Raw genomic sequence first — 576,716 nt, forward strand, 5'->3', positions numbered from 1 at the left:
GTCCTGCTGTGGGGCCAGGGACTGTGTCTTATTCTGAGGGATAGGCAGGGTTTCCCAAATTCTCTGGCTCCTAAGAATCACCTGGAATACTTAATTAAACATACAAATTCCAAGGCCCCTTCTCAGACCCACTGAATCAGAATCTCCAGGGGAGGAGCTTGGGATTCTCCTGTCTGGGCAAGTGTGAGGACAGCTAGAACCTCTACGCAGAGAACAGCTTCCTTATTAAAGGGACAGGGAGAGCAGACCCCCCTGGGAGAGACTCTGCCCTAGTCAGCTATCCATCAATCACACCTGCCCTATGGCAGCAGGGAAAATGGGAGGCAAGAGGAAAAGGGTGGAAGCTTCTAGAGCAGGGTCCCCAACCTCTGGCATCTAATGCCTGATGATCTGAAGAGGAGCTGATATAATAATGATGGAAATAAAGTGCACAATAAGTGTAATGAGCTTGAATCATCCCCAAACTATCTCCCAGCCCCCTCCGTGGAAAAATTGTCTTCCACGAAACCCGTCCCTAGTACCAAAAAGGTTGGGAACCGCTGTTAAAGAGTAGAATGCGGAGATGGAGGGAGAGGGTTCCTCCTGTGCCCCTGATGTCTTTCTCTAATCAGAAGACAGTACTTTCCTTCTAAACCTCTGCTTTTTCCTCTTCTGTTAGTTGCTTCTTTCAGTAGCTGCTGGCTTAATTCATATGCAATATTTGGAGTTAATTAGTATCCCAGGGAACAGATTCCCTGAGCAGTGCTTCAGCCTTGGCTTCAGCTCATAAACTGCCTCAGATGCAGTCTTGCAGAAACATTTTCTTCAAGTACCTATATCTCTTAAACGGGTCAAAAATGGGAAATTTTTTAAAGCACAGTTTTAGAACACACTGAAATTAGTTTTAACATGGTCAATCAAAGATGGTTCTTTTTTTTTTTCAGACTTGAAAGTGAACATTTATTTAAAATGAAAATTCCCAAATTTTATAAAATTAACATTCCACAAATGTACAGGAAAATTATATTTTTATTGATTAACCTCATGGTATACCTCTCATACTTTTTTTTTCCCTGACTTTTTTGGCTGCACGTCTCAAAGCTGGTTCTTTATTTCATCATTATTTTTTTTAAAAAACTGCTAAAACTTAGAAGTCAAAATGTCATAGAGGTATGCCTTGTGCTTTTCTCTCTGTGAAGGTATCTTCTTCACATGGAGTCCAAACAAAGCCCCTTAGTGGGATTCACATCCACAACTTGGGGGAGATGCATCAGATCATCCACAGGCGTTGTAATTTCTGTGGGTATTAATAATCAGCGTTTCTACCAGATGCCACAGAGTAGCTTTTGGGAACAAGATACATTACTTGGCACAAGGTTGTAGCTGCATGACCTTTTGGCAAGATAGTCTTTGTTTTGAATACAAGGAAATCTGAAAAGGCAGGATTACAACTGAAGAAAAAAAAAAGCTCTGCTTTTAAGGGCATGTGAAGGTACCGTTACAAGGGAAAACTATGGGTAGAAAATGGAAAAAAAATCATAATACTAAGTAGATGTCAAAAGGGCACAAGACATTAGTGTGTGCTAGAGAAGGCTTAAGTTCTGATGCTTGGAAAAATGATAAAGATAAGTGAGGAGAAGAATGCAAATGAAGTAGACCGTTAGGGGAAGAGGCCATAAATCTACACCAATCTCTAGGTCTCCATCCTCTCCATCCAAGAAAATTACCATGTACTAGGTAGAGCAGACCTGGGTGGGATCTCATTGAAATCCGAGATCAACAAGATGAAAGGAGCTTGGTTACTGTAAATAAGCTTAAACTCAGTTAAGTTTCTTAACTATGAAAGTTGAAATAATTGAATATAAGTTTTTAGGAAGGAAATAATTTGAAAACAAAATAATACTACTGACTTACTGATGTGGCTGCTGCTAAGTCACTTCATTCGTGTCCGACTCTGTGCCCCATAGACGGCAGCCCACCAGGCTCCCCCATTCCTGGGATTCTCCAGGCAAGAATACTGGAGTGGGTTGCCATTTCCTTCTCCAATGCAAGAAAGTGAAAAATGAAAGTGAAGTCACTCAGTTGTGTCCGACTCTTGGCGACTCCATGGACTGCAGCCCACCAGGCTCCTCTGTCCATGGGATTTTCCAAGCAAGAGTACTGGAGTGGGGTGCCATTGCCTTCTCCTACTGACTTACTAAAAGCCCCTTATTTGTACATTTAGTACCTCTCATTAGACACACACTTCCTTTTGGAAGGAAGCCATTAGACTGATAAGCTTGGGATGGACTAAGGAGAGACATCTAGTTATTTACTTTGATAATTATCAACTTTGGCAGTCAGCATAGCTGTAAACATAATTCTGTGGCTTAAGTTCTACATGCAGAAAGAATCATCAGCATTCATTTTGTAAGCCACTGTTAGCTGTATAAATGCATTGGCCTTATCCTATTTGGGACATCTAACTCCCTATTAATTAGCTCAAATTTCTATTGTGTGTATATAGGAAAGTGAGGAAGGAAGAAAGAAGAAAGGAAGGAAGAAAGAAATTTCCCCCAGTCAATAGCAAAAAAGCCAGAGACCAATCACATATTGTTCTACTTTGTTTAAAAACATACACAAAATATTGGGGTTAAAACCTCTCAAGTAGTTCACTTAGTAAAGCGAAGATATTAACTTTCCCTCCTCAAAAAGCAGCAGCATCAATAAACACATTATCACTGTTAATCATTTGTATTATAGTGTATAAATTATCACCCTCAGATTACAGTTTCCAGATTCAAGGTTCAAGACTGATGATGCTCATAAGTGAACCTTTTGTGGGATAAGGATGGAGGAATTGAAAAGGAGTGGAAACAGAAGAATTAACTGCAGGGGGAGAAATCCTCTTATTTTCCTTCTCAAGGTTCACAGGTGAGGGAACAGAGAGCAAGCAGAGTGGAAGGCCAATGTAGTGCTCACTTGAGTGATTTTATTGCAGTTGAGGCAGGCGGAGAGATCTGTTGCTCTGGTCCTAAAAATATGAACCTGGTAAGAGGTCAGACGCTTACTCCTTGGAAGGGAAGTTATGACCAACCTAGACAGCATATTGCAAAGCAGAAACATTACTTTGCCAACAAAGGTCCATCTAGTCAAAGCTATGGTTTTTCCAGTAGTCATGTATGGATGTGAGAGTTGGACCATAAAGAAAGCTGAGCGCCGAAGAATTGATGCTTTTGAACTGTGGTGTTGGAGAAGACTCTTGAGAGTCCCCTGGACTGCAAGGAGTTCCAACCAGTCCATCCTAAAGGAGATCAGTCCTGGGTGTTCATTGGAAGGACTGATGTTGAAGCTGAAACTCCAGTACTTTGGCCACCTGATGTAAAGAGCTGACTCATTTGAAAAGACCCGGATGCTGGGAAAGATTGAGGGCAGGAGGAGAAGGGGACAACAGAGGATGAGTTGGTTGGATGGCATCACTGACTCAATGGACATGGGTTTGGGTGGACCCTGGGAGTTGGTGATGGACAGGGAGGCCTGGTGTGCTGCGGTTCATGGGATCGCAAAGAGTTGGACACGACTGAACTGAACTGAACTGAAGAGGTCAGAAAACGGGTTTTATTAAGCAGCATCCTGTGCATGTCAGTATTGTCTTCTAATTCACAGTGAACTGAAGGAACCAATTGCGTTAGAGACGTTTCTCCAATTTTATGCGTCACAGCATGGCTATAGAGTTTGTGTACTTTCAGACTTTTCATGACTAGACAGACCAAAATATACATTCAAGAAAGTGAAAGCACAGTCTTCCAAAACAGAGTGGTGTTTGGATACCAGATGATTCCAGACTTTTCCAAAAAGTGATTTTAATACAAAACTTACAATGATCAGTTTCCCTCTTTGCTTCCTTTGTGTTAAGAGATGAAAGAAAGGAGAAGAAATCTGGAATGGTTCTGCAATTGAACTGAACAAATTCTGAACGTCTGTGTCAAGGGGAGTGAGGATGGTTAGAGAGTCTTATCTTCGGTAAACCAAGAGCAGTGTGATGCTATTGCTTCTTATGGAATCAGTATTTATTAAATATCTGTTTTGTGTCTGGCAGTGTGTTAAGAGCTGGGGGGACAAGAATAGTGCATGAGAAGTCCAGGAAGAGTTACTGACTGGTGAGGGAGAAGGTAAATGGGCCAGTTCATCACAGGGACACAATAGAATCCAGAAAAGCAGCATCTAACCCTGCCAAGATTGGAGATGTTTCTCTAGGACTGGAAGCATCAAACGTGAGGCTAGAGGGTTGAGTAGGAGTTAGTCAGGAAAGGGGAGAATGGAGTGAAATCTTCAGCCAGAGGAACCATGTGCAAAAGCCAGCGGTGAAAGGGAGTAATTAAGTATGTCTGGAGCACTGGGGATGCTAGGGAAGTGAGGGTGGGAGTAGGGGATGTGAGCACATACACTGTAAAATATGAGGTTGATCCTGAAGGGTCTGCTAGATGATGCCAAGGAACTAGGACTTTTTTTTTTTTTTAAGGCATTTAGAAAGTCGTGAAAGGGTATTTTGCTGAGAAGTGATACGATCAGGACTGAGTTTCTGGGAAGGCTGGACTGGTAAGATCAGGGTCACGGGCTGGTGTACCACTGCAGGTGAGAGGTGACCGTGGCCTGGACCAAGGCTGCAGGAGTGAATGTGGAAGAGGAGGATGGGTTCCACAAGTGTTCAGGGTGGGGAAGCAGTGGGACTTAGGCAGTGGTTAGAATTTGGGGGATGAGGGAAAAGACAAAGGCTGAAGCTGAGCAGGGTCCTGGTATTTCTGAGACCCTGCAGATATCAGGGAATCCAGTATGCTACATTCCAGAGAGACGGACTGTGTGTTATCTCAGCAGATAACAGTCTGAGAAAAATAACCCACTGCAGGAAGAGTGTAGGCAGCTTTGACTTCCTAAAAAAATGTGTGTATGTATATGGTCATTCTTTGTACATTTTAATAGTAAGCTCCAAAGAAAGAACTTTGAATTTGATAAAACATTTGAGAAGACTCTCAGAATACCTTTAGGTGATTATGTTCCTTTGAGTGTGCCCCAAGTATGGTTATATCTGGGATCTGACTGACTCCCTTGCTTTGTAAAGACTAATATGAGAGCTTCTTATTCTTTGACATGAGAACCAAAACTCAGGATTTTGTTTTTCTCTTTTTTTTTTCAGGAAATGAAATCAATTATTATGCTTAAGAACTGATTTTATACATTTATGGAACTGCTATCTAATCTTTTTTCCTGTTTTATTGAGCTATAGTTGACATGTAGCTCTGTGTAAGTTTGAATTGTACCTAATGTACATATACTGCAAAATGATTACCACAAGTTTAGTTAACATCTGTCTCTTCATATAATTATAAAAAGTTTTTTCCCTTGTAATGAGAACTTTCAGGATCTACTCTTAGCAACTTTCACACAACAGCGTTAACTGTAGTTAAATTGTACAATACTATAGTTAAATTGTAAAATACATCCCAGTACTTGTTGATCTCATAACTGAAAATTTGTATCTTTTGACCACCTATATCCAATTCCCCCACCCCTGCTTCCCCTGGGAAAGATTGAGGGCAGTAGAAGGGGACGACAGAAGACGAGATGGTTGGATGGCATCACCGACTCAATGGACATGAGTTTGAGCAAACTCCGGGAGATAGTGAAGGACAGGGAAGCCTGGCGTGCTGCAGTCCATGGGGTCACAAAGAGTCAGACATGACTCAGCAACTGAACAACAACTGCACCCCCAGGATCTTGTTTTTCTTGAAAACAAATCCAGGAAGCTTCTCTCAAGGCTGGACCATGTGAGAATGCTACTGGGATTTTGATATGCGCCCTGGAGAATCTCATGAGCAATGTAGGTTCCATGTTCCATGCTGAGTGTTTCTGTGGCCTTTTGACAGTTGCCACAGAAAATCATCAAGTAGTTTACCTTCTTTAGCATATGAAAAATAAGTTTTTCATGGTTGCCATGTCAACACAAGGCTGGATTCTGGAGGGCTCAAGGCAACAATGTAGAATTGAGGAAATGCAGAGAAGCATAAGAAGAAAATAATTACCACCTCAGTGTCACCCCAAGATAACCATTTGTTAACGTTTTAGTCCATATTTTTCTAATCTTTTTTCTGTGTACTTAGGTTATATAGATATACTGTTATTTTTACAAATATTTTACAAAATCAGGATTATAATTTACATGCTATCTTATTGCCTCCCTGTGGCTACATATCTCATGGTTATTTTAAAAGGACTAAAGAGAAAAAAAATAGCTTGTGAAAATCCTGAAGCTGGATTTGAAGGAGTAAGCTGTTTTTTCTTTTTTTATTAAGATTTAGTTGGTATTTGATTTTCCAAGACTGCCCACTTACGTCCAGTCACTTACATATGATAGAAATGAAAACATAGTTGAAAGAAGACAAATTTCCATAAACAAATGCCAGTGGGCAAAAGTCAAATCCTAAGGGATTAGAGAAGGCTTTTCTCTCTTTGCCCTTGCTACTGAGGCAGGATTGTAAGCTTTGTAATTAGACAGTAAGACCGAATAACCATGAGTGTAGATAACATGTGAAAGTGAAAGTTGCGCAGTCGTGTCCAACTCTTTGCGACCCCATGGACTATACAGTCCATGTAATTCTCCAGGTCAGAATACTGGAGTGGGTAGCCTTTCCCTTCTCCAGGGTATCTTCCCAACCCAGGGGTTGAACCCAGGTCTCCTGCATTATGGGCGGATTCTTTACCAGCTGAGCCACAAGGGAAGCCCAAGAATACTGGAGTGGTTAGCCTATCCCTTCTGCATCGGCACTTCCCAACCCAGGAATCAAACTGAGCTATCCTGCATTACAGGTGGATTCTTTACCAACTGAACTATCAGGGAAGCCCATAGATAACATTTTGTATTGTGAGAAATACTAGGGAAAAACACATGCTTATTGTGTCATCTAAATTGAAGGCTCAGCTCAAGTCTTTTGAGTTTAATTAATATCTTTTTGCATCAATTACTATCAGAGTGGAACTTGTTTCCTTGGGTTTTTCAGTGTGTGTGAGGGAGAGAGAGAGAGAGGGAGGGAAGGAGGAGGGAGGAAATGCTAAGTGAGCATATACTTAGGTCTAAACTGGGACACATATGAGACTGAAAGAGAACATCCCTAAGAATTAGGATGGGACAACAGACATAACCTGGAATGGTCCCGGGCAAACTGGGACCACAGGTATCAGACACGTGTGGTACCACTCTAAATCCCAGCTCTTATTCTAGCCACTGCAGTAGCATCAGTTCTGCAGAGATGTCCCCCAGTGTGGGCAGGTGCAACCTGCCAGCTCCTCAGGCTTGCTCTGATGTCATGGCATGGGTTCCTCTGGGGCCTTGCTTGGCACTCACACATGTACAGCCTAGAAACGCAGGAGGGCTAACCTGCTAGGTCCTAACCAATGGGGATGGAAGCCGATGGACACACACTCCTACCATTTCCTGGTAACATGGCCAGTTCTCAGGTTCGTTTCATGAGATTCCTCAGAATGTTCCTTAGGAGGGCACACTGGTTGTCCATTGCAGTGCACCTTGAAAACGCATCCTTGCATTGGCTTTCTTCCTTTCCTGTTTCACTTAATGGCACGCAATACTTTGTCTCAGGTTCTGCTTTCAGGGAACCCAAGATGCCAGAGTTGGGACTGGAATTCTGAAGTGGGCTCAGCTGTCAGAGGTAGTAAGGACCCCGTTATTGGTGGTAGGTGGAGAGGTGATATGTGGCCAGCGGTGTCTCAAATATTAATACCCATGGTGGACTGGGATGGGGTAAGGGCAGAGGCTAAGTATTGGGTTGTGGTAGCTGTGGTCCTGAAGCAGTATGGGAGCTCTGGTATTTTAAAGATTGAGGTGGCTGGGATTTTAGACTGCTTTGGGATATTTAGAAAAAGAAAATAAAATGACAGGCTCAGGTCAGTGAATTATCAACATAGGAACTGTTGTCAAAGATTAAGAGATTCCTGTATGAGAGTATTTCACCTCTCACCTGTATATTGTGCTGAAATTCTGATACTCAAGGTCACTCTCCAAGCAAACAACCTAGACCCAGCGAGATGCTGGCCAAGGGGGAGAGAAGCCTGAATAGGTGATGGAGGAGAAAGACGAAGATAAGTATGCTCTTGGGATCAGACACTCTTGGGATCAGATGCAACAGCAGCAACTGTTTTTGCAGAGATTATGTCTGGCTGCCAACTTGCAGGGGACTGTCTATGTTAGAGGGAATATAAAGCGGAGGGGTCACAACCAAGTGCAAGAAATGGGTGGTGTTACGTACCTCCTGGGCAACACTCCAAATCCTCTTTCTCTTGTCACTACTGTGGTCACCAGTTCTGTGCAGGCTTCGAGCAGCTTTGGGTGGGTGCCACCTGACAGATACCAGCCTTGAGCTATGACCCTTTCATTTATCTCTTACTGGAGTATCCTGACCCAGATCAATGCTCAGACATGGGTAACTCACAAGTATTAATAGGAGGGAATTAACATGTGCAGGGCCACCCTTGGCCAGTGGGGAGAGGGATTGATGGAAAAATGCTTTCCCTTTCCTCTCTGGTTTGGAGTTGCAATTTATAAGGTCCTTCAGAAACCCTTGTGGCTCAGTTGATAAAGAATCCGCCTGCAATGCAGGAGACCCTGGGTCAATTCCTGAGTTGGGAAGATCTGCTAGAGAAGGTATAGGCTACCCACTCCAGTATTCTTGGGCTTCCCTAGTGGCCTCAGATGGTGAAGAATCTGCCCACAATGTGGGAGATCTTGGTTCAATCCCTGAGTTGGGAAGATACCCTGGAGAAGAGAACGGCTACCCACTCCAGTATTCTTGCCTGGAGAATTTCATGGGCAGAGGGGCCTGGCGGGCCTCCATGCAGTCCATGGGGTCACAAAGAGTTGGACATGACTGAGCTGACTCACTTCTCTTCAGAAACCTGGTTAGAGTGGGAGCTAGTCATCCATAACAGTAGTCAATCTGATGATGCCTCCTGGTTATTTCTTTCCCTCCTTCACTCTTCTCTCTTCCATCTGTATTCCTGTTCCCTGAGATCACTTTTTCAAACAAACTACTTCATTTAGGCCTTTGTCTCAGTTTCTGGTATTGGGAGAACCCAGACAAAGACAGGGAGGGAGAAAGTATTGATAGATGAGTGGGGGTATAAAGCAAGGGAAGAAGCTGTAATCTGGTATAAACTGCAGTATTTCAGGACATCAGAGCCTAATGTAGTAGTCTGATATCTCTAATAATGAAGATGACACATTTAGGCCACACACTTCCTTGTCAGAAAACTCTGTAACCAGAGGATGTAGTAGTTTTAGAGCTAGAAAAGTTCTGGAATCTCATTTTTAGCTTAACTCTTTTATTTTAAAGAAAAGGGAAGTTTAGGCTGTGGATTATTCCAGGATATCTGATAAAGGGGATTTTCCAGCCAAACCATCCAGTACTAACCAAAATAATGATGAATATTCCCCAAAGTGTAAAATTATGTACCTGAGTCTTGAAGATAAAGGAGCAACCTAAGAATCTTGAAGACAAGGAACAGGAAAAACAGGGTCAGGTTTGTTGAGGGCTATGTTCAGAAAGTACAGAAGGTACGGATGCTTGACAGAGAGAAGAAAACCTTGCCAGTAAAGAGAGAGTTCTCTTGGACTTGTTAAATTTTTGGCTGTGAAAGCAGGGAACAAATACATTCTGCATGCCAAGTAATTGACATATTCAGCCGTGTGAGGTAGACATTATTATCTCCATCATACAGAGCAGGAAGTTGAGGCTCAGAGAGGTTAAGTGACTTTCTACAATGAATTATAATCCAAATACTTTCAGAAATTAATTACATTTTTGGTTGTGCTGAGTTTTTGTTGCTGTACGAAGGCTTTCCCTAGTTGCGGCAACTGGAAGCTACTCTTCATTGTGGTTCACGGGCTTATTGCAGTGACTTCTCGTTGCGGAGCACAGGCTCTAGGCAGTGTGGGCTTCAGTAGCTGCAGCTCATAGGCTCTTGAGTACAGTCTCAGTAGTTGTGATGCACAGACTTAGTTGTCCTAGGCATGCGGACTCTTCAGGGACCAGGGGTCAAACCCATGTCGCCTGCTTTGGCAGGCAGGTTCTTATCCACTGTACCACCGGGGAAGTCCCCCAAATACTTTTCCATTCACATCACTCTATCTCCTCTGGCAGAGGGGAGATCCAGTTTCCTCTGTCCTTAGCAGTTCTAGAGTTTCCAGGCAGCCTGGACAGGGCTTTAAGCAGAATTCATCAGAGGTAGGAAGAGACCACTGATTATTCCTTGTGGTCCCTTCACCCCAAAGCCTCTATGAAAGGAATTAATTCAATTTCACATTCAAGGCCAATATAATAGGCCTAGTTTCTACCCTTTGATTCCCACTCCCAGCTAAAAGGTTTTACTAGATTGCTGGTGATAACCTGAAAATAATTTCACTGAAATGGAAAAGACAGTTCCTACCTAGAGTAAAAAACACATTTTTGGCAGGCAAGGTAGTTGTATGAGTCAAAGTTGATAAATACATTTTTACAAATAGTGGTGAACTTAAAAAATAACCTTCTTAGTGCTTTTGATAAGAAATTCATTCATCCAGTTAATACATTTTCTTTTTTGCGTGCCTAGAACTTATAGTGTTTTCTATGTTGGGAAGTTGCCACATGTGGCTATTTGTTTAAATTAATTAAAATTAAATTAATAAGAAAACTCAGTTTCTCAGTCAGACTACCTTTGTTCAAGTGCCCAAATAGCCACATGTGTCTGGCAGCTAGTGTATTGGCCAGAGAGGATGTGGAACATTTTCATCATCACAGAATGTTCTAGTGGACAGTTCTGGCCATGCTGGGCACAGCAAGGTAAGTTCTGGGGATACAGCAAATCAAATAGGTATAGTCCGTAATTCGTGAGCTCCCACTTTAGCAAGGAGACAAAAATATGCAAATAAAATAATAATATATGATAATTAATGCTCTTATTTTACAAAGTGCCATCACCTGAGAGATGTGAACAAGCCACTGGCAGCGGGAACAGGTTCAAACTTCTTAAGAACTTCCCATGTTTCAGGGAAGGGGAATAAAGAGGGTGCGAGGGACATCTGGGGAGGAAGCTGGTCATCAAATGATACCATACAATGGTGTTTGTGAGAGAACAGCATCATAACAATATTTGAGAACAGAAGTCCTTTTGTTATTTGAAAAATTTTATTTTTTATTGATGTATGGGGCCTTCCCAGGTGACACAGTGGTAAAGAATCCACCTGCCAATACAAGGAGATGCAAGAGACGCAGTTTCAATCCACGTGTCGGGAAGATCTCCTAGAGTAGGAAATGGAAACCCACTTCAGTATTTTGCCTGAAAAATTCCATGGACAGGGGAGCCTGGTGGGAGACAGTCCATGGGTTTGCAAGGAGTCAGACACATCTGAGTGACTGCGCACATAGCACATTAAAACATAGCTGACTTACAATATTATGTTAATTACTGCTATATAGCAAAGTGATTCAGTTTTACATATATATATTTATGTTATATGTATGCGATGGGGCTTCCCTGGTGGTGCAGATGGTAAAGAATCTGTTTACAATACAGGAGATACAAGTTCGGTCTCTGGGTTTGGAAGATGCCCTGGAGAAGGGAATGGATACCCACTCTGGTATTCTTGCCTGGAGAATTCCATGGACAGAGGAGCCTGGCAGGCTACAGTCTGTGGGGTCTCAAAGAGTCAGACACGACTGAGCGACCAACACACACACTCAGACGCACATGTTATATATATAAATATATATACACATTCTTCTTTTGACATTCTTTCCCATAATGATTTATCATAGGATATGGACATGAGTTTGAGTAAACTCCGGGAGTTGGTGATGGACAGGGAGGCCTGGCGTGTAGCAGTCCATGGGGTCGCAAAGAGTTGGACCCAACTGAGTGACTAAACTGATTGAATGTAGTTCTCTGCTATACAGTAGGACCTTGTTTATCCATTCTTATAAGAGCTTACACCTGCTAACTCCAATCTCCAACTCCATCCCTCCCTCAACCCTCTCCTTCTTGGCAACCACCTGTGGAGAACAAGAGTTTTTAAATTTGGGAGCTGCTTGAGAATCACCTGAGGGCTTTTAAAAACAGAGACAGCTGAGCCTCACCCCCTGATTTTCTGATTCAGTGGGTCTGGGGCGGGGTCTGAGAGTCTGCACTTATAACAAGTTCCCAGGTGATACGAATGCTGTTGGTCTGGTGACTGCATTTTGAGAATGATTCTCAAAATGGATGAGACATGATGAAGATGTGAAAGCTCAGCAAGATGGCATGGAGCCTGAGTCTTGCAGCCAGTGAGTGATGAGACAGAAAAGGTAGAGAAGGTAAAAGAGAAGAGGGTGGGAGAGGGGAAGGTTTGAGATAGTTTTAAAAAGCATGTCTTGGTTGCCTGCACTGGGAAGGGACAGACAGAAGCTGAACTAAACATTTTTGGGGGCCACAAGGCTTGCGGGATTTTAGTTCCCCCACCAGGGTTTGAACCTGGGCCACAGCAGTGAAAGTGCGGAGTACTCACCACTAGCCTGCCAAGGAATTCCCTGAAGTAAGCATTTTTGACATGGTTCTAATGGCAGGCAAGCAGGAGCTCACCTTGGCGTGATTTATAAGGATATTCGTTTGTTTCAATATGACTCATTTCAGAGGAGCTTCTTTTCCTCCAGATTTATTTTTTTATTTTTAAAATTTATTTTAATTGAAGGATAATTGCTTTACAGTATCACATTCAGTTCAGTTGCTCAGTCGTGTCCGACTCTTTGTGACCCCGTGGACTGCAGCATGCCAGGCCTCCCTGTCCATCACCAAATCCAGAGTTTACTCAAACTCATGTCCATTGTGTCGGTGTTGCCACCCAACCATCTCATCCTCCGTCGTCCCCTTCTCCTCCGGCCCTCAATCTTTCTCAGCATCAGGGTCTTTTCAACTGAGTCAGCTCTTCGCATCAGGTGGCCGAAGTATTGGAGTTTCAACTTCAATATCAGTCCTTCCAATGAACACCCAGGACTGATCTCCTTTAGGATGGAGTGGTTGGATCTCCTTGCAGTCCAAGGGACTCTCAAGAGTATTCTCCAACACCACAGTTCAAAAGCATCAATTCTTTGACACTCAGCTTCCTTTATAGTCCAACTCTCACATCCATACATGACTATTGGAAAAACCATAGCTTTGACTAGACAGACCTTTGTTGGCAAAGTAATGTCTCTGCTTTTTAATATGCTGTCTAGGTTGGTCATAACTTTTCTTCCAAGGAGTAAGTGTCTTGTAGTTCCATGGCTGCAGTCACCATCTGCAGTGATTTTGGAGCCCAAAAAAATAAAGTCTGCCATTGTTTCCACTGTTTCTCTATCTATTTGCCATGAAGTGATGGGACCAGATGCCATGATCTTAGTTTTCTGAATGTTGAGTTTTAAGCCAACTTCTTCATTCTCCTCTTTCACTTTGTCATCAAGAGGCTCTTTAGTTCTTCACTTTCTGCCATAAGGGTGGTGTCATCTGCATGTCTGAGGTTATTGATATTTTTCCCAGCAATCTTGATTCTAGCTTGTGCTTCATCCAGCCCAGCATTTCTCATGATGTACTCTGCATATAAGTTAAATAAGCAGGGTGACAATATACAGCCTTGATGTACTCCTTTTCCTATTTGGAACCAGGCTGTTGTTTCATGTCCAGTTCTAACTGTTGCTTCCTGACCTGCATACAGATTTCTCAAGAGGCAGGTCAGGTAATCTAATATTCCCATCTATTTCAGAATTTTCCACAGTTTGTTGTTATCCACACAGTCAAAGGCTTTGGCATATTCCATAAGGCAGAAATATATGTTTTTCTGGAACTCTCTTGCTTTTTCAGTGATCCAGTGGATGTTGGCAATTTGATCTCTGGTTCCTCTTCCTTTTCTAAAAACCATCTTGAACATCTGGAAGTTCACAGTTCACGTATTGTTGAAGCCTGGATTGGAGAATTTTGAGCATTACTTTGCTAGTGTGTGAGATGAGTGCAATTGTGCAGTAGTTTGAGCATTCTTTGATATTGCCTTTCTTTGGGATTGGAATGAAAACTGACCTTTTCCAGTCCCGTGGTCGCTGCTGAGTTTTCCAAATTTGCTGACATATTGAGTGCAGCACTTTCACAGCATCATCTTTTAGGATTTGAAATAGCTCAACTGGAATTCCATCACCTCCACTAGTTTTGTTTGTAGTGATGCCTTCTAAGGCCCACTTGACTTCACATTCCAGGATGTCTGGCTCTAGGTGAGTGATCACGCCATCGTGATTATCTGGGTCATGAAGATCTTTTTTGTACAGTTCTTCTGTGTATTCTTGCCACCTCTTCTTAATATCTTCTGCTTCTGTTAGGTTCATACCATTTCTGTCCTTTGTTGTGCCCATCTTTGCATGAAATGTTCCCTTGATATCTCTAAGTTTCTTGAAGAGGTCTCTAGTGTTTCCCACTCTATTGTTTTCCTCGATTTCTTTGCATTGATCACTGAGGACGGCTTTCTTATCTCTCCTTGCTATTCTTTGTAACTCTGCATTCAAATGGGTATATCTTTTCTTTTCTCCTTTGCTTCTCTTCTTTTCATAGCTATTTGTAAGGTCTCCTCAGACAGCCATTTTGCTTTTTTGCACTTTCTTGGGGATGGTCTTGATCCCTGTCTCCTGTACAGTGTTATGAACCTACTTCCATAGTTCATCAGGCACTCTGTCTATCAGATCTATTCCCTTAAATCTATTTCTCACTTCCACTGTATAGTATAAGGGATTTGATTTAGGTCACACCTGAATGGTCTAGTGATTTTCCCTACTTTCTTCAACTTAAGTCTGAATTTGGCAATAAGGAGTTCATGATCTGAGCCACAGTCAACTCCCAGTCTTGTTTTTGCTGACTGTATAGAGCTTCTCCATCTTTGACTGCAAAGAATATAATCAAACTGATTTCAGTGTTGACCATCTGGTGATGTCCATGTGTAAAGTCTTCTCTTGTGTTGTTGGAAGAGGGTGTTTGTTAGGACCAGTGTGTTCTCTTGGCCTTTGCCCTGCTTCATTCCATACTCCAAGGCCAAATTTGCCTTTTACTCCAGGTGTTTCTTGACTTCCTACTTTTGCATTCCAGTCCCCTGTAATGAGAAGGACATCTTTTTGGGGTGTTAATTCTTGAAAGTCTTGTAGATCTTCATAGAACTGTTCAACTTCAGCTTCTTCAGCATTACTGGTCGGGGCATAGACTTGGATTACCATGTTATTGAATGGTTTGCCTTGGAAATGAACAGAGATCATTCTGTCGTTTTTGAGATTGCATCCAAGTACTGCATTTCAGACTCTCTTGCCGACTATGATGGCTACTCCATTTCTTCTAAGGGATTCTTGCTCACAGTAGTAGATATAATGCTCATCTGAGTTAAATTACCCATCCAGTCCATTTTAGTTTGGTGATTCCTAAAATATAGACATTCACTCTTGCCATCTCCTGTTTGGTCACTTCCAATTTGCCTTGATTCATGGACCTAACATTCCAGGTTCCTATGCAATATTGCTCTTTACAGCATCGGACCTTGCATCTATCACCAGTCACATCCACAACTGGGTGTTGTTTTTGCTTTGGCTCCGTCTCTTCATTCTTTCTAGAGTTAGTTCTCCACTGATCTCCAAGAGTATATTGGGTACCCACTGACCTGGGGAGTTCATCTTTCCGTGTCCTATTTTTTGCCTTTTCATACTGTTCATGGGGTTCTCAAGGCAGGAATACCGAAGTGGTTTGCCATTCCCTTCTCCAGTGGACCACATTCTGTCAGAACTCTCCACTACTTATCTATTTCACACATAGTATCAATCATGTATATGTGTGTGAGTATCTGAATTTCCCACAGGTTTCCAGGTGATGCTGCTGGTCTAGGAACACATTCTGAGAACTACTTATTAAATAGATTATCAAATTTCATAGGAATGAAAGATGACATGAGTGGTCTGATTGCACCCCGTTAGGAAAAAAGAGAGATCCCAAAGTTCTTCAGGCTGAATCCTGGGCTGTTTACCAGGTTCTACCAGGCTCTGCTGTGCTTTGCACCTTTCCTTTAGACGCTTCACAATTCACTCTTTTTGCTGAAAGTGAAAACGTATTCCTCTTTTCCCCAGACTTCTAGCCTGCACAGTGCAGGTGAAGCAGGTTCGAGTTGCATTATGGAGGTGAACATTTACCTTGGTGTTCATTTACCTCATGACATGGTGACTACCAATTCAGCAGCTATCCCCAGAACTTTTGTTTTGGAGGGAGATGGAGCTTTGTTAAAGGAAACGCATTGAAAACCTATTCTGCCGAAGAGGGTGCAGGAGCCAAAATGACAAAAAAAGACAAACTGCCCTGCTTTTTATTCTTGGAAAGAGGAGGAAAACGCATCGAGAGGAGGGCAAGACCGTGCACAGTTGGGTTCTGTGTGGGAGAAGCAGTGAGGGACAATTCGCGGTTGAAGAGTGTCCAGAGGTCTTTTAAAGACAGAGATGTTTAATGCTCAATTGAAGTTGTTTGTGTTACTTTAGTGGACAGTCTACTAAATATACACATGTCCTGTGAAAAGTGTTTGTGAAAATCAGAGGACCAAGTTTGCTACCGAAATCTTAGACTCTGTACTTCAGCACCAAATTGAAATAATGGAAACACAGTTTTGGGTGAAAAAGAGAAGAGCAGCTTTATTGCTTTGCCAGGCAAAGGAGGCCGCAGCAGGCTAGTACCTTCAAGACTGTGTCCTCCCTGAAAGGATTCAGGGAGTAAAATTTACAGTGTTAGCTCAAAACAGGGTTTTAGATAAGGGCCAGGCCAGGTGAAGGCTCTGCGTTCTCTGATCATGAAACATTTCAAAACCCATCTAAGCTGGCTTCAGGATGTCCAGAGATGGGCTCTGGTGGTCTCCGGGGTTGTAGTACTATGACCTCTCTGAAATGAAGAATGCTTGCAAAGAAAAGGAGTGTTAGGGAGTGTTTCAAAGGGGAAAAACACCAGGTGCCTGATAAGGCTTTAACTAACAAGTGATTTACTTTAAGCAATTAGGTATAAAGGAATCATTAGCAAAAGCAAAAAAAAACATGCAGAAAGAAGACATCAGGTGAAGAGTAAGGTGATGGACACCTAGGTGGTCCAGACAGTTTTACCTATAACAAGCTTCATGTTCGGGTTAGCATGACCCAGAGCACCAACCAGGCTATGGGATGAAGAGTGGAGGCATAAAGTGAGTTATTTCAGATGGAGGCAGAATTCAGAGCTAGGGAGAGAATGGGACTCACTAGAGCCTTGGGGGCAATTTGGATTTGACTTTCTCAGGGTGTGGAAGATCGGGGAGGACCTGATGTGTGGTAAATCACCTGATCCTTCAGGGGATCCTGTTTGGCTAGGGCTGGGTGGCAAGTGGGAGAAGCGGCCTGGATAGGATAAAGCTTCGCCAGTTAGGTTCTTGGACCTCTGATAGGTCATTCTCACAGTGGCCTTACCTGCTCTGGGAAAACTGGGGTGACCTTGACTGTGTGGGGAGAAAGTGAGGTCCAGTACCTAGCTCTGACAATGAATCATATTCGCCTAAACAGCAGCATCTAGCAAAGGATAGGTTTGAAATCAGGATCTGGACTCTCTTTTTCCTGTCATTGGTGGCTTTATGTGGGGCTTTAACCAATGTATCCATAGATAGTGGGTTCTGGAATCAGACTGTCAGAACTCCTAATCCCAGCTTTTACCATATTGAGCTGGGCTAACATGAGCAAGGAAATCAGTTCTGCCTCAGCTGGAAGGAGGTGGTACCCTCAAAGAATTGAACAGGAGAGTTTAACAAAGAGATCCCCCCCCACTCCCTGCCCCACCAACCCCAGGCTGGGAAAAGTTAAGGTAACCAGTGAAGGATGGTGAAGCCCCCAGGGCCTAACAGCAGGGGGAGTGGTCACCTTTCTGCCAAAATGGAGAAGAGGAAGGGACAGAGTTACCTGAACCTGGGGGGTGGGTATAGTAGGGTGGGGCCTGGGCTGCTGGACCAGGGTTATGGTCCAGGAACCACTGCCAAAGCTGGCCCAGCAGGCAGGAGTAGGGGGGTAAATGCCCATTCCTCCCTTCTCCTAGTTTCCTGCCTCAATTCAGTGCCTCCCATTATTCTGACTCAACTGGAACCACAGGGGAAAAGGCCTTGTTGATGCAGTCACACAGGCCAGAGAATCAGTGCAGAGTATGGAGCAGAACAGGTATGGAGGGTCAAACAGTATTACCGGTCCAGCTTCAATAAACCTTGATGTTCTAATCTGTAGAATGGGGATGCTAGCAGTAAGGGATGTTACCTTACAGAGTCATTGTAAATATTAAAATAGATGGTGCATGTACAACTCATGCTGCACAACACAAGTTCATGTGCCTGATGCATGTGAAGCCAAATGATACTGAAACATCAGAGTCTGGAGCAGAGAAAGATTTATTGCAGGGCCGTGCTAGGAGAACAAGTGGCTCATGCTTCATCAAACCCCAAAACCTTTGAACATTTTAAAGGCCAGGTGAGGGAGGGAGATCACAGGGTATGTGATCAACATGTGCACAATTCTTTTTTAAAAAATTTATTTTTAGTTGAAGGATAATTGCTTTACAATATTGTGTGGGTTTCTGCCATACATCAACATGAATCAGCCATAGGTATACATATATCCCCTCCCTCTTAAACTTCCCTTCCCACGTGCACAATTCTTGTTTGGTTGATGTTGAGATAATAGGGTGTTAACGTTATCAATCCTTAGGCCCCAGAAGGTCCTGGGGGCTATGTGCTCTTCATCATCAAGTAGTTAATTTCTTCCATTTGGCAGTAGTTTTTAGTGTCTGGAAAACTCAGGAAATGTGCACCAGATACTCTTATCTAGGTATTAACACTTCAGAGAGGAGCTACAGCAGAGGATAGGGGGTTGGGGTCTGTCCGGGGAAGGTCCCACAGCGTCCTGCTCGGTTACACACGGGGCACCATGTCTGACCCGCAGCACATGCTACTTGTTATTATCACATTAAAGGTAACCACTTGGGCTGCAGGAAGGGACACTGTTCTTGGAGACTGATTCCGGGAGACTCCATCCTCTAGGTCAAGAAGGCATCTGCTTGCAAAATAAACTAGGTAGTCTTCCTTAGAGGGTAGAGAAAGCCTCTTAGTCACCGCTGGTGAGTAATGCGCTGAGTCAGAAGAGTGGCAGCAGCTCTCTCTTCTTCCTAACTCTTCTTTCAGCCTTGCTGACATTTGGTACATCGAGCTAGATGAAGGCTTAGCCTGTCTGGTGGAGGTGACCAGCTTTATTTATAGACTCCAGCTCTCTGGGGCGAATCGTCCCAGAGGAGGGGATAGATAATCACTTTCCTTCCCCAAGGAAGGACGAATTGGCGTGTTCACGGAGAATCTGGAACCGACGAAAACCGCAGATTCAGGCAGCTATGATTTGGGGCTGGGGGCACGTTTGTCCATAAGGGAATCTCCCTCCACTCCTACCACCCCAAGATTCAGAACCTGGCCCAGCCAATCATAATAGCTTGTTGTTTAGATCTGGAACTGACCAGGGACCCAGAGATGACTCTCTCCACTATAAAGAAAGGAGATGTACAACAGTCATCTCTTGGTTCCTTTCAGATCTAAAATAAACAGCCAAAAAAGAAAACTTCAAACAGGCTGGTGATTGACAGCAGATCATTTACATCCCTCGATATATATTAGTATGTTGGTTAGGCGTGCAGGTTTTGGAGCCTGGTTTCCAATCTTAAGTGGGACCCTGGCTAAATTTCTTAATGTAAGCTTCTCTTTCCTCATCTACAGAGTGGGGATGATCATTGTACATTCCCCCCAGAGCTCCTCAATTGGTAGTTGTGCAGGAGTTGGAGAGGATGGAGTGGGCAGGGCATGACATCCCAGGGAGAGAGGAAACAAGATCATGTGAGGGATCGCTTAGCATGGTCCCCGGTACATGGTAAACACTTAAAATTTTAGCTGTTACTTAGTATCTTTACTTTTGAAGAACCTAAAGTACATAGATGTCTATAAAGTGCACAAAGCCTTTCCCAACCTGCAAATTCTACTTGGGCTTACATGGAAAAGATCACCAAAATTTCAGCTACTATCTTCACCCCCAAAATAAAATCAAGGCCAGTGTTTGGATGGTGAGTAGAGTTTGACTCAAGATGTAGCGTCAATCAAGAAATAGATTCATCCAGGTCAGTATGATTCAGCCAGAGAAGGCTGAATATTAGTCGTGTCTTCTAATATAAGATGAAGTCCCTCTGGCTTTGCCTGGGTCCTAGAAGGAAATAGGTCACTGAGGGCTCAGTCCTTCCTGGCTGGGTGATGGCCTGAGAAAGACAGGAAGCTGGTTTGACTCTGGTGGGCAGGATTGGGTGGGTGTGCATCTGGTCATGTGCTAGGGATGCTCTGGCTGTGTTCCTATCACATTGCCAGGATGCCTCCCCAAGACCCGACCCTACCCCCTGTCTCTCGCTTGGATGAGAAAGACGTTCCCACAGCTGAGCTGCAACCCAAGGGGAGCCACAAGGATCTGCTGTAAGCCCTCTAACTGTAGCATGAATGGGATTCTTTTCTTTTAGGAGTGCCTAGTGTTAAAGACTACTTCATTCAGTTGAATTATTCTTAATCTTATAGCTGCTATAATAAGAAGAAAGGAAATAGAGAAAGCTATCTTCACCATCCTCACACTCCTATAATCTGAATATTTTATTTTTTCTTGTTCCCTTCTGGTTAGTGCTCATAAGACTAGATGGTTTTTTTATAGCTGAAACCATGGCAGAAATTCCATTTTGCATTTTTGCTTCATTAAGTTTTAGAAATAGCACTTGTAGACTTTTAATTCTCCATGTCAAGAAAAATGTATAAATCCTGCTAGACACCACCCCCTCTCCACCACCACACTCATTCACCTCCATTATGAGAAAAATTGAAAAGAAACCTGTGTATTTTTGGGGCAGGTACTTCACTGATTGGCATTTCTATAATTTTAGAAATTACTATAGTATTTTGCTTCACGTATAACGTTTAATTTTACTCTCTTCTCCTCAGTCTTCTTGCTCTTTGCCTTTCCCACAAATAGGGCCCAGAAGCTTCTGATCTAAATATCAGATCCTTGTATAAGCAACATGGGCCTACTGTATAACACAGGGTGCTATATTCAATATCCTGTGATAAAACGCAGAGGAAAAGAATATGAAAACGCAGTATATATGTATTAATATAACTGAATCACTTTGCTATGGAGCAGAAATGAATACATTGCAAATCAACGATACTTCAGTGGAGTAAATGGAAAATAATCAGATCCTGTCAGCTCTGTAAAACATGATGTACTCCTGGAAATGCATTCTTTCACACTGTGTCTCCCAGCCTGCCTTGCCCACTAGGAGTGACAAATTCTGTGGACACCTTCTGGATTTGGGAATCAGGGCCACCCTGCAGCCGGGGCAGTGGTTCTAGCAGTAGGAATAGTGTCCACAAGTGATTACCTGCCTGGGGGATGCTGGGCCTCCTGAGAAGGGAGAGGGGGTCCTGGGGTGACAGGCCCCCAGGCAGAGAGAGATTCTTGGACAAAGGCCGAAAGATGAAGGCCCTGGGAGAGAGGGAGACAGTTCAGGAAGGTAGGGAATCGCCCTGCCACCTGGCTGAACCTCACTAAGCTTCTGGGCTCAGAGTGAAACTCTCGAAAGTGGTCCAAGTGTGCACAAGGTCACCCCACAAGTTGTTCCTACTAGCTCATGACAAGCTTGCTTCCCCACAGAGGTAGTTATAAACCTCACATTTCGAAGTGGCTTTTTTGGGAAATGATAAATGTTTGTTGGTTTGCCTGAGACAGTCGCAGTTTTTGCCTGTTGCTCTGGCATACTAATTATGTCCCCTCACTCTCAAAAGCATAAATAATTTGGTATAATTAGTTGTTGATATATATATAAATATGACAATATTTATCATATATAATCACATAATTTACATATAATTATATATATATATATATATAAATACTTGGACTTCCCTGGTGGCTCAGCTGGTAAAGAATCTGCCTGCAATGTAGGGGACCCTGGTTCAATTCCTGGGTTGGGAAGATCCCCTGGAGAAAGGATAGGCTACCCACTCCAGTATTCTTGGGCTTCCCTGGTGGCTCAGACAGTGAAGAATCCGCCTGCAATGTGGGAGACCTGGGTTCGAACAGATCCCCTGGAGAAGAGAACAGCTACCCACTCCAGTATTCTGGCCTGGAGAATTCCATGGACTGTATAATCCATGAGGTCGCAAAGAGTTGGACACAACTGAGCTACTTTCAGTTTCACAACTAGTTCTTGAGAACTCCAGTCAGATCCTAGGACATATGAAATTGACTGAGAGCATTGTCACATTTGGTGGGAGAGGTCTGTTTGGGGGAGAAGCATTACTGACTCTGAAGATCAGAGGTGATAGCAAAGAGGGGGTGGCCACAGTAATGTCCAGAAACAGGAGGACTTCTGGGCCTCCCCTCCCACTCCTGCGGGCAGGACTTGAGCAGCTGGGCCACGGCAATGCAGGAAATAGTCTTGCTGAATATAGCTGGGATGAAAGTTGGCACCCATCTATATTTCCAAATGCATAGAGAGAGAAGGGGCTGGTTGGGTTAGGATCTCAAAAAGACTTGAAGGGGCAAGGACCACACATCGCTAGGGGTGGTACCTACCCACTGCTTTGACTTTGCCAGTAATGACCATGTCCTCCAGAAACAAAGGAATTTTTCAAAAAAGAAAGCAGACTGCAGACTGCGTGGTCCTAGCACCATGCCCTTCCCGCTACAAACAGCTCTCATGATTTGGCTAGCCCCACCTGCCCTCTGCTTCTCTTTGCCTTGCTCCTCTCGGCTCTCATTGGCTTTTCTGAATCAGAGGCAACGTGAAACAGTCTTTGCCCAAAACAAAAATGCTGGTTCATCAGGGAAGCTGGGAGGCTGAGCAGCTGTGGACACAGCTGGTGCCTGGAAGCCCTTTCAGCAGTGTCCAACTCTGTTTTTGCTGATTATCAACTTTCCAGGAGGCAACACCTATAATTTTTTTACCCCCACAAAATCATCAGAACAACGTTTAGTGGCTGCTGACTGGAGTAGGGCTTTGGAAGCCATTTTCTCAGGCACAGCAAGTTTCTACCACCCTGCTTCTGATGACTCAGCATGCCCAAAGCACATTCCACATCCTCCCACCCCCACCCAACCCACACTTTAAAAATCTGCCCTTTAAAGTATTTCCCAACAAGTAGCAAGCTTTTCTTTTGACCGTGTCTGCTGACATGGTTTTTGATTTGGGAAAGAGGGCGAGAAGCTTGTTGGACGCATCACTCTCTGGGATGTCAGAGTCTCCTTGGAAGAGCCCTAATTAAGGACTTAGAATGATTGACAGGTGGTGGAAGCTCATGAAAAGAGCATTTGACATACAACAGAAGTCAAAGTCTGAGTTGCAAAAAAAAAAAAAAAAAGTTGGCAATTGGAGACTTTGAAAAACCTTTGCAGGTAATACTATAATTTTGTTTCTTAGTTATACGTTTATAAAAACGCTCTGAATGGCTGCCAAATGAACTTATGACATGCCTTGACTCTTGTAAATAGGGTATAAGATAACTTGGTAGCAAATTATGATTTCAAATTCAATGGAATTTTCTATACTGTACAGTTTTGCTGCAGTATAGTCTTTGTATGTATTCATTTGAGGATAGGAATCTGTGAATAGGGAAGACTGATTTACTGCTGAGGATAATACAATTTTAATGAGAAAGACCAGCAAACAACAAAGGGATGGAGAAAGAAAATTTACACATGCAGCACCTCTCCTGTGTTCTGTGTTTGTACATGCTATATCCAACTGTACAATTTTGGGATAAAAATGATGTCACATTCCTTTTAATATTCAAATTACACGACTAGGAAACCCAATCTATTAGCACAAAGCAGCCTTTTCCCCAGTCCCATCGCTAATGACCTCAGATTAAACAGTCGCCCTGAGCATCATCAGCTACCTTATCTTTAAAATGGGGATCATACCGATAGCATTCACCTAGCAAGGTTCTTGGTCTGATTAGATGAGAAGATCCTTGGCATGCTCACCACTCATGGGAAGCGATAATGCACGCTATAATCTCTCTCAGGCACAGTGGGGTTGGCTCTGGTTCCATGTGTTCAGAGGACAGAAAACCAGAAACTCAATTCAGGTCTCTAAGGAGAGGGGATCTTTTAACGGTTGTTGATTTTGTTGCCACAAGGTGTCGCTGGTGGTCCCGGGGGCCAGAGTGGCTCTTCCTGACTGATGGGAGGCGTGAACGTGAAAGTCGCTCAGTCGCGTCCGACTCTTTGCGAGTATGGACTGTAGTCCATGAATTCTCCAGGCCAGAACACTGGAGTGGGTAGCCTTTCCCTTCTCCAGGGGATCTTCCCAAGCCAGGGATTGAACCTAAGTCTCTCGCATTGCGGGTGGATTCCTTACCAGCTGAACCACAAGGGAAGCCCGAGAATACTGCAGTGAGTGGGTAGCCTATTCCTTCTCGAGAGGATCTTCCTGACCCGGGAATCGAACCGCAGCCTCCTGCATTGCAGGCGGATTCTTTACCAACTGAGCTACCAGAGAAGCTCTGGTGGGAGGAGGGAGGTTCATTAACTGCGTTCTAGATGCAAGTTAGGGAGGAGAGCTCTCTTTCCCATTGATGCGTTCAGCTATGCTTGTTCCCCAACAATCTAGACCTGGGTTCCAAACGCTGCAGCGCTTTTACAGCACTGTACCAAAGAACGTTCTGTGATGATGGAAGCATTCTGTATCTGTGTGGTTCACGATGGTAGACTAGCCATGTGTGGTTGTTGAGCACTTGATTACTTTTTCTCTCCAGCTTTGAGAGATAATTGATGTACAACATTGTGTGAATTTAAGGTGTACAATGTTAAGATCTGATACACATAGATATTTCAAAATGATGGCTACTAGGTATAATAAAATTTGTTAACATATCCTTCAACCCACATCATCCTATTTCACTATTTTGATTATTTGCTGTCACTTCTGTAATTACTTCCTATTGAGCTGTTAAAATGTGGCTAGTTGACTATGGTACTGAATTTAACATTTTATTTAATTTTAATTAAATTTAAATTGTCAATGTGACTGGTTAGCATTTTGGACAATGCAACTTCAGGGATACAGCTTACTCAGCCTAAAAACACAGGTATGTACATGTACGCATCTAGCCATTTTCCTGATGCATATGCCTACAAAACAAACGGGGGCAAAAATCAGAAGGGGTTTCAGTCAGTACATGGTATACTTGAAAATTAGCTTTCTATCAGGACCAAAGAATCAGCGCAGCTTCTTTGTGCTTCTCCTTGGTGGGGCTGGAGTTCAGGCTTCAGAGTACTTAACAGAGGAGCCAGAAGGATGCAACAGTCTAACAGCCCAGAGATGCTGCAAACCCAACCTTTCTCAATAGGACACCCCCAGAACATTTGTCTTTCAACCTCTCCAAGTCACCCTGTCCAGGCACCAGACTGGAAGAAACCCTTCTTGATTCCATCCTAACATCTGTTTCCTGCCTCAGTCTGCCCAGCAGCTGAATTTCCAAGTATTTTTTGTCTCACAGCCCTTAAGAGACAATAAGTAAAACCATCTAAGGTGGGCACATTTTTCTAGGGTTAGGCTGTTCATTCTTGGCCATCTTCATATTATTGCAATACAATTCCATTTAAACGTAACAACACTATGAGGTACATACTTGTCTTAGCCGAGACTTGTGAAAGCAGAGCCTGATGCAAAGGCTCACGTGCAAGTAGATTATTTGGTAATGGAATTGGAGGAAGCAGATGCAGAGGGAGTGAAGAAGGACAGAGAGAAAGCATTTGTGTGTTGATAAACATTTATCAGGCAACTCTCTGGAAAAACAACTACAACCCTGCTTGTGACACTGTTTTCATCTTTTTTTCTATTTTATTTTTTCTGTTTTTTAAAAAATTTATTCTAAATTGAAAGGTAATTTTTAAACTTTATTTATTCTTAATTTAAGGATAGTTGCTTTACAATATTGTTTTGATTTCTGCCATACATCAACAAGCATCAGCCATAAGTATACACATATCCCCTCCCTCTTGAAACTTCCTCCCACCTCCCACCCCATCCCACTCCTCTAGGTTGTTTTTAAATTGAAGTGTAGTTGATTTACAAGGTTGTGCTAGTTTCAGATGTACAGCACAGTGATTCAGTTATAATCTATTTTTTCAGATTCTTCTCTCTTATAAATTATTATAAAATATTGAGTATAGCTCCCTGTGATATACAGTAGGTCCTTGTTGATTGTCTATTTTATATATTGTAGTGTATATATGTTAATCCCAGACTCCTAATTTATCCTTCCTGTCCTTTTCTCTTTGGTAAACATAAGTTTGTTTTCTATGTCTGTGGGTCTATTTCTGTTTTGTAAATAAGTTCATTAGTATTTTTTTTTTGGTATAAGTTACTTACCTAGTAGGATAACCTAGACATTCATTCCTGAGGAAGTGAGCTCTCATCTGACTTACCCTTGTCCAGACAGTTTTTGCAATTGTCCAGTCACAACATCATAGTTAATAAAAACTACAGGAGATTCCCCAGTGAATCCTCTAGATTCCAGACCTATTCCTATATGCTCCCCTCAGGTGGTAGAAACATTTGCTCTTTGTGGTAGTCAGGATTAATTATCTACATCGGTACAGTATTCCTTTCTTTGCCTATTAATCTACAGGCAGGAGGAGACTAAAATGATCAAGAGTTAGCCTCAGGTTCAAAGTCAGTGGAATTTGTGTCTTCTAAGTTCTAACACAGGCAATCAGGATGTACATTTTGGAAGTGCCTAGGTTTACAGGGTGAGGAAATACAATTTATGAAATACAATTTTTATAAATGGGTCACTGTGAATATATTGCTAAAACTTGGCCTCTGTTCACCAGTGCTGAATAGAAACACAGAGACAGAGTTTTGGGTGAAGTAGAAAAGGATAGTTTTATTGCTTTGCTAGATGAAGAGGGACACAGTGGACTAATGCCTCAAAATTGTGGGTCACACTCTGGAGCAAGTAGTGAGGATCTTACAGTGTTTGAGGAGCAGGGCGTGATCTGCTCGTGGACATTTTTCTGATTGGTTGGAGGGAGGCAAGTAGGAGTCAGTATTATCAACCTTCTGGTTGCAACCGGTTGGGGTGCTTGTGGGCAGCATATCGCTAACATCTTCCACCTGGTAGGGATTTCATTATCTGCAAAACAGCTCAAAGGACACGGCTCAGAATATCATCTATAGTCATGGAGGAAGAACTAAATGTCCTTGACTTTGTTTAATGGCTGGTGGTTTAGACGCTAAGTTGTGTCCGACTCTTGTGACCCCATGGACTGTAGCCTGCCAGGCTCCTCTGATCATGGAATTCTCCAGGCAAGAGTCCTGGAATGGGTTGCCGTTTTCTTCTCCAGAGGATCTTCCCAAGCCAGGGATTGAACCCAGGTCTCCTGAATTGGCAGGCGGATTCTTTGTCTTGCTTGACTGTTTCCCTTTCTTCATTTTTTTACTTCTCTGATTAATTTTGTGTTTTTTTTGACTGAAGTTTTTCTATAGATAAAAGGCAGGCAGAGGACATGGGTGGGAATCTATTCTGGGAAGGCCTCATATGATTCTGTTCAGTTACAAATATGGTTAAAGAGGCCAAAACGATTTATATTTCTTAATTCCTCTACCTGTGTATTCTAGTTGTTATTGGCAACCATTGGCTTGGCACATAAGCAGCATTTTGGACAGCCTTGCTCCAACCTCACAGGAGAGTGTCCCTGAGCTGGGGCCTTAGCTTGACTCAAACAATCATTATAGCGTTCTAACAGATGGTGGGGAGACCAGAAGATCCCATGGCCATGTACACATTAGTCTGGCTTCTTCTTTTTTTTTTTTTTTTTAATAATTTTATTTATTGATTTTGGCTGTGCTGGGTCTTCACTGCAGCGTGGTATTTTCTCTGGTTGCAGAGAGCAGGGGCTGCTCTCTAGTTGCGGTGCGTGAGCTTCTCATTGAGTTGGCTTCTCTTATTGTGGAACGCGGGCTCTCGGGTGTGGTAGTTGTGGTACCAGCTCTTGCACTCTAGTGCACAGGCTCAATAGCTGTGTCACACGGGCTTAAGTTGCTCCACTGCATGAGAGAGTTTCCTGAATTAGGGGTCAAACCCATGTCTCCTGCATTGGCAGGTGGGTTCTTTACCACTAGCCACCAAGGAAGCTCCTAGCCTGACTTCTTTACTATGAATTTAGGGCTCTTGATCTGAGACAGTGTTGTGCTGGATACCTACAGATCAATCAGACATCCTGTAAATATTTGGATGGTGGGGTTAGCAAAGGCACTGTGGATAGGAAGACATACCCATATCCAGATATGTGTCATTTTCTACTATGGTAAATTGTAGCCACCTTTAGGGGGTAGAAGTGATCCCGTGCAAACAAGTGACTGCTAAGTCGCCTAAGTGGATGATGCTTTATAGAGGGCTCTGTGATAGGCTATTTTGCCTGGCAGGTCAGATTCTAATGATGAATAACAGATTAGCCTTGGTGAGGGGAGCCATCTTGACTCCACAGAGAGCTCATCCCTGCCATCGTGAAGCATGTTTCTCCAGAAATCGTGCTCTCTGATGGGCGTTAATGAGAAATAAAAGTACACTTCCATAGGTTTATCCTCATGCATTTTCCTCTGGACTTCCTTGTCTCTAATCTTTCATTCTCACTCCTCCCTAGTTTTTGAACAACTGACCAAGCTATTTGCCACTGTTCAAAAGTACACATCTATCAAGTACCTCCATACTTCGAATTACTTACTCCTCCACACATAGGGAACCACCAAGGGCTGGATTCCCAATTCTGCCAATCGAGAGGATTTCCTTTCACCACTGTCCTTCAGGGCCACTCCTCAGGGATGGGGCAGTTAGGGCAGAAGTAGCCCATTTATGCAACTGGTCCCCATCTACTGAGCAGACCCATCTGTGAATGAGACCTGAGAATCGTCCTCTTCTATTGATGTGAGTTAGTGAGAGATGTCAATGAAACAAACGTTAGGTGCCTTGAGAGTCTGGGTCAACTGTAATGTAATTTACTTTTGCCTTCAGAATCTATGGTCCTGAATTTATTGTCTCTATAGCAGTGGATTATGGCTGTGCTACTGGCTTAAAGTTCAACATTCAGAAAACTAAGATCATGGCATCTGGTCCCATCACTTCATGGGAAATAGATGCGGAAACAGTGGAAACAGTGTCAGACTTTATTTTTTTGGGCTCCAAAATCACTGCAGATGGTGATTGCAGCCATGAAATTAAAAGACGCTTACTCCTTGGAAGAAAAGTTATGACCAACCTGGATAGCATATTAAAAAGCAGAGACATTACTTTGCCAACAAAGGTCTGTCTAGTCAAGGCTATGGTTTTTCCAGTAGTCATGTGTGGATGTGAGAGTGGACTGTGAAGAAAGCTGAGTGCCGAAGAAATGATGCTTTTGAACTGTGGTGTTGGAGAAGACTCTTGAGAGTCCCTTGGACTGCAAGAAGATCCATCCAGTCCATCCTAAAGGAGAGCAGTCCTAGGTGTTCATTAGAAGGACTGATGTTGAAGCTGGAACTCCAATACTTTGGCCACCTCATGCAAAGAGTTGACTCATTGGAAAAGACTCTAATGCTGGGAAAGATTGAGGGCAGGAGGAGAAGGGGACAACAGAGGATGAGATGGCTGGATGGCAGATGGCATCACCGACTTGATGGACATGGGTTTGAGTAAACTCCGGGAGTTGGTGATGGACAGGGAGGCCTGGTGTGCTGCAATTCATGGGGTCACAAAGAGTTGGACACGACTGAGTGACTGAACTGAACTGAACTGGCCATATGCTTTGATGGATCTATTCATATCCTGTTCATGATATGGGCCACTCTGGCCACATACTCACTCAATTTCTTTCAGTGCCCAGCAGCTCTCCAGGAGTTGTTGTTGTCATTGCTGTTTTTTTTTTTTTCCTTGAAAGGCAAATATTTCTCTGTCACAGAAGGAACAGCATTGCTCCAGAACCCTGGATTCTCCTACTGGGTCTTGTCAGACTCCAGACACCCATCCTTATCTTCTGTGGATATCCCTAGTCCATTGTACCCATTTGGTCAAATGGCCCAAGTGGCAGGACAGCTTACATCACACTCTTGATTTGCTTCAGAGTTTCCTTTCACTCTGGATAGCACTCAAAATTGGCAGATTTTTAATTACTTGATATATGAGTTGGAACATTATTTTTAAGAGCAATAGTGCCCCTAAAATCCAAAGAAATTTTTCTTTTTCTTAGTGGTGGAGGTTACAAGGCATTACAATTGTTCCTTACCTTGAGGAGGATTTGCCAACATATCCTAGATCAAGGGTACCCAACCTCTAGGATCTATAATGCCTGATGATCTGAGCTGGAGCTGATGTAATAATAATAGAAATAATGATGATTTAGTCTCTAAGTCATGTCTGACTCTTGCGATCCCATGGACTGTAGCCTGCCAGGCTCCTCTGGCGAGAATACTGGAGTGGGTTGTCATTTTCTTCTCCAGGGGATCTTCCTGACCCAGGAATTGAACCTGGGTCTCCTGCAAGGCAGGCAGATTCTTTCACCAATTGAGCTATGGGGGAAGACCTAATAGAAATAGAGCACACAATAAATGTAATGTGCTTGAATCATCCCTAAGCCACCCCCACACCTCACCCACTACTCCAGTTCTTGGAAAAATTGTCTTCCATGAAACCAATCCTTGGTTCCAAAAAGTTTGGGGACTGCTGTGATCATCGCATCTCTAAAAATTTCATCAGTGTGGCAGGTTCCTTAACTTTGTGGAATTTTTCTCCTACTTCCTGGCAAATATGCCTCTTACTAGGGCATCTAGTTTACGTCTTGCTCCCTAGGTATAATTGGTAGATATTAGCAATATGGCGGGCAAATGTGGTGTCTGCATGATATCAAGACCATTGAAGACTCTGCAGAAGGGAGCTCTAAGAGATAAGAAACAGCAAATGCCTCCTGCTCCTCCTCCTTATGTTAAAAAGTGAACCTTATTTGATCCTCCTTCCTCATAAAGATTGAGAAGAACACACTTGCCAGAGCAACAGCCATATACCAAGTGCTGGAGGCTATGTTGATCTGTTAGAGTGAAGATACTATATCAGACACAGGAGCTAGAATTTGAGTTATCACCTAGTTAAGTTTGTCATGGTCTGCTGTCCTCTGTCCCATCTAGTTTTTGCTAGGGACCTTCAGGTGACTTCCTAGAGAAGGAAATGGCAACCCACTCCAGTACTCTTGCCTAGAAAATCCCATGGACGGAGAAGACTGGTGTCCATGGGGTCGCAAAGAGTCGGACACGACTGAGTGACTTCACTTCAGGTGACTTGATGGGGACTGCCACTCATACATGCTTGAAGTCTTTGATGATGGTTCTAAGTTCTGTTCTTCTACTTGAGATGTGACATTGCTTCTGGTTTATTATCTTGATTAGGTGTAGGAAGAGTGTCATAACACCCATAGAACTCTTCCTGTTATTCTAGCTCTTACTCCAAAAGGTCAGGGAATCATTGTGAAGGTGCTGCCAGTTATTAGGAATATCTGTCCCAATTATGCATTATATATAAAATTCCATCTATTATTTGGCCCCCATATACCCCTATCCCTGCTCTATCTGTAGGAATGTGGTTGCATTTCAGATAGCACAGATCTAGACATACCTCTTTCCCCAGTATGTAGTTAATCTAGCAACTGGACACATGTACCTCTGAGGGAAGGTTTGGGGGAATATTTATTGTACATAGAGTGTTGCTGTAGATTCTTTCCCCAACCAGACCTAGATTTCCCTTAAATTAATGGATCCTGAGCCTTTATACTGACTTAGATTTAGAATAGGTGAGGGACTGTGCATGCATGTGTGCTCAGTTGCTCAGTCATGTCTCTTTGTGACCCCATGGACTGTAGATCCCCAGGCTTCTCTGTCCATGGGATTTTGCAGGCAAGAATACTGGAGTGGGTTGCCATTTCCTCCTTCAGGGGGTCTCCCTGATGCAGGGATCAAACCCACGTCTCGTGCACTGCAGGCGGGTTCTTTATCACTGAGCCACCAGGGAAGCCCTGAAGGACCATAGTTCCCCCTTATTGCAGCTTACACAGATTTCTGTTCTTCCTGTCTTTTGTTTTATTGGTTATGAAGGTTAAGTAGTACTCGGTCTGCTCCCCGTTTATCATCACTCCTTGTAACACTATGATTGCTATAGTTACCTGGTATTCAAGGAAGCCTGATTGCTACTCCAAATCTTGCTGACCAGTATAATAATTATTACATTCATCTTGCCTCTGACAATTAATTGCCACTGCCATTTGCCATTTCATAATCCTCTTAGTTCTACGTTATGGACCAGCTCAATGGCAGATTCTCTCATTTTTAATAATGACCTTTAAAGGATGGCTAACAAGCTTTTTGGATATTTCAGGGTCCCTCTCAGGAATTCATTATTTATTGTCTTAACAAAGGGAGTATCTCTGGGCTGTCCTGGATTACAGTCAATTGGTGGGTTTTCATGTCTCATGTAATATATTGTTTCTACTGTTTCCCACCTTCCCGAGCCTTTTGATCCTGTCAACATTCTGCCAAGGCAGTTTGTCATTCCTTACTCTGTCCAAACTTTAAGGAACCATTCCAATAATGTATCAGAACCAGCTCCAGGTGTCCTGCCAAATCAGTGTATTCTGAGTTATAAAAAAGTATTACACAAGCTTTTCCACACTGGTGGTCTTTTTTTCTAGAAGGGAAGATTGATGCCAAGGCACCTGGGAGTTTGTGAAGCCTTGAAAACCTAAAGATGGAGCCCAGTAAATTCACTTTCTTCGAAACAGAAACTTCATCTCAACAAAGGAGATAGATAAGGTTTGACACCAGTCCAGCCCTAGCAGTTGACGGCTGATAAAGGGAAAGCCCGGACTCAGGGAGTTGCAAGAGAAGGGGTCAGTGTCACAAGATGGTCACCTCCATCACCAATATTTTCTGCAATATGGTCATTTCTGTGATTCATGTGGGGACAGGATCTAAGAGCTTCATAATGGTATTGTTGTTTTTTATTAGATAACACATTAAAATAAAGTATTTACTTTGAGAATCCTGACTGAATGACCATTGCTAATTTGCGTGCAAACGGAGTCACAGTGCTATAAGCCATTTTTCATTCACCTCCTTTGCTTTCCATTATAATCCTGCAAAAGCAGCTTCTGGGGAGTTAAATTTTGATGTCTAGCTAAGGTAGGGGTTCCCAGGAGTCTCAGTGGTAAAGAATCTGTCTGCCAATGCAGGAGACGTGGGTTCAATCCCTGGCTTGGGAAGATCCCCTGGAAGAGAAAAAGGCAACCCATTTCAGTATTCCTGCCTAGAAAATTTCATGGACAGATGAGCCTGGCAGGCTACAGTCCATGGGGTTGCAAAAAGTCATATACAACTGAAGCGACTGAGCATACATGCATGGCCAAGGTTAAGCATCAAAATAAGGCCCATCAAGCATGATGATGATGAAGCATTTTCAAAGGGAGTCTACTATGTGTCAGGTACTGTGCTAAGTACGTTGCACATATAAAATCTATTTGGTCTTCACAACTCTAAGAAAGTAGGTATACTATTCTTACCTTTCCTTTACATATAACCCTTTCTTCATCATTTCTTGGAGCTACTGATCACTGGTGAAATGAGCAGGGGACCAGGTGTCCCACCTGAGCCCCCTAGAGGAGAAGACACATCATTCATATCCTTTGACTCCCCTAAACCATTTGATCAGATGTTTGTTTCCATTTCTCATTCATCTTTCCTCTTGAATCTAAGCAAGCAGTCAGTATTTAAGTATTGCTTGTCTAGCAACCTGTCTGTGGGAGATTAAAAAGGGCCACAAATTATTTAACAACCCTATTGAGAGGTGGAGTCTATTAATAATTTGCCTTTTTTTTTTTCACTTTTATTTTCATTTATTTTCTGCAGCATTTATTCCCAGGCCATAAGTTTTTGTTTCTTCAGTTTCTTCTGGGATATCTTTTCCTTCTGTGCAAGCTCCTCTTCTGGTTTAGGAACAATCTGTTCTTTTTCAGTAAGGATCATCTCAATGTGGCAGGGAGAGCTCATGTAGGGGTTGATCCTACCGTGAGCTCTGTAAGTCCTTCGCCGCATCTTGGGGGCTTTGTTCATTTGGATGTGTGCTCAATGACCAGAGAATCTACATCTAAGCCCTTAAGTTCAGCATTACTCTCTGCATTTTTGAGCATGTGTAGTAAAAATTTAGCACTCTTTTTGGGCCACCGACCCTGTATCCAGTCCCACTGTTTGGCCTGTGCACACCTACCAACTCCACCGTTGTAATGACGGAATGGTACACATTGCTTCTTTAAAGTGACATCCTTCAGATACTTGGTGGCTTTTCGGATATGCATACCCTTTATGGCCTGGGCAGTTTCACGAGTGTTCTTAAAGTGAACACGAAGATTTGAACCTCTTGATTTGCATAATTTTGTGGGGTTTTCTGGGTCAAGTGAATAGCGCACCATTTTTAGGGATCAGCTCAGGCCGCTTACCGGAAAAGAATAATTTGCTTTTCCTTAAATTTGAACTGGCTTCAGTGACTTGTTTCAGTATACAATGTGGTAGAAATGTTGTTCTGAGACTTCTGAGACTGAATCAGAAGAAGCCTTAGAGCTTTTACCTGTGTTTCTGGGGAACCCTGAGCTGCCATGTAAGAAATTTGACTACCCCAAGGACTGATGCTGAAGCTTCAGTACTTTGGCCACTTGATGTGAAGAGCCAACTCATTGGAAAAGACTCTGATGCTGGGAAAGATTGAGGGCAGGAGGAGAAGGGGGTGACAGAGGAAGAGATGGTTTGGATGGCATCACTGACTCAATGGACATGAGTATGAGCGAACTTTGGGAGACGGTGAAAGACAGGGAAGACTGGCGTGCTGCAGTTCATGGGGTTGCAAAGAATCGGACTTGACTTAGCAACTGAAGAAGAAAGTTGCCATACAGGAGAGGCCGTGGGTAGGTGCTCAGCTGACAGTCCAAGCAAGGCACCAGACCCGTGAATGGGGCTGTCTCTGGCCCTTACACAAGCTCACCTGCTGGTTGGCTGCCACCTAGTGAGCTTCACTGAAACCATGGGGAAAGGAAGAATTATTCATCTCAGTCCTGCCTGAACTCTCAATCCATGGAATCATGAAATATAATAAGATGATTGACATTTTACTCCACTAACTTTTGCGAGTCGGCAACCAGAACACTCTCTAGTCTTGAAGAATGGCAGAGGTGGTAGTGGGGGATGGTGAGAGGAGAGAGAGGGTGTGGGGAGGAAGAGTGGGTGTTGGAGAAGTTTGTATGCACATATGGTGAAGATTCGCTGTTACATTTGTAACTATGTTAATACCCCAATCTCCTTTTCCGCTTTTGGCAATTTGAAGTTGACTCCCATTATACATAATCAAAAGAGACTGAATTCATACTCTGTAAGGTCCCTTCCAGCCCCCATGTCCTATGACTCTGAGGGCTCTGGCTAGACCATGACACTGATTCCCCAGGAAATGACATCTGTTTTCCACTGCTGATGAGAAACCTCCAGCAGGAAAAAAGAACCATAGGATGTCTGCCCTTTTATCCATAATCTTTTGCTAGAAAATTGCTCTTAAAATTTTGGGAAGAAGCTAAGGTGTGTAAACCCTATTGAAGCAGTGATTTGTGGTTGAAATCCATAATTATTCCTGGAGAGAATGAAGCCTAGTGATTACAAGCATCCTCCTGGGTTCTCTGGCTGCCTGAGAGTTATGTCTTTCATATCCTGCAAGGCAGTGCTTACATAAAGACTAATTATTCTCATATAACCACCCACAGGAAACTTCCTGGCTTGTAGCTAAAAAGGAAAACATCACCACTATACAACAGGTAATGTGAGAAAAACAGAACAGATGCTGTGGGAGCAACAAGGAACCTGAACTCTCCCCAGCTCAGGGCTGGATGTGGGGGCTGAACAACCTGAGGGACGCTTAGGGAACAGCCCATTTAGTTTATTTGTGCCTCATTTTACAGATATGGGAATAAGTGCAATAATCATGTCCATCTGAAAGTGTGGCTGTGATGATTAAATGAGCTGGTATGTGCAAAACCTTAAGATAAAGGAACTAAAGCTGGTCATCACCATCATCATTGCATCCCATGTCCATTTCTAAGACTGAGTGACCTGATTTTGTCTCTGGTGGTGGGCAGGGAACAATTAGGCTTCCCCATGACCAGAACATTCAGAGGTATATGAGGATGGAGGGGAAGATACAGACCATGAATGAGACACCCTGCTCTGAGTCTCCTGACTAGAGCCCTGAGGGTGCTTTGGCTGCTCTGGGAGAAGGGAAGGAAATGAGACCACTAGGCTGAAGGGCTCACTGTTCACTTTCATGCATTGGAGAAGGAAATGGCAGCCCACTCCAGTGTTCTTGCCTGGAGAATCCCAGGGACAGTGGAGCCTGGTTGGGCTGCCATCTATGGGGTTGCACAGAGTCGGACACGACTGAAGCGACAGCAGCAGCAGCAGCAGGCTGAAGGGCATGACATTATGATTGGGTCCTGGATCTGCTATTTTTAAAACCTATTTATTGTATATTGGAGTATAGCTGATTAATAATGTTGTGATAGTTCCAGGTAGACAGCAAAGGGACTCAGCCATACAAATACATGTATCCATCCTCCCCTCAAACTCCCCTCCCATCCAGGCTGCCACATAACACTGAGCGGAGTACTCCGTGCTATACTGTTTGGCTCTGTATTAGGTCAGCAAAGGACCTCCTTTTCTATAAAATAAGAAGGTACAATACTTTGAGATGATTGTCTCTTTCGTTGCCACAATTTAAAGCTTCAGCTCAAGTCAGTAAAGAATCTGCCTACTATGCAGGAGATGCAGGTTCAATCTCTGGATGTGGAAGATCCTCTGGAGAAGGATGTGGCAACCCATTCCAATATTCTTGCCAGGAAAATCCCATGGACAGAGGAACCTGGTGGGTTATAGCCCATGGGGTTGCAAGAGTTAGATACAACTTAGCAACTAAACCACCAGCAGGAGCAGCAATTAAACAAACACCCTCAATATCTTTTCTTTATATTAAAAATAAAATAAAAATTCCTTCCATGATCTACAAACTGCTACATGATCTGGCTTCTGCTTGTATCACTACATCTGATGCCACGAACTCCCTCTTTCACTGTGATCGAGCTGGGGCCTAAAGCCCGTTTCTGGAGCCCTTCAAGCTCTTTTCCACCTTATGCTGTTCCCTTTGCCTGAAGTGTTCCTTGCTGCCCTTCATAGCATTATTCCTTCTTAACTTTATGTTCTCAGTTTAACTTCCAGGTTCTCAGCCAGGGCTTCCCTAACCATCATAGCTAAAACAGATTCTCTCAGAACAGATTCTATCCAAGCCTTGTTTGTTTTTTTCTTAGCACTTAACCACAATTTCACTTCCTTTATTTCCTTACTTATTTTTCAATTTGTTTCTATCACTAGAATGTAGGCTCCACAAACAGGCTCTTGTTCACCATTTTATTACCAGCACCTAACCCAGGGTCTGATTCACAGAAAGTACATAAAATATATTTGTTGAAAAATAAATGATGAACTTCACTCTGCAGATAAATTCATTCAGAGTACATGACTGTTAGCCTGAACCTAAACCCTCACTGATTCTGGAAGTTTCTTTCTGAGGGAGGCCTCAACTTGGTCTAGGTTAGCATTTCAATTTGTATCACCTGTTGGCTATTTGGAGTCCCAGCTTTTGACAGCCAGCTGGACCATTTCCTGGCCTTGCAGCCTGTGAGAACTGCCAGAACACGCTCATGATCCCTAATGAGAGACTTCTACATTTAGGCCTCCTCTAATTTAGGATTCTTTGGATTGCAGATAATATAAACCAACTTGTAGCTATTTTAAAAAGAAATGACCTGACCCCAGAAGCTGACAACCATCCTGTCACTGATGGCAATTCCATGGCTTCCAGTTAAACTTGAACATTTTCTTCTTCCTCTCTCTTTTTTTCTTTTTTTTTGGTTGAGGTATAGTTGATTTACAGTGTTGTGTTAGTTTCTGGTGTAGAGCAAAGTGATTCATATATATATATATGAATATATATGTGTATGTATGTATATGTATAACATTCTTTTCCATTATAGGTATTACAGTGAATATAGTTTGAATATAGTTCCCTGTGCTATACAGTAGTTCCTTACTGTTTACCTATTTTATATATAGTAGTGTGTATCTGTTAATCCAAAACTCCTAATTTATCCCTCCTCTATTTCCACTTTGATAACCATAACCATAACTTTGTTTTATATGTCTGTGAGCCTGTTTCTGTTTTGTATATAAGTTCATCTGTATCCTATTTTAGATTCTATATCTAAGTGAATGCAATCTCAAAAATGACAGAATGATCTCTGGTTCTAAGGCAAACCATTCAATATCACGGTGATCCAAGTCCCCGACCAGTAACACTGAAGAAGCTGAAGTTGAACGGTTCTATGAAGACCTACAAGACTTTCTAGAACTAACACCCCAAAAAGATGTCCTTTTATTATAGGGGACTGGGATGCAAGAGGAGGAAGTAAAAAAACACCTGGAGTAACAGGCAAATTTGGCCTTGGAGTACAGAATAAAGCAGGGGAAAGGCTAGTAGAGTTTTGCCAAGAGAATGCACTGGTCCTAGCAAACACCCTCTTCCAACAACACAAGAGAAGACTCTACAAATGGACATCACCAGATGGTCAATACTGAAATCAGACTGATTATATGCTTTGCAGCCAAAGATGGAGAAGCTCTATACAGTCAGCAAAAACAAGACTGGGAACTGGCTGTGGCTCAGATCATGAACTCCTTATTGCCAAATTCAGACTTAAGTTGAAGAAAGTAGGGAAAACCACTAGACCATTCAGGTATGACCTAAATCAAATCCCTTATGATTATATAGTGGAAGTAAGAAACAGATTCAAGGGATTAGATCTGATAGAGTGCCTGAAGAGCTATGGATGGAGGTTTGTGACATTGTAAAGGAGGCAGTGATCAAGACCATCTCCAAAAAAAAAAAAAAAAAGAAATGCAAAAAGGCAAAGGCAAAGTGGTTTCCTGAGGAGGCCTTACAAATAGCTGAGAAAAGAAGAGAAACAAAAGGCAAAGGAGAAAAGGAAAGATATACCCATCGGAATGCAGAGTTCCAAAGAATAGAAAGGAGAGATGAGAAAGCCGTCCTCAGTGATCAACGCAAAGAAATCGAGGAAAACAATGGGAATGGGAAACACTAGAGATCTCTTCAAGAAAACTAGAGATACCAAGGGAACATTTCATGAAAAGAAGCAATGGTATGGATCTAACAGAAGCAGAAGATATTAAGAAGAGGCGGCAAGAATACACAGAAGAACTGTACAAAACAGATCTTCACAACCCAGATAATCACGATGCTGTGATCATTCACCTAGAGCCAGACATCCTGGAATGTGAAGTCAAGTGGGCCTTAGGAAGCATCACTACGAACAAAGTTAGTGGAGGTGATGGAATTCCAGTTGAGATATTTCAAATCCTAAAAGATGATGCTGTGAAAGTGCTGCACTCAATATGTCAGCAAATTTGGAAAACTCAGCAGTGGCCACAGGACTGGAAAAGATCAGTTTTCATTCCAATCCCAAAGAAAGGCAATATCAAAGAATGCTCAAACTACTGCATAACTGCACTCATCTCGCACGGCTAGCAGAGTAATGCTCAAAATTCTCCCAGCCAGGCTTCAACAATACGTGAACTGTGAACTTCCAGGTGTTCAAGCTGGGTTTAGAAAAGGCAGAGGAACCAGGGATCAAATTACCAACATCTGTTGGATCATTGAAAAGGCAAGAGAGTTCCAGAAAAACATCTATTTCTGCTTTATTGATTATGCCAAAGCCTTTGACTGTGTGGATCACAACAAACTGTGGAAAATTCTGAAATAGATGGGAATACCAGACCACCTGACCTGCCTCTTGAGAAATCTGTATGCAGATCAGGAAGCAACAGTTAGAACTGGACATGGAACAACAGCCTGGTTCCAAATTGGGAAAGGAGTACATCAAGGCTGTATATTGTCACCCTGCTTATTTAACTGATATGCAGAGTACCTCATGAGAAATGCTGGACTGAATGAAGCACCAACTGGAATCAAGATTGCAGGGATAAATATCAATAACCTCAGACATGCAGATGACACCACCCTTATGGCAGAAAGTGAAGAGGAACTAAAGAGCCTCTTGATGAAAGTGAGAGAGGAGAGCGAAAAAGTTGGCTTAAAGCTCAGCATTCAGAAAACTAAGATCATGGCATCTGGTCCCATCACTTCATGGCAAATATGGGGAAAGATGGCAAAGATGGTGACTGCAGTGCTTGCTTCTTCTATAAGAAAAGTTATGACCAACCTAGACAGCATATTAAAAAGCAGAGAGACATTACCTTGCCAACAAAGGTCTGTCTAGTCCAAGCTATGTTTTTTCCAGTAGTCATGTATGGCTGTGAGATTTGGGCTATAAAGAAAGCTGAGTGCCAAAGAATTGATGCTTTTGAACTGTGTTGTTGGAGAAGACTCTTGAGAGTCCCTTGGACTGCAAGGAGATCCAACCAGTCCATCCTAAAGGACATCAGTTCTGAATATTCACTGGAAGGACTGATGCTGAAGCTGAAACTCCAATACTTTGGCCACCTGATGGGAAGAACTGACTCATTTGAAAAGACCCTGATGCTGGAAAAGATTGAAGGCAGGAGGAGAAGGGGATGACAGAGGATGAGATGGTTGGATGGCATCACCGACTCAATGAACATGAGTTTGAGTAAACTCCTGGAGTTGGTGATGGGCAGGTAGGCCTGGCGTGCTGCAGGCCATCGGTCGCTAAGAGTCAGACACAACTGACTGAACTGAACTGAACATGTAAGTGATATCATATGATATTTGTCTTTTTCTGTCTGACTTACTTCACTTAGTATGATAATCTCTAGGTCGTCTCTGTTGCTGCAAATGCTGTTATTTCATTCTTCCTTTATGGCTGAGTAGTATTCCATTGTGTATATGTATGTGTGTGTATATATATACACACACACACCACATAGTTTTTATCCATTCATTTGTTGATGAACATTTAGGTTTCTTTCATGTCTTGGCTGTTGTAAGTAGTGCTGCTATGAACATTGAGGAGCATGTGTCTTTTCGAATTAGTGTTTTCTCCAAAACAGGTGCCAAGGAGTGGGATTGCTAGATCATATGGTAACTCTGTTTTTAGTTTTTTAGGGAACTTCCATACTATTCTCCACAGTGGCTGCACCAATTTACATTCTTAACAACAGTATAAGAGGTTCTCTTTTCTACATGCCCTCTTCAGAGTTTGTTATTGGTAGACTCTTTGATGATGGTCATTCTACCTCTTTGTAGCTTTGATTTGCATTTCTCTGATAATTAGCAATGTTGAGCATCTTTTCCTGTGCCTGTTGGCCATCTGATGTTTTCTTTTTTGAAAGGTTTTATTTATTTATGTATTTATTTTTGATTTGTACACACTGCTGTATTTTATTTATTTTTGTCTGTGCTGGGCCTTTGCTGCTGCACATGGGCTTTTTCTAGTTGCATAGAGTGGGGTTACTCCCTACTTGTGGTGCATGGGCTTCTCGTTGTGGTGACTTCTCTGGTTGTGGAGCACAGCCTCTAGGCATGTGATCTTCAGTAGCTGCAGCATGCAGGCTTAGTAGTTGTGACTTGCTGGCTCTAGGACATGTGGGCTTCAGTAGTTGCAGAACAGGGGCTCATTAGTTGTGGCTTGTGGGCCCTAGAGCAGGCAGGCTTTGTAGTTGTGGCATTTAGGCTTCTCATTGTTGTGGCTTCTTTGGTTGCAGAGCACGGTCTCCAGGGTGAGTGGGCTTCTTTAGTTGTGGCATGCAGGCTCAGTAGTTGCGGGATATGGGCTCAGTTGCTCTGCAGGATGTGGAATCTTCCTGGACCAGGGATTAAACATGTGTCCCCTGCATTAGCAGATGGATTCTTATCCAATACCACCAGCCATCTGGATGTTCTCTTTGGAGAAATTAGACTAAAACTTCTTAAAAGTGATCAGGCTGCACTGCAATTAAGTAAGAGTATTTATTCACCAATCTCATCTCATTTCTATTTACATTCCTTCTTCAAGTAGGCAAATATGTCTCCTCCCAGTTAGCAGGTGGAAAAATTGAGAAACGAAGGTTTTCCAAGACTAATGAATTAAATTTCATACTAGCTTATAAGCTCTTGAAGTCAGGCATTGTATATCCATTTTATATTTTCTCAAGGTACTGAGATGGATTCTTGGAATTGAACTCCAGTTAAATGTAAATAACTGAGAGTGTGAATCCAGGTTACTGTTTGAGGTTAATTTAAATGTTTTAATAATTGTAATTTTCCTTTTTTGGAGTCTGTTTTTTTCTAGTCTAAAATTGTAATATTACTTGGAATTTTAGTCTGAAAGTTTCTTTTAGTTTAAAAGAAACCAGGCTTCAGATAAGGAAAATTATGAATATTAGCCCATTAAAATTAGACCCATAACATTAACCCGATTTAATTCACTCCCTCTACCCCAACACCTCCCTGGAATGAGTACTTGGTGTGAAATTTTTTTAAGGTTCCAGTGAAAATTCTGCTGAATCATTGAGGAGTGGGTTTGGTATTTCAGGTCAAGAACCATAAATAGATCCATGGTCAAAACTCCACAGTCTGCTCTTTGAAATCTAGCCAAAGGAAATAATTCAAAAGAAGAAAGAAAAATATAAGAACTTCATTGTAGCATTGCTTACAATATAAAGTAAATATGAAACCATTCACAGATACAAAAACATGTCCAGGTGAATTATGGCATATCTTATAGGCCATTGGACAGTTATAAATCAAGTATGAATATTATTTAGTAACATTGAAATATGGAAGAATATTTTAAGTTTTTACCAAATATTTTAAGATTAAAAATGTGCAGAACACTTGTGTTCCCTTTATCACAATTTGATGAAAATAAATGTATGTATATAGGAAATAGCACATCGACTTAAAGAAAGTATATTAGAGATGTAGGTACATTTTAGAATTTTCCTTTCATGTTACAATATCACATCAATAAACATTATTTCATTTTGATTAAAAATGTCAAAGTTATAAGACAATGAGAAAATCATTGAGGAGGCTTGTGTTTAACTTTATTGGTATACATTTTGGGTAATGTAATATCTTCCTTACATTGGAATCATTTGGTTTTGGCATCATTCTTCTAGAATAAACACCCAGGTTTTATTCTTTTCTAAATTATTTTCAGGATAATACTTGAAGTAAGCTTTCCTTAGTTTGTCATAAAATCTTCCTTGAGGAATGTCTTTGATCAAAGCATAATACTTGGTGATGCAACATCTGGTGTGCCTGTCTAGGACCAAGGTCCAAAGCTCTCACCATCACTATGCTTCTAACCAGTCCAGTGAACTTGGAAAAGGTGTTTAATTTCTCTGGGGTTGGTCCCTTCATGTGTCAGATGACCTTCTCAGACAATGATCTTTCAAGATTTCTTTATCATTGAATATAAATTTTAATTTCCAATTTACTTTTCTTAATTTCATGCTTTGTTAGATAACCTATTTGAGTTCTGAAATTAGTCTTGATTTTTTTTTTTAGACAAGTTTAATAGAGTCCTAAGTCTGGGAAGAGATTCCTGAAAAATCAGATTAAAATCCTAATGTTTTTGACATTTCATCTTTACTTTTGCTTCTTTGGAGTGGTTTGATTTTTGGATTCAAATAAGGGGTTTCCTGTGTCCCAACCATTGTGCTATCTGTATCTCTAGTGAGATGATTCCCAATTTTGAGCATACATCAAAATCTCCTGGAGGGCTTATTAAAACACAGATTGCCAGGCTTCAGCCCCAGAGTTTCTGGTTTAGAAAACATGGGGATCAGACCTGAGTCTGCAGTTCTAATAAATTCCAGCTGATGGCAATTACACTGGTCTGGGGACCACACTTGGAGGATGACTGCTCTCAAGAAATACTTGTAAAAAAAAAAAAAGAAATACTTGTATAGCAGCACAAGGAGGCATGCAGAAGAATGGGCATGCTGTTATGAATTGCAAAGTGTTAGAAACCACTTCAGTGACTAACAGGTGAATGGTCAAATGAACTGTGGTTATATTCATTCTGTGCTATTTTATATAGCAGTTAAAAAGAGTGAGGTAGATATCACTGTGCCATTGTATAGCGGTTAGGAGTGTTAGCTCTGGAGTCAGGTTGTCTGTGTTTGGAAATAGCTCTTCAACATTGAAGACAATGAAAACTCTGCATTATGATTTTAATTTAATATGTTGGAGTCACTTTATTTTATTCATAAAATAATTTTTAAAGGGAATGATGCCTTTAGCTATGCTCCTAATTTGGAGTGGATCTGCACTTCTTGAGGTCAGAGTTGTGGGCAAATAATCACGAGATCAGGGGTGACAGTTTCTACAAAAAATATTCTGACAAATGTGTGTTTTTAATTCTAACAAGCATTCATGATCTCAAGGTTATAAGTCAAAGTCCTGGGTTTTATTAAAGTTCTCTGCCTTTCATAACAAACAGATTAACAATTTAAAATGCATACTGTCAAGATTCAAAATAATTACAGATTTATTTGACCTTTATAATTACTAGAATTTAAATACTTACCTTCCCTCTTACCTATCAAAAAAGAGGCTAATTTTTAATTCATTGCTTCGGAAAGCACTTTACCCTAAAGGTTTCTGGTATTGAAGCTGAAGTCTTCTTTCTAGAATTTTTTATTTTATGTTGGAATATAGTTGATTTACAATGCTGTGTTAGTTTCAGGTGTACAACAAACTGATTTAGCTATACATGTTCGTATATCTGTTCTTTTTCAGATTCTTTTCCCATTATAGGTTATTACATCCTATTGAGTACAGTTCCCTGTGCTATACAGTAGTCCTTGTTGATCATCTATTTTATATATAATAGTGTGTATATGTTAATCCCCATCTTTTAATTTATCCTGCCTACCTTTTCCCTTGTGCCTGTGTGTGTGTGCTAAGTCGTTTCAGTAGTGTGACTATTTGTGACCCCATGGACTGTAGCCTGCCAGGCTCCTCTGTCCATGGGATTCTCCAGGCAAGAATATTGTAATGGATTACCATGCCCTTCTCCAAGGGATCTTCCTGATCCAGGGATCAAACCCACATCTCTTGTTGTCTCCTGCGTCGGCAGGTGGGTTTTTTACCATTAGCCCCACCTGGGAAGCCCACTTTTCCTTTGGTAACCATAAATTTGTTTTCTAAGTCTGTGAGTCTATTTCTGTTTTGTAAATAAGTTCATTTGTATCATTTTTTAGATTCCATACATAAGTGATATCACATGATATTTGTATTTCTCTTGTCTGACTTATTTTACTTAGTATGATAATCTCCAAGTCAATCCATGTTGATGCAAATGGCATTATTTCATTCTTTTTAAATATTATATATATGAGTAATATTATATATATATGTACCACATCGTCTTTATCCATTAATCTGTTGGTGGTTTTTAGGTTGCCTCTATGTCTTGGCTATTGTAAATAGAGCTTCAGGGAACACTGGGGTGCATATGTCTTTTTGTTTATGGTTTTCTCTGGATATATGCCCAGGAGTAGGATTGCTGGATCATATAGTAGCTCTAGTTGTAGTTTTTTAAGGAACCTCCAAACTATTCTTCATAGTGGTTGCACCAAGTTACATTTCATCCAACAGTGCAGTAGGGTTCTCTTCTTCATATCCTTTCCCTCATTTGTTGCTTGCAGATTTTTTAATGATGGCCATTCGAAATGGTGTGAGGTGATACTTCATTGAAGTTCTGATTTGCCTTTCTCTGATAATTAACAATGTTGAGAAGCTGATGTCTTCTTGTCTCAAGTTAATTTTGATCAAGAGTAATGTTAAATATTTGGGGCTATGATTTTTAATTCTACTTTGGCTACAAGCTTTGTGACTGTGGAAGCTCATTTCTTCCCTCTGTGCTTCAGTTTCTTCACCTGTGAGATGATGCTACCAGTACCATTCTCAAGGGGTTGCTATGAGGATTAAATTAGAGTATATGTTCCCAGGTGGCAGAGTGGTAAAGAATCCACTTGCCAATGCAAGATATGCAGGAGACACAGACTCGATCCCTGGGTCAGGAAGATCCCCTGGAGTAGAAAATGTCAACCCACTCCAGTATTCTTGCCAGGAAAACTCCATGGGCGGAGGAGCCTGGCAGGCTACAGTCCATGGAGTCGCAAAGAATTGGACATGACTGAGTGACAGGGCACACATCAGTATTCAGAACAATATTTAACTCAAAGCTGGTATTATTAAACATGGAAAGAGTGCTTTACGGCATAGTGGGTGTGAAAAATCAAGTTGGATAAGAATGTATCCAGTATGATACTGTTTATATAAAAATGCTCAAAACAATTCTGAATGCTTTTCATGGGTCAATGTACATGCATGTAAACACAAAAAAGATCTGGAAAAATAGTTTGGAAATTGATGTCAGCACTCACCTCTGGAGAGGGAAGGGAGGAACTGGATTACCTGGAAATATGGGCAAGGGGACTTTAGCTTTTTTGGTAATGTTATTTTAATTTTTACATGATAGATTTATTTGATAATATTTATGCAGTTAAAAATTACTAAGACAACCTATTTGTCTCAGAGAAAGCTACCTAATGGGTTTATTAAGGATTACAAAAGTAATTCATAATTTGAATTCAAACTGAAGAAATGATTGTTACATATGGAAATATCATCTTAATAAAACTGAAATTTTTGTTTTTTTTAAATTTTGGGTAATAATTCAGACCTACTTAACATTTATTTATTTAATTTGCTAATGAAAACAGTCTGAAATTTGTTTTCAGACTTTTTTCCCCCCTTAAAATGTTTTAAAATTTTTTCAATTTTGAAGAGCTGCATTTTTAATTCCCCAAGTAAGTTGTTTGCTATTAGTAGTTTTGGCAGAAGTGATACAATAATTTTCTTTTGTACTGTATTTATTCACAGCCAGGATCAATTGGCATAAATCAACACTGTCTCTTTTACAATTTTTAATAGTTTATGTCAATTTGTTAAATTATGAAAGGCATTTTGGTCTACTAGCTCCACTAATGAATTATGCATCAAACAGTTTTCATCTTGGTTAATATTTAAGATATAGTGGCAAATTCTCAGTTATGGACCATATACCTGCACTGAAATATTATGCTCTCTCTAGTTTTCTCTCCAGGTAGGAGAGGAAACTGATAAAAATGTATGTCTGAGAATCACAGTAGGGATGGAGCATTGATTAAGCAAATAATTTATGGTTGCTGTTAAGAGCCAGGAGAGGCTACAGATTGATTGGGGAACTTTTAAAATAGTGGCTGTCAAGCTTCAGTTTGTATCAGAATCTCCAAAGATCTCTTTAAAATGCAGATTCCTGGATCCTATTCCCAGAGAGAACAACAGAGGATTCTGATGCAGGCAGATTATGGGCTGTAAATTGAGAAGCATTGCTGGAGCCCCACTGTTAGTTACTGCTGCTGCTCCCACATGCTAGTTTCAAGGGCTGCCCTGGTCCAAAATATAACCTGTTTCTTCTTCAGCTGCCCAGAGATTAGGAAAAAAAGGATACCACACTGGTGGAGAGGAAATCAGGCTGTCAAAGTTCTGAGAGCCATTGGAATAGGTGGCTCATGTGTCTCCAGGTTAAGAGTCTTCATGCATCCTTGAAAAATGAAATAAAGAACAGAGCAAGTAGGTCTATAGATTGAATTTTTATTCCTCATATCCTCACACTACACATAGGGTCCCCATTAGAACTTGCAGTCCTTTATGTGCTCAATGAGATGCCCTTTTTCATAAAAAAAAAAAAAAAAATTTATCTTCAGGAGCTCAAGTTCATGCATTCTGCTGGGGACTGTTAATTTATTTTGTAATTTAATTTATGATTAGGCAACAAATCTGCATGCTAAGTGTGTTGTTGTTTTCAGTTGCTCAGTTGTGTCGAACTCTTTGGGACTGCATGGATTGTAGCACGCCAGGCTTCCCAGCCCTTCACAATCCCCCGGAGTTTGCTCAAACTCATGTCAATTGAATCAGTGATGCCATCCAATCCTCTGTCATCCCCTTCTTCACCTGCCCTCAATCTTTCCCACCTGCCCTCAATCTTTCCCAGCATCAGGGTCTTTTCCAATGAATCAACTGTTTGTGTCAGGTGGCCAAAATATTGGAGCTTTAGCATCAGTCCTTCCAATGAATATTCAGGGCTGATTTCTTTTTGGATTGACTGGTTTGATCTCCTTGCTGTCCAAGGGAGTCTCAAAGTCTTCTCCAGCCCCACAGTTCGAAAGCATCGATTCTTGGGTGCTCAGTCTTTTTTATGGTCCAACTCTCACATCTATACATGACTTACATCTATACATAGTTTTGACTATACAGACCTTTGTCAGCAAATTGATGTCTCTGTTTTTTTAAAGTGCTGTCTAGGTTTGTCATAGCTTTTCTTCCAAGGAGCAAGCATCTTTTAATTAACCCTTCTTCAAGACACCCATGTCTCAATAATCTCTAGAACCTGTAAACATGTTACATTTCATGGCAAATGGGAATTAAGGTTGCAGATGAAATTAAGGTTGCTAATCAACCAACCTTAAAATAGGGAGATTATCCTGGATTTATCTCCATGTGGCCCCTGTGTAAACTCAAGGGTCCTTAAAAGTAGAAGAGGGAGGTAGGAGAGGAGAAGAAAATGATGCAATGTAAGAAGGACTCTAGCTGCAATTTCTGGCTTTGAAGATGGAGGGGAGGGGACCACTAGCCAAGGGGTGAGGGTAGTAGCTTCTAGAAGCTGGAAAAACAAAGAAATGAATTCACTCCTGGCACCTCCAGATGGAAATGCAGCCTTGCTGACCTCTTGATTTTAATCCAGTGAGATCCTTGTCAAATTCCTGGCATACAGAACTATAAAATAATACATTTGTATTGGTTTAAGCCACTGGGTTTGTGGTTATTTGTTACAGTGGCACTAGGAAATAATTGCATTAGACAAGGCCTCTTGGGGTCATAGTCCCTTAGTCTAAAACAGTAATCTTTTTCCTATGGGAACATTAGCCATGATGGAAGACAAGTTTGGGAGATACCTGGAGGTACATGGAAGTCTGGTGACTTCCTCCAATCCCAACATACATGCTAAGTACATTCATACAGAGACCCCACTTCAACAACAATGACCCTGACCTGCTCCTGGGGCTGTAATTTCACTTCTGTGGTTGCCTGTAATTCTGGGTCCCTTGCCTTCCCCACCCAGCAGCCTTCTACACACATCCAGTTGTTTCCTGCACCATTATGAGGAATTCTGTACAAGTCCTTCCTCCAGAGAGGATAAATATTTCTTTCCATTAAGAGACTGGTATATTAGGTTCAGTGAGATCAGACATAGGAAGAAAAGAACTTGAAAATCACCTTTCTAACCTTCTTGACTCACGGCAAACTTCCAAATTTGGTGTTTGCTTAATAACTAGGCAACTTAGAAAGCTTGTTTCACATTTGTGGAAGTATTGGTTCTAGTTTTTCTGCAAGAGATGTGTCCATCCTAAAGGAGATCAATCCTGAGTGTTCATTGGAAGGACTGATGTTGAAGCTGAAACTCCCAATACTTTGGCCACCTGATGTGAAGAGCTGACTCATTTGAAAAGACCCTGATGCTGGGAAGGATTGAGGGCAGAAGGAGAAGGGGATGACAGAGGATGAGATGGTTGGATGGCATCATTGACTCAATGGACATGGGTTTGGGTGGACTCTGGGAGTTGGTGATGGACAGGGAGGCCTGGCGTGCTGCAGTCCATGGGGTCGCAAAGAGTCAGACATGACTGAGTGACTGAACTGAACTGAATTAGCCTGAGGTAGGTTCTGGACATTAAGTTTTAAAAATTTCTCAGCTGATTCTAATATTCAGCCAAATTTGAGAACCGTTGTCTTCAATCCAGATGTATGTATGTATGTGTGTGTGTGTTTAAATTTTATTTTTTGGCTGTGGTGGGTCTTTGTTGCTGCACAAAGGCTTTCTTTAATTGTGGTAAGTGGGGTCTACTCTTCTTGCAGTGTGTGGGCTTACTGTTGTGACTTCTCTTGTTGCAGAGGACAGGCTTTAGGTGCATGGCCCATTTTCCCTAGTCATCAAAATAAATTATATACTGAACAAATAAAACAAGTTTCAACAACAACAAGAAAAAATTAATAAGTTGTTAATGCATTTATTTATTCACTTATTTTAAAAAAGTTAATACCGTTGTGATCAAATACCTAATATTTAAGCTCTTTATCACAATATACATTCCATCTGACCAACATGATAGCTTTGAAACAGTCTAAAATTGTCTGACTTGTTAATGGTCAGTGATAGAACTAATTACAAGAAAGCATCATCTGTTAAATATAAAGAATACATTTGACTAGATGGAATGACAGGTGCTCAACTTATGAGAAACACATTCAACTCCTTTGCTGTGCTTTTAGCAGTAACTCAATTTTCCTTTACTGGGGTTTTGCCCTTTCATCGCCATTTTTGATGAATACGTGTCTACAAAGTATTATTCTTGTAGTTTGTTTTCTACTTCATTTTTCTTTGATTTTTCAAAAGTTCTAGAATCTCTTTTCCTGGGGAAAGATTCAGGCCACAGTCAAAGTGCATCTTTTGCCTCCCTCTGTTCTCCCCCTTCTCCTCCTTACTTCTGCAGAGAAGCTGGACACTCTGGTGGCTGTGGGAGGTTAGTGGATTATTAAAACTGGGGCCCATCCCCCCAGGACCCCTTCACTTGCCAGCCAAGCCAACTACCTTTCTCCTCCCATGGCTGTATCTCCCGAAATTGTTGAGATCACATTTACATGTACCAGGAAAGTGATTTATCCCTCCTAAGTGAAAACAGATCTTCCCCCAAATCTGCCTGTCCTAGTAAATGCTCAAGTACAATAATCAACACAGCAATTCTGTTTATTAGAGAGGAACTAGAATGAAAATTCAGAGGGTTCAGTGGACGGCAGCCCACTACCCTCAGGGTGGGCCTGTGGGCTGCCTATGTTTTTCCAGATGCCCAGGGGTTGTGTGAGCCCTCTGTGAATGCTGACTACTGACTTGCTTGGCAGAAGTCAGATGGCATATTTCTGTTTGGTGACAGCTTATCTTTTCTACCTTTTAGGAAACAGTGCTAAGGGCCCAGCTACTGAGCTTGTGTCCCTTCATTCTCTTTCTCCATTAAGTCTCCAGCCTCGGGCTGCTGTGAAGATGCTCCTGGACCACTGAGCTGACGAGCTATATGCGAGGGGCTCAGGAGGAGGGCACGCCCCCGGCTCTGCACCAGCACTGGGGCTTTGTCAGTGCTCCATTTGTGCCGACCAGTCTCAGCCTAGGTAATCAGTTCGGGGGCCAGAAAGCCATGTCTGGGGAGCATGAGAAGAACTGAGCTCCCATCCAGTGGTAGGCTTGTCCAGCAGCCATAGGGAGGGACTGGAAGAGTCCATGTGGCCCAAAGCAAACGAACCTAGGGGTTTATCCTGAGTTTTAACTTGAGAAGACAATAGACCTTCTATAGATCAGTCACCCAAGAGAGAAGGTCCAGAGGAAGGAGTGGACTCAGAGCGATTCCCTTCTGCTCTTCTTTGGGATTCGTGCAACTTGTATCACCCAGCAGCATCCAGCGGTCCCCACAACTGAGCAGTGTTAAGTCTTCTTTCCCTTTTTCTTCCTACCTAGTGGGCAAAAAGACGGCCCCGTGTGTTTCTGTTCCCTCAGCCTCTGCCTGTAGCCTGCTTCAGGACTGATGCACATAAACAGGAATAGAAGAGCGGAAGAGCTTGAGGTTTTACGCAGCGGGCAGTAGCAGCAAGAGAGTAACCAGGGAGGAGTGGATCCAGGAGAGGTGGGAGGTGCACTTTCTAAAATTTCTCCTGGGAGACAGACCAGCACAGAAGGTTTCTTTTTACAAAGAAGCACTGCCGGGAGATTCCCATGTTTCTTCATGGTTTTAATCAACAATTGATCTGATGGCTCTGTAGTCCACTGAGGTTGCTACTTATGGCTGTGAACACTTTGCTTCAGGGGATGCCCAGCACAGCACAGGCGTCCAGTGGTCAGAGAGGGTTAGACAGTTTAGATGGGTGTCCGGAATGGGCAGACCGGCTCCAGAGCCGGGCCATCCTCCCCTGACTCCAGTTAGTGCCTGAAGAGCACCTGGTCAGATCTGGCTTTTCCCAGTTGCTCCCAGTAGGAATCTCTAAGGTTCTCTTCCAAGATGGAGCCTTAGGCCAGCTCATTTTCCAAGCCTGGCTTATAGAGGAATGTCCATAGCTTCCATTTAAGAGCCTAGAACAGTCTTATTAATATTAGTAACAATAACAACTGTAAGTAACATTTATGGAGCACTTTGTATATACCAGGCATTTTATAAACTCTTAATAAAAATCCTCATAGCTGTAAAAAGTGCGGCAACAAACATTGGGATACATGTATCTCTTTCAGTTACAGTTTTCTTAGGGTATATGCCCAGTAGTGGGATTCTTGGGTCATATGGTAGTTCTATTGCCTAGTTTTTTAAGGAGTCTTCATACTGTCTTCCATAGTGGCTGTATCAATTTACATTCCCACCAGCAGTGCCAGAGGGTTCCCTTTTCTTCTGATCCTCTCCAGCATTTATTGTTTGTAGATGTTTTAAAAGATGGTCATTCTGACCGGTGTGAGGGGATACCTCATTGTAGTTTTGATTTGCATTTCTCTAATAAACAGTGTGGTTGAGCAACTTTTCGTGTGTTTGTTGGCCATCTGTATGTCTTCTTTGGGGAAATGTCTGTTTAGGTCTTCTGCCCAGTATTTGATTGGGTTGTTTGTTTTTCTGGTATTGAGCTGCATGAGCTGTTTGTATATTTTGGAGATTAATCCTTTGTCAGTTGTTTTGTTTGCATTTTCTCCCATTCTAAGGGTTGTTTTTTAATCTTGTTTATTGTTTCCTTTCCTGTGCAAAAGGTTTTAAGTCTCATTTGTTTACTTTTGTTTTTATCTCCATTACTCTAGGAGCTGGGTCAAAGAGGATCTTGCTGTGATGTATGTCAAAGAGTGTACTGACTATGTTTTCCTCTAAGAGCTTTAAATTTTCTGGCATTACATGTAAATCTTTAATCCATTTTGAGTTTATTTTTGTGTGTGGTGTTAGAAAGTGTTCTAGTTTCATTCTTTAACATGTACTTGTCCAGTTTTCTGAGTATAACTTATTGAAGAGACTATGCTTTCTCCATTGTATGTTTTCGCCTCCTTTGTCAAAGACAAGGTGCCCATAGGTGAGTGGGCATAGAAGTAACCTAGATATCCATCAACAGATGAATGGATGCAGATTTTGTGGTACATATACACAATAGAATATTTCTCAGCTATAAGAAAGACTCATTTGAGTCAGTCCTAATCAGGTGAATGAACTTAGAGCCTATTATACAAAGTGAAGTAAGTCAGAATGAGAAAGACAAATACTGTATATTAATTCATGTGTATGGAATCTAGAAAGATGGTACTGATAAACCTATTTTCAGGGCAGCAATGAAGACACAGACATAGAGAACAGACTTGTGGACCCAGAGGGAGAAGGAGAGGGTGGGAAAGAATAGCATGGAAACATATACATTACCTTATGTAAAATAGCAAGTGGAAGTTTGCTGTGAGACACAGGGAGCTCAGCCTGGTGTTCTGTGACAACCTAGAGGAGTGGGATGGGGAGGGAGATGGGATGGGGATTCAGGAGGGAGGAGACATAGGTATACCTGTGGCTGATTCATGTTGATGTATGGCAGAAACCAATACAATATTGTAAAGCAATTATCCTCCAATAAAAACAAAATCCTCATTACTGATGCACAAGAAAGGCATTAGCAAACCCACTTTCAGATGAGGGAAACATAGCTTAGGGAATGTAAGTTACCCACCCAAGGTCATGGGGCTGGTGGGTGATAATGTGTGACTCTGTTAGTGTGTTGACTCATCATGCAATGCAGCTCATGGCTTTCTTTTTAATACCACAAAGATGGTCACACCTGTCAGGACTGGGGGAGGTCTTGGGTGGTGGGATCACCTGACTGGGCCATTTGTTTTATAGTCAAGACAGACCTGCTGTTACACTCTAACTCTATCAGTAGTTGTGTGACAAGTGTTACTTAACCTCTTGGAACCTCAGTTTCCTCTTCTGTAACCCAGGTCTAATTATACCTACCTCATGCTGGTTGATTTTGAGATCAAAAAAGATAATGCTGGGTTTCCTAAATTTCATGCCTTTATGGTTTTTGCCAATTATTTAAAATTTGCCATAGGTTGACTTAAAGAAAAACAAGTAATTGAAGAAAGAAACCATATTACCACCATGAATGAAAAGCCATAAATGGAATATAACTAAGAATCCATAATTTTTTTAGGTAGAATTCAATTTTTTTTATCTTTAAAATGACCCATGATTATAACCAGAAGCACATATGCCATAGAAAATATCGAAATGCTGTTTATAAAGTGCCTAGATCAGAGCTCAGCCCAGAGTAGGTGATCAGTAAATGGTAGCCATTCTCCTCCTGCCCATCTCCTTTCTTCTTGTCCCTATTTTGTTGCCCATTCTCATCCTTGTCCCTGCCACATTGCCTCAGTCTGTGTAGCTGCACCTCTGCCTTTGTTTCCTCTCAGAACATTCTGCAACTGGCACTATGCCATTCTCCTTGGCCTGTTTGGAAAAGGTTCTATGTCTACCTTTTGTATACCTCTCTATGCAGGGAGGGAGACCCTCCAGGAAGGGCTGCTGTGAGGAGGTAGCCTTGGCCCCTTGATGATGTGGCATGTGGGACACTGAGCATGAACTATGGCCTGGCTGCTTGCTGCTGCTCTGGCCCTTAAAATTCATCCTGACTCTTTGTACACCAAAGTTCACAGCTACCCTTAAGAGACTAGCCTAAGTCACTACTTTTCCAAAAATCAGTTTAAAAAGGAAGAAATGATCTATGAAGTGATTATGAAGTTGGATTTTTCTTTAGTAAGTTTTAAAAAATTTATTTTAATTCACGTACAATAAAATCCACAGTTTGATGTATAGTTATCTGAGATTTGATAGAGTCCTATAGTCATCACCACAATCAAGATACAGAATAGTTTGATCATTCACAGTGCCCCCCCCAAATTCCCTCAAGTTACCCCTTGGTAGTTATATCCTGCCCCCATCTTCAACCTTTGGCAATTGCTGATTGTTTTTATGCCTTTAGTTTTGCCTTTTCCAGAATTTCATATAAACGAAATCATACAATACATAGTTTTTCTTGAATATTCCTTGTTTCACTTAGCATGATGCATTTGAGATTCATCCGTGTCATTACTTCTATCAGTAGTCTGTTTTGTTGTTGAATCATATTCCATTGTTATGCTATACCACAACTTTTAAAATTGAACTGTAGTTGATATATTGTGTTAGTTTCAGGTGTATTCCATTAAAGGTAATTGCAAGATACTGAATATAGTCCTCTGTGCCATATAGCAAATCCTTGTTGCTTATCTACTTTATATGTAGTAGTGTGTATCTGTTAATCTCATATTCCTAGTTCATTCCTTCCCCCAACTTTCCCCTTTGGTAACCATGTTTGTTTTCTATGTCTGTGAGTCTGTTTCTGTTTTGCATATAGATTCATTTGTATTATTAGATTCCACATATAAGCGGTATCATATAATGTTTGTCTTTATCCTACTTACTTCACTCAATGTGATTGTCTCTAGATCCATCCATGTCGCTGCAAATGGCAGGCATGATTTCATTCTTTTTCATGGCTGAATGGCTGAGTAATATTCCATTGTGTGTATATGTATGTGTGTGTATACACACACACACATATATATCACCTCTTCCTTATCCATTCACCTGTTGATGGACACTTAAGTTGCTTCTGTGTCTTATCAGTATCAGTTCAGTCACTCAGCTGTGTCTGGCTTGTGACCCCATGAACCGCAGCACGCCAGGCCTCCCTGTCCATCACCAACTCCCAGAGTCCACCAAACCCAGTCCATTCAGTCAGTGATGCCATCCAACCATCTCAGCCTCTGTTGTCCCCTTCTCCTCCTGCCTTCAATCTTTCCCAGGATCAGGGTCTTTTCAAATGAGTCAACTCTTCACATCAGGTGGCCAAAGTATTGGAGTTTCAGCTTCAGCATTAGCCCTTCCAATGAATATTCAGGACTGATCTCCTTTAGGATGGACTGGTTGGATCTGCCTGCAGTCCAAGGGACTCTCAAGAGTCTTCTCCAACACCACAGTTCAAAAAGCATCGGTTCGAATCCGCCGCTGGCTCCGACCCGGCGCCCGCCTAGGGCCGGTCACGTGGGGCCTAGAACGGCCGCGCCCAGGCGACTCGAGCGGAGCGTGGCGTGAGCCCTCGGGGCCAGAGGAGACCCGCCGAGGCCGCGGCTGCATGCAGGCGCGCGTAAGGCTCAAGATGACAAATAATGAACCAGATGGTACTATCATCAAGGAGAACTTAATTGATATCATAGCCAGAAAAATTAACCAGCTCCCAGAAGCAGAAAGGAATCTGCTTGAAAATGGATCAACATATGTTGGACTTAAGGCTCTCTGTGGCCTAATAGCAAATAGTCTTTTTCGACGCATCTTACATATGACACAGGCTCATACAGCTGCTGGCTTACTAATGGCAGTGAACCCATTTTTGACAGCAGATGTATCTTATAAAGGTTTTTTAAGTTTACCTTTGAATACAGGTGATCTGCATTGTGAAACCTGCACCATAACACGAGGTGGATTGGTTGGTCTTGTTTTCGGTGGCCTGTATACCCTGTTTTTTTTGGCTATCCCTGTGAATGGTGGCCTAGCAGCTAGGTATAATTCAGCCCTGCTACCAGAGAAAGGAAACATCTTAAATGACTGGATTAGGATTTCTAAGCCTTACTTTAGAAAGATGTTATTTCCCATTTTGCTCCAGACTGGGGATTTGCTGCATACCTTGGGTCTAGACAATATAAACTACTTATAAAGGCTCCTCAGTTACCAGAACCTGGCCTAGAAATTGAGTGATTGTTAAGCAAATCTGTACACAAAAATAAAACTATTAAAAAGCATCAATTCTTCAGCACTCAGCTTTCTTTGTAGTCCAACTCTCACATCCATACATGACTACTGGAAAAACCATAGCTTTGACTAGACGGACCTTTGTTGGCAAAGTAATGTCTCTGCTTTTTAATATGCTGTCTAGGTTGGTCATAACTTTCCTTTCAAGGAGTAAGCGTCTTTTAATTTCATGGCTGCAGTCACCATCTGCAGTGATTTGGGAGCCCCCCCCCCAAATAAAGTCTGTCACTGTTTTCATTGTTTCCCCATCTATTTGTCATGAAGTGATGAGACCAGATGCCATGATCTTAGTTTTCTGAATGTTGAGCTTTAAGCCAGCTTTTTCACTCTCCTCTTTCACTTTCATCAAGGGGCTGTTTAGTTCTTCTTTGCTTTCTGCCATAAAGGTGGTGTCATCTGCATATCTGAGGTTATTGATATGTCGGCTCATGGAAGACATATGAGGTTATATTCCATGTCTTAACTGTTATAAATAGTGCTGCTATGAACATTGAGGTGAATGTATCTTTTTGAATTAGAGTTTTCATCCTTTCCTGATATATGCCCAGGAGTGGGATTGCCGGATCATACTGTAGCTCTACTTTTAGTTTTATAAGGAAACTTCATACTGTTTTCTATAATGGCTTCACCAATTTACATTCCTACCAACAGTGTAGGTGAGTTCCCTTTTCTTCACACTCTTTCCAGGGTCTATTATTTGTAGATATTTTTTTATGATAGCCACTCTGACTGGTATGAAGTGTTACTTCATTGTCATTGTGATTCGCATTTCTCTAATAACTAGTAGTGTCGAAGATCTTTTTATGAGCCTGTTGTTCATCTATATAACTTCTTTGGAGAAGTAACGTATTAATACTTAGCTTTTTGCCCATTTTTTGGCTGGGTTTGAGGTGGGTTTTTAAGTTGTTTGAGCTGTTTGTATTTTTTGGAAATTAATCCATTGTCAGTTTCATCATTTGTAAATATCTTCTCCCATTCTGTAGCTTATCTTTTCATTTTGTTTATGGCTTCCTTTGCTGTGCAAAACCTTATAAATTTGATTAGGTCCCATTTGTTTACTTTTACTTTTAGTTCTTTCACTTCAGGATGCGGATCTAAAAAAGGTTTGTTACAATTTATATCAGAATGTTTTGCCTACATTCTTTTCTAGAAGCTTTATGGTATCATGTCTAACAGTTAAGTCTTTAGGTCATTTTGACTATATTTTTGTATGTGGTGTGAGGGAGTGTTCTAACTTCATTGATTTATGGCTGTCCAGCTGTCCCAGCACCACTTGCTGAAGAGATTGTCTTTTCTCCATTGTATATTCTTGCTTCCTTTGTTGAAGATTAATTGACTGTAAGTGCATGAGTTTGTCTCTGGGCTCTCTATTCCATTCCATTGATCTATATGTCTGTTTTTGTGCCAACACCACACTGTATTGATTACTGTAGCTTTGCATCATTGTCTGAAGTCTGGGAGAGTTATGCCTTCAGCTCTGTTATTTTTCCTCAGGATTGCTTTGGCAGTCCTGGGTCTTTTGTGATTTCATATAAATTTTTGTATTATTTGTTCTAGCTCTGTATGCCACAATTTTTAAATGCATTTCCCAGTTGAGGGACATTTGGAATGTTTCCAGATTATGGTGATTACAAATAAAACTGCCATAAACATTCACATACAGGTTTTTGTGTGAACACAGCTTTTAATTTCACTTTGATAAACCTAGGAGTGAGACTGCTGACTTATATGTTAGGTGTATGTCTAACTTTTTGGAAAAGTACCAATTTTCCAGTTGTTGTACCATTTAACATTTCACCAGCAGTGTATTAGAGTTCTAATTTTTCCACATCCTTGTCAACACTTGGCATGATCATGTTTTTTTTTGTTGTTGTTGTTTTTGTTAGATTTTAGGTATTATAACAGGTATGTAGAAAAATACCATTGTTTCTAAAATTGAAATACAATTCACATACCATAAAGCACCTTTTTAAAGTACAGAATTCAATGGTTTTCATCCAAAAGTAAGAAACCATCACCACTAATTCTATAACATTTTCATCATTCCAAAAAGAAACCCCATACCTTTTGGCAATCACTTCCACTCCCCTCTACCTAAGGCTCTAGAAACCATTAATCTTCTTTATGTTTCCATGGATTTGCCTGTTTGGAACATTTCATATAAGTGGACCTGTATATACCTTTCACAGCTGGTTCTTTTTACTGAACATAATGTTTTCAAGTTTCATCCACATTGTAACATATGAGTCATTCCTTTTTGTGGTTAATACAGTTAGTTTTCCTTATTCACAGTAGTTCTAGTCTATGAAGTCATTGTAAATGATGAATTAGCAGATATTGAACCCTTGGTTCTAGGAGAAATATATACATATATATTACATAGATTATAATCTTAAATCTGAAAAGTAACTCATTCTGGTAGATTCTAATTTCTTTCTTTCCTTTCTCTCTCTTTTTTCTTTCTCCTTCTCTCTCCCTGGGATAGGAGATTCAGAAGTGTTAAGTAACTTCTTGATGCTGCCTCACTAACTGGTACCAGGCCAGGTAGGAATACAAATCCTGTCAAGCTGGCTCCAGAGCCAGAGCTTCCTGCTGTCCACTGTGCTACCCCTAACTGGCTTGTCCCTTGGGCACTTCTGCATGAGGCTGAAAAGAGCATGCAGAGTCAGCTTTCCTGTCTCAGCTGGACATGAGCACTGCAGGAGGCTCAAGATTTTTGCTGCTCTGCACTGGTTGGTCAGTTCTAAACCTTGACGAAAGTCACAAAGGAAACCAAACTACCAGAGGCAAGTTTGTTGGTAAAGCTGCAATTGGGGAAAGACAACTTGGTTGTAATGACAGGTTGGTGCCATGGTTATGCAAGCACTCAGAGGGTTGAGGTCCAGCTCTGCCATTTGTCAACTGTGAATGTCTGGGCAATGCACTTCACTTACCTGAACCCCAGTTTTTTCACCTACTAAAGAGCAATGATGACAAGAGCTAGCTTTTCATCATCTTGTATCACAGTAGGATTCATTTCCAGTCAGACAGCAACTTCTTTTTCTGCTTTGCTGAAGACAGAAATAGTAGCTTTATGGGCTCTGAGCTCTGTTCTTTCTGGAAATTCATGGACTCATAGCCTATTTTGTAGATGTACAACTTCTAGCAAGTGGCTACCTTAGTTGTATGGTGTGTCATAAAAGCCTCATGAAGCATAATTTTGAAGAGTTAGTAATGAACATGAGCTGAGAAGGTAAGTAGCCCTGATTGAGAAGAGAGGGATGAGGGAAATGCACCCAGTGAGGGTGAAGGAAAGTTTGGATACTTTTTATTAGGAAAGATGAAATATATGTAAAAGCTCATTTCTCAAGTGTGGGAGAGCTTGGTAGGACTATTCAGGAGGAAAAGCTATGTTTTTGACATAGGAGAAATTATTGAGCTCTTTCACATATGTGTATGGGAAAGGTCACTCATAAGAAATTTTGTTTGTGGTTATGGATATCTGGGAATATTTGTGTTTATGTTTTCTTGGTAGAAATAGAATACTTGGACCAGTAGAGTTAGGAGAACCTGTGTTGGTCAGCATGATATTTGGCGATGTGGTGATGAGTCAGGAGGAGCAAGGAGAGTGTTCAGAAAGAGAAAAACAAATATCTAATATCAACGCATATACATGGAATCTAGAAAGATGGTACTGATGAACCTGTGTGCAGAGCAGCAGTGGAGAGGCAGATGTAGAGAACAGACTTAGGAACATGGCAAGGGGCAGGAAGGAGAGGGTGAGAGGAATGGAGAGAGTAGCATGGGAGAATATATACTACCACATATAAAATAGAGAGCCAGTGGAAATTTGCTGTATCACTCAAGGAACTCATACTGGTTCTCTGTAACAACTTCGAGGGGTGGGAAAGGTTGGGAAGTAGGAGAGAGCACTTCAAGAAGGAGGGGACATATGTACACCCTATGGCTAACTCATATTGATGTATGGCAGAAATGAAATCAATATTGTAAGGCAATTATCCTTCAATTATAAATTAAAAAAAAAAAAGAACAGTGTTGATGTTCTAGCAACCACAAGAGTGAGACAGAAACTAGTGTGGAACTTGGGGGATGTTTGCACAGAGGACAATATACCTTATCTGTTCATCTGGGAAGGGGGACGAGTAGTGCACAGAAGGAGATGTTCTGAGGCAGTGTGCTAGAGTCATCATGAGCATGGTAGCTGCCTGTTGTCTCTCCCATACCTGGCCCAAAAGAGTAAAAAGAATAGAAAGAACCCAAGTGTTTGTGAATCTGCCATCAGTTTCCTCCCAGAAGGGAAGGAAGACCCAGAGGGAAGGAAGGAGGGACTTGTTACCAAGGACTCCATGACAGGAAGAACCCCTGGGGATATTCACATCCCCAATAACTTTTAGCAAACCTGGTACTCTCACAAGATTTAGAATCAAAACAAGCATTGGTAGTTAACAACATCAAATAATGTTAGGGAAGAAATTCAGCTGGGTTTGTCCATGGTCCATAAAGGCATGGGCTGGGACATCCGCCTCTGGGATGTGCAGAAGCAGTGGGGGAAGATGAGGAGCCAGGGAAGCAGCAGGATGGGGATGAGTCCTGTGGCGTCACAGCACTGCAGTAACTCAGGGGAGGGTGAGCAGGACCCAGAGGAAGCTCGGCGGGACAGGCTCTGCTCTTTGCTAGGCTAAAGCACCAAGCAGAGCTAGTATTAACTACAGGAGAGAAGGAAAAAATCCAGGAGCCAGAAAAATCACAGCTATCACAACACATGACATTAGGCCTCTCTCCTTTTGAAAAGGGAACATATTTGTACATGGGAGGAAGGCACTTAAATGAAAGAAGATTGGGGAATAGCAGGAAGTTAAAAATCACACCAGAAATAGGGTGAGGATCCCACTGCTCTTTGCTGAAGTCTTCAGTAAACAGCAGCTGGGTAGAAGATAGATGAAGAAGGCACTCAACTCCCACCCATGGTGGCTTTAGTATAGTCAGTGGTAGACAGAAACGGATGGGGGCTGCAGCAGGAACTGAAGGCATAGTAAGTCCTTCTGCAAGGCAAAAGGAGGCAATCTAGACAAGAGTGCCTCAGCAAAAATCTCTAATTATTTTGGTGGTTTGCAATTGTTCTTGGGGAACAAAGATTAGAAGCATCAGTATAGAAGTGAGAGGCTTCTAAAGACCTGGATTTAAGGTCTCCATCTGTGACCTTGAGCCAGTTCCTAAAATTCTTAAGTCTCATTTTCTGAATATTAAAATAGAAGTAACAATAACTGTCTCACTCATCTCATTGGCAGTGGTAAAGATCAAATTAAATAAGGTATGTGAAATTGCTTGTTAAACTGAAACAATCTGCATTTTAATTTTTTTAGTTATATCATGGCTTTTAAGCATTTTTATTATAAAAGCAATAACTTCAGTTGACTTGGGTGCCATATTATCAAGGCCAAGTGTAAGCAGTACCTTCCAAGAGCATAGTTACAGTTAGTTCTTAATTATATTTATCATTAACACTCTTCTTCCAGGGGCATATCTGGCTTTGGGAAACAGATTCGTATTCATTGGTATTGATAAACTTGTATTGGAATTCTGAAAATGCCACATCACTTAGACAAAAAGAAAAAGCTCCATTGGAGCCTGTTTCTTCCTATATTTAACTTGGGGAAGAGGATCACGATTATTGTAAATTATGTAAACCTTAAAAATGTTTTTATGTTATCTCACCTGGAGTCAAATTAGGCAATAAAGTAATGGTGTCTTGAAAGAGACTTTAGGACTTGAGATACTGAATGAGCGACAAAATAAATTCAATCCAGAATCAGGGCCTGGGAATAAGATTCAACTTATTTCAGGAAATTCAACTCTGTTTCATGTTTAAAACGATTAGTCACCTTGCACTACAACAGAGTTATCCCTCCCTTGCAATTAGTTACAACCCTGCATTTTAAGGGGCTTAACATTAAACTCAATATGTCAGCAAATTTGGAAAACTCAGCAGTGACAACAGGACTGGAAAAGGTCAGTTTTCTTTCCAACCCCAAAGAAAAGCAATGCCAAAGAATGCTCAAACTACTGCACAATTGCACTCATCACACACGCTAGTAAAGTAATGCTCAAAATTCTCCAAGCCAGGCTTCAGCAATACGTGAACTGTGAACTTCCAGATGTTTAAGCTGGTTTTAGAAAATGCAGAGGAACCAGAGGTCAAATTGCCAACATCTGCTGGATCATCAAAAAAGCAAGAGAGTTCCAGAAAAACATCTATTTCTGCTTTATTGACTGTGACAAATCTTTTGACTGTGTGGATCACAATAAACTGTGGAAAATTCTGAAAGAGATGGGAATACCAGACCACCTGACCTGCCTCTTGAGAAACCTATATGCAGGTCAGGAAGCAACAGTTAGAACTGGACATGGAATAACAGACTGGTTCCAAATAGGAAAAGGAGTATGTCAAGGCTGCATATTGTCACCCTGCTTATTTAACTCATATGCAGAGTACATCATGAGAAATGCTGGGCTGGAAGAAGCACAAGTTGAAATCAAGATTGCTGGGAGAAATATCAATAACCTTAGACATGCAGATGACACCACCATTATGGCAGAAAGTGAAGAACTAAAGAGCCTCTTGATGAAAGTGAAAGAGGAGAGTGAAGAAGTTGGCTTAAAGTTCAACATTCACAAAACTAAGATCATGGCATCTGGTCCCATCAATTCATGGGAAATAGATGGGGAAACAGTGGAAACAGTAACTGACTTTATTTTTTTGGGCTCCAAAATCACTGCAGATGGTGACTGCAGCCATGAAATTAAAAGACGCTTACTCCTTGAAAGTTAAGACCAACCTAGATAGCATATTAAAAAGCAGAGACATTGCTTTGTCAACAAAGGTCCATCTAGTCAAGGCTATGGTTTTTCCAGTAGTCATGTATGGATGTGAAAGTTGGACTATAAAGAAAGCTGAGTGCCAAAGAATTGATGCTTTTGAAGTGTCTTGTTGGAGAAGACTCTTGAGAGTCCCTTGGACTGCAAGGAGATCCAACCAGTCCATCCTAAAAGAAATCAGTCCTGGGTGTTCACTGGAAGGACTGATGTTGAAGCTGAAGCTCCAATATTTTGACCACCTAATGCGAAGAGCTGACTCATTGGAAAAGACCCTGATGCTGGGCAAGATTGAGGGCAGGAGGAGAAGGGGATGACAGAGGATGAGATGGTTGGATAGCATCACTGACTCAATGGACATGAGTTTGGGTAAACTCTGGGAGTTGGTGATGGACAGGGAGGCCTGGCGTGCTGCAGTTCATGGGGTCGCAAAGAGCCAGACATGACTGAGTGACTGAACTGAACTGAACATTAAACTGGAACATTCTCTGTAAGAACATGAAAGCTTTGTAAGAAGAAAAATTTTGATAATGAGATGCTGACATCACACATTCTTGGGGCAAGATATTTCAGTCAGGGTCATCTCTCTAACCAGGATAGCAAAGTGTACAATTTTTTGTTGAGGAAAAGAATGATACAAATTTCTTACTAAGTCTGAAAATATTAGGACACAGGAAAGGATTTTCCAGTCCAAAACACTTTTCAACTTATGGATGAAATCGTCATCTGATGAGATGCAGAACTGGCAGTTACAAAATGCGTAATGCTGGAAATGGATTCATTCATTCATTCATCCTACGGATTTATAAAGTATCTATATCCCTAGCACTTTGGTAGCCTCTATAGGGGATATAAATTATCATGAGATATAACCTCTATGCTCAAGATGTTTATAGGTTGTGCATTCTTGCTCCAGGTTGCATTTTCATGGTCTTAAGCACATGTAAGGATTTTTTGACAAATTGAGGTGAAATTTACCTAACATAAAATGAACCATTATAAAGTGAACAATCCAGTACTATTTAGTACATAGACACTATTGTATAACCATCATCTCTATCTAGTTCCAAAACACTTTAATCACTCTAAAGTAAAACCTCATCTTAATAAATAGTTACTTCCTACCTCCTTTTCTCCCATCCTCCCTTCTACTCTGTCTGTCTTTTTGTATTTACGTATTCTGAGTACTTCATATGAATGGAATCAAACAATACGTGAGTTTTCATGTCTGGCTTCTTTGACTTAATGTAATGTTTTCAAGGTTCATCCACATTGCTGATGCCTGTTCCAGTATTTTGCTTTTTTTTTTCTTAACAGCTGAACAGTTTTCTATTATATGGATATAACACAATTTATCGTCTCATTTGTTGGTGGGTATTTGGGTGTTTCCACCTTTCAGTTATTGTGAATAGTGATACAATGAATATTTGTGTGTACATACTTGTTTGAGTACAAGTATTCAAGTCTTTAGGGTATATATCTAGGAGTGGAATTGCTGAGTCATACAGTAATTCTATAGTTATATTTTTGAGGAGCTGCCAACCTGTCTTCCACAGTAGCTGCATCATTTTATATTTCTACAGCAATGCACAAGGGTTACAATATCCATACCCTAGTTAAACTTGCTATCCTTGTTATTTTTGATATTTTTGATTATAGCCATCCTTGTGGGCATGAAGTGGTATCTCACTATGGTTTTGATTTGTGTTTTTCTGATGAATAATCTAGCTCAGCTGATAAGAATCCACCTGCAATGCGGGAGACCCCGGTTCTATTCCTGGGTTGGTAAGATCCACTGGAGAAGGGATAGGCTTCCCACTCCAGTATTCTTTGGCTTGCCTGGTGGCTCAGCTGGTAAAGAATCCGCCTGCAATGTGGGAGACCTGGGTTTGATCCCTGTGTTGGGAAGATCCCCTGGAGAATGGAAGGGTATTCTGGCCTGGAAAATTCCATGGACTGTATAGTCCATGGGGTCTCAAGGAGTCAGACATCGCTGAGAAACTTTGACTTTCAATGAATAATCATGCTAGCATCTTTTCATGTGACATTAAGTATTTTTACTAATATTAGATAACCAAGCTGAGTAATGATGCCAGGTCATCTGAAAGGTATAATCAACTTTGTCCCTAGAAGAGAGTGGGGCATGAGATCATAGATCAAAGGAGTGGTAAATTTTGAGAGGAGGAGGAGTGGAGAAGAGAAGGCCAGGCCTGGTCTTAGCTTGAGTTTGGGGGAGGTGTATTTACACAGCGGAGTATCAGGAGTGTGGATATAGACGTCACCCAGTCCTACTGAACCAGAATCTGTACTGGAGCAAAATCTTCAGTTGTATAACAGCATTTGAGAGAGGAGATACCTAGGCAGTAAGGGGATGGACTGAAGGCTTTGTGTATTGGTAAGGTTGGATTAATGGCAAGATAGGTCGAGTAATCCCAGGGAGATAAATGTGATGGTAGGACCAGCCTTCTTATCTCACAGTTTCTCTAAGAGTGACTGCTATGCTGATGAATAAATGACCTACAGTGTCCAGGAAGAAGAAGCAGAACTATGGACTGGTCATCAGAAAACCACTATGGCTGGGATCACAGGTGAAAGCAGCCTTTATCTGAGATAAGAAAGGTGAGAGCACCTTGAGAAAATCAAAATTCTTACCAGATTGGGGCGTAGTGAAAGCCTTGTCTTTAAAACCAAAATTTTGGGGTAAGTAGAATGAACTAATCTTTTAAGGATTATATTTATTTATTTATTTAATTGGAGTGTGCTTGCTTTACAGTGTTACGTTAGATTCTGCTGTACCGCACAATGAATCAGTCACATGTATAAGTATGTCCCCTCTTCCTTGGATTTCCTTTCCATTCATGTCACCACAGAGGATTGGATAGAGTTCGCTGAGCTATGCAGCCTGTTCTCATTAGTTATCTAATTTATGCATGGTAGTGTCAACCCCAGTCTCTCAATCCATCCCACCCCCTCAGCCCCCTTGGTATCCGTACGTTTGTTCTCTATATCTGTGTCTCTGTATGCTTTGCAAATAAGTTCATCTATACCATTTTTTAAAAATGAAGAATTCTTGGCTGTTGCTTTGGAATACATAATTTTTTTTTCATGTTTATCTGCCATCTCACTCAAAAAAAAAAATCCATTCTCATCCATAAAATTGCTTTGGAGCCAATTTCTGGAAATAGAATTTAAACTCCCTAAAGGGATATTTCTGCTCAGTGAATGATAATCCTGAGCCTTGACCTGGAAAGTTGACTCAGTTCATACCTCTCCCAGTCTCTATGCAAAATGAGAGCTGTGCTGAGTGTTGTAGGATGTTGGCTGTAATGACTCTCACGATCAGACTGAGCATTCTCTGTGGCTCCTTTCCATCCTCATCATTTGCTGAAACTGCTCTCCCAGAAGGGAATGATAGCTTCTTAATTGCCGGATCCAGTGGCCTTTTCTTAGTTCTTACTTCACCTATTTAGCCTAGTTACCATTTATCGATCACTTTCTATATAGCAAGGACATTGCTAAGTACTTTCTGTGTTTGTAGCATGGTGGTAAACTTAATTCACTGCATAACTTGGGTATTTAGAGGAAAATGTAATATCTTTATTTTATCTCTAAGAGGTTTAGTCTTCTTTTCAAGCCTCAACTCACCAAGGAAAATGATTTAGCTATTCAAATCCATCTCAAACTTAGTCCAGTTAAATAGTTCCCTTAGGTAGCATGGAGAATTTATTGGATTAAAATGCTCAGTTTCTTCAAGAACCTCCCCCCCTCTCTTGTTTCTTTTCTGAAGTGTTGTTTAGGGATTTGCAGGGAGCGGGCAACTTTCCATAGCTGTAGGGTAACACGGAAGAACTGATGCCCTTAGGGAAGATGTCCTTTTCTCTTGTGGTCTCCTGGTCAATGTCCCTTGCGCACTTGGTGCTGTTGGCTCTGCTGACAGGCGGCTGACGTCTGTGGCTGTGCTCCCTTGCTCTGGGCATGCTGTGGTCCTGCTCCTGGCTAACTTGGTCTCCTTCCACTCTAGCTGATTGAGAGACTCCTCTGAGATCTGCTGAATCTCCTTTTGGCCCCGGCTCAGGAAGTCTGCTTTGGAGAACTTCACCACCACCAGGGAGCTAATCCCTGAATAGTTTCCAAGGCAGAATCTCAGCTGTCGGAGAAACCTACCGAAGTGTGAAAGTGCTAGTTGCTCAGTTGTGTCCAACTCTTGTGACCCCATGGGCTGTAGCCCAGCGGGATCCTCTGTCCGTGAAATTCCGCAGGCAAGATTACTGGAGTGGGTAGCCAATCCCTTCTCCAGGGCATCTTCCTGACCCACAGATTGAACCCAGATCTCCTGCATTGCAGGCAGATTCTTTCCTGTCTGAGCTACCAAAGCAACATGGAATTCCAGGGCAGTTTGGGAAAGCTGAATCTTTTCCTCAATACTAACCTCATTCATCAGATGCATCTCTCCCTCTCTGGCCAAAGGCCCAGAATGAGGCGACCTGAAGCATGCATCTCTCCATTTTGGTCAGCTTCTCCCCTCCAGCTTCTTCTTCCCACAGTCCTCTGGGGCTGGAATGAAGTTGGTCACCTCCTCTTCCCCTTCTGATCTGGACACCATTTACATAAAATGAGGGTCTAGTCTTGAACTTCCTTCTGTGTCTACGGTCTTATTGCAGAATCCTAGTTTTGCACGTCAGGAGTTGAATATTACCTCAGTCTTTTGTATCCCTTCTGTCACAAACCCTCAGCTGCAACAAATCCCATCAGTTGAATGTGTTGGGGGTCTCTGCAGTCTTGCCTCTAAAGCGTGGTCTACACAGCGGAGTATCAGGAGTGTGGATATAGACGTCACCCAGTCCTACTGAACCAGAATCTGTACTGGAGCAAAATCTTCAGGTGATAAGTGTGCACGTCAAAATTTGAGATGCAGTTGACTAGGACAAATGTATATTGTCAAAAAGAATCAATCCTTGGTTGTGTCCGACTCTTTGTGACCCCATGGACTGTAGCCTGCTAGGATGTTATCAAAGACAAAAGAAAAAAACTCTTTAATAAATTTGAAACATTTTTCTGTTGCATATATATCATTTATTAATAATTTTATTTAGTCACATCTCATCAACCATCTCATGTAACCACAACAGTCCTGGTAGATGGCTATAATTCACTTCATCTTACGGTGTGGTGAACAGGCTCAGGAAAGTTTAGTGATGTGCTGGTGACCTCACGCAAGTGGGTCAGGGCGCCAGCTCTGAGTCTGGCCTGTCTGACTTCTCAGCTCATGTTCTCAAGCAGGCTACACCATCCCACTACACTCCTCTTAACATCTCCCCGCCCCCCCCCCCCCATATTTATCACTAAACATGATCTCCTCTTTTACTCCCCTTTTAAAATATTTACTTTATTTATTTGGCTATGCTGAGTCTTAGTTGTGGCATGCAGGCTCTTCGATCTTCACTGAGGCACGTGGGATGTTTAGTTGTGGCATTTGAACTCTTAGTTGCAGAACGTGGGATCTAGTTCTCTGACCAGGGATGGAACCCAGGCCCCCTGCCTTGGGAGCATGCAGTCTTAGCCACTGGACCACCAGGGAAGTCCCTCACACACCTTTGTTTTCCCCATTGCCTGCTTGAGAGCTCCCTGACTGTTCTCTTTGCTGTCTGGAATTTCTTAGTATTGAATTGTTTGGCTGCTGGGTTTCTGACCCCTGCCTACTCTATAGTGTTCTAGGCTGTATCTCTCATTTGTAAATATTCATTTCTCCTTAGCTCATGTCTGTTTGTACCATGCAAGAATGAATATCGGGTGTTCTTCTGGATTCTTGCTCTGTGGTGACAAGGAGAACATAAATAAGGAAGATGTGTCTTCAGCTGGCCTCCAAGGTGAGTCTTATTGGGAAGTGGAGAGAGAGTAGAGAGTCTTTCAGATGAGAATTTAAAGGGAAAAGGTTCAGAAGTAAGAATATGCATATGATGTTGGGGAGAGGATAATTTCTTGCTGTCTGCCTAGCTAGGATCTGATGTCATGATGGATTTCTCTGACTCAGGTGAACTTCTTTATCCTTTATCACCTGTCTGGTTGTTGACTCACCTCCTACCCAGACCTTTGGCTTCAATATATTCTTTGTTCTTCAAGTCTCAGCTTCCTACCTTCGAATTCCTTCATTTACCATCATCCCAAGACTCTCAGAGGAACAGCCCAATCTTTCATTCTTTGTGATATCTTAATTTTTTCCTGGTCCTTTTCTTTCCATTCTGATCATCAGTTCTATAATTTAGGCTCATATATTTGGTTATTTATGATAACCTAGTAAGTGGCCTTTCTGTCTTCTGCCTTTTCATCTTGAAACTGGACTACAGGTTATGAAATTCCTGGGCCTGGTTCAGGGCAGTTACATTTCAAAAGTGGGTAAAATATCTATTCATTTCTTGCTCTAAAGTTGCCAATTTTGCACCACTAAATAAAAGTGTAGAGCTCAATTCCTTAATGTTACATGCTTAAGGTCTTCCCAAATCCAGCTTCACTGTGTCACGTCTTATCATGTCCCAGTGTGGGCTCTCCATTTAAGATACACTGCCTTGAACAGTGTTCCTTCAGCATTTCAAGCATGTGCCTACTTTTCTTCACTGAAATTTCCTCCAATCATGCTCATCTTTTTAATTAAAAATTTTAATTTTTATTAGAATATGGTTGCATTACAAAGTTGTGTTAGTTTCTGCTGTATAATGGTGTAAATCAGCTATATGTATACATATATTCCCCTCCCTCTTGGCCCTCCCTCTCACTACCTCTCCCCCCAACCCCAATGCCATCCGTCCAGGTGGCCACGGAGCCCTGAGCTGAGCACCCTCTGCTATTCGGCAGGTTCCCACTAGCTCTCTTTCCCACGTGGCAGTGCACATAGGTCAGTCCCAATCTCCCAAGTCATCCTGCTCCTCACCTCTTGTCCACATGTCTGTTCCCTATGTCAGCGACTCTATTCCTGACCTGTGAATAGGTTCCTTTGTACCACTTTTCTAGGTTCCACATACATGTGTTAATATATGATATTTATTTTTCTCTTTCTGACTTACTTCACTCAGTTTGACAGACTCTAGGTCCATCTATGTCTCCACAAATGACCCAGTTTGGTTCCTTTCTATGCCCAGCTTTTTAAGGTCAACAGAAGACTTCTCTCTCCCATGAATCTCCCCATAGTCATCCCACAGCAGAGATACAGAAGATTGTGCAATATTAAGGGTCTGATGCAGAGTTTCCAATCATGGCATTATTGACTTCTTGGGAAAGATAATTCTTTGTTGTAGGGAGTTTTGCATCGTAGGATGCTTAGCTGTGTCTCTGGTCTCTACCCCAGATGCCAACAACACACCTTTCCTTTTTTCTAACAACCAAAAATATCCCAGACTTTACCAAGTGTCCCCTGGTGAAGGAGAGACTCAAAATCATCCCCCAAATAAGAGACACTGGTCTCATATAATGAAAGAAGATCTGAACCAATGGAGTGATCAGTATTTGCAAAAGAGTTAGAGATGGGAGCTATTTTCTGGGACACAGAAGTCATGTCACAGGATGTCTTCTAATTGATTTAGAATATTGAGTTGGAGGACACCATTATAAATATGCTTTTATTCTGTATGAGCTGCAAACTCTGTAGTCTCATTCCCTTTGTATGACTACAACAGCCTTTAGAAAGAAAAATATATCTTGTCCAGGCCTACTTCTACCTTGTAGTATCTTTGTTACATTTTTTTAAGCTTAAAATTGGTCCTTCTTTTTGCATTTGAAATGACTAAAAGAGAAGTTACAATGAATATGCTGAGCATTCCTTGGAGAATATCTATTTGGTATAGAATCTTAACTAAGAAAAATGAGAATGCTTAAATGGAAGGCTGAATTCAGCATGTCTGTAATTCAGAGATACAGTAAAGAACAAAACTGAAACTTAATATATAGATCTTTGCAGAGACGCTTTCATAACTCCCTACATTTTTTCCAAGTACACATATGGCTGATTCAATCCAAACTTCTTTCTAAATCAATTTTTGATATTAAGAATTGGCTTTAATACCATTACTTTCAAAATCAAAATCCTAATTTTAAATTGGATTTTTAAAAAATTCCTGAAATAGTGCAGAGCTTTTGGATTATAGGAATGAATTAGTAATTATTGTGATTGTACAAAATTGGTCCAGTTGGTTTATATACCTGGAAGAAATAGGATGTATGGACATAGCAAAGTATTAGTAGTAACAATAAATGGAACACCAACTGAACTGTAGGGACATGGACCCTAGAACTGATTGGATAGATAACCACTCTACCAACACCATACCTATTTTTGGTCTTTGTTTTCTAGACTCTAAGGAAGATAAGACTAGTTAGTGGCCATTTTGTAAATGATAAAAGTAGGGTCCAGAAGATTTGATAACTTGTTATCTTTTGCCTAATCCTAAAGGAGAACTCAGTTTAATGGCTTGGGGTCCCATAAGCCTCTTCCTACAGTCTCCAAGACCCCCTCAGTGTGTGTATTCAGTGCTTTGACTGCTTTTTTTAAGCCATCAAGGCCCCTTTCAACAAAGACAGATAATACAATACTGCTTTTTTATACCTGGTACTTCCAGTTGAACAAATGGATAGGTAGTTGAGCTGTAGAAATGATTTCAAAGAACTTCTTATTGTTGGGAAAAGTCCTATCCTCTAATTTTCACGTTTCTAGTCATTCATTCTTCAGTGGATATTTACTGAGATCTAGGGACTTGGGACTCAGCAGTGAATAAAATAGAGAAATCTTTGGGGTGATTACATTCTATTTCAAGAAGCAATATCTGACTCCAAGAAAGAAAAATAATGGGAAGGTAACTTCTACCCTTCCCTCTATCACTCTCACTCAGTCTCCCCCCACCTCCCCAGTCCTATCTGGTCCTTGAGACTGGGAAATTGGGTGTGACTCATGATCAAGTCTCCCTTCTCTCTCTGAAGCATGTTTTGCTGCTCCTTCTAGTAGAGTGCTCCCCTTGGAGCCCATGTATCTGTGCTTTGGGGTGGGTAATTTAATGCTCAGGTAAAGTAGGCAAAGCCCAGCTGTGACTGTAGACCCAAGTTGTCTCATCCATATCAGTAATCAAGCTGGTCAGGAATCAGACTGACTTGTTGATCCTCCATTATTTTATTGTCTTTTTCTTTTTCTCAGAAGTCAGAGAAGATAAAGAGGTGATTACTTATCAGCCTCAAACTTTCTGTACCCACCCTCTCAGTCAGTATCATGAATATTATTAAGCATAAGCAACAGCTCTGCTATTGGTTACCCATGAGGGAGCTTTTAGGGAAGCTCTAGCCCCATTAGGGGACAACAACCCTTTTACTGCTGTGTTTAAACAGGTGACAAGTTCTTAGAACGCTTCATCCCATGGGGTTCTTCTGGCCAGGAGTTCATATCATGTACTCACTGTAAAAAAGTCATCCTATCACCTCCTCTGGGCCCCAGGCTGTTGTGTAGCATGTCAGAGCATGTCATCCTGATGCATTCATTTATTTAACAAAAATTTGTTGAGCATCCTCCATGTTCTAGACACTGGCTTCTCCCCTGGGGGTGGGCAGTGAACAAGAAAGATCGATCTTTGCTCTCAAGGGGATGTTATTCTAATTGGGAAGACAGACAGTAAGTAAATATGTTTATAAACAAGATAATCTTGGATAGTGGTAAGGGCACTTAAAAAAACAAAGCGAGGATGCACATTTGAGAATGGTGGGGTTGGAGGGTGAGTGCGTGCTATTGGTGCACTTGCTGTGTGCTGGTGCCCTGTGTGTCTGGCATTTGCCCTCCCACAGCCCACACCTGGGACTCTTCAAAGGTCTGCCTTTGTGTTGCTGGAGCCACTGCCTGGGCAGGCGAGAGAGCTAGGAGTGCTGGGAGCTTCTGTTCACATTACCGTCCTCCAGCCAGCTTTGCCCAATGACTGACTGGCCGGTACGGGAGTGAGCAATCCCAGCTCCCTTGCAACTCGTCCAGGCAAACTCTCAGGCCTAACTGACCCCAGAGCTCCCATGGGGTCAGGCTGAGGCTGGGTTTCTGCCTCAATTCACTGCCTCACCTGGCTTGTTCTAACGTTTGATCCTGTGTCCTTGTGCCTCCCTCCCTCACTGGTTTCCCCAGACGGTGCATCCTTAATAAACCACCTGCACATGAGTCCACAGCTCAGGGTTTGCTTCTGGGATACTTAACCCAGGAAGTGGAGAAGCAATCCTGTTTAGAGGGTGAGCAGGGAAGGCCTCTCTAAGGGATGCCGTCTGAGCCCAGAGCCAAGTAATCAGAACAGGTCCATCATGAGACAGTCTGGGTATGAGCATTGGGTGTTTGAGGAACAGAAAAGAAGCCAGTGTGATTTCAGAATGAGTGAGGAAGAGAGTGGCAGGAGAGGTACCCCCACCCCTCACCTGCCTCGGGAGCTGGAGATTGGCCTGCAGCTGATACAACTATCCTCCTCACCGCCTAGCAGTGGCAGGCGTTAGGGGAGGTGTAGCAACCTTTTCTCTTCCAATACGCCCAAACAATCTACGGAATGAGGCCTAAAATTGGGAAAACCCACCTGAAAGCTATTGACCCTAAGGTGAATTGAGGCCAGCTTGTGTCTTGCTAACGCGGTGCTTGGACAGCATCTTCACTGTGTGAGAGGTGCTTGCAGCGATCCAACAACTAGATCCAACAACTAGAGGGCGACGGAGATCCTGGAAGCATCTAGCTCAGTTTCTGGACTTGGTCCTTAAGGCATCACTGCAGTGTCTGGTAAGAGATTGATATGATAACAATTTCCATGTCTTGGATCTCCTTTTCATTTTAAATGTAACTGTGTATCAAGATGCTTCACGAAGTGTATGTGTGTAACTCTTGCCAGGGCAGTGAAAGCAGATGAGTGTGGATATCCCGTTAGGAAAACCTTGCCCAGGTGATGTTTGCCTTCTGGCAAATGGACCAGCCTGCAAAGTTGGGGTCAAGACAACTGTTCTGTGTGTCTTGGATGAGAAAGAGAAAATGCATTTCTAAGGGAAAAGCAGGAAGGAAGTAGGCTCTTTTTGTATGCTTGAGCCTCACTGGAAATTGGTTGATAAGGATGCTTCAAAGCCCTAAAACAAGGAGCCCAGCTCACTTAGGACTTGGCCATGAAGGCCCCCACACTTTAAATTTTCTTTGTTGATGTTTTGTCAGAATGAATCAATAACCTGCACCTTTCATGTAATTGGACTTTGACTGAAATTTATAGAAATAAAAAAAATAATATAGATGGAGACTGAGGGCAAACCCCTGGTGACTGGGGCAAAATGTCATGTTCTTTAAACAGACCTATTCTGCTCAAACTGTTAAGGTATTTTAATTATATTTCCATGCCAAGACTTTATTTCTTGCTTCAGGAACACTCAATGAGAGATAATTGCTGTAATTTCTTCTTGATTCATGTTATGCTTTGTCCTTAATGCAATTTTAAGAGGAAGGTTTTAGCTGACTATTGATTATGTAGGTCTAAAATCCCCAAGTTTTTTTCCCATTTGGTTCTATTTCATTTTGTCAATATTTGTGTTAAGCAATCTACATTGATTTCAATGAAGAGATGTATTCCAGCTACCTTTTCAAATAAATGGCGATGTGCCAGAGCAGAAAGAAATCTTCTGCCAAACACTTCTTGGCTGACTTAACCACTCATCTGAATGGCAACAGTGGTGTTCTCTTGTTTTCAATAAGAGAAGAAACAGCATATAATAAAAGGGAAAAGTACCTTACTGATTAAACAAGGAGACCCAAGTAACTGGCTTTATTCACCCCACAGCCTAAGGGCTCTGCGCTGTAGGGAACCCAACAATTTGTAGGGTCTTTGAATGAGATACCAAACTTATTGCACTACACTCCAAAAGTAATAGGAGAGAACTTTGCTTCATTGACCTTCTGAGGTTGATACCAGTAGGGAAATAGAGGGATGTTATTTTCCCTTGGTTGCTGTTGTTCAGTTGCTAAGTCCTGTCCAACTCTTTGCGAACCAATGGACTGCAGTGTACCAGGCTTCCCTGTCCTTCACTACCTCCCAGAGTTTGTTCAGATTCATGTTTGTTGAGTTGGTTATGCTATCTAACCATCTCATCCTCTGCTACCCTCTTCTTTTGTCTTCAGTCTTTCCCAGCATCAGGGTCTCTTCTGATGAGTCAGCTCTTTGCATCAGGTGACCAAATGATTGGAGCTTCAGCTTTAGCATCAGTCCTTCCAATGAATATTCAGGGTTGATTTCCTTTAGGGTTAACAGGTTTGATCTCCTTGCAGTCCAAGGGACTCTCAAGAGTCTTCTCTAGCAACACAATTTGAAAGTATCAGTTCTTTGGTGTTCGACCTTTATGGTCCAACACTCACGTCCATACATGACTACTGTAAAAACCATAGCTTTGACTCTATGTACCTTTGCTTGCAAAGCAATGTCTTTACTTTTTAATATGCTGTCTAGTTTTGTCATATCATTCCTTCCAAGGAGCAATTGTCTTTTAATTTCATGACTGCAGCCACCATACACAGTGATTTGGAGCCCAAGAAAATAAAGTCTGTCACAGTTTCCATTGCTTCTCCATCTGTTTGCCATGAAATGATTGAACTGGATGCCATAATCCTAGATTTGTTTTAATGTTGAGTTTTAAGCCAGCTTTTTCACTCTTATCAAGAGGCTTATTAGTTCCTCTTCACTTTATTCTATTAAAGTGGTATCATCTGCATATCTGAGATTGTTGATATTTCTCCTGTCTTGATTCCAGCTTGTGATTCATCCAGCCTGGCTTTTCACATGATGTACTCTGCAAATAAGTTAAATAAGCAGGGTGGTGATATACAGCCATGTTGTACTCCTTTCCCAACTTTGAACCAGTCAGTTGTTCTGTGTCTGGTGCTAACTGTTGCTTTTTTGACCCACACACAGTTTTCTCAGGAGACAGGTCAGGTCGTCTGGTATTCCCATTTCTTTAAGAATTTCCCACAGTTTGTTGTGATCCACACAGTCAAAGGCTTTAGTGTAGTCAGTGAAGCAGGTGTTTTTCTGGAATTCCCTTGTTTTTTCTGTGATCCAACAAATGTTGGCAATTTGATCTCTGGTTCCTCTGCTTTTTCTAAACCCTGCTTGTCCTTGGTTCACTTACTGCTGAAGCCTAGCTTGAAGGATTTTGAGCATAAATTTACTAGCATGCTAAATGAGTGCAATTGTAGGATAGTTTGTACATTCTTTGGCACTACCCTTCTTTGGGATTGGAATGAAAACCGACCTTTTCCAGTCCTATGAACACTGCTGAATTTTCCAAATTTGCTGACATACTGAGTACAACACTTTAACAGCATCATCTTTTAGGATTTGAAATAGCTCAGCTGGAATTCCATCACTTGCACTAGCCTTGTTTGTAGTAATGCTTCTTAAGGGCCACTTGACTTTAGACTCCAGGATGTCTGACTCTAGGTAACCATTGTGGTTATCTGGGTTATTAAGATCTTTTTTGTATAGTTCTTCTGTATATTCTTGCCACCTCTTTTTAATCTCTTCTGCTTCTGTTAGGTCTTTACCGTTTATGTCCTTTATGGGGCGTGTCCTTGCATGAAATGTTCCCTTGATATCTCCAACTTTCTTGAAGAGATCTTTAGTCTTTCCCATTTTATTGTTTTCCTCTACTTCTTTGCACTGTTCATTTACAAAGGCCTTCTTATCTCTTCTGCTATTCTCTGAAACTCTGCATTCAGTGGGTATATCTTTCCCTTTCTCCCTTGCTCTTTGCTTCTCTTCTTTCTTCAGCTGTGCGTAAAGCCTCCTCAGACAACCACTTTGCCTTCTTGCATTTCTTTTTGTTTTGTATGGTTTTGGTCACTGACTCCTATACATCTCCATCCATAGTTCTCAGGAACTCTGTCTACCAGATCTGATCTTTTGAATCAATTCATCACCTCCAGTGTATAATCATAAGGGATTTGATTTAGATCATACTTGAATTGCCTAATGGCTTTCCCTACTTTCTTCCATTTAAGCCTGAATTTTGTAATAAGGAGCTGATGATCTGAGCCACAGTCAGCTCCAGGTCTTGTTTTTGCTGAGTGTATAGAGCTTCTCCATCTTTGGCTGCAAAGAATATAATCAATCTGATTTCAGTATTGACCTCTGATGATGTCCATGTGTAGAGTGATGTCTTGTGTTGTTGGAAAAGTGTGTTTGCTATGAGCAGTGTGTTCTCTTGACAATAGTCTGTTAGTCTTTGACCTTCATTCTGTACTGCAAAGCCAAACTTGCCTGGTTCTCCAGCTATCTCTTGACTGCCTACTTTTGCATTCCAATCTCCTGTGATGAAAAGGACATCTTTTTTTTAGTGTTACTTCTAGGTTTTGTAAGTCTAGAGGATGAAATCCATATTGCATCAGAAGGGCAGAGCTCTTCTTTAATCTACATCCATGGTCTATTCAGCTGGGAGTGTTACACATTGTATTATGTGCTGTCCATAACTGTAGCCAGAGAAAAGTCAGGATGCATGTGTGCCTTGAGGGGAGAAGTAGCCAGGAAGGGAGAGAGACGTGAAGGCTAGTCATGAGATGCTTGACAGGAATCCCATCCCAGGTCGGTTCAAGTCCATCATGTCACCATTCTTTAGGTTTACCAGTGAATTTTATTATTCTTCCTTTATGTACCTAATTGTTCTCTGTCACCCACATAAGGCTGGGGGGCTTGCCTGGTGGCTCAGTGGTAAAGAATCTGCCTGCAATGCAGGAGACACAGGAGACACAACTTCGATTCCTGGGGTAGGAAGATGCCCTGGAGAAGGAAATGGCAATATACTGCAATATTCTTGCCTGGAAAATCGCATGGACAGAGGAGTCTGGTGGGCTACTGCCCATGGGATTGCATGAGTTGTACACGGTTGAGCAACTGAGTGTGTGCGCATATACACACACATAAGAGGAGAGAAAAAGGACAGAACATGGGGGTTGGGTGGGGCAGAGGTCATTCTCTATCATATTTCATGGTACTGACCGCTGCTACACTCTATTTGGTTTACCATTTGGGGCAGGTAAATAAGCTGATAAAATACTAACCTTGGTGATTAAATATTTGCATTACAGAAATTCTAAACCTTCAGTCCCATAGATCATTCTTTTATTATTATAAAATAAATACCTGTTAATTTTAAGAAATCAAATAGATTGACATGAAAGAAACTCTTCACCATCTCCCACTCTCAATTCTTATTTCTTCAAGGTATTCATTGCAGAGTCTTTCATCACTTTTATACACATGTAATTTTTTTTGGCAATGAGCTCCTTCAACTTTTTTAAGATTAATTTTTACTGGAGTTTAGTTCCTTACAGTGTCGTGTTAGTGTGTGCTGTCCACAGCAAAGTGAATCACCTGTACATATACATATATGCACATGGCTGTACACATATGTCACACAGATTTGAATTTGTTTTTTCACATAAATGGGATTATACTTTACACTCTATTAGGTGACTTTATTTTTTTCCCAACATAGTTTTGACATCTTCATATTCATGTATATAAATATATATGAGGATGACTGTATACTTCATCCAGAGACACTTGTCGAGTAACTGGGAGTGCTATATTCACACAATGGGACAACAGGAATGAACTGGAAATATTCTGGGTGTTTGGTCCCACTGTCTATAGATCATGGTTTGAAGTCAGTCTCTGTTAGTTTGCCTGAAAAGTGCGATGTTTTGAGAAGGGATAAAGAGAAGGAGGAATCCATCAGCAAACAAGAACTAGAGATACTCTCATCATAAAAACTGTGGAAAGTTTTGGCTAAACAAACAAACAACTAACGCTGCCAACTCTAGCAAGTTGACGTTACAATTTTTGTCCTCTAGTTATATGAATGGAAAACAGGGAGAAGGTGTTAAGGAGGACACATTCCTCGTAATAGATTTGAATATTTTAACCATGTCAGCGAAGCAGTGAGATGGATAAGAAAAAGAATGAAGATCTCCTTGAAGGACACAGGGAACTGGCAAGAATAAATTAGGGCTTCTGTTGATCGTACTCCTATAGAACTTGCAGTCTACCCCACAGATGGTAGTTTACTTCTCATCCTTCACATACAAAATTTTGCACATGTTTGGGGGTTGGGGAGGGGATTGGGAAGATTGATACTGGCTTTGTTATCCCAAACTCAGACAATTTTCTTAGGGCATTTTTGATTCTCTATCGGGCTTTGAGCTTCATTTCATATAAAGTCAGTGTGGGGCTCGGGGTGTTTTCTTTGATAGAGAAGCAGCTGTGAGATAATTGGTGACCAGGGAGTGGAGGAGCCACAAATCCCGAGCAATTGGAGCTCTCACAGTCAGACGAAACAATATAATGTTCAAAGGGGAGGATGGGGTGTCTGTTTGATGCAGTAGATTGTTGTTTTCCCCTTAGCTATGTGGAAAGGACTAATTTCATTTTTATGTGACTTGTACTTATAGCTTCTCATTTCTCACAGACTATTTTCTAAATTCACATCACCAAGCCAGCTGGCTGGCACGTCTGCACATGACTTGTAGAGAATCTACTTAGTCCTATGTCTTTCTTTTTAGTTTGATATTTGTCAGACAGTTTTGTGAACATTGATTATAAGCCCTCTTTTAACTCTAGAAAGGGATAAAGTGAAATATGACAAATTCAAAATTCAAGTATGATAATGTAAGAAGTATGGACAAAAGCATTGGAAAGTTATTTTTCTCATCTCTGGGTATCTAGTCTATGAATCTGGACACCACCAATGAGGTGTACTAGAAGAAGTGCTGGACTGGCAATCAGATCTGAGTTCTGATCATGGTTCTGACACTGATTCACTCTGTAGTCTTGGGCAAGATTCTGGGCTTCAGTTTCCTTCTTTGTACAGAGGGGTAAAACAATTTGAATTTGTTGATTGAAAAAAAGCACAATCTAAAAGTTGAGAATTATGTTTTATTTGTGGATATACTGAGGACTTAAGACTGGGAGACAGCCTCCCAGCTCTGATAGACTGTTCAGAAGAGGTAAGGGAGAAGCAAGAACATATAGGAGTTTTTGCAACAAAAATCAGATATTCAGAAGATTACTGTGATTTAAAGAAAAATCAGACATCTCAGGTTAATGAATTTAGTACTTTTCTATGTATGAGAAGATGCAAGAGTCTGGGTTCATTGAAATCATTCCTTTGATAGGCATCTTAACTATCTAGGGCTAGTATCCTAGCTTTTTTCCAGCCCGAATCCCCTTAGGGTACACGATCAGGGGACTCTGCAGTATGGCAGGTGACATTCTTCATCCACAATTTCTATGGTTCCCTTCAGGTCTAATGTTGTCTCTGATTTTGCTACTTTGTTTTCTTACAAAGTGAAAAATCACAAAAAATATTTTTCTTGACTTTACATTCATTTCTAATTTTTTTCTTACCACTTCAGAGCTTCCCTGGAGGAGGCATCCTTCTGGTTCTGCTCCTCTTCCTTTCTTTATGGTCTTGGCAGGCACTGTTAGACTTGAGGTGTGGGCAGATCACAAGACTGCCTTTTAAACATTGTTGGTTGGGGGTGACCTGCAAGGATTTCTCACATTGGCCTGCCTCTGACATCTGAAATTTCATCCTCAGGAGTTTGTTTCCTGCCTATAAGTCACCTGCACTTTTTAATATACATCTGGCCTGGGAGAAGCAACACCTTAAGCTTGTTTTAGCTTAATTGGAATGCATAATATCTGGGTTTTCCCATTGAGCTGGTTAACTGACCACAGCACCTCTGAGCAGGAGAGAAACAATGGTAACATTTTTATAGGTCATAGGAGTGAGGGATACATAAAAAATCTGGACAATGCCTGGTGTTGCTGCCTGGTGGGAATCACAGTCAGAGACAATGAGGAACTTGGGAGGGAGGTGAAGGAGAGAGTCCTGGAACACTGGATGGGGAAACTTGAAGGCAGCTGCAAAGAAGGAAGTCAGCAGACATCAATCCCCACCCCCAAAACAAATTTGCTGCACAATTTTCCTTAGCTTGGGCCTGTCCATGTTACTCTGTATGAAACTAGTGCGGTTCTCAATGAGCACTTGAGAGCCAAAAGGCAGGGAAGGGAATCACATTGTATTAACTTGTGACACTTTCTCATGGCTCCTCCAGAGTCTCTTTGTCTGCATTTTGCCTGAATTTCAGACCTATAATTAGAGTTGAGAAGAAAATGTTCTGCACTCAGAGTTTTGCTAACACCACCATTTTTTTAGAGAGGAAGTTTTTTTAAAGGTGAAGAATACAGTAAATCTTCCCCCATCTCTTTACAAAACACACTCTCTGTTAAGAATCTAGGATCGGTAGCTTGCTGCAGTTTCTTTCTCAGAGAACTTGCTTCTGTTAAGAGAGAAAAGAATACCTAGTCTCCTAGCTTTCCAGTGCCGCCCTGCAGCTTTAGTGAGAGTGCAGGGTTGGGGGTGCATGCTGGGAGACTCACTTTTTTCTGGGGCTGTGCTGGTGGAGGGGAGGTTTCATTTATTTGATGTGTCTTTGTTTCATGCTGTTCTGACATTTTGTAAAAGGTGGCTTTCTTCTGGTGCAAGTTGATTACACAGTGTCTTTTCTCTCTTTAATAATTCATGTGTTTAACCTTACAAGCAACTCTGGATGTTATAGCGATGGAGTGGTGAAGGAAGTTTGGTGGACAGTGTTATGCATCAAATTTGTGTGTTTCCTAAAGGACTGGTAGCTGCTAGAGGATTTTTGAAAAGAATGGATATGCAAAAGTAAGGAACACTCCTCAACAGTTACAGACCTTAGCGTCAGTATCTCCTGAATGCCAATGATTCCTTCCTTCTTGGTGAAATTGATCCCACCAAACAAAGATGCCATGTTAAAGGTGAAAAGTATTCTATTTTTATTCTGCTTTACTTTGTTTATTCACTTTTGCTTAATTTGTTCATTTAGTCCACTGGACTAGGAGACGATAAGAAACTAGACAACCAATGAGGAGGACATAGCTAATGAAGCAGTAGAAGTGTATTTCCTAGACCTCTAGTTACCATGGAGAAGGAAGTGGCAACCCACTCCAGTATTCTTGCCTGGGAAATCCCATGGATAGAGGAGGACAGGGAAATCCCAGAACAGAGGGATTTCTGCAAACAAATCCCAGGACAGTCCATGGGATTGCAGAAGAGTTGGACACAACTTAGTGACTAAACACCAACAAACAACTAGTTACCATGTATACCCCAGTTCAGGTCCACTGCCCTTACAGAGGTAACACAATCTCTTACACCTCAAAACAACTTAAATTTCAGTACTTTTTCCTGTGCAGATTGAGATCAGTTTATTTTTTTCAGTCTATTCTCTGCCTATTCTTTATTTTAAATTTTTAAAAATTTATTTATACCTGGAGGATAATTGCTCTGCAATGTTGTGTTTGTTTCTGCCATACAGCAAACTGAATCCGCCATAAGGATACATGCACCCCCTCCCTCGTGAGCCTCCCTCCCACCCGTCCCCATTCCACCCCCTAGGTCATCAAAGAGCACCGAGCTGAGCTCCCTGTGTTACACGGCAGCATCCCGCTAGCTCTCTATTTTATACACAGCAGTGTATATATGTCAGTGCTACTCTCTACTGCCTATTGTTTAGATCTGTTCTTATTGTTCTATCTTCCACTTCACTGATTCTTTCCTCTGTGTCCTCCACTCCCCTGTTGAACCCATCCACTAAGCATTTATCTTCAGTTCAGTTCAGTTCAGTTCAGTCGGTCAGTCGTGTCCGACTCTTTGCACCCCCATGAATTGCAGCACGTCAGGCCTCCCTGTCTATCACCAACTCCCGGAGTCTACCCAAACCCATGCCCATCGAGTCGGTGATGCCATCCAGCCATCTCATCCTCTGTCGTCCCCTTCTCCTCCTGCCCCCAATCCCTCCCAGCAGACACCACCCTTATGGCAGAAAGTAAAGAGGAACTAAAAAGCCTCTTGATGAAAGTGAAAGATGAGAGTGAAAAAGTTGGTTTAAAGCTTAACATTCAGAAAACTAAGATCATGGCATCTGGTCCCATCACTTCATGGGAAATAGATGGGGAGACAGTGGAAACAGTGTTAGACTTTATTTTTTGGGGCTCCAAAATCACTGCAGATGGCGACTGCAGCCATGAAATTAAAAGATGCTTACTCCTTGAAAGGAAAGTTATGACCAACCTAGACAGCATATTAAAAAGCAGAGACATTACTTTGCCAACAAAGGTCCATCTGGTCAAGGCTATGGTTTTTCCAGTGGTCATGTATGGATGTGAGAGTTGGACTATAAAGAAAATTGAGTGCCGAGGAGTTGATGCTTTTGAACTGTGGTGTTGGAGAAGACTCTTGAGAGTCCCTTGAACTGCAAGGAGATCCAACCAGTCCATCCTGAAGGAGATCAGTCATGGATGTTCATTGGAAGGACTGGTGCTGAAGCATTTATCTTAGTTGTTTTCAATTATTCATTAACTGACTCGAAGAGACCAGAGGGAAAAAATCAGTGACTTGCAAGGTAGAAGAATAGAAATTTTCAGTTGTAAACTTCCATTTAGCTCTTCTATTTCTTTGCTGAGGTTTTCCTTTTTTTTTTCATTTAAGAGTATTCATAATTGCTTGTTGAAGTATTATGATCATAGCTGCTTCAAAAATTTTGTCAGGTAATTCTAACATCTCTATCATTTTGGTGTTGGCATATTTTAATTGCTTTCATCCAGTTCGAGATCTTCCTGGTTCTTGATATGACAATAGATTTTTCAATTGAAATGATGAGGCTTTTTAGATTATACTATGAGATGCTGACTCTTACTTAAGCCTTCTATTTTAACTGACTTTATCTGACACCACTCTGGCAGGGAAGGGAGGCTCACTGCTTCATTACTGCCAGACGGAGGTGGATGAGTGGGTTTCCCACTCAGCTTCAGTTGATACCAGAGGGAGAGGGCTCCTCATTACTGTTGGATGGGAGGTTCAGCTCCCAAAGTGGTCTCCACTGACACTGCCGTGGTGGTGACCTTGTTACCAATGGGTGATGGTGAAAGTCTTGACTGTTTACTAGGCCACCTCCTCCTAGTGAGGAGGAGGAGGGACGCCTTCTTTCTGGTGAAGGTAGAAGTATAGGTCTCCACTCGGTCCCCACTAACAGAGTGAGAGGTTAGTAGGGGAGAAGAGAGGAGGCTTGTTACTGACAAGGAAAAAAAGACTGGCTTCCTACTTGGCCTTCTCTGATACCACCCTGGCCGGGGTTTTGGTATGCCTCATTAGAGCCTGCTGAGGATGGAGATCTGGGCTGTCCACTTAGCTTTTGCTGGATTGAATGAGGGGGATCCACAGTTTTTTCTCTGGTGTTATGTTGGAGTAGAGTTACTATCTGAAAGTTTTTGTCATAGATCACAGATTTAAATGTAAAACCTAACATTTAGAAAGCTTTTAGAAAAAATATAGGAGAATATATTGGATGCTTAGGGCTAGACAAATAGTTCTTAGACTTGACACTAAAAGAATGAACTAAATAGGAAAAATTGATACATTGGACTTCATCAAATTTAAAAACTTTTGTTCTATGATTATGTTAAGATGATGAAGAGATAAGCTATAGATACAAAGAAAATAATTGCAAACCACATATTCACCAATGGAATAATATCTAGACTACATAGGGATATATGTATACCTACGGCTAATTCGTGTTGAGGTTTGGCAGAAAACAGCAAAATTCTGTAAAGAAATTATCCTTCAATAAAAAAATAAATTAATTAAAAAACTCTCAAAGTTCAACAGTAAAAAAAAAACAATTCAAAATAAACAAAAGACATGGAGAGACATTTTACTAAAGAAGATATATACAGCTTTTATAATGATGGGGAAAAGTCACATGCGGTATCTGCTTGTAAATTTTCTTAATGAAGGTAAGCATCAAAGTTCCTTTCTAAAGACACAATGGAAATATCCTGAGTTGACAGCCAGAGCATTACAAAGCAAGCATTTTGGGTCATGTGTCAAACACTGGAAAGGTCTGAGGTTGGTGACAGAGGCCCTGGCACAAGGGCTTTATGGTGTGTTAGTGAAAATGGTAGCTGGCCTGTTTGGAGCATCTGCTGTGGGCCAGGCAGGCCGTTGGCAGCATTGCCAAGTGCTTTCAGCCACTCTGCAAGGGAGTGAGAAGCAATCCTGTGTCACACACATGGAAACGGAGAGTCAAAAATGTGAAAGAGCTTGCTTATGCGCAGAGAACAAGTCAATGTTGGTGTTCAGGTACGAACCAGATACGCACATGCCATACTATCTCTAAACAGGAAAGAAAACGCAATCAGAAATGGGCAGGTTCCACCAGCCCTCCATATCTGTGGGGTCTGGAATTCAATCTGTAACTGGTTGAATCAACAGATGTAGAACCTGCAGATAAGGAGAGCCCATTGTATTAGGCCACTTGATATAAGGGACCTGAGCATCCATGGATTTTGGTGTCCTCGGGGGTCCTGGCACCAGTCCCCCACAGATACTAAGGGAGACAATTAATCTAAATGTTCAGGAAGTGGCAGATAATAGAGACAGTGATGGGGGAGAGATGGTTATACCAAGAATAAGCACATTATAAATATGAATTGTGAACTCACTTTCATGTCTAGGCTAGAGGATATTTTCCGATGGCTCAGCAGTAAAGAATTCCCCTGCAATGAAAGAGATGCCAGAGATGTGGGTTCGGTCCCTGGGTTGGGAAAATTGTTTGGAGGAGGAAATGGCTACCCACTACAGTATTCTGGCTGGGAAAATCCCATGGACAAAGGAGCCTGGTGGACTACAGTCCATGGGCATCTCAAAGAAACAAACACAACTGAGCTCAGATGGGACTGAGCACCCACCCATACAGGGGGTCTGTTCAGTATTGTTTTAATTGGCCATGTGTGCTGCAACAGTGAGCCAACACAAGCATGTCTGTTTACTTTGTAACGTGACACACATTATCCTGTTGACAAAGCATTAATAAACGCTATCCTTCCATTTACATGAAAAGGAACATTTCCTTCAAACTTGACTCAGAACTTTCCACTTAAAAGGAGAGTTTCTCTATTTTATTTTATTCTAGGTCCTTCCTGCCTATCTCTTTCCTTCCTTCCCATTTCCTCAGAGGATCTGTTCTTGCCAAATCTTGAGTTTTGTAGTCAACTGTCCACCAAATGTAGAAAATACAGAGTGAACCCTAAAATAAACTACTACCAGTACATGATTATTCAAAGAAGCTCTTCATCCTTTGGGACTCCACATAGGCAATGGAGAATATATGTGAAAAGCAAACAACAAACCATCCTGATGTCTGTGTGACAGGGCAGAAATGATTAGCATGGGAATGTTCAAAGAACTTGCCTCCTTCCTGCTCTCTGACAAGCCTCCCCCAATAAGGAGCTCAGTTCCCCACCTCCTCACCCAACTAAAGAGGGCTGATCCTTTCTTACTTTTGGAGAAACTACATCAATCCACAGGATGACGGGATGGGAGCAGGGGAAAGAAGAGAAAAAGATTAAAAGCATCAGGATGCAGTCTTTGGAGCAGATGTGGAATGGGGAAGCCATGTTGTTGGGTGGAATTATGTATTTGGATCTTTACATACTTCAATTAATTTGAGGCAGTGTTTTGAGTAATTTCCTGGTTACTTTAGGTTGTTGGTGGATAGAGTTTATGCATTTCCAGGAACCAGAGCCACATCTGGAGGCCCTGCCAAACTTACAGCATTCTATGACTTCAGTTTTCAGTTCAGTCGTTCAGTCTTGTCTGACTCTTCATGACCCCATTGAGCACAGCACACCAGGCCTCCCTGTCCATCACCAACTCCTGGAGTTTACCTAAACTCATGTCCATTGAGTCAGTGATGGCATCCAACCATCTCATCCTCTGTCATCCTTTTCTCCTCCCACCTTCAATCTTTCCCAGCATCAGGGTCTGTTCCAATGAGTCAGTTCTTCATATCAGGTGGCCAAAGTATTGGAGTTTCAGCTTCAACATCAGTCCTTCCAATGAACACTCAGGACTGATCTCCTTTAGGAGGGACTGGTTGGGTCTCCTTGCAGTCCAAGGGACTTGCAAGAGTCTTCTCCAACAACACAGTTCAAAAGCATTAATTCTTCAGCACTCAGCTTTCTTTATAGTCCAACTCTCACATCCATACATGACTACTCTAAAAACCAATGCCTTGATGAGACAGACTTTTGTTGGCAAAGTAATGTCTCTGCTTTTTAATATGCTGTCTAGGTTGGTCATAACTTTCCTTCCAAGGAGTAAGCGTCTTTTAATTTCATGGCTGCAGTCACCATCTGCAGTGATTTTGGAGCCCAAAAAAATAAAGTCAGCCACTGTTTCCACTGTTTCCCCAATGGAAATTTGCCATGAGTGATGGGACCGGATGCCATGATCTTAGTTTTCTGAATGTTGAACTTTAAGCCAACTTATTCACTCTCCTCTTTCACTTTCATCAAGAGGCTCTTTAGTTCTTCACTTTCTGCCATAACAGTGGTGTCATCTGCCTATCTAAGGTTATTGATATTTCTCCCAGCAATCTTGATTCCAGCTTGTGCTTCTTCCAGCCCAGCATTTCTCATGATGTACTCTGCATATGAGTTAAATAAGCAGGGTGACAATATACAGCCTTGATGTACTCCTTTTCCTATTTGGAACCAGTCTGTTGTTCCATGTCCAGTTCTAACTGTTTTCACAATAAACTGTGGAAAATTCTGAAAGAGATGGGAATACCAGACCACCTGATCTGCCTCTTGAGAAATCTGTATGCAGGTTAGGAAGCAACCATTAAAACTGGACATGGAACAACAGACTGGTTCCATTCTATGACTTAGAGACCAGCAAGGATCAGCTCCCCTGGCTTTCTGGGTAGCTGGAAAGAGGTGAGCCAACTCAATCAACTTGAGAACAACCAATGTTGGATGGATCACCTGTGAGTGAGCTATTAGGTTAAACTTTTCAAGCTGCCATTTTTTCCCATTTATTTTTATTAGTTGGAGGCTAATCACTTTATAATACTGTAGTGGTTTTTGCCATACATTGACATGAATCAGCCACGGATTTACATGTGTTCCCCATTCTGAGCCCCCCTCCCACCTCTGGGTCCCATCCCTCTGGGTCATCCCAGTGCACCAGCCTCGAGCACTTGTCTCATGCATCCAACCTGGGCAGGTGGTCTGTTTCATACTTGATAATATACATGTTTCGATGCGGTTCTCTCAGATCATCCCACCCTTGCCTTCTCCCGTAGAGTCCAAAAGTCTGTTCTATACATCTGTGTCTCTTTTTCTGTCTTGCACATAAGGTTATCATTACCATCTTTCTAAATTCCATATATATGCATTAGTATACTGTATTGCTATTTATCTTTCTGGCTTACTTCACTCTGTATAATGGGCTCCAGTTTTATCCATCTCATTAGAACTGATTCAAATGTATTCTTTTTAATGGCTGAGTAATATTCCATTGTGTATATGTACCATAGCTTCCTTATCCATTCATCTGCTGACGGGCATCTAGGTTGCTTCCATGTCTTGGCTATTATAAACAGTGCTGCAATGAACATTGGGGTACATATGTCTCTTTCAGATCTGGTTTCCTCGGTGTGTATGCCCAGGAGTGGGATTGCTGGGTCATATGGCAGTTCTATTTCCAGTTTTTAAAGGAATCTCCACACTGTTCTCCATAGTGGCTAGTACTAGTTTGCATTCCCACCAACAGGGTAAGAGGGCTGGCTCCCTTTTCTCCACACCCTCTCCAGCATTTATTGCTTGTAGACTTTTGGATAGCAGCCATCCTGACTGGCGTGTAATGGTACCTCATTGTGGTTTTGATTTGCATTTCTCTGATAATGAGTGATGCTGAGCATCTTTTCATGTGTTTGTTAGCCATCTGTATGTCTTCTTTGGAGAAATGCCTGTTTCGTTCTTTGGCCCATTTTTTGATTGGGTCATTTATTTTTCTGGAATTGAGCTTCAGGAGTTGCTTGTATATTTTTGAGATTAATCCTTTGTCTGTTTCTTCATTTGCTATTATTTTCTCCCAATCTGAAGGCTGTCTTTTCACCTTGCTTGTAGTTTCATTTGTTGTACAAAAGCTTTTAAGTTTCATTAGGTCCCATTTGTTTATTTTTGCTTTTATTTCCAATATTCTGGGAGGTGGGTCATAGAGGATCTTGCTGTGATTTATGTCGGAGAGTGTTTTGCCTATGTTCTCCTCTAGGAGTTTTATAGTTTCTGGTCTTACATTTAGATCTTTAATCCATTTTGAGTTTATTTTTGTGTATGGTGTTAGAAAGTGTTCTAGCTTCATTCTTTTACAAGTGGTTGACCGGTTTTCCCAGCACCACTTGTTAAAGAGGTTGTCTTTTTTCCATTGTATATCCTTGCCTCCTTTGTCAAAGATAAGGTGTCCATGGGTACGTGGATTTATCTCTGGGCTTTCTATTCTGTTCCATTGATCTATATTTCTGTCTTTGTGCCAGTAACATGCTGTCTTGATGACTGTGGCTTTGTAGTAGAGTCTGAAGTCAGGCAGGTTGATTCCTCCAGTTCCATTCTTCTTTCTCAAGATTGCTTTGGCTATTCGAGGTTTTTTGTGTTTCCATACAAATTGGGAAATTATTTGTTCTAGTTCTGTGAAGAATACCATTGGTAGCTTGATAGGGATTACATTGAATATATAGATTGTTTTGGGTAATATAGTCATTTTCACAATATTGATTCTTCCAATCCATAAACACGGTATATTTCTCCATCTGTTTGTGTCCTCTTTGATTTATTTCATCAGTGTTTTATAGTTTTCTATGTATAGGTCTTTTGTTTCTTTAGGTAGATATTCTCCTAAGTATTTTATTCTTTTTGTTGCAATGGTGAAAGGCATTGTTTACTTAATTTCTCTTCAAGCTGCCATTTTTAGCAGAAATATTGTTGAATGATTAGAAATGTTAAAAAATGTCTATTATTGAATATTTAAAAGGGACATTGAAACTGAATATGTGGGAAGGAATGGACTTTGATGTCAAAAAATATTTGAATTCTGGACTTTTTTTCTTAGTAGATGTATGGATGTGTACAAGTTAGTGCAACTGCTCTCAGTCTCAGTTTTCTCATCTGAAAAATAGATATAACAACACCTCATAGGGATGGAGTGAGAGATGATAAGGCATGTAGAGCTTTCAGCACATTGTAGGCACTCAAAGTTTAATCTACTGAACCCACTTCATTGAGGTCTTTAGCTTTGATTTGCTAGAAATGTTGAACAGTAGTTCATTTCCCTGGACTTTTGTGGTGATGAACAGGGAAGCCTGGCGTGCTGCAGTCCACGGGGTTGCAAAGAGTCGGGCACAACTGAGCAACTGAACTGAACTGAGGACTCAGAATCAATTGCATAAGAGGAAGAAGGGATCTGCCAGCTCATCTAGCCTAAGGCTACACTTTACATATGTAGAAATCCAAGCCAGGGGACATTTCCCTAGGTCACAAAACTAAACCAGTGTCAAAATCCTTGCTGCCAGGTCCAAGCTGCCAGTTCTAGAGGGTCAACTGAGTTGCATAAGAGAGTTGGGCTGATCTTGCATTTCACATCCATCCAGCAGAAACCCAGGGTGGGGAGAAGAGGGACAATGAGAACATGAATGTGCCCCAAGGTCAACTTTCCTTTCAGTCACAAATAATAAAGGCTCTATGTGGCTCCTTCACCCCAGGAGACCCAGAGCTGCCCTAAGGTTTAGGTAGAAAAGGTAAATTGATTTCATCTCACCATCAATTCATTTGGAGTTGTCTGGGGAGTTGTTGAGTAGTATTCTGTGACCATTTCCAGATTCAACAAGACAGGGTTCTATGATGGATGAACTCTGCTTTGGGTGTGGGGGAAGTAGCAGCATGAATTCCTGGACCCTATCTTCAGTGGATGCTGCTGAATCAGAACCTCCAGGGATGTAGCTCAGGAATCTGCATTTTAAATAAGCTCCCTGGGTGTATGAAGTTTGAGAACCACTTACCTAGTGGACAAAGTAAAAATCCCTCTGAGTGTGCCATAGGTCCCCTAGGACCTAGCCCAGAAGGTTCCACCCTGCAGTTAATGAGATGTGTGATTTAGGAGGAAAGATCTCACCCAGCAGTGGAGGCTGAGCAGATGCCAGTTTGTCCAGAATCCTCCTCAGTCTACCATCAGTCAGCTGAGCTGTCCTTCAGGTCTGAGATAGCTCTCAAAGGCACTGGGATAGTCACAAGAAAACAGCGGGTAACATGTTTTGCAAACTGATTGTCATCGTTTGAATTGCCTTCCTCCCAAAATTCATATGGTGATGTTCTAACCCCTAGTACCTCAAAATGTGACCTTGCTTGGAAAATAGGTTTGCAGCAGATGTAATTAGTTAAGATGAGGTCATACTGGAATAGAATGGGCCCCCTAACCCAATATGACTGCTGTCCTCACTAAAGGGGAAATTTGATACAGAAGTAGACCTATGCAGAGGGAAGACAGAGTGAAGAGATACAGAGAGAAGATGGCCATCTGCAGGTCAGGGAGAGAGGCCTCTAGTCAGAGATCTCAGAAGGAACCAATATTGCCAACACTTTGATTTTAGACTTGTAACCTTCTAACAGTTTCAGAACTGTGTGACAGTAAATGTTCTGTTGTTTAAGCTATCCAGTTTGTGGTTATTTGTTAAGGCAGCCCTCATGAATTAACACCCAGGTCTAAGGACCTTAGGGATGAATGGCCATGGGATAGAGAGGTCATACAGCTACCAAGTGGTGAGGTGAGGCTGAATCTCAGATTTAGCCCTTCTCTTGTCGTGGAGTTACCTTTCATGAAAGCAGTTACCAACTTCTTAATCCTGAACCTGCCTCACACTTTCCTGCCTTCCTGGCCCCTGCAGAGTGTGCTCTGTTGACTTGGGTTCCTACAGCCAATAACCAGCCCAGCTCTGGGTTTTGCCTCATTTCTGTGCCACCCTGTCACCACCCTGAGTGATCATGAGCTTACGTCTCCCTGAGCTTCCACCATGTTGTCAAGCGTCCTGATTCAACAAGATGAATAATTTCCTGAAATAAACATCATAGTAACTGAAGCCATAAAAGTACAGAGTACGCTAGGAAGATTGTTCTTTTGTTGTTCAGTCACCGTCATATCCAACTCTTTGCGACTCCATGGGCTGCAGCATGCCAAGCTTCCCTGTCCTTCACTATCTCCTGGAGTTTGCTCAAATTCATGTCCATTGGGTCTGTAATGCTATCTAACCATCTCATCCTCTGTCACTGCCTTCTCCTCTTGCCCTCAATCTTTCTCAGCATCAGGGTCTTTTCAAATGAGTCAGCTCTTCATATCAGTTGGCCAAAGTATTGGAGCTTCAGCTTCAGCATCAGTGCTTCCAGTGAATATTCAGGGTTGATTTCCTTTAGGATTGACTGGTTTAATCTCCTTACTGTCCAAGGGACTCTCAAGAGTCTTCTCCAGCACCATAGTTTGAAAGCATCAATTCTTCGGCATTCCACTTTCTTTATAGAATGATGGTCTGTGTCTAAAATATTAGGACATGTGAAAATGGAATCATTAATTTTTCTTTTTTTCAGTGGGGAGTGAGGTTTATATCTGTGATATCATTGTTTATATTCCTATAAAAAAAGCTTTGTAATGTGTTCATCTGTTTCCAGAGGCCTCAGCTATTTTTTCTTCTCAAGCTTCTTGATACTGAAAGAATCCTTCAAAAAGATTCAAGTCAATGTATGGCAAAAAACACTACAATATTGTAAAGTAATTAGCCTCCAACTAATAAAAATAAATGGGAAAAAAAAATAAAAAGACTTACTCCCTCTTGAAGAGACTTTCATCACACACACACACAAAAATTCAAGGCCATTGGACTAGAAACCCCACAATGGGTTATAGCCTTGATTATAATACATTGCTAATTCATTCTATCAACCCATGAATTTTGCCATTGTTATTATGTGACCTAAGAGCCAAAACTGCTCCTTGGGGTGGGCAAATGGTGACTAGATTTAACTGGACAGAGTTTCTGAAGGCTTCCAATCCTATGTGAAGTAGTTGCTCTGATTTTTATATATGTTCATTAATATTTTATATCTGGTTCAGGAAATACAGAACCAGAGGAATTTATAGCCAAAGGCAAACGTAGACTAAGCCTGTTGGTAGTAATTCATTTGAGCCAGCATGGTTAAATAAATATAATCGACTTTTTGAAGGCATATGTTTTATACAGTAAGGAATGTGAGTTTTTAGTTGAAAGATAAGGAAAAATTGTGTAAGCATTATGTCTATATCACAGATTTTACAGGACAGGTTGAACAGGGAAATTCACCTCCCAGGGTTGTGAGCAAACATGTGAAGAGGTAGGGCTTGAGGAAGTGATCCAAAATATGGTGGAGTGATTTATAGAGGCAAAGCATGATGGTATCCAAAAGAATCACCATTTTTTCACTGGTCCTTTTCCCATATGAAAGTCCTTGTCAAAATCATAGTCCATCCTTGGGTTGACTCTCCAATGCCCTCCTGTCAACCTTCCATGCCCTCCCAGGGGCTGTGACATCCTCCCCTGGAGTCCCCACTGGTCATCAATGGACATCTAGACTGGCACCTTACTCTGCTCTGCCTGCTGTTGTGGTTATTTGGGACCATCCTTCCTCGCCCCTAGGGTCTACAAATGAAAACTCCTTGATCTGGGGGCCTTGGTTACTGGCCCACCTCGGGGATGTAAAGCCCCTGTGCCTCAGATGAGCTTGTCTACGGAAGATCCAGCATTCTCTTCCCTGCTTCCTGACCACTCCCTGCCTGAGAAGTCAAGGATGATGGGAAACCAGAGAAACAGAGAACAGACTATTTACCTTGAGACACTGAGCTCCCTGACATGTGTTAGTTCAGTTCAGTTCAGTTCAGTCATTCAGTTGTGTCCAATTCCTTGGGACCCCATGAATCGCAGCATGCCAGGCCTCCCTGTCCATCACCAACTCCCAGAGTTTACTCAAACTCATGTCCATCCAGTCAGTGATGCCATCCAGCCATCTCATCCTCTGCTGTCCCCTTCTCCTCCTGCCCCCAATCCCTCCCAGCATCAGGGTCTTTTTCCAATGAGTCAACTCTTTGCATGAGGTGGCCAAAGTATTGGAGTTTCAGCTTCAACATCAGTCCTTCCAATGAACACCCAGGACTGATCTCCTTTAGGATGGACTGGTTGGATCTCCTTGCAGTCCAAGGGATTCTCAAGAGTCTTCTCCAACACCATAGTTCAAAGGCATCAATTCTTGTGCTAACTGCTTGTCAAAAACCCTTTCCCCTGCTACTTTTTCCTTTTATGTGTTATGAATTAGAAAACTTACAAATGCTTTTTTCCTTATGGGCAGAAGGAAGGGAGTAGAAGATTGCCTTTTATTCCATATGTTTGGTTCTCTCTCTGTTAGAGTAAAACTATCTGCTATAGTAAATAAACCTCAAACTTTAAAAAAATTGAAGCATAGTTGATTTGCAATGGTGTCTTAGTTTTTAGGGTAAGCAAAGTGATTCAATAATACATATATACTTTCTTTTTTATATTCTTTTCAATTATAAGTTATTACAAGATATTAAATATAGTTCCCTGTGTTAAACAGGAGCTTTTCATTAATCTATTTTACTAGAGCAGTTTGTATCTGCTAATCTCAAGCTCCTAATTTATCCCTTCCTCCTTTTCCCTTTGGGAACCATAAGTTTGTTTTGTATGTCTATGAGTCTATTTCTGTTTTGTAAATAAGCTCATTTGTATCACTGTTTTAGATTCCACATATAAGTGACATCATATGGCATTTGTCTTGCTCTGTCTGGCTTCAGTTAGTGTGATAATCTCTAGGTCCATCCATGTTGCTGCAAATGACATCATTTCATTTTTTGGTTTTTATGGCTGAGTGGTATTTTGTGCATATACACACCACATTTTCTTTATCCATTCATCTGTCCATGGACATTTAAGTTGCTTTCATGTCTTGACTATTGTAAATAGAGCTGTTATGAATATAGGGGTGCATGTATCTTTTCAAATTAGAGTTTTGTCCAGATATATGCCCAGGAGTGGGATTGCTGGATCATGTGGTAGCTCTGTATTTAGTTTTGTGAGGAATCTCCAGACTGTTTTCCATATTGGCCTCACCAATTTACATTCTCACCAACATTGTAGAGAAACCTCGAACTTTTAGTGGCTTAACACAAGGTAAGTTTATTTCCCTATCATGTAACAGTCTGATGTATATAATTTTACTGAGGAAGAACTTTCTTACGGTAATTCAGACACCCAGGTTCCTTCCATCTTGTGGATCTTATCTTCTGCTTCTTGTTAATGGAAAATTCTAAAAATGGCACATGTCGCTTCTGATCACATTTCCTTGGTGAGAACAAGCCATATGGCCACACCAGGATACAAGGGATAATGGGAAATAAATCTCTGGCTGGACAGTAATATCCAAGCAATGAATTCATACTGCAGAAGGGGGAACATACATTTTGGGGGGTTAGCCAGCAGTCTGTCACACTGTCTTAGTGTGGGTGAGAACCGCGATGTTAATATATTTACCCCCAGCTTAACTGCCTCATTCCACTCTAGCCAGCAGAGATTCCAAAGCTGGCCTTTATTTGGATTGGACCCCGCACTGTTCAGTTTCCACCATCAGATGTAAGCCAAGCCTTTGCAAGCATTGGCAGTGTATGGCAGGGGCTATCGTGGAAAGGGTAGCAGCAAGTTGTGGGTCAGGGTCCCCACCAACTGTCTGCATCAGCCCTTTCCTGCTCTGCAACTGTAGATAATTATAAGTTTGGAAAAGGATATGCTTATTTTTTCATATCCTTTTTCAATCCTCTGTTGGCATTGCTAAAATAAATATATTTTTTAAAAAGCATGTCCTGGTTATGCTTGCTTCTCTTGTAGTATCATGACTGTTTCCACATCTGCCCCAACAGAGTGCCTTGCTCAGACAGGTGTGTTGAATGAATAGGCAAGCTAACATTAATGGCTGAATAATGTCCAAGGGAAGCTGCATATTAGGGTCTTAGACATTTTATACACCAACTAACCCATGCCTCCAAAATAAGGAGAACGGGGCTTATTCATGAAAACATGAGACCACCCAATGCAAAGCAGGCACCCCAACCCAAGTTCTTTGACGTTAGTGCTCATGAAATAATGCTTTTGATGGTCTTTTCCAGTCACTGTTTGCTAAGAATAGTGGATTGTTACTTAGGACTGTAATGAATATATTGGTTTTCCAGGTTGAGCTGGGCTGGTGTAAATCACTCTACTGGGATCTTAGTTATTCTGACCATGAGCACCTGGCCAGCCAGGCCCCTATCACAGAACTCAGCACATCAAAGCCTAGTAGTTCTCTCACCGCTTAAGTTGGAGGCAGGGAGATCATGGTTGTCAGCCTGGGGGCTGTGGGGCTGGATTTGAAGGGAGGGAAAGATGAAGTGATAGAATTCTTAAAGGAAAGACAAATGGATATTGAGTAGGTGCTTTAATGCCTATCTAGAAGTCACTGAACAAAATTTATGGCCAGATAGAGAAATCAGAAAGACAGAAGTACAGAAAGTTTTTTGAGAAGAAAATAATATCGTGAAAACATTGCCAATATCCCACAGATTGGCCTAAATGAAATGGTCAGCTATTTGATTCCTCCTCAGTTGTTAGGGAAGCAGACTACGTTATTTCTTTCAAACCTGGAAGGCATCTGGGAGGTGGTTTGCAATGAAGTCCCTGGGGGAGGTTGAATGCACTTAGATGCAGGTTCTCTAAAGATTCAGGAAGTGGGTGGGAGGAGGCTTCTGTCTAGCTGTGCCCCGTGCCTGCTGGGAAGCCTGGCAAATGAAGTGGATGTGGGGGTCAATGGAGGGCAGGGAAAGGAGAAGGCTGGCTGCTAGGAACCATTTTAGAGATCTACAAGGAAACTGAAATATTTCATAGTAGATGCCAATCTACTGATTGGGGCCACAAACCTATGCTCCCAGACACATCTAAGAGTGAACAGCAGTACCTTCTATTCATTGACAGGAAGCAGTTTCAAGGCAACTCTGAGATTGTTTTTTAGTGACTTTCATCTCCCCTGTATTTGTTTAAGTCCCCTTTAACATTGTCATCAGAAATAATACCATTTTTAAATTAATCTCTCTGAACTCAATTCTAAGATGCAAATATTCCTGAAAAGAGTCACAAACGTTGTCTATACACACTAATATGATCCTGGCTTATTAGATGCTTTCTGTCAACAGGAAGAAATCCTGAAGCATGTTGGGGATTGGGAGGTGGAAGGAAAGTCAAGGAGACTCTGTGGCTTCTGGACTGGAGCCATATAATATCTGGGCAGTCTTTAATGTACACCTCGAATCTGTGGAAACATGTACATAAATGCTTAGGTAAGTATAATGCCTTGTTCATTTGATGTATTTTACAATATGAATATGATGACTCTTTCCAAATATGTGGAGTTTTCACCGTAGCACACTAGACTTAGAGCTATTTGACAATAACTTATTTACACTATGAATAAGTTTAGAGTTGAGTTTGCTTAGAAGTTAAGTTAATGATAAACATCTAATGTAAAATACATGCATGCAAATTGGTATACAACCTTTTGGGAAGACAATATCTATTAAAAATTTGCATAAGTATACTCTTTGATCTGGCAATCCTACTTCTGGGAATTTTTCCACTGAAATATTCCCACAGTGATGCTAGAATATTGCATAGGATGTTTCCTTAAGCATTGCTTATAGTGCTGAATAATCAAAAATAATTCAAGTGTCTTTTTAAAGGAGATTTGTTAAATAAATCATGCAACAGCTGTATAGAAGAATACCAAAAAACTTAAGAAGGGTGAGGCATTCACATATCAGTTCAGTTTAGTTGCTCAGTCATGTCCAACTCGTGGTGAGCCCATGGACTGCAGCATGCCAGGCTTCCCTGTCCATCACCAACTCCTGGAGCTTGCTCAAACGCATGTCCATCAAGTCGGTGAAACTATCCAACCATCTCATCCTCTGTTATCCCCTTCTCTTGCCTTCAATCTTTCCCAGCATCAGGGTCTTTTCCAATGAGTCAGTTCTTCACATCGGGTGGCCAAAGTATTGCAGTTTTAGCTTCAGGATCAGTCCTTCCAATGAATATTCAGGACTGATTTTGAACTGGTTTGATCTCCATGCAGTCCTAGGGACTCTCTAGAGTCTTCTCCAATACCACAGTTCAAAAGCATCAATTCTTCAGTGCTCAGCTTTCTTTATAGTCCAACTCTCACATCCACACATGACTACTGGAAAAACCATAGCTTTAACTAGATGGACCTTTGTTGGCAAAGTAATGTCTCTGCTTTTTAATATGCTGTCTGGGTTGGTCATAGCTTTTCTTCCAAGTAGCAAGTGTCTTTTAATTTCATGGCTGCAGTCACCATCTGCAGTGATTTTGGAGCCCCAAAATCACTGAGACATATACCACAGGACATATACCAGATTGTAAGTGGAAGTTATCTTAAGGGGATGAGGGTCTTCTACTTTCTGTTTTCATTATTCCTGTGCTGTTTGAATTTTCACCAATATCCATTACTTCTGCAATAAAGTTATTGTCAAAACTATATCCCACCAAGGTGTGGCTCAGTTTTGGTCACAAGCCCTCCTCACCAGGGGGCTGCTCTTTCTTCTCATGCCTGCAGTGCTGTGTGTGTGTCCCAGTCCCATTTCTACATACTCTTTCCGATCTCCTGCCCTCTACTGTGTCCAGAGACAGGGTTTCCTTCTTATCAACTCAAGGACAGTGCCTGGATCTTTTGGAATTTGATGTCTCGCTTCAAATCCTTTTAGCCGTACTTTCCCTTCCTCACACACCCTTTCCTTGTTCTTTCTGTTTTCATCAGACTCCTTACCCTTCTGTGGTTTTTCTCCATGCTCTGCTCTCTGCTGTCTTTTTCAAGTGGACTTTCTTTCTCTCTGAAGGATCCCATTCTCTAAAAACTGTCTTTCTCTAACTGCTGTTGTTTAGTGCCTCCCACTTCAAAGAGGGTAGAAAGTTCTTCACCTACTGTAACTGCAAGTCTGCACTCACCTGCTTTCAGAGGCTGGCATTCATGCCACTAGCTAAAGATACTCTGAGGTTCAGTAGATTCACAGTAATTTCTTGACTTTCTAACTCTGCATGGCCAGAGGGGCAACTGAAACATTGTCATGGGGAGCGTGTAAGCTGGAATAGAGGAATAAATAGCAAGAGGGGCTGAAGTGATCAGCCTCCAAGTTGGCCCCTGGAATCCTTACCTCCTGATGTCACACCCTCTGTGGTCCTCCCTGGACCTGTGTGACCAGTAGAACAATGTGGAAGTCACAGCAGAGCTGTATACTAAGAATGACATATATATATATATGTATATAGGGATACTTATATGAAAAGTTATGACCAAGCTAGACAGCATATTAAAAAGCAGAGACATTACTTTGCCAACAAAGGTCCATGTAGTCAAAGCTATGGCTTTTCCAGTTGTCATGTATAGATGCAAGTGTTGGATTATAAAGAAAGCTGAGCACGTCAGAATTGATGCTTTTGAACTGCAGTGTTGGAGAAGACTCTTGAGAGTCCCTTGGACTGCAAGGAGATCCAACCAGTCCATCCTAAAGGAAATCAGTCCTGAATACTCATTGGAAGGACTGATGCTAAAGCTGAAACTCCAATACTTTGGCCACCTGATGTGAAGAACTGACTCATTGGAAAAGACCCTGATGCTGAGAAAGATTGAAGGCAGGAGGAGAAGGGGACGACAGAGGATGAGATGGCTGGATGGCATCACCGACTCAATGGACATGAGTTTGAGTAAACTCTGGGAGCTGGCGATGGACAGAGAGGCCTGGCGTGCTGTAGTCCGTGGGGTCGCAAAGAGTCAGATATGACTGAGAAACTGAACTGAACTGAACTAATATGTATATTTAAAAGTACCCCAGATCCTGACACAGGGTCAATGTTTAGTAAATGTCATCTTTTTTTAGATTAAAAAAATTTTTAAACTTATTTTTGGCTATGCTAGTTCTTTGCTGCTTCACTCTTCATTGTTGTGTGTGGGCTTCTCATTGCAGAGGCTTCTCTTGTTGCAGAGGACAGGCTCTAGGTGCCCAAGCTTCAGTAGTTCTGACACCGGAGCTTAGTTGCACCCCGGCATGTGGGATCTTCCCCCACCAGGGATTTAACCCATGTCTCCTGTACTGGGAGGCAGATTCTTTACTTCTGGACCACTAAGGAAGCCCAGTAATTGTCATCTTAAAAGAAGACAAAGTTCCAGCAGCAAAAGCAGAAAATGCCTCTCCATGTTTCTCTCTTTACTTCTTTTCTGGCTATGTGTGTGTATATGTATGTATATGTATATATATGTATATATACATATATATATAAAGTTAACAACAATTTGAATTCAGTTCAGTTTTGTTTTGCTTCTAAATTCATTACTAATTCACCATCTTGCTTTTGTGTGAATGGAATTATTCTAACCTTAGAATGGGATGCAGGAGTCAATGAGAATGCTTTGACTGGTCCGTTAAATCAATAGGAATATGAGACCAGTGTTTGCCTTCCATTATGGATAGAGCCACACTGTTCATATTTTCATTATGAAAATAGGCACTTTCTCAATGGACTTAGCATTTTCTCTGAGTCAGAGCATGAGAGACATGGTCGTCTTTGCTTCTTCTATTACTATAAATGCACATTAGTGAAGCCTTACTACCAACAGATACACCTTCCAGAGATGCTGTACAGTTTTATGGTGGAATGAATAATTCAGAGCTTGCGTAGGCCCCAAATTCCTGGATTAAATTGTTAATGATTTTATCAGTGTGACAGATTGATGCAGAGTTGCATCAGAATATAAAACTACTAAATATTTATAGTGTTTTATTTATTCAGTTACTGAGTGATTCCACTTTCCCAAGCTAGTAACTTGATCTGTAAGGGTAGAACTTTCTTTGTTTTGCAAGAATATTCTTCAATCTCACAACCAGTTAATTAAGTTGTTTAGGGAAATAACTTGTAAGATTTATGTCAAATGGCAGAATCAAAAGATTTATTGATGATATGCTGAGGAAAATCTATTGCTGGATCAAAAGAAATCTATGAAAATTAGTTTTAAATAGTCCATTAGGATAGATAACCAGCATTACTGATAAGCATTAACTTTATTCAAAGTAAATAATTTGAGAAATTTTTGCATAATTATTTTTCTTATCAGGGTTTTCTGTTACTGTACTTTTAAATAGTTGTGTATAAACCTTGTTTTAGGGGAGTAGACTAATACTTAAAATAAGCATTAATTACATTATATTAGGCTTTCATAATGTGCATGTTTTTAATGTTGTTTTTTTTTTTTCAAATAAATTTGACCCAATTTTGACCTAAAGTAGACTTTTGCCACAAGCCAGTCCTCCACGCAGATCTACTTTGTATTGATTAGGGTTCAAGTAGAGAAATAGAACTATCAGGAGGCTTGTGTGTGTGTATGTGTATATTCATGATTTGAGTATGTGTATATTCATGATTTGTGTGTATATATATATGTATACATATATACACATATTTGTATATGTATGTATAGGATTTTACAAATAGAAATTTCCTCTTAAACAATTGTAGAAGCTGGCTAGACTGTCTCCTGCGAGGCTCTCATCTCATATTTGATGGTGGATCCTGAAGTCTGCATGCAGAGCAGACAGTTTGGAAGGGAAGGTGGATAGAAAGTCGGGGAAAACAAGGACCAGCTGGAATCCACCAGCATGAACTTGATCCTGTGTCAGTTCTCACTGCCTTGTGCCTTGATGTCAGGGTGTCCTAAAGGAGAAGCTGCGTCCTTCATCATGGAGCTGAACAAACACCCGATGTAGGAGAGAGACAGGATGTGGGAGGAGCTAGAGCAAGCAGGGTCCCCTTGACATTCTCTTACCCGAGGGTAAGTTATAGGCCACCATCCCCCATCAGCCAGGTGGGCCTGCAGATAATCAGCAACATAGGTGAGTTACAAAAAATGCCTGGCTCCACCTTCTGAGCATAAAAAATGAAGTGCCACTTGGGCTGAGTAACATCCCACTGTGTATATGTACCACATCTCCTTTATTTGTTTGTGGCTGTGCTGGGTCGTCCTCGCTGCCCTCAGCCTTTCTCTGTTTGCAGCGAGTGGGGGCCACTTTTTGTTGCAGTGCAGGGGCTTCTCATTGCAGTGGCTTCTCTCGTTGTGGAGCACAGGCTTCAGGCACGTGGGCTCAGTAGTTGGAACATAGGCTCTAAGCCACCCAGGCTTTAGTAGTTGCAGCATGCAGGCTCAGTATTTGTGGCTTGAGGGCTTGGTTACTCTGAGGCCAGTGGAATCCTCCCAGATCAGGGATCTAACCCATGTCTCCTGCTTTGGCAGGCAGATGTTCATCCACTGCCCCACCAAGGGAGTCCTGTATCACATTTTCCTTATCCATTCCCTTGTTGATGGACATTTAGAACATTTAGGTTGCACTGTTGTGGTTATTGTAAATAGTGCTGCAGTGAACACGGGGCTTCATGTGTCTTTTTGAATTATGGTTTTTGCCAGGATATACACCCAGCAGTAAGATTGCTGGGTCATGCGGTAGTTCTGTCTTTAAGGTTTTAAGGAGCCTCCATGCTGTTCTCCATGGTGGCTGAATAGCACAGGCAGCTCAGCTCAGTGCTCTGTGATGATCTGGATGGATGGGAAGGGGGATGGGCAGGGGGAAGGTCCAAAGGGGAGGGAATATATGTATACATATAGCTGGTTCATTTCGTTGTGCAGCAGAAACTAGCAAAACATTGTAAAGCAATGATATCCCATTTTTAAAAAAAGATGAGGAAAAATAAAGTGCCACTGCTCCACTTTTCACCCTCCAAATCTTGCACAAAGTGTATTTTTGGCACTCCCTAGTGGAAGGGGATTCTGAGAGATGAAGTTCAGTCTAACCACATTGCCATATTACAAAGCTTCCACAGCCATGAATCCATTAAACCATTTTTTTGACGCCGACTCTCTCTACCTGCTTCAGCGTGCTTTATGCTCTCAACCAGCACCTGTGGCTCTTCTTTCAGAAGGATAAGCTCAGGCTACTGGAATGGCTTTCCCTGGAGATGCCTGGAAGTTTCCTTCCCTTCAGGCAGCCCTTGACCTATAACTAACAAGTGGGTCAGTCCTCCATGTATCCCAGTAACTGGAATCTAAGTTTCTCATTAATAAAATTCTTCTCTGATGTCTCATATGGCCCAGTGGCTGAAAATTTTTTTCCAGAATGTTATTTTTCTATGACAAGATCCCTGAGAGAAGCTGTGATTCTCTGGAATTGATAAACTGTCTTTGTGATAACCTGACCTCTACTTCATTTGATAGACACCCTAGATCCTAGATCCCCCATTCTTTTCTGTGAGCTGATGATCCAGGTCTGGACTCACCGTAAGATTTACCTCTCACATACCCTTCCCAAAACTGTCAACTTTGGCTTGTGCTTAAAGGTTCAGATCTTTGCCCTTTGAGCAACCAGCATACTTTCTGGATCTGCTTGTTAGAGCCTTCCCCAGACTGATCCATCTGGTTTCTGCCGAGCCCTGTTTCTGACAAAAAAAAGAAGGAGGTGGCAGGTAACAATTTTTGATAAGTGAAGAAATATGGAGGTCAAAGTTTGAAGAATAAGAGTAAAGACAGGAAAAAAGTATATTCAACAGTGTTTCAGATATTGTTCTAGATGTTGGACAACTTGCAGTGAACTAACCAAAGTCCTTGCCCCCATGGAACTCATCTTTTTTTTTTTTTTTTTGAAACTTGTCATAGTAAGTTATCTTTATTTTTTATTTTATTTTTTTTGACAAAAACCACTACAATACTGTAAAGTAATTAGCCTCCAACTAATAAAAGTAAATGAAGAAAAAAAAAATAAAAAGGAACTCATGTTCTATAGGGAAGAGGACAACAGCAAAACCCAAATATATGAGGTAGAAATAAGAGCTAAAGAAAATAAAGCACAGTAAAGAGGTAGAAAAAGGACAGTGAGCATGTGCTATTTAGAGAGGGTGGTTTGGAAAGCTCTCTGGTGGGGTCCCATTTGGGCAGAGACTGAAAGGAAAGGGCTGAGTCAGAGAGATCTGAGGGAGGAAACTTCCATGCAGATGGAGCACGAACTTGAAGGCCCATTAGCATTCAAGACTAAGCAGGGAATTACTGCAGCTTACATTAATTGATCACAAGGCATCCTGCTAAGCACTTACATATATTATCTCTCTGAATTCTGAAATGTTAACATTATGATTAATGTTGCTATGAGCATCTTTATACACATGAATTTTTCTCCATTTATTTCAATCATTTTCTTAGGGTGAATTCCCAGCAGTAGAATTTTAAGTCAGAGAGTATGAATATTTTTATAACTCTCAATGCTTTATTGCCAAATTGCCTTTCCAAAGGACTAGGCTGACAATTTATGTTGCCATCAGGAATGTCCAATTTAGTAAGGAAGTAAGTATTGGAATGGCTTGTTTTGCTGTGAATGTTCACACACAAAGGGACAGTTTAATATTTTCTTAGGTTAAGGGCAAAAAGATGAAGTTTTGTGCTTAGCAATGCCTTCTTTAAGGAAAAGCTGCCACCAGGGAACATTTGATCAAAAGTTACAGTATAAACCGATACCAGCTTGTCAGAGTCCTGAACTGGGATCAGAAGAGGTTCAGTTTCTGGCTTTGCCTCTTATTAATAGCTGGATAGCTTTGGGTAAATCTCTCAACTGTGCTGAGACTCAGGGTGCTTATCTGTGAAATGGTGATTTGTATTTGGTTAGGATATAAAGAGAATAGAATTATGTAGTGTATATGGAAGCACTTTCTAACTCTGGAGCATGTTGCTCCTTATTTACTAGGCATTCACTGTAATTCTTCTGTAAGCAGATTTGAAGCACAGCATTTATTATGAAAATATTTTAGTGACTCCTTTTCTGGTGGTTTCCTGTCCTAGGAAAAGAGCTTCAGTGTCCTTTGGGTACGAACACTCTTCACCTCTCACTTCCTCAGGCCAGGCAGTATGTGGGAAGCTGACTTTGCAGTAGACTCTTGAGTTGAGCACATGACCTAGACTTAAACCAATCTGTACATCACTCCCCTTCCTGACCCCAGTGATGGGTCCAGGGATGGGCATGTGACATAATGAGAAGTAATCCTGGAATATTTGCTGTAGCATCCAGGAGAGCATCTTCCTTTTCCTTCCCTGAGAGCAGGTTGAGTGTCTTGCCACTATGGAAGAAGAGCCTGAATAACCATGCAGCCAAAGCAGGAGAAAGGAGAGCCAAAAGATGCAAAGAGAAAGCCCTGACACCATTGTCTGAGCCCCCTAGTCCAGCCCTGTTTGCCCTGGACTTGCCAGTTTCATGTTTCCCTCGTGGCTCAGCTGGCAAAGAATCTGCCTGCAATGTGGGAGACCTTAGTTCAATCCCTGGGTTGGGAAGATCCCCTGGAGAAGGGAACGGCTACCCACTCCAGTATTCTGGCCTCAAGAATTCCATGGAATGTATAGTCCATGAAGTAATAGTTGGACACGACTGAGCGACTTTTACTTTTACTTTCCAGTTATATGTATCAGTGCATTCTTATTGCATAATGCAGTTTCAGAAGGATGACCTGTGATTTGATGCCCAAAGATTTCAGAGTTACAGAAAGCCTGTAGATTTGCATAGCACTTCTTGGTTCCCAAACTGTTTCACATATTATGTTAACTGTTGGTTTCTTCTAGTATCCTTGAGAGATAAGCATGCTAAGTGCTATCATACAATTTTAAAGGTGAAATACCTGGAGCAGTATGTGTGGTCATTCTGAGCCAGGTCAACATTCAGGTTAGACCTGTTACTTCTTACTTTTCAACCCTTTCCCAAAGTGGCTTTAAATCATGAATTCTAACTTACAGAAATATTGAAGGATATTTCTAGAGAGCCTATTAAGAAAACTCATAGCAAAGATTAGCTGAATCTATAAGGCAACATGCAGGAACGTATCAAATAACGATATCTGTTTCCAGATTGAATAAGTTGGCAAAAAACAGCAGGGGTCCTGCTGAATTTGCTGATCTCACTTCTTTCTCTTTTAATATAATGGAAATGTTGACATGCAAATTGTGTAGTGGAACAACTGCCAGATATTTTAAGTGCTTGTTGCCTCACTTGAAATGGATGAATAATTGCATCATATGCCTATATATTAGGAAGGACAGAAGGTATTTTCATGGGTCTGTTTCTTGTGCCTCTGTTTCCTTCTGTTTTTTGCCCAAGAAACTCACTATGGTGTATTTAATGATCTGCTTGTAGCACCCATGTATCCAACTGGTTAACATAGTTATTAACTTTCCATTCCCCAGGCAATAAAATACCCTAATCCCATGTGTCTTAAGCCCAGAAGGAAAATCATTTTATATCTTGAACTGAAGACATGAAATGAACCATGTTTAACTTGCAGAATTAAAGTATTTCAGTGTGGTGATAGAGCATATACACAGAAAATGCAGAAGATGCAACCTTACTAGGAACCTGTTTTGCCCAGTTTTATTAGTGAGATCATTGCATTTTCACTATGACACTACTAATATTCTTGTTTTCCAAGTTTTGGTTAAAGTGTCAGGAAAACCCACGATGCTATAAATGCTAATTGTTATTCAGTGTTTATAATGTTTCTCTTTAGAAACATCAGTCTCTAGGGATACTTCTGAAACGTGATATGCATGGAGATTATTCATGATTTTGCTGTCAGTAGTTCCTATGCTACCTGGAGAAGGTATATTCAAAGCTATTTAAATTTCTTAGCACTTCAGTAGTCATTTATTAGCATCCATAGAGTCAATATTCCTTCTTTTTAATATTGCTTTTAATATCAGCATTATTTCTGGAGATTATAAATGAGACTCCTTGGAACTCATTCCAAAACCCAAATATTCAGAAACTGGTTGCCTATGCTCTGTTTACAGAATATGTCATTGGTGGGGGCTAAATTTAGAAGCAGGGCAGTGATGCACTGGGTGACTGCTCTTTTGAGATAATTTGCAGTTGAAGAGCAGTAACCAAATTATTTTTCATTTCAGAGATGTTAATTTATTTATTTATCTATTTTTGTAAGCAAAAGCAATGCATGGAGTAACTAGCTATCTAAATGCCATCTCCTTGCACAAAGTGGACGAAGTGTGTTTTGAGTGAGTCCCAGGAGATCCGGTTGGACGCAGAGATGGATCTGCTGGAGCCTGCATCACGGATCTGTGACTGCACATCAGGGCTGGATGTGGGAGGACTGATGGTCTGACTCCCTCCTGCATGGATCCAGGAGTTACAGTTCAGCTTCTTCGTTCCCTCCTTGCAAGTGAAAATTTTATTAGAAAGGATGGTTTGTGTACTTGCCCTAAATCCTTTTGGTTCTTCTTGTTTTATGACCACAGTGTTTCGCCGTAGATTTTCTCCTGTTCCAGAGCCTTCTCTTTGTCATTTATCATGCTGACAGTTTAACAGAATCCCAGGCCTGGCAGATGGAGCTGGGATGTCCTTTCCCACACATTGCTAAGGAGCTTTAACCCTATCAGGGAGTCTCTTGACACACTATTGCGAGAAATGGTGCTAACAATCCTGACAAAGCAGCAACCAGAAGGGGAGTACGAAGCTACATGCATCAACTTCATGTGGTTTTATCATCAGTGCTTCTGGCAAAGTTTATGAAGAGGGATTCTTTAGGATCCCTTGCGGGCCAATATGTAAGCAATTAGAGTGATCCACTTGGTTAGGTTAATAAAAGTCGTAGGAGGGAATGAAGTGAATTTTCTGGAAATACCATATCACGGCGCAGGTTGTCTTCCAGATAATAGCAAGAAGATCAGGGTCTAGCAAGGCAAAATGAGTGTGAAAAGAGGTTACAGCCTACTCAGTTCAAAGTAAAAGTTACCACTCGCTGAGAATTTGCTATATTCCAGAAGAATTCTAAATACTTTGCATACATTGTTTAATCTACTTGCCAACCTTTTCATGGACTTATTGTCATAACACAACTTTTCTGAGCTTTACCATATGCCACTGTGCTAAGCACTGTCATAGGCATTAGCTCAGTTTTTCTTCTCAGTGGCTTTGGCTATCAAATCTCTCTCCAGTATCTATCTACTTTTGTTAGACTCTACTGCCCCCACCGTACGCTAGGCCGCCAAGAAGATTTGAAAACTTTTTAGCATAAAATAAAGAGCTTACAGAAAAGGACACGATACAATAAAGTGCCCACATTTTAAGTGCATATACATATACATCCTTAAAGGGACTGCCTTGATCAAGATAGGGACCATATCGAGTGGTCTAGAGGGTTCCCTCATGCCCCTCCCACTGGACACACTCTCAAAGGAAACGGTTATTCTGACCCCTGTCATACACTGGTCTTGCCTGTTCTAGAACTTCAATATAAATGGACTCATACTATATATGTCTAGTGTCTGGCTTCTTTCATGTAACATTATTTCTGTGAGATTCATTCAAGTTGTTGCATAGATCAATAGTTTGCTTTTTTTCTCTATTGTGTTGTGTCCCCTCATGTGAATATACAACAATTGTTTGTTCTTCCACAATTGTTTCTTGCTTAAATTACCAATTAGCCCCTTGGCTAACTGGTCTACGAGTATCTCCAATTGCCTTCTGATCTTTTCTCCACTTCATAGCCAGAATGGTTTACTCAGAATGGTCCTTTTACAGAGTGGCCCTTTCTAAGGGAGATACGCACACTGAATCTAGCAACCACTAGTATTCTGACCAGTCTGGGTTGAATTTGGGGGTGAAGAGTACAACTGGAAAATTTCAATGCAGTGTACACTTCTTTGTACAGCCAAGACATGGCTTCTGCTCTTTAAGAATGTACAGGAAGCTCATAGGAAGACAGGGCATAAATTAACAAATTCTGTTCAGTGTGGTTGGTTGTACTCAATACCAGCTTCAGGGAGATCACAAAGAGGACAAAACCCTCTTCAAGATTTCTTTCCTTGGCTTTGAGTCCACCCTCACTGAGAAACCATCTCATAACTGATTGGCCTCCAGGATATCAGTATATCTGGAAGTGGGTCCTAAATAGGAGGTGGAGGCAGATAAGTCAAGAACCTCATCGTTAAAAAGATACATTGGGCTTCTGGATTCACAGAAGGGTTTGTTTTGTTGTCATGTCCTGGGTGTGGGTAGTATGATCCCATCTTTGAGATATTGTGCGTATACGGAGAGGAGTGTGTTTCTGCTCTGAGATGCTGAGAATCAGACTCTACAAATGTGCTGCCAAGTGGCATCATTTGGGTACCAGGAAGCCTCCTTTTCTGACATCTGTTGTTCTATAGCTTCCAACTGTATTCAGTTCAGGATACTTAACAGATTAGTCACCCAATGCATAATTTTCAACTTGACCTGACAGTGAAGTATAATAAAAAGCTTATCTGCTTATTTAAAATAGGTGTTGACAAGAAGACAAATGATCAGCTCCTTAGTTATATTAAGATAGTCTTCTTTAGTTGATGATGCCAGGAAAGTCTGTCAAGCCTGAAATTCTCAAATAACTTCTCACTTTTTCCAGTCCTGTCAAAGTGAGGCCCTCCTTTATGACCTGATTAAGTTTAACAAGTGAAACCATGTGAAAAATTGAAATCACTGGTTGGTTTTAATTGTCATTAGTTTTTGGTGAGTGGTAAGTTTTCTTTTTCATGACTATAAATAGTTTTTCTCTGAGTATGGTATAAATTCAGCAATAGATTTTAGAAGTTTGTTTACTGAAATATGTATAGGAAAGTACACAAATGATATTCAGTTCAACAAATCATCTTAAGGAAAATGATGCCAGTGTGAAGTTGAGCAACTGTACATATTTTATACAGCTTTTTGTTATTGCTTTTGTTCTTTTTTTTCACTGACTGTTGTTTTATATATCTAGGCACTAATAGATCTAACTAACTCTCTCAAAGGTTATCATGTTTATATACCTGTGGAGCCATTTCTTCTCTTGTTGGGCACTTGAGTTTTCATCCTTTTGCTGTTTAAATAGTACTGCAAGGATACTATTTGTATGATTGCCTTTTTCCTTTCTCTTGAGCTTGGAATGTTAAATTATCAGTTTCTTGGAACTTGAAATTACCAGTTCAAAACTCATAAATTATTTCAAGGCTCTTTTTCCACAGTTACAGATTGCTCATTATAATAGCAATGAATAGTACCTTGAATAATACTTACATATCAGTTCAGTTCAGTTCAGTCGCTCACCCGCGTCAGACTCTGCGACGCCAGGAATCGCAGCACGCCAGGCCTCCCTGTCCATCACCGACTCCAGGAGTTTACCCAAACCCATGCCCATCAAGTCGGTGATGCCATTCAGCCATCTCATCTTCCGTCCCCTTCTCTTCCTGCCCCCAATCCCTCCCAGCATCAGGGTCTTTTCCAATGAGTCAACTCTTCGCATGAGGTGGCCGAAGTATTGGAGTTTCAGCTTCAGCATCAGTCCTTCCAGTGAACACCCAGGACTGATCTCCTTTAGGATGGACTGGTTGGATCTCCTTGCCGTCCAAGGGACTCTCAAGAGTCTTCTCCAACACCACACTTCAAAAGCATCAATTCTTCAGTGCTCAGCATTCTTCACAGTCCAACTCTCACATCCACACATGACCACTGGAAAAACCATAGCCTTGACTAGACGTATTTCTGCACACTAAAGCTAAACATTGTCTTTTATAATTTTTTAGTTTATTTTACCATGTTTTAGTATAATTGTATAAGGGATTTGATGTGGTCTATCTCCATTTATTATCTTTTTATGAGCTGGTTAAAAAAATTTTGATGCATAGGTGTATCTCCTAACTATATGTAAGGTTGTGGGTATATGATATAGTTAGTAGTCAGTTATCTGAATTTAAAATTAAACCAACATACTTTTGAATTTTCATGGAGGATAAAAAGAATCCCAGTGATTATTTTGATTTGGGAAGGGGTTTGAACTGTCATATACTTTAATTGAAATTTACTCAGCACCTACTTTGAGGGGTTGGTTTGTTTTGTTGACATGAAAAAGAGGATCCCATAAGCCTGAGAGCTCTGTTTATTTTTTATTTATCATTTTTATTGAGATGTAATTGACATATAACAGATTCAGGGGTACAATACAATGATTTGATATGTGTATATATTACAAAATGATCACCATAGTAAGTTTAGTTAACATCCATCACCACATAATTACAAATTTTTGTTCTTGTGTTTAGAACTTCTAATATCTGTTCTCTTAGCAATTTTCAAATATACTATGTGGTATTATTAGCTATAGTCACTGTGCTGTACATTACATTCCCAGGACTTATTTATTTTACAGCTGGAAGTTTGTGCCTTTGGACAACCTTCACCCATCCCTCACTCTATTTAGCTCTTTAAAGAGGAGAGGGTAACAGGGCACCAACAAAGCAAGTTTGCTGGGACTGAGACCTTAAAGCTTGGCCTCCTTCTCTTGTTGATTGGCTGTTAGTGTCCTGTGGTCCAGGAAAGAGCATGTGTGTATATGCTGACTAAGAACAACATAGCCTAGTTCTTTTTGAAGGAAAAAGCTGTCAAGAGCTGGGGCTTCCAATAAATAATGGCAAATGGATTGTGTTATGAGTTAGGCATTTAGACACAAACAGCTTGAATTGAGTTACCCACAAGTTATTACAGCTTATAAAGGAGATCAAGCTTCTGGAATATGATAAATGAATTCTTGGGAGGCAATGAGGTATAATTGTGTGCTAGAGAATGTGTGCTTTGGAGACAAATAGAGCTGGATTTGAATCCTGCTTTTTCCTTTACTAGTTAGGTAAATTTGGAGAAGATTTTTAGGCTTTCTAAGCCTTACTTTCACAGTTTGAAAAATGGGAATCAAATCTATCTCAAAGAGTAACTGTCAAGTTGAAGCAAGATAATACATATGTAACAAGTGACACATAACATCTGTTCAGTGTAGGTTAGGCATTGGTCTTTTTCTGTGGGTGAATGTGGAGACTTTAAGCTTCATAAAGATGGTGATGGCAGCACAAAGGGGGCACTAGAAGAGAACTGGTTGCTTCTCAACCTTGTGAAGATGGCTTTAGGAAAGGAAAAGAGCTGAAGTTTCCGTAAGCAGGTGGCAGAGATTTCCAGAAGCAGCTGGGATTCTCAACTGATAAAGTATTTAGAGCCCTGACTATTTTTCCCTATCTTCAAAAAGGTCCAATTCTATCCCTTAAGTGCTTTTCTCTCTTTTAAGCAAGAAACAGGGTAATATAAGCTAAATATGTGCTGTTCTGTGCTTAGTTGCTCAGTCACATCTGACGCTGTGACTCCGTGGACTATAGTCCATCAGGCTCCTCTGTCCATGGGGATTCTCTAGGCAAGAATATTGGAGTGAGTTGCCATGCCTGCCTTGAGGGGAATCTTCCTGACCCAGGGATCGAACCCAGGTCTCCCGCATTGTGAACTGATTCGTTACCATCTGAGTCAGCAGGGAAGTTCAAGAATACCAGAGTGGGTAGCCTACCACTTTTCCAGGGGAATGTCCTGACCCAGGAATCAAACCAGGGTCTCCTGCATTGCAGGCAAATTCTTTACCAGCTGAGCTACCAGGGAAACCCAAGCTAAATATAACCTGTAATAAAAACTATTCATTGATTTTTTTTTAACAAGACAAATTTTAGAAAGACACGTTGTCTGCACGGGTTTGCAGGCTACTAAAACCTTGCAGGAGTATACAGGGAGAACATTTATTATTTTTGGAGAAAGGAAGATGCCCTGGAGTTCAACTCTCTACAAGACTGTATTCACTGCATGAGTATGACTCCTTTTGTGAAAAATACCAACCGTGGAGTGGATACTACCTCTAACACCAAGGTGCTAATCCGAGTCATTTTTGTCTCCTACGCAAAACAAACAAACAAAAAATTGTAATCCACACTTCATCCCTCAGGAGAGAAGGAGTATTGGGTATTGAAAACCGTAATCAGCTTTGAAACTTCAAATGAATTGTTTCTGTCACATCTGCTAGCAGGTTCCTCTCCTGCGGAGTAGTTCTGGGAGCTGTGGATCCAGGAGTGGAATTATTTTTGGCTCACTTTATAGCTGCCTGAGATGTGCTAATGGTCTTGGTGATGGGTAGCCACACCCTCTGCCCACTGAATGCCCCTCCTGGAGGCCAGTGCGGGAAGGGTGTGAGGAAGTTCTTTTCTTGAGACCAAAAGTATCCTCTGACTAATGTGTCTAGACATAGCTTTTCAAAAACGGAAAGCCTAGTGATCATGCTTGATCTCAGACCCTCCCTCCAATATGGCATTGTGGTATTACCACAAACTCTTCAAGCCACATGTTCTGGATCTCTTTCCTCGCTGATTAAAAGTGAAGAGATGAGGGAAAACGCACTTAGACAAGGACATGAGAAATACCTCCCAAACTAACTTTAACTTGAAATTTTATTTTATTTCATTTTTTTATAATGCATATTCAGCTTTATTCATTAGGACTTATAAAAATTTACAATGTAGTATTAGTTTCTGATTACCTAAAGTGATTCAGTTACAATATATATTTATTCTTTTCCATTATAATTTATTATAAGATATTGAATATAGTTTCATGTGCTAGCAGTAGGACCTTGTTGCTTATCTATTTTATATCATGAGGACTTTATTTTTTGGAGCAGTTTTAGGTTCACAGCAAAATTGAAGGGAAGATGCAGAGATTTCCCATAGAATCCCTGTTAGAATTTTAGAATTTCATGAATAATACATGAGCACAGGGATTTTGGAAAATGATTTCTGTACTTGTATTCTCATTTTAGCAAAACTCTGGGAGTTCTTTGTCTATGTGTTATAAAACTATATAGGCCTTTTCTATAGTAATCTAAGAATTATAAACCCAGAAAGAGTCTTAAGATGTTAGTCCATTTACTGTATTCTTATTATTTCTACTCTAAGTTACCATACTGGTGATAGAATATAAACTCCAGGAGGGCAGGTCACTTGGCTTAGTTTACCACGGTATTAAAACTACATCAAAACATGACAAACAGAATAGATGTTTAGTGAAAATTTGTTGAATGAATGAATTAATATCTATTTTTTTAAATAAAAGATACCATTTTAGTGAGGCATTTCAAAGGCAACTTACACTTTCCCATTAGATCCACTGGGTTTAAAAAAATTTTTTTTTAATGCTTTTGAAGTCAACAAAAAGGTCTTTGTTTTTGTTTGTTTGTTTGCTTGTTTTTACCCATAAAAGAGATCCACCATCTGCAAATACTGGGAAAACAGCAATTTGATACATTCCTCTGACTGATCAGGTCCCAGCATCCCTTGTTTTTCCTCATGTTAAGCAAGTTTACAAGAGGAGATGTTCAGCCTTCCCTAGACACTTGTTTCAGCTGTTATTTTTTTCTCCTGCATCTAAACTTAAACTATCAGGCTCCAAAGAGCTTGCTTAGTTTTATTTGCCCCTCTGCAGAAAAGAAGAAAGAGTTTGTCAATATATATTAACATTCATATTTTGGGGAAAACTGTTAACTTGTCCTCTAGTTTTTCTCCTCTAACATCAATCAAACTATTTATGAAGTTTCTGCTGGGAGCCCAGCACTCTACCTTCCCATTGCTTCATGCCTTATTTTCAAGACTTTCAATAACATCTTTTTCATTCTTCTCTAAATCTTCTCCATTTTGTCCACAGCTTGTTTAAAATATGAATCCATAAAATTTGGCATACAGTGGTTAAGTACGTTAGGAAAATCAGGTTGGGCACAGGTTTTCCAGTGAGACTTAGACTCCCTTTTATTCATATTCAGAAAAAGAGGTATTGATGAATGAAACCCCACACAGCTGTGGCATGGGGAGAGGGGGTTACAAGCATGAAGACAGAGTAAGAAACTTGATGTCTTCCAAAATGTCTCCTGTAGTATATAATTTTTCTTTCATAGAAAATAAATAGCACATTATAATCAAACTTTCAAAATGCTGGAAATTTTCTTGCTTTATCTGGCTCTGTATTAGAGTGTTATTGTCACAATTATGTTGTGTAACAAACCACCCGCAAACTCAGAAGCTTACAAAAACAAAACAAGGGGAAGAGGATGAAGGCCCTCCACACCCAGCTGCTGAAACCGTAGAACATGCCAAGAACCACCTGAACTGTCCCTTCCTGGAGACAAAAAGAGCTTTTAAAGTGTTGGGTTAAACAAAACAACCCCAAAAGAACTGATGTGTGTTAAAATTCCAGTGAAGAGTAATTGGTGATTTTTGGCAGAAACTAAATAATCCTTAATAAATAACTATTTTATAATAAGAAAGAGTTTACTGTAGTCTGCCTGAAATAGGGACAAAACTGAACAAACAAGATGAGTTAGATTCTCTGGAAAGTGTGAAAGCTGTCAGTGAACTCCATTCTCCTCTATCAGGAGAAGTTAATGACACTGAGATTAATGACATTTGTGCGGAAAATTCAGGACTTGTTAATAATCTTGATAGGAAGATGGTTGACTAATCAAGATGAAACTGAGCTACCCTTCAGAACTAGATGAACTAATGAGTGAGGAAGCACATGAGAAACACATAAAACCTACTGAGGAGTGAAAATGGAACCCCTCAAAAAACTAGTTGGAAACAAATTGTAACTCATGCTGAGGGGTCAGCTGACTCAGCTGAGCTAGGCTGGCACCAGCCAGGCAGCTTTGCTTTAGGCTGTTGGTCACCTGGGCTTGTCTCCAGGGTGTGGGTAGATTCCTGTCTGCCCCACCTGTCCCCCATCTTCCTGGGGCCAGCGGCTGCACGAAGCATGTTCCTATGAAGAAGGGCAGGAGCACAAGAGGCTAGCATGTGGAAGGCCACTGTTTATGCTTTGTCTGTCAACATTCTCTTGGTTAAAACAAGTCACACGTTCATGTGCAACATCATGGGGGACATGGGAGGATACTGTAGCCACAGTGGGAAGAGGCAGGGATAGAATATTTATTAAACAGTGATTGAAATGGTCACCCAACTCACTGGACTGCAAACTTTACAAAAGCAGGACTTTTGTTTGTTTTGCTCGACAATGTATCCCCAGGGCCCTGCAAATGTTGTGGCTCAATGAACATTTGTCAAATGAATGGATGAGGAAGCCAATAATATAGACCCAGCAAGAGCAGATGAAGAAGAATACTAATGGCAACAGAGCAGGATATTTTCCTTATAGCAAAAGCTTTCATTTTTAAAAAATGAAATTCTTTAGTGATACTTTAAAATTAAATGGATTTTGATTCAATAAGTTCTATGGTTAGAGCAGTAACTTGCACACAGTAATCACTGTATTGTTACTATTTAGTTGCTAAGCCATTTCTGACTCTTCACAACCCCATGAATTGTAGTCTGCCAGGCTCTTCTGTCCATGGGATTTTCCAGTTAAGAATACTGGAGTGGGTTGCCATTTCCTTCTCTGAGCACTATATAGTACTTGACTAAATTGCAAACAAAGATGAAGTTACTTTATTGTTTATATTTTTTCCAAGTTGGAACAAAGTACAAATATTCTAACTTCTCTATCATGGCTCCTTGTTCTCCCAGTATCTGCCATCAAACAGATCATATCGCTTAAAGTGATGATGTTAATGAAGATGATAATAATAACACCTAGTATTGATGGAGCCTTTACTATGCACCAGGCAATGTGCTAAGTGGTAAGCATGCATTATTTCATTTAATTCTTAAAACAAATGTATTAGGTGGAGCATATTATTAGTATCTTTTTGCAAAGGTAGTCTTTCTGATTCCAAAGTCTGTGTTTTTTATTGCTGTCTTTCCAACATTGAAGGAGGCTGCAGGTGGAAGCCCTCTTGACTCTCCTGTTGAAGTCATGTTGACATCAAGTACTCATTGAAAGCAGTACACAAGTTCTATAAAGTGCCTCTGAGAACACATCTTCTCTGTCTTGAGGGAGGTAATTGAGATCTGAGGCTTTTAACCTGTTTCTTAACAGTTTAGCCTGATATTTAGGAAGAACCCAAATCTCCTTTCCTCTGAGGTCCTTCTGGGCTCAGACTTGGTTCATGAGTAAGTATGAAAGGAGATGTTACAGTGAAGTTAATTAAGCAGAGTGGGTCTTCTATAACCAAGAATTCCATGGAGGACTTTTAATTTATTTTTTAAAAATAATATTTATATATTTGCTGTGGTGGATGATCTTTGTCGTGGCATACAGGATCCTCAATCTTCATTGCAGCCTGCTTGATCTTTAGTTGTGACATGTGGGATCTAGTTCCCTGACCAGGGATTGAACCCTTGTCCCTTGCTTTGGGAGCACAGAGCCTTAGCCCCTGGACCACCAGAGAAGTCACCATGGAGGACTTTCTAGAGTTTAACAGAGACACCAGAGGCTACTTTGTCTCTTGGTCAAGGAATCTGCACCATCAGCATTTTCATGGTGCAGGAGAAGTCGTTTGCCATGGTTTATTGCAGGGAAATTATCTTGAGCAGACCTGTGTGTGTGCACATCTGTGTGTGTGTTGCTGTCAGCTGATACCCAAGAAGCAGGCAACTACAAACTTCGCCTACTTAGCTGTGACTTTGAATCACTCTAGCGAAGGTGATGTGTTGAGTTTCCCCCTTGAGAATAATGCCCAGAGGAGGCTGTGCACAGGCTGAGGGTAGCTCTGCTAATCTTTACCTTGCCTTTGACACTTTCCTGGATGGATTCTTTTGCTGGAGCTCTGTAAGCAATGGTTCCCTTGACAGCAGGAGAGAAACAGGGCCCTAGCTTGCAGCTCTCTGATCACATGTAACTCTCCACTGAGGTGAGGAGATGCACATCCTTCAAAGTGACACCCAAGAAAGCTGCGTTTGTCACTCACAGAGAGGCTGCCCAGTCAGCGGCGCAGCAGTGAGGGGTGTTGGATTTCAGTTTTCAGTCTTAGCAGACAGCACCATTCCCAAGGAATGATAGCAGCCCATTTATCAGGTTCTGCAGGACAGTTGGCAAGAAGAGTCTGTATTACCTGTCTAACAGTTCACCTGCCATGACTTTAACATACAAAGTGTGGGGAAAGCATCAGAGTCCGACTGTGGTCCAATACTGCCTCTCTCTCATCAGGGGTCACTTGCCTCTCCTGTATTTAGGTTGGCAATTCCACCAGGTTATTACCTGGCCTTCAACCATTTTTCCAGCACTGCCCTTGTTTCTGCTCAGAATGGCAGGACTGTGGGCCTCCCTCCATGTAAACCTGCTCTGCAGTGCTGGTTCCATAGGGAAATTACAATTTTCTTTACTGCTTTGTCCGTAAATTATTCAGAGTCCCTTGCTGAAGGCTACTGTGTAGAGACTTTTAGCTAGGTTTTTCAGGTACCAGAGGGAAAGTATAGCACAGCAGGAAACAGGTAACATTAAAAATGGAAAAACATTTTAACTTAAGGATAGTAAAGTACTTAAGGACATGGTATTCTTAAATGTCTTGACCATTTACCACAGGGAATTTTTTTCCCCTGGGTTCCCCACCTTGTTAGGAATCCTTTCTCTTTCCCTCTCCTCACTTTCTAGATGAGCCTGCAACACCCAATTCACCCTTCCTTTATTATGCCTAGTAATTTAGCTTTTCATACTCCTTTCTTCACTCCACCCTGACCTGCTGTTGTATGATCAAAAACTTAATCAGGAGTTTGGCTAAAAGACAAAGTCTTACACACGTGGCTATACCTTGAACTGTACAGAGGCAGCAGGAACTTGGAAATCACATTTTTTCCTTAATATGGTAAGAGTCAAGTTCTTAGAACTACCTAACCAGTTTTTGGTCAGTGGAACGAAGATGGTAGAAAAATATATTAATTTCCTCTTTCTTCCTACTTCCTTCCTCTTTCTAGAAGGACCAAAATGTTATCCCCTACCTCTGACTTACATTAAGATGTTGATTTTGAAAAATCCCTACCTTATGCTTGGGGCAGAGATATATCTTATTCAGGATGTTATCTACTCTAATTCTGGAAAAGAATTCTGTCAGCAACCTGAGTGTTCTTGAAAACAGACTCTTCCCCATTTGAGCCTCCAAATGAGATCACAGCCCAGCCACCACCTTGACCATACCCTGTGAGACCCTGGACAGAGGACTCAGCTAAGCTGTGACTACACCTTGGACCACGGAATCTGTGAGGTGGTAAATCATGTTGTTCTAAGCCACTATGTTTGTGGTAAGTATTGTGCAGCCATGTGTAATGAATAAAAGCACCTGCCTCGTGGAGTTGTTAGAATTAAATGAGCTAAAACATGTAATGTGTTCAAAATAGTGCTTGGTGCACAGTAAGCAGATGTTAGCTATGAAGTAATAGCACCTTTTATAAATTTCCTCTCATAATCACTCTGTTGACAAATATTTATTGGGTGCTTACCATGTGCCTGTGTACTCCCCCTTTTTTAAGCTCCTTATAGCCTAGTGGGAAAATAATTCATTAACATTGTTTATAGTTATAAAGAGTAATATAGGGAAGAGTACCATAAAGGGAAAATTCAGTGGACTATGGAAGGATATAGAAGGACCCAGCATTGACTTAAAGAAAGAGAAGGATTGGTTGAGGTGATGTTTAAGCAGCAAAATGAAGGCTGAGTAGGAGGGAGGGATAAACAGTGGGAGAAAGATGAGTCTTGATCAGCGCTGTCCAGTGGAACTTTCTGAGTTGATAGAAATGTCAGTTCTGTCCAGTCTAGTAGCCACTAGCCATTTATGACAACTAATTGCTTTAAGCATGGCCAGTGCAACTGATGAACTGACTTTTAAATTTTATTTCATTTTAATTCAACTGCATTAAAACATTCCCACAGTATTGGACAGTGTAGTGAAGAGGGAAAAAACATGTGAAAGGATTCTAAGGCTGGAGAAAATATATTTTATTTAAACCACTGAGAGAAGTACAGTTTGACTGAAGCTAAGACTGAGCATTTTGTAATTCTGTTATTCAGTCAAACATCAGCAATACCAATGAACACTTATACAGCACTTATTCTGTACCAGGCACTGTTCTAAGTGTCTTTCCTATGCAAGCTTATTTATACCTGACAACAACCCCATGAGCAAGAGCTTTCATTACCTGCATTACAAAGGTGCTGCTGCTGCTAAGTCGCTTCAGTCGTGTCTGACTCTGTGCGACCCCATAGACAGCAGCCCACCAGGCTCTGCCATCCCTGAGATTCTCCATGCAAGAACACTGGAATGGGTTGCCATTTCCTTCTCCAATGCAGGAAAGTGAAAAGTGAAAGTGAAGTCGCTCAGCCATGTCCGACTCTTCACAGCCCCATGGACTGCAGCCTACCAGGCTCCTCCATCCATGGGATTTTCCAGGCAAGAGTACTGGAGTGGGGTGCCATTGACTTCTCCATACAAAGGTGCAGTAGGGTTCAATTTACTTGTCCCTGGGGATGTATCAAGTGATTAGCTGAGCTGGGCAGGCTGGGTCCAGAGTCTGTGATTTGTCTACTGTGCAGTGTTGACTTTCACAGGCACAGAAAAGAATGGTAAGGCAAGTTAAGAGCAGAGCGCTCTTTAGTTCCCTACTTAGATCACTGTACCTGTGTATATTACAGAAATGAAATATCTTCTGGTGGAAAAGAAACATTTCCAAATAACAAAATATGTGTATCTAGTGAACTCTTCTTGAATTATATCTTTTGGAAAAGCTTTGGTATTCCTACTGTTTATTATATATCCTTATGGAAGTATAGAGAGAAGAGAGTTTTTCAACAAGGGAGTTCATAACCTTCTCCGTTTTACTCTAACTTGATCATTTAGTAACTGTTTCCATGAACTTGGGGAGTCAGTGCTATGGGCATAGTTATTATTTTTGTTTTATACTAGTCACAACAACAAAGCTTGTATAAAATCTTAGAACTTTAAGAAATGTATTTCTGATTTGCAGAGGTACATAATGGAGGCTTAGCCTCATTCTAGAGAGGGTCTCTCTGTATGTGTTGGCATAATGGATGTAAGACATCAGAGACTATGAAAAGAAATGGCTGCTTTTTAAATTAATTTATTTAAGGCTGTGCTGGCTCTCTCTGGTTGTGTCAAGATGGGGATACTCTCTAATTGCAATGCACGGGCTTCTCATTGCAGTGGCTTCTCTTGTTGCCGAGTATGGGCTCTAGGTGCACAGGCTTCAGTAGCTATGGCGGGTGGCCTCAGTAGCTGGGGTTCCCAGGCTCTAGAGCACAGGCTCAATAGTTGTGTGTGGGCTTCATTGCTCTGTGGCATGTGGGATCTTCCTGGACCAGGAATCAAACCTGTGTCTCTTGCATTGGCAGGCAGATTCCTTACCACTGAGCCCCCAGGGGAGCCTGTGGCTGCTTTTTCTGCCATTCATTTTTATGACGCTTGTAAGACTAAAATATCCCTCTTGGAGGGATGGCTTAGTGTCAGTATCTCCTGGGTGAAAAGGGGACTAAATGTAAAAGAGTTCCTAATCCATCTTGAACATTTTAACCAAGTTGCAAACCCAGTGGGTATTTGGAGATTATACCACCAGAGGGAGTGGGATTGCATTTTTTAAACTTTTAATCCCATCTCTGAACATCCTCTACTGGCTGCTTTAGTGTTACAAATAAAGGTGATTTCATATATGATTAAAAGTCGAAATATCTTGAAGAACAGATGCTCAGTTACTATTGACTTTGTTTAATTGGATTCCTGAAAATAAGAAGTACCTATAAGAATTGATCATGCTTTGACAGAAAAGGCTTCAGCATTTGGCAATATTCTCAAAATTCCAGAGAAGGGTTCTAATGGTTGCTAAATTAGAACATTTAGAAAAGTATCTTAAATAGTAAAAGAACCTGGAGATAAAATTTGTAAGTTATTTTTATCCTTTATATTTTTAGCTCTATCACCTGACCTTTTAGTTGGAAAAGGCTCCTTTCTCCTTGTGTTTGTGATTTTAAAGTCAGAAACTAGTTGGAGTTTGTAAATAACACAGACAACCAAATAATAATTCTTCCTAAAAATCTAGAGGGGAGAATTGGTTTAGAAAATAAATGAGCCTAGAGAGACTGAAAGGTAAATACCTAAAGAAGAGTTAATTGCTCATTCAGGTCTGACTCTTTGCCACTCCATGGACTGTAGCCTGCCAGGCTCCTCTGTCTGTGTAATGCTTCAGACAAGAATACTGGAGTAGGTAGCCATTCCCTTCTCCAGGGGATCTTTCTGACCCAGGGATTGAACCTGGGTCTCTTGTATTGCAGGCAGATTCTTTACCATCTGAGCCACCAGGGAAGTGAAACCATATTAGCACATTCCATGGGATTCAGGAAAGAAAAGGCCAAGTTAATACAAACTTGATCTTCATTTTTGCCACCTCAACCCTGACTGTGCATTGGAATCACCAGAGGAAAACTAAAACATACCAATGATGAGGCCCCACTCCAGAAAAATTAAATCAGAATTCCAGAGGATGGGGATGCAGTCAAAACAGAGATAGCCTATTAACAGTTTCATCTACATTGTTAAATCTCCTTGTTTGTGCCTGTGTGTGAATGAGTTACTTTATCTCTTTCTCTCTTTTTTTTTTCTTTCATTTTAAGACTGCAAGTCATCCTTCTTCACCTAAATTAGAAAGTCCTTGCCAATTCCAGAGGTTAAAATCCTAAAATGATGATGTGTTTTATTTGTAGAAGTTAAATGCTAAAATGACAATGCCATTCAAAGAAACATTCATTCTGGTGCTATTGCTTTTGAGTGAACAGCCTATGGAAGAGTGACTACCCCAGGGATCTTCTCACCCCAAGACCGTGAGAATGTGACAGAAATGATATTTTATAAATATTAAATGGACATCGTCGAATTTCCATCTTGAATCAGTTGGTTCTTTCCACAATCATGCTGTGTGATGAACAAGTCTCAGGCACACAACTATAAGCATTTATTTGTCATGTGTCTGCAGTCACCTGGGGGGTTGGTGCATATGTACTGGGCTCTGCTGGCTGAGAGCCAGGGCTGACTGTGAAAGGCTTGGTACTTACACTAGAAAACTCACCTTCCTCTTGTAGATGATGGAGAAACAGTAAAGGTTATTTTTGAACAAGGATGGTGATGGGATGACATTTGTGTTTTGGAACTATCCTACATGGTGTGGCAGGCAGGTTGGAAGGAGACGAGACTGGAGGTGAGGAACCTTCTGAGGATACTGGCCATTGGTCCAAGTGAGAGATAGGGAGGCCCAGATCACACCAGGTCTCAGTGGGGATGCCAAGGAGAGTGATTCTCCTCTCCTAACACTTCTGCAGGCTGCCCACCATCTCAGATGCCCCTGAACACCATCCGTCTCTCAGAGCTCTGACATGAGGCCTGGGAGGATTTAGTTCTGGTTCTAGTTCTGTCTTCACACAGTTGTTTGCCTCTGCCACATCACCAAAATTATCTGGACTTCAGTGTCCTTATTTGAAAGATGTTAAACACACCACCCAGGTGGTGCTAGTGGTAAAGAACCCATTTGTCAATGTAGGAGGCTTAAGAAACATGGGTTTGATCCTTGGGTGGGGAAGATCCCCTGGAGGAGGGCATGGCAACCCACTCCAGTATTCTTGCTGGGAGAATCCCATGGACAGAGGAGCCTGGCGGGCTACAGTTCATAGGGTCACCAAGAGTCAAACACGACTGAAGTGACTTAGCATGCAAACACACTAGATGACTTCCAAATTCTCTGCCCCAGACTGTGCAGTAGATAATTGAGCAGAAAATAAAGACCCATGAGTCTACAGATTCATGTTATTCTTAGTTGTAGAATATTTTCTTCAAATAAAATATTATGCAGAAACTTGATATATCAAAAGATTAAAGTTGACAACATCTGGCTGATGTGGAGGCGAGAACAGAGAACCTGTCTTGCTTGGTATGGCCACTCCTGGTTGGGGGGTGAGGGTGGGTCCCAGGGCTCAAATTTGATGGTTCAAACCCTGGGCAGAGCCAGGCTTGGGGGAAGCATTAAGTTGTCCAGCTCCAGGGCAAGGAGTGCACCAGATCCTGACCCTCATGGTCATGTAGTTAGTGACAAAGTCAGAAAAACCTAGTTCTCCTGATTCTTTCTCCAATACAAGTACTAACCAGCCTAACCTTGGTTAGGTTCCAAGATCAGATGAGATGGGGTTCACTCAGTGTGGTATGGCTGTAGACCTGAATCTTTCTATTGTTTCCTGATGAGACCCGATCTTCAAACTAGTATTAGCTTGGAAAGTGCCGTGTCAAATACCTTGCAAAACCCCTTAGACTTTGAGATTTGACAACACTTGATTTTAAGGTTTTCCCACACCAAGGTTATGATAATGTTCTAAGGATGTAAAAGGTTGGGGCCTCAATTACCCACACATCCTTGTTTAGAAGAAGACCAGGATTTGTTTCCCAAGGAAAATTTTGACCCTGCCTGGATGAAATGCCAGAGATGCTTCGCTCTCCAGTGTAGGCATGAGTCAATACATTAGACAATATCAAACATATCTTTTGATTTGTTGCTTGTTAAAGAGGCACATGGATCTTCCTTTAAGGAGTAATGCAGAATATTTGGCTCCAAGGATTTGTCTGTAATAACCAATATTAAGTGAATCCGTGAAGTATGCAATTATCTATTAAACACTTTCTCTGTGCTTGGCACTGTGCTAGGTGTTGGGAATAGAATGATGAGCAAAAGCGAGCTAGGAGCTGCCTTGAGGAGCACACGGTCTAGGGGTGAAGACACATAGGTAAAGAGGGCTTCCCTGAAGAAGCAGCCTCTAGCTTAAGACATGATGGAAAATTTCCAGACAAAGGCAGGGACCAAAGGATTGAGGGAGACAGTGTTCAAGATATAGGGAACAGCCCATTTAAGGATCTGGAGTGGGGAGAGAATATGACTTTTTCAGTAAACTTCAAGAAGTTCATCCCGATCGCTAGGATGAAGTTAATAGAGAGTTGAGATTGGAGATGTAGTTGGAGGCCTGTCTGTATTCAACCATCGAGGGTGTGGAATTGATGCTAGGGGACTCATAGAGCCATTCAGCCATTCATTTTTTCCTTTTTAAATTATTATTATTATTGTTTGGTTGGTTTATTTACTTTTAATTGAATCATAATTGCTTTACTATATTGTGTTGGTTTCTGCCAAATAATTATTATATTTAATTGAAGTATAGTTGATGTATATCATATAAATTACAGGTGTACAATATAGTGATTCCCAATTTTTAAAAGTTATACTTCATTTATAGTCATTAAAATATTGACTATTTTTGTGAAACATTTTTTGTACAGTATTTTGTACAGCATTTCCTTGTAGCTTATTTTATACCTAACAGTTTGTACTTTTTAATCCTCTGTCCCTATATTGCCCCCCACCACCCCTTACATTCAGGTGTTTCAAGTGGAGCTTTGTTTTAGAGAAAGCAGACTGGCTGTGGTTTGGGGGATGGATTAAAATAGGGCAAACAAATGAGAAGGCTGGGTGGTAAATCCAGGCTAAAATGAGGGTCACCTGACCTCAGGGAGGGACATTTCAAAAAGAGATTTAGTGATATTTACCAGTGTCTCACTTGAGAGAATCCCTATTTACAGAGACTTCCCTGAAAGTTAGTAGCCTGTGAGTCTCCAACCTTTGGTTTTGGATTAGTTAGGAATGATAAGAAGATGTTGTAACGGAAGTGCTTTATCAGGGTGATTTTACTCAAGGGTGCTTTAAAATGGGTCCATCAGGTTATATGTTTGCTTATCTTCCTATGGATGGTTCTTCAGTCTGCTGTTTAGAATATTACCTCAGATCCTCTTTAGGAACATGCCAGGCAAAATTTACTTTCAGGGACCACACCAGTGATGGGCTGTGTTTCTCCTGACTGTGTTTTGAGCTCTGACTGGGATGAGTGGTGTTAGTGACCACAAATTCCATTTTGGTTGGTGTCTAGGAAGCCCCAAGCCAAATTATTGCTTCTTCTAGCAAAGTGTATTAGTCCTTGTGGCATTTACTGACCTCATTCTGGCTTCATTTTCTGGTTTCTATTTTTAATTTTACTTTCTTCCCAGTTCCCTACTTGTTTATTTAAATCTTGTTTATCTCAAATCTTGCAATATAGTATCTTCATAAGTCACTTCAATTCCTGAGACTGAGTATAAATAATTATAATAATATGAAAAGAACTTCCTGGATCTTTGTGCCACAGGACACTTAGGAAGTTAATATTGGATATATACACCTAGGGAGAAGGCAATGGCACCCCACTCCAGTACTCTTGCCTGGAAAATCCCATGGACAGAGGAGCCTGGTAGGCTGCAGTCCATGGGGTCGCGAAGAGTCGGACACAACTGAGCGACTTCACTTTCACTTTTCACTTTCCTGCATTGGAGAAGGAAATGGCAACCCACTCCAGTGTTCTTGCCTGGAGAATCCCAGGGACGGGGGAGCCTGGGGGGCTGCCGTCTATGGGGTCGCACAGAGTCGGACACGACTGAAGGGACTTAGCAGCAGCAGCAGCATATACACTTAAGTGTTTAATTGTGAGTTAAAAATTTAGACTCAAGTTTTTGAAAATCTAAGAGTTTCTCTTCACTTATACTGCTTAACTGTATTTCTTGGTCTTTTCTCCTTCAGATTATAATTCGAGTACCACCAACTTTTCCCTTCTGATTTAAGCGGAAAAGTAGTGCTTTCTGTTTTTGTAAGGGGTAACTTATCTTTACCAGTAATTCTAGAATTTTTCATATGGGAGAATCTTTGAGTGTTTGCACAGACTCATTTAAAAATATAAATCTGGTTATGTTGGGTTAGTTTTTATTCTGAGTCACAGAAATAAATCTCTTCCTCTCTCTTTTCCTTCAACCGTCAGGCTCTGTCTATATACTAGAAATATGGATTTAAAGATTTATTTGTATCCCAAAGAAACTAGAAATCTACTGGAGGTGGGAAGTCAATCAGATTTTCACTGTGTAGTGTGATAAATGCCCCCACAGGAGGTGAGCACAGTGAAAGCCTTAACTTCCCAGAGCCCTACTTTTTGTTGTGGTTGTGGGAACAGCCCTGCTGAGTCAAACTCACTGCATTTCTTTGTTCTGTGTCTGATTGTACCAACGTTGTACAGACCCAGCCTGTGTAAGTGTCCGACTTCTTGCTCCCTGTTTGGAAGTCAGAGGGTTTGGAATTACATGTTATGCAAATAGCTGCAGCTTCTATTCAGGCAAAATCTCATGATCGCAGGTAACATTATAATGCCAGAGTTTCCTTAATAAAGTTACTTTTCTGTTAATGAGTGATTGGAAGATTGCTTTGCCGATCTGGAACCAAAGAATTCTTTTAAAGGAGACAAGGACATTTTTATTAAGTCTCCAGTTAAGAAAGGACATACTTATTAAGTGCCTGATCAATCTGCAACACTGGCATTGGTTTACACTGGCGGCTGTGGTAGAGTCTAACAATGGACAGGTTCATTGGCAACAATCCTATCAAGAGGCTGAATCTATTTCTCCAACTGTTGAATCTGGGCTAGCTTGGAGCTTGCGTTGATTAATAGAAATAGCAGAAGCAATGTAGTGCAAATTCTGAGTCTGGTCCTCAAGAGGCCTTGCAAGCTTGACTTTATTCTTGGAATTTTTCTGTTATCTTGAATAAGCCTGGGCTCACCTGCTGGATGATGAGATGTGTGGCCCAGTGATCTCTGTCTCTCCATCCACTAGATATGTGAGAGAGGTTATCCTAGACTATTCAGTCCCCAGCTGATCCACCTGTTGGGCACAAATGCATAAGTGGCCAGGATCAGCCAAGCATGGGCAAATCAGTAGGCCCACTCAGCTTATAAGAAGTAATAAATGGTTTTTATTTTAAGCCACTAGGGTTTGGGGTTGTTTGATGTGCAGTTGAGGCTAGACAGTAGCAGTGCAGTTTTGACATCCCTGCAGTGGATATTCAGGTAACGGTAGACTTCAGAGAAGAGTAGAAGGAAGGAAAGAAGGAAGGAGGGGAGTTAATGAAAAAGGAAGAGGAGTAACATGCACTCCTCAAAAGCTAATGTTGCTTTTGGTCCGTGCTGGGTCTTCACTGCTGCAGGTGAGCTTTTCTCTAGTTGTGGTGAACAGGGGCTACCCTTCAGTCCTGTACGTGGGCTTCTCACTGCGGTGACCTCTCCCTCTGCAGAGCACAAGCTCTGGGTGTACAGGCTTCAGTAGCTGCAGCACATGGGCTTAGTTGCCCCGCCGCAAGTGGGATCATCCCAGACCAGGGATAGAACCCGCATCCCCTGCATTGGCAGGTAGATTCTTAACCACTGGACCACCAGGGAAATCCTAGATGATGATATTTTAAAATCTAAATTAATGAAGAAATAAAGAAACTGTCTTATGAACATTTTAATAGATTATACCTAAAGGAGGAGAGTCAAGCCTCCTAATTAATTATGATTCCAAAAAGATTTGTCAAAACAAGCCAGTGATATTTACGGCAGTGAATTTTGACAATAATCAAGCCTATAATGAGAAAGTATATAATTTTGCTCATTTACCCATATCTATAGGCAACACTAACCTTTATTTACCCCTATCCCCACCACCCAAAAGATGAGGGCTGAGAGTTTATTTATTTATCCCCACTCCTACAACTCAAAAGATACGGGGTAGCAGTTCAATTCAACTGACTGCCAAATTGGATAAATAACCAGATACTGATTATACCAGAAACGGAATTCAAACAGATTCCAGATAATAGACATCTTCTTGGGTTTAAATTTCATTTAACAGAGCCCTTGAGGGTTTCCCTGGTGGCTCGGGTGGTAAGGAATCTGCCTGCAATTCAGTAGACCTGGGTTTGATCCCTGGGTCAGGAAGATCCCCTAGAGGAGGGAATGGCAACCCACTCTAGCATTCTCGCCTGGAAAATATCCCATGGAGCCTGCCGGGCTACAGTCCATGGGGTCACAAAGAGTCAGACACAACTGAATGACTAATACTTTCATTTTACTTGATGGACAGATATCTCTACTATCTGCTGAGCCCAGAGCTCAACTAGGGGAAGGTAAAAGACGAAAAAGAAACGAGCGTGACTCACCTGGGAGGGTGGAGGAGTGAAAGGCGCTGATGGGTCATCAGAAAGCAATGTAGGAGAAGGTGGCACCGAGCAGCATTGGGGAGAGTATTATGTGCTGGGAGTGGGGAGGACTGCCACCAACTTGCTGAGGAGCCTTTGAACCATTGATTTGGGCTCTCCAGTCTGTTTCCTCATTTATAAACTTTGCACTGAGCAAGTTGTTACATTTCTGGTCTCGAGACAAATTGTGTGTGTGTGTGTCTGTGTATCTGTGTGTCTCTGTGTGTGTGCAGACTCAGTCGTGTCTGACTCTTTGCAACCCCATGGACTGTAGCCCGCCAGGCTTCTCTGTTCTTGGAATTTTCCAGGCAAGAATATTAGAGTGGGTTGCCATTTCCTACTCCAGGGAATCTTCCCAACCCAGGGATCAAACCCAGGTCTCTTGCGTCTCCAGCATTGACAGGCATATTCTTTATGACTAGTGCCACCAAGAGAAGTTAGTCTTATATGCCTGAGAGTATGCACCCTATGCCTTCAAGGAGGTGATCCTGATGACAGAGTTTCTTTATTATAATGATCCTTTTAGTCCTCAATGTGTTCTGATTATCTGGTGCGTTCACACAGTCATGAACAAAACTCAGTCCCTGCCTTTGAGGAACACAAGTGTACAGTGGAGAGGACCACACAGCACAGGAAGAGCTGAACCCTTCAGGAAGCCCAGAAGAGAAACTCTTTAAAAAATAGTTGAAGGATGAGTAGCACTAGTTAGGTGAAGTGACATTTGTCACAGCTATTCATGCATGAATGGTCTTATCACTTAGTTCTGCAACAAAGCTATGTATGCCCAGGAAACTGTACCGAGGGTACTTTATTAGCTTAGGAATTTGAAGATTTCAGGACTACCTTGAGATGTTTCAAAACTTTTTATGTACTCGTTGTCATGGAGCCTTGGAGCCTTGTTTTATTATTTATGAGAACATGGAGAGCCAGCAGACTTAGAGACCTTTAGTCAGTCTTCATCACATCCACTGCAAAGGAGATACTTGCAATTACTGCAGAGATTAATGTGCAGGCAGGCAGCCTTCTCCACCGTACTGCACAGAAATGCCCAGTCTCTCTGGAGAACAATGAGCCAAAATAGGTTTTAGGGTTTGTTTTGTGTGTGTGTGTGTGTGTGCGTGCGCGCGCATTCATTTTAAGACAAGCAAAACCATTTTTGAGAAAATTTGGAAAGTGACAGACTTCTCCTAATCCTGTGTCTCTAATGGTCACTTTTTTGCATTTTGAATATCCTGACAATGCTTTTCATAACAATACTAAGGCATGTTACTGAACTGATCATCCTTCGGCTCAAGATTGAGTGCTCGGACTGATTGGTCTATTCGGGGGCAAGAGGCTGGGAAGCAACAGCTTCTCAGTGCAGTCCCTAGCGTGTTAGGATGGCCAAGGCATCTAAGGCGCCAGACTCAATTCAGTCCCTTTTGAGTAGAATGGAGAAGCATTTATAACCCAGCTCCAATCTACCACACTCACAGGTTTGCTCCGTGTTGCATCTGAACCCTGCACTTACAGGTTGTACATGCTTGATTTAAGCAGATGCACTTTCATGTGTCAACATCAAGGAAGAAGCCCTGGGGCAGGAGGCTAGAGGTGCCTGGCTCTGGCAGGAGGTGAGAAGCCGTCAGGCTGTGTCTGTGTGAAGCTGATATGAATCCACACAGAGCTGGTCACTGCCAAGGTGAAGCAAGAGGAAGTGAATTGGAGTTTAAAGGGTATTTGATTCAATCTTTTTGCTTTTTCTTGCTGGTAAGTTAAGAGTGTCCTCCAATATCATCTGGGTAACTGGAGGAAAAAAGATGAATGTCAGTACTGATGATCTATGTTATATCAGGGTATTTGAAGAGCAAATTTTATTGATGAGTATCACTGACAATGAAAATAATGATGAAATCAAACCTTATAAACATATTCCTTGTAAATTAATATTTATTGAGGCTAAAAGCAAAGTTATTCCTGGTATTGCTTTTGAATATTTAAGATGTGGATGTATTGAACTGTGGGGATGTGTTCTGGGCTGTCTTTGTCTTATTTATGCTTTCTAAAGAGTTTTAAATTTTCTGTTCTCTCTGATTTTCTATATGACTCATCATGCTTCTTTCCAATAATTTACGATGTCTTTGGTATTGTTTACTGATAAATTGCTTCAGGAACCGGTGAAACTTAAAACATGCATAGTATGCCCTTAGAAAACAAAAGATACAGAGAATAAGATTTAGAAATTAAATGTAGTGTTTATGGAAGGATTCAAAATCCTCTTGACTTAAAGCTTTTAGTAACTTCACTTTTTGTGTGTCAGCATCATCTTGAGTGTTGATATGGTCCTCATGCCAGAGAAAAGAGGTAAATCCCAGTGCCTTGTATTACCTTTGGCTGATCATTCCAAACTAGAGTCAGCCACATAGCTCCCATACAACCACAAGGGGGCAGGAAGTGCCATCCTGTGGAATGCCTAAAATGGGGGAGAAACATGAGTATTTGGCAAACAGTACCAATGACTACCACAGCAATTTGGCATTTTTAACAATGTTATAAAAGCTTTGTGTGATAGATAATGTACAGTAGGTTGGAGGCTGTTTTGTGTGATAAATAATATGCAGTAGGTTGGAAGTTGCAGCATGCATGGCATTTCTACATGTTTGAATTACAGAAAGTCTTACATGTAAAAAAGCAGGTTTGAATGTGTAACCACTAAAACAGCTGTTTAAAAATGTTGTAACAGTTTTTATTAGCTTCAAATTACTGTAAAGTTTACTCTGAGTGCCCATTCTCCATAAGAATAGTGGAAAATGCATTTTCAGTATTACTGGGGCTCCCTGCTGCAGGATTATATGGTCACGGGAGATCTTTGGCTAAGCTGACTATCACCAACTATGAGGGAGTTGGTCTTCAGCCTTCTGGTCACTTTTGAGTTGTAGGCTATCAAGCCCATATTCCATCCTTCTCGGGACGATGGCTCTACTGCTCCTGGACTGAGCTTGGAGGCACCAGAATCTCTGCTGAGGCTAGGAAGTCCGGAGTTAATGGCCCAGCGTCCTACTCTAGGACCTCTTTAAGGTTACTCCACTTTCCTGGGGCACTGTCATCAAGCAGGACTCTGATACTTGGGGACCACCAGCTTTGTCCCTGTCTCACTCTGAAGCAAGCTCTCTGTGTCCTCTGGCCTTCTCAGAGGACAGGAAGAACTGCTAACCTTGAGCCTTTCTCTTTCTTCAAAGCACTGAAGTTCTGTAGCCCACCTCTCCACTGGTTCACAAGATCTGCCTCTTGTGATTATCATCATGGTTGGAAGGTTTGAAGGATAGTTGTAAAAACATGCAAAAACATGAACCCAGAGATTATCATACTAAGTGAACAGACAAAGACTAACATCATATGATATCACTTAGGTAGGTTCAATCCCTGGGTTGAGAAGATTTTCTGGAGAAGGCAATGGCAACCCACTCCAGTATTCTTACCTGGAGAATTCCATGGATGGAGGAGCCTGGCAGGGTACAGTCCGTGGGGTCACAAAGAGTCAGACATGACTGAGCAACTAACACTATCACTTAGATGTGGAATCTAAAAAAAGATACAAATGAACTTATTTATAAAACAGAAAGAGGCTCACAGACATAGAAAACAAACTTATAGTTATCCAAACTGTTTCCTTCTCCAGGGGATCTTCCCAACCCAGGGATCGAACCCGGGTCACCTGCATTGCAGGCAGACACTTTACCGTCTGAGCCACGAGGGAAGCCCTGTAGATAACCAATGAGGACCAATTGTATAGCACAGAAACTAGACTCAATATTTTGTGATAACCTATGTGCTGTGCTTAGTCACTCGGTTATATATATATACTGAGTTATATATATATGTATATATACACACACACACATACATGTATATACACACACATATATACATATATATATGTATATCTATACATATATACACTGCTCTACACCTGAAACTAAAATGATATTATAAATCAACCATAGTTCAATTAAGAAAAAAAGCAACTGCCACAGAGAAGTTCTTATTATTGTGAGTGAACTGTGAATGAATTAACTTTGATAATAAATAATGGACAGAGCAGGGGAGGTGTTGGGAGAAGGAAATATGTCTTTACTGTTCACCTATTATGTGCCAGAACTTGATTAGATATTTTTATATGTTATCTGACTTAATCATCACAGCAACTACTAAGTAGAGAGTACGAGCCCATTTTACAGAGAAAACTGAAGCTCAGACAGTTCTGTGTATGTATTCAACAAAACAATAATGTTAACTGGCATTTATTATCCTTATTGGGCTTCCCTGGTAGTTCAGCTGGTAAAAAATCCGCTGGAAGTGCAGGAGACCCCAGTTCGATTCCTGAGTCGGGAAGATCCCCTGGAGAAGGCATAGGCTATCCACTCTAGTATTCTTGGGCTTTCCTGGTGGCTCAGATGGTAAAGAATTCACCTGCAATGTGGGAGATCTGGGTTTGACCCATGGGTTGGGAAGATACCCTGGAGGAGGACATGGCAACCCATCCCACTTTTCTTGCCTGGAGAATCCCCATGGACAGAGGACCTGGCGGGATATAGTCCATGGGGTCACAGAGTCAGACACGACTGAATGACCAAGCACAGTGCAGCATGATGCTTTTTAGATGCCAGCCACTGTTATCAACTCTTTATGGATGTGAACTCATATATTCTTCACAATAGTTCTATGAGGCAGGTACAGTATTCTTACCTTGTTGATGAGAATATTGAGTCATAGAGTTTAAGAGACTAACCCAAAATCACTAGAAAATGATGAGGTCAGATTCGACCCCTGACAGTCTGGCTCTACAGACCATGCTCTAAAGCACTGTACTATATGTCTGAGAGGGAGGGAGGGAAGGAAAAAGGGAAGGAGGGGAGGATGGAGGGAGAAAGAGACAGAGTCAGAGACAGATAGACATAAACATCACCGCCCCCCTCCCCCCACCACAGGTCATAGACAAATTCTAAAATTTGAGTGCATTGTTAAAATTTCTTAGGACATCTTCCAAAAGATTTCAGTGTATTTCCAAAAACAGTCCTGTGGGTGAAGCCTGGTACCAGAGGTCAATGATGAGTGGACCTTGCCCTGACTTCTTAGACAAATGCTGAGGGTTGGGCCCCCAAACCCTTTCAGTCCCACCATCAGCTGAAAGGTCAATTAACAGTGCTGACCATTGCCTAAGAATGAATAGAAAGGCAGAGTCAGCATTGCAAGTGTGGGTCAGTTGATGATTTGCTGGTTAAATACTCAGAACTACTTTTCAGAAAATGGAATATGAAAACCACACTTTTTCTTCCCAGATGGGACTGCTGTCACCTGGTTGCCTAGACACCAGATTTTTCCTTTAATTGAAGTATACACCAGATGCTTTTACACACATACACCACGCAAACTGTAGGGTCAACTCTTTGTAAATAGCGCTGATGCCTGTACACGGCAACAGGGCCCTTGGGTATTAAAGCTTAAACACTCTTGGCTCTCCAAGCAGCCAAGTTACTCTTAGCTCAAAGAGGTAGGTACATTATATTAGTTTCTCAGAGGGAGAAAAATGACTGCTTTGCTTTCTTTCAGCATGTTTTATTGGTAACTCTGAATAATATATGGTCAAAAAGATTGACTGGTTCCTGCCATGAAAAGAGGGCCCCTGACTGTTAATCAGGGTAAGGGAAACTAGATTCCATGGATTTTATTTTACAAATCCTTCCAAAGTATAAAGGCTGATGTGGTAGTTTAACAATTTTATGATAGACCATTTATCTTGAATAGAATTTATGCCCAGTGATCATATTTAGTTTTTAATGTTATTGTTTGGTATAGTTATTTTAGTGTCAGACACAAAGATCTTAACTATCATATGAATTACCTTACATATGATTTTTTATAGCATACATAGCCAAGTTATGTATATTCAGTTAATATAAATATCTAATCTAACTTGATCAGATCATCAAAATAAATATGGTCCAGATATCAAAATTCACTGGGAACAAATGCCCTGCACTTAGTGCCCTAGAAATATTTTTGAAAAGGCAGAAATATTTTTGAAAAGGTGCAGAGAAATCAAATTTTTGATGAGTTGTAAGTTGAGTTGTATGTAGTAAGGCTGAGTTGTAAGTTACTCAGAAAATTGACTTACTAGGGAAACTGGTTATGTGAAACTGGCTACTATGAGGAAATATTTTGTGAATCAAGGGTCTTCAGCATTTATTTGTTTAATTATGTCTTTCCTAAGCTTTTCAGAATAGATTTGTGGTATGCTGATAGTTCACATTTTGTAAATTTGAATTTGTGTATTGGGTTTGTGGAAATCAGCAGGCAAACAAATGAAAATACTTTAAAAAATTCTCCTGTCAAAATAACTTCTATACATTTGAAAGGTTAAATCATTTTTTATGTACCAAAGAGTGCTTATCACTAGCATAAATTTACTTTTTTTGTTGATCAATTTATAGTTGTAGGATTTTAATTCCATTTTAAAAAATGTGTCTGAGATTATAGCACCTGCTTGCATTTACTGTTTTAGTCACCCTATTACAGATGATTATGGAGACATTTGTAAATGCTCTGCTGTTTTATTTTATTACACTTTCTTATTTTTTAAATTTTATTTATTTATTTATGGCTATGCTGGGTCTTTGTTGCTGCATGTGGGCTTTCTCTAGTTGTGGAGAATGGAAGGCTACTCTGTTGCAGTGTGTGGGCTTCTCTTTGGAGTGGCTTCTCTTGTTGGGGAGCACAGGCTCTAGGCACATGGGCTTCCATAGCTGTAGCACTTGAGCTCAGTAGTTGTGGTCTGTGGGCTTAGTTGCTCTGTGGCCTGTGGAATCTTTCTGGACCAGGGATTGAACCCATATCCTCTGAATTGACAGGTGGATTCTTAACCACTATGCCACTGGGAAAGTCTGCTCTGCTATTTTAAAATTAATTTCCAGGTCAACCGGAGAGTTTTTATAATTTCTTTAAGGAAACATGGACTCTTGTGGGTCTAATATTTACATTATTTAAATTTATGCTGAATTTGTTGTTTATATGAATGATGAGGTCTGGTTAAATACATTTCTACTTCTCTGGAAATTTCTGAAAACAAAGCAAAACTAAGAAGAAGGCAACAACTACACAATAAATGTAATTTAGAATTTAAATACATTAATTATGATAAATTATAACCATGAATAGGACAAAACCATTTGTCTTTAAAGTCTATGCATATTCATATTCCTATTACATTAGGAGCTTTTTGCTTCAATTTCTTAATTTCTCTCTTGTTGAATTTATGTATCAATATGCTAAGTATTATGATGTTATTAAATGCATATTAGAAGTAATATAGGGCTTCCCTGATAGCTCAGTTGGTTAAGAATCCACCTGCAAAGCAGGAGACCCCAGTTCAACTCCTGGGTCAGAGGCAAATTTATTTTATAGAAACTTCAAACCAGAGGAGTGTCTTACATTAAAGTGGTCAACCCACTTACCATGTGCAGTGCACACATTTTATATAAGGTGTGCCACAGAAATAAACATATTTCATTGGCCACATATAAAAGTAACAGAAGTGTGTTGAAAATTGCTTTGGGGTGGGGCAGGTGGTAGAGTGTAAAGGCTCAGACTTTCATTTCTGCTTTAAATAGTCAGCTCCCACTATTGCAGTAGAGTTGCTTTTTCCTTGAAGTTCATTTTGACCTTTTAGTTCTTTCTACCCTTCCATTGTTCCTGGCCCAAGAAAGCAGGTGTGGGAGGAAATTGGTTTCTTTATGAACTCTCCTCCCAGCCACAATCATCTCAGATTTACTCCACTCTCAAGATCCTGTGATAGGCTTTGTGTCCACATGAAAACCCTTAACAATTGTGAGATTTAATTCTGTATTTTCACATGCTTCAAACTAATTCACCTTAAAAAAAAAAGTTTGCCTATTTCTTCCCCCTTAAGGACCCACACACAGTGTGGGAAACGCTTGAAGGCAAAATGATGTGATAGGTTCCTTGGCGGTTTCTGAGGGGGCACTGAAATCAACTTGCTTTTGTCCTTTTTTTCCTCTAAGCTCTAGAAGTGTGAAGTCTGGCAGAGGTGTCTTAAACTGGCTCTGGATGGCAGGTGGACATAATGACCTCTAAGCTGATTAGCTCACACCCCAGCCTCACTCCAAGGCACCCTTTAGTTTCTGAGATGAAACTTTCAGGGTTATTTTTTAGGAGTCTGTGACCACCAGCTGTGAATAGAAGAATCATCCTACTGCTCACGGACTCTAACCTGGTGGCTGTCTAGCCAAAGCAGAAAAGTCACACCTGAGGGGAGGGGTTCATTCTGAACACACAGCTTCAAGGACATTCTACACCCAAGTGGAAGGTCTCTGGATTGTAGCTAAAACTTTCACCCGCCCAGAGATATTTACGGTTTGAAGGGCTTACCCCTGATGTTTTGGCAATAAGAAGAAAATCATTTCTCCTCGGGGCATTTGGAATGGGCAAAATAAACATGCTGTGCACAGCTGCGGCTTCCAAGCCTTTGATGATTTCCCTGGGAGGCTGAAGGGTCCGGCCGGGTACCGACTGTTAGACTTGGAAGCTTCAGCTCTTACAGTCTTTGTGTCCAAGTTACCTGAATAATCACTCCAAGCATCACCTGCTGGGGCCTCATTTTTTTATTTCTTAAAAAAAAAAAAAAAAAAAAAAAAAAGGCTTTCCGTCGTCTAGGCAATCGGAGGAAACTGATTAACGCCCGGGGAAGCTTGCAGATCAGCAGACCCCTGGTGGTGCAGACGCCCAGCTCAGGCGAAGCCCCGGGGGCGTCCCCAAGGTGTCATCTCCCCGAGCGCCAGTGCACACCTCTCACATTAACAGCCCTTGGTTCCTCTCGGGTCTCTCCCACCCCCGGCCCTCCTCCCCGAGCCCTTGCCACCATCTCACCTTCTCCTCTCCTCCCACGCCCTGGACCAAGCATCCCTTCTGTCAGGTGGGGTTGGGGGATGTTTACTCTTCCCGGAAGGGGGCAAAAGGGTTAATGATGAGAGTCCGCGCAGGTGGGGCCGCCCCCGGCCGCGGTGGGCGTCGGAGGTGAGGGGGCGCTGTTCAGGCGGGAGAGCCGCTAGGCTGACGGAGAGGCCGGGCTGAGTGGGGGCCGCTCCGCCGCCGCCGCCGCCGCCGCCGCTGTGATGCGAAGCCGGTGTTGCGCCGGGCGGTGGAGTCAGAGCCCGGGCGCGGGAGCACGAGCTGCAACATCAACACCCGCGGCGGCGGCGACACCTGCACCAGCTCTCGGGCCCCGCGCTGCGCTCTCCGCCCCGCCGCGCCCGGGGCCGCCGCCCCGTACTCTCTATGGATGTCAAGGCGGCCCCCAACGGGGTGGCCACCATCGAGGACCGCATCCTGCGGATCACCGGCTACTATGGCTATTACCCGGGTTACTCCAGTCAGAAAAGTAAGACGCCGCGGGCGCTGCCTGGCTCCAGACGCCGGAGGGGGTAGGATGCGGGAGGGCGCGCCGTCCGGACACCTGCAGCCCTGCTGGCGTGGCTACCGCGGATCTCCGGGCGGTGGGGCCACCCTGGCTGAAAGTATGTCCGCTGTCCTCGGTGCTGAACCGTGAGCGAGAACGGTGTCCGGACTGTTGGCGCCTAGGAGTTTGGAAATAGTGGCAGCCTTGGGGGCAGAAGCGCAGAGGCAACCCGGTGAGCGCTCCTGACAGCCGTCTGCCGGCTCAGCCCCGGCGTACTTACAGCCGAGGAGGCTAATATGGCTGTTTACTTAGCGAAAGTCAGCCCTTGGGGCTGCACTCCCCCAAAGTCCCTACTGGGTACAGGCTGCGGGCTGGGCGCTGGGGCTGCCGGCTGGATAGGCTCGGGGGTGGGGCTGGCGGAGAAGGCCGACCCAGACGTGGGTCCCGACGCCGATGGGTCAGGCTGTTCACTCCGGGCTGTTGAAACGTTGCCAGCGCGGGAATTACTCCTGTTAAGATGTCTTTTGGGAGGTTCTCCACTTTGGGTAGAGAAAGAACCTCTTCAGGTCTCCGAGTTTGTGATCTTGGAGCCAGAGACCCGTGAAAAGACTGGGGGCTGGGGTGGATGAGAGGGGGATGCGCGATCGGGCCCCCGGCCAGCCCCGAATGCCCGCCGCACGTCGCGGCTGCCTCTGAGCAGCGGCAGATTGCTCCATGGCTTCTGGCTTTCTTCCGGCTAAGCGAGGTCCTGTGGTGCGGATGCTTTCACGTTTCTGGAGCAGTTTTGCAGGGAGGGCGCTGAGGTGCGCTCTCTGTTCTGTCCCTCTCCCCCAACACACAAACCCACTGGCTGTATTTGCTGGGATTGGTTCTGCCAGTGACCCAAGTGAACCTCGTTTTTTTCTCTGAATTGAGGGAGTAGCTGTGGCTTAATTCCCATGCAGGTGGGATTTCACTTTTTTCTTTATCAACGCATTTCTGTCGCAATAGATGGAGCATAACTGATGCTTTTGCTGTTATGTTTAACCAGAAGCCTTGGAAGCTCATAGATGCGTTTCTGATTGGTATATTTCTGAGACACTTGAGGTACAATCAGCGTTACAGTTTCTCTGAAGGGAGTAGACCCTATCACATAGAGGGAAAATCAACTTTTTCCTGGCAACTCCCCCCGCCCGGCCCCCCCTCACTATGCTCCATCTCTCTTGAGCTTTCCTGCATGGACTGTCCTTACACAGATATTTTCTAGTTTAATATTTCATTTGGTTTCAGGAAAGGCCTATCTGATTTGTATGGTCGCTATCTAGCTGTTTTTAGCATTAGAGGCTTACATTATTCATTTCCCATACAAAAGTAATTATTTAGTGTTAGAATTTTCTAGAAGGAAAATAACATGCTGTGGAATGCAGTTTGAAGTCTTTGTACTATAGACTCAGAACTTTTTTTCCCCCATTGGCAAAGGCTTTCTTTTTTAACCCTATAAACTTAAGCAAAAGCACTAGTATACCACATGGAGATTACTTAGATTTCACCTTTGAATATTTTAATTAGGAACCATGGGATTTTGGTTGCTTAGAGAATGTAGAAGCCCTCTGTGAGATTACAAGACTCAGGGTAGTATATTATTATAGCTTTTACAACAACGGAACTGTGGTTAATAAAGAACAAGCTAAAAAGAATACTGGAAAAATGATATTTTAAACAGAGATATGTTCATATTATCTTTTTGTACTTGCTGAAATAGCTACACGTTTCATTTGCCATACAAGAACCGGACAAAAAGAGGGAAGAGCATTGGTTAAGACAATAACTGAGGCTAAAAGGGATAAAGATGCATTTGGTATAGTTATTTGTGATGGGCTAACTTCAGGCCAGCATTCAAACAGTGAAGACAGAGAATCTCACAAGGACAGAGAATTATATGACTGTCAAATAACTTTCAGAATGTTTAAGCTTTCAGAGGTAGAAGGAGATTGCCATTTTGCAGAGTGAAAGGCTAGGAGAAGAGAGAGCTGGAAGAGGGCCAGGCAGCTGAGCACCATGAAATAAATAATCGTGCCCTTAATGCAGGCTTCAACTAGTAAACAAACACATTGAGGCAAACCAGTACAAGATGGGCAACTGATTTAGCTGTTACCAGGAATGGGCAATAACTTAGGAGAAGTCTGGAAAGATATAGTTAAGAAAGGCCTGTGGTGAGGAATATGTAACACGTGAAGGCGAGGTGACTTTCTCATTTTTTTATGATCTTGTCTGAGGCCTTAAGGATGGAATGGTCTCTTAATATTAGTGCCATTTCCTTTTCTAGAGGTAGGTAGAGACTCATCTCTGACAACATGCATGAATGACCAACCTCATGGTAGTGTATCCTCCTGCCGTTCCTGTCAACCAGGAAGATGAGAAACTTGTTGTTGTTCAGCCACTAAGTCGTGTCCTCTTTGTGACCACATGGACTGCAGCACGCCAGACTTCCCTGTCCTTCACCAGCTCCCAGAGCTTGCTCAAATTCACGTTCACCCAGTCGGTGATGCCATCCATCCTCTGTCGTCCCCTTCTCCTCCTGCCTTCAATCTTTTCCAGCATCAGGGTCTTTTCCAATGAGTCAGTTCTTCACATCAGGTGGCCAAAGTATTGGAGCTTCAGCTTCAGCATCAGTCCTTTCAGTGAATATTCAGGGTTGATTTCTTTTAAGATTGATTTGTTGGATCTCCTTGCAGTCCAAGGGACTCTCAGTCTTCTCTTGTACCACAGTTCAAAAGCATTAATTCTTTGGTGCTCAGCCTTCTTTGTGGTCCAACTCTCACATCTATACATGACTACTGGAAAAACCATAGGTTTGCCTACACAGACCTTTGTTGGCAAAGTAATGTCTCTGCTTTTTAATGTGCTGTCTAGGTTTGTCATAACTTTTCTTCCAAGGAGCAAGCATATTTTAATTTCATGTGTCTGCAGTCACCATCCACAGTAATTTTTGAGCCCAGGAAAATAAAATCTGTCATTGCTTCCACTTTTTCCCTTTCTTTTTGCCATGAGGTGATGGGATTGGATGCCATGATCTTAGTTTTTTTAATGTTGAGTTTAAGCAAGCTTTTTCACTCTCACCTTTCACCTTCCTCAAGAGGCTCTTTTAGTTCTTCTTTGCTTTCAGCCATTAGAGTGGTGTCATCTGCATATCTGAGTTTATTGATATTTCTCCCAGCAATATCAATTTTCATTCCAGCTTGATAACCCGGTTCAGAACAAATTCTAGTAGTCAGGCTGATACAAAAAAGAAAGAAATGTATGTGTACATAATTATGTATTTAAAAGATATATATAATATGCATAAGATATATATAAATATTATGTATAAAAGATATACATGCATTGTGTATTAAATATATATATAATCATCTCTGTATCTGTAAATTTAGATAGTTAGATGGGTACATAGGTGATTAAAGCATTTGTCTAACCTCAAGTTATGGTCTGGTAGGCGAAATAGATGCACTCATTCAACAGGTGCTAATTGAGCACCTCCTATGTTCCAGGAATACACCCATGAACAGAACAGAGAAACGTATTTCCCTTTTTAAAGCTTAAGTTCTAATGGGAAGAAACAGACAATAATAAACAAACATATACATACATAAATAAAGTTCTATATTGCAAGGTGATAGCTGCTTTAACAAAATTATCAGAAGAGTTAAAAGGATAAAAGATTGTGGAAGTTTTAAATAGATCGGGCAGGTGAGACCTCACTGAGAAGGTCCCTGTTGAGAAAAGAGCTGAAAGATGTGAAGGAGTTTGCTGTGTAGACATTGGGAGGAGTCTGCTCAGGCAAAAGGAACAGCCTGTGCAAAGCTCTGAGGCAGAGCCTGCTGAGCCTGCTAGAGAAGGAGTGAGGAGGTCTCCTGCATGACTGGAGTGGGATAAAGAATTGGGCAAGTGGTTGGAGATGAGGTCACTGTGGATACAGGGACTCATAGAAAGTAGCGTCTTACAGGCCATTGTAAGTCCTTTGGCTTATTTTCTGAATGAAATTGGGAGCCTTTGTAGGAGTTTTAATGGTTTTAACAGAGGAGGGATGAGACTCGACTTACATTTCAAAAGGATCAAGTTGACTGCTCTACTGGAGCAGAGGTGGAAGCAGAGAGGCTAGCTGGTATATATCACTGTAATAACAAAGGTGGGAGATGATAGTGGCTTGAACAAGAGGGTTAGCAGTAGCAGTGGTGAGAGGTGGTCAGATTCTCTTTATGTTTGAAGTTAGATTGTCTATATTTAAATGCTCTATTTGAATAGGGTTTCCTGATGGTTGGATATGGTATCTACATGAAAGAAAGGAGTAAAAACTGATCCCATCTTTTCTAGTTTGACCAAGTTTGAGTTGCCAATGGCTGAAGTGTGGCAAGCTTCAAGGTAGAGAAGTTTAGGGGTTCAAGGGATAAGGATAACATTTTGGAAAGGAAATGTAATTGGAGTTGTAAAATAATCCTGGAGTTCAGCGGAGTTGTCTGACTAGATATGTAAATTAGAGATTTTCCAGTATTTGGGTGTTATTCATAGTCTAACACTAAAGAGATCTTCAAGAAGTCAACATATATAGAGAAGAGGAGCAAGGACTGAACTCTGGGGCACTGAGACATTAAGAGGGTGAGGAGAAGGGCATGTGATACCCTGGAAAGCAGAGAAGAGTTTCAGAGGGAAGAGATTCGCTGAATCCAGTGCTGCTGAAAGGCCAGGTAAAATGAAAACTGGTCACTGACCATGAATTTGGTGACCGGTCATCATTAGCTACCTTGACAGGAACAGATAAGATAGCATAAGATGGATTAGAATGTGCTTAAGCAAGAATCAGGCTTCCAGCAGTTAAGAATCTGCCTGTCAATGCAGGAAAAGAGTTTGATCCCTGGGTTGGGAAGATCCCCTGGAGGAGGACATGGCAACCCACTCCAGTATACTTTCTGGAAAGTCACATGGACAGAAGAGCCTGGAGGGCTACAGTCCATAGGGTCACAAAAATGTTGGGCCTGACTGAACAACAGCAAACAAGAATTGGAGGAATTGGAAACGTGAGTATAGACAATTCTTCAGTAATTTTTGTTCAAAGGGGAGCAGAGGAAATGGGAGTAGTGGTGGGGTTATGAAAGTTTCTTTTTATTTTAAAGATGGCTGGCAGTAGCAGCATGTTTGCAAGCCCCTGAGAATGATTCAATAGAGAAAGAAATATCAGTGATATTGGAGAGATAGGGTACCAAATCTAGTGTACAAAGGAAGGAATATTGCTTTAGACAGGAACATGGATATAGGGCAAGGGTATGGATAAACGGTCTGGAAGGTGGATAACTGAGATGGTGGGAGTCTGCTGAGGTTCTCTTCTGATTGCTTTCATTTTCTCCAAATAGAAAGCAAGGTCATCAACTGAGAGTGAGGATAGAGGAGGAGGTGGTAGATGTTGGTTTGGAGGAGAGAGAATGTATAAATAGTTTGAGAGGGAGAGTGAACAGTCTGAGTAAGTACAGTAAGGTTGTCTGGCTGCCTTAAAGGGCACATTTAGTTTCTGGTCACATATTTAAAGTGAGATCAGTCAGTAGATTGTTATGATCATTGACACAGTGGAGGCATGGAGCAAGTGAAGAGAAGGATTTAACAGGAGTTGCAGATTATCCAGTGGGTGTAATAAAATAATAGTAGCAAGGGAGTTTTGAATGTATACAAGAAAGGAATTATAATGAATGGCCATAGCATTTAAAGCTGGTGAGTACAGAAGAGAGAAATTTGAGATGACTAGGGAGAGTGGAAAGTTGGTAGGATCAATGGATTGGAAATCTCAGTGGGATCAGAGGCTAGTGGATGTTATCTGGCAGATAAGAGGTGGTAATCAGAGAGGCTTGTATGGCTGTAAGAAGTCATTCATTCCATAAGTCAAGTCAAAGGATAAATTAATTTATTTTACTGTATCCTATTATTGATATCTTTGAGCTGAGTCTTCTTTATGTGTTGGTATAAGGAGGCAGTGTGTTGATGTGCAGTGAATTAAACTCTAGGGGTTTGGAAATTTATTCTTGTTAAACTTGCCAGTAACTAGGCCTTGAGACCTGGGTATCTCTTTGTGGCCAACAGTTTCCTTTCCTGTTAAAAAAAAAAAAAAGAAATAGGGGAGGGGATAGAAGTCACTTTTTTTAAAGAAACTTTTAATTTTATATTGGAATATAGCTGGAATATAGTTAATTGTCACAACAATTAACAAGTTGTGACAGTTTCAGGTGGATAGTAAAGGCACTCAGCCATAAATATACATGTATCTGTTCTCCCCGAAATTCCCCTCCCATCCAGGCTGCCACATAACGTTGAGCAGAGTTCCCTGTGCTATACAGTAGGTCCTTGTTGGTTATCCATTTTAAATATAGCAATGTGTACACGTCCACCTCACATTCCCTAACTATGTCTTCCCTTCATCCTTCCTCCCTGATAACCATAAGTTCGTTTGCTAACTCTGTGAGTGTTTCTGTTTTATAAATAAGTTCATTTGTTTTATTTTTGTTTTTGTTGAAGGTTCTGCATATAAAGGATGTCCTATAGTATTTTTTCTTCTCTGTCTGAGAAGTCACTGCCTTAGAGCAGCCATGCAGTAGGTTGGCTTTGACAGCTTTCAGAAAAGCCCCAACTTCCATGAAGGACTCTATCTCAGTAAATTCTAGTTTGTTTACTTTGCCTCTCCACACTCCATTTTCCATTTCAGATGGTGGCCAGTGGCCTCTTTTTGCCTTTTGTACTTGCCAGCTTTCTGTTATTTCCTATCAGTAGCAGCAAATTTATAGTAAAACTTCTTGTCCTTGCTCTGATGCCAGCCCTGACCATCCCATTTCCAAAAAGAACTCTACTAACTTCTGGCTCTTCTGGCTCTCTGAATTCTCCAACTTGTGCTATGACTTAGCATTTTCCAAGGTGCCAGCCTCAGCTCTCTCCTCCTCACTTTACCTTCACGGAGCAAGCTTATTCAGTTTCATGGCTTCACTATCTTCTATGTGTCTCTCTTTCTAGGTACACTTTTTCTAAGCCTAGCCCCATATTTCAACTTTCTACTAGAATTCTTACCTGAATGTCCTCCAGGCATGTCACACATAAAACTAAATTCATCATTCTGTCCTTAAAATGTACCTTTTGCTTATTATGCTTTTTAAGCTTCCAATATCTGTATCTAACCAATTGCCCAGAAACCTGGAGTTATGCTCAAACTCTGCCCTTCCCCCTCTCCTTATATTCAGTTAACAAGTTCTATTTATTTTACCCCAAATACGTGTTTCCATCCCTGTTATCACCTGCCTTAATTCTACCTGTCATATCTTTCACCCAGTCTCAAATCCTTTTAGTCCAGTATGCGCACCTTAACAACATTGAATTCTGTAAAGATGCAAATCTTCCTCTCATGTCCCTGATCAAATGCCTGAAATAAACCTCCATTTTCTGTAGGACAGTGTCCAAATTCTTTAGCATGCCACAATCTGAGTCCAGCTTACACTGTTCTATTTTAGCACACATTTCCCCCTCTAATTGCCAAAGTAATGCAGACTTAATGCAGAAAATCTGGAAGGCAGAGAAACAAAGAGAGATTAAAACAAAATTACTCATCATTCCACCACCCAGAGGTGATGAGTGCTAACATTTTGGCTAACACTATCCTTAGAGTCTCTTTTATATCCATAGACAGGTGCAAATGCTGTTTATTTTGTACTGAGCATTTCTGTCACTGGTTTATAGGTTTTAATAACTGAAATTTAATGTATGCATAGTCTTCAATGTATTTAAACACCTTAATCTACTTACATTGTTGAATTTTTTGTCCAATTTTTCTTTTTTAATTTCATATCTCACTTGTCCTCCACAAACTTGCTAATAGTCTCATCAAGCAGCTCATTGTTTTAATAACATTCTAGTCCTCATGTTCTTCCGGTCCTCAGTGTCTTTTTATACTATGGCATGAATGGCTTTCTCATGTCTCCTTCTTCACTCTCTGAAAAGCTCCTATTTATCTTTCGAGGCTGAGTTTAAAAGCCCTGTCCTCTGTGTAGCTCCCTGATTGCCCCAGGCTGGGTTGATCCTCCTCTGGGCTCTTGTAATACTGTGTACTCACCTCTGCTCCAGCGTTTAGCACACTATTTTGGGCTGTTTACTTTTCATAAGACTGTCTCACCACAGAGCTTGGGGAAGGCAGGGACTTATCTTTCTTTATTTTTATCTTAGACAACATGAAAGTGTACTAGAGTACATTCTGGGTGCTCAATAAAGTTTATTGTAGTAATGAATGAATGATTATAGTTTCTGTTGAAGAAATTGGAGAGTTAATTCTTTTCACATAGAAAAGAAAGAGTACATGGTGGTAGTGATTGAAGAGAAAGAAAAAACTCACCAGCTATGAATGAATTAAACAGATGTGCCTACTCAGAGAGTGAGTACACCAAATGGTATTTTGTGATCACTTAACCTTGCGTCCTTACTGCCTTTATAATGTTCTCTGTACTTGAATGGGGAGAATGCAATCTTTAAATACAAAATAGTATAAGTTATTACAACTATAGGAAATAAAATGTGGTCCATCCCCCCTTGTGAAGTGATTACTGTTAGTCTTTGTAGTATGATGTTTTAAATCACAAACCAGATTTTTTAATTATGAAAGTAGTAGTAATAACTTAGCACTTCAGCACTCTAACTGGCATAAGTTATAAAATTGTCTCTTACTGGTGAAGTGAATGCAATAATTATTTCTCCCAGTTCAGAGTCTGTTTATACCTCAATAATAAGCGTTATGTTTCTTTGTATATGATAGGGTAGTGTTTTTGTGAAAAGTTACATTGATATGAAGAAAGAAGTCTATAGTTTTAAACTATAACTTATAAAGGCTGTGTTGATACTGAATACCACAGTATATGTCATTGTTGTATAATGTAATTTCTGCAATGTTTATTCTGATATGTATTTTTCATTTAAAATATAAATTTACATATAAACTCTATTTGTATTATAAAATACTACTGTTATTAATAGCTAACACGTGGGTTTGACATTAAGTGTCAGATATACTTTCTTTAGAAAGCCCACCTAAGACCTGTTTGAAGCCAAAAAATCTAATGCAAAGATCACATTGACCGTTCTCTTCTACTTGTTAGACTTTTAAACTTGCATAAGTAACTTCTCAAATCAACAGCTTGCTCCTGTAAAATGGAAATAATAATAATTGTTTCATAGGTCATTGGGAAGGTTATGTAAGATAACATATATAAAAGCCTTGCACAAAGCCTAGTTCAATATAAAGAAGCTGTTATGATCATGGAGGAAACCAGTAGAATCGACTTCATGATTTCAAAAAGTCTTGCTCACTTTTTTCTTGTAAATAAATGCTTCACCACTCACATTTTCCTCCTATCCAATGTTGTAGTTTGAATTGTTAATGAAAATTGTGTTACAGCAGTGTTAAGGATAATTTAAAAATTATCCAAGTTTGCAATGCAATGTGTTTTAGTTTTGGAGATTGCCTTCTGTTTATTTACCTGGATCACCCCTGGGAATAGTTTAAAATGGGTCGGAGCCTTTTGTGATGAGGTTCTTTCCAAGGGGCCAATCCGAAATAGATGAGAAAAATCTAGGGTTTACAGGTGACAGGATGGGTCTGCATGTCTGGAGATGCAGACACTCAAACATCAAAGTAGAGAGGAGTGTAGGAATTGGGGATGGGAAGTGGAAGAGTGGTGGGGGAGACTGGCAGAGAGGAAGGATGAAATCTCAGCTAAAAATGAGTAGCATGGGATGAAGTGGGATTATGTAGGATTAGGCTGGCAGATAGGTGGAGAAGAAGTGAAAATGTGTAGTGTTAGTCACTCAGTTGTGTCCGACTCTTTGGACCCCATCAGGCTCCTCTGTCCATGGGATTCTCCAGGCAAGAATACTGGGGTTGGTTGCCATTCTCTTCTCCAGGGGATTTTCCCCACCCAGAGATCAAACCCCAGTGTCCTGCATTGTAGAAAGATGCTTTGCCATCTGTGCCACCAAGAAAGCCTGGAGAAAAGAAGCCTGAGGATTACTGGGGACTAGTCTGTTGGAAATTTCATTGTTGTTTTTACATGTGGAGTCTTAAAGGGACAGTTGCTTTTTGGTCTATTTATATAGTGGCGAACATTACAAATAGAGTCTTTCAAGTTCCACTTTTTAAAAGACACCATTATGTTATAAACACAGTTACATAGTCTTTGAAGTTACAATTCTGTTCTGAAGTATTTAACTACTTAAAGACACAGAAGAATATAGAGAAAAAGGAAAATAATCCTGTCACCCTAACATGACTACTGTTATTTTGGTTAACTTTCTTCCCATCTTCAAAATGCATATAGGGCTTCAAATCTTGATTTATTGACAAATATAAACTATAGTAAAGTCATAATTCTGATATATACAGTTTTGTGTCCTGCTTCTTTCTTACTTGACATTTTAGGATAAGCATTTTTCATTTCATTGCATGTGCCTGCTTGGAGAGGCTGGAATTAGATTCCCTTTCAGAGATTTTGGCTTAAAAAATTTGGGCAAGCTGATTCTCAGATCTTTGAGACTAGATGAAATGGAGAAACTTGGAGTGTTAGAGAGGGCTTGTGTGACTTCTCATCACAGGATTCCACTTGAACTGGCTTAGGCAAAAATGGAAGTGATTGAAATGATACTGGGAGTCTTCCATGGATTTTAAGGGCTGGGGTAAGGTGGGATAAGGGCTTCCTGGTGACTCAGTGGTAAAGAATCTGCCTACAGTGCAGGAGACCCAGATTTGATCCCTGGGTTGGGAAGATCTCCTGGAGGAGGGCATGGCAACCCACTCCAGTACTCTCGTCTGGAGAATTCCATGGACGGAGGAGCCTGGCGGGCTACAGTCCACAGAGTTGGACACGACTGAAGCAGCTAAACAGCAGCAGCAAGGTGGGATAAACGTCAGGTCCCTGAGTGTTGTTGTAGGGAAAATAGGAAGCCCTCCTTCTCTGCCTTTCATTTCTTTGCTTTTTTTTCCTTTTCCTGGCACATGTTCTCCATGCTTGTCTCTTGCTGCAGGCTGGCTTTCTCTATTCCTTGTCCAAATGGTTGAAAATAGCCTCTGCAAGCAGTTCCAGTGTTTATATGTCCTCTATTCAAGAGAGAAGACAGACTGAGCAAGAATCTCTGACTTCTAAAACCAGATTCCCAGGGACAGGGACTCTTTGGCCTAATTTGTGTCAGGTGTGCACTCTTGATTGTCTTGACTGTGGTCATCCGGGGCAGGGTCAATCTCTGCTGTCCTGACTGCCAGAGGCTTTCTGTTGTAATCCTACTGACTAGGGCAAGAGGTAGTTTCCAGAGAAAAGAAGTGTTTGTCTGGAGAGTCAGCTTAATAGCATTTTGGTTCACAGAGCTTTGCATAGAGAAGTTTTTCATTTTAAATCATAGGCTTCAATCAAGATCCAATCTTTTCTATTTTCTAGTTTTGATAGTCCTTAGAATGTGCCTATGTAATACTTAGTGAGGTTATAGATAGTGTATTCCTACAAACTGAGAAAATCCAAGTGTTTGTTTAGAGTATAAGTCCCTAAGGGGTTATGTTTAAAAGTACTCAACCAGCACTGCTGACTGCTTATTAAGTTTTATTGAAGTGCTGCTGGTTATATCAAATTTGGAAGATGTTTTTCTTTTTCTCGGTCAGATAGGGCAAAACACCAGTTCCTTCAGACTTAAGGTATGGTAACTGAAGGTGACATTTAACATTGTATATTTTAAGGAATGAAAATTACACTATTCTGCAGTCTGGGAATTTCTATATTTAGTTCTGCGTTAATGCCAAGATGGCACTGCTGCTGCTGCTGCTGGTAAGTCACTTCAGTCGTGTCCAACTCTGTGCGACCCCATAGACGGCAGCCCACCAGGCTCCTCGGTCCATGGGATTCTCCAGGCAAGAGTACTGGAGTGGGTTGCCATTGCCTTCTCCGCAAGATTGCACTAGTGGAGGTCAATAATGGTTTTATGGTCCTGGAAACTGGACGTACAAGAATTCTTTATCTCTTGTGAAGCTTAGGTTCTAAGGGCGTTAGAGTTTGCATGTTTTTGCTGCTGATGCCTTGCTCCAAGTCATGCATATGTATCTTGCATTTTTGATTCACACCCACGTTTAATATAGGCATCCTAGAGGAAAGATCCAGGTCGAGTGAGCTGGGAACCATTTGGAGCACCATCTCTCCTGGAGCTATGGTGGCAGATGAAGAAATGAATTATTATTTCCCAGAGACAGTCTAGAACAAATACATTTAATATTTAGAAGCTATGAATTTTTAATTTCCCTGAAATTAAAAAAAAAAAGGGAGGGCCTCAAATGTAGCCTCTTGCTTTCTCCTTTCTTGTCCACATCCACAAACCAGTCATTGTGATCTTTTAGAAGCTTTGATTTGATCATGCCATTCCTCTGGTTAAAGTCTGCCATGGCTTCTCATATTTCTTTGGAAAACTATAAAAGCCTAAACCGGGCCTCCAGGGTCCTCACGTGGTTGGGTTCTTCCAACGGCACCACTTTCCATGTACTGTTGATGGTTTGGTCATACTGGCATGCTCTCCAGGTCCTTTCCTTCCTCCAGACTGATGCACAAGCACATCCCTCTTCCTAGTGCGGTTACCTGTCTGGCTCCTCATCATCATTCAGGTCTGTCATAAGTGCTCCTGTCTCAGGGAGGCCTTTGCAGCTCTGCACCTTTCTCATCTCATGTACTTTTCCTTTACCGCACTTACTGCAAACTGTGCTTACAGTTCATGTTGAGTCTTGTGACTGTTCAGTTTCTTTCCTGCCCGCTCACTCTCTTAGCTCCACAAAGGAAGGGCTGAATCTGTTTAGATCAGCACTAGGTACTCATCATAGAAGACCTGGATATTTCATAAATATTTGCTGAGTGATTAATTCTTGTTAAAAATTTGGAGCGGACTTCAGTTCAGTTCAGTCGCTCAGTCGTGTCCGACTCTTTGCGACCCCATGAACCACAGCACGCCAGGCTTCCCTGTCCATCACCAACACACGGAGCCTACTCCAACTCATGTCCATTGCATTGGTGATACCATCCAACCATCTCATCCTCTGTCATCCCCTTCTCCTCCCACCTTCAATCTTTCCCAGCATCAGGGTCTGTTCCAATGAGTCAGTTCTTCACATCAGGTGGCCAAAGTATTGGAGTTTCATCTTCAACATCAGTCCTTCCAATGAACAGCCAGGACTGATTTCCTTTAGGATGGACTGGTTGGATCTCCTTGCAGTCCAAGGGACTCTCAAGAGTCTTTTCCAACACCACAGTTCAAAAACATCAATTCTTTGGCATTCAGCCTTCTTTATGGTCCAACTCTCACATCCATACATGACTATTGGAAAAACCATAGCCTTGACTAGACGGACCTTTGTTGGCAAAGTAATGTCTCTGCTTTTTAATATGCTGTCTAGGTTGGTCATACTTGTCTTCCAAGGAGCAATCATCTTTTAATTTCATGGCTGCAATTACCATCTGCAGTGATTATGGAGCCCAAGAAAATAAAGTCTCTCACTGTTTCCACTGTTTCCCCATCTATTTGTCATGAAGTGATGGGACTGGATGCCACAATCTTAGTTGTCTGAATGTTGAGCTTTAAGCCAACATTTTCACTCTCCTCTTTCACTTTCATCAAGAGACTTTAGTTCTTCTTTGCTTTCTGCCATAAGGGTGGTGTCATCTGCATATCAGGTTATTGATATTTCTCCTGGGAATCTTGATTCCAGTTTGTGAGTCATCCAGCCTGGCATTTTGCATGATATACTCTGCATATAAGTTAAATAAGCAGGGTGACAATATACAGCCTTGACCTATTCCTTTCCCTATTTGGAACCAGTCTGTTGTTACATGTCCAGTTCTAACTGTTGCTTCATGACCTGCATACGGATTTCTCAGGAGATGGGTCAGGTGATCTGGTGTTCCCATCTCTTTAAAAATTTTCCACAGTTTGTTGTGATCCACACAAAGGCTTATGCATAATCAATGAAGCAAAAGGAGCAGGCTTAAAAACATTACTTTGGAATAATTTTAGACTTACAGAAAAGTTGTAAAGATAATTCACAATGTTCCTGTGTACCCCTCACCCAGTTTCCCCTGTTATTATCATTTTATATTACTAATGTGTATTTGTCAGAACTCAAAAACCAGTACTGGTACATTACCATTAATTAAACTCTAGGTTCTATTTGGATTTCACCAGTTTTCCCATTAAGGGCTCTCCTTCTGTTCCAGGATCCAAACCAAAGTACTGCATTGCATTTAATTGTCATGTCTCTTAAGTAGGCTTTTAATGCAATGAACTTGAAAAGATAATTTCAATTTTATAGAAACTTCCTGACCATTCTTTTAGGGCTTGGATCAGATCACATCTGAAAATTTAATTACTAGTTTTTAAGGTGACATTGAATTAAATTCATGTTAGAAATGACCTGTGAAATCACATGGTAATTACATACTATTTTAGAGGACTGTTCTATAGTGTAGAATAGTAGGTTTTATTGTTTCTGCTTTTTAACATTTTGGGGGAAACTAGGTATTTTTGAAAATCTAAATAAAACTATAAATTACCCTGCCCCATGTATATATACACCAAATGTTTTCATGCAGTTCACTTTATTACACTGGAAATTTATTACTTCATAGGAACAGGCTGTAAAAGTGATAAGTCCAATGAGTCATATCTATTTTTCTGTTTTATGGGAATGTGTACAAAATTTAATGGTAATGTCTAGAAAAACTGAAATAATTAAAGTTTGTTAAGTAAAATGAAAGTAAATTTCAGTTTTATTCCATTTTCAAAAGTGAATTTTAGTGAGAAAGTTCTCATAGTTTGGATTGAATAAGAAGCTGAAGTTCTGGAATGTCCTTAGGCATGAGAATACGCAGCTCATCTTTGATATTCAGTTTACTGCAACTGAAGAAAATATTATTGTTGATGTTCAATCACTCAGTCGTGTCCAACTCTTTGTGACCCCGTGCTGCTGCAGCATGCCAGGCCTCCCTGTCCCTCACCAACTCCTGGATCTTGCACAAACTCATGTCCATGGAGTCAGTGATGCCACCCAACCATCTCACCCTCTGTTGCCCCCTCTACTCCTGCCTTCAGTCTTTCCCAGGATCAAGGTCTTATCAAAAAAGTCAGGTCTTCACATAAGGTGGCCAAAGTATTGGAGCTTCAACTTCAGCATCAATTTTTTCAATGAATATTCAGCATCAATTCTTTGGTGCTCTGCCTTCATTATGGTCCAGTTTTTCCAGTAGTCATGTATAGATGTGAGAGTTGGACCATAGACAAAGCTGATGGCCGAAGCATTGATGCTTTCAAGCTGTGGTGCTGGAGAAGACTCCTGAGAGTCCTTGGACTACAAGGTGATCAAACTAGTCAATCCTAAAGGAAATCAGTCCTGAATATTCATTGGAAGGACTGATGCTGAAGTTGAAACTCCAAGGCTTTGGCCATCTGATGTGAAGAGCTGACTTGTTTGAAAAGATTCTGATGCTGGGAAAGAATGAAGGCAGGAGGAGAAGGAGGAGACAGAAGACAAGATGGTTGGATGGCATCACCCACTCGATGGACATGAGTTTGAGCAAGCTCTGGGAGTTGGTGGTAGACAGGGAAGCCTGGTGTGCTGCATTCCATGGGGTCACAAAGAGTCAGACATTACTGAGTGACTGAATAACAACATCAACTGGAAAAACCATAGCTTTGACTATATGGACTTTTGTCGGCAAGGTGATGGCTCTGGTTTTTAATATGCTGTCTAGGTTTGTCATAGCTTTTCTCCCAAGGAGCAAGCATCTGCAGTGATTTTGGAGCCCAAGAAAATAACATCTGTCACTATCATTTTTTCCCCCATCTATTTACTATGAAGTGATGGGACTGGATACCATGATCTTAGTTTTCTGAATGTTGAGTTTTAAGCCAGATTTTTTACTCGCTTTCACCTTCATCAAGAGGCACTTTAGTTCCTCTTCTCTGTCTGCCATTAGGGTGGTGTCATCTGCATATCTGAGGTTATTGATATTTCTCCCAGGAATCTTGATTCCAGTTTGTGAGTCATCCAGCCTGGCATTTCACATGATATATTCTGCATATAAGTTAAATAAGCAGGGTGACAATATACAGCCTTGTCATACTCCTTTCCCAATTTGGAACCAGTCCGCTGCTCCATGTCTGGTTCTAACTGTTGCTTCTTGACCTGGATGTAGGTGCCTCAGGAGGTATGAAGGTGGTCTGGTATTCCCATTTCTAAGAATTTTCCACAGTTTGTGTGAGCCACACAGTCAAAGACTTTAGCATAGTCAATGAAGCAGATATAGATGATTTTTGGAATTCCGTTGCTTTTTCTATGATCCAATGAATGTTGGCAGTTTAATCTCTGGTTCTTCTGCCTTTTCTAAATCCAACTTGTACATCTGGAATTTTCTCAGTTCATATACTGTTGAAGCCTATCTTAAAGGGTTTTGAGCATTACCTTGCTAGTATGTGAAATGAGTACAATTGTGCGGTAGTTTGAACATTCTTTGGCACTGCCTTTCTTTGGGATTGGAATGAAAACTGACCTCCTCCAGTCCTGTGGCTACTGCTGAGTTTTCCAAATTTGCTGGCATATTGAGTGCAGCACTTTCACAGCATCATCTTTTAGAATTTCAAATAGCTCAAGTGGAAAACCATCACCTCCAGTAGCTTTGCTCATAGTGATGCTTCCTAAGGCCCACTTGATTTCACACTCCAGGATGTCTGTCTCTAGGTGAGTGATCACACCACTGTGGTTATCTGAGTCATTAAGACCTTTTTTGTACAGTTCTGTGTATTCTTGCTACCTCTTCTTAATATCTTCTGTTTCTGTTAAGTCCATACCATTTTTGTCCTTTATTGTGCCCATCTTCACATGAAATATTCCCTTGGTATCTCTAATTTTCTTGATTAAAATATTAATATTTTCTAAAAACTGTGACTTGCAAGGATATGAGGTAACAAATGAAATTAGAGATCCCATAGATTATTTGTCTGGCAGAAGTAGATTTGTATCAAGAAACACCAGACTTCTTGAAGACTCTGAAAGGTGAATTAATGTCACATCATTTCATTTGTACTCAAGTCACTGAGGTCTTTTTTGAGGCAAGATCAGCATCATCCATGCTGTCTTCATCAGCAAAGAAAGAATGATGAATCCTTATTTCAATTTTAAGATTGTTTAAGCAGAACTAGCCTCCAAATATATCTTGCAGTATATCTAGATACTTCCAGGTTTTTGTCTGCACATGACATTTTATGACATGTCACTCTGGGTCCTTATTTTCCTGAGGAGCTCTGTTTCCCAAAGAACTTGTTTTCAGCTGCATTATAGTAATTACTTTAAGGTTTGCAATGAAAAATTGTATCATGTTCATATCCATAAAGTAAGCAAAGTGAAGAATGAAAACTTCTCCTACTGAGCAACTAAGGATGTGCTTCACTATTTTCTCGAAGGTAATAAAAATGTTCTATAAAAAAATAAAGATTTCAAGTAAGGATTTCTGAAAAGACATTAACTTCCAAGTAGTCAAATAGAACTCCACGTTCTCTTCACTGGCTGTGATGGAATTGACTTTCAAGGCAATAGAAAAGGTTTCTTCTTGGATCATTGGCAATATTTCAGATGTACGACATGCAATAAGTTACACAAACATGCAAAGCTACTCTCATCACCAAAGCAGCACAACCTGCTTTCCATGTGCAACTTGTTCGACATTGCAAACTTTCACACTTCCTAAAAAGTTCACAGAACAGTGTTCTCCTTAGATGACATTCATACATACATAATAGAAAATCAGGAGTTGGGAATATTATGAGATATGCAGTTATTTGCTAAAGGGAAATAGAATAGCTGCTAGTATCTCCAATGTTTACGTCAAAATTATGGCAAAAGAGCAAGTTCTGAGAGAGGACTTTATTTGATAAAGGCACGCTTCCATTTTTATTCCCTGATGTACACCACAAGCTAGTTTATTCTTTTCCAAGTCACACTAGTTCCCAAGGTCTTCCTAGGATTAATTTAGCAGCAAGGAAAGAAAACTCAGTTTATATTGGCTTAAGCAATGAGGAAATTTACTCTTTCCAAACAGGAAGTTGAGAGGTGGGGTGCCTGAATTAACAGTTTATGCTTGAATGAAGTATGCAGATTATAATCTTTTTTGGTTTTCATCTCTATGTGTGTGCTGAACTTTATAGGATATTTTCTTTGCTTTATTATCAAGTTATTCTATTAAGTTTTTCACTTAAAGTTAAGTTATAGTAGTTATTTTATTTTCCTAGTATTTAAAAAAAATATATAGCATCTTATTCTTCCAGTGATTCTGATCTTCAGAAATAGGCTCGTTAGAAGCTACATCATCTGTTTTCAAACTGTGTGGAGAAAAAGCAAAATCTAGCACTTGTCTAGAGATGTTTATTGTTGTAGTGAGGGATATGCTGGGTCATGCTGTGGATGTAGTAAAAGACATTGAATTGAAGACTTTAAAATGGCAAATTTTATGTTATCTGAATTTCACTACAAAAATAGTTAATATTCTAAAAAATATTATCTTATTCTTGTTTTATGGATATAATAGCTTCTCTTATTATTCCCTGAGGATATTACTAACACTTTTTGGGGAAAATTTTCTCCTCTTGAATGGGCCATTTCCTCTAAGTTGCTTTTTTGAAATTTCTTATTATTGTTAGCCAAAATTCTTGGATGTTTTGTGATTTTTGTGTCTGTGTATATTCAAGAATGGAGGGCTCCAGAACTATTTGGGAGCTGTGAGAATGATTGAGGACGTCAGGAACTATGAAGGGTCTTACCCCACATTCAAGCTAACAAGTTAGTCTGCTGTGTTTTCATGGATGCTTCCAAAAGATAGGAAATTCCTGGGTCAGATACAAAGGACATTACTACTCACAGTTTAGCAAGCAGCATGAGCTTTGTGCACATGGTGGTTCCCCTTGCTCTGAAAGTTTCACAGGAACAATACAGAGCAAGCAAAGTGGGCCCTCATTATAGTAGGTTTATGTTATACCTGAGAACTCCTGAGTTCAAGAAATTCCAGTCATTTATAATGGTCTACATGGGCTTCCCTGTTGGGTCAGATGGTGAAGAATCCACCTGCAATGCAGGACCCCGAGTTCAATTCCTGAGTCAGGAAGATCTGGAAAAGGGAATGGCTACCCACTCCAGTATTCTTGCCTGGGAAATCCCATAAACAGAGGAGCCTGGTGAACTACATTCCGTGGAGTTGTAAAGAGTGAGACACGACTGAGTGACTAATACTTTCACTTTCATAATGGTCTACGAGCAAAGCTACCCAATCTTTGCCCCAGAGGGAGACATTAGCAAACAAACCTGCCTGGTATTCTAGAGGGAGACAAACTTCACTATACAGGGTCTTGAAAAGCTAGTCTAAGACAAAAAATTGTCAAATCCTGCACAAGATGTTCAGAAATGGAAGAAAGACCCATGGAGAATTGTCAACAAGGGCTTGTCTATTGTGACTTTACTATCAAATAGCTGGGCTGTTTCCTTGAGAACCTTCAATTTCATTTTTTGTGAGATCTGTTCCTTTGGATCATAGAAAGTCTTTTCCAACCTCCTGACTGGCTGCTACCTTTCTGTGAACCAAGTAGCAAGGTGGCCTGGGCATTTCAGTGAGCAGTATGCATCAGTTCAGTTCAGTTGCTCAGTCATGTCCTACTCTTTGAGACCCCATGAATCGCAGCATGCCAGGCTTCCCTGTCCATCACCAACTCCCAGAGTTTACTCAAACTCATGTCCATCGAGTCGGTGATGCCATCCAGCCATCTTATCCTCTGCTGTCCCCTTCTCCTCCTACCCCCAATCCCTCCCAGCATCAGGGTCTTTTCCAATGAGTCAACACTTCACATGAGGTGGCCAAAGTACTGGAGTTTCAGCTTCAGCATCAGTCCTTCCAATGAACACTCAGGACTGATCTCCTTTAGGAGGGACTGGTTAGATCTCCTTGCCATCCAAGGGACTCTCAAGAGTCTTCTCCAACACCATAGTTCAAAAGCATCAATTTTCCGGCGCTCAGCAGTATGCATAGGTTCAGCTAATTCATCTGTGACATTGGTAGGGTACTCCAGTCTTCAACCATACTTGGTGTCACTGTAGACTTCTGTTTGGTCAGAGAGTAAAGCTCTGGCCTTTGCCAAAGTGAAGGGAGGCATATGCTGTACAGAATAAGGGTGGAGATTGTGAGAGTTGTTCAGTTGTGTCTGACTCTTTGTGACCCCATGGACTGTAGCCCACCAGGCTCCTCTGTCCATGGGATTCTCCAGGCAAGAATACTGGAGTAGTCTCTTCTCCAGGAAGTCTTCCCAACCCACAGATTGAACCCAGGTCTCCAGCATTGTAGGCAGATTCTTTATTATCTCAGTCACCAGGGAAGCCTGAGGGTTGGGATTAGGACTTCTTAAACCAAATGAAGAGGGATGACAATGAGACTACAATCAGTAGTTTGTTTAAGTCTATTTGAGGATGGGGCTTAGGACTTCTCAAATAGACTTAACCAAGGATACTGACTGAATCCTCATTGTCATCCCTCTTAATTTGGTAACTGGTAAGTTTGGAAAATTCTGTTTTATAAATTGGACTGTTATCTAATTTTTCTACCCTCAACTTAGGTTTTAGTTTCCTCAAACCTGACAAGTCATTTATCACTTTCTAGCTTCTTAAATTTTTGTTTTGTTTTGCTTTTCATTCATGATTCTTATGGATTTATGCCTTTAAATAAGACACACTTATTGTCATTGTAGTGGAATTTCCTGAATGAAATTAGGAAATTAGATATGTATGTATTTCAATTTGGCATCTTTACCAGGAAGAATCATTGTACTTTCTATTCCTATTTTTTGAAATCTTTTAGCTTAAACTAGATCTACCAAGATAAATATCATATTCATAGTGGCAGAGTACATTGTCTTTATTTCCTCTCAGCGGGAAACTATTTTAAGATGTCATAACACCAGGGCAAATAGTATTATGCATCATCTATTTCTTTGTCTGAATGTTAGTTTCACAGGCGTGTTTACTTTATGAAAATACCAAGCTGTGCACTTAAGGCTTATGTACTTTTTTGTATGCACGTTATATTGCTATCAAAGGTTTATATTAAAATTGTACAAAATATGACTGTATCAAAGCATTCAGCCCATTTTACTGTTTTTGTTTATTTATTTATTTTTAGCTGTGTTGGGTCTTGGTTCTGCACATGGACTTTCTCTAGTTGCCGTGAGTAGGGGACTACTCTCTAGTTGTGGTGTGTGGGCTTCTCATTGTGGTGCCTTCCCTTATTGAGAGCACAGGCTCTAGAGCTCAAGAGCTCAATAGTTGTGGCTGCCAGGCTCTAGAGCGCAGGCTCAATAGTTGTGGCACATGGGATTAGTGGCCCCCTGGCATATAGGATCTTCCCAGAGCAGGGACCAAACCCATGTCTCCTGCATTGTCAGGAGGATTTTTAACCACTGGAAAGAAAGTGAAAGTTGCTCGGTCGTTTCTGACTCTTTGTGGCCCCATGAACTATTCAGTCCATGGAATTCTCCAGGTCAGAATACTGGAGTGGGTAGCCTTTCCCTTCTCCAGGGGACCTTCCCAACCCAGGGGTCAAACCCAGGTCTCCCACGCTGCAGGCAGATTCTTTACCAGCTAAGCCACAAGGAAACCCTAACCCTAACCACTGGACCATCAGGGAAATCCCATCTATAAAGTATTTTAATAAGGACATTATTGTTCTCTTTATTCATGTTAACCTCAATTAGGTTAAGTTCTTATTTTCAACTATAAACCAGCCAATTCATTGATTGTTCTCCTGATAGATCCTTTCAGAATAATCATGGATGATAACCAGGTACAAGGTATAGTCTAGGCTACTATCTTGGTATAGTCTAGCTACTGTTGTGTTTTAATAAAACATTGAATTATAACTTAAAAATATTTTTCAAGGTAACATAAAATAAACAGTTACTTTTGTGTTTTCCCTGTTCACTCACCCCTAAGCGCATCCCCCAATTTCTTAACTATATGAGGAAGATGATTCTTAAATACTTTGTGCATATTAGAAACACCTGGGAGTTCTAAAAAATCCCACTTCAAGGCTGCATGCCATCCTAATTAAAACAGAGTCTCCGGGATGGAGACCCAGGCATCAGTACTTTTTAAAGCTCCCCAGGAGAGTTCAGTGAACAGTCAGGGCTGTGGACATAGGTCTAGGATGGTGCTTCTCAGGCTATCTGTGGTGAAGAACTAGTTTGTGTTTTTGATAGTACCAACTCATCACAGATCAAAATTCTTGCAAAATCAATAAAAATGGACTAATAGAAAAGTAATCATGTGCTGGACTATCAAAGCAATGTCAACTTGCTATCAAGTTTTCTCAATGCTTATTCTTGATATCTATATTTATCTTGCCACAGACTGATGTCAGTTCATGATCAGTGACAGTCCACAGAGCACAGTTGGGTAGCACTGACTTAAAACACTGGAATACTCTTTCCCTTTCCTAGCACAAGCCCAGTATCCATATCCTCTCCTCTCTGTGCAAAGAATCTTTTTTGAGACAGGGGACTTTCCCCCAGGGCCTGTCACTTGTGCTCCCCCTCCTTTCTCCATAGCCCCACCGACACATTGCATCCACTCAGACACATTTCTGGGCTCTGAAAGCATGAGGTGAATAACCCATAGGTTGTTTGAGATTTTCTAAGTATTGTTTCCCTTCAGCTATATTAATTAAAAAAAAAAAACTCCTGACTATTAAAATCTTAGAATGTGGTCTCATATATTCCACTACAAAGATACATGAGATCACATTCTAAGATTTTAGTAGTCAAGAGCTGTTCTTCTTCTTTTTTTTTTAATTAGTTGAAGGGAAACAATACTTTAGGAAGCAATAGGATGAACAAAGCTAGTGGAGGTGACAGAATTCTAGCTGAGCTATTTCAAATTGTAAAAGATGATGCTATTAAAGTGCTGCACCCAGTATATCACCAAATTTGGAAAACTCAGCAGTAGCCACAGGACTGGAAAAATCAATTTTCATTCCAATCCCAAAGAAGGGCAATGCCAAAGAATGTTCAAACTATCATACAATTGAGCTCATTTCATATGCTAGTAAGGTTATGCTCAAAAGCTTTCAAGCTAGGCTTCAGTATATGAAATGAGAAATTCCAGATGTACAAGCTGGATTTCAAAGAGACAGAGGAACCAGAGATCAAATTGCCAACAGTTGTTAGATCATGGAAAAAGCAAGGGAATTTCAGACAAACATCTACTTCTGCTTCATTGACTATTCTAAAGTCTTTGACAGTGTAGAGCATAACAAACTATGGAAAATTCTTAAAGAGGTGGGAGTACCAGACAATTTATCTGTCCCTTGAGAAATCTGTATGTGAATCAAGAAGCAGCAGTTAGAACTGGACATGGAACAATGGACTGGTTCAAAATTGAGAAAGGAGTACGTCAAGACTGTGTATTGTTGCCCTGCTTATCTCACTTTTGTGCAGAGTCCATCATGTGAAATACCAGGCTGGGTGAATCACAAGCTGGAGTCAAGATTGCTGTGAGAAATGTCAATAACCTTAGATATGCAGGTAATGTCACTTTAATGGCAGAAAGTGAAGAGGAACAAAAGAGCCTATTGATGAAGGTGAAAGAGGAGAATGAAACAGCTGGCTTAAAACTCAATATTAAAAAACTAAGGTCATGGCATCTGGTCCCATCACTTCATGGCAAAAGAAAGGGAAAAAGTGACAGATTTTACTTTCTTGGGCTTCAAAATCACTGCGGACAGTGACTGCAGCCTTGAAATTAAAAGACGCTTGCTCCCTGGAAGGAAAGTTATAATAAACAAGAGAATGTATTAAAAAGCAGGGACATCTTTTTGACACCTTGTTAACAAAGGTCCACATAGTCAAAGCTATGGTTTTTCCAGTAGTCATGTATGAATGTGAGAGTTGGGCTATAAAGAAGACTGGGCACCAAACAATTGATGCTTTCTCATGTGTGGATGTGAGAGTTGGACCGTGAAGAAAGCTGAGCGCCAAAGAATTGATGCTTTTGAACTGTGGTGTTGGAGAAGACTCTTGAGAGTTCCTTGGACTGCAGGGAGATTCACCCAATCCATCCTAAAGGAGATCAGTCCTGGGTGTTCATTGGAAGGACTGATGCTGAAGCTGAAACTCCAGTACTTTGGCCACCTCATGTGAAGAGTTGACTCATTGGAAAAGACCCTGATGCTGGTAGGGATTGGGGGCAGGAGGAGAAGGGGCCAACAGAGGATGAGATGGCTGGATGGCATCACTGACTCGATGGACATGAGTTTGAGTAAACTCCGGGAGTTGATGATGGACAGGGAGGCCTTGCATGCTGCGATTCATGGGGTCGCAAAGAGTCAGACACGACTGAGAGACTGAACTGAACTGTACTGAATTGTGTGCTGGAGAAGACTCTCGAGAGTCCCTTGGACTGCAAGGAATTCAACCCAGTCAATCCTAAAGGAAATCAACCCTGAACATTCATTGGAAGGACTGATACTGAAGTTGAAGCTCCAATACTTTGGCCACTTAATGTGAGGGGCCGACTGATTGGAAAAGACCCCGATGCTGGGAAAGATTGACTGCAAAAGGAGAAGAGGGTGGCAGAGGATGGGATAGTTAGATAGCATCACCAACTCAGTGGACATGAATTTCAGCAAATTCTGCCAGATAGTGGAGGACAAAGGAGCCTGGCATGCTACAGTTCATGGGGTTGCAAAGAATTGTACATGACTTAGTACCTAAACAAGAACAACAATCTGTAAGTTGTGTGTGCAAGTGAGTTTCAGGGAAAAATTCACTGAAGACTCTCAGGAACAAAAATTCTCTTTATTCTTAGTAATTTTGCACTTTGGCTAGAATGCAGTGAAAACTCTCCTGTTACTTGGGCTGGAATATCTAAAGAACAAGCAGAGTTTCACCCACAGGAAGCTGCTTGTTGCATTCGTAGGAGTGAATGAGAGTGGGCTGCCATAATCTGCTATGCTGGACACTTGTCCCAGGAGTCTGGCAGCATGGACATTTGCCCATGTGGATGGAATCCCATTAGGTTTATGAAGCATGGAATAGAGAACAAGGTTTGGGATTGTAGGGAACTTCATCTGAGGGAGAAGTTCAGAATGATTCAGATGAATCTTCTGGTGAGGACCTCTTAGCCCCTTCCCTTTGGGCGATTATTCTGATGGGAATGCAATTGATTTCTGGTTGAAGCAGGTTATCTGATTCCCATGGTCCAAGACATCTCTAATTTTTTTTTATTTCTAAATCTTGGCTCATCTGTTTCAGAAAAGATGGCACAATTATGCTGGTTAGAGAACCAAAGGCCACATCTGAAATTATTAATTCTATTCTCAGTCTCTTGTGTAGTTTTTAGTGAAGTTGTCTTCAATGCCCTTATTATGCATCTAGATCTCTGTTACATTCTGATTATATTTGCTGGGTACATAGAATTTTACTCCTCCAGAAAGGAAGCAGAAAGGAAATGGGGAACATGCTCTGGGACTTTGGACTTGGGGACCCTTCCCAACTCAAATTTGGTTACTTGATAAGAGATGGAAAATAGAGGTAAAATGTCTAACATACTTGTATATAGAGATCTATCTTCTTTAAAGTTTTATACTCTATTAAAAGCTCATGCATGTAAAACTGCTAGCACATGTAACATCTGGCACATGAGAACTTATTAGGGAAGAAAACCAGAATGGAAATCTCAGTCTAAGCCATAACTTAAGAAAGAGCTTATTATTTTGTGACTTTTAAAAGAAAATTATACTGAAATATGTACTGAGTACAGTCTTGGTGAGACTGTAACTAGTGAAAGGCAGAACTGTGTGCAGAGTAATCTTTGAAGACTGAGTATAGATGAAATATTTAGGAGACTTAAAACACTCTGAAAGAGCTATCAGGAGCCTTAACTTAGCATAGCACCCAAAGGATTCAGGCTGTCAATTCTGAATCATGATACTATTGCTCTGAGACAGCTTGATCATGGTTTTTTACTCTATAAGGCAATGGCACAGTATGATTTCATAAAAACTCCCAGCCCCTCTGTGAAGTGTGTATAAGTATCACTATGTTACAGGTGAGGAAATTGAGGCCCAGAGAGGCTACCTTGCCCAAGGGCCCAGCTCCCGGGTGTCAGGCTTAGGGTTTGAACCCAGAGTTGTCTGCTTCTTAAATCCATACCCTACCCCAGGGACAGTAGCAAGAAGTCAAAATTGTAAATTTCAGATCCTCCTGTGGCCCAGCTCCTTCACCTCCTCCTGAAATTATGGGAGAAGATGGTAAACTTCACTTCATTTTTAGCAATGCTCTTAACTTGCAAAACATGGCTCTGGTAAAGGGCTTAACTTCAGGACCTAAGCAAGGCTTCTCCCTTTCCCCTAAATCTGAATTTTACCTTGAATGTATACTGTGCTTGAAGGCTCTTTCTGGAAAGAGAAAGAGAGATTGAATAAGATGACCTTGATAATTAGGCTGGGGTGTGTGTGTGTGTGAGAAAGAGGAAAAGAGAGAGATAGAGGGTTAGACATGTCTACTAAGATGCAATTGGTATTTAGAATCGTACCTTTTTCTAGGGAAGGGAGAAGGGCAGTGGAGAGACAGGAGGAGATGCCACCCCCTGACCCGCTTTGACTGGATATTTCAAGCTCCTGGCTTTCTCCAGATTTTACCTGGATATTTGAGGAGCTGTCTTCCTGGTCACACTGAGGAAATCATGCTTCCTATTTCCTGCATCCACAAGTTAAAAAGAAATAAACCTATTAAGGGAATGGAGGATGAGGATGTTCTTTATTTCTGTGGCAGAGTACAGATATCTGTAGTTTTGAGTCATGGTACCTGCGGATAGAGTAGCATGGCATGCTGCATGCAGTCCATGGGGTCACAGAGAGTTGGACATGACTGAAAAACTGGACTGAACCGAATTGATGGTACCTGACAATAGTATTTGGGGAATTTTAATCAGACATCTTCCATGGCTGTCAATACTTGCTCTAATATCTAATAAAATCTCTCTAGTTTTAAGTCATTGGAGTGTTGCTACTGGTATTGCTATTGTCTTTTGCAGAAAATGGAGTCCAATATTGCTCTAATATTGGTTCTTTGAGTCTTAACTGTCTCACTTACCTTCTATTGTTTTATTCACATTACCGAGGCTTTTACAGGATTCACTGCAGACCTCTCCCAGTGGCCTTGGAAATGCATGTGTGGTTGTAGTGATGCCTCATTACAGGTGGGATTTGAACACCATTAGATTCACCCCTGTTGTAGCTAAACCATGCTTGTTTCCAACATTTCTGTGTGAATGTCTTTAGATAGACGAGTGTCAGAGTGCCTGTGCTGTGGCATTAATAAGATCAGTAGGTTTTTAAAAATGTTAAATCAATTGTATTTATGCTTAATGAGTAACCATTTACACATTAAGATGATATTCCTCTGGCCTGCTCCTATCTTAAATGAAGTCTGTGAATTCTTGATGGAAACCAAAACAAAAGCTGAATTTAAGAGAAGTTACCAGGAGGTTATAACATCCTGCACAGCTACTGAAATTGCTATGCAGTTTTGAGTTTGTTGCAGAAATATTATATTCTACTTCTTTTGATAATATGACAAGTGAAGAGTATAAATTCAATTTTTAAATTTTTTTGTTATGTAATTGTGAGAGATGTACCAAGTACATTAGGAAAAAACCCAAATGGGGAGAAACTGTGCTTCCAACTCCTTCTACTCCAGCCTTTTAGCCCTTTCTCTTGGGTACCCTGTTCTGGGGAGTTGCTGGTGGCTTATTTTATGAATAAGTGATTTTGTTCCCCTCACAGTACTCAGAAACTGAAATCTCTAAACTTATTGAGCAAATTTAGGGGAGGGCATCTGCTCTCACAATGATTGGCCAAGTAGAAAGAGGAGACCCTTTTTTCTTGCATCCAGGACTGAAATGTTTGGATACTAACTCAAACAGCTCTGCCAGTGGAGTTACGTGACTTTCCCCACTGCGACTGCTGGAGCGGTGACTATGGAATGATGATATTTAGTCCAGGTTCTGGCAGGAAACAGACACACACTCATATTGGTTGGCAGGGTGTAGATAAAACAAAAGAATTTGGTTTCTCCTTAGGGCTGGGAGACTGGGCTGAGAGGAGGGAGCAGTTCCTGAAACATGGAAAAGAGGGATGGCTGTGTGCAGAGGGCTGCCTGGCAGGACTTGCGTTGAACGGAGGGACCGTGCAACCTGTGACCCCCTTCAGGGACAGAGCTGGGGTACAGATATCTTGGCGTCATTTTCCTCTCTGCTTCCCACCTTTCGCAGGTGGGGGCTCTCTGTTGGCTGAACAACATGAAAGTCAAGGGGCAAAGGGTCCCACAGTTGCAGAACACATAGCATCAGCCTTCAGGCCACAAAGCAGAGTGGAGAGACATAGGGAGTATCTTCAGGACTCCAGCAAGGAGGGTCTCCTTTTATCCTTCCCCTTTCAAAAGGTTTAGCTGGCTTGACTCTCTGCCCCGTTTTAGAATGCTCTTCTAGAGGAGAAATGAGAAATTTCTCCATTTAACAGCTCTGACTCCATATATCGAATGGATATGTGAAAATGTGATGGGAACAAATGATCTGTGATTTTTCTAATGGCCTAGACAGACCATAAGCCATCTTAGGTGTTTATCATGTTTAGCTTGGTTATTTTTCTACCCTTTTCCACAATCTCAGAATAAGCAGTCCATAGCCCAGCATTTCTCTTAGAAAGGAACGAGGGAAATATGGCAGTACATAGAATTACCTGTGGTGAAGGATTTGCTCCCACCACAAAAATAGATCATTATTTCTGCCAACATCTGACAGAGCCGCAATAGTTACTTGGTATTCCAAATATCTCCTTTATGTAATTTCTGAATATCAAGGTGTCTGACATTCAGTTCACAAAAATTTTGAAGCATTTTGCTGTTTTTTATTCTAGTTTTCCATCCTTTTTGTTTCAGTAGAAATACATACCACAATTTCAAGATAATTGATATTTTGTCAAACCTGGTTACTACTCATAATGATTTTTTTAGCTCTTAGTCTCTATAGATTGACAACCTCCACAGCTGGATTTAACCATTTGGCCTCACCTGTAGATTTGCCCTTTGCCATGGTCCCTGGTACCAGAGCTTTGTCTTTTGGTGACTGGAGACTGGATGGAACTGAGAAGCGGTACACCAGTGGCTCCCAGCTTCGGTCAGTGCCCCGTGAGTCTTCTGATCTTGTGCCCATTTGAAGTGTGGTGCCTTGCCTGTTTCCATTTAACCAAGCCCCTACCATAACCCAGTGTCAGTGAATGAGTCTGGGTCTCTGAGACCTCATTGTCTCACTTCCTATTTTGGTTTCTTGCCTTGTATTCTGGAGACTGGTGCTTTGCTTTAAAACTTGACCTATGTTTTCTTAGGGATTGTAGATCTGTCAATGAACCCAACCCCTTTGCCTGGTCCCTACTACCTGTTGACAGATTTCCCAAACTACAAACTGCTCACTTTCTTGGGTAATATCCCGTTATCTGGAGTCAGACTTTCCTTGATCTCGCACTCAGCTCTGCATTCTAACTGGTACCAGGGTATTAGTCATACCTGGACAGCTAATCATACCTGGTTTATGTGCTTCTGTTAATTGATAATCTGGTTCCATATGTAATTTCTTCTTCAAAAGCTGGTAATAAATAAGATTGCTAGAATATAAGTGAGTTCCTCTGGAACAAGGAATCTGTCTCTCTCTTTTTATCAAGGAATTCCCAGCCCCTGAAATAGCACTTAATTTTTAAAATTAAGTACAGAACTTACAGATGGAATAGCTGTTTAGATGAGAGATTCTTAATGTAAACATATGTGCATGAACATGTGTATGTTTCTATGAAAATCTTCATAAAATTCTTCAGATTCTCAGCAGCACTCCTGGCCCTCAAAAGATTGAAATAACCACCAACTTAAAATGTACAGGAGAGAAAGGAATACGTGACTTCCCCTTTTGAAAAGATTCATTCTTTTAGGGCATTTGGATATTGTGTAGCAATGTATTGGAAAATAGCAATACCACTTGATGATTAGGTAAGCTTAAGTAATGAGTACAGGGTTTCTCTTTGGGAATTAATGATACAGTGATCTGATGGTTAACCTTTAGTTTTTGGAAATGAGTGAGAATGAGCAGAACTCAGATTTGATGGTCCTTTGACCCATGGGAATTGAACTCCACTTCCTTAAAGTTTTGTTGATGTGTTCCTATAACTATAGATTATATATTTACTTCCTCCCCAAGAAAATGTAATTTTCTGATGGTAAAGCCTTTATCTTGTTAAGTTTCTGAGTAGCAAAGTTTGTTGTTTATTCTATTTTCAGCTTATTTGGTATAGTCTCTGTGGCAAATTTTATCCCTTGAAGTTTGAGTAAATATATTGTTACTTTGGAGTGTGTGAGTACTGATACATACCATATGTGACTGAGGACACTGTAGCTGTATAGACAGTGCTTAATCAGATATTCAGTGAATAAATGAATATTATTAGTTTTGGGAGCAGTGTAGTGGAGTGGCTAAAAAGAGAGTTTATTTTGGATCAATGCATTCTTTGGTGTAAATTCTAGTTTTTCTAATTTATGACTTTGGAAATTGGAATATTAAAATGCTTTCCTCTTTGGATTATGTGAGAATTAGATCAAATAATATGGGTTAAAAAATTACAGTGCCTGGGGGCAGAGTAGGCACTCAATAAAAGGTAGCTATTAAAGTTATTATTATCATTAGCATCATTATTAGATCACTTGTCTGGATTGCCTATAAAAGAGTAGAATAAAGTGTGTGTGTGTGTGTGTGTGTGTGTGTATTTCATTCAGATTTTAGGTAATAAGTTGGAGCATGCTTTGGACTATTGAGTATCTATCAAGTTCTTAACTCTGGCTATATATCAAGATCGTCTGTGGAATATTTTTAAAAAATGCAGAGACTTGGCTCCAATTCAGGACTTCAGGGCTGTGTCAAGGGCATGTGTATTTTTAAAAAGCCCAACAGGTTTAATGATGTACAGACTGGTTCAAGAATTATTGCCATAGGTATTATATAAAGAGTGACTTCAAAATGTGAGGTGAAGAGGGAGTGACCCAACCTTTGACCTAGTTGGGTCTTAGATAGAAACAGAGGGATACTGGAGTCCCTTGGGCTTGGGAGTCCAGGATATGAATTCAGTCCATCCACTTATGAGCTCTGTGGACAAGAGACTGTAACCCTTGGAGGTGAGGAGCCATATCAGTCTTGTGCATCTGAATGTTCCTAATAGAGTGACCTTGAACTAACTGCGTAACCTCTCTAATTCCCCTGTGTTCTTATCTGAGAATTAATTTAGATAACTTATGGGTACCTATGTAATTTATGAGTAATAGATGCTCAGTGAGTAGTTCCTGCTCTTTGTGTGTGTGTGTGGACATGCTGCATTCTCAGAAGTGACCCCCTTGCTGGAGGAGGTCATCAAGAAGATGTGACTGCTAGTGGATTCACAAACTAAATCAAGGCAACTGGAGATTCCTGACCCCCTACCCCTCCCCTGGCCACAGAATGCATTCTTCCCACCATTGCTGCAGCAAGAGCCATTTTCAAGGACATGGCTTTGTGATAGTGATGTGTTGTTGAGACCATCTGGACTGAACACCTGAGTGAACCCAGTCAAACTCTCTCCGTAAACCAAATGGGGCCTAGGTCTGTTTATCTTATGATTGCAATTCAAACATCCTAGGGAAGTTCCTTGCTGATTAAACCTACAACCTACCACTCTGGAGTCGTCTGTCTCTATCTTAGGTCTCTCTTTGCCCTCCTTGTCCAGGGACTAGTTTCATATTTCACCCAGGAAGCTCCTGAGCTTGTAGACTAATACTCTCCCTATTTTTCTAGGTTTTTAATTCATGCTGTTCTGCCACTCAAATTCTTTCTTCCAACCAAATAGATTTATTTACCAGCCCTTGAACTTGTCCTGTATTTTTCTACTTTTCATTTAGCACTTGTCTCTATATGTATATATCTCCATAAAGTTCTCCCCGACTCACATAATATGAAGTGATCATTCTTTAAAAGAAATGGCTGTGTTAATTTTGTCACTTGATCCTGTGCTATATGTGTCTTTTTTCTATTATTAGACTGAACTGTCAAGTCTTTTATTGTTGTTTAACTCTCCGTGAATTTATATACATAGCTCCTCAGCTAGATTGCTTTTAGACAGGCATTGGACCTTGCTGGTAAGGACAGTTTTAAGTGCATTTCACACAGCAAGAATTCAGTGAAGATGCATTGATTTAGAAAAAAAATTGTTTCACACTATTTTCTTTTGATTCCTTCATTTTCTCTTATGGGCTTTTGATCAAGGTTTTTTTTTGTTGTTGAAATTCTTAGACATACACATTGCTGGCCCTGGCTAGAAGATAAATTGAGCACAAAGAATGTTTGGGTCATATTCTCAATTTGGGTGTATATACTAAGGGTGTAAGAAGGAAAAGACATCATCTCTCTTCTTTGTTTGCCTGTCTTGTGAATTCCCACCTGCTCTTTAAGCCTCATTTCTGCTCTCCCCACCTTCCCAGAACCTCCCAGGGAATGTGAGTTCTTCCACCTGAGTTTATACCCTCCATTATGGAACATTGCTTTGTACTCTGTTTATCCATTTATTTCTTCCACTGACCTGTGTCTTGCTGAGGATGTAGGTTTTTGACTTAGTCATCTTGGTATCACTGGTATTAAGCACAGTGATTTACCCATAGGAAAACTCATTAACTCCTGAGCTAATGTGAGAACACAGGGACTCAAACTCAAGTTGCAGAGGTAGGATATGGCAAAAAAACAGTAGCAATAACATAGAAAAGCCTGTATTAAGGTTCCAATGAGTGGTATAAACAATAGGCCAGTGACTTTGAAAAGAATATTCGAGGAAACATAAGGAAGAAACCTTGGATGAGGGAGAACTTGATGGAGGGGTCAGATGGGGCCATGCGTAGAGGATGGAGGAGGTGATTTCTAGTGGAGGAAATGAGCCATGTTGGGGAACAGGGGCAGGACATCAGTAAGGGTTTTGGTTGCACATGATGGAATCAACTCTAGCTGGTTTAAGTAAAAAAGGAATTTATTAAAGGATTTAGAGAGCTCACACAATCTCTTCATCTGAGAATAATACTTAGATGCTAAGGAGCATTCCCATACTCTAATATCCATAATATGAAAGAGTCTGTGGACTTGTAAACTTTCTGACTTATACCTTTGGAAGGTAGGACAAGTGATGAGTGAAATAATCAGTGAAATAATCAGAATGCCGGGTAGTATTAAACTATGTATTAAACTATAAAGCAGCATTTTATATCTATATATATACATATATATATAAGTAGTGAAATCATTCAGTCATGTCCAACTCTTTGCGACCCCATGGACTGCAGCCCACCAGGCTCCTCCATCCATGGGATTTTCCAGGCAAGAGTACTGGAGTGGGTTGCCATTTCCTTCTCCTATATATATAAACTATATTATATATATAAACTATATATATATTATATATAAACTATATTATATATATATTAGAAACTGTATTATATATTATATTAGAAACTATACTATATATAAACTATATTATATAAAACTATATTCTCCTATATATAAACTATATTATATATATTATAATATATATTATATAAACTATATTATATATATTATATACTATAATATATATTATATATAAACTTTGTAATATATGTATATATATTTTATATAAACTGTATTATATATATATATATTAAACTATAAATTAACTATAGATGACTTTGTGCCTGGGCATATTTGAATGATAGCAGCTATATCAAGTAACCTAAAGCAAAGACCTCTGGAAAAATATTAGGAAATAAAGTTGGGAGGATAAGAAAAAGTGAGATCTAGAAGATCCTTGAAGAGTACTACAAAGATATGAATTTTTCTCTGGATGAAAGGGGAGCATGGAAGATAGTCGAGAGTATGTATGTGGGGGTAGGGTGAGAAATATTCTGGAAAATGTCATATTTTGTCATTTCTTGAAGGCTTGGTGATTTAGTTGCAAGAGAAAGTGCTCATAAAGAAGGAGAGCCTCAGGCCTGGCTCTAAAGCACCTTCTGGGGAAGACTGGCTTTGGAGAGGTGGGGGTAGCTTAGATAACAGTGAAGGTTCAAGAAATGAGGAGGAGGGATATGGGGCCATGTGCCTGTGACAGCAGTCACCGCATTGATTCAACTGATTAGACTGGCTACATAGTACCTCTTTCTCTCTCCATTTTCATATGGATCCCCTACCCCTGAAGCTGTGAGATCAGTCAAAGAAAACCTTCCCCAATAGAGGTTGATCTCTTCTTCCATCAAGGGTGTATGAGTGCATGTGTTCCTTTACTAGAGCATTAGATGAATTCTTCTACAAGAACCAAACAAGCTCTTAAGAAGTAAATGGGGTGACTCAAGAAGTTAGGGGGGGGCTCTTCCTTCAACTCTTCTTCCCTCCTTCATAATTCCCTTCTGTTCTTGCTGCTACTAGAACAATTTCTCCAAATTATGAATTCCATCAAGCCCAGAATTCTCAGATGCTTTCCTGTTCCCTATAGCAGTGTGTGCCAAAGTGTGGGACAAATATTCCTGGTGAAATGTAAGATGATTTAGGTGGTCCATAAGCACGGCATTAAATCATCTTAAGTTGCATACTGAGAAATTTATTCCTTTTAAAATTCTCTTGGAGTCCTGCTTTTGACAATGAGGGAGTGTAAGACTAGTCTCTCTAACATTTCTAATCTCCACTTTTAATAAGGAGAAAGGGTCTTAAGGTAAGTGCTCCAAATGCAAGCATATCATGCCATAATTTTAAGGATATTATTTCTTTAAAAAATTTATGGCAAATTATTTCAATTTTTCATATATGGAAGTGATATAAAATCTTAATGTCCTGGATACTTAGGCATTATTATTATTTTCTTGATGTGATAATTATGTTTTTAAAAAGTCCTTTAAATAATGATTGAGAATCCCACAAATTAATGTTGGACACCAGACTACAGATCCTGGCAGCTCAGAAAACACCGAGAGTGAACTTTTAAGGTAAACTAGACTCTGGGTGATTATGATATATCAATGGAGGATTGTCCTTGGTAGAAAATGTACCATTTTGGTGAGTGATAATGGGGGAAGTTTTGTAGGTATGCAGGCAGAAGGCATTTAGGAAATTTCTGTATTGTCCCCTCAATTTTCTTGTAAACCTAAAACTACTATAAATATTCTTCAAAAAATTTATGTATCTACATAACCAGGGAAGCCCTATGTATGCATGTATATGTGTGTGTGTATATAACACTAGACAACACCACCACTCACACATGTATACACACACACGTGAGTGGTGGTGTTGTTTAGTGCTAAGTCATATATATGACTCTTTTTGTGATGTCATGAACTATAGTCTGCCAGGCTCCTCTGTCCATGAGATTTCACAAGCAAGAATACTGGAGTGGGTTACCATTTCCTTCTCCAGCGGATCTTCCTGACGCAGGGATAGAACCCATGTCTTCCATATTGGCTGGGGGCTTTTTTACCACTGAGCCACCTGCTGGTAATAGTAAAGGGCCTGCATGCTGAGTCGCTTAGTCGTGTCTGTGAACTATAGCCCGCCAGACTTCTCTGTCCATGGAATTTTCCGAGCAAGAAAACTGAAGTGGTTTGCCATTTCCTACTCCAGGGCATCTTCCTGACCCAAGGATCAAACCCATATCTCTTGCATCTCCTGCATTGGCAGGTGGATTCTTTACCACTGTGCCACACGAGAAGCCCCCCCCCCCCCACGCACACACACACACACATGCACACACATGCACACACACACACACAATGAAATGACGTAATATCTGTGATCTGCTTATCACAGATCACTTAATTCACCCATGTGTGCCGGTGGAAGTGGTGTGGAAGGGGAATATAGAATGAAATGAGGTTAGACATGGGTTGCTATCTGTTGTGCTGGGTTCATGTAGATTTGTTTTACTGTTACCTCTACTTTTGTATGTATTTGAAAATTTCTATAAGATGTTTAAAAGCTAAAGGAAAATTTCAATGTTAAAAATCGATTAACGTAGAAAAATAAGTAATTTATAGAAAAACCAAATCAAATAATATAGATGGTGTATGGATAAAGCATTAGTCAAATTACTTGCAGTCTGCAGCACACTGGTCTACTGGAAAAAGTTTCAGGGTTCACATTGCGGGACCTCAGGTCCTTTCTGTCAGAGCTTTTGCATCTCCTTCCTTGCCTCTCCAGATGCAACAAAATCAGACTACCAGGAGTTTCCTGGTGTGTCAGTCTCTCACATACCTATGTCTTGATGCATACTCTTCTGTTTCTCAGAATGCCATCCACTCACATTTGCTTGGAGAATTCCTGCTCGTTCTTTTTTTAATTTTTTAAATAGTTTTTAATCGGAGGATTGTTGCTTTACAGTGTTGTGTTCATTTCAGCTCTACAACAACGTGAATCAGCCATATGTATGCGTACACCTCCTCTCTCCTGAGCCCCCCTCCCCATCCCACCGCTCTAGGTCATCACAGGGCACTGAGCTGAGCGCCCTTGTTACAGAGCAGCTTTCCAGTAGCCCATTCATTAGCTCTCAGCCTAAAGAATGGAAAGGAAGGAATATTCTTAGAGGCCCTGAAGGAAAAGCTGAAATCACTCAGGACTAGCTGGGACTACCAGGAAAAGGGGCCAAGTGTAACTCCGAGGTTTCCAGAGTGGAATGATGACAAGTTTGACTGGGGAAGCTGCAAAGGGGAGGTCTCCCTGAATCATCATTGGCAAGTGAGGCTCTAGGCATGTTGAATTTGGAATATCCTCCAGGGGTTTAGGAAGGTGATAGCAGAAAGCTGGCGGCGGTCATTTCTCTTCAACCAGCTCTTGAGAATTCTGTGGATAATTACATGGCAGAAATATGGACGAGTCTGCTCTTTCCCTCTCCCTTTCCTGTCAGGCATCTTTTGAGTAGTAGTATCTGACAGACAGTGACGCAGAACAAAAAAAGAGCGAGAGTGAAACGCAAATCATTTGCTGCTTTTTAGAGGTGTGGACAAAGGCTTGGGGGATGGGACAGCTGGAAACTATTAGTTGTGACTGAATTCTTCATTTTATTTTTAATTGGAGGATAATTGCTTTACGATGTTGTCTTATTTTCTACCATACAGCAACATAAATCAGCCCTAAGTATACAGATGTCCCCCTCCCTCTTGACCCTCCCTTCCACCCACCACCCCAGCCCAGCCTTTTAGGTTGTCACAGAGCCCCCGGCTTTGCTGCCTGCGTTATCTAGCGATTTCCCACTAGCTATCTATTGTACATGCAGTAAATGTACATGTTTCAATGCTACTCTCTCATTTCGTATGTTACTGAGTTCTAATCTGACTTCAGATTGTTGAGAGGCAGCTGGAGTTAACATGGCTTCACCTTGGCTTGTATACTGCAGGGGCTATTGGAGACATCTTACAAGACTCATCTAGACTCTGTGATCTTTTAAACAACTTGTTCTTTAGTGAGGAGCAATAATATCAATATAGAATCTAAGGGAAATGGGGTGGGTCCTTCACCCCAACCCTGGATCATCCATGGGGAGAGCAAATTACACTGGTTCTGTTTTCAAGTTTCTGCTGCAAAGAGCAGCTTTGCTACTGGTGTGTTAATACTTTCACTATTCTGTTATTTTGAGAAACAGCTCACTATACTGACATGCTAGGGAGAAAGATTTTATCTAATTTTAGTTGGAATAAATACGGTGCTGCTCCTCCATTGTATTTGCAGTTTCCATTAATAGAATGGTGGTTTAATTATGCCACTGTCCTAACACCCATCTTATTATCTCCCCTTCCTTCATCAGCAGCAGGAAACAGAGATAAGTTCTACTGAGATGTTTTTGCAATTCCCATCACTTTGTTTTATAGGCAAGAAGCATGTTTTTCTATGCATTTAAAACTGAGAAATACATGATTACCATTTTGGGTCTCCTTGTGAGCACAGGGTTTGACACTATTTGCATGCTATAATTATGACATTTTTGTAGCTCACTGTTAGGACTTACACAAAATAGAATGAATCTGTAGAGGAAAAAGAAAATAAGAAAAGTGAATACATCAATGTACTGCATTATTCAGTGCTGTGCAAAATCTTGAAGTAGCTTGTTTTGTCTGAAACAGATTTTACTTCTCGGGACTGATTTGTTAATTTTTCTTAATTTTTACCAGTTTAGTCTTCTTGGTATTCACATTTTGTATTCTAAAGTTTAAGATGTCATGTTTGGAGACTTGTTTTCTGGTAAAGTGTTTCTTAAAATGTTAGATTGCTCTTGTCTTAGTTGGATTTTAGAGTCTGCCTCTGATATTATTTTAAGTTATAAACTTCTAATGATGTGTGGTATTTCTTTTCTATTTCACTTAATTCAGCACAAGATTTTGTGAATAAAGTCAGATTTATTGTAACACATGAAAAGAGAGGGAACAAAAAGATTCTTGTAGTAAAATTAAACCCTTTTTCAAACTGAGGCTGTTGCTTGGTTTGTGTTCTTGTTTAATGTGCATTTTTATTGTTTGGTATGAAGCTAGTGTTCATAAAGGTGATTTGTGAATATATGAAAAAATAATAAGAGACGCATCAGAATTGTGCATGCAATCTCCATGGTATATTTAAATACACTCTATAGCTTCCCTAAGGAGAAAATTAAGCACTTATCCAAATTGGAAAGCCAATGAGAGGTGAGCTGTGGGCATGGCTGAAGTCTGTACTAGAATATTCATTTAACATAGATTGTTGATCCATTGTATTCCCCTGGATGGTGTGGATGCCTGTCAACTAGAGAGCAATTCTCAGTTTTTGGTATGCATCCGAGTCAACTTAAGGGAGCTTCTTCACAGTACAGATCCCCCAGGCCTTGAACCCTGGAGATTCTGAGTCGGTTGTTCTGGGACAGAGCCCAGGCATCTGTGTTTTGATTCATCAGAATCACCTGGGGAGCTTCCAGAACACACTGGTACCTGGGCTCCATCTAGAACACTGACTCACATCCTCTGGAGGTACGAGCTCTGGGAAGTCTGTGCTGATGGTCACAGAAGAATGAAAAAATCTGACTTATCTAGCAGGGTTGGTCCTTGGCAAATATTATTTAACATCCCAGAACATGCAGAGCTAGGAATAAGATTGAGGTCTCTCATGGCCATGAGAGGTGATGAAAGATGAGAATTCTGTCTATCTCCAGGGAGATTGCCCTGAGACTAGATGATATGATGATGGTGTTGATCTTGATGATGATGATAACAAAGTAGCTATAAACTTTCTGTCAGTCTTACTTCTATTAGCTCTAAGTAGAGGACTTTTGTGCCTGTTCTTCTTTATGCATATGTGACTTTTGTCTGTTTAATTAACATCATTCAATGGATACCAGCTCTCATATTCTTAAAATATTTATCATTAACTGAACAAATTCTCCAACAATTATGAGGAGTTTGGGAGAATAATAATATACTGGGTCTTTATTGGCAGTGTTCACAGAAACCAACATCTGATATATTTCATATATTCTCAGAAAGGTACATTTGCTATGTGAAATTTGAAATTTCTAATATGAAATGTGAAATTTCTTTATCAGTAAGTGAAACTTTATAGATTAATTTCAGTTTCAGCAGGCTATTTTCAGTGGCCATAGCAGCATGTTTATTGTTGCCAGAGATTATGGAGAATCTGAGATCCCTTTTCTCTTACCCCATATGTAGACATGCCAAAACTGGAGTTAGTAAAACACGAGGTTAGAAAGATCAGGACTTGAGTTCTAGTATTTTCTATTTCCTTTGTAACCTTGGACAAGCCGCTTGAATTCTCAGGGTCTCATCTTCCTCATTTATAAAATTATAATAATGTGTTTGAAAGCAGGGGACTAGACCTGTTAAACTCTTGAAGCACATTTCACCTGCCAGTTCCTGTACTGGGTCTGCAGAGGAGAGAGGAGTGTCTAAGGCCAGGTCAAGTCCAGTCGAGTGGGCAGGGAGGAAGTGGGCTTCTGAGCTCAGGAAGGCTGTATACCCCTCCAAGTATTGTTCTTTAAACCCTGGCCGCCTCTTCAGTTCTGTCCCTGGTTGCTATGGTTTTCCATGTCTCCTGGTTTGTAGATACATGGATTTATTAAATAATGTGTGATAAAGCCTCAGTGGGACTCCTGAGTCATTTGCAAGGGATTAAAGACAATTTTACAGAGTTGTTTGCTGACTTGAAGAGTTGCAGTGCTGAAAATATGAACTTGTTAAGGTATGGATATACATTTATGATTAGGAAGAATTTTAATGAAACATTCATGACTATTTCTTACATTTCTCTGGAAAAACAAATTCAATCACAGTAGGATTTTTTTTTGTCTTTTGTTTCTCACTTAGTTGCTTATTAGAACACATTCCCCTGCCTGGGTAGTATGAAGATACAATTAATGTTTCTCCTATTTTGCAAAGATATTATTGGACCCACAAATATACTCTGGCCTCTTGAGAAGAAAAAAGCTGTAAGATTTTCACTGTTCAAATTACAGAAGTAAAGGGAAATGATTACATTGTAATATCCCCACTGGCTGCTTGAGATTTCCCCAGAAAACAGTAACACAGGGTGGATTATTTACTGTAGTGGTTTGTGAATCGTGACTGCTGCCGTACTGCAAACCTGGCTTGTCTCCTACCTGTTGTCTGCTCTGGAAGAGTGGAATTTTCCCCTCCTCCCTTCACTCTTTACCCCCTCCACCCTTCTCTGATACCTGGGAGGCTGAGCTATGAGACTGAATCCACCAATGTCTTAGTCTGCTGGGACTTGCTCTTGCTCAGTCACTCAGATGTATCCGAATCTTTGAGACCCCATGGACTGCAGTACGCCAGGCTTCCCTGTCCTTCACCATCTCCTGGAGTTTGCTGAAACTCATGTCCATTGGGTCGGTGATGCCATCCAACCATCTCATCCTCTGTTGTCCCCTTCTACTGCTGCCTTCAATCTTTCCCAGCATCAAGGTCTTTTCCAATGAGTTGGCTCTTTGCATCAGGTGGCCAAAGTATTGGAGCTTCAGCTTCAGCATCAGTCCTTCCAGTGAACATTCAGGGTTAATTTCTTTTAGGACTGACTGGTTTGATCTTGCAGTCCAAGGGACTCTCAAGAGTCTTCTCCAGCACCACAGGTGAAAGGCATCAATTCTTCAGCACTCAACCTTTTTTATTGTCCAGCTCTCACACCCATACATGACTACTGGAAAAACCATAGCTCTGGCTAGACGGACCTTTGTTGACAAAGTAATGTCTCTGCTTTTTAATATGCTGTCTAGGTTGGTTATAGCTTTTCTTCCAAGAAGCAAGTGTCTTTTAATTTCATGGCTGCAGTCACCATCCACAGTGATTTTGGAGCCCAAGAAAATAAAGTCTGTCACTCTTTCCATTGTTTCCCCATCTATTTGCCATGAAGTGCATTTATTTCTCACTGTCTTGGAGGCTGGGAAGCCCAAGATCAATGTGCCAGTCAGCTTCGTTTCTGGTGAGGGCTATTCCTGGCCTGCAGATGGCTGTCTGCTTGCTGTATCTTACAGAGCAGAGAGATATAGGGCCCTGGTCTCCTCCTCTTCTTATAAGGGCACTAATCTCATAAGGTGCTCCCCAGGTGGCACTAGTGGTAAAGAATCCGCCTGCCAATGTAGGTTTGATCCCTGGGTCAGGAAGATCCCCTGGAGAAGGAAATGGCACCCCACTCCAGTATTCCTGCCTGGAGAATCCTGTGTATAGAGGAGCCTGGCAGGCTACAGTCCACAGGGTCCCAGAAAGTCAGACATGACTGAGTGAGTGGGTACACACAGTCTTATAAAGGAGGCCCCACCCTCAGGACCACCTCTAGCCTTAAGTATCTCCTGAAGGCCCACATCCTGGGCTTAGTCACTCAGTCTTGTCCGACTCTGTGTGACCCCATAGACCATGGCCCATCAGGCTCCTCTGTCCATGGAATTCTCCAGGCAAGTACTGGAGTGAGTTGCCATGCCCTCCTCGAGGGGATCTTTCCAACCCAGGGATGGAACCCAGGTTTCCCGCATTGTAGGCAGTTTCTTTACTGTCTGAGCCACCAGCAAAGCCTTCCTAAGGCCCACATCCTACCACTGTCTTACTGGGGTTAGGGCTTCAACATGTGAATTGAGGGGTGGGGGTGGGGGGACCCAGCGCATAGTAACCAGGCTCTCTTGCCTTGCCTTTTGGAATCAAGCTGAACTTGTTTAATGGAAGACCCTGGTAGAAAATCAGAAAGAAAAACTACACATTGAAAAATCTTGCGGTTATCCTTTGGCAGAGAGATTATGAATGACTGATTTTTCCTCTTGTGATTTTCCATATTCTCCAGATATATATTCCTTTAAAGTAAACATTACTTTTCTATATTTAAGCACACATATTACTCTAAATGAAAAATTATTTTCAACATGAAACCTTCAGTAAAACAAGGGTTATTTGTAAATAGTATAGCATGGTCTTGATGTTATTGAGTAATATTCTGTTGCAAAACTGAGGAGCAGAGAGTTGGCATCCAGGGCCCAGCCCTAACCCTGTTTCTCTCTGCAGAGGGGGACAGCTTGGGTGACTGCCTTTACTAACTTTATTTCTCTCCTTGCCAGATAAACCTGGTTATATACTGCATTTCCTACTTAGTTTTAAAGAGAGAAATTTGGTCTGCCCTTATATCTACCTAACGTGTTGGTTTTATTTCTGGGTCTCTTTTGGGAATCTAGTTCTTTTTTTTTCCTCATGCCACACCTTTTTTCCTTGCCAGGTGTGGACTTCTAAACTATCCTTTCAGATCAGGTTATGGGAAATTGATTTTCTTTTTGTTCATTCTCCCTCATAATTATGCAAAACCTGATCCAACCTCCTAGTTTTCTGTGTCCTACAGACTTTCAGACATGGAGTTATAGTGATGTATTTATAGGAAGCAAGGCCATCGTTATGGTTTTACACACAGTTTGTGTGCCTGTGGGGTTCCTGTTGAGATGAAGATAGCTCAGGTAGGGGTGGGAGTGGGGGAGAGGAAGGCACTATACAATGTTAGCAGTCAGTACCTTAGTGGTCTGTCAGATAATTAGCTGTTGCTTTGCAAAGCAGACGCAGGTCCAGAAGGAATGAGGCACAGTTGAAGTTGAGATGGAAAGGGAGAAAGGAGACAATAAGGAACCTTGGGAATACTAGCCCAAGCCTCACTTGATATGAATTTTCAGCCTAGGAGGAGAATTCTGAGGAGGAAGCACTGGGAAAGGGCAGTGGTAAGATGTCAAAGATGAATTTTGCCTCTCTCTCTCTCTCTCTTTTTAAATTAACCTATTTTTCATACTTCCTGGCACCAGAAATCATGACAGTGAGCTACTAGAATTGGGTGTGGTCTGCTGCAGTGAAAATGGCACAAAAATGGTAATTTTTGTTGTTCAGTTGCCAAGTCGTGTCCGACTCTTCGCAATCCCATGCACTGCAGCACGCCAGGCGTCCCTGTCCCTCACCATCTCCCAGAGCTTGCCCGAATTCATGTCCATTGAATTGGTGATGCCATCCAAGCATCTCTTCCTCTGTAGCCCTCTTCTCCTTCTGCCTTCATCATAATTTCATCATCATAACTTCTATTTATTGAGCATTTGCTATGTGCCAGGCTGTGCTGAGCACTTATATACCTTATACCTTTTTATCCTCTCAACAATGCTACAGAGTAGATTTTAAAACGCCTACTTGTGGGTGAGGAAACTAACCCTCAGTGAAATGAAGGAACTCATCTGAACCATAGTTGATTGCCAGGGTCCAGCCCCAGCAGGATCCAGGGGAACCCTCAGGATGAACGGCATCGGCAAATGAGAGAGAGAGTGAGACAAAGCTCGGGGCTAAGTCTGAAGTTTATTTTTGCACGGCCCCTTTATAACCTTAACAACATCTTTGGGGCGAAGTGCATATCGCTTACACACAGGGCATCTCAAAACATTATAGCAACTTGACCTTCAACAGAAACAGGATGTCATCCACATACTTTTTCGTTCACAAGAGTCTTTCTTATCATTTGGCCTTCAGGCCTGCTAACATTTTATGGCTTACACCTGGTGTGACTTAAGCAACTTCAGTAGCTGACCCTGTTTTTCTTATAATTAATCTATTTTCTTTCTAATAAGTGTCATCTCTATGGGAACTAGATAGGATTACATTTTTACAGAACAGAAATGCGAAGGACTGCAGAAACAGCAGATATGGCACAAAATAGGCTCTTAGTCTAAAAGTTAACTACCTGCAAGAAGTCGCCAGCTAATCTCTATCTAAAGTATTTTCTATTAGGCACATTTGTGGCTATCATATTTGTGGAGCTTTTCTCACCCCGTGGAGGGGCCTATGCTTAATAGTTTCTTTTGTTAGCATACTGTGCTTAGGATGTTTAGAACAATCAAGAGCATTTTGTGCAATGAGATCACACATTTATCAAACAAGCCAGAATGCCAGCAAAATGTTTGAATGGAAGCATTTCCTTCATCTCTGGCCCCTTCATAGGGCAGCAGCATCCAGGAGATTTATTAATTAGGGTTTTAAGTTGGTCCTCATTCAGTGAAAGAGGAGCAGGAGAGCTCTCGGCAGGCAACAGAAGAATCTGCAACAGGGCAAACAAGAACAACAGCAGAAAAGGGGGGAGGATACAGGGTGGGGTAGAGGCCGAGACCAACCTGGAGGGTCCCTTATCCTAGACGGCCTTGCCTGTCAGGTTTTTTCCTCGTGACCTCGTCATGGATGGGGTCCCAGATGGCCTTGCCTGCCCGGTATTTTCTTCATGACCTCGTCATGGGCGGGACCCCCCATAACGGCTCCCGGCAGTTGATAAATGATCCAGTTGTGTTTTGATCCCATATGCTGTGTTGTTACTAAATACAAAGTGGACGTCCCTCATAGTGGAGGTCCTGGATTTGTGTCCCAGCTCTGATCATAGCAGTGAGCTTTCACCAGCACTAACATCTCCAGTGATCAGATTCCTGTGCTAGAACTCACAGCTTACACATAACTGACATCACGTCAGATGCATTCGAGTTTGCAAAGTGCTTTCTAACAAATCCTTTAATTTTATCCTCCCAGCAGTTCTGAGACATATCAAACATAATACCTGTTCTACAAACCTGCTTTATCATTATACTATAAAATGGATTTGGAGAAACCTTGCCAATCTTTCTACACTCACAGAACAGTTGCTTTGTTAACAAGACTTGTAGCTCATCCTGTTCAGTTCACTTACTCACAAGCCAGGACCCAGAGGAAAATGAAGAATTAAAGATTCTTAGGCAGACTCTCTTTAAGGTGGAGCTTCAGGATCCTTCACTGGCATGGACCCCTTCCAAGGCCCTGGGAGTGGCCCCAAAATGAGTTTGTCCCCTCTCAATGTTGCTTGTCATTCATTGCAAGTGGTGTGGCAGTGATTGTTGGAAGTTTTGGGATCCAGTTAAGGGGAGGTTGAGTTGGGGATACAATAAGCCCCCTACGTATGAACCTTCAAGTTGTGAACTTTCAAAGATGCAAACGTGTGTCTGCATTTCCAAGCAAGTACGTTAGTTCATGTGTCCGGCACACGTTGTCATGTGTGTGCGTCGTCTACACATGGCTGTACAGCTTGCCCTCCGTCTCCTATTGCTGGTGATCCTTCAGCTCTACCATCTCCCACCGTCTTCCTCCTCCAGTCGGTAACCCTTCCCACCTGTTTACCCGATGCCAGCCCCTGTATGTCAGCTGTTGTGCAATCCTACTGTACTTTTCAAGGAACTGTACTGTAAGATTGAAAATGTTTTCTTTATTTTTTGTGTTTGGTTTTTATGTATTATTTGTATGAAAAGTATTATAAACCTATTACAGTACAGTACTAGATAGCCAATTATGTTAGTTAGGTACCTAGGCTGACTTTGCTGGACTGAAGAACAAATTGGACTTAGAACTCGCTCTTGGAACAGAACTCGTTCATAGGCAGGTGACTTACTGTACGTTTTGTGTGGATTTAACTACTTATTAACTTCTTTTTGTATGTTTCAATTTCTTTGTTTTTCCTAAACTATTTCTTTCCCCATCATGCCCTTTTCCTAACCCTTTATGTCAAAATTCTCATTGATAATCTTGGTTCCTGTCAAATGCATGTCCCTCAAAAAGGCTTCCCTGGTTATCCTACATGGATGACCTCCTCCCTCTCCTTCCTTCCCACAGGGCTCTATTGATCTCTCTCCTTTTACTCATAGCACTAATTTGCTGCCTACTGATGTGTTTTTTTCTCTTATCCCCAACAGACTGTAAATGCCTTCAACTTCCTCTCACTTCCCCCCCTTAACTCTCTTTACTCTGTGGTTATAGTTTCTAATATCATCTCTCTATTCAGACCATAAATGCATTGAGAGCAGGCATCCAACCCTCTTCAGCTTTTTGTCCTCCTCCAATACCTCAATGAGTGCCTTGCACATAGATATCTTTCAGTAAATCTCTGTCAGATGAATAAATATTTCTAGCTTTAACTATCAAAGAAAAATAGAGATGGGGAAACACTGTTATTTATTATAATATCAAATCATTTTTCAAAAAATTCTGTGCTCAGCAAAGGTGACTGTATTATTTCTCTATTGCTATGTAACAAATTATTCCAAAATTCAGGGTCTTAAGACAACACCATTAATTATCTCACAGTTGCTTTGGGTCAGAAATACAGGTGATACTTAACTGAGCCTTCTCTCTCTGGATCTCTCACATTGCTGTCATCACCTCAAGGCTCACCTGGGAAGGATCTCCTTCCTAGCTTACCTGCACGGTTGTTGGCAGGGTCATTTCCAAGTAAGCTATTGGACTGAGACCTCAGGTCCTCATGAGTTGCTGACTTGAGGCTTCCTTTGGTCCCTTGCCATATGGCTCTCTCCACAGAACATCTCAAAACATGGCTGTTTGTTTTATTGGATCAAACAAGTGACAGGGCAAAAGAGAAAGAACAAGTGGGAATCGGACTCTTTTATAAACCAGCCTTGAAAGTGAATTACACACATTTGCTGAATTCTATTTATTAAAAGCAAGTTACTAGGTCAGCTCAAAGGGGAAGGAACTACACAAAAGACGCGACTATTGGGAGGCTGGGATCACTGGGCCATTTTAAAAGGCTGTGTATTGGATACGTAACTGTTTATGTGTGTGTTGTAACACTTTACAACATACAGTTATTGCTAGCTCTCCTATGAGGAATGGCTTCTATTAATACAATTGAGAATACAGCAAAACAGTTGAAGAAAAGATAAGAAAAGTAGTTTCAAGATCATCTGGATCTTGAATATCAAGTTAAAAATGCAGATCTTACCATAGAGGCAATGGGAATTACAAATATATAGTAAGTCCCCTATATATGAATGAGTTCCAGTCCGAGAGCATGTCTGTAAGTCCAATTTGTTTGTAAGTCCAACAAAGTTAGCCTAGGTACCCAACCAACACAATTGGCTATTTATTAGTAGTACCATACTATAATAGGTTTATAATACCTTTCACAGAAATAATACATAAATACATAAAAAACTAAACATTTTAAATCTTCTAGTACAGTACCTTGAACAGTACAGTAGTGCAGTACAGCTTTGAGCTAATGAAACCAGTCGTGGCTGGCATTAAGAGATGTGTCCCCTGGTTCTTTGCTGTGTTTCTTCTTCAAGTCTTCATAAAGACTTTTAGCTTTCTCTTGAATCATCGTTAAGCTGAGTGGCACTTGACACTGATGCTGATCCTGTACCCATACACTGAGAAGTTTCTCCAGCTCCTCCATCACTTTTCCAAGCTTCTTCAATGTTATTAATATTACTGACATCATTGGCACAGTAGACTTCACATGTCCCATTATCTTATTCTTTAGAATCATGAAAATGGTTGAATGATTCATATGATAAGAACAAGCTTAGATTGTCTAATATATTCAGGACACTGGAAAAAAAAAAAAGAACTAGCTAATTCTACACTCCATGATCTTAATTATTTTCTCTTTTATTCCCATCACTATTACTTGGCACTTCTGAGCAGTACTGGCTATATCGCTGCTGCCTTTATGTTTGCTTCCGGGCCTCCTGGGCTTGAAATAAAGATACTGTACTACTGTACTCTATATGGTTATTGTTGTTTAGTCACTAAGGTGTGTTTGACTCTTTTTCTACCAGTTGGACTGTAGCCCGCCAGGCTCCTCTATCCATGGGATTTCCCAAGCAAGAATACTGGAGTAGGTTACCATTTCCTTCTCAAAGGGATCTTCCTGAACCAGGGATTGAATCTGTATCACCTGAATTGGCAGGTGGATTCTTTACCACTGAGCCAGAAGGGAAGCCCACTCTGTACAGTACTATACAATTAAGTACTCAGCAGTAAGGAATCCACCTGCAGTGCAGGAGATGCAGACTCAATCCCTGGGTCGGGAACATCCCCTGGAGGAGGGCATGGCAACCCACTCCAGTATTCTTGCCTGGAGAATCCCATGGACAGAGGATCCTGGTGGGCTATATAGTCCATAGGATTGCACAGAGTCGAACATGACTGAAATGATTTAGCACAATCATGAGCCCTGATGACCAGGGCCATGGGTTTTATTTTGTATCCACAGCACCTCACACACTGCTTTTGTGCATAACGGGTGCCCAGAAATCCAAATCGGAGGGTGTTTTTAACCTATTGAAGATTGTACAGAGACATTTCTCTCTATGAGGCATTACTAGGAGGGCTGTTTAAAAACAGCCAGTTGTGTAAAACAGCTAAGAAGTGTCCTGTGGGTGAGCCTTGGGCTATGGGGAAATTATTATTGTTGTTGCATAATATTGTTTCCTTTTCAAGATACCCTTGTGGAGCTCTGCTGTCCTTGGTTTCCCAAGTGGAACTGCTGACTTCCACCCCATGGCCACCCAGGGAACTTTGCTGTGTTTTGGAAGAATAGTTCTCTATCTGTGTGCCACCCCACCCCCCTGCCCCAGTTCTCTGGATCACCAGCAACCTGTGGAAGGAGCTGGCTGCTGAGAGGAGGAGCAACGTTCTATGATGCAATGGATTTCTTGTGGTATTTAAGAATCTGGTGAGGAGCACAGACTGCTAGTATGCGATTTTTAAAAAATTGGTTTGAAAGCACTCTGCAGGTCATGCATAGAGGTCACTACTGCGGTAGATGTGTAGTCTTTTTAAAGTTTAAATATCCCCATTGCCTGAATTTTCTAATTCTCATTAATTTCCCTATCACCTGAGTATTTGGCCCAGTGTGTCTATTGGATTGCCAAGTATTATTATTTAGAATATACTATTTCTGTAGGTGTTGAAATTCCCTACAAAATATTCCGTGCTCATAACCTTTTCTAGGGTGGTGGTTTCAGCCCTGAATATATATTATAACGTGTAGGGAATTTTTAAAAAACCCTTCACACTTTCCTAGACCAATGAAAGGAAAATCTCTGGCATTGAGTTTGGGGCATGGGTATATATATATATATATTTTGACAAACTCTTAGCAAGATTCAAATGTGCATGTAAGGTTTTCACAAGATTCAGACGTACATCTCAGGTTGAGAAGCTCTGATCCAACAGCTACCTGAGATCTCAGCTGGAGCTCTTGGGGAAGTGCCTGCCTGTGGTGAGTGACTGTACTGATTTTTTTACCTGACTTGGTGATTACTTCTGTATTTCCTTTTTATAGAAATTATATGAGAAGAGACTGAGGAGAAGACATCATTAGCAGGGTTTGGGGATTCATCAAAGTACCCCTTCCTGACCAAAACAAATGTAGATGTAGGTTACTAGCTGAAAGCCTAATAATGTCTTAGGATGAGTATTATGTTTATAAAAGTCCTCCCTGCATTTAAAAAGATAACTATGTCCATGTGCCTGTTTAAAAAGTTGTCTATTTGCTATGTTCGCAAGAAAGGAAGGGGTGAGGGAGAGACTGCCTTATAACTGTATATGAGACAAGGGGTGTGTGTGTGTGTGTGTGTGTGTGTGTGTGTGTGTTAGTGGCTCAGTCATGTCCTACTCTTTGTGACCCCATGGACTGTAGCCCACCAGGCTCCTCTGTCCATGGAATTCTCCAGGCAAGAATACTGGAGTGGGGTGCCATTCCCTTCTCCAGGATATCTTCCCAACCCAGGGATTGAATGCAGGTTTCCCACATTGCAGGAAGATTCTTTACCATCTGAGCCACCAGGGAAGATGAGACAAAGTAGTTAACAAAAGAAATCACTAAAGTGTGGGCTTCTATAGAGCCCCATTTGGGGGAATCTCACACAGGACTGTTAATTTTTCTCTCAAATACTGTTAGTAGACAACTGGATACTACTTACTGCAGAATTCTGTGTTCTTCTGCCTTTCATATGGACATCTAGAGAAATATTTGAAGAAGATAGAAAATAACTGTCTCATAAGAAAAGTCAGTAATTACTTTCTTGTTAGTGTTCTAAAGCTTATAGAATTGTATTTTTATGCTTGGTGAATTGATGCTTATTGAGAAGTTTTTCTACACAGGTATGTAGGCAGTATCGAATCCCTCTGACTGCTGCTTAAAGACTCTTTGTTTTGGGGGCTCTTTCAGAAGAAACACATCCAGTATCAGAACAGACCCAGTTTATTCTCTTAACTGTGCCCATGCTCAGTCGCTCAGTTGTGTCTAACTCTTTGTAATCCTATGGACTGTTGCCTGCCAGGCTCCTCTGTCCATGGGATTTTTTTCTAAGCAAGAATACTGGAATGGGTTGCCATTTCCTCCTCCAGGGGATCATCTTGACACAGGGATCAAATGTGCATCTCCTGGCAGACAGATTCTTTACCACTTCCCCTGCTTGCCACCTAGGAAGCCACTCTATTAATTGCGCTCAGTCACTCAAGTTGTATCTGACTCTTTGTGACCCCGTGGACTGTAGCCCGCCAGGCTCCTCTGTCCATGGGATTCTCCAGGCAAGAATACTGGAGTGGGTTGCCATTTCCTCTTCCAGGTCTATTAATTGTAGTAGTATTTAAAAGCCTACTTATCTTCATTTATTATGCACTCTGCTACCTATTTTCTCCCCTTTAACATAGTCAAGCAATTATTTCCCATACATTTTAAAATCTTAAACTTTTTTTCCCTTGAATGTCCTAATATTCCCTGGTATTTGCTTCTCCCATGGTCTTTCGCTTCTGTGTAGTTGAGAACTCCATTCTTTCTAGTTGCTCAGACTGAGACTTTGGGGTGATCAAGATTTCACCTACAAGTCCTCCACAAAGATTTTTAACTGTACCTTCAAAATATATTTTGTTACCTTTCTTGCCCTGTTCCACCTAGTCCAAGTCATCCCTTCTCTTTCCTGGTATATTGCTGAACTCTCTTGACTACTCTTTCTCCTTCTGCCCTTCACTCAGCTACTTCTAGCACAGTAACCAGAGGAATCCTTTTACATATTAAGTAAGATGATATCATTCTTAAGTCCTAAGTCTTCTAATAGCTTTCTGTTTCATTCACTGTAACAGCCACAGCCTTTATAAAAGTTTCTGTGGTTCTGATTAATGTGCTACTTCTGTGGCCGTATTTTCTACTACTTTCTTCCTTGGTCACTCAGCTCTAGCCACACTGACTTTAGGCTCTTTCTAGAACAAACCTGACTCTCTACCTCAGAGCCTTTTCAGTGGATGTTTCCTCTGTCTGGAACACTCTTCCTCAAGATCTCTCTCCGCTGGACTTCCTCTCCTGTTTCAGATCTGTTATTTAACTTCACAAGTCCAATGACAAATTAAAATCACAACTTCTTCATCATTCTTCACAAAGAATTGAACACGACTGAGCAACTAAACTGAACTGATAGCACACCAAATGATACCGGAATCTAAAGCTGTCTCTTTTAGCAAACAGTGATTACAATCTAGTCTAGAAATTGACTTTCCGGCTCAGTGTACCATGAGGCAAAAGCAAATTTTTAAAAACCAATAGGTTCCTAAGGGTAAGATTAAGGGTGTGTTCATGCACCATAATAACTACAACAGCAGGTAACAAGGGCATTTTGCAAAACTAAAGCAAGCCATTAAGGGGCCTGGAGAAACAAACTCAGCAGGGAAGTTCACTTAATAACTTGTCCCATCAAGTAAATGTTATCTGTGGACAAATATGACCACCTCAGGTACAGTGAATGCTTTTTCTTCCACCGTAGTGGGGAAGGCTGCTCAAGTCAAATATTCTGGTCAACTATAGTACTAGAAAAATTAATTTGCTTCTGCAAATGGACTTCCAGAAAACCTAAAGCCTGGTTCTGCTCTCAATATTCAGAGATGCCTGGGAAATTGACCTCAATTTCACCTGCTGCTGAAGCTATCACTCAGAAATATGAATCTGGTGTGGGGGTGGCATACAGGAAATCTAAAACAGTTGGGAGAGGCTGGGAGCAGACACTGGACTTGGGTGAGGTGAGTATGATGCCTTGGTGGAAAATTTAAGGAGGCACTCCCATACTCAGGCACTGATCCTACACTTGCACAACCCTGTGACTGCCTTCTTAAAAACCGTGCCCTGGCCACTTCACTCCCCTCTTTCTGGTCCTAGCCCTGGCCAAGGGACACAAACAAATAAATTGGCAAACAAAACCTGAGAATGAACCCAGTGACATCCTCAGGCCATGTCGATGCTTCTTTGGAGTCCCCAGGGGAAACCTGGGAATCTGGAAGGCCTAAGCCTGTGCCTGGGAGCATAGTGAGCAGTTTGATTCTCGTGGTTACCTGCTTAGAGGTAAATTTCTGTATCTTTAGCAATAAAATAAGTTTTCCATCTTTTAACTGTGTTTCTTGGCACTTTTCCATCAATTACATCATTGTCCTGTGGTATCACCCATGCAACACTTGACACTAAAATAAGATACAGAAAATCAAGGTCAGCATAATGAACATCAGTGGTTGCGCTGCAGGTGTAAGGAGTTAGACAATAGCAGACCTATGGCAAGAAGGTAAACTAGGTTATTCTTCACATTCACTTAAAAATTCTGTTTATTAACTGACAGTTTCTTCAATAAGTTTTTCTCTTTTATTGCCTCTTATATGCTAAAAAAAGATTTGACTGAAAAAAAAAAGATTTGACTGGCACCAAATAAAAAGATAATTCAAATAGCAACAAAGAGACAATATTGCTCTTGTGCAAAGGACAGTGGGTCTTCTGCTTAAGGAAAACCTACCTAAATGCCCAAAGGGCCTTCTAGGGCTCTTCTTATCTATTGCTACATAACAATCTACCCTAAAATTTCATGGATCAAAACAACAAGAATGTTTTAATATATCTTTTGACTTTGTGGGTTAGGAATTCTACCCCATAATCATCAATCATTCGATTGTATTCAGCAAATAGGTGGGCTGATCTGAAAGACACAAGACAGTTTCATTCACATGCCTAGAAGGCTGGGCTCAGTAGGCCCTTCTTATCCTCCTGGTAATCTTAGCGGCTGTCCATGTTGTGTCTCCAGCAGGGAAGTCAGACTCCTTGCATGGCATCCCAGGGCTCCAAATGCAAGTGTTTCCAGAGACAGGGTGTAGAAGGTACCAGTATCTTAAGGCCAGGTATGGAAACTGGCTCAATATCACTTTTACACTTCTGCCCTATTCTGTCAAGGCAGCTATAAAGCCCCCAGTTTCAGGAGAAGGGTAACAGACCCCACACCTCAGTGAGATGAGTATCAAAGAGTTTTGGCCATCTTTATACTTCTATCCTCAGTATCTTCCATATAGAAGTTATAATGCACTGGAGTAGTACCAGAGATATGCAGCCCCCATGGAGCATGTTATGTTCTCTCTTTGGATTGTGTTCAAGATTAATCCTCAACTTCCTCAAAGCAGAGAGGGAGGGGCAGACCAGATATTCAGGGAACCTGAGAAGTTACACACCTGGGATACCTGAGTGGACTCAACAAAGCACCTGAAACTCAGGTAAGCCCTAGGCTGTATAGGATGAAGCTAAGATGAAGTATCCAGGTGGCCTGAATTGGTTTGTCAATCACTTCACTGAGATCCTGACCAAAGTACCAAGTTTGATGACCACATTATCATACTTGACTTCTGAGTAGGGTCGGACATAGCTTAGCAATCCCACATCTGGTAAATGGTATTATCTCTTGGTTTTTCCAGTAGTCATGTATGAATGTGAGAGTAGGACCATAAAGAAGGCTGAGCACTGAAGAACCGATGCTTTTAAACTGTGGTGTTGGAGAAGACTCTTGAGAGTCCCTTGGACTGCAAGGAGATCCAACCAGAAGCTAAGAAAAGAGGGGATATATGCATGTGCATAACTGATGCACTCTGCTAGGCACCTGAAACTAACACAACATTGTAAATCAACTACATTCCAATAAAAATTTTAAAAAATAAATAAATGTTTTAAATGACAAAAAAAGAAATAGGAAAAATAGTGGAATAGGACTAACAACTGATAGTTAATCAAGCTGCAAAAATTAGGGCACATTAGAGAATCAGGTGTTCTAGTAACTTTATGGCATAGCAAGCTTTCCCTTTTTTCAAACACACATCTGCAAGGCATTAGCTATATGATTAGAAATCTTGGTCCATTCTCTACTTTAGATTTACATCTTTGTCAGATATTCTTATTACTTCAATCAGTTTACATTTGTGAGACTGATGATCCTTATAGAAGTAGGGCCTTGTGTTGAGATCTGATGCTAAAAATACCAGTCTCAGGGGCTTACTCTTTTCTACTCTAAAACTCAAGGTTTGTGTCACCAAAAAGGAAGTTTTCTTTCCTTTCTATTCATACTCATTTGATAAATACTTTCATAAGGGAAGAATATATAAAGTAATTTGGGCTTATTTACTATAGATACTCTGAAGAGACAATTAATGAAGTTCAGAACAAGATGTTAATTACTGAGATGTCTGTCAGTCGAGTCACCTCTGATGAGAAACATACCTTGCATTGGCTTTTAATTTGCCTCCCCTATTGGCTTGCTTTATGTGCTATAAAGAATTCCAACTGTAATTACATATAGTATAGCATTTTGTCTTACTCACCTAGTATCACATTTTGCCCTCAACTGCTGCCTTAAAAGCTCTTCATTCTACTCTTGATTATGTTAATTTATTTAGAAAATGGCACAGATAATGTGTAGATGCATGCAATTGATTAATAATAATAAGCCTATTCTGAAAGTTGTATATATCATAAGTTTAATACTATGCTGGTCTTTTTTCTTTTATTATTTCTTATTTTTGAGCTATAATTGACATAGAGCATTACACTAGTTTTAGATGTACAACATAATGATTTGATATTTGTATGACTTGCAGAATGATCACCACAATAGATCTAGTTAACACCCATCAGCATGCATGGTTACAAAAAAATTTTTTCTTACGATGAAGACTTTTAAGATTAACTCTCTTAGCAACTTTCAAATATGCAATGCAGTGATTATAACTGTAGTCACCATGCTATGGACTACATTCCCATGACTTATTTTATGATTTCTCAGGGTGTGTATTTTTTTTCCAGAAATCTTTTCTTAGCAAAAGGTCATAAAAATTCTCTATTGTCTTCTAAAATTTTAAAGTTTTGTTTTTCATATATATGTCTTTAATATACTCAAAATTAGTTTTTGTTTATGATGTGTGTGTGTGTGTGTGTGTGCTCAGTTGTGTCTGACTCATGATGTGTGTGTGTGTGTGTGTGTGTGTATGTGCTCAGTTGTGTCTGACTCATTGCAGTCCCAAGCCTTCCAGTCTCCTCTGTCTGTGGAATTTTCCAGGCAAGAATACTTTCTTGAGTTCATTCACACCAGACAGCGTTTAAACAGGTCTAAGTTGCTTTCCTGGTCAATGATCTAGATCTTCATTCCTTAAGATCTGAGACTTTGTCTATAATTTTTATCTTTATTTTTAAAGATAAAAATGGCCCACACCTGTGGACCATAGTTGCTGAGATTTCCCATTTAGTATGATCACAAGGCACAGAAATAGCCCAGGGAATTCTCTAGTTTATGGACACCCTGGTTTCTGCTCCAATTGTATAGTATCAGTCATAGATCTTTATCATAGTCAGGGGCAATAAACATCCACTTTGACAGTGATCCTTTCTTTGGCTACTGGCCTGCTGGAATGAGGAGCCGATATGACTGACTAGATGTTACAGCTTTTTGTTTGCACTGCATCCTCTGCTGTAAGTTTCCCCTCCCCTGTGAACCAGGGTTCACAAGCTGATGCTCAGGTTGTGGAGAGAGGGAGCAAGTGGGTCACTGAGAAGAACGGTGACAGGGCCCAATCGTACTTGTTGGTTTCAGATCCATGCGTTCTAGTTATTAGAGATGAAGCCCCCTGATGGCCACTCCAACCTCGATGCCACAAGGGTAATTATTTCTACATTGTCTCAGATGATTAAGCATCACCATTTGGCCCCTGCCATCCCCAAATCCCATCAACACCACAGAAATAGTGATGTTAGAGTCAGGGCCACTGGTCCATGCAGTACGTCCTTTGACTTTAATCTACAGAGGACCACCACTGCCCAACTTCTCATGAGTCTGATATGACTCTTGCCTGTGCATTCTCCCTTTGGCCATTGCTGGAGAGCACACTCAGGTGTTGAGTTCTCTGCTGCTGCTGCTGCTGCTAAGTCATGTCAGTCATGTCCGACTCTGTGCGACCCCACAGACAGCAGCCCACCAGGCTCCCCCATCCCTGGAATTCTCCAGGCAAGAACACTGGAGTGGGTTGCCATTGCCTTCTCCATTGAGCTCTCTGCTGCGGCTGCTAAGTCGCTTCAGTTGTGTCCGACTCTCTGCAACCCCATGGACTGCAGCCCATCAGGCTCCTCCATCCACGGGATTTCCCAGGCAAGAGTACTGGAGTGGGTTGCCATTGCCGTCTCCATTGAGTTCTCTAGCTTCACTTAAATCCATTCTAATATACTCACCTCTCAGGGCCCTCTGACTCCTCCCTTAATACTCTGCTAGGACAACTCCACATCTCTACCTCCTGTAGAGGTAGAGTAGGCCAATGTACTGTAGGCCATTATTATGTTCAGTCTCCCAAGAGGCCACACCAGGCACATTTTTAGGCCAGTCTCAGGTGATTTTCCCAGGATATTAAGCTCCTAAATCACAGGGAAAAACTCTTATATCAGTACATTCCTTTCTATTATAGCTATATTTTTGTCTTCTAATTCAGAACCTCAAAGATCCGTTGTCAAATGTATTCTCCATTCTCCAGGTACCTACTGGTGCCCACGGGCAGGTCCTGCAATTCTAAGAACATGTTTGCTTGTTCTTACCACAGTGGGGGCTTTATTTCTTTCCTTGTGTTGTGCTGCAAAGTAGTATGAAGGCAGTAAGGCAAGATGGGTTAGTTCTTGAGGTAGACAAGCTTGATCATGTGGTGTACCTGCCTCAGGTGATGTTTTTCCACATCTCCAGGTGAGAGGGAGCTATATTCTAGAAAGAGGGAAGATGCTACTTCTTCCAGTGTGGAGAAATTCAAAAGATTCAAGGGATGCAAAGTTCTCAAGTCTTTCTACATCTAGGTCTCAAGGGCTCACTCTTATCCTGTCAAGTCTCTGCTTTAGACATAGGAATTATATCACAGACCTCTTGTAGTTCTGTGTCTTTAACAGTAAATCCTGAACCTAATTTGCAACACAGTCTGTTCTGTGGTTGCATTTAAAGCCAGTCTATCCCACTATCCTTATTATTCCTCTCCCCATACTGTGTTCAAGTGCAGAAACCAATGGTTCACCTTTCACCTTACCTCATTTCCATCTGCTAAGGTGAAGTCATATGATGGTGATGCTGGATCATTGGTGAGTCATTAATGCCAGAGCCCCATCCGGAGGGCCTGCTTCCTAAAGTGAATCCTGACACCAATTCTCTTAGGGTAATTTCTTTCCAGAAAGCAGAGCATGGGATACAGGCTTGCATTTAGGAAGTGGTGGTTGAGAGGTAATTCCATGCTGCTGATGTGAGTTTCTAAAGAGTGAAATGGAGGCAGAGGGAAAGGCAAACATAAAGGTTTATTATTAAGGGGCCACTGCCGTGAACAACCAGAACATATTATACAGCTCTTCTGTTTAGTTAATAGAGCCAACTCACATTGTGTACTGAGGCATGGAAGGGTGGAGCATTTTCCCATAAACTCCCATCACCCATGGCTCAGAGGTGACTGACTGTACTTACATAACCCTGATAGTGGGTGCCTCCTTACCATTTGTTCTCTAGGCCCCTTGTGTGCCTCATCCATGTCCCAGCCCTGTCTACCAGTCTGTTACCGTAGTGAGTTAAGTGTCTATAAAACAGATAATACCGTAATTTTATTCATAGTATGTCAATGAATTTAGTGCAAGAAATTAATACCTACTAAATATTTTTTTTAGGTCTGTCACTACTGTCTTTTTCTTTCTTTCTTTTTTTAATTGAAGTATTAGTTTTCCTGGTGGCTCAGCAGTAAAGAATCTACCTGCAATGCAAGGGACTTGAATTTGACCCCTGGGTTGGCAAGATTCCCTGGAGTAGGAAATGGCAAGCCTTTCCAGTATTCTTGCCTGGAGAATCCCATGGATAGAGGAGCCTGGATGGCTGTAGTCCATGGGGTCGCAAAGAGTCAGATATGACTTAGAAACTAAACAACAAATAGTTGATTTTCAATGTTGTGTTAGTTTCAGGTATATAGCAAAATGATTCAGATCTATATCTATATGCATGCTAAGTTGCTTCAGTCGTATCTGACTAAAAAAAAACAATATATATATATATATATATATATATGTGTGTGTGTGTGTGTGTGTGTACAGGGCTTCCCAGGTGGTGCTAGTGGTAAGGAACCTGCCTGCCAATGCTGGAAACATAGAGTCACAGGTTTGATCCCTGGATGGGGAAGATGCCCTGGAGGAGGACATGGCGACCCACTCTGGTAATCTTGCCTGGAGAATCCCCATGGACAGAGGGTGGGCTACAGTCCATGGGTCATAAAGAGTTGGACATGACTGAAGTGATTTAGCACAGCACAGCTTATAAATATATATATATATATATATATATATATATATATATATATATATATATATACACACACACACACATTCTTTTTTGTATTCTTTTAAAACCTTTTTGAAAATTAATTTATTTTTAACTGAAGTATAATTGCTTTACAACATTTGTTGGTTTCTGCCAACATCAACATGAATCAGCCATAGGTGTATTCTTTTCCATCATGATTTATCATAGGATACTGAATACAGTTCTCTGTGCTATACAGTAGGACTTCATTGTTCATCCGTTCCATATAGAATTCCTTACCTCTGCTAACCCCAACCTCCCACTTCATCCCTCTCCCTACCCCCTCCCCCTTGGCACCCACAGGTTTGTCCTCTGTCGGTGAGTCTGTTTCCGTTTTGTATTTAAGTTCATTTGTGTCATATTTTAGACTTCACATAGAAGTGATATCACATGATATTTGTTGTTCTCAACACCTACTAAATGTTAAAAGCCTTTACATCTTTCCCGGTTTTGAGGTGGTACACAGATACTTTGTTCAGAGGCTGGAGAGATGAGTCCCAAATCAGGCAGGCCTTGAGCTAGGCTTCTGAATAGTAGGAATGTGGAACATGGGGAGATTCATTTTCTGCATGACTGGGAGGGCTGAGAGAGTTGAGGCTGGGGTAGATCTTGAGCTGTTATTTGTGTTTCGGTACTTGATTTGATTTTGCTCAATAACTATCTGCAGACAGAAGCCTCTACTGCAGTGTAGCCATTCGGAACCATTTAATGAGAAGTAAAGCAAAGACATTACAGTGTGCTAGGAGGTTTGTGAGAATGGGATTCTACATGCATGGGGCTTAATAACTATTGAGACAGAAACCATCATTGTGATTCATTCTGCATGGCAGGGTTGTGAAATGTGACATCTGTGCATTCCCTCTGAGAAAATGTGAGATGTGCCCTGGAAGAGCAAGGTTAGTGGGCAAGACTCAAATGTCCTGCTTAGACCTTACTTCTTCTGACTCTGTGATTCTTTATTGCTTCTTTATTGACAGGTTGGGGTAGTTCTGCCCTTCTCTTTCCCTTTTCCCTATAATCTTTTCCTTTACTCTGGGTTGACTTCTTACCACTATTTTTTTTTTTTTACTTCTTAAATATTGCTCTTTTTGTACTTTTCCTTTGTTTATGCTGGTGCAGTGTACAAAAAAGCAAGTTATTGCTGGAAAGAGAGGTAATACCGCTGTTCTCGGCTAGTTAAGCATCCTGAGAGATGCAGTCATGTTTAGAAGGAATGTGGGGTGAGGGAAGAAAAAGATGCAATGAGTAGGGAGGAGGGGGCTCCTGTAGGGACATCATTAAGCAAATACTGCGTGGCTAGGGAGCAAGATAACAAGGCTACAGCTAGAAAAGCATCAAAGGTAGAAATAAGAAAGGTGATATCTTAGGAATTGGGGGATAAATTTTTCAATTAAATTTTTTATACATTTTAATGTTTTAGAGTTTGTCCCAACCCTTGAGGTTAAGGGACAGGTCAAATACTGATATATGGAAAGAAATGCAATAGGAACCACAAATCTGATTTCCTGCACAGGAGGAAGATGTCAATTGCCAACATCAAGGGCAAGATCCATACTTTATGTAAGGCAAAGCATGTGCTCCTTTAACAAACACCAAAATTCAAGAAATAAACTATATATATAGTTTAAAACACTTAATGACCCTAGTAAATCCAAGTATGTTAGGAGGTTAGGCTGTGGATTGGTGAAAGAATTTTGGTAGCATTGTAAATTGTCACAGAAATATTAACATCTGTGACTTTTGGTATTATTCTATCTCAGGAGTTGGCAAACTTTTTCTCCAGAGCACCAGATGGTAAATATGTTGGGCTTTGCAGACCGTTGTGTCTCTTTTGAGACTAATCAACTCTGCACTTAGAGTGTGGTGAAGGCAGCCATAGACAATATATAAATGAATGGGTGTGGCTATGTTTAATGAAGTTTTACTTATGAAAATAAAAGGTAGGCTGGATTTGGCTGACAAGCTGTAGTATGTCAACCTGTGTTCTAAATTGTCATTGAGACGCTGGTATCTGGCAAATCACCACTAAATTACATTTGTTTTGTAGAAGAGGAATTTTCAGTTTACATGATTAGAATCACTGGGGGTTGCATGAAGGAAAGTGCAGTCTCATTTAATTCATGTTCACTCCCTTACCTCCTGGCCCTATTCCACCCTCGCAACAGTGGTCCAGATGTTGGCACTTGACAACCAATGATCCAAACTGACCTAAAACCACCTTTATACACTGGGAAACCATTGACTTAAAGTGTTTTGGTACAAACTGCAGCAATTGTTGTTCCCTCAGTCATATAAAACAACTCATTTCATCAATACCATATGGTTTAAAACACTCAGAGTTGGTAATAAGTTAACAAAAATAATAATGATGATGATAGTGATGATAATAAAAAATGATGATAATAGTGAAAATTGCTGTTAGCCATGGATTCTTTCACTTAAGGAAAGCAACAAGAATGAGTATGCAAACAGCAGCTTCTGGTTTTGGTACACATTTCTTTATGTAGGAAAGCCTCTGCCTTAGTATTTTTTTTTTTCATTTATTTTTATTAGTTGGAGGCTAATTACTTTACAATATTGTAGTGATTTTTGTCATACATTGACATGAATCAGCCATGGATTTACATGTATTCCCCATCCTGATCCCCCCTTCCACCTCCCTCTCTACCCGATCCCTCTGGGTCTTCCCAGTGCACCAGGCCCGAGCACTTGTCTCATGCATCCAACCTGGGCTGGTGATCTGTTTCACCCTAGATAATATACATGTTTCTATGCTGTTCTCTCAAAACATCCCACCCTTGCCTTTTCCCACAGAGTTCAAAAGTCTGTTCTGTACTTCTGTGTCTCTTTTTCTGTCTTGCATATAGGGTTATCATTACAATCTTTCTAAATTCCATATATATGTGTTAGTATGCTGTAATGGTCTTTATCTTTCTGGCTTACTTCACGCTGCATAATGGGCTCCAGTTTCATCCATCTCATTAGAACTGATTCAAATGAATTCTTTTTAATGGCTGAGTAATATTCCATGGTGTATATGTACCACAGCTTCCTTATCCATTCGTCTGCTGATGGGCATCTAGGTTGCTTCCATGCCCTGGCTATTATAAACAGTGCTGCGATGAACATTGGGGTGCACACGTCTCTTTCAGATCTGGTTTCCTTGGTGTGTATGCCCAGAAGTGGGATTGCTGGGTCATATGGCAGTTCTATTTCCAGTTTTTTAAGAAATCTCCACACTGTTTTCCATAGTGGCTGTACTAGTTTGCATTCCCACCAACAGTGTAAGAGGGTTCCCTTTTCTCCACACCCTCTCCAGCATTTATTGCTTGTAGACTTTTGGATAGCAGCCATCCTGACTGGCATGTAATGGTAGTATTTAAAGGAATCTTCCCCAGAGCTGGTGTGCAATAAGTGTGTTCAGAGTTTTGTTTAAGTCTTAAGTTTTGCCACTGTGAGTTTTCCTATTCTTACTTCCACCTTAGAGCAGAAATCAGTGTATGTCATGGTTGCTGCCAAAGAAAACTTTGAAGTTAGAAGTAACTGTTTTAAGGGCTAGCCATAAATCTGTATTAAACATACTTGATTCACCTAAACACACTTATTGATGGCCTACTATGTAAAAAAGGCCACTGATGACAGCTAAGGGCTATCAAAATGTGATAGATACACACTCTGCCTTTTAGGAATTTCTAGTCTCTAATCAGCAATGAAGGTTTGAAGTTCAGCAGGTGCTCCCTGCTTGCATTTACCGGGCCAGGTCAGTTTAGGGGTAACTGTACCTATAACTAACACCTAGAGTTAGAAACATGATGGCTCTAACTCCCATCACTAATGCTAGCCCCATTCACAGTGTCCCCCCCATGGCTTATTAGACAGTGCTACAACCCCAAAGCACTCACCACCATGGAGAAATGACTGTGTCCATCCTCCTTCCTCACCTCCCTGTGGTGTGGCTGCTGCCGTGACTGTCTCTCTGTGATTCCTGTCCCACCCATTATGTCATTACGCCCTGCCCTGGGGCTGTTGTGCTCTGTTAAATCACCAATCCTGCAGATCTTGTTGGGGCATCTGCACATTTGATTGAGTGGATCTTTATAAAATACTAATGATGCTGTGTGCTGGGCATAGTGAGAGAGGCTGTATTTTAGAGTTCCTTCTGCAAGGAAGTGGGGATGCCATGTCTGAGTTGGAGTTGGGTCATGACATTGAAAGTCTGTATTGCATAATGGCAGAAAGCAATGGTTCTGAATCTAACTGCCTGGGCAGCACCTGGCCCTGATGATCACAGGCTGTGTAATCTCGGGCAAGTTACTTAGCCTCTCTGTGCCTTGGTTTCCTTGTTTGTGAAATAATAAAAATGGTAACACTCATTTTATAGGTTTGCTGTGACAATCATTAAATGAGTTAATGTAGAGCACTTAGAATAGCCACCCAGGTAGTACTCAGTTCGGTTCAGTCGCTCAGTCGTGTCCAACTCTTTGTGACCCCATGGACTGCAGCACGCTGGGCTTCCCTGTCCATCACCAACTCCAGAGCTTCCTCAGCTCATGTCCATCAAGTTGGTGATGTCATCCAACTGTCTCATCATCTGTCGTTCCCTTCTCCTGTCTTCAATCTTTCCCAGCATCAGGATCTTTTCTGATGAGTCAGTTCTCTGCATAACATGGCCAAAGTATTGGAGCTTCAGCTTCAGCATCAGGCCTTCCAGTGTATATTCAGGACTGATTTCCTTTAGGATGGACTGGTTGGATCTCCTTACAGTCCAAGGGACTCTCAAGAGTCTTCTCCAATACCACAGTTCAAAAGCATCAATTCTTCGGCCCTCAGCTTTCTTTATGGTCCAACTCTCACATCCATATATGACTAGACAGATTCTATTTGCTATCACTGTTGTTATTCCTTCAGCCCTCAGGGAGTGTAGACAGAATCTGGGACTGAGGACCTCTAGTGTTGCTACCTCTAGGATTAAGCAGTTTCATTATGTCACAGGACTATAATGTACGTGTCATTTTCTGTAACTCCTGTGATTTGAGAAAAGTTGATAGGCCCAGCTTTTACACAAGTCTCTTTTAAACCTTAGAAAGACTCTAAGAGATGTTTCTATGTTTGTCTGCATTTTGTAGATAATGAAACTCGGGTTAACAAACTTACCCCAACTCATACGGTTAGAAAATGACAGAACTTGGATTCAAACCCAGATTTACTGGGTCCAGGACACTTGGCCATTAGGTGAAGTGCCACACAATTTCCTCCAGGGATGTGGGGATAACTCCCTTTCTCTATTCTTTATCCCACTTTGTCATATGTTCCCCAAGTTCTGCTTCCTATTGTGTCCCACATCTCTCAAATATCTGTGAATATATTTTATGACTGTCTCCCCAGCTGCCCTTTTTTAGGAACTTGGTCAAAGCCCAGAGGGGTGATGCTGGAGGGCCAGGCTAGAGCAGGACTGATGCTCTCTTCCGTTAGCCTGACTTCTGTTTTGGAAGATGCTTAGTGTTCTATGCTTGCATATTCCTAAAGGAGGAGTGGAGAAGGAAATGGCAACCCAGTCCAACCTTCTTGCCTGGAGAATCCCATGGACAGAGGAGCCTGGCAGTCTACGGGGTTGCAAGAGTCAGACATGACTGAGCGACTAACACACACACAAAGGAAGGAGCGGAGGGGAGGGTAGAGTTTGGGCTTCAGCAGGGCCCTAATTCTATCTGTATTGCAGATTTGTCCTTGCTTTGAATCTTGATGTGAAAGGGTCCAGCAAACATTACACCACAGAGGCTATATTTAGGCAGTTTTAATAGGGTGCATGGCTCCACTGTATCCCCTAGGGCCCCACCAGGGAATACACATCAGTGATTAGCAAGGCCAAGTGCTCCACTGTTGTCTCACTTGCCGACGATTGGAATAGCAAGACTTTCTTCTCAAAAATTAATTTCTGGGTCAAAATCAAAGCAAACTCAGTTATTTGACTTATTATCATTTTAATTGGAGAGCATTTGCTGCAGACTTCACCGGCTGTCATTTGACCTTCACCTGCCTTGTGAGAGCCTCTGCCGCCTGCATCAAATGCCACATCTTTCCATCTGATGGAAATATGTAGGCTCTAGATTTTGTTTTGCGGTATCTTGTGTTTCTTCTATAGTTGCCTCTTTTCGTATTTCTTTTCTTCACATCTTCCTTTCTTCCCAAACTAAGTAAGAAAACAGCTGTGAAGGTACTTGGGAAGTTAAAGTACTTTACAAACCTTTGGTGCTCACAGAATACCGAGTGTCTTCCACTTCCCTGTTGTCCTTGAAGGGGGAGAGGTTTATGTGGTCAGTACCTGTTAAAGGCCAGGCCTTGAATGAGGCCTCTTGGTATAAATTTTATTTAACTCTCATGATGCCCTTGCAAGACTTCTATTCTTATCCTTAATTTCAAGATGAGGCATTTCAGGTTCAGAAAGACTGTTAACTTGCTCCAAGCCACACAGCAAATAAGTGGAGAATCTGGAAGTACACTCTGAAGTCTTTGCTCTTTTCACCCAGCTTTCCCTCACCTTTATGAGCTCTAGTGCTTACTTATGGTGGGAAATAAGGAAGTATTACTGAATTCAATAATAAGTAACACAAACTGGAATTTGGAGAAGCTGTAGTTTCAGCTGTAATCCCAGATCCCCAAACTTCACCCAGCCCTCTCTCCAGCTCAGTTCTGCCAGGGCCTCTGCTTCCAACTCAGGCAGTTTCTGGGAAATAGCTGTTTTATGTGAGGCTGTCACGGCTAACGCCATGGCAGGCAGCCTAGATTAGGAGTAGGCCTGGTTTCCCAGGGTAACATAATAATCAGGCCTCCTAGAGCCAGCCAATCAACATATGCCTAGCCAGAGAAAAGGGAACCTATCAGGGGAAAGCTGAAAGCCTCACGTTGGGCCAACAAAAATTACCTTGCAACTGTGTAACCTATCAGCTTGCGCCAACTACCCACTGTGTAACCAATCCGATTGCGCCAACTACCTGCTGCTTATTTTGACCTAATAAATACCCGAGAGAACTGGGGCTCGGGGCCTTTCATCCTCACACACCTGGTGAGGGCGGGAGGCCCTGGCTCGAGTCAGTAATAAACTCCCCTATTGCGAGTTGCATTGTTTCGAGGAGTCTTCTTTCCCGACCGGGGACTCGGACTACGGGCAGAACATTTTATTGTCTCCCAAACTGGAATTTGGGATAGAAATTTCTCTGAAGGAGTCAGTTTACCACTTTACAGTATAAGAATTGATAATATCATGCAACTTTATGCAAAGTATCTATCTGCCTTAGAGGAGATTTAAAATAAGATGGGGCCACACCGTCCAGGTAAGTTGTCTGAATAGTCACTTTTACTTCCATGTGGGAAAGGATGAGCCCTTTTCTTTGATCTTTACTGAAACTTGTGCAGTTCTGAGTCCTTGACCTCATACTTAGTTCTGGCCTTATTGTACAGCATTTTCTGACATACTGCCTAGATCATGAACAAGTTCTGACCAAGGTCAAAGACCGAGCTATCATTTTTCAATTGGAAAAACTGCTACTATGGACAGTCTTAGAGCTGTCAGACATTTGGAGACTTTGTTGCAGGAAGGATGGGTTCACATGAACCCAGGCAAAGACATCAGCTGTTGATGCTAAGAAAGGTGAGAGCCGAGGTCAAAATTGGGGGTAGTCAGTGATGGTGGCAAAGAACAATTTTGGGAGGTTCTCTGCCCTGTAATCTCCATCAACCCCTCTAAACTATTGCAAACAACAAAATTAACAAGCAAAAGGTGAAGATCATTCAACAACTATTTTTCGCCTCGCTACTCAGTGCAATTGTTTGTAGACCATTGGCATCACCTGGGAGCTTGTTAGAAAAGCAGCTCCCAGGATCCACCCCAGGCCTCCTGGGTCAGAATCACGCTCACGTGATTCTGCACACTGGCCCCAAGCGGAAGTGTTCGGGCAGCCATTTTGAACCAGGAACTCTGGTCTTAAGGGCTGGTTGCGAGGCCTCTGCGTGCAACACCTTATGAGCAAGTGAAACTGGAAGAAACACCAAGGAAAAGGTTAGACTTAATTTTATTACCCAGGTTTTATTTTTATTTCCCAGGAATTGTTAATGGGCTTTGCTGGTGACTCTGGGGAGAACTGTGTTGCAATTTTACCTAAACTGAGCAAGAGGAAGGAGTTGGGAGGTGCACAATGCCCTCATCTCACATGTGAGGAGCAGATACCTCACTAACCAGAGAGCTTAAAATGTGACGCTTGTCAGTAGAAGCGCTGGTAACCCGCTGTCGCCTAACCCCTCTGGGAAATCAAAGGGGAGAAGGGATGGTGAATCCTCTGGCAGAGGAGCAAAGCTGCTGTGTCTGGTTCGTCACACTGCCCTCGGGCAGAATGTGGATCCCAGTGACAAGATGGGGAGCCAGTGGCTGGGAATAATTTTTTTTTCCCATTTATTTTTATTAGTTGGAGGCTAATTACTTTACAATATTGTAGTGGTTTTTGCCATATAGCTGGGAATAATTTTAACAGGATTCACCCAAGGTGAGGAGACCATGGCCAAAAGGCTGTGAGGTGACATTGGTGGTGGGGGGTGGGGTGCAAAATAGGAAACAGAGGGTGTTGGTGAAGAAGGAATTCATAGGGCCTGGACTCCATCTCAGGCCTGTCTGTGCTGATCATGCGCGGCCACCTCTCCAGTGGACTCTGAACTCTGTGCTTAGCGCCTGTGGGAATGACAATGGAAGGATAAGACCCCCCTCTGGGCAGGGGAATCTTGAAGAACAGACACTAATCACCCCTGCCTCCGGACACTAGCTATCAGAATGTAAGCACAGGCTTATCAGTTATTAACTATTTGTTATGTAACTGCGGGCTTATTGATTATTAACTGTTTGAACACATAACACGTGAATGATGGGGTTATTGTAGTTGTATTTACCCTTCCTTTGTTTATGTAAGTCTCAAGGGAATTGGGGTAGTGGGTTTGGACGCGTACACATGGGGTATAAAAGATTTTCACAAATGCTGGTCGGGGTCCTTGGCTAAGAGGAGACTCTGCCTTGGGCCCGCCGGCGTAATAAACTGCACTCCACTATCTGCACTGTCCTTCTGAGTGAGTCTGTTTCCCGGAAAGCGTGGCTATAACATTGGAAATGGGCAGCCAAGCGAGAGGCAGATAGATACATAAAGGGGGTTGCAGTCGGAGGGACTTCAAAGGAAGTCTCTAGATCATCTTTAAGGATACCCACCATATAAATGTCAGCTCTAAATATCCTCTAACTCCAGAAAGAACAGCACTATCTTACTATATAGAACTTGTTAAGTAGGAATTCTCCTGCCTGTTTACTTCAACTCTTTGAAGCTTCAGCTCTGGTTGAGACATAGGTCAGAAATAGCAGGTAAGTTCTGGGAGAAAGAGTTTAAACCAAAGTGTTAAGCAGACCTTCCTCCCCTGAGGCAGTGTGGTAGGGGGAGGGGAGGTGTCTTGCTGCTGGTCCAGGATGGGCAGGGGCATGTGGGAGGGAGATGTTTGAATAGTGACTGATCTGTTAATTACTGTATCTGACTAGATATTTTTAAATACTGAATTGGGGTTGCAGTTGAAATTTAATATGGTAATAGATTGTCTTTCTAACTTAAGCATGACTATAAATGTCAAGGTTAACGGAAGCACCTGACTGGGTTTAAAGAGACAAGTGGAAAAAAACAAGTTTTTGTGATTAAACCCCTGACTCCCGCTTATTCAATTACAGTTAACTCCCTACAGTTACAGTGAAGGATTAGTAGGAAGAGAAACACCTGTAAGTTCAGAGGCGTGCTAGCTAGATGACTTGGTATGAGTTCAGTCAGTGTCTGGAAACACATTTTCCTGTGGAGACCAAACTGTGTATATGTGCGCAGTGCCTTTTACTTCAGCATTTATCAAAGAGTGGTCATTTTAAGGGATACAAAGAAGTAATTTTCCATTTGTTTTATTTTTTTTTCATTTGTTTTTATTAGTTGGAGGCTAATTACTTTACAATATTGTAGTGGTTTTTGTCATACATTGACATGAATCAGCCATGGATTAAACAGAACAAACTAAGTGCTGTCATAAACTTTCTCAAAGTGAGTTGAGAGTAAAAGTTTATTTTTCACTTCACATCATAGTCCAGTGTGGGCTCTTGTGGGAGTGGGTCCTCTCTCCCACAGTCTTACAAGGGCTCAGAGTTCTTCTATTTGTGGGCTTTAGGTTCCTCTGACCCTTGAGTCGGCTTCCTCCAGCCATAGGCAGATAAAGAGGGGACTTGCAGGATCACGGGAGGTGCCAGGAATCACTTGTATGCACTGTCCACTGGTCAGAGCCTGTCACATGAAATGTCATGGGAAATGTCTAAGACCTGTGTGACCAGGAGGCAAAGGAAATGGGGCAGAAGCTCCCACTGTCTCTCTTCATGGACACTTTATGAGAAGTGCAGCCCATCAAATCCCTAATTTCACAGACACAGTATTATTGCTTAGATTAAAACTAAAGTGGTAGTGCCACGAACAGTAATTCACTTCCTGCTGACCACATGGATCACTCGAAGGCAGGTTCCTGTGGAGAAAGAGGTGTGGCGGGGAGTAAACATCACTACAGGCAAGGATGAAGAAGAATGTGGTGGGGCAAAATGCCATTGTGAAAACCCAGAGTGACTGAGGTTTATTCAGGTCTGTAGCTTTCTGCTTAGGGCATAGCAAAAAAGGAGCAACAATGAATTAAAACACTTTCCCTTGAGGGCATTTTACTCTAATTGACCTTAAAATAAGGCTATTTAAAATGAAGCTTTTATGATTGACGTATCAATAGTTATTTCTTGCAAGAGAAAAATAGAATTTTCCGGAGTGGATTTTTACAAATCAATTGGCTGTTCTTTGTATTTCATTTTTAAATTTAAAATTTTATTATTGAGTGATTTTAAGTTATTTCTTGCACAAGAAAAATTGTATTTTTAGGGGTGCATTTTTGCTAAATGATTATTCTTTGCATTTTATTTTTATACAGTGAAAGTATTTATTTTTTTCACTGACTTTGTCTATACGGACACCTGGGCCAGAGCTCAGTTTGCCCCTTGCTAGCTGCCTGACTTTGAGCAAATTTTCTGATCTCTCGATGCCTCAGTTCTCTCACCTGTAAAATGATAGCAGTAACAGTACCTACCTCACAGGATTGTGCTGAGAATTCAGTGAGTTAATATTTATAAAGCCTGGCATAGACTAAGTGCTGTGTATATTTTTGGTGTTAATCTTTGACAAGTGATACTCATTTTCCTTTTGCAATAGTTTCCATTTGGGTATTACTTTAAAGTAAAAAACAATGAGCCTTTTAAAAGAGAAATGTTAATAAATAACAGCACAAGTTGTTGTAGAGTGCTATGGCCAGAACGGTGATGTTGGTAAACAGATAACTCAAATGTGGACTCAGTGTCTCGTGTGATGATCAATGGCTTCCTTATGAATCAGGCAGTAGATTTGACTTGGAGGTTTTACAAATCAATCGGCAATGAATGAAAGCCCTTTTCTGAGAGTAAGTATCAGTTCAGTTGCTCAGTCATGTCTGACTCTTTGTGACATCATGGACTGCAGCACACCAGGCTTCCCTGTCCATCACCAACTCCTGAAGCCCTCTCAAACTCATGTCCATTGCGTCCGTGACGCCATCCAACCATCTCATCCTCTATTGTCCCTTTCTCCTCCTGCGTTCAATCTTTCCCAGGATCAGGGTCTTTCCCAGTGGGTTCTTTGCATCAGGTGACCAAAATACTGGAGAGTAAGTATAGTGATTTGCTATACTTGAAATTTGTTGTTCAGTCTCTTAAGTCGTGTCCAACTCTTTGTGACCCCATGGGCTGCAGCACTTCAGGCTTCCCTGCCCTTCACCATTTCCTGGAGTTTGCTCAAATTCATGTCCATTGAATCGGTAATGTCATCCAACCATCTCATTCTCTGTCACCCACTTCTCCTCCTGCCCTCGATCTTTCCCAGCATCAGGGTCTTTTCCAAAGAGTCGGCTCTTTGCATCAGGTGGCCAGTATAGTGGAGTGTCAGCATCGGTCCTACCAATGAATATTCAAGGCTGATTTTCTTTAGGATTGATTGGCTTGATCTCCTTGCAGTTCAAGGGATTCTCAAGAGCCTAAAACTGATACTTGAAGAGGCTTGGTTTCTGAAGAAGCTGAGGTGTAGAACAGTGCAAAGACAAGGACCATTTATCTCCTGTTTACCGTCAGAAGCCAGGAGCAAGGCAACGGCTTTAGTATACTGGCCTCCTGGGCTGCCAACAGCTGTGACCCTTGAGTTACACAAAAGTGTCCTCCTGCCCCAGGTCCTGTAGGCTAAGGCAGAAATCCCCAGAGGAGGAAAGACATACTCAAGGGAGGCTCTGGGCAGAGGAGGAGAGAGAACTTGTGCTTGGTGTGAGCAGGCACACTCTCTCTCTCTTTTTTTTTTTTTTTAATTAGTTGGAGGCTAATTACAATATTGTAGTGATTTTTGTCATACATTGACATGAATCAGCCATGGATCCACATGCATTCCCCATCCCGATCCCCCCTCCCACCTCCCTCTCCACCCGATTCCTCTGGGTCTTCCCAGTGCACCAGGCCCGAGCACTTGTCTCATGCATCCAACCTGGGCTGGTGATCTGTTTCACCATAGATAATATACATGCTGTTCTTTTGAAACATCCCACCCTCACCTTCTCCCACAGTGTTCAAAAGTCTGTTCTGTACTTCTGTGTCTTTTTTCTGTTTTGCATATAGGGTTATCATTACCATCTTTCTAAATTCCATATATATGTGTTAGTATGCTGTAATGGTCTTTATCTTTCTGGCTTACTTCACGCTGCATAATGGGCTCCAGTTTCATCCATCTCATTAGAACTGATTCAAATGAATTCTTTTTAACGGCTGAGTAATATTCCATGGTGTATATGTACCACAGCTTCCTTATCCATTCGTCTGCTGATGGGCATCTAGGTTGCTTCCATGCCCTGGCTATTATAAACAGTGCTGTGATGAACATTGGGGTGCACATGTCTCTTTCAGATCTGGTTTCCTCAGTGTGTATGCCCAGAAGTGGGATTGCTGGGTCATATGGCAGTTCTATTTCCAGTTTTTTAAGAAATCTCCACACTGTTTTCCATAGCGGCTGTACTAGTTTGCATTCCCACCAACAGTGTAAGAGGGTTCCCTTTTCTCCACACCCTCTTCCGCATTTATTGCTTGTAGACTTTTGGATAGCAGCCATCCTGACTGGCGTGTAATGGTACCTCATTGTGGTTTTGATTTGCATTTCTCTGATAATGAGTGATATTGAGCATCTTTTCATGTGTTTGTTAGCCATGTGTATGTCTTCCTTGGAGAAATGTCTGTGTAGTTCTTTGGCCCATTTTTTGATTGGGTCATTTATTTTTCTGGAATTGAGCTGCTGGAGTTGCTTGTATATTTTTGAGATTAATCCTTTGTCTGTTTCTTCATTTGCTATTATTTTCTCCCAATCTGAGGGCTGTCTTTTCACCTTACTTATAGTTTCCTTTGTAGTGCAAAAGCTTTTAAGTTTCATTAGGTCCCATTTGTTTATTTTTGCTTTTATTCCCAATATTCTGGGAGGTGGGTCATAGAGGATCTTGCTGTGATTTATGTCAGAGAGTGTTTTGCCTATGTTCTCCTCTAGGAGTTTTATAGTTTCTGGTCTTACATTTAGATCTTTAATCCATTTTGAGTTTATTTTTGTGTATGGTGTTAGAAAGTGTTCTAGTTTCATTCTTTTACAAGTGGTTGACCAGTTTTCCCAGCACCACTTGTTAAAGAGGTTGTCTTTTTTCCATTGTATATCCTTGCCTCCTTTGTCAAAGATAAGGTGTCCATAGGTTCGTGGATTTATCTCTGGGCTTTCTATTCTGTTCCATTGATCTATATTTCTGTCTTTGTGCCAGTACCATACTGTCTTGATGATTGTGGCTTTGTAGTAGAGTCTGAAGTCAGGCAGGTTGATTCCTCCAGTTCCATTCTTCTTTCTCAAGATTACTTTGGCTATTCGAGGTCTTCGAAAGGAGGTAGGCACACTCTCAAGAGATAGGAACTAGAACATGGAGCAGGGCTTGTCTTTTCCATTTGCCCCAAATTTAACAATCCTCACTGGTGATCCCTCTTCCTCAGGGGCAAAGAATGTACTTAGGAAAAATTCTTTTTCATGAAGGAAAAACTTTCTCTCTGCAAAAAGGCCCAAACTATTAGGGTGCTCTATTGTTTGGTCTTCTTTGTGATAGTCTGATTTACTCTCTGTTAGCATTAGCGTGCGGGAGCTTTAGAGCACACGGCTCAGTAGTTGCATTTCCAGGGCTCTCCAGTTGCCACACACAGACTTAGTGGCCCTGAGGCATGTGGGATCCTAGTTCCCAGACTTGGGATCAAACCCATTTCCCCTGTGTTGGAAGGCAGATTCCTTCCAGATTCTCTTTCTAGTATTCTCTAGAATTAATGTTATTTATCAACATTTCTAGTATTAACTATATATAACATCATTCACTGGAGTCTCCTACATGAGTTTGTCCTTCTTCCTGGGGAGACTTCTACTCTATCCACAGACAACTGGGGGCAAGTTAAGGTATTTTCTCTTTATAAGGAAGAAAAGATATTGAGTACCTGCTTTAAGAAAAATCAATTCATGAGTGACCTTAATTGATAATGGTATAACCGGTGTTTGTATGTTGGAATAAATAGGAGGTACTTTTGCTGATTTTTGGCACTTTAAGATTATAAGAGAATTTATGCATTAAGCAAATTCCCCGAGTTGTTCCTGAGCCTGCCTAGAAATTTAGGTAAATCTTTGAAGTGGGACATAATAATCTTTCATTGTTTGTTTTACAAAATGCCAATAATCTATCTTCCATATCTTTTAAAGATATGCTTGTATTAGGACATGACTTACTTTTTTTACCTTTGAAAGTATTTAATGACAAGAAATGACAAATGTCTTGAAGAATTTCAGAAGTGATATATCAATGTAAATGCATGTACATTAAGACTATTAATTTTTAATGAATGTAGATTTTAAGCACACAAAATTATCAACTAATAATAGTATGTGTATTTCTGAAGCTGAAAAACATTAGCACAGTTATTTGTTTATGCTTTGTTCTGATAAGCTTATCATCACCAGACAATGAAATAGCATGTCGTATTTTTACAAACCATTAATAATAGTTATTAGCAACAATCCCTCACAAGACCAGGTGGGAAGTAGTTTTATTTTTTTCAGCGTTTACTTTGGAAATGAAAAGGCTATTGCTTTATACAAGATTACTTTTGGGGATTTTGATTAAAAAGGAGACATTGTTTCTGTATAGTCTAGTGGTAACATTTTTAAGATTCTATTGACACACTCAGGAAACATTAATAAATCAGTAATTATCTAGCACAATCATGTTTTACTCTGTGTGACTGTAGGAAAATGATTTCACATTTCTATTTCCTACTTGTCTTTGAAGAAATAGAGATCATGGTAATCTGTTAACATCTTTGAAGTCTCTGGGATAAAGAATATGCTAATTATTCTTTTGAGATTATAATATCTATAATTTACTTAAATATAAATTGAGTGAGACCAGTCTTTTCTACTGAAATAATGACAAATTTGGAGATATGATTGGTATATCTTTGGGACACAGTATTTCTATGTCTTGTGTAATCTCAAAATTTCCTTGGTGTTGCAGTAAGATGGCAGCTTCATTTTTAATGGCCATACTGTAAGGCACTGTCAACTCTTTTAAAAAATGTTTTAAATTTATTTTTAGCTGTGTTGGGTCTTTGTTGCTTCAGGGGTTTTTTCCTCTAGTTGCAGAGATCAGGGACTACTCTTTGTTGCAGTGTGCAGGCTTCTCATTGCAATGGCTTCTCTTGTTGTAAAGCATGACTCTAGGGCACATGGGCTCAGTAGTTGTGGTTTCCAGGCTCTAGAGCACAGGCTCAGTAGTTGTGGCATACAGGCTTAAGTGGCTCCTCGGCTTATGAGATCTTGCTTGATCAGGGATCAAACCTGTGTCTCCTGAATTGGCAGGTGGATTCTCACCACTGAGCCACCAGGGAAGTCCAGAACTCTGTTTTAGAGATTATATAATTTCATTGTTCTGGTTAACATTAGGCTTTTTGTGGCTGTAATTTTACCTATGTGGCCAAATATTTGTGTTGATAATTAACAAAACTATTGAAGATCAGATATAAATATATAAATTCCACTGCAGTATTAGTTTGCATCTCCCCTTTTTCTGGTAAGGATGTGGAAGAAGACAGAACAAAGTATACCGAAATGAGAAACAATAGTTAGAGTAGTTTGAAAAGAAAGTTGTAATTTAGGAATGGTAATTTCAAAAGATAATTTATTTGAGTAATGCATATTCAGTATGAAAAATATGGATAATGCAGAGAAAAAGAAATTAATCACTCAAATGTCCTATTATTTAAAGGCAGTGTGTTAACAATTCTGAGAAAATTTCAAATCTGGTTTCCTAGTGTACTTTCTTTTATACATTGGTATGATTTTACTATAGATACTACTTATATGCTGTTTTTTATTTTAATATTACAGCAAAAACAATTCTAAAATGTCACAAACTTTGTTTTCATTGGCAACATAATCTATTATCAAATGGTATAAAATAACAGATTACTCATTCTTATTAGTGTAATTGGTGCTCTGATATTTACTCAGTGTTGGGAGTTTATCCACTCTGCCTCATTTTTTTCTCCCCTCCTCTTCATAGTCTGCTAAACAAAACTACAAAACTAAGACTTTAATGCACTTGCTATGAAAGTTCTAAAATTGCCTCAGCAGGTCTTCTGGCTCCAATAGACAGAGCAGCATAAAACTCAGAGGCAACATGGTAATTACATTATTCAATTATGAGACAAATATGTGCACATTTCTCTGTAAAGTTGCTTTGTTCAGACTCAGCTTCTGGATCCTGGGAGAAATTGAAACTATCTCTAGAGAAGGTGTATGCTCAGGCAACAAACAATGAAAATCAATAAATGAGACTACATTAAACTAAGTACAGCAAGGTAAACAATCAACAAATAGAAAGGGCAACCTACAACATGGGAAAAATATTCACAAATCATATATATAATAGGAGATTAATGCATATAAATAACTCATACAACTCAATAGCCAAAAAGCAAATAATTCAACTTAAAGGTGGGTAAAGGACTAAATAGACATTTTTCCAAAGAATGCATATAAATGGCCAACAGGTATATGAAAAGATGTTCAACATTAGTAATCAGGGAAATGAAAATCAAAACCACAATGAGATACTACCTCACACCTCTTAGAATGGCTATTATCAAAAAAACAAGAAATAAGTTTTGGAGAAAAAGGAACACTTGTGTACTATTGGTGGGAATATAAACTGGTATAGTCCACTATGGAAAACGGTATGGCAGTTCCTAAAAAAATTGCAAATAGAACTACCGGTGACCCAGCAATCCTAATGTAGGTGCGTGCAAGGAGGAATTGGGGGAATTCCCTGGCTGTCCAGTGGTTAGGACTCTGTGCTGTCACTGCTGAGGGCCTGGTTCAGTCCTTGATCAGGGAACTGAGATTCTACAAGCTGCCAGGAGAGGCCAAAAAAAAAAAAAAAAAAAGAACTGAAATTAGTATTTCAAAGAGATATCCACACATCCATGTTCATTGCAGCGTTATTCACAATAGCCAAGCTAAGGAAACAACCCAAGTGTCTGTTAATGGTTAAATAGATTAAGAAGATGTAGTATATACATAAAATAGAATATTGTTCAGCTTTGAGAAAGAAGGCAATCTCGCCACTTGTGACAATGTGTTTGAACCTTGAGGACATTATGCTAAGTGAGATAAATTCAACAAAGAAAGACAAATACTGTTAAGATCTCAAAGGTGCAATCTAAAAATGTCAGACTCATAAAAACAGAGAGCAGAACAGTAGTTACCAGAGGCTGAGGGGTGGAAGAATTGGGGAGATTTTGTTTAAGATGGTGTTTACAGTTAATAGATAAATAAGCATACGGAATAATAGCAATAATGCTGTATTATTTCAAAGTTGCCAAGAGACTAGCTCTTAATTGTTCTCATCAGAAAAAAATAAATGCTAATTATGTTACATGGTAGAGGTATTAGCTGCCCTCTTGGGTAGTAATTATACTGAGATATATAAATGTATCAAACCTACCCGTATTTAAACTTACACAATGTTGCATGTCAATTATATCTCAATTTTAAGAAAGAATAAAAGTCCATTTGCAAATTAAAAATAAAGGTATGTGCTTGACAGTCCCATGGCTTATAGTGACAGACATCTCAAACATCTGCAGCATCCCCAGGCTGAGTATGATGTAGAAGAGAGTATGTGGTAGTTTGTGAAAACCAATTCATCTAAATGAAGTTTCAGGGATTTTTAGATTTTTCTACAATTTTACCTTTTTCCAAAAAAAAGTTTAAATTTTTTCTTTCTTTTTTTTTTAATCAAGCCAACCACTTAGGGTCATTAATTAGGATCATTTAAAATTGAGTTTGGAAAATCCTGTTGAAATTTGTGTGCAGTTCTCAAACTGACATGACCATGTCACACTTGTGACCATGTTGAGTACACTTGGCTCCAGTTCTGTGATTCCTATACAGATGATTAGGTGTTATTTTCTCTTGTTCCCTTCATTCTCCTTATATTATTTCCTTTACAAGGTCTGTCAGTCAGCCTTTTTCATAATGATGATATGTAACGACCTCAAAATCTCAGACTTACACCAAAGGACTTTTTACCTTGCTCGTGGGTCTGTGGTGTTCCCTTGGACACAGGTATTAATAGCTTCAGGCTATATTCAGGGCTGCTCTGTGGATCTCTTCTGGGATTCATGCTGAATGCACATTGACTGCTTGTATATATTTCCTTGTGGCAATGGCCGAAGTACAGGAGAGCACCAACCCATTTTAAGTGTGTACTTGTATTACTGACTGAAGGCAGGAGGAGAAGGGGACGGCAGAGGATGATGTGGTTGGCTGGCATCACCGACTCAATGAACATGAGCTTGGGTAAACTCCGGGAGTTGGTGATGGACTGGGAGGCCTGGTGTGCTGCAGTCCATGGGGTCGCAAAGAGTCAGACATGACTGAGCAACTGAACTGTATTACTCTTAGTGATATCCCATTGAAAAAGTGCTTCACAGGGCCAAATCTGAGGTTAAGGGATTGTTGTAGTGAAAAGGAACAACAAGGAATGAGTTTTTCTCTTTCCTTTCCCTGAGAACAAAGAAGATAAAGAGAAGAGGGGCAGGCCTGAACGTTCCTAGTTTTTTACTTCAACTACTCCTCACTCTGCATGTCTGTAACTAACTTTACTTTTCTGCTTCCTCACTCTGAATGTCTGTAACTGAGTTTGCTTTTCTGCCCCCTAACTCTGCAGGAGCTACAATTCACATTTTTTTCCTTTGACTCTACGCTGAATATATCCCCTATCTGGTGTTTACCCTTACAACACCCTTCCGCTTGTAGTTATATATCAGAAAGAAGGCCTCAGAGCCACTAACTGTCAGACTGAATTACTGGGTTACTGACGCCAGTTTAAGACTTTTTGAAACAATGCAAGAGGAAGAAATCAAGATCCTGTCACCTTTTTCCTCATCAATGACTGCTGACTACCAGCCCTTGCCTTATGTAATCTCCTAGATTCCTCATGGAGAGGGGGACACAGTTCTTGAGGCATGAGAATACTGTGTTCCCCTTTCTGCCAGCTGAGTGTTAACGCCACCTTTCTATTTCTTCCAAACTCTGTCTCTGTGTTTTTTCATTTGGCTTCAGTGGGCAGAGAAGACCAAGATTTTGGCCAGCAACAGGATGAGGCAGTACCTTCCACTCACTACTGGGATACGGCAGGGATGCATGGTACTACTGCAGGAGAGTGACAAATCGAGACTGCTGTTTACTGCATAGACTTAAATTGCATGTTGTATTTGGGGCTTAGCCAATTTTTTTTTCCTCTTTTGGTTTCCATTTTTATAAGGCAACTGGTCTTTTCTGTGTCTTTTAAAATGCCTTTTTCATTGGAGACTTTTCCTCCCAGATAGCTCTGCATAAGTTTTATGGGCATGGGAAACTTTGCTGTTACTCCTCATAGAATGTTGGGTTGGCAAGTGCCTTTAGAGGTTCAGGTCTGTCACTTTGCAGGTCAGAAAACTGAAGTCCAAAGAGGTTAGGCAAATAGCATAAGGAGACAGAGCTCGCTAATGCCAGTATGTTTTCCTGTGAAAACTGAGAAGCAGGATGTTTTAAAGTTCCTCTTTCCTTTCAGCCCTTATGTCCTATCTCTTTCTATGCCAGTTCTGAGTGCCACTTCCCTGGGAGGAGTCCAGCTGGCCTGCCTGTGTTGGAAACTCTAAACACAGAGTAAGAGTTGGCCAGGGCAGAGGGAGCATGAATGAGCTCTGCTTCCCCCGCTGCTGTGAGCTGGCCAGCGGGCAGTGTCTGTCCTCCCCAACAGATGTGGCAGAGCCCCGAGTGATGAGCTCTGGGGAAGAGTCACAGGTCTTCTGAAGGTCAGGTTGACAACCTCTCACTGAGGATGCCTTTTAAAATGGTTCCATGAATCCTCAAGGTTGCTGGGAGATGATAGCAAGGTACTTTGTGTGGACACTTGGGCATGATTTTAAAAGGCCTTCGGTGTGAGAAAGAGTCATGAAATGAGTTTTGAGATGATTTGTATATGTACAAGTGCAAATTAATGTGTTTCCATATTTTAATGGAGCAGCAAGAGCACATCCACCTTGTAGGTGTGTATAGAATTGTTAATAGTTTCATCTGTGTCACCTATCAGCTAAGATTCCCAGTGAAATTCCCAGTACCTCATCATCAGATAATATTTATGAACTCTGTGTGTGTGTGTCTCTGTAAACCCCTCAGCTTGAGGCTTAACTGCTTCATTGGTTTCCTTCCATCTGCTATGGCCAGGAGCCAGCTGTGCCTACTTGTTTCATTCTGCACATATGGTGCTTTAGAATGGAACTATTTACATGAAAATTAAAAAAAAAAAAAAACCATTGTTTGGAGGAAAAACCAAAATTCAGTTGATTGTTTTGCTATCTGAGAAATTCCTTTCCTTACCTATCCATTCTTTTTTTTTTTAACTTACCTATTCCCTTGTGGCTCAGTGGTAAAGTGTGCGCCTACAATGCAGGAGACCTGGGTTCGATCCCTGGGTTGGGAAGATCCCCTGGAGAAGGAAAAGGCTACCCACTCCAGTATTCTGGCCTAGAGAATTCCATAGACTATACAGGGTCGCAAAGAGTCAGACTTGACTGAGCAACTTTCACTTCACTTTCTTAGTGTTTTGTTTATATGATTTTGATCTGATATGTTACATTGATGTCAATTTGAAACAAGTTGCATAAATAGGATGATAATACTTTAATCGTCTATAACTTTGAAAAAAGTTATATAAAAATGAAAATTCACAGATCAGAATTAGCAGTTTATTTTGCAGTTGGTGATCAAACAAAGGCTAATCTGTTGACAATAAGAAATGATTATCAGAAATGAAACCTGCAGTACAAGGGTGAAGCCTTTCACTCTGTAGAAATAAAAAGTTAAATATTTTTACTGTTACTTTTATAATTATTCACAAGTTCACTGTAGAAGTATTTTATACTGTAATTTATACATCACTTTAAATAACTTACTTAGAAATTGATGTCTTATTTCTTTATATTCCTTTTTCAAAGGTGTGAGATTGGATCTTTTCCATCGAGTTGCTTCTAGTCCAATTGATTGCTGAGTCACTTTTCGGCAGGTGATATTTCCGACAGAATCTATAGTGCTGTGTCATGAATGATTTGGAATTTTTTTTATTGTGCTGAACCACCACATGGCCAGATTGGTTAAATGAATGTGTAAAGGTGGCCAGAAATTCTGATGACTTCACTGTGGTGAGTTGGATCATTTGAAGTTAACATGGTGCAAACTCTTGAATCTTGTTTTCCTTTTTTTCTTTATATACACTGGGGCCTCAGTGAATGCTTCCTAAATGAATGAAGTCTTTGAGCTTTTTTTAGTTTACCTAAGAGTAATTTGAGGGCTGAGAACAATCATGAAAGCTATAGACACAAAACATGAAAGTTTGCATGCCAAGACTTCTATTTTCCCCTTGATCCAAATCTGGCAGGTATTTGAAGTTGTAGCCATATATACAACCAGACTAGGGAAGACTATGGCTACGTTTAATGGAAATGTTAGCAACTAATTTATAAAATGCCAATATGTGTGATTAAGCATACAATCTCTTTTAAATCCTGTTAGAACCCTTTGAGGCAAGGAGCTCATTAAATCTCTTTTAATGGGTGAGGAAATTTGGTTTCCAGAAATAATGTAACTTGTTTGAAGTTAGTTCAATTCAGTTTAGTTGCTCAGTTGTGTCCGACTCTTTGCGACCCCATGAATCGCAGCACGCCAGGCCTCCCTGTCCATCACCAACTCCCGGAGTTGACTCAAACTCATGCCCATCGAGTCGGTGATGCCATCCAGCCATCCCATCCTCTGTCATCCCCTTCTCCTCCTGTCCCCAATCCCTCCCAGCATCAGGGTCTTTTCCAGTGAGTCAACTCTTCGCATCAGGTGGCCAAAGTACTGGAGTTTCAGCTTCAGCATCAGTCCTTCCAATGAACACCCAGGACTCATCTCCTTTAGGATGGACTGGTTGGATCTCCTTGCAGTCCAAGGGACTCTCAAGAGTCTTCTCCAACACCACAGTTCAAAAGCATCAATTTTTCGGCGCTCAACTTTCTTCACAGTCCAACTCTTACATACATACATGACCGCTGGAAAAACCATAGCCTTGACCAGACGGACCTTTGTTGGCAAAGTGATGTCTCTGCTTTTTAATATGCTATCTAGGTTGGTCATAACTTTCCTTCCAAGGAGTAAGCGCCTTTTAATTTCATGGCTGCAATCACCATCTGCAGTGATTTTGGAGCCCCCCAAAAATAAAGTCTGACACTGTTTCCACTGTCTCCCCATCTATTTCCCATGAAGTGATGGGACCAGATGTCATGATCTGAGTTTTCTGAATGTTGAGCTTTAAGCCAACTTTTTCACTCTCCTCTTTCACTTTCATCAAGAGGCTTTTTAGTTCCTCTTAACTCTCTGCCATAAGGGTGGTGTCATCTGCATATCTGAGGTTATTGATATTTCTCCCGGCAATCTTGATTCCAGCTTGTGCTTCTTCCAGCCCAGCGTTTCTCATGATGTACTCTGTTCGAAGTTATGGAGCTAGTAAATGGTAGAACAGATATCCTCTGAATTTCACCAACATCTTCAAGATTTCTGGTCTTTTCATTGATGAAAAGATGGTATGGTATCATACCATACCAGTATGGTATGATAGTTGAATCCTTAGAAGTTCATTTTTTTTGGGGTAGGGGGAAGTGTGTTTTATCTGTGCATCTGAAGCACGTAATCTTGTAGTTTTATTCATATATTATTTGAAGGGTATTATAGTCATAACATTTTCAGAACATACCCAGAGAGGCCTTTTTGTCCTAGGTCCAGTGGCCAGAATGATAAATGAAATGGGAAATCTTTTTCTTTTTTAATTAATTTATTTTTTATTGAAGGATAATTGCTTTACAGAATTTTGCTGTTTTCTGTCAAACCTCAACATGAATCAGCCATAGGTATACATATATCCCCTCCCTTTAGAAACTCCCTCCCATCTCCCTTCCCATCCCATTCCTCTAGGCTGATACAGAGCCCCTCTTTGAGTTTCCCGACCCCTACAGCAAATTCCTGTTGGCTATCTGTTTTACATATGTAAGTTTCTATGTTATTATCTTAATGAAGCCCAAGCCAAAGGGTGAGTTAAAATGAGCCACATGAACTCACAGTTGTGGTGATGTGTTCACAGCTGCTGTGAAAAAGAAAGTTGGAAAAGACCATTTGAGAAATGAACATAGAAAAGGAGAAACAATATGATTTTTCTCAGGTATACGCCTTTCATCGTGAATTGAATGGTACTCCATTTATCAGAGGTCCCAAAACACATTTTTGGGATTTGGGAAGTTATGTAGTAGTTGAAATGTTTAGAGAATTCCCTTTCCTGCTTTTCAGATACAAGTTTCTATAAAAAAAAAAAAAATTCATACACCTTGATTTTGTTGGGTGCTTAAAAAAAAAGCAATTTCTCAACTGTGGCCTCATTTTATTTTTGGGGAAAGCAGGCAGAGAAGTTCTCATTAAAGTGTCTGGGTCATCCAGCAACCAGAGAGAATGACCCCAGGCTAGAAATTGGGGGTGCTACCACTGTTGCCATCTAGGTTCAGTTGTAATGTCTGGCATCATCCCAGAGATAGTTCATGTCGTATAATACTCAGGTAACTGAACCCTACGGTTTCCCAGGTGGCTCAGTGGTAACAAATCTGCCTGGAAATTCTTGGAAAGATGGGAAATCTATTTATTGGTGGTGTGATCTGAATACATGGTTTCTGTGACTAATACATAACTGGCTTCTGAGAAACTCCATTTGAGCTGCTGAGGACAACATGGCACTGAGTGTATGAAATCTGCTTTCACAAAGTAATTGGTAATTGTCACACTTAAGGACCTGTCCATTAGTTTCACATTTCAGGTCATGTTAAAGGGATTGTCTCTAGAGCCTCTTTTGCCACAATTTCTATTAAAAAGACTATTCTTTTTTTTGTTGTTTTGATATTTTTAAATTTTATTTTTAATTGAAGGATAATTGCTTTACTGTATTATGTTTGTTTCTGCCAAACATCAACATTAATCAGCCATAGGTATAGCTATGTTGCCTTCCATTTGAACACCTTTCCCCCCTCCCTCCCCATCCCACCCCTCTTGGTTGTTAGAGTCCCTGGTTTTGAGTTTCCTGAGTCATACAGGAAATCCCCATTGGCTGTCGATTTTGCATATGGTAGTGTATGTTACTCTCTCCACACATCCTGCGCTCGCCTTTCTCTCCCTAACCCGTGTCCATAAGTCTGTTCTCTATGTCTGTCTCCATTGCTGCCCTGCAAATAGGTTAATCAGTACTATCTTTCTAGATTCCATATATGTGTTAGTATACAATACTTGTCTTTCTCTTTCTGACTTCACTCTGTATAATAGGCTCTGGGTTCACCTACCTCATTCAGTTCAGTTCAGTCGCTCAGTCGTGTCCGACTCTTTGTGACCCCATGAATTGCAGCATGCCAGGCCTCCCTGTCCATCACCAACTCCCGGAGTTGACTCAAACTCATGCCCATCGAGTCGGTGACGCCATCCAGCCATCTCTTCCTCTGTCGTCCCCTCCTCTTCCTGCCCCCAATCCCTCCCAGCATCAGGGTCTTTTCCAGTGAGTCACCTCTTTGCGTGAGGTGGCCAAAGTATTGGAGTTTCAGCTTCAGCATCAGTCTTTCCAATGAACACCCAGGACTGATCTCCTTCAGGATGGACTGGTTGGATCTCCTTGCAGTCCAAGGGACTCTCAAGAGTCTTCTCCAACACCACAGTTCAAAAGCATCAATTTTTCAGTGCTCAGCTTTCTTCACAGTCCAACTCTCACATCCACCTCATTAGGACTGACTAAAATGCATTCCTTTTTATGGCTGAATAATATTCCATTGCCTCTTTCTCCATTCATCTGTCCAGGTTGCTTCTATGTCCTAGCTATTGTAAATAGTGCTGCAAAGAACACTGGGGTACATGTGTCTTTTTCAATTTTAATTTCTTCAGGGTATATGCCTGGTAGTGTTATTACTGGGTCATATATTACTTTGTCAACAAGGGTCCGTCTAGTCAAGGCTATGGTTTTTCCAGTGGTCATGTATGGATGTGAGAGGTGGACTATAAAGAAAGCTGAGTGCCAAAGAATTGATGCTTCTGAACTGTGGTGTTGGAGAAGACTCTTGAGAGTCCCTTGGACTGCAAGGAGATCCAACCAGTCCATCCTAAAGGAGATGAGTCCTGGGTGTTCACTGGAAGGACTGATGTTGAAGCTGAAACTCCAGTACTTTGGCCACCTGATGTGAAGAGCTGACTCATTTGAAAAGACCCTGATGCTGGGAAAGATTGAGGGCAGGAAGAGAAGGGGACAGCAGAGGATGAGGTGGTTGGATGGCATCACGGACTCAATGGACATGGGTTTGGGTGAACTCCGGGAGTTTGTGATAGACAGGGAGGCCTGGTGTGCTGCAATTCATGGGGTCACAAAGAGTCAGACACAACTGAGTGAGTGAACTGAACTGAATGGTGGTTTTATTCCTAGTTTTTAAAGAAATTTCCATACTGTCTTCCATAGTGGCTATATCAATTTACATTCCCACCAACAGTGCAAGAGGGTTCTCTTTTCTTCACACCCTCTCCAGCGTTTATTGATGGTAGACTTTTTGACGATGGCCATTCTGACTGGTGTGAGGTGATATCTCATTGTAGTTTTGATTTGCATTTCTCTAATAATAAGAAGTGTTGAACATCTTTTCTTGTGTTTATTAGGCATCTATATGTCGTCTTTGGAGAAATGTCTGTTTAGGTCTAAAAAGCCTATTTACACAGCTGTTTTTTCAAGTTGAGTAACTAAAATCTGTGATGGAAAAGTTATAGCTAAATACACTGGTCTGGCTTTCCTGATAAAAAAAATGACCCTTAACTGTGGCAGAGAAAAAAAGCACAAGCCTTAATGACAGGGGTATGAATTCTGGCTTTGTCTCATACTAACGGCAAGGCTTTTTGTTTCCCGGCTTTGTCCTATACTGGGCTTCCCTTGTGGCTCAGCTGGTAAAGAATCTGCTTGCAGTGTGGGAGACCTGGGTTCAGTCTCTGGATTGAGAATATCCCCTGGAGAAGGGAAAGGCTACCCACTCCAGTATTCTGACCTGGAGAATCCCTTGGACTGTATAGTCTGTGGGGTCGGCAAAGGGTCAGACATGACTGAGTGACTTTGACTTCACTTCACTTTGTCCTATACTAACTTAAGTCCTTAACAGGCTGTTGCTTGCTGCCTCACCTGTTGCATTGATCCAAGGATAATTTCCTTGTGAGGTTGGTGGATTGTTTATGGTGTATGTACCTAATGCATATTTCTTGAGCATAGTAAGTGCTCAGTAAAAACTAGCTGATACTATTTAACGTACGTCAAGGAAGACTGTTGTCTTCAGGGAAGTGGCAAATAGTCTGGTTTCCCTCTATTTTTTATTCCAGAATTTATTTTCCTGAAATTTGGCCTTGAACACTACATTTACTTCTGTGATCTGGAAGAAAAGATTTGAAAAAAGTGTTCCCCCTCCTGCTTATTTACTCTTCATGGCCTGTTCCTTCCTAATGAAAAAGTGAAAAAGTGACTAACAGTCAGTGTAGTACAGCATATTATATAAGCCTTGAGTGTATTTCTCTGGTGTTGCATCACAGATAGGTTTTTCTATTTCTATGCATCATCACAGGGATAGATAGGGATTGGAAAAGGGACAATAGAGCCAAAGACAATGCATGCTATACAAGGTGAAATTAATTATGAGAACATACTGTGAAACACAGATGCACCTAGAAAAACCCAATTATACAGTTTAAAAAATACTGGACAATTTTAGAAAGTTACAGCCTATATCTTCAGAGAACCAGTGGGGAGCAGGATTTATGTATATGAAATTTACCTTTCACCTTTCATTCTATGTTGATAGGAAATATCCCCCTACCAGTTCCTCCACATATGTTACTGCAGTATTTGTGCAGTTTCATTACAGCTTCATAGCACCTTTGGTTGAAAGGGACTCGTAGGCTGGGGAGCATACCTTCAGCCCCACTCCTGGAAGGCAGAGGAATTTGAGACTGCATGTTAGAAATTAGTTTCTAAAGTTATTGAATGGAACTGTGGGATGTGGACACAAATGGAAGTGAAACGGGTGAGGTGAGATTTTCAATCAGTTTAATTCCCATGTAACAAGTGCAGAGTGAGGGGGAAAATCTGACTTAATGGCCTTGGAGGAACTAGAATAGGAGCAAAGTCATTAGAACCATATGAGGTAAAATTATACTCTCTGAAATACTCCATTGATGCTATAAAAGCAGTTGGAGGCCCTGAAATAACACTGGAATTGTTTATGAAATGAGGAGGAACCTGTGAGGAATCCATGGGGGGAAAGCCTGATTTGAAATTTGAAATTGGCTGGTGAAGTTTTGAGTGTGATAAATACTACTGCCTCTGTTTTTCACACCAAGAAATTTGAAGTGTGGAAATCCTATCCCCTTGAGTGTGCCAGACAAAATAGTTTTGGGTATTAGTCCCTCCCATGTTCTTTTTAAAAAAAATATTTTATTTGGCTGTGCTGGGTCTTAGCTGTAACACGTGGGGTCTTCGATCTTCTGTTACAGCGTGTGGGATCTTTAGCTGCAGCATGCAGGATCTAATTTCCTGACCAGCGATTGAACCTAGGCCTCCTGCAGCGGGAGCTCAGAGTCTTAGTCACTGGACTGCCAGGGGAGTCCTTTCTCATTGTTTTTAGACACACTGAGGTAGACACCCAACCAGATTTTACTCTTCTGTACTGTGACATACTGGATAATAAGTTGACCTAAGATTTCTAAGCATGTACTAGATTACTAAACATACCAAGATCCATATTCATTTTCTGGTCCTGGAGAAAGGCACCTAGGAGATTTGACAAGATAGTTCTTGCAAATCACGTTTATGCAAACTCTCCTCCTGTTAACGCAACCTGCTGACAGATTCTCCTGCTGCACAGCTTGGAGGGCTCACAAGGAAAAGAGAGGACACAGAGGTGGAAAAATAACCCAGGAGGTTAAACTGCCTTCGCCTTTTCCCCTACCCCTCAGAATGCTTGGTTTTTATACCTTATTTTTCTGGGAACTTTGATCATCAATTATGAGATGGCCTTTAGCTTAATGATAAAAACTAAGGGGCTTCTCTGTTGGTGCTAGTGGTAAAGAACCTGCCTGCCATTGCAGGAGACGTAAGAGATGCATGTTCGATCGCTGGGTTGGCAAGATTCCCTGGAAGAGGGCACAACAACTCACTCCAGTATTTTTGCCTGGAGAATCCCATGGACAGAGGAGCCTGGTGGAGTCGCAAAGAGCTGGACATGACTGAAGCAGGTTAGCACTTCGCACACACAAGTAGGGAATACAATACTTCTGGCTTCTACTAAGAAGTGAAACATGCCAGTTCTGACGCCCCCCAATCTCACCCCCACCACCCCTGCAGAACAACTAAACATGCTAGACATTGGCCAGTGACCACACTGCATAATAATCAGACAGATGTCCCATCATTTGGGCCTTGCATTGCCACCACTTCATCAGATGGGAAGAGCCTTGTGACCCCCATGTTCTTACCTTTTAATTGCCCTCTGAAGTGTGCCACTGCTGAGAGGTATTTACCAGACTGTCCCCTCACTAGTGCGACTTCGATCTCACTGTTCCAAATGGATAGCCTAGGACCCGCGTCTACCGTCTACAGAACTAATCACTGGATTAGTGCTTTTATAGGTGTGTTGTTTTCTGTGAGGTTTTTTTTTTTTTTTTTGGCTGCTGCTGTTGTACTTTGTCTTCTACATTCAGAACTGGGATCCTTGGCAAAGGAGGCAGATGGTGTTTTTAAATGATTAATGGGAAGCATTAGTGAAATATTGAAAATATGGCTGCTCTTTTTCAAAAAAGGATCACCCGCAGGCTATGGGAAATTGTGGTCAAAATCCACTTAAAAGTTATAGTACATCAGATCTTACAAAGAGAGAAGCAAAAACTCATGTTCATTTCTTTCAAAGCCCCCACTTAAAGCACTGTTACAGAATCTCTGAGCACCTCGGCACCACTGTGCCAGGTACCCTTTATCCACGTTTCTGTACTTTTCACAGGGGCCTTGTGGTAAGTGATGGGATGGCTCGGCCAGCACTGACTTAGTCTTTCTGGTTGAATGCCTGCTTGCCTTTGTGGTTCTGTGCAGCCTTTGTTCAGAGATTTCTTACTAGAAGCCACATTCGCCTTCCAAAATGAAAAGGGCAGGTTCCATTCACTAAATGTTAAATAGGTAAAAAGTTGAATGTGTGACACTGAATTTAATGGAATTATTTTATGAATTTTTAGCTGATTGCATCTGCAGAGATTCAGAGCCCAATCTTGCATCTCTATGGAAGAATGTTGAATAGTCTGGCATGTACTCCTCTGAGAATAAATTTACCTGGCTTGCATAGAGGCACTTTCAAGGAAAACATGCGCACCTGGTCTTGTGGCTGAGCTGAATGAAAGAAATGTTATGAAGATGAGGGTCCTGTGGGTAAGTTGGGGCCATGACTGCTCTTGCCGAGCTAGGTGGCTGGGGTTTATTAACACAGTACTGAGGCAGAGCAGCAGAATGGCTTAGTAGGGTTTTTTTTTTTTTAAATGGACCAGTGGCTTAGTAGGATTTTCTTTTTTTAAGGACCAGCTCTTTGTTTCATGGATCTTCTCTATATATCTGTTTTCAATTTCATTTATTTATGCTATTATCTTTATTATTAACATCCTTTGGGTTTATTTTCTTTTCCTTTTTCTAGTTTCCTGATCCTTTCAAGACCTTTCTGCATTTCTAATGTAAGTTTTTTAGAACAATAAATTGCCCTCTCAGCACTGCTTTAGGTGCGTTCTACATATTTTGATATGTTGTTTTTTTTAAAATTTCAGTTCTAAGCATTTTTAAAATTTCCTGTGAGACTTTCTCTTTGACCCAGAGTTATATAAAAGCGTGTTGTTTAATTTTCACACATTTAGAGATTGGTCTTGTTTTCTTTGTTACTGATTTGTGGTTTTATTCCATTATGATAGAATACATGGTAGAGTCAGATTTCAATTCTTTTAAATTTGTTAGGTTTGTCTTATTGTCACGGATATGGACTATCTTAGTGAACGTTCCATGAATGAGTTTTTTAAATGTGTTCTGCCGTTGTTCACTGTAGTGCTCTATGTGCGGCAATTAGATCACACCAGTTGATTGTATTTTGCAGATCTTCTATGTTCTTACTGATTTTCTGTCTCCTAGTTAAATCAGTTGGTTAGAGGGGAGTATCAGAGTTCCAAGATATAACTGTGGATTAGTCTATTTCTCCTTTCAACTCTGTTTTTGTTTCATGTTTATTAAGGCTGTGTTGTTTAGAGTTAGACAAGATTTAGCAACTAAACAGCAACAAAGCTGTGTTGTTTGGTGATCAACATTCAGGATCCACTTTCAGGATCATTGTCTTCTGGGTGGATGGATCCTTCAGTCCTTATTAGTGCCCTTCTTTGTCTCTAGTAATTTTCATTTAAGTCTGCCATATTAGATATTAATATAGTCCCTTCTCTTCAAAATTAATATTTGCATGGTATGTCTTTCCCCAGCATTTTACTTTTGACCTAAATATTGTTGAATTTGAAGTAAATTTCTTACAAATGGCATATAGATGAAGTATGTTTTACTCTTCCACTCTGCCAACCCCTCTTTTGATTGGTGTTCAGTTCAGTTGCTCACTTGTGTCCAACTCTTTGCGACCCCATGGACTGCATCACACCAGGCTTCCCTGTCCATCACCAACTCCTGGAGCCTACCCCAAATTCATGTCCATCGAGTCGGTAATGCCATCCAACCATCTCATACCCTGTCATTCCCTTCTCCTGCCTTCAGTCTTTCCCAGCATCAGGGTCTTTTCCAATGAGTCAGCTCTTTGCATCAGGTGGCCAAAGTATTGGAGTTTCAGCTTCAGCATCAGTCCTTCCAATGAACACCCAGGACTGATTTCCTTTAGGATTGACTGGTGTGATCTCCTTGCAGTCCAGGGGAGTCTCAAGAGTGTTCTCCAACACCACAGTTCAAAAACATCAATTCTTTGGTGCTCAGCTTTCTTTATAGTCCAACTCTCACATCCATGCTTGACTACTGGAAAAACCATAGCCTTGACTAGACAAACCTTTGTTGGCAAAGTAATATCTCTGCTTTTTAATATGCTGTTTAGGTTGGTCATAGCTTTTCTTCCAAGGAACAAGCGTCTTTTAATTTCATGGCTGTAGTCATCCCCTACAGTGATTTTGGAGCCCAAGAAAATAAAGTCTGTCACTGTTTCCATTGTTTCCCCATCTGTTTGCCATGAAGTGATGGGACCAGATGCCCTGATCTTAGTTTTCTGAATGTTGAGCTTTAAGCCAACTTTTTCACTCTCCTCTTTCACTTTCATCAAGAGGCTCTTTAGTTCTTCTTCACTTTCTGCCATAAGGGTGGTGTCATCTGCATATCTGAGGTTATTGATATTTCTCCCGGCAGTCTTGATTCCAGCTTGTGCTTCATCCAGCCTGGCATTTCACATGATGTACTCTGCATATAAGTTAAATAAGCTGGGTGACAATATACAGCCTTGAGAGATTAGATCTAATAGAGATAGGGATTAGCACTGATAGAGTGCCTGAAGAAGTATGGACGGAGGTTCGTGACTTTGATTGGTATATTTAATTTTAAATTATTTGGTCTATTTGTTTTTAAAGTAATTATTAGTGTGCTATAACTTGAGTTGGGAGAGCAGCTTTTTATTTTCCGTCTAACATTCTCTTATTCTGTCTCAATTGTTTGTTAGACTAGAGACTACATGAAGGAAAGAAGTGATTAGCCTAGTACCTTGGCTTCACTTACCTGTGACTTCACTAACCTGTGACTACGGAATAAATCTGGATTTCATTTTAAGTACCCAGTCATCTGGTTATCACATGCGTGCTCATATAGGTCCCCAGTTATTTCTAAGGACTCTGTGTGTTGTCTCGTGCTCAGGAATAGGTCTCCGAGCTCTTGGGTTCTTGCCTAACCTGCCTTGCCTGTCAGTGACTCTCACCACATCCCCACATTACTGCACCCAACTATCTCTGGTTACCTATACTGAGCTAAGAGAAGGGACCCCTCCTGCTCTTCTTTTTGTCCTAAGTTCTTCCCGTCAGTTTCCTAAGGCAAAACAGTGACCAGACCAAGAACATTTGGTTAAGGGGTCAGTACTATGGGAGGGAAGGAGAGCCATAGAATAGCCAACAGTTCCTACACAAACTCAGACACTTTCACAGCATGGCTGTCCTGAGTGCATGTGCATGCTGTGTCCTGAATAGGAGATATAGGATTGAATAGGAGGTACAGCATCTAGCCCAGGAGATACATAGAGGATGAAATCTAGTTTGCTCCAGATCATCATGCTCTGTGCTTTGACTGGGGCTACAACTACTTGAAAGGGTAACCTTTTCCTAAATTACACAGAGAGTTAGTGTATGGGTTTAAAGCAACCCTAGTGGACCTTTTGCTAATACCCCTCATTGTCCAGAGGATATTAGGGAACCAGAGCTTTGTTCAGCACTTAAGTCATTTGTCGCCTGTTAAATTCTCAAACTTTTCAAGACTATACTTCTTATCAAACACATTGACATAAACTTACATCCCACATTAATTTAATATTACTTGAAAGGATTTTTGTCAGTTTCCTCTGGAAATTATTTGCAACTCATTTATGATTGGCAATACTTGGCAATTGTACACTTTCAAGAATTTTTACAAAAAGAGATTATCTGACCAATTGCTTCCAAGTGTAATGACAATTTAATGAATACCAGTGTAACAATTAGTGCTGTTGACACAATGTTACATTTTGTAGGCATTTAATTAAGCGTCTATTAATATTATTTAGCAATTTTCTTTTGGAGTCAGTAATCCTCCCCCTCCAATTCTAAAACATTTGTGTAGACTATTAAAATGCTTGTGTCTGTGGTTCCTACTGTAGAATGGGTTTTGTGGGCAACTGCTGCCTAGTCCAGATCTAACTGCCGAGAACCTGAAGAGAAATTATCTTCACCTCATCTGTAAGGCCTGCTTTCTGAGTCCCTATTTCCCCACCACTGGTTTGACCCTTTTCCAGGACAACTGACGGCATGAACATCAATTCCTTTACAGGGCAATTCCATCTCCATCCACGCATGTGCCTTGCCCTTTTGCCTTCCAAAAACATCAGATTATAGTGGTGTAGCTATATACATTTCCCTAGATTTGGACTCTTCTGTCTTGAATAATATCATGTATAGGAAATAAGTGATCTAGTCCACTTATAATCATAGTTTCATCGTTTATCAGCTCCTTGAGCTCAAGGACATAGTCTAGCACATAGTAGGCATGCAATACATATTTGTAAATATTTAAATATTTTTAATAAAAATAATTTAAAACCGTGCTGAGGATTTCTAATCAATTTTTTCTTTTAAAAATGGCTTCAAGGTTGAGAATCTCTGCTTTAAAGATAGTGTTCTACAAAGCTATCACTCTGCCCACCCATGAGACAAAAGTTTGCATTGTTGGATGGAACGCTCAGCTCCTTGGAATAGCAGCCTCAAAACCTCCCTGTTTTTAGAAAGGAGTGTTCGCAATATTTTTGTCTAACTGGATGTCCATTAGCTTTCCTTGCCTTGAACCAAAGGTTCATCTGCCACAAAGGATAATCAAATGCTTACACTTTCTTAAAGTGGCATAAAACTGCTTGCAGCTTTTAAATGGTACGTTTTTCAGTTTTCCTCCATGTAGGGTTTTAAAAAATCCTAGAACTCAGTAGCAGTCACTTTGATAAGAAGGCAATTTATTAGAATTCCCCTTCTTGAAAGAAGGGAAAAGCTTAAGCTGGGAAGTACTTCAAAACTTTTTATTAATTTCAAGTATTTATGCTGAAAATTACTAATCCATAAATGAGCTGTGAACTTGTAGACTCTAGATCATGGCCAAGAGAATTGATGGTTTGAAACAGCTGGAATTTTAGTTTATTTTTCTTATGCATAATAATTTAGGTAGATTAACTTGTAGATAAAGATGGTCTTGTTCTTAGATGGTCTTGTTCTCACATGGCAGGGAGTCCAAAAAGATGTGTGTTTTAGTCATCCATTGCTCTGTGACAAACTATCTCAAAGCTTAGTGATTTAAAAATTAGTTATTATCTCTTATGTTATGTGGGCTTCCCTGGTGCTCAGACAGTAAAGAATCCGCCTGCAATGTGGGAGACCTAGGTTTGATCCCTGGTTTCAGAAGATCCTCTGGAGAAGGGAATGGCTACCCACTCCAGTATTCTGGCCTGGAGAATTCCATGGACTGTGTAGTCCATGGGGTCTGAAAGAGTTGGACACGACTAAGCCACTTTCTCTTCACTTCTTATGGTTATGTGGGCTGACTGATTTTGGCTAGGAGATTCTATCTTGGGGTATTTTATGCAGCTTTAGTCAAATAGCAGTGAAGTCCCAATTAAGTGAACACCCAAAATGACTCAGTTATCTAGTTGGCAGTTGGTTGGGAACTCAACTAAGGCAATTGACTAAAGTGCCTACATGTAGTCTTTCCATGTGGTTTGTTGCTTCATGGGGCATGGTGACTGGATTCCAGAAAGAAGCATCCCAATAGTAATTGTTCCAAGACTTGCTATGCCCTAATCCTCAGAAATCACAGAATGTCAATTTTTCTGTATTCTACTGGTCAAGCAAGTCACTAAGACAAGCTTAGATTCAATGAATGTATAATTAGATATTATCTCTTGATAAGAGTGTGCCAAGGTTGCATTCTGAAGTAGTAAATAAGATTAGAAATAGTACTGTGTCTATTGGAATGTTTCCTTTAGAAAATACAAGTTACAATGTAATGGTAGATACAGTGTTTGGAAAGTGGTCGCATTGACTGTTAAAGGATTATAAATCTATACCTTGCAAACCTGAAGCACAGACAATAATATTAATGATACTTACTAATAATATATAGTATAATTAATTAGTATATTTGCATAACATTTTCTGCGCTTCAGGCACTAATCTAAGATTTTTGTAAGTGTTAAGTCATTTAGTCCTGATAATAACTTAGTAGATATTATTATGATAAATTTATAGAAGATGAAACTGATGCAAAGAAAGATTGTGTCACTTGCCTGGTGTTATAATGCCAGTAAATAGCAACTATTCTGGTTCTAAAATTTGCAGTCTCAATCATGGTGCCATCCTGTCTCCAAATATTTGATTTTCTTTTCACCTTAGATTTTTTAAAAATTGAAACTGTTCTTTAGTGTGCCTTGTTAATTGTATTAAGGAGAATAGATGTCTTTCCTTAATACTTTGTCTATAAATTAGCTAGAGAAAGTAGGTTTGGCAAGGTATCTCTTGTTGCTGCTGCTAAATCGCTTCAGTCGTGTCTGACTCTGTGCGACCCCATACACGGCAGCCCACCAGGCTCCCCTGTCCCTGGGATTCTCCAGGCAGGAACACTGGGGTGGGTTGCCATTTCCTTCTCAAATGCATAAAAGTGAAAAGTGAAAGTGAAGTCAAAAGTGAAAAGTGAAAGTGAAGTTGCTCAGTCTTGTCTAACTCTTAGCGACCCCATGGATTGCAGCCTACCAGGCTCCTCTGTCCATGGGACTTTCCAGGCAAGAGTACTGGAGTGGGGTGCCATTGCCTCTCCGAGGTATCTCTTGAAGCTGGTTATTTTGATACTGGCAGAAAACATTATCAAAGTATAAATTCCAAATAGTTAAAAGCATGACATATAAAATGAACACTTTTCAAAAACTTATTTAGCACATTAATGATAGGAAAGTTGGTCGAAAGAGAGCTGGAGAAACACTGATTTGTTATATTAACAGAAAGAAAGGATGTTTGAATAAGATTGATAATTTAGATTTAAAAAGTGATTAATGATCTACAAGCCAATAAAACTACAACTTTGAGGTCCTCTTTTCTTTTAGGTAGAAATCATTGGTATCATTGGAATAATTCATTTGCATTGTTATGGGACTGAACTGAACTGACATCACTATTTGCTGAAATTAATTCCTACCTTTACAGAATTGTTAGCTGTCCTAGTCAATAGCATTTTGTAAGAGGAATAAAGGTACAAATCCATAGAAAATCAGATAATACTTGAAAGTGAAGGGAAAATGTTAGTTGCTCAGTTGTGCCCTACTCTTTGTGACCCTACGGATGGTAGCCCGCCAGGCTCCTTGGTCCATGGAATTCTCCAGGCAATAATACTGGAATGGGTTGATGTTTCCAAGGGATCTTCCCAACCCATGGATTGAATCTGGGTCTCCTGTATCGCAGGCAGATTCTTTACCATCTGAGACACTAGAGTAACCCTTGGGCAGTGCTAAATAACACCCAGCACGACCCAGAAAGGCGTCTCAGTAATCCCTTTATCCCATGGCCAAGTCTTAGACCATTTTTCCTTGTCTAAGCATAATAGAATAAAAGTAAAAGTTCCCCAAAGACAGATACAGTGAACGTTAGTTGCTTTATTTGCTATCCAGCATCAGAACTTATTCTCTTTGTCTAGGAAAGCCACCGCTGTGTGAGTCTTGGAGAGAAGCAGGGTTTCATGCCCTCTTTGAATCTGGATAGAAGGATACAGGCTTATAAATTAGATTTGCCCAACTAGACACTCTTGCCTGAGACTTTGAAACCTGAATGAGTGATACAAAGAAGTAACGCTGGGTTGAATTTATTTCACCGGTAGTAAGAGTTTTGCCAGCTGTGTCAGGGAAGATCCTGTCCCCGTCCCTCCCTGCCCCACCGTGCACTCAGGCTGTTCTTACGGCATGGCTGAGCAGTGGGTCTAACCTCCCAAATATCTTGCTTTCAGCCTCCTTTCCTAGCTAGATACTACAACTTTCACATCAGTTCTGTGAGCTTCCTTCATTTCTTCGTAAGTAGTAGGAAGTGGTGTCTGTGGCTTATAATCCAAAAGACTAAAATATCTATAGCTTTAAAGATATATAGTTTTTTTTATATATTTTAAGAATAAAATACCTGCACTTGCCAGGCTTAACCAACATTTGTGCAGTTGTCCTCTCCTGATGAATTAGCTGTCTTTGCAAAACCTTTTATGCTTATCACAGATGAAATTTTGTGTTTTATTTAAGGGAAAATTCCCTTAGTCTCTGGTTAAAAATATGGGCTGATAGGCATTTTCTGATTTTAAAAAATCTGCCTTATTGACTCAATGTCTCTGTGAGAATTAGTTATGTGAAGATGAAAGTATAAAAGTCTGTACAAAACAGATATTTTAATGTACAAAGGAGAACTTTAATATTTCATAAATCAGTGTACATTAAGGATTATTGATAATAATAAAGAAGCAATAATTTACTCTTCTTGAAAGTTAACTTTCTAAACAAGGTCTTCATTAACTTTCTAAATAAAGTCTACATTATCCAGATTTTTCCAATGACCTTTTTAAGTTTTCCTGGTTATAGCTATCATCAGTCTTTAACTATCCTTGAGTCATTTCGAATCTTTTTTTTTTTTATTAGTTGGAGGCTAATTACTTCACAACATTTCAGTGGGTTTTGTCATACATTGATATGAATCAGCCATAGAGTTACACGTATTCCCCATCCCGATCCCCCCTCCCACCTCCCTCTCCACCCGATTCCTCTGGGTCTTCCCAGTGCACCAGGCCCGAGCACTTGTCTCATGCATCCAACCTGGGCTGGTGATCTGTTTCACCATAGATAATATACATGCTGTTCTTTCAAAACATCCCACCCTCACCTTCTCCCACAGAGTTCAAAAGTCTGTTCTGTACTTCTGTGTCTCTTTTTCTGTTTTGCATATATGGTTATCATTACCATCTTTCTAAATTCCATATATATGTGTTAGTATGCTGTAATGTTCTTTATCTTTCTGGCTTACTTCACTCTGTATAATGGGCTCCAGTTTCATCCATCTCATTAGAACTGATTCAAATGAATTCTTTTTAACGGCTGAGTAATATTCCATGGTGTATTTGTACCACAGCTTCCTTATCCATTCGTCTGCTGATGGGCATCTAGGTTGCTTCCATGTCCTGGCTATTATAAACAGTGCTGCGATGAACATTGGGGTGCACATGTCTCTTTCAGATCTGGTTTCCTCAGTGTGTATGCCCAGAAGTGGGATTGCTGGGTCATATGGCAGTTCTGTTTCCAGTTTTTAAGGAATCTCCACACTGTTTTCCATAGCGGCTGTATTAGTTTGCATTCCCACCAACAGTGTAAGAGGGTTCCCTTTTCTCCACACCCTCTTCAGCATTTATTGCTTGTAGGCTTTTGGATAGCAGCCATCCTGACTGGCGTGTAATGGTACCTCATTGTGGTTTTGATTTGCATTTCTCTGATAATGAGTGATGTTGAGCATTTTTTCATGTGTTTGTTAGCCATGTGTATGTCTTCCTTGGAGAAATGTCTGTTTAGTTCTCTGGCCCATTTTTTGATTGGGTCATTTATTTTTCTGGAATTGAGCTTCAGGAGTTGCTTGTATATTTTTGAGATTAATCCTTTGTCTGTTTCTTCATTTGCTATTATTTTCTCCCAATCTGAGGGCTGTCTTTTCACCTTACTTATAGTTTCCCTTGTAGTGCAAAAGCTTTTAAGTTTCATTAGGTCCCATTTGTTTAGTTTTGCTTTTATTTCCAATATTCTGGGAGGTGGGTCATAGAGGATCCTGCTGTGATTTATGTCAGAGAGTGTTTTGCCTATGTTCTCCTCTAGGAGTTTTATAGTTTCTGGTCTTACATTTAGATCTTTAATCCATTTTGAGTTTATTTTTGTGTATGGTGTTAGAAAGTGTTCTAGTTTCATTCTTTTACAAGTGGTTGACCAGTTTTCCCAGCACCACTTGTTAAAGAGGTTGTCTTTTTTCCATTGTATATCCTTGCCTCCTTTGTCAAAGATAAGGTGTCCATAGGTTCGTGGATTTATCTCTGGGCTTTCTATTCTGTTCCATTGATCTATATTTCTGTCTTTGTGCCAGTACCATACTGTCTTGATGATTGTGGCTTTGTAGTAGAGCCTGAAGTCAGGCAGGTTGATTCCTCCAGTTCCATTCTTCTTTCTCAAGATTACTTAAGATAATGAAATAACATTAGAATATTCTACAGAATGAATGGGCTTCCTTTATGGCTCAGGGGGTAAAGAATCCACCAGCAATTTAGGAGACAGGTTTGATCCCTGGGTCTGAATGAGAAAATGGCAACCCACTCCAGTGTAAGAGGGTTTCTCCTGTCAGGAGAAACTGAACATGTTTATGTTAGGAATGGAAGAATGTCTGGTTCTGGTCAGTATGCAGTAACAAGGACCAGATTTATCTTTATTTCTGAAATGATTAAAAATTGGATAAAGTATGTGCAGCCACTCTTTTCAGGATACTGGATTTCAGGCGGTGAAGGACAGTGACCCCTCAAAGATGGAAAACAAATGGGTCAGGTCCCACAGTCACCTCCACCTTGTTGCCTGGGGTGAATTTCTTATCTGTGCTGCAAAAAGAGGGAACCACAGAGTCTAAAAGATTTCCTGAGTTTAGATGAGTTAAGAATCTAGAGAATTGGGACAAAACAATTTGGCTAGATTTCAAAGGGCAGAGTGCCAGAGAGCAGAGACCCATAATAGAACTCAAGAGATCTGTAGAGGATTCACTTTGAGTTTTCAACTAATTACATCCCTGTGAGGAAAATACCCAGGGCCAGGGAAATAGTCTTCCAAAAGGGTTACAAATGTTGGAGGCTTCTATAAGATTGAGAATAGTACCTATTCACACCAGCCAGATAGGAGAGCTTCCTAATTGATGGAACAATGGGAGAGTATTCAGTAGGTTTTTGTCTCAGTAGTAGGAAATAATTAATCCTAGGCTAAATACTGGTATGGTCTTGCCTAACAGATCTTAAAAGTAAGACCACCCTGCCTAAAATAAAATGGTTTACCAGTACCTGAACCACATCCCAGAAAAAAACTCAAGTATTTGCAAGAATACAAAAATAAAATGTATATCATCCAATATAAATAGAAAAAAATTATAAAATTCATCTGGAACCACAAGAGACCTCAAATAGTCAAAGAATCTTGAGAAAGAAGAATAAAGCTTGAGGCATAGCACTTTCTGGTTTCAAATTATATGACAAAGCTACAGTGATTAAAAGTATGCTACTTTAAATCTATTGATAAAAATATGTTAAAAGTAAAAGTATGGAAAGCCATATATTATATATATATTAAAAGTCAAACTTATAGAAACATAACAGAATGGTAGAATTGAAAAGAGAAAACTCAAGTGGCTGGCTATATTAATATCAAACAAAGATTTCAGAGCAAAGAACAAGACCAGGGATAAAGAAGGTCATTTTGTAATGATAATATCAATTAGATAAGAAAAGATAACAATTCTAAATATTTACTCTATCTAACATCAGAACTTCAAAATACATAAAGCAAAATATAGATAAATAAAAAATTACAATTATAGTCAAATATGTCTATATCCATTTCTAAATAATTAATAGAATAAGTAGACAAAAATTTAATATTTCAGTATTTACTCTAAATAATTGATAGAACAAGTGGATAAAAATCAGTAAGGACATACATAAGAGAACTCAAACAGCACTATTAAGTTAATAGAGTTATGGTCAAATTATGACTTAAATGATACTTATAAAACATAATATCCCCAAACAGTAGTATGAACGGAGACTATTTACCAAGATAGACCATGTTCTGGCTATAAAAACAAGTCTAAAAAGGTTTGTCATACATAATATGTTTTCTGTTTTCAGTAGAATTAAGTTGGAAATCAATAACAGGTCTGGAAAATCCTCAAATGTTTGGAAACTAAATAGCACACTTCTAAGAATGGGTCAAAGATTTATTCTTAGAAATTTTAGCTGAATGAAACATGATAATGAAACAAAATGCTTCACATCAAAATGTGTGGGATGCTGCTGGAGCAGTACTTGGAGGAAAATTTTAGTACTAAAATGCTAATAGTATAAAAGAGGACAAATTTCAAAGGCCTCAACTTTCATCTTAAGAGACTAGCAACAAGGAGAAAATGAAATGAAAACAGACAGGAAAATAAGAAAGAGCAGAAAACAGTGAAGTAGAAAACAGAGCAGCTGCTCAGAAAGTTGCCACCTTGAAGGGAAGTGGATTAATGAAGAAAGAAAACACCCACTACAGTCATCACATTTTAGCAGTCTGATTATATAGGTTTGAGCAGGCATGAATGGTGTGGTTAGAAAGAGCATTGCCTGTGGAGTCTGGCCTGGCTTCTGGGCCTGGTACTGGCTCTAATGGCCCTATGATCTTGGACAAGTCAGTTAGCAACCCCAAGTCCCCTGCCGAATGTGGACAATGGTATCTTTTCCTACTTGCCTTGCAGGGTTGTGGGGAGGGGAAATAAGATGATGCATGTGCATGTAATTTACATAAAACCACTGAAAACATATGAAGGGTAGATTTGATAAAGAGAAATTTGGAATTACTAGATAAACTGAAGCTTCGTGGTTGTATGTGTAGGTACGAGTCATCTTTGTGTTTTCAGTGGGTATTGACATTTTTAATAAGACACCTGGGACAACAGAAAATGTAGGGTTATGAGCTTACTGACGCAGAAGAAATACAATTCCATTGTTTTTGTTTATAATTAACCTAGTCTTCCTTAGAAACTCCCACCTGCAAGGGGATAGGAAAGAAGTCAACCTCACATTAAACTGATTGGGCTATCATTTAAAATAGACACTTTAGAATGAAAAATGAAAAAAAAAAAGCTAAATATAAGTTGAATGTCCATTGTTAGGAGAATGGTTGAAATAAATTATGGTACAGTGACAGTTCAGTCACTCAGTTGTGTCCAACTCTTTGCGACCCCATGGACTGCAGCATGCCAGGCTTCCCTATCCATCATCAACTCACAGAGCCTACTCAAACTCATGTCCACCAAGTCGGTGATGCCATCCAACCATCTCATTCTCTGTCATCCCCTTCTCCTCCCGCCTTCAATCTTTCCCAGCATGAGAGTCTTTTCCAATGAGTCAGTTCTTCGCATCAGGTGGCCAAAGTATTGGAGTTTCCGCTTCAGCGTCAGTCCTTCCAATGACTATTCAGGACTGATTTCCTTTAGGATGGACTGGTTCGATCTCCTTGCAGTCCAAGGGACTCTCAAGAGTCTTCTCCAACACCACAGTTTATTTATTTATTTATTTTAGCTTTCATTCATTTATTTATCCATTTGTATTTATTTACTTGGTTGCTCCAGGGCTTAGCTGTGACACTAGGGATCTTTAATTTTCACTGCAGCATTCAGGATCTTTAGTTGTGGTGTTTTTTTTTCCCCCCATTTATTTTTATTAGTTGGAAGCTAATTACTTTACAATATTGTAGTGGTTTTTGCCATACATTGACATGAATCAGCCATGGATTTGCATGTGTTCCCCATCCCGATCCCCCCTCCCGCCTCCCTCTCCATCCCATCCCTCTGGGTCTTCCCAGTGCACCAGCCCTGAGCACTTGTCTCATGCATCCAACCTGGGCTGGTGATCTGTTTCTCCCTTGATAGTATACTTGTTTCAATTCTGTTCTCTCTGAACATCCCACCCTCGCTTTCTCCCATAGAGTCCAAAAGTCTGGTCTGTACTTCTGTGTCTCTTTTTCTGTCTTGCATATAGGGTTATCGTTACCATCTTTCTAAATTCCATATATATGCGTTAGTATACTGTATTGGTCTTTATCTTTCTGGCTTACTTCACTCTGTATAACGGGCTCCAGTTTCATCCATCTCATTAGAACTGATTCAAATGAATTCTTTTTAATGGCTGAGTAATATTCCATGGTGTATATGTACCACAGCTTCCTTATCCATTCATCTACTGATGGGCATCTAGGTTGCTTCCATGTCTTGGCTATTATAAACAGTGCTGCAATGAACATTGGTGTACACGTGTCTCTTTCAGATCTGATTTCCTCGGTGTGTATGCCTAGGAGTGGGATTGCTGGGTCATGTGGCAGTTCTATTTCCAGTTTTTTAAGGAATCTCCACACTGTTCTCCATAGCAGCTGTACTAGTTTGCATTCCCACCAACAGTGTAAGAGGGTTCCCTTTTCTCCACACCCTCTTCAGCATTTATTGCTTGTAGACTTTTGGATAGCAGCCATCCTGACTCTCATGTAATGGTACCTCATTGAGGTTTTGATTTGCATTTCTCTGATAATGAGTGATGTTGAGCATCTTTTCATGTAACACCACAATTTAAAAGTATCAGTTCTCCGGCACTCAGATTTCTTTAAGTACAACTCTCATATCCATACATGACTACTGAAAAAACCATAGCTTTGACTAGACAGACCTTTGTTGGTAAACTAATATCTCTGCTTTTTAATATGCTGTCTAGATTGGTCATAGCTTTTCTTACAAGGAGCAAGCATCTTTTAATTTCATGGCTACAGTCACCATCTGCAGTGATTTTGGAGCTCCCCCAAATAAACTCTCTCACTGTTTCCATTGTTTCCCCATCTATTTGCCATGAAGTGATGGAACTGGATGCCATGATCTTAGTTTTCTGAATGTTGAGTTTCTTTACTGAATATAATGACAGTATGAAATGCTATTCAGCCATTGTAATAATGAATTAGAACTAAATCATTGTCTTAGAGATATTTACATGAAATATTCTTGAGTGAGAAGAACATTATGTAGAAAATTTTATGTAATAAATGTGATCTCATATTTGAAAAACAAAAATGACAAAAACAGAAATAAATAGGCCCTTTAGATCAGGCTTCCTCTCCTATCTCTGCCCCATCTCTCTGGCATGGTCTCTAGGCTGGTGGATAGGGCTCATAGGACTTTGTGGTGACAGAGTGTTGGGGTCCTCAGGTCCATCCTACACTCATTTAGTTCAGTGGGTGGGACCTTTCCCTGGTGGCTCAGTGTGAAGAATCTTCCTGGAGAAGGGAATGGCAACTCACTCCAGTATTCTTATCTGGAAAATTCCGTGGACAGAGGAGCCTGGCATGCTACAGTCCCTGGGGTCACAAAGAGTCAGACATGACTGAGTGACTGACACACACATCCTTGGTCAGAGCTGCATGGGGGTCTTGGCCACATCAGCCACTTCCTGGAACCCCATCAACACAGCCTGGTGGCAGGCCCAGAGTGGGTTGGAGGGTTGCTTAGTTAGGGTCCACTGGAAGTCTTTGAGTCTGCCCTTGGGGGCCAAGGAAACATCTGCTTCTGATCCACAGGACATAGAAGCCAGACTGATCAGGAGAGCTAGATGTCAGGGCCCCCTGCCTGACGACACAGCACCGAGTCTACCTTGCTGGGCCAGCCGCCTGTGGTAATAGGCAGGCCGAATCCCTCACCAGATTTCTGATCAGCATTGGGAGTTGAGGCCCTTTTTCTATGTGGCTCCCTGATTCTATGTAACACTTCTTTCCTTTCTGGGCTTCTGTCCAAAGGAAGGCAGTTGAGGGGAAATCAAAATACCTTGTGAGCACTTTGCTTCCCTGCAGCCCCCACCTCCTGGCTTCTTCCCCAGCTCTTGAACATGATGACTTTTCTTTCCTGTTTCTTCCACTTCTTCATCTTTATTTTACCTGGAAGCCCTGAGGCCTGGGTGAGGTGGGCTGTACTGAAGCCAGCAAATGGCTACATAATTCACCTGGTCGAGTGCAAGATGGAAATGCAAGCCCTTTTTCAAAAAGTATTAAGAGTTCAGAACAGCAGTAATAGAACATTCAGCCGACAAGCACGTGGCTTTGTGCAACTCCAAAGATCATATGCCTGGGAAACTGGCCCTGAATGTGATACAGAGGCTTTTAGTCAAAATTATCACTCAGCAAAGCCTGGAGTCTTGTTAAAGAAGTCCTAAATGTGAGCTCACTTCTTCCTTTGGGTGATAAACCACACAGGAAGAAGGATTCAAGGGACTGAGGTCTAAGTTAGGGAAAATTGTGTGGTTTAATAATTGCAAAGGATTCCCTGGTGGCTCAGACAGGAAAGAACCTGCCTGTAATGTGGGAGACTTAGGTTCAATCCCTGGGTTGGGAAGATTCCCTAGAGAAGGCATAGGCTACTCACTCCGGTATTCTTGCCTGGAGGATTCCATGACAGCAGACCTGGTGGGCTACAATCCATGGGGTCACAAAGAGTCGGACATGACTGAGCAATTAACACTTCCACTTTCAAAGGATGTTTAAAGAGATTTTCCCCCCTATTATCCTGGTAATTTCACTAAACTGCAAGAGAAGGGCACTCTTCATTGTACATGTTCTCAATCCAGAGAGCTGCCCATGAGCTGGTCTGGCCATTTGGGACAGACAGCTTCCTGCTATGACAACGATGAGATGCCAAATACACTGGAACTGGGACAGGTACTTCCAACTTCAGACAATATAAGAAAAGGGCCAAATGGAAGGAGTTGAATTGGGGTGGGGGGTAGAGGGGGATGTCTGTGGAAAAGAGCTATTTTCCCTGCTCCCCCTAAGGGTGAGGGACAGCAGGAGGATCACTAGAGGTTGGGGAGCCTGGAGAGAAGGCACAGCTGGCTGGATTTGAACACCACAGTCCCTTCCTAGTGCTGCCTTCAGTGTGGTGTGAGTGAGAGAATTACATGGAAGAAAGTTTACATGGCTTCCCTGAAGTCTGAGGGCCTGTGAGGAACAGAGCACTGGGTACCTGCGTGTGGTCTAGAGATTTCTGAAGGCCCGATGGAGCAGCCCATGCCAGTGGGATTTGAAAAAGCCATGGCATGAGGTGCCCAGAAAAGGAAAACCATACCCATCTCTTCAGCCCTCAGAGGATGTAGAATATCTCTACATGGTGCCCTATAAAGGCTCATGTAGGTTGGTAGCGTCAAGAATCATGGTGCTGTCCAGGTGCCATTGGGCCAAATGTTGGGGAGACCCAACCAGAAGAAAGGGTCTGTGCCAAAGGAGGCTATGGCTGCTCCTGTAAGGGGAGTCCTCAGTGATAGCGGGGGCTTGGGTGCTGCTGAACATGGCCCCAAGGAGCTTGCACACGTCATCTTGTAGAGACCACTTGTTTATCAGAGGCCACCAGTATTTATCAGGAATATCCCCAATCACAGGCTTTCTTAGTGGCTCAGAGGGTTAAAACATATGCCCGCAATGCAGGAGACCTGGGTTCGATCCCTGGGTCTGGAAGATCCCCTGGAGAAGGAAATGCAACCTACTCCAGTATTCTTGCTTGTAGAATCCCACAGACAGAGGAGCCTGGTGGGCTACAGTCCATGGGGTCGCAAAGAGTCAAGACACAACTAAACGACTAACACACACACACCACATCCCCAATCATAAAAAGGCCATAGGCACAGCCCCACCATGAACATGCGGCCCTGTCATGTAAGCAGAGTTTTTTTTTCTCTCCCCTGGTTCTTCAGGGCTAAAGCAAAGCCCGTGGAGAGGGTCCTGGAGTCTGAGAGGAGGGGTGGGGACAGTGTCCATGACTGCGTGCAGCGCTCAGATGGAGTTTCCAGTTACACGACCACCCGTTGCCCTGGGGCTTTTACCTGCCTCCCAAGGTCATGCACCCCTGCCCTCCTGCTCCTGCTGGAGCCGCAGCAGGATCACACATGCTTTCTCGAGGGGTCAGGGCTTTTAAAATGGGAAAGGCTGCATCAGGCTCTGATATGGGTACTGGCCATGTTGGACTCCCTACAGGACGTGGGACTTCCCATCCAAATATTGTGCATCCACCTGGCCAGGGCTGACTGCTGGACTCTTTGTGCCCGTACTTCCCTCCTAAGAGCTGGATCTGGAGTGGTGGAGGGAGGTTGCTCTTTTGGAAGAGCAAGTTACATTTTTAAATGATAGACTCATGTCAGCAAATTGTCATGATAAAGGATTAAGAATCAAGTCAAGAAAACCCAAACCATTAAATTGTAAGAAATCTTCTTAGAAATCCTTTGCTCACCCCTGCCAAACTTCATCTCTTTCTTGAGTTGTCTTCTGTGTTAGTTGCTCAGTTGTGTCCCACTCTTTGCAACACCATGGACTGTAGCCCATCAGGCCCCTCTGACCGTGGAATTCTCCAGGCAGGAGTACTGGAGTGGGTTTCCATCCCCTTCTCCAGGGGATCTTCCCAACCCAGGGATTGAACCTGGGTCTCCTGAATTGCAGGTGATTCTTTTAGCATCTGAGCCACCCACTGAGTACCTGAGCTCCATCAGAAAGGTGGAAGCAATAGCAGGAGAGAGATGAACTCTTCTGGGAACCTGGACTAAGAGGGTCTAATTAGCAATCTTGTTTCCCTACTCAAGTATCTGGGAAAAGTAATGGACTGCCTGGTTGAGAGGAAACACACACTCACACACAGGATGTGTTTTTAAAGGGCTTATTTTTAGAACCTCAGCTTTTGGATTCAGTGTCCCATGTTGACTTATGAAGGCCAAATTCTGTGCCTCAAAAAGTTGTCAGTGCCTCTGTAAATGTTAATATGAGATTTTAACTGTGAACATAGAATTTTTATATAGCCACCATCATTTTTGTGAACTAACATCCTTCTGTTTTTATCCTTTTCCTTGTAATCTCGTTCAGTTTTCACTCTTTATATTCAACCCCATTTTGCCTTCACCTGCAAGGAGCCTAAATTAAATATTAAAACAAAAACACAATCCGGAAGCCCTAGGCATTCGTAATCTTGAGTAAATTTTTTTTTTCTGTTGCCTTTTCTGAGATATTCAGCTCAATTAAATCTCCATTTACACAGTACAGGTAATGACTTGAAAACAGCAGAGTGGGATATTTGTGGGCAGTAGTAACAAGGAAAAAAATGTTTTTATATGAGTCTTAATCTGAAGGTCATCACTCTGTCATGAGAACTTAGTACCAGGTATCTGAGCTTCTCTCTACCTCAGTTTTCTTATCTATAAAGTGGATATATTTATTACTAACTATCCCTGTGGCTCAGATGGTAAAGAATCTGCCTGCAGTGTGGGAGACCTGGGTTCAATCCCTGGGTCAGGAAGATCCCCTGGAGAAGGAAATGGCAACCCACTCCAATATTCTTGCCTGGAGAATCCCATGGACAAAGGAGCCTGACAGGCTACAGTCCATGGGGTGGCAGAGTCAGACATGACTGAGTTACTAGCACTATGTGTAGTTAGATGTTAATATGTTGGGTGTTTACTCATCTAGAGTGGAATAGAGCTTGAAATCAGACCTTTGCCGGGGTGACGGTTTTGGGCTCTGTTGGACCTGGGCAGCTTTGGAGAGGCTTGCTGACCAGCTATGTCTGCCCTGCCTAACGTCCAAATAGGAAGTGAAGTGCATCTATCAACTTTTAAACTGGTCAACTGCAAAACCTGGTGCTTTTCGAACTACCCGTGGGGAAGGACCAGTGTTTTGTTTTTTTTTTTTTTTTTCCTCCCAAAGTTAATCACAAACCAGTACATGATCCTTCCACAAGGGACCAACTTGTGACTTGAGCCACACTGGATTCATCATGCAAGTTTGCATCCTGAACTGGTTTGTATTGTTTTCAAGGATGTAAACCCATCTGTCACTCCTTGGATGTCATAGCAATGTCAAATGTACTCACTTTGTCCGATAGCTGCCCTATCCTATTGTAATTGTACTTCCAAACAAAAATAACAGTAGCAAAATTTAATGACGCTAAGGTTTCAAGCACAAAATACAGAATTTAGAGAGTGTTCCTATTAATCTAACTCAACTTCCCTATTTTATATCTAAGTCCTCTCAGCATTATGGAAAGAATTTGAATGGTGGTGTCAGACATAGCTGTATTTTGATCCCTGCACAGCTGCTTACCAGAGGTGTGTCTGTTGGACAGGTTATTTCTCGGAGTCTCTGTTTTTTTATCTGTGAAATGTGGACCTTGAGATCTACCGTGTAGAATTATGGTGAGGATTAAAATACCTTGTGTTGGTAAAAATACCTGGCACAGTGCCCAGGTGGGAACTAGCAAAGAGGGTTGCTTTGTATTGCGTATTTGGGAATTTGCCATCTAAACTTTGCAATTTTAGTTGACCCTAGATGCAAACATTTCATTTTTCCTCAAAATCCAAAATAGCCTGCACACTTGAGCTTGGACTAGATTCATTATATTTAGATGCAACAATTCTGATTACACCTTCATTTAAAGTTCTGCATCTCTTTGGGTCGAGTTTTAAGTAAAATATATTTTATAGACAGAATATTGAAACATGACAGAGGTTCTCAATAGTTAGTATTAATGAAAATTCTTTGAGCAGCTGGTTAAAATGCAAATTCTCAGACTGGGGCTGCAGCATCTCTGACTCAGCTGTTCTTTAGTGAGGCCTCAGAATTTATAAGCAACACCTGGCCCCTGCTCCTAGATGATTTTGATGCAGGTGGTTCATGAATCATACTTAAAAAAAATCACTGTGTCTGTATAAGAGTAGCATGAGGGACCCTTGTAATGAAACCATCCTGTATCTTGACTGTGACAATGGTCACACAAATCTACACATAGGATAAAATGGCATAGAGCTTATACAGAGTCCTGGAAAAGCAACCTCAACATCCAGATGTATTTAGTATTTGGGGCTTTATATGGGGTTTATATGCCTGATTTTTCTAATCTACCAGTGAAAAACTAATTTTCTTTAATAAACCAACAAATTAGCCAACTGCTGGTTTGGTCAAGTTGTGTGCATTTGAGTTCTTTGATTTTTTTTTTTTATCTTTTGGTTGGCCGTAGAGTTCTACAACTTGAGCCTAAAAATAACATGCTTTCAATTTTCCATGCACAGGCACTCCATCACTTTGAGTTAAGTGGATAGGTTAAATGTACTGTTTAAGTTCACTAGGGAAGGCAAATGCTCCTGAAAGTGGATCGTTTTCTTCACCGAAATAGACTTTTGTTTTTGAAGTTTATGCCAAACACTCTCTGCTATCAATAATTTAATTCTAGTGAACGATGTTCAAAGATTTTGGGTCTCGACCTATGGCAGCTGTCATTTTCATGTGGTTGCTTTGATTTGTGTATAATTAACTTTTTTTTTTTTTAATCTTTTTATTAGTTGGAGGCTAATTACTTCACAACATTTCAGTGGGTTTTGTCATACATTGATATGAATCAGCCATAGATTTACACTTATTCCCCATCCCGATCCCCCCTCCCATCTCCCTCTCCACCCGACTCCTCTGGGTCTTCCCAGTGTATAATTAACTTTTTACAATTATGCAAAAGGTAGTCAGAGTTGGATATTTAATGAGATAAATATTTTTTGACAGCTTAGTGTTGGGGTTAGGTATAAGAATAGAATTCTGATCTTTTCAAGATATATGCTGAAATATTTATGGATGAAGTGAGATAATGAAGTGGAAATTATTTCAGAGTAATCCAGGAACAGGGGAAATAGATAGGCGTATAGATTGACCCATGGGTTGCTAATTGCTGAAGCTGGGTGATGGGTACCTGAGGCTTCATTACACTGTTGTTTTTATTTTTGTAATTAGTTTGATATATTTCACATGAAAATGTTAAAAAACAGTCAAAATTAGAAGCAGCTTTAGTGATATGTAAGACAAAGTTCAGTGTTTTCGTGTGCATATTGCAAATGTGGGCTAAACCATTAGGGATCTCACATTTTTATCCAAGGGCATGAAGTACTCCAAAATTTCTCACTGAGGAAGAATGAGTCTTTTTAGCAGGTCACTAAATGGCATGGTGTCTAACACTGCCCAGAGCAATAAACATTTACCCTCTAAAGTGTAAAAATTTAAACTCTAAAGTTCTTGGCTTTACAACTTAAGTCTGAGTGTATCATAATGGCAGGCCTTTGTTCTGAAATAACTTAGAGCAAGAGAAATACTTTAGGGGGCATTATTACTCACATGCTTATTTCCCTTTTGTTTTTAGTCCCCAAGACTGGATAATATCTTTTTTTTTTTTTTTTTTTAATCTCAGTTACTTAGTGAAGTGGATTATATCAAAAGCTTGCATGCTTAGGATTTCTTCCAGGTTCCTTTCCCTGTAGGGGAAGCAGATGGCAAGTGAGAGGCCCAACTGGCTCATCCAGAGGTGCTGCAGACTCTTAGAACTGAGCTCAAACTCCGACATGCCTCCACACTCTATGCTGTACTTCACCCCTTCATAATACCCTCCTGCATTTTTTGACTTTTTATTTTATATTGGAGTATAGTGGATTAGCAGTGTTGTGTTAGTTTCAGATGTACAACAGCGATTTAGTTATACATGTATCTATTCTTTTTAAAATTCTTTTCCCAGTTAGGATGTTACAGAATATTGAGCAGAGTTCCCTGTACTGTACAATCAGTCCTTGTTGGTTATCCATTTTAAATATAGCAGTGTGTACATGTCAACCCCAAACTCCCTAACTATTCCTTGCCTCCTATATTTTTAAATCACCTTTTCTCTATCATTGCACTTCTGGATGATAAATGTTATTTGAATATTATCTATCCCTCGAGTCATTTTGGAATGACACAGTGCTTTGAAAGACCAAACAAACAACCCATGTCACCACCCCACAATATACACACACAAAATTCCACAAAACAAATGAGCAAAACACTGTAAGCACTTACCCTTATTCTTCCAGCAAGCATCCCTTGTGGATCTCCAGGGGACAGGACTTAGGCAGCTGAAAGAGTTTCAGCATATTTGGGGGCAAAATATGCATACAATTGGAAAAATAGAGAAACAGCAATTAAATAACTTACCCACGGTCTTGAAACAAATGCCCCAAATTATGTCAGTAAGTAGTTGGAAAATGTAATATATGACTAGTAGTCATAGTTTAAAAAAAAAACTCTTCAGAATAGACTTCTGTGGCTTTTATAAACTATCCCAAATACGTGCACAGTCTCACAGGAGTCAGGTTTTCATATTCTTGCATTTTAGATGAAAAATAACTATAGTTAGTGTTTGCCAAGAGTCTTCTCTATGCTAGGTGCCTGCATTGATTATTTTTTTCTTGTCACACTGAACCTGTCAGGTAGGAATTATTACTTCTGATTTACAGATGAAGTAACTCAGTGAGGTTGAGAAATGTAATAAGTGGCATAGGCACACTTCAAACCTGGCCTGAGACCACACACCGGTGGTGGTTAGTCATTGAGTCATGTCTGATCTTTTGCAACGCCAGGGACTGTAGCCCGCCAGGCTTCTCTGTTCATGGGGTTCTCCAGGCAAGAACACTGGAGTGGACTGCCATTTCCTTCTCCAGGGGATCTTCCTGACCCAGGGATTGAACTCGGGTGTCCTGCACTGAGGCAATTTCTTCAGTGACTGAGCTACCAGGGGAGAGACCACACACTGCTGTCAACTAAATCTCACTCCTCAAACCATCCCTGATGGGCCCAGTCTGCAGTACAGCTTGCAGAGGGCAGTTGGATCCAGGAAGGGAGGCTCTTTGGAGTCTGGCTTTTTTCTTCTAATGACATTTGATACTACCTGTTCTAGTGTGCAAAGCTCGAAGGTGCTTGTGGAAACCATGTACTTCCCAATTAGCCCCAGGAATTGTGGGGTTAAGACCATTCCTAAAGCACTGCTCCCTTGTTTTACTCTCACCACACAAAGAAAACTTCTCATAGTCAAATAAAGGGAGAGAGAAATGTCCTTAGTACAGTGTTAAACCTTGATGTGCAGGAGATCCTTCTGCTCTCCGGGTCCCAAGATTTACGGGATGGAGCTTCTCAAATGCAGAACCCTTCAGTGGATGGTGTGGGGCGTCTTATGGAGACCTTACAACACTTAGACATCTAAGTGCATTAATATCTGGGGACCCCCTGAGAACTCTCTGTCCCATGAGTCTGTTCCCAAGTCCTATTTTGAGAAGATTCATCTCCTGGCAGGATACATAATCCCTGAATATTCCCAGGACATCTGCATAAAGAATACACTGTCACAGTCACAGTGCCTGGCCACCATAAGTGAACTAATTACAAAAGAAACTTTATATTATTTTTATAGGTTGCAAAGTGGGAGTGAAAGTCATTTCTTTGTGTCCAATCTGAAGGAAAGCTATCCAGAACACAGCTCCAAAAATTCATGAATTACATCAATTATGGCAGCTTTATATATACAAAAATTCAAATATTTATGAAACAAAGCCCGTTAATGAATTTGGAATGGTGAACCTAGTGGTATGAGGCAAACATCCAGAGATTATGAGAAGTAAAACAAAAGTTAATTTGGCTGAAAAGTAGTCTAAATATATCTGCCTTTTCACTTTTTTTCCTTAAACGTCTTTGCATGGATTACTCTGTACCAGAACACAGGAGGCCATGAGGACCCCAGAACAGTATGTGGCAGGGTCCAGCTAGGCAGAGAGAGTCAAGCCTTGGTGCTGACAAGAAGCCACACTTGAGAGAGAAGTAGGATCAGTGGAAGAGCAGTAGATGGAGACCTAGGTCGAGGTAGCCAGGTTTCAGGAAGTCCCTGAGAGTAGATGGAGATGGGGAGCCAGGTAGACTTGCCTGAAAGAAAGGCAGTCCAAGCATTGGCAACTCCCTGGCTATTATGCTTCATGTCCAGATTTACACTTCCTGTGATGCTGAGATGGATGTAGGCCATATAAACAGGAGGTCAACAAAAATATCTGAAATCAATTAATGAATGTAGATGAGGTGGTACCTATCCTTCAGATAGGTTCCTGAAGATAGATCTTCCTATTCTCTGAGGTAGGCATGTACCAGCATTATTGGCATAGGAAAATAATGTCATAGATTACTGAACCTTCATTTGCAGACACAATTAGGACCCCTCTCAAATTTTTTATGTGCAAATTAGTAATATATTTCTTTCCTTATTCAAAGTTTTAACATATTTAAATCTTTGCCCTAATAGTTTCTTTTCACCAGCCATCGTGAGTACTTTCTGAGCCTTCTCCACTTATGAATATTGTAATCTATAAGCCTTATCTCTATTTACTTTGGAGTTGAAGATCCAATTAGTTGCATTTGGAAACAATTAATTCACCCGCTCTGCCCTTCAAGGTAATAAGTGCCAAGCTTCTGCTCATCTGTGGTTTTGTTCCCATTGTTCTGCTACATTCCACTGGAGTTGTTAGCATTTCACCACTCTTTGAGAAAGCCTAATGTAGCATGGCTTACAGTAATAAAATGTATATTATGATATTAGTGGAGAGTTTATCAGGAGGATAATATGTCAGAATCTGAGGTCTGAACTCTAGCATTCCAAAACCATGAGTCTTTGGCAAGTACTGCTATCCATAACTTATACATTTAACCTCTGACAGCTAACTGAATCACTTGATCATTGCTGCAACCTCCCTATTAACTCCTTTCCAGTCATTTACTCACAGTTATGGGTGTTGTGTCTAGATTCAGGAGATGACAGCAGAGTTTAGATCCTTTTAAAGTAATAAACTGGAGAAGGAAATGGCACCCCACTCCAGTACTCTTGCCTGGAAAATTCCATGGACTGAGGAGCCTGGTAGGCTACAGTCCATGGGGTCGCAAAGAGTCAGACATGACTGAGTGACTTCACTTTCACTTTTCACTTTCAAAGTAATAAAATATCTATTATCACTTAACCCCAGAAAGGGAGGAAGAAAGTAAACTGAGGAATCTGAGCAGGTACAGAAGAGGGAGTGTGTTGGAGGAAACTTGATCTATAGCTGTGTTGTTGCTTGTTCAGTGGCTAAGTTGTGTGCAACTCTTTACAACCCCATGGACTGTAGCACGCCAGACTTCCCTGTCCTTCTCCCAGAGTTTGCTCAAACTCATGTCCATTGAGTTGGTGATGCCATCCAACTATCTCATCCTGTCGCCCCTTCTCCTCCTGCCTTCAATCTTTCCCAGCATCAGGGTCTTTTGCAATGAGTCAGCTCTTCACATCAGGCAGCCAAAATATTGGAGCTTCAGCATCAGTCCTTCCAATGAGTATTCAGGGTTGATTTTCTTTAGGATTGACTGGTTTGATCTCCTTGCTGTCCAAGGGACTCCTCAAGAGTCTTCTCCAATACCACAGTTCAAAAGCATCCATTCTCCGGCACTCAGCCTTCTTTATGGTACAACTCTCACATCCATACATGAGTACTGGAAAAACCATAGCTTTTACTGTACAGATTTTTGCCAGCAAAGTGATGTCTTTGCTTTTTAATATGCTGTCTAGGTTACTCCAGAATCACTGCGGGTGATGACTGCAGCCATGAAATTAAAAGATGCTTGCTCCTTGGAAGAAAAGCTATGGCATCTATGATAGCATCTCAGAATTCTAATCACTGACTGTAACCAGTTTGGCAGATCAACAACCAGGCAGTCAACAAAAGCACATATTACTTTGAATATTAGGGGGAATTGTTCCTTCTATTGCATAGATGAATGAGCTTTCTCTCGGTCCCTCTCCTCCCTGGTTCTCTCTCCCTGCCACCACAGAGATGTCATCTTTCTGTATGTTTAACTAGAGCAAAATGTAAGACATAATTCATAAAGTGGTAAAAACACCAAGTAGCCATCTGATACCTTGAAGTATCTTCCACAAAATATTTTAAGAAGGAAAATACTAATTGTTGATTTACAGAAAAGTATCTGTATAGTGTTTCTCACTATAATGTATAGTATGATGACTATGGAACCAAGCTTTGGCTCTTAAAGCTAATTACTCTGTGATTGTATTTTTTTTTCCCAAATGAAATATTTGAACACTTAGGGAACATTCCCATTTGCACTTCAGTCTCTTAAAATGTCCCACTGATTAGTAGCAGCCAAAATTTGGGGGAAATCATACCCTGGTATTTTACCATCTTATTTTGCCAGACATCTAAAATGCTTTCTGCATATCCTATGGGCAGCTGAGATCCTGCCATGCAGAGAGAGAAACAAGAGTCAGATTCATGGTCAGATCACAACTTGGAGCAACCAGAGGTCAAGCTGTAGGTTTCTGAGTGCCAGTCTAGGCATGATCTAGCCACTTGCTGTTCAGTTGTCTCCCAGCTTCTGTCGGGACTTGTTGATGGTGCGAGAGACTGTTTGGCGCTCTTGGCGACACTGTGGGGATGCACTGATGATCACAATGCTGTCCTAATTAAGTTCTCCACCTGTGGCTCTCAAAGATTTTACTGCATGGACCTTCTGAGCGTGACAGTTACTGGTATTTTACATGATTGACCCTTTTTTTTTTCCCTACATTATTCTTCTTTGGAAAAAAATGCTGTGAAGAAAAAACAAAATAAAGGTTTTTTTCTTCAAACTTGTACTTGCAGGTGAGGATAAAAGGATTGTTAAGGCAGCCAGAACATTGAGAGATGTGTTGTAATTCTAAGTAAAGGCTTCTTAGCAGATCACAGCCAGAGGCATTGTGCTGTGCTTGGGCTTTAGCAAAGCAAGCATAGTTCTAAGAAAGACAAGACATTTAATTTGATACCATTGTTTAGAAGCCTCTATAACTGCTTGTTTTCAAAAAAATGATTATAACATTCCTCCTGACTCTTGCAATGTGATTTTGCTATTTCTCCCATTAAGAGGCAGAGTCTATTTCCCCACTTCTTGAATAATGCCTGGTCTTTTGACTTGTTTTAATCAATAGAATGCTATGGCAATAATGTTATACAACTTCCGAGGTTTTAAAAGACCTTGTACTTTCTGCTAGAGACCACTTAGGACAAGGACACTGCCCTGAGGCAGTCATGTTAGGCAAGCCAGTCTGGCCTACTGGCCTAAGTTTGTCATTGAAATTCTCTGTACTGGTAAACTGTAGTCTGGTTGCTTGACTTAAAGCAGCATGTTGCAAATGACTGGTTGGGTTTTTTTTTTTTTTAAGTGTTAATAATATTAACTCATTTCATTTATCCCAAACACTGTAGAGTTAAATTAGTAGATGGACTTAGCAGTCTGGAGTGATTAGTTTGGTATGAATTTCTTTGTTGTGTCAGTTTTATGTGGAGTTTTAAAAATCCAACAGCCTCAAACTCTTCTACATATCAAACTAATTTGTACATTTTAAAATTAAATAAAGCTGATAGTTAACAGGTAAAAATGAAAGGATAAGAGGCTAAAAAAGAGAACCCATGCACCCTAGCCAATAACCGGCATCAACTGCTAGACATAAGTGAGGCCATCTTGAACCTTCAGGCCCCACCAACTCTCCAGCTGACGTCAGCTGCGTGTGTGAGCTCACGTGAGATCAGCAGAGGAACTGGGTGACTAACCTGCAGGACCGTAAGACAAAACATTGTTGTTTCATTTGTTACGCACATAGACTAACTGAAACACTCTCAATAAATGAGTTTAATGTTTAGCCTTTAAAAATAGAACAATTTTTAATTTGGCTGTGGGACATCAGTGTAAAGAGGGAAAGCAGAGCACATCATGCTAGAAGACAAACATCTGCAGCAAAGTCACCAAAACTCTACATATCATAAATGAGAAATCCACAGAGATTCTCAAATGCTTCAGCATATTGGATATGTCACAGGTATGATTACTTGTCATATAGCAGGGATTTCCAGGAAATAATCTTTTAAAAAACCACACTGGTTCCATATAGAATAATAATGATGCCTCATGTAGCAGTTAGATAGTATCTACATTAAGACTGAGTGTTGGAAGATGGACAGAAACAGCCATTCCTCTGAGAGATGCTGATTACAGGTACAAGGCTACATGAGGACTTATTTCATACTGAAGGTTCTTAGGCATTAAAACCAGCTGGGAGTCATTAATTTGAAATATTATACCATTGGGAGCTGAGTATTAAGCTAGTGAGAGAAAACTTAAATTATCTACTTTAGGATTTTTTTTTTTCATTTCCTTTTAATGGGGTTCTCATTCTTCTGTCAAAATCTTTTCTTTTTCCAAATCTGATATTTTCTCTATAGCATAAGAATGTGATTGGAAAAAAGGGGGGCTTAGTTCTTATTGTTAAAAATCTCTGGAGTGATTTGCTCTGTGTTGTCCCAGCTTAATATACTGATATGAAAGCACTATATTCTTCACTCCTTTTTACATGTCGATTGTCTGGGGAAAAGTCTAGCCATAGGAAAAAGTCTACCAATGTAATATTTCAGTAAATGTTATCCCATAATGACAGTGACTGAAAAATTGTACATGTATGTGACTTCATTCAGTAAAAATACTTTTATATCCTTATCTATGTGTTTACTCTGTTATTTTATGCAAATTATTTGGGGGAATAAAGGTAGGTAAAGAGATGTCTTAAGTATCTCCTGTGTGCTAGACATTTATGTCACCTCATTGGATCCTAATAGCAACCATGTGATGATAGGGCTAAAATTCAGAGGGGAAGCAAAATTACTTCCTCTGACAAAATTAGGATTCAAACTCAGGTTTGTTTTCCAGGTACATCATCTTCCCACTGTGCCATGAAACTGTGTTTGCTGAATTCCAGTTTTTATGTCAACCTTTCTAGGGATGGGGCACCCACTGCTTCATAAGGAAGCTTTCCTAGATTTTAAGTGATTCTTATTGTTTCTAAAAAGACTTTCCTTATACTGCATGAGGATCTTGGGTAAAAGGGTCTTGAATTGAGTGGGGATATACGTGGCACAGTATATATACATGGCAAAGAATCTAGCTGCCAATGCAAGAGACTCAAGAGAAACCCTGAGTTGGGAAGATCTCCTAGAATAGGAAATGGCAACTCATTCCAGTATTCTTACATGGACAATTCCAAGGACAGAGGAACCTGGCGGGCTACAGTCCATGGGATCGTGAAGAGTCAGACAGGACTGAGCATACACATAATTGATATGATCTCAAATTTCCACTTCAACTTATTTTTTAATTCTAAGAATAGCTAGCTAGGTCTAGAAATTCAGGTGGTAGCCAAGGAATAGAGTTAAGCTAAACAGTTCTTTTGGAAAGGAAATTAAAAGTGTTGTCCCTTAGAACATAGTGAGATTACTGTCCATATCCTAGGCTTTATCATGTCCAGGCCATAAACTGGTAACCCCTGAAGCTGGTTGAAGGGTACTTGGAAATTCATTATACGATTCTCCTTGCTTTTATATATATCTTTGTAATTTTCCATAATTAAAAGTTTAAAAATGTTTAAAATTCACTTTTTGTAGTAAAATATAAAAATTTCTCCCTTAATCTTATCCACATATCAATGGAAAAGCTGTTCAAGTTTCTTAACACACACCACTTTTGAAAATGTTTGTTTTTTCAACCAGCATATGCCTCTAAATTCAGTCTTGACTGCTTTTATGTATGCTGGGCTGCCCCCCCCCCCACAAAGTTTTAATAGATATTTCTAAATTTATTAGTTGATTTTTTTTTTTTGGTTGTTGTTTTAAGTTGCATCTGAATTTGCGACCCCATGGACTGCAGCACATCAGGCTTTCTTGGCTTTCACCATCTCCCAGAGTTTGCTCAAACTCATGTCCATTGAGTTGGTGATGCCATCCAGCCATCTCATTCTCTGTCGTCCCCTTCTTCTCCTGCCTTCGATCTTTCCCAGCATCAGGGTCTTTTCCAATGAGTCAGCTCTTTGCATCAGGTGGCCAAAGTATTGGAGCTTCAGCTTCAGCATCAGTCCTTCCAATGAATGTTTGGAATTGATTTCCTTTAAGATTGACAGGTTTGATCTCCTTGCAGTCCAAGGGACTCTCAAGAGTGTTCTTCAGGACCGCAACTCAAAAGCATCAATTCTTTGGTGCTTAGCCTTCTTTATGGTTCAACTCTCCCATCCATACATGACTACTGGAAAAACCATAGATTTGACTAGACAGACCTTTGTTGGCAAAATAATGTCTTTGCTTTTTAATATGTTGTCTAGGTTTGTCATAATTTTTCTTCCAAGAAGCAAACATCTTTTAATTTCATGGCCACAGTCACCATCCATGGTGATTTTGGAGCCCAAGAAAGTGAAGTCTGTCATGGTTTCCATTGTTTCCCCATCTATTTGCCATGAAGTGATGAGCCCAGATGCCATGATCTTCGTTTTTTGAATGTTGAGTTTTAAGCGAGGTTTTTCACTCTCCTCTTTCACCTTCATCAAGAGGCTCTTTAGTTCCTCCTTGCTTTCTGCCATTAAAGTGGTATCATCTGCATATCTGAGGTTATTGATAATTCTCCCGGCAATTTCAGCTTGTGATTCATCTAACCTGGCATTTCACATGATGTACTCTGCATATAAGTTAAATAAGCAAGGTGACAATACATAGCCCTGACATACTCCTTTCTCAATTTTGAACTGGTCCACTGTTCCACGTCTGGTTCTAACTGTTGTTGCTTCTTGATCTACATACAAGTTTTTCAGGATCTATAGATATATAAACCGATTTTGTAGTCATGACCAGTTTTTTTTTTTTTTTAAGAAAATTGATGCTCTGTTACAGCAGAAATGTATTTTGAAAAGACTATAGTCAGATTTTTGTCTTTACTTCTGAATCAAAACTGTCATTTCAAATTTGATACTTTCTAAATCAGTAGGCTGAACTAGGTTTCTCACATTACCTACGTGAACCTATAACACAGCATTTGAACTGAGACCCAAACTAAACAGTAGCAAAGCCAAAGCAGTGTAGCCCCCAGTGTTAGCAATTTTAAGTGATAAATTATCTATGTTCTAGGAATCTGGAGGGGCTTTCCTGGTGGCTCAGTGGTGAAGAATCCACCTGCCAATGTAGGAGACACAGATTCAATCCCTGGGTCAAGAAGATCCCCTGGAGAAGGAAATGGCAACCCACTCCAATGTTCTTGCCTGGGAAATTTCATGGACTGCAGAATCTGGTGGGCTATAGTCCATGGGGTCGCAGAAGAGTTGGACATGACTCAGCAACTATACAAGTCTGAAGGCTGGGTTTGTTTGTTTTCATATTTACATCTTTATAGATGAATCTATGTCTTTTCTGTCACCTTCCGCTTCTGAAGCTCACTTCGGATTATTTTCTTCACAAAGTTTTGCTTCCATAGAGACAACAGATGGCTTATTTTCAAAATGTAATGTCAGTCTTGAAATAAATTTTTTCCTTGTTGTCTGTGAAATGGTTTTTATGTGTTAGAAACTCATGTTGGCTTTTACCTGCCTGCATAAATGGTCTGATGTATGATATTCTGGATGAGTCTTTTTGCAGATAGATTTTCCTTCCAATTAAGACAGAGAATTTCATTGCAATCCCATAACCGAACTTACCTCAGGTAACTTAACTGTACCACTTGTATTACCTGTTGCTCTGACAGAAGTTTGTATTTGTAATGACATCTGGTTACTACTGTTGGAGGGATCAACTTCTGTTTCCAAAGAGTTTGTAGGCTTAAAATATTGATTTATACATCTTAGAATGAAGAACATGGACATTGAGCAGTATGATTTGACTTTTAGCTTGTCTTAATTACCACTAACCAGAAATTTTCACTCCCATGTTTTGAGACTTTTGCCTTTCCTATCACATGAAACATTTTTTACAACATATAAATCATGACTTTAGTGCCCTTGTTTATTTTCCTTTAGGTTGTAAAATCCCTTTCAGTGAGTTATTATCAAATGGAATCTGCAATTAAATTATGTCACCACAAGGAGGCAATCATGCTTCAGTCATGACCATAGGAAGGCTTGCGTGTAGAGGTGACTTTTTTTTTTTGGCCTGAGATAATTTTTTTTTTCCTCATTTTACCATGTTGTCTACCATCTGTTATTTTTCGAAAACTAAAACTCAAAATGGAAATTTTAATATTATGAAACTACTAAACCACTAAATTTAAATAAATATAGAGAAGGATTTGAATGTTAGATATAATTTCTTTCTCACTAATCCTATTCAATATTATTATAAAATTGAATAAAATAAAAATATTCAATATTAAATTTTAGTCCAATCCTGGTCTTTGCCTCAGACTTGTGTATGTTGCCTTTTTACATCTCATCTTAAATTTTATCTTGGAAATGAAGCTTTATTCTTGTAGTAATAAAAGACTCCAGGCTTAACGATTTTAACACCAAGATAATCCCAGCACAACTTCAAAACTTTCATCAGCTGTTTATAAACAAATCTCAGGAGACCTGTAAGTTTTCTCTGCTTTTGCCACAAGTGGTAATGGTTCCTATATCTTGCAAAGAAATAGGAAAATCCGTAGAACGAAGACAGTGCTCAAAACTTGGATTTAAGAAAGATAGGTATTGGGGCTTTTGTGGTGGTCCAGTGGTTAAGACTTCACTGTGGTTAAGACTTCACTGTGGTTAAGACTTCACCTTCCAAAGCTGCAGGTGCCAGTTTGACTCCTGGTCAGGGAGCTAAGATTCCATATGCCTCGTGGCCAAAAAACCAGACCATAGAAACAACAGAAACAATACTGTAACAAATTTGATAAAGACTAAGATATAGATATATAAAGCTATTATGTCTCAGGCACAGTATCTGATTGCCTGACAGTCTTGGCTAAATTGGCTGCTGGATTCATTGGACCCAACTGTATGTCTGCTCCTGACTGCTGTAGGGTGAGAGAAAGAAAGAAGAAACTCCACAGGCTGCTTTAACTTCCACAGTAGAAGGGCAGTTGTCTGGGCTGATCTTCCATCTAGGACCTCTCCTGGTGGGACAAAGGTGATTCTATAAAAGGAATCAGAGGAAATAATACTTGGTGGTCAAAATGTGGCAGGAGTTCATGATAGCTGTGGAGTGTTTAGTAGGAATCTTTGCTGTGTTATCTCCAAAGCATGGAGGCAGGATTTGGTGCCCGTTTATTAAAGAAGAAACTGTGGAAAGTAGAAAAGTGACACTTCTCCTGGGGATTCTGATTGCCCACTTCTCACTTGGACTCTGCTGTGTGTCTTTGAACGAAAAGTCTGAGTGAAATAAAATTTCACTCTCCTTGATGAAATGAAAAAGTAGCATTAAATGACCTCTTCTGTTTTGTCACAGAAGCCACATAGCTTCCCTGGTGGCTCAGAGGTTAAAGCATCTGCCTGCAATGTGGGAGACCCAGGTTCAATCCCTGGGTCATGAAGATCCCCTGGAGAAGGAAATGGCAACCCACCCCAGTATTCTTGCCTGGAGAATCCCATGGACGGAAGAGCCTGGTAGGCTACAGTCCACGGGGTTGCAAAGAGTCAGACACGACTGAGTGTCTTCACTTTCACTTTCTGTTTTGTCAAGGTCGCCTGTTCTACAAATCTGAGAGAAAATGTCACTGTCCCAAAAGACATCTCCCAGTTCTACTTGAAATATAATGCATTCCCTAAACAACTCTTCTCATCACTGTTACCACTTCCCCTGAAAGAAGCTACATTCTAAAAAGCTTTGTATCTTTCACTATGCAATAGGACAGTTTCAATCTGAAATTTAACATTCTTTTAAAAGGGTGCGGGTGTCTTATTTGTATCTGTTGGCCAAATTCATAGTTGCAGCTGCAGTGTTTTTTTGACAGACTTTTAAGATAAATATAGATACCTACCACTGCAGAAGCTGCAGATCTAAATAATGAAACAGGGAGAAATGAAATGAAGCACACTCGTATTGCTACCATTTTTCAGAGATGCCCCTAGCTCAGACAGTGACATTTTTATTAAGCATAGATTATTCACATGAAAGTGTTCCCTGTGAGAAAAAAACCAAAATAAAAATCACCTCCCATATTTCTGTCCAACTGGTGACCTCAGCTACAATCTTTGCATTATCTTGGTTGGTATTCAGACTGGAGTTGATCCTAAGAAAAACCATGAAAATGTAGATAGCTCTTGCTGTGTGCTCAAGGACACATGTCTGGTCTCCCAGTGCTGGGACGGGGGCACACAGAGGGTCCAGCAGGACCTGTTTCACTGGAACAGATTTTGCGATGAGCCTTTCTCCAGCTCCTTTTTACAGTCTTTCCCTTTCCTCCTGAGTTAATAGGTCCAGAATTGTCCTGTTGTCTTCTCTTCAACCGCACCCCAAGTTATGTTCTTAGGGCAGAAGAACCGAGACATTTTCAAATTATTCTAGAAATGTTGAGTTTGATGAAATTTTCGGTGGAGTTGAAAAAGCATTTTGAGTTTTACCTTCTTTGTATCTGATCATAGTAATTTAATTTGCAGTTTTAATGGATAAATATTTCTAGGCTATGTATTATGTTGTATATTTTTGGGGAATCCAAAACCACTTGTGGTGAGCCTTTTGTTGAAATCTGCCTCTCTACACAGTTGGGGAGAGGCATGTTGGGACAAGCTCCATTCTCTCTCCAAGTGACTTGGAAAAATTGCTGTTTAAAATACATATGTGGGAAGTGGAAATGACTTGTTTGTAGTCACTAGTCTTTTCTCTACTAATTGTTAAGCAATAACATAAAGTAACGTAATGAAGTAAAACTAGCCCCAAAAGCTTAAAGCAGTGAATTGTTTTGTTTTATTAAACATCACTTCAAGGAATAAGTTAGGATATGGAGCGGGGAGGAAGGAAGAAAGGAAATTAACTACTTGATATTTTCAAACTTCTATTAAGGGTGGGATTTGGTTTCTGTACCTTTTTTTTTTTTTTTTTAAACGTCACTAGGATTCACTTACATTTGAGACAGAGCCTATGGTCTCTCTGCTAACGGGACTTTTGCTGCCCTCTGCAGCGGGCATAGAAACCATCACACGGTGGTGGTCACCATTCTTCTTTCCTGGGGACAGAACTTCTGGGACTTATACTATGAAATTCTTTTTTCCTTCCATATCCCACAAACTACTGGCTTGCTATCTGGTCATTACCCTTTCTCCCTCCTTTAAAAGTACATTCCTGTATTGTGTCTCAGGCACACAGCTGTGCCATCTTGAACTTCTCTTCTGTCTCTCCTCCTCTGGCCAACTTCCGAAAGTCTCTTTTACTGAGACCTGATGCATAGCCTCCCTTACCACTCCAACTCCTGCTATATCTTCAGTCGTTTATTGAATATCTACTAAGTTCTAGACGCCAATCTCAGTGGTCATGAGAATGACCCATTCAACCAGTTAGCTTCGTATTTCCTGGGCTAACCCTAGAGAGTGTCATCTCAGAGGCATCTCAGCCACTCTTTTCCCTGGGCCACATCCTTTCTCTTCTCATTATCAAGACCCCTCCCTTTGGTAAAGAATCCGCCTGCAATACGGGAGACCTGGGTTTGATCCCTGGGTTGGGAAGATCCCCTGGAGAAGGGAATGGCAACCCACTTCAGTATTCTTTCCTGGGAAATCCCAAGGACAGAGAAGCCTGGTGGGCTACAGTTGATGAGGTCGCAAAGAGTCGGACACAACTGAGCAACTAACGCTACACTAACACTCCCTTCTTAAAGCATAACTCCTTCATTTCACTCTTAGGCAACAGTACCTTATTCCTTTAATTTCATGGAGACCCAGACCTCTATTGCTTCTCCCAGGTCATCATTAAGGGATGATATAATTTACTGTCCAGCAGGAATCTTTTGCAGTTGACAGTGGGCACTACAGTAACCATGCTAGGACGTTCCTGGGCAAATAGGAATGCCTGATCACACAAGTATCACACAGTGCTGAGCACCACTCGGCCTTTCCTAGCCAACCTGTGGTTAGCTATCTGAATTCTTTTCTCACCAATCTCCTCCTTTCCTCTTATACTCTTTTGTTAACATAAGAATTGGTTAACAAATTGGTTAACAAAACCCATGTATTCCTGTTTGCCTTTTCCTCCCCTACAGTCTGACAGATGGACTTATCTACAGATTTAGTTCCCTGACTCCTCAAAGCCACTCGTTCACTTCTCTTGTCTTTAGTCATTTTGCTTTATTTCATTCAAAAATACTTGCACAATTTCACTACTCTTAGAAGAGATTCCCCTACTCAATTTCTGACTCTTTTCCCCCAATACATAAGCTAGAACCCTCCACTATTGAGAGAACTGAGATCAGCATCTGTAAACTGCCTCATCTTCCCATCCCTTACATCTCACTATAAGTGTACTTCTAACATGCCTATCCTGGGTCCCTTAAGACTCAAAAATGTGGTCTTGTTCTTTTGCTCGGCCACCTGTGGGTTAGATGCTCCTCTTCCGGGCTGACACCAGACCCTGTACGTGGCTCTACCCCTAACCTCCCACATGGTTTCACAATTACTTGGGTAGGTGTCATATCTGCTCCAAGTTGGGAACCTCTAGAATGAGAAGACTGAGTTACTCATCTCACGAGCCTCAGGGTCTAGCAAGGGCTCTCAGTAGATGTTTGCTGAATGCATGGATATACAGTGGCAACATCTTTTGTATTTTTTCATCATGGTCTTAGTTACAAACAGCAATAAAAATGCACACTTCAGGGCAATTTATATCCATGGTTCACTGAACTAAACAGAGGCTATATGCTTTCAGTTATAGGCAAAGTCAGCAAGTGGTTTCCTTCTGTAAGGGGACTGGATTCACAGAGTTCCTGAGTTCAAAGTTTATTTTTAAGACTCTGGATGGAGAAACACATTTTAGCTGGTCTGGCTGAAACATCTTAAAAGAGTAAATAATAACATTAGTCAGGACTGGTACTTCTACTTTGTGCTGTGTTGGATGTAAAACTCTTCATTTCTGGCTTACTTTGTGGGTATATTTTCAGGTCTATGACCTGAACAACTCTGGAGAAACTCCTTCCTTTGAGATGAATGAGAGAATAATAATATTTTAAAAAATAATCTGATTCTGGTATAAAGAAAGGTTACCAACTTGTTTTTTTGACTCTGAATAGGCATGTCTTCCCTTCAATGTTAAGTTTATATCCATAAGTGTCATGTATTATATAAAAAGGTGTACTTACTGTCCTTCTATTTAGCATTTTCTGTGGAACATTATTCTCTCTGGGTGATACATTTGTGCCTAGTCATTATTTGTAGAAATATTTGTAGGTTGGGAATCAGACATCGTCTGTGACTTTTGAACAGAGAGAAGCAGGCCAATTGAGGACGGGGGAAGTGGGGCTACAACAATTTGGTGAAGACTGAGCAACATTTTTACAAGTTATATATTTAAAGGGATTTCCTTTATTCTTATCGAAGAACGATGTTCATTTTTTTAAAAAATTCATAAATTTTAAATTTTTTAATTTTTCAAAAAATTTTATAATTTTTAAAAAATTAAGCAAACACCACTTAACACCTCATCCATTCCATTCACTGAGCATATACCATAGGTCAGATACCATGCTAGGCATTGTTAAAGGTAGAATGAATAAGAAAGCTCCCTTCCCTTCTTGTGTTCTATAAAGGAAGGCAGCCATGGAGACAGAATTACTGTGTAGTGTGATAAATGCAAAGATAGAGATGTCTACCCAGTTTGGTGCTGGCACAAAGAAGGAAAACCTTATTTGGTGGGTGGAGATTTGTATGTAGAGAGAATGAAATGTATGATGGTGTAAAGGTGTAAATCAGTATTCAGTGTGTTCAGGAACCTACAAGAAATTGGTCATGGCTGGTGTGGATGAAGAAGGAGGCATAATGCTGGCAAGGGAGGAAAGAGGTATGAGACAGAGCTTGTGCATTGTGCTGAGAGCACTTGAACTTTACAGGCCAGGAGAGCCATCAGAGGGTTGTCATGGAAGATCTGTGCATTTTGGAGGGTCATACTGCATATACTGTGGATTCCTTGAATGGGGGAAGTAATCAGAAGCAGAGAAACGAGTCGAGAGGGTCTGGCACTTGCTCAGATGATAGATTTTTAAAGATTAAACCAAAGATGCTCAACATCACTCATTATCAGAGAAACGCAAATCAAAACCTCAATGAGGTGCCATTACACACCAGTCAGAATGGCTGCTATCCAAAAGTCTACAAGCAATAAATGCTGGAGAGGGTGTGGAGAAAAGGGAGCCCTCTTACACTGTTGGTGGGAATGCACACTAGTACAGCCACTATGGAGAACATTGTGGAGATTTCTTAAAAAACCGGAAATAGAACTGCCATATGACCCAGCAATCCCACTCCTGGGCATACACACCGAGGAAATCAGATCTGAAAGAGACACGTGTACACCAATGTTCATCGCAGCACTGTTTATAATAGCCAGGACATGGAAGCAACCTAGATGCCCATCAGTAGATGAATGGATAAGGAAGCTGTGGTACATATACACAATGGAATATTACTCAGCCATTAAAAAGAATTCATTTGAATCAGTTCTAATGAGGTGGATGAAACTGGAGCCCATTATACAGAGTGAAGTAAGCCAGAAAGAAAAACACCAATACAGTTTACTAATGCATATATATGGAATTTAGAAAGATGGTAATGATAACCCCATATGCAAGACAGAAAAAGAGACACAGATGTATAGAACAGACTTTTGGACTCTATGGGAGAAGGCGAGGGTGGGATGATCTGAGAGAACAGCATTGAAACATGTATATTATCAAGTGTGAAACAGATCACCAGTCCAGGTTGGATGCATGAGACAAGTGCTCGGGGCTGGTGCACTGGGAAGACCCAGAGGGATGGGATGGGGAGGGAGGTGGGAGAGGGGTTCAGGATGGGGAATACATGTGGATCCATGACTGATTCATGTCAATGTATGGCAAAAACCACTGCAATATTGTAAAGTAATTAGCCTCCAGCTAATAAAAATAATTTGGGGGAAAAAATAAAGATTAAACCAAGGTAGCAGCTTTGGTGATCAGACAGAGAGATTAGATGACACTTAAGAGGAGAACAAGCAGAATTTGGTGACTTGATTAAATCTGGGAAGAGGCTTAGATGAAGGGAAAGAATTCAGGATTATTTGGGGGCTTCTGGCTTGGATCATTATATGAAGAAGTGTATATGTGATCCCTGAGAATGAGGAGGTGGTAGGAAATATAAACTTAAAACAACAAAGTATGGGCTTCTTGGTGGCACTAGTGGTGAAGAACCCATCTGCCAGTGCAGGAGACATAAGAGACATGGGTTCGATCCCTAGCTCAGGAAGATCCCCTGGAGGCGGACATGGCAACCCACTTCAGTATTCTTGCCTGGAGAATCCCATGGACTGAGGAGTCTGTTGGGATACAGTCCAAAGGGCCACAGAGTTGGACATGACTGAAGCAACTTAGCACACACACACAAGCTGTTGATAATCCACAAAGTAGGGAATTGCTGCTGTAACCACCTAGCCACAGATAAGACTATAATATTTTTTAAATCACCTACTAGTAGATTGTAAATAATGTCTTCACTTTTGATAGACATTTAACAGTTCTTTAAAAATTATGAAATATAAATATGCAATTTTTAACAGAAACTAAGTTGTGTCATAGAAATTCCAAGTATCCTTTTTCTATTTAAAATATCTATTTATAAAATCAATTCAGAAATATAATAAGCAAGGAAAGTAATTAAATATAGGGTATAAATTCCCATCTCCATCCCCCTACGTCTGGGGATAATGAAGAGCCAGGTACTGTTACAAACCTGGCATTGAGACTTCACATGGAAAATATTATGTGTAAGAAATCACCTTCTTAATATCAATACCTTGAAAAATGATAGGTTAATATTAACTTGAGCTTGAGTTATTAGCTAATGATTAGATTTGAGTTCTTTGAAATTTTACTTTTCACTGCCAGCATATTTCTCTAACCCCTGTTTAATCATGAGTAACACCCTAACATCAGACAGAAGCAAAGGGAAGTGAATCCCTAATTTAAAGTGACCTTCAGTATAAAGCTGTGCTCAGGGAAAACACTCTCATATTGCGTAGACAATGGATGCTGCTCCCTGTTACAGTTGTGGTTTGGCTTCAAGATAAATAGGCTCAGAACCTTGGAATTCAATATCAGAGGACACAGTCTGAGGAGGAGGCAGGTGCCTCTCGGAAAGTGCAATGAGAAATGTTAGACCCTGGTAAATATTAGATCTTACTGTTCTGTTTAGGGCTTTACACATTTGAGATATTAAAAAAGAGCTGCAGCCTTTCAATATGCAAAAGAGATAATTGACAGTGATCCAAGATCTAGGATGGAAGCTCCATATGCTCTGCTGTGTACCTGTTTCTCTAGGTGAATTCCAGAGTGAGAAACCTGGATTCTTGTTTAAAATTAGAAACACAGTACATTTCTTGTCTCTCTTTCCCAGTATTATGGTGAATAAGTGAGAACCAGTTTTTAAACGTTTGACTTCACTGCTGGCTCTCAATTAATTAGATAAGTGTTTTCTAATAGTCCTAGAATAGCTCTGGGGTATATGGATTTGTTTGATCTTAGAGTGCTATATACAGCTTCATAGTCTTCACGTGGGTTTGATGGGTCTGCATTTGCAGACCCTGATTTAGCCTCTGGTGTACGTATGTACACCATATATGTACCTCTATGCCCCCTTTCTAAGACTCTTCTTGACTGTCACTGTAGACATCCCTAACCAAGTCTTGAAGAAAGGCTCATAGAGTCCCATAATCAAACAGTGGTTCCCCAAACATTATGTTGATTCCGAAAGAGTGACTTTTATACCAGTGCATCTGCTATTAGATTGGACCAAATTAAATTTTCATAGATCAAAAATAGTCTAATACTGACAATTTCAGCTGATCCAACCTACAGTTTAACTCAGTCATTCTTAACCATTTTTTATCTAACTAGATGAGTGATATTCTCACATCCCTAGCCTTGTCTTTATCCTGCATTTCCCCAACTGAACGGGCATCATACATCCAGCTCTCAAGTCAAGTATCTAGAAGTTGTCAAAACTCTACTTTCTCCTTTTTTCCTCCACATTCCACTAATTTCCAAGCCTTACTGATTCCTTTTTTTAATAATGCCTTTTGAATCCTACTACTCTCCATTATCACCAGTCTCTTGGTTCAAGCCAGCATCATTTTTGGTCTAGAATAAATGAACCAGTTTTCAAAAGTCTCCCACATCCATTCCTGCCCACATTGATCTAACTTTTCTACTGCAGCCAGAGAGAGATTTTCAGAATCTGGTAATGACTCCACTTCATAAAGCCTTTCAATAATTTCCTATTGGCCTTGAGATAAAATCCATATTCTTAATGTGGTTACAAAGTCCTGCATTATCCAGCTCGCTTCCCCAGCCTCAGTTTCATCTCCTTCTCCCATAGCCACACTGGCCTATTTCAACCCTTTAAACATGTGATGTTCTTTCCAGTGTCATGGTCTTTGCACATTCTGTTCCATCCTGCTCACTCATCCAGCCAATGCCAATCTTTCAGGGCTCAGCTTAAACTTTGTTTCCTCAAAGAAGCCTTCCTTGATTACCTGGGTCCCCTGTCATATGCTCACATGGCATCTCAATGTCGTCTTGATGGCACTCCTCAAACTCATGAACTCAGAAAATCATCTTTACCATCACTCTGTAAGCTCCTTGAAGGTATGTTACTGAACTCAGGTTCAGCTGCTCGTCCCTCAGAAATCCAAAACTGAGAATAGCTTTATTAAGGAAGCTGGCAACAGGGGAGAAGCTGGGCTCACGTTCAAAAGCCAATTCCCTGTTGTCAGTCAGGGGGCAAGAATTTTTAAAGGGGAGTTTCAAGGGTGTATTGATGGAGGGAGGTTAAAACTTCATTAGTACATTAAAACTTCACTTCTAGAGTTAATTTATTCTCATTTTATTGAGGCCAGTTCTTGAAATTGTGTAAGATGGACCAGGTGTATCTTGACTACAATCTGATCAGCACGTAATTAACTTCTTTCACCTGGTAGGGGTTTTGGTTTTTATAAAACAGCTCAAAGGATATAGCTCAGATTATTATCTATAGTCCTTGAGGAGAAACTAAAAGTCTTTGACTTTGTTTAATGGCTAGAATATTATTAATTTGTCTTGCTTGACCATTTTCTGTTGTTTCCACATTTTCTCATTTCTCTGATTCATTTTAGCCACAGAATACATTTAATTACAGACAAGAAGCAGGCAGATGACATGGGGGAGAGGGAATCTGTCATGGGAAGGCCCCATTACAGGTAGAGACTATTTCTGTCTTGCTCACTGTTGTATCCTCTGTGTTTGGCACAGGGCCTTCCACGTGGCTGATTTTAACATGTATTAAATGAATAAATGACACTTTGATGAACATGTCCAGCATGAAATAAGATTCTTAGCTTTTTTCCTATAAAATTCCTATTGCCCTGTTTGTAATTCTATCCTTTTGTTCTCTTTCACTTTAAAGAGAAGACTAAAACTTAAGCTAGAACAGAAGTATTTTTGAGAAAACTTAAATGTACCAATTTTTTATATAGATAAATATAGACATGATATCTGTAATGTGTATATGTAATTACTATCAGTAACCAATTTTTGTGGCAGAGTTCATAGTTGACTCAGCATGTATTAAGGCTGGCGTTGCCTTTGAGAGCAAATGGTTTAATCTACCTTGAACAGCTCAGCCATGAAGCACAGACACATTGCCACAGGCATGTCAAGTTTTAGAGATGTTTTCTTTAGTTAAAGATGCCTCCATTTAGGGGAAACATAGAGTTGAATGGAGCATGAGGCATTTCAGCCGTGTTTTTGTACCCTACATTGCTGTTTGTGTTTGAGTAGGGAGTGTGGGGAAGAGATGAAACATGGAAAAAGTTGAAGGCAACTCTGTGAACTTCCAGTTGGAGAGAAAAGACTTACTTTAGCAAATCATTGACCAGAGAAGTATTAATATGTCTTTTGCTTCCTGAACATTATTGACCAGAGAAGTATCAGTATATCTTTAGAGAAAGATACAATTAGCATCACCATGTGAAGCTGTTAGAATTTAAAATTGATCAAGGGTTCATTATACAACTTACGATTATCATTCATATTTTGTTCCATTAGGTTTTTGTTCCAGTCTTGTATATATTATAAACACGGGTTTATTACCATAAAATTTTCAAAAATGACACATTGTGAAACTTCTCATTTCTAAAAGAGCCCTCCCACAGAGATCCACCTTGTAGACTATCAGGTAAAATAAAAAGAAGAGGAAATAATATCCAAAGGGCTGAAAAAGAAGTGCAGCCGAAAAATGTAGTCTGCTTTTCCAGGGGAAAGTGCAGTGAAACATGGTATATATATTTTAAAAATTTATTATTTATTTTTGGCTGTGTTGGATCTTCATTGCTGTGTGGGCTTTTATCTCTAGTTCACGAGAACAGGGGCTGCTCATTGCAGTGGCTTCTCGTCGCAGAGCGCAGCCTCTAGCGGGTGCGGGCTTTAGTGGTTGCAGCACGTGGGCTCAGTAGTTGCCGCTCCTGGGCTCTGGAACACGGGCTCAATAGTTGTGGCGCCCTGGGCTTAGTTGTTCTATGGCATGTAGGATCTTCTGACCCAGGAATCAAACCTGTGTCTCCTGCATTGGCAGGCAGATTCTTTATCCTTGAGCCACCAGGGATGCCCCAAACATGATACATCGGTAATAGATGTTCTGTCCCCCGCTATACTGCCTATCACACTCTAATCAGATATTAGGGTGCTTTTTTAGTAAGACATGTACAAAGTTTGAGATAAATACATTAAGTGCAAAAATAGTTGTTAATATTTACTCAAACAGAAGTGTTTCAGTATTCACATCTATAATAAATCATCAGCCACAGGTATTAGTTTTGGCAAAAACGTCCTGGTCAATAATGTATTTTAAGGAAACATCCAGATGAGAAAATAAGAGTGTTTCAGGCAGAGTCAGAGTATTTAACTCAAGGAAAAGATGCCAGAGTTCAAAGGATTTAACTAAAGAGAATGCAACAGCTTATTTTTGGAGGTATGGACAGAGTTAAGGGGACCAACAAGGGATGGTGAAGCATCCAATCCGGTCAGTGGAAAACTGTTGTCACCCTTTGGCCTGAAGGGGCAAAAGGAGGAAATGGTGTTGCCAAAATCCTGAGACAGCTGGACTAGTGGAGTGGGGCCACTCACCCGGAGCTTGGCAGTGGAGGGACACAGCTCTTCCCTTGTCTGCTGGAGCCTCCCATTGTCTAGACCTGGTCAGGAGTCAGCAAGGGAGGGAGACCTCATGATAGAGGTCAGCTTTCTGGGATCCTGAGTTCAGAAGAGAAAGGCAGAGAGTGCATCAGGGTGGAGTGGGATCAAAAAAGAACTGCACAGATAATATATAACTAGCACTAGATTTCATGATAATGTTATCAAAAGAGGGTCCTGCTTCTTGCCCCTTACAAAATCAACTGTTTTGTTCAGTCACTCTCTGGTGTCTAACTCTTTGTGACCCCATGGATTGCATCACTCCAACTCTCCTTGTCCTTCACTATCTCCCAGAGTTTGCTCAAACTCATGTCCATTGATGCCATCCAACCATCTCATCCTCTGTTGCCCCCTTTTCCTTCTGCCCTCGATCTTTCCCAGCATCTGGGTTGTCTTCAAATGGGTTGGCTCTTCTCATCAGGTGGCCAAAGTATAAGAACTTCAGCTTCAGCATTAGTCCTTCCAGTGAATATTCAGGGTTTATTTCCTTTAGGATTGACTGGTTTGATCAATTGCATACTCACAGATGTCGGTAGAAGGGAAAGGTGCCTTTAATCAGAATGAGGGCAACCTGGGGAGATGATGGACTCAGCATCCTTCAAAAACCACCTCCAAATATTCTGCTTGGGCATGGAACTTTTAATTGGAAGGAGGGAAGTAATCTCAGTTAATCATTGAGATAGGGGGTCAGAGTCATCACCATTTCTCACTGTGTGCAGACTTGTTTTCAGGCTATTGACTCCTTGTGATCTTCCTCTAGAAGTTATCTTGTTCAGCAATTTGTTTGGGAGATAATTGAAAGGGAAGCTAAGAAAGAGATCTGGTTATCTGTTAATTACATATTCTTCATTTCTGCTTCTTTGATCTTCGGAAAGAACTAACAGGTTAGACAAGGTATTGTGTGATTAAAAGATCTGAAAGGTGAGCTTGGACCCAAGATGAGAGTATGGGGGTGCCTGTTTTATAACTTAATTACAGTATAGCTTTGTTCGACTGACGAGAAAAGGGGCTTCCTGCTGAGGGAGGCTTCCTATATAGAGCTGCTCACAATAATAACTGAATATGCATTAAAATATAGCTAATGAGCTTCCCTCGTAGCTCAGTTGGTAAAGAATCTGCCTGCGATGCAGGAGACCTGGGCTTGATCCCTGGGTCGGGAAGATCCCCTGGAGAAGAAAATGGCAATCCACACCAGTATTCATTCTTGCCTGGAGAATCCCCATGGACAAAGGAGCCTGGCAGGCTACAGTCCATGGGGTTGCAAGAGTCAGACACGACTTAGTGACTAAACCACCACTATGCATTAGAGTCAGTTATTTCTTATTTTGCTAAATAAATGAATTAAAGACTTATAATATCTTCTAGTTCCTGGCCTTCATATCCAATTATTGAGTAAAAGAACATCTTTTTGATTCCACATATACTCTGAATGTATAGTTGGGTTGAACTGCAGTTTTTTTCTTTCTGAATTTGTGTTTTGCCCTTAATAGTTAACATGTATATTTGCTATCTTAGTGACAGGCACTACTTCAGTCCTTTACATAAACATATATATTTTTTCCTTTACATATATTAACTCATTTAATTCTCAAAACAATTTTATGAGCTAGGTATAATATTGCCTAATTAGTAGGCAATGCAGAACTGTAGCCTTTTTTTGTCCTTCTACTTTGCGCTGCTGAGGTGCTCTGGTGACCTTCCCTTATTGCTACACAGGCTGCTGCTATCTAGGCCTCACTGGGATGAGGCACTAGCCAAGGAGTACTTCTCACTTCTAATCTGCAAGAAGCCCTGTAATAACTGCATGGGGTCAGATGGTTGCTAGATTATCATCGTGATCATTTCATAATGTATGCAAGAGTCAGATCACTATGTAGTAGTGAAAAAAGTGTTAGTCATTCTGTTGACTCCAACCCTTTCTGACTCCATAGACTGTAGCCCACTTGGCTCTTCTGTCGTGGAATTCTCCAGGCAAGTGGGTAGTCTGGAGTGGGTAGCCATTCCCTTCTCCAGGTGATCTTCCTAACCCAGGGACTAAGCCCAGGTCTCCTGCACTGCAGGCTGACTCTTGACTGTCTGAGCCACCAAGGGTTAGATGGTTGCTAGATTATCATAGTGATCATTTCATAATGTATGCAAATGTCAAATCACTGTGTAGTAAGCCTGAAACAAACATAATATTCTATGTCAGCGATATTTCAATTGAAAAAAACCCTATTGCTTACCACAATGGAAAACACACACACACACATTGCCTGCTGGGCAATTTGTTTACAGAGTGAGTTTCCTCTGGAGTTTTCCTAGGTAGGGAGTGACTTCAGGATTCAGAACAGGCTCGCTCTCATGCATATAACATCAACAATAAATGAGACGTTTTGGCCGACTTCCGGTGTGAATGCACCAAGGTTCACAGAAGTGAGCTCTTTGCACAGGCACCTTCATTTATGTGTAGGGAGAGTGTGTCTAACTAATGGTCTAGTCTTCACTTCTCACTTTGGCCTTCTCATGCTGCTTTCTTCTTAATCCATTCTTTCTTCTGTCCTGTATCCAGAGCAGCAGGAACTCTGCATCCAGAGTGAGGAGACATTCCTGCTTGTTAAGGGAGGAAATGATATTAAGTCTTGTCAAAATACGTGGGAACAGTAGCTATAGAGTCCTCTGTGGAGGAGATCCATCCAACCCTGCAAGCCAGGGCACCTCCTGATATTTTGTGCCAATCTTTGTGACCTTGACTAATTTTCTGGGGTGACTGTCCAGCTTCCATCAGAATCACTGATCTTGCCATTGACTTTTTTGGATACATGTAGAAGCTGAAGCTATAGATGTCAAGGTCCCACATAAATGTTATCAAAACTCGGACTAGAATCAGGGGTTCCAACTCCTCATTCAGAGGTTTTCTTCTGCCAAGTTTACTTTCCACACAGGAAACCATGGAGTGGCAATCGAGATGTCCTGGAAAGTTAGCACACTTGTGCAAGGTCATGTAATGACATTTTGGATGCCTACATTTCTTCACATTCAAAAAAAGAATAGTTTTGAATTGTGGGCTGTTCCTCTCCAGTTCCTCTGTGCTGGAGAAAAAGTGAGGAGAAACATTTTGGGATCAGGGTCCTATTGTATGGCCCTTAGATGGCAGCAGTGGACAGTTCCAGCTGGGACCTCAAGGATCTTTGGGAATCAGCAGCTCACGGCATCATGCCATGGTCCTTTTCCAAAGGATAAGACAGTCTGCCCTTTTGAAGAAGGGAACGAGCCCTTGGAGGCACTTGCTTTCAAACTGGCAAAGTGAAAAGTGCTTAGTATGAGTGTAGTTTATAAAGGCTTCTTGATATTTTCAGCTTCTTAGGGTGGTTCTGTTTAGAATGAACAGCAAATTTTCCTCAGTAATTTTTGAGGCTAATGCTCCTGAGTGAAAAGGAGTATGAGAGTTGCTTGCTTGTGGTCAACTTAACATCTATGGGAAAGAGAAGCGTTATAGGAAGGAGTTGTGTACAGATTCAACTGCTGATTATGTGGGGTTAGCTTTTTCCATAACAGCTCACCTCTCCCACTGTCTGCCTGTTGACAATTGCCACCACCATTAGCCCCTTAGGCAGAGTAGCTAATGACAGAATCAGGTGGATTACTCACATCTCTTTGGCCACTTGTGAGCAGTTTATCTGAGGACTGATCACATCTTGTCCTGTGCTATTTACCATTTGCGCTCGACAGCTTGAAAATCGTCACTTGTTCAGGGTTAAGTAGTAAAGGACACTGATTTAACTTAATTTGCCACCTACTATACTTTCTAATGAGATGGTGAAGGAAGAAGGAAACAGACATTTAAGGCTCTACTATGCACCATTTACTATGCTCTCACTTCTCTGTTACCTCATTACAGTGATGCCATTACCCCCATTTTTAAGATGAGCAAAATGGTGCTCAAAGAATGTTACGTAGCTGGAAGGTTTCAATTGATTTGAATTGCTCTGCTGCTGCTGCTGCTAAGTCGCTTCAGTCGTGTCCGACTCTGTGCGACCCCAGAGACGGCAACCCACCAGGCTCCCTGTCCCTGGGATTCTCCAGGCAAGAACACTGGAGTGGGTTGCCATTTCCTTCTCCAATGCATGAAAGTGAAAAGTGAAAGTGAAGTCGCTCAGTTGTGTCCGACTCTTCGCGACCCCATGGACTGCAGCTTACCAGGCTCCTCCATCCATGGGATTTTCCAGGCAAGAGTACTGGAGTGGATTGCCATTGCCTTCTCTGTTGAATTGCTCTACTTGACTCCAAAGCTCTAGTTTCCTTTTCCTCTGTGCCATCTGCTGCAAAAGAACAGTTGCTGGTTTGTTTATATCTAGATATGCAAGGGCAGTATTAATTGTAGTGTGATGTAAAGAATATGTGTGTGTGTGTTTTTAAGAAAAGTCAATGTATCCCAACAACTCACAGAAGGGTAGGATTAGGACTCAGAAAATTATCATCCTCATGGGTTGTGGCATAGTCTACTGCCATCGTTTTACAGCCAATAACATATTACTTATCTTCTCGTGCACCCAAATGTACTCATCCATAAAACAGGGATGAGACTGCACCAGCTCGGGAATGTTGTGCAGATAAAGTGATTAATAATAGAAAAGCACTTTGAAAAGAGAAAGTATTCTGCTGATGCTATGCTGTGCTGGTCTAGGACAAATTATTTTGAGATCTCTCTTAGTCTTAAGATGTTTAAATTAGATGAGGGGTTGACATTGTATTTTTCACTATTTCTGTTAATGTGCACTGTTCTGAAAAAGGGCACAGAACAAACGTTTTGATAAAATATAATTGCCAATTGGTAGAATGAGATTTTCTAATTCAACTAAATTAAAGATGACAGAAAGTGCTATGAATTTTATCACACAAAGACCTGTCATATGGGAGAACATAAACAGTCAAAACTGGTAAGAGAAGATTATTTAAAAATAGAAGAAAGTAAAATGAATGGAATGTACTCAGCTTTGGTACCAGTTTTATGTTAAGCACCCTGTTTCCCAAACAGACCATACTCTTCAAATTGAGCTCATGGACACAGTTTTGTCCCTTTTGGAGGTTGTTTCATATTTGATCTTCTTCACGTTCGTGGAATGTTGAAAATAAAATAAATTAGTTGTTCTATGCAATTGAACCTTTAATTTTTAAATAAAAATCCCAAACTATGTACAATCAAAGAAAAGTTAGCCTTGGAATACAGAATATATTTCATAAATCTTTATACTTCTTTTTGAAGGGAGCTTTTAGAATAAATAAAACTTGTACACTTCATCTTTATAGTTCCCTGAGTCTAGGGGTCTTTAACACTGAGCAGTCTATTCACTATCAATTGGTTTATTTAATGCAAGAAATAGAGTTTCTTTAATCCCCCCCCCCAAATAGGGCTGAAATTTTTATATTTTTTTAAGGTAAGATGACTTCCCTGGAGTTACCTCTCTTTTAGTATGACTAAAGTTATCTGATGCCACATCTTGATTTGTAAGAAGAGTGGCTCAAGCTGTGTACCTTTAAGGCTTGATTAAGTATGGGAGAATATCTGGCCTGATTTTATGAGCCACATTTTTGTAGCTGAGAGTAACAGATTGTTGGGTTTGGTTGTATTTACTTGCTGAACAGAATTTTCTTGAACATATGCTATTTGTGTTGGGAGATGGGATCTAATGTGGAAGGATGTTAAGGTAAACTTTTGAAGGCCTCTTTAACCAGACTTCTCACCTCTCTAAAAATGGCCATTTAGGATTTCAGAGTTAAAACATCAAAGTAACTGTTCCCAAATCCTCCATTTGCTGTTGTCATGAATTTAATGCCCCTTTACATCAAATTGGGAAACTTAAGAAACAACATCCCTCTTTATATATATATATATATATATATATATATATATATCTTTATATATATATATATAAACACTTCTCAATTCATTATATGTTTTGTTGTTGTTCAGTTGCTAAGTCATGTCTGACTCTCTATGACACCATGGACTGCAGCACACCTGGCTCCCCTGTTCCTCATTATGTCCCAGAGTTTGCTCAGATTCATGTCCATTGAGTCGGTGATGCTACCTAACCATCTCATTCTCTGCCACCCCCTTCTCCTTTTGCCTGCAGTCTTTCTAAGAATCAGGGTCTTTTCCAATGAATCGGCTTTTAGAATCAGGTGGCCAAAGTATTGGAGCTTCAGCTTCAGCATCAGTCCTTCCAATGAATATTCAAAGTTGATATCCTTTAGGATTGATTGACGAGTTTGATCTCCTTGTAGTCCAAGGGACTCTCGAGAGTCTTCTCCGGCACCACAATTCAAAAGCATCAATTCTTCATTACTTAGCCTTATTTATGGTCCAACTCTCACATCCATACATGACTAATGGAAAAACCATAGCTTTGACTATATGGACCTTTGTCAGCAAAGTGATATTTCTGTTTTTTGATATGCTGTCTAGGTTTGTCATAACTTCTCTTCCAAGGATTGGCAAGCATCTTTTAATTTCACGGCTGCAGTCATTGTCCGCAGTGATTTTGGAGCCCAAGAAGATAAATCTGTCATTGTTTCCACTTTGTCCCCTTTTATTTGCCATGAAGTTATGGGATTGGATGCCATGATCTTAGTTTTTGAATGCTGACTTTCAAGCCAGCTTTTTCACTCTCCTCTTTCACCCTCATCAAGAGGCTCTTTAATTCCTCTTCATTTTCTGCCATTAAAGTGGTATCATCTGCATATCTGAGGTTGCTGATATTTCTCCTGGCGGTCTTGATTCCAGCTTGTGAGTCATTTATCCTGGCATTTCGCATGATATATTCTGCAAATAAGTTAAATAAGCAGGGTGACAACATACAGCCTGGTTCCCAATTTTGAACCAGTCTGTTGTTCCATGCCTGGTTCTAACTGTTGCCTCTTGACCCACATACAGATTTCTCAGGAGACAGATAAGGTAGTCTGGTACTCCCATCTCTTTAGGAATTTTCCACAGTTCATTAGATATAGTATATAATAAATTAAATATACTCAGATGGTAAAGAACCTGCCTGCGATGCAGGAGGCCTGGATTCAATCCCTGTGTAGAAAAGATCTGCAAGAGGAGGGCATGGCAATCCACTACACTATTCTTGCTTGGAGAATTCCATGGCCAGAGAAGTCTGGCAGGCTACCGTCCATGGGGTCACAAAGAGTCGAATATGACTGAGTGACTAACTCTTATATAGAGAGAGAAATTTATACTTCTAGATACTCAACAGGCTATTAAACATTTTCATTAAAGAAAGGTCTATATGATCTATACCCAGAAGATGGATTTACATCTTACTTAAAAGAGCTATAAATACCTAAAGGGCAATTTTCCTTAATCAGTTTATTGATTTTCCAGCTTTAATTAAGATAATTTAAAAACTTATTCAGTGGAGCAGCACAGTCTTCTCTGTATTTATGGTTGGCATCTGCTGTCATCCTTCTGGAATTCATTTATTAAAGTAACATGTTCATGCTCTGAGGTCCTGGAATGAAATCCTTTCTCTGAGTAGCTCTTTGAAACTTGATAGATTAAATTGCCTTCTAATGTTATTATCTAATTGTATCTCAATAAGAATTGCATTGAAAGATTTTGCAAAATACCTTCTAAAATGGTATATTTGCTACTTTTTAGCATAATTGTGAGTTGGTAATGAATTCAAAATGAAAACTTCCTGGGACTTGGGCAGCAACATTAAAAACTTTTAAAAATACACCCATCCTTCAAAATAGTGATTATATTTCTATGAATTCATTCTAAGTGAAAGTGAAAGTTGCTCAGTTGTATCCAACTCTTTGTGACCCCATGGACTATACAGTCTATGGAATTCTCCAGGCCAGAATACTGGAGTGGGTAGCTGTTCCCTTCTCCAGGTGATCTTCCCAACCCAGGGATAGAACCCAGATCTCCTGCATTGCAGGCAGAGTCTTTACTAGCTGAGCCACAAGGGAAGCCCATGAATTCATTCTAAGGAATAAAACAAAGTCTAGGTTCCCAACTAACACAATTGACTATAAAGTATTGTAATAGGTTTATAATGCTTTTCACACAAATAATACATAAAAAAATCAATCAATCACAAGAAATAAAGCAAGCCTCCTTAAGCTTACAGTACAGTACCTTGAGAAGTATAGTAGCACAGTGCTATGGCGGGCATACAGGGGCTGGCACAGGTGAGCGGGCAAGAGCAGTTACTAGAGGAGGAGGAAGTGGGAGCTGGTAGAGCTGCAGGGCTGTCAGCAGTAGGAGACGGAGGGCAAGCTGCAGTTTCGCTCATGTGTGACGTTTTTGGAATGCTCATTTGCATCTTTGAAAGTTCACAACTTGAAGGTTCATACGTAGGGGACTTATTGTAATGTAAGTCTCAAGTCAAAAATATAAGTTTCTACTTTTAGAAGCTTAAGGAGAGAAAAAGAGCAAATGTTTAATTTACCAAAGCAAATATTAAAGGGTAATAGTAAAAATTAAACATGAAATTGAGAATAGCAGAGTAGAAGAAATCAATGAAACCAAAGATTGATTCTCTAAAAAGGTCAATAAAACTGATAAGCCTCTAGTCAAGCTGACCAAGAAAATAGAAGACAAATTATCAATATCAGGAATGGAAAAGGAGACATTGCTATAGACCCTTGAGACGTTAAATAATAAGGCAATACTACAGGTTTATGCCCATTTAGATGAAAATGGACAAATTCTTAGAAAGACATAAACTAACAAAGCTTACAGAAGAAGAAACAGAAAATGTGAGTTGTCTTATATATATTAAATAAATTGAATTCGTAGCCCCAGATGACTTCACTAGTGAAATCTACCAATAACTTAAGGAATAAATAATACCAGTTCTACACAATCTATCCAAGAAGATAGAGGAGGAAGGAACACTTCTCAATTCATTTCATAATTCCAGCATCATCCTGACACCATAACCAAAGACATTAAAAGAAAACTACAGGGACTTCCCTCATGGTCCAGTGGTCAAGACTGTGTGTTCCCATTGCAGGGGGCCCGGGTTCAATCCCTGGTTAGGGAATTAGATCCCACATGCCACAACTAAGACCAAGTGCAGCCAAATAAATAAATAATGTTAAAAAAAAAAAAGAAAAGAAAACTACAAACCAACATCTTTAATTATTATCATTCAGTTGCTAAGTCATGTCTGACTTTTTGTTATCCCATGAACTGCAGCATGCCAGGCTTCCCTGTCCTTAGAGAAATATGAATTATTACAACAATGCCAACAAATTAAATAACCTAGATGTAATAAATAGATTCCCAGAAACATTCAACCTAACAAAATGAAATTAAGAAGAAATAGAAAGCCTGAACGATAAATGAGGAAATTGAACCAATAATCCAAAACCTGCCAACATGGAAAGCTCAAGAACACATGGCTTCATGAATGAATTCTACCTTTCATTTAAAGAAGAATTAATACCGATTCTTAAACTTTTCCAAAAAACAGGAGAAGGAATACTTCCAAACTTATTTTGTGAGGCCAGCACTACTCATATCAAAGCCAGACAAAGACATAAGAAAACTAGAGACCAATATCCCTGATGAACATAAATGCAAAAATATTCAAAATACTAGCAAGACAAATTCAATGACACATGAAAAAAATTATTTACTGTGACCAAATGGTATTTATTCCTGGGATGTGAATTTGTTTAAAATATGCAAGTCAATTAATGTGACCATGTTAGTGTGACTATATTAATAGAACAAAAGAAAAAATGCACATGATAATCTCAACAGATACAGAAGAATAATTTGACAAAATGCTTTTTGTTTATCCACTTATGATAAATTTTCTCAACAGGATAGTAATAGAATGAACATATTTCAATATCTAATAAATGCCATATTTCAAAAGCTAACAGCTAACATAATTGGAGAAAAAAATGTTTTCTTTCTAAAATTCTGTATGAGGCAAGGATTCCCACTATTGTTGCTTCTGTTTAACATAGTATTAATGTCCAAGCCAGAGCAACTAGGCAAGAAAAAGAAACAAAAGACATCTAAATCAAAAAGGAAGAAGTAAAAATTATTTCTCTTTGCAGGTAACATTATTATATACATGGAAAACTCTAAAGACTCAATAAAAACAATAGCATGTTAGAACTATTAAATGAATTGAGTAAATTTTCAGGGTGTGAAAACATACAAAAACCATTCATTCTATACATATACAACAAACTATCTGAAGAAAAATTAAGAAAACAATCCTACTTACAATAGCAACAAAAAGAATAAAATACTTAGGAATAAGCTTAACCAATAAGCTGAAAATTATGAAACATTAATGAAAAAATTAAAGAAGATGCAGATAAATGGAAACATATTCCATCTTCATGAGTTCCGAGGGTTCATGTTGTTAAAATATCCATACTGCCCAAAGCCATCTATAGATTCATTGTTCAGTTCAGTCACTCAGTCATGTCTGACTCTTTGCAGCCCCATGGACTGCAGCACGCCAGGCCTCCCTGTCCATCACCAACTCCCGGAACTTACTCAAACTCATGTTCATTGAGTCGGTGATGCCATCCAACCATCTTATCCTCTCTTGTCCCTTATCCTTCCTCATTCAATCTTTCCCAGCATCAGAGTCTTTTCCAATGAGTCAGTTCTTCACATCAGGTGGCCAAAGTATTGGAGTTTCAGCTTCAGCATCAGTCCTTCCAGTGAATATTCAGGACTAATTTCCTTTAAGGTTGATTGGTTGGATCTCCTTGCAGTCCAAGGGACTCTTGAGTCTCCTCCAACACCACAGTTCAAAAGCATCAATTCTCCAGTGCTCAGCTTTCTTTATAGTCCAACTCTCACATCAGTACATGACTACTGGAAAAACCATAGCTTTGACTAGACAGACCTTTGTTGACAAAGTAATGTCTCTGCTCTTTAATATGCTGTCTAGGTTGGTCATAGCTTTTCTTCCAAGGAGCAAGCATCTTTTAATTTCATGGCTGCAGTCACCATCGGCAGTGATTTTGGAGCCCATGAAAATAAAGTCTCTCACTGTTTTCATTGTTTCCCCCATCTATTAGATTCATTGTAATCCCTATCAAAATTCCAATGGCATCTTTCACAGAAATACAAAAACCAATTCTAAAACTTGTATTCAGCCACAAAAGACCACAAATGGTCAAGGCAGTTTTGAACAAGAACACACTTGGAGGCATCACACTTTCTGGTTTCAAACTGCTTCACAGATCTACAGTTAAAACCATATGGTGCTGGCATAAAAACAGATACATAGACCAATGAATAGAATAGAGAGCCCAGAAATAAACCCATATTTATATAATCAACAATCAATATTTCACAAGGGAACCAAGAATACTAAATGGGGCAAGAATAGTCTCTCCCATAAATGGTGTTGGGAAAACTGGAGTGAATTTGAACTTCTGTCTTACACAACTCACAAAAATTAATTAAAAATGACTTAAATAGATCTAAACCTTAAAACTCTTAGAAGAAAGCATAGAGGAAAAGCTGCATGATATTGGTCTTGGTGATTTTTTTTGCATATGACACCTAAAACAACAAAAGCAAAATCAACAATTGCAGCTACATCAAACTAAAATCAACTACACAGCAAAAGAAACAATCCATGAAATGGCAACTTATGGAATGTGTGAAACCTATGCAAACTGTGTATCTAATGAGGCTGTGCATGTGAAAGTTGCTCAGTCGTGTCCGACTCTTTGCAGCCGGATGGACTGCAGCTTGTTAGGTTCCTCTGTCCATGGGATTCTCCAGGCAGGAATACTGGAGTGGGTAGCTATTCCCTTCTCCAGGGGATCTTCCCAACCCAGGAATCGAACCCAGGTCTCCCACATTGCAGGCCGATTCTTCACCATCTGAGCCACCGGGGGAGCCCATATCTAATGAGGTGTTATATCCAAAATATGTGAGGAATTCATACAACCTAATAGCAAGAAGACAATCCAGTTTAAAAATGGGCAAAGATTATAGATTGGAAGACTCAATAATGTGAAAGATGTCAATTCTTCCAAAACTGATTGATTAAATTCTAGGAATTCCCTGTTAAACTCTCAACATTGTTTTCAGTATTTCCAAGTGAGAACAAAGTAAAATGTCTATTAACACTGGAATGGATAATTAACTGTGGTGTATTCATAGAAAGGAATACTATTCTGTGATAAAAATGAACACAGCTTCACAAAAAAATTTTATGAGTCTCACAAACATTACATAGCATGAAAGAAGCAAGGCGTATATGGAGTTCAAAAAACAAAATGAGGCCAAACTAAGGTAGAATTTGGAGATGTATACTTAGGTCTCCAAACTATGGAGAAAGCCAAGGATATGGGTTCTACATAGAGGGAGAAGACCATGTTTGGGAGAGATGATGAGGAGGGCTTTTCAGGTGCTCCCAGTGTTCTGTTTCTTGAGCAAGGGAACAATTACATGGTGTTCATTTTGTTATCAATTATCATTTTACATCCTTACTTTGTATACTACTTTTCTAAACCTATGTTACATTCTACAATTAAAAAAAAAAGATTAAAAATGAAGAAGTTGAATTGGATTAAATTCTTTTCTTTCTGAAGTTTGACTCTGGGTTTAAGCATCAAAACTACATCAGATTTTAAGTTCTTCAAAAAGAACATGTATCTGGTCCATGCCAAGATCCCGATTGGAAGTCTGAGTGGGCAGAGAAGCTTCACATACTGAGAAAAAGAGTTGAGGGGCAAACAATATTGTTGGGAAACACTCTCCTTACGTAAACTTGGTCTTAATACCCAATTCATTTGTAAGTGCAGCTCTTTGCAGAGAAGTATACCTCCTTTATTTTAAATAGAGTTGAATGCAAAAAGAAAAGCCTCCATTTATTTCCCTTGAATGGAGAGTCAGAATCCGTTCTCCTATTCATTGCTGAAGAAATTTTAACAAAAGAGTCTTTGGAATAATGAAACAAATAGTATGTTCTAATTTTTGCTGTGTTCAAAGTACTCCAATAAGTAGTTATCAAAAATTGTGTGACACAATTTTGTAGATAATAGGTCTTTCTGGAAGTATTTATCTCAAAGACTTGTTTGCATTTCCTAGGACTTCCTAGAACACTGGCTCCACCTGGAGGTAGAGATTTACACACGAATAATATGAAAAAATGAGTAACTGTAGTCTACTACAGGCCAATTACTCAACCTTTTGGACTATAAATGACAATTTTTCAGTTTATATCTCCTTGATGGTCTTCAGGTTCAGGTATAAGCAGAGAGATGGTCTCTCTCTACAAGGGGATCCTTTCTTCAAGGGGATCTCATGAAAAAGGAAGTGAATGTAATTTAACACCTCAGAGCAGAAAAATGTGTCAAAATAAATGGTGAACCAAAAAATGAATTATTGACAAACTGTTTCCAAACAATAAATGAGAAGCTCTATTAACATCTTTTTGAAAGGTAATATGTAAAAAGTTGGCTTAAAGCTCAACATTCAGAAAACTAAGATCATGGCATCTGGTCCCATCACTTCATGGGAAATAGATGGGGAAACTGTGGAAACAGTGTCAGACTTTATTTTTTGGGGCTCCAAAATCACTGCAGATGGTGATTGCAGCCATGAAATTAAAAGACGCTTACTCCTTGGAAGAAAAGCTATGACCAACCTAGACAGCATATTAAAAAGCAGAGATATAAAAAAAAAAAAAAAAAGAGATATTACTTTGCCAATAAAGGTCCGTCTAGTCAAGACTATGGTTTTTCCAGTGGTCATGTATGGATGTGTGAGTTGGACTGTGAAGAAGGCTGAGCACTGAAGAATTGATGCTTTTGAACTGTGGTATTGGAGAAGACTCTTGAGAGTCCCTTGGACTGCAAAGAAATCCAACCAGTCCATCCTAAAGGAGATCAGTCCTGGGTGTTCATTGGAAGGACTGATGCTGAAGCTGAAACTCCAATACTTTGGCCACCTCATGTGAAGAACTAACTGACTCATTGGAAAAGACCCTGATGCTGGGAGGGATTGGGGGCAGGAGGAGAAGGGGACGACAGAGGATGAGATGGCTGAATGGCATCATCGACTCGATGGACATGAGTTTGGGTAAACTCTGGGAGTTTGTGATGGACAGGGAGGCCTGGCGTGCTGCCATTCATGGGGTCCCAAAAGTTAGCGACTTTTGACTGAGCGACTGAACTGACTGACTGATGATTGTAAATTAAACATTGATTCAGGCAATAAATGTGTGAGATTTTTTAAGTGATTCTACCACAGCACAGTGGGTGACAATTTGATGTTGAGACTAGAGGGCTGGATGACAATTACTAAGTGAAACTAAATGGACTTCCCAGGTATGATCTGCTCCTTAGAAATTCTTCCATGTCGGAACTTTATTATACTAGGGCCTTTGATTGAGAATAAGAAAACCTTATTGGTATAGAGAATTCCAAATGTTGTTCAGTGAAACTTTTCTGGAAATTGATAAGAGAGTGGACAAAATTTATCCTTGGCCACCATGATATCACCTCAATCCACTTTTCCGTTCTTACTTCCCTTTCCACCCCTTTGCATGTTTTACTTTTTCTGTTAGACTGTACTCTTCATAGTTTCCTGATACTCACCATAGTGTCCCACATTGTTCACTCTAGACTACCCTTTTATCCAACCATCTTATTTTTATTTTCTAAAATATTTTTCCAGGTTTATTGAGATGCAGTTGACATATAACAATATATAAATTTAAAGTGTACTCATGATAATTTGATGTATATGTATATTGTGCAATGATTACCACAGTTAATTTGATTAACATATCCATCACCTTGTATAGGTACCCTCCTTTTTCATGGTAAGAATATTTAAGATGAATTCTCCCAGCAGCTTTCAAGTACACAATACTGTATATTCTTAACTATAATCACCATACTGTACATAGATCTCTAGAACTCATTCATCCTGCATAACTGAAATTTTATACACTTCGATATCTGCCTATTTTCATCTTCCCGTAACTCCTGGAAACCACCACTCTACTCTCCACCCCATTCTACTCTGTGAAATCAGAAAGTACAAGGCCTCCAGATTTGTCTTTGCTCAGGTGCTTCAGTTATTTGGGGTCTTTTGTGGCTTCGTACAAACATTAAGATTGTTTTTCCTACTTCTGTGAAAAATGCCATAGGAATTTTGATGGGGATTGCATTGGATCTATAGATAACTTTTGGTTAGTATGGATATTTTTTAAATATTAACTTTTTTGATCCATGATATCTTCTCACTTATTTGTGTCTTAATTTCTTTCATCAATATCTTATAGTTTTCAGTGTACATATCTTTTACCTTCTTGGTGAAGTTTACTCCTAAGTATTGTTTTTGATGTTATGTAATGGAATTAAGTCTTTTTCAGATGGTTCAGTGTTGATATACAGAAATGCCACTGATTTTGTGGGTTGATTTTGTTTTCTGAAACCTACTGAATTTATTAGTTCTAACAGACTTTTTTTTTTAATAGAATTTAAGATAAGGTTACATAAAATCCTAAGATTTGCAAAAAACTCTGCAAAGAAAGACAATATTTACTTCTCCCACCTTCTTTATCTGACCAAATTCTACCACATCCTTCTAGACTAATCTTTCATATGGCCTGTCATTTCTTAGCACTGATCATCTCATAAAGAATCTGTCACATTGAGCATTTTTCTCCCCTTTAATTGTAACTCCTTAAGGAAAGGGACCTGTTCTCTGAACTTTGCACAGCCTCCTAACAGACTCAAACTGAATGTCTTTATCATGGCAGACACTAGATAAATATTAGTTGCTTGCTGTTGAGTTGCTAAGTCATGTTTGACTCTTTACAGCCCCATGGACTACAGCATGCCAGGCTCCCCTGTCCTTCACTATTTCCTGGAGTATTCTCAGATTCACATGCATTGAGTCAGAATGCCATCTAACCATCTCATCCTCTGCCACCCCCGTTTCCTTTTGCTTTCAATCTTTCCCAGCATGGGGGTCCTTTCCAATGAGTCAGTTCTTCGCATCAGGTGGCCATAGTATTGGAGCTTCAGCATCAGTTCTTCCTTTGACTTTCCTGATCACAGGTTTGATTTCCTTTTGGATTGACTGGTTTGATCTCCTTGCAGTTCAAGAGAATATCAAGAGTCTTCTCCAGCAGCACAATTTGAAAGCATGTACTCTTGGCACTCAACGTTCTGTATCGTCCAACTCTCACATTCATACATGACTACTGAAAAAACCATAGCTTGATTATGTGGGCCTTTGTCAGCAAAGTGATGTCTTTGCTTTTTACTGCACTGTCTAGGTTTGTCATAGCTTTCCTTTCAAAGAGCAAGCATCTTTTAATTTCATGGCTGTAGTCACCATCCAAAGTGATTTTGGAGCCCAAAAAATAAAATCTGACACTACTTCCACTTTTTCCCCTTCTATTTGCCATGAAGTGAAGGGACTGGATGCCATGATCTTAGTTTTTTGATGTTGAGTTTTAAGTCAACTTTTCACTCTTCTCTTTCGCCATCATCAAGAGGCTCTTTAGTTCCTCTTCATTTTCTGCCATTGGAGTGGTATCATCTGCATATCTGAGGTTGTTGATATTTTTCCCGGCAATCTTGATTCCAGATTGTGATTCATCTAGTCCAACATTTCTCATGATGTACTTGCATAGAAGTTAAATAAGCAGGGTGACATATACAGGCTTCCCTGGTGACTCAGACAGTATAGAATCTGCCTGCAATGCAGGAGACTCAGGTTTGATACCTGGATCAGGAAGATCCCTTGGAGAAGGGAAGGGCTGGCTACCCACTCCAGTATTCTTGCCTGGAGAATTCCATGGACAGAGGAGCCTAGTGGGCTACAGTTCATTGGGACTTTACATGTCCGCAAAGAGTCGGACATGATACAGCCTTGTTGTACTCCTTTCCCAATTTTGAACCAGTCCATTATTCCACGTCTGGTTAACTGTTTCTTCTTGACCTGCATACAAGTTTCTCTGGAGACAGGTAAGGTGGTCTGTTATTCCCATATCCTTAAGAATTTTCCACAGTTTGTTGTGATTCAGACAGTTAAAGTCTTTAGTGTAGTCAATAAGGCAGAAGTAGATGTTTTTCTGGAATTCCCTTGCTTTCTCTAAGATCCAACAAATGTTAGCAATTTGATCTCTGGTTCCTCTGCCTTTTCTAAAGCCAGCTTGTACATCTGGAAGTTCTTGGTTCATGTACTGCTGAAGCTTAGCTTGAAGGATTTTGAACATAACCTTGCTAGCATGTGAGATCAGTACAATTGTATGGTAGTTTGAACATTCTTTTGCATTGCCCTTCTTTTGGATTGGAATGAAAACTGATCTTTTCCAGACCTGTAGCCACTGCTGAGTTTTCCAAATTTGCTGGCATATTGACCGCAGCACTTTAATGGCATCGTCTTTTAGGACATGAAATAGATCAGTTGGAATTCCATCACCTCCATTAGCTTTGTTCGTAGTAATGTTTCCTCAGGCTTACTTGACTTTATACTCCATGATGTCTGGTTCTAGGTGAGTGACCACACCATCAGAGTTATCTGGGTCATGAAGATCTTTTTTGTATAGTTTTTCTGTGTATTCTTGCCACCTTTGTAATGTCTTCTGCTTCTGTTAGGTTCATAGCATTTCTGTCTTTATCATGCCCATCCTTGCGTGAAATATTCCCTTGATATCTCCAGTTTTCTAGTGTTTCCCACTCTATTGCTTTCCTCCATTTCTTTGCATTGTTCACTTAAGAATGCTTTCTTCTCTCTCCTTGCTATTCTCTGGAGGTCTGCATTCAGCTGGTGTATCTTTCCCTTTCACCCTCGCCTTTTGCTTCTCTTCTTTTTCAGCTATTTGTAAAGCTTCCTCAGACAACCGCTGTGCCTTCTTGCATTCATTTTTCTTTGGGATGGTTTTGGTCACTGACTTCTGTACAATGTTACAAACTTCCATCCATAGTTGTTTAGGCATTTTGTCTACCAGGTCTAATCCCTTGAACCTATTTGTTACTGCCACTGTATAATAATAAGGGATTTTATTTATTTATTTATTTTAGGGATTTCATTTAGATCATACCTGAATGGCCTAAACTAATGTTAAAATTGTAATGTCATGTGAGTGAAAATTATCATTGTGCTACAAGAGAATTAAGCATAAATGGTCAGTAGTTAACATAAATGACTGCAACTAGTGTTAAAATTTGTATATCCAACTTAAGTTTCAGTTTTTCTGTTGATTATTCATACTCTGGTATTAAAGTTAGCACCCATGTTCTTAATTTTCCCAAGGAGCATGTCCATCTTTATATGTGCCCTGATACCAGTTCAGTATCTGACTCTATATAGCATGTGTAAAATCCTTTACTACCCATGAACTCCCACCCTTGGCTGCAGACTGCAGTTCCCTTTGACCTTCAATGTGTAAAAAGTTAAGTATCAGTTATCAGTCCATCAAAGTTAGAGTATTCGATCTGCTAACTTTAGCATTTAGACTTTCTGTCCCCAGTTCAGTAAGTTATCCAAAAGCTGGCATGGCAGAAACTGGGTATGAAGCTTCATCTTTTCTTGCCCTTCCTTTTTCATTCTTTTTTTATCTAACATGTATTGATTACTTACTACAAGCCAGATATTATGCTCTCCCCTCATTTACGTCAATAAATGTCATTGTTCGTCTGTGGGTCACAGTCAAGAGGACAAAAAAGAAACGAAAATAAATAAAACCCCGAGAAGTGCCAAGTTGTCTCCACTCTCTCATCTCCTATTCTGCTCTTAATCTCTTCCAGTTGCATTTCTGTCTACATCACTATAGAAACTGCTCTTTTTGTTTATTATCTGGCTCTCCCCAATGGACACATATTAATTATGTGTCCATTGTGAGAACATGGACTTGACCTTATTTGCTACAGTATCACTAGCATCTAACACACAGTAGGTGCTCTATAGTTATTGCCCAATTAATAACTTACAATTGATGTTTATACAGAGTGTTAGGGTTATCAGTAGAAAGGATCAACTAACTCATTCCAAGAGACAATGACTGGGCCAGGTGGCAATATTTTATTACAGGCTTAAAAGTTGAGGCAGAGAGGAGTTTAAGGTTAGTGAGGGAAAATGCTAAAAGATATTCTAGAAAGAGAAAGTAGAGAGTGCAAAGATGTGATATGGAGGGAGTGTAGCTTGTTAGAGAAATAAATGTAATTATTCATTGTGGGCAGGGATGAAATGGTTAGAATGCTAAGAAATTTGAACTATATATATCTTTTAAGCATTGAAAGGTCTTAAGCAAAGGAATAATATACTCAATTTTTATTTTGCAAAGATATTTCTGGAAACGTTATAGGAAATGGCCTGGGGAGCTGGAATGGGGAGGTGAAATCAGATACAGGGAGCTCTTTGTTGTTGGTGGTGTTTTGTTGTTTTAATAATGACTTTACTCCTAAAAGTATGTGTGCCTTTGAGGTGACTTAATACTCTATCAGGAGACACTTGCCGTTCTCCAGGTAAGATGTAGACCTAAAGGAATCTTGTTGTGGTGGACTGGAGAGAGGTAGGAGAGACTTCAGAAAAAAACAGGAAGTAGAATTGGCTAGATAGGTGGAGTAGATTGGGGATAAGAGGGAGAGAGAGAGAAGTTGATGGTGTGGAAGTTTCTAATTTGATGAGAGCATGATGTTTTGAACTGAGGTCAAGACTTTGGGGAGTGAGAGGAAATAAGCACATTTTGAAGAATGTTGAATTTGAAACAATATTCAGGTAGAGAAAGGCATGTTTTCTTTTCATATCTTTTATTTAGTTTTTATTTTGGCTACACACATGGCATGTGGTTTTGTAGTTCCCTAACTAGGGATAGAACACTGAATTGGGAGCATGGAGTCTTAAACACTAGACTGCAAGGAAAGTCCCTCCTTTAATACCTTTATAAAGATATTCTTTATTGCAGTTGACAAATAATATATACATAGTAACTTTGGTTACTGTGTAATCAAAAGAACTTTGGTATTATCTCAGCCAACTTCTCTGTGTACAGTTACTTTGGTCCTAAATATTGTTTTGCCTTGGCACTATTTTAATCAGCTTTTTCTTCTTGTCTGTTAGATTCAAGAACAAAAATTTTAATTAATTTACAATGGTAAATAATGAACCCTTTTAAATAACTTAAAACATTGCTTGAATTTCCAAATATTTGTTACTTGAAGACGACAAAAAGATCAACAAATGAATATTACCCAGTAGGAAAAATAGCAGGAAAACCAGGTTGCAGTTAGATAGCATACTATGTTACGTCTAGGTGGAATCTTGCCACCTTGCCATCTAAATATGATTGCTAAGGTTAAGAGGTGGTACCAACTTCATTATAAAGAAAACACACCTTGGAAGTGCAGTCATCGTTAATTTCACCCTGGTCGTCTTTAAGGGCTTTTTCAATAGAAACTATAAACATATACATTATTATATTCTGTTATTATCCCTGTCTGAGTAAGCAATATAAAGAACCCATAATCTCATCAAAATTGTACCCTATAATTTATAAAGCTGTCTCATGGTGATGCCACAGTTAAAGATAACATCTATTCTGCATTGCAACAATTTGTGTTGTTTTTCCAAGGTCTTAAAAGATGCTCTTAGCTGCAATCAAACCTAATTTATTCCAAATTTTGCTTGCAAAGGGTCCTACATAGTAGTTAAGAACAAAAAGTAAACCAATTCCTCCCTCCTATTTATCTCTCAATCACTCTCATAGTCTCTCTGTCTCCTTTTCACTAACTTTTTTTCTGTCTCTTTCCTTCTTTAATAACCCTCCTTCAAATTTCTGATATATTTTTCAAATATCAGTGAATGGACTTTACTCCAGACCAATGAACTCAGGATGTCTGAGAATAGTATCTATTAGAATTTTCTAAATATTCCTCAGTTTCCTTGAATTGAGAACCATCTCTCTCTAGGAGCGAGTCCATATGAATGATTCCATGGACTTGCATCGTGGCAGTTCATCTCCTATCTTTGAAATTTTCATCTGAATGCACAGTTGTCTCAGTTCAGTCACTCAGTTGTATCCGACTCTTTGCAACCCCATGAATCGCAGCACGCCAGGCCTCCCTGTCCATCACCAACTCTAGGAGTTTACTCAAACTCATGTCCATTGAGTCGGTGATGCCATCCAGCCATCTCATCTCTGTCATTTCCTTCTCCTCCCACCTACAATCTTTCCCAGCACCAGGGTCTTTTCAGATGAGTCAGGTCTTTGCATCAGGTGGCCAAAGTATTGGAGTTTCAGGAGTTGTCAAAAAAATTTTTTCTCAAATTAGGATAATCTTGCTTATGTTCTTCAGAAATTACATTTCAGTACATTATTGATTTTTTTTAAAATTTTTACAAGTAAAGAAAGCTTCTGTCACTAATAGCTGATTAATTCATAGTTACTAAGTTAAGACCAATAAGGAAAATAACCCACAAGGTGTTGAAAATTAGCACCTATCTATGTGTGTTTCTCTAAGGAGGGTCTCCTTTTTGGCTGGAGAAGCAACGGATATAGGCAATGGTGGGAGAGAAGCTAATTAGCTGATACTAGGAAGGGAAAGTGTTGGTTGAACAATATACAGACCCTAGAGCAGGAACAAAGGACACCGAACTTGAAATTCAGAAGAGTTCATTGTGCTCTAGAAGATGAGAGAGGTGTTCTAAGTAAAGAATATAGAACATGTTCATAAAATATTTGTTGTTTGCACAAATTGTTGTGTAAAAATGTACAAGTTGTTGCAACACAATTCTAGAATAGGACGAAGAACTCCTTTGTTCAAAGAGTAGCTATTTCATGGGGACTTAGTGGGTGATTTCAAATTTTATACATAAGCCATATCTAAATAGGGTCAGTTAAAGCAAAAAACCACTTTTAAAATTCCAGCTGAAATACTATCCTTGGTACCATTGCTGCTGTATGTGGTCTTGAGCTTTCTTCTACTGTTCTAATTTTTTTTTTTTTAAATTTTTTTATTAGTTGGAGGCTAATTACTTCACAACATTTCAGTGGGTTTTGTCATACATTGATATGAATCAGCCATAGATTTACACTTATTCCCCATCCCGATCCCCCCTCCCATCTCCCTCTCCACCCGATTCCTCTGGGTCTTCCCAGTGCACCAGGCCCAAGCACTTGTCTCATGCATCCCACCTGGGCTGGTGATCTGTTTCACCATAGATATCTACTGTTCTAATTTTTGATGTGGATTTTTAACCAGTGAAACCTTGTATGAGTCTTCTAGAGTTGCTCGCAATGATTGGATGGCATGAAAAACTGAACTTTGTTTTCTCACAGTTCTGATGGCTGGAACCCCAAGATCAAGGTGTCCACAGGGTTAGTTCCTTCTGCGGTCTCTCTCCTTGACTTGTAGATGGCAGTCTCCTCCCTCCGTGTTTATGTAGTCCTCCCTCTGTATCTGTGTCCTAATCTCCTTATAATAACACCAGTCATATTGGATCAGGGTGCATCCTAATGACCTCATTTTAACTTAATTACCTCTTAAAAGACTATCTCCAAATCCAGTCAGATTCTGAAATACTGGAGGTTGGGGAGATTAAGACTTCAACACACACACACACACACAAAAAAAAGACTTCAACACAGGCATTTGGCGGCGGGGGTGGGGGGAGTGGGGGGTGGTGGGCGGAATACAATTCAGTCCATAATAAACCCAGATTGAAAATTATTCTTTGTAATTCTGAAAATATAATTGATAAAAATATGGTGACCATGTTTTTTATTATTGAGACCCACATTTTAACATTGAAATGAGGTTATCAAAAGCCCTGAAAAGTAACGGAATATCCTTGACATGGGGCAGAGCAGGCCAAAGTGGAACTCTCCTTTTGACTCTTGGAGCCAAGATCAACATTGTCGTCTAACTTTGATTCTGGATGAGTTTCTGACTGCATGCTTGCCTGCCTGCAGCCTGTGCCAGAAGCAATTCAGAAGAAAGGCTCTCGCACTGAACGTCCATGGTGCTGAGGCAGGAAGAGTGCAGGAGAGGAGGGAGCTGTTAAAAAGGCAGTCCAAGTCTCCTAATGGCTTTTGGTAATCAGCCCAGCTATACTAATTTGATTTTTTTGAGCTGAAAACCCCAGGATACTTCCCTGAATGACTGAGCTCGTGCTGGAAATAGCATCCTTTAAAGTGCGGCTCCAGGGACAGCCCACACAGTATAAATAGCTTTAGGAATTAATTTCAAGATATGGGCCAGGTAAGTGAGTAACTGACTCCTTAGTAATATTAAGGAACTTTCAAAGATGCACTATTTTTATCTCTTGATAGATTTTTAATTAAAATAATAAAACAGTGATATGAGAATTAATGCCTCCTTGTGATGTCTAATTTCTCTCTGGAAACTGTGGTTCAGCATTACTTATTTGGAATTCAGAAAAAGTGTCTGGTAACTTCACCAAGCTAAACAGAGCCAGAACCAAGAAATAACCACAAATGGTCCCTGAATAGGAAACCTTGATTCACATACAGGGGAGCTAACACACTTTGTTTCCTAGAGCTGTGCCCAGACCCATTGTCATAACCTACTCTTTATTTTCATGAAGTTCAAATGCACACGGTTATGTGGTTTCCAAGCCCAAAGACCGGGAACATCATGTTATAAGATTATAAGGGCTTCTAATTTAATCCTCCTGTACTGTAGCTCAGATGGTAGAGAATCTGCCTGCAGTGGAGGAGACCAGGGTTCGATCCCTGGGTCAGGAGCATCCTCTGGAGAAGGAAATGGCAGTCCACTCCAGTATTCTTACCTGGAGAATCCCATGGATTGAGAAGCCTGGTGGACTACAGTCCAAGGGGTCGCAGAGAGTCGGACACAACTGAGCAACTAACACACACAGGCACACAATGGACAGTATGCAGCAGCGAGAAGGGTCATCTGACTGATCATAAGGAATAATTCAGAAAAGTATCTAAGGAATAAACAGTTGAAAAAATAGTGAATAAGGTGTTTTTTTTTTTTTTTTCTTCTATAGTGTCTGGGGCAAAGAACCTGCTCATGTCAAATGGCTTGAGTGTGTTACTCTTTTATATCCTTAGAACACCAGTTAGGATTTGTAGTAATGACCTTTAATAACTAAGAGGGTGATGTGATCAGTTTACTCTGGATAGGACTGCAAAGAAGTATATGATTGTTTGGAAGATTCAGTCCAAATAAAAAAAGTAACTTTAGTACTAAAAAGGTAATACTTGATAAAAGTACACTTGCTACTTGATGAAAATCACCCATTTGCCAATGATGCCTGAAGCTAAAGATTGTTCATTTCTAACCAAAGGGCATTTTCTGCTCTTTCCTTTAAATCTCCTCAAAGTTGCCAAAATCAATTTGGGTCTAATCTCCGGTTGTCAGGTCAGGTGAAGGCCTTAACCTTTCTCCAAGGCTACGCCTGCCTGTACTTGACTTCCTCTGTGATTCTGACTTCTTATTAGCCAAGCAAGGCAAATCTAGCAACAGATGCCACCAAAGACCCACTGGTGGAAGGCTGAGGGGTCTGTGCAACATCTTTATTTTTGCTCAGCATTAATAATAATCCTGCTTATTCTTACTTGCAGTGAAGTTATACTAACGTACCTCTTTTGTAGCATTTTGAAGGTCTGGTTCTTCTTGCATATATAATTTATGTTCTTTCAAACTTCTGGAATAAATATTCATGTCACTTGTATTAATAATATCGAGTGGGAAATTTTTGCAGTGTTTGGATTTATAGTTAAGACCTAAAGCTCCAAACAAAAGGTGCTAAGTATCCCATGAGCCACTCACAAATAGGGTTGGACATCTCCCACCATGTCCTCACCTGCACCTCCATAGGCAGCTAAGGAGCTGTAGAATTTGTCCAGCCCTGAGGAGACCCTTGAGAGAGAGGACAGAAGGGACATTCTCTTCCTCGAAGTCAAGTGAGGGGTGGGGAACCCTGGAGAATCACTCTTATTGACTGAGGGTGACTTTCAGAAGGGGTGACTGGATTAAAGTTTTGTTTTGCTTTTTGTTTTTTTTTTAAGTAATTTATTTAGCTTTACTGACATGTAATCTACATGTCATAAAATTCACTCTTCAGTCTTTTAATAGGTACCATTTAGTGTTCTTTTAGTATATTCAGCATTGCACAACCATCACTACTATTTTAAACTATTTCATCACCCTCAAAAGAAACCCTGTACCCCTTTGCAGTCAGTCCCCATTCCACCCACCCTTTAATCTCTGACAACTACTTATTTACTTCCTGCATCTCTGTATTTGTCTCTCTGTATTTCTTGACATGTCATATAATGAAATCACACAATATATGGCATAGGGCTTTTAATCACCCTACAGACCTGTCTTAGTGTCTCTGCCAAGAGAGAGGCTGGGACGAGTGCTTCAGGCGCTGGAGGGGGACAGGTTGAGGGGAAACATAAGCACGGAGGCTGGTGTTCACATCTGGTCTTGAGAGGCCTGCCAAATAGCCTGCACCAGCGGGGATGTGCAAAGTTAAGAGGTGCCCAGTTTTCTGACTGTTATGAATAAAACTGTTATGAAAACTCTTGTACAAGGTTTTATGAATATATGTTTTCATTTGTGGATGGGGGTAGTAAATGCCCTGGAGTACAGTTGCTACTTTTCATACTCTTCATGGGGTTCTCAAGGCAAGAATACTGCAGTGGTTTGCCATTCCCTTCTCCAGTGGACCACATTTTGTCAGAAGTCTCCACCATGACCCATCGTCTTGGGTGGGCCTACTTGGCATGGCTTATAGTTACTGAGGCACTGGTCATAGCAAACACCCTCTTCCAACAACACAAGAGAAGACTCTACACATGGACATCACCAGATGGTCAGTACTGAAATCAGATTGATTATATTCTTTGCAGCCAAAGATGGGGAAGCTCTATGCAGTCAGCAAAAACACGACTGGGAACTGACTGTGGCTCAGATCATGAACTACTCATTGCCAAAATCAGACTTAAATTGAAGAAAGAAGGGAAAACCACTAGACCATTCAGGTATGGCCTAAATTAAATCCCTTATGATTATACAGTGGAAGTGACAAACAGATTTAAGGGATTAGATATGACAAGTCGCTTAGTCGTGTCTGACTCTTTGTGACCCCATGGATGGTAGCCTACCAGGCTTCTCTGTCCATGGAATTTTCCAGGCAAGGATACTGGAGTGGGTTACCATTTCTTTCTCCAGGGGATCTTCCTGACCCAGGGATTGAACCCAGGTCTCCTGCACTGCAGGTAGACTACCATATGAGCCACTAGGGAAGGCCCAAGTTAGATCTGATAGAGTGCCTGAAAAACTATGGACAGAGGTTTGTGACTTTGTACAGGAGGCTGTGATCAAGACCATCCCCAAGAAAAAGAAATGCAAAAAGGCAAAATGGTTGTCTGAGGAGGCCTTACAAAGAGCTGAGAAAAGAAGAGAAGTGAAAGGCAAAGGAGAAAAGGAAAGATATACCCATTTGAATGCAGAGTTCCAAAGAAGAGCAAGGAGAGATAAGAATGCCTTTCTCGGTGATCAATGCAAAGAAATAGAGGAAAACAATAGAACGGGAAACACTAGAGATCTCTTCAAGAAAATAAGAGATACCAAGGGAACATTTCATGCAAAGATGGGCACAATAAAGGACATAAATGGTATGGATCTATTAGAAGCAGAAGATATTAAGAAGAGGTGACAAGAATACACAGAAGAACTATACAAAAAAGATCTTCATGACCTAGATAACCATGATGGTGTGATCACTTACCTAGAGCCAGACATCCTGGAATGTGAAGTAGGCCTTAGGAAGCATCACTATGAACAAAGCTAGTGGAGGTGATGGAATTCCAGTTGAGCTATTTCAGATCCTAAAAGATGATGCTGTGAAAGTGCTGCACTCAATATGCCACCAAATCTGGAAAACTCAGCAGTGGCCACAGGACTGGAAAAGGTCAGTTTTCATTCCAATCCCAAAGAAGGGCAATGCCAAAGAATGTGCAAACTACCACACAATTGCACTCATTTCACACACTAGCAAATTAATGCTCAAAATTCTCCAAGCCAGGCTTCAGCAGTATGTGAACTGTGAACTTCCATATGTTCAAGATGGATTTAGAAAAGGCAGAGGAACCAGAGATCAAATTGCCAACATCCTTTGGATAATCAAAAAAACAAGAGAGTTCCAGAAAAACATCTACTTCTGCTTTATTGACTACACCAAAGCCTTTGACTGTGTGGATCACAACAAACTGGAAAATTCTTCAAGAGATGGGAATACCAGACCACTTGACCTGCCTCCCAAGAAATCTGTATGCAGGTCTAGAAGCAACAGTTAGAACCAGACATAGAACAACAGACTGGTTCCAAATTGGGAAAGGAGTATGTCAAAGATCTATATTGTCACCCTGCTTATTTAACTTATATGCAGAATACATTATATGAAATGCAGGGCTGGATGAAGCACAAGCTGGAATCAAGATGCAAGGAGAAACATCAATAACCTCAGATACACAGATGACACCACCCTTATGGCAGAAAGTGAAGAAGAACTGAAGAGCCTCTTGATGAAAGTGAAAGAGGAGAGTGAAAAAGCTGGCTTAAAACTCAACATTCAAAAAACTAAGATCATGGCATCTGGCCCTATCACTTCATGGCAAATAGATGGGGAAACAATGGAAACAGTGAGAGACTTTATTTTGGGGGGCTCCAAAATCACTGCAGATGGTGACTGCAGCCATGAAATTAAAAGACGCTTGCTCCTTAGAAGAAAAGCTATGACCAAACTAGACAGCGTATTAAAAAGCAGAGATATTACTTTGCCAACAAAGGTCCAAATAGTCAAAGCTATGGTTTTCCTAGTAGTCCTGTAAAGTATATCTTTTTCAAATCTCCTGGAATCCTGATGAATAAATATTTCTCCATCCTACTGCATATACATATCTTTATTCCACATCCTGATTCCCTGAAAGGTATCATTAGCCCCGTTTTACAGATCCTGATAAAATGAGGTTCACAGAGATGAAGTAATTTGCTCAAAATCATCCAGCTTTACAGCCGGAAAGCAAACCTACAAATCCTTGATCCCAAAACTGTGTTCATCACAACTTCCCTTACCCTAAGACTATACTGTTCACTCTTCATGGTGGCTGTCATGGTGCTTCACTCCTGTTGTATTCAGCTATCATTCCAACCCTCTGAACTTTCCCATCTATATTGTTTCTTAATTGGTTTCTCTTATAAAATGAAGAGAGAGACTGAAAGCAGTATATGAACCTATTAAGAGGATTCAGGTAATAAGTTGCTGACTCATTTGAAGTATTTTATTGCTTCTCAGGATTATTTTAGGCAAATTTTAATTTCTATTTTCCTTAAAGAAAATTTTAAACTAGCACCCTGACATCGTGAAAACTACTTGGTAAGAGGGTGGTATGCTTAAAGTATCTGTTTCACATGAAAGGGTTCAGCTTTTGCCAGTGGCCCACTTTTCTCTCTTAACTATGTTATTCTAACTATAAGTGAAAAAAAGAAAACCCTTACCTTCTAGATTCTAGATCTTTCATACCATACTGGATAAGAATCCAAATAAAGACATCTGTTTTTCATTTTTTTTTTCTCCTAGGTTTCCAACTCTTAAAAGCATCTGGCAACTTCTTAGCATAAATGAAAGCAATATATGATACAGGGAAGAGCTTCACTTTTCAGGAGAGTTATTTTACAATTATATAGCAGTGTGTTAATATTGTCCTGATTTGACATGTTTCATAGGGGCCAATAGCATATCTCTGTAAGCTTAGCAGGGGAAAGTGCCAGCGACCTGAATTTTTCCTCCAGAATAAACTGTTAGAGAGCTCTTGGGTCATGAGTATGTCATCATGGCCCAAGTTTTAGGTTAGAGTGTTGAAATCACTGTTATTGTAATAAATGTTGATTTTTCACTTTTAAATGTAGGTGTCAGAGCTGGACTGCATATGCCCCTGCCCAGGGCAAGTAGAATGTTCTCAGGACCTTTGTCAACAATGGGCTGGCTGAACTTAGCAGCAGCTATAAGGTGACAGCAGAAGGTGATGAATCCTAGGAGTGGGCAACAGGAAATGGAGCACTTAGGAAAAAGTGTGTGACCTCTAGGGGTAGGCATGATGCTCTGACTCAGCCCAACTCAGAGAATGTTCTTGATATGTTTTTCTGAGCAGTGTAGATTACTAAGCTCCAAAACACAGTCAAACACCACATGTCTGAAGTCATAGGATATTTTTTTCTTTTCTCTTGAGTTGCATTCCCTTGGAAGCAGATCCTGAGCTAAGGACACAAGTGTAAGGAATTTATTAAGGAAATGCTCCCAGGAGCAAAGGAATCAGGATAGGGGAGGAAATGAAACCAAGAAAGGATATAGTTTCAAGCAATGTCTCATACTCAGCCTGTCTGTTGGAAGCTTGAGGGTTTGTACTGCTTCATGAGAAAGAAGCTGGGCTTGTTACCTAATGTGGACTGGTTTATAGTCTATAAATTGTTACCAGTTTCTGGACCTAACAGCTATTCTTTGTTTCTGTATCTGCATATTTCTTAATCACTGATTCTTGAGCCAGCATTTTAAGACTCAGGGGTGGCCTGGGAGACTAAAGCAAAAGCCTTTTACTTCAAGGAACAGGGACACAGGAGCTTGGATTCATGGGTGCTCAGTAACTCAGTCATGTCCAAGACTTTGTGGCCCCATGGACAGCAGCCTGCCAGGCTCCTCTGTCCACAGGACTCTCCAGGCAAGAATACTGTAGTGGGTTGCAATTTCCTATTCCAAAAGCTTGGATACAGTTTCAGGCTTTTGTACTTTGGAACCAGTCTGTCATTATCATTGACTACCAGTTGGGGGTGCTGGGGTGAGGGTGGTGGGTAACCTCCCAGGCACTCATTCTCTGCAGGGGTGAAAAAGTTCTGGTGCTGAAGGTCACAGGTGGATGGGTGCACAGAGCCAATAAAAGGAATATTGATTACCGGCAGTAGCCAGTGTTCACTACAATTCCTATAGCTTTGGTCTTTCTAGGATTAGAAAAATGGAGTATCAAGAGGCCTTAAGAAGCATCACTACGAACAAAGCTAGTGGAGATGATGGAATTCCAGTTGAGCTATTTCAAATCCTAAAAGATGATGCTGTTAAAGTGCTCCACTCAACATGCCAGCAAATTTGGAAAACAGCAGTGGTCACAAGACTGGAAAAGATCAGTTTTCATTCCAATCCCAAAGAAAGGCAATGCCAAAAAATGTTCAAACTCCTGCCCAACTGCACTCATCCCACACGCTAGCAAAGTAATGCTCAAAATTCTCCAAGGCTTCAACAGTGCATGACTGAGAACTTCCAGATGTTCAAGCTGGTTTTAGAAAAGGCAGAGGAACCAGAGATCAAGTTGCCAACATCTGTTGGATTATAGAAAAAGCAAGAGAGTTCCAGAAAAACATCTGCTTTATTGACTACGCCAAAGCCTTTGACTGTGTGGATCACAACTGTGGAAAATGCCTAAAGAGATAGGAATACCAGACCACCTGACCTGCCTCCTGAGAAATCTGTGTACAGGTCAAGAAGCAACAGTTAGAAACAGATGTGGAACAATGGACTGGTTCCTAGTTGGGAAAGAAATATGTCAAGGCTGTATATTATCACCCTGCTTATTTAATTTATATGCAGAGTGCATTATGTGAAATGGCAGTTTGGATAAAGCACAAGCTGGAATCAAGATTGCTGGGAGAAGTATCAGTAACCTCAGATGTGCAGATGACACCATCCTTATGGCAGAAAGCAAAAAGGAACTAAAGAACCTCTTGATGAAAATGAAAGAGGAAAATGAAAAAGTTGGCTTAAAACTCTAACTTTCAAAAAACTAAGATCATGGCATCTGGTCTCATCACTTCATGGCAACAGTGGAACAGTACCAGACTTTACAATGGAAACAGTGACAGACTTTATTTTCTTGGGCTCCAAGATTACTGCGGACGATGATTTCAGCCATGAAATTAAAAGACACTTGCTCTGTGGAAGAAAAGCCATGACCAACCTAGACAGCATATTAAAAAACAGAGACATTACTTTGCCAACAAAGGTCCATATAGACAAAGCTATGGTTTTTTCAGTGAAAGATGGAGCTAGCAAAGACAAACTTCCTGGCTTCTCCTGGGTGAAAGTGAAGTCGCTCAGTTGTGTCCAATTCTTTGCGATCCCATGGACTGTAGCCTACCAGGCTTCTCTGTCCTTGGGATTTTCCAGGCAAGAATACTGGAGTGAGTTACTATTTCCTTCTCCAGGAGATCTTCCCAACTGAGGGATTGAACCTGGGTCTCCCACATTGTAGGCAGACATTTTACCATCTGAGCCACCAGGGAAGTCCTATGGTTTTTTCAGTAGTCATGTACAGATGTGAAAGTTGGACCACAAGGAAAGCTGAGCACCAAAGATTTGATGCTTTTGAACTCTGGTGTTGGAGAAGACTCTTAGGAATCCCTTGGACTGCAAGGCGATCAAACCAGTCTTAAAGGAAATCAGTCCTGAATATTCACTGAAAGCACTGATGCTGAAACTGAAACTTCAGTCCTTTGGCCATCTGATGTGAAGAACTGACTCATTAGAAAAGACCGTGACTCTGGGAAAGATTGAAGGCAGGAGGAGAAGGGGATTATAGAGAATGAGATGGTTGGATGGCATCACCAACTCAATGGACATGAGTTTGAGCAAGCTCTGGGAGATGGTGAAGGACAGGGAAGCCTGGCATGCTGCAGTCCATGGGGTCGCAAAGAGTCGGACATGACTGAGTGACCCAACAACATAGTTCTGAGACTCACTCACTTTAACCTTTATTTTATTGAAGTATAATTGATATACAATGTGTTAATTTCTGTTGTATGGCAAAGTGATTCAGTTAAGCATACACATGTATTCTTTTTTATATTCTTTTCCATTGTGGTTTATCACTGGATATTGAATATAGTTCCCTGGGCTATATGGTAGGATCTGGTTGTTTATCCATTCTATATATACTAGTTTGCATCTGCTAACCCAGAACTCTGGATGCATCCCTTCCCCACTCACCTCTTTGGCAACCACAAGTCTGTTCTTTATGACTGTGGAGACTCACTCCATATAACAGACATATGTACAGATGAGCCAGTAGAAGATACCTCACGCTTTCCTTTCCTCCCTCCCCCACAGTTAACTTATTCACACAAACATGGGGGAGGGAGTGTACATCTGTGAGTGGTCATGTTATGGACACTTTTCATGTTTTCTTTAGTCTGCTCTATACTCCTGTGTTTGCCAGAGGTATTCTCTCTCTTCCTGGAAGACCTAGATCAAAAGTGGCCCCTGTCTGATGCCCTTCCCCACACTTCCTCCCACTGAAGAATTGATAGCTTGCATCCTCACCCTAGAGCCCCGCTGTGCGAGACCATCCTAGAAGTTTCAGTATCACGGTTCTTGCTTGGAGTCTGTGTCTCCCTGGGGCAGTGTTGTGGCATCTTTGTATCTGCTAGCAAGCCCAGCGTCCACTAAGCTGAGTGCTGTGCACACAGGAGGTCCCTCATAATGAAACATTCTGAAATTGCATGGAGTTTTATTGCCTGCTTCTTGTTTTTCTGAGTGACCATAGTCGGGGGAAAAAAAAATCAGACCTAGTTTTTTTGGCCATAATCCCTGTTTTACCATTTATGTTTCAGGTTTCTTTTGGGGGTGGTGGTGGTGGTGGGAATTTCCTTTGCTGTGTAACAAATTATTACAAACTTAATGACTTAAAATGCATTTATTATTTTACAGTTTTGTGGTCAGGAGTTTGGGCACAGCTTAACTTGGTCTTCTGTTTAGTCTCCCAAAACTGTGTCATCAAGGTATCAACCAAGTGGTGTTTCTAGCTCAACTGGGGAAGAATTCATTCCCAGCTTACTCAGGGTCTTGGCAGAATTCTTTTGTGGCTGTAGGACTGAGGGTCCTAGCTTATTGCTGGCTGGAGGCTGAAGGCTGCCCTTAGGTCCTGGAAGACTGAAGGCCATAAAATTATTAATTGATGGCCTTCCTGGAAGACTGAAGGCCATCAATTAATAATTTGACCTAGATGAAGCTTGCATGATATTGTGCTCAATGAGGAAAACAAGCCTGGGTAGAACTGGATAACGTAGAACTCTGGGAATAGCCTGCTTCAAGTTCTGGGTCTCTCATCACACTCACTTGTGTTGAGGCTGTGATGTGAGCAATTGTTATCCCCTTTGTGTTTCACTTTTGGCCAGTATATGCAACCAAGGACTTTGCCATGACAACCTCTGAGAAAATTACCTTAGTGGCTTCAGTGTCACTCGGATTCTGGGAGCAGAGAAATCACCTTTGAATCCTGGCTCTACTACTTACTGCCTGATGACCTTGAACAAGCTATTTTAATATCCCTGAGCTAAAGTCTCCTCAACCTTAAAATTGAGACAATAATGGTGCGGCCCTCGTAGGATTGTCAAGAGGATTAAGTGAGGAGGTCTAAATAAAGTGATGTACACACAGCTGGTCCATAATTCTATGCCTGGTGCCGTCAATTTTGGCTGTTGTTATTATCATTGAAAATTTATAGTTGTGGTCCATGTTAAGCAGACTGTAGGATGATGGGAGGAGTCTGGGTGGGCTGTCTGAAAGGCTTGAGTTGAGAAATGGAATATTCTCTACTCTTGCAAGTGTGTTTTTTTGCTATAAATCTCTGCTTATCCTCTGTCTTTAAGGCGCAGTATATGTATGTGTGTTTTAAAGTGTGACTAGTGGACGACAAAGGGGAGGAAAGGAGAAAGTGAAATAATGTCCCAGTGTGGTTTGGCTCCTGAAGCAAAACCATGCCTTAAATTAGCCCTTGGAGGAATGGAGCAGGGCAGGGGGGCGCACACGGCCTCCCCCACCTTCTTGGGCAGCCAACATCACTTTTTTATCAAGATTATGTTTTACTCTCATTACTTGTGAAAAAATGAAAATATTAGTTGCTCAGTCATGTCCAATTCTTTGCGACTCCATGGACTGTAGCCTGCCAGGCTTCTCTGTTCATGGAATTATCCAGGCAAGAATCCTGGAGTGGGTAGTCACTCCGTTCTCCAGGAGATCTTCCTGATCGGACTGAGTCTGCTGCATTACAGGAGGGCTCTTTCACCATCTGAGCCGCCAGGGAAGCCACTCTCACTGCTTAGTTAGGTTGTTTTCAAACCTGGAGCCTCCTGTGGCGCTGTGGCCTTCTGGTTAATGGGACAGGCCTGGAGATCAGAAAGCCTGATTTTCACAGAAGGACCTCCCTAGTAGCTGATATGTTCATTGCCACACAAGAAGGGAAGCATTGTTTCCATCCTGATATCAGTGTAACCCATGGCTGTCCAGCTTCCCACCCCCTTGCTACCTATTAAATGGATGTCTCCAGCCATTCCAGTCACAAAAGAGATAATGCCCTGGGACCCAGTCATTCCTTAGCAATTTTGAAATCACAAGCAGCGTGCTTGCTGAACATCAGGCTGAAGTAAATGTGTATTCTCTGTACTTCTGTCTGCAGTAGCTGTCTCACAATCAACAGATACCTGAATATTAGTGTTTCTAGGTGATGAGCAAAACTAAACCATTCTCATTCTTTTATTAGTTTATAGCCGTTAAGACTTCCATCAAGGTTTATGGTTTATTTTATTCCATGTATAGCATCATACTGCTTTGAGAGATTTTTTTTTTCCAGTAAAAGCTGAAACTCCAGATTTTTATATGAACTCTCTCAAACAATGTATGTTGGCAGCCAACTTTAAAAACAAACAAACACTACATGGGCCAACTGAGACATGCCTGCGAGCTGCCGATTTTTGATTTCTCATGTATGCCTTTGCCTCATTTCCCAGGACTGTTTGTATTTTCTTGTCATGAAATAAGAAGTGATACTGGCCTGTCACTCCTAACGAGACCCCGACAGCCTGATTTCACCAGCAGACCAATTTGTGGAGATCGGCAAGTTCTGTTTTTAGTTACCTGTGGCGCTTTCTGTTGCCTGAAACCTGAGGAACTAAAAGGTTGACACTTGTCCCAAATGTGTCACTGACAAATGAGAAATCTGAGCAATTGCATGGAGATGTCAGGTGTGCACAACTGTGTCCTGGCTCTGGGATCCCTAGACTGTGATGACAGGTCTCATTTGGGACTCCCAGTAGTGCTTTCAGAGGCTGCTGAGTGAGCAATAGCAAACAGAAGGCTTGGCAGCAGAGAGATCCCTGTAGGTGAGGCCAATGTTGTGCTTGTCTGGTCTTCCCCTGAACCACCTCAACCTGGGCTCCAGAAATGGAAGGCTGATTGGCATTTGGAGGAAAAATGTGAAAATCTGTAATTGGACAACAGTTAGTATTTAGTTTAGTGAAGGACAAAGAACCACTGTTCTGCTGTTTGCTTTGTTGCTGCTAAATTGTCTTATGTAACAGTGATGCTAATGAGGAACGTTCTGCACCTCGTACAGTAAAACTGAATCAGGAGGGTCCAGGTGGTGGTGTTCAGCCACTAAGTCATGTCCAACTCTTTGCAGCCCCATGGACTGCAGCATGTGAGGCTTCTCTGTTATTCACCATCTCCCTGAGTTTGCTCAAACTCATGTCCACTGAGTCGGTGATGCCATCCAACCATCTCATCCTCTGTCGTTCCCTTCGCCTCTTGTCTTCAATCTTTCCCAGCATCAGAGTCTTTTCCAATGAACTGGCTCTTCACATCACATGACCAAAGTATTGGAGCTTCGGCATCAGTCCTTCCAATGAATATTCAGGGTAGATTTCCTTTAGGATTGACTGGTTTGATCTCCTTGCTGTTCAAGGGACTCTCAGAGTCTTCTCCAACACCACAGTTTGAAAGCATCAATTCTTCAGTGCTCAGCTTTCTTTATGGTCCAACGCTCACATCCGTACATGACTACTGGAAAAACCAAAGCTTTGACTATATGGGTCTTTGTCAACAAAGTGATACCTCTGCTTTTTAATACGCCGTCTAGGTTTATGATAGCTTTTCTTCTAAGGAGCAAGCAAGCATCTTTTAATTTCATGGCTGCAGTCACCATCATGAGACAAAACACACTCAGAACAAGTCACTGAAGGGAATGTCGTAAGGGGACGGGAAATTGGGTTGGGGCTATGGGAAACTAACAGGAAATAGTGAAGCAAGGAGCTGCTTCTACCTGTGGACGTGAAGTGACCAGGGGAGCAAATGGCTTCCCAGGAAGAAGCTGTGACTCTAGGAGGGATTCACCAAATTGGAGTTGTGGTCTTAGAAGAACACGAGTACTGACAATCATGGCCCAGGGGAGGGACCTCTCTCTCCTTCTCCCTCCTGTCTCCTACCAAAGCCTCATGTTGGCCAATCCCAATCAGAAACTGGAAGGCTAGGGAGCCCAGTTCACTAGGTCCCCAGAGCTCTGACTCTGGGAGCACAGTAGGTGGGAGAGTGAGTATGAAGGGGGAAATGTGGAATATCCAGCACACTTGCCAACTCTTAGGTCCTTTAATTACATTTTTCTGGTGTCTGTGTCAGCTCATTTCTAATGGCATTAGTATGGTGCCCAAATTATTAATGATCTATATAACGTCTCTGAAAAAGGACTCAGGAGAAAAGAGGCCCAGTTTAAGTTACAGAACTCTGATTATGTTATGAATTTCTGTGCTGTTTTCAAAGGGTACATGTGGAGCTGTTAGAGTGAACAGTGAGAGCCAACACACGAGCCAGGGTCCCAGATGTCTGCCTGCCTGCACTGTGTTTAAAATAATGCTTTTGATTTGAATGGCTTTTAAATCATGGATACATTTTTTTCACTTCACCACAGGCTTCATTCTGTTCAGTCGCTTAGTCATGTCTGACTCTTTGTGACCCCATGGACTGCAGCACACCAGGCCTCCCTGTCCATCACCATCTCCTGGAGCTTACTCAAACTCATATCAATTGAGTCGGTGATGCCATCCAACCATCTCATCCTCTGTTGTCTCCTTGTCCTCCTGCCTTCAATCTTTCCCTGCATCCCTGCATTTTTTCCAGTCAGTCAGTTCTCCACATCAGATGGCCAAAGTATTGGAGTTTAAGCTTCAGCATCAGTCCTTTCAATAAATATTCAGGGCTGATTTCCTTTAAGATTGACTGGTTTGATCTCCTTGCAGTCCAAGGTACTCTCAAGAGTCTTCTCCCATGCCACAGTTCAAAAGCATCAATTCTTTGGCGCTCAGCCTTCTTTGTGGTCCAACTCTCACATCCATACATGACTACTGGAAAAACCATAGCGTTGACTAGATGGACCTTTGTTGGCAAAGTAATGTCTCTGCTTTTTAATATGCTGTCTAGGTTGGTCATAGCTTTCCTTCCAAGGAGCAAGCATCTTTTAATTTCATGGCTGCAGTCACCATCTGCAGTGATTTTGGAGCCCAAGAAAATAGTGTCTGTCACTGCTTCCATTGTTTCCACATCTATTTGCCATGAAGTGATGGGACCAGATGCCGCGATCTGAAGTTTTTTGAATGTTAAGTTTTAAGCCAGCTTTTTCACTCTCCTCTTTCACTTTCATCAAGAGGCTCTTCAGTTCTTCTTCACTTTCTGCCATAAGGGTGGTGTCATCTGTGTATCTGAGGTTATTGATATTTCTCCCTGCATCTTGATTCCAGCTTGTGCTTCATCCAGCCCTGCATTTTGTATGATGTATTCTGCATATAAGTTAAATAAGCAGGGTGACAATATATATCTTTGACATACTCCTTTCCCAATTTGGAACCAGTCTGTTGTTCTATGTCTGGTTCTAACTGTTGCTTCTTGACCTGTACACACATTTCTCAGGAGGCAGGTAAGGTGGTCTAGTATTTCCATCTCTTAAAGAATTTTCCACAGTTTGTTGTGATCTACACAGGCAAAACTTTGCCACAATCAGTAAAACAGTAGATTTTTTTTTCTGGGATTCTCTTGCTTTCTCTGTGATCCAACAGATATTGGCAATTTGATCTCTGGTCCTTCTGCCTTTTCTAAAACCAGCTTGAACATCTGGAATTTCACAGTTCACATTTTGTTGAAGCCTGGCTTGGAGAATTTTGAGCATTAATTTGCTAGTGTGTGAAATGAGTGCAATTGTGCAGTAGTTTGAACATTCTTTGGCATTGCCCTTCTTTGGGATTGGAATGAAAACTGACCTTTTCCAGTCCTGTGGCCACTGCTGAGTTTTCCAAATTTGCTGGCACATTGAGTGCAGCACTTTCACAGCATCATCTTTTAGGATCTGAAATAGCTCAACTGGAATTCCATCACCTCCACTAGCTTTGTTCATAGTGATGCTTCCTAAGGCCCACTTGACTTCACATTCCAGGATGTCTGGCTCTAGGTGAGTGATCACACCATCATGGTTATCTGGGTCATGAAGATCTGTTTTGTATAGTTCTTCTGTGTATTCTTGCCACCTCTTCTTAGTATCTTCTGCTTCTGTTAGGTCCATACCATTTCTGTCCTTTATTGTGCCCATCTTTGCATGAAATGTTCCCTTGGTATCTTTTATTTTTTTGAATATATCTCTAGTGTTTCCCATTTTATTATTTTCTTCTATTTCTTTGCATTGATCACTGAGGATGGCTTTCTTATCTCTCCTTGCTATTCTTTGGAACTCTGCATTCAGATAGATATATCTTTCCTTTTCTCCTTTGCTTTTCACTTTTCTTCTTTTCTCAGCTATTTGTAGGACCTCCTCACACAGCCATTTTGCCTTTTTGCATTTCTCTTTCTTGGGGATGGTCTTGATCACTGCCTCCTGTACAATGTCATAAACCTCTGTCAATAGTTCTTCAGGCACTCTGTCTATCAGATCTGATCCATTAAATCTATTTGTCACTTCCACTGTATAATCATAAGGGATTTGATTTAGGTCATACCTGAATGGTCTAGTGGTTTCTCTACTTTCTTCAACTTAAGTCTGAATTTGGCAATAAGGAGTTCATGATCTGAGCCACAGTCAGTTCCTGGTCTTGTTTTTGTTGACTGTATAGAGCTTCTTCATCTTTGGCTGCAAAGAATAAAATCAATTTGATTTTGGTGTTGACCATCTGGTGATGTCCATGTGTAGAGTGTTCTCTTGTGTTGGAAGACAGAGTTTACTATAACCAGTGCATTCTCTTCAAACAGGCTTCATTACTCCCTATTATTATGCCAGTTCTTTATGTTTCTGCTTGGCTGTTGAATGCCATTGAGCTTATGACCCTAAATCTAAACCTGAGAGGAGTAGTTTTCAGAGTGAGGCCAGTATTACTGGGAACCTTTTAGAAATGCAGATTATCAGACTCCACTCCAGGTATACTGAATCAGGAACCTTGAGAATGGGGCAAGTAAACTGTTTCAACAAACCTTCAGGGATCTTCTGCTGAAGACCCTGATGCTGGGAAAGATTGAAGGCGGGAGGAGAAGGGGATGACAGAGGGTGAGATGGTTGGATGGCATCACCGACTCAATGGACATGAGTTTGAGTAAGCTCCGGGAGTTGGTGATGGGCAGGGAAGCCTGGCGTGCTGCAGTCCATGGGGTTGCAATGAGTTGGATATGACTGAGTGACTGAACTGAACTGAGGGACCTTCTGATGCTCACTGAAGTCTGAGACACACTGCTCTAGAGGTTAGGACCAATTCTGTCCTATAGGGCACATTCACTCTGGATCTGTAGCTTTCATATTCCTTCCCACACAGTAGCTCCACATCCTGTCTCAAGTCCTTCAGGAAGCTGGTCTCTTAGCAGTAGTTTTGGGATTGATTCTTACTGATTTATTATTGCTAGAATTATTTACTGATTTGAAATCTTTGCACTGCCAGTATCATGTTAAAAGGTCCATGAAAGGTGAAAGTGGAATCCAAAAGCCAATAATGTTGGGTCCTATGTGTGACATCCCTGTGTTGGGCTGGTTGCTGCCGCTGCTGCTAAGTCGCTTCAGTCGTGTCCGACTCTGTGCGACCCCATAGACGGCAGCCCACCAGGCTCCGCCGTCCCTGGGATTCTCCAGGCAAGAGTACTGGAGTGGGTTGCCATTGCCTTCTCTGGTGTTGGGCTAGTAAAATACTGTAATGAAATAGATCCTAAGAATTCTAAAGCTTGAGAGCATGACCTAGTAGGCATGAAGGATATTCAGGAATAAACTTCCGAAAATAAGAATACACTGTCCCACTGTGGGCCTGCTGTCTGCTTGGTAAACCTGAGCTCTAAAAGTATTTACCCAGCCAAGCAGTAAAGAGAAAAAGCAAAACCTAACCTGGTTTGGTCCCTGGTTCCTCAAACCTTTTTACCCTGGATTCCTGGAGACTAATTGCCTTGGGAAAACAGACAGAAATAAGACCATCAAGGATAAAAAGACTCTTCCCAGCTCTTGCTCTCTACTTCCCCCTACTCATGGTCCCAGTGATTGGCTGTGAGCCCAGAGGCTCTTGAGGGATTTGAGGTACCTGAGAGGACAGTGACATTATAACAGTGACTGGGTGTCCATGGGCAAGTCTTGACGCTTTTGTGGATGTGAATCTGCAAAAATGAGAGGCCTGAAAGGGCTACTCCAGTATTTTTTGACTACTTACATGGTGACAGGATCGGTCTTCCCAATTTAATTTTCAGTAAAACTGCTGCCTGAGACCATCTTCCATGCAGAAGAAAACTGGTAGTTCAAACTGGTACATGTTGGCCGAGTAAATGCATTAATTCTCTATTGCTGCTTTCATAAATTATCCCATAATGTACAGCTTACAACAACATATTATTTCACAATTTCTGAGAGTCAGGAATCTGAGAATGGATTAATTGGCTGGTTCTGGCTCTGGGTCTCTCATGAGATTGTAGTCAAAACGTTTGATGTCTTGATTGGGCTTGATGATCTGCTTTCGAACTTACTCATGCTGGCAGAAGGCTTCAATTTGTTGCTCCATGGGCCTCTTCTCAGGACTGCTCACACAGGGAAGCTGTCTTCCCCCTAAGTAGATGATCTGATGAAGCAAAATGAGTAACTAGGACAACATTGTTGGCACCCTAATCTCCAAAGTGACATACCCTCAATTCTACTGTATTCTATTGGTCACACAGGCCAACTCTAGTGCAAAGTGGGAGGGGACTGCACAAGGGGGTGAACACGGGGAGACAGGGACCATTGGGGATCCTCTTGGAGGCTGGGTTACGACTGTGGACCACGTAATTACTTTTGGATTACTTCACAGATGATGATTGGTTTAGCTCTAAGAACAGCTGTGAACTGTGAATGTAGACCCAGCAGGAACTGGTCGAGAAGCAAAATCCTTTTGCTGATTGTGATGCCTTCGGATCTGTTCTAGGTACTGCTTTGGGATGTTTTGTTTACACACTACCGCAACAGCATGAGCCAGTCATATGTGCGCATACATACGCCCGAAGGTAGCAGCCTACAAGAGCTCACCAGCCAGAGAGACTTGGCTAATTGTATTTTTTTTACCTGTTTGGGCCAGACCTATTCCCTCCAGTTGAGCTCCATTTTTCCAGGGTGCTTAAGCATATTTGATAATCTCTCACAAACCAGCACGCATATTCTGAGCCCTTTTCTGTTAGCCTCATTGAGCGGAGACACAGAGCTCCACACATTTCCAGTGGGCCTGACTTTTGGTGATGTGGAATCTACAACTTTGCTTACAGCTAACTAGCTCACTACTTCCTGCTTCTTCAACTAGCTTCTTGGAGTCACTAATTTTTATAGTAGATCTTGTCCATCATGAAAGTAATTTTTTTTGTGATTATATTCCAAAAGCACTTTACTCTTATTTTGAGGGGAGAGTTTATTAAGTCAAGACATTGATTTGTCACTTAATTGTTTATTTTTCTCACATTTAAGTAAATGATGATGTTAAAGCCGAGGTTCATACCCTCAGCTATGTGTCTTTCAATTCACAGAGGAAGAACTCAGGCAGTGGTTAAATGCCTAGTCTCTAGGACTAGATCATTTAGGATCAAATCCTGATTCTGCCATTTACCATAAGTGAGACCTTGAAAAAAAGACACTTAATTCCTCTGTGCCTCAGGCTCCTGACCTGTAAAATGGGAACACTAGCACCACCTGGCCCATAAGCAGTATCTAGGTCACAGGAAGCACTGTAAAAAAATTAGCTCCTATTGTTATTTAACACTGGCTGCCTCTTTGAGGTCTCTGGGTGGCAGAGATGCAGCTCAGGGTAGGAAGTTACATACTAGAGCTGCTGCGACCCCAGGGATGCTTCTTGGCTTAGGCTATCTGCAAGTCTTTTTTCCCTTGCTGCAGCTCCAGGGACTTGGCCTGCTTCCTTTCTTTTTTTTTTTTAATTTCTAGAATTTTTCAAAAGTCTTCATCATTGCATTTTATTTACTCATTTTAAAATTTATCTTATTGAAATATAGTTGATTTACAATGTTGTCTTAATTTGTAATATACAGAAATGTAATTCAGTTATACATATGTACACATACATTTGTATATATATATACACATTTTTCATATTCTTTTCCATTAGGGTTTATCACAGGATATTGAATATACTTCACTGTGCTATACAACAGGACCTTGTTGTTTATCCATTCTATATATGCCAGTTTGCATCTACTATCCCAAACTCTCAGTTACTCTCTTCCCACCTGCCCCCCTTTCTTTCCTTTCAGTTCTCCAATCCTGTTGTCTCTTAGGATTCCTTTCCACTCATGACCAAGGCTTCCCACCTCTTTGTTGTCTTGGGGGCCAGACACATGATTTCTGCTCATTTTACAACTGTCTTGCTAACCACTCCAGGAAAACAGTCCCACACCTGGAGAAGGCAGAAAGCCAAAGAAATCCCCCTGAATTCTTATTAGTCGAGATTCTGCCTTGTTGTTACTTGACTTCCTGTGTGATGATCCCTAGGAGTTCAGCAGTCTCATCTCTTCTCTTTCCTAAGGAGGAATGCCATACCCTCTCCTCATCTCCTCCTTCTCTCTAGGTCTTCCTGACTCCTTTCTGCGTGAAGGCTCTGCTTCTAGATTTACAGACCTAAAATATTCAAGTAGGGAACAAGGAACAGAAGCTAGATTGTTTGTTTATTAGAAATATATATTGAGTGTTACACACTGGGCACATTTCTAGGGGTTGCTCACTTGTCTGTTTTGCATTTGGGGCTGCGACATCCAGATCTGCAGCTTATTGGCCACTGCATTAGGTTTCATTACCCTTAGCATCCTTCCAAAGAACCTTGGAAACCAGAGTCATATCTGGATTTATTACTGATCTCAGTTTAGGAATTGGTGTTTAAATTAGCAATCAATGATGTGTTCTTAAATGTAAAAGAGAGAAAAAGCAAATCTATCAGGAAGCCCCTGGGAACCCTGACAGATAAAGTTTCCTTTTTATTAATACCTGCTATTTTACTTTTACTAAAGGAGCTTCTTTCCTGTCTCATTAATTGTTGAGCATCTCAAATACATGCAAACATACAAAGAAATTTATTGTAGGCCTGACAGATACCACTGTTGCTGTGACAAGCACTGAATCAAAGTTGTTTCAACACAGATGTTCCCACTTGATAAAGAGGCACTTAAAATAATGAATTGGAACATCTAGAAAGCTTACATGTTTGGCATCAGTTTTGTTTATAAAGTATTAGGAGAACAAATATTTTCTATTAAATCATAGCTAACTGCTTCTCCCTTCATAGAGAGGCTTTTATCTGAGATGGTTAGTGCATTTAATGGATACTGAGATATAAAATGCTCTTATAAAATGATGCTAAGTGACAGTCGTGATCTCTGTTTTGAATGGGGAAGAATGAAGTCACCAAGGAAAAAAGGCAATTTGCCTGTGTTTTCAGAATCATAGAAGCTCTTTCACACTAAGCACCTACCATGTGTCCGGCACACTGTTAACATGCTTCATGTATATTCCCATTCGATTCCCTAAAAACTAGATGTATCAGTTCAATAATTGAGACTAAGAGAGGTTAGGTAACACTTCAAAGTGTTACAGTAACTTACCCAAGCTCTCCCACTGTGCTATATGTAGTCAATTAGAGGCAAACATAGAACGGAAACTTTCTTGGCACCTAAGCCTATGGTTCTTTACCTAATTATTTTAGCATGTTTTAAAGCCTCCGATTTCCTAGAATAATGAATTATCCACCAGTATGAATATGCTAACTAAATCTGAGTCAGGGCCTGATTTCTGAGTCAGGGCCTGATTATTTTTAATAAATTTATTTTTAATTGAAGGATAATTGCTTCATAATACTGTGTTGGCCTCTGTCATATATCTACATGAGTCCGGCGTAGGTTTACCTATGTCCCCACCCTCTTGAGCCTCCCTCCCACCTCCCATCCTCTCCCCCCACAAGATTTTTACAGAGCCCTGGTTTGAGTTCTCTGAGTCATACCCCTGACTCCCATTGGTTGGTTATCTATGTTACACGTGGTAGCATATATGCTTCCATGTCACTCTCCATTTGTCCCACCCTCTCCCTGTCTCCAAAAGCTATTCTCTATGTCTATGTCTCCATTGTTAGAGCCTGAATTCTGAGTCAGGACTGCTGTCTGTGTGAAGAACTATCCTACCCCATTGGGTAGCATGAACCTTCTGTAGTTGCACAGAATCTCCTGAGTAAGTCTATCCGTGACACAGTGGAGAAAAGCAAGGACCAGCATAAATCCTGTATTTGAGGAGGAGGGGAGGCAGGGGGTGGGGGTGTGTGGAAATTATGCATATATGATTTGTGACAATTTTTCTAGCGATCTTTAGCCTGAGGTGGTAAGGTAAATTATATAACACTCAAAAAACCCAAAACCACTAATGGCCATGTGTATTGTTAATATAGAAAGTTAATTGTTAATATAGAAAGTTCATGAACACAAGAAATGGGCCCACAGCATGGGACAGCTCTCCATTCTGCTTACATCTAAAACTGATGTATCAGAAGGATCATTGCTGCCCTTCACTGAAGAGACAACATCCTAACAAGATGAAGCTGTGGTAGAAATCTTGTGCCCCTTCCTACTCTATCCTTGAAAAGTTTGAAAGCTAGAAAAATACACACTCAAAAACTAATATGGAAAAGACTTGGCAGAGGGGGTATCAAGGTACATAAAGGGCTGTGTTCTTATTGTGTCCTCACACGGTGAAAGGGGCAAGGGAGTTCTCATGGATCTTTTTTTTTTTTTTTAATTTTTTTATTAGTTGGAGGCTAATTACTTCACAACATTTCAGTGGGTTTTGTCATACATTGATATGAATCAGCCATAGATTTACACTTATTCCCCATCCCGATCCCCCCTCCCATCTCCCTCTCCACCCGATTCCTCTGGGTCTTCCCAGTGTACCAGGCCCGAGCACTTGTCTCATGCATCCCACCTGGGCTGGGGATCTGTTTCACCATAGATAGTATACATGCTGTTCTTTTGAAACATCCCACCCTCACCTTCTCCCACAGAGTTCAAAAGTCTGTTTTGTATTTCTGTGTCTCTTTTTCTGTTTTGCATATAGGGTTATCGTTACCATCTTTCTAAATTCCATATATATGTGTTAGTATGCTGTAATGTTCTTTATCTTTCTGGCTTACTTCACTCTGTATAAGGGGCTCCAGTTTCATCCATCTCATTAGGACTGGTTCAAATGAATTCTTTTTGACGGCTGAGTAAAATTCCATGGTGTATATGTACCACAGCTTCCTTATCCATTCATCTGCTGATGGGCATCTAGGTTGCTTCCATGTCCTGGCTATTATAAACAGTGCTGCGATGAACATCGGGGTGCACGTGTCTCTTTCAGATCTGGTTTCCTCAGTGTGTATGCCCAGAAGTGGGATTGCTGGGTCATGGATCTCTTTTATAAGGCCACTAATTTCATTCACGAGGGCTCCATCCTCATGACCTAATCACTTCCCAGTGGCCTCTTTGAAGTTTACACTAGGTCATGTCTGACTCTTGCAACCCCATGGATTGTAGCCCAGCAGGCTTCTCTGTCCACAGGACTTCCCAGACAAGAATGCTGGAGTGGATTGCCACTTCTTTCTCCAGAGGATCTTCCTCACCCAGGGTTTGAGTCCTGGTCTCCTGCATTGACAGGTAGATTCTTTGCTGACTGAACCATCAGGGAAGCCCCTTTAGGGGGGCACAAATACTCAGACTGGAGAAGGGAATGGCAGTCCACTCCAATGTTCTTGCCTAGAGAATCCCATGGATAGAGGAGCCTGGCGGGCTCTGGTCCATGGGGTCGTGAAGAGTCGGACATGACTGAGTGACTAACATAACTAACACGCAAATACTCAGTCTATAGTAACAGCTTGATGAGGAGGTACAAGGACTGAGAAGGTGGAGAGAGGATGATAAGCATGGAGCAACAGTGTGTGGTTGTGTTTGGCACAAGTTTTATAGTGACCTTTGTGAACTGCAACCCCTAGAGTGATGTCACACACACTCTGCTGCAACCCCTCCTTACCACTGTGGGTTTCACAACGTGTCTGGAGATTGAAGCCCTAAGTTAGGTCCTTAGATCACTTGGATACGAAAATCCTGATGACTTGTTTTTCCGTCTTCCAGTCTACCCCACAGTATGCTTGATGAGGATACGCACCTGTCAATCTTGTGTTCCTCCATGGCTCTTGGTGCTATGCCCTTCACCTCTCCAAAGAGAGCAGGCACTTAACTATTTGTTGGATCACATACGATTCTAGAAAGAGATTATTTATCATTTATTTAATTTTTAAAAGGCAGAATAGAGGTGCTTCAGTGTCAGTTCACCCTTTCTGATACACCTTGACATACACTGAATTGACAGGGTGACTACAGACAGTGGAGACAGACATTTCCAGAGTGACTCAAGTCATTCATGAGTTTAGTAGTTGGGGCCACCATGGAGTACAGAATCAAGGGCTGTGACAACACATTAAAATGTCCTTTGTTGTGGAGGCATTTTGGCTTCATCAGCAGACCTTGAAGTTAGCTAGATTGCTGGGAGCTCAGAAAGTGTCCCTGCTTTGCAGCTTCATCTTAGGGGTTGAATGACATCTGCCAAAAACTCAGTGTCCAAGTTCTAAGCCCCAGGACCTCAGAGTGTGACCATACTTGGAAACAGTGTTGTTAACAGATGTAATTAGTACATATGAGGTCATATTGGGGTAGGGTGGCCCCTAATTCATTATGATTGTTGTCTTTATACAAAGGGGAAATTTGGACACACACAGCACTCTGTAAAGACAAAGGCAGAGATCGGGGGGACACTTGTACAAGCCAAAGAATATCGAACATTGCTAGTAAACTACCAGAAACTAGAGGGGAAGCCTGGAACAGATTCTTCCTCACAGCTGTCAGAAGGAACCAGTTTTTAATCTCAGATTGCTAGCCTCCAGGACCATAAGACAATAAATTGCTGTTGTTTAAGCCACTCAGTTTGTGGTGCTTTGTCCCAGCAGCCCTAGCAAATGAACATACTAACCAAGAGTGGCCCCAGCTCCTTGGGGGGATCTCTCTCGTGCACACACAGTGGCAGCTGACATCACCTGCCCCCCCTGGCCTGTGTGCATTCAGAGCAATGTTTGCAGGATATGGTTAAGGTCTCAATTAGGAAGTAGACGTGTGTCGTGTTTAGTCACTCAGTCGTGTCCAACTCTTTGTGACCCCATGGACTGTAGCCTGCCAGGCTCCTCTGTCCATGGATATTCTCCAGGCAAGAATCCTGGAGTGGGTTGCCATTTCCTTCTCCAAGGGATCTTCCCAACCCAGGGATCGAACCAAGGTCTCCGCATTGCAGGAGGATTCTTTACCATCTGAGCCACAAGGAAGCCCAGTAAGCAGACAGGGAAGCTAAATAAGTTTGTGTTTCAAACCATTTCATCTGGTGTCTAAATCTGAGGGGATGAGAAGTTAATCAAAGACTCAGAGCTGAACTGCTCTCACTACGAGGTTGGACACGGAGCCAACAGCTCGGGCGGTGGTCCTAGGGGGCCTCCCCTCCTGTCCACCGGCCATTCCCTCTGCATTAACCTCAGGTGCAAAATCAGCGATGGTGAGGCCTCGTTCCTCCCCGGTCACTTGGTTCTTCAGCAGGGAAAATAGCCTTTATTCCGCTGGGTCATCTCTTTGAAATAGTCTCCCTTGTGACTTTTTCTGACAGTTTTCATTACACTGAAGTGCTCTTTCGTGCCTCTTTTTATTGGGCCATCAGGATACTGCAGGACCTTCAGGGCAGGGGTTCTACTATTATCTCTTCTTTCAAGCTCCAGTACACTGAACATATAATTTATTTAATGGTAACCATAAAAAGTCTTTGAAAGTAATCCTTGTAAATGGCCTTGTGACTTTTGTGATATTGAACTTCTAAAGGAATACGCACGTGAGATTTTTTAATGTATTGAAGGTAAATGCTTTTAACAGTCTGAAGACATTGCCTGCATAACAAAGTCACCCAGTGAGGAGGGAAATGCCTGGAGAAAAGGGTCAGTCTTCTGTGAGGTGGCCTCAGCACTAAATACAGGAAAAGGGTGCTCAGATAAATTGGTCTGGGTCTGAATTCTTTGCCAGATGAATTGTCAGCTTCGGTTCAGTGTTACAAGTCATTTCTCTTCTTCTTCTCACACGCGTGATGACGGAGCCACAGTAGAGAAAAGATTTGAGTGCTTCTTGGTGGAAGTCGGGACTTTCACTGTCAGTGCTGCTGACTTTGTGCCGCACTGGTTCTGCTGTGGAGGGTTTTACCATCCTGCACATTGTAGGAGGTTTAACAGCATCCCTGGCCTCCACCCACTAGATGCCGGCAGCATCCTGCCCCCTACAGTTGCAACAACCAAGAAAGTCTCCAAACTCAACTAAATGTCCAGAGAGGCAAAACCACCGTCTGCTGAGAACCATGGATCTAAATGGGGGCGGGGGTGGGGGGAAATGTGTTTCAAAAGCATTGATTTTGGGATTCCTTTTCGGAGAAATGAGGACGTACCATGGTTGGTTTCTAGTTACCAAGAGCAAGGTACCTGATTTCAAGCAGGAAACTGGGCAAGTCAGGAAAGAGTGCAGAGTATCCCGATGCAGGCACCTCGGCTTTCTTAGCATTATTTCTTGTTCCTGGTTTACTGACAGTCATTGAAATATTAACCCGGTGGAACTCATAATCAGGCTTGCAAAAGCTTCTAGTTTCATCCACACTAAGCTCATGGGAAATAGATGGGGAAAGAGTGGAAACAGTGTCAGACTTTATTTTTGGGGGCTCCCAAATCACTGCAGATGGTGACTGCAGCCATGAAATTAAAAGACACTTACTCCTTGGAAGGAAAGCTATGACCAACCTAGATAGCATATTAAAAAGCAGAGACATTATTTTGCTAACAAAGGTCCGTCTGGTCAAAGCTATGGTTTTTCCAGTAGTCATGTATGGATGTGAAAGTTGGACTGTGAAGAAAGCTGAGTGCCAAAGAATTGATGCTTTTGAACTGTGGTGTTGGAGAAGACTCTTGAGAGTCCCTTGAACTGCAAGAAGATCCAACCAGTCCGTCCTAAAGGAGATCAGTCCTGGGTGTTCATTGGAAGGACTGATGTTGAAGCTGAAACTCCAGTACTTTGGCCACCTCACGCGAAGAGTTGACTCATTGGAAAGGACCCTGATGCTGGAAGGGATTGGGGGCAGGAGGAGAAGGGGATGACAGAGGATGAGATGACTGGATGGCATCACCGACTCGATGGACATGGGTTTGGGTAGACTCCAGGAGTTGGTGACGGACAGGGAGGCCTGGTGTGCTGTGATTCATGGGGTCGCAAAGAGTCGGACATGACTGAGCAACTGAACTGAACTGAAGCTTATGTATCTGATTTTACCCACTGGGAAAGGAAGTTGGGTCATGTCCCATTTGAGATTCATGTTAGAGGCTCCGAGACCCTCGCTCCTGCCTGTGGCTAGAATGCCATTCTTTGGTCTTGCAGCTCCCTCCCTGGGGTCCCCCAGTAACCAAGGCTGCTTACATAGTCGGGTGCATCAGTCTGGTTTATTGTTTCCTCCGGGGGTAGAAACCTGCTCTCTGGCTGTTGCTGTGTCGTCCCCGCCTCCTGCTTTGCCAGGGAGGGTCCTACTCAACAATCCTTTTTTTTTTTTTTTGTCTTGACTCAAACGGATGAGCCTCTCTCCCTTAGTGCTACATTCACCTCCCCCCCAGCACCCTTGGGCCTGGTCTCCAGGAACTTTAAGCCAACAGGGCTGTCAGCTCACCCTCATGCAGAGACATTTTCCTAAGCCACAGCTCCAGTGGCAGGTCTAGTTACACATTGAGGCTGGACCTTGCTCCCCTTTCCACTATAAGGAGGATGCTCTCCCCATGTCCAAAGAGCTGTCCGTTCCTCTTGCTGCCTGTGTGGTGGGGCTGGTACTCAGGTGCTCCTTTGATGACAGCACTCCTAGCATCCATAGCTGCTGCTGGCCCTCTGCCTTCACAGCAGAGAAAATGGGCAACCTCAGACACTCGCCAGTGCTGGCCAGGGTGCGCTGGTGGGTCCGTGAGTCTGGGGACAGTTTCCCAGTCCCTCTGTTCTGGTTCCCACCCAGGATGACTCATTTCTCAGAATACCCAATGGGAGACTCCTCAGTAGGCATGTGCAAAAGTAAAGCAGTGTGATGATGATGTACTTGGTGAGCTCTGGGCTATTTAGTCTTATTAAACCATGTGTTCAGATAGTCCACTGACCTTCTCTTAGCACCTATTATGTGTTAGATCCTGATCTAGTAGTGAACAAGACTGACAAGCTCCCTGTCTTCATGAGCTTACACCCTAATGAGAGAGAGAGGCCATATACAAATAAGCACATCAATAAAAAAGATGATTTCAGAGTGTAACATGTGCCTAAAGGAAGTCAACAAGGTAATGGATGGAGTGTGACTGAGAGGGTAGCTACTTTAGGGAGAGGCTCTAGGGACTCACCTCTGAGGAGGTGACATTTCATCTAACACCTGAAGGACTGTGAGTTCCCAGCGGTGCAAAGAGCTGGGGAAGAGTTCTCGCACAGGGAACAGCCCATGGTAAGACTGTGACATAGAACAAACTTGGCCAGTTTGAGAATGCTACAGGGACCAGTGAGGGAGAGGGGTGCCATGAGATGGGGCTGGGCAGGTGGGCAGGGGTCAGATCATGGAGGACTTTGAAAGCCAAAGAAAAGAGTCTGGGTTTAGGAGCAGGGAGGCCCCTGAAAGGATTTAAGCAGGAAACAGCATGATCTGATCCACATTTTATAAAGACCACACTGGCTACTGTGTTGGAATGCAGTGCAGGAAGAAGACTGGAAGCAGAGAGATAGATTATATGGCAGACAAGGCTCAAGGTGATGGATGTGTGAAATAGTGTGATAGGTACAGAAATGGAGGAAAGTGGATGTATGTGAGGTACATTTTTGACAGAATCAATAGAATTTGCTAATCAACAGGATTTGATACAAGGAGAGAGAAGAATGTGAATTGGTTGGATGATGTAATTTGTTAAGATGTGGAGAGGAGGAATGTATCTGGGGTGTTTGGAACATTCTAAGTAGACATAATATTAAATAAATTTACATCTTATGGCAAATAGATGGGGAAACAGTGGAAACAATGGCTGACTTTATTTTTCTGGGCTCCAAAATCACTGCAGATGGTGACTGCAGCCATGAAATTAAAAGACGCTTACTCCTTGGAAGGAAAGTTATGACCAACCTAGACAGCATATTAAAAAGCAGAGACATTATTTTGCCAACAAAGGTCCGTCTAGTCAAGGCTATGGTTTTTCCAGTAGTCATGTATGGATGTGAAAGTTGGACTGTGAAGAAAGCTGAGTGCCGAAGAATTGATGCTTTTGAACTGTGGTGTTGGAGAATACTCTTGAGAGTCCCTTGGACTGCAAGGAGATCCAACCAGTCCATCCTAAAGGAGATCAGTCCTGGCTGTTCATTGGAAGGACTGATGTTGAAGATGAAACTCCAATACTTTGGCCACCTGATGCGAAGAGCTGACTCATTTGCAAAGACCCTGATGCTGGGAGGGATTGAGGGCAGGAGGAGAAGGAGACGACAGAGGATGAGATGACTGGATGGCATCACCGACTCGATGGACGTGGGTTTGGATAGACTCTGGGAGTTTGTGATGGACAGGGAGGCCTGGCGTGCTGCGGCTCATGGGGTCGCAAAGAGTCAGACACAACTGAGCAACTGAACTGAACTGAACATCTTATGAAATATGGTATAATCAGCATTTCTAGGATGATCTTTACTACTTCAAACAACTGTAAATCTTCTGGAAAAATGAAATTATCCACTGAGCATGAGCTAATTTGTTGTTGATGTGAAGTCATCCCTGAAGGTGGGGTGTCTTTTACATGAGCACCCACTCACCAGTGCAGACACCTTTATCAGCAATGGCAGGAGCTGAGCATAGAAAGAAATGGTGATTGCAACCAAGGGCAAATAGGAGTTTATCTTGGCAAGTTTAAAAATCACACCCCATTTCACCTTAGAAAGTGACCTTATTGCTGTTTCATTTATTAATGGGCAATTGTGGGATAAACTAATAAAGTAAGGCTATTAAACTCTAATGAAGCGCTAAGGTCAAGTATTCTTGGTATGCAGACAATCCAGAAATAGTCTGCCTGTTTGTGTTAACATAATGATTTGTATTTATAGATTAGAATTGATTGTGTAGTTCCTAATGGCATGTCCAAATAAAAAAATCTTTAATCATCCCCAAATCATGATTTAGTAGAACAGAGGCTCATAAGCCTAGAAGTTACTAACATCCACCTCTTTGAAGATGGTACTATTCCATTAATTTGCATGGGAGAGTGCTGCTTATCTTCATAAAGATGTCCATGTCCTTCATAAACAACATCCAAAGAGGTTCATAAATTGTTGCATATAAATAGATAGTATTTCACTCTATGTAACAACTATAGTCTTAAAATTTTGTGATTTTTTTTTTTTTTACTTTTTCCTAAATCATGTTTTCATTGTACCTTAGAATATTGACACTTAAATGAACTGTGGGTTGAATCAGTTTTTAGTAATTCCTAGCTTATCCATTTTGTGAGTTTGTATACTTATGTATTAAGTTTTCTTGAAATAGGTCACAATTATAATTGGCTAGTGACAAATCTTCAACCAGAAAATGTGTCTATCTTTCCTTCTTTGTTATTCTGGAGGGAGTTTTTGTTTTGTGATTGGTTCCTTGCTGTCTAGGGTCATCCTGTCTGAAATGCTCACTTTTATAATGAAGAAACAGGCCCGGAGAGATTAGGCTCCCCTGGCGGTCCAGGTCCCTAGCATTTGATTCTGGGGCTGCCTCTGTTGACTTTGATAAGGTTTTCAGTGAAACTTCCTTGGTGGTTCAGAGGTAAAGTGTTCGCCTGCAGTGTGGGAGACCTGGGTTTGATCCCTGGGTCGGGAAGATCCCCGAGAAGGGAATGGCAACCCACTCCAGTACTCTTGCCTGGAAAATCCCATGGATGGAGGAGTCTGGTGGGCTGCATACAGTCCATGGGGACACAAAGAGTCAGACACGGTTGAGCAACTTCACTTTCCTTTTCAGTGAAACTGAGAGGCAGGATTATTTCACCACCTTATTTTAAAAATAGTCTGTTTATAAACACAGCTTGTTAATGATCAGATTTCCTCTGAATAAATAATTAAGATGAAAAGGGGCTTTCTATATTAAATAGAATGAGGCTTACATTGTACAACTAACTCAACTAACTACATTTGTTTCCTCTCTAAGCCTAGTTAGTATTTGTTAGCAGGACATCTGTTTTCTTTATAACACTATATAGATTTTCACTTTTGTGATAATGCCTTCTAGCCAGAAAAAAAAAAAAAAATTTTTTTAAAAGACCAGAAAGTCATTACATGATATCCTAATAAATAACTCATTAGCTAGTTAATTCATAGCTCATGTAAACTGTTTTCTATCACTTCATAAATTCCACAGTATATCAACTGTCTGTCTTTAGTAAGTCTATGTGAGTTCTATTTTTAATGTTACTATCATTTGTATAATTCCACCTGATTTCTTTTGAGTCTTGGGTGGCTCTTTTTAAGGACTGAACATAAAAATATTTATCTTTTCTAGACACTATTTCAGTAAAGATAATCTGTGTGAACCACACTTCTGGGAAATATATTATCCAAAATGAAACAGTCGAGCTTTGTGTGATTCTATTTACTGTACCACCTTAGTTGTTTTACTTAACTTCTCTGGGTCACAATTTTTCCATTTGTAAAATAGGGATAATATCTCACTGAATAAGGAACAAGTATAATCTCAAAAATATACAAGCAACTCCTGAAGCTCAATTCCAGAAAAATAAATGACCCAATTCAAAAATGGGCCAAAGAACTAAACAGACATTTCTCCAAAGAAGACATACAGATGGCTAACAAACACATGAAAAGATGCTCAACATCACTCATTATTAGAGAAATGCAAATCAAAACCACAATGAGGTACCATTACACGCCAGTCAGGATGGCTGCTATCCAAAAGTCTACAAGCAATAAATGCTGGAGAGGGTGTGGAGAAAAGGGAACCCTCTTACACTGTTGGTGGGAATGCAAGCTAGTACAGCCGCTATGGAAAACAGTGTGGAGATTTCTTAAAAAACTGGAAATAGAACTGCCATATGACCCAGCAATCCCACTTCTGGGCATACACACTGAGGAAACCAGATCTGAAAGAGACACATGCACCCCAATGTTCATCGCAGCACTGTTTATAATAGCCAGGACATGGAAGCAACCTAGATGCCCATCAGCAGATGAATGGATAAGGAAGCTGTGGTACATATACACCATGGAATATTACTCAGCCGTTAAAAAGAATTCATTTGAACCAGTCCTAATGAGATGGATGAAACTGGAGCCCCTTATACAGAGTGAAGTAAGCCAGAAAGATAAAGAACATTACAGCATACTAACGTATATATATGGAATTTAGAAAGATGGTAACGATAACCCTATATGCAAAACAGAAAAAGAGACACAGAAATACAGAACAGACTATTGAACTATGTGGGAGAATGTGAGGGTGGGATATTTCAAAAGAACAGCATGTATACTATCTATGGTGAAACAGATCCCCAGCCCAGGTGGGACGCATGAGACAAGTGCTTGGGCCTGGTGCACTGGGAAGACCCAGAGGAATCGGGTGGAGAGGGAGGTGGGAGGGGGAATCGGGATGGGGAATACGTGTAAATCTATGGCTGATTCATATCAATGTATGACAAAACCCACTGAAATGTTGTGAAGTAATTAGCCTCCAACTAATAAAAAATTAAAAAAAAAAAAAAAGGAACAAGTAAAATATCCTTTTAATGCTCTTACATAGTGTTTGGCACATTTTAAAAGGTGTTACTGGAATTTGTGGGCTGGAAGGGACTAGTACCTAAAGCAAAAAGTGTTACTGCAGGTCACAACCTAAGAGGTGGAAAATGCTTAAGTCTGCAATTGGTTCAAGCCCCCTGTGTTCTCTGACTTGAAGCTTTCTGGCATTTCTTAGCCCTTTCTAAGTGCTAGAGGCTTTTTAAAAGTTTTGGCTTAGTACTTTTTGTGATTAGGGTTTAGGTGGGCAGAGATGGGTTTTTTATCTTTCCCTTGTTTACTCAGTGGGATTCATGAAATTTGAGTTGCCAAGATGTTGGGAGGACCATGAAGTCAAGATGTTGGAAACATGTGGATCCATCTGGAACATTTACAATGTATGTCAGAAGATTCTTTTCTTTGACTTGTATTTTGGTGAACTATACACTGAACATAAAACAACATAACATTTTATAGATACAAACCAATCTCAATCAGAAGATACTACAGTAATATGGTGGTGGGGAAATGGGGATTTCTCTGTGAATCTTCTATCTTGCTATCTGGCTTCCCTCATAGCTCAATCAATAAGGAATCTGCCTACAATGCAGGAGACCTGGGTTCGATCCCTGGGTTGGGAAGATCCCCTGGAGAAGGAAATGGCCACCCACTCCAGTCTTCTTGCCTGGAGAATTCCATGGACAGAGAAGCCTGGCAGGTTATAGTCCACAGGGTCACAAAGATTTTGGACATGACTTAGCGACTAAGCCACCATCCCCACTTGTTAATGGCCTTGTTAATTTATAACAGAGGTTAAAGAGGATAAGAAGATGGTTTCACAAAAGAAAAAGGAGCAAAGGGATAGCTTGTGTCATTACTGAGGGATAGCTTCTGTCATTTTGGGCAGGAAACAGCCAATGTGGTAATTTGGGAGCATCTCTCTTTGTCTCCTGTCAGGTCAAACTCTGTGTAAATTGACTTAATCTTGAAGTTGTTTTTTCAGATTGTTTTCTAAGTGCTGGCAATAGCTGATGAGGCCATATGTCATCAACTTGCCTTGCTTGGGCTGACCAGTTCCTGTACAAGTGACAGATCCTGAACTCAAACTGGGTTCAGAAAAGAACAAAAACAAAATGTACGGGGTTCGAAACTGAAAAGTCCAGGGGAGTTTTGAATTCCAGTGAGGCCTGATACAAGTGCTAAAACAGCGATGCCCCTCTCTCCACCCTCCTTTGTGGCAAAGATGACCCCAACCACTCCAGGCAGCATCCTACCAATTTAAACAATCTCAACAATTAACGAGTATCTTCTCTATAAGGTCAAGGCAAGAGTCCCAGGGGTAACTCTCAATTGCTTGAGTCTTGTGTGGCTGAGTTATGGAGTAGACAGACTGATGGTTAGCACTGGGTCTTGTGTCCAGCTCTGTTCTTGACTCAGGGACATGGGGAGGGGTTTCCAGCTTCACCTAAACCATATAGACCTGTAATGAAATGGAGGTGGAACCTGGCAGGAAAATCAGAAGCACTTATCATGAAGTAGTAGTCTGGGACAGGCAAGAGTCACACACCTGCCTTTCTTTGCAGTAGCTTTTCTGGCACAAGAAAGGCTTTAGTGGACTCTTGCTTTAGTCCCAGTTGACTCTCTAAAGCACCAAACCAGCTGACTTCATTCCTTAGTCTCCTCAGGAAATGTTAGTAATAATGCTCCGTATTAAATTCTATTAAAACAGTGATTTTGAATATATAAAATGGTATCATCAAATGGTGATAATTCCTTTCACGGGTGACTTTTAGCACCTCTATCAGTTAGCTTGGAAGACAGAGCCCACTTTTAGTACAGTATTCCTGCCTGGAATCTTCCTCCTGAGGATCTCATTTTATATTCTCATATATTTGCATATGTTTCTATATAATATGTATAAGGCTGCAGGCCTTTTTATAAACTAATTTTTATTATACCAGTTAAGGTAAAAATTTCTTTATTTCTTGTCTGTTTTCTTACTACATACTTACTACTTGTGACTGGATATCAGAAACTTGTCACCAGAGACTGCACATAAGTTTCAATATTTCAACGGCATACTTGGCATTATTTTGTCTTCCATCATTTCTGCAGTTTTTCAAATGATCTCCAGAGCCTTTGGGAGTAGGGGATGGGGAGGGTGGGCTGAATCTTACTCAAAGTAAACATATGTATCACACCTCCTTCCTTGGTGTGTGGTGGTGCAAAATCAAGAAAAGGAAACTTAATTTGTTTGTACCCTAGGACACTATTAGTTTCCGAGAACTTTTCATTTCATATCCTTCTGACCCAGCTGACTATAACCATAGGACAATAATAGGGTTGTTTGAGGATTAAATAAAATGACTAAATGGAATTGATAAGATTAAGAGCCTATCTTTGGAGGTGGACGCTCTTAGTTTACATTCCAGCTTCATCATCCTCTGTGTGACCTTGGGCTGGTAATTCGCCTGCATGGGTGCTTCAAGTTCCTTATCTGTTAAATGGGCAAAGCATTGAGTTCATAGATGACAATTAACAAGAGTTAATGTTTATCAGGCAATTCAAAGAGTTCTGTGAAATTGCTTCTCCCACACAAATGGCTGATCGTGATGTTCACAGCCCTCAGTTGTGGGTTTCCTGTACCCCTGCTCTGTTGGGGTCAAGTTGCCCCTCTTGGCAGCCATGCTGGGCAGGATTCCTTTTAAGAGCGTAGCTCCCTTGCACTCCCAGCACACATTGTTCTGCCCAGCCTTTGAAAGGAGGGCTGCTTGCTCCTAACGCTGCTCTTCATACTCTGCTGTCACACACGGACATCTCCAGCCACAGAATTCCACCTTTGAACTTCTCTGAGGGAGACTCAGCTGCATGCGAATGACCCTCAGGCCCAGTAGACACATGCCAAGTGCTCCAAGTGATCCCTGGGCTGCCCATCCACCGACAGAGAGGGAGAAGCACTGCCCTTCCACCTCCAGCTCCGCAGGGAAAGAGGCCGGGCGGCCGTGACACAGCACAGCGCAGCACGCTCTCTCCAGAGCATCTCTTTAACATGTGGGCTCAGGTGATGTTTCTTTTCTTTAGGTTCTGGGGGACATGTGGCATCTTTTATACTTTTTTCTGCCTTTGTGGCCTCATCCAAAACTTGAAGAGGAAGAGTTCAATTTCAGGATTCTACTTTGCAGTTATTATTGTCATCAGCAACCAGAATTCTGTAGAAAAAGAGCACTTGACATCTTCCCATTCATTAACTGGTTTCTGAGTGCCATGACTCAGTATCCCCTCCCAAGTCACCTAGCTTCTCTAAGTCTTGGTTTCCTCACTTATAAACTGGGGTTGATATCACTTGCTCTATGCAAGATCCAATGAGATAATGTATGCAAAACTCTTTGTAAACTAAAAAGTGCTTTATATATATAATGAATTGAGATAAAATTTTGCTTAACTAGAGCCTTATAATTGATTGTCTGGGTATGCTGTGCTTAATAACCATCCATCTGTGTTTTGTATTTGTTGGCAGATATAATTTTTCTGCCAGTAAAATATTTAGAATCACTTTGTATAACATAAAAATGACAAAGAGGGCTCTGTTGGCCTAGGAAGCTCATAAAGTTCTAATGACTTATAGGGTTGCCAGATTTTATACATAAAAATACAGAACACCCAGTTAAATGTAAATCAGATAAAAGTGAATAATTTTTAGTCTATCCCACATATTGCATGGAATTTTATCTGGTAATCCCACTATAAGTATTAGTGGAGTGTGAGTAGAAATTGCTACTAATTTATTTTTATATTTCCAGATCCTAGCATAATGCCTGAACTATAGCAAGTGCCTAATACATGATTCTGGAATAAAATCAGTATATTTACTTGGAAAACTATTGCTCATGTGACAAACTACTTTCAGAAACCCTTCTGAGCTTCATTTGCTCATTTGTTGAGCAAAGATAAGGAAGTGCCTCACTGGTTAGTGGAAGGGAAACATGAAATGGGATATAGAGCAGTCTTTATAAATTGTTAAAGTAATCTGCACATGTGCTACAAAGATGTTATAAACAGCACAAGGGAAAGAGCAGCTGAGAATGGTATTTTCGGTGTAGCCTCTGCAATACATCAGAAAGCATGTTTTCAGAATGTTTTCATAAGATCTGCATGTATAGTAAGTAAATCCAGTCTATAGAAAACAGTTCCTCTCATGCTGTTTTTCTTTTCCCCCTGAGGGATGGTTTCTGCAGGAAATTAAACTGTGCCTAACCCCTTCTGGGTCTCTTAGATCCCCACATACCCATCTCTGCTCCCTTCATGTTTCAGGCTGTGTAATTTGTGGATTGTGAAGCAATCAGTAAGGTTTGCTGTGGAAGTTCTGGATCATTTCCTTGAAGCATCTGTTAAAAGCATGCAAAACCTACTTCAGCAGATCAATAATAAAATTCTAAATGAAATGAAAAGCTATTTTACTCCACCTGGTAAAGCCAGGAAGCTATGAGTTAAGGTTTGTTTCTCCCTTGCTTTGCTAACATTTTCACTTGCCACCAATGTAATGTAGCAGGTAGTTTTTTAGGTGCCCTATGTGTTGGTGGATTACACACTGGCATAGATTGTTTGATGCAGTTCCTCAAATATATATTTAAATTTGTCATCAGAAATCAAAACAGCCCTTTAGCTACCAAGAATACATTGGTAATTCCTGGGAAATAATTTCTTTTGGCATTTCAAATGTGGCATATTAAGGTGCCATCCTTAAAGTCTTTCTGAATTTCAGTTTCACAGATGCTTATTTATGAAGCATCTGTATCCTTCACTGGCTCCATTTCAACTTCATCTCTACATGCCGAAGGTCTTGGAGCTCAAAACTGTTTCCTCTTGGAGCTCTCTTGGTGTGTGAACTGATGTCACCCAAACTTAGAGCAGTTTAAAAAGTCTCTGTGATGATTCCCATTTTTCTCCAGCCCAGTGTTATCTTTTGAGCAACAGATTATACAGTCCCACAGCCTTTCTGAATCCTACCCCTCTCCATATCCTGATGGGCCTTCCTCTCCAGTATTTGTTCCTCCTCCATTGTTGAGTGATACTCATCCAGTTGCAGAAGTCAGACATTTGAGGGTTCTTCTTAACAGTTTCCCCCTCATCTCCTGCCATGGACTGAATAATCTCTCCTCTTTCCCAGCTTGGATTAGGATAATCTATCACCAAATCTCATCAGGCCTGCCTCCAAAATTGTTTCAGCCCTGGCTATTTACCTTTATCCTCACTCCACCAATATAGCCAAAGCCACCACCATCTCTAATCTGAATTCTCCACTCCTTTATAGTCTATACTCCACAAAACAACACCAGGGTATGCATGCTAATTCACTTCATATCAGACTATTTGTGATCCCATGAACTATAGCCCGCCAGGCTCCTCTTTACATGGGCTTCTCCAGGCAAAAATACTGGAATGGATTGCCATGCTCTCCTTCAGGGGATCTTCCCAACCCAGGGATCAAACCCACATCTCTTAAGTCTCCTACATAAGGAGGCATGTTCTTTACCACTAGCACCAACTGGGGTGACCCTTTTAAGTCATAAGTAAGATCAGCTGACTTCCGTGTTTAAATCATAAATAAGTTAATAGCTTTAAATTAATATTAGGAAATATTAGGAAAATAGCTTTAAGTTATATTAGGAAAAAATTCTTAAAGCTGGCTGTTCCACCTTTCTTCAACACTTGTATCTTTCTCACTCACTACATTCTAGCCACATAGGAATTTTCTTAGTTTCTCTGATGAACCGTGCTATACCCTGACATAGGACCTTTGCATACATACGCTTTTCCCTCTCTGTGGACTAGCCATCCTGCACCCACTTCACTCCTCCTTTTCATTCAGATCTTTCAGCTCAAATATCATTTCTACACCCTCATATGTTAGCATCATAAGGATAGGGACCTTGTCTATATTATTTACTGATGTACCCCTATCACCTTATACAGAGTTGACATAGTCTAGGCACTTAATAAATTTTTCACAATAAATGAAAAAATAAAAGAAAGAAATGAAAAGAATTGATTAATGAGAACTAGCTTAGGTCTGCCCCCTCAGTTATACAATCCTGTGACATATTTTCTTCATCCACACTTATCATGATTTACATTTTGCTAGTGAGACTACTTGTTTGGTTTCATCATCCCATCTAGCCTCATGAGAGCAGGAACCATGAATGGCTTTGCTTCCCATTTCATTTGCAGAATCTGGCACATTCCTAGCCCATGGTGGGTGCTCACTCCCTGTTGGCTGCTGAATTTTTAATCCTTTTCCCACTTGACCCTCAGCAGCCTTGGACCCAGCTGAACTTCCATCCTTCCTAAGGCACTCTGTCCTACTTCTGCTCTCCAGCTCTTCATCTTCCCCCTACTCTGGTCTCATTTTTCTCACTTTCAGATGTGGGATCCCTTTCTTCTCTCAGTTCCTTAAAAGTTAGTGTTCCAACTGGGGAGATTCATACTGTGAAATTCTACTTAGCCCTATAAAGGGATGATGCTGTGGGAGGTTTTGGGAATGATGAAGCTGTTGTGTATCCTGACTCTGCTGGTGGTTAGACACATCTATACATGTGACAAAATGCTTGATGAAGGCTTCACAGAATGTCTTGTACAATTTTTGCAATAAGTTTTAAATTATTCCAAGATAATATTTTAAAAAGTATATTCAGAGCTTTGCAGGAGGCCTGCTTTTCTTTACTTCCTACAGGCTCTCCCTGTGAGTTCTCAGCTGCTCCTATGATTATAGTCTCTCTACTGATGCTTTTGAACTCTGGCGTTGGAGAAGACTCTTGAGAGTCCCTTGGACTGCAAGGAGATCGAACCAGTCCGGAGATCAGTCCTGAGTGTTCATTGGAAGGACTGATGTTGAAGCTGAAACCCCAATACTTTGGCCACCTGATGTGAAGAACTGATTCATTTGAAAAGACCCTGATGCTGGGAAAGATTGAAGGCGGGAGAAGGGGATGACAGAGGATGAGATGGTTGGATGGCATCACCGACTCAGTGGACATGAGTTTGGGTAAACTCCAGGAGTTGGTGATGGACAGGGAGGCCTGGTGTGCTGCAGTCCATGGGGTTGCAAAGAGTTGGACATGACTGAGCGATTGAACTGAAACTCCTGAGCTCCATCCCTCTTTCAGGGCTCCAGTTCTGGACATCAAGTGCGTAGCAACCTTGTAGAGCTATCCATGCTTCTTGTGGGAAAATCAGTGCATACACAGTGGGCAATTTCTGTGACCACTAAAGGAGAAAATTCTGTTTCTTTTCTGTTTATGGAAACATTTTAATCTTGAAGGGTCTATACAAATTAATCACCTTTCATGGAAGTCAGAAAGTGTGCCCTTGTGTTACAGTCTTCCTGTGTGATTTGCACAGTGCAGTCAACATTCTTCTATAGATTCTTTTGCATTTGCTTCCTTCTGGTTGTATCATGGAAATACTGTGCCTTGTATATGTGTGGAGATACACATCTATACATTTCTATATCTTTAGAAAGGTAAGGGCAGTTCAGTGAGTTTGAACTTTAAGTAGAAAGCAATCTTGATTTCCCCTTTCACTTTGCATAGTTTCCCACTGTGCCTGACAATTAAGAGAAATATTTTAGTGGAGGTCAAACACTGAACGTGTGACAACTGGTTTCTCAGGGAAACGGCACTTGTAGCCTTCAGTGTGTTCAGAATGGCATCTAGACACCAGCCATAGCTGGTTGTTTGCTATAGAACAGGAGACTCAAAACGAGCTCATAGAAGGCCCTGTGAACAGGGAAACCATCTCAAAAGATGAAGAAATATTCTGCAGTGGGGGTGCCCTTAGCATCCTACAGTGTTTCTGAACGAAACTCACATCTGTCAGACAGTAAATGCTGTTCTCCTGGGCAGGTGCCCTTTTCCGTGTGGGTGTTTTCATGCTCCCTGTGTTTCTCATCACTGTGTTTATTCTCTGTAAAAATCCTTCAAGTCTAGTTGAAATTATCTGTTGCCCACGTACAGTTTTTACTTACATATTTAGCAGTTTGGAGATGAAAATTACCTTAGGGAAAATTTGTTAGATTCCCCCCAAAAGAAAACTTTAAAAAGTTGCGTAGACTTGACTTAGTTAGGTATTAGTTTATAGGAAGCCTGAACTGTCTTATGACAGATGTCTCTGTCTTTGACTTCACTAATATTTCAGGAATTAGCTGCTGTTCTTTTAACAGTGTAGATAAGGAAAGTAGACAAAGTAAGACTTCAGTATTAGAGTCCATCATTTGAAGAAATAAATACTAAAGAATTAAATAAGATGTACATTTTCCTACAGAGTTGAATTGAGATTTTTGTCAGTCTAACCAACATTTCACAGGTGTGTGGGTTGAGTTTAACTAAAAAACAAGAAGGAAAAGTTGTTTAAGATGGAACTGTCAGTCCTTTGATACATAGATGTTAACTAGTAACAAATTAAATAGACTAATACATTGACTTAGTAATAGACTAATACATTAGGCTTCCCTGGTAGCCCAGCTGGTAAAGAATCCACCTGCAATGCAGGAGACTCTGGTTGGATTCCTGGATCAGGAAGATCCCCTGGAGAAGGGGTTGGCTACCCACTCCAGTATTCTTGGGCTTCCCTAGTGGCTCAGAAGGTAAAGAGTCCACCTGCAATGTGGGACACCTGGGTTCGATCCTTGGGTTGGGATGATCCCATGGAGGAGGGCATGGCAACCCACTCCAGTATTCTTGCCTGGAGAATCCCCGTGGACAAAGGGGTCTGGTGGGCTACAGTCCATGGGGTTGAAAGGAGTCAGACACGACTGAGCAACTAAACACACAATACATTGAAAGTTGGTTTTGAGGTTTTTTTTTTTTAAGAAAAAATAATTAAAATTCTCTTTTTACCAACACTACCTAAAATAATTTAGACATCAGATCTTTAAGTTCTGGATTGGCAAATTAATAATGTCTTTATTTAATTAGCAAAGTTTTAAAATTACTAAGAACTGCTGCGTAAGTTATGACGAGGACCACTACAGTATTGTGGAGTAATAAATGAAAAAAAAAGAAAGAAAAAAGAACTGCTGCATAAGTATTGTATTTAAGAATGAGTAGTAATGTTTATTATATTACTCCTTGGGTCTGAGAGCCTGTATATATCACTCATTCACTCATATTTCTGTGATTAATGAGAATAAATGTTGGGTTAATTAGGCAAAACCTTAGCTAAACTATAAATGTAATAAAATAATATAAAGTTTTAACTAAAAAAATCTTTTTTAAAAGCAGCTGAATTATTTCAAGTAGACGTGATTTCATAAGCAATGAGCTAACCAAGTTTTGCATAGCCCTGATTTAAGGAATAAACACTATGGCTAGATAGCATATTCACTTTTGATATTTGACATGTGGGTAAATGTTTATAATGGAGTCTGACTGGTTAAACATTCTTCCTCAGTCTTATTTCTCTACTCCAAATGTATTCACTAGATTCTTTTTGAGACTACCACGCTTTTAAACTCCAACCTGGCCCATGTCCAACTGATGACAAAATATAAACTACTCAAATCCCAAATAATTGAGCTTTATTTCCATTCAAAACAAGTTATGGTGCCTGCAGTCTTCCATAACTTCCAATTGGCAAAGCTGGAAAAATAAACATCCTACTTTTCAAACTGCTGATTTTACACACAAAGGGCTGTGTTTTGTTAACCGTATGTTGCATTTGCTTTTAAGTGGGCTTGTGATGTAATTTGCTACAATGTAGAGGAATAAGAAGTGGAGCATTTAAGAACTGCATTGTTACCCCTTCTATTCTCTTGCTTTCAGCCAGGAACCCTCTCTTTACATCCCTAGGGGATACAAATGCTATATTTTTCTTTAAAAATTTCAAAAAGGAGAGAGTTCTACAGTCCTTTTTAGAAACACCACTGTACCGATTATCAGTCCTCACTGTTTGGAATTCTTTCTTAAATTGGCTTAATTAATGTTAGCCAAAATCTTTACTGTCATGTTTTAAGTTGATATTCTTGCTTGGAGAACACATTCAGTTTGTATATAAGTATGAAATTCTATCTCTATTTCTTTTCTTTTTAAAAAAAGCTTTATTGAAGTATAGTTGATTCACAATGTTGTATTAATTTCTATTGTACAGAAATGTGGTTCAATTATACATATATACATATTATTTTCATATTCTTTTCCATTATGGTTTACCACAGGGTATCGAATGTAGTTCCCTGTGCTATACGGTAGGTCCTTTGTTGTTTATCCATCCTAAATATACTAGTTTGCATCTGCTAATCACAAACTCCCAGTCCTTCCCTCTCCCTTGGCAACTATAAGTCTTTTCTCTGTGTCTATGAGTCTGTTTCTGTTTCTCAAATATGTTCACTTGCGTGATATTTTAGATTCCACACATAGATGATATTATATGGTATTTGGGAGAAGGAAATGGCAACCCACTCCAGTACTCTTGCCTGGAGAATACCATGGACAGAGGAGCCTGGTGGGCTACAGTCCATGGGGTCACGAAGAGTCAGACACGACTGAGTGACTTCACTTTCACTTTTCACTTCCATGCATTGGAGAAGGAAATGGCAGCCCACTCCAGTGTTCTTGCCTGGAGAATCGGAGGGACGGGGGAGCCTGATGAGCTGCCATCTGTGGGGTCGCACAGAGTCAGACACGACTGAAGCAACTTAGCAGCAGCAGCATGTGGTATTTGTCTTTCTGACTTACTTTGTTTAGTGTGATAATCTTTATATCCATGCATGTTGCTGCAAATGGCATTATTTCCTTCTTTTTATGGATGTGTAATATTCCATTACATGTATATATAAAATATATGTGTAATTATACATATATATACACACACACCCCCCCCACATATTCTTTACCCATTCATTTGTCAATGGATATTTACTACCTCCATTTTTTAAACTGCAAATGGAATAATTCTTGTTTGAAGATCTCTAAATTGCCATCTAACTCTTTTAGTCCTGTTAGCTCTCACTGCCATCCTACAGAGTGATGGCTTTTGATCTTTTGGGGGATATGGTTTCCTTGTTGAGTTGTCAGTTAAAGGTTATGGAACATCTCCCCAGTAAAATGTATATACACACAACATTTGGGGGCTCCTCAAATCCCCAGATGTCCCTGGACCCTGGATTAAGAGCCCCAGGACGGAGCATAGACATCTTCTCATGAGTGAGTTCAGATGTGAGTTATAAAGGATAAAGGCATTATTGAGAGTTTATGCCTGACAGGATCCTTTTAATCAAATATACAAAGTATTTTAACATCTTATTTTATAGTCTTGGCCAGATGGCTCACGCAGACCTACTTTCCCTCTCCTATCACCTGTTTCATTCATGTCCTAATAGTTAAATGGTAGCTAGAAACAAGTAAGGCTAGTTTTAAATATTCTCTTGGATCTCACTTGATATGACTTTATTACTGAAATGCAAAAAATAAGTAAATCTCACCATAAGACACCCGGGCTTCTCTGGTGGCTCAGAAGGTAAAGAATCTGCCTTCAGTGCAGGAGGCCCAAGTTCAATCCCTAGGTTGGGAAGGTTCCCTGGAGAAGGGAATGGCAACCCAAGTATTCTTACCTGGAGAAATCCCATGGACAGAGGAGCCTGGTGGGCTACAATCCGTGGGGTCGCAAAGAGTTGGACACGACTGAGTGACTAACACTTTTACTTTCACCGTAAGACAGTGTCATTATTTAACTTAGGCCGAACAGACTCTACCCCGTAGTGATGGCATCTTTAAAGTCCTTTCTGTTGCCTACATATTAAGTAAGAGTTTATATTGCTTTTTTTTGGATAACAGACATTTAACTTTCAGAAAAGCAAATGGAGTGATCATGACCTGTAAATGGCATGCAGTGTGGCCCAGGTTCCCTACCGCACTGCTTGGCGAACGCCCCCTTTTGGGCTCCTGCTTGTCTGAGCCCCCAGCCTGATTGAATGTCTCAGCCGTGGCTCACACAGGCCTACTCTCCCTCTCCCATCACAGTGCTTATCTGTACTATTGCAATTGTCAGTCTTCTGGTCTATATTTACCCCCAAATACTTTAAACCCTGTGAGGGAGCAACATTCTCACAGTTATTTTTCTAGTACCTAAGATAGCACCTAACACATGCAAGGTACTGAGTAAATGTTGTTGAGTGAATGTATGAACTAAGACACAGCACATCATGTATAAAAGATATCTCTGATCAGGTGACTCTGTCATGCTTTTTTAAAGAAGCAGTGCAGTTAGAATGAGCTCAGATTTCTGCAATTTCCCTGCATGGAAGACTGACCTATAAATCAGCATCAGAACACTGATGTTGACTCAAATATCTGATTAATACTGATGTTTTTGTAAAACACAGAAAACCATAGTTTCTTGATATGCAAACAGTGGCTGTGGTTCATGGTGAAGGAAGGAGAAGAGAGAAGGGGCTAAGGCTTAGCCAGTTATGGCCAGGAGAGGAGTGGCCCAGGAGAGGAGCAAACTGACCTACCACGAAGTAGAATTAACCAAAAGGGAACCCCGTCTTCATCCAAGACGAGGGTGGGGCTATAGATGAAGGGTAGCGGGCAGGGGTTGTTATATGGGGAAGGAGAAGCAGGAAACTAAGGATGCTCCAAGTCAGCAAGAAAAGGGACTATGATTTGAACAGCGAATACTGAAAGGAGACGTGAGACCAGGAGCCCAGGGAAATTCTCAGATGCAGTGGCCCAAAGCAGGGTCTCTTCTGGGGAGGGGCAACTAGCCCACCAGATGCATCCACTTCTCAGGACGCTTGATCTTCTGGGGATACTTCTGTCTGTCGGTCTTCTCAGGGAACACTTGGTGTTTTTCACCAAAAGGGGCAAGAAATCTCTCAGTGTGGTTTTTCCCAGGAATATATCCATCACAAGAGATTAAACACTGACACATTTGAACATCACCCAAGGAGGCTTTTACCCATCACACCTTGATAGGTAAATCTTACAGTCCATTTGACCACACACCAGGGAGCCTGCAGTACTTTCCAATCATAATTTGTAAAATTATCTTCTTGCCTCCATATTAAGAGGGTACATGGTATGAGAACCCTATTGGTTGATGCTTTGAGTGGATCAAGAGAAATCTAACTAAATTAAGAGAATGGGGGACAAATTACAGTTGGGGAAGATGAGAATGTTTTGGATAATAGTGATGATTGAAAAACATGAATGCATTTATTGCCACTGACCTGTATACTTAAAATGGTAAATTTTATGGTACACCACAATGAAAAAAATAAAAGACAAGAGCAAAAGGACTTGATGTCAAGAAATGGCAGGTGGTTCCCAGTTTAAAATATAGAAGATCAAGAGACAGAATAACAGCAGTAACATTCAGATTCAGTGGCCACTAAGCCCCAGGAATCCTGGTTTCTGGTACAGTGTTTTTCCAGGCAAAACTCCAAATCCAGCCCTATGCCTTCACTATGCATAACTGAGAGTCTAGAAGCCTCATAATGTTGTTTTGTAAAGATGATCAATTTCACAGTGTGTGCAGCAGATTTTTAAAACTATGTCCTTTGATAAGTTTGTCGTATATCCTATTGAATTTTCTCTTGAAAATGCACTCCTTAAAGTAGCATTTAACTCCACATAGTATGAGAAGTTTTATATTTAAATTCATTTCTTGCTCTTTTAGGGATTCTCACTTAGATGTTTTACTCCAGGGAAAGTTCCAAATGCATTGATATTTTCCTGAAAAATATCTTTCCCTGTATCTCGGTATACTGCAAATCCCTTCCTTAGAAGAAATCTAGAGCTATTTCTCAGTTGTCATGGTGATGTTCAGAGAAGATAACATTTTAGGGAGGTGAGGTGAAGATCCATATTGGGGCCGTAAGCAAAGTCTCTGATTTTTAACTTGTACTTAACGGGAAACAGAGGGCTGGTTGTTAAGAAATCACAAGGTCTTCATAGAAGTTAAAAATTTTACACTGAAATTTCCCATGCCATGTCTGGTCCCACTTCTTCACATTTTATAGAGGAGAACACCCAAATCTAGGAAGGTTAAGTGACTTCCCAAAGTCCCCAGGCCTCCTCCCTTCATGCTGCCTTAAACACCATTCTTACATATTTGTTTCTGACAGGAATCATGTTCCTGAATGGCAGACGCAACACGCTCTGTTCCAAAATCTTGATCACCACTGCCATTTTCACAGAGAGGGAGACAGACAGAGAGGAGAATTCATATGCTACTTTCCTCTGTTGTGACAGCCTGCCTCTTTATTAAAATGATTCTTTGAGGTAGAATTCCGTCTCTCTCTCATTTAAAAAAAAAAAAAAGCCAGCACTTATTTATTTTATTTATGGTTGTGCTGAGTCTTCGTTGTTGTGGGAGGTCTTTCTCTAGTCGTGGGGAGCAGAGGCTGCGCTTCGTTGCTGTGTGCCGTCCTCTTATTGCAGTGGCTTCTCTTGTTGCAGAGAACAGGCTCTAAGCATGCGGGCTTCAGTAGTTGTGGCATACGGGCTTAATTGTCCCTCCGCATGTCGGATTTTCCCAGAGCAGGGATCAAACCCGTGTCGTCTGGATTGGCAGACAGATTCCTAACCACTGGACCACCAGAGAAGTCCAACACACACACACACACACACACACACACACATTAAAAAAAAAAATTATTAGGCTTCACGTGGTCTTAGCTGCAGCATGTGGGATCTGGTTCCCTGACAGGGGTCAAACCCAGGCCCTCTGTATTGTGAATTCAGAGTCTTAACCACTGGACAACCAGGGAAGTCCCCATGCATACACTTTTAACTCTATTTACTTCCAATTCCTTTTTCAACTTGTTAGAGCTCTTATTAAAATCTCTGTTGTTTGCTCTATTTCACATTCATCCTCTTTTCTTCAATCTCCTATTCCCTAACAACTGTATTTTTGAAGCCTACCATTTGTAAGCTAAAAGAAATGATTGTCACTGTTGATAGGCAAGAACTGATGCTAATACTTGTATCAAAGAAGGCAGCCGTAAGGCACCCCTAAGGTTTGATGGGAAATGAAGTTTTGGGGAAATATGCAAATGTTTCCCTCAGGATCCCCTCTAATAATATCTACAGCAATAATATTTAAAAATATCTACAACATCCTACTCTTCCTTAAATCTACTTTTCCTCAAACACAAACTTTCAAGATCAATATAAAACTGTTTTTAGTCAATGTCTGTTATTATGCTTAATGACTGTGCTTCCCTACAGTATTTTAGCAATACTGTGCACTAAAAATGAAATTTTGTATCAATTTGTGGTCAAACCACAATTTATAACTTTGTTTATATGGTGAAAAGCATTTAGAGTTGGGAAAACTGCAGTTTATGAGTCAGATTCAGTCTATAGTATATGCCTTGGGTTTAAGTAAAATTCAATCAGTAAATATGTTCTGAGAGCCTTCTGGGTGAAAGGCACTACCCTGGGTTCTATAATGTTCCTCAAATTAAATAACAGTGAAATACATTATCTCATGTAATCCTTACAACAACTCTCCTAGGGAGATACAACTTTCTTGCTTGCCAATGAAGAAACTGAGGCTTGGAGAGGAAAGATCACTTTTCTAAGAGCACCACACTGCTGAGAGACAGAGCTGACAGTCCGTCTCAGGATGCCTGCCTTCCAATCTGGGCTCATTCCCCTGTGCTGTGGTGCAGAAATGATAAACTCAGGAAACCATGCCAAGTTGGACCTTAGAAAATCTTCGGAATCTCTGCTGTTGTCAGCTTCCAGGAAGAGATAAGAATTTGTGCTAAATATCAGATAGGAAAAAAATCCCTTCAGACTATTGCTATAAACCTAGTGCTCTGTGAAGCCTAGAGGGATGGAATAGGGTGGGAGGCGGGAGGGAGGTTCATTGATGAGAGCAGGGGATGAATGGAGACACAAACTCTTATCTTCTCAGGGGAGCTGAAGACAGACTCTTCTTTGAGACTTTGTAAATATCAAGCCTCAGATATTTCACTTTGATCTAAACCCCTGATGGAACCAGACACACAATAGATTATATAATTACTCTATTAAGATTTGCCAAAAAGCCCAGAGAGCTGATTCTATTCCATGCACCTGCTGATCAGAATAGCTCAGCATGTTTGTTAATGACCTCCATCCAGAAAACAGAAATAGGGATGCAAAGACAATTCTGTCCGTGCTGCCCAGATCCTAAACATGATAGTTCCTTAGACTTGCACCCAGTGTTCATGGGAGATCTAAAAGTAATTGAGGTGCAATGGCCATTCCATGCTTACATTTCAAAGATGCAAATATAAGGAAACTGCTAATACATCTGTAGTTTATTGGCTTTCTTGCTCATCAACCAATTTCATAAGTATTTACTGAATAGTGAGTGTGTACCCAGCATCCATTCACAGAGGCATAAGAGATTCAAAAGAGGTAGAAATTGGTTCTTGTCCTTAATGAAGGCATTTCTGAGCTTGTCAATTTATTTATTTAGTCATGAAACAATATTTCTTGAGCACGTGTGAGGATGATAAGCCATGTACACACAAAAATTATTGAACATAGTTGAGCATAATGAGATGCTATACTTAAGTTTCTCCCCAAGGTCCAGGCAACTAAACAAATGCTCATGAAAAGCTACTAAATGGCAGGACTGGGGACAGAGAAACAGGCAAGACAGAGCCCATGTTATTAAGAAACTGACAGCCAGGGAGAAAAATAAACCAGAAGTTACAATACAATATAATTAGGTAAGTATAGCAGAGGAGAGCAGAGGGTCAAGGAATGCCCTTGAGGGTAGACAGTGCTTGAACTGAGTCTTGAAACTTAAATATGAGTTCATAGAACGTAGGTCCAGGGGTTGGATGGGGAGAAATATCAAGTACATGGCTGGAGAAAAAGGCAAGCTTATGACTTGCTTGCAACAGCCTCAGAAGTCACAACCCCCTTCTCTGACTGTTCCACAAATTCCAGCTACTTCAGTTGCCCCAAACTTTGATCTCTGTCTCCTCCACTCAGTGGAACCCCGGGGCTCTGCTCACATCACAGGGAGGAAACTGTCCCCACGCAGAAGCTGGAGATCCCTGGGCGACTTTGTGACCTTTTCTTAGAGGCTGGCCAATGCCTGAAAACAGTTGCCTCATCTTTGTCCAGTTTCATTTGGCTTGCAGTGGGAAAGAGAACTAGTTCTGTACAAGTTACTTCATCCTGGCTGGAACTTCCCCACATGTCTTGAATAATGCTTCACTTGACCCCCTGTGCATTCTACCTTCCAATTTCTTAAACCTCTGCCTCCATTCCTATTCCTTTCACTTCCTTCACCTCCTCCCTAGAGAAACTGCTGTCATGAATCATTTGTGACATCCCTAGTGCCATAGTCAATGAGTATTTTTCTTCCACCTTTGATCTCCCTGACTGCTTGTTAGTATTTGATCTGGCTAACTGGTATCTCCTGTGTGAAACTCTTCTTCAGATTTTCAGCTTTATGACTCAGCTACTGCCTCTGACACCTCCTTTTCTGTTTTGTATTCTGGTCTCAATTGCTCCCCCATGAAATTATAGGTGTTCCCCAGATCTCTTCCCCAGTGTGCTTGCCCTGGACCCTCTGGGCATCTACTCTGAGTTCACAGCTTTAGATCATTCATTTCTTGTCCTGCCTTCCACAGAGTATTTTATGCTGCTGCTGCTGCTAAGTCACTTCAGTCGTGTCCAACTCTGTGCGACCCCATAGACAGCAGCCCACCAGGCTCCCCAGTCCCTGGGATTCTCCAGGCAAGAACACTGGAGTGGGTTGCTATTTCCTTCTCCAGTGCATGGAAGTGAAAAGTGAAAGTGAAGTCGCTCAGTTGTGTCCAACTCTTCACGACCCCATGGACTGCAGCCTACCAGGCTCCTCCGTCCATGGGATTTTCCAGGCAAGAGTACTGGAGTGGGTTGCCATTGCCTTCTCCGGAGTATTTTATGCTAATGATTCCAATTTTGTGTGACCAGTTCTGTCTTCCCCCAAACTCTCATCAGAGCTCTCCAATTGCCTAGTATCTGGATATCCTGCCTCAAAATTGATCTGGCTTCTGTCTCCTGTTTAACCTTATCTTATGCTCTTCTTCCCTTTGTCTACTGTACTCCATCTACCTGAATTTAGAAATTAAATTTAATTTCTAAAACACACCAAACTCTTTCCCACCTCGTGGTCTTTGCACTTGCTGTTGTTGCTTCAAGATTCACGTCTTTCCTCTGTTTCTGCATGTCTACCTTTTCCTCACCCTAAGATCTCAGTTTATTTGAGAGACTTCCTTTGATAACCCACCTAGACCCTATAGGCATACCTCAGAGATACTGCAGGTTTGGTTCCAGACCACTGCAATAAAGTGAATATCACACTCACAAAAAATGAATTACACAAAGTTTTCAGTTTCCTAGTGCATGTAAAAGTTGTGTTTACACTATACTATAGTCTATTAATTTTGCAGCAGTGTTATATCTAAGAAAACAGTGCACATACCTTAATGTAAAGACACACTGTTTTTGGAACTTCCTTGGTGGTCCAGTGGTTGGGACTCATGTTCTCAATGAAGGGGGCATGGTTTCAATCCCTGGTCAGGAAACTAGGATCCCACATGCTGCATGGTATGGTCTAATAAATAAATAAAGCTATTTTTAAAAATGAAAATTGCTTGAAATAAATGAATAAAACAATATTGGAGGCACAATTTTTAAAAATACATTATTGTTAAAAAAAAAAATGCTAACCATCGTCTGATGCTGCCGGGCCGCCTTCAATTTGTAAAAACAGAAAACACAGTATTTCCAAAGTCCCATGAAGTGAAGCACAATAAAATGAGGTGGCCTGTTATTCTACATCACTGTTCCTTCTTGCTTTCTTAGTAGTACTGATAATTTGTCATGTTTGCTGATGTATTTGTTTGCTCATGTTTATGTGGCTGTTTACTGACTCTAAGTCTGAGACCGTATCTGTTTTATCAGATCACCTCTGCTTGGCACTTATCACAGTGCTGGGCACACAGTAGGCTCTCACTAAGTATTTGTTGGGTGCATGAGTGAGCTCATGCCCAGAGTCACTCTTCTCTTCTCTACAGAAAGTTCCTCCATGCCAGGTCTCCTGTGTGCAGCATTGATGTTGGAAACACAAACATATAAATCACAGTCTTCCATAATCCTGCAGGCTTTTGTTCATATATTAATAAAGAAAAATAAAGTTTCTGAGACAAAATGAACACTGAGCTGAGAGAAACCAAGGAGGTAAATTCTGCAGGATAGGGCTTTGGGGAAAGGAGCTGGTTATAGAGTTTTTAAAGCTGAGACCACAGTCGGTCTCTAAGCCCAGATTCACTTCATTATGGTTAGCTTCATCATTGTTGAGTCCAGAGGGTACAGCTGACCCTCCAGACCATAATCAGCCATTAGACTGTTTTCCATCTGGTTTTGACCAGTTTCCCAAGAAATGGTTGCTCTGTAAGCGTGGTTCCTTCTTCTGAGGTCTTAATTTCTCATACCCTCCAAACCTGAGTTCCTTCAGATACTTATTTCCATTAAGCCCAAGTTTTATCGGTATATTAACACTTTCCACTTTGGATAATAATTCACCTGTTTTCCAGCCTCTTTGGCCCAATAAATCATGAGCCAAGGCAGAGAGATTTGGTCTTCACTTTCTTTTACATCCTCTGTAACCTAGTTCAGTATCTGGCACACAGAAGACCCCTCAGTAAAGGTTTATGAATGAATGAAAGTCAAGCCTCCCCTAGCCAAGACAAATAGCCAGGAAAATTAACCTCTGGGCTCTAGGTGTGTAGATCAAGGGTTATCCAGAGTTTTCTCTCTGATATTTAATATTATCCATCCTCTCATGACAGCAACTCTGTGCAGCCCTGGGGACTGTAAGCATGGGGCAGTCAGAGCCAGTGAGGGCATGATGTGGGAGGGAGTGGAGGGGTAGGGACGGCAAGAGGAGATGGATTCAAGGAGTGCTTGGAAGGGGAAGACAGCAGACGCTTTAATTTATTTCAGAGCCTGTGGAGTGAATTTGTCATCTTCCAGACAGTATGAAAATCAGAAGTATCTTCCACTCCATTAGATAAATGTAGGATTGGGAGAGGAGAGCATGCCAAGCAAACTGTGAGAGCTGCCTCTACAAAAGAATTATGCTCAACTGTTAGTACCAGGGCATTAAGTGTGCTGACACTTGTGGGGCTGTTGTATTTGCCTCACATGGGTGAACACAGCATTCCCAGGGGATAATTTACTCTTGTTTCCTTACCCAAGGAACAGAACAAAACCTTCAATATTTATTCCTCTTCTTTGGCCAAGTAATAACCTTTATAGTGAGGATTTTGACTGAACATTTGCAACAACATTTGCAGGAGGAAGGTGATTAACATGCCTCACCAGTTCCTCTGAATTCTAGGGAGGAAGATTTCAGGGAACTTAAAAAAGTTTCATATCTTCTTCTATTAAGTTATAAAGCCACACGTGATTTTTATGAATCTTTTGGACTGTGAATAAAGTAGTATCTTTCTTCTAGCAAATTACCCTGAATTACCTGGCTTTGCTGTCTTTTCTTCCATCCACCCACCCATCCATCCACACATCCACCAACCCATCCATCCATCCATCCACCCACCTACCCACCTACTCATCCATTTACCCATCCATCCATCCACCCAACTATCCTGAAGGTCCTCATTTCCATTAAGCCAGGATTTGTCAGTATATTTGGGCTTTCCCTAATTGGGTTGAGTTTTATAATTCACCTATTTTCCATCTTTTTCACCCCAGTATACTGTGAACCAAGGCAGAAAGACTTGCTGATCTTCCTTCACCATGTGTCTGCATATGTGTCCATTCCCATCTCCCACATAACAAATTTGGGATGGTTTGTCTGTTTGTTAGAAGAACATGATTTCTCTATTTTCAAAATCTCTGTGTGGAAAACTTGTCTCTTTGCATTGTGTGCTTGCTACACTTCCTCCATGCAGTTTCTTACCTCCCACCCCTTTCTCAATAAACGCCAATACTATTGTCCCTATGACTGTACCAGGAGTTCTTTTCCCAGAGTCAACGATGATTGTCATGTCACTAAACCCACATGTTGTGCCTGCCATACTTGTCTTCACTCTCTGACTTTGGCCTCCATATTGCTACATCTTCCTGGTTTTCCCTCACCTTCTGGGCTGCTTTTATATATATATCCATAAATCCATATATATATGGATAAAGATATCCCTGTCTTTATTGGTTTCTTGCCTCGCAGGCTTACTTATCTGAATTTCTCAGTAATCTCTCTGGATGACCTCATTCTGTCCTGTAGGAGTTTACTAGGGCTGCCGTAATAAAGCACTACAAATGTGGCTTAATAAGCAGAAAGAAATGTATCATCTCATAGTTTTGAAGACTAGAAGTCCAAGATCAAGGTGTCATCAGGGGTGCTTCCTTTCTGAAGCCTCTGAGAGGAAACCTGTCCCATGCTTCTTGCCTAGCTCTTGGTGATTTGTTGACAAGTCTTGGGATTCTTTGGCTTGTAGAAGCATGACCCCAATATCTGCCTTCATCTTCACATGGTATTTTCACTCTGTGTGTGCATGAGTGTATGTGTGCTTGTGTGTGCGTGTGTCCAAGTTTCCTCTTTTTATAAGGACACCAGTCATATGGAACTGGACCCACCCTAATGGCTTCATTTTCATTTTATTACCTCTGTAAGTATCCTTTCTCTAAAAAGTATCATATTCTGACATATGGTGGTTGGGGGAGTTAGAACTTAAGTGTGTGAATTTGTCCACTTAAGGGGGTGGACACATTTCAATCCATAATCTCTGCTATGGCTTCAGTGACTTGTCCATCTACTGATGACTCTCAAATCTGTGAATCCATCTGATACCTGTCTCCTAAACGCTAGACCTGTGTGTCCAGCTGCACACTGTCCATCTCTCCTTGAGGGACTTTCCTGAGCCTTAAACTCAACATGTCTAAGACTGCATTCATTACTCGCTCCTTGAGCTAGGTCCTCCCTCTAGCTCAGTGAATGATGGTATCAGTTCAACTGTCTGGACAGAAACTGATATTATTCTTGCCTCCTCCCTCACCATCATTTCTGTAACCACATCCAATCATTTCCCAAGTTAAATCGATTCTCTGCAGTAACACTCAAGTCTACCTCTCTCCTACTCACTGCTACCACCTCTTCAAGGTCATCAGCCTCTCCTCGAGACCACTCCAGTGTTCTCTTAATGAGTCATTCTGTCTCTAGTTTTACTCCCTCTCAATCCGTGCTCCACATTGCAGAGTATCCTTCTGAAAACCCAAATCTGATCTTTCCATTTTCCTGCTTAAAGCCATTCAGTGGCGGTGAGTTTCCTTGGAAGTCAACATTGGGCACAGACAGCAGGTGTAGACCTTGAGCTGGGCACTAAAGGTAGAGTAGGATCTAGTAAGGGAGGAGGAGGTGTGTATGAGTTTGGAGCTGGGACTTAACCCTGCAGGGGTAAGGTTCCAGGGCTGTGAGAGCCCACCCACTCAATAGGTGTATACCATAACCATTGTGGAAATGACCCAGCGCTGGTTGTTGAGCTTCCCCCATGTCCCCTGAGGCAGAAGCTTACAGTTTTATTTAGTTTGTGGCTTAAATCATGGCAGAGCTGCCTAAGTAGCTGCCAGTTCCTGACTTGTACTCCTCCCGAGTGACAAATGTATATGCTAACGGCACTAACTGTACCCTGGCATGCTCATGTGCTCATTTATTTATTTCTGCCCATGAAAAAGGCATAAATATTTTGAGAACTGATCCCGCAGGCTTATGGTTTGAAAGCCAGTTGCCAAATGAAGAGGTACTTCCAGACCATTGGCAGTGGCAAGTCAGTCGGCTCCCAGATTAAACGCTGACTTTCCCATCAATTTGGCATGTAGCATTCTTTGTACAAATTACTATGCAATTTGCTTTTCCCCTTCTGGACCATAAGAAAAAGAGGGCAGGCATCATACCTTCTTATCTCCCTTACACTGAGCAAAGGGCTAAGCATATAGTAGGCGTCAATAACTTTAATAAGAGAATTAGGCCAGTTGCTTCAGGTCTTTCAGTTTAACCTGAATTGGCTTTTGACAATAATGAATTATGAGGCCACCTTGTTAATAATTTGTCAAATCCATCAATCAAGAAGCCCATGGGGACCATTTGGAAGGGAATGTATTCCAGGAGAGCCTACCAGGGAGGAATTTGTAAGTAAGGGTTTCTACAGTCAGTATGGAATATTTTGCAAGATTTTCAGACCCACAGTGACATTGCAAGAGGATGGCAGTAATGCTACAAGGTACATAGGAATCTTAGTACCTTTTATGTGCACTGCTACATGGATAAATACCCTGGTTCCAATTACCAGGAAATTAAGATTTGGGGGGAAGAAGAGACAAAGACTCAACTAGAAGAAAGTCACTGTGAAGGTTTAAAGGAAAACAGGGTAATTCGAAGCAAGCTCAACATATAAAAAATCAGAATTAGAAAACAAACCAGAATCAGTTACTTGTTTTAGCAAGAAATTATTATTTCAAGCATAAGTACTCTCACTGCATCTAAAATATGATTTTAAAGCACCATTACATTATTTGTGTTTTATGAATCGTGTATTTGCTATTATGAAAAGTGAAATAGTTCTGTAGTCTTTTTTTTAATTGAGGTATAGTTGATTTACAATATTGTATTAGTTTCAAGTATACAACATAGTGGTTTTTTTGCAGATTATATTCCATTATAGACTATTACAAGATATTGAATATAGTTTTCTGTGCTATACAGTAAATCCTTATTGCTTATCTATTTTAGGTATAGTAGCTTGTATCTGTTAATCCACGCTCCTAATTTGTCCCACTGCCCTTATCTTTCCTCTTTGTAACCAAACTTGTTTTCTATGTCTGTGAGTCCACTTCTATTTGATATATAGATTCATTTGTATTATTTGTTAGATTTCGTGTGTAAATGATATCATATATGCATTTCTTTGTCTGACATTTCACTAACCATAATATTCTGTAGGTCCATCTGCATTGCTGAAAATGGCAATACTTTCTTCCTTTCTATAACTGAATAATAATCCATTGTCTACATATACATTGTATCTTCTCAAGCCAATCATTGGTTAATGCACATGGGTTGTTTCCATGTCTTGGTTATTAAAAATAGTACTGCTATGAATATTGGTATGCATTTATCTTTGTAAATTAGGGTTTTCATTTTTTCTAGATAATATATGCAGGAGAGGGATTGCTGAATCAAATGGTAACTCTATTTTTAGTTTTTAATGGAAACTCCATACTGTTTTCCATAATGGGTGCACCAGTTTACACCCCCGCCAAGAGTGCATGATGGTTCCCTTTTCTCCACACCCTTCATGTATTATTTGTAGAATTGTTGATGATGGCCATTGTGACTGGTGTGAGGTGATACCTCACTGTGATTTTGATTTGCATTTCTCTAGTAATTAGTGATGTTGAGCATGTTTTCATATGCCTGTTGGCTGTCTGTATGCTTCTTTGGCGAAATGTCTATTTAGATCTTCTGCCTATCTTTTTGATTGGGTTGTGTATTCAATGTTAAGCTGTATGAGCTCTTTGTATATTTTGGATATTAATCCCTTGTTCATTATTCATTTGCAAATATTTTCTTCCATTCTGTAGGTTGTCTTTTCATTTCATCGATCGTTTCATTTGCTGTGCTTTTAAGTTTGATTAGATCCCATTTGTAGATTTTTGCTTTTATTTCTTTAACTCTGTGAGATTGATATAGGAAAATATTGCTAAAATTTATGTCAAAGAACATTCTGCCTATATTCTCTTGTAGAAGTTTTATGATGTCATATCTTATATTAAGGTCTTTAAACTTTTTTGCTTTTGTTTTTTTTTTTTTGGTTGCACCATGTTCCAACCAGGAATTGAACCTGGGCCCTCAGCAGTGAATGTGTGGAGTCCTAACCACTAGACTGCCAGGGAATTCCCAACCATTTTTAAAAATTGAAGTATAGTTGATTGACAACATCATGTTAGTTTCAGCTGTACAGAATGGCAATTCAGTTTTTTATATATATATATATATTTATATACGTATACACATATACACACATACATATATATGTTTTCAGATTCTTTTCCCTTATAGATTATAACAAAATATTGAGTATATTTCCCTGTGCTATATAGTAGGTCCTTGTTGGTTATCTATTTTATTCAATATTGTCAAAATGACTGTTCTACCCAAGGCAATCTACAGATTCAATGCAACCTCTATCAAATTACAATGGTATCTTTCAAAGGACTAGAAGAAATCATCCTAAAATTTATATAGAAACACAAAAGACCCTAAATAGACAAAGCGATCTTGAGAAATAAAAATAGCTGGAGGAATCAGGCTCCCTGACTTCAGACTATACTACAAAGCTACAGTAATATTTAAACCATTTTGAGTTTATTTTTGTACACAATGTGAGGAAGTATCCTAATTTCACTTATGTACATATAGCTGTCCAGCTTGTCCAACAGCACTTGTTGAAGAGACTATCTTTTCTCTACTGTATATTCTTGCCTTATTTGTTGTAGATTAACTGACCATAGGTGTGTGGGTTTATATCTGGGTTCTGTATTCGATTCCACTAACCTATGTGTTTGTTTTTGTGCCAATACAGTGTTGTTTAATTACTGTAGCTTTGTGTAGTACAGCCTGAGATCTGAAAAGATTATTTGTTGTTGTTCAGTCACTAAGTCGTGTCCGACTCTTTGCAACCCCATGAACTGTGGCACACCAAGATTCCCTTCACTATCTCCCAGAGTTTGCTCAAATTCATGCCATTGAATCAGTGATGCCATCCAACCATCTCATCCTCTGTTGGCCCCTTCTCCTCTTGCCCTCAATCTTTGCCAGCATCAGGGTCTTTTCTAATGCATCAGCTCTTCACATCAAGTAGCTGAAATATTGGAACTTCAGCTTCAGCATCGGTCCTTCCAGTGAATATTCAGGGTTGATTTCTTTTACGATTGACTGGTTTGATCTTGCTGTCCAAGACAAGGGACTCTCAAGAGTCTTCTTCAGCACCACCATTCAAAAGCATCAATTCTTCTGCATTCAGCCTTCTTTATGGTCCAACTCTCAAAACCATACATGACTACTGGAGAAAACAGGTTACACCTTCGCTTTATTCATTTTCTGCAAGACCGCTTTGGCAATTCTGGATCTTTTGTGGTTTCATATAAATTTTAGGATTATTTCTTCTAGTTCTGTAGAAAAATCAATGGGTGTTTTGATAAAGAATGCTTTAAATCTGTAGACTGCTTTGGGTAGTATGGCTATTTTAACAATATTAATTCTTCCAATGCAAAATCAGGGGCTATCTTTTCATTTCTTTGTATCATCTTCAATTTCCTTTATCAACATTTTATAGTTCTGAGTACAGGTCTTTCACCTCCTTCAGTTCAGTTCAGTTCAGTTGCTCAGTCATGTCCAACCCTTTGCGACCCAAACAACTGCAGCATTCCAGGCCTCCCTGTCCATCACCAACTCCCAGAGTCCACCCAAACTCAGGTCCATTGAGTCAGTGATGCCATCCAACCATCTCATCCTCTGGCATCCCCTTCTCCTCCTGCCCTCAATCTTTCCCAGCATCAGTGTCTTTTCAAATGAGTCAGCTCTTTGCATCAGACAGCCAACATATTGGAGTTTCAGTTTCAACTTCAGTTCTTCCAGTGAACACCCAGGACTGATCTCCTTTAGGATGGACTGGTTGGAACCTCTTGCAGTCCAAGGGACTCTCAAGAGTCTTCTCCAACACCACAGTTCAAAAGCATCAATTCTTCAGCACTCAGCTTTCTTTATAGTCCAACTCTCACATCCATACATGACCACTGGAAAAACCATAGCCTTGACTAGATGGACCTTTGTTGACAAAGTAATGTCTCCACTTTTTAATATGCTGTCTAGGTTGGTCATAACTTTCCTTCCAAGGAGTAAGTGTCTTTTAATTTCATGGCTGCAGTCACCATCTGCAGTGATTTTGGAGCCCCCAAAAATAAAGTCAGCCACTGTTTCCCCATCTATTTGCCATTAAATGATAGGCCCAGATGCCATGATCTTAGTTTTCTGAATGTTGAGCTTTAAGCCAACTTTCTCACTCTCCTCTTTCACTTTCATCAAGAGGCTTTTTAGTTCCTCTTCACTTTCTGCCATAACAGTGGTGTCATCTGCCTATCTGACATTATTGATATTTCTCCCAGCAATCTTGATTGCAGCTTGTGCTTCTTCCAGCCCAGCATTTCTCATGATGTACTCTGCATGTAAGTTAAATAAGCAGGGTGACAATATATAGCCTTGACGTACTCCTTTTCCTATTTGGAACCAGTCTGTTGTTCCATGTCCAGTTCTAACTGTTGCTTCCTGACCTGCATACAGATTTCTCAAGAGGCAGGTCAGGTGGTCTGATATTCCCATCTCTTCCAGGATTTTCCACAGTTTATTGTGATCCACACAGTCAAAGGCTTTGGCATAGTCAATAAGGCAGAAATAGATGTTTTTCTGGAACTCTCTTGCTTTTTCAATGATCCAGCAGATATTGGCAATTTGTTCACCTCCTTAATTAAGCTTATTCTTAGATTTTGTTCCTTTTGATGTGATTTTAATTTTTTTCTTTCTAGTTTTTCATTATTAGTGTAAAGAAATACAACAGATTTCTGCCTCTTGATTTCATATCCTGTTATCTTGCTAAATTCATTTATCAGTTCTACGAGTTTTGGTGTGGAGACTTCAGGTTTTCTTTATAGAGTGTCATGTCATCTTCAAATAGTGACAGTTTACCTCTTCCCTTCCAATTTGGATACTGTTTGTTTTTCTTATCTGATTACCGTGGTGGCTAAGACTTCCAATACCATGTTGAACAGAAGTGGTGAGAGTGGGCATCCTTGTCTTGTTCCTGAATTTAGTGGGAAGACTTTCAGCTTTTCACTGTTGAGTCTTATGTTGGCTGCCCATTTGTCATAAATGGCCTTTGTTATGTTGAGATATGTTCTCTCTGTATCCATTTTGGTGAGTGTTTTTATGAATGAATATTGAGTTTTGTCAAATGCCTTTTCTGCATCTATTGAGATGGAGATTTTATGTGGGTTTTGTCTTTACTTTTGTTTATGTGGTGTATCACATTGATTTGTGTATATTGAACTATCCCTACAACCCTGGAATGAATCTAACTTGATCATGGTGTTTGAGCCTTTTAATGTATTGTTGGATTCAGTTCGCTAGTATTTTGTTGAGTATATTTGCATATATATTCATCAGAGATATTGGCCTGTATTTCTTTTTTTTTTTTGTAGTGTCTTTTTCTGGTTTTGGTATCAGGGTAATGATGGCCTCCTAGGATGAATTTGGGGGTGTTCCTTGCTCCCATAGTTGTATAATCTTAATGCCAGCATCTTACCAACTAAGAGAAAGGAGTGTGTATTCAAAGGTACAATTTCCAGGACTGTATTTAATAGTCTAGGAGTAGCTGGACTATAGATTTACACCAGGGTAGTTAGCACTTTCAGTTTTATTTTTCTTTATATAGCATAGCATTTTCTTATCTATTTTGCTTCAAATTATTGAGATGATCTCTTTGGGAAATGTTCTAAAATGGATTCTAAATTTTCTAAAGTAAATACGTCAGAATCAACAGAACTGACCTTTTCACTATATGACCAATGAATCTCTACTTGTTGGCATCAGAGTGACTGAAGTAATAGGAGGAAGTGAGGTTGGAGCGTCTTAAGAGATTCTCCCTCTCCACCTTCACCTGGGACTCAGCCAGCTCTCTTCCAGTGGAGTACTTGCCCCCAGGTGTTCAGCAAAGGCCACGCCCTGTTATACCCACTTGAGAATGTCTGCCATTGGGTTCTTATAGGAAAGTTGGTAAGAATTCCCCCAAATCTTCCTGAACACTCACAATGGGCCCCTCACTGAGAACAGGGGCTGTCTCCCATAGAGATGACTGCAATACAAATGGAAATAATGAGTAAAGACTTCAAAGAGAAAAGGACATATGAGGAGGGATTTGAGGTTGGGTATGTGCAAAAGCCCTGTAGGGTCAGTATCAGACATAGAAGCCTCAGAAGTTGGCTCTGGTTGGTTAGAAAATGGTAAATCTACTGGGTGGACTTGGGAGGAGAGTACCCAGAATCTTGGAAAATGTGCAGGAGTTAAGAGACCTTTACAGTCAAGCAGCTAGAACAATCTGCCAGGTTGCTGCTGTTGCCATCACTACCAACACCCTGACCAGACACCATGCCCTTCCTGACTTCCTTGAGATTCAAGGTGCTAGATAGCAGAGTCTGATCAGCTGAAACCAAGCCATGTCTGCACCCTGTTGCCAGGGGCAGAGAGAGTTATTTTTTTCCTTTAGCTTTCACCATGGGATATGGAGCAGTTTTCCACCAATGCTTATGCAATAGAGGGGATAGGTCACCCCTAAATAAGAAGGGAGTTGGGTAGTGGGCAATTAAAAACTGGACAGACGGCCAAGGTATCCACATTAAAAAAAAACATTCAGGGAGTTATTAACTGGACTCAGAGATTTCTAAAAATTATTTGTTCTATTGCCATGAAAAACATTTTCTATTATATAGGAAATTATTGAAGACCAAAATTTTAAAGGTAATTTTGTGATACTCTGCTGAGTATCTGCTGCTAGGATCAGTCACATAGATTCAAAATTCTTTCTTAGGACTTTAAAATCCATTTCAGATTTCTAGGAATGTTCAGCTGAAATCATCAAAGTTAACCCATAATCTAATTCTTACAGATGACAGAAAGTATAAGGAGTAAGGAGTGTGAATAGTCAGACAGACTGGATGTGGGCAAAGTAAGAGATACCTGGAATTAGAAAAACAACTTTAGACAATAAAATATGGGTGCGATCAGGGCCACAGTTAGGGGAAGGGAGTCATCCTTGAGCAGTGCTGAGGAAATAAAATCTTGATACTGGAGTGAGCTAGAGGGTAAAAATTAAACAAGCAAGTGTTCAAGGTGGTATTTTATTTGGGAGAGAGGAACCAGAAGAAGGGCATCTTGACCACAACCTCTTCTTTAGAATACAAGTCCAGAACATGTGCTTGACAAGTATAAGGGTTACTTAAGAAAGAATGGAGCCTTTTTGGGCAAACAGGCCCTGGGTGAGGAGTGCGTGGGTTACACTGCATAAGACTGAGGTCATGACCAGGAAGAATAAGAACAGTTTACATGCATAAGATACTATTATTAGTGATGTTCTTTATTTTTACCATATGAATGCCTTGATCTTAGCAGATAGAAAACAGTGCCAGTATAATATATGTTACAAAAGGGGACTTCCCATTTCTCTTTTTTTTTTCATTTATTTTTATTAGTTGGAGGCTAATTACAATATTGTAGTGGTTTCTGTCATACATTGACATGAATCAGCCATGGATTTACATGTATTCCCCATCCTGATCCCCCCTCCCACCTCCCTCTCTACCCGATCCCTTTGGGTCTTCCCAGTGCACCAGGCCCGAGCACTTGTCTCATGCATCCAACCTGGGCTGGTGATCTGTTTCACCCTAGATAATATACATGTTTCGATGCTGTTCTCTCGAAACATCCCACCCTCGCCTTCTCCCACAGAGTCCAAAAGTCTGTTCTGTACATCTGTGTCTCTTTTTCTGTTTTGCATATAGGGTTATCATTACCATCTTTCTAAATTCTATATATATGTGTTAGTATACTGTAATGGTCTTTATATTTCTGGCTTACCTCACTCTGTATAATGGGCTCCAGTTTCATCCATCTCATTAGAACTGATTCAAATGAATTCTTTTTAATGGCTGAGTAATATTCCATGGTGTATATGTACCACAGCTTCCTTATCCATTCGTCTGCTGATGGGCATCTAGGTTGCTTCCATGTCCTGGCTATTATAAACAGTGCTGCGATGAACATTGGGGTTCCCATTTCTCTTTAAAGAACATGTTTTTGCTTTGAACATTTTCCAAATAGGTGCCTTCCCTCCAGGTTCTATCTATTCTATGCATCCTGCCCTCTCCTGCCAGTTTTGCCTTCATGTCACTCTCCTTCCAACCCATCTTCCCTCTTCAATATACTCCTTTTCCTCTCAACAGCTAAAATGGCAACACCCTCACTTGTCTTTGTTAGTAGGTGCCCTGGGCTCTCTTCCTGTCCAAACCCTGCCCTGTTCTAGGATCTGCTGGACTCCCTCATCGGCCACGAAGCATCCTCTAATTTTTCAGTCTGAAATGAATCTCTGCACTCTCTGAACAATAATTGTCCTTACTTGATGTACCACTGAACTATTTTCTTTTCCTATCCTAGGTATTCTTGTGAATTTTTATCATTTATTTTCCCAACAAGATTGTTAGTTTCTTGCATACAGAAAGAGCCCAACAATACTGATTCACTGAAATGGGAAGAGGGTGAAGTACACTGGAAAGAATATGGGCTTTGGAACTGGGCACATCTGACTTCTAATCCTTGGGCTATTGGAGATCTACTTTACTCACATTAAGACTGGGTTGTAAAATTCACCCTACAGTACTGTTGCGATGTCTGGAGATCATATGTGAAGCTCTTAGTAAGTGCTAGGTGTTTTCAGTTTTACATCATAAGTATAGGGAAAAGTGATATACTCTTTAGTTTTAAAGTTAGTTACAGGTAGAGAAAAATCCAGACAGATTATATTAATACTGTTGGGGATAAGATATGTGTGTCAGAAATATAGTAATTGTTAGTCTTTTCCTCCAAAAATTACAAATTTTAGGTAAATAAAAATGACCTTTAAAAGGTTTCTTTTAAAAAGTCACTTTAACATACATTTATAAATAGCCAATGTTTCAGTTTTACATCTTGAAAATCTAGTTTTTAGGTAATGGGCATTTGATTATCATTTTAAATAAGATAATTAGTACTGAAAAATATTTTTAGTATGAAACATATCATACATACAGAAAATATGGATAATAATAAAACAGCCAAGTCATTTTATTTTTTATTTGTGTATTGATAACTTTTATTTTAATACTGGAGTATAGTTAAGGAGATCAGTGCTGGGTGTTCATTGGAAGGACTGATGCTGAAGCTGAAACTCCAATACTTTGGCCACCTCATGCGAAGAGTTGACTCATTGGAAAAGACCCTGATGCTGGGAGGGATTGGGGGCAGGAGGAGAAGGGGTCGACAGAGGATGAGATGGCTGGGTGGCATCACTGACTTGATGGACATGAGTTTGAGTAAACTCCGGGAGTTGGTGATGGACAGGGAGGCCTGGCATGCTGCGATTCATGGGGTCGCAGAGAGTCGGACATGACTGAGCGACTGAAGTGAACTGAACTGATAGTTGATTTATAATTTTCAGGTATAAAGTGTTTCAGTTACACCCATACATGTCTCCATTCTTTTCAGATTTTTTTCTTGTATAGGTTATTATAGAATATTGAGTAGAGTTCCCTGTGTATACAATAGGTCCTTGTTGATTATTAGTGTCTATATGTTAATCCCAAACTCCTAATTTATCCCTCTCCCCAGTCTTTCTCTTTGGTAACAATAAGTTTATTTTCAAAGTCTGTGAGTTTGTTTCTGTTTAATAAGTAAGTTCATTTATATAATTTTTACATTCCACTTATAATGCTATCATATGATATTTGTCTCTGACTTCACTTAGTATGATAATCTCTAGGTCCATCCATCCTTTAATAATAATGTAAATAGCATTATTTCATTCTTTTATGACAATTATTCCATTGTATAAATGTTCCACATCTTCTTTATCCATTGAGCTGTTGATGGACAATTCGGTGGTTTCCCTTTCTTGGCTATTGTGAATAGTGCTGCAGTGAACACTGGGGTGTATTTATCTTTTCAAAGTATGGTTTTCTGGGGATATATGCTCAGGAGTGGAACAGCTGGATCATATGGTAGTTCTATTTTTAGTTTCAGTTATATTTTTAGTTTAAGGACTGCTCAGTCACTCAGTCATGTCTGACTCTTTATGACCCCATGGCCTATAGCCCACCAGGCTTCTCTGTCCATGGAATTTTTTAGGAACGAATACTGGAGTGAGTTGCCAGTTCCAACTCCAGAGGAATCTTCCTAACCCAGGATTGAACCCACATCTCCTGTGTCTCCTGCCTTGGCAGGCAGATTCTTTACTACTGTGCCACCTTTTTAAGGAATGGCCATGCTAATTGGGCCACATGAGTAATTTGTATATTTTGGAGATTAATCCGTTGTTGGTCTCTCCATTTGCAAATATTTTCTCCCATTCTGTAGGTTGTCTTTTCCTTTGCTGTGAAAAAGCTTTTAAGTTTAATTAGGTCCCATTTGTTTAATTTTGTTTTTATTTTCATTACTCTGAGATGGGTCCAAAAAGACATGCCTGTGATTTATGTCAAAGACTGTTATGCCTATATTTTTCTCTAAGATTTTTATAGTAACTGGCCTTACATTTAGATCTTTGATTCATTTTGAGTTTATTTTTGTATATAGTGTTAGAGAATGTTCTAATTTCATTCTTTTACATGAAGCTGTCTAGTTTTCCCAGCACCCCTTTTCTCCATTGTATATTCTTGCCTCCTTTGTCATAGAGTAGTTGCCTATAGGTGTGTGGGTTTATCTCTGGGCTTTTGAGCCTGTACTATAGATCTATATTTCTGTTTCTGGTGAGTATTATACTTTTTGGATTACTGTAGCCTTGTAGTATAGTCTGAAGTCAGGAGACCTGATTCCTCCTGTTCTGTTTTTCTTTCTCAGGATTGCTTTGGCCATTCAGGGTCTTTTGTGTGTCCATACTAATTTAAAATTTTTTGGTTCTAGTTCTGTGGAAAATGCTATTGTTATTTTGGTAGGGATTACACTGAATCTGAAGATTTCCTTGGGTAGTATAGTCATTTTGATGATATTAATTCTTCCAATCCAAGGACATCATAAATATATATCTTTTCATCTGTTTGTGTCATCTTTGATTTCTTTCATCAGTGTCTTATGTTTTTGGAGTATAGGTCTTATATCTCCATAAGTAGGTTTATTCCTAGGTATTTTATTCTTTTTGATGTGATGGTAAATGGGATTGTTTTAATTTCACTTTCTCATCTTTCATTGTTAATGTATAAAAATGCAACAGACTTCTGCATATTTTATACCCTCCAATTTTATATCATTTACCAAATTCATTGATAAGCTCTAGTAGTTTTGTGGTAGCATCTTTAGGTGTTTAGTATCATGTCATCTGCAAACAGTGACAGTTTTTTTTCCAATTTGAATTCCTTTTATTGGGGCCCCTGCTGCAGCAGTGGGGATTGAGACCAACCAACAGGTTCCCTTGCTCATTTGTTCCCCGAATGGGGGAAGGCTTGTTCCTTATATGGGGTTAAGATGAGGGGTATGTCCAGAGGTCAGGCTATAGGGGTGGCTCAGGTGTTTTGTCCACCCCTCTGGTGGTGCTAATTGCAGGGAGCATGCCAGTACCCTGCTCTTGCTCTGGGCTCTTTAGAAGTGGCATTTGGGTTTTTTGGTCTCTTTGTGTCTTTAGTCCAGAATTTGTGGACAAAAGACCCAACTGTGAGTGCATGAAATTATTTTTGGTCCCATATAATTTCTTTGTATTTTGTTGCTGGAGGAGAGGTTTGTCCAGGTGTAAGCACTGAAGCACTTGCAGCAAAGGGTCCCAGGTCTGACTCATTCCCCCCAGGAGACTCTATACCCTTATTCTTAAGGGGTGAAAGGTCTCTTCTTCTGCAACTTTTGCCTGCTGGAAAGGGGTTGTAGACCCTCGCCTACCCTAGAGCGTAGAAGTCCCTCGCTGACTGTTCCAAGGACCTGTGGGGACCTGGGCCATTCTCTGCTGTAATGGATTGAATTTCTTGACCCATGATGAGCTTTACTTCAAACTGTTGGAGCCTAGAAGACATAAACAATCAAAATATTAAACACGGGCTAGAAAGGAGAACAATAGCCATTAAAGGACCTAGAAAAGGAAAGAACTAGACAAACTTTGGAGGGATTACTTAACTGTTGACTAGGCAAGGGAGGTGCTGTCACCCCTGTGAAAAAGCCATTCTATTTAGGTTTAATATGTTTATTTTTAGAATGGAAGGTCTGGATTTGTTGATCCCAAGTCGTCATCTTGGACCAAAAGTCTTAGAGGTTTACAACAGAGCACTAGATAAAAATATGGCATAAATCAGTATGAACAAAAAGTGTTATAAGAAAGTGAAAACCTCCTGCCAGAAAGTTTTTTATACCTTGTGGGATCCAAGAGAACAAACTAGAGAACCAGTTTACAGTTTTCCCCACCCATACTGAATTGCAAGTAGTGGTGGTAAATTGCCTGCTGAAGCCAAGTGTCTTGTCAGATTTTCTCAATGCTGGTTTTTATCTGGGAAGAGATGTTGATGTATGTGCAACAAAAAGTATTGGCAATGGCACATACCCCCCACCTTATTCTATCTAGCATAGATAATCAAGGGTTGGTCTCCTTTTGGTGTCCACAGTAGTGAATGACTGTCACTTGTTTTGATTTTTAGCCACTTCTATGAGATATAAAACCTCAGCCCCATATTTTACAAGGAATTTTTTTTGCATTTAAGTCCTTTTCCTACCCTGATAGCTATGTGGACATGTAAAATAAGGAAAGTATGTTTTGAGTCTCTATTTTTGTTGTTTAGTCGCTAAATCATGTCCAACTCCTTGTGACCCCACAGGCTGTATAGCACACTAGGCTTCCCTGTCCTTCACCATCTCTCAGAGTTTGCTCAAACTCATGTCCATTGAGTCAGTGATGCCATCTAACTATCTCACCCTCTGTTGCCCGCTTCTCCTCCTGCCCTCAATCTTTCCCAGCATCAGGGTCTTTTCCAATGAGTCGGCTCTTTACACCAGGTGGCCAAAGGATTAGAGCTTCAGCATCAGGCTTTCCAGTGAACATTCAGGGCTGATTTCCTTTAGAATTAACTGGTTTGATCTCCTTGCAGTCCAAGGGACTCTCAAGAATCTTCTCCAGCACCACAGTTTGAAGGCATCAATTCTTTGGCACACAGTTTTCTTTATGGTCTAACTCTCACATCCGTACTTGACTACTGGAAAAACCATAGCTTTGACTACACAGACCTTTGTCAGCAAAGTGATATCTCTGCTTTTTAATATGCTGTCTAGGTTTGTCATAGTTTTCCTTCCAAGGAGTTAGCATCTTTTAATTTTACTGCTGCAGTCACCATCAGCAGTGATTTTGGAACCCAAGAAAATGTAATCTGTCACTACTTCCACTTTTTCCCTTCTATTTTCCATGAAGTGATGGGACCAGATGCCATGATCTTAGTTTTTTGAATGCTGAGTTTTAAGCCAGCTTTTTCACTCTCCTCTTTCACCCTCATCAAGAGGCTCTTTAGCGCCTCACTTTCTGCCATGAGTCTATATATATATGTATGTTTATAATTTTCCTTTCCCTCAGATTAAGGCTAGTGTTGGGGCTATCAGCTCAGCCTTCTGGGCTGAAGTGTTAATAGCAAAAGCTTTGCTTCTGTAACACTATGAGCGCACTGAGGAGCACATCCTGCTCTCCTGACTCCATCTTTAGCAAAACTACCGCGATCATTAAGCCATTCTTCTTGAGGGTTTTCTATGGCCTGTCTGTTAGATCAGGCCTCTAGGCATAAACCTGATCAAGGTTTTCAAGGTAGGAATGTGTTTGTTCTGGGCCCTCCATAGGCTTTAGCATAACCTGCTGTGGGAAGTTCTGATTGTTCTGGGGTGTCAAGGACTAAAGCTTAGTACTTAGTAGGGTGACCTCCAGTGAGCCAGTGATGGACTTCATCTCCAGGATCCCTTGTATTTGGGGGTTCTGGATTTCCCAGGGCTGTCCAAAGTTAAGCTTGTTAGCTTCTTCCTCTACCTGGAGGCAAGCAGGCTAACCTTGCTGGGTCATGGAATCTAGTTGGAAAACAGTCTAGAGGCTGAGGAACTTCTCCCAGCTTTTGTATGAGGACCCCTAGGCCTGTCCCAAGGGTTTCAGCTACGTAAAAGAAAAAATTTTTTTTGTTTTAAATCAAGGAGACTCAGAGAAGCTCTGGTAAGGGCCTATTTGATATTACCAAAAGCTTTTTCTTGTTTTCTAGTCCAAAGTAATGGTTCTGTGTCTGGACCTTTAATCGCTTCATATACAGGCTTAGCCATTAGTCTAAAACCTAGAATCCAAATTTGGCAAATCCTGCCACACCTAAGAAAGTATGAAAATTTGTTTTGTCTTTGGGGTGCTTAAGCCTAATATAGCTTGTTTTCTTTCTAGAGATAACTGTCTGCTTCCAGGGTTAATACTATGTCTCAGATATTTAATTCATTGTTTTGAGATCTGTGCTTTTTTCGGGGAGATCCTATAACCCTGGGCCATAAGGAAATTAAGGACATCAATGGTATTCTGACCTGAGGCATCTATTCTGGGATTATATATTACTGTATCATCTACACAGTGTAGAATGGCCCTTTCTTTTAGGTGTGTTTCCCTTAGTTATTTTCTGGGCCTGGGTGAACAAGTGTGGGCTGTCCCAAAACCCCTGAGGCAGCATCATCCAGGTATATTGTTGCATTTGGCCCAAGTAGGGGTTAGTCCACTCAAAAGCAGACAAGATACTGAGATGAGGGATGAACTGGGATGCAAAAGAAGGCAGCCATCATTGAGGTCAAGCACAGTAAACCATCTGGCATCTCCAGGAGTCTGGACTAATATAAGGATTGGCCACAAGGGGATGTATAAGGACCACTGCATCATTTACTGCTCTAAGGTCTTGAACCATTCACTGTTCTCCATTTGGCTTAACAGCTGGCAGAGTAAGGATATTGAATGGGCGCTAAGAGGCTATGCTTTAAAAATTTATCTATGAGGAGTTGCAAACCATTTTTTGCTTTCAACTTTATGGGGTATTGTCTCTTGTTAGGATAAGCGACTTCTGACTTAAGGCCAATTTTTAGAGGTTGGGCAATCCCAACAGAGGCTTCCCAGGTGGCACTGGTGGTAAAGAACCTGCTTGCCAATGCAGGAGACATAAGAACTGTGGGTTTGGTCCCTGGGTCAGGAAGACCCCCTGGAGCAGGGAATGGGAACCCACTCCAGTATTCTTGCCTGGAGAATCCCATAGACAGAGGAACCTGGTGGGCTACAGTCCATGGGGTCACAAAGACTAGGACATGACTGAAGCAACTTAGCAGCAGCAATCCCAACTGACCCTCCTCGGGAGTGGAGGGTTAAATGGTAGTAAATTTTCTAAAAGCCTCCACAAGCTGTGTCTGAAAGAGGGCTGGGTTTTTTTTCTTGGGTCACTCCTTTAATCTTTTCATAGTTAACTAGCTTTTTGATACACATTGGATTATGTGCTTCCTGGTTTCTCTTCACTCCCAGGGATTATAATTCCAAGGGCGCTCCTAATTTGGGACTGCATGTCAACCTATAACGAAATGTTTGAGTTGGTCCCTGGCAAGCTAGTTAGTGTGCCCTTAGGCTGCTGTCCAAATTCTCTGTTTTTCCTCAGGGTACAGTAAGTACATAGGACTAAATTGGACATCCTTCCAGGTTAAATCAAAGGACAGAGTTAGGGTCTGAAACCCTTCAACAAACATATTAGGGTCTTCAGAAAACTGACCCAGCCTCTGCATTGAGCTAAACTGGTTAAAGAGAAGGGCACATGTTCTCTAACTGTCCACTTCCCTAAGAGAGCACACTTTTCCCAATTCAGGGTGATTGGAAGCTGTGCTGTGAGTTACTCTAGAGGGACTAGTCTCTTGCTCCTGGACTTAGGGAGGTAGAGTTTGGGATTGGTCAGAGGGATCTGAGGAAGTAGGTGGCTCTGGAGAAGCCGGGGAGATTTGGTTTCTCTCCTGAGGCCTGGGGAAAGTTAGAAGGGGGTCATCTCAAATGTCAGGAGTGCTTTCTGATTCCCCGGACTTTAGAGTAGGGTTCTGGTAAAGGACCACCAAGGCTTGAACATGAGGAACCTCAGTTCATTTTCTCATCTTGTGACAGTGAAGTTTCAATTGTGAGATGGTATTATAATTTAGAGACTTATTTTCAGGCCATTTTTCTTCATCTCTCCATCTTATATAAAGACCAAGCAGTGTTGCAGTAGAGTTTTTCCCTTTTAAGCCCATCTATTTTTTAAAGTTTCCAATTTTTAAGGATACATTCCAGAGGTGTTTCTTCTGGCTTAGAACTCACCCTTGTTGAGTAACCTGCAATTGAGACCGCTACTAGAAATGAAGTCCAGTATCCCTGAGACATTTACTAGGAAGCTTTTGTCAGAAGGGGATTAGAGTGTCCTGCAAATTCCCTTTTTACCTAATGGGATTTTGAGTGTCCTCAACTCTCCCATCAATTCCTAACTAGACGTCTCTGGTCGACCTGGTCCCTCACTTGATGGGGCATGTTTGAAGCAGTACCAGTGTACTGCCAGAGCCTTCCTTGAGGGGAATCTGTTGTCTGTATAATTTATATCCTTTGACAGTTTTTCCTACGTTGGGCTGTATTCCTCAAGATTGAGCATCTTTAAGACATAGGCTGTGGGGGGTTGCAAACCTGTGGACTGCTTAGAAGTGCCATTACAATAGGTAGTCTGACACAAGATATGGGCTGCCAAAGCCTGGAGTGAAGGGAGTCCTAAAGGTGCAAAAAGAAACTCCTGGACGAATTGGGAGTTCAGCGCAATAGAAATGCCTCACGAACCGGAGAGCCTAGAGGTCGGAGGACACCTGTAGGGCATTTTTTAGACATAGAGTAAGGTGAGAAACTAGACAGCAGAAGGACCCACAACCCTTTCCCCCCTTTGCTGGCTACCATAAAATTGGGGAGAGCCTCATGATTCTCTCTGACACAGGCAACAGTGAGTTTGGATGTTTCCCAGGTAGTTTAACATATAAATGAACCCAATTAGTTTTAGAATCTCTCTTTGGAATGCTTCAGGGGCCCTCTGAAGCACCCTAAAGTTAGCTGGACATCTCCAAAGAACTTTAGATTTTGATATTTGTAAAGTGTGTCAAAAAATCTGTTTTGAAACACACCTGGTCAGATAAAATCGTAAGTTGCTGTGGAACAATTATTTCTTGAGCTAAGGTAAAAAAAAAAAAAAAAAAGATTTCAAAAGTAGAGTTTACTTAAGGGCAGAGAAATTCTCACAATCTGATATCAAAAGGAGTATTCCAGGACAACTGTGTTCTCTTATGAAAGAAACGAAATCCAGTCTTGCCTCAGCCTATTCTTAATAAAATCGATTTACCTAATTGAATTTAATCCAACCTTAGAAAATCCTTAGCACATACAAAATTCTTTTCTCAAATGTTCCTTTTCCACAAACCTTCTGCAACTTTCCATAGCCACACTTTGTCCATTATTTCCATTCCTTATACCTTCTCTTCTGAAAACACTCATCCTGCTTTCCTTACGCAACCATTAACTGTCTTTTACAGTAGCATTTTGTAAATTGGTAGAGAATATCTCAAGGCAGCAATCAGCTTTAGTTTCTCTTTCACAAGAAGATGAAAGTAGGTAAATGTAGACTGTTTAGCAATTACTGTTCCAATATTTTATCTTTGAAATGGCATAGATATTCAATGAATTCTTATCATTTAACTTAATTTAGTTCCAATTTACCAAAATTTTGAGGGACTGTTTTAGATATTTCCAAAGTATAATTATTTCTACAGTTTACCAGAAAGTTCTTATGCCAGTTACATTTACTTAAAAATTCAATCATATCAGGTTACTTTCCCTTTGACAAATGTTATAACCAAACCAATATGCACTTACTGACTTTCAGTAACCCTGGGTACAACAAGTTTTATATTTAATGTTGATAACTCTAAAGACAGGTGTGTGTTAATTAAACCCAGAAACTTAAGCTAACTTTAATACCAGGTATTCAATATTGACTATTTCCCTGATCATATGAACCCAAAATATATTCTGGCAAGCATCTTTTACATTTCTGAGAATGTATATAGACACTCAGTTTCCTTTAAATCAATTAAATACAGCTTATTTACAAGTTAGTTTTTACATAAGAACAGAACCAGAGATCTCATAGTTATCCAGCTTAAATTTAAAATGGCCCTGTCCCCACCTCAGCCTAGGGAACTACAGGTGGATCAGGTAGTTCCTGAGGGCCAAGGCAGAATAGTTAAATTACAAAGGCAGAGTAGGGAAAATGCAAGCTCCTTTCTTTTTGTTCTTTAAAATCCCACCAAGTAACCCAAAGCTGGAATCTCAGGCAATAAAGGCTCCACTGTGCCCACAATTTTGGCAGAGACTTGCAGGGGCAGTTGGACAGACAAAACTACATTAAAAAAAAGATATCAATTCCAACAATTTGAAAACAAGAAGTGTTCAGGATAAAGGGGTGGGAGTGCAGGTGAAAGGATCAAGGGAGAGGAGGAGGGACAGAAAAGACTGAAAAAGAGAAAGAGAGCAGGAGAATAAAGGTGAAAATACTGGGAAGTTAGGACTTCCAGCCACCACACGAGGTGAGGTCTAAACCTTGATCACGCTCATAAATCTCCCCTCAGGGTGAGTCTGCTGGACGAGGATGTGCGTGGTAGGAGGTGCGCCTCTCCTGCCTCTGCCTGCCCTTGGTTAAGGTGAGCTCTTGCCAGCCAGTGGGGACATGGTCTCACAAGCTGGGAGGACTGATGCTGTAGCTGTCCAGTGTCTAGGAAGGATAGGACTGATGTAGAAGAGGTCAGAGAGAAAAGTAGAGGAGTATCAGGAGAGGGGAAAAAAGCAAAGCAAAGGGGGAAAGAGTTGCCTGAATGAGGGTACTGAGGCGCCCGTGGGCCAGGAAGGAAGGCTTATCCGTGTGGTGATGCTGAGATGTTCCGTGTGCACTCCTTATTAGTTTTCTGTCTGGGTGATCTGTCCATCGATGTAAATGGGGTGTTAAAGACCCCCACTATTATTTTGTTACCATCAATTTCTCCTTTTAGGGCTCATACAGGTCATTTTAAAAGATACTTCTCTATGAAATGAATTGCATGTTAAAGATACAGTAAATAGTACTTGATAAGTTAAAGAATAAGTACTATAAATTGAAATGGCAAGTTAGTATGTTGCCTGTGCATTAACCATCCACAATGCTGCCCCTTTCAGTAATTCTAGGATGAAATGTTTACCTAAGAAGAAAGTAACTGATAAATAAAATTGACAAGCCTTAGTCAAACTCACCGAGAGAGGATCCAAATGAACAGAATAAGAAATGAAGAAAAGAAATTACTATGACCAGATATATGCCAACAAAGTAGACAACCTAGAAAAATTGGACAAGATTGTAGAAATATATAGGCTGCCAAGACTGAGTCAAGAAGAAATAGACAAATTAAGCAAACTGATCACTAGAACTGAAATAGCATCTATAATAATAAAAACAAAGACCGAAAACTCCCAGCTAACAGAACTCCAAGACTGGATGGCTTCACTGGGGAATTCTATCAAACATGCAAATAAGAGCTTATACCTATCCTTCTCAAAATATTCCAAAAATCATTCTAGGAAGTCACCATCACCCTGATACCAAACTAGACAAAGACACCACCAAAAAAAAAAAAAGAAATTACAGGCCAATATCTTTGAATATAGAAGCAAAAATCCTCAGCAACATATTAGCAAAACAAATCCAACAAGACATAAGAGGTATCATACACCATAATCAAGTGGGATTCACTCCAAGGTCACACACACAATGGAATATTATTCAGCCATAAAAAGAATGAAATATTGCCAGTAGCAGCCACATAGATAGACCTAGAGATTACCATACTAAATGAAATCAAAGACAAATTACTATCACTCATATATGGAATCTGAAAAAATAATAAAAATCAGCTTATTTACAAAATAGAGACAGATGCACAGACATAGAAAACAAACTTACGGCTGCCACAGCAGGGGAAAGGGGGGGAGTTTACCAGGAGTAAGAGAATAACAGAAACAGCGCTATATATTAGACAGACAGCAGGGACTTCCTGTGAAGCACAGAGAGCTATATTCACCATCTTGTAATAACCTATAATGGAAAAGATTCCGCAGCTGTACCCCTGAAACTAACACAACATTATAAATCAACTAATTTAAAAAAATTTCAGCAAATTCCATATGGTCTTCTATGAAAATCCAACTAATACTGAGCCAGTAAGTATTCTTTTACTACAAGGAATATATTTACTGCCATTGCAAAACAAGCTGAAATACAGCTTTTTACATAATCTTTTGTTGAATTATTGATGTTTTCTTTTTATAAGTCAAAAATGTCACAGTGATAATGATGTCTTCCAACTAATTCTAAGTCAAATTTGGGATTACATTTTTGTCTTTGATATTTCAAGAGTGATTACAACAGCTTTACAGAAAATACACGGATGTTTAAAAGAAATAAACTTATAAAAAAGTTGAAAATTGCCAAAGCTAGTTTTATGTTTAAAATACAATTTGCCAGAGACTGATTGGAAGAGTCATCAATTAAACAAGCTTAATGCTAGAAAATCACATGGTCCAACCCCCCGATTTTGTGATTATAATATTACTGTAGAAACATGGGTATTGAATGCCTTCTCTTTGCCCTTCCTCCACCTTGCCTCTGAGGGTAGAACTCGAGGGACTACAGAAACAGCTTTTCTTGCTCTCTGGCTTTTGATTTATTGATTTGATTTATCCCACCCCCCACAGGGCATCCCTATAGGATATCAAAGGAACAGAGTATTTTTAGAATTTCTCCTGATGGATGCCTACCTTAATGAAAAGTCATAACTCATAACCCTCTCCTTCCAGATTTTTCTAATCACTCCCTCTTCATGTCCCTTCAGGTCCAAGTGTCATAAGAGCTGTTGTTAAACCTGGACACTGTCATACTCACTCTGGTTTCTCACCCACACTGGTTCTCACATTTAACTTGCATTGGAATAACCTGGAGGACTCCTTAAACCCAGGTTGCTAGTTACCACATGGCAAAATTTCTAATTTCTATGTCTGAGTTGTGTGTTTGCATGCATGCTCACTTGTGTCCAACTCTTTGCAACCCCATGGACTGTATCCTGCCAGGCACCACTGTCCATGGGATTTCCCAGGCAAGAATATTGGAGTGGGTTGTCATTTCTTACTCCTAGGGATCCTCCTGACCTAGGGACCCAACCCATGTCTCTTGCATTGGCAGGTGGATTCTTTACCACTGTGCCACCTAGGAAGCCTTATGTCTGAGTCAGCTGCTGATAATCTGCATTTTTAACAAGCTCCCAAGTGATGCTAGAACCACAGCCCTGTAACTCTCTACCTTGACCACCATTTTATAAATTATCCTAATATGAGTTTGCTACCTCTTCCTTCTAGACCTTGACTAATATAAATGGCTAAAAAAATTTTGTTAACAATAGACAAAGTCTTATAATTAAACATGATTTTTAAGTGCTTGTTTGAAAAATCTTTAAATCAAAGAAGAGAAAGCTGTAGGGATTTAGGAAGTCATTTTGTCCAATTTAAATTTCAGAGCAGAAAACTGTAGACAGAGATCAACCACCCTGCTTTTCAGGAAGGTCTTTCCAGGATACTATGCTGTGTCTTATCAAATAGTGGCTCTCACTCCACCTCCCTCTCCCCTCCCCTGGATTGCATAATCCCGTTCTATGTTTCTATTATCTCCGTCTTTAGGTTTGGGCACCTGCAGTACATGTGGTTTTCAGGTAAGCATGCACCATAGTTGGGGGCATCTCAGGATAAGATCTCTAGCTCGGTTTTCAGCAGACAGCTTGGTAGAACCAAATATTTCATTGATGTTTTGTGCTGAAGGGAGATAAGAGTCAATGGCAGGATCTCTGTTTGATAATATCTGTGAGTCTGGTCTGTCCATTATCTCCCAAGTCATCTTGTAGTCAGTCACACAGAAACTCAGCCTGACACTTTGCTTCTCTCTCACCTACTTTCTAAAGACCTTTACCCAGTTAACCTCTATCAGCTTGGCTTTTCAAGTTGTTATCTGAGACTCCCATACCTTATCCTCCATCTGCTGGGCAGCTGTAGTTCTTCTTTGTCCTTTTCAAGTTTCTAAGTGGAAACCCAAGGCACTGTCTGCCCAGCGCCACCCACACTTTCCTGGGAGCTGCCCCTGTTGCAGTGTTCTCTGGCCACTGATATTAGACCAGGAACCAGTAAAAGATACAAGTTTCTTCCTCAAGATTTTTGACTGTGGACAACTATATTTCTCCAACGAGGCTAAAGCTGTGAGATTGGAAACTTGGGGGCCTTGAACCAAATTTTCTGCAAAGACAGACAGGTGGCTGCCACATGAGGAGAAATGAAACGCACTCAGCAGTAGGAAATGCAGATATAAAGAAGGGACTGTGGACGTGAGCAGAAGAGAAGGGTGGGATAAACTGAGAGAGTAGCACTGACATATATACACTACTATGTGTAAAATAGATAGCTAGTGGGAACCTGTTGTATAGCACAGGGAGCTCAGCTTGGTCCTCTGTGAAAACCTAGAGGGCTGGGATAGAGCAGAAGGGCGGCTCAAGGGGGAGGGGTTATATGTATACATATAGCCAGTTAACATTGTATAGCAGAAACCAACACAACACTGTAAAGCTGTTATGTTCCAATTAAAAATACATAAATTTTTTTTAAAAAAAGAGATGTGGGTGCTCTGTTCAGCTACACCATGCCTTGGTTCCAGCTGCTTCTAAGGATTAGGAACATCCCTGGTCATCCTACCCTTTGATTGCTAAGCTTTAGAAAACTCCCCATTTTTGCTAAACCAGTTCAGTTTGTATTTCTATTTCATGAAGTCAAACACTGTGATTGATAAAGTAGTACAAATATTCATTTCTGTTTACCTGGTCATTATTTATTATGATAGTATGCATTTCTTGACAATTTTCTATGGACCATTTAAGCCATACAATGCTCCTCAGATGTGAATAGAACAGGAAAGAAAATTGAGACAGAGAGATTGCATGGCCTTCTTCAGGCTCAACATTGTGCAATTGTACGTGGCTGGGCCCAGATTCCTACCCTGTCTCCCAAGATTTAAACACCCTGTGTTCATAACCACTAAATTCCGTCTGAATTTCAATGAGACCAAAGTTCCTTTTCAAGTAACAGGCAAGGGTAGAAGAATGGAATTTTCAGTGCTCTTTTGTACTCAGAATTCAGCATCTTAGAGTTGAGCATCTTACCATTAAGTTTCATAGCATGCATTTTCCAGCACTGTTTATCCAATTTTCTGACTCAGCATAAAATTCTGCCTGGCCAAGTCTTGCTCATCCTTCACAGCCAACTTTGATGTAACCTCCCATAGAACCTTTCCTGCTCCCGCTGAATGAACCACTCACTCCCTTTCTTCCTGCTGTCCTGTTCACATTACAGTTAACTGGTTACATGCCTGACTCTAATAATATGTTGGGAGTTCCACGCTGTCCTCATTTGTCTAACTCCTGTACCTGACAAAATATCTGCCTTAGAATAGCTGCCTAATAACTACTTGTTGAGTTAAATTGATTTGGGGAGCATGTGGAGTCTACCCAGTACAGATGAAGAAATCATATTTTTATGCCTGGACAATTATGAAAAATGGCACAAGGTGGCCAAACATTATGGCTCAGGTGAGCAAACATCTTTACAAGGGGCAGAGGGACCGTCAGTGTGATTAATGGGAGACTTCCAATCCTTTGTTCCTAATGCAATTTATCCTCAAAACCTGTCAGAGTCTGAAGACTGTTCGTTAACTGTTTTTGCAATATCCAGGCACTCACTGTGGCATATAAAACACAATATAAATGATTTGTGATCCTTGATTGCATCCCAGGTTACATTCTGAATATTTATTTTTGTAGGGGCTGGCTTTATATTAATTGAATGGTACAAAACCATATAGCATGGGCCAGCATCTGCATTTCCAGGGCTGGAGATGACTGTTTTATGGACTAAGCTCTGAACATGCCTCTGGGCCTGGCTCTTAGTTTATATTTGCCTTTTTAGGACAATGGAATAAATGTGTCCAATGGCTCAACTATTCTCAGGTCTCTTCCACGAATCAGCAAGTGGGAGGCAGCTGGCAGCAGGCAGTGAGGTTTGAGCTATATTGCATAAGGACCAGGAGGTACTAAAGCCAGGACATAAGACTACAGTGAAAATGGGGAAGCAAAAGAAATCACTAATTTGGCTTATAAATTCAACACTTGCTAGTTACACGTGATTCACAAACTTTTTAGTAACTATGGCCAATATTTTTATCTCAACCCCATCTCAACTTGCTACTCAGCCCATTTTTGGACTTCCTCCTTTCCACCTATAACTGCTGAGTAATCACAAAATGAAACTTGATACTCACCTAGGAAAACACGAGAAGGCACACCTCATGCAAACATAAATTATAAAAAATACTTGAAAGGTAAACTAAAAATTACTCTTGGGGTATCTGAAATGTCACATCTCTTGAAGAACATAGTAAATGAGAGTTTCCTGAGTTTTAGACAGCCTCTTTTCTTTGAATTTGAAACATTCAATTAGAAACATAAACTGTTGGTCACAAGATGATATAGAAAGACCTTGAGCTCCTCTCTCACAGACACACCTAAATCACAATTATTTACAGACAGCCGTCGATGAAAAAGACCCAAACGTACCAGAAAAGATCTTCTACAATGAGAAATATAAAGAAGGAATCATAATGAGACAGTAGGAGGGGCTGAGTAGTGATAAAGTCAAATCCCATACCCCCAGGTGGGTGATCCACAAACAGGAGAACAATTACAACTGCAGAGATTCTCCCAAAGGATTGAGAGGTCTGAATCCCACTTTGGGCTCCACAGCCCAGAGATCCAGCAGTGGGAAGACAATCCCCTCTGGAGAATTTGGCTTTGAAGGCCACAGGCTTACTCCTGGCAGTTCCAGAGGGCTGATGGAAATAGAGACCTCACGTGTAAGGGACTCACACAAAGTCTACCCAGTGTAGAAGCAGTAATTTGGCAGTAGTCTGGGTTAGACCTACCCCCTCCTGGAGAGGTAGGAAATAACTTCAATTCACGCTGGGGACATAGACTCCTGAACCATTTTGGAGAGCTCCTTCTACAACATGCTAATACTATCCTGGAATTTTTCTTATAGCTTATTACCACAGAAAAGTCCCACTACAGCCCAATAGTCTGCAGGCACAGGTACTGGGATGCCTCAGGCCAAGCAGTTAACTGGACACCGACACAGCCCCATGTACCAGCAGACAGGTTGCCTCAAGACCCCCGGGTCCGCAGCCACCTCTGGACATGGCCTTGCCCACCAGAGGACCCAGGACCTATCTCCACACACCAGTACACAGGCAATAGATCCAAGACTCCCAGGGCCCTCCAGCCAGAGACCCAGGCCCAGTTCCCATCCATCAGTGAGCCTGCCCTAGTTTCAGATCCAACTCTACCCACCAGCAGGCAGACACTAGACAAAAAAACCAATACCACCACAATCTGTGGACCAGGCCTGCCCTGGAACTGGCTGGGCCTGGTCTCCACCCACTAGTAGGCCAATACAAGCTTCAAGACACCAGCCCCCATAGTCAGCCGTGTTGGGAACCAGCCCCAACCACCAGAAATCTGACATTTGCTCTAGGACCCCTAGGCCCTGGAACCAGGCCCCAGGATCTGGCTCTGTTCACCAGTAGGCTGGCACTAGCCCCAGGATCTGGCTTCATCCACCAGTAAGTAGACAACAGCCCCAGGTTCTCCTGGATCCTGACTCTGCCCATCAGTAATATAATGCTAGCCTTGGGCCTCCAGGTTTCTGTAGTCAGCTGCCTCATGATCAGACCCCATAACCAGCAATTGGCAGCCTCTGCACCAGGCAGGACCTGGCAACCAACCCAACTACAGCCAAATAAACCTACCAGACCATTGACATGGTTTGCTCGCCACAACAGAAATACCCACACAGCCCTCATAGAACATTTGGAGTGTATAGCTCTGGTGACAAGAGGGGAGTGTGCTGTTGGGACTCATCGGATGTCTCACCAGGAAATATAACCAACAGGAAATATAACCAACTTACCAGATACATAAAAATAGCAAGTTAGGTAAAATGAGGTGATAGGAGAACATATGCCAAATGAAGGAACAAGATAAAACTCCAGAAGAACCACGTGCTACCTGAGAAAGAGTTGAAAGTAGTGATCATAAACAGAATCAAAGAAATTGGGAGAATAATGGATGCATAGAATGAGAAGTGGGAAGTTTTTAATGAAGAGTTAGAAGATAAAAATAATAAAGAGATGAAGACTACAGTAACTGAAATGAAATAATACACTAGAAGGGATCAACATCAGACTAAATGGTTCAGAGGAACAGAACAACATGAGCTGGAAGATAGAGTAGTGGGAATCACTGATGCTGAATGGAAAAATGAATAACAAGAAATGAGGATAATTCCCTCTGGACAACATCAAATGTACTAATATTCACATTATATGGGTCCCACAAGGAGAAGGGGGAGGACTGAGAGCTTAATTGAAGAGATAATAGCTGAAAACCTCCCTAACCTGGGAAAAGAAACAGACATCCAAATCCAGGAAGTACAGAGAGTCCCATACAGGATTAACCCAAAGAGGAACACATCAAAACATTGTAATTAAAATGGCAAAAATTGAAGATAGAGAATATCAAAAGTTTCAAGAAAAAAGCAACACTATCAGCTGACTTTTCTGCAGAAACTCTAAGCCAGAATGGAGTGACACAATATATTTAAAGTAATGAAAGGGAAAAACCTACAACCAAGAATATTCTACCCAGAAAGGCTCTTGTTCAGATTTGATGGGAGATCAAAAGCATCACAGACAAGCAAAAGCTAAGAGAGTTCAGCACCACCAAACAAGCTTTCCAAGGAATGTTAAAGTAACTTCTCTGAGCAAAAAAGGACACAATGAGAAGCATGAAAATCATACAAGGAGAAAGCTCATCAATAAAGGCAAATGCACAGTAAAGGTAGGAAGTCATCCCCTCATAAAGTTAGTAAGAAGGTTAAAAGAAAAAAGTAGTAAAAGCATCTATATTTACAGTAATTGTAAGGGGAGAAGAGAAAATGCAGGGTTGTTGAAATGCATTTGAAATTAAGAATCAGCAACTTAAAACAACCATTCATATGTATAGACTGCTATATAAAAACCTCATAATAACCTAAAGCCAAAAATCTGTGAAACATACATAAAAAAGAAAAAGGAATCAAAACATAACACCAAAGATGATCATCAAATCATAAGAGATGAGAACAAAAAAAAGGAATAAAAAAAGACCTACCAAACCAACCCAGAAGCAATTAACAAAATGACATATCAATAATTATTTTAAATATAAACAGACTAAATGCTTTAATCAAAAGACATAGTGAAAAGAAATGAGAAAAAATTGATTACATAGGGACTAAACAACATGTACTAAAAAACCAATGAGTCAATGAAAAAATCAAAATGGGAATTAAAAAATACCTTGAGACACATGACAATGAAAATACAACTGTTCAAAATCTACTGGATGCAGCAAAGTCAGTTCTTAGAGGGAATTTAATAGCAATACAGGCCTTCCTCATAAAACAGGAAAAATCTGAAATAAACAACCTAACCTACCACCTAAAATAATTAGAAAGAGAAGAACAAATGAAATCTAAATCTAAAGTCAGCAGAAGAAAAATAATAATAAAGATATGGAGGACAGAAATAAAATAGGGATTAAAAATAGAAAAAAAAAAAGCAATAAAACCAAGAGCTGGCTATTCGAAAGGGTTAAGAAAATTGACAAACCTCTGGCCAGGTTCACCAAGAAGAAGAGAAAGAACCCAAATAAACAAAATAAGAAATGAAAAAGGAAAAATTTCAACTGATAGTGCAGAAATACAAAAAAAAAAAGAGAGAGAGAGAGAGAATTCTATGAATAATTATATGCCAATGAATTTGACAACCTGGAAGAAATGGAAAACTTTCTAGAAGCTTACAGTGCTCCAAAATTTAATCAAGAAGAAATAGATGATTTGTGCAACTGGCCACTAGTAGTGAAACAAAATCTGTAGTAAAAAAAAGAAAAACTCCCTACAAATAAATGTCTAGGATCAGATGGCTGCATAGATAAACTTTACCAAATATATAAAGAACTTACACTGATTCTTCTCAAACTCTTCCGAAAGATTGAAAAGAAAGGAACATTCCCAAAGACATTCTACGAAGCCACCATCATCCTGATACCAAAACAAGACAAAGCAAGACAAAATAACCACCAAGAAAGAAAATTACAGGCCAACATCTTTGATAAATACAGATGCAAAAATTCTCAACAAAATATTAACAAACCAAATCCAAAAACACATAATAAAGATCATACACCACAATGATGGTCCAACATTTGCAAATCAGTGTAACAAAAGAAAACTAAAAAACCACATGATTATCTCAATAGATGCAGAAAAAGCATCTGACAAAATTCAACATCTATTCATGATAAAAAGAAAAAAAACTACCAAAGTGAGTATACAGGGGACATATATCAACATAATAAAAGCTATTTATGACAAACCCACAGCCAACATGATACTCAATAGTGAAAAGCTGAAAGCCTTCACACTAAAGAAAAGGATGCCCAGTCTCACCACATCTATTCAACATGGTATTGGAAGTCCTAGCCACAGGAGTCAAACAAGAAAAACAAAAGGTATCCAAATTGTAAGGAAGAGGTAAAATTGTCACTATATGCAGATGACCTGATACTATATACAGAAAACCCTAGTGCTCAGTCACTCAGTTGTGTCCAACTCTGCCAGACACCTCTGTGTGGGATTCTCTAGGCAAGAATACTGGAGTGGGTTGACATGACCTCCTCCAGGGGATCTTCCCAACCCAGGGATCAAACACAGGTCTCCCACATTGCAAGCACTTTCTTCACCATCTGAGTCACCCAGGAAGCCTCTATAAAACCCAAAGGACTCCACAAAAAAACTACTAGGTCTAATAAATGAATTCAGCAAATAGCAGGATACAACTGATTCAGAAATCAGTTGCATTTCTTTACACTAACAATGAAATATCAGGAAGGGAATGTAAAAAAAGAAACCAAAAAACAAACAAACAAAAAAACAGTCCCTCTTAAAATTGCACCAAAAGAAAAACCCCAAAAACCTAACCGAGGAATTGAGAGACATATCCTGAGAACTATAAAACATTAATAAAGGGAATTAAAGAAGATTCAAAGAAATGGAAAGATATCTCACACTCTTGGATTGGAAGAATTAATATGGCTAAAATGGCAATACTACCCAAAACAATCTAGAGATTTAATGCAATCCTTATCAAATTACACATGACATTTTTAACAGAACTAGAACAAATAATCCAAAAATTTATGTAGATGTCTGCTAAGTCATACCTCACTCTTTGCGACCCTGTGGACTATAGCCCACCAGTCTCCCCTGTCCATGGGATTCTCCAAAAACTTATAGATCCATAAAAGACCAGAATTGCCAAAGCAATCCTGAGGAAAAAAATAAAACAAAAAAGCTAAAACAAAGCAGGAGGCATAACCCTCCCAGACTTTAGAGAATACTACAAAGCTACAGTAATCAAAACTGTGATATTGACACAGAAACATACATATGGGTCAATAGAACAGAATAGAAAAGCCAGAAATAAATCCACACACCTATGATCAATGACTTTTCAGCAAAGGAGGTAAAAATATAAAAGTGGGAAAATGACAATCTCTTCAGCAAGTGGTGCTGGGAAAGTTGGACATCTACATGTAAATCAATGAAGTTAGAACACATCCTCACACCATACATTTTTGAGTTTAAAAATAAACTCAAAATGGCTTAAAAACTTAAGTATAAGATATGACACCTCAAAACTCCTAGGAGAGAGCATAGGCAAAACATTCTCTGACATAAGTTGAACCAGTGTTTTCTTAGGTCAGCCTCCCAAGGAGATAGGAAAAAAATAATACAGCAATAAACAAATGATACCTAATCAAACTTACAAGTGTTTTCACAGCAAAGGAAATCATTTAAAAGAAAAAGAAAAAACAACCTGCAGAAAGGGAGAAAATAATCACACATGATGTGACAGATAAGGGCTTACTCCTCGAAATATACAAACAGCTCATACAACTCAATAACAGCAACAACAAAACAAACAACCCAATCAAAAAATGGGATGAAGACCTTAACAGACATTTCTCCAAAGACGATATACAGATGGACCTTAGGCAGGTGAAAAGATGCTCAACATTACTAAGTATTAGAAAAATGCAAATCAAAAGTAAAATGAAGTACCACCTCACACCAGTAAAAATGGCCATCATTAAAAAGTCATCATTAAAATTAACAAATGCTGGAGGGGGTGTGGAGAAAACAGAACCCTCCTAAACGGTTGTTGGGAATGTAAGCTGGTGCAGCCACTGTAGAAAACAGTATGGAGGTTCCTCAGAAAACTAAAAATAGAAATACTATATGATTGCAGATGGTGACTGCAGCCATGAAATTAAAAGACACTTACTCCTTGGAAGGAAAGTTATGACCAACCTAGATAGCATATTAAAAAGCAGAGACATACTTTGCCAACAAAGGTCCGTCTGGTCAAGGCTGTGGTTTTTCCAGTGGTCATGTATGGATGTTAGAGTTGGAATGTGAAGAAAGCTGAGTGCCAAAAAATTGATGCTTTTGAACTATGGTGTTGGAGAAGACTCTTAAGAGTCCCTTGGACTGCAAGGAGATCCAACCAGTCCATCCTAAAGGAGATCAGTCCTGGGTGTTCATTGGAAGGACTGATGCTGAAGCTGAAACTCCAGTACTTTGGCCACCTGATGTGAAGAGTTGACTCATTGGAAAAGACCCTGATGCTGGGAAGGATTAGAGGCAGGAGGAGAAGGGGACGACAGAGGATGAGATGGCTGGATGGCATCACCGACTCGATGGACATGAGTTTGAGTAAACTCCGGGAGTTGGTGATGGACAGGGAGGCCTGGCATGCTGCGATTCATGGGGTCGCAAAGAGTCGGACATGACTGAGCGACTGAACTGAACTGATGATCCAGAAATCCTACTCCTGGGCATATATTCAGAGAATACTAATTTAAAAAGATATATGCACCCCTGTGTTCATAGCTAAAATATGGAGACAACCTAAATGTCCATCAACAGATGAACAGATAAAGAAGTGGTACATATATACAATGGAATACTACTTCAGCCATAAAAAAAACAAGATAATGCCATTTGCATTAATATAGATGTGACTAGAGATTATCATACTAAGTAAAGTAAGTCAGAGAAAGACAAATACCATATGATATCACTTATATGCAGAATCTAAAATCTGGCACAAATGAACCTATCTACAAGACAGAAACAGACCCACAGACATAGAGATCAGACCTCTGGTTGCCAAGGGGGAGGGGTAGAGGGAGAGATGGACTGGGAGTTTGGGATTGGTAGATGCAAACTCTTATATTTAGAATGGATAAGCAACATGTTCCTACTGTATAGCACAGGGAACTATACCCAGTCTCCTAGGATAAACCATAATGGAAGAGAATATTTTTAAAAAGTGTATATATGTGTATAACTCAGTTTGTTGTACAGCACAGATTGGCACAACATTTTAAATGAACTTTATTTCAATTTTTAAAAGTATTACTAAAACAAAAAAGGCTGAAGGGATCCAAAAACAAGACCTGCAATAGACTTACTTCATATCCAAAGACACATACAGTCTGAAAGTGAGAAATAGAAAAAGGTATTCCATGCTAATGGAAATCGAAAGAAAGCCAGGGTCACAATACTTACATCAGATAAAACAGACTTAAAATAGTTAAAATAGAGACTGTTACAAGAGACAAAAAAAGGACATTGCATAATGATCAAGGGATCAATCTAAGAAGATACAGCAATTATAAATATACATGCACCCAACATAGGAGCACCTAAACACACAAAAGCAAATATTAACAGACACAAATGGAGATATCAACAGTAATGTAATACTAATAGAGGACTTGAACACCCCACTTACATCAATGGACAGGTCATTCAGACAGAAAATTAACAAGGAAACACTAGCCTGAAGTGACACATTGGACCAGATGGAGCTAGAAAGCAAAGAAGAAACAAAACCCATTAGTAGAAGGAAATAAATGATAAAGATCAGAACAGAAATAAATTAAATAGAAAAAATAGAAAAGATCAGCAAAACTAAGAGCAGTTTCTTTGAAAAGATGAACAAAATTGATAAAACTTTAGCCAGACTCATCATGAAAAAGAGAAGCTCCAAATCAGTAATTTCAGAAATGAAAAAGGAGAAGTTACATCCAACACCACAGAAATACAAAGGATCGTAAGAGACTCCTAAGGGCAGCTATATGCAAATAAAATTGACAGCCTAGAAGAAATTCCTAATTATGTACTATTTTCCAAGTCTGAACCAGGAAGACATACAAAATACAAACAGATAATTATCAGTGATGAAATTGAATCAGTAGAAAAGAAAAAGAAACAAACTCCCAGTAAACAAAAGTCCAGGACCAAATGGCCTTCACAGGTGAATTGTACCAAACATTTAGAGAAGAATTAATACCTATCTTTCTTAAATTACTAAAAAAAAATAAATAAAAACCTGCAGCAGGAGGAACACTTTCAAACTCATTCTATGGTGCCACCATCACCCTGATACCAAAACCAGACAAAGATATCACACAAGAAAGAAAACTTCAGGCCAATATCACTGATGCAAAAATGTATATGCAAAAGTCCTCAACAAAATATTAGCAAACCAAATCCAAAGATACATCAAAAGATAATATATCATGATCAAATGGAATTTATCCCAGAGATGCAAGGGCTTTTCATTATCTGCTAAGCAATCAGTGTGATACACATTAACAAATTGAAGAATAAAAATCATATGATGCAGAAAACACTTCTGACAAAATTCAACTTCCATTTTTCATTAAAAACTCTCCAGAAAGTGGGGATAGAGTGAATTTATCTCAACATAATAAAGGGCATATATGACAAACCTACAGCTAACATCACTCTCAACAGTGAAAAAAGTTGAAAGCATTCCACTCTCACTACTTTTATTCAACATATTGAATAAATCTCCTAGCCAGAACAGAGGAGATACAACGAAGTTGGATTTTAGTGATCAAACTGATGGAAAGGTGTATAGAAGATTTAATAGGAGAGCTAGTTGGCAGTTTTACCAGTTAGGAATTCAACAGACCTCAGGAAGAAAAGGGAGAAGAAATAACACCATTTTGCTTTCCCTGAGGTAAACTATTCGACTGTAAGAACAGTGCTAATTCAGAACAGATAAATCAACCCATTTTCTAATGTTCATTTAGTTAATGGATTTATCTAAAAAGACCCTTTATCTTAGGGAACAGACTTTACCAACATAGCATTTTCTTTTTAGGAGCCCCTTTTGTAAAATTAGAAATGAACTCAATGAATGTTCCATATATTTTACTGCCATGACATTTAAATATGTTTTTCCTCCAGGAAATTTTCAAACTGATCTCTTTCTTCCCAGGTACCTCCAGATCATCAGTTACTCGATGTAAACCTGGAGCCAACTGCCCCAGTTCACACAGTAGCATCAGCAGACAACTGTCCCCTCTCTCTGTCACAGAAGATTCCTCTGCTCCTATTCTTGAACTTCAGAGTCGAGGATCCTCTGGAGTTTGTGGACACAGAGCTGAGAGGCAAAACAGATCAGGTATGTGAGTGGCCTCCTCTTAAATAACAGTACATGTGGTAAGCTTCTAGCCAGCAATGAAAGATCTCACCACTGGCACAGAATGTAGAGATGTGACACTGACTCTTAGGAGTACATGTGAGCAGAGTTTATCAAGTGGAAGGAGAAGGAAGAAGAGAAATGTATAGATATAATCCATTAATGATGGACAGTGTACAGTGTAGCAGAGAAATAATACCAAAACCTACAGTTGGAGGACTTAACACATGGTTAAATAATGACTTCTGATGCAGTTTATAAGGAAACTATTTTTCTTATCTTCAAGATGGCAAAAGCCAGCACCTTTTATCTCAGTCCTGGGATTTAGTAATAGCAAGCTGTACCCATTCTGAGAAGAATAAAAGCACCAGTAAAATCACAGACTCTGCTCTTATCTTTATTAGGGCTGCCAGTCCTTGGAGCCCTTCTAGTTTTCCCAATTTTATACCTCCTTCATGACAATTCAGTTGCCTCCCTAATCATCATTTACTATTAAATCAAGACCTTTAACCTTTCCTCACATCTGCCTGACCAACCCCTGGAATATTTGGGTTACTGGAATCACTAGATAAATCTCTTAACTATATCCATGGGTTTCCCAGCGAATGTATCATTTTAAAATGTAGCTGGAACATGCATGGGACTTCCCTAGTGGTTCAGATGGTAAAGAATCTGCCTGCAATGCAGGAGTATGCATAAAATCCTTAAAGGATGAAGGAGGAGGACAGAAGAGAGAGCTAAAGAGACAGAACTCTGGAAAACTCTAAAGTGATCAGAAGAGGATGAGGAACAGGACTGAGCAAAATAAACTGAAAAGGAGAGGTTACTGAAATACGAGGTTGTTATTTCATCTAAAGTAAGTAGTGAAAAAGTATCCACTGAACTTCAAAAACAGGAGATTATTTATTATTATCTAGCAAGAAAAATTTCAACAGAGTCATGGGGCAAAAGCCAAAATGTAGCAGTTGAGGAAGAATGGGTGGGAAAGAAGCAAAGATAGTTAAGTACAGTATACAGACAGACCTCAGAGATATTGTGCGTTTGTTTTTAGACTCTTGCGGTAAAACAAATATCGCAATAAAACAAGTCACATGAAAAAAATAAATGCAGCTGGGTCCACTAGGCTGCTGCCCAATACTGTTACATTTTGGTGATGGACATCACACTGCCTTCCCCAGAGATAATCTCAAGCTTCGAGTCCATATTCACTTCCTCTCATCATATGACCACACTTTTACCTTCCTAAAAAGACTGAAACAGTTGTGTGCTAACAGATGCTTTCTTCCCTGCCTCAAAGTGTCTCTGTTCTCTTGCTTGCTAATTTGCTAATTATCATCATTGCAGGGGCTTCCCTGGTGGCTCAGATGGTAAAGAATCCACCTGCAATACAGGAAACCTGGGTTCAGTCCCTGGGTTGGGAAGATCCCCTGGAGAAGGGAACGGCTATCCACTCCAGTATCGTTGCCTGGAGAATTCCATGGACAGAGGGAGCCGTCAGGCTACAGTCCACGGGGTCGCAAAAAGTCAGACTTGACTGAGAGACTTTCACTGTCATCATTGCAGGGACCACTTTTGACTTCTGTGTTTGCAACCATTCTGATGCTGACTCCTCCTACATCCATGATTACCTCCTCTCCATCTCTTCCACCTACATGTTCAATCTCCCTTTCTCCATTTATTCCTTCAGCTTGGCCAGCAATATAGTAAAATCTCTTGCATCCTTAAAGCCAATAGTGACACCAGCAAAAACAACAAAATAACTCTATCCGAAACAAGTGGGCAGTGGGAAAAAACCGAAAAACAAAAATCTCATAACTTTGAGAACACTAGCCTTAAAAAATTAGCAGAAGAGAAATAATTCAGGGGACCCAGGTAAATGAAGGTATAGAGGAGATGTGAAAGTAGGTCTAGGGACCTACTTATTTGATTAGAGGTTTTTATGAGAAAAGATTTTTTCCCCCAAAATGACAATATTTTAAAATGGAATCTCAGCAACTATGGACCCCAAGGCCAAAACTCTTTTGTAAAAAGTGAAGAAAATGACATTGTAAATCTTCAGAAAGTTTTAACTGGCTTTAATTAGTTGCAGTAATATTCTTATTATCTCAGTTATCTGCAGAACAGAATGTTGCAGTTAATTAAATATGGTTAATAAATCTGCCCTATCTATCATATATGAATTACAAATCTCAAAGACTGTATCATTGAAGACCACATGTGGCATAATTTACTCTTTCTGCAACGATTTGGAAGACACTTGGGGATATTCCTAGACACCAAAAAGAAAAAGAAACAAGAAGAATCTAAAGAGCAGCTCACCATGCTCTCATGAATGTTATGGTACTTAAGCTCAAAATGAATCCCATGAGCTAAGTATTATTGGTGTTTGACAGAGACGCTAAGACCAGAATTAAATATATAGTCAAGGCCTTCTGGTGGCAGGGCTAGGACTTTCACTTATGCTTCCAAATTCCAGTGGCCTCTGCCATCAATCTCTGTGACTCTAATCAAGGTTCTCTAGAGAAGGATGGAATTATTGGTAAATCAATTTTAATGATGTATACAAAACAATAAATCTAAGCAGGACTATAGAAAATCACATTTAAGTGATCAGAAAAATAAAAGAACCCAGGGGAGTCTATCTTTCTGTGGTATCTACAGATAGTAAAATTAAAGAATTGTCAACAATTCAGTCTAGTTTGCAGAAGAATGAGCCAATACTGTGGGAGGATTTAGGTGACTACTGGTGTCATCAAAAGTACTTTATATGCTCTGACAGTGGTACAGATGTCATCTTCAAAGGTGACAGTAAAGGCAGATGTCAAAGGGATACAAATAATCTTTGTAGAATCATTCCTCCTTTATGAGCTAGTCCCTTAGAATAGTGTGACCTGAAGTGTAGTATACCTTTCTCCTCTATTAAACCTCATGCAAGGCTGCCATTCCTGCCAGGAAACTTTTCTCCAAACCATTTCTGAAGCTTCCAGTGCTTAAATGGGGAGCTCAAGCCTGAGACCTAGACAGAATGAATATTCAGAATAAAAAGTTTAGACCCTGGAGTCATACTGACTTGGGCTCAACCTTGAACAACCTTTAATACAAGTTTTAATACAGCTTACAGATTTTGCATCTGTAAAGTGGGAATGGTAATACCCACTTAATTGGGTAGGCTTGTGTTCCCTTCCCAGCCTTCCAACACAAGAGCTCTTGTTCTGCCCTGTTATTCATTTTCGTTTTTTCCCCTCTACTCTCTGTATAAGCCACATGGACATAGCGAATTTGAAGACTGTTATCAGGTGTAGTTTATACACAGCCAAGCATGCTGGTTAGCATACTTTCAGTCTCATCTCAGTGTTACTGCATCACCGAAGTTTCTCCTGGTCACTACACACCTCACCTCTTAACAAGTGCTGCTTGTCTGCCTCCACGTGGCCTTGTATCTGCCATACTCGGCCCTTCTCACACTGTTTGAGATGTGTTTCCTGACCTTCCTCTAGATTATGAGCTCAAGTCTTTCATTTTTGAACCCCTGGGACCTATTTAACTAGCTCCTGGTAGTCTCCACAGGACTTTGTTGAATAAATAAATAAAAGAATACCAGTTTTCATCTTCCGGAGACTAGGCTCTGAGAATTCTGTTTATAAGACTTGGAAGTCATGTAATAATTGCCTGTTTATCCTGCTTGGTTTATACTCTCCAGTGAAAAATTCACTTTCAAGGCTTGCTATCTGCTTTCCCCAAATAAATGGCTGGACGAAAGCCTTTGCCACAGCGGGGCAGTCACACCTGGGCCATTAAGCAGTGGAAACATTCAGCAGAGAGCCGGCAGGTTCTGAAGAGGAATGTAAGAAAGCCATCCACTATCACTTGCAGTCTGTGGGCTGTACCACTTGCATAAGCCCAGGATAAATCTTATGCTTAGAGGAGGTCCCTGGAAACACCATGGAGTCTTGCAGACAATTCTGTCTACCTTTCCCCGGATTCTACCATCTGGGAACTCAGGATGACCACTGCTCTCATTTAATGTCCTGATAGGTATATAAATTCATTGTGTTGAACTTGTTTTCGGTCTTAGGGAGAAGGCCTTTATGATTGTCACTTTTGGAGAACTTCGGCTATTTCAATGTGAAAAAAAAATGCTACTAAATTTTCTTAGTAAATGTAAAAATATAAAGCAGAACTCACTGTGCTCCCAGAAATATATTAAACAGTAATTTGTTCTGAGGTAGGAGGTGATTTTGTGCAGTCCAGACTTGCTCTGTTTGGGGGCACATCCTTTTCAATTTATTAGTAATCTTTGCTGCAGTTAAAAAAAAAAACTCAGTGGGAAATAACAATAAATACTTATTTCTCATTCACTTTTTATGTTGGTGAATACAAGGTTCTGACTAGGTCCTGCTCATTCTCCCACATAGACCAAAGGAACAGCTTCTATTTGAGATTTTCCATTCTAGTGGCAGAAAGGAAGAGCTAGAGAGGTAGAGGGGCCATGTGAAGCCTCTTAAAGCTTCTACTGAGAGGTGGCACACCATACTGCAGATAGTGAACACACCATCTGTCCATGTTTGATTAGACAAAGCAGAGCATGTGGCCAAGGCCAAAGCCTTTGAAGCTGAAATGCTCTCACAAGGAGGTGGGTAGGGTTCCCCTGAGAACAAAGAGCATCCACCAAGTTCATCAGTATCATCATGGCCTGGATAAGGGTCCCAGATACACAGTATACCTTACAGAGCAGAGATTCCAGACAGAAAATGAGCCAGTGTTATTTGTCTCTTCAAATCATAGTAGGGAAAACAAAACACTGGTGATTCTACTGTCTGTCTCTTTCATTTCTGTTTTATAACTTGATTTCCACACATTTGTATTCCTTTCCTGTTTGCAGGGGATGATGGAGCACAGACTCATCCTGAGAACAGCAGCCAAGAAAACAGAATCAAGGCTCGCTGCCTATCCTGCATGTCCATGGTTCTGAAGGCTGTCTGGGGACTTTTGATCATCTTGTCAGTGTCATCATCTTGGGTTGGAACCACACAGATTGTAAAAATTACTTATAAGAACTTCTACTGTCCATTTTTCATGACTTGGTTTTCAACAAACTGGAACATTATGTTTTTCCCAGTCTATTATTCTGGTCATCTGGCCACTGCTCAAGAAAAACAATCTCCAATGAAAAAATTCAGGTAGGTTTCATGTTAAATGGCCAATAGGAGATGGCTTGAAATAATTTCATGCAAATATGCATGATTTCATCTCTTTGAAAGATGAGTTGAGGAGTGTGGAGAGGCAGGATCTAAAGTCAGTAATGAACATATGAACATGAAGAAACAGAATTAGCTCCCTGCTCCCTCTAGAACTATTGTCTACAACATGCCAAGCACTGTGCTAGTGCTTTTGCAGATCTTATCTAATTTTCATTGGTGGTAACAGCCACCTTTTAAGGTGGTGTTAATTATCCCTATTTTAACACAAGAATAACAGGGTTGGAGAGATTCAGTGACTTGTCCAAGGTCACACATTTATAAATAATGGAACCCAGATTTTAATCCAGCTCAATCTCTCTTTTTTCAAAGGACAAGCCAGGGTCTTGAGCCCAGGCAGGGGGGCGGGGAACTGTATTATAAAGATTCTTACAAAAACACTTGCTCAGTATTCTGGACACAGCAGTGTTATAGCAGATAAAATGACTTCGTCTGGCCTTGGGATGGCTTAAAAGAAGCTGTTCTTTGCTGGCTAGGACCAGAGCGCCTTGTCTGTTGGTTTGCTGGCCATGAACTTGAGTGCCGTGGTCCTATTGGTTGCTCTGAGTTCGACCTGGCTTCTGCAGCTCCCTCGTGGAGAGGTGGGAAAGCTGGCACAGCCGTGTCATCCAGCCCTGCGCAGCCCTGAGGAGAGGCAGAGCAGCGTCTGGGTTAAAGGTCCTTTGCTGACAGAGCTTCTTGAAAAGAAAAACCAGAATCAAGGACCAACTTCCAGGACAGTCACTCTGCTCACCAAGAGAGAACAGTGGTCTTGACCTCAGCAGACGGCAGTGCGAGAGTGACAGCTTTTTGCTTATTCCTCCTCAGCAGAATGGCAATAAATTTGTCTTGCAGGAGCCCAAATAACCTTTCTCTCTTGCCCTTTTACTTTATGATAAAAGGATGATCATTGGTGCATGGTAAGACTGTCCTTAAAAATTTAAGGCACTCTGAAGGCTTTATCTTCAACTTCCAATTTCCATCACCAGCTTGGAATTGCTCGGGAATATTGAAGTCGCACTGTGAGCTGACTTTCTCTGTGTGTCCATGAACATTCTGCTATCATTAAAGCAACAAAAACCAGCTCAAAAAGAAGTGTTTTCTGGTTTGGAGGAAAGAAAAAATCCTTATACCTGTTAAGGATTGCTAAGACTAATTTCTTCCCATCAAAACAGACATGATCCTGGGGCATAAGGTCTTTTTAGATAATAATACTTAATACATGATTTCAGGGGACATAATTATCAGAATAAAGTTTTCCCTGATTTCAGATACCTCCATTTACCTATAGTGTATGTGTTCTACTCAAAGGTTCCTATGGTTTAGACACATATGCTGATTAAAAACAGCAGAAGGTTAATATGGGAAGTAATGCCTCAGAATACCTCAAAGCAAGCCAGGTCAGTTTTACTTAAGAGAACACATTTACAAGAGTCTCCTGCTGACAGAAGTGTTGTTTGGAGAATGAGTTTCTCTCACACTGAACTAACTCTGAATGTAGTGAAATCTGTGACTTGACAGGACACCTCCACCTGTTAGTCCTAGCATGAAGTTGACCATTTGTGAAACTGAATCAAAGAGCTTTTATTTTCAAGCAGAAAACATTGTCTTTGAAGGGAATATTCTCCAGTGGCCCCCTCCATATGAAAGGTAAACACTGCCAGAAAATTCTGAGATCCTTGATCTTTATTCCCTGTAGATTCATTACCACCATCTGCCAAGAAGTCACCCCATGAATTTCTCACGGCAGAACAAGGGGAGAATAGTTAGTGTCTAAGACTGGAAGCAGGATGCATCCCATAGCATCACACCCTCTATTTTCTCCTTTTCTCTTGAATGGTATGAAAGCATTTCGAGTTTTTTTCCCTATCACTAACATCAAAAGAATTTTCAACAAAGTATCAAACTTAGATGGTAAGGATTGTGCATTTGGAAGTAGTTTTTGGTATTTCAATTATGCCATTTATATACAGTTAAGAGAATTCAATTGCCTCAGGTGAATTTGAAATTTAAGAAAAAAATTATATATTGTAGTTTTGATGGTATATCAAAAGAATATCAAAGGGTCATTTCTTAAGGAAAAAAATCTCTAGAAAGCATGAAACTAGAGCCAAAGACACACTTGCCATATGTCAGAAAGCTATGAAATGTGCTTAAGATGCCATCCAACATACAGAAAGTGTTCCATTAACTAGTAGCTGCTGAAACAGTGATGAGCATGATTACATTGTTAGTACCCCCAACTTCTAAGCTTCTTTCCAAATTTTGCCTCCTGTCAATGCTTCTTGTCTAGAAATTCTGAACTCATCATCCCAGGGAGAGACATGCTCTTGTTATCTGTTTCTTCACAGAAATCCATCTTTTTAAAAGAAATTTTCACATTTTCTAGCACTTAATGCTTAAACAGCAAGAGGTTTTACCCAGGTGAACTGGTGTTTGAATGGAGACCAATTTTAATTCTTGTAATAGCAGTGACAAGTGGGGAGAAGGTTGGCACTGAGAGGAAAGGAGAAGAAAGGGTAACAAGGGGGAAGCCAGTTCCTGGGGGACAGGATAAGCCAGGCCAAGAGCCTCTGCTGGGCAGCAGTGCTATGCTGGGGGCACTCTCCCCAGGCCACCTGCCTCTACTGGCTTTCCCATGGGGGCAGGGTGTTTCCTTTCCTGAATCCAAAGTCTTTCAGCGCACTCTACCCAGCATAATGGTGGAACCCTTGGTAAGAAGAACCATCACTGGCTAGGGCTGGTTATAGGAAAAGAAAGGCTTTAATCATAAATAGATTTGTTGTGGTTCTTAATAAATATGTATTTTAAAGGACATTCAGAAGTTATAGATGTCAGGATAAATAAACCCATGACTCCCCACTCCAGTTCTCCCTGGGAGATTTCCTCAAGGACCAGATCTCTCTGTAAGGACAGAATACAAAGCATGTGCCTAGATGCTCCATAAGCACTGTTGCTTGCTCTGTGTGTGCCTCTGATTCTGAGTATCTCAATAGGCCATTCCATTTTATAATATTGTAAATCAATTACACCTCAATAAAGCCAAACAAAGCAGAGACTCCATCCATTTTCCTGTGTGTGTGAGCATGTGTAATTTCTGTTTACTTTGCAAAAGGTTTTGCCTCTGGCTTATTTAGTCCCTTCACTGAAGTTTTGTCTCCTTCAAGTTAAAATTTAGCTTTGGGAAATCCCATTTTCATTTTATGAAACCTTTCCATTTTGGTTGTCTCCCACATGAAAGTAAAACCATGGCATGCATGTCTGTGTGTTCAAAATGGATTTTTAACCTTCCCAGAGTCACTGGCCTACAATTCCGTGTTCTCAGCTGTTTGGAAGCAGCATTTACTACGAGACTTGATACTGAAGCTCATCCCCGTGAGCCTGAAGCCTCATCACTTGGTCATGCCCTCCTCACATGCAGTCCTCCTGTGGGCTGAATCACTTCATACAGGGGAGGCAAACATTGGCTGGAGATTGCTTTGAGGCAAAGTAATACTTTGAGACACAATTATCTCTCTTCAGAAAGAGCTAGAAGAGAAACCAGAAACTAGAGCTATCTAGAGTCCTATAAATAGATTTATAAACATAAATGTGCAACTGTGAATAACTTCTTGCTTTAAACGGGATATTTATACTACGCTTGAAAAAAACAATGCCTGACACAAGATAGTTGCCGAATGAAAGCTTGAATGTTCATGAACAACTGACTGAAAAGAAAAAAAATGAAGCAGAATTTTCCCAGCCTGTTTTCAGTCCATAATCAAAAAGGCATTGTTACTCTATCACTTTAAATATCACCTGTATGTATTGCTAGCTTCAACATTTTGATTAAAACCACCCTCTGGACTAAATAATCAATTTAGTCAGAAACCATGCAAATCAAAGATTTAACCAAAATGACTATTTTTAAGCAGTGTATTCAGACAACTCCTCCAGAATGGTCAAAGTCTGTATATAAATGGAACTTGAATTTTATTTATTTTATGATTTGGGGGTTATCACAGAAACTTCCTTCATTTTTTCTGCCTTAAAAATGCTATGCTGTGCTTAGTGGCTCGGATCGTGTCTGACTCCTTGCGACCCCAAGGACTGTAGCCCGCCAAGCCCCCCTGGTTCATGGGGATTCTCCAGGCAAGAATACTGGAGTGGGTTGCCATGCCCTTCTCCAGGGGATTTTCCCAACCCAGCAATCGAACCCAGATTTCCCGCATTGCAGGCGGATTCTTTACCATCTGAGCCACCAGGGAAGCCCAAGAATACTGGAGTGGGTAGCCTACCCCTTCTCTAGGGGATCTTCCCAACCCAGGGATTGAACAGGGGTCTCCTGCATTGCAGGTGTATTCTTCACCAGCTGAGCTACCAGGGAAGGCATAAAAGAAATTAGTCCAGTGGGCAGATATGTTAGAAAGAGGCATAACATTTTAGGAATAATAAAATACCAAGCTGCACCTGCCTTTACTTGCTATGTGAGGTTGCGCATTGTCTGTAGCCTATTCAATCTGTAGCAACTGTCTTGACACTGTTGCATTTGTCCATTGGGAAAGCATCTTCTGTCTCTTCAAATAGCTAGTAATTCCAGCAACCAGTCATCTCTGGATTTCTCCAGGTTTCTCTAAGAATATTCAGCAACAGCAGAATGGCTACCCCCAGAATCTCGCACAACGGGTAGAAAAGGCCTGTGTCTGGGGAGATGGGAACTCCTCCATGGAACCCTTTGCACTCATGGTCTGAAGGTAGCAGCCCTGGGTTCAGTAGGTTCCACACATGAATAATGGGTCTTGAGGGTTTGTGCTCTTGCCTAAAAATGGCTTTCAAGAGCCAGTCCACATAAGATGTGTTAACATCAATACCTATTAACCTCTCTTTCTTCCTTAGGGAATGCAGTCGAATTTTTGGTGAAGATGGTCTGACCTTGAAGCTCTTTCTTAAAAGAACTGCTCCCTTTTCTATTCTATGGACTTTGACTAATTACCTGTATTTACTGGCTTTAAAGAAGCTGACGGCCACGGACGTCTCTGCTCTGTTCTGTTGTAACAAAGCCTTTGTCTTCTTGCTGTCGTGGATCGTGCTGAAAGACAGGTTCATGGGAGTGAGGGTAATAGCACACTTGATTCAATGCGTGAGGCTGCATTTAATCATAAATCCTTGGCATTGGGAGAGCTGCTTCGTTTTGTAGAGTTTCTGCAAAACTTATTTGGTTCTGAGTACAGATTGAAATTTGAAGATGTGCTAGAACACCCAGGCAGTTACAATGTCATGAGAGGATAAAAGATTGTTTCCATTGGGCAGTCAGCTGATGTCAACAGGAGGCACTCAGGGAAAATAAGTTCTTTTTTTTAGAATTAATGGTCTGATCAACTCCTTCTGTGCTTGGGAAAGAAGGGTCTGAGAAAATTAGCTACAGTAAAGATTATGGTTTTTTTTTTTTTTTTCCCAGTCAACATGTTTGGACAACTCATGTTTTTTGCACCCCTTCCCATGAATTTAATTAATATTGGTATAAGTAGTAAGATCACCAAACAGTAATTAAAGTCACCAGTAATGGCACTATGCTGTTAAGAGTGGCTATATATCTAGTATGACTAATCTAGAAATGGAACTAAAAACAACAACTTGTACTTTGGGGTACATATCCTCAATTGGATAGCATTAAACTTCCACCAACCACTTCAGTTCTGAGTTTATCCCTTTCAGAGATATTCTGGATTTAAAAATAAAAAGTTTTTTGTATGTTTGACCTTTGTTACATTGATTGAGAGCTATGCAGACGTAAGGAGCCAGATCTCATTCATATAATCTGGCATGCCACCATAATGAAAATACTGAGTAAATAATTCTTTAAAAGGAGATCCAAACAAAGAGTGTTTTTCCAGAAAATAAACATCACACAATTGCTGTTCTTCAAAAGAGGTGTCCAAGACTGGGTTGAAACATTTTTTTGCTATCAAACTATTGCTCCTGTTGCAATGATTCCTTGCCTCGCTAAATGCTGAAATTCACATCTATATTAGAGAGCTTGTGATAGCCATCATCCTGAAAACATTTTCTTAATAGCCAATTAGCTAATTCTGGTTGTATCTTTGGAGATGCTGCTCAGAAATTCAGAACTGAAGCTTAACACAGACAAGTGGAAAACTACAGCAGAAAACAAGATGAAAAATTCTCAATCAGTCCATGATACCATTCGACTATACCAGATACAGTCTCACACTCATTCTCCACTAGCTAATCTTAGATATCACACCCAAGAGGCTTAGCTTAATGGTATTATTCATGAAGCACTGGCTGTCTAGTGTCAGGAACCCTGACGAGTCCTTGAGAACAAGAACCTTCTTCACATTGCTCACTGATCCATTCAGCTGGGGTTGACATAATTTGTGGGGCCCAGTGAAAAGTGAAAATGCAGAGCCCCTTGCCGAAAAAAAAGTGTGAATAATTACAAGATGGCAACATTATGGGGTCCAGTGCATCTGTACAGGTCATATACCCATGATACTGGCTCTGCCTCTAACACCTAGAACAATACAAGGGACAAAGTGGGGACTGTATGTATTTACGGATATAGTGAATGAACTCATACTTACAAGATCTTTCTCATTTCTATCTATAACCACGAGAATCACCCATGAGAATTTGGACATCTTTTCAGACAAGAGGGAAAGAAAGGAGATTTAGGGGCTTTTCCGGTTTTTCAGTGTAATGTGACTACCAAAAGGAAATCGATACACCCACTGTTGGGTTTGCTGCTGTTGTTCAGTCACTAAGTCATGTCCTAGTTTTTGCAACCTCACGGATGGCAGCACTCCAGGCCTTCTTATCCCTCACCATCTCCACGAGTTCACTCAAGTTCATGTCTATTGTCAGTGATGCCATCCAACCATCTCATCCCACTCCAGTATTCTTGCTGTGAGAACCCCATGAACAGTATAAAAAGGCAATAAGATGCTATTAGATTTATCAGTAAGGAAATCAATTGTATTAGAATGAATGAATGAAACTTATGCAAGAGGTCATATAAAAAAAGACTTAACGTTTATTTGAGGTCTTTTATTTTTTATTTTTTTTTTTTTAACAGCTCAGCTTTTTATTGAATGTGTTACTAAAGAGGTTTAGTCAAAAAGACCAAAGCCCATGTCATCATCAGACTCTTCAGATTCTTCTTTCTTTGCTTCTACTTTCTTCTCCTCAGCTGGGGCAGCAGCGGTGGCTGGGGCAGGACCTCCTGCTGGTGCAGCACCAGCTGCTGGGGCAGGTCCACCAGCCCCCACGTTGCAGATGAGGCTCCCGATGTTGACATTGGCCAAAGCCTTTGCAAACAAACCTGGCCAGAAAGGCTCAACATTTACACCGGCTGCTTTAATGAGGGCATTGATCTTATCCTCCGTGACCGTCACTTCATCGTCGTGCAGAATGAGGGCAGAGTAGATGCAAGCGAGCTCCGAGACGGAGGCCATGGTGCAGGCGAGTGCTAGGTGGGGGCTGCCGGGCGCGGTGCTAGTTGCCGGATGAAGTGAGGGCCTCACCCCAAAACGGCCTTAGCTTCCTCGGAAGAACCGAGCACCTTAGCGGCAGCGGAGGAAAGAGCTATTTGAGGTCTTTTAGAAGAAAAAATTCAGCTGTGTAACTTATATTTAAACGGCAGATTTAGGAAATCTACCTAGAAGTTACAAAGCATGCTATTGGGCTAGCAAAAAAGTTCATTAGAGTTTTTCCATAAGATGTTAGGGAAAAAAAATCTTACGAATTTTTTGGCCAACTTAATATTTTAAAATTGGCATCTGTGGTGGGTGAAATGGTGGGCCCCAATAAGGTGTCCACATCCTAACCTCCAGAACCTATTAATGTGACCTTACTTGGAAAAATAGTCTTTGCAGACATAATTAACTTAAGGATTTTTACAAACAGGAGATCATCCTAGTTGATCTGGGTGTCTGCTAAATCCAGTAACAAGTGTCCTTAGAAGAGACACACACAGGAAAGACACAGAAGAGGAGGAGCGATGCACCCACAGAGATGGAGATTGGAGTGATGTGGTCACAAGCCTAGGAAAGCTGGGGCAGCAACCAGAAACTGGAAGAGGCAGGAAGGTATTCTCTCCCAGAACTGCTGTGAGGAGCATGGCCCTGCCTGATTTTGAACTTCGGGCCTCCACAACTATGACAGAATAGATGTTGGCTGTTTTCAGTCACCCAGTTTGTGGTCATTAGTTACAGTAGCCTCAAGAAACTAATACAGTGTCTGTTAGTAATGATAAGACCTGATAGAAAAATTAAGTAGCCAATAAGTAGTTTTTAATAAGTAAATACATAAATTAAGACATCATAGGTGATAAAATGATGAGCACTAATGTCAGTCATGCTGGAGAAGTCAGGAATTTTTCCTTTAAAATGATAGGAGGCACTTCATTTCTGACTGTGAACGTGTTAGAAAGTTTTTAATGCCATATTCTAGAAGAATGTCAAGATGTAATTTTAATAATGCCCATAATCATGCCATGGAATATAAGAAGCACCAAAACATATTCAGCATTTTGCCTTTTGACCATATCAGCAATTCTTTTCCTTCTAAGACATATTGAGAACAGGTGTAATTAGGTCATTTGAGAAATCAGTGGAGGGCAAATAGAATTCAGACAACATAAATGCAGCTCTTATTGCCTATATCCATAGATAAGACACTGCCTGTACATGCCACCCCACTTGGACTACTCTTTTTAAAAACAGTTTTGCTGTTTTTGACTGAAAACAGGATTGCTTTCAGTCATCAAATCAAAACATATTTCTGACTTATTCTAAGTCATCAAAGATGGTTTTGGGGTTATAATTCTCATTTGCATGACCCAAGAATCATCACCCTTAAGGTGAAACATGTGGCCTCAGTGTCAGCCACTCAGTTGTGTCCGACTTTTTGTGACCCCATGGACTGTAGCCCACCAGGCTCCTCTGTCCATGGAATTCTCCAGGCAAGAATGCTGGAGTGGGTTGCTATTTCCTTCTCCAGGGGATCTTCCTGACCCAGGGATCAAATCTGGGTCTCCTGTGTTGCAGGCAGATTCTTTACTGTCTGAGCCACCAGGGAAGCCTTAACTTGTTAATATTTAGTTTCCTTGGAATATTGAATGAATTGCAGATGAAAAGGTAATCACTCATACATTTAGTTTTCTATTATGAAATTCTTTCAACCAATTGGCTGGTAAGCTTTGGTGTGTTAAAAAAAAAAAAACCCCTTTCATAAGTAGTTGCTTACAGCTGATGTATGATTATCCTGTGGAAATTAGCAAACTTCTTTGAAAGACCTTTTCTAATTGCAAAAGTGTTACTGAGAATCCAGCTCTTGCAGGATTGAAGATGGGTGTTTTAACCATCTCCAAGATTCTGTTTTATTTAGCTAGCATTCTTAAATTCATCAGAACCAGAAAAATCACCTTAATAAAAAAAAGTTCTCACCAAAAAAAAAAAAAAAAAGGCATTGCTTCAGGTTTTCTTCTCCGTCATGAGTGTCCATTTCACTCTAATGAAAAGTAAAAGTCGGGCTAAAAAATTAACACACTTTCTTTCAGATACTGTTGCTCCCTTATTTTTCTATTATTAATTGAAAAATTTTCTTTCCTTTTCAAATTTGCTTGAAAGTATGAAGGAAATTAGTGGGCAATGAATGGTTCAGTGGACCTTGACTTTTATAGCAGATTTAGGAAATGAATTTGTGTCCCTTCAGCTTGGCACCCACCTATTTTCTAGGTATAATTGGGTCCCTGTGTGTTTAGCTTCCCACACTTTGGCTCTTTTGGAGACTTGCCGCCATCTGCCAAGAACCGACCAGAGTACGTCAGTTGAATGGAATCGTTCATTGCTTAAACTGCTCTTCACTGAATTCTAACTGGGCTCCAGGGCACTCTAAATCAGGGCTCTGGAGCTGAGCTTCTACTGATTTATGCCAATATTACATATTTAGATGAGATTCAAGGCAATCTTTTGTTTCCATCTTGCCTTTGATTGACATTTATGCAGTAACTCTTTATTCACATGCAGTGCAGGCTCCTCTGTCTAGAATCTTCACGCTTCCTGGAGGAGACAGCAGAGGATGGGTAGTAGGACTATTCCCCTTTCATCCCCCTCTTGGCAGGAGAATAATTCACAAATACAGGGAAGGGAAAGTTGAATTGGAAAGGTTCTCTGATTTTATGCCCATAAGGAATCCATAAACCCTGTCATCAAGTTATAGTCAACAGGTCCCATCTACCTTCCACATCATCACTATGGAAGGTGACTGCAGCCATGAAATTAAAAGACGCTTGCTCCTTGGAAGAAAAGCTATGACAAACCTAGACAATGTATTGAAAAGTGGAGACATTACTTTGCCAACAAAAGTCCATCTAGTCAAAGCTATGGTTTTTCCAGTAGTCATGTATGGATGTGAGAGTTGGACCATAACAAGGTTGAGCGCCAAAGAACTGATGCTTTCGAACTGTGGTGTTGGAGAAGACTCTTGAGAGTTCCTTGGGCTGCGAGGAGATCAAACCAGTCAATTCTAAAGGAAATCAACTCTGAATATTCATTAGAAGGACTGATGTTGAAGCTGAAGCTCTAATACTTTGGCCACTTGATGTGAAGAGTCAACACATTGGAAAAAACCTTGATGCTGGGAAAGATAAAAGGAGAAGTGGATGACAGAGGATAAGATGGTTGGATGGCATCACCAACTCAATGGACATGAGTGTGAGCAAGCTCTGGGAGATGGTGAAGGACAGGGAAGCCTGGTGTGCTGCAGTCCATGGGGTTGCAAAGAGTAGGACACGACTGAGTGACTGGACAACAACACCTTCCACAAACTCTTGAGTCTTTCCTTCTGGGATTTCTTTCCTTCTTTTTTCCATCCTGGTCTCCCTTTGAGAGGTGTGTGTGTGTGTGTGTGTGTGTGGTCTCCCTTTGAGAGGGGTGTGTGTGTGTGTGTGTGTGTGTGTGTATGGTCTCCCTTTGAGAGGTGTGTGTGTGTGTGTGTGTGTGTGGTCTCCCTTTGAGAGGTGTGTGTGTGTGTGTGTGTGTGGTCTCCCTTTGAGAGGTGTGTGTGTGTGTGTGTGTGTGTGTGTGTGTGTGTGTGTGTGATGGGGATGGAGGGTGGGAATCTAGTTTGAGATCTAAACCCCAGAGACCTTCTCACCCCCCTACTCCTGAACACACACAGAATATCTGGACTGCTACAGACTGCCCACCTCTTTTATTTCTCACACATTGACTCTTGTCCAATTTCACTGGCTTTGAGTAAACAGATGACTCTTCTTTATGGAAGCTTAAACATAACATGTCTGGAGGAGGGCATGGCAACCCACTCCAGTATTCCTGCCTAGAGAATCCTCATGGACAAAGGAACCTAGCAGGCTACAGTTAACAGGGTGGCAAAGAGTTGGACACAACTGAAGCGACTTAGCATGCACTCATGCAAACATAAAATATGGACAAATTTAAGGATTCTGTGTAGCCATGTTTCCCTGAAGTGTACTCTATCCAGATACACTCACAGGAAACAAGGATAATCATCAGTGCAGGTCTCATTGGCCAAACTATTGATGTGTATCCACCTTCAACTGCTGACTTTGAGTCCTGACTTGAGTATAGTCTGGCCAGCAGTATAACTTTGAGGCCCTCAATTTCAGAGCCTGATACAGGCTTAGGACTCAAGACTCCAGTGTGAGTGAATCCATGCTCCACCCAGCTCCAGAAACAGGGTTAACCACATCACAAATTAAAGAAATACATTTGGGTTACAATTAGAGAAGCAGTTAAAGGATCATCTCAATACCCTGAATCGAGAAGAACCAATATTGTTATGTAAATAATAGTTCTGGAAGTCATTTGTCAGTGGGAAACACAGTGACTGTAATGAGGTTGGAGATCCAGAGAAGGGCTGGACTCTTGTGGTTTTTGAGGACCTGCGCCAAAAGAGGGGGGAAACTAAGATAAAGGAAAACAGAAACAGGCAAAAGCCAGATATTTCTCTAGCTTTTATCTGTACAAACTAATTCTTCAAGAGGGGAAAGAAACCTAGCTGTCAGGCAGGGACACAGGTAGTATGTAGATCTGTGCAATCCCCAAATGTTTACTATTAACGCCCTCTTTGGGCTTTAAGAACAGGCTCAAACCAGGTCCCTCTCTGATTGGCCCTGAGAGCTGATGCAGATTAAGATCTCAGAGTGGACTGAGCCTGCAGAGGAAGGTAGCTGCCTCAGGTGGTGATGTCACTCAAGTAGCATGCAAGGGTAATGGGCTAAATAAATTCTCTCCCTCCAGGTTCTCACCCCAGGTGGGCACAGCACGATGGGAGGGGACCCAGAGGTCCAGAAGGTTAAAAATGAGGCATTAGAAGCTTTATGGTCACTCTGGTTACTAACATTTTCATTGAAGTCAGATTCAAGTAATGGTAGTGGTGGGTATCCATCTTGTTTAGACACCTCTGGTTGTTTATGGAGCTAGAACTGGAGTAGGTTGTGAGGAGAGCCTTGTTTTTCTGAAGCCAAGCAGGTGGCACCATGAGATGGTACATTTTCAGCAGAGGAGTCCCTCCTGTGGACACTAACATGCTCAGAAGCATTTTTTGTGTGTTTGTCATCGTGTGGATGTCATATGAGCACTCTGACACAGTATTGAAAGGGCTGGCTTCCTGCCGGCACATTTTCAATGTCCTGAGCCCAAGAAGAATCACTTGTGTTTTTTTGTTGAGAAGACAATTAATCCTGCCTTAATGATTGATTACCTCTAAAAATGCACGTGACTCAGACCTGTACTCAGGTTACCTGTTTTCTGGCAATCTCAAGAATATTTACTCTTGCAGTTAACCAATGGTGGGAGACAGAGCCACTCCGAGATCATCCAAGCCACCACTCCAAATGAGCCTGCCACCCAAAACTTCCCTGAATTTTCTAGATTAGCTGAGTTCCTTTCCATTAGTTTCAACTATGTAGATAAGAAATATAATGAAAAAATTTAAAACATGGCCATAGAGAACTTGTTCTATCAGATAGTTGTGAAATGTAAATAGAAATGTGAAAAATAATTTAAATTATCTTTTATCCCCAGGTAACCTACTAACCTACAAATAACTGTTCATACCATGGACAGGAATTTTTCTAACATCACAAATATCAAATTTTCATGCTTTTGGAACTTAACTAACAGTGTTGTCTGGTCCCCTGAAGTGAAAAATGCTTCTCTCCATGAACACAATTCAGAGAGATGCTAGTGTAATTGATATGTCAGTTTAAATGGTCTGAGCTAATAATTTCACAAGCACTTGAATATTAAATATAATGGAGATCTTTAAGAGGTTCGTCATGGTTATAATTCTGAATTGCTATAAAGTTATGTAACCTTTGTCCACGTCCAATTTCTATCTTGAGAAAACTTATAACAGAAATATAGTGCATATGTATTTTTACTAATGGCTGACTCAGAAAAGTAAGAGTTCCCAATTGGGGTCATATCCTGTGGCTAACTGTATTCCTTGTTCAACATTTTCCAGACAGTGTTTTTGGTTTTTTCCCTATTTTTTGTAGGGACTGTTTGTTTTCAGAATTCCCTAAATCAGTGTATGTATTATACACAATTGCCTAAGCCTAGATATTGTATATTATAGAATAATTTTAATATTTTAAAGTACAAAGCAGCATATCACATTAAAGTTCTTTAGGATTAACATTGTATTCTATTATCCCTGTCTTGAAGATATCACCTGTTTATTTGATCAAGAAATACAACTGATGCTTGGTAAAAAGAAAACAAATATTAATTCAAATGTTTTATCCTACAAGCTCAATATTTTGAGGGAAATCTATCTGTGAACCTGAATACTTTAACACACAAACATTCATGAAACACAAAAGCAAATCAGAAACTGTCCATATCTAACATAACTTTTCATTTCTCTGACATCAGACGACCCAAACAAAGATTGCAAATCCCTAGCTGAACTATAAATCCCCAAATCAAAGAAAATAATAACCCTCGCAGAACTTCCAGGCCTAGGTAACCACTTCACCGTGTTTATTTATGAGTCTATTACTTCCTGTTTGGAAAATGTCCTTGGCACCTCATAGTGTGTGTGTTAAATTCTGTTTCATATAGTCTGAAGCACAGTCTAACTGGAACACAGGCCTGGAAGCTTTAGAGACTGTAATACTCACTCAGCATGGGCAACACCCCTCATCACATAGCCTCCTGGATAGCAGTTTATGGAGACAGTCTTTCACTGCTGACAAGTTGCCGTCTGTTCTCGAGTACGCCTGCTGTTTCTCATAAAAGACGCTTCAGTATGGAGCTGGCTCTGAAACCACCTGTGCCCTGGCTTTGGGTGGTCATTAACAAAAGAAATGCTTTAACCGCATCTAAATTATACATGTCATCGTTATCATACTTCGCTCTGGCCTCCAGCAAGTGACATGTTAAAGATATACGTTTGATTGTAATGAATAATTCACTAATAATATTTCAAAGGGTCAAAAAATCACATATGTGAGAAATCTGTCTACAGAGGAAACAAGTCTACTTGGGAATACTCAGAACTGAAGCTTAACAAAACCAATCAGCAAGTATTTTTAAATTTCCCACAAAGTTGCATCGTGATCTTAAAGTCAGTGAGACTATTTCACAATGAAATAACATAGTATTTCCTATTTCGGAGTTGTTACTTTACTTTTCACTGTATCTTTAAAATGTTTTCCAATAAAAGCAGGTCAAGATGATGAAAGAAACAGATGTCAATGAGCATTTCACAAAGGAAGTGGACTTCTCTTTGGAATATATCAAGGATCATATTAACTTACAGTAAACCATTATGATTTGAATCAATTATTAATATATCACTTTATACAGCTAATGCTTTAGAATAGCTCAATGAAATTATCTTTCTGTGGCTTAGTTTACATGTAAACAAAAGGAAGAAATAGCCTCCACTTGACATTCCAAGTGACAGTGCAAACTCAACTCGCTCCTTATAAATCATTCTGAAAGATTATTCTCATTTCTTTTTTCACTTTGGCCTAAAACTTGTCTCTTATTATGTCTCAATCAATATTACATCACCATAATCAAGTTCTGATTATGTGGAGATCTTCAGAAACATGCATTGATCCAAGGAGCTGATTGATATGTGCTGAATTGTTTGAAGGAAAAGAACACAGTATAGATGAAAATGCTAAGAAGTGACTCCCTATTAAATTTATTTCATCAATATGGGTATTAATCTCTAGGGAGCTGAGCTAAAAAATCAAACTAAAGTTACTAGTCCTTAATTAGAATATGTGAGCAGCTTTTATGGTCTCTGCCTGGATGTCTCATGAGTGTATGGATTTCTTTCTGATACTGACCCTCCTACATTTAAACAGTGATGTACAGGAGGTAATTGGGTTTGAGGAAGCATGTAGCAACTCCCATGGGTTTTTCAACTGCTTGCTCTGGGATATGGAGGCATCAATGTAAACATTTTTTTCTTTGCATTCTATGTGACAGATAGTTGCCGCAATAATGGCAATCACTGGCATCGTGATGATGGCATATGCAGATAACTTCCACGCCGATTCCATCATAGGAGTGGCATTTGCCGTGGGCTCAGCCTCAACATCTGCACTGTATAAGGTATTTCGTGTACTTTCTCATGTGCTTATTATCATTTGTAGCTTATATTTTTATAAAATAACAAGTAATATTTTATAAAGAAAAGACAAAGAAAATGTTGGCAAGCAAAAAAAAAAGATAGTTTAAATAATAATAAGTACCAATTATTGAGTACTTGCTACAGGCTGCCCACTTGCCAGAATTTTCACCTGTTACCATACCTTTATGAGGCATAGGTACTTATTCCCATACTGCAGATGAGGAAACTGAGACTTTGAAAGATTAGGTAACTTGTCCAATATCATCCAGCCAGGAAGTGATGGAGCCAAGATTTAAACTCGGATTGGTCAACTCCAAGGGCTTCCCTGGTGGCCATGACTCCACCCCTCCCAAATCGCCAACCAGTTGTAGCAGGAGCTGAGAAAGATTTCTCTACGTTTAACTACCTTCGGTCATTATTTTAACTACAATGAGGTGTTAAAAATCCTAAACCATCTATCACTTGAGAGTTTAGTTTGCTACATATAAACCCCATGCTATGTTATTAGCTAGATGAAGAGCCTCTTTTCCTCTTGATGCATACTTTGGGTCTATACTATGTACTCACAGTTCTCTCTCCCCTGGAGCTACCTGTCATCAGTGAAAGCTCTATTCGGAGTCACTGCCCCTGACTTCAAAAGCATGAACTAAGAAAGCAGATCTAAAAGGTTATTCACCAAAGTGCCGCTTTTCAGAGCCAACTTTCTGGATGTTGCAACTGTTCCACTTTCACCTCTCATGGTGTTTCAATGAGAAAATCTTCTCTGAAAGGCAGAAAATGCCCGCCGCATCCCTCCTGGATGCCTGTTCTGCTTATTCACCAACTCTGCGGTTCAGAGGACGTTGTGTCTATTTCCATATTGACATTTCCTGACCCACTGATTCTCTGACAAGCTTGACAAGTGTTCACTCAGTCACCATTAGTGTTTAGCTTGCCCCCAGCTGAGACTCCACTGAGATGTCTGATGTGAACAAAGACCACCAGCACATGCTCAAGTTCTAAGTCTCTCAAGAGAAAAAACAATATGTTTAGTTGAAATTAAAAGAAATTCCTGGATTTGCTGTATGCCTGGGATGTCTCTTTTATAGAGAGAATTCTCCTGACCACATTACAGATGTATTCATTCTGGTAGTGGTAATATCTGCTGACACACACAGCATCATATGTACACCAAAGAAAAGATATATTCTGTGCTACACTGTTTGAGGATTAATAAAGGAAGCAGAGGGGTTAAGAAACCAAGAAATATGGACTAGAGACCTGTCTCCTCCCAAACTAAATGTGTGATTTAGGTTAGCTATTTACATGTCCTTGTCATCTTTCTCTATACACAGATTTATAATCCAGAAAAGAAAAACAATCTTTAAAATCTGGAGAATAAATACAGACCTTGTGAAAATATTTTAAACTCAGAGAGAAAAGTGCTTATAAATCCAAGGCATCACTATTGAAAGTGAAAGTCGCTCAGTCGTGTCCTACTCTTTGCAACCCCATGGACTATATAGTCCATGGAATTCTCCAGGCCAGAATACTGGAGTGGGTAGTCTTTCCCTTCTCCAGGGGATCTTCCCAACCCAGGGATCAAACCCAGGTCTCATGCATTGCAGGCAGATTCTTTGCCAGCTGAGCCACAAGGGAAGCTATTACTTCTCTCAATAACATGATGACAGGTTCTCTCTGTCCAATTTAGTTTTCAGTAATTATCAAAATAAGGATAAAATTAATCCCATGCTTGAAGGACAGAACTGATGGCATCTCAACCCTAAATGTTTCTGGGCTGGTCTGCATTCTTCTTTATCATCTACCCTATACCCATAACTGACAGTGGGTTTTTCCAGTTACAGTATCCCTGTGGCATACCAAGTGGGATTTATTTTATGACAATTTCTGTTTTACATAAAGGTTAGAGTGTATTTGAATTCCTTAGCTCAGCAGCCCATTTAGTGTCATGGAAATGCTGGGACAAGACGACATAGAGCATAAGTTCTGGGCCAGTTAGCTCCCGATGTAGAACTTGCCTTTCTGATTCAACAGTAGCCCCTGACCGAGTGGCTAACAAGTTCCTTTCCTGTTCCAGGTTTTGTTTAAGATGTTTCTTGGAAGTGCTAACTTTGGTGAGGCAGCACACTTTGTCTCCACGTTGGGTTTCTTCAATTTAATCTTCATCTCCTTCACCCCAGTCATCCTGTATTTCACCAAGGTGGAGCACTGGTCCTCGTTTGCAGCTCTGCCGTGGGGCTGTCTCTGCGGGATGGCAGGGCTCTGGCTGGGTGAGTGGCTGAGTCTTGCCTTCCATTTCCTATGTCACTTGTCCCTTCCTTGGAGAGTTAAATTGTCATAATAGAAGCATTCCCTTCTTAGATGCCTATCTAAGATAGGCATCCCTATCTTCTATTTCCCAAACTCACCTAAGGTTGGTTAATGGTTATAAGGTTCTTTGCAGGCTATTGCTTGATTAGGTCAGAGCAGTCCAACTGGCACGTCCATGGGTAAAGGGCTGCCCCACCTGGCCCATCCCCAGTGCACTGAGTTCTCTCTGTGTTAAGGTTGCCCTGAGAGAAAATGAGGAGACAGCCTGTCTCCTGACTGTGTTACACACCCCAGGGTTTTATAGTCTTCAGTGCTTCTGCTCTCAAGTTTTTTTTGCTACCTTCTCTTCTCCATAGGAATCAGATATGATCTAGTCAGAGCTGGGCTGGGACACAGATCTGAGAGGTGAACAGCAGACTGTACTCTGTCCTGCCCCCACCCGATCACCTAGAACTATGGTTTTAATTTGCTTAGGTTCACCTGGCCTCGCTCCTGCTTTTGGTTTGGCCTGTCTTCAGGGAGCGCCTTAGTCCACACGCAGATTGGAGTCATCCATTTACCTGCTGTGTCTCGGGCAGGGCCCCGGGCTACAGATAACATATTGAACTATATATTCTTGTCCTTAGATTGTCAAAAGAGCTTGTAAGGGTTCTATCGAAAGTGCTAAGGAAAAGCAGTTACCCATTTTGATGAAGCTACCAGTTCTCGTTGAATGAGAAAAGCTCAGTTCTCAACAAAGACCAATACTTCCTATTAATCTGCTAAAATACTCAGTTCAGCCAGCAAAATGACAGTTGGGGAACTTAGCAGAGTCTATGCTATGCTTATTAAATTTCTGATTTATTAGGACTGGTCATATTTGACTCCCCACATCTGAGGAGAGAGTTGAGATGCTGGAATATTTATTCCCATTGCAGCACTGTCAGAAGGGAGGAGTAGTTATTGATATTAACTTACAAAGGTCTTTGGCCTTGATTGCTACTGCTATTGTATGAAAATGATGAACAAGCCCAAGTCTTGTGGAAATCCAACCTATCAGCTCTAACAAGCACGAGTGACTCCAGATACCTAAATTTTGGAGCTTAACTAAAGCAAGAATTATAGAAAGCAGTAGAAGGATAAACACTGTCCTAACTGTAATGGTTCTAGAACCATCTGTGGTTTTACAGAGAAATGGGCAATATGGTTTGGGGTCATTTCCATACAGATCTTTCCTGAATTGAGGACTTTTCACAGTTGTCATATTTCTCTAACCCCCTAAAACAAACACTGGCTTGAAATCTATTAAAATAATTCTATATAATTTATAAATATTTTTCTTTTTGAAAACAAGTACTTTTGATCATTGTTGGGTATGTGATTACTTGAATAATTTTATATTTAGTTTAAAGTGTCCAAAGAGATAAATTAAAGGGTATCAAGTTATACCTTCAGTTTTTTCTGTGGACCTGCCTTAAGGTTATCTGTGTATAAATCAGGACATGGAAAAGGTCCCTGGTGTTCAGTGAATTATATGCACCTCTGTTGGTTCATGTGATGCACACCCCAGAAGAGAGGGAATAAAACAGCATAGGCCATCCTTGGACAGATCTTCTGTTAGGCAGTAACACTAGGGTCTTTTAGTTATCCAGGAACATGGCATGATACAGCAAACTAGCAAGGGAGAAAGCCGCAATCAGTCATTAGCTCTCAACCTCTGACTCAACTTTATAGTGCTCACAAGCAGTGTAGTGAACATATTATTTCACCTCTTTGCATGGCTCCCTACCCCCTTTGTGAGCCAACTGGTAAGAAATCAGACAACCAGGGTGGCAGAAGAGGAAAAAGGAACGTGACTTTTTCAGGTATGATACATATGAGTCCATCTCCAAAATTAGAGGATTAATTCACCAATGTTACTCATTGGAAAAGACCCTGATGCTGGAAAAGATTGAGGGCAGGAGGAGAAGGGGATGACAGAGGATGAGATGGTTGGATGGCATCACTGACTCAATGGACATGAGTTTGAGTAAACTCTGGGAGTTGGTGATGGACAGGGAGGCCTGATGTGCTGCGATTCATGGGGTCACAAAGAGTTGGACACGACTGAGCAACTGAACTGAACTGAACAGATAATTTAGAAGGCATGTTTAGCATAGACATTGATTCTTTTATGTTAAAAGAAGGAAAGAGCCCAGCATCTCAGTTCCCCTTTATCCTGTATGTGTGTGTGTGTTAGTCACTCAGTCATGTCCAACTCTTTGTGACTCCATAGACTGTAGCCCACCAGGCTCCTCTGTCCATGAAATTCTTGAGGCAAGAATACTGGAGTGGGTTGCCGTTCCCTTCTCCAGGGCATCTTCCTGACCTAGGGATCAAACCTGGGGCTCCTGGGTTCTTTACCATCTGAGCCACCATCCTCCTCTATTTGGCAGCCTTCAACATCCTGGTGAATGTTGGTGTGGTGCTGACGTACCCAATCCTCATCTCTATCGGGACAGTGCTCAGCGTTCCTGGAAATGCAGGTACTGTACAAACTGACACGTGCCCAGGAAGGTCCCCGCTTGTGTGTGTTTCACACCCGGAGTTACTTCTTCAAGTAACTGTGAATTGTGTCCCTTGCCTGGGAACATGTTTTTAAATATCTTGAAGGTGGCAGACAACAGAATAACTGTGCAGCAGATTTAAAAATTGCAGCTACAAACACTGTTTTTACTTGGTCTTGCTTTTAGAATTAAATACCAAATGTATCATTTGGGTTTCATGTAATCTCCCTGACAACCTAATTTTGTGGTATTTTTAGAGGAAGTCCTATGGAAACAAAAGGCATCCCAGCGCAGGACTCTCAAGTCAACGTCACTAATGAAAGTGTAGGGAACATACAGGGTGTTGGCTCCCCATCAGACTACCCATGGGGAGCTGTGAAAGCTTCTCCCAGGGACATAGCAGATGGCCCTCTGGAATAGATACAGGAAAAAAAGCAATTTGACTCACTTCAGGGACAAGAGGAAAAGCTGTTTTTCCAGGAAAATCTTTCTAGTGAAAACTGTCAGTGGAACAAATAATGAAAGTAAAGTATTTGGATGACTATATAGTCCTTCTAATTGTAAAATTCTATGTTTCCAAGTCTTTGGTAGCCTTCTTTCTTTGTCCCAGGATAATCAGCAAATGTTTATTGAACACTTACTATGTGATCAGGACTATAGAAGGGACTGGGGTGGGGGGAGAAAAGATAGTGTTGGTCCCATAACAAACTTACACTGTATACTACAGTATACAGACGGTATGGTACTGGCACAAAAACAGAAATATAGATCAATAGAATGGAATAGAAAGTCCAGAGATAAACCCATTCACCTACAGTCACCTACTCTATGACAAAGAAGGCAAAAATATACAATGGAGAAGACAGTCTTCAATAAGTGGTGCTGGGAAAACTAGACAACTACACGTAGAAGAATGAAATTAGAACACTCCTTAACATCATACAAAAATAAATTTTAAATGGATTAAAGACCTAAATGTAAGGCTAGACACTATAAAACTCTTAGGGGAAAACATAGGCAGAACACTCCTTGACATAAATCATAGCAAGAACTTTTTTGACCTAGGTCCTAAAGTAATGAAAATAAAAACAAAAATAAATAGGACCTTATTGAACTTAAAAGCTTTTGCACAGCAAAAGAAATCATAAACAAGATGAAAAGAAAACCCTCAGAATAGGAGAAAATATTTGCCAATGAAGCAACTGGCAAGGGATTAATCTCCAAGATATATAAACAGCTCATGTGGCTCAATTGCCTAAAAACAAACAACCCAATAAAAAAAAGACCTAAATAGATATTTCTCCAAAGAAGACATTACAGATGGCTAAGAGACACATGAAAAAATGCTCAACACAACTGATTATTACAGAAATCAAAATCAAAACTAAAATGAGGCATCACCTCACACTGGTCAGAATGAGCATCATCAAAAAAATCTATAAACAATAAATACTGGAGAGGATGTGGAGAAGAGGGAATCCTCCTATACTACTGGTTGGAATGTAAATTGAGACAGCCACTACAGAGAACAATATGGAGGCTCCTTAAAAACATAGTACTATTATTGACCCAGCAATCCCACTCCTGGGCATACACCCAAAGAAAACTATAATTACAGAAGATACATGCATGCCTGTGTTCATGGCAGTAGTATGTAGAATCACAAGGACAGGAATGGATAAAGAAGATTTGGCACATATATATATACTGGAATATTACTCAGCCATAAAAAGGAATGAAATAGTGCCATTTGCAGAGATGTAAATGAACCTAGAGACTGCCATACAGAGTGAAGTCAGAAAGAAAAAAACAAATATCATATATTAATGCATATGCATATATGTGGAATCTAGAAAAATGGTACAGATGAACCTATTTATAAAGCAGAAATAGACACAGAAATATAGAGAACAAATGTATGTACACCAAAGCAGAAAGAAGGGGTGGGATGAATTGGGAGATTGGGATTGACATATACAGTATCGTGTATAAAATAGGTAACTAATGGAACGTTCTGCATAGCACAGGGAACTCTACTTAATGCTCTGAGGTGAAAAAGAGGGGAGATATGTATATATAGAGCTGATTCACTTTTCTGTACAACAGAAAGTAACACAACGTTGTAAAACAACTAAACTCCAAAAAAGGAGTGCGATGAGAAAAAAAAAAACAACTCACTGAATATGGAAAACAATGCTGACTATATGAAATAACTTAGAACTCCACAAAGTAACTTATCATTAAATGCCAAGTTGTGTAAAAGACTCCAAGGACTATAAGATATTTAAAGGAAAGTCATATCAGAGAGGAGTGGTGTGTCAAGGAATTCCATTCATTCATCCATGGATTCATTCATTTAATAAGTAATTTCTGAGTACTTAGTATATGCTACCAACTGTGCTAACACTGGTGATAGATCCTGAGTAAGACATAGTCCCTGCCCTCAGGATCGTGTGGTATAGAAGGGAGATAAAAGGAACTCAGTAATTACAATGTAGAGAGAGAAAGACTTTGACAGAGACATGTACTGAATGCTCTGAGAGCACACAGGAGGGGCACTGAAGGCAGCTTCTTGCAAGAAGAGTAAAAGGAGGAATTTAACAGAGGGTTTAGCTGGATGAAGTGCACACGAGGAAAGAACATTCCATACAAAGAGAAGAGCATGTACATGATTCTACTACTTAAATACATGCCTCCTAAAACTGAAAACAGGGACTCAAAGATATTTCTGTATGAGATGTTCACTGCAGCACTATTGACAAAAGCCAAATGTGGAAACACACAGATGTCCATCAAGAAATCAATTGATAAACAAATTGTGATAGAATGGGATATTATTCAGCCATAAAAAGGAATGAAGCGCTAACACATGCTACGATGTGGCTGAACCTCAAAAACATTATGTTAATCAAAAGAAACCAGACATAAAATGTCAAATATTATATATTTCAATTTATAAGAAATACCTAGAACAGATAAATCCATAGACACACAGCAGATTGGTGGTTTCCAGGTGTTGGGGTGGGGGTAGGGGAGTGGGGAGTAACTGCTTAGTGGGTATGGGGTTTTATTTTGAAATGATGAAAACATTTTACACTAGATGGAGGAGCTGGTACATTAATCTATACAAAATGAATGTACAAAATACTAGTAAACCCACTTGAAAGTGGTTAATTTTAATTTGTATCAGTTTCACTGCAACTAAAAATTTTTAAAAGACTAGCATTTGCAAAGACCTAAACATTAATGAGCTTGGTTCATTTAAAAAATCTTCAGTGGGCCAGTGAAACTGGGGAAGTATGAAGGAATACAGAGGAAAGATATTAAGAAATAAAACTTCATGTATACACTTCAACAAGGACCGACTGTTACAGCCCAGGGAACTCTGCTTAACATTCTGTAATAACCTAAATGGGACAAGAATTTGAAAAGGAGTAGATACATGTATATGTGTGACTAAACCACCTTACTGTAACCTGAAACACTGTTAATCGCCTATAATCCAACATAAAATAAAATTATTTTTTAAAATTGCAGAGGCTATTCAATCAGATGGTATTTGCCTGGAAGGCTAAGTATGATTTAGGGAAAAGAAATGGAAAGCAGATGTAGAGAGCCATGTCAATAACGACATAGAAAAAGGAAAGATAAGCTTGTGAGAACAAGAGAGACTTTCGGAAATCTTCTAGAAGTAGCATTGATTTGGGTCACTTGTTTTCAGAGAAGCTTAGAAACCATCATAGGCTGACTGACTTGCTGTTGCCCCCCTAGCTGTGGATCTCCTGAAGCAGGAGGTAATATTCAATGTCGTCCGCCTGGCTGCTACCATCATCATCTGCATTGGGTTTCTGCTGATGCTCTTGCCTGAGGAGTGGGACGAAATCACCCTGAGATTCATCAACAGCCTAAAGGAAAAGAAGAGCGAGGAGCATGTGGATGACATCACCGATTCCAGTGTCCACCTGCGAAGCAGAAGCAGGGCCAATGGGACCGTGTCCATACCACTGGCTTAAGGAGGGACACATTTGGAATGCACGTGTATGTATATTCTGTGAATATAATAAAATTTTCTCACTACCTGTACACTCAAACTCTGAATTTGGATAAGTCATGTGTGGAATAATGCCAACATAAAAGTTTACATTTATATGCTTATCAAGGAACTGGTGTAAATAGTCATAATAAATTTTTTATTAAAACATATTCATCCTATTTTTATTTCTTCTGGCTTTTTTTTTGAGGGGGGGGATTTTCCCCATAATTCACAGAATTTCCTGAAAACATGAGATTCTTTTAAATATAGCAGTATATACATGACCATCCCAAACTCTGCTATATTTAAAGGGATAACCAACAGGGATCTATTGCATAGCACATGGAAATCTGCTCAGTGTTGAGCGGCAGCCTGGATGGGAGGTGGGATTGGGGGAGAACCATGTGTATGTGTTCGTCACTTAGTCGTGTCTGACTTTTGCAGCCCCATATACTGTGGCCTACCAGGTTCCTCTATCCATGGACTTCTTTAGGCAAGAACATTGGAGTGGGTAGCCTTCCCTTCTCCAGGGGATCTTCCCAACGCAGGGATTGAACTTGGGTCTCCTGCACTGCAGGTATATTTTTCACCTTCTGAGTCACCAGGGAAGCCTGAAGGGGAGAATGGAGACATGTCTATGTACGGCTGAGTCCCCTGTTTACCTGAAACCATCCCATTGTTAATCGGCTGTACTCCAACACAAAAAGTTCAAAATAAATAAATAAAGATAACATTCATTCCTATTAGGAAAAAAAATGAGATTCTATTAAATTATGGGCTTGTCATTATCTTTTTCTGGAGAAGGCAATGGCACCCCACTCCAGTACTCTTGCCTGGAAAATCCCATGGACGGAGGAGCCTGGTAGGCTGCAGTCCATGGGGTCGCTGAGTTGGACATGACTGAGCAACTTCAGTTTCCCTTTTCACTTTCATGCATTGGAGAAGGAAATGACAACCCACTCCCGTGTTCTTGCCTGGAGAATCCCAGGGATGGCGGAGCCTGGTGGGCTGCCGTCTATGGGGTCACACAGAGTCAGACACGACTGAAGCGACTTAGCAGCCGCAGCAGCATTACCTTTTTCTCACCTAGAACTGAGGCCTTTTCATTCAGTCAGAAAAAAACTGCATACTTTATATATATTTAAGGCCAATAACAGTCTTTAATTTGAAATCTGGAAAGTAAATATCAATAAAGCATCTTCCAAATGCAAGAACTACTTAGAACTACTAGGAACAATGAAAATCTGAGGAAATAAAGGCTCCTCTAGACTTTCAACAAGCTTTCAGGAGTACCAAGCATAAAAGAAGTTACAAATATCTCTAATATGAGGTCGACATTTGAAAATGGTACAATGGTTATGGAGAAGACATCTATTACCAGCCGTCTCTAAATCTTTCACCAGTTTTAGACTTGTTTACGTTTGCTCTCACTTCTTCAACTCCCATTCACTCTTCAACCCACCCTCTGCCCCCATCATTCCTCTGGTAAAGTGCATTCACCAAAGTCACCAATGACCTCTGTCCTGCAAAACCGTAACAACACTGTTCAACTCCAGTTATATCGTCCTCTGTGTAGCATTTGACATGATGACCACTCCTTTTTCCTACCATGTTCCCTTCACCTAGATCCCTTCTTGTCTCCTGGTCCTCTTTCTGCCTTCCTGGCTGCTCCTCTGGACCCCTCTTCCTCGGCTGGTCTCATCACTGTCAGTGTTCAGTCCTTGTCCTTCTTAGCATCTCATTCCACACTCTCTTCCTCAGAAATCTCATTTGTTTCCATGGCTTTCAATGTCATCCACATGGCGATAGCTTCATAATATTTATCTCCAGCCCAGATTTTCAGGAGAGTCAGATTTGACTATCTAAATGCTTCCTGCAAGCTCACTTGGATGCCTCGTTGTTCATTTTGCATTCAAGGACATAGTTGAATTTATCATCTCTCCTCCTCAGATCTATTCCTTCCTCTTCCTTGTTTCCTGTCTAGGTCAATGGTACCATCATTCCCTGGCTGCACAAGCCAGAGATCAAACTTCACATCTGCCTTCCTCACCCTCCACATCTAAACCATTAAGTCCTACTGATTGTTTTCCTTAATATTTCCTGAATCCACACACTTCTCTATTATGCTACCTATTCTAGGAACCTATCATCTCTTTCCCCGATGAATGAAATATGCTTTTTATTGGTCTGCCTCTCTCTAATCCTTTTTGTGCCCTGCAGAATGTCTTTTCTAATATATAAACTTGATCACTCTACTTCCCTATATAGAATACTTCAGTGGCATCTCATTGTCCTCGGAGTAAGGTCCAAACATCTTTGCAGGTCATTCAAAGTTCATCACTGATTGGCCCCTGCTTGCCTCTAGAGAAGCACCATCCAGTAGAACTTTCTATGATGATGGAAATAGTTCAGATCTGCACTGTTCAACACTGTCCACAACTGACTATTGATCTCTTTAAATATGGCTAATGCAATTGAGGGACTGCATTTCTAATTTTAATTAATTTTAAGTTAGTATGAATAAGCTACATGTGTCTCTTGGCTACCATGTTGGACAGCATAGCTTCTACCACACCACGCCCTGTGGCCCTCTGGAATCTCTATGCTTTAATGCAACCATCCTTTTTATAGTTCTTCAATCAAGACATACTTTCTTTTTTGTACTTTCTTTTCCTCTCTCTTCACCTGAATAACCCTTACCTAGGCTTCATGGGGCTTCCCTGATAGCTCAGTTGGTAAAGAATCCGCCTATAATGCAGGAGACCCCACTTCAATTCCCGAGTCGGGAAGATCCCCTGGAGAAGGGATAAGCTACCCACTCCAGTCTTCTTGGGCTTCCCTGGTGGCTCAGCTGGTAAAGAATCTGCCTGCAATGCAGGAGACCTAGGTTCGATCCCGGGGTTGGGAAGATCCCCTGGAGAAGGGGCTTCATGACATGATTTCTTCTATTTTCATGAAGATCTTTTCTCATCCCCCAAACTAAACAGTGCGGCTTTCATAGACACTTCTGCCTACCTCATTATAGCGCTGGTTGCACGTTCTGGTTATTGTCAATCTACACATCTGAGTTCCCAGTAGCCCAAGAGTTCCTTGCGAAAAGGAATTGTGTGGCATTCATCAGGATGGCATTCATCATTCAGGAACTGTGTTTTGCCTGGCACTTACAGATACACAATAAATGAATGAATGGGCCGCTTTACACTGGAGATATGGCCCTTCCCTGAACTTTATTAGATGAGTCTCAGTTAAGGACACACAGTCTCATAGACCAACAGAAGGCACTGCTTCCCTAAGAGGCTGAGTAGTTTAGGGCACCTAGAAATTTAAGATAATCTACACTTTCTGGCATCTGTTTTATAATTCTTTTTTTTTTTTTTTTTCCAAGTTGCTTCAACAGTGTAGGTTAAAGGGTTATGGGACAAGAAAAAGGAACTTGGGATAGCACACTTGCTGGCTTGGTATCATAGTCAATAAAAACCTCACCATTTTTTCATTTCTCTGTCATTTTTTGAAAAAGCAATGACAACCTCTGGGTGCTGATAGATGACATGATATTAATTAAAACAATAATTATACTTCAAGCTGCATGAAAATGATAGAAAATAAATGAAGTATTTTATCAGTAAATATGAATTAATTCATTATCTAAGTAGAGTTGCTTTTAACTATTTAAATGTCATAATGGTACAAACATTGCTCTTGCCTTGTTTTTAAATTGCTGTTAAATAGCAGTAATCACTGACTAACTCACTCCAACATCTTCCCATTGCTTAGCATGGCATTTAAAATTACATTTTGACATCTTTAAGAAATGAGTTGTTTTGCTCTTTCTGATAATTCATTTTGAAAAATGGAATCAGCTACCCTGGAAAGCCTAAATTCAACCTATAACTGATCAGTGTAATTAGCTTAGTCATATTAAGAAAACACTTCCATTATGGTATTCATTCATTTATTCATTAAAACATTATTAAATTCTACTTCTCGCTGTGAAGTAGGGCATTATGTTAGATTATCACCCACTGGCCTCTCCCTGCCTCTAGGGCAGCGCTGTCTGATAGAACTTTCTGTGCTCATAGAAATGTCCTCTCTCTGCACTGTGAGGAAAAGGACACAATGGTCCCTGCTTCCAGAAGTTTCAACCACTAAGTTATTACCATGGCAATTAAAGTGAAAGGTTTAGTCATTCAGTCCTGTTCAACTCTGTGATCCCATGGACTGTAGCCTGGAATTCTCCAGGCCAGAATACTGGAGTCGGTAGGCTTTCCCTTCTCCAGGGGATCTTCCCAACCCAGGCTCCCACATTGCAGGCGGATTCTTTACCAGCTGAGCCACAAGGGATTCATAAATAAAAGGTAAGACGTTTCCCTTACTACATCCCATGGTCATTGTGAGTCAGATGAAATAGTGCGTTTTTGTCACTATCCAAACACAGGTGGGCCCCCTATGTCCTTATGAGGTGCCTTCCATGAGCCAGGTTCAGTTTGGTTTAGAGGGTACTGACAAAGTCCCTGTCCTCATGGTGGAAATACTTAATTGAGGTTCCTATTATCCTGTCTCTTTATTCAAACTTGGTTCCTCCCCAAAGTCCAGGAGACTATGGCTCCTGTGGGTGACTGGACTAAATGGGCAGCACAGCATGGGGATTAAGAACACCCCTGTTGTAGCCCCAATTCCGAACTTCTAAGACAGGGACTTTAGCTAATTACCAACATCTCTCAGCTCCTTGGTTTCATGTTCAGTACAATGAGGATATTAATACCGATCATTTGAGGTTGTTGAGCATATTCAATAAAATCACACTGCCAGACAATCCAGAAGAAGCTACTGTTAGGATTTCCTCTGTTTACTCCTCTAGGTCCTTTTTCAAAGCACTTATCCACAGCACTATGCCAAGCAGTCACAGAGCCTGCTGCCGAGCAGGGGATTTTACCCAAAATAAACCAGAGACAAAAGAAGCTTGGCATGAGGAGCATGCGGAAGAAGCCAAAAGGGGGTGCCATTCTCCTTGGTTGGCTCCTCTCAGCACTTTGCATCACAGCATTCTTGCCCAGCCAGTGGAACTAATTGCCTGACAAAAAGACAGACGGGCAACTTGGGCTTTGAAATTAAAATCACTTCAACCACGTCCTGAGTGCTTCACAAACAAATTATAGGCAAATTGATTTTGCTCATCCAGGCTTTGCATGCCTGTTAATTTTGTGCAGGCGCTTTGTCAAGATCCACCAGAGGACAAATGATTTGGAGAAGGACAACACCAGTGATAGTGAACAGGATAACCAGCCAAGCATTTGAATGTTTGGTATTTAAGTACAAATCCTTTTTCTTATCAATAAACCCTTGTCACAAGGACAAAGAACACTAGCACAGGCGATGCTAGTTTATCTGGCAGGCTAGGATACGAAGTCTCTATTAATTCTAATTCATTTTATGTCTCCCACCCTCACAGATAGCAACTGGAGGCAAAGTAAGAACAGGAGGTGATGGTGTGGAGGTGCTAGTGCCAAGAATACAGATAGAAAGAGCAGACAAGCTGCGTTTCAAAGCTCTGATTAGCCAGGTCTTCCCACATGTGCCGCAAAGGCAAAAGTTGCTTTGTCATTGTTTGCAGGAAACAGGAACCCAGGTCCTATGGGAACCTGAGGGATCTTAAGAGCAAGAAATCTAACCTGAGCTCCAAAGATGGGCTTCAGGGGTTTGTTCCCAAAAGCCTTGACAGAGTTTTCAAAGTGTGAACTTAGCTGCTTTATTCTGGAGGAATCAATTCAGAGAATTTAGAAGCATTAAATCCACTATTGTTCAACATACTAGCTACTAGTCACATGTAGTTGTTGAAATATGACGGGTCCAAACTGAGATGTGCAGTGTCAAATGCACTGCAGTTTGAAGACTCAGGATGAAAAGAGAAAATAGACTATTTCATTAATAGCTCTATATTCATTCCATATTGAAATGGGAGTATTTTAGATATGCTGAGTTAAATAAAAAATGTTATCAGGACTTCCCTGGTGGTCCAGTGGCTGAGACTCTGCACTCCCAAGGCGGGGGACCTCTGTTCAATTCCTGGTCAGGGAACTAGATCCCACATGCCAAAACTAAAGATTTCACATGCCTCAACCAAAGCAGAAGATCCCATGTGCCACAACTAAGACCTGGCTCAGCCAAATAAATAAATAATAAATAAAATATTTTAAAAAGAAAGAAAAATTTAAAATATATGTTATAAAATTCATTTCAGTTATTTCTTTTCACTCTTTTAATGTACCTACTAGAAATCTTAAAATTGTACATAAGGCTTGTATTTGTGGCTCATATTTTATTTCTATTAGGCAGAAATTCTCTAAAAGGCTAAAAATAACTTGCTTAGAGGGATCAAGAAAGAAATTTAGAAGAAGAAAATAGCTTTGGAAAGAAACAATTATTTGGTGAGCTTCTGTCAGTCAAGACAAAACAGACTGAGTGTTTTTCATGTCATGCAAGTTCAAACTGCCAGCAATGAGCAGAGAGAGAGAAAGATAGAAGCAAGGACAACAGCTTGAAATTGCAGTCAACTGGAAAACTTTGTAAAGAACTAGAAGAATAACTGGGTTGAAACCAGCAAGGAAACTCCATTTGATACTAGCTGTTACTGGTGCAGAAGTGATAGAAACTACTTTGAATTCTAGAGAGTCAAAAGATACTAATGACAAACATTAACAGTAAAAAGGAACAAAGTATTCTGGAAAAGACTACTCTGACTTTTAGATATTGTAATCAACTTGCAGAAAAGAAACCCGATTACATTCTTTATTTTTTAACATAAAATAATGGTTTATTTTATGAAGTTAAAGATTAGTTACTATTAAGTACATTTTACTTATAAGATATTTCATTATTTTTTAACATCTTTATTGGGGTATATTTGATTTACAGTGTTGTGTTAGTTTCAAGTGTACGGCAAAGTGAATCTGTTCTACAAATCCATAGATCCATTCTAGATTCTCTTCCCATATAGGGCGCTACAAAGTATTGAGTAGAGTTCTGTATGCTATATAGTAGGACCTTATTAGTTATCATTCAGATTGCATTCTTTAGAAGGTAATAATAGAGCTGCCTGCTTTTTTGATACTCATAAAGAACAAGTAATCAAAATGAAAATCAGGAATTCATTAAACAGTTTCTGATACAAATTATAAGATCAGGACAGATTTGACCTATAGGTCATATCAGTCAATCAAACCAGTCAATCCTAAAGGAAATCAGTCTTGAATATTCATTGGAAAGACTGATGCTGAAACTCCAATACTTTGGCCACCTCATGTGAAGAACTGACTCACCAGAAAGAACCCTGATGCTGGGAAATATTGAAGGAGGAGAAGAAGGGGACGACAGAGGATGAGATGGTTGGATGGCATCACCGACTCAATGGACATGAGTTTGAGCAAACTCTGGGAATTGGTGATGGACACGGAAGCCTGGCATGCTGCAGTCCATGGGGTCGCAAAGAGTCAGACACGACTGAGTGACTGAACTGACTGACTGATAGGCCATAACTCTGATCAATATTTAAGAGATACTTTCCAAGATAGGGTGGTTTCCAGGAACAGGAGGTTCAGCTAGCCATCAAGAAACCTCATATGGCAGCATCTCCTAGAAGTCACCAATGTTTGGAGCCTCATCCTCTGCACAGTGGACTCAGAAACTGGGTCTTGTTGATGCCCTAAAGACTAACCTATTCATTCCAAATGGTGATGCTGACAGAGCAGCAGTGCACCTGAGACCTCAGTAGCAACGCACATCCTTGTGCCTTATCACAGATCCAGTGAAGCAGAATCTCTGGGGGAGAGGCCCAGGAATCTACTTTTAATAAGTCCTGTTTGAAATTAACCAAGTACGTGCTCAGTGACGGTGGTGATTCCAATGCACGCTCAAGTTTAAGAGCTCCTAGACGGATAACCACAGTACTGCAAACAAAATGTATTCACTGATAATCATAAATTGAACTGTCATATGGAACAAAATTCTCACATTAGCAACACTAGTTCTATCTTTCCCTATGAGGCAACTCTATCTGAGATGCTTGTGCATTCATGAAAAGATTGCTTGGTTTGGCTGAAATCAAAGCAAAGAGATTCAAATCTATGATTCAAACTCTTCCCTTTTGTCTTGCATTTCCATTTCAACTCCCCCTCCTTTGTAAGGATGGGTTCATCTCTGCTGGACAAGAGCATATGGTGAGCAGAAGAATCTGAAGAACTGACTGCTACAATCGCTTCTACTCAAGCCAGTTACACAGCCCACTAGTAGAATGTGTTCTACCAAGTCACAGGATGAAGTCCCCTTTGGGTAATAATACTAACAAGCAGACATCATATATTGGCAACACTTGATTTACAGATACTGGTTATGGCCAAAACAGTCAATGCAGGTACACACAGTACCCACAAGTGTCCAGCAGATAGATCATCCTCTCTAAGAGTTTATTCTTTGTTACACAAATATTTTCTAAACTCCTTTTCCCTCAAGGGAAAAGCTAACAAGTCTGAAGTTAATCTTCCCTTATATATGGATGTTCTTATTATAATATAATTAGCTATATTATAATCTATAATATAATTAGTTCAATAATTAAATATAATAATTTTATAATATCAATTTACCTAGGAAACTGAAAGTGATGCACTGAAATCCAACCTTTGCTAAGACCTCTGCTCTACTTTCATCAGTGTCCTTGTTTATCTGACCATTAAAGTCCCCAAAAAGCAGAAACAGGTCCTCTCCATCTTCTGTATCTTGTTGGTTATGTGATTTATCTGCCATAACCAGCCAATTTTTCCATCCTTTCATTTGTAATTGCATTAATTAATCTTCATGTTAAAATACTTCCAATTTTCATCTTCTTTCAGAAAGCCTTCTACAGAATCATTGACCTGTAATTTTTAAACTTCACCTGTATTTTTACTTTTAATAATTCTAGTTCTACCCTAAAGGATAGAACTACATCATCATCATCATGATGTAGTTGCTCGGTCATGTCTGACTCTTTGTGACCTCATGGACTGTAGCCCGCCAGGCTCCTCCGTCCATTGGATTCTCCAGGGAAGAATACTGGAGTGGGTTGCCATTCCCTTCTCCAGGGGATCTTCCCGACCCGGGGATGGAACCCAGGTGTCCCACATTGCAGACAGATTCTTTATCATCTGAACCACCAAGGAAGCCCAGTTCTAACAGCTAAACCAGTCCAATTCCTTCCTTTTACATAAAGAATTCCCCTTTCCTTCAGAAACACCTACACAGGACCCTGTATCGGCAATCAGTGCTAAATGGACACTGCAATGTTTTGTTTCATGCAGATCACCTACTTCTGGTTGATTGGTTTAGTGTTAATTTCTTCTACTCTATTTGAGCTGGACTCTTAAGCTCTTCCTATTCCTAGCCTTAAAAGAGTGCTATTCAATATATCATTGCTATTCCCTAATTTTAATAATGGTGTTAACTTTTATCATTTAACTTTTAGTTTTCCGAGAGCCTCTCTGGCACATCTATGTCTCCTCTCATCCTTATCTTCTTTCTTTAGATCTATGGTAATATACAAGTCCACATTCATAATATTGATCCTGTGGTCCTACAGGTTCCAAAGTGTCTTCTGAATCATCAATAAAAACTGCTGTTCAAAAATAGCTTTCTGAGTTTGTTTATTTGAATGGACTATAATTCTTAGAGCACTGGCAATCCATCTCTCCCAAATGAGAACCATATATTACCAGGAATATTCCTTTAATGAAAACAATACATTCATGAGCCATAAAAATGACAGCTTATGTTGTAATTATAGAATATATCATGTGATGCCAAGATTCAGTCATCTATTTTGTCATATAGTCATATCATCTCTGGTATCTGTTGACAATTAAGTAATTACAATCTTATGGAAACAGGTACTTTGAGAAAGATTTGTGGGCTTTTGAAAACAGAGACTCTGTCCTGCTCACCTTTGTGTGCCTGGAAATAGCTCACCATAGGCACTCAGTAAGGAAGAAGGAAAGAATCTCAGTCCTGCAAAGACAAAGATTTATCCATTTAACGACAAACCCACAGCCAACAGTGAAAAACTGAAAGCCTTCCCAATAAATTCTAAAAAAAGACCAAGATGCCCACTCTCACCACTTCTATTCAGCATAGTATTGGAAGTCTTAGCCACCACAGCAGTCACACAAGAGAAGCAAATAAAAGGTATCAAAATTTGGAAGGGAAGAGGTAAAACTGTCCCTATTTGGAGATGACATGACACTCTATATAAAAACTTTAAAGGTTCCACACAAAAACTATTAGAACTAATAAATGAATTCAGCAAGGTAGCAAGATATAAGGTTAGTATACAGAAATCTGCTGCATTTATTTACACTAACAATGAAATGTCAGATAAAGAAAGTTTAAAAAAAACTTTTATTTATTTTTTTAATTTTTATTTATTTTTTATTTTATTTTAATTGGAGGCTAATTACTTTACAATATTGTATTGATTTTGCCATACATTGACATGAATCTTCCATGTGTGTACATGTGTTCCCCATCCTGAACCCCCTTCCCATCTCCCTCCCCATCCCATCCTTCTGGGTCATCCCAGTGCACCAGCCCTGAGCACCCTGTATCATGCATCGAACCTGGGCTGGTGATTCATTTCACATATGATAATATACATGTCAAAAAATGAAATACCTATGGGACTTCACTGGTGGTCCAGTGGCTAAGAGTCTACCCTCCCAATGCAGGGGGCCAGGGTTCGATCCCTGGTCAGGAAACTAGATCCCACATGCCACAACTAAGAGTTTGCATGCCATGACGAAGCAACTAAGATCTGCCAGAGCCAACTAAATAAGTAAAAATATATTTTAAAAAATAAAATACTTGTGAATAAATCTAACCAGGAGTTGAAAGCCTTATACACTGAAAACTATAAAATGCTGACAAAGGAAACTGAAGATGATTCAAAGAAATGGAAAGATAGCCCACACTCTTGGATTGGAAGAATTAAAATGGCTATACTACCTAAAGTAATCTACAGATTTAATGCAATCTATCAAATTACCCATGATATTCTTTACAAAAGTAGAACAAATAATCCTAAAATTTATATGGAACCACAGAAGACCCAGAAATTCTGGGGAAAAAAGCTGGAGGCATAACTCTCCCAGACTTCAGACATACTACAAAGCCACAGAAATCAAAATAATATGGTCTTGGCACAAAAACAGACATACAGATCAATGCAATAGAATAGAGCACCTAGAAACAAATCCACACACCTATTGACAATCTTTAAAAAAGGAAGCAAGGATATACAATGGAGAAAGACATTCTTTTCAACAATCAGTGTTGGGAAAGCTGGGCAGCTTCATTAAAATTAATGAAGTTAAAACACTCCCTCACATAATATACAAAAATAAACTAAAAATGATTTAAAGATCTAAATATAAGACATGACACCATAAAACTGCTAGAAGAGAACATAGGCAAAACATTCTTTAATATAAATCACAGCAATCTTTTCACAGATCCATTTCCCAAGGCAAAAGAAATAAAAGCAAAAGTAAATGAATGAGACATAATCAAACCTTAAAGTTTTTGCATAGCAGAGAACATCAACATCAACAAAATCAACAAAACAAAAAGAACCCACAAAATGGGAGCAAAATATTTGCAAGCAATGTGACCAACAAAGAATTTCCAAACTATACTAACAAATAGTTTAATTCAATATCAAAAACAAACAACTTGATCAAATAATGGGCAGAAGACCTACATAGACATTTCTCCAAGAAGACATAGAAATGGCCACAGGCACATAAAATGCTCAACGTTGCTAATTATTAAAGAAATGCACATCAAAACCACAGTGAAGTATCACCTCACACGAGGTCATAATGGCTATCATCAAAAAGTCTATGCAAATAATAAATGCTAAAGAGGGTGTGGAGAAAAGGGAACCCTCCTACGCTATTGGTGGGAATGTAAATTTGTTCAGCCACTACAGAAAACAGTATGGATGTTCCTTAAAAAAAAAATAGAGGTACCACATGATCCAGCAATCCCACTCCTGGGCATATATCTGGAAAAGACAACAGTTGTCACCAAAAGGTATATGTACCCAATGTTCTTAGCAACACTATTCACGATAGCCAAGCCACGGAAACAACCTAAGTGTCCATCAATAAATGAATGGATATGGAAGATGGGGTATAGATACACAATGGAATACTATTCAGCCATAACAAATAATGAAGTAATGTCATTTGCAGCAACATGGATGGACTTAGACGTTATCATACTAAGTGAAGTAAGTCAGAAAAGACAAATATCATATTGCTTACATGTGGAATTTAAAAATAATAGAAATGAATCTATTTACAAAACAGACTCAGACATGGAAAGCAAACATGGTTACCAAAGGGGAAAGGGAGGTGGGGCAGGATAAATGAGTATGGGACTAACAGATACATACTACTATTCATAAAATAGATAAGCAACAAGGATTTACTGTATAACACAAGGAATAGTATTCAATGTCTTGTAATAGGCTACAATGGAAAATTATATATGTATATATATACACATATAGATATAACTGAATCACTCTGCTGTATGTCTGAAATTAACATGATACTATAAATTGACTAACACTTTTTGAAAGATTTATCCATTTATTAAACAATTACTTAATAATATATTATCCCATGTCTCATTGGCAAGAACTAGTATCACTGGGAGGAAGAGAGATTAAGGATACTAGCTAAAAAAAAAACATTTTCCTAAAGTGTTTGGCTGAGGACCGTCCCAGGCTGACATGGAGGAGAGAAATGTCTTGGATCTCTTTACAGACATCCACCCTAGTTTTATACTAGAGCCAAGGGGTTGTGAACCAGCCTATACCATGGACAAATTCTGTTTCAGATAGGACAGATTATTTAGCCTCTTTAGTAAGAGTTTTGACTAGAGGATGAAAAGATGAGACAGGAAAGAATAATTCCTTTGGAAGATAGCAAGAGGTCTGGGCTCCTTATAATTTAAATCAATGTCTAGAATCATGAAATCTTGGTTGGAAGGTCGTCATGGAACTTTGATCTCAGAGCCGTCCAATGCCCAAATCTCCTCTAGGCTGTCCCAGGGGAGTGGCCATCCAGCCTTCACCTGAGCACCCAGGGGAAATGAGATGGTTCTAAGTAGCCCACCTATTTCAGACTCTCATTATTGTATAAGTTCCTCTCTGTAAGGAGCTGACATGTGCCTTCCTGAAACTACCACTTGACGATTCTCTGTTCCCCGCAGTCATACAAAGAAATCAAATTTATCTTATACAGAGGTAGGTCATTGTCCCCCTGGCTTTTTCCTTTAAGCTAAATAACCATATCCCTGAGAGCATCCCACTTCAATGTATAAAAATCCTTTTTGAGTTAATTAACATATCTATCACATACATATTTACTTTTTTGGTGAGAACATTTAAGTTCTACTCTTACAGCAAATTTCAATTATATAATAAAATACAGTGTTTTCGGCTACTGTCTCCATGTTATACATTAGATCCTCAGACCTTATTCATCTTATAACTAAAAGTTTGTACACTTTCATCAACCTCTTCCTGTTTCCCCTGACCCTATTCTGTTTTTATGAGCTTGATTTTTTTTTTTTTTTTTTTTTTTACTTTCCACACATAAGTGATACCAAGCCATATTTGCCTTTGTCTGGCCTATCTTACACAATACACAAAAAACAAAATGGATTAAAGACATGACTATAAGACCTGAAACTATAAAATCCTTAGAACAAAACATAGAGGGTAAGCTCATTGACATTGGTCTTGACATTGAGTTTCTGGATCTGACACCAAAGCAAAGGCAGCAAAAGCAAAACAAACATGTGAAACTGTATCCGACTGAATGGCTTCTGCTCAGCAAAAGAAACCAACAGCAAAATAAAAAGACAACTTAAGGAACAGAAGAAAATATCTGCAAACTACACATCTGATAAGAGATTAAGGAATTTATATAATTCAGTGGGTTTTCCAGGTGGCGTCAATGGTAAATAATCTTCCTGCCAATGCAGGAGACATAAGGGATGCAGGTTCAATCCCTGGGTCCAGGAAAACCCCCTGAAGGAGGAAATGGATACCTACTCCAGTATTCTTGACTGGAGAATTCCATGGACAGAGGACGCTGGTGGGCTACAGTCCATGGGGTTGCAAAGCATCTGACACGACTGAAGTGAATTGGCATTATCATCATCATCATATAACTCAAGAGCAAAAACAAACAAACAAACAAACCCAAATAACAATTAAAAAATGGACATAGGACCTGAATAGACATTTTCCCATAGAACACATACAAATGACCAACAGGGACATGAAAAGGTGCTCATCATCACTATTTCTCAGGGAAATGAAAAACTACAATGAAATCTCACACCCATTAGAATGACTATTATCGAAATGACAAACGATAACAAATGCTGATGAGGATGTGGAGGAAAGTAAACCCTTGTACTCTGTTGGTGGGAAGGTAAATTGGTCCTGTCACTTTGGAAAACAGTATGGAAGCTCCTTTAAAAATAGAAATCTCATATGATCCAGAAACCCCACTTACGAGTACTTATCCAGAGGAAACAAAACCATTATCTTGAGAAGATACTGAAGTCAATATTCAGTGCAGTGTTATTCATAATAGCCAAGGTATTGAAACAACCTAAGTGTCCATCAATGAATGAATGAATCAAGAAAATATTTTATTACATATTTACAATAAAATAATACAATATAAAAACATAGAAATTCTACTGTTTGCAACAACATGGATGAGCCTGGATGGTGTTATGCTAAGTGATACAAAAATCCTTTTTAATGTGAGGTACCCCAACCTGAACTTGATATCCATTTTATAGTTTAACCAGCTTAAATGTTTCCTTTTCAACACCACTCTGTATCCACTACTCCTTTATTTTATATATTATTCACCTTCTTATATTAATTACCCTCTCCAAGTCTCAATTTCCTTATCTATACAATGAGAACAATCGTATCAATCTTAGCGAACTGCCATGGGCATTAGCACCTAATGTTTAGCAGTAGGAAGTACTCAATATAAGCTCTTACTATTAGCATTAAAAATTTAGGACAAAAAAGATGCTATTTCCCTTTCTAACAGTGTCCCCAACTTCCAAATATACTGAGTTTGAAGATGGAGAATGAAATCTCAGTAATGGTAATGAAAGATGCTTCTAAGTTAGAAGGCAACACCTTTGATGAGTATATTAGCTAACTAATGATGCATAATAAATTAATAAAAAATTTAATGACTGAAAACAACACACATTTATCTCATCAGAGTCGTAGGAGTGTCAGGAATCCAGGTGCAGCTTAGAGGACTGCAACAAACTCACTTGCCCAGTTGCCGGCAGGACTCAGTCCCTGCTGGTTGGGGACAGACATCATTTCCTTGTCACAGACCTGATCCTCTCCCCTAGGGCGGCTCACAACACGACAGGGGCTTTTCTCAACACAAGTGAGCAGGATGGAAGCCACAGCCTTTTTGCAACCTCAGTAAAGATAGCCCATCACTTCTGCTCTTTTCTGTTTGTTAGAAATGAAATCATAAGCCCAGCCAGGGTTGGAGGGACTGCCCAAATACGTGAAAAGCATGAGGCAAAGATCACCAGGGGCCATTGTGGAGGCCGCCTTCCCCAATGAGGTCATGCTATCTTATAAAGAAGGGGCTGGAAAAGAGAACAGTGAGCACACACACACTAGCTTTCTATACCTAGACTCAGAGCTTTGGGTGACAGGGAAGGGAGAGGAGCCACTAAGGCACTAAAGAATGCCAGAGCAGGAAAGGATCTTAGACCTCATCTAAGTTAGCCCCCTCACTTGACACTGGAGAAAACCAAAACCCAGAGGGGAGAAGTAGCCTGACCAAGACTGCATATTAGCTTGTGGTGGGTGTCTGCCCTAAACCCAGGCTGACTCCTGGAAAAGCTCTTGTCATTAGGCTTAACTTTCCATCTCAAATTGATAAGCAGATATCTTTGGTTGTTTCCCCTCTAACCAGTGTTTTTCTATTGTCTTTGTTCTTATTTGGATGAGAAAGTAGAACAAGATTCTGCTTTACAGATAAACCAGGAAAGTTTCATGCCCAGAATGTAAATAAAACACCATTTCCCTAAAACAGCATACCACTTATAAAATTAAAATGCAGAAAATTTGAAAATTAAGCTAGAACCCAGAACATCATTTTTTAAAGTACCCATTTGCACAACAGCAATTTATAAAGGTCTTACAGCTTGTGAATTGAATGCTTTTCTTCCATGTGAATGCTTTGATTCATGAAACCTTCCAATTTAATTTCATCATCAACCATCTTTTAACCCAGGTGCATGGTTAACTGAGGAGTCAATTAATCAAATAATAGCTGACTGGTCAAAAAGTCACTCTTAAATTTAGCTGATGAAAAATAACTTTACACTTTTTCCTCTGTGTGTTAACTGCAACATAAAGCATTCATGATACTGCTAGAAGGTGCAGCAAGCTGATGAGTCCTAAGAATGGTCCAATGCTACTACTCATATCCATGAAATCTGACTTGCTAGAGTTGATGGTGGGGCTGGAGAGAATTGAGAGGACTTGATGTCAGAAGCAGTGTGATGAAATGTGAATCTTCTAATTCCATGACCGTTTTTACTCTGATGCATGACTTTTCTTTTTCTACTGTAATCCTGCCATTATGCTTTTTATTGTAAAGAGAGGGGTGGTTTAACATAGAACAAAATGATCTTACTGTCGGCCAGTGAAGCACATACAACATAGTTTGGTCAGTCTTTACTTCCAGCCCAATGAAGAATTCGTAACCATGTTAAGCCCATGGGTGACATCTCTCATCTGTTCAGTATGTCTCCAAGTACTCTCTCCTTGCTACTGGATCTTGGGTCAGTCTCTTGAGCAGACCCTCCCTGCTAACCTCCCATCAGAAGATTCCTTCATCCCCTTCTTCACACCCTCAGTCTCTCTTACTACCCGCAGGTCCTTAGTCCTCTTCCCCCTCCTCCCCACACCCCTTTTCCTGCATCAAAGTCCTGCCTTTCCTGTGTTTTACCTTCATTGTGAGGGATAAGTAATTCTAGGTCTCTCTCTCCGATGCCCCTGAGTGGAAAGAACAAGGAGGGATCAATTCAAATCCTCACTGTAGTAAAGGAGAGACAAAAGCCCTCAGATAAAATATCTGAAAGACAACTAGACTTTTCAGCTATAATGATTAAACCCCAGGCAGCACATCTTCTGCAAAGTATTCTGCTAAGAGTAGCCATCTCCTTCCTTGCATTGTGTTATATTCTAAGGGTTCCTCTATCCCCATGGTCTTTATAAGTGACCGTCTCCATTTAGGGAAAAATAAAACTTTATAAGTCTCAAGGCTGTTGAGTCACATTTTGATGAGCCTCACTCAGCACGAGAGGGTCCGTGTTCAGGGAAGTAGGCAGAGTCTGAGTTGCAGGAGGAGAGAAGGAGGGGAAGGACCAGAGGCAGCTCCTCTCTCCCAACCTTTCGTCTTTTCAACACCCCTGCCATTGCCTTTATAAAAAAAGAGGAGAAGAAAAAGATTCGAGTCCAGGCTACTCAAAGAGTAAAATGGAATAAAAATATTTCTTCTCACTAAGGATGACATGAATATTAAGTTATTCAAATAACCAGAGCACTGCCTTCTCTCATTCCCAATTTTAAGGAAAATGGCCACTAAGAATAAGAGAAAGATTATACTCATGGCAGAAAATAAACTATATCTCTTTGTACATCTCAGGATAAGGAATAAACTGTGGATGAAAATAGTATTTTATAAAGACAGAGAGGCAGACTCTGGGGGAATGAGGTTTCTCCAAGGAGGATTCTGAAATGGTCTTTAAGGACACATGGAAAATTATTCTGAGACTTTGGACATAAAGAACACAAACTATACTAAGGAGGTATTGTAATTTTTCTTAAACTACATTCAGGGCCATTTCTAGTCAATGTGGTTGATGAAACTGATGTGGGAAATCTCCCTGTTCTTCAAATACTGCATTACAATGGGCTTGCAACCAGGGAAAAGAAATCCTCCAATGTCAGAAATAAAGAATGAACTAGAAGTCAGAGGTGTAAGAAGAAGCTGGATCCAGATACCTGACCAAGTTACCAGGTGCGCCCATAATGTCTTAGGTTGGGATTCTAGGACCCTGAGAAGGGGATTCTGGTCCCAGGTTCCAGGAACACTTGGACATATAACCAAGCTATTGGAATAAAGCTGATGGTCACAGTGTGCATTTCCTACTCAGGACTGCCAAATAGAAATATTCTGACCACTAACTACAGATGATAGGAGGAATCCTCCCATCTGCCCGGGACTCTGTGAGTGGGAAAAGAATCACCGTAAGTATTGGAAGCCAGGTTGGTACCCTACATGATTGAGGGATCTGAATTCATATTCCCTTCAAGGTGTACGCATTCAAGAGCATAAATTAGCATGAAAAATGGTCTGGAACTGGTGACAATTCACTGGGCCTCCAGTGAAACTTTACCACAGAGAGCATCGAACAAGAGGATATTTCTATGACCCAGATCACACAGGCCCCCACAGAGAACAATGACCGCTGAAGTGACGTTCCTACACCACCTGAATAAAGAGGTATCAACTCAGCATATGGGAGAGTTTGCAACCAAGAACTCAAAATAAGGAAATCATTTTTGAAAGGCTCCCAAATCAAAAATTTCCAAATATCCAAAGAGATCAATCAAGGAATAGGACAGAACCAGAAGGCAAGAGCAGAAAGAACTGAGAGAGTACACTTTGAAATTGGGAGACACATTGAACAACAGGGCTCAATCAGAGAAATGAAGGAGGTAGGAGATAATGTATTAAGAGATTTATTGCAATAAATTGTCTTATATAATTTTAAGGACTGGCTAAGCAAGTTCAAAATCCACAGGAAAAGCAGTTAGGATGGGAGGATCAAGAGAAGCCTGGAACCCATGGGTATGGGTCAAAGTGGTTGTCCACAGGTGGAATTTTCTCTCTCCCTCTCTGTCTTTCCACCTCTCTTTCTCCTTCCCTCTTCCTCCCCCTTCTCCCCTCATGCTCTCTCTCTCTGAAACCTCAGCCCCACTTTTAAGGCCTTCCAACTTTATATTCCTCTACTTTAAGCACACATTCTCAATATCCCTTCCCACATATATTCTCCAGACTTCTGTCCATATAAATTGGAAAAATCATGCAGTTCTTTATGTATGAATTGCATCTTTTAATGGAATGACAATGGAGATAATAATTAGCTTCACACTTGTAAAATATGTACTAAAATATTGGAACATGCAAATGAGGGGCCGTGAACTTCAGCTTCATTCACATCAGAGAAAATCTACCTCTCTATCTTAGGAAAAAACAAGATTCTAATAGCGGCTTTCTCTTTGGAGGGTAACACAGGATCAGGACTTAAGAAGACTTCCATTTTCTTGTGTCTGGTGGAAAGCATAAGTATGGGCAACCATTAAAAGAATATGAGACATATGCATAACTATCAAACCAGGAGAGAGAAAGGGAGAGAAGGAATGAAGAACATGCAATTGATTCAATCCTGTTTAAGTAGAAAAGAGAATGAATCAGCATAGGTCATTCATTGATTCATGGATTTGCTCAGTAGGCAGAATTTTAATAAGTATTGGTTAGATGCCAAGTATTATGTCCCTGTTCACACTGATAACAGAATATTCAGGAAATGCCTCTATCCCTTGTCTAGGGAAACTCAGAAACAATTATCTCCTAGTTTTATGTCTCTTGGTCTATCTTGTAGTCTATTAAGTGAACAGTAATTTCAACAGCTGACCTACTATATAAGCTCTAGGCTGTTCTGGCTCTCTTATTCTCCAAACATCCATATGTTTCAAGATCCGGCTATGTAACAAAGGTGGACAATAAGAACCCACACTCAGTAGCTACCACGAGGCAATGTATTCCTTCAACTCAAGCATAACTTCCCAAGCATGCATCTCAATGATCACTGATTGCTTCTTCTTACTGTAGAAGGGTTTAAACTACAAAATTCGAAAGTGAGAAAAAGATAATGAAACTTTGAAAATATTTTAAGTACTTTTTCTCATTTCCTGAACCAATGTAATATGAAAGAATGTAGACTTTTGAACCTGGGATGAATACCAAAGATTGTCTTCTATAATCTCATTTCATAGATGAGGAAAGTGGGCTTAGGGGGTTTGAACACAGCCAGTTAAAGAGGCCAGCCTGGGTACCACGTTTCTAACTAGTAATCCATGGAGAAAGCAAAGAAGCCTCACTCAAGGAACCCCCACAAAACCACTCATGATTTTAACTATTTACTGAACACCTACTAAGTCCTACTCATTGTTCTAGATGCTAAAAAACAAACAAACAACAGAGTGGTACCTACTCTCTGAAGTGGTTTAGTCAGTCGTGTCTGACTCTTTGCGACTCTATGGGCTGTAGCCTACCCAGCTACTCTATCCCTGGGACTCTCCAGGCAAGAATATTGGAGTGGGTTGCTAGTTCCTCCTCCAGGGGCTCTTCCCAACCCAGGGATCAAACCCTGGTCTCCTGCATTACAGGCAGCTCCTTTACCAACTAAGCTACCACCAGGGAGGCCAAATTCTTTAGGGGTCTACAGTGCAAAATGAAAGACGGAGTTTGCAGTGTTTTCACAAAGCTATATTGGTCACTTGAGTTTCACATTGGCTTCTTAGTCTTTGCTACAAAATACCAAGTGAAGTGATTCATGGGGATCTGTAAACAACTTCACTTGCTCAAGGTTTTTCAAGTATATCAAATGAAATCTGTTCTCTACTTAGGGACTCAGCAGAGGGAGAGTCTAGATGATCCCAAGGTGTCCCAGGAAAATGCTGGCCTAACCCAAGAAACAGAAAATACTCTTCCTTCCTTCTACTCCAGGCCAACCCCACATGCTGTATTGGAGTGTGTACTCGAAGGGAAACCAGGGTCCAGGCTGTAGGTCTTTTTCTTTTTTTAACACCCAAAATGTTGATTTCCCCACCTATGAATCCTACCACTGGATTGTTGAAAAAAAATGAAAAAAGATAAGTTAGAAAGCAGAGGCTGTGTGTGGTTTTTGTTTTGCTTTGGTTAGAACAGTCAGTTATCTCACCTTTGGGGCCTTATTTCCCTTACGTGTAAATCAGGGGTGTTGAACTAGATCAAGGATGCAAACACAAATGCCCCACAGATAATAGCGACAAGTGAAAAGGGGTAACCTCAGTGTAAAACAATAGACTTGGTTGGGGCACATGGCACTACTGGGGGACAAAGTAGGGCCATGTACCCAAGGTGTGCCCACACCTGTACGAAGACCATGAAACATAAACACCCTGAGGCAGTCAGACTGTGGTCCCCAGATTGCACACTAATAATCCATAGAAGATACAGCCTTGAGTGTGTACATGCACATGTGTTTAAGTTGCTAAGGAAGAGGACTCTCTACCAGATGCCTTTCCCCCTACCCTGAAAAGTCGAGTGGTTTAAGTACAAGGGTTTAGAAACTGCTACACAATAAGAGCAGTGTGGAGGGAGGTGGGGAAAATGAACAGGGAGGATCAGCGAATAAAGCAAGAATAAGGAGGGTGACAGTTTAGAGCAGACAACTGAGGATTTTCCTGGTGGTCCAGTGGCTAAGAGGTGGCTCAGTGGTAAAGAATCTGCCTGCCAATGCAGGAGATGTGGGTTTGATCCCTGGGTTGGGAAGATCCCCTGGAGGAGAAAATAGCAACCCATTCTAGTATTCTTGCCTAGAGAATCCCATGGAAAGAGGAGACTTGTGGGCTACAGTCCATAGAGTCGCAGAGAATTGGACATGACTGAGCACTCACGCACATACCAGTGGCTAAGACTCTGCACTCCTAATGCAGGGCACCTGGGTTTGATCCCACATGCTGGAACTACAAGACTGAAGATCCGCTGTGCCACAACTAAGACCTAAAGTCAAATAAATAAATAAATGTTAATTAAAAAATAAAGCAGACAACTGGTAACAGTTAATACATCCTACCAACGCACCTCCAGAGGCCCACGGTTTTCTCAGGAATCGACGTGCACTCCAGGGAGATCCCTGATTGATAGCACATGCTCAGGAATCCTGAGTCTTCTTGTCTGATGCTATTTTCCCACATCACCAGAGATAGTTTCTTTTTCCTTTTGCCAATTATTCCCAAAGTTGGCATGGTGTGTGCTCTTTTGCAAAAGGGCTTTGCCACTACTCCCAGAGGTTGAGTAGTCAAGTTTCCTTCCCTTGAATCCGGAACGGCCCTGACTTGTGATGACCAAAAGAATATGGCAGAAGTGATGCCATATGATGTCTAAGCTAAAGCCCTGTAACTTGAATTTTCACCTTCTTCAAAGCCTTGAACTGCCATGAAAAGAAGTCAAAGCTATAGTGCTGGAGAGGTAAGTTGAGCAGAGCTGAGACCTCCAGGCAATACCAGAACCAAGACCCCAGTGTGCAAATGAGAACATCTTGGACACTCTATCCCCAACTAAGCGCCCAGCTAAATAAAGCCACATGAATGACCCCACAGGGAGCAGGAGAACTGCCAAGCTTAACCAGCTCATGGAGTTGTGAGGAATACTAAATCCTTGTTGTTTTAAGCCACTATTCTTAGATTATATAGCACTAGATAACTGAAACAGAGAACAACATTATGTTCACCCAGAAACCACAAGGACTCTTAGGCCAAATCTTTGACTTTACAAAACTCAAGATTTGATGGGGCATTCAGAACTGGAATTTGTTTTTTAAGAAGGTCTGTCTTCCCTGGCACCTGTATGGTTTTCCTTAGTTGGATGAGGCTCCCTTGAGAATTTAAAAACTGTTAAGACAGTACAAATATCAAATCCAAGCCCCTTATTTAATAGAATATAAAACCAGAGAGGTTAAGAAGCTGGCTCAGGGTCACATAGCCATCTAGTGGCCAAGTTAGGACTTGAATTCAAGGCTCCTGAGTTTTAATCTAGTGCTCTTACCAATAAAATATGCTGCCTCATACCATTCTACATAAAAATTTCCATCACATCAGAATTATAAACAAACTCTCAGGCAAAATATTGAGTTGGCCAAAAAGTTTGTTCAGGTTTTTCCGTAACAATCTTACGGTTGTTAGTCTCAGAAAAGAATGATTGACAAATATTTCACAGTCCATTAGGCAAAATTTGGTATTAAAATACAGACTTTGACCTCTGTGGGCCTCACATAGCGTACCCATGCTAGAGTAAACTGCAGCCCAGCCTTCTTATCTGTGGGCTATGTGCACTGAGGGGGGGTTGTACAGTGTGAAAAAAAGAAAAAGAAAATAAAAAGAAGAAATATAGGCTTTGGGGTCAGGATGTCTGGGCTAAGTCCTGAATCCTCTGTATATGTCTTCTGTGACCTCTCCAAGCCTATAGCTCACCTGTGAGGTGCACCCATGAAAAGTGCTTTACAACTGTTTCCTAAACTTTCAGGAGAATTTTCTGAGAGTTAACTTTGGAGTTGAAATTGGCTCCACTGTGAAAATCTGACGAGAGAGCACTCAAAAGAAAGCTTGAGCCTAACCACCTTCTCTGGAAACCTGAGGACTGACTGAGCTGGGGAAGTGGATTGTCCATGAGGCTTGAGTCAGCTCCGCAGTCCGCCCCACGCTGGTGAGTTCGTGAGGCAGTGGTGGCCCCTGATCACCCTGAGTAACAGGGTTAGACAGGATCCAGAACCTGATTCTTGGCTGTGGGGGCACAGTTTCCAAGGCTTCAGAGCTCCAGCTGCCTCTAGACCTTGGGAGCACACGGAGAGCACTGATCACACCCCTGCTTATAAGGAAGTGTGCGTACTATGATTTGCATTCTGCAACCATGTTTGAGCTTGCTGTGGTCCCCAGCACAGAGAAACATCAATACCTCCAGGAAAGAGTGTTTGATCTGCACCCTGACAATCACCCTTTCTTTCTGAGGCAGAATAATATCCCAATCCTGTTAGGGTGGGAGATTAGCCCTGTCAATTTCTCTAAGGAAAATATGTGACGTTGACTTGCAAATCATCCCCCTGCCCGACCTCCATTTTCTGCATCCTGCTCTCCTCTTATCTAGACTCCCCAACTGTGCACGTTCTCTCTGCCCCAGCAACCCAGCACATCTTTTTGTCAAGTAAGATATTGTTTCACTTTGCTCGCTCTGCTTGAGATTCGCCCCATGGAAAATGTAAATTTGCAAATCAGGATCAGAAGCAGTGACTTGACGCCTAATGCTGTGTGCCTTTGGGAGATGTGAAAGGGGTCTGGTGGCAGAAGGAGATGTGCCAGGAATACGTGAGGCTGTAAACTTAGCTTGAGAATGCATCACAGCCTAAAATGCCAGAGGGAGGCCTCTGGGAGGTACTGGGAGTGGCTCCCACCAAGACCGCTGCAGGGGTATGGATGTTCAATTTTCAGGTAAGACAATGCTTGCTCCAAGGACAGAGAGGAAGGACTCATGTGATAAGAAGGTGGGGTTCATGTTGGGGAACATGAAAGGATAAGGAATGTAAGGCAAGGTTGGGCAAGACTGTGGTACACCAAGGCCAGACACAAAAAACCCAATGTGGGGGATTTGGACCCCAGGCTTGTCAGTCTCCCTTTCAATAACTCCTTCCTTTCATCTTTCAACCTCTTATAACAACTGAATTTCTCAGTTTGTAATCTTCCCCTATTAGAATACAAGCTTTACAAAGCATGAATTTTTTGTCTGCTTTGTTCACTTATGTATCTCCAGCTCCTAGACCAGTAGGTGCCTAAGAAATACTCATTGAATGAATGAACAGATTCAATAACATACAGCAGATTGAAAGGGGAAAACAATGTCTGTTTGTCTCATCATAGAGTTTTCTACTTTGCTATGGAAACAAACTGAAGAGCAACAAAATACCATCTCCTCTGTGCTGTATGTTTAGTTGCTCAATCACTCAGTCATGGCCAACTCTTTGCCACCCCATGGACTATAGCCCACCAGGCTTCTCTGTCCATGGGGATTCTCCAGGCAAGAATACTAGAGTGGGTTGCCATGCCCTTTTCCAGGGGATCTTCTGAACCTGGGAATCGAACCCAGGTCTCCTGCACTGCAGGTGGATTCTTTACCGCCTGAGCCACCAGGGAAGTCCAAGAATATCTGGGAATGATGGATATAATTCGCTGCGAGAATTGGAAAGGCTGTTGTTTTGGGAGGCACCACCACGTCCAGATCTTCACTTCTTCATCCTCCTCCATAATTATATACTAATTCCTATAATAAATCTCTGCCTCACTATTTTCATAGGGACTCCATCCTCTTTCCTAAACCTTGATTTTAAAAGTTATTGATACCAGAACTGTTTCCAGGAAAGCAGAAAGGTAAAGACGGGAATTTGCCATTGGTTCTCTGAATGGCTAGATTTAAAGGCATTAATGGCTATGTTTCCACTGGCAAAAGGTATACATGGTATATGGTGACCAAAAAGTTCCCTCAAGTACTGTCTGTAGTCACCTAGAGTCAGGATCCTACAGAAGGTAAAGGGCTTGGATGACCAAGTAGTTGCTGTAGAGACCAGTTAGTGGAAACATGGTAAAAACTATGGGGTTGGTTGATTGCTTGCTTCTAATTGAGCTGGAGAGCTTGCAGAAAAAAGTGATGAGCTTAGGGTTTTGCATTTCCAGCTAAAGGTCTGCAGAAGTTATCAGAAAACTCCTGTGACTATTCTGAGAAACCGTATCTCCATGGACTCAGGTTTGAGATTTCTGAAAGCCAGGCCTAGAATCTAATTCTTCAGATATGATACTTTTCTGCAAGATAAATTATATGCAATAAGCCCAAGGTAAGTATATAGTGCCATCTCCTCATAGCCAAGTACTCATGCCTGGAAAACAAGGTGTAGAACGGGGATTAGCTCTTCTATTAGATTTAAAAACCCACATAAGGAGTCTTGGCTCTTCATGTTGATGCTGCAGCCTTGAGCTTAATGGTTCTGTAAGGCATCCTACCCAAGGGAGAAGTGGTTCCACCAGTAAACACAGGCAATGTTCTGTTAAATTGGAAGCTGGTATTTCACTCTAGTCAATTTGGGTTCTTTGTACCAATGAACCAACAGTCAGCTCTGAGAGGCTGATTTTTATTGACTCCGTCAGCTGCTCTTCCTTGCCATCTGGCTTCCAGTTGAGTTTGGCCAATGGGAGGTACTGGCAGAAGATTCAAAGGATGGGAGGAGAGAGACCTCCTGGGTCATGCATGGACTGACAGTGGCTGTATTCCTCTACCAAAAGCCGTAGCTCTCATTAGAAGGACCACTCATATAGCTATAAGATTCCCTGAGTCCTTTCCTTTGACCAAGGGCTAGTATTGGCTTCCTGCTGTTATTAGATCCTGAGTGCTTAGCCCTACTCAGACCTGTATAAATAGTCCTTTCAGTCACCCCTTTTGAAAATGTGGGCCAGCTCCCTGTCTGATACAAGAAAGTTGCAATCTGAATATCATTCTGGTCATATTATTTGAAGTTCTCATTAGCTCTCATAATTGTTAAGTTAATTGCCTTGGTCTTTCTGAGTACAGAGTCATACTTCATTTGATCAGTAAGAGAAATTTCTTTTTAAAAAATAACAGAACAGTTAGGCAGGGATTTCTCAGAATACAAAAAGGAAAAACCATAAACAAATTAGAAAGATTAGATTTCATAACTGTTGCTTTTCAAAAGATACTGTTAAGAAAATACAAAGGCAAATCTAGACTGGAAGAAAATATTTGCAAAGCATAAATCTGATTTTTTTTTTAAAAAAAAGACTTTTCTCCAGAATACATAAAGAACATTTAGACCTCAAGAATAAGAAAATTTTCTTAGAGAAAAAAAATCTTTTAACAGTCAAATAAAGATTTTAAATAGCAAAAGATACAGATACTTCATCAACAAAGATAGATGGATGTAAAATAAGCCAATGGAAATTCAAACTAAAATTACCAGGAGATACCACTGCATACTTACTAAAACAGTCAAAATTTAAATGGCTGAAAATACCAAATATTGGCAAGAATGTGGAACACCTAGAGCTCTCATATATTGTTGGTGGAAATGTAAAATGGTACAGCCACTTTAAAAACAAGTTGGCAGTTTCTTAAAAATTAATATACATTCAACATATGACTCAGCAATTCTACTTCTCTGCATTTATTAAAGAGAAATGAAACTTGGGTCCATGCAAAGACTTGTACACAAATGTTCACAGCAACTCTAGGCATAATAGTCAACAGCTGAAAACAACTCTAAACCACTGATCAACAGGTGAAGGGATAAACAAATTATGGCATAATCATACAATGGAATGTCACATAGCATCAAAAAGGAATAAACTGCCCATGTATACAACAACATGGATGGGTCTCAAAATCATTATGCTGAATCACAGAAGATGGACACAAAAAAGAATGCACTGTGTGATTCTATTTACATGAAACTCTAGGAAGAACAAATCTAATCTTCCATGACCAAAGCAGATTCACAGTTGCCTAAGGCAAGGGGTGTGGGGAATGAGAGTAGAATGAATGGGATGGGGCACAAGGGAACTCTTTGGAGAGGTGGAAATATTCTGCACATTGATTGAGGTGGTAGTTACACAGGTGTATACATCTGTCTAAACTTGTTGAAATACACACCTAAAATTTATGGATTTTATTGTTTGTAAACTATTCTTCAGTAAAGCTGATCAGAAAAAAAAAAAAAAAAGCAGCAGCACAAATTGTTGTGATCCTGGCATGCTCAGACACTCCTCTTCACAAATCATTTGTGGATTGCAATCACAGCTGTTCTGTGGCAGCCCCTGGAACTGGATTCCAGCCAGTCACTTGCTCCCAGCTGGTAGAACATCCGTCATGCTGGAGAGGTCATATTTCAGTGCTTGTTTGGGGGATTTGATATATTGCCTGACCTTAAACAGGCCACTACCACCTGCAAAGGAATACTGCATTCTACAGATAAAGAACTGGAGACTGATCTACTATCTTCTTCTCTTATACAGTTTAACATCAATATTTTTTCTTGTTATCAGACAAAACACAAGTCTGTAGGGAAGCTATGCAAGATAAAGATTACAAATGAGGTAGTGTCCCCAGATTTAAAGGTGGCTGATTACTTCTAAGACAAGTCATGCCACAGAGACAATTTACAAATTCCAATAACAGCTATTACTCAAGCTCTGTCTCTAATTGAGCTTTAGCAAAGCACACAAGAAAAAACTTAGCAGTTCTTGAAACAAATCTGTCACAAGACCTCCCTTCTTGCTCCTTGCTACACTCAGCAAACAAACATTGTCCAGAGCCAACAATTTGTCTTTGACTAAATTGGCTTTATTTTTTAGTTATTACCATTTTATCCTTTCAGGGGTGAAGTGATGAAGCAAGAATCTCTGCTAAATAGACCATAAAGTTTGTCACTAGTCCAAGAATTAGACATATCAACAAACTAGAACAACATTATCTAGGTATTTTTTTTAAGCTTACATGCGATCTGGCCTGGGGTCAAGAAAATGCTATTAAAGCATGAGTCTATTGGGAGGATGGCATTTAAGAGAAAAGGGTTGGCAGAGAGCTGACTAAATGCATAATATAGACTTACTTCCCTAGAATCCAAACACCTGAAAATTCAAATAACAGAATTTTTTTTGCTCTACTATTCAAAGATGTCTGATGTTCATACTAAAAAGGCAAAGGTATTTCAAGAGAGGACAGTGGTGTTTGAATCAAAGCAAAGCTTAGATTTAGTATAAACATGTATACTATAGTATAGTATAGATTTAGTATATTTACTGTACTCTAACTCTTTGAGAAGATGTCTATGATAATAACTCTCCATAAACCAGGACATTCAATTTACTAGGAGCGCCTTACAAGAAGAGACTGTATAACTCTCATTTCATCCCAATAATTTGTGCCAAGCACAAAATGTGCATTTAATTAATTTTAATTGAAATAAAATGAAAACATGCAATATGGTTCAATGTATTTTAAAAAAGAAAAGAACTCCATATATATGTTCATATATTCATATAAACATGAAAGAAATATAGCAAGATACATGCCACAACAAAGTGGTTGTCTGAGGAGGCTTTACAAATAGCTGAGAAAAGAAGAGAAGCAAAAGACAAAGAAGAAAGGGAAAGATATATCCAACTGAATGCAGAGTTCCAGAGAATAGATAGGAGAAATAAGAAAGCCTTCTTAAGTGAACAACGCAAAGAAATAGAGGAAAACAATAGAACGGGAAAGACCAGAGATCTCTTCAAGAAAATTGGAGATACCAAGGGAACATTTCATGCAAAGACAGGCACAATAAAGGACAGAACCAGTGTGAACCTAACAGAAGAAGAAGAGATTAAGAAGTGGTGGCAAAAATACACAGAAGAACTGTACAAAAAGATCTTAATGACCTGGATAATTATGATGGTGTGATCACTCACCTACAGCCAGACATCCTGGAGTGTGAAGCCAAGTGGGCCTTAGGAAGCATCACTATGAACATAACTAGTGGGGGTGATGGAATCCAACTGAGCTATTTCAAGTCTTAAAAGATAATGTTGTGAAAGTGCTGTACTCAATACGCCATCAAATTTGGAAAACTTAGCAGTGGTCACAGAATTGGAAAAGATCAGTTTTCATTCTAATCCCAAAGAATGGCAATGCCAAAGAATGTTCAAGCTACCAGACTCATACAGGTTAGCAACATAATGCTCAAAATCCTTCAAGCAAGGCTTCAACAGTGTGTGAACTGAGAACTTCCAGATGTACAAACTGTATTTAGAAAAACAGAGGAAGAAGAGATCAAATTGCCAACATCTGTTGGATCACAGAAAAAACAAGGGAATTCCAAAAAAAGCATCTACTTCTGCTTAATTGACTACACTAGCCTTGACTGTGTGGATCCACAATGAACTGTGGAACATTCTTAAAGAGATGGGAACACCAAACCACCTTACTTGTCTCCTAAGAAATCTGTATGCAGGTCAAGAAAAAACAGGACTGGACATGGAACAACGGACTGGTTGCAAATTGGGAAAGGAGTACATCAAGGCTGTATACTGTCTCCCTGCTTATTTAACTTATATGCAGAGTACATCATGCGAAATGCTGGGCTGGATGAATCACAAGCTGGAATCAAGATTGCCAGGAGAAATATCAACAACCTCAGATATGCAGATGATACTACTTTAATGGCAGAAAGTGAAGAGGAACTAAAGAGCCTCTTGATGAAGGTGAAAGAGGAGAGTGAATAAGGTGGCTTAAAACTCAATATTAAAAAAAACTAAAATCATGGCATCCAGTCCAATCACTTCATGCCAAATAGATGGGGAAACAGTGGGAACAGTGACAGTCTTTATTTTCTTGGGCTCCAAAATCACTGCAGATGATGACTAAAGCCACGAAATTAAAAGATGCTTGCTCCTTGGAAGAAAAGCTATGACAAACCTAGACAGTGTATTAAAAAGCAGAGACATCACTTTGCTAACAAAGGTCCATATAGTCAAAGCTATGGTTTTTCCAGTAGTCATGTATGGATGCGAGAGTTGGACCATAAAGAAGGCTGAGTGCCGAAGAATTGATGCTTTTGAACTGTGGTGCTGGAGAAGACTCTTGAGAGTCCCTTGGACTGCTAGGAGATCAAACCAGTTAATCCTAAAGGAAATCAATCCTGAATATCCATTGGAAGGACTGATGCTAAAGCTCCATTACTTTGGCTACCTGATGCAATGAACCGACTTATTGGAAAAGACCCTGATGCTGGGAAAGTTTGAGGACAGGAGCAGAAGGGGGAGATAGAGGATGAGATGGTTCGATGGCATCACTAACTCTTTCTTTGGAATATTATTTGTTTTTGCTGTTCTTCATTGTTACTTATTTTCCATCTCCTTACATTTTTCATATATTTTTTTGCAGAAATTTAAACCTTTTTTTCCAAAATTCCTATAAAGTTTTTAAAAATAGCTTCAATAATACTTCTAATTTCTGAGAGCTCTTTTTTTGTTCTCTGCATGTTCCTTTTTTATGTGGTATCTGTAGTCTTGCTTTACAGATGTAAAATATTTTCCTAGATTTGAAGATATTAATAGAAGGTGGCTGTTTTTTCTTTCTTCTCCCTGCATCTTCTGTTTCTTCCAATTAATTTTATTTTTACTTCTATCTTTCATATTAAAGGCTTTCATCAGATGTCTGGCAGTGTTTCTCTGTTCATATTTAAAAGTTGGGCACTAAAAGTTGCCTGGATGTACTTGTTGATGATGAGTTTTCCTGGAAGATGATATGGCCAGGGCATGTCACTGGGGACTCACTCTTATCAGTATTTCCAGGTCTTTTCTCTTGATGCTACTAGAGTCTCCAGAGAAGTACCCTCCATTTCCTGCCCCAAAGAAGCTCTAGGGGCTAGCAGGGAAAGGGAATCAATGCTCTCAGCACTCAGCATATAAAATTCTAACTGATCACCTGTATTCTGGTACAGCACCAAGCTACAACAGTTACTGGTATCCCCAGGCCAGAAACCCATTGTTTCAAAGAATAAATCACTTGTCTTTTTCTGGGATGGGGTGACTGGGAAAGACAACTAGGGTTCTAATTGCTCTAAAAAGACAGTTTTTTCCTTCTCTTTAACTCTGCCATCACCCCCACATTTTGAGGTACCTTGTGCCTCTAAATTTCTTGGTTATTGAGTTGCTTGGAGATAAAAAAAGGGGGATGCTCTTAGGACCTTTTTTGCTCTTGGCTTACAGTTTGGGTTTTTCAGGAATGTACTCAGTAAGTTATCATTTATCACGTACTGTCCAACTTGTAGTTTTCTCCATTTCCTCTCTTGCATGGGGTTTAACCTTTTAAAACATACCTTGACTGCCATTTTAGCAGTATTTCAAAAAAAAGAGAGAGATAAATGCATGTACCAATTCACTTTTCATTCAGAAGTCACTCACAGAGTTATTTTCAAAGGAAAAAAACTTTAGCAGGATTCAGTGATGGCAACCCACTCCAGTATTCTTGCCTGGAGAATCCCAGGGACAGAGGAGCTTGGTGGGCTCTCATCTATGGGGTCGCTAAGAGTCGAACATGACTGAAGCAACTTAGCAGCAGCAGCAGTGATGGATTGTCTATAAGAGGTGAGGAATGAAGGAAATCAGGTATGATTTCAAGTCTGGGTGATCACAAAAATGTGATATATTTACAGAGACAGAGAAAGCTGGAAAGGGAACAGATGGGGTGAGATGGTAACAGATGGTTCTGTTGGGTTTAGACATATTGAAATTGAAGTGATTGGAAACACTCAAATGGAGATGTTATGTAGACAACTGGAAATGCAGTCATGGAGCATGGGGAAGGGTGAAGGCTGGATATGTATATATGGGAATAAACTGTATTTAAGTCTATTAAGGTATTTAAGAGTAGGAAAATATTAAAGAAGTACTTTGATTATTAGGACAAAGACCTAGCCTTGAAGAATATCAAACATCAGGGAAAAGAAAAAGAAAGGAAGCTTTCTCACTGGGGGAAAAAAATCAGAGATACAGTTCAGTTCAGTCACTCAGTCGTGTCTGATTCTTTGCAACCCCATGAATTGCAGCACGCCAGGCCTCCCTATCCATCACCAACTCCCAGAGTTTACTCAAACTCTCGTCCATCGAGTCAGTGATGCCATCCAGCCATCTCATCCTCTGTTGTCCCCTTATCCTCCTGCCCTCAATCCCTCCAAGCATCATGGTCTTCTCCAATGAGTCAACTCTTCACATGAGGTGGCCAGAGTACTGGAGTTTCAGCTTCAGCATCAGTCCTTCCAATGAACACCCAGGACTGATCTCCTTTAGGATGGACTGGTTGGATCTCCTTGCAGTCCCAGGGACTCTCAAGAGTCTTCTCCAACACCACAGTTCAAAAGCATCAATTCTTCAGTGCTCAGCTTTCTTCACTGTCCAACTCTCACATCCATACATGACCACTGGGAAAACCATAGCCTTGACTAGACAGACCTTTGTTGGCAAAGTAATGTCTCTGCTTTTTAGAAATGGAAAATAATCAATGTTGTGGAATAATGTGAAACCCAATAACAATGTGCAAGCTTAGATAGCCACCAGGCCAGGAAATGGCTGAGACAGAACTTCCGGCTAGGCTAGGAGGCCCAAAAGGGTCTTTAGGTATTAATATCATAAGTAAAGCTGAAGAATATGGACTCAAACGGGGCCTGTGACACTAGCACACAAGACTAAGGGAAAAGGATAGGTGAGATCAGAATCCTACAAGTCAAGGTCAGAGCAAAGGCCAAGAACTGGTGAGTCCACCCAGGCCAGTGTGCTGGGGAGGAGAGAAAGCAGTAACTAGTGGACACTCCAACAGGTAGGTGTTGAGTGTCTCAGAGATATAGCTACGGGGTTCAGAGACTCAGACATGGGGGAAATCAGGGTAAGTCTCCAAGACTGAGAAGGAAACACAAAAGCAGGAGCTCAGACAATACCAGTCAGAGGTGGGGAAGCAGCAGAGTCAGCTTAGTTAGGTGAATCTTAAACAGTTGAAGAGGAAACTCTGAATAGCCTCCCTGCTAGGAACAGGCCTTAATCCTGGATTTGAGCTGAGCTGAGCTGAGCTGAGCTAAAAACTGGGTTTCCCCAGTGGCTCAACTGTAAAAGAATCTGCCTGCAATGCAGGAGACTCAGGTTCCACCCCTGGGTTGGGAAAATCCCCTGGAGAAGGGCATGGCAATCCACTCCAGTATTCTTGCCCCATGGACAGAGGAGCCTGGCGGGTTATAGTCCATAGGGTCACAAAGGCTAAAATAAGGACACCTAATATATTAAACAGGCTTACAGGCATAGAAAACAAGCCTATGGCTACCAAAAGGGAAAGCAGGGGAGGGATAAATTAGGAAGTTGAAATTAACATAAATACACTACTATATACAAAATAGATAAACATCAAGGATCTACTGGATAGCTCAGGGAGCTATAGTCTATTTTGTAATAACCTGTAAAAGAATCTGAAATAGAAAATATGTATATATATATATAAATAATTGAATCACTGTCCTGTATGCCTGAAACTAACATGACATTGTAAATCAATTATAGTGCTCAATTTTATTATTATTTTTTGTGTGTGTGACATGGGGCTCTTACTTCCCTCACAGGGCAGGATTAAACCTGCCCTAGAGGCATGTAAGTGCAGAATCTGAACCAGTGGACTGCCAGAGAAGTCCAAATTCTACTTCAATTTTTAAAATCAATTAAAGAGAACTGGGCTTAAATTAGGGGAAAAACATTGTTTGCAATCAAAGAACATGTCCATAAATAAAGAAATAATTAAGTATATGTATCCATACTGAAATAATAGGGCTTCCCAGGTAGCTCTAGTGGTAAAGAACCCTCCTGCCAATGCAGGAGACATTAAAAGAAGTGGTTTCAATCCCATGTAGGGAAGATCCCCTGGAGTAAAAAATGGCAACCCACTCCAGGATTTTTACTTGAAGAATTCCATGGACAGAGCAGCCTGGCAGGCTACAGTCCACAGGGTCTCAAAGAGTCAGACGTGACTGAAGCAACTTAGCACACACTGAAATAAAAGACGGCAATCATAAAGAATGAAGTAGTTCCTAGTGACAGACATGGGACAATCTCAATACAGGTCTTTTTGGTAGGGGTAAAAAATGGCACATCATCATGAACTATACGAACAGTTTTTGTTCTTGACAGAGAGAAAGAGGTCTGCCAAACATAGAGGGTCCTTAAGGGACGACACTTGTCATTGCAGGTCATTACGTGTTGACATAGTCCACACCGCAGAGATGCTGAGTCAGGGAAGAAGTAAGAAAAGGCCAGTGGATTGGGGTCAAAGGAGGCCATCACTGACCTTAAAGTTGAGTGATAGAGATAAGAAAAAGACTGCAGAGGGAGGGAGATGATGGGTGATTAGTGACAGTGGTCTCTACACCATCTAACTTTCAAGAAAGGAGAGAAATACTAAAGCTGGCACACAGAGAAAGGTGCAATGAAGAGTTTTTAGACTAAGGGCGATCTGGGAATATGTGAAGTTAGAATGGGAAAGCCGCTCGAAAGACAGTAACAGCAGATGTTGTGGAGAGCACAGGGCTAGGGGACAGAGGGTTTGTCGAATGTTAGGGTTTGAAAGGAACCTCAGAACCACCTTGCCACCTTATTTTATAGTTGAGGAAACTAGGGGAGGTGTGTGGTTAAGATCATGATTTGCAATCCAGATTCTCTCTCTCAGCAGCTTAGAAACTGCTTTGACCCACCAGTTCCTCACTTTGAAACAGAAATAAGAGCTGCATATTTCATAGCTTTATTTCCATCATCACCATTATTATTATTATTATTTAACACTTATAAACATCCATCATGCCTGTCACTCTTTTAATGCTTCACACATATTAACCTTTGTAATAACCTGGTGAAATAAGAGCCAGCTTTATTCCCTTTTTGCAACACAGAACCGAGGCATGGAAAGACATTAGTTGCGTAGCCTGAAAGTGACAGAACCAAGATTCAAAGCAGGGCGGCTGGCTTCTGAGTCCAAGCTCTCAATTACTCAGCTGCTGCCTCTAAATCAAGTCATGTGACAAACAGAAAGAGCCACTGTTCCCACAGAGAAAGTCAGGGCCCAAATGACTCAGAATGAGAAATTCCCAAGCTCAGAGGTCTCATGGCCCATAGGTCAAACCCTATCTCAAGGGTTATTCCAAGGTTTTTTTGGTCTATTGGAATGGGCTGAGTCAAGCATTGCTTAATACGGCGGGGAGGGGGGGGTCATGATTCACCATCTAGTAGTCCTTTTGGGTATGTGGAGATGTTTCAGTGTTATAATTGTAACACAACTGATTTTATATCTTCTGTTATGGTGCCACATGATGAGTCTTCAAACCATGACAGAGTAGCTCCAGACCATGCTGGCTTCCAGCCGGCTGGTCCACCCAGCTCAGCAGCAGCAGGAAATCACCTCCACTTAAAGGAGCATGCCTTCCCCTTCTCAGTGAGGAAGGCTCCTTTAGACATAATGGGTGTCCTGGTCAGCAATCCTGATGAAAGGGCTGTAGATGGGAGTGAAGGCTGTAGCTGAATGGCCAGGATCGAGACAGCACAGACCACACATGGGAAGGCAGTGGTCCTCAGCTTTCCAGGTAGGGGGCATGCCACAGTCTACAAAGCATTCTCCCCACAACGGGCATCTTGGCTTTTAAAAAACAGCTTCTGCATCCATGATTTTCTCCAAATAGAGGGACTCAAAATGCTTCACTGGAGTCTTCACAATGTACGTGACAATAGAAACAATTACAGATCAACAGCTGCAGGACCCAAAATGGTCACTGCTTTCTTCTTTGTGCCTATAATAAAACTCATTAGGAGCTTAATGAGAATTTAATTTTTTTCCTTTATGTTAATCTGAAGACCTAGCACTAATTAAAAACTCAGAATTCTCTCCCGGAGCCTAGGGCAGAAGAGAGAGGAAGTCTGGTGAGATATCCATCCTTCCAATCGACACTTATAGTGGCCTTTTAAGTGGAAGACTCTGGATTAAGTATGTAGAGAGTGGAGGTGAGAGATGGTACAAGGATGAGGGTAGGGTCCAGCTGCTCCTCTTCATTAATTTATGATTTACTACATGGTAGGTGACAGATAGGGGCTTCCCTGGTGGCTCAGATAGTAAAGAATCTGCCTGCAGTGCAGGAGACCTCAATTCAATCCCTGGGTCAGGAAGATCCCCTGGAGAAGGACATGGCAACCCACTCCAGTATTCTGACCTGGAGAATTCCATGAACAGAGGAGTCTGGTAGGCTACAGTCCATGGGATCGAAAAGAGTTAGACACCACTGAGTGACTAACACACACACACACACACACAGAGAAGACAGTGAGGGCTCTAGACTAGCCACAGTGCTTGAATTCATATCCCAGCGAATCCACGCCCTGCACTCTGGGTGAGCCACTTAGTCTCTCCAAGCTTCCACTTCCTCACAATTAAGATGGAGACAGTTATAGGACTGTCCTTATCACGTTGCTGAAGAAATGAAATAATGCATTTAAAAAATTTTGTAGAGTCTCCAGTACATAACTGGAGCTCATTAAATGTTAGTATTTTTATGAATAACAAAAAGCAGATAGGAATCATATAAATCACGGTATTTCATAAAGATAAAATTCAGTGTTTCGAATAGAAATACACTTTGAAGGGGTTTGGTCCTCTTAAGATTAGAGGTTTCAGAAAATATTTGACAAGAATGAAAGCTGTTAAGTCCTCCCCAAATAAGGATGACTCATCTCTGCAATGCCCCCTGAAGCCCAGCCCTTCTCTGGATTGCTACACATGCTAACCCCACTGTGTTTTGGAGTTGGCTGCTCTCCGCTCCAGGTCTGACTTTGTAGCCTTGTTTTCTAGGGCCCTGTCCCTCCAAATGCAAAAGCAGTCCTCCTGCATCTTTATCTTCTCATGGCCACCTTCCCAGCTCCTCCGCCTACACGGTTGCCTATGACAGTTCTCCACTGTTCAGATGGCATCCTCATGTAGCCTTAAAATCTTTTTTTCTTCTGTAAAAACTTGCTTCTCTCACAGACTCTTTTCCTGCCCTCCAGGAACAAAGTAAGATCAGAAATGTGACCAAAAGTCTGGGCAACTACTCTCCTCCCTTAGGGATCTTTCCATGTGTCCTTTGCTGACCTGGCAAGATTTGGGGTGAGGGAAAGTTTGTTAGGAGTCCCCTCTAGGTGAGGAGTCCAGCATTCACCCACTTTAACCCCCTGTCCTTGCTCTGTAGGGCAAACCCCATGATTGTTGTTTGCGTCTCACTTTTTCAAAGTGGAGGGGCCCATGAACTTCCTCCCTGGACCCAGATGTCAAGGAACTGCAGCCGTGGTGCAGGAAAATGACAGGTGCTGCCAGAGGGGCCTGCCTCCAGGTCCCTGGGGACGAGCGGCAGCAATTAAGCCTCGGGCTCTCCCTGCCGAGTTCCAGCCCCCAGGACACGTCTGGATGTGGTAGGGCCGCTCACCAGCCCAGGCAGGATGCTAATGAGAGCAAAGCTCATGGGAATGTCATCAAATCACTCGGTGCTTTGGGGTCTATTCTGGGGCCCAACCAGGTCTGGTTGCATAATAGGCCCATTTGACATAATTGGAAGTGGAAGCTGCAGTTTCTTGGCTTGTTTGGAACCTGTGGCGGCTGGCGTGAGAGACAAAGGGGGGCCCGGCAGCATCGGGAGTGAATCTGGGCAAGTGCAGGAAAGGCGGGGGCTGCCCCCGGCCACTTGGCAGGCCCTGGAATGACGGCGGCAGGAGGCATGCTGGTGTCCTCTGCCCTACGCCAGCATCTCCCATCCTGAGCTCCTGGGGCTCAACCTCTGCAGCCCTCAAAGGTGTGAGTGTTCATCTCCACCACGAAAAAATCAGGTCTAGGGAAGCGAAGTGGGTATACAGACTGCCTCTTCTCCATATTTTTTCTTTTGAACTTGTTATTTTGTATTGGGGTATAGCCCATTAACAGTATTCTGACAGTTTCAGGTGAACTGCAAAGGGACTCAGCCATACATAGACCTATACCCATTCTCCCCCAAATCCCCTCTCCCATCCAGGCTGCCACACAAAATTGAGCAGAGTTCGATGCATTGTACAGTAGGTCCTTGTTGGTTATCCGCTTTAAATATAGCAGTGTGTACACATGGATGGACCCAAAGAGTGTCATTCTGAGTGAAGTAAGCCAAACAGAGAAGGAGAAATATTGTATGACATCCCTTACAAGTGGAATCTTCTCCTTTTTAAAAGAAAGCCTGAGGCTGTCTGGAGTCTGAGGCTCCTCTGTCAGTTCAGGCTCTGCACCTTGGTGGGGTCAGGTTTGGCATGGCCATATTGAATTTGAAACTTTGGGGGTTCAGATAGTTCTATTATATTATGGTTAAAAGCACAGGCATTGAAAGTATCGCCCCATGGAAGACCCGCTGATTGTTAAGGGGGGCAGCTTTGTGATGGAGGGATCCACTGTCACATCCTGAACCCATGGATCAACCTGAGCCTCCAGCCTCCCCATGGATACAGTATTCTGTGTACCAGACCAGCTAGAATCCGTGTCACTAAACGATGGAACCTGCATCTAGCGAGCCTTTAGACCTAACTCCTGGTTTACAGAAAATCGAGGAACTGGAGGGACAAGTTAAATGAGACCAGGATAAAACAATCAGATCCAGAATATGGCATGTGTCATAGACCAACTCATTCTTTTTCAACAAGTAAAAATTGGGGGTGGGGGTTGTTTTAAATGAAAAGATTTGACATTTTAGAGTTATAACAACCAGAAAAAAAAACAACAACAACAGAACAAAACAAAGGGCTGTAGAGTCAGACAGGCAGGGCTTACTTACATCTGGTCTTTGCCACTTATAGGCATGTGGACTCAGACAACTTCTCTGAGCCCTATTTCTTTACCTGTGAAAAGGGAATAAATGCATTCTACTTCACAGGGCTGCTGTGAAGATTAACTGAGAAAATGCACAAAAGCCTTTAGCACAGTGCATGGGCATACTTAGTACTCCAAATCAGTAGCATTAGCAAATATCACAGCAGAGATCTGCAGATGAACTGAACTATTCCTGGGGCGTGCCTGGACACCTGATGCTATCGGTCTTCCTCCTCACCACTTACCCGTTGCTTTACTTCACAATGCCTAGCCCACCCGATTTAAATGCATGTGTGTGCGCTCAGTCACTCAGTCCTATCTGACTCTTTGCGGCCCCATGGACTGTAGCCCTCCAGGCTTCTCTGTCCATGAGATTTTCCAGGCAAGAATACTGGAGTGGGTTACCATTTCCTTCTCCAGGGAATCTTCCTGACCCAGGGATCGAACCCATGTCTCTTGCATCTCTTGCATGTGCAGGCAGATTGTTTACTGCTGAGTCACCTGGGAAGCTCCCTATTGGAAATATCACCTCCCAAACACAAAGTACCTTCACATACTACCCCTTCCTGAGTTGAAGATGGAAAAGGCGCCAGAGGCCTGCTTATGCAGGACTACATCAACAGCATGTGGAGCAGACATTGCTGGTGGCCCGCCCAGACCCTTGGGCCTTTACCATTTTAGGGTAAAAGCCTCCAGCACTCCTCACTCTGTCCCAGGGCTTTCCTGGATGGCCAGAACCTGCTCTGACCAGAGAAGTGTAGCCAGATGGAAGTGCCAGGGAATTAGGCCACTGCACCCCCCTCCCCATCCTCCTTTCAACAATTTTCCATCAGAGACAAACAGGAGTTGGGGAATAGATATCCCAGCTCCCTTGCCCCTATGTATGTATTCCACAGTGTTACGCAGAAATCCATGTCAGGGTTAAGTTCTACTCAGACACAGTGGAACAAGCTAGATTACACACACCCCCTTATTAGCTTTCTTCCCTCCTCTGAATTACCTCCCAACCTGCCACCTGTGTGTTTTAGGACCACCTCCCAAATAAGCCACTTGTGCCAGAAGTTTAGTGTAAGGTAACCCAACTAAGACACCACATGAATGAGTTTGGATTTTACCCTAAGGGCAGCAGGAAACTGTTGAAATACTCTCTGAACTGCAAATGTTCATATCATTCTAGAAATCCAAGTTCTGCCCCAGTCTTTGACTTTCCACTATCAGTGCTAGGTTTGGAATCTAGGAAGAGTAATAGGGTTGTGTCTCATTTACACCAGATGCTCCCCAGGTAGTGCCTGTCACAGTGGACTGCCTCCATCTTCTCCATGACAGCACCCTCCCCTTTCTGCTTCTCAACACAGACAACAGGCACCGAAGTTGGAGGTAACCCCAGAGATCCTGTTATACAGAGCATATGCATTGTAGACACCTTGGCTGCAAACAGCCACACAGAAATTAACTGTTGCTTTCCCCCTTGGAGATATCTGAAGTTGAAGTGTAAAGCCCTGGAGAAGACACCATGCCAGCTTTAGCAAGAAACATCTAGAAGGGATGAAGGTCTGAGGAAGCCATCTGGCTGCCTGTGAGTCCAGCGCCAGGGGACCTACCTTCCATGGAATAACAGAGAAAACCCAGGGAAAGACTGGTGGGAATTTGCTTTGCTCTGATAAAGAAGCTCCTAAGCCCCCTGTCATGCTTCAAACGCAATACCCACAAGCATGCTGATGAGACCAGAATAAACCATAAGCAATATGATCAGGCAGCTGGCTAATGCATTGTCAAGACTTTGCACACTGCTCTAGGATCTACTGAAACAGTATGGGTCCAAGTGATTGTTACGACAGAATATCCTTGTGAAAATCTTTCCAGCAGAACGTAAGATCATCCCTCCAACACTTCTGGATAACAATTTTTTTTTTCCCTTCTCATAAGAAGCACATGGAATAAATGAACTGAGCTTATTGTTCCATTATTATTGTAAAGCAAGACAGTCCAATAACCTGTATCTCGGCTACAAACTGGAAGCTAAGGTTAGGAAATCTTTTGCCTCTATCTCTTCATTTAGCAATCATTCTGATTTGATTTTTGTTTGTAGTTTCAAAAAAAAAGAAAGAAAGGCAGAAACTTGCCCTACAAGAGTTCCTAAAGAGATCAGAGAGTTAAGACTGGGTGTCATCATGGATGCATAATTTCTGCCCCAAGGAAAGTAATAAAGGAGGTCAGGTGGTCATCCAACTGCACTGGCAGGAGCTCAGCCCCAGGTAACAGGAAGCCCTGTGTCCTCACTACACTGCCCAGTGACCTAAGCCAGGTCGGGGTTCCTGGGCCACCTGGACTGATCAACAGTCTGTCCAGAGTAGCGAGGGTGCATCTCAGGATTGCTGGGTATCATATTTGATGGGAAAAAAGTAATAAAAGAGGGTAAGACAAATCTTTAGGGATGGTCTTTTTATTTGGTGCCTTCTAAATTTCATCTAAATGCAATTTAAAAAAATCAAGGTACAGACCTTCCTGGGACAAGGAGGCATCCCTGATTTGCAGAGACCCCAGAACAATGCGAGCCTCCCCAGTGGGTTGGTGGTAAAGAATCTGCCTGCAATGCAGGAGCTGCAGGTTCGATCCCTGGGTCATGAAGATTCCCTGGAGAAGGGCATGGCAACCTACTCCAGTATTATTGCCTGGAGAATCCCATGGACAGAGGAGCCTGGCGGGCTGCAGTCCATAGGGTCTCAAAGAGTTGGACATGACTGACGTGACTTAGCATGAAGGCACATACAGAACAAATGCTCCTTAAAACACATGGCCAACAGCTGAGATTTCTGAGTTGGGCCACTAGCTCTGGCTGGGTAACATTTAGTTCAATGATACCAGCTGAAACTTCACACAGGACCACTTTGGCCTACCCTGAACTTTGGGACATCTGGTACACCATGCTCCTCTCTACCCTGTTCTTATGCTGTCTTGAAAATTAGAAGCCCACATCTTTACCTTTGGGTCCACAATTTAAATTTATCAGAAAAAGAGGAACTCTGATGTGAAGCTGAAGCTCCAGTACTTTGGCCACCTGATGCGAAGAGCCGACTCATTGGAAAAAACCCTGATGCTGGGAGAGATTGAAGGTAGGAGTAGAAGAGGGCGGCAGAGGATGAGATGGCTGGTTGGCATCACTGACTCAATGGACACAAGTTTGATAAAATTCCAGGAGATGGTGAAGGACAGGGAAGCCTGGTGTCCTGCAGACCACGGGGTCACAAAGAGTCAGACACAACTTAGTGACTGAACAACAACAACAACAAATGATGTTTTTAGTAGACATTTGTAAAAGCAATAATTTTACCTTAAGGGGAAAAAATGCATATTATTCAATTTAGGTCTAAATCCTGAGTGACTGTTTAGACCAGATAGAGACCATGAATTAAAGATTAAGTTTCAGTGTAAATTCTTGAGACAAACATCTATGGATTAACAGAGTTAAAATGTAATCTTATTTCAAGGAAAGAAGGAAGGAAGGAGAGAAAAAAGTTTTTCTAAAGACATCTTAAAAAGGGTTATTATAACCAAAAGTTGATATTCTCCCAATTAGAGATGAAATATACAAAAATTCTTTGCCCTATGTTTAATCCATTCAGTCAGTTCAGTCACTGAGTTTTGTCTGTCTCCTTGTGACCCCGTGGACTGCAGCACGCCAGGCCTCCCTGTCCATCACCATCTCCCTGAGCTTGCTCAAACTCATGTCCATGGAGTCAGTGATGACATCCAACCATATTATCCTCTGATATCCCCTTTTCCTCCTGCCTTCAATCTTTTCCAGTATCAGGGTCTTTTACAATGAGTCAGTTCTTCACATCAGGTGGCCAAAGTATTGAAGCTTCAGTATCAGTCCTTCCAATGAATATTCAGGACTGATTTCCTTTAGGACTGACTGGTTTGATCTCCTTGCAGTGCAAGGGACTCTCAAGAGTCTTCTCCAACACCACAGTTCAAAAGCATCAATTCTTCAGTGCTCAGTTTTCTTTACGGTCCAACTCTCACATCCATTCATGACTATTGGAAAAACCACAGCTTTGACTATATGGACATTTGTCAGCTAAGTAACATCTCTGCTTTTAATATGCTGTCTAGGTTTTTTCTTTCATGGCTGTGGTAAGAAACTCACACACTGGCTGTCTTCAGAGTAGCAGGAATGTGATGGTTTGGTTTTAGCATTTAATTCAGCGATGCACTTGCAGACTGCATTTAAAGTATAGAGATATAAATTTGATTCAACTGATCTCATTTAACAGTTTATACAAGAAGCCTCAATTCACATTTTCTCCACTGGCTTTGCTTTAGCACTTTCAAATTGAGTAGGTCTGTTTGGACTCTCACCCTCACACCCAGTATATGGATAAATATAGAGAGAAATGATCAGTGGGAGGAAAACTAAGATTTGGGTCATATAACAACTCTGCTTAGTTGGCATCCAAACACATAATTCACATGGCTGAAAAGCCCCCCATGGATTGCTTATCCATTACATACCAATTGCTGAAAAGGTTATAACTTTATCAAATGCATAATTCAGGAATCCTATAAGCATTTAGTATTTAAACCCCACTTACTGAAAGGCCAATACATAGTAAGTAATCCATGTGTAAAATTAAATCCAACCCTAAGGAATATTTATATACATGTTGTTTTTAATCCTGTCTGAAGCCTTTCCAAGAAAATACTATGCTGAAGGATCAAAAGGCAATTTAACCAACCGACTCCAAACTGCCACCTTCCTGTTCCAAGGAATATCATCACCTCAGAAATCACCATCTGCTTCAATAGAAAACATCCAAATAGATATGCCCATCAGTTCAGTTCAGTTCAAAGCCCACTTAAAAAAGAAGTTCATTTATTCAATATTAGGTTGCAGAAATTTTAAAATTACTACTCATTACTATAAATAGCCATTGAGCATTTGCATGGTTTTCTATTTGTATCTGCTTAGAGTCTATTGCTACTGTAGCCATCACTTCCTTTTTGATTCACACAGTACCGAGTGGGCTACCTGCTGGAAATCTGCCTTTCTTCATGGCAGCCTCTTAACCTCCAAGAGTCACTTTACTAAAGGAGTCAGGGAAGGCCAAGAGAGTGTGGATGACCCTGGAAGTCCATCAAAACTACAGCAAGAGCTATCAAATCACAATCCCACAAACAAAGGGAGGGGTGACAAACAAATGTCACCACACAAGTAAAAGGAAAAAAAGCTCTATCTAGTCTTGCTGACTCTGATGAGATATTGTCATGCAAATTGGGCTGGGAAAGATTGTAAGGAAACTTAGAAGGCACCTAACCTGCTCTGTTACTCAACTCAGCCCTCTGTATTCAAAGGCAAAATTGTCTTATTAGACAAGAGGAAAATCCACCTATCTCCTCTGAGTGTGCATTGAGTTTCTATAGAATTTAAATCCACTCAACAAGATTCCTTAACAGTTTTGCCCAAGTTGAGAGCAAACCAAGAACAAAAGCAGAGATTTCTGGCTGCAAAAAGCAGCTCTGCAGCATCTGCTTTCCTTTCCTTCCTGCCTCTGGATCTAAGGCTGAAGCACAGGTGAGGAGCAGGGCTAACAAGGGCATGGCTCACACCACGCCCTGCGTTCAAAAATCCCAGCACTGGGAGCCTCTGCAAGGAAGCTGCCTGGGAGCTGTATGGTCAGGCTGTCTATGGAGCTGCTCCAAGTTGCGGCTTCCATCCCTCACGTGTGGAAATGGTACACCTAGCTCTTGATCCCTACTCCTCTCCATCTCCTCCAGCACCTCACCATCTTTTCCCTTCTCTGTGCCCTCTGTTAATAAAGTTTCCTCTGGGCATTATCTTCAGATTTAGAAAAGTTTAACCCCTTCTCTGCTTTATCCTATAAATTTATAAACTTGTATTCTCATTTCATATTCATAAATTCTTAGTACTACATATAATGTACAGTATTTTATCATCTTTACACACTATCATTGGCTATTCATAACCAGTCTTGAACTGGGGAAGGGTCATTATATATAAAGCATCGCTGATAGTCTGAGGAGTGGGCAAGGTTTTGTGAATGAGAGTTTTTTGTTTTCCCAATCTTGTCGTTAAGAAATCATATCTTACATATAACTCTATAGGGGAGGTCAAATTCTCCTTTTCCTCTTTTAATGAATTGAAATTATTTTTCACTATCATTCTAAGAAAAAGCATATGATAACTTTTAAAATAATAGATATTAAGCATCCTTGTTTCCCCAGTTAAATGGGTGCATGCACACTCAATTGTTGTGTCCGACTCTTTGGGACCCCATGGACTGTAGCTTACTACGCTACTCTGTCCAAGGAATTATAAACTCCTTTAGACAGGACTAAGTCTACTTTAATGGTTTCTGACCAATTGATAAAGATACGGGCTAATGTTTACTTCTAATCTGCTGTATGTCAGGTACTATTCTAAGAGCTATAAATTAACCCATTCCTCATGACACATTTCTATTAACTCCATTTTACAGATGAGAAAACTCAGGCATAGACTGGTTAAGTATTCTGCATGAGTTACAAAGCTTGGAAGCAGTTAATGATAAATGGAAATAAACATGGCAGGAATCTTCATTTCTTTCATCATTTCCCGAGCAGCTAACCAACTTCCTCTACAAAGGCTCACATTCTCTATAGATATCTCAAAAGTAAACAATGATAAATCAAAAAAATGAGAACTGAAAGGTTCTCACTGGTCCAGATCCACGAAGTCCACAGTTTTCAGTATAATTTCTAGTTCATTTGTTAGCTTGCAATACTTTCCCTTGCCTTTAGAAATACTTAAACTAATTGTGTCCAAAAATAAACCTGACTAGATACTGTTCAAGTATTTTAACCTTTATAATTAGTTTCTAGTTACCAAGAGTATTGTTTGCAGATACTATTAATATATGATTCTCACTTACAAGTTTTTCTGCCACAGAGAAGATTGTGTATAAAACACAAAGGGAGAAAATTAAACTCAGATTTCTTTTTCAATGAACTCTATTGGCTTATAAGAATTTCCAAACCTATGTTAGCCACTTAGCAAATGAATTTTGCAAAAGCAAAAAAATACATACCTTTGAACTTCTCTGTATCCTTGTAGGGATGGGATGAAAACATAAGTAATCTGTGCTCATGGACAATTAGAACCTGAAAGTGAGTTCTGCTTCTACATATAAAGAAAGAATAAAATAAAAATCACACATAATCCCATCATTCAAAATTCACTACTCAAAATTTCAGCACATTTATCTTCAGTCTTTTTTTTTCCAATTTTTTTAAACAAAACAAATAGGCTATCTTTGAGTTTGCTTTTTTGTCATCATTGTTGTTTACAATATATCTTTGTCTTTTGCTTGAACTATTTATTCAAGAAGTTTGTCCCTTCATTCCCAGGATTTAAGTGCTATTGTCTCCCGACCCTTTTGTAATTTATTCATCTCCTTCAAAGGCAATTCAAACCATTGACAGAAAAATCATTTTAGCTACTCTGCTGTTTCCTATTTGGAAGATAAATTCTTCAATTAAAATGAAAGATTAACAAAGCCCTAGGTGATTAGCTCCCAACATTTCCAAAGGTGACTTAGCTCTTCTCAGTTGGTAATGCTTACAGATGATGGCTAAAGGTATGCACAATGAAAGGGTCAAATTGAAATTCTTTGAACCTCTGCTCTCCATTTCTGTTAATGGCCTTCCTGGTGTTAGAGATTTGTTTAATGATCAATAGTGGTTTCTTTTCCTACCACTGAGTGTTTCAGAAAGTAGCATAACCAAGTCAATGTTTAACTGGATTCTTTGGGTCTGAAATGGCCAAGTAGGAGTTGAAGGGAAGTCTCCATAGAAACCAACCTCCCAGGAAGTGGCCAAGGGTTAGTGTGAAGTGAAATAAAGCTACACAGATGTCATGAAGGGAAGAAATACTTTGGAGCTGGGCTAACTTCAGAAGTTCCTTGATTAAAATAAGCCAGTTTAAAGGCCTCAAATCACTAACCTCATGGTTTTACGGAGTGTCTTTAATGTGAAATGGGCCTGAGTCACTCTAAGCCTCACCGAAGGGTGACCAAGGTAGTACCTTTGCAAAACAAAGAGGAAGAGACTCCCTTGGCTGGCCCTGTGGACTTTGCATTCACTCAGAATCTGGAAGAAAACAGTTTATATTCATTTGCAAGACGGCAGGACCAGAATAAAGCTTTAGAAGGGCAGTTGCCGCCTCTACGAGAGACCTGGTATGGAAGATATTCTGAAGGTAAATGTAAAACCCAGCAAGAAATTTGTGGGTGTGGGCAAAGGAGAGCTACTGGTAGATTAACCTGTCTACCTCTATAATCTATGAAGTTTCTTAATTATTGAAATATAAAGGAACATTTTTCAACAGGAAATAATGTTTGTCTATTTTAAGTATTCTGAGCATGTTAGAATAGGTGTGCGAACTGGGAACTAAGGGCTTTTCATCACTCCACACGAGAAGGAAATAATCATTTTGTGTCAGCTTGGTTTATAGTCCTTTTGATATTTATACCTAGCTTTGCCAGGCAATTAAAATTCTTTTCCAATAGACCTTAGATGTGACAAATACTGTTTCATTCCACTGAAATGAGATGACTATGAGAATAGTCAAATTTATAGTCAGAAAATACATTGGTAGATGCTAGGGTCCAAGGGGAGAGGTGGGAATGGGGAATTAGTGTTTAATGGGGACAGAGTTTCAGTTTAGGAAAGTGAAAAATTTGGGAGATGGGTGATGGTGAGAGTTGCACATCAATGTAATGTACTGAACTGCATAAACATGATTTGTATAAATATAGTTAAATACGATCAAAAGAGTATGCTTTATATTATGTGACTTTTACCACAAAAACAAAAAATCAAACAAATCCCATCTTTAAAAATGTGATGATTATGATAATCATGCATGTCAGTTGGATTTTAAATGTAAATCAATCTCTCCAGTACCATTTCATGCATCAGGCTTTGTTGTTTTGAAAGCAGTACTGTAGGAGTGAATCCATTCTGATGTGCATTTGGAAACCACTCCAAACTGAATTCATTTATTGCAGTACAGATGAGTGGATGGGGCACCCTCTCCCCAACCACTTATTCTTCATGATCGTCTGCAGAACTACGAGAATTTTTCCATTATGATTGGAAGATCTAAGCCAGAAGGGGCTATAAATTCTCCTGTGGCATTTTACAAGATATAAAATATTTTATGACAATCATGATGATACTTAAACAGATGATAATTAGACATTCTAACCTGGGAGGAGATACATGCATATATATATATATGTATATGTGATATATATACACACATACACATACATGTACATTATTTTTTTTTCTTCAAATTCTATATTATTAACACAAGTAAGTTCCCATTATTGGCTAGAATATATGTATTGTGTGTGTGTGTGTGTGTGTGTGTGTATATATATATGCATTCCTTTTTAATACCTAGTAAATCTTACCTAGAATGATCTTCATGGCTACTTTCTATAGAACTGATAACCTTTGACTGGTTCTATATAGCCTTTTGTTGTTGTTGGACTTTCTAAGCATGTTAGTAGGAATATCCCTCTTAGTCTTATTGAATAATTCATTTTTTATCTAAATCTTCCATCTAGAGTTTTAAGATTTTGATAACCAAAGGGTAAAAGCTCATTCTAATGTGCTAGAGTCTAACTGGGAAATGTTCTTATTTTTGAAATCACAAAATCACATTAAAAATAAATAACAGTGGAATGGTAAGCATTCTGAACATTATCTTCAAGAGACCCACATTCTAACCCCAGCTTCACCAAATACCAAATAGTATGACTTTATGCTTCATCAGTTTTCTTCACCTGTAAATCAAAGGTAAAAGTAACAGACACCTATACCACTTCAGGAGAAGCAAATTAAATAATAGGGTGATATTGCCCCAATCATGGCATAAAAATAAGGTGTAGTCACATTGCTGAAATATATTTTGCTGACAATATTTACATTTTTACATCCAACATGTTTTGAGTCTTGCTTGATATACTAGCATTCTTGAAAGAAAAGAAGGTCATAGAGGTATTCTTTAGGTGATCATTCAAATGTTTTAAAGATAGAAACACATAATTACCCAGGAATTTTTCCATTTAAAATGCAAAATGGGACTACAGGATAGCTTGCACAACAATCAAAGTCAGAATACATCCAGATTGTTATGAGGAAAGGACAAGGAGGTCATTCACATAGCATTGGTTATGGTAGTAGTCCCGAGGGCCCAGGCTAATCAAACCGAAAAATGAAATCCATATGGATCTCTTGAGCTTCTCTGTTTCCTAATGAACTTCTCTGGTTCCTTAACACTGTAGCCCTGTGTTATTTTATCAAGAATAATATTGATATGTTGTATTAGAGTGGCAACTTGTGGGAATTCATTTCCCTACTTGCAGTGGGGGAGTGGATTATTTAATTGGGAACATTCAATGATAAGCATTGCATATTCCTATTACACACTCAAGTTCCATTTCTTTATCACCTCTCTAATACCTATCCATCTATTAATCTATTATACCTGAAAAGAGAACTTATTTTCACTTCTTAAAGTTACTTTTTTTCTGATTTCTATTTATTTGGGAGGGATTTCATGAAATTAAAACAAATCAATGCTTCTATTTTCCAAGCCAAATTCTATGTCTGAATAACATTTCCAGTCAATAATACATTGTTAATTGTATAATTATTCCTCTAAATATTAATTGGGGAGGAAATGAGGAAAGCAGAAATTAAATCCTGAGTCTAAGCTAATATTTTATCATTTGCCATTATGTGAGGCCCCTGCTTTATGTCTTTCATCTTCACATTCAACCTATTGGTTAGATATACAGAACTAAAGATACAAAATGGTGTTAACAAAGTCTAATAACTAATGATCAATTTAATGCCATAGGAAATTGCTTTTAATGATTTGTGTTTGTTTCTCTCCAACCCTTCAAGGGCCGAGGGCCATGTATTTTGATTTCCCATTGGAACAGCAAGAAACAAGTATTATTAAAAGGCATCCACCCCGAAGACTTCAAGTAAGATGTATTTAAAAGGCTTCGTAAGGAATTTCTTGGATTTAATGGTAATATCCCTTTTTAACTATAATCATATAAGAGGGATATTAACAATGACTAAGCTAATGAGAATGTTATTAAAGAGAATGCTGTCAGTGCAAACCATATTTCTTTAGGATTTCCTTTTGTAGTGATTTCACTTTTAAGACCACCACCAATGGAAGTGGGTATAGTACCAAAGATATAGGTATGAAGGGACACAAAGGATCTGAATCTTGCACTGCTTAATTGAATGACTGTAGGGCAATCATGGTAACATGTAACAGTAGCAACTACTATAACTATCTAATTTCCACCTATACAAGTCTGTTACACTCTAGGCAACAATGATCTTTATCATTCATTTAATTCTCATAGCCCTCAATGAGAAAGGAAGTATTATCCTTGTTTTATACATGTGCTTCAGAGAGTTAAATAACTTGCCCAAGGACAGCAGGGGCCACATATCAACCAGGCCTCCAAAGCCTGTGCTCTTAACCATTGGCATAGATGATCTCTACAGTCCTTCTATCCCTAACCTTTCATCATTTGAAATGTTTAGTTAATGAAATTGAGAACACTGAATTTAAGGCTTCCTAGGTGGCACTAGCGGTAAAGAACCTACCTGCCAATGCAGGAGATGTAAGAGACATAGGTTAGATCTCTGCGTCCAAAAGATCCCCTGGAGGAGGGCATGGCAACCCACTCCAGTATTCTTGCCTGGAGAATCCCATGGACAGAGGAGGCTGGCAGGCTATAGTCCATAGGGTCACAAAGAGTCAGACAAGACTGAAGCGACTTTAACACACTGATTTCAAGGCAGCAAAGCAGTTTTAAATGCATTCACCTTAATAAATATTTAATGAATTCCCTGTAGAGACCTATAAATTTTAAGAACCCTCATCCTAGAAGGGGAAAGAGATCCATCTGGATGGGTCCTTTGAAGTGAGCATCAGCTAAAAGGAGGGTTTGGAGCTCTCTTGTGGGCAGGATCTATCACTGATATTTGAAAAATGGAACTGGAATCAAACCCCACCTGCTACACAACTCAGTCAGGTCTCTGGACTAATCCTAGGGGTATCTGAGCTCATTTGTTGGGGATTATTTCTATTTAAGTTGGTTTTTATTTACCTGTCTTCTCCAGAAGCTCACAATTATTTGAGTGATTATATCTTTTGGTTACCAAAAAAGGAGGATCTTTTCCCAAAATATTAGAAACCTAAAAATATTGTTTAGTCAATGGAAAATAAAGTGCAATTCTATCAAGTTGATATATAATTTTTAACATTTTGAGTATATCTCTACCTAAAGTGGCAATTTTAAAACTCATATTTTGTTTCTAAATCATTATAAATCAAAGGCCTCCCTTCAAAGAAGCTCATTTTATATGTTCCTGTGAAGCCTCTAAGCTGAATAACTCAAAAAGAAGATTATTACTATAAACAGTGAAAAATATTTGTGTAGGAGTTTATAGTTCACAGAGTCCTTTTTTATATATATCAACCGTAAATAAGCTAAAGTCAGGCTTTGACTTTCTCAAGTCAATCAAACTCAAAAAGAGAAATTTGCTATTTCAGAGTCAAAGACTGCATCTCCATATCCCAACCAACCACCTTAAAAATGAAGAATCAAAACGAATTATTTGAGCATAAAAACTACATCTCATTCAGTCTTATATCTTAAGTCACTAACACAGTATGTATCCCTTGAAAGTTTATGAATAAATGAATTAACGGACAGATGAATGAATGAAACCCATTATCCTGGTGAGACTTCCCAGGTGGCATTAGTGGTGAAGAACCTGCCTGTGAATGCAGGCGACGTTAGAGACGCGGGTTCGACCCCTGGGTTGGGAAGATGCCCTGGAGATGGAAATGGCAACCCACTCCAGTATTCTTATCTGGAGAACCCCAGGGACAGTCTACAGTCCATGGGGTTGCAAAGAGTCAGATACAACTGAAGTGAATTAGCACACACAACACATTCCTACTGGGAAAAAAAAAATCAAAGTGATCTCCCTACTATTTCATATCTGTAGCATCACTGTATTGGAGGTGAAATGGACTAGCCAAAGCAACCAATGTGATAATTTATAATGATATAGGAGTTTTTTAATGAACTCAAAAGTTGGGAGGCACCTAGACTTCAGGGAAGAGCTATGTCTTAGAACCTGAAAGGCAGAAGAACTCGCTCTCTATGCATCTGCTTTCTCTCTCCTTGCAGGTCGACTTTCTCTAGTCCTCAAGACTATTTGGTGAAATTTGGCCCACACTGAATTTGCATTTCATAATTCTAGTCAGACAGACAGACTAATCTGGCCCTCTTGGCTCTGATTCCAAATTCCTGGGAGATTTTAAAAATATTATTGGCTCAGCTTTGCTCGTGATTCTAGCTCTGTTCCAATGAGCTATGACCAGAGAACATGCTCATACATTAGAAGTGTGGGCAGGGGAGCCTCCCTTCCCCCCACCAATTGCCACTCCGTGTAGATTATAGAGGCAGCTCCCAGAGAAGAGGGAAATCACCGGGAACTTGGCAGACACTCCCAAAGATATCAACTATAATTATCTTCACAAATGAGGCTCAGCACATTTTCCACCACAAATGGATTTTTGAGAGAATAATAAATGCTAGGTTCCCATGACATGCTAATTAATAGCCTAATCCCTGCCAAAGAAAATTATAAAAGTATTTTTAATTATTAAACCAAATCTAATTGCAACCTAAATAATTTGAGTTTCATATTTGGCACACTCCACTTCCTGAACATCTAACTCCTCAAGTAAAGAGCAGGTCTTAAACTAAGATTCTCCAACTTGGAGATGCTGAGATCTGAGAAGCTCTGCCAGGGAGCCCTGACTCAAATGTATCTACCCCACGTTGAAGAGATGATCATCACCAACCTTTCTGAGAGATTCACCTTCTCATCCAACCATCTCAGGTCCAGCCTAAGGTGGAGATGGTCCTCCACCCCTACCCCATATAGAATTTCCTCAAATGATCTCCTTGGATGACTCCATCATGTCCAATAAAGTGTTAGTTGCTCAGTCATGTCCAACTTTTTTTGACTCATGGACTGTGGCCAGCCAGGCTCCTCTGTCCATAGAATTTTCCAGGCAAGAATACTGGAGTGGTTGCCATTCCCTTCTCCAGGAGATCTTCCTGACTCAGGGATTGAACCCAGATCTCCTGCATTGCAGGCAGATTCTCAAAGATTTGCTTAAATCTCACTTGTCCTTTAAGGCTTATATGACAACCTGTTGACAACTGCAGCTCTTACTCTGATACTCCTGATTCCCTTGACTCTTCATTGTCTTTTCTCTGGAGCACTTATTTCCCTCTAACACACTAAGCAATTTGCTTACATATTAGGTTCATTGTGTGTTTTTTCCACCACCTCCCATCCCCTCATATTCCACCCCAGTACTAGAGTATAATCTTCAAAGAGGCAGGGATTTTTGTCTGTTGTCTTCACTACATATCTAAGTGCCTAGAGCAGTAGCTAGCACAGAAATGGTAATTTATAAGTATGCGTTAGTCAATGTTGAAAGAATGAATGGAGAGGAGAGAAAGATGACATAAACCTGGATAATTCATTATACTGTTTGAGGCCTTAGATAATTTGTCACAAACTTATTCTCTCTCCTTAACTTTTCTAATCCTTTGCCCGTTTTCTATAATCTCTTTCTTTGATAGGTGAGAGTTCTTTGTATACTTTAGATCTAGTCCGTTGTTACTTATATGTGTTGCAAGTATCTTCTGTCTATGGTTTGCCCTTTCATTTTGTGTGCATGTGTGTGTTTGTGTGTACACAAAGAGTTTGATGTTGTCAAATTTCTCAATCTTTATCTCTGTTTTCTATCTCATATTTTGAGATATATATATATATATACATACAGAAATACATTGCTGAATTTTATATGCTTAGGGTTTTTATATATATTTTCATAAGTGGAGTTGTTCTATAATTTCTTTATATATTTTTCCAGCTTTTTTCCCTCAAGGTTATACTAGTTTTACAAAATGAATTGATTATCTTTCCCTCTTTTCTGTTCTCTAAAACATTTGCTTTAACATAGTTCTTATCTATTCCTTAATAATAAAACGGGCCTGGTGTAAAATAGATAGCTGGTGTTATATATAGCACATGGAGCTCAGCTTGATGCTCTGTGAAGACGTAGAGGTAGAGTGGGAGGTGAGGGGGGAAGGCCAAAAGGATGGGGATATATGTATACATATAGCTGATTCAGGCTTCCCTGGTGGCTTAGTGGTGAAGAATTTGCCTGCCAATGCAGGAGATATGGGTTCGATCCCTGGGATGAGAAGACCCCTGGCAGAGGAAATGGCAACCCACTCCAGTATTCTTCTCTGGGAAATCTCACGGACAGAGGAGCCTGGCGGGCTACAGTCCATGGGATGGCAAAGAATCAGACACAACTGAGCGACTAAGCACATATGCATGCAAAACTGATTCACTGTTGTACAGCAGAAACTAACAATATTGTATAGCAACTCTACTCCAATAAAAACAAAAAACAGACCTGTGAAACCATTTTTGATCACCTAGAATTTGGTGGAAAGTGAGAAGCTTTTCTAGTAACTTCATTAGTAAAAGAATGGTTCTTAGTTGATTTGTTATCTTATTTCTTCCTGATTTAACTTTTTAAATTTATATTTCCCAGAAAACTCCATTTTTCCAAGCTTTTGAATTTATTGCTATAAAGAATAACGTCTTAGCTTCTTTATATTCAACTTTTTGAGAACACCTGTAAAACAAATCTGGCTTACACTTTGATACAGCCCTTGGACTGGGTAAAGAGGTGAGAACATCTCAGTCCCTGAGTTTAAACCATGAGCCTGGCTCTACGTCTCCTTCTTATATGAAGCATTTTTTAGGTCTCTTTAGTCTATGGAAATAACTTACAGCCAACAGGAGCCCCAAATGGCTTATGAATCAGCTTCCCCCAAGTTTTCTGTTCTGCTTTCTGATCTAGAGAGGTATTTATCTTGTATTAAAGCCTGACCACATCTTTTTGGTTTATGTTTTATTTTTCATTGCCAGATATTTGACTCAAAACTGAAATGTGAACTCATTGCAAAGCCTTGACCAGAAATTCCACCTTGGCCTGACGATTTCTTGCTCCTTTGGACAACTTTACCTTCCTTCTAGAAACTTAAAGAACACATTCTTAAGTCATGATACCAAACACACTTTTCAGTTTCTTCCAGTTGATCCTGCCACCTTTGTCTTCCTGCAAGTAAACAGAAGCAACCATCTCAGGTTGGAGCTTGTCAGCAAGCTCTGCGACTTATGCTTGATGTAACCTCCTTTCCTGAATCTCCTAGCTGACACTCCACCACTCATTATCCTGACCATTTGTTTTATTTGAGAAGCTGAATAATCCAGAAATCTTTAGACTTATCACTTTTTATATCATGAATTTTAAAAAGGCATCATCCTACCAATTCATCAGTAATTCCTCCCATTGAATTTTCTCTAAAGATGATAAAGGGAGGCATCTTGCTTTCCAGGCAGGGGAAAAAGAACACTGATATGAACCCATAATTCTGAGGCAATTTCATTTGACCAGTTTGTTGGGAGAAGCTAGCTTTCCAGCACTTTTTGTTCTGCAGTGCTTCTCAGGCTAAGAGCAAACGATGTAACTGAGGGATCCTGTTTGCAGTGTTAGCTGCTGCCATCTAGTGCCCTTTGTGGGAAACGGCGTTCTTTAGGTTCTTTTCAAGGCCTCAGAGTAATCGCCTACAAGGAGTACTTAAAGATAACTACTACCACAGAGCCCCGGTTTGACTTTCCTGAGCCATACAGCAAATTCCCATTGGCCATCTATTTTACATAAGGCAACGTAAGTTTCCAAGTTACTCTTTCCATACATCTCACCCTCTCCTACCCTCTCCCCATGTCCATAAATCTATTCTCTATGTCTGTTTCTCCACTGCTGCCCTGAAAATAAATTCTTCAGGACCATTTTTCTAGATTCCATATATATGCATTAGAATATGGTGTTTATCATTCTGACTCACTTCACTCTGATAGGTTCTAGGTTCATCCACCTCATTAAAACTTGAATGCATTCCTTTTTATGGCTGAGTAATATTCCATTGTATACATGTACCACAACTTCTTTATCCATTCATCTGTTAATGGACATCTAGGTTGCTTCCATGTTCTAGTTATTGTAAATAGTGCTGCAGTGAACAATGGGAAACATGTGTCTTTTTCAATTTTGGTTTCCTCAGGGTATATGCCTAGGAGTGGGATTGTTGGGTCATATGGTAGTTTTATTCCTAGTTCTTTAAGGAATCTCCATGCCATCTTCCACAGCAGCTGTATCAATTTATACTCCCACCAATGCAAGAGCGTTCCCTTTTCTCCACACCCTCTCTAGCATTTATTGTTTGTAGACTTTTTGAATGGGATGGGGAGGGAGATGGGAAGGAGGTTCAAAAGGGAGGGGATATATGTATATGTATGTGTGTGTGTACATATATCCCTATTCCTGATTTATGTTGAGGTTTGACAGGAAAAAACAATATTCTGTAAAGCAATTATTCAATAAAAAATAATTTTTAAAAAAAATTGGAAACAACAAAAAAAGAGATAACTACTACTTAACCATTATCACAACTGTGGATCCAAAGAAAATGAGGCTGAAATCAGAAAAGTCTACAGAGTATATGATTCCAACTAAATGTAAAACTGTGCAGACAATAAAAATATTTGTGGTTGCCAGGGGGTTGAGGGGAGAAAGGAATGAATGGGCAGAGCACAGAGGGTTTTGGGGGATAGTGAAATTACTCTCTATATGATGCTATAATGGATACATGTCATGATACATTTATCCAAACCCAGAGAATATACCTCAAGAGTAAGCCCTAAAGTAAACCACGGACTTTGAGTAATAATGCTGTGCCCATATAGGCTCACTGATGAAGCACTCTGGTGAGAGATGTTGATAGTATTAAGGTTGTGTGTGTTTGGAGACAAGAGTATGGGAACTCTGTACTTTCTACTCAATTTTGCTATGAACCTTTCTCTCTCTAAAACATAAATTCTATTAATTAAATATATATGTGTAAATAATATATAAAAATATTTAATATATATACAAATATGTAAAATACATACACATTTGTATCAATATATACAAATATATACAAATATATAAAATACATATATACACATCGGTATCAATATATGTATTATATATGTGTGTTTTACATATATGTATATAATTGTATATTTCATTGTATATATGTATCATATCTTGTATATATGTATCATATCTTCTTTATCCATTCCTCTGTTGATAGACATTTAGGTTGCTTCTCTGTCCTGGTTATTGTAAATAGTGCTGCAACTAATACTGGATTGCATGTATCTTTTTGAATTATTGTTTTCTCTGGGTATCAGAGAAAACCATGCTCTAGCTATATGCCCAGAGAAAACACACACACACACATCTATATACATACGTATATAAAGAGTTACAAGTACTTTACACCCTCAGGGAAACCTGTCAGTTCTCTACTATGGCATCAGTGACCTCGGACAAGGAAAATTCTATTTCTAGGCATGCTGAGTGTTTGTGAGCGCCCTCAAGATAATAAACTGTTTCTTTTGGAGCACAATTTGGACGTTATATATACATGTTTGTATGTCCCTTCCTGCCAGGACATATCCCAGACTGATTGAATCTCAATCCCCAATGAATAGCTTAGGAATTTTACTTTGATTCCAGGAGATTCTGATAAACCAGGTTTGGAAGCAAGTCTGAAGAAAGTAATATAGGAGTTAGCAGTGAACAGACCTGCGTTTGAATCCCAGAATCACCACTTTCTAGCTCTGAAAAATTGCACAAGTCACTGACCTCTGTGAAATAGGGAGTAACTGTAATTATCCACAGGGTTCCCATGAGGATTGAATGACACTGTGAGCGTGGCATGATGGACAGCAGTGGCTGCAGACATAGGGGCCTAATCACCAGAAAGAAGCCAATCTGAACCAAGTCCAGGGATGGCACAAACATTTTCTTTGTGCCCTTCCCAACCCCAGAATCCCCCCCTCAGTCATTGCTGAGTCTTCCTCCCATAGGTCCTGCAGTATCCCCTCCCTGGGAGTCCCTCCCCCTTCCTTTTCTTCTCCAGCCTCAGTCCTTCAGGGCTCTGACTTGATCGACAGCAGGTCTCATTTACCCTGCATCTTCATGTTCTGCAGAGTTGAGAGCCAAGACAATAAACAAACCTCTTTCTAATTAATACTGACTACCTCTCATTATCTCCTTGCTAAGTTAATATTTTTTTTAAAAAATCCACTTCTTCACTGAGGTGAGAATAAGACAGAACTACTTCCTTCCACAAATGTAAATGGCCTGGAACATTTTTTGGGGGGCAGAGGGGGGGCATGTGAGATCTTGAGTTCTTCCCCCTTTGTCTCTCCTCCCTGTCCCCACATCCGCTGCTCCTTTTCCCTTCCTTGTCAGGTCAGCGTTGGGCTGCTCCACCAGAAGGTCTGTGGTGGAGAATGGTGCAGGCCCCAGTCATGCTCTCCATTATGTATGCTCGACAGCCATTTTCCATGATCTGTCCCTCTCTTTTCACCCTGGTCACCTTGAAAACCAAACTATCTTTCAGGCCTACCCCTTGATAACAGAACCAATTAGATTACAATGGAAAATCCTTTCCAAATATCTTAGGATTTGCCTATAGAGTTGGACGAAGGCAGCAGTGGTGCTCACACTGCTTTGTTTTGTTTATTTATTTGGTTACACCAGGTCTTAGTTGCAGCATGTGGGATCCAGTTCCCTGACCAGGGATTGAACCCCAGCCCTCTGCATTAGAAACATGGCGTTAGCCAATGTCCCGCTCACGCTGTTTTCTGTGGCATGGTGTCCTGGTTTTCCTCCCACTTCTCAGGCTGTCACTCCTCAGTCTCCTTGGCCAGTTCATCCCCATCCATCAGCCTCTCAGTGTTGGAGCACCTGAAGTCTGCAATCCTTGACTCTGCCCTTCTCCCTCTGGACCTCACTTATCTTACAGTTTCAAATGAAAAGAGTGAGAAGAGCAGAGGCAAGGACTGGCTACTCAGGGATGCATCTCTACCCAGGGATGGTTCCTACACATGCACCTCCACCATGAGCCTCCCCCTCTACATTCCACCCAAACTTGGCCTTCTTCCAGGATTCCCCATCTCAGAGAATGACTGCACTATCCATCCCTTGTACTGATGTCTGTGGACATGTCACTCTCCTTCAGTAACCATCATGAGTCATGCTTGGTCCATTTTAAATATTTGTAGACCCCATCAATCTCCCCACATGAACCCCCAGCCCATCATCTTTGTCCTCCTAAATGCTCAACCACATCTGTAATTGCTCTTCTTCAGTCCAGTTCCCACACTGCACCAGAGTGATCATTTTTTAAAGCTAGTGTCGTCATGTCCCTACTTGGCTCACCATGTGTCAATAGCTGCCTGCTGCTCTTAAGAAAACAATGTGCTCATGATGCCCCATCAGGCCCTGCATGACCTGGTCCCTGTGACCTCTCTAACCCCATTTGAGCCACTCTTCCTCTCACTCTCAACAACAGCCAACTGACTTCTTGTGGTTCCTTCAAGAGATCATGCTCTCTGGGCTGTTGCTCATGTGGTTCCCTCTGCTTGGGACACCTCATGCATGCTAAGTCACTTCAGTCATGTCTGACTTTGTGACCCCACGGACTGTAGCCCGCCAGGCTCCTCTGTCCATGGGATTCTCCAAGCAAGAATATTGGAGTGGGTTGTCGTGCCCTCCTCCAGGGGATCTTCCCGACCCAGGGATCAAACCCCAGTCTCTTATGTCTCCTGCAATGGCAGGTGGGTTCTTTACCACTAGCTCTACCTGGGAAGCCCGAGTCCCGTGAAAACTCCCCGCCTCCCAATGTCTGCTTTAAACTTACTTCCTTGGGAAACCTACTTGGACTGCGTCCTGGCCCTTCTCTCCCTTGAGTTAGTTTTCCAGGGCTGTAATGATAGTATAGCAACTGTGTGGCTTAAAACAACAGAGATGCATTGTCTCACAGTTCTAGAAGCTACAAGTTCAAAATCAAGGTGTAGGCAGGGTTGGTTCCTTCTGAAGGTTATGTGAAGAGTCTATCCCGTGCCCCTCTCTCAGCTTCTGGTGGTTTGCTGACAATCTTTGGCATTCCTGGGGGTGTTATAGCAGCACCCCAGTTGCTGCTTTATCTTCACATGGTGGTCTCCCTGTGTGCATGTGTGTCCAAATTCGTCCATTTATGGAAACATCAGACATACTGGATCGAAGGTTCGTATTCTGGGATAACCTCATCTTCCCTAAATCTACAAGGATCTTATTTCCCAATAAGGCCACACTCTGAGGTACTGGGGGGTTAGCACATATGAATTAGGGGATGGGGACATAATTCAACTCATAACACCCCTCATTTCCAAGGTGGAGTCCTCCAGTTATATATTGTCATAGTCCTATCCTGCATTTATCTGCAAAACACTGATCACACAAGCAATAGTGCATTTATTTCCCCACAGATTGCAAGCACCATGAGGGATCATGCCCATTTTTGTTGACCACGGCAGCCTCTGTCTGGCCTGTAGCAGTCATTCAATAAATATTCCCGGAGTGAACCAATAAATTCTGTGATCACCCAGATTGCTGACTGCATCTGAATGTGAGGAGATCGGTCTTTGTTTCCCAAGCCTACCTAGCTACTTCCTGGTGCTCCAGCTCCTGGGGCATTAAGTTATCCGAGACAAGTAGGGTTGGAGGCAGATCACAGATCATCAGTTGCTGCCTAGCCTCAGTGACCTCTTGAGACTCCAGCATCATCTCCCTGTAAAGCCAAGCCCCTGTTGGAAAAAATCCGTGTCTAAGATTTGTTAGCATATTGCACTTTCATTTTCCATGTGCCTCATAAGCACCCGGGACTATTACTGAGAAGGCTGAGCTTCTCTGGGGATCTTGAAAGTAGGCCACTTTGCTAGGACTGGAATGGTTTAGCTGGGTGGTTAAGGAATGAATCAAGTAAAGGAACTTCTGGGGCCTCCTTCATCTCTAATAGTCCAAGACCCTTGTTGTTTGATGACTGTGGACGTGGTCCCTCAATGCAGACAGAAAAGGGTTTTTAGTCCTTTAACTCTCTGACCAGTATTTAGATCTCGGGGCCACTGGCAACAGTGCAAGAGAATGCCAAAGAACCCAGGTGGGACTGTAATCCTGGTGAAATCACCTTCCCTGTGCTCTCAGGAATGCTTGCAGAGTGTTAAGATAGCTTAAGTTCCGGCTTTTATGTTTCATCATCTCATGGAATGAGGAATGCTGATTGCTCTAAATGTCGGACTTTTAGAAACTTGAACCCATTGACCTGCCACAAGTAATTACTTCTGAAAGGCTCCTGAACCAGCAAGAAGCCAGGAGGACTCACAAAGCAAAGGTGAGCAAACCCTGGGGCGGGAGGGAGCTGAGGGGCCATCCTTTTCCTGTCCTCCCTGCACAGAAGACTTCAGAGGAGGGGCAAACTATTAAGTAATGCAGAGTTAGAACTTTCTAAAGCTATCCATTCTCTCCTGGGCCTGCCTCCAACTGGAGATTACTCTTGCCTCTCAGATAAAATCTGAGCCCTTCTCTGTTACCTGGTGAAAACAGAGAGATGTTGATGAGAGAGGGAAATTTTATTGGGAAATTGGTGATCCTTAAAGCGTTAAAATTTGTGAACACTTTCCTGATTCATTTCAGAGTCACCTAGATGCTGCTGTGTGGCTGACTATTTGATAAAAGATGTCCAGCTACTCTTAGATCCTCAAGGCCATGTTTGTGATGCTGATGACAAAACGCCTGCAGAGATGGGCCCCTCCCCAAGGCTCACAGCTGCTGACACAGACACTGTCCACAGGGCAACAGAATGGGGATCACTCAACACATTGGCTGCCATGTCTCTTCCCCTTCCTGGCCACCCCCTGACTGCCCTTAATAACTGTCCACATCATCCTAGTGGAGTTTTTGATACACCAGGGAAGATCACCCAAGTCCTAAATAATCAGTTTTCAATCCTTCCTAAACTACAGTGTACAGTATTGGATTATGGGGGTATACCCTACATAAATAGGTTAGCATCTCTCTAATGTCAGAGTCAGACAATTATTCCATGGCAGAAGAAGCAGAGAGAGAGAACCAGGTCTCAGCAAACCAGAACACATTTCTGGAAAGATAGTTAAAGCAGCTGTTGACACAAAAAGTGACATCTTGCCAAAATGAGATATAGAAAGATATTTCCATTCAAAGTTTGCAAAACTCTACAGGAACCTTAAAAACAAGATGATACACATTGCTGATTGCCCCTTCGTTCACTGATAGCTTCACCAAGAACTGGTCTGGAAGTTGCAATGGCCCACCTTTGATGTCACAGGAGATCTCTATGGATTATGACCGATAAACAAGATCTCACTGTTGCAAAATGGATTTCAAGAGTTGGATTGCAGAGTAACCAATTACCCCTCATCCTAACAAGTATGTCATCTTTCATAGCAGGAACTGGAAAAGAAGATGCAGACTCTAATGTATCCTTCTGGGAAAAGACAATATTTACATAAGATGCAAATGCTGGAAATGAACCGTAAAAGACAAGAGGTAAATATGAGGAGAAGAGAGTCGTATTTACCAAATGTATGCTACATAATCACTGTCCTGGCACATGAATATGTTAAGCATTCATCTCCAGACCTTACCTAGCATTTTAAATTTAGTTTCTGCAGCCAAAGTTTCCTCTACTGGGATTGAGAAGAAAACAGCAGGATCCCTTCTGCTACCAACTCGGTGGAGTCTTTTCTCTGTGTTCCATCCTCCCAAGGATGCATCTGTGTCTCAAGTTTCCCTTTTTCTAACTGTTTCTTCTACCACATTCTGGCTCCAGCAGGAAAATGAGGTTAGATAATTTTTCCTGGTTTAATTAAAAGGACAGAGGGTGAATCTGTCTTTATTTTGGTACTTGTACCTAATGAGCAAACATGCTTGCATACTCAATCATTCAGTTGTGTCTGACTCTTGGCAACCCTGTGAACTGTAGTTGGCCAGGCAATTCTGTCCATGGAATTTTTCAGACAAGAATACTGAAGTGGCTTGCTGTTTCCTCCTCCAGGGTATCTTCCCGACCCAGGGATTGAAACCTAGGCATCCCTCTATAATTTAAATCATAGAATCATTTGATAAGGAAGATCTCTTGTAATAAACCCCTTTACAATCATGTTTCCTATAAATGTCATATTCCAAATTCCTCACTCCAGTGAATAAGCCTGAAGTCCCTGTCTTATTCAGTTCCAAATATATCAGATGGCCTATGGAGAAATGGTTTTACAAAGGTCCTCACCATTTTGAGACTACCGGCATGCTCCTATTTCTCCTAACAAACCTGCACATGAAGAAAGTTTCCATATCTTTTAAGAGGAAAAAGAGAACCATGTTCTATTTATCTGTCTACAGGTACATATACAATTTGTAAAGCGGCTGATTTGTTGACCTATTCTGGTGAAGGTAGTGTGAGGGGAGAACACTAACGCTAACTGGTCAATTTCAGGCCCAAGCTGAACTGAAGAAAAGTCTTCACAAGGAGGCAAGAACTAGTAAGCAGAAACAGAGGGACCATAAAGCCAAGAAAATCCTTCAAAGCGTCCCAGGAAATGATGATGGTGACTTTCTAACCTTGTTGCCTGATGAAACCTTGAACAGAAGTCTAGGTGAGTCATGTAATTTTTTTAGTAAATAATATATCAAGTATTTTTAAAACTTCACCAAATAAATGTCTGATATGCAGTGGGAAAGCACAGAGCTGCCCTTGGGTCCCTGTTGATATTTTAGCTCCTGGAATAGAATGGGCCTGTTGTCATGTTGTTTGGGATGGCTGAGAAGAATAAGACTTCAGCGCTGAGGTGAGATCTCTTTTTAGAAATATACTGCACTTTACATGCATGATTACAATCCTTGCACGATCCCCAAGAGGTGAAAAAGCAAAAGGGCCTCAGTTTGTGGTTAAAGAGAGTGAAGCACGTGGAGTTATCAATACATTAAACAGCACATTGGTATCAGCCAGTTTGTGACCACAGGCAAAAACTCTCTCCTCACCCACCAACTCTCCTGCAGCCCTCTTCAGCACACTCAATGTCTAAAACTGCATCCAGCGTCACCATCCTCTTCAGACTTGTTCATGCCACCTCCACTGTCTCAGTGGGTGTGGCCTCCATGCTCTCTGTCACTCAGGCCAGAGATTTGGCACCTTTCCAGCCCTGCTTGCCCCCTCTCCTGGAAGACGGTCAGTCACTTAACGCTGACTGTACCCCCATACCATTCCCCATGCCCCTCTTAGGTCAGTATGTCACACCAGGGCTATTGCCATAGCCCCCTGACTGCACTCCTATCTCAGGTCCTACTTTCCTTCCATCAACCCTTCACCTCGGTGGTCCCCAGACCACCAGCACCAGCACCAACTGGGAACCAGTCAGGGCTCCAGGCAGAGCAACTGAATCAGAAGCTGTAGAGAGGGGGCCCAGCAGTCTAACAACTCCTCATCTCCCCCCATGATTCTAACACCCCTAAAGCTGAAGAACTACTGCTCCACTTGGTGATCAAAGTGTTGTCCACAGACCAGCAGCATCTAATCACCTAGGAGTTGATTAGAAACATAGAATTTCCGGCCCCATCCCAGACCTACACAATCAGGACCTGAATTTTATCAAAATGATTCTCAAGTACCATAAAGTTCTAGAAGCACTGCACTATTACCAGGATAATCTTATGAAATGTCAATCTGACCATATCACTCTTGCACTTAAAAAGGAATCCTTCAGTGAGTCTCCATCAGTCTGAGGACAAAGCCTGAACTCCTTACCCTGGTACCCTAAGCCTTCAGAGTCTGTACACTGCCTACCTTTCTGGCTTCATCTCCTACTATTATCATGCCCAGTTCCCATACTCCAGCCAGGCCAGGATGCCCAGTGGCCCCAGATGGCTCTGTGATTTCCAACAGAGATTTGTGAATACAAACTCTGTGCTGTATCACCCCATCAATTAGAGTCTCGTTAAGTCCGCACTGTATGTACTCTCCCGGAGCAAGCCCATCACTGCAAATACAGGTATTGTCCACACACACCGAGCTCGCTGCGCTCTGGGCCAATCCCCTGTCAGCAGGACTGAGCGCTGACAGAGCAACAGAAATGCTGGCTGTTTCTCTGGAGGTCTCGAGCTTCTAAGATGCAGTCCAGCTGAAAGAGATACTGCCACTGCTCAGGAACACAAGATACCTAATCAGTGAGTTAATTAAATAAGAAAAGGCTGAATAATTTAAAATCTACTTGGAGCATCTATCTAACCTATACTCCCAAGTTGCAGGATGAAATCTGGTGTGTAGTCACATAGATGAACAACTTTTACCATTTAAAAATATTGGCAAAACCACCAAGAAACATACCTCAGCTAAAGTTGAACACTTTGAGTCATTGCTTGAGATCAGGCTAGGAAACAAAAAAAAACCAAACAACAATGCTGGCAAAGTCTTTGGAAGATTATGTCACATGGAGAAGGGGGATTCTCCTCTGCCCTCCTGATATATTTTTTTAAACTGCTTCATTTTATTCCAGCTAAAGTTTCTCAAGTGCTTACTCTAAGCCAGGCAGAAAGGTCCACCCTTAACATGAATTACTGCATTTAAGCTTCACACAACCTCTAAGGCAGGAGTTACTATTAGTTCCCATGTGACAAATCAGGATTCAAGGCCAGGTCTTTCTGACTCCAAAGGGTGCACTCCCACCCACCCCCTCATTTAGCCTTATCAGGGCTCTAGTGGCCCAGAGCTCTGCCCACGACAACCTTGGGAAAGTCTGCAAATGCAGTTTGTGATTCCCTCCACCCTCTCTCTCAAAAGCAGGCTTCCCTCTGCAAAGCCTGTAGAACTCACCGCTCTGCAGGCATATGTTCAAGCAGTGATTCCTTTTTACTTATTCTCAAGTAGCATCTTTGATTTCTTTCTCTGCTTCTGAAAGCAGTTTACTTTGCTTTTCCTAAAAATGGAATGTAGTCAGATCATAGACTTCCGTGGGCATTCTACTAGTCAGGGTGTGGTACCTCTTCATCTAGCTCCTCTTATTTAAGGCTCTATTTGTTCTCTTTTGTTCCCTCTTTTGGAAGGGAGGATGAGATTGTCAGGTCCATTGTGAGGTTAAAAACCAGTTTTTGTTTTTTCACTGCTTCTTTAAAATGAAATCATGCATGCTTTGCATATATTTTACATATACTTACAGAGTAAGTTACATGTTGTGCTGCGCTGTGCTAAATCACTTCAGTTCTGTCTGCTTCTCTGCGATCCTATACCTTTCCAGGCTCCTCTGTCCTTGGGATTCTCCAGGCAAGAATACTGGAGTGGGTGGCCATGCTATCTGTGTAATATGTAATGATACATGACTTATACAAAGTGAACATCACCCTTTCAGGCAGATAATTCTGTGAGTTTTAACATATTAGTGTGGCTCCTACCCTTTCCAGAAGCCATGATATTAATCTAGTGAGGAGAAAAAGCACTGGACTTGTAATCAAAATCCTTTATTTGAATGCTGACAGTACATTATTCAACAGAAGCTCCGTGAGAGCCAGGAGCTTCTCTTATTACTAGAACAGTATCTGGTACTAGTAGCCTCTTGATATATATTAGCTATATATTTGTTCATATAGCTTTATTCTACAGTTGTCTAACCTCTATGAACCTCAGTTTCCACATCTGTTAAATGGGAATAAAGCATTAGGTCTACCATGCAGAGTTTATGTAAATTTCAAATATTATAACATGTGTAAAAACACATGTAAAATGTAAAGTATCATATGAATATGGACAGAACTGAAGAAATATGAAACTGATGTCTTACAGCAAAAATAAGATATGCTTCAGGGGAAGTGTCACTCTACATACATCATTTGAATGTCACCTTCACAATTCTGGTCTTACCTGGCCACTTGTACTATTATTTACTTAGTATTTTCCTTTAAGGTATCTTGCTTAGTTTTATTTTTAAAATTTATCTTTGTTTGTGAATCAGCTATGACCTGAAATTCTCATCCTCCTTTCCAAAAGAGGGACCAAAATGAACAAATAGAGGAGCTGGGTGCAGAGGTGTCAGAACCTGACTAGTAGAATGCCCATGGAAGCCTATGTTCTGGCTATGCTCCATTTTTAGGAGAAAAAAATGGGTTATGGGTTTGATAGTGGTGACATTTTGATAGTGATAACATTTTTCTAGCATATTATAAAATACATAACCATCAAAAATTTTTAATATTTTGTATGATCCTTGTACTACCTAAATCATTCCCTATTTTTCCCCACTGGCCTCTGTTTCTTTCCTCTCTCAAGATTAACTTTTTAAAATAATTATTTATTTGGCTTCACTGGGTCTTAGTTGTGGCACATGGAATCTTTAGTTGCAGCATGTGGGATCTAGTTTCCTGACCAGGAATCAAACCCAGGCCCCCTGCACTGGGAGCGCAGAGTTTCATCAACTGGACCACCAGGGAAGTCCTGTCTCTCTCCAAATTCATTTTGAAGTATCAGTAGGATACACTTTCCTCTACTCTGCTCACCCAAAATCTATTTAGGTTTTAAACATTGTATTTTTCTTTTTTTTCAAGTCCAGCAGCCATAAAGAATCCAACAGGGATTTATCAAAGTGTAATAAGTATAAGACATCCAGCTCAGAAGTTCTCAAACTTTAATGCTTTGTATACAAAACTTTGTGTACAGTGCTTTGCTAGTGACTTAAGGGATTTTCAAGGATAATACTGAACACGTGACTTTTGCCTCACATGCTAATGGAAACATCATAACACCAAGAGTGTAGGGTGACTCAAGCTATTGTTAATGTTATGTTAGATTCCACCATTAGATTCCACAAGTCTCTTCTTGTTTCTAATTCCCTGCCTCTTGTCCACAGAAAATCCTTATTCTCAGTCTGAGTGATGTTTCTAATATTCTAGGCTCATTTGTAGAGCAGAGATGATTGACAGCTCCAGGCCTCAATGAATGAAGCCTTTCCCAGGTCTCAATATTCCCAGGTTATCAATATTTCCCACCTTCCAAGATTCTCTGATGGCTCACTTGTTCATTCCTTTATTTACTCATTCAACAAATATTTACTGAACTGGGTAGATCTGGTACTTACAATAGCACAGACAATGAACAAAAGAAAGTCCAATGAGAATATAACTAGAGACCTAGTAATCTGAGGAGTTGGACACTTTCTATGAGAAAGTGGCATTTAAGCTGAGATGGAAGTAGCTGAATGATGGGAGCAGGGGAGCACATGAGTGTGATGTCCAAGTGCTGGGACATCCAAAACTGTGATCAGTAACAGCATGTACAAAGGCCCTTGAGTGGGAAGGAGCCTGCCAGATTCTAGATACCAGTTACAGAAGAGAGATTCAGATGGAGAGTGACTGGAGATGGCTCTGGAGGCATAGTGAGAGAACAGGGCAGGCAGGGTCTTATAAATCATGTCAAATAAAGACTTTGAACTCTATCTTAAGATTCAATGGGAAGCCACTGAAAGGGCAGGTTAGTGAACTAACAGGTTTATATTTTCAATATTACTCTACTTGAACTGTGGTGAATGGGTGGGAGAGGAATGCAAAAGGATGTGGGGAGACAGGTTAGAAGTACACAGCAGTAGTGCAAGAGAGAGGTGGTATCCGGACCAGGAGAGAAGGGTGACAATGAGGAGGGAGAGAAAGAGCAAGATACAAGATATGCAGGCACCAGTTAGAGAAGAGAGATTCAGATAGAGAGTGACTGGAGATGGCTCTGGAGGCATGGTGAACAACTGGTGGTGAATTATACGCAGGGCATGGAGACAGTGAGGTGGCCAGGAGGTGCTGGGGCAAAGGTAGGACCATGTGCTAGGCTAGGGTAACAAGGAGAAGAGGCAGGTTTAAAACAGAAAAAGAAGATGGAGCTGACGTATCGCCAGGAGACAAAGAGGAAGAGTTCACTTTTATTAAAAAAAAAATGTATCATATTTCAGGAGACAGATTAGGGCTGGAGGCATAAATTAACTATAGTTTTCTGTCACTGCTATGTATATAAACAATGCTTGCAAGAATAACATTCAAGGGAAAAACAAGGTAGCCCCTCATTGAGACTGAAAGGAAACTCGTGAATCACAAGGCATGAATCCTCACATTGAAATGTTTGATTATCCTTTGTAAAAATATGCAATTTCAGACATTAAGGGCTTAAATAAAATATGCCATAAGATTTGATAAACAATGATCATTCAGAAAATATCCAGAAAGTTGTGGCTGATACTGCCATAGGGGAAAATCTGGACTTTGACCTAGGATGGTTTTCCAAACTTGAAAATGGTCACTAAGATTTTTTTTCTTAAAATCCACTTTCTCTGAATAAGGCTGTGTGTGATGCTCTGAAGTGCATTCTAAAAGGGTATTGGGTACTACTTAAATAAAAAGCAGAAGTAAAGACATATGTGTAAAATCCAACACCAAAAAAATAAATCTATTCCCCAAAAAATAGATGGTAAAATAAATGCCTGACCCTTTGAGCTCTCTAGTTCTGTAGGTCTGGGATGCAACCCAGGCTACTGTGTTTCTGAAAGTCTCCATAGTTAAGTCTGATATGAAGGCAGAGCTGATTGAGGGTTAGGAAAATGGAATGGTGTGTGCCTAGGACATAGTAGATGTTCAATAAGTAGCTCCAGGCAACACCATCTGTGCAATACTCTTGCCAAAACAATTTAACCTTAAGTTAATCACAAGGGAACAATCAGAGAAAGCCTAAATTTACAGTCATCCTACCAAATAATTGACCTTGTGTTCTTTCAAATGTCAGTGTTAGGAAAAAGGAAGGTAATGAAGAGGAGGAGGAAGAAAACATCCAGGAAGAGGAGGGGAAAAATCAGTAAGAGAGTGGGGAGGGGGGAGCAAGAGAGAAGGAGGAGAAAAAGGAGGAGGGGAAGAGATGGGGGGAGAAGAAAGGAGTGAGGAAAGGAAGGAAGGAGAAGAGAAGAAAGAAAAGGATGAGAGAATGTTCTTGAATTAAAGGAGACTAAGCGATAAGAAAATGCAACACTTAGTCCTAGATTTGATCCTGTACTTAAAAAATAAAATGCAAACAGTCAAACAAAAAATAGTTACAAAGAGCATTACTGGGATAAGCATGGATATTTGAATACAGACCATACATTAGAAAACAGCATTGTATCAATGTCATATATTCTATGTGTAATAATTGTATTGTGGTTATACAGGAAAATTGCCCATCTTCTTAGGGGATTTGTGGTGCTATATTTTGGGAGGAAGTGACTCTGCAACTAATTCTCAAGTGGCTCAGCTCAAGACAAGTTTGTGTGTGTATGTATACGCATATACATATTGTGACACAATGTTGATGAGCTGGAGTATACAAAAGTGTATTGTACATCTTGTGATTTTCAGAAGATTAAAAAGTTTTATAAATAGCAAGAAAAACATTGTTAATGCTTACAGAAACACCAGGTGAAATCCTTTATGTATATATGTGTGTGTGGGTGTGTGTAAAAACCTAAGCTTAAACAAATACATCATTGTCCAGGGTAAAAATAAATTAAATGGACTTTCAATTCTTTGTAGGAAATACACAGAATGCAGAATTTCTGGAACATCAAGCAAGGAATGACCACTGTCACAGGAAAATTGGCAAAATGGAAACATGGCTCCGTGAACAGGAGGCCCGGGGAGAGCTTCTCTGGGACAGCTCCAGCTCTGACTCAGATGAGTCGGGGAAAGTAGAGAAAAAAAAAAGAGCACTGGTGAGGACCAGGACAGAGAGAATCCAACATTTTGATGAGTTTTTTGATTAAGAATAATAATATTTAATACTATTCACCAATCCAGTTACTGAATGTATTGGAAGCTTTCTTTCCTTTAAAAATTCCTCAAGGTAGTATATGAATTATTCTGAGAACACCAATTCACTTTCTTTTCATTTGAAATCCTAAGATTAAAGGTGTGAGATATATTAATATATTAGTACCATATAACCCACTGCCTCAAAACTAGGGACTTAACTAGCAGCCACTTACTGTCCCACTTTTCTGTGGGTTGCTGGGCTCGGTTGGGTGGTTCTTCTGTTGGTCTCTTTTGAAGCCTTTCATGCAATGGATGGCAGGTAGGACTGAGTCATCTGGAAACTCAATAAGGACACTGACACAGCTGAGGTTCGCCCCCACTCCGTATCATTCCAGAGCCTCCTTACATGGATTTCCCAAGTGCTCTCTCCTGAGGGTAGTGAATTTGCTTTTACATCAGCCCAGGGCTCCCAAAAGCAGACGTTCCCAGAGGAGGGAGAGAAAGCTGCCAATCTTAACTCTAATCCGATCACAGACGCCACACTCTGTTAGCTACTGCAAGTCATAGGCCAGGTCACAGGCAATGAAAAAGGGGCTATGCAGGGCAGTGATTCCAAAGTGTGGTCTATTGGGGTACACCTTTGAGACATGGCACCCCACCATATCTTTAAAAGCAAACCACATCTTCTAAAACAGATGAGAGAGTAGATTTGATAGAAATAAAAATGACTTTCTAAAGAAAATCACAAGATGCTGCATTAGACACTAAGCTCACTTAAGTCACTTTCTTGTGAGTTATCAACTTTTTAATCTCATAACAAAGAGGCTATAAGAAAAATGTTATGAAATTAGATGCTTGCTCCTTGGACAGAAAAGCTATGACAAACTGAGACAGCATATTAAAAAGCAGAGACATCACTTTGCTGACAAAGGTCCATATAGTCAAAGCTATGGTTTTTTCCAGTAGTTATGTATGGATGTGAGAGCGGTACCATAAAAAAGGCTGTGTGCCAAAGAATTGATGCTTTCAAACTGTGGTGCTGGAGAAGACTCTTGAGAGTCCCTTGGACTGCAAGGAGATCAAACCAGTCAATCCTAAAGGAAGTCAACCCTGAATATTCAATGGAAGGACTGATGCTGAAACTCCAATACTTTGGCCACCTGATGCGAAGAGCTGACTCACTGGAAAAGGCCCTGATGCTGGGAAAGATTGAAGGCAAAAGGAGAAGGGAGTGGCAGAGGATGAGATGGTTGGATGGCATCATGGACTCAATGGACATGAATCTGAGCAAACTCCGGAGGTAGTGGAGGAAAGAGGAGCTTGGCATGCTGCAGTCCATGGGGTAGCAAAGAATTGGACACAACTTAGCAACTGAACAACAATAAAAAAAATGTTAAGTGTGGAAGGTCATTGTGAATTAAAGCTCAAAATTAAATGAAGATCTCTTAGATTATGATATAGACCATAGAACTTTACAAAAGGACACTTAGAAGTGTTCCATCCAAAAGTTATATTCTCAAAAATTAGATTTTTTTAACCTTTTAAACAATCTGCTCTATTCAGATTTTACCAGTTAATGCACTCATGTGTGTGTGTGTGTGTGTGTTTATTTCTGTGCAGTTTTATCACATGTATGGATTCATGTGAGCAACAGTATGATCAGACAAAGAGCAGTTCCATCACTAGAATCCCCTGTGCTATCTAAAGGCCCCCCCAAAGTAGATTTTTAGGCAACTTCAAGAACTTCTTTTGTATAAAACTAGACTCTACTTTTAGCAAAACCTAAAAATATTTTAAGCATCCAGAAGCCTCTAAGAATTCAGTGAACTTTAAAACAAAGTAAAAGAAAAATTCTCTTTTAAGCTTTCTCTAGGAAACTTCCAAAACAAAAATAATAGAAACACCCCCTAACTTTGACATTCAGTACATTCAGATCAGTCACTAAGAAGATGAAAACTTCTGTGTCAGGGGACAAACACTCATGTTTCTTCCAGGGACAGAAGTCAATTAATTAGGTCATCTCTGGGCATTTTTACTCCCAGTTCTTTGCAAGTAGTATACTTTTTCTTTGGTAGGTAGAAAACATATTTTCTACAAAGGAATGCATAGATTGTTTGACCACTCAGCCTTTTTGGAAAAGTAAGATCCTTTTTTTTCTTTTTTAATTGAAATACAGTTTAGTTAGTTTCAGGTGTAGAGTTTTTTTTTTTTTTTCCCTAGATCTTAGAATTTATACAACTAAATGAATAGCATAAATTAGACATTGTCTTGAGATACGGGAACTAGACACAAATGTGTACTGGTGAGGATGCCATAGCTCAAAGTATTTCTTGAACTTCAGAGAATGTTAGCAGCAAAAGAAATAAATCATGATGCTTTCTCTGTTTATTTGCCTGCTCTGTGTGGAATTCTCACCACACAGAATCTTAAATTCAAGAATTTTAAATTACAATAACAGTGATATTAATCATTGCTAAAGTGCACTGACTGTTTACGGTGGGTCAAGAACTCTCCAGATGCTTTCCATATATAATCCTCACAACAATTTTGTGGGTTACCCCTGTTTTATAGATGAGGAAACTGAGGCAATGAGAGGTTAACTAACCTGCCAGAGTCACCCAGCAGAACGGCGTATTTTTGAGCAGAATGTTGCTCACCAGAAGGGGCCTGATGTGAGTCAGGAGCACTTCCCTCCTCTCCCTAATTTTACCTCAGCTCACCAGTGACTTTCTGTAGCATTCCACATTTCTTTTCAGTTACATATTTTTTGGTGCTAGAGCAGAATACTACTGCACTAGAAAGGGTATGAGCTTTCTTTTAACAAGAATTGCCTCAGAGCCCAAGTGCTTAACTGTGGGCAGGATAAGAGCACTGAGAAATAAGTCAGGAGGGGAAGTTTGGAGTGAAGGGCACAGAGAGGCAGATGAGAGAGTAAAGGCAAACTTAACTGTCTTTACAACTTGGCCTGGGAGCAGGATCAGTGAGCGACCCCACCGGATGTCCCATCCAGGATGGAACTCAGGGGTGCACTGTGGCCTGGGCCAGAGAGAGGTGCTTCTCAGAGCCAGTGCTGGAATCACCTGGCGAGTGACCAAACACGTAGCAACAAGTAAGGATCCTTGGGCCCACCAGAGTTCTAGCATTAGGCCGGTGTTTCCCTTTTAAGCCCCTCCCCGTGAATCTACCATGCAGCTAAAGCCGAAAACCACAGCTTCACTGGTATAAACATGCTACTGCAGCAGATACACCAACTTCTATCTTTAAAAGCAGCAGCTTCTGAGGTAATTTTTAAAGGTAAGGACATGAGGCCTGGAGCTTCACGCTCAGTAAGAGGTTGTTCGTTTTGTTAGTAATTGTCTGAAAACAGAAATCCTTTACTTAATCTTGAATTTGTTCAGGGGCAGTTCACGGCCATCAGTAAACACAGCTGCCACTGCTGGTAAAAAGCTATAAAATTAAGCCTCAAGGCAAAGTTGTCAATTTTCTCCAACAGAAAATCTCCTCAGCTTTGAGGGGAGCTGGGGAAGCCTTGTCTATGGCCAAATACATGCTTTCTCTTAGGAAAATAACATTCTTTCTTGCTCTGAATTTTTCATGAGAAAGAGAAGTCTTTGGAGGATACTTTTGAAAATGTGTTTTTACTTAGTCTTTTTTTTTTTTTTTTTGAGCAGAGGGTCATTCTTGTTCATCTATTTTGATGATAATTCTGAGTTACTGTACAGGGAGTTAATTGAAGATGACTCTTTGTGGAGTCACCTGTGAAATAGTTTTGTAAACAAAAAAGATAATCTTTTCTGTTCACACATAGCCTTTAGAGACAGAAAAACACCAGTTCTTCATGCCTTCATAAAGATACCAGCTCTTTATTCCCTTCTTACCAGGAAAGCCTGCTGATCATCAAATCATAATTAAAGTCAACTGTTTCTTCCCTCAAATGAACAACAAGAGCCTATTTCCACATATTACTACAGAATCTCACTAATTTAGAATACTTTAGGGAGGGCTTGGGAGAAAATAGGCTAAGGGGTAGATTAGGGAAGGTGAGACCATTAAAAATGTGAATTACATCTCATTTTTAAAGGAATACTCAATATGTACAAAATAAAAATATATTTGAAAACAAAGTCAAGAGTTAAGGTTTATTTTTAAATGTGTTCTTCCTAATAAGTCTGCAACTCATTTACTTCATCGAGCATTCAGCTAGTAGGTTTTAAGTGTCTACCAGATGCCAAGCACGGTTCCAGAGGCTGAAAATATAGCGATAAACAAGACGAAAATCCCTGAACCCATGGGTTACATTCCAATGGGGGAGACCTTGAGCAGAGAGTCAAATAACATGATACAATTTCAGGTTACATCAAGCATTATGAAGAAAGTAAAGCAGATCTGAGGATAGGCAATGGAACGGACTGTTTCAGCAGGATGCTCGGGGAGGGACTTGTTAGGGAAGCAGGTTTGTCCAAGTCAAGAACCTGAGACGACAAGGTCTGCAGCAAAGACAGGGTTTGTTCTCAAGGCAGCCGGAGGGGTGAGCAGGTTTAAATCTGCCTCCCTGAAGGCAAGGGGCTCTGGAATTTATGAGATAAAGATTAAAGTAGTGGGGTGGTCTGAGGAATGGGGAGCATGGGGAAGGTGACTAGAAAAAGTCGCTGTAATTGTTCAGTACAGGTGTGACTAAGCCTCAGGCCTTGGTACATTCAAGTATGCAAGCACTTGGCAGGATCTGAGAACGGAGTTTTCAGCCCTCCAATGGCTAAAGGACACTGGCACATGCCCATTTGGAGGATCACCGGTCCCATTTAGTTTTAACTCGGCTTGATCTAGGCACAGCTGACCGTAAGTTCTTGGAAAATGACTCAGGCTATGAGGAAAATAGGCAAGTCTTTTGTAGCAAAAGTGAGGATGACCTTGATTAGTAAAGACCGGTGAAATGGATTTGACCCACAGTTTTAGAATCTCTGAGGAAGAGACTTGAAAGAAGTGAGGGTAGATGCCATGGGAAAACCTACAAGGGCAAGTAAAAAAGCTCTGAGGTGAGATAAGCTTGTCATTTTCAAGGACAAACAAGAAGGCTGGAATGGCAAAGTCAGCAAAGTTGCCTGACAGGGAAAAATCTCAGAAAGCTTGTCAAAACACAGTTGGTGAGGAGCCCAGAAGATCATGGTGTGATGATGAGTATTAAGTGTAACAGAATTTAGAGACAGAAGGGGCTGGTCCCAGTCTAGACTGACATCCCTGATGTGATCATGCACAGAGGCAGACTGTGGCCAACACAAATGCCATGCAGCCACAGCTGACTTTCTGGGGCTCCCCCTTGGCCCAGCTGAGCCAGTCAGAGAGGGTCTCAGTTTCTGCTGATGCCAAGAACCTGAGTATATTCAGGAATGATGGATAGTAGTGTTCTGCTCTGTGGGCCAGAGATTCAGGAACACAGGTGCTGCAGTAGACAGAATCAGAGACAAGGGATCCACTGAGACCCAACAGCACATCCGTCCCTCATTCCCAGCCCTCCCCTAAGGCCCTGTTGCCTCTTGTCCTTCCTTCTGAGACTGTATCCTTAGAGTAAATTCACCTTCAGCTTGGGCCAGTTCCACCTGATTTCTGTTCCTTAAGACCAAAGAATCTTAGCCAAAAGAAACCTTCACAGCAGTCTCCCCCTTGCCTTATGATGCATTATGGAGGCTGTGGAGGGCTGGAGTTGCTGAGTGTGGTCAGTTCTGGTTCCCAGCAGGTATTATAAGGATCTCTTCTCAAACCCATATTCAGTGATACCACATCAACCTTGATAAGGAGTGGTTACACCACAAAAACTGGCAAATGTTATGAAACAGGACTTTTCTTTTCCAGAGAGCTAGTTGCTAAACATTTCCCAGCACACATTTCTAGAGGTAAAGGCCAATAAGTTTCTAGAGTCTCCTGCCACCTCCCACCTTAGGTAAGTTATTTAACCTCTCTGGCTACAGCCTTCTCATTGTAAAATGAAGCTTATGATAGTGCCTGCCTCACAGTGTTGCTGTGACAGAAATAAGATCATAACATGTAAAGTGCTTGGAACAGCACCTAATACCTTCTCTGTACATGTTATATAACTAGCAGTTTTATCCCTATTGAAATTAGGAATAAAATAAGAAAAAAAATCTGTGGTTCTGGAAGTCTGGTCTGTACAAGACATGAAACAAAAGCCAGAAGTACATAACTATGGAATTATGAAAAGATTTACCATGATTCACAAATGATGCGATTATATGCCTAGACTACCCAAAGGAATCAGCTTTTAGAGTGAATAATGGAATTAAAAATAGGTGTCTAAATAAAAGATATATCTAAAAATCAGCAGGTTTTGCAAACCATTTCTCAGAAGTTAGCCAACAGAAAAATATCAGTGTGCAAAGTCAAAAGTTCAAGGATGAATTGTGGGTTCACTAATCGTAAGGGAATGTCTCAGGATATACTGTTTCAGAATGATTTCTTTCTCTGTAACTCTAGCTCTCAAGCTCCCAGTCCCACCACTGTGCTCTCAGCAGTTCAAAGGACTTTAACCACTTGTGTCTTAAAATTCTGCATTCGCTTAAGGTTTTCCTCCACTCCCCTTTCTCTCCCCCCAGCCAGGCTCCATGTTTGGGGGAAGAGGTACAGGACTGCTTATGGCCTCACCCTTGAGGGGTCTACTGTCCTCCATCCTCTCCAGCCTAGACTGAAAGATATGCATCTTGATGATCATGGGCATAGACATCCCTCTCCTTAGCATGTACCCCAATCCCAAACCTCCATCTATGTTACTTCCTGCCATACTCTTTGGCACTGGCCTTGTATTCTTGCCTGGAGAATCCCATGGACAGAGGAGCCTGGTGAGCTATAGTCCATGGGGGTCGCAAAGAGTCAGATACGACTGAGCGACTTCACTCACTTTGTACAGTGACTGCTTACAAGGAAGCCCTGTGGTGGTCTCCTGCTGTTGGGCCCCACCTCAGTTTGAAGGGTGCTACTCGTCTACCAAGAATCAACGACATTTTCTACACAGTCCCTGGGGTGGGCTGTCCATTCCACATACTGTGCAAAGGAGTCCCCAAGGCTCTCAGTTCTCAGCTCCCTCCCAAGAAGGCTCTCGGCCTTCTTTGGAGGCCTTGGGAATTTTTCACCTATTCCTTACAATTCCTGTGGGAGTCAAGACTTGGTGTCAGGTTCATAATTTTTACTTTCCATAAAAAGCATGTCCCCAAAATATGTATTTCTCTCCACTCCACAGAGATATAGCTTTCCACTTTTAAATCAACAAATCTTCCTGAAGGCAGCAATGATAGTCAAAATATTTAATTCTGAACAGAGCATGGAAAGCAGTTAGACTGGCTCCGGTAAGGTCCTCTGAATGAAAATCTGCCTGGAGTCTCTACACGGTCCCATCTCCCAGCTTTCACACCAAAGGAGAGGCCAGGAAGAAGGCCCCACACCAGCTTCTCAGCTAAGCTTCCTTCTCTCAGTTTCTTCTAAGACACTTGCCTCTAAGCCAAGAAGTGGGGCTTCTCAGGTGGCTCAGTGCTAATGAATCCGACTGCCAATGCAGGAGACATGGGTTGAAAAATTATAGTACAGAACCTCAATAAAATCAATTTAACATTTAATATAGAGAATGGATTGTCTTAGACATCCATGATATATTACTAGATGAAAAAAACTAAGGTGAATTACAGAATAATATGTATAATTTATAGCTTTATTTTCATGTTTATATGTGTTGTAGAAGCAAGAGAAAAAAATATATGATAAGAGACTCCAAATTAACATTATTTATAGCAGAGTGGGATTGGAGCATATCTTAGGTCAGGTTCCCAGAAACAAACTCTGAGATGATTTGAGTGCAAGTTATTTTTTAAGAAGAGATCCCAGAAAAAGTGAATAAGGGAGTGGGGAATCAGGACATGGAATGGGGAGAACCCAAATAAAGGTGCAATTTCAGGCAAAGTTCTGAGGAAGGTAACTTATCTCACAGGAGACCTGAAGTACACTTGAGATCTCAGAGTTGTTGAGACCAATTTCAGGAAGCTCTTCATAACCCTGTAACCTCCAGTCATTGGCTAGGGATACCCTGGTGTAGAGCAATTGCCTGGCACCCCCGGCCCTCTGCCCATGGGGGCAATGAGCTCCACTGGCCCAAAGGAGACTGAAGGTAAGTCTCAGGTGAGGGTCATTGAAAGTGAAAGCAATTTGCCCCAAAGGGAGGGCACACCGAATGGCAAGATGTATTTAAGGGGCTCTGGAAGAACAACAGTCTATACCATGGAGTAGAAGGGGGAGATGATCGGTACAGTTTGAATCATTGCAAGGTGTAGCAAAACAGACATTCCTGTCATAGGCCATATATATTATATGCACTCAGTTACTGTTATTTTGAAGTAATGGATAGATGGCTGATCATGGCAATGATTTTACTTTTCCAGGAAGCAAACTAATAATAGAAGCTTCCAAGAAAGTCTTTAAAGTTATTTATTCTCTCTGACCCAGTGTTCTATTTATAGGATAAATTCTTAAGGATATGAACATGTAAACATTTGAATACAAAGACATTCAATGCAGCATTACAAACACAAAGAACTTTAAAATAAAAATACTTATTAATTTTACAGAGATAAAATAGGCTGACAAAAGCAAGTGTTTATAAATACAAACAGGTGAAAAAGACAATACAAAATCTTGAAAATGTAAAATACAATTTTAAAAAATAGCTGCTTAATAAATGAGCTGAACTGCATAACTGACATCGAAGACTAATTGAGCTAAAAAATTGGTCCAAGGAAATCTCCAAGAGTGTTGAATAAAAGAGTAAACCATGAAAGATGGACCTAATAATTTCCCTTCCTTAGAAAAAAGACAGGACATGCAGAGGAACAATGATAGCAGTAGACTTTTTGTCTACTATACAAGCCAGAAAACAATAACATCTTTAAAGTATTAAAAGGAAAAAAACCTGTCAACCTAAAATTTTATACCCAGAGAAAGTATATTTCATAAGTGAAGGCAAAGTGAAGACTATTTTAGACATTCAAAGCTCAAAGAATTCATCATCAGCTGACCAGCACTGAGAAAAATGTCAAAGTTCTTTAGGCAGAAGGAAAACGCTATCAGAAGGAATTAATGGATCTACCCAAAGGGATGATGAGCACTAGAAATGGTAAATATAAAATACTTAAAAAAAATTTTTAGAACTTCTATAAAAGTTAATTGACTAAAGAAAAAAACAATGTGTTATGAGGTTTATTTTATATGTTAAATGTTACATTTTACTTACATATATTTTTACATATATACATAAAATGTGTGTCTTGACATGTACTGACAACAAAATAAAGGCCAGGAAAGACGATATGGAAGCATACTTCCATTGTAACAGCTTTTCCACTGTACATGAGTGACTTAATATTACTAAAAGGTAGATTGTGATATATAAGTATATTACAAGCATACTATGACAACCATTACAAAAAGAGGAATGGCTAATACACCAATGAGAGCAGATACAATCAAATCATTAAAAATAATCCAAAAAAGACCAAAAAAGAAGAAAAGATGGACAAAAGAGAAGATAAAGTGGATCCAAAAGCCAAGGTGCCCTATTTAAACCCAACTACATCAATAATCAAATGTAAATGATCAAAAGAACTATTTAAATGCAAAGATGGTCAGATCTAATAAAAGAGCAAGAACCAATTCTACGCTATCATCAAGAAACAAACTTTAAAGTCACTGGTAAGTGAAAAGGAAAAGGATGGAACAAGGTAAAACATGCTAACATGAACCGATGTGGAGTTACCACAAAGTAACTTTCAGAGAATAGAATAAGCATCAGCAGCCATAGTTATATATCAACACAGTTTAGCAAGGGCAGAAATAAAAGATCTTATTGAACCCCCCTACCTTTCCCACCTGTATTAAACTCAAATCCCCCAAAGGAATGAAAGCCACACTGAATCACACCCCCACTCTTTGGGAAAGCAGGTCCAGATGATTGAGAGCCTCACAGAGTCACATGAAATTGAGATGAGCAGCTTACCAAAAATAGATTCAAAGATGCTGAATACAAGCAGCAGACATGTATTACAGATAAATGCTGTGGAACTGGCCACCTTCCTAACACATCACACAGGTGAAAAGCACAGCAATGCTATGATCCCATCCAAGAGCAACTTGACAGTGGTAGATGACAATGAGAGGAGCTTTTAGGCGCTTATTAGTTCTGAAAACAATGCACAGTAGTCTCTCCTTATCCACGGGGGATAGTCCCAAGACCCCCAGTCTTTCGGGATGCCTGAAACTGTGAATAATGCCAAATCATACACACACACACACATATTTCTCCCTATACATACTTATTTGAAGTATGACAGCAAAACTAGCACAAATTTCTTTTTTCATCTTCACAACTTCATGGATAGAAAATTTGCTTTTACCACTGATCTCAGCAATCTTAGTATATGATTTTTTTTCTTATTAAGTTGAAAACTTTACCTTTTTGCATAAAGGAAGCACTTTACAGCTTCACTTAAGTGTAACCGAATTGCCAGCATCACTACCATTGTGCTTTGGAGCTATTACCAAGTAAAATAAGGTTTCCTTGAACACAAGCACTGTGATACCTTAACAGTCAATCAAGACAGCTATAAATGACTAACAGGTGGAGCATACTGGACAAATGAATGAGTCACATCCCGAGCAAGAAGGAGCTGGACTGGTGTGAGATTTTATCACACTACTAATAATGGCACACAATTTAAAACTTATAAATTGTTTATTTCTGCAATTTTCCACTTAAAATTTTCAAACCACCGTTGATTACAGGTAAGTGAAACCATGGGCTTCCCTGATGGCTCAATCGGTAAAGAATCTGCCTGCAATGCAGGAGACGAGTTCAATCCCTGGGAAGATCTCCTGGAGAAGGAAATGGAAACCTACGCCAGTATTCTTGCCTGGGAAATTCCATGGACAGAGGAGCCTGGCGGGCTACAGTCCATGGGATCACAAGAATTGGACACGACTTTGCAACTATACCACCACCACCACAGGTGAAACCACGCAAAGCAAAAGCCTTGGATAAGAAGGGACTACTGTATTGCCTTTTAACTAGAAAATGACTCTCCAAGAGAATAAATGAAGAAATAATTTTTCCCCAGAATTTATCAGCATAAACTTAAAATCTGAGAATCTGAGAAATGAAAAAAAGTTAACACTGAATCCAAGTTTTCAGTAAAGAAACAAAAGGTGATAGTACAACCTTCTATGTTTTGTACGCCAATGGACTCACTCAAATGTTCCTGTTATTCTCCAACATTTGCTCTCAAAATTTTCTTCCAAAAATCTAATCGAAATCTTATCATACCAAGTATAATTAGGAACTCTATACATCTGCTTCCAGATCATAAGGCATCAAGAGTAGGTAAGACTCAGGTCAAGGGGGAGCAGCTCCAACCACAGACTACCAGAACTGAAGGGGAATTTAGGAGCCTTCTATTCCACCCTCTCTCCCACAGGGACAGAGATAACCACAGCACTCAAAAATGACCTTCAGGACTGATTGGTTGACCAACTGATTTTGATACAAACTGATTTAGCTTAACAGGCAAATGCTTTCACAATTATTTGAAAAGAAACTTATTTTTCATTGAGTGCATTTTACAATGTAACACATACAATACACAACTGACACCACCCATCCCTCCAAGAGAAACACAAACCCCCAATATTTCTCTAGAACAGGAGCTACCCATTGCAGGCCTTCTGTCTAAGGGTTGTAGAAGTTTGCCACCTGCTGACCTTTCGCTGAAGCACCTTGTCCTCCATGAAATGGAGATTGCTAACAGCGATGCCACTGACAAACACTGAGGCTGTAGAATTTTGCAACTATTTCCCAATAAAATGTGAGGTTCTTTTTTTCACTTTCTTAAAAAAAAATAATCCAGCAGTGAGGAGAATCAAAGCTCAAAGATTTCACTTGAATAGTAAAGTATTCGTGTTTGTCTAAAGGCCCTCTGCTGGCCATTCTCATTATATGAGTTCCCAAAACTCCTTAACATTTTTTGGTTTTGTTTTTAAGTGAAATTAATCGCAAAAGTTGGGAGACAGTGAAGATATTTTTCTAGCATTTCTGCTTCCAGTCCTCTCACCCGACTCCAGCATTTCTTTTTACTGCTCATGTTCCTCACTGGGGTTTGAGTCAGCTGCCAGAAATTCCTTATTCCCCATCTCTGGGAAACAGATCAAAAGATCAGGCCCTGACCTTTAATCTTGTTCTGAGCTGGCTTCAGATTTTCCATTATTCTTTGCAAAGTTCCTGCTATCTAGCTTTTGGCTTCTTTCCTGACTTAGCATTTCCGAGGTGGTCCTAAAAACAGCATACCAATGCTTTAAAATACTATCTAATCACTAATAGACTGGGAACTCATAAAGGTAGACACATGACACCATCCTCAGTACTGCACAGTGATCCCCAGCAGACTAGGCTCTGAACATGTCAGGGAAAGATGCATATTGTGGGTATCACTCACCAAATTCTAATACCAGAGTCCGTCCCACTCTTCAGTCTCCCTTCCCTACTCCCATTTTTAATTTCTCCCCAGCCCTATTTCCTCTTAAGAATTTACTGGGCTTCTCTGCTATCTCTTTCCTTTACCCTGCATGTGAGGATCATCCTTGTCAATACTGGGAAATCAAATGTGTATTTACTTGTTAGGATGACCAGACTGTTGCCTGGAAAATCCCATGGACGGAGGAGCCTGGTGGGCTACCGTCCATGGGGTCGCTAAGAGTCAGACATGACTGAGCGACTTCACTTTCACGCATTGGAGAAGGAAATGGCAACCCACTCCAGTGTTCTTGCCTGGAGAATCCCAGGGACGGCGGAGTCTGGTGGGCTGCCGTCTATGGGATCGCACAGAGTCGAACATGACTGAAGCGACTTAGCAGCAGTAGCAGCAGCAGCAGGATGACCAGAGGATTAAATCTCTTATGGACATCTGATTCTATGGTGATATATCAATCCACCGCAGAGCTGATTTAAAACATTAACAGATATAAATGAGCTGAAAGTTTTTTAGGTAAATGAAAAGTAGCTAGTAAGAATTCACCTTTAAGAACTATGACTTATGCCGGCAGAGAAAGAGACATACTGTATGACATCCCTTATATGTGGAATCTAAAAAGAAATAATACAAGTGAACTTACAAAACAGAGACTCATAGAAGAAACTTATGGTTGCCTGTATGCACTGCTATATTTAAAATGGATAACCAAAAGGTCCTACTGTATAGCATGGAGAACTCTGCTCAATGTTCTATGGCAACCTGGATGGGAGGGGAGTTTGGAAGAGAATGGATATATGTATATATATAGCTGAGTCCCTTCACTGTCCACCTGAAACTACCACAACATTGTTAAATGGATGCACCCCAATACAAAATAAAAAGTTTAAAAAATAAAAGAACTATGACTTATGAAGAGGTATGCTTCTAACGATAATAAAAATGACCATTAGCAAAAGAGAATGGAAATTAAAAAACTAGGAATAGGGAGACTGTAGTAGATACAGGCTATAAAAAGTATTACCAGGGTCACAAATCTTTAAATTTGGGGTGACAGTCACTATCTCAGTTTCTCAATCTAAATGTGAAGCCATTAAGAGAAATCCTTGATAAGACATAGCTACATCAAACTGAGCAGAAACTGTTTCTGGTCAGAGATTTAAGTTTAAGCTTGTAAATACTTTTTTCCAGACTCGAACTACCTCTCAATGAGTACCTATTATGTTGCTTCTCTATTGCTGCACATCAAACCACTACAGAATTTAATGGTTTCAAATAATTATTTATTTGCTCCAATTTGGCAGTTTGGGTGGGGCTTGGTAAAACCAAGCATCTCTGAGCCAAATGACATCAGTTTGGGGTGCTTCTATTGGTCCTGGAAGATCCATTACAAGGTGATTCACTCACATGGTTGGCAAATTGTCTTTCACTGTCAGCTGAGAACTGTCAGCCCAGGACTTCATTTCTCATCAATATGAATCACTCCACATGTCTGCTTGGGCTTCGCAATGGCATGGCATGGCATCTGATTCCAAGAAGGAAATGGAAACTCCTAACTTCTTAAGAACTGGGTTTCAAACTGGCACAGTGTCACTTTTGCCACATTCAGTTGGTCAAAACAGTCAGAGGTCTAGCCCAGATTCAAGAGGATAGGCTGCTATGTCTATGAACTCCTCGTTACTCTCTCTGTGGAGAGATCAGAGTGTTTCCCCATCCCTTTGAATCTTTATATAATGTTTACAAATGACATACATATCATGTGTCTTCAAAACACTATGAAATGGTAATCAGTTTTTCCACTTTTAAAAATTTCCCCTAATTTTCATATGTATAAACTCAGCCCCAGAAATATTAATTATCTTGACTAACATAATGGAGAGAAATAAGAAAGAACCAAAGAAGCTTTCCTTTTCCTTAACCACCCCAGACCACTCATAACTTGTGCTTTACACAGATCCCTTAGAGAAGAGAAGCCTTTGCTTTTCTTTGGGTCCAGGAAGAGAAGGCACAGAAAAGAACAGCAAAGATTGTCAAGAGGGTTGTTTCTCTGAACATGGTGCTAAAATGCAAGCTCCATGAGGGTAAAGATTTGTTCAACACTACAGACCCAGCACTGGCTCAGCACAACTGTTTCACAAATATCTATTGAGTGAATGAGTGAATATTTGGGATGAAAAGACCACTTCAAGTTTTGATATAGCTTAACGTATTAGGTAGCAGATTTGGAATTACATAATTATGTTTTATAATTTAAAATAAAATTTAAAAATTACAATCTCTAAATATTGAAAACAAAGGAATATAAAGTTATTGGCAGGACCATACAGAGAATAATCATTTCAAGTTACTGTTAAATGCAGCATTTTGACTCCACATTTTGAGTGGGATATAAAGAGAAAGCCTTTTTTTTAATCCTTTGGGATAAAAGAATCATGAAGAAAACAATTGTATCAATTATCTTACTGACAGTGGTAGTGTTTGACACTATCATATGTATGTTTAAAGTAAAACAAATAGATAATTATGAACCAAGATTTCCAGCATAAAAGACAGATGAATGTAAAATCAAAGTTCAGTAAAACTCTATACTCCAAAATTTGAATTGGAAATTTCAATATAACACATTTTTTCTTATATATCAGTGTATATATATATTTTTTTTCTAGCCATTAAACAAGCCTAGAAACAAAAACAATACCACTACCACCAGCCAAATTATGTTCTCTGAAGACCATTTCCTTCTAAAAAGAATCAAGGCTGCTTGGAGAAATAACTGATTCCAGTAAACAGCAGGAAAGTGCAAGATGCTCCTGGACAATTTCATCGTGCGTGAGAGAAAGAAAATTATCAAATACTATTGATATTATGTTTAAAGGGTACAATAGCCACGTGAAGAGGTTCCACCTGGCCAATTTGAAGATGAAGACTGCAATGAATTAAAATATGAAATATATAAAAATAATTAGTTCATAATAATACTCAGAAGATGAATACACTGAAGATTTCTAGCACACTAACTCAGTCTTAAAATTGGTAAATAACAGGAAAGGACTAGCAATTAATCCTGCCTTTCTTATACAAATTGGATTTCAGCATAATCAAATAGTTGATGAAAGAAAATTCTTTATAGAAACATTTCCACTAATATATATACAAACAGAATGTTAGAATGACACCATATTGCAACCTCTAATAAAATAATGGATTGAAGCAATAAACACCAATGGCTACTAAACCTAGCTGAAAAGCTGATAGATATTTCTTCATCACGTCAAACTGACACCACCTGAACCTACTGGTGAATCTATTATTTTTCAAAGTATGTATCAAGAGCTGTGAAGGGTCAAGATTTTATTCTATTTGCAAGCCAACAAAGTAACCTGCCACAATTTCATGGAAGCTAATGGTTCATTTGTTCTGTCAACTTGACTGGGGCAGGAGGTGCCCAGATACGTGGTTACACATTATTTCTGGGTGTGTCTGTGAGGGTGTTCCTGGATGGAGTTAACATTTGAATTAGTAGACTAAGTAAAGCAGACTCGCCTCCTCAGTGTTGCGGGGCCCCATCTTATCTATCAATGGCCTGAATAAAATAAAAGGATTCTGTCTTTGAGCTGGGACATTGGTCTTCTCCTACCTTCATATTTAGATGGAAAATTCTAACACTATGTGCATTCCTGCTTCTCAGGCCTTTGGACCAGGACTGGAACTTACACATTCTGTTCTTCTGGATCTCTGGGTTGCTGACTGTGGATCTTGGCAGATCTGGAGAACCCACACTAATACAGAAACCAGGAACAGTCTATTACAGCAATAGCGGTAGTCAGAGTACCGCCACTTTCACACTGGTTCCCCGAGCCTTGTTTCTAGCGGTGACACAAAAGACCTATACATGTAGTGGATTGCATTAGGAAAGGGACTCCAAGCCTAAAGAATTCTAATATTTTGTCCCATACAATCAGCTTGCCTGTCCTCTGCTCTAGTGGAAGGTATTAGTTCTTTCTTCCAAGACTGTTCACCATACAAACATCCTTGAAAACATGGTGCAAAGAGCTGCCATCTAGCCTTGCCACCCTGACCCATCGCACACACATACATTCACCACCCCCACCACGGTTCTAAGGAAAGAAGGCTGGTCCTTTATCTTGTGAAATTATCCAAATGGTCTGTATTGTACAAATGTAGAGAAAAGAACCTCCATGAAATATTTCCATTTCAGAAGAGGGTCTTTGCTTTAAATTTGCATGACCGCAACCTGGCAGCATTACAGGTAAACCTTTGATGATATTTAACATTACATTTGATAGATTACAAAAGAAGAGTAAAACCATGAAACAAAATATGTATCTCATATAAATGACGAATAAAACCAGTTAACTGGCAGCAGCAAGCTCCTACACCCAGAATACAGGGAAAATACCTACTCTGGTCACCACTTACAGTCTCTTTCTAAAAGACTACCTGCTTGTGAAAGATTCCTACCCTCAGGTGAAACAAACCAGTCAAATCACTCTCATTTTCTCCCCACAACAAGTTAAGCACAGATGTTAATTATCTTAAAAACTGTCTTCACATTCATCACTAACCCTTATTTCTGTATTCAGCTTTAAGAAGTCCACTAGTATGGAAGCTCCCAACAAAAATGAAACCTATTTTTAAGCTTAAATTCATCTAGGATAGTGTCTCTATTTTCCTGAAGATCATCCCATGGGAAGGGAAAACAAGTCAAAATATAAGAAGTTGGTCCATGTAGTATTTACAACATGAAGCACTGGCTTTAAGGACAAAGCACAAGGGTCAAAACTCTTCACGGCCACTCACTGGCTGTGTGATCATGTGCACACTTCAGATAATGCCTCTCCCTCTCTTCATCCGTGGAAATGTGACCATAAATCACCCACCCATCAGGTGATTTAGGAAGACTGACTGCAGCATTCTATGTGAAAGCACGCAGCATAAATGATTAAATAAGTGCTGACAGTTTGCTTTCTTTCTGAGGAAGAGCATAATTTTTCCAACGCTCTCTTCTTGTTCCATAAGAAAAACTGGAGAAAGGAGACAAACTTGAACCAAGTGAAGCATGTGGACCCAGTCTGTCTCTAGTCCCTTAACAGCCTTAATTAATCAGAACGCCAGTCAGCCAAACCCAAAGGCCTGGGCAGTCCAGGTGGCATCCTGGAGCTCACTGCAGCTCTGCCAGGCAGGCCAGGGCTCTGGCTTTGATGCCACCCCTTTCAGACAGAGTCGGACACGACTTAGCAGCTAAACGATCAACAACCAACGACTTTCAGACACACTACCATGGCCTTGACAGGTAAGTTGATGAACAAACTGACGCATTTGTCCTGTAATTGCAGGTGTTGGCAGCTAAGTTTCAACACACTGATTTGCTTGTCGATTATGAAATCTTGGATAGGTCTCAATGACCAGTTCAACCTTGCATATGACCAGGAATGCTAGACCACAGCTTCTAAGGTAGGACTTTCCTGGACTAGAGTAAAAAGCATGCTAATTCAGTGTTCCTCAAAGTGTGGTTTCCTGGGCCTCCAGCTCCATAACCTGCTGGGAATTTCATGAAAATACAGACTTCCCCCAGAGTTACTGAATCAGAATCTCTGAGTATGGACCTGGAATCAGCACCAGCACCACAGGGTATCAGGCACCACCATGCTTATTAAAGTTTTGTCACCAGCAAAGCCCATAAACAGTTCCCAGGGAATAAAAATACAATTTGGGTAATAAAATAAGGTCTAACCTTTTTCTTTATGTTTCATCCAGTTTCACTTGCTCGTGGGGTGCCATGTGTGAAGCCTTGCATCTGGCACTTCAGACCAGAGTTCCTAGTGCGAAAAGGCAGCGCGACAGGTCAGCTGGGGAACCGTGTGCAGAGACCCAGTGCCCCTCACCAGGAGCTGGAGCCTGAGCCCCAGGGCAGCGGCGGCCCAGGGAAAACCCCACCCCTCCCCATGACGTGGCCGGTAAGGCAGCCCCGCCCCCAGCCCGCAGGCAGAGCACGTGCCCTAGAGCTGGCGCTCTCGCCTCTCCATCCTTTAATCAAAGAACAGAGCTTTCTTGTGTTTCCCATCTGGTACTACTGGTGCCAGTAACATCGGGCAGGAGAATCCTTGTTGGGGCCCCACTCTGGAAGAGTAGTAACAGTTTGAGGACTGGTTAAGCAAACTGAAAATTACCATTCAAACTACTAAGGCTTCAAGGGCTATATGTAACAGATAATACTTCAAACCAGAACAATGTTAAAATATGTTAAAATGCTGAATTCCAAAATATTTGGTAATGATTTTTTTTTTTTAAACGAGTGCAATGTGAGAAGCACATACTAATGGAAAATCAGATTTGAGGAATTTCACCTACATGAATCAAGCACTCAAACTGGTTGCCCTCAAATGGGTAAATCTGTCTACTGTGCAATAAAATGATTGATTTTAATGGGTTCGGTTGGCTGATACATCAGTCTCTGCCAGGCTCCTCTGTCCATGAGATTCTCCAGGCAAGAACACTGGAGTAGGTTGCCATGCCCTCCTCCAGGGGATCGTCTCAACCAGGGATCGACCTGAGTCTCTTCCATCTAACCTGAACTGGTAGGCAGGTTCTTTACCACTAGCACCACCTGGGAAGCCCAATGATAACAGTGGCAAGGTAGATAATTACTTGGCAAGTCTATTACCAGCTATGACAGCTGAATTCACTTTGGGTTTTTACACAACGATTTTGAACTTAGAATTGGATTTAAGTAGGAAAAATACTTTACATTACACTGAGTAGTAGAAATTCTACTCCAGGCTTTATCTGTAAATGTGGCTGGGGCCAAAGAGGCAGCTTGGTGGTTAGGATACAGGTTACACTCAGGAGAACTGACCAACGAAGTAAATATATTGAGGCTAATGAGGGCCAGGTGTTTCAGTGCTGAAGGGAGTTACAAATAGGTAAAAGAAGTAAGAATAAAACCTGTGATGTTGGATTAGAGTCAGAGGGGTCAATGTGAATTCATGGTTTTTTAACATAGAGAGGTAGATAGATAAAATAGGAAACTGATAGATGATAAATACAAGTGGATGTATATATACATGTATACACATATGTATACATATGTATGCATATGGATGTGTGTGTGTACATACATCCCAGCCTGCTCAGAAGAACTAAAAGCGATGACAACCAATACCAGTGAGAGCCAAGATCATGGTTTCTAAATTACATTCTCTCCTAAAGGAACCAGGACTCTAAAAAAATGAGTCCAGGGCTGTAGCAGAGGGGTGGCAGATGAGCCTAGAATATTGTTTTGTGCCAGAAAGTAAGGAAGTGCTCAGAAAATGATAGGGACATGACAAAAGGACATAGGAGCCAGTTTTAGGAGTATAGTAAATAATAATAGTAACAGGTAAGAACACTGAGTAAAATAAAAGCCTGCAAGTTCATAAATACATAAGTGAGCATATAAATTAATGAGGGGAAGTGAAAAGCTCTACCTTATAATAAAATGTCAAATAAAAAAAACATAAAGGAAACAGTGGAATTAGAATATCACCATGTGACAACTGTCACAATTGATTTAATCATAAATCAATGGATGATAAAACTAATAGGTGAAAATTTAATAAGAAGTATGATATTTACATGAGTCTCAAAGCATCTGTCCATGAAATATTTGTTGAACGCTTATTAATAAGTACATAGTAGTTACTAACTTTATAAAAGAATAACAAGACAGATACCATCTTAACCCAGTGATAAAAGTGAACATCAACAGTAACAGGACAAATAAATACAATGTGCCTCCTTATATTATATGACTGAAAAGATCATATCACTTCTGTAGTATTCTTGCCAGAAATGTGTAACCTGAATCTAATCATGAGGAAACACCAGACAAAACTGAACGAAGGAACATTTTACAGAGTAAATTTTAAAAACTGTCAGTGTTATAAAAGGAAGGACTGGAAAACTCTTCTAGACTAAGGAAAACTAAAATAAAGGACAACAAACTGTAACACAAAATGTGATCCTAGATTAGATCCTAGGCTTACAAAGGATATTTTGGGATCATTATTAGGATAATTTGCAATTTTTAGTTAAGTCTGTGGATTAGATGATAGCATTGTTCAACATTAATTTCCTGCTACTTTGTAAGAGAGACTATTTTCAGGAAATACACGTTTGAATGTTAAGGCATAATGGAGTATCATGTCTATAGCCTTCAAATGGTTTAGAAAAAATAATAAAAATGTAAAGAGAAGGAATAATAAAGAAAAAGTGGTAAAATGTTAATGAAGGGGAGAAAAATATCATCCTCTATTCACATATGTCCTGTCCCTGAGGTCTGCAAATTAAACTTACCAAAAACCAGCTTAATAGGAGAAAGAGGTTTATTCATGTACACAGGGGAGCCAGCAGAAGAAATAGCTGGCTTATTAAATGTTTTAAGTTAAAGACTTATATACCTAAGTCAGGAGAAAGGAGAGGGGAGGAAAGGCTTTTCTGGGTAAAATAAATAGGTTTCTTTAGGAAAGACAAATGGATTTTTAGGAGACCAAACCGAGATAAGAAAGTTAGAGATAATGTTTGTCTGTACAGATATAAATAGTCTTTCTATCTCCTTCAGGGCCATAAAACTCCTCTGGAGAAGAAATTTGGGGTAGATGTTATTCACATTCTTCCTTCTGGGAGTAAATCCATCCCAAAGAAGGAATTTATGGCAGCCTTATTTTCCAGACACTGCTTCTTTTAGTATGATATGGAAAGCTCCAAGAAGACTTCTCTCTGCATCTGTTGATGCTCAAATGTCTTGAGCTTAAAATAATCTTTATAATAACTCTGGGGTTCTGAGTGAGTCCCAGTATTAACAAGTGGGAAATCTTGATGAAAGATGTATAGGTGTTTCTTGTACTTATTTTGGTCAATTTTCTATAAATTTGAAATTATTTCAAAAACAAAAACTTTTAAAGATATGTTCACCCCATCCTAACAAATTGGAATTTAATTTTAGAAATATTGCCAGCTCATTTGTTTCTTAAAGAAGTGGCAACTATAAAGAATGGATTGAATGTAAAGGGAAAGATTTAATTTCCATAAATAAGTGAGTAGTAAGCATCTATCCTTGAGGAAGAGGGCCCTGTAAGGAACATTAGTAACTTAATCCAGGTAGAACAGGGTATTATTCAGGAACCTCAGCACTCTGAAGTAGGAAATGCAGCCCTTACTGTCAGACAACAAATCTCAGGCTGAGTGTAGGATAATCATTCAGCAAGAAGGCTCTGCGGATGGCTTTCCGGACTATAACCCATTGCAAAGATGACCTTGTGTCTATAGTTTGATTTTCTTGCCTAAATTCTTATCTTAAGAAAATAACATAAAGTTCAGATCTTCAAAGTTAAAAGGTCCTTCACAAAATGAACTTATCTACGAAACAAACAGACTCGCGGACATAGAGAACAGACTGGTGGCTACCAAGAGGAAGTGGGTAGGGGAGAGATGGATTTAGGAGTCTGGGATTAGTAGATACAAACTATTACATACAGAATGGATGGAGAAGGAGGTCCTACTGTACAGGACAGGGAATTATATTCGGCGTCATGGGATAAACCATAATGGAAAAGAATAGAAAAAAGAATGTACATATATGTGTAACTGAATCACTTTGCTCTACAGCAAAAATTAATAAAACATTGTACAGCAGGTATATTTAAAAAAAAAAATCCTGAGGTGTCAAAAAGGAAACCAATTTAAGGTAACCATCTCAATATAAACCCAAGAAAGAGGGGAGCCGCTTTACAAATAAGAGCTACCCTAGATTATAGTTGACTCACTGCTGTGGCAAACTGTTAAGGGTTCAGCTGTCTTTAGTTGCTTTGGTTAAAGGTCAGGAGGGAGAGGTTATTTGGAAAAGATAATGAGAAATACTCATCTCTAATTGTAATGAATTTTTCTTCCTTTACTTATTTAATTAATTTCTCTTTTCAAGGAACTCTTGACTCAGCATTCATTCTTCCCACAGTTGAATGTTAAATATGTCAAATAGTTGCTCCTACACAGTAGCTATTAAAATAAAATGGGAGCATCAAAGAGCTAGGGTCAAACTAGAATATCCTCATCCCCAACTCTTAATTCAGTTCTAGGGATGCTCAAATTTTTTTCTGCTTCAATACACAAGGGATGAGAGTCAAAGTGTAACATGCTCCCTAGTACAGTTCCCACAGGATCAGCTGAAACCTTGCTCATTTCTCATTCAAGGTAAGTTATCAGAATTAAGTGAGCTCAAGTGACATTATTATTGGGAAGCCATTGATTCTAATTATGAAAAAGGATACCTTTTGTAAATTTAAGTGCCAACAATTATTGGTAATAAGTCACAAATAGCTATGGATATGATACATATTATTTGTATACATTCTAGGTTAAATTTTATTGTTGCTTCTTTTTAGCGTTATTGCATTTTCTCCTTTTCCAATTGTTTTTACCGAGATCCCTACCATAGCATATCTGAGAGAAGGGTGACAGAAGCACAGAAGTCTGTTAGAAATTGCTCCAGCCCATGAATTGATACTGATTAAGTCAGGACCTCTCTATCATCAGCTGGGGGACAGAGGTGGTTGAGAACTGGGATGTGGAGAGCAGGGCATGCAATCTCTCTCCCCTGCCCACCCTTCTCTAACAGCTTTACTGAGGTATATTTGACAAATAAAAGCATATATATTTAAGTTGTACAAGTTGTTTTGATATACATACATTGTGAAATGAACACTGCAATCAAAATACTTACCACCTCCATCACCTTGTATAGTTATTTTTTTCTTTTCATTCTTTGTGTGTGTGTGTGTGTGTGTGTGTGTGTGGTAAGAGGACTTAAGATCTACCTTCTTAGCAAACTTCAGGTCTATAATACAGTATTGTTAATCACAGTCACTTTGCTGTATATTATTTCTCCAGAACTCATCCATCTTGCATAGCGGAAACTGTTTACCCCTTGACCGATATCTACTAATTCCCCTCCCCCAGTTCCAGCTTCTAGCAACCACCATTCTGCTTTTATGAGAGTTTGACTATTTTTCGGTTTCCACTCATAAGTGAGATCATGCAGTATTCATCTCACTATGTCATTCCCATGGACAGGACTCCTCTGGCTGTAGAATGTTATCAGCCAGGCCCTGGTGGCCTGACCTTGGTAGGCACATTTGACTCAAAGGTGACAGGAGAGCAGTTAAGATCCAAAAGGACCAGAGAATGGGTTCCTCAGTCCAGGTGGCAGCCACTGTGGTGTATTCTTATATTTGGGTTCTACCTGTGGTCCCAGAACCCAGAGAGCTGGACAGGTTGATGCCACACGTACCACCTCCTAGCTCTGCCCTTGGTGCCCTTGTGTGAAACAGGCTCTGAATACTTTGGCATTAAATAATAGAAGCAGCATTAGTAGTAATGAAGTACATCATGTCACAGCAAGTGCTATTTTTAAAAATTATTTATTTTTGCTAGCGGCTGGGTCTTTGTTGCTGTGTGCACGCTTTCTCTAGTTGCGGAGAGCGGGAGGCTACTCTATAGCTGTGGTGCACCGGCTTCTCCTTGCGGTGCCTTCTCTCGTTGCAGAGCACAGGCTCTAAAGAGCAGGCTCAGCAGTCGTGGCTCGCAGGCTTAGTTGCTCTGCAGCACTGGGATCTTCCCAGACCAGAGATTGAACCTGTGTCCCCTGCATTGGCAGACAGATTCTTATCCACTGTACCACCAGGGAAGTTCAGCAAGTACTATTTTATAATCACAAATATATGAAGTCACTTTTATTATGTCTATTTTCCAGATGAGAAAATTGAGGGGGGTTCGCTCAATCCCCAGGGGGAATTCTGGCCCTGGGGGGACCTTCAGAATTGGGGCAAGGCTGCTGGGCCTTTACATGCCACAACTAGGCTTTGAATACAGGCTGTTTGGGAAAGAGGTAGAAGTCTGAGCAAAGCAGCTCTTTTGGGTTGAGGTACTGTTTGAAGGGGACTGACAGCTGAGGACAGGATGGATTGGCAGCAGCACTCCCAGCATTAGGGGAGATTGAGGTCTTCATTCCTGCCGGGGATAAGATTAACCCCTTCAGCATCTTTGTTTTTGCTACCTTCCCCAACACATACACACACACACAATCCAATCCATGGCACTACCCAGTGCCTTTTAGATTTTTTAAGAGAAGGAAGAGAGTTGCTACAAAAGACTGATTATGGCCTGGAAAGAGAGAATTAGACTGCTGAAAACATATTTGTTACTTGGATTGCCCAGTTTTTTTTGTTTTTTGTCTGATTTTGGCCATGCAACGCAGCTTGCAGAATCTCAGTTCCTGGACCAGTAATAAAAGCCTGGGATTCTAACCATTAGGAAACCAGGGAACTCCTGTATTGCTCGGTTTTACACTGCTTACAAGGAAGAGGACTTTTCCCTTGCTGCTTAATTAATCTTTCAAAATTTGCCTTCCATAACTCTGACTCACCATACATCTGAATGCTTGTTTCCAAGCTTCCCATTAGAATTTGGGGACTGCTCTCTGCTCCGAGAATATAGATAACTCCAGAGACCAGCAGGCTTTCAATCAGTACTTTCTCTTCCCTTCCCTAGACTGCTGCTGTCTTGGACCTCACAGGCTATGTGATGCTAAAGGAGTGGAGGTTTTCTTCCACTAGGTACTAGGTGCAGTGTCTGGCACATATGTAGGTGTTCAATAAAGATTAGTCAGAAAACTAAATGGTGCATTTTAGTTGAAAACTTAAAACATTTCTTCTGATGCTAGCAACCTTTCACCATTCCCTCAGTGTTTGTGCCGCAGGGTTTCCCACTGGCTACCCAAGGCACACGTGGCGCTAGTGGTAAAGAACCCACCTGCCAATGCAGGAGACACAAGAGACGTGGGTTCAATCCCTGGGTCAGGAAGATCCCCTGGAGGAGGGCATGACAACCCACCCCAGTATTCTTGCCTGGAGAATCCCATGGACAGAGGAGCCTGGTGGGCTACAGTCCATAGGGTTGCAAAGAGTCGGACATGACTCAAGTGACTTAGCACACGCTCAAGGCACAGATCCATTTTCCAGGAACTATGCTCAGACTTGGGACCAAAAGGATTAAAATTACTTCCTAGGCAGCCCTCTACCCAGGTATTCAAACACATAGGCTAGCACTTACTTTAGTTAAACACCTAAGATTTGAAACAAAAAAAGGGAGGTTCACATATAGTTATCATTCAAAAGAGAATCCAGTAACTTGCAATTAAGTAAAAAATATGGTTGACTCACATATACACAAAAGTCAACCACTTTTCCTTGGTAAAGGTAAACTAAATTTAGCCAAAAAAGCAATCTGTTTTTCAAAGTAGATGTAAAGGTTCTTGCTGATATTGCACTTGGAAAAAATTTTATCCTTACTATATTTTTAAAAAATTTTTGTAAAAATAAAATTATTCTGGCTTACAACTCATAAGCTTCTATTTCAATCCACAAAATCTCTCTGATATTCATCCCCCTTCTTCTGTCTGTTTAAATAAGCAGACTCTTGGCCTTGGCTGGATCCCCTTTGCCTCCGTCTGTTTTTCTGTGTATAAAAATGACCCTGTTTTCTGGCATTGATTCTTCATGCTGTCAGCATGCTGCTTTTACTGAAAAGGTGTGTTCGTGTTCTTGGCTTCACCAATAAATTGACTTTATAACTGAATTGGCAAGGTTCTGTGGGTGGGGAAGACAGAAGTGGCATATCAGGTTGGCCAAGGAATGTGAAAATTTATGTTACAGATTAGAAAAACTTTAAAATGTACACTGCACATTGTAAAAGCACTGCTGGTTGTAAAGCACTGAAGTTATTCCTCATATCTGAGAGTATGTATAAATAACATTAAAATAAAATGTGTTCAACTGCATTAGGTTTATACAAAATTGTTTCATTTGGATAAAACACATAAATTAGAGATCTCAATTTTTATAAAATTTCTCATTCAAATTCCTAGGTCTAGGGGGTTCCCTGGTAGCTCAGTGGTAAAGAATCTGCCTGCCAATGCAGGGGACATGGGTTTGATCCCTGATCTGGAAAGATCCCACATGCCACGGAGCAACTAAACCCAAGTCACAACTGTTGAGCCTGTGCTCTAGAGCCCACATGCCACAACTCCTGAAGTCTGCACGCCCTGGAGCCTGTGCTCTGCAACAAGAGACGCCACCACAATGAGAAGCCTGACCACCGCCACTCGAGAGTAGCACTCACTCACCACAACTGGAGAAAAGCCCTCACAGCAATAGAGACCCAGCAGAGCCAAAAATAAATACATAAAATTTTTAAAAAATTTTCTAACTCTAATTTACAATTTGGGGATAATCGTATTTGGACTTATGTGTCTGATGAATTAAACGCTTGACGCGATTTTAAAAATCTCCTTTATATTCACAACAAATACACTAGGTCTTGATTTCTTTTTGGAAAATGCATGCAAATAATACAGAAGGAAGAATATTTAGGACCTTTCTGATTCTCCAGAGTTTTTGCCTTGCTAACATTTCTGGCACCATAAAAAGTAAGGCAGCTACCAACTCTGTAAATCAGAGCTTCAGGAAGGCCTGTGAGCCCCACGGGAGCCATTCGTCTGACTTTGTCTTTTCAGGCCTTGCACAATGCCTGGCTCAGAGCAGGTTCTCAGTAATTGCTTAATGCATAACTGAATAGAGCTATTACTGCCTTATGGCAAAGAAATAAACTTCATATGACCTGATGATGTAAAGGTAAAGAACATTAGCAGAGGATGTACACTTTCATGAAAAATGGAGGGGTGGAGAGAGAAAGGGAGGCAGGGAAACAGAGAGATTGCATGCCATTAACACCATTGATAATGCTGATGATTTTAAGCTTCAAAACTTTCTGCTGTGCACCTTAAAAAGTATTTTGCATCATTTAAGCATTTATGTAATAAGCACCCATTTTTTGCCTCATGTGTTCCAGGCACTATTCTAGGCAGTGAATAAATACAGCCATGAACAAATTCCCTACTGTTACAGAATTACACTCCAGTGGCACCCACATCACCATCCTAAAAGACAAGTATTTATAACTCCATTTTTATGAGTAAAATAGTGTGACTGACCTTCCTGAACTGTCCAGTGGTTTCAATGGCATGGATTTTGCATATTAGCATCCTACTATATTTGAAGGCAGCTTTATAGACCAACCTAAATATTTAACATTGTATTACCAGTAGCTGATACTCTAATTAAAGCAAGTTTTTACCACCAGGGAAAGGGTCTGATATATACACATACATACATATACACACACAAATAATTTCCTGGTGTTTGCATTTTTACAGGCTTTGCACTTTAAAGAGACTACGAATATGACCTGATTTTGCAGTGGTTTTAAGTATTTCTACATATTTTAGTTAGACTTCGAATTTGATTCACAATCAAGGTAGTTTTTTTTTTCCTATGAGCTTCTTTTCCTTAGAAAAAGTATTTCTATTGGCTTATTTGAAACTTGACAAAGTTTACTGGACCTATGGCAAGAGTTACCTGTAAGAGTGTAATATTTAGAAAATTTCAAACATAAGTGAACTATATAAATGAGGATTCAGTTCAGCTTGCAAAGGATAATACATTTTAAAAGTTTGTTTTTAAAGAAGAAATCAATTGTAGTTCCCTTGAAAGATGCATGCTAAGTCATTTCAGTCGTGTCCAACCTTGCAACTCCATGGTACAGAGCCTGCCAGGCTCCTGCATCCACGGGATTCTCCAGGCAAGAATACTGGAGTGGGTTACCATGCCCTCCTCCAGGGGATCTTCCTGACCCAGGGATCGAACCCATGTCTCTCAGGTTTCCTGCACTGGCTGTTGGGGTTTTTTACCACTAGCACCACCTGGGAAGCCCAATCGACCTTATTATTACAAACAAATGTTGAGAAAACCACTTAATCCTAAATCCTTTGATGAGTTTTACAAATTAGACTTCTTAAACATTTTTAAAGTGTTTAAATTTTACACTGAATCAAACAACTGAATTAAAATAATTTAGTAGGATTCATTAAAGTTTTAATTTTATCAAACAGAATTAATGTATTGGACTCTTATCCTCTTTAGGTTTCATCAAGTACAGAGTGTGATGGTAAGAAAACTAGGTCTAGGAGACTCAGGCCTGGGTTCAGGCCTCATCACTGCTTTGTGACCTTAGAGGTGTCAGTTAAGCACTTTTGAGTAGTAATCTTTCCATCTCAAAAGATCTTTCTAAAGATTGAGTAAGATCTTTTGAGATGGAAAGATTACTACTCAAAAGTGCTTAACTGACACCTCTTGAGTAGTAATCTTGGGTTAAAAAAAAAAAAAAAAAAGATCTTTCTAAAGATTGAGTAAAAATAAGTGAAACTGCTTTGGAAACTGTAAAAAGACCATCTCACTGCATGCTAGTATCATTCCCCTTCTGCCTTCCCGGCAAGAGCTTCCCTGGTGGCTCAGATGGTAAAGCATCTGCCTGCAAGCTGGGAGACCCAGGTTCAATGCCTGGGTTGGGAAGATCCCCTGGAGAAGCGTGTGGCAACCCACTCTAATATTCTTGCCTGGAGAATCCCACAGATAGAGGAACCTGATGGGTTACAGTCCACAGGATCGCAGAGTTGGACACGATTGAGCAACTAATACTTTTTCTTTCACTTCCTGGCAGTGAAGAAAGAACATTCATCATAGATCTCTCCACCCCAAGCTGGGGGATCACATCCCAATAGTGGTAAGCATTCCACAATCAGGACAGAATAGTGAGCACAAAGATGTGCGAGTGTTCTTCTCTATCTGTAGTCAGGTGCAAAACTGGACTCCTAGCATGAGAACCACAGGTCTGTAGCTCATACTCACCATCTCCTGATTTTATGCATTAATGGCAACTCTAGTTAGCCATGTGGTTTAAGGTTTCTTTGTAAGTTCAGATAAAGACTGTGATGGATTTATCTGGAATTATTTCTCTATTAATTCCTTTTGGAACACAACATTGGGGTGCTAGAATATAGCATTGTTCTTATCCTTCCCTATCTTGTTTTCTTCTGATAGAGAAAAAAGGAAAATGGTCTTCACCTACTCAACAATCTCTATTCAAACTGCGCCTGTTACCATCCACTTTTTCTTTCCTGCTTGCCCAGTGATCTTTCCTCCTATGCTTTGCTGACTATATTTCAAAAACCCAACCCTTTCTAAAAGTCATCGCTTTATTGCCACTGCCAATTACACAGTTATTTATCTACTCCATTTTTCCCACAATAAACATTTGTGTCTTATTATGCCCATAGAAAAACACTACATATTTGGGATATGCAAGACACAGCCACCTATTTTCAACCTTACCTCTACTTTTCACTTATTATCTTTCCTTTAATCATTTTTCTATACCACCAAACTTGTCTCCTAAGGTGTCAACTGTTCCTGTAACAGAAATCTTTGCTCTTTGAAAGAGTAACCTCTTCTGTAGTCATTATATTTATTTCTCATGTATTTCATACTACTACTAAAAACAATTTCCTAGAAATTGGAGCATTAATACTGGTTATACAGTTGACGATCTGTGTCTGCATATGTGTAATGATATTATGGTTTTGTTTTTAAAAAGAAGACCTTACTATTTGAGATAAGTACTGAAATATTTATAGATAAGATATAATCTCTAGGATTTGTAAAAAAAAAAAAAAAAAAAAACTATGAGAAGGGGAAAGGGGAATGGATGGAACCAGATTGGCAATGGGCATTGGGCACAGCTGATAAGTACATGGAGAGATAATTACACTCTTCAGTCTATTTCAATATTCTCCACAATAAAGAAGTTTTTCTCTTCAATTGTTATGGTTTGGGCTACTGTCATTAGACCTAATATATTTAGATGACCTTTACCACTTAAAAGGTGCTACAAAATCCAATACCAAAACACAAAATTACTATACACTACAGTATATATATTAATAGCAGCTATCACATTTTATTTACCCTGCATTAGGCTACTAGTGGGCTTCCCTGGTAGCTTGGCCAGTAAAGAATCTGCTGGCAATGCAGGAGACCCCGATTTGATTTCTGGGTCAGGAAAATTCCCTGGAGAAGGGATAGGCTACCCACTCCAGTACTGGCCTCCTCTGGTGCCTCAGAAAATAAAGAATCCACCTGCAGTGTGTGAGACCTGGGTTTGACCCCAAGGTCAGGAAGATCCCCTGTAAGAAGGGCAACCCACTCCAGTATTCCTTCTTGCCTGAAGAATCCCCATGGACAAGGGAGCCTGGTGGGCTCCAGTCCATGGGGCTGGAAAGAGTCAGACATGACTGAGACTAAGCATAGCACAGCAGGCTACTAGCGCCATTACAGTGAATTTACGTAAGTCATCTCATTTATTCTTCAGGCAAAGCTTATCAAGCAGTTACCACTAAAGGTTCAGAGAGATTAAGAAATTTGCTCAGTATCATCAGGATGGAAATAGACACCTTGAATGCTCATTATCAGTTCTAAATATTAAGAAAATAATTATTCTCACAATAACTCAAACACAATGCTCACATCCATACTGGTGTACTTCATTTCATATTATCATAAGCTATCAAGTAGACTTGGCCAAAGACACAGTTGAAATCAATTTACATTTTCCTAGTTAAGTCAATACTTGGTGGACTTACAAATTTTATTAGCATTCACAATAAAATCAAGTATAAGGCTAGCTGACTCTTCAGTCACTGTTTACAGCCACGATTGGAGGGAGGTAGCAAAGTTTAAGGCAGCAGGTTTAGCTTTAAGGCAGCAGCTTCAGCTCCTTTAAAAAAGTTTAAGGCAGCAGGTTTAGCTTTAAGGCAGCAGCTTCAGCTCCTTTAAAATGATCAATAAACATGTACAATCACAGGTTATCTGGCATTACAGATGTTAGTGATCTATCCCCTGTATGTTAGGGTGTTGAACCCTGAACAGTTCACAAATGTATGTGAAATTTAGCAATCACTTTATGTATCAGTTTTGAAAAGTTTCAAACAAAAGTGGATTTTTAAAGCAGCACAGTTCCTTAAAATTGCCAATATTATTTCCTATGGAACTAGTGAATTACTAAAAACACATTTTTACAAATTTTTACTAATGACTTTAACTAAAAAATTGAATATATTTTCCTTTGGAAAATATTTAAGTCTCAGGAAGTAAAACTTAATGCCTACTTAAGGGGCAAAAATTTTTTTTCAGTTAGTGCAACCTGCTGACTTTTTAAAAGAGTGAATTTCTTTCGCATGAAGGGAAAACACAGGAGACATACAAATCTTTGCAGAACAAATGAGGATACACGCTTTCTGGAACACAAATCTCACTAATAATATGTTTACTGAAAAAACAAAAACAAAAGCAAAATCAAAAAAGAAAACCTCAATCAAGGGGGGGCGGGGCAGAAAAGGCTGTTTTAAAGAAATTTCAAATCAATTTACTATGCAACAAATCCAGTAACAAATGTCTTCATACAATTTAAGTCAGGTCCTTTCCTCTAGCATATGGTAAATTATTTACAAAAACGTACATACAGAGTCTCAGAAAACTGAAGTATTAAAAAATTGAGATATATTCATACAGCAAAGAGGTAGTCATGAAAATTAATCATCAACTAAAAATAGGCTTATTTCTTAGCATTATAAAAACCTTACATTTTAACCCCTGTAATTGTTTACATTTTTAAAGTAGTAAAAGGTCGATTTTGGCACTTTGGTGATCTTTATTATTCCTAAATTTTTTTCACATGAAGATTAATAACTGATTACTATCATTAGAACATGTGCCTTGAGCTTTCTCCAGCAGTGTTAACATGTCATACCAAGCCTGGCACTCCCTTGGGCCAGGTATTTCCCATCTCCACTCCTATTCTCTTGATGAATTACACTTACTAGATGTACAGCTAGAGTCAAGGGTGACATGCCGTGAACAGAGAACACAGCAAAATGAATCTGGTTCTCTCAGAAACAAAAACAGTTGCCCTTGTATCAACATACCTAATTTAGAATTCAAAAAATGGATTAAAAATTATATACCTCCATGTTTCAGTTTGACCATTCATAAAACAAGCAATGACTAATCGCATGTAGAGGTGAAATTATCTCAAATTCACCTAAAATGAGACATTATTAAACTTAATGTTGTAAAATGTTTTAAAGCTAAAAAGATATGACACTCTTATCAGAAACCAATTCTTGGCACTTAAATCTGTGCACCTTTGCAACCCAGACAACTACCAAATGGTAAAAAACTGAAAGGGCTGCTTTTCTCAGAAGGGCTAATTCATAGCAAGAGCACTATGGAAAGGCGCTATGACAGACACTATTTTAAGGAAATAATGTCAAGATAAATACTGTAGCTTTACTCTTTTGTATAGCGTACATTGCTCAGAGGCAATTTTTAATCATGATCCTTCTATTTCATTCTTCAATAAGCCAGTCAAAAAATCCTTTTCAAAAACTGCTTTCCCCAGTTATTACTATCTAAATATTACCTAAAGCTATGCTATCTAATGCAGGAGCCACTAATCACATGTGGCTATGTAAATTCCAATTAATTAAAAATTCAGTTCTTCAATATACTAGCCTTTCTTCAGGGGCTCAGTAGCTTCGTGACTAGTGGCTACCATATTGGAGAGCACAAATAACACGTCTATCATAAAAAGTGCCGTGGGGACAGCTCTGATCTGAAAAAAGTGCATTGTGCAAAACTCATGAAATTTTTCAAACTCATTTTTAAAAAGCTGTTTAAAAGTATCATATCTTTAGGCTACAGGTTATTACTGATCTCTGTTTATATGTGTGAAAGAATGATATCAACTTTCTTGTCCTTACTTAGACAACTTATGAAGTACTTAAGAGTTCCATATAGGGCCAAGTAAAATATGAACTCACATTCTATTTTCACTACATGACTATAAAAGAACAAAGTGAAAATTTGACATGCATGATGAAAATAATTTAGCCATGTTTGTAATAGATCTCCCAGTAATATCCATAAAATTTGAAATACAAAAGAATATGTAACTGCCATTCAAAGTTTCTCACAAGAATGAGACCAAAAGCCCTTTAGATATTGCTCTATTTTACTTTGGTCTTGAGGGTGAGGGCACATTACGTAGGTTATCAACAAAAAATAATTAAAATAAAAACTGTCTTACAAATAAATTTCTACAGAATAAGGACAGAAAAGTAAGTTTTGGCTTAATGCATGCAAAAATGCTCTCATTTGTACTGATAGCTGGTATACGAGCTAACTTTGAATACTGTTAGGAAAATCAAGTTCATGTTGTTATTTTCACATTTACTTTGTCAGAACGCAAAGTGAGAGAGAGAACAATTGTATGTAACTTCTTCCAATAACTCTTAGATGCAAGGCAGGAAGTGGGGAACAGAATAATTTGCCTTTTTTTTTTTTTTAACTTCTTAGTAGGTAGAACAACTCAAACATAAAATGCACACAGCTGTATCTAAAAGAAAAATGCAAACACAACTTAACCATACTTTATTTGACTGCATCTTATTGAGACAGCTTGCACATTTCAAATCCCATTAAATCTCTCTCTCCAAAAGGATATGGGACAATAGAAGAAAATTATGCAGCAATATCCAGTCATCAAACAGCAGTCCAATATTTTGAGATACACGTGATACTTTATAGATACTCAACTCATATCTGACGTCCATATAATTTATGGTTATGTTTTTACAAACCTGAAAGCCCTGTAACAATATAGCACTCATTCTAGTGATGTCACGGTGCACTGAAAAGTAACTGATGCACTACCAATTTGCTTTTATCTATGCTCCTGGAAAGTGATGAACTTCATGATTTTTAGACACCATAATAAATATACACATCCAGTCTTATACATGTCAGCCAATACCATAACACAGGGCAAGGTAAAGTTAAAACATGTGACAAACAAACTTTACACAGATTTGTCAAGCAAATGGGGAGGGTACTTTGGGGAAGAGGCAGAAAATACTAAAACCAATATTTTAATAGTAACTTTTTTTTTTTTAATTTTGCTGGCTTCAGATTCGAAACTACTATCTGGTTTATGATCTGTGGACTTCTCTAGAGCAGTTTCATCCTCATGTAAGGGAAATTATAATCAGCCCACACATCAAAAATGGTAGTATACCCGTTAGCTTCTTTAATACTAACATATATAGCTTCACGGTAGCATGTATAAAAATGTTCAGCAGTACCAACTGCCAAACCAGTGTCAGTGGATAGTACAGTCAGTCTTAAAGAGGCAGCACCCCATTAAAAGAAAGTTGCACCAATTTTGCTCAGTTTTAGCCAAGTGAACTCACTCTATCAATTTCAAATGGAACCGTTTTACGATTATGTCAGAAAGATGAACACCCAATATAAAAAATTCATTTGATGATACTTCGAGACTTAATTTTGGTGCTGGGTTATCAGCTACAGAAAATTTCAGTACACTTAAGTAAACAATTTTTGCACAGCCAATTAAAGATACAAGGTAGACAATGATATTCAACATATACCAGCTAAACAATACAACCACCATTTGACTTTTCAGTCACATGGCTAAGTTCATGTTTAAAATACCCAATTAAAACACCCAGTCAATTCAGCAAAATTGGCCAATTCTGGGTGAAAAGGTCAGTAGTGATGGTTTCACTGACAACCTGCCAAAAAATTAATGGCTGAGCTAAAAACCAAGCATGTATTTACTTTAGAACTGTCTTTATTAGTGAGTCAAGCAAATGTATGTTCATCAACAATCATTACCCATGAACCAGCAAATGGTTCATTACCCATGAACCAGCAAATCAAACGTAAGGTGGTAAGATAAAATTTGACAGTGAAAGTACTAACTATATACTTCGTTCAATTCCCTTCATATCAAGAATGACAGAAGCATCATTATAATTGATATTCCTCTAAGTGCTCGAGTCCAAATGAAGTTTGAGCAAAAACATACTCAAAACGGTCACCCTGAAAGCTGAGTATCGTGTGGTCTTCATATTTTTAATGTAACCAAGTATTCTGCCCATTAAACTTTCAAGAGCAATACAAAATGGAAAGAAAAAGTTTTTCATTAAAAATAAGGAACTATTAATATAAATGATCCCATCAACAGGAAGATTTTATTTTCACCAAATTTATGAATCTTTATTTTAAAAGTACTTGTTACCATGTTCACTTTCAAGACACTACACTGAGCAAGGAGCAGCTTTCCTTTTAAAAAAAAGGCAACAAACTTTCCTGAAAGGGGGCTTTTACCAACTGTCAATGGAGGTAGGGTTTTTAAAAAATACAGTAATTATAGCCATAAAATAAAATTCAAACCAAATTCTAGAGCAGAAGAAAAGCATATGCAAATTAATGAAAAAACAATAGATTCCTACAAAACATTTTTCACAGAGAATGAATCTTTTTTTTTAAATGGGTACCTAGGTTTTCCAGTCAAATAAATTATCCATCACAGGTCTCTTAACTCAACTGAAAGCAATCAACTTTAAAATTTATTACACTGCACAGATTGGCTGAAACAAAATATAACTAATGAACATGGTGATGGCTATTAAGAAAACCCACAGAACTCATTCCAAAAAAAAATTTCCATGTCTCCCTTTTGTTTTCTGGGAACTAAGCAAAGTTCCCCCAAGAATTTGCACAAATAAATGAAAAGAAAATAAAATCAGTTTAAAACAGATACAGTGCACCTCGAAATTTATTTTCAACACCAAGAACCAAAAGCAAAGCATTTAAAGTGGAAGCAATGTGAATCCAAACCAAGTGGGAAAAAAGTTCCAACTACTTTGTAAAAGCTGTTCCTCACAGCTGAGCAATAATTTTGATTAAATAAAATCATACCAATTTACATTAATTTTTCTATTCTTTTCCAAAAATTCCCTCACGCTCAAAAAAAGTGCATCTAAAACCCAGCAATTCCCGGCTTCATCAACTTTTCTCATCCCTTTTGAGTCATTTCTTAAAGATACTCCAAGTAGATTTAACTTGTAAGATAAGAAGGGACTTCTACAGTAAACCACTCTGTCACTCACCTGGAAAAAGTATCCAAATTATAAAAATCTGAAATAATTTATTATCAAATTTAGAATTTAAATAAAAACAAGTTTGCTTGCAAAGGCCTTAAAGAAAAGGAAAAGACAGCATGCATTCAAAAACTATAGAGATGAAGACAAATATACTTATCTACACAGGCACTGGCAGACGCAATTTGTTATCTTTACTCATTGTAAGACACACCCAACCCTACGTAACAATTTTTTAATTCACTAATCACTGAGGTACCAATATTCAAGAATGGAAAATTTAATATTGAAAAAATAAAACCTAAAATTGAAGCTTTTCCCCCACCCCCTCAGAAAAACTATGGCAGGTTTCATGTGAAATGTTAGTATATTCAGAGATTTTTACAATCTACATTGGCTTTTTTTAAGGAACAAAAATCATGTTCCACATCCTGGTTCTGCAATAAAATTATCACTGTGTAAATAATGTCAGCAGACTTTTCAAATGAACAAACAAATCTTGGCTATCAACTGGCACATCTTGTTGGTACCAAAAGAACTCTTTAAGTTTAAAACAATCTCTTTTAATTCAGAAGAAATGCGCCATGCCAAAGTGCAACAAATATTGTGCGACACTCAAATGAGACACTGACAGATAAGAGCTGCATGGAAATCACTAAATCCACCTGCAAAGCAATTCTGTACAAATTGCATTGCATGCAAAGGTCGAGTCTGCATGGTTGGAAAGGTGTTCCTTGATGTCAGTTTCTCAACGCAGCCACAATTTAAGTCGCAGTGCATCAACTCCATTTAAATAGTATCTGAACAGCCTCTTATCTCGAACAAAACCAAGATTTTCATAAAGTTTCAAAGCAGACTTATTCGTTATTTCTGTTTCCAAAACAACCTTCAAAATAAAAAGAGAAAACTAAGTTACAATTTTATATATTTGAAACTAATTTATAATTTCATAATTTGACAAATCACTTATAAACAATATGATCACATATTTAAGAAAAACAAACTACATTTAATTGTTTTAAAACTGATGGTGAAAGCCATAAACACTAATGATGTACAGGAAGAATCCAGAAAAAGTGTCAGAACTGTAAAAGTTAATTATCGCTCAGGGCAAGGGAAGTGGGAGAACTGGGAACATCATCTTTTCTATTGATTTTTGTAAAATGTCCATGTACAGAGAAGCCTCGTGGACTACAGTTCATGGGATCAGAGAGTCAGACATGACTGAACGACTAACAAGTTCACTTCGGAATTCTTAGCAATGAGAAATATGTTTTATATTAAAATGATGATGAATTAGTTTCTTGTAAAGAAAAGTAGTGTGACAAAAAGATGAAGAAAAAAATCAACAATCAAAGGTTTAAGAAAATAAACCAGTACTTGAAACTATTCAAACTGACCTCCAACTCCTACATTCTCATTAATATGTCATTCTTTATCCTGGTGACAATTACCGCATTTATCTAGAGTCAAGACCAAAGTCTGCAAAGACCTTTTCAGGCCAAATGTGCCTACTGCCTGTTTCTGTAAAGTTTTATTGAAACACAGCCATGTCCACCAATCTACACAATGTTTTTGGCTGCTTTCTCAATATAACTGCAGATATCAGCAGTTGCACCAGAGACTTGTGGTCTGCAAAGCCTAAAATATTTACTATCAGGCCCTTTGCAGAGAAAGTTTGCCAAAACTAGATCAAAGATACCAACACTTAGCGTACCTGGAGTATTTGTTAAAACAGACTGCATCTCAACTCAAGTTTCTGAGTAGGTTTCGAGTGGTGCCCAAGGATCTGCATTTTTAAAAAAATTGCCAGGTGATGTTGATGCTGCTGGTAAGAGGACTACATTCTGAGAACCACTGTCCATACATTATGGATATCAATATAATATTAACAGAGGAATACAAGTATTAACTTCTATCTGCTGCTGCTATTAACTTCTATCTAGGTCTTCTTAAATACTACTGAAACAATGGCCCTGACAATGAAGACCTGACACTTTTGAATATTATGTGATGTTCTTCTACTTTACTTCTATATTCCTCTACCAAAGTATCCTCTAACCCATCCTCCCTATGTATCTTTTACATACATAGCTCTATTTGCCTTTCTATTGATTCTCAACCTATCTCACTGAGAATCAACACAGTGAGCCACAGTTACTGTTGGGATGTCATAACCCACTGGTGTTTAGAGTGGAAAAAAAGGGCAAAGTATAATTAAACAAAGGCCCAAGCAAAGCCCATGAATTTCTGTTCTATCACAAGCTATTAAAAAAAAAACTGACAAGAATTCAAGCAACAGATATGAGAAAAAACTCATCATATTCAAAAAACTCATGACCAACTTCTCCACAGTTCTGCACATCAGTAACAAGATGTCCATCCATGAATGCCTCAAACCTAAAGCCTAGGAGTCATCTCTGTACCTCATTCCTCTCCACTCCCTTGCATATAATACTCCAAGCACTGTTTCAGTTTTATCTCTTAAATCTCTCTCAAATTGATCCTCTTCTTTCTGCCCCTGTTGATAACATTTTAGTCTAAGCTGCCATCAACTATTACCTCCTAGCTTTAAGGTCTCAAATTCTGAGTGATGCTCTTGTTAATCCCCTGCTTAAACCATTTATTGACTCCCTTTTGTCCTCAAGAAAGGGTACACAATCTAACAGTAATCTAAAGAGACCTGAAAGATCCATCAAGATATGGCCTCCACCTATCCTACTATTAATAACTGGGCTTCCCAGGTGGTGCTAGCGGTAAAGAATCCTCCTGCCAATGCATGAGACACAAGAGAGGCAGGTGTGATCCCTGGGTTGGAAAGATCCTCTAGAAGAGGGAATGGCAACCCACTCCAGTATTCTTGCCTGGAAAATTCCAGGGACAGAGGAGCCTGGCAGGCTACAGTCCATGGGGCCGCAAAGAGTCGGACACAACTGAGCACACACACACACAAGTGTGCTCTAGGTCCCCACCCCTTCCTCACCATGATCAACACTAAATTTGCAGTTTTTAGAACTCACCATTCATTTTTCCACCCTAGACCTTTCACATAAGCAGTTTTCTCTGTCTGGAAGAATGTTCTTCCCATTCTCCTATTCTTGCTTTTGGCTTTAGCATGTCACTTCCATACTGGGTAGAATGTCTCTTTCCCTTCAGACTTCCCACAGCACTCTGCTCTGCTCCTCATTCACCTGCACGCTTGTCCTGTTTGATGAGCTATGACATCTTTCGCAGCTGGTGAGCTCAACAAAGACAGGGATCATGGGTACCTCATTCACAGCCATCTCGTCTGCACCTAACATACTGCCTGACACACGGAAGGCTCCTAAACATTTGTTAATTATACACGTCCTTAGCACTTTTCATTGTATTACATATATTACACAAATACGAAACAAACAAATGTGCTGTCAAGCTTTTATTACTTTTTTTTTTGCTGTCAAGCTTTTAAATGACCAGAGTACTTTAAGAAAAAGTATTATCTTGAGGCAATTACCTATGCAAAAAAACTCATGAAGGCAAATCACACACTAAATCCAAATTCTAAAAAGATCTAAAAACAAGCAATTCACAGTTCAGGATCAAGGGAAGATGTTCCTAAGAAGGCCTTAAATAAAAGTTATATAGCAAGCAAACTGGTTTAAGGTGAGAATAAGAAGTCAACAACTACTCTTTGCTCTTAAAATACTATAATTTAACAGTGATGTATGCCAGTGATATATGCCATCAGTGATGTATGCCATCCTCCGTTTGGAACACTCCTGTTTGGATAATGCAATTTACCAATTTTGAACTATTCTCTTGAGTAATCCCTATAATTCTGTTTCAGGCCAGCACCTAATTACAGCTAAAATGTTAAATCAAAACAATTAATATGAGAAGCAATAAAACTGCAACAACTCAGAACTGATTTCACAGAAATGAAAAGGAGAGTGACAGTTTAAAAAAAATACTATTTATTGAAGGCTAAGTGCTACACGAAGCATTTCACATGCATTATGTCATATCACATGCATCTGACATAACGTGATTGTCTTCAAGAACCCTATGAAATAGATGTATCTCTAACTTATAAGGGAATGAAACTCAAGGTCACCAGTAGAACAAAAATAGACCCGAGACTGAAAATGTGAACTAGAACTTAATAGTATCCACTTTTCTGTAACTCTGATTGTTTCCAAAAGTAAAACAAAGCAGCAAATGGGAGGTCTACATAATAAAGGGAATCCAAGTTCATATTCATTAATACTTAGCAATCTAAAATATTCAAAACAGCTGAGGCTAACTACATAAATACACACTTGAGGTGTAACTTAAGAGCTGAATTCAGGTTTGTTAGCATTCTAACAGATTAATAAAATAAAGCCCAATTTATAACAAAACATTAAAGAGAGGACTAACACCCTAATTAAAATGAAAAGATTCTCTCAGCACCCTCACATTCTATGAACAAAGAAATCATGTATTATTTGACACAACAGAAAATTCCACAAAAAAGTAACTACTTTGTAACACTTAATTAGCGAGTTTTATAAATACACAAAAACAGAATTTGGGCTTATATTGGAAATTTCCTATAAAATTATCTAGTCTGCATCATGGGAATACTACATAGGAAGCCAAAGGTTATTTTAATGTTAAAGAAACTTGACCAAGTTGAATTCTAGTGAACAGAAAAAAAGGGTTACAGTGAAGTTCTACAGATTCTCTCAGGAACAAACCACCGTCAGGATGAGCCAAACCACTACAGTTTAGAAAGACTTTTTTAAAACTACTGGCTAGGAGTCCTGGAGGCAGGGCTGAATAAACAATTCTATTCTCTTCATAACATCCCTTTTAGATCACATCCCTTTACCATCACACTGCAGAGACAAAGAGACAGATTATGAAAAGTTAAATGACCTTCCTACAATCACACAACTATACTGATAGAAGATGTATCTAGAACTCAGGATTCTCATATCCAGTTCTTTAACTAGGCCAAACTACTCAACCAAAAATCCTTCTAGTTTAAATAATTCCATTTTACTCTGCTCTTCACCTGGCAGCCTCTGCCTCATAGATAAACTATGTTTCCAGTGAAAAAACTAAAAATGTTGAACATATAATTATTGAACACAAAAAACTTAAGTCATCTTGTACATTACCATAAAATGTATGTTATTTTGTTAACATGTAACAGGTTTATTATTGGTTACTTAAGTAATTCAGCCACTGTTGGTGGGAATGTAAACTGCTACAGTCATTATAGAAAAGAGTGTGCCGGTTCCTCAAAAAATTTAAAAAAGAACTATCACACAATTCAGCAATCACCCTTCTGGGTATATTACCAAAGGAAGTAAAATCAGGACCTCAAAAAGGTTCCCATGTTCATGATGGCATTATCACAATTTCTAAAATAAGGAAACAACTTAAACATCCAACAAATGGGTAAAGAAAAAGTTGGCTGTATCTTACACACAGACTACTTTTTTGGCCTTAAAAACAGAAATCCTGCCAGTGGGTCAACCATGGGTGAACCTGGAAGGCATACAGGAATATATCTTACACACACACACGGGTGAAGCTGGAGGGCATATATCTTACACACACACACACACACACACACGGGCGAAGCTGGAGGGCATATATCTTACACACACACACACACGGGTGAAGCTGGATGGCATATATCTTATACACACACACGGGTGAAGCTGGAGGGCATATATCTTACACACCCACACACACACACACACACACGGGTGAAGCTGGAGGGCATATATCTTACACACACACACACACACACACGGGCGAAACTGGAGGGCATATATCTTACACACACACACACACACACACGGTGAAGCTGGAGGGCATATATCTTACACACACACACACACACACACACACACACACGGGTGAAGCTGGAGGGCATATATCTTACACACACACACACACACACACGGGCGAAGCTGGAGGGCATATATCTTACACACACACACACACGGGTGAAGCTGGAGGGCATATATCTTACACACACACACACACACACACACACACACGGGTGAAGCTGGAGGGCATATATCTTACACACACACACACACACACGAGTGAAGCTGGAGGGCATATATCTTACACACACACACACACACACGGTGAAGCTGGAGGGCATATATCTTACACACACACACACACACACGGGCGAAGCTGGAGGGCATATATCTTACACACACACACACACACGGGTGAAGCTGGAGGGCATATATCTTTACACACACACACACACGGTGAAGCTGGAGGGCATATATCTTACACACACACACACACACACGGGCGAAGCTGGAGGGCATATATCTTACACACACACACACACACGGGTGAAGCTGGAGGGCATATATCTTTACACACACACACACGAGTGAAGCTGGAGGGCATATATCTTACACACACACACACACACACACGGTGAAGCTGGAGGGCATATATCTTACACACACACACACACGGGCGAAGCTGGAGGGCATATATCTTACACACACACACACACACACACACACGGTGAAGCTGGAGGGCATATATCTTACACACACACACACACACACACACACGAGTGAAGCTGGAGGGCATATATCTTACTTACACACACACACACACACACACACACACGGGTGAAGCTGGAGGGCATATATCTTTACACACACACACACACACGAGTGAAGCTGGAGGGCATATATCTTACACACACACACACACACACACACACACGGTGAAGCTGGAGGGCATATATCTTACACACACACACACACACACGGGCGAAGCTGGAGGGCATATATCTTACACACACACACACACACACACACACACGGTGAAGCTGGAGGGCATATATCTTACACACACACACACACACACACGGGCGAAGCTGGAGGGCATATATCTTACACACACACACAGGTGAAGCTGGAGGGCATATATCTTACACACACACACACACACACACACACGAGTGAAGCTGGAGGGCATATATCTTACTTACACACACACACACACACACACACACACGGGTGAAGCTGGAGGGCATATATCTTACACACACACACACACACACACACGAGTGAAGCTGGAGGGCATATATCTTACACACACACATACGAGTGAAGCTGGAGGGCATATATCTTATACACACACACACACGGGTGAAGCTAGAGGGCATATATCTTACACACACACACACACACATGCGTGAACCTGGAGGGCATGTATCTTACACACACACGGGTGAAGCTGGAGGGCATATATCTTACACACACACACACATGAGTGAAGCTGGAGGGCATATACCTTATACACACACACACACAGGTGAAGCTGGAGGGCATATATCTTACACACACACACACACACACGAGTGAAGCTGGAGGGCATATATCTTACACACACACACACACACACGGTGAAGCTGGAGGGCATATATCTTACACACACACACACACACACACGGGCGAAGCTGGAGGGCATATATCTTACACACACACACACACACGGGTGAAGCTGGAGGGCATATATCTTTACACACACACACACACGGTGAAGCTGGAGGGCATATATCTTACACACACACACACACACACGGGCGAAGCTGGAGGGCATATATCTTACACACACACACACACACGGGTGAAGCTGGAGGGCATATATCTTTACACACACACACACGAGTGAAGCTGGAGGGCATATATCTTACACACACACACACACACACACACACACGGTGAAGCTGGAGGGCATATATCTTACACACACACACACACGGGCGAAGCTGGAGGGCATATATCTTACACACACACACACACACACACACACGGTGAAGCTGGAGGGCATATATCTTACACACACACACACACACACACACACGAGTGAAGCTGGAGGGCATATATCTTACTTACACACACACACACACACACACACACACGGGTGAAGCTGGAGGGCATATATCTTTACACACACACACACACACGAGTGAAGCTGGAGGGCATATATCTTACACACACACACACACACACACGGTGAAGCTGGAGGGCATATATCTTACACACACACACACACACACGGGCGAAGCTGGAGGGCATATATCTTACACACACACACACACACACACACACACGGTGAAGCTGGAGGGCATATATCTTACACACACACACACACACACACACGGGCGAAGCTGGAGGGCATATATCTTACACACACACACAGGTGAAGCTGGAGGGCATATATCTTACACACACACACACACACACACACACGAGTGAAGCTGGAGGGCATATATCTTACTTACACACACACACACACACACACACACACGGGTGAAGCTGGAGGGCATATATCTTACACACACACACACACACGAGTGAAGCTGGAGGGCATATATCTTACACACACACATACGAGTGAAGCTGGAGGGCATATATCTTATACACACACACACACGGGTGAAGCTAGAGGGCATATATCTTACACACACACACACACACATGCGTGAACCTGGAGGGCATGTATCTTACACACACACGGGTGAAGCTGGAGGGCATATATCTTACACACACACACACATGAGTGAAGCTGGAGGGCATATACCTTATACACACACACACACAGGTGAAGCTGGAGGGCATATATCTTACACACACACACAGGCGTGAAGCTGGAGGGCATATATCTTACACACATACACACAAGTGAACCTGGAGGGCATATATCTTACACACGCACACAATACATTTTGGCCTTAAAAACTGAAACCGTGCCAGTGGGACACCCATGGGTGAACCTAGAAGCCACTGCCCTAAGTGAATTGTCAAAACAGAAAGGTGAATACTTCATGAGCTTGCTTATATGTATAAACTAATGCAATCAAACTTAATAGAAGAGAGTGTAGGACAGTGGCTGCCAGGGGCTGGGGAAAGGAGGAAATAAGATGTTGGTCAACTAACACACTGCACTCCTAAACTCCATTAAGAAATTTTGATTCCAATATATTTTCATCATTTATGAGTTAGTTCTGAATATTAATATGATGGTAACCATACCATAAATCTAAAAAATTTAAAAGTGCATAAAAGTAAATGGCCACATGTGGGTTCATTATTTTAGGTACACAAAAAAATTCATATATATTATCTGTATATACTCTTATTATTTCCCCTAATGTAAAACCAAACCAAAGAAGCTTGTCCTAGTAGCTACTAAACATTTGGCAGCCAGAGCACATAAGGAAGTAACCAAATTCAAGCCAGATTAGCAACATACATAATGCAATTCTTGTTTGTGAAGTAATGAATCTACCTGTTTCTTTTTTTTTGATGCTATAACTTTTTAGTCAGCTCCAAATATACAGAAAATGAAAAAAATCTTTCCTTAGACTGTTTAAACATGTCTAATTCTGATATAAACAGTTAGGAAAGTCATAGAATGGCAAAATGGAAAGATCTATCAGACCAGAAGGGTAATATTGTAATTTGGGCAAAAGCATGATTTACATTTCTACTGTGAAATGTACAGATCTACATTTCAACTAACCTCAGTTTAATTTATTCTGAATTTATCTTAAAACGACAAGTGGCAGCCAAAAGCAACATGACTCAAGGTCATAAATTCTGCAAACAGAAGGAAAGTAAAAATTGACTGGATGTGTACAATAAAGCTTCATAGAGATTTCCAAATGTATTTCTCTTAAAAGGCTCATAGATTAAAAAATCTCTAAGAATAAAAAAATAGCAGCACAACCTATGTAGTAGAAAATGTAATTTAAAACCCTTCCCAAATGTCTTTCTGGTAATTTGTCAAAGTTTCTTAACACTTAAGTTTCTTAACTTTAAGAGAAATGAAGGCTGGCCTAACCTAATGAAAGTAAAATCACAAGTTGGTTATTTTATAGTCTTGTATCCTTGGAAAATTATAGTTTCAAAGTTTTCCTCTGAACAATGAATTATATACAAGACTATTTTTATATAAAATTGCTTTTACCAAAAGGTATTTTAATAACTGGTTAACCCTGCAGATATATTTTTATGTGCAAAAAAAATAAGAAAAAGCTAGAAAGCTTAGACAGAAAGACAAGTTAAAAACTAATTACACAAATCAAAATTCAAAAGTTCCCCCCTCCCCCAAAAGAGGTATAGATAAGATGGTGAAGCACAGGACTAATCATTCAACCAATATTTATGAACCATGTACTCTATCACAAATGCTGTATACTAAGCATTAAAAATACAGCAGTAAATAAGAAATGGTATCTCTGCTCTGTGTCTAAGGCAGACTCTGAACAAGTAAACGTAAGCACAGTAAGTATTACAGAAAGGGAGGTCATAAAAACCATGGAAGGTGCCAACTGATTCTGTCCAAATGGATCAAGGAAAACTTAAAAGAAGTTGTTGATGTTTGAGTTGGGTTTTAAAAGACTGAGACGTTTTTTAATAAGCAGGGGAAGACGAAGAAACTACCGGGTCTAGCAAATATAAAGTAGTTACACTGGAGTGGAGGGGAAAAAAACCAAACCAAACAGGATGAAATGGTAATATAAGGAAGTAGAACCAACAAACACACTACCATCAAAAGTTAGAATGGAAAAAGTGATAGAAGAGTTTGCTGCTTATGTGGTTTAAAACTCAATGAAAGGGGAAGGGAAAGCCTAATAAAGAGTAAACAAGAGTTCTGTCCCTTTCTACAGCAAATTCTTTATCTGGACAATATGGGACACAGATAACCAATCTTTTTAAGCCATAGAAGAGTACCCTAAACCAGAAGCAGAGCTATTTAAAATGCAAAAATCATACAACAGAAGTAAGTTCATGGAACTATTCCCATTTCATTCTAAGACTGAGTAAAACCCATTGCTTCAAGAGTAAGAAAAATAAATCAGAGTTAGAACCCTAGGCTCACAGTGAATAGTTCTACCATAAAATGTATCACTAATTCAGGACTTAACCTTGAAACTACAACAGTATAACCAAAATCTCATCATTCCTCAGAACTTTCAAAGAAAAACTAATACTATTTAAACATCTGATAAGTTAAGATAAAGCATACTACCTATCTCACAGGTAGAACTAGGATAAATCAGAAACAGCTATTCATAAGGAACATAATACTCCCTCCTTATAACATCTCTGTTCACTGGGAACCACATTACTCAGTAAAGGAGCAAAACATGGTCTTTTCATCCCAAAGATTTATACAAACTGTTGAACAGCTTTTGTGAAGCCCAACTTCTCTTCTTGATGAACCATCTAAGCCAACATAGCTATAGTCCATATTAGACCTACATTCATGAAAAAATTTATACTTAATTTTATACTCACATTTTAGTTACCAGTGATGTAAATAATCAGGGTTATGGCACCTATTACTTTTTGTGATTAAAAGCTGTGAATATGAGATCCTTCATCATGTGTGAATTTTCTTATTTGGGGTAAAATAATTAAATATCCGTAAATCCCAGGATGACTTCCCTGTGCTGTCCAATGTTTGTAGGCCTTCTGATACAACCACCATCTAATGGGATCTGTCAGGCTACAAACTACAGAAGTGGACAAGCAGTGTGAGAATAGTAACTCTGCAGTCCATCTGTACTGACACGGAATCCTGTTCGTGAGATACTGTTAAGTGGAAAAAGTAGTTATTACAGAGTAATAACTTGTGACTTCATTTGCATAAAAAAAAAGTGGGAATATTTCAAGTGTGCTTAGAAAACGGGAAGATGCAAATTGCAAGATGAATAGTAGCTCCAAGTAGAACGATGAAGAGTTGAAGAGATGGGGGGGAAAGGGGACTTTGCATCCCAAACACACACACATATATAAAGGTTAATGCTTTGTGTATAAATTCTGTACCAAAAAAACCCACTTGAAAAAAAAAGTAACCAAAATAAGTTACTTAATGGCATCAGTCTGAGAAAAAAAATTACCTAACTTCAAGTACTTTGAGAACTCTCCAAGGCACATTTGCCCTCCAATAAGAAAGACAAGTGTTAGAAGTACTACTCACAAAATTACTAGCACAATACAACTCTGGTACTTCTTAGTCACCACTATTATATTAAAGATAACCATACATCCCTAGTTTATACTTATTTCCTTCCACATTATGTAATAGTAAATCTTAATATTCCCAACCATTGCCATTATTTATTGAGAACCTACCATATGTAAAGCGCAGTGCTGCAGCATACAAAGAAACTACCTGACATAAGGCTTTACAGACAAGTTGAAGAGAAAAGATGCTTTTATGTTAATATACAGGTAGTTCTGCATTTAAAAAGTGGTTGTCTTCCCCCCTCCAGCCTTATTATTTAATGCTGAAAGCTTTTTCAAATGTGAAATGTTTTTCATATTGGCTGATCGCTGACCCACAGGGGAAAAAAAAATTATTATTTAGAGAGAAACCAAGGCCAATATGCAAGTACATTACAGTAAGGTTTATAATAAGAACTACCTTAAATGATTTGACTGATAACAAATTGGAGTTCTGAATACCAATTATTTATTGAAAATATCTAAAATTTTACCTTTATATTTTGACTTTAAATTTTAGCTCCTATTATCATCTTAAAATTTGTTATAGAATCAAAGTTCATGTGTTTTTTAAATGGAATATAATTTTCAGCACAAGTTATATTTATATAATAATAGTCTGCAATGAAATTACAGTATGATTTACTTGGGATACTTATATAAATACCCAGTAGAATATAGCCCAGGACAAAAGGTCTTAAACATTTAGGAAGACTTACCTCATCACAGTCTCCTTCAACCATAGCATATATAGCTTTCTTAACCAAGTTAGTACCTAGAATACAGAGCTGAGTATTAATGAAGTAAAAATGTAATTAGTTTCTTACAGATACCTAAATTATTTATGATTTACATTATATATTATAATATTTATAATTCTGAGAGGCCCAACAGAAACTATGCATAGCAATAAGTTTCCTTTTGAAAGACCTATCTCCTGATATATATCCTTTTCTCAGAGGTAAATGCTATTTTATTCCAAGAAAAAGGCAAGATACGGCCAGAACAACCCAGGAACTCCTTCAGCTGGCAAGAACTCACTGCGTGACCTCTAAACCAATCTTGCCAAAGACCATACAAGAACTGCTGTGACCCAAAGTGGGCCCAAGATACTGGGTTAGTTCCTACAAACCTTATAGTTTGGGCACTATAGTATGCCTGGGCACACCAGATGGTTTCAGTGCTGTGTCTATATTCTAGTTTAGAGCAGATATACTTAGTACATTAAAAGGAAAACAAATGCCAGATCTAATTTTAAGAGAAGGAATCCAAATTTTATAGGAACTCCCTTAAATTTTCAAATCATGTACACAAGCAAGCACCCATTACATGGGCCATACAAAACATGTTCAAGGGCCAAGATGCAATCCTCAAGGCACTGGTTTCTGCCCTCTGAAGTAGCCAGACAATTTGCCTATCATTTGCCATGAATCCTTATCAGCTCTTGTTAATACATCAAAGATGCAAACTTGGCTTATACAATAAGTCCAATTCATTAAAAATCTTAGTGGCAAACTGTAACACTGTAAGAAAAGTTGGTTAAACCTATTATGTATTAAGTAAACCTAATCATAATGACATCTCAGACTGTGCAAACCAGTCTTAAATTGAACAGAGCCACTCATATAGTGGCTCAGAGGTTAAAGTGTCTGCCTGCAATGTGGGAGACCTGGGTTCAATCCCTGGGTAGGGAAGATCCCTGGAGAAGGAAAAGGCAACCCACTCCAGTATCCTTGCCTGGAGAATCCCATGGACGGAGGAGCCTGGTGGGCTACAATCCACAGGGTCGCAAAGAGTCAGACACGACTGAGCGACTTCACTTTCACTCACAAGTAGCTTAAAAAAACAAAACTGTCAGTGAAAAAGGTACTAGTAATTACATACTGGTGGTTCAGTGGTAAAGAATCTGCCTGCAATGCAGGAGATCTGGGTTCAATTCCTGGGTGGGGAAGATCTCATGGATAAGGGAATGGCAACCCACTCCAGTATTCTTGTCTGGAGAATGCCATGGACAGAGGAGCCTGGCAGGCTACAGTCCATGGGGTTGCAAAGAGTTGAAATTACTGAGGCAACTTAGCATGCACGCACAGGCATCAAATCTTATTTCATGAATGCTTACTTAGCTTCAGAACATTTCAGAATTTGCCATGTTAAGACAAGAGCTTGTCTACCTGCTCCTACATTTTTGAACAAAGTCAGTAGGTCCGAGACTCTAGGACAGTGGTTCTTAAGTGGCTGACAACATAGACATCTGGGGAAATTTCAGCCCTACTTCTAACAGGACAAACAAGATTCTTAAGGGGAGGGGCCTAAGCATTTGTTTGTAAACCACCCAGATGATTCTAATGACCATTATAAACCATGAGTATAAGATTAACTGAAAATACCAGGAAAGGTAGCCCAGGAAGTTTGGGAATATCAGTAACAAACAATTCTGCTTTCTTCTGGACCTCCCCGAATTGCTAATATAATGTTTGGTGATTAGTACGAAATAATGGTAATTTCTCCATAATGTTGCCTTGATTGAAGACCGTTGAACCCATAACCCAAGTACAGACTTGAGCACTGTTATCAAGCACCCTAATAATGCTATTAATAACTGTAGAACTCAATACAATACAGTTTGAATGTGACCAAAAAAATGTTTGGAGGTGAAAACTGATCACCTAGTAATTGTTAGAAAGATAATCTCTCAAATAATTAAACAGTAATAAAGGAAACAATTCATTTTAAAAACATTTTGAAAATATTTTGAAACAAAAGCAATCAATAGTCTTCTCTCAGCTTCATGCTCATTTCTACATACTATTTACATTTAAGTCGTCTGCTTCTTAAAAAAATGAAAATAATTTAGGCATTCTTTTTTTGACATAATATTTTTCTTACCAATGCCATTTCTCCTGTATTTGGAATCCACGGCTAACATGGCTATATAACCTCTGCGGAACATCTTTTTGTGCATATCCAACTTGCAAACGATGGCACCTACACACTCCTCCCCTACCATGGCCTTAAAAATAAACAAACAGTTACAAAGAATACATTGCCATTAAGTACTGCACAATTACCCAGGAAAAGAGCAACCAACCACTGGTCAGTGTTTTTGGAGGAGGAAGAAATAATGAGAATTTTAGCGACAGCAACCACATAAATTTCAGAAATCTAAATCCCAGTCTACGGCCATACCACCCTGAACGCGCCCGATCTCGTCTGATCTCGGAAGCTAAGCAGGGTCGGGCCTGGTTAGTACTTGGATGGGAGAAATCTAAATCCCAGAACTCCTTCAAATGTTCTAGTTTCAAAATCTTTCTACATTCTTTACAACATGAATTTCTTACACTCATTATTAAAGCCTATCATTATATAGGGTGAATATAAATTTCCACATGATAAACATTCAAGTACTTTATAAGAGGCACTTATAATCAGTTGCAATAAAGACCTATATGTTTAAGATTTGAGAAAGAGGAGACCTGAAAATAATTTTTTTAAGAAAAAGTCTTTTCATTAGATATTATAGTGTGAAACTTATCAACAAATTTATACAACAAATTTATATTTAATCATGATGAAGTTTTAGCAAAGGACAGATAGAAGACATTCATACCTGAATAGAAGAGTTAGATTTTGATTAGGAAAATAAAAAACCTAAAAGATTTTCAGAAAAAGGATTCTTTTTAAGGTATTCCCTAGATCCTACTCAGCAGTTTTGTTATTGAGGGACTATAAAAACTAGATATATGATGGTCTCATTTTTAGGATCTCCTGACAGTGTGAGTCATTACCGTAAAGCTCATAGAATATCTGAAACTCAAAAGTTTCATATTAAAGTAAAAGCTTAATTTTTACAGAGCTTCCTATTTCAATAAAAATGTACAGTCTTCCAGACAGAGATTATATATTAAATAAAAGCTAATCAGCCTCCATTCTCACTAAAAGTGCCAGTATCACCAATGAAAATATGCTTTTCCAGCATTCCATCCCTGACAAGAAGTTCCAGTTAAATACTATATTTTGGTAAATGTAAAAGGGCAACAGATCCAACTGTTTAATATGTCAGATAGAAATACCGTGCTTATATAAAGAGCCCTCGTTTTAATAAAAAATGAAAGTTTCAAATCATCTCTAAATAAAATTAATTTTTCAGAAATGATTTCAACAACAAAAACCAGGAATGGGTTAAAAAAAAATCAATAAGCAAAGCCCAACATATACTTAATACTTCTTTTATCTTGAATTTGTTATGACTTGTTTTTAGTTCATCATTCTGTAAATTGATTAAAAAGCCTTTTTTCCAACTGCGGAGAAATCTTTAGGCAAGATAATTCTAATCCATTTCACGCAAGCCTAAACTAGGTCAGAAAAATTCTTTTGAAGGGATATCAATTTTATTTATTTAATTGAAGTAGTTGATTTATTTTAATTGCAGCTGATTTACTTTGAAAGAATATTAAATTCAACAATTCACATTAATTCATTTCTGTTTTATCAACACAATGCAAAATTACTTGGGGCCAGTAAACCTCTAAAATTGTTATTGCTATTTTTATTCATGATAAATCAATTTGGCTCTTTCAAAATTCTTTTGGAAAATAAAATTTTTTTCTGTACTAAATACTGAAATATATACAAAAGTTGCCTGTTTGAACAGCATTTTCTGACTTGGATAAAACTTACTTCAAATATATGTGTGTGTGGTGTCTGTCTGTATATGTCAGAGATGAGATGGTACATTAAAGAAAATTTGGCCTGACCTCATAAGCTAGGGGAAATGGAAATCTACACAAATCTATGATACAAAATTGTAGGACACTTAGATTTCACAGTTAATAAACCATTCAAAAGAGGAAAAATTAAAACCACTAGCACACAACTAGACAATACTTTCAAACTGGATAGCCATTTCAAACAAATCTTCTTTGTCCTCTGACCAAGAAAGTAATTAGCAAAGTATCATATGAGTTCACTCTTGGGCTAGGTTGATTTCTTAAGAATCAAGAATCTGAAGGAAAAAAAAATCAAACTGTAAACATCATTTAAAAATAAAAGTCCAATATATGATACATAGTTACTAATAAGATGTTGGTACTGAGGAAGGTAAATGCTGTATTTTCTCCTGACAAACTGTTGATGAATATACACACAAAAATCAATAAACTGCATGTCAATTTTTCCAGAAAAAAAGCTTTGTATCTACATTTGGAACTCTTGCTATTAAAATGTGTTCATTTTTTTCAAGGATGAGAACTGAAAAATTCCAGGCAAGATTAAAATTTAACTCTAAAACGTCAAATGCTTATCAATCTATGGAACTTGAAAAACACAAGTTGTGTGAAATAGATTCCCAAATTCCAGAATACCACAAACAGCAAAATAGAAGAAGGTGGAAACTTAAATTTAGAACAAATAACAGAAGTACTACAGAATACCGCTGGTAAGAAGTTCAAAAAGGCACCAACAACTGAAAATACCATGAACTCAAAAGAGAGGTAAATTAGCTAAGAAAAGAGAAAATGATAGTGCCTCCTATTTGTACAGTACCATACTTTCACATTATAATTATTAGGAAACTCATTAAAAACCATCATTTTTGTTAGTCAAATATGGTCAAGGATTGGTGATTTTCTAAGGAACAACCTTACATACTCCATTTGATCCACTGCAGGTTACTTAAGGAAACCAGGAATATTCTGGAGACTTCTAGTCTCTTGAACTTGATGTTCGCAAGGACAACTATTCCTTGGCGAAGCATAACTTGGGACACAGGATCTTGGCTGAATTAGTCAAAAGAGTATGTCATTTCTCAAGTTCTTAGCTGTTTTCATTATGAGAGGCCAGGAGACCTGGGTTCCAGCTTTATATCTCTGGACACAAAATATCTGGAGACTTGAACATTTCAAGTCTCTCTGGTCTTTCATTTTTTTCATTAAAAAAAAAAAAAAAAAGAGGCTGAACTTAGATTATATCTGGGATCCTTTATAGTTTTTAAATGGTATGACTTGAAATAAACATACATTTATACTTGTTTTAAGTTAGTTCTCATGAGAAATTAAAAATTTTTTAATTACAATATAAAGGCCCCAGTTCCAAATGGTCTGACTGTTTAATCATTGTTTTATGTTCAATACTCCAGTTTCACACTTGCATTAGTAAATCTTACAGGTCAACTACTGTGTATATCACTATTTCTACATAGTCAGAATTTAATGTTAAACAAATTAGCTATTAAGGGTTAAAGTTCAATTAGCTGGTGAACTGGGAGGAGTGTATGTATAATCAAACTAAAGTTTACTAACATTCAGTTTATCAGTCTAAAATGGCAGACAAGTTGAGGTAATACCAGAACTCAAAAGTTGACTATCACACATACACAACTATCTTCTGGAATTAACAAAAATACACACACACACCATTTCAATTTAAAGTGTAACTAAACTGTATGCTTTTGTGAGTTACTTACAATCAATCTACAATCTTTAGCACTTATAATGGGATTTGATAATGACATTTATAATGTTATGAAAACCATTTTCCCATATTCATTGACACAGACATGCCTTAGAACTTCTACTTTGATGCAACAGTTAGAATCCTGTACAAGTAGCTTTGTAGAATATAAAATAGCTCCCAGCTTAAACAAACATACTACACTGAAGTTTAGCGAAGTGAATGCAGAAAACAGCACAACTACCATTACAACAATTACAGAGGTTACATTTTCAGATTACCACCAAGCTACGGAATCAAAAAGACAGATTTCTAAAGTATGGTCAGAGCATTTTACAAGCAATTAACAAGTGAAAGTAAGTCAATTCTAAACAATAAATAATGGTAGTGGCTTTTCCCTTCACATATCATAAAACACTCATTAAAAGCATGTTGCCTTTCTTCAATAAAATTCAATGGAAACAACATGCTGTGAGCACATGATACAAAGCACATACCTGTAGTCGATATTTAGGTGAAAGATTTCATACAGACTGAAACTGGTCAATATTATTGGGAAACTATCGGTACTACCAGTACTATGTAAGTTAAAATATATATACATATTCAGCTTGTTTGGTAAGCCAATTCTTTCTTACTCAGATGTAAGTAAAAAATTTGTCAATTATATTTCACACAAGCCAGCATTAGTACTAGCATTTAGACATACCTGTGACCAACTTCTTAAAAAAAAATTATAGATTAGTAACAATTTCACACTTAGTTTCCTACACTCCCAAAAAGGGTATTTTGCTCAAGTTTCGGGAGTCTTTTTCAACCACCAGAAGTGTTAGTATCGCCTTCTGCAACTCTGCACCAGAAAGCAGGCTGGCTACAACTGCTAATTGTCCTGTTGAAGTAAAAGGAAACAATCTCCGTAATTACGGAATATGCTTGTAAGATTTAATTCTCCAATGTGGCCACAGCAAGTTTACCGACAATCATGTTCACCAAAACATGTTTATGCATACACTCTTCCCTGATTATGGCTGTAATTGAGAGATTAATAATGCCTGTATCTGAACAGAACCATGCGCAAATTAAATGATTGCAAAGTGCTTTGAGGATGAGGGAGGATAATTAAAGACGGTTAAACATGATGATAAGCTAGTGTAAACAGGATACGAGACCCCCAACATGCATTATACTAGCTTACTGCATTTACATCAGTATCAAGTTGACCCGGATCACGAAGTCTTACCTTTCATACTGTTTCATTAAATACGTAGGAGTGTATACACGCACTTTACATCATGTATAATACTATGAAATGCAGAATACATACATTGACATTCCAGCCCTCACACTCCCTGCCCCGCACGGCCTGGATCTCTGCCGGGTTCACCCGTTTTTCATTCCATCCACTTACCAAGAAGCACAGCTGTGGCCAGTTGTGGATAAAATATCTATAGGTATATATGGAGTAGGGTTCAGACAGATCTTTGGTGATCAGTCTCATGATATCGGGCATTTGTAGCTCGGATTCATATCGGACGTAACGTATCGTCCGATCCTCCCCCGGCTCAACCTCCCGGCCTGAGGGGCTCCTTAAACTGCAGCCTGCGGTCAGGGATGAAGCCAGCAGCCGCACCTGCTCGTCTTCCTCCTCCTCCTCCTGCTCCGTGCCCTCCGCCAGTCCATTGCGGGCCGCCGCGGGATCGCTCGCCGCCGCTGCCTCTGCCGGGCTGGGGAGCGCAGTTCTTGCATTACTGGGGAGGCAGTGAGGGGGGCTCTCGCCCGAGTGTACCCCGGCTCCTTTTGTTGCAGTCGCTCTGGGGCCCCCGTCGGGGGTGGCCGCGATCGTGGCCGCCTCGGCCGAGCTCAAAACCTTGCTCTTGAGGGAGGCGGCCGCCCGGAGGTGCCGCAGTTCGGGGTTGATCAATCCGTTGAGCTGCAGCTGCTCCTGCGGCGGCTGAGGGCAGCGGAGGCACGGATGCCCCTTGGCCGCCGCCTCGCCGCCCGCCGGGCTCCCGCCGCAGCCGCCGCCTTCGTGCTCCTCGTCGTCCTCCTCGTCCTCGCTGCAGCAGGCGAGGGCGGCCCCCGCCGAGAAAGGACAGCGGGGCTCGGCCGCCGCCGAGGCCGGAGGTGCTGGTGGTGGGAGGAGGCTGCTAGGCCCAGGCGGTACCTCCGCCATCCTAGAGGCGACACAGACCGAGAGGGGAGGCCATGAGACCCGGCGGACGAGCGCGGAGCAGAGGAAGCCGAGGGCAGGGGGCGGCGGGAGTGGGGGGGGGAAACAAAGGCAGAAACCGTCCCTAACAGAGCTGGCCCCCCAATTCCGCGCCACCCCCCGCCCCGTCTCTTCAGCGCCGCCCAGCTGCTCAGCCGGCCACCGTCCCCGTCCGCCCGCGCCCATCCGCCAGCCCTGTCACCCGCGGCCCCTCCCCGTCCCCTCCGCGCGGCTCACCCCGCACAGGTCCCCGCCGCCACTGCCGCCACTCCTCTTCCTCCTCAGCCGCCGCCGCCTCCCTCGCCGCCGCGGCTGCCTCCGCCGCCGCCAAGGCTCACACTCAGCCGCCGTCGCCGTAAAGCGCCTCGGCTGTTACCCCGGGTAAAGTTTCCTGGGCCTGGCTTTACGACACTTCCCTGCCTGCCGGCTGCCGGGCCGAGGGAAAGGGGCGTGGAGGGAGGTGACCTGTGAAGGGGAGGGGCGAAGGTGTCTCCCGCGGCCCCATGGCGGCTGCGTGCTGGTGGGTGGGGCTGTAGGGCAGGGAAGTTGCAGAGGGCTTGGGAGTCACCAGCCCTTAACCCACTATCTTCGGCCTTGCGGGCTGCTCGGCCCTCCGACCTTGCAGCTCGGAGCCCGGGAAGGATGGGCCAGACAGGCGCTCCCACGAAGCTGCCGCAAAGCCCGCCCGCTCTGGGCCTGCTCCCCCGGCCTTGGACCAGTCTCCTAAAAATGCTTTTCCTCAGCTGTACTACGTTTAACCTTTGCTCTGACCGGGGGTAGGGGGAGGGTTACCCGTGTCCCTTAAAAATGGAGCAATCAGGAGAGGAAAAATCCCCGAAAAGGAGAGAAAGTTTAAAAGTTTAAACTGTGAAAAATATGGGATGACTGATGAAACCTGGTTCGTTCGCAACGTGAATTTAGTCTTTGCCTCTTCGAGACAAGAGAAAGTTGACAGGTAGAACTTTTCCTCTCTCCTCCTTGCTTTATCCCTTTCACCCAGCCCTGGAAGATTGGAAGTAAATGGGATTAACAGGTGTTCGGCAGCTGTAAACACACCTGGGGAAGAATTAGAGATGTTGAAAGAGAATGACAATGGCTAAGAAGCACATTCCTAAACTTGTAAACCGAATGGTGATAGGTGAGAAGCACCGGCCAAGAGGTGTCCTGAACCTGCCTCCGCTCCGCTCTGCCCCCTCTGCCAAGTGATCTGCCAGTGCGGACGCAGAGGGAAAAGAACTGCCCCCAGCGCCAGAGCGCTAGGCTCTGCTCTTTGGGCTCTGGTCCACAGCCGCGATGTTCAGTCCTAAGTTCAGTTCTAAGAGGAGCGCAGGTAGTGTGACGCACCAGCACACGGAGCAAGTTAAGTTTTTTAAGCTGAAAGTAGAGCTGGGCATATGTGCAATAGATGAATATTTTCAGAGATATAATTCTCAGACTGTAATTTTTGCCATAATCTAAACTAAAAAAATAGGATACGGTGTGGCATAGCTGTTGGATAAAATTGTTAGGTTCCCTGTCACTAAAGATGTTAAAGAAAAACTCACCTATCTAGAAGGACAAGGGCTTCCCAGGTGGCTCAGTGGTAAAGAACCCACCTGTCAATGTAGGACAGGTGGGCTCAATCCCAGGACTGGGAAGATCCACTGGAGAAGGAAATGGCAACCCTCTGCAGTATTCTGGCCTGAGAAATCCCATGGACAGAGGGGCCTGGTGGACTAGTCTGGTAGGAGTCACAAAAAAGAAACGACTCAGAGACTAAACAACAACAATCTAGGTCAACCTATAGTGATAATAATAACAATAACATAATGTGTTACTTGGGCTAGGCACTGTCCTAAATATATTATGTGTATTTATTAACTCTTTTATTGGTTTGTATAGGAATACATTTATAGGGCTTCCCTGGTGATGCAGTGATTAAGAATCCACCTTCCAACACAGGGGATCTTGGTTCCATTCTTGGTCAGGGAAATAGGATCCCACATGCTAAGGGGCAACTAAGCCCTCCTGCCTCAACTAGAGAGAAGCCCAGGCACCATGATGAAGGTCTGGTGTGCCACAACTAAGACCCAACACAGCAAAATAATAAACATGTCTTTTTTAAAAAGAAATATATATGTGGACAAATAGACACGCAGAAACTTATTTATTTTAGCCTTGTCTATAGTAGGAATGGTGGTGGTGATGGTTTAGTCACTAAGTTGTGTCCGACTTTTGTGACCCCATGGACTGTAGCCCGCCAGGCTCCTCTGGCCATGGGATTTTCCAGGCAGAAATACTGGAGTGGGTTGCCATTTCCTTCTCCAGGGGATCTTCCCGAGCTCGGGATTGAATCCAGGTATCCTGCACTGCAGGCAAATTCTTTACTGGCTGAGTTACCAGGGAATAAATAATTCCAAATCATCTGAGTATGTCAGTACAATTCATTCTGTATCATTTGAAATAGACTTATATTGGTACTCTTCACATTACTGTGGCTGCATAGCAAATTACCCCCACAATGTGGTATGAAACAATCATTTATATAGCTCACAGATTCTGTGGGTCAAAAATTCATACAGAGCACAACAGAGATGACTTTTTCTGCTCTATTATGCACAGAGCCCCACCCAGAAGAGCCAAAGGCTGAGGGCTGGAATCATCTGAAAACTTTTCACTCTCCTATTGATGTTTGATGCTGACTGGAGGCTGCAGGCTGGAGGCCTCAGTTTGATTTAATGTAGACCGTGTTGTCTCTTAGTATGGACTGGTTTGGGGCTTCCTTACAACCTGATGGCTGAGTTTCGAGGGCAAGTATGCCGAGAGAGAGAGAGAGAGACCAAGACTGAGACCAAGCCAGGTAAAAAACATGTTACTTTTTATGACTGAGCCTTAAAAGTTATACAGTGTTGGTTCTACTGCATGCTATCTGTCCAAGTTCCAGAGGAGGGGAAATAGACCCTAGCTCTTGATTGAGGAGAGGCAACGTTCCTAAAGAGCATGTGGGCATTTTGGGAAATTGCAGGTCGCCACAAGTGCTTATGTGGAAAGACCTCCTAAGTTCCTTAAGGGTAAATAAATGAGATGAATAATAAGTACACTGTGATCCCATTTATCGGTTTTAAAAAATGCAATACAAAACCATATTTCCAAATGTAAACACACAATGTTTAAAGATACGAATTTTTCAAACCACATAGTTTCTAAGTATAACCTGGGTGTTCAGCCAAAGAAACAATGATCGATTCAAATCATGCAGGAAAAACTGGCCAAAATGTTCTCACCATTTCCCCAAGACAGGTTGAAGTGTCATTTTTGCTGAGAAAACTCTCTCACTCATTAACTGTGGAATATAAGCTTGTCTTTAAAAAGATGTGATTCCATTGTACTGAATGAGTTTGAACAAGTGTTCAAATTCTTTCTACCTTGTAAGTTGTCATTGAGTTTTCTCACATTGGAGGGCTGATTTGATGTTGTTTCTTTCTGAAAGATATTTTCAGAAAGATGAGATTTGTAAAGAACTCCTAGAGGTCAGGAACTGAGTCATTCGTTTTGTATTCACTTATCTAGCACATAAAAAGGGGTCTTGTTAAGTTTTTTGACTAAATTATGCCATTCTTTCATTCATTAGTTTAGGATATTTATAATTACAAAGTAAATTCCGGCCTCCTTGCTAATTAATAAGCTAATAAGATTTCTGCTATCTAAGCTCCAGTTTCTGTGCTTTATAGCCCAGTGTTTAAATATCAATGATGAGCTTCTAAATCAGATGACTTCTCTAGGAAATTTGTCCTTAAGAAATCTTTTCCTTTTTACTCATGTTGTTGTTCAGTCAGTAAGTCATGTGTGACTATTTCGCAACCCCATGGACTACAGCATGCCAGACTTCCTTCCCAGTCCTTCACTAACTCCGGGAGTTTACTCAAACTCAAGTTCATTCAGTCGGTGATGCCATCCAACCATCTCATTCTCTGTAGCCCTCTTCTCCTCCTGCCCTCAATCTTGCCCAGCATAAGGGTCTTTCCCAGTGACCTGGCTCTTCGCATCGAGTAGCCAAAGTATTGTAGCTTCAGCTTTAGCATCAGTTCTTCCAATGAATATTCAGGTTTTTTTACTCATGTTTTTGAGTAATATGCTGATATGATAATAGCATTATTTTAGGCAAAGAAATAGAATTAGTTCTATTTACCCAATTCTTTAGGCATATGTGCCTATTTTGACACTCTGAAAAGACAGCTATCACTATGAGCAATGACTGCATAGGAAGGAATGGTCTTAGTGCAGGGGAAGTCTAGAGTGATACTTCTCTATCTGAATAATTGGTATTTTCATTGCTTGGTAATATACTGTGTTGCAATAGTCACTTTTTCCCCCTTACTCTTGTCTTTGCTCTTTTTTGAACAATGAAGGGACACACCTTAGTTTTTCAAAGCCAAAAACTCGTAATAAATTAAAATAACCAACAACATTTTCCAAATAGCATCCTAAAGCAGCTTCCTGAAATTAGCTTAGAAGGAGATAAGTTCCTTTCTAATTCTAACAGTAAGACATTTTCCTCTTATTGCTAAGGTTTATAGGGGAGACCTAGCTGTGTTCCTACCTGAAACATAGCTGTGGAAATGAAGATATGAATAATGGAGAGATGCTTTAAGTTCCCTTAACTCAACAGTATATGCCATAGGCACACATATTGAATAATTGAAGTATTTGTGTAGTTTTATTTTATGTGCCATGTGGTTCTTAATCCTACTAATCCTATCTATTATATATAAAGCCATAAATATGAGTGTCCTTAGCTTTGTTTTATCCTGGATGAAAGAAAAGGCATACATCAAATTTGAGGGCTATAGAATTTAATCAAAGGATGGATATTAGTATATTGTTTTACCACATGTAATCCTGGATCACTGTGAGATTCACAGGTAAAATGCTTTAGTTAACAATTTGATTCTTCTCTTTGAACTTGTGGGAGGCAGGAGAGGGGGCCGAATGTTGACAGTCTATCCTTTCCATTTGATAAGAGTGATTGGCAATCCCAATTATAAGCACAGATTTTGTTGTAGAACTGAGGCCCCAGAAAAACATGAGGAACCAGAGAGTGAAATGGTCAAATGGTCCCCATTTCCATTATTTTCAACCTCACTCTAACTTTCATAACCTGCCCAAAGACATGGACAGGCTGATTCATATATTCCTGTTTGAACTGAGGAGAATTATGTATTTGTACCTACATATTAAAGCCATTGAAAACTCTCGGTTTTCAACTTAGCTATACTCTCAGCACAGCCCTCGAGAATTATTTTACCTATCTTCCAGGCTTGCTTCATCCAAAAGCGACTATCCTTGACCACTACAGTGCTCAAAGTTTATAAATGTGCTCCATCTGGAGACCTGCCCTTTACATCACAGTGAAACTGCTAATCTGCAATAAATAGGTAGCCACTGTCTCCAGTCAGGTGCAAGTTTGCTCTTCAACTGGTTGACTTCCACCTCAACCCTTCCATTAATCCCTTTCTGGCAAAAGTAACCCATTATGTCCCAAAGGCTAAACCCAATGAACTTTTCTTTTCAACTCTCATTTCACACCATTCCTCCATGTTGTTTGATTCTGATGTGCTCTACCGAGAGCTCTTCCCTTGGCTTCAGCCATACCACTCTTCTTTGCTCTCCTCTGAACGTTACTTCTGTTTTTCTTGATGATCGTGATCTATAATAATAACAGGAGTAGCTAGCATTTATTTTGGGCCTACCCCATATCATTTGTGTTATGAGCAGTAGCCGTTCAGTTTTCTCAATAACCCTCTGCAGTATAAATAGACCAGAATTGGGTTGTCAGTCTACATCTGTGTCAATCACTGGGAAGGGACTAGGTTTACTTTGATATCAATTATGTCTGTTTGAGGCTGAGAGTGAGATGAGCTTCTCCTGATATATATGGCTTGGAGGGCGGGAGGGAGGCATAAAGAAATGTCTATAATTAAAGTGTGTTCAAATCCTGACTCTGCCACTTCCTAGCTGTGTAGTCTTGGACAGCTTCATGTCTCTGGACTTCTGATTCCTCTCATTGAACATGGATAATATATTACATGCCTCATAGAATGTGGGAAGGATTAAATGAATTAATTGGAAGGACTGATGCTGAAGCTGAAACTCCAATACTTTGGCCACCTCACGCAAAGAGTTGACTCATTGGAAAAGACCCTGATGCTGGGAGGGATTGGGGGCAGGAGGAGAAGGGGGCGACAGAGGATGAGATGGCTGGTTGGCATCACCGACTCGATGGACATGAGTTTGAGTAAACTCTGGGAGTTGGTGATGGACAGGGAGGCCTGGTGTGCTGTGATTCAAGGGGTCGCAAAGCTTTGGACACGACTGAGCGACTGAAATGAACTGAACTGAACTGAATTAATATATACAAAGTGTTAGATGAGTATAATACAGAGCACGTAATAAGCCCTCTGTAACGTTTAGCCAATCTTCCATCCCACCTCTCCCTCCTCAGCGCTTCTGCCACTGCTGTCCTGGTAATGCAAACTGATTATGTCAGTCTCCTGCTTAAACCTCTTCAGTGACTCTCCACTGCCTAATAATCGAATCCAAATTTTGGTTGGGTGCTTTGGCCACAAATAACAGAAAAACAAGCTCAATCTGTCTTTTAAATAAGTAAGTGAATTTTATCATGTAAAAGAAATCAGAGGTAGGGTGAAGTTCAGGATTAGTTGGTTCAGTGATATTATTGAAAATTACAGGTTTTTCCCTCTCTCCTGCCATTCAGAGAGTCAGCTCCATTCTAAAGCTAGTTAGAAGAGGCACTTAGGTCATCTCAGGGACTGAGTCTGTGAAACTAGTCCAGGAAAGGTAACTTATTTTGTAGACTTTGTTTCAATATTGCATTAAAACACAAACTATGTGAAATAATGTGCTTGTTTTGTTACTTTTTTTCCCCAAATGAGGAAGTATAGAAATGATCAAGGCATTGAAAAGCTAGACTTAGAAAGCACTAAAGCATAATGCTAAGAAGAGTGTCTCGGTGCTCACTGGGGTGAGTAGATCTCTAGTCTCAATATATTTTGGCTTATTACTCATCTTAATGTGTGTACAAGACTGTGAAACCTAAAATGCAGTCATTGTAAGGATATAAAAAGAATATAGTGACCAAGACATTTGTAATGTTATTGATGTATTTATACACTGTAATGGAAGTCTCTGAGTAATCTTACGGCTGCTTCTCGGAGTTCCCAGAGGAGAAACCTTTGAAGTTCAGGGAGTGGCTAATGGGTTCTTTGATCTTCTTAGTCTTTTTGCACTTCAGGGAGCTTTGGAGGAGGGCAGTTTTGCTTATCACTGGACCTATTGTTAAAGCAAAGGAAAAAGGAACTTCCTAGATCTATTGAGATAGGTAGTGCAGGTGAGGGATTTTCCCAGACGGGCGGTCTGAACTGCTGCTTATGCCTGACTATTTTCAAGAGGTAATTCTGTGCAAGTTAGCCTCTTGCCTAATCCACTTCAAGTAACTATACACTTGGTTGATTGCGTCTAGCCTATCCTTTAATCTTGTTTTAAAATGTCATTTTATTTGTGCTTAACCTAATAACATGTGCATTAATTTACTTTCTAAATAAAAATTCTGTAATAAAATTGCTTTCCCTTGAGAAATATGGAAAATTTTGAACATAAAGATATTTGAGAAGTCAAATTTAAGATTATAATTTTGTAGTATCTTTTCATAGCATCTGCATTAAAGGTCATTGCCTTATCAAATCTATCCAGTATAAAATATTTTAAGCATATCTGTGATACATGAAAAATATTCATGCTGACCCTTTAGTCTTAAAACCAATTTTGAAATAACAGCCTACACATAAATAAATTCATTTTATTATAGAGATTTCTGATAACCCTTAGTGTTTTGATGGAAGTAATACATACTTATTCTGAGAGAAATCCTGAAAAGTATAAGGAAGAAAAGTGTTTTACATGTGATGACCCTCAGAAATCATCACAATTTAGATTTCAATATATTTCCTTTTGAATTTTTATTATGTAAATACAGTATATACTATGTAAATTTCTTTTTATGTGAGAGAGATTAGCTTATTCTGTACATATAGTTTGTGTAGTTTGTAAAGAAACTTAATATTATTATCTTCCCCATGTCTTTAAAGACTATGTATAACTATTTTACAAATCATAATTTGCTCCTCTATAGTTGAATGAAGAGATCTCTTTTTCTTAATAATTAGAACCAATTGGCCAGTGTGTCAGAGTGTGTGTTTGTCCATGAAGTGGAATGAAAATCGCTCAGTCATGTTCGACTCCTTGTGACCCCATGGCCTATACAGTCCATGGAGTTTTGTAGGCCTGAATACTGGAGTGGGTAGCCTTTCCCGTCTCCAGGGGATCTTCCCAACCCAGGAATCAAACCCAGGTCTCCATCATTGCAGGCGGATTCGTTACCAGCTGAGCCACAGAGGCTTGAAAATTTAATTTGAAAAATCTCTTAAAGCTTATGTGTACATACACATATATCTGTTAAGTGAGGACAAGATGCAGCACTGAAGTGCTGAGTGAAGATCTCCCAGCATCCTCAGGGCCACAACCATTACCTGCGTCCTCTTTAGTTTGATATGCACGTGCATCAGTTAGAGTACCTCTTTAAAGAAAGTTTGGACAAGTTGAATGTAATTAGGCTATTTCACTTATTCATCCACTTATTCATTCATTCAGTAAATATTTATCGTTCCTTGCTTGGGCATTATAGTAGCAAAGTGAACAGGGCCGACTCAGCCCTGGCCCTCACAGAGCCTGCAGTCCAGATAAGAAGAACAATTCAACCAGAGAATTTAATAATATATGGAAAGGACTTTGACAGAGAAAGCAGTGATTACAGTGGGAGCACATAGTGGGGACAACCAAGTTTTCCCAATGAAAGCAACATTTAACCAGAGACTTGAAAAGTAAGCAGGAGTTAGCTATGTAATGGAGACCGGCTGGGTCCAACCTGAGAGAAAGCTTAGTGAAGGTCAGAATGCCTGGAACATGGAGAGGAAGCTGAAGAAGAGGTGAGAGATGTAAGCCCAAGACAGATGATAAAGGGCCTTGTCAGCCACCATAACAAGTTCAGAGTTTATCCTTAGGGGCACTGGGAATCTGTTGAAGCTTTGCTCTTTGAAAAGATCAGTCTCGCTGCAGTCTGGAAAACTGTTGCAGGACTGCAGGTGGGAAGACCAGGTCTTTAGCTTCAGTCTAGCTGAGAAGGTCCTACATGAAGCCTGGAGGTAAAATTCTGTAGCTATCCTTCTTTTCATTCATCCATTCATCACATTTAGCCTCTGACATTTCAACCAGGGTCAACCACTAGCCAGGCAGTGCTAGTGGTAAAGAGACTGCCTGCCAATGCAGGAGACATAAGAGAAGCAGGTTCAATCCTTGGGTCAGGAAGATCCCTTGGAGGAGAGCATGGCAACCCACTCCAGTATTTGTGCCTAGAGAATCTCATGGACAGAGGAACCACAATCCATAGGGTCACAAAGAGTCAGACATGACTGAAGCAACTTAGCCCACAGCACATATTTAGCACTTAATTTTGTTTGCTCTTCCATGTGTTTGGAGAAGGAATTCCTCACCAGGCTCTATTTCTCTTTTCTTTCAAAGGATGAAGTGTTAGGAGAGAAAGTATCCATCCTAAGAACTTTTCCCACTCTTTCAGTGATCTAGGGACCCCTCCACTTTTCTTCAGTGGCTCAACAGGCTACATCCTGTGCTAGTGGCTGAAGTCTTGGTTTTCTTTAGAAAAGCTTTCTGAGCTTATACAGAACGCTCTGAAAATTCCTGATCTATATAAAGAAGGCAGTACCTCATTCTGCTGATATTTGGAACATAGGGACTTTCCCCATTATAACAGTAATACAGTATTCAATGTAATAACATGGTAAAATACAGAAAAGTAAAAAAATATAGAAAAAGTTACTATAGTGCTACCCCCAAATGACAACAACCATTATTAATAATATTTTAAGGAATTTCATTTTAGTCTTTCTTTAGTTTTGGGAGAACCGCTTTTAGATCATTGTGATGCACATACACACACACACACACACACACACACACACATTTATATCCTGAATTTTTAAAACTTAACATTTTAACAAAAAGTTCTTTTAAATATTACATTAAATTTTAATTGTTGCAAAAACTTCCTCTGTGTCATTATATTCCACTCTAATTCAACACACAGCCATGTTTGTGTGTGCTTAGGCACTCAGTTGTGTCCAACTTTTTGTGACCCTATGGACTGTATCCTGCCAGGCTCCTCTGTCCATGGGGATTCTCCAGGCACAAATTCTGGAGTGGGTTGCATGCCCTCTTCCAGGGGATCTTCCAAACCCTGGAATCGAACCCACATCTCCCTCATTGCAGGTGGATTCTTTACCATCTGAGCCACCATGGAGGCCCAAGAATGCTGGAGTGGGTAGCCTATCCCTTCTCCAGGGGATCTTCCCAAGCCAGGAATTGAACTGGGATGTCCTGCATTGGAGGCAGATTCTTTACCAGCTGAGCCACCGGGGTGGCCATGTGTTAGCCCTTCAAATAATGCTGTGATAAGTGTTACAGGCATTAAACTTGGGGGGCACTTAAGTTTGTGCTTTTGAGACCAATTCCTAGGAGCAAACCTGATAAACATTTTTTAACTTATGCCACCAATTTGACTTAACAAACAAGGAGTGTACCAAATTTACATTTCAACATACAACAGTATCTGTTAATTAAGCAACTTTTAAAAGAAAATTGCTAACATACAAGGAAAAAAATGTCAAAATAATTAAAAATTATAATAGTGCTTTTATGTACCCATAATAGCTAAGTATCTAAAAGGAGAAACTGACTGCAAGGATATTGTGCCAGACCTATACTAATTGGTTGCATTTTCCATAACTTGGTGAAGTGGGTAGTTAATATGAGAGTTTTAGAATTTCTTGACATAATTCTAAATTTTTCTTTATGTAATTAATTCTGCTTAACTCTACTTTTTCTTAACTTTAGGCCATAGTATTTTTTAGATTCATTCAGAGATTTAAAGGAATAGAATGTATCACAAACCATAGCATAACATTAATTTCTAATCTATGTGGTTTTGAATATATAGCTTTGACATTCATTTAATGCTCAGTTAATTTTAGATTGAAAAGTTACAAGTTGAATATTAAATTGATAAAAAATAATGACTTAACTAGAGAAAACACAAGAGGGCAATCTTGTACAACAATAAAATGTGTTTGCATAAGATAGAAGAAATAATTCAACATTTTTAATTGTGATTTTTTCCAATAGACATTTGAAATCTTGTCAATATGTATTATATTTTTATTAAGTGATGGAAGTGTAGCTTTGAAAAGAAATTTAGTGTCAGCAACCATATAATAAATTCTGCATGTATTTCAAGTCTTATTTGTTAATCCTGAAAAGAAGTGAATCTGTTTTCCATTGTTGGAACCATATGGCCTGGTTTCAGTTGATAAGAAAGCAAGGAAATAGATCTACTATAAAAGAAACCCTGAAAATATTTTCTCCTGGATTCACTCTTCATATATATATATATATATATGTGTGTGTGTGTGTGTATCTCAAAATGGAAATTGTTTTATTTTATCTGATATCTTTGTTTGATTAGTAATATGATCAATTAAATCTCATTGAAAAGGCTACTTTTTAAAATGAAAAAAAATAATGAATTGCTAAAGGCAGGACTTGGTCTAATGATAAATTTTTAAAACATGTATGGCCTTTTACGAATTTTAATTTCCTGACACTTAAACAGGACTGTAATTTTGGTTAACTCACTACACCCTAAAAATTAAGGGCATGAAAAAATAAGAGGTTTAAGGCAGTTGCATGCAATTTTGTAGGAGCTAATTCTCAGAGATCTTAGTTTCATCTATAAAACAAACACAGAGATAGTATCTGTGGTGCTGTTACTTCTCCTAGCCCATGGACCTTCTCCACCCAAACTAATTTAGTGTTTAGCATGCCAAATGGGACTTTTTTTAAAAAAGGGAATAGAAATAGGTATTTTTCTGAGCATACTCGTGGGAGCAAGCCTTCAGAATTCTGTGATCAAGTACCTGGTACTTAGAAATGCAATATAACAATAGTTAATCATGTGGAATTTGAATCCTTAGTTTCTGCTACATATTAGCTTTGTGACTTTGGGCAAGTTTTTAACCTCTCTGTGCCTTATTTTCCTTTCCTGTATAATGCAGTTATAATGGTGCGCAGTATCTAGTACAAAGTAAACTTTATATAAATATTTGCTGTTATGCCAGGGTGCCTAGGAAAGTCTCTAATGGAAATAAGAACATAGATATCAGAATAGGAAATAATAAGCAGGAATTCAGTTGGCCATACAAAAGAGGGTCCTCGGGAAAAGGAAAAATTTGAAGAGGAAAAATTCATTTTATAACCATTTTCCAAGCTATCCTTGGTTAAGGGTTTTCTGCAGTTCCCAGGGAGAAGGAATCCAAAATTAGCAGCAGGAACTTAATCCAGTGAGTCGGCTCTTTGCATCAGGTGGTTAAAGTACTGGAGCTTCAGCTTTAGCAAGAGTCCTTCCAATGAATATTGGACTCAATGGTCATGAATTTGAGCAAACTGCGGGAGATAGTGGAGGACAGAGGAGCCTGGCTTGCTACGGTCCATGGGGTCACAAAGAGTCAGACACGACTTAGCAACTGAAGAACAAGTAAAACAACTTACTGAATGCTGCAGGAGTTTTGTTCATTTTACCATGTAGAAAACTATACCTGCTTCTAATTCCAATATGAGGAATGGTGAGTCAATCTGGAGTACTTTTCTTTAATTCTCATAAACCTCTCTATTAAGGAGTCCTTGTGGTCTAGTATTGACAGAATCTGAACTGATGAGTATTATTTGAACAATAGTGTTAGGATATGGGCTTACCAAGAGGGCAAAGAAGATACACAGCTATTTATAGGAGTTGCATAATAAAGCTTATTTCTGCCATATGTATCATGACTTGCAGTGGAGGGTAGTTCACTTAGATCCCTTTCATATTTAGGAAGTACTTTTTGCAGGGGTAAAAAACCCTGAAATTGGAAACCCAAGACATACCAGGTCTATTCCTACAGTTGCCATTGCTCCATTCTGAGAACAGGCAAGGGATTCCCCATGATTCTGTTTGTTCTCTGGGCGACTTTCTCATCCCCATTATCATGGTTTCTACATTGTTTGAAAAATCCAAGTAGAAACATAAATGAGTCATTATGAAATTATTAACAATGTTATACTTGTGCTTTGCATTATTCCATTTATATTTTAGGTACCACTTCAGAGTGGTTAAAATCTTGCAATATCTTTGTAGGAAGAAATGATTTTAGTAATTTAAGTGCTTGTGTACATTTCTGAGATCATTTTGGAATACCAATGAAAATTTCTATCATATCCTTGTGATACTTGAGCAGTTCTGAGTACTATTGGGGTATGAGTGGCTCCCAGTGTGCTGGAAAGATTTTCCAGGAAAGGCTGACTTTGTTATAAGGTAAATTGGTGAATTGCCTAAAGTCTGTAGTTTTAACTTTCCAAGTTCTAGCATTTAACTTTTAGGTTCTGGTCTGAGTGGAGCAGGCCAACCAAATTTATAAGAAACTGGTGTATAAATATAGCAAGCATTGTGTGAAAGATAAACACAATCCCCATTCTCATTGATCTTAAGGGATAAAAAGAAGAAACAAATAAATGTACAACTTATTATTAAATCAAAAATTCTGAGTAAAAAAGCCTTCAGAGTTATAGAGCCCATGACGGGGTATGCTTCTCAAGTAGATCATGAGGAAAGAGTTTTTTAAAGTTTACAATTTGGCCTTTTGTTAATTTAGTTAAATATGTGTTATCTTACTGTAATAATTTGCTGTGACTGTCTCCACAATGGATATATCTGTTCCATAGATTTGTAATTTACAGTTTGCTTATCAAGGGTCTCCAACTTCAAATTGCATCTTCACCTTATGCTTTTTCTATGCCTTCATACAAGCCATTTCCAACTGTTGACACTTTCTTTCTTTAAATGTTTCAATACTGCAAATCAAGTTGTATGAAAATAAAGAATTCTTTCAGGCTCAGAGACTTGTCTTTCACTATGTATTAATGTTATTGGTCCAAGCATCTGAATTTTTGCGTTCTTTAGTGCCACAGTATGAACACTCAAGGCAAAAACAAAATAAGCCATTCCAAAGTTAATGTATGCTCTTATCAAAATTCCATGCCTCAGAAGTAGCAGGAAATAGCCATCCAGTCATGGAGAAGGCAATGGTAACCCACTCCAGTACTCTTGCCTGGAAAATCACATGGATGGAGGAGCTTGGTAGGCTGCCGTCCATGGGGTCATTAAGAGTCAGACATGACTGAGCAACTTCACTTTCCCTTTTCACTTTCATGCATTGGAGAAGGAAATGGCAACCCACTCCAGTGTTCTTGCCCCGAGAATCCCAGGGACTGAGGGGCCTGGTGGGCTGCCGTCTATGGGGTTGCACAGAGTCAGACACGACTGAAGTGACTTAGCAGCAGCATGGTATGAAAATTCATAGCAACATTATTTATAAAAGCTGCAGCATAGGAACAACCCGAATATCTATCAACAGATAAATGGATAAACAAAGTATGGTATACATACATACAAGGGAATATTATTCAGCCTTAAAAAAGAAATAAAGTTCTGACACATGGAAACAACATGAATGAATCTCAAAGACATTATGCTAAGTGAAATAAGCCAGACACAGAAGGAAAAGTATTGTATAATTCCAATTATATGAGTTTCCTAGAATAGCCAAGCTCATAGAGAAAGTAGACTGTACATTTCCAGGGGCTGAGGGGAGTATGAATGGGAAGAATTTAATGAGTACACCGTTATGTTATGTAATGAAAAAGTTCTGGAAATGGGTAATGTTGATAATTACACAATATTGTGAATATAGTTAATGCCACTTATACAGTTAATGGTAAATTTTACATAATGTATGTCTTACCATAATAAAAAAAAATGCAAAAACAAAGCAAAACCAGAGACTATGTGAAATGTGAAGGGAAAATACTGTCATCTGTCCAGGTTCTGTCACCATGAAACACCTGATGTTTTGTCTGTCAGTACTGTTTCTGTTATAATGCTAAAACACTTTAAAAAATCCTTTCTTAATTTTCTCTTTCAGCACTCAATCTTTTCATTCCTATTCAGTTCAGTTCAGTTCAGTTGCTCAGTCATGTTCACCTCTTTGTGACCCCATGGACTGCAGCACGCTGGGCTTCCCTGTCCATCACCAACTCCCAGAGCTTGCTCAACTCATGTCCATAGACTTGGTGATGCCATCCAACCATCTCATCCTCTGTTGTCCCCTTTTCCTCCTGCCTTCAATCTTTCCCAGCATCAGAGTCTTTTCCAATGAGTCAGTTCTTTGCATCAGGTGGCCAAACTATTGGAGTTTCACCTTCAGCATCAGTCCTTCCAATGAATATTCAGGACTGATATCCTTTAGGATTGACTGGTTTGATCTGCCTGCAGTCCAAGGGACTCTCAAGAGTCTTCAACACCACAGTTCAAAAGCATCAATTCTTCGGTGCTCAGCTTTCTTTGTAGTCCAACTTTCACATCCATACATGACTACTGGAAAAACCATAGCTTTTTTTCACCCCTATTAGCTACCTTATAGTTGTTTTATTCTGTCACCCACAGTATTTTTTGCATGTAAACAATATTGCTATTATCATTGAAAGTGAAAGTCTCTCAGTCATGTCCGACTCTTTGCAACCCCATCGACAGTATAGTCCATGGAATTCTTCAGGCCAGAACACTGGAGTGGGTAGCTATTCCCTTCTCCAGAGGATCTTTCCATCCCAGGGATTGAACCCAGGTCTCCCACCTTGCAGGCGGATTCTTCATTATCATCATTATTATTGATTCTTGGATTGCATTCACTATTTTGGTGTCCTACTTATATTGAGGGTTTGATGTAACCATCATTAGCCTGTAAAAATGCGGGTTACAAGGGCAGTATGAGAGGATCATGCTGATGACAGTATAATAATTTTGTATGATTCTGTCAGGTGGGTTTATTTCTCTCCCTTGGTTCTTGTTTTGTCATAACAAAGATTTGGAATGATGGACTAATTACATCTCAGGCAGGGTTTCTCGGCTCCTGTCCCATCATAGCAAGGATTCAAAACAACAGACTGGTTACAACTCAGTTACAGCTCAAGCAGACAGATGTTTTATTAAATAGATAGTACACTCCCAAGATGTGCAAGCAGGCTGACCCCAGAGAAGTGGCAACCATCACTCTTGGCTCCCCTTTTTATATGTTCCAGCTCCTCCTCTTGCTTTTGCCATGTGCAAAATAGGGCTTGTGCCCACCACCAATCAGAAAACGGAATGCAAATAGGCATATCCTCAAGGCCGATTGACAGTTGCAAGGTATATAGCAACAAGCTATATTGCACATGTCTTTCCCATAATTTAGTCTGTTATAATCAGATGTTATATATATATATAGAATATTTATAAAGCCTTAATGGGCTCCTAGCTGCCTAAGGTTACTAGAGGACACGACTGTGCATCAAGTGCGCGTGTGCCAGTTGGAGAAGCCCCTGTGGTTAGTTTGCATTCACTGTGTCCCTAGGGCACATGTGCAGGAGTTGAAAAGGTCTCTGTGGTTATTTCTTCTGTGACTTCTCCCGGGTGTGTCTGGGATGGGGTTTAAAGATCAGCTTGCATCCATTTTGGCTAGGCCGCCTCTTGTTGCTCATGCCTAACTTCCTACCTAACCATTCTATTGAGACTTCTGTCCTTAGTATGTCTACACTATCAGGTAGATTGCAGCTTTGCATCTAATTTGTGCTCCTTAGGAAGGACATGGGCTCTGGTTGATCTAAAGACAAAGCCTGGAATAGGATAAAGTCCACAAAGAAACTACAGGACTGAAGATGGTCCCTTCAGTTTGAGAGAACACTTTTTACAAAATTATTGGAAATGTATGACAAACCTTCTTCTAACACCTACTTTGTCTTGCAGAAATATTTTAATCACCACAAGCACGCTTACTGTGCTATGTATTGGGAACAGGGCAAACTTGTTTAAATTTATCGATTTTAGGGGCCCCGCCCCCGCCCGCTGTGCGCGCGCTGGCCGGGCAGCATGGCGGCGGCGGCGGGCGCCCCAAAAAAAATAAAAAATAAAAAAAAATAAACTTATCGATTTTATGAATTTCAAAATCAGTTAAGTCTCTTAAAGAACTTACTTTATGATTTAAAAGGATCCTAAGAAAATACACTCCTATTCTTGAAATAATGGAGATTATTTAGATATTTTTATATAAAATTATCAAATAAAAAATTTTCATATAAAAATTCAACAAGAAAAGCAAATTGAAAATAAATAAGAAAGTTTCCCACTCTGCCCCATTGCAGACAATACCTCTCTTCTGATATAATCAGTATTAGAGGTAAATCTAATACATACACATGAAATAAATAGCATAATAAATAAAATATGTTATGAATACAAACAAAAGGCAATATTCTACAATTTGGTGTTTTACTCATTTCTTTTTTTCTTACTTTAACAATAAAGTTATTTCTGCTTTTATTTATTTTTTGATTGATATATAATTGCTTTATAATATTATATAAGTTACAGGTGTACAATATAGTGATTCATAATTTTAAAGGTTATACTCCATTTATAGTTGTATAAAATATTGGCTATATTCCTCATGCTGTTCAATATATACTTGTAGCTTGTTTTATACCTAATAGTTTGTACCTCTCAATTCCCTCATTCCCCTCCCCCTTCTCTCTCCCCACTTGTAACCACTAATTTGTTCTCTTTATCTGTTAGTCTGTTTCTTTTTGGCTACAGTCACTAGTTTGTTGTGATTTGACATTTCACATATAAGTGACATCATACAATATTTGGTTTTCTCTGTCTTATTTCACTTAGCATAATGTCCAAGTCCATCCATGTTGCCGTAAATAGCAAAATTTTAATTCTTTTTTGTGGCTGAGTGGTATTCCATTCTATTTAGTACCACATCTTCTTTATCCATTCATCTGTTGATGGACACTTAGGTTGCTTCCATATCTTGACAATTGTAAATAATGCTGCTATGAACTTGAGGTACATGTATCTTTAGGAATTAGTGGGTTTGGTTTTTTTGGATATATACTGGGGAGTGGAACTGCTGGGTCATATGGTAGCTCTGTTTTTAGTTGTTTTTTTTTTTTTGAGAAACCTCCATACTGTTCTCTATAGTGGCTGTACCAATTTACATACTCACCAACAGGGTACGAAGATTCCCTTTTTTCTACATTCTGGCCAACATTTGCTATTTGTGTTCTTTCTGATGATAGCCATTCTAAAAGGTGTGAGGTGATATCTCATTGTGGCTTTGAGTTGCATTTCCCTGATGATCAGCAATGTTGAACATCTTTTCATGTGCCTATTGGCCATCTGCATATCCTCTTTGGAAAATATCTATTCATTTCTTCTGCCCACATTTTAATTGGACTTGTTTATTTTTTTCTTGAAGCTGAGTTGTATGAGATGTTTATAAATGTTGGATATTAACCCCTTGTCAGTCATATCATTTGCAAATATTTTCTCCTATTCAGTTGGTTGTCTTATCATTTTGTCAATACTGTCTTTGATGTTTAGTTTAATTTTAATTAAGTTAAAATTTAATTTTAAGTTTAATTCGGTCCCATTTACTCATTTATTTCTTAAAATATTACGGAAAAACAGATTATTACTTATATTTGATTTGTAAATATTGCCTCTTCTTTTTTCATCCATGAGATAAATACAAACCTTGGAAAAGATCCAAAGTGGAAAAAATGATCTTGTTTATATCTGTCTCCTGTGTCTCACTGCAAGGTGTTTAGGCCAGGAACTGTGTCTGCCTAATCTTTGTAGCCTCAGAATGTAACACAATGCTTGGCACAAAATAAATGCTCAATAAATGCTTGTTCAGTATTAGTTATTCAACTGAGAAGTATTTATTATCTTCAGTTGGTGGAATATGGTCCAAAGATGTACATCATAGACTGTAATACATTGTTGGTACAATACATGAGCCTGTCCTAAGACATGTAATCATGTATAAGTCTGTTCTCTATATATATATTTTCAGTTCAGTTCAGTTCAGTCACTCAGTTGTGTCCGACTCTTTGAGACCCCATGAACTGCAGCACGCCAGGCCTCCCTGTCCGTCATCAACTCCGAGAGTCCACCCAAACCCATGTCCATTGAGTTGGTGATGCCATCCAACCATCTCATCCCCTGTCATCCCCTTCTCCTCCTGCCCTCAGTCTTTCCCAGTATCAAGGTCTTTTCAAATGATTCAGTTCTTCGCATCAGGTGGCCAAAGTATTGGAGTTTCAGCTTCAACATCAGTCCTTCCAATGAACACCCAGGAATGATCTCCTTTAGGATGGATTGGTTGGATCTCCCTGCAGTTCAAGGGATTCTCAAGAGTCGTCTCCAACACCACAGTTCAAAATATATTTTAGTATAGAATAAATTCTGGATAGATACTCATCAAATTGTTACCTTGCTGTTTGGCTGGTAGAAATAAGAATATTTATTTTTGTCTTTATTTTCTAATTTTTTTAGTAATTATGTTTTGCTTTTGTAATAAAATTGTGAAACATTTTGAATGTCTGATTCTAAAATAGGTACTTATGTGCACTTCCAAATTATAAATTTTAACAGGTATAAAGTTAAAGTTAATTAAATCATGTTAGATGAATCATTTATTTAAGCAAAATGACTCTAATATCACCAAATAGTATTTTATGTACATATTTATTTTTTTAAAAATTTTAACTTGTGCATAGAGGAAAAAGTTTTAATCCTGAGGTATTTTATGTATATACTTAATACTCTAGAGTATTTCTAAGAAAATGTTTAAAATTGAAAATAATTATACTAATAAACCTTACAATAGTACCAAAAGAGTATAAAGTGATTTTCCGCTGAGACTTCCAGTCTTTTTTCCCAAAGACAAATACAACTGTTGGTTTCTTACATACCATTACAAAAATCATCAGATGACACATAAGCATATGTATGTATCTGTACATCCTTATGAGATGGTTGAATAGCATCACTGACTCAATAGACGTGAGATTGAGCAAACTCTGGGCGATTAAGGACAGAAGCCTGGCGTGCTACATTCCATGGGGTTGCAAAGAGTTGGACAATACTTAGTGACTGAACAACAATATACATTCTTATAGAGAAATAGAAGCACCCTATATTTAGCATGGTGTATTTTTATTTACTTTCTCATGGTAATATGTATTAGAGATCATTTCCTACCATCTCATGTAGTTCCACTCCATTCTTACTCTGGACTACTTAATAATCTATTTTATGGATGAACAGTAATTTGTTCAAATTACTCTCAAAGATTGTACTAATTTGTAGCCTCACTAATCATGTATGAGAATTCAGGTTTTGTTAAATCCATGCCAACATAGTATATTATCAAACTTCGGTCTTTTACTTATCCGATTGGTGGAAAACAGTAACTTGTTTTAACTGGTGATCCTTTAATTAGGAGTAATGTGATATCTTTTCAAGTTTTTTATGTTTTTTATATTTTATTCTGAGAATTACCTGTTACTATCTAGTCCTCATTTTTCTATTGTATTTTTTTTTCCAAGAGCTCTTCCAGAAATAGAGTTAACAGGTGATAATAAAACATTATCTAAAAATAGTTTCTTATAAGTTGTTTGTCATTGTTATCTTTAAAAACATAGATTCCATTCCACTTAGTTCAATAAACATCTAAGGGAAACTTTCCAAATGTAGAGGTGGAGACCTGGTGGAGACACAAAATTAAGTGAATAAATGGATAGAGGGTTATTTCAGGGAGCTCCCAATTTAATACAGAAAATGTAGACAGAGAGACATGCTCTTAAAATAATATTGTGAGGAAACCGCAGGAGAGCACAAGAGATTACTTTGAGAGACTGAAGTCAAGGAAGGTCTAATGAAGTAAGTAGCCTGTGAACTGGGCTTGGAAGGATAAATGTATTGGCTTCCTATAGCTGCTGTAATAAAGTACCACAAACCGAGCGCTTTAAAACAGCAAAAATTTGGGAATTCCCTGGTGGTCCCATGGTTAGGACTTCACACTTTCACTGCCAAGGGCATGGGTTCAATCCCAAGGTGGGGAACTAGATCCTGTAAAGCAGCACGGCCGAAAAATAAAATAAAATAGCATAAATTTATTTCTCACAGTTCTGGAGACTAGATATCTAAAATTAAGCTGTTGGCAGACCCATGCTGCCTCTGAAACCTGGGATAGAATCCTTCCTTGCCTCTTCCTAGCTTCTGATGGTGGCCAGCGATCCTTGGTGTTGCTTGGCTCGTGGCTGCATCAATCCAATCTCTGCCTTTGCTGTCACCTTTCTATCTTCACATTGTCTTCCCCTGTACCTATCTGTGTCTGTATCCATACTTCCTTTTTTATAAGGAAAACAGTCATTTTGGTTTAGGACACACCCTCATGACCTCGTCTTAATTTAAATTGATCATCTGCGAAGACCCTATTTCCAAATAAGATCACATTCACAGGTATTCTCAACAGAGGAGAAGTAGGGGGCAGTTGGTGAAGGGTGGGTATCCTAGGAGAAGAGAATCAAATGGATAGAAACTTGTCAGTAGGATACACAGGGCATGTCCAGAAAACATCAAGTACTTTGTCCAGTTTTTTGAGAGCATGTAAGAAAATTGTGGGAAAAGGTAAGCAAACTCTGGGAGAAAGTCTTATGTCCATTCCAGGGGATGGGCAACCACTGAAGCTTTCAACCAGAGAGTGCCCAGTTCAGTCATGGCCTTAAGGAGACTGTGCTGTAGCTGTGCAGAGAGTGAATTAACTGGGGAATTGGTGAAGGCGGGACGGCCGGAGAGGGGGCCGCTGCGGCTGCCTCAGAGGAAGGGACAGTGAAAGTCACTCAGTGGTGTCCCACTCTTTGCGACCCCATGGACTATACAGTCCATGGAATTCTCCAGGCCAGAATATGGGAGGGGGTAGCCTATCCCTTCTCCAGTGATCTTCCTGACCCAGCAATCAAACAGGCGTCTCCTTTCCTTAAAACACTGGAAATAGAACTGCCGTATGACCCAGCAATCCCACTTCTGGGCATACACACCGAGGAAACCAGATCTGAAAGAGACACATGCACCCCAGTGTTCATCGCAGCGCTGTTTATAATAGCCAGGACATGGAAGCAACCTTGATGCCCATCAGCAGACAAATGGATAAGGAAGCTGTGGTACATATACACCATGGAATATTACTCAGCCATTAAGAAGAATTCATTTGAATCAGTTCTAATGAGATGGATAAAACTGGAGCCCATTATACAGAGTGAAGTAAGCCAGAAAGAAAAACACCAATACAGTATACTAATGCATATATATGGAATTTAGAAAGATGGTAATGATAACCCTATATGCAAGACAGGAAAAGAGACACAGATGTATAGAACAGACTTTTTGACTCTATGGGAGAAGGCGAGGGTGGGATTATCTGAGAGAACAGCATCGAAACATGTATATTATCAAGTGTGAAACAGATCGCCAGTCCAGGTTGGATGCATGAGACAAGTGCTCGGGCCTGGTGCACTGGGAAGACCCAGAGGGATGGGATGGGGAGGGAGTTGGGAGGGGGGCTCAGGATGGGGAACATATGTAAATCCATGGCTGATTCATGTCAACGTATGGCAAAAACCACTGCAATATTGTAAAGTAATTAGCCTCCAACTAATAAAAATAATTGGGGGGGGGAAACAACCACCAAAACAAACAAACAAACAGGCGTCTCCTGCATGACAGGTGGATTCTTTACCAGCTGAGCTATCAGGGACGCCTCAGAGAGGTCAGAGAGTAAAGGATGAACTTGTAAAGACAGTGGGTTAGGGCACCTGCACTCACTCTAGGGCCCCAGAAAAGGACTGCTTGCTTGTGATTTGAACATTCCCGCAATCCAGAGTGATCTCCTAGCCCCATCAGAAAATTGCTCAAAATATACTCATATATTTCATCTGATGGGGTTGCTTTATGAGTGGCAGTATTGCACTCTGACAAAGGTTATTCTGAAAGAGGCCCCAGGGTTGTTTACGACTCTTTGGAAGGCCTTTCTTTCTGCTTTTTACCTAGCATTTTCAGAGTGACTCACCAAAACATCTTGGACCAGAAAATGAAATTTGAAAAACGTCTTCTTTAAGTTCTTAAAAGTTTTTTTTGCACCATTAGCATATAAAAGAGCATATAAAAGTGGGTTAATGGCTGAATTAAGCTGTGCCAGCCAGGCAGATATTGTCTGCATTTGAGGAGGAAGCGTCCACCCACTGTTTACCATTGTGCTTGCCTGCGATATGCTTGCAATTATGTAGAGGATCCAACAACAAAAGAAAATAAAAGTCACCAGAAATAGATGAAAGGTACCCTGGTACTCAGGAGCAGGGCGGTTGCACATTTCAAAGTGTCTTGTTTTCTGCTCCATGGAGAAAAGGAGCTGGGTACATATAAAGTGTCAGCCATTCCCAGTTACTAAGTAGTGTTCCTATTTGCAGCTGTTTCTCTTGAGATCCTCAAATATATTTAGAATCTTCTTGGCTCTTCTCTACAGAGAAGGCTGTACTTGGCTTCACCTTTCTCTGCAATTGACTTTCAAAGTCATGTAGCCAATTGGCGTGATCCCTAGCTACTTCTGTTGTTGAAATATAACACAAAGTGCCAACACACAGGTAGTGAACAAGAAGAGTGGAACTTTTTAATCCTGAGCGTGGGTTAGCCTCAATGCCCAGTGTTGCGAGTAGCTGGCCGGAATTCAGAAGGCTACCGTCTAACAAGGAGGAAACCTTGAAAAGGCAACTTAAATTTGATCCAAACCCCAGTGCTAATACTTGTTTTGTTCTCCATGCTGTGTCAGACCATTCTGCTATGCATCTGTCTGTACACACTGTAGCCGATGTGTATGCTGAAGGTGTGCTGGAGACCAAAAAGAATTGCCCAGATAGACAAAGTGAATGCAGTAGGCTGAGTTCGAACTGATAGCATAGCATTTATAATGACTGTGACCGGGCGATCCTGGTAGTAAAGCTGAATTCAAGACAAAAACTAAGCTAAAAATGTTTGTGTCAAGATTAGTGACTCTTGATTATTATACATTGTCTTAATGCAGTGTTACAGATTCCAACCTCAAATGTATTCATTGCCCTCTGGAAGAATTAGATACCAGTTTTTCAGAGAGTAATTTGACTTTAATACAGAAATGGCTTTTGTAGGCAGTTTATTCATTTATTCAATATCTTTAGCACCTTTCGTGGTGGGAGCTGAAGTATCCCCTAAGCTATTCAATTATCTTTTAGAATAAACAAATATATGAATACCTTAACAGCAAATATCAGTGTGGGAAAATCTACACAATCAATGCTTCTTTAAGCCAGAAATAATAACCACACTGCATTATCCTTGTATTTAAGAACATGGAGAAATAAAGATACTTTAAAAAGCAGAAAATAAATAACGGGAAAGAAAAGCATTCAGGATCACTCTTTTTTAGTATTGTGTGTACTCATGAAATAAAGACACTAATTTAATGAAGTATTGGCTTCCCAGGTCACGCTAGTGGTAAAGAACCCATTGGCCAAAGCAGGAGACATAAGAGACATGGGTTTGATCCCAGGGTTGGGAAGATACCCTGGAGGAGGTCATGGCAACCCACTCCAGTGTTCTTGCCTGGAGAATCCCACGGACAAAGGAACCTGGCAGACTACGCACAGAATTGGACATGACTGAAGCTACTTACAAGCACACATGGATATTTTAAAGTTCAGGAGCAGCCATAGCACTAAAATCTGCAGAGAATAACCTTGTCATGTTCACTCCCTTTTTCCTTCTGCCTCCTTTTATTTCTTTTATCTACTTCTGTCTTCTTTTCCTTTCAGGTTCTTCCTTGATTTTGGTTCTTTTCACTTCTACTATTACTTCCCCCTTGTTAAATTTTCTTTTTTTTCTTTTCTCCCCTTGACTTTTCTCTCTTTCTCCATCACATTTCATAAGTACAGTTCATAGGGTTGCACAGAGTCAGACATGACTGAAGCAACTTAACACTCATGCACATGCACTATTATTAGCTATTTCATTAGATGTTAAATATATATTATTTATTAAACATTTCAATAAAAAGCTTTTTGAAACCCAGTCCTATAACAAATTAAAAATGAAATTCATCAAGATATTGATTTTTTTCTGCCTCTTTCTCATTTTACATAATGTTTACAAATGATTCCATATTTCTTATTGAAATACCACAAGATAAAAATAAAAAGAAAATATAAAATTACTATCTAATCAAAATTCATTAAAATGAGAATTTATATCACATAGCTCCAGTGATACTGTTTCTCTTACCTTTATATTACCAAAGGCAACACAACTGGCAAAATATTTGTGTATATTTGTCACCCTTGGTTCATAAGAAATATGGACATTATAGAATGAAAACACTTGGTGACAGAAAATATAGTAAGTAATCATAAGAAAGTTTCCTAGGAAAAAGGGTACCTTCAGATCAAAGAAAAATATTTGAGATACTAGCAAAGCATGGTAACTTCAAAGGTTGTTCTCTGCACAGCTGTGAATCTGCTTTAGGTATAAAGCTTGCAAAAACTTGAATATCCTGAAAACATTCCAGATTAACTTCCCAGTTTGACAGAAAACAATTAAGGGTCCAGAAGGAGAGAGTACTTTGAAACCTAAAGCCCAGAAATTCATTTTAGGATATTTTTGTCTTGCTGAATCTTCTCAGATAAAATCATGACTGGATATAGCTAACATTTCATTTAGGAACTGAGTTTAATTAACTATGGAAGTGCAGATGAAGGGAGGATGACAGTCTGGGAGATGGAGTCTAATTTGGTTCTGCATTAAACACCAAAGATTATGCCAGTATTACCTGATGTTCTTTCCTTTAGGATTTGTTACACAGGTGACTCACCATCTCTCCATCTCTTTCACTACTTTTGATCAAATGACATCAAGGCTGCTTCATTATCATCTTCCCTCCAACTGCTCATTTTCTGAGACTACTTCAAAATGCCCCAGGGACACCACCTTTGTTACAAACAGACTAGGGTACAGATGAAGTATTGTTCAGAATTAATATTTCAGTACAAACATGATATACTTTTGGACTGAAGTGGAATGAATGTTAATTCCCTTTGTACATTCAGTCAATTTCTCTCTTCTTTTGCTTTGTCTCAGTAATGCCATTTTTCTTCTACAAATCTCAAAAGTTTTTGCCCATGCTCTGCCCAGCGTGTACCTACTAAGATTTGCAAGGTTCTTTTTCTCTATAGATCCCTTTCTCTTCAAATGTAGTTTGGGTTTTACTCTACATTGGGTCTTTCTTCTCTTTAGCTCTCGTAATGCAACCCTCAAGTGTCCAACAGAAATTCATCAATGAGGTAAATTGTCCTCATGGCTTATCCATGAGCACCAAGAATCTATCCCTGTTGCTTGTTTAGGGCTTGTTAAGAACTTCTGTGCAGAGAAAACTTTAGGAGAGGAGAGCCATGTTATACCCACCTGGGCATTAAAGAAGAGAATCAGGGCTACCCTCCTGACAAGGTTCCAACCTCTTCAGCTCACTCCAGCTGAGATGATCCATTGGCATGTTTGAAATTCTGAATCCCTTTCATTGTCAAGTAAATCCAGAACCGATTACATGTCCTATTTTTGTGTTAATGTTTAATCCTTACAATACCCAAGGTAGGAAAAGCAAAGGTATAATCAATTAGTATCCCCTTTAAGAGGAGATGTGAGCTATGGGAGGAAGTTGAGATTTAAGGTGCTTTTCAACATTACAAATGACTATCTAAAGCACCTGTATTTGTGAATATGCTTAAAGTCTTTTATCAGGGGAAAAGATTTGTGGATTGGATCTGGGGGATGATAATCATACTTACCTCGCAGGGTTATAATAAGGATTAAATGAGATAATTCATGTAATGCACTTAACATGGTGCCTGAGTTAGTACTCAGAGATGCTAGTAGTTACTGGTAATTGCTATTAATAAGCGTGATGTCTATTAAGCTATACTTCTTTACAGTTCCTTTTGTATTAAGCAATACAAATATCACATAAAGGTAGGCAATGCTGTAAGTGTTTAAACTGAACAAGAAGTGATTTTTAAAAAGCAAGTATTTTTTTCCACCCAAATTTATTTTGGGTTTTTTCAAACATAGGAATTCTGTGAAGAAAATAGGTTATCACTTTTAGGAACCTAATTTATGTTAAATTATTCTCAGTACTGTGCCCTCACACTTTGAGACAAAATATTGGAACTGAAGGTGAACCAAAAAAAAGCACTAATAATAAGAAATCTTCACTTTTTCCTGTTATCTCACTTCTTTAATGTGAAGTCAGATAAGTACTGTCCTATATTTCCATTCTGATAATGGTGAGGAGTCTCAAAAATCAATTAAATGTCCAACAAGCCACATTTGTGATATCTACTTACCCTGACAACTGGCAACTCTGATACTGTTTTCTTTGGAGTTGTGTTTTTTTTTCCTATTAAGTACTATAGTTTAAGACCAAATGAATCTAATTTTAAATAATTTCCTCTCATCATTCCTTTAAAAACAAGTGAGAAACAGGCAGTCTAATACACCGAAAGAGTAAAAATTGATACAACATATTTGAAGGTCAATTTAGCACTTTTTATTAAAATTTTAAATGTTTATACTCTCTGTTCTTGCAATTTTACCTCTAGGGGTTTCCCTTACAGAAATTTTTGCATAAGCACACAGAAACACATGTACTAGGATGTTCACTAAGCACTGTTTAGAATGAAATACCACCGTCCCCAACTCCAAGACCATCAGTAACGGGGCTGGTTAAATACAGTGTGATGTATTCAGACATAGACTACTATATAGTTGTTAAAAAGATAAAACTAAATATGCATGAAGACTATGGAGAAGTGGATGCAAAATCACTAAGAGTGGTTGTCTCCCTACTAGAGGTGTTATGGAGGTTCTTTACTTATTTTCTTCTTTGTATATTTTACTAACAGTGGAATTTTCAAAATAAGAATTAATTGATTTTGTTATCAGGAATGTACACAAATTTAAGTATATAATGAATATATATAAAAAACTCAAAGGAATATGGCAGGCAAACCAGAGTGGTTAGTTGAGATAAAGCAGAAATATCATCCCCACTCCTCATTTCAAGTCTAGTGTGCCTTTTTTAAAAAAAGATCACTTATAGTTTTGCAGAAGCTATGCGTGTGTGCATGCTAGTTGTGTCTGACTCTTTGTGACTCCATGGACTATAGCCCGCCAGTCTCCTCTCTCCATGGGATTTCCCTGGCAAGAATACTGGAGTGGGTTGCCATTTCCCCCTGCAGGGGATCTTCTCAATCCAGGGATTAAACCTGAGTTTCTTGCATCTCTTGAATTGGCAGGCAGATTCTTTACCATTGTGCCATCTGCAGAAGCCATATAATGGCATCAATGTTTCTATCTATAAAAGAGAGAGCAATTAGATTTGATAAACTCTTTGTTCTTATGCAATGTGGCATTCTTTAGCACTCTAGGACTTCCCCTTCTTTTGCCCCTGCTCTCTCCTTTCTTAATGAGTCGCCACCCCAGCCCTCATTGAGCACCCTTGACAACTGTACTATGGTGAATGAGCTTGTTCTCTTGAAGCCGGTCCAGCTGAAAATTAGTTGTTGCCTATACAGTAAGTCCTCTACATATGAACCTTCGAGTTGCATAGTTTCAGAGATGCAAACGTATTCCATCAATGTTAGGTGTGAGTGAATTACAGCTTGCCCATTGTTTTCTGTTGCTGATTATCCTTCAGCTCTACCACCTCCCACTTCCCTTCCTTCCTCCAGTCAGTAACTCTTCTTGCCTGTTCACTCAATGATCTCTCCTGTATACCAGTTGTTCTACTGCACTACTGTACTTTTTGAGGTACTATACTGTAAGATTAAAAATATTTTCTTTATTTTTGTGTTTACTGTTTTATTTATTTATTGTATTATTTGTGTGAAAAGTATTATAAACTATTACAGTACAGTACTATATAGCCAATTGTATTAGTTGGTTACCTAGGCTAACTTTATTGGACTTGTGAACAAACTAGATTTATGGAACACATTCTCGGAAAGGAACTTGTTCATATGTAGGAGAATTACCATAGTACTGTTTGTTGAAAAGGGTTCTATGGACAAATCTGAGACATAGGGTCATGATCAGGTAGAGATGTGGGTCACAAGGGAGGGCGTTCTCACTCATGTGTCTTGCATTTGTTAACTCAGTCTAAGTATTATGGTGAGTATCATCCCCAGAGCTATCGGGATATTCTCACCTTTTCCTCAGGGTTTAGGACTCAGGACCTTAAGAAGTTTGAAACCTGGCAAAACAAAGAGCAAACCCCAACTCATTACGCTTTTGTGTTCAGAGTAGTTATCTGCATCACTATTGTGTTTAGTCACTCTAGTGGCTTTGAAAAGTATAGGAAGATTATCAACTGCCCCAAATTGTCCTATCCCTTGGACGGGTTTGTTTTTCCTTGAGTATTAAGAACTTGTATAATTCTATTTTCTGTATTATCACAATGTCTTGGAGTAATAGAATAATAGATCTATTTCATTCTTTTGCTACTGAGCATAACTATACTCAAACCAGTCCCAATCTTACTCTTTTATCTCCAGGAGGTTCTGTATCTTTAAAATTCATCCTATCTTTCTAAACTTTCTTCTGTCATTTGTACATCTACTAAGTTATTCAGTATTACCTTATTTTAAAGTCTATCATGCATTCCTATTAAAGTTATACTATTCAAATTTGAAAGTTTGTATATTTTATCTTATCAGTTGAATAAATATTCAAAAATGTTTTAACAATCAATGTTGCATTGAACCTAGCTAATCATAAATATTGTCCTTTTAATGATTCCTGAAAGTGTGAATCTTATTTGCCCAAGTTCATAGCCAATGGAAATGTCTTTGAAAATCATGAATAGATGCACTAAAAGAATTTTTTTAAGTATAGGAGGAAAGGGACCAGGGATTATATACTAAACGCTGAGTTTGGTTTATTTTTGTATTGAACATTTTTCTTAGTATATAGCCATTGAGTTTCAAGAGGACCACAAGTTTGCAAAGAAGAGAATATAATTATAATTCAAACATTCCTGCTTACTTTTTGTATGGGAAGGTAAGAATGAAGCATCTCACTTGGGGTTCAGAATGAAAAGTTATTATTTCGATAGCTTATTTCCCAAAGCACACATATCTCCTGGGAGAGCTATACTTGGCTTCAAATTTCTTAACAGAAGATTCTTACAAGTCTCTTCCTGCAGTTCTAATTCCTGATTCCTACATGGACTGTTTTAGGTCCATGGGTCAATAAAAGACAAAAGTTGCCCATAAAATTTCTGAATTTCACTTTAACTGATCTGAGTTAGAGCAGAAAGGTGGAAATGATTCTGAGGATTCTAGAGCATAAAGACAAGGATATTTTTGGTACAAAGTGATGCTAGTTAAAGAACTGGTAAGTTTATCAGATCCCAGCCAATTAACTCCTCGCCTATTTAATTTTTAATTAATTAACTCATTCCAACCCAATTCCTCACTTTCTGTGGACCAGAAAACTTTTTATGAGTCAAAGATAACTTGTTATCTACTAATGAAGTAATATGAAAATATCATCCCCTTTAAAATTCTTTTCACATAGGACTAGATTCTGCAAAATATATTAAGAATTGGGACACTGATCTAATATTTTGCTTAAGTCTCACTGGAAGCCCAATGGAACAAGACGATATTTGAATTCTCTCTATTGTGCACATACATACACACATTTTTTTTTTTTACTAGAACTGAAATTGCAAGGCATTTATCATCTGACTTGGATAAAATTATTCTTAATATCTTTACACATCTCCAAAGGAAATTCTTCTTCAAAAAGCTAACCCAGTTTATGTCTGTAAGAACTGGAGTACAAAATATAAAAAACCTAGACCTGAGATGTCATATATTAGGAGTTGCTTTTTTTCCCAAGTAATCTAAAGCTCAAACCATAAGGCTGATGCATAGTCAAATCCCTGCATTTTGCTGCCTTTCTTCAAAACTTCAAACTTCACTATGAAATAATTTCTAAAACAAACTGAGGAAGTGTGAAGCTTCGTGTGCTGTTAGCCAGACATATGTGTTAGATATGTTCTAGGGTAAAAAGGAACAAGAACTGCATTCTTAAGATTTATAATAGACAATGACCCAGCTCACTTTAAATTTTTTTAAAAAATTAACATAAAATTCATATACTATAAAGTCCCTTCTTTTAATATAAACAGTTTAGTAGCTTTTTAAATATTTAAAGTTGTACACTATTACCACTATCTAGTTCTAATACATTTTCATCCCCCTCAAAAGAAATCCCATGCCCACTAGGAGTTCTCCCTCTCCTTCAGCTGCTGGCAACCAATAATCTGCTTTCTGTCTCTACAGATTTGCCTATTTTGGACATTTCACACAAATGGAATCATATAATATGTGGCCTTTGGTATCTGGCTTATTTTACTTAGCTTAATGTTTTCAAAGTTTATCCATGTTGTAGGAGTATCAACACTGCATTGCTTTTTATAGCTAAATTTCATTGCATGGATGAATATACCATATTTTGTTTATCCACTCATCAACTGATGGACAGTTGGATAGTTTCTGTCTCTTGGCTATGTGAAAAGTGCTGCTATGAATATTTAAGTACAAGTACTTATCTGAGTATCTGTTTTTAGTTCTTTGGGGAATAAATCTAGAAGTAGTATGGCAATTTTTTGTTTAACTTTTTGAGGAACTGCTAAGCTGTTTTCCACAGCACCTGCACCATTTTACATTTATATTACCAATGTATGGGGTTTCCAAGTTCTCCACATTCTTGTCAACAATTGTTGATTGTCTTTTTTGATTAAAGCTCTCCTAAAAGCAAGAGAATTCCAGAAAAAAACATCTATTTCTGCTTTATTGACTAGGCCAAAGCCTTCGACTGTGTGGATCACAATAAACTGTGGAAAATTCTGAAAGAGATGGGAACACCAGACCACCTGACCTGCCTCTTGAGAAACCTGTATGCAAGTCAGGAAGCAACAGTTAGAACTGGACATGGAACAACAGACTGGTTTCCAATAGGAAAAGGAGTACATCAAGCCTGTATATTGTCACCCTGTTTATTTGACTTATATGCAGAGTACATCATGAGAAACGTTGGGCTGGAAGAAGCACAAGCTGGAATCAAGATTGCCGGGAGAAATATCAATAAACTCAGATAGGCAGATGACACCACCCTTAGGGCAGAAAGTGAAGAGGAACTAAAAAGCCTCTTGATGAAAGTGAAAGAGGAGAGTGAAAAAGTTGGCTTAAAGCTTAACATTCAGAAAACTAAGATCATGGCATCTGGTCCCATCACTTCATGGAAAATAGATGGGGAGACAGTGGAAACAGTGTCAGACTTTAATTTTTTGGGCTCCAAAATCACTGCAGATGGTGATTGCAGCCATGAAATTAAAAGACACTCCTTGGAAGGAAAGTTATGACCAA

At 40.4% G+C, this 576,716-nt stretch overlaps 5 protein-coding genes and 1 pseudogene across 8 annotated transcripts; 3 read left to right on the top strand and 3 right to left on the bottom strand.

Annotated features, from left to right (window-relative positions):
- Positions 1 to 34,071: 34,071 nt before the first annotated feature.
- Positions 34,072 to 34,628, bottom strand: LOC122705428 (annotated as a pseudogene).
- Positions 34,629 to 56,644: 22,016 nt separating this feature from the next.
- LOC122704412 (transmembrane protein 126A-like) lies at positions 56,645 to 57,199 on the top strand. Its single transcript, XM_043919047.1, has one exon. It carries the CDS (start codon positions 56,645 to 56,647, stop codon positions 57,197 to 57,199), a length of 555 nt encoding a protein of 184 aa, XP_043774982.1.
- Positions 57,200 to 139,332: 82,133 nt separating this feature from the next.
- Positions 139,333 to 415,476, top strand: SLC35F4 (solute carrier family 35 member F4). Its single transcript, XM_043920112.1, has 8 exons — positions 139,333 to 139,677; positions 385,348 to 385,533; positions 390,434 to 390,731; positions 395,664 to 395,883; positions 406,286 to 406,411; positions 408,508 to 408,700; positions 411,155 to 411,244; positions 415,037 to 415,476. The coding sequence occupies exons 1-8, from the start codon at positions 139,575 to 139,577 to the stop codon at positions 415,276 to 415,278; spliced, it is 1,458 nt and encodes a 485-aa protein (XP_043776047.1). The 5' UTR covers positions 139,333 to 139,574; the 3' UTR covers positions 415,279 to 415,476.
- On the bottom strand, positions 397,846 to 398,369 carry LOC122704961 (60S acidic ribosomal protein P1). The gene has a single exon (XM_043920118.1). It carries the CDS (start codon positions 398,240 to 398,242, stop codon positions 397,898 to 397,900), a length of 345 nt encoding a protein of 114 aa, XP_043776053.1. The 5' UTR covers positions 398,243 to 398,369; the 3' UTR covers positions 397,846 to 397,897.
- Positions 415,477 to 462,662: 47,186 nt separating the features above from the next.
- Positions 462,663 to 487,720, top strand: CCDC198 (coiled-coil domain containing 198). 4 transcript variants are annotated; one of them, XM_043920113.1, is made up of 6 exons: positions 462,663 to 463,022; positions 465,746 to 465,828; positions 477,223 to 477,309; positions 478,401 to 478,502; positions 479,446 to 479,605; positions 486,531 to 487,720. In XM_043920113.1, exons 1-6 carry the CDS (start codon positions 462,800 to 462,802, stop codon positions 486,758 to 486,760), a joined length of 885 nt encoding a protein of 294 aa, XP_043776048.1. In that variant the 5' UTR covers positions 462,663 to 462,799; the 3' UTR covers positions 486,761 to 487,720. The 4 variants fall into 4 exon arrangements, with proteins under 4 accessions (XP_043776048.1, XP_043776049.1, XP_043776052.1 ...); XM_043920114.1 differs by having other exon boundaries at positions 478,404 to 478,502; XM_043920115.1 differs by having other exon boundaries at positions 462,958 to 463,022; positions 465,746 to 465,875; positions 478,404 to 478,502.
- Positions 487,721 to 520,786: 33,066 nt separating this feature from the next.
- On the bottom strand, positions 520,787 to 544,441 carry NAA30 (N-alpha-acetyltransferase 30, NatC catalytic subunit). Its single transcript, XM_043920020.1, has 5 exons — positions 544,281 to 544,441; positions 543,243 to 544,008; positions 538,274 to 538,397; positions 536,107 to 536,162; positions 520,787 to 524,229 (listed from the first exon to the last, which is right to left on the bottom strand). Exons 2-5 carry the CDS (start codon positions 544,005 to 544,007, stop codon positions 524,092 to 524,094), a joined length of 1,083 nt encoding a protein of 360 aa, XP_043775955.1. The 5' UTR covers position 544,008; positions 544,281 to 544,441; the 3' UTR covers positions 520,787 to 524,091.
- Between the last annotated feature and the right edge of the window lie 32,275 nt (positions 544,442 to 576,716).

Source organism: Cervus elaphus, chromosome 12 (genome assembly GCF_910594005.1).
Source record: "Cervus elaphus chromosome 12, mCerEla1.1, whole genome shotgun sequence".
Classification (NCBI taxonomy): Eukaryota; Metazoa; Chordata; class Mammalia; order Artiodactyla; family Cervidae; genus Cervus; species Cervus elaphus.

Coding starts and splice junctions, on each gene's coding strand:
- SLC35F4 (XM_043920112.1), top strand. CDS start 139,575: ATGGATGTCAAGGCGGCCCCCAACGGGGTGGCCACCATCGAGGACCGC. Junction 139,678..385,347: donor GGGTTACTCCAGTCAGAAAA/GTAAGACGCCGC, acceptor CTTTCTTCCCAG/GTACCTCCAGATCATCAGTT. Junction 390,732..395,663: donor TCTCCAATGAAAAAATTCAG/GTAGGTTTCATG, acceptor TTTCTTCCTTAG/GGAATGCAGTCGAATTTTTG.
- NAA30 (XM_043920020.1), bottom strand. CDS start 544,007: ATGGCGGAGGTACCGCCTGGGCCTAGCAGCCTCCTCCCACCACCAGCA. Junction 538,398..543,242: donor GGCCACAGCTGTGCTTCTTG/GTAAGTGGATGG, acceptor TTTATTTTTAAG/GCCATGGTAGGGGAGGAGTG. Junction 536,163..538,273: donor ATACAGGAGAAATGGCATTG/GTAAGAAAAATA, acceptor TCTGTATTCTAG/GTACTAACTTGGTTAAGAAA.
- LOC122704412 (XM_043919047.1), top strand. CDS start 56,645: ATGACAAATAATGAACCAGATGGTACTATCATCAAGGAGAACTTAATT.
- CCDC198 (XM_043920113.1), top strand. CDS start 462,800: ATGGGCCTGAGTCACTCTAAGCCTCACCGAAGGGTGACCAAGGTAGTA. Junction 477,310..478,400: donor GGAGGACTCACAAAGCAAAG/GTGAGCAAACCC, acceptor CATCTTTCATAG/CAGGAACTGGAAAAGAAGAT. Junction 479,606..486,530: donor AACCTTGAACAGAAGTCTAG/GTGAGTCATGTA, acceptor AATTCTTTGTAG/GAAATACACAGAATGCAGAA.
- LOC122704961 (XM_043920118.1), bottom strand. CDS start 398,242: ATGGCCTCCGTCTCGGAGCTCGCTTGCATCTACTCTGCCCTCATTCTG.